The 576,716-nt window shown below is 41.5% G+C and overlaps 4 protein-coding genes and 2 pseudogenes across 14 annotated transcripts; 2 read left to right on the forward strand and 4 right to left on the reverse strand.

Annotated features, from left to right (window-relative positions):
• Positions 1-4,920: 4,920 nt before the first annotated feature.
• Positions 4,921-26,289, reverse strand: SOGA3 (SOGA family member 3). Of its 4 annotated transcripts, none has more exons than XM_053381858.1 (7): positions 26,159-26,289; positions 22,091-23,128; positions 20,654-20,878; positions 18,389-18,547; positions 9,475-9,543; positions 7,366-8,541; positions 4,921-5,187 (listed from the first exon to the last, which is right to left on the reverse strand). In XM_053381858.1, exons 2-7 carry the CDS (start codon positions 23,048-23,050, stop codon positions 5,077-5,079), a joined length of 2,700 nt encoding a protein of 899 aa, XP_053237833.1. In that variant the 5' UTR covers positions 23,051-23,128; positions 26,159-26,289; the 3' UTR covers positions 4,921-5,076. The 4 variants fall into 4 exon arrangements, with proteins under 4 accessions (XP_053237833.1, XP_053237831.1, XP_053237834.1 ...); XM_053381856.1 differs by having other exon boundaries at positions 9,475-9,546; XM_053381859.1 differs by having other exon boundaries at positions 7,375-8,541; positions 9,475-9,546; positions 26,159-26,288.
• A 7,782-nt stretch (positions 26,290-34,071) lies between these two features.
• Positions 34,072-43,860, forward strand: C3H6orf58 (chromosome 3 C6orf58 homolog). Its single transcript, XM_053384051.1, has 6 exons — positions 34,072-34,483; positions 36,839-36,925; positions 37,933-38,117; positions 39,788-39,906; positions 41,381-41,619; positions 43,772-43,860. Exons 1-6 carry the CDS (start codon positions 34,072-34,074, stop codon positions 43,858-43,860), a joined length of 1,131 nt encoding a protein of 376 aa, XP_053240026.1.
• A 16,368-nt stretch (positions 43,861-60,228) lies between these two features.
• Positions 60,229-122,271, reverse strand: THEMIS (thymocyte selection associated). The gene is made up of 6 exons (XM_053381863.1): positions 122,181-122,271; positions 109,583-109,744; positions 106,569-107,027; positions 100,325-101,379; positions 63,436-63,589; positions 60,229-60,356 (listed from the first exon to the last, which is right to left on the reverse strand). Exons 1-6 carry the CDS (start codon positions 122,269-122,271, stop codon positions 60,229-60,231), a joined length of 2,049 nt encoding a protein of 682 aa, XP_053237838.1.
• Positions 122,272-137,912: 15,641 nt separating this feature from the next.
• Positions 137,913-472,648, reverse strand: PTPRK (protein tyrosine phosphatase receptor type K). 8 transcript variants are annotated; one of them, XM_053381865.1, is made up of 32 exons: positions 472,141-472,648; positions 390,864-390,986; positions 348,760-349,031; positions 305,155-305,236; positions 302,418-302,533; positions 290,594-290,768; positions 273,872-274,165; positions 227,173-227,475; positions 221,890-221,999; positions 219,711-219,912; positions 215,709-215,808; positions 210,061-210,334; positions 207,032-207,068; positions 184,706-184,841; positions 169,040-169,200; positions 166,495-166,530; positions 159,725-159,909; positions 158,494-158,581; positions 156,551-156,627; positions 156,334-156,351; positions 153,858-153,894; positions 151,901-151,998; positions 150,439-150,555; positions 148,049-148,218; positions 147,313-147,448; positions 146,549-146,698; positions 145,834-146,007; positions 144,607-144,738; positions 143,853-143,978; positions 142,857-143,020; positions 142,157-142,292; positions 137,913-138,519 (listed from the first exon to the last, which is right to left on the reverse strand). In XM_053381865.1, exons 1-32 carry the CDS (start codon positions 472,241-472,243, stop codon positions 138,466-138,468), a joined length of 4,386 nt encoding a protein of 1,461 aa, XP_053237840.1. In that variant the 5' UTR covers positions 472,244-472,648; the 3' UTR covers positions 137,913-138,465. The 8 variants fall into 8 exon arrangements, with proteins under 8 accessions (XP_053237840.1, XP_053237839.1, XP_053237841.1 ...); XM_053381864.1 differs by having other exon boundaries at positions 184,706-184,844; XM_053381866.1 differs by having other exon boundaries at positions 148,064-148,218; positions 184,706-184,844; positions 472,141-472,647.
• Positions 472,649-472,925: 277 nt separating this feature from the next.
• LOC128410524 (40S ribosomal protein S6-like) lies at positions 472,926-481,488 on the forward strand (annotated as a pseudogene).
• Positions 481,489-536,177: 54,689 nt separating this feature from the next.
• LOC128411575 (vesicular inhibitory amino acid transporter-like) lies at positions 536,178-540,334 on the reverse strand (annotated as a pseudogene).
• Between the last annotated feature and the right edge of the window lie 36,382 nt (positions 540,335-576,716).

Consider the following 576,716-nt stretch of genomic DNA (forward strand, 5'->3'; position numbering starts at 1 on the left):
CTCATTTTTAAATGGTTATTATCTCCCCTTCCCAACCTATTAGGTTTCAAGACACATTGTCAACTATGTAGTCCTTGGCTGTGCAAAAACACCCATTTGCTTCCATCAGATTAAAAATGTGTGTTTCATTCCATATTGAGGGGCACAGAAGAGTGTGTCTGAAGGATGTTTCAAGCCTGAAAAGAATGTGCTTATGATTCAGCTCTGCTATGAACTCTACTTCCCCTTGCACCAAGCATAAGAACTCTACTTCCCCTTGCACCAAGCATAAGAGCACATTTGTACAATGTCATCCTAAGCTTTTGGTTCAGTGTCTTAGCAAAACCAACGTGACTGTTATCAGGACTTAGGCCTACAACTGGTCCTTTCTGAGAAATATCAGCGACCTATGAGATAAAAGGCTGGCCTTCAGCTTTTGTGCCACCACTGAGTACCAGGCAAAGGAAAAAAAGTGAAGGAAGACCAGACAGACCTACAAGAGCTTCATGAACATCAATATGACATCACAGGCCAAAGCCTGAGCATAGAGGCCACTTTTCCAACACGGTTCTGGTTGTTGCTGTTCCTTTTCACAAATACTGCTTGCCCAGGCTATCTCACCTTGTCTCACACAGCATCTTTGTATTGTGCATTGTTGCCTAAATAGCACCCCCACTGACTTCGCAGAAGTTATCTCAGGCAATGATTTGGAGCCAAACTTTGGATGCTGGCTCTATTTACTCCCCTAGGTAGATCATGCTATGCTGTGCATGCAAAATCTATGACTTAAGGTAGTGCCATAGAAGTGCAATTGTGGACAATTGTCTTGCCCTTTCTTTCCCCTCCCTTCTGGTGGTAGCTGTTCATTGCAGAGCACATTTCTCAATCCCATTGCTTATGCTGACTGGAACTCCAATGGAATATTCTGAAAGGTTTGTGAGTAAATAGTTCACTCCCTTTGGTATAATCTGTCTCAGTTCCAACCTGTCAAAATGCCTTTCTCCAGGCACTGCCAGGATTTAGACAGACTGCAGAAGGTATTAAGTGGTATATTAGCAAATGGGACAAATACACTTCCTCATAAATATTTTGGTACATTCAGTCTGATAAAACAAGAACAATGCAATTATGACAGGAAAGAGGTACATGGTAATTTCTCAGATTCTAGCATAGTAATACGATTCCACATTAAGGCCTACTTCTCACAAACAGCAGGTGAAGAAGTAAATCTGTTACTGGACTGTTCCACTACATATTGCAGCCCTGAACATATATTGATACCAGGAAGAAATGTTCTAGTCTCATTCAAGAAATATGCATATAGAGTTATGAGGCTGAAGGCTATGAGAAAATGAAAAGAACATTCTAGCCCTGGTGCACTGTAAAACCCTTAAGTACCAAAGAAGAGGCCTTCTGGATTAGGCCAAAGGCCCATCTGTTCCAGCATCCTGTTGTCATAGTAACCAGCCAGATGCCTATGGGAAGCATGTGTGTAGGACCTGAGTGCAACAGCTGTCTCTTCATTAGTGACTCCCTGCAACTGGTATTCAGAGGCATACAGTGGTACCTCAGTTTACAAACAGTCCTGTTTATGAACTATTCAGATTACGAACTATGCAAAACCAGAAGTAGTGTTGCGGTTTGTGAACTTTACCTCGGTCTACAAACGGAAGCTGAACGGTGGAAGGGCACCGGCAGCAGGAGGCCTCATTAGGGAAAGCACACCTTGGTTTAAGAATGTATTTGGTTTAAGAATGGATTTCAGGAACGGATTAAGTTTGTAAACCAAGGTACCACTGTACTGCTTCCAAGAATGGATGTAAATCATAGCCACAATGACTAGTAAACACTGGCAGCCTTGTCTTCTACGAATTTGTCTATCCTTCTTTAAAGTTGGTGGTTTTTGTTACACCTTGTGGGAGCCAATTCTGAAGTTTAACTGTGTTGTATGTACCTCCCTTTGTCTGTCCTGAATCTTCCAACATTCAGCTTCATTGAGTTCTAAAATTATGAGACCGAGAAGTTTTTCTCCTGCATTTTGTTTCCCCTTGTCATTCCAGAAGCATAGTTAATTCTATTCCAAGCCTAGCAAAGGAACTGGAGTGTGATGTTCTTAAGGCCCTGCACATGTTGTAAACAATCCCTGAAGGTCATCAGCAGTTCATCTTTCTTTTCGTTATGACACATTCAGGCCCTCTTTCTGGCAAATATTTCTATATTCCAATGACTGGGTGTATTTTTGCTTCACAGTGGCACCTGCTTTCTTCTGCTCTGGTTCCAAAGTGTTGGTGACACATGTCACCAGATCCTTGTCTTATTATATCTGCGACCAGGAGCTCCAGGCACAAAATATTTTCAGAGGAAAGAAATCTCTATGTCCTTGAAAGAGAGCTTTCAAACCACCATTTAATTTGAGAGTGGCAGAGATGACTTGCACAATTAGGGTGGGTGGAGGGAGAACTGTGTGACTCATCCCACATTCCTTAATTTTCAAGCTAGTAAAAGTTACTCTGCCTAAGACCTGTGAAATTCTGCACAGGGTGGCTGCTTGCATAAGCCCATTATCAGGGACATCTAGGAAGACTTGTAAGTTTGAAAGGGCTGTAGATCAGCCGTCACACAAATGCTTTGTGTGCAAAAGGTCCAAGGTCCAATTCTCTTTATCTGGGCTTTGCCAAACACAAAGTGAAGCTGATGTGATACCAAGAAATTGGGTAGTACGCGGCCCAGTGCAATTGCTCTGGTTGTCTCGCCCTAAAACCACCCAGGAAGGTCTGTAATGATTGAGTTGCAGTGTGATCTTGCCCTGTTGTAAAAATGCAGTTACAGTAAAGTCTGATGTTTCTTGGGTGTGAATGCACAACCCGCCCTTCAGTGCTTAATGGCATATTTATTAAAGAGGGGTGGGGAAATAGAATTACCATTTTATTGTCAGCACATTTTTGTCATTAACTTAAAAAAAATTATGGGTTTGTGTCATCGACTCTTAAACTGACTTTTCCTCCCCTCAAGGGTATAATAAAAAGAAAAACAACAACAATCCTCTCTGGTGCAGTGAATTTATGGGATACGTTTTGTCTAGAAGGGATTCTTTTGAAAGAAGGAAAGAAACTGGTGCATTGCAAATTGCCAGAAACACAGACTCTAGAGGGACATTGCCAAGTAATCTTACTGAAAAAATAAAAATAAGAGAGAGAGGGACAGGATGTTTAAGTTACAGGTAGGTAGCCGTGTTGGTCTGCCGTAGTTGAAACAAAATAAAAAAATTCCTTCCTGTAGCACCTTAGAGATACTTCTTCAGTATCTGAAGAAGTGTGCATGCACACGAAACTCATACCAATGACAAACTTAGTTGGTCTCTAAGGTGCTACTGGAAGGAATTTTTTAAGGATGTTTAAGAACTCTCTTACTCAGTGATCTCTCTGATGCCAAGGCAACTGGTTGTCTCTTAAGAAAATGCAGAAATAGGGTCCACACAAAAAATGAAGAGTGAGTTGGACCAGATCATCATCACTAAAGCATATATCTAGCATTTCACAGAACTGGAGAGCTGGAAGGGACCACAGGGGTCCTCTAGTCCAACCCCCTGCAATGCAGGAATCTTTTGCCCAACGTGGGGCTCAAACCCATGACCCTGAGATTAAGAATCCCTTGCTCTACCAAAAGGACAATGAGATTAGAAAACATTCCAGTGTTTTCCCCAAATTGACTTGTTTTTAAGTGTGTGTTCATGTTAATGGAAACAGAACACCTGGGGTGGTTTCCTAATATAATTCATTACCTCCCTCAAACAAAAATATGGCATATTTGGGGATGAGATGGAATTAGATGCTTGCAACCTCACTGTGGGGTAGACCTGTGCAACCGTGACCTGCCAAGCTGAACATAGCTCACTGATGGGAAAGCAGATTCAATAAGCTTCTTTTTGGTCTGTCTGCTTAGAGCCTGGCCTCACTGTTGTGGGGGTGGGCAGGAAGAAAGCTGGCAAACTACAGCCTTCGCCTAGTGGGCTGTGTTCTTCTTGGAGGGTCACATATTGTGTATGCTTTCTGTGGAGACATGGAAACTGTAAAAACCAGTTTCTGTGTCTACTCTGAAAGGCATGCTTAATTTCTACACTGATCTGCTCTCTAGATGTACTTTAACGACATGCACAGCTTATTCAGTCTTGTTTTTCCCTTGACCTTAACCCAGCAAGCTACAGTAAAGAAAAATAAATGTCAGGGCAGAAAAATGTTTGGGCAGAATGAATAATGGCTAGAGGCAGAGTTGAGATATGTCCAGGAGGCTTCAGGAATACAGAAGAATATCCGATAAGTGATGAGCTGACACAAGAAGTGAAATCCTTCATCGTTTTTCTATCTCACGATGGTTTTGGTCAATAAAGGCCAGATCTACATCATTATCCATGCTATTCTGACATTTGTCGCTGACATTTTATACCACTAAGATATCATCAGACTCTAAACTAAACCAAATCTACATTCACTACAAGATGTTAAGTCATTCAATGTTCCAGGGGATTGATCCTGGACTTAGGAGCTATACATTCAGTTCCCAAAGGATCCTGGTAGAAGCTCTGCATATATATCAACTGCCAGGAAGTCAGGCAAACTCTATGTAAAATCAATTTTAAATTCACAGCTCTGTTCTGAAGACCACAAACTGCAGTGAGTACAATATAAGCATTGCATTGAGGGGAAACATGCAACATTTCTACTATTGTATAGTTTACTAAATGTACTGTGAAATAGCTATTAGCTGTTTACAGCCTCATTCCCCCCTAAAAATAAAATAGATAAATAAAAAGAATGAAGATCTGTTTTTAACCTGCTTACCTAGCTTTTTTTTTATGACCATGATCAATTCCGTTGTGGAGATGGTGTCCTCTGTGTGTCGTTGCTTCCTGTGTAACTGCATTTTGGCACCTAAGGGCTGGTTTGCCTTCTTTCAAACAAGTAGTCTTCAGTGTTTTTACAACAGTAGTGATGGCTACAGAAACTTATAGCTCTTGCACTTCTTGTCTTGGGAGGGATGGACAAAACAAAACAAACTGAAAATAATACTACAATGAATGGTAAAATGATGAAAAAAGGTCTACAGCACAAAGAACAGTGTGAAAAGGAAGACAAGCTTAAATATTGTTGTGTAAGAAAGGGATGAAAATAATACAAGGATGAGAATCAGTAAAATGATAGGCTGGAACATCTGGGAAGGTACAAAGACAAGATAATGCTACATTAATGAAACAATAAACAACAAATTTCCAGAGAGTGAAAAATCAGTATCTGGAACCTAGACCTGCAAAGACACTGTATGCTTGGGCTGACTAGTTTTAGCAGATCAGTTTTCAAAAGATCGCTTTTATCTTGGAAACCAATTCTCATCAACGGTATTCTGAAGTTGACTATATTGCCTTAGATCTGAGATTACATCAAAATTGTCTTATGAAAACGCTGCCATGCTTTTATTTCCTTTTCCTTTTGCCAGTTTGTGAAATTTTATTTCACTTTTCTTTTCCATCCACTTGCAATGGGCAGCACTACATTCATTGCATCCATGATTTACTGATAGAGGAAAGGTTAAAACCACATCCATTCATTAAACATGAAAGTCAGGACAAATTGAAACCTTGGCTAGCTGTTGATTTTTTGGGCGCATTGAGTCTAAATTTGCAACCTCCTACCGTGTATATTATGTAGTATATGACCAGAGAAGCATGCATATGCACCTGTACTTCCTGATACATAATTCTAATGGATTTTTCTACCATCTCTGAAGGGGAAAATAAACACATGCATTTGTCTCTCACCTCAAAAGTGTTATCTTAAGAAGGCATTGCCCCATCAGCATTATAGCTGATGACAGCCTGAGCCAGCCCTAATTTTAAAAACCTTCACACTTAATGCAGAAATGAACCCTGAGGCTTTGACAAAGCAGAGGCACATTGCAATACATGATTTAGATTATTAACCCTGCATTCCAATGAATTATAAGATGCAGGGGTAGGTTTCAGAAACTAGTGCATGGGCTTCTGCAAGAGACTCCAAGGCAATTCCAGCTATTTCACAAATGTGAGGCTTTTTAAAGGCCAAATTGCCACATGGGGAGGCAGTGGTTTTCAGGCAATGGGGAGGAGGTCAAGGTGCATGGTGAAGAGAAAGTTAATCCTGCTCACTTGCAATCTCTTCCCTAAAAATGTTGCAACAGGAGCAATTAGGATTTTTTAAAAACCCTCATATTGGAGCCATTGGGGGCTTTTCCCCCCAAGCATAACTGATCTGTGATGAGAGAAAACATAGGGAGCAAGGGATTAACCTTCTCTCCCCAACTGTGACTCCCGCCCCCCTAAAAAAAAGTCCCTCTGCACAGTCAGAAAACTTAAAAAGGACTTTCATTGATACTTGTAATTTTTTTGTTTTAAGTAGTCTATTTGTTGCACTGGGCGGTCAGGGTAAGGAGAGGCATGGCAAGTGAGGAAAGGAACTCATGGGCTTGACTGGGAGGCCGAAGGGGATCGTAGCTACATTATGAGCTGGATGTTCCCTGCACCTGGATTACTGGATGTGGGGGGAGAGTCTTCTGCCAACCTCCACAGTAGATTTGGCATGTCTTGTAAAGCTGAATATTTTTCTCTTGTAGCACTAGTGCTGGCTCCAGGTTGGTTTGTTGATTTTTTGTGGGGGCACAGGAAACAGCAGTAGCACTCTCACTGTGAGACCACCTTCTCCTTTCTGCAATATGGTCTGCTGGCTCCCCCTTGCCAATACTACATGATTGCTTGCCAGGGTGGAAGCCAGCCAGCCAGCAAGCAAGAGAGCAATTAGTGGCAGAGCATTCTCTTGCCCCTTTGGGGCCTGAGGGAAAGGCCAGGCAAGAAAGCCAGAGGAGCAGGAGCCATGGGGGGGGGTCTTGGCAATGGGTCCAATCTGATTGCCAGTGCTGATGCCAGCCCTGCACAGTCTTAAGAATCCAGTACAGTGGAACCTCGGTTGTTGAACATAATCCATTCTGGAAGACTGTTCAACTTCCGAAATGTTCGACAACCGAGGCGCAATGGGCAGTCGGAAGATTCAATTGAGAAAATTGAGAAACGCGCCTCAGAAGCCGGTCGACTTCTGAGGCACATTCGAAACTGGAAGCAATTACTTCTGGGTTTTCATTGTTCAAAAACTGAAATGTTTGGCTTCTGAGACGCTCGAAAACCAAGGTTCCACTGTATTGTGATTGGGTTGCAAACATTAATCTGGCAAATTTACAATTAAGCCAGAGAAATGTAAAAGGAAGACTATTATATAAGAATTTTAAGAAAATGTGGCTTAAATATCCATGGCATCTTGGGCTGAATTTTTTTTTACCTGGATGGCTTAATAGGTAAAAATCTACCTGACTCACTGACAAAGGTTCATCTGTACTTCGGTCATCCGAAGACTTCGGAACTTCTAGTCTGTCAATAAAGGTCTGGAGCTCTTTTCTGAACGCCTTCATTTGGGCATTTATCCGGTAAAGAAGTTCATGCTCCCGTATCCGACTGCCATCATCTTCATCATCCATAAGTCCAAACAGGTCCCCATTTGCCACATAAACTCTTGCCTCTGTTATTATGGTGCTTGTGTCCGAAATCAGGCGGTCTATCGTCTTGCCCAGGCGTTCTGCCTCACAACGGATGTCCTTCATTTGCTGCCGGTCGGTGAAGCTTTTCTGCCACCCTGCCGGCGTTGGGTAGAAGCTTCTAGTGGGGGTCAGGCAACGTATGTTGCGGACCTCCTCTGAGTCACTTTCCCCACCGATGGGCCCCTCACGCTTGCGGTGTGGGGGCCGAGAGTCATCATCACTTTCTTTTTTCCCTGCGTCACTTTCAGCATCGCTGTCTCTGGGGCTGCCCCGGATGCCCAGATGAGAGGCTAGATCATAGCGCTGCATGTTGGACATCAAGACTCTGTTCTCGTACTGGAGCTGCATGACTTTACCACTGAGGTCATTGATCTGCATGCGAGCAGCTTTGAGCTCTTCTTGCAGCGCATCCATCTTGACACTATCGTAGTGCCTTGAACTGTCGTGAGCCCCACTCTTGTATTTGTATTTGTTCAGCTCTGTTGTGATGCGCTTGTTTTGTTCTTCTACATCTGCCAAGTTCCTCCTCAGCAATTCAGTTTCGTCCTCAACTAGCTGAAGATGCTGACGTAATTCTGAGAGGGATTCGTTCTGCTCCCCCATGAGGGGATTGGCTGCCCCTGAAAAATCATCCCCTCTTAAGTCATCCAGCTCTGCTTTCAACCCTCTATTTTCCACTTCCAGCTCCACTATTTTCCTCCCCAGAATATTGGCTTCTTCTTCTACTAATCTCAGACGGAGCTTGAGTTCTGATTCTCTTGTGGTAGGCGGGCCACCTGCTTCCCCTTTGGGTAAAGGACTGTCTAGGTCACCATAAAACGACCGATACTTCTGCAGGTCATGTTCAAACCTGTCCTTTTCCTTGTCTATTTTGGCCAGTTTCTTTCTCATCAGGGCAGCTTCCTCTTTGACAAACTGCAACTGGCATTTCAGATCTTCACTGTCCTCCTTACAAAAGGAAAAGGTTATTCAACAGTTACTTCATGCGTCCAAGCCAAAACACCACTTGGCAATTCAACAAAAGAAAATACGAAAGTGTAGAATACTGGCCCTCGAAGAACATAGTGGGAGTCTTCCTGCCCTACATTCATTTCAACAGAGGCAAGCCTCCATTTGACCCAGATTTCAATTACTAATACATCTGTGCTGTGCCATAAGAGCAAAATCTGATGCTACATCTAAAGGAGATTCAGGAACCTTATTCATAGATAAAGCATAGCTAAAATCCCCCAAACCAATTAAAAATAAAAATATTTGTGTCTGATGCATTCACATTTTTTTATGTGTGGGGGTTTATCTACAATACGTTGCTCTGTTTAAGTGCCCCTGAGGAATAGCTGAGATTCTGACCATGGGATTCTTACTCTTGGCATTATAAAATGAAGGGCAACAAGGAATAGTATGTTACATTTATTGCCATATAATTAGTGAAATAAGTAGTGATCTATGTTTATCACTGTTATAGCCATTCAATAGTAGTCCAGGCTTTGCACTTTAGATGTATAGATACCGAGAATTAATTATAATTAATATTTGGGCCGTGTTCTAGCAAACAAGTGCCACAAAAACAGCAGCAGATTTCCTATGCTTGACTAAGGAAACACTTGCACTCATGGATCTTTGCATTCCATACCCAGTATGGTGTATTGGTTGGAGTAAAAGACTGGGAGACCAGGGTTCAAATTCTCAACCGGCCATGAAGCCCATTGGGTGACCTTGTGCCAGCTACTGGCTCTCAGCCTAACCTACCTCACTCAGTTATTGTGAGGATACAATGGGGAGAGGGAGAAGTATATATGCCAGCTTGAGCTCCAGGGAGAAAAGGTGGGGTAGAAAAGCCATAAGCTAGACCATAGAATAGGCAGGTACATTTGAGCTCACCTCGGTGGGTGTCTGCTGTGACTTTTTCTCTGATTTCTGCAGGTCCTTGCTTCCCCTTCTTTTCATGGACTGCCATAAAAGAAAGATCAGGGGCAGGATATAAGGGTCAGATGTAGTCAACAGATGTATGAAAAGTGTACACAATGCAAATCCATTAAAGCATCATTTGAAACAGACAAAACTTCCAGCTATTTTTTTCCACAATATTTGTGGCACCACAATCCAGAGACATTTACCTTGGAACAATATCAGGATAATGCCATACAAAACAATACCATTCTGTAATTATTATTCTTAATAAATTAAATAGTCAAAGTAGTATCAGAAACAAATGATGTATTTTTTTTAAAAAACTACCCCTCCCCTTAAAAATCGACTTAGAAATCTTGTAGTTTAAAAGAGATCTACATTCAAATCTTTTTTCACCACACCAGAGGTAGATGAGGCAACCTTAGGGTGCTGCTATACCCTGCAGTTCTGCATCGCTGAGTTGACAAATGCTGTTTACACTTTCCCAACATGCCCTACATCTTTATGAATACTGGGGACCAGAGCTTTGTGAAAAACATTTTATGACAAGTTAATAGCCTCTTTTGCCTGCCTAATGCATAAGTTACCAAATATGAAAACCCTTTTTATCCTTCCTTTGAATATGAAGCATACCTTAGGAGTTATTTTTGTATGCAATATACTAATCTTTCGGTAGAACACCTAGCAATTTACCACTTTCCTCTATCTTCCTTTTTAATAATCAAATGCATGTAGTTTAAGTTGCTTTTAGTATCATGTTGCTACTGAAAAACACAGCAAAATAAGGCCATCTGCAACTCAATTTAGCCATAGTACTTGCATTTACATGAACTTAGGGGTATCATCCATTTTACATTATCACACTGTGGCAATTCTGGAGCAAAGGAAATATTCATCCTTGCTGGGAACATCCAGTCACACTGCAAGTTCTGGGAACAGGGCCAGCACTCTGGATGATGGCTCAGTCAGGAACTCATCTGGAAGTCTAACAAACGACCAACGGTGCCCAATCCTAGTATTGGGTGGGGTTCCTTGCAGAATGTGAGGGGGGGAAGTCCTTCTCTTCAGGTTTACACTGTCTGCAATCCTAGCCCCCACCCCACTCACGGGGCTTTGCAGAGTGGCCATGGTGGAAGGTCAGGGGGTACAAGAAGATTGGGCTCAACCCCTGAGGTCTGGACCCAAGCACAGGCTGAGATGGCAATTGGTATCATGGCAGCAAGACTGGCTCAGGATGCTGTGGGTTCCAGGCCAGCTCATCCATGCGCCCTTCCCTAACTTCAGAATATGCCATTTGGGAACTTCCCGCTGGGCTCTGCTGGCAGGAATGCCACCTATCTGTTGGAAGGGCAGAAAGGAGAGATCAGTTCAGTTAGCAGTGCTGACACCTCCATGCAATCCACACACACATCCAGCCTGGCAAAAGACCCAATGAAATATAAGAGTGAATACTCTAGGCATGACTAAGTCTGGATCTAACCCAATGCACATTTTGATAGAGCAAAAAGCAGACGACTATTCTTCTTTCTCTTACCCACCCCCCTGCCACACTTGTTCCTATTCACCGCAATAATCCTTTGTTATTATTATCAGGTTGACATCTGCTGGGCAATGTGTGTTTTTCTTTTTTCCTCTTGAGCTGTATGTTTCCAGGCTAAGTTAATCACTATGATATTACCAGGGCAGGGAGAATGCTTTACCCATGTTAAAAGGCATAAGATTAATCTGCATGATTGAAAATCCTCCCCAACACACACTGCACCTTCCAAATGGAAATATTCTCAAGACATGATCTTTAGCGCTATGATCTTAGCATTTTCAGTGCAAAAAGAAGCCCTGGTGCACTGACACTGTTATAATTATTACACTGAATCATATTGGATGGCGGCTAACAGATTGAGGTTGAATCCTGACAAGACAGAAGTACTGTTTTTGGGGGACAGGAGGCGGGCAGGTGTGGAGGATTCCCTGGTCCTGAATGGGGTAACTGTGCCCCTGAAGGACCAGGTGCGCAGCCTGGGAGTTATTTTGGACTCACAGCTGTCCATGGAGGCACAGGTCAAATCTGTGTCCAGGGCAGCTGTTTACCAGCTCCATCTGGTACGTAGGCTGAGACCCTATCTGCCTGCGGACTGTCTCGCCAGAGTGGTGCATGCTCTGGTTATCTCCCGCTTGGATTACTGCAATGCGCTCTACGTGGGGCTACCTTTGAAGGTGACTCGGAAACTACAACTAATCCAGAATGCAGCAGCTAGACTGGTGACTGGGGGCGGCCGCCGAGACCATATAACACCGGTCTTGAAAGACCTACATTGGCTCCCAGTACGTTTCCGAGCACAATTCAAAGTGTTGGTGCTGACCTTTAAAGCCCTAAACGGCCTCGGTCCAGTATACCTGAAGGAGCGTCTCCACCCCCATCATTCTGCCCGGACGCTGAGGTCCAGCGCCGAGGGCCTTCTGGCAGTTCCCTCATTGCGAGAAGCAAAGCTACAGGGAACCAGGCAGAGGGCCTTCTCGGTAGTGGCGCCCGCCCTGTGGAACGCCCTTCCAGCTGATGTCAAAGAGATAAACAACTACCTGACATTCAGAAGACATCTTAAGGCAGCCCTGTTCAGGGAAGTTTTTAACGTGTGATATTTTACTGTATTTTTGGTTTTTATGGAAGCCGCCCAGAGTGGCTGGGGAGGCCCAGCCAGATGGGCGGGGTATAAATAATAAATTATTATTATTATTATTATATTATTATTATTATCAAGGATGCAAACTGCTGATATCTATTCAAATTAAAGGTGTAGTCAAACCTCTAGCATGGTATTTTTCTGGTAACTGAGCTTCCAGGACAGTCACTGTCAATCAGGCTTTAAATGAACCTAAGTCTCTCTTTATTCTAGGCAAGCAGAATGGCAGCATGTGCTCAGCAAATACCTCCTAAGTTTGATGGCCAGCCATCTGAAACCTAAAGCAGGGAAGTCATTAAGAGAGAAGTTTCAACTAAAATTATCTCTCAGGCTTCTCTATATGACAACTATCATGGATTTAGCATTTCATTATAATTCAAGACAAGAGGAAAAAGACCCTCAAATCTAAATGGGTGGTTCAAATGTTAGTAAATAGTTCCATCTAGAGTTGGTACAGGGAACCACTGGCCCTCCAGATGTTGCTGAACTACAGCTCCCATCATCCATTGGCCATGCTTGCTAAGGCTGTATGGAAGAAGTAACATCTGATCTCACACAACTGGAGATACAGCCAACATTTTCTAGAGAGCTGCTTCATACGAGGGGATCAGTGAAATGTCTGCAGCTTGTGCATATTAACAGTGGGTAAGCACAGCTGTACTTGTAGAAACACTTGGTCAGCCATTACTTCCACCATATCCCTGGATCTTTTTTGGCACCATGTGAATCAGCTGTAAATGTTTCCCAAAGGATAGAGGTTTGACGCTCCTACCAGGTGTAACTATAGTAGGCTTCTCATATATTAGGAAGAACCAACAAAAAAATAGAAAAAATTTCCACCTTTATAATTTCCAAGCATGGCATATTCCCTCATACTCACTCACAAATTAGTGAGAGCCTACCAAAGTTTACCTTTGGTCTTGAAAGACCTACATTGGTTCCCAGTACGTTTCTGAGCACAATTCAAAATGTTGGTGCTGACCTTTAAAGCCCTAAACGGCCTCGGCCCTGTATACCTGAAGGAGCATCTCCACCCCATCATTCTGCCTGGACACTGAGGTCCAGCACCGAGGGCCTTCTGGCAGTTCCCTCACTGTGAGAAGTGAGGTTACAGGGAACCAGGCAGAGGGCCTTCTCGGTAGTGGCGCCTGCCCTGTGGAATGCCCCCCCATCAGATGTCAAAGGAATAAACAATGATCTGATGTTTAGAAGACATCTGAAGGCAGCCCTGTTTAGGGAAGTTTTTTAATGACTGATGTTTTAATGTATTTTTAATCTCCTGTTGGAAGCCACCCAGAGTGGCTGGAGAGACCCAACAAGATGGGCGGGGTATAAGTAATAAATTATTGTTAAATTATTATTATTATTACCTCCTCAGGTCTTAATAAACTCAGAGAAAATTTCAGTTTGATTTGTGAAGCCAATGGACTTCATAGATGGTAAGTTTATAGCGCAACAGGTGTGCAGCTGGTCCCTATTTCTTGGTTAGGATCTATGTGTGTCCTGCTAAGGCTGCACTTTTGCTTTAGGAATATCTCAACATTTCTAAGCTTTAAACTGCAATATGTTGCTTCTGGGGAAAAGATGCCATTAATTTCCCAGCTACAGGTGCTGCAGCTGTACAAATTGTAGCTGCATAAATAATAATGATCAGTAAGAAAATTGACCTTCCAAATGTTCTTGCTGGGTTGTGACACAAAAACTAGTGCTCGGCCTGCAAAGGAGGGGCTTGAAGTTCATGGACGTGGTATAAAATCCAGCATTGCTACTAGCCTCAAAATTCCCATAGGCCATAAGGCTTTTATATCAAAGTGTGCTGGCTCTACACAGAGCCCTGCTTTGGCAAAAAGTAAGGGTGATTTTTCTTGTGTTAGCCTTTTTATTATAAATATATATATTACTAATACAGGATTATAAAAAGGAGGGGAAAGTAAGGAGGGATAAACATGACAAAGTCCCTAGAAGTAAAATTCATTTCCCTTCTCTGTTTAAGTCCCAACATTTTAATCTAAAAGCAGGCAGAGCACTGAAATGCCAGAGAATGATGATGACCTTTTCTTCCCATCTCAGTCTCTATAGCAGCCTTCCTCTCTCTCCCCTCTTGGGCATGTAGCCCTGGTTACTATCGCAGTTCAGGAATTCAAGCTTGCACAGCAAGATCAAGTCTGAGCTGATGTTCCTCTGACACAGGCTCACAGATAACACTGTCAAACAGATTGTCTTTCAAAACACATCCATGAGAAAACAGCACAGTTCACATTGTTCACTAAACTCACTTCGCTGGTTACACAACGGTTTTCCTCTGGAGACTTTGATTCTATGTTAAATGGCTTAATACAAGGTACCATCTGGGATCTCTCACAACCTGCCTAGACTCAAGCCAACCCCCTAGAAAAACCAGGTGTAAGTTTCACAAGCAGGCAGACTGGGGATAACAAGCCTTGAGGATAACAAGCCCTGGTAGTGAAACCAACGAGATATTATATCCTTATTTACTTTAATCTTCTTTGCAAGCTTTTTATTTATTCCCTGTTGTGCACTTGTTGAAGCCTCATAAAAATTGCCTTGCTACTTGGAGGGCCGAAAGGGGGGGTATTTTTTCTTACACTGACCCATACTTAGGTGCAACACAGTATTGTCCTTCCTATGTGTATCTGTCTGAACAGGTGATCAGGGCTACTCATCATCTCAACACAGCCCCAGAGTATCTCTGCCATGAAGATGCTGCAGGCTTGTTGAGATAATCTTTTTTTCAGTTTCATCTGATTATCTGAGATTCTTTAAATGAAGATGCTGGGGGTTGAAGAGGCTAATGATACATTATATGCAAATATCTGAAACAGAAAGAAAGGAAAATGGGGGGAAAGCAGCTTGGTAGAGGACAGTTTGTTGTGGAGAAGAAGGAAGAGGAAAAGGTATATGCAACCCCTTTGTGTTCCACTTTTGCTCACATGTTTAGAGGTGTTTAGGTGAATATGTACTTCTATTTCTCCAAACAATCCAACTGGGCTTTGAGGTCAGTTGGTGAGGACCTTTTGAAGGTACCGCAATCGACAGAGAAAGAAAAATAGTCAATGACTCTGCAGACAGGACCTTCTCTGCATTAGCAGATATGGAGTTCTAGCCCCATCAACTTTGGTCGCTTCCTGATCTGTTCAGTTCCAGTGGCAACTGAAAACTCCCCCATCTCCTGCAGCCCTTTGGATATTAATATGTCCGGATCGAAGGCCTGTAATACATTTTTAAAAACCAGAATCTATAAAAAGTATTCATTTTATCTGTTTGTATTTATTTGTTGCAACCTGCTCCAAGATCATAGATGAAGTGGAGTAGGCTATAAATCTTATATATAATAAAACAGAATACAATATGTGCATAGAACATGGGAAAGAGAGAATGGTAGGAAAGGTAATTTGAAGTGCCACAGCAGCCAGCAGGGAAATAGTTAAGCACCCCACCATCACTTTTCACTTCAAACCCCCTCCCAATGCTGCTTTTCTTAAAAACACATAAACAGCCTGTTATGTGCATTTCCATAAAACATGTAGTTAGGCCCTTCCATGTGCAAGGAATGCAATATATTGCTGAGCTATGTACAAAAGTATTTCTTCTCTTCTAAGGCCCTGAAATATGTTGGCAAGTCTTGCAGGGATCTGTGATGCCAGGATTCTTTTGCACACTGACTCCCATCCCTCACATATGCCATGGAAATTATTATTTTGTAAAACAAACAAACAAACAAACTTGTAATGTCATCAGCAGCTATACAAGCAGAAATAATCAGAAAACTATTCATTATTTTGAGCAGTTCTTAGCAACTAAATATAATTTTGGATACTACATTTTAAACAGGGTAAAATATACATCTCGGGATCCCGGTTGAATAATTAATCATTATGGGTTGTATCCATCTAAGTTTTACTCAGGGTATACCTAATGGGCCTAAATTTGTGATGTTCGTTAATTTGAATGAGCCTACTTGAGTAGGACTAAGGGGCGCGGGTGGCGCTGTGGGTTAAACCACAGAGCCTAGGGGTTGCCGATCAGAAGGTCGGCGTTTCGAATCCCTGTGATGGGGTGAGCTCCCATTGCTCGGTCCCAGCTCCTGCCCACCTAGCAGTTCGGAAGCACGTCAAAGTGCAAGTAGATAAATAGGTACCGCTCAGGCAGGAAGGTAAATGGCATTTCCGTGCACTGCTCTGGTTCTCCAGAAGCGGCTTAGTCATGCTGGCCACATGACCTGGAAGCTGTTCGCCGGCTCCCTCAGCCAATAAAGTGAGATGGGCGCCACAACCCCAGAGTCATCCGTGACTGCACCTAATGGTCAGGGTTCCCTTTACCTTTACTTGAGTAGGACTAGCATTGGATACAACTCACTGTTGGCCAGCCTTGCACTTATTCCACTCCTGATCACAAGAGAAAAGAATAATGTCAAACCAACTACTTGGATGTTATGCCACTCAGATGTTCCCTCTAACACCCCCCCCCATATGCTTGAGAAGGAAGTCCCATGAAGTTACCTACGAGTACTAGAAAGCTGTATAACAAATGCATAACACCCCAAGAGATGAAGTCATATTCTTCCTCTTTTTATGGACCTTTATGGACCTTAGTGAGGGTGTTAACAAGGGTGATTCCTTCAGCACCAAGGGGGCAGCTTATCTGCAACCACATCCCTTGCTCCCCAAAACAGGATTACAATATAGTAGTGTAAGCATTCTCCAAAAGCCCAAGGTGAGATCCACTGCACACACTTTCTAATCCACCCAGGATGCCCATTGCTGGATTCTCACTGAAACATGACAGGAATATATGAAGAAGCTCTCAATAAAGCTTTGCTTTATTCAGAGTCAGACTGCTGGCTCATCTAGTCAGTATTGGGGTTGGACTCGATGGCCCTTGTGGTCTCTTCCAACTCTATGATTCTATGATTCTATGATTGTCTTTACTGAGAAGTGGCTCTCCCAAGATATCAGAAAGGGGGGTTTTCATAGCTCTGTATGGAGATGTCAGAGGTAGAAACTTGGAACATCTGTGTGCAAGGCATGTCAACTGTAGGTCTTACTGCAATCAACTTCATCATCATACCTAAACATATTATGGAAAATACTTTTTCCATACTCTGTCACAGAAAAACAAAAACTGAGAATTCAGTTACTCCCCCCCGCCCCCTCAGGGTATTGCTAGTCTCAAGGTAAAAGTTTGATTTTAATTTTCTGTGTGTGTTGTAGTCCGAGCATTGTTTACCTGTTAACACTCATAGGCTACGTGTTGACACTGCTATCAAGAGAGGTGCAAACAGATCTATTGACTATTCACCAGTTTTGTGCCAAAGAACTTAATTGAAGCAGATGAACTGGTAAGCAAAAAGAGCGCAACACTCTGCCATTTTGTTGGTATTATCAAAATCCAACAGTTGTGATTCAACGGCAAGTTAATGAGCAATCAAGAGAAGACTGAAATCCCCCCCAAATCAGGGTTCTCAATACTATTCATGATTTTTAAATACATCAATGATAGTAATTCCCCCCCCCCATAACATCCATTTATGTCTTGACTATTCCAGGTGAGAAATTTGGTGTTTGAGCCTGTCTCTTAAATTTCACAAAACATAACTGAATCACCATAACAAAGATAACAGCTGAAGAAATAGATCTCTGGTGAAATATGAATCCCATGTGGGACTTGTCAGAGCTAATGCTGAAGCAAATAATGCAAGAAAGATATTCGGGAGTTTTATCCTGGCAGAAGCAAGTCAACTGCAGTCGTTAATTACTGTATGATCCACATCTAAAGAGGCAAACTGCTATTCAAAGGCTGGATTTCATGACTCACGGGGAAAGCAACATGTGGTTGCTTATTCAGTAAAACAGCAACTACATGCAAAACCGGCTTGAAACCTCTTCATATTTCAAACACTGTGGACGTTTTATTGCAGTTCAAATGAAATGCAGTGACTCAACAACTAAACCAACAGAAATGAGTTTACTTGCATGACAGACATCTCTCACACAAAATGAAGAACTAGAAAAGATTGGACATTCAAAAGAAGCAGGAAAGCAAAACTGGGCTGCAGCTGTACTCTGTATGCAGGTTGCCTCTTTCCAGTAAGCACACCGACTGCTATTTAAACAGTTACAAAATTCAGGGTGGAGCAAAAACTTGCCATAGTCCCCAATTCCCAAAAGAAAGGGGTGAGTACTGACCTCTTTCATCTTGTCAAGTTCATTCTGCAGAGCCTGCTTAGCAATCTCTACTTCGATTAGCTTCTGTCTTAGCTTGTCATTTTCGTCTTCTGTGGTGGTGCGTTTTTCTTCCACATTTTCCAGCTCATGGTGAAGTCTCACCGAAACATCCTTCGCAACCTAAATGCAACAGTATTTAAAACTTTAAATAAGCAGAAATTTATAGAAGAACTATGTTATATGAGTAGTCTGCCAACAAAAACTGAGTTGGTGTAGATAATTCTGAAGCTAGAGTAGCATTCTGACCAGTTAGGAGGTCTATTTCCACTAAATATTCCTAATGGTAAGAGTTGAGTAGTGGAACAAACTGTATCAGCAGGTGGTGGGATCTCCTGAGTATTTAAGCAGAGGCTGAGCAATTTTCTATCTGGTTTGTTGTAGTTGCATCCTGCACTGCAGATCCTGCATTGAGTCTGGGGTTCAACCACATTCCCTCTAGATTGCCTTCCAATTCTATTAGTTACATAGAATCATAGAATTGCAGAGTTGGAAGGGACCACGAGGTTCAATTCCATTAGAAGTGGAATAAATTACTCTCCCCACCAAGGAACCTAATTGGGGCTTAGTTCATGCAGTCCAATGTACTCCTGATTATTACATAACTAAGACGTGACTACGGGACGCGGGTGGCGCTGTGGGTAAAAGCCTCAGCGCCTAGGGCTTGCCGATCGAAAGGTCAGCGGTTTGAATCCCCGCGGCGGGGTGCGCTCCCGTTGCTCGGTCCAAGCGCCTGCCAACCTAGCAGTTTGAAAGTACCCCCGGGTGCAAGTAGATAAATAGGGACCGCTTACTGGCGGGAAGGTAAACGGCGTTTCCGTGTGCTGCGCTGGCTCGCCAGATGCAGCTTTGTCACGCTGGCCACGTGACCCGGAAGTGTCTCCAGACAGCGCTGGCCCCCGGCCTCTTGAGTGAGATGGGCGCACAACCCCAGAGTCTGTCAAGACTGGCCCGTACGGGCAGGGGTACCTTTACCTTTACCTTTAAGACGTGACTGGAACTCCCACATCAAATACCATCTCTCTCCATTAGAAGACTAGGCACAGCCCAACCAAAAGCTTGGTTTGAACCTGGGAGTCTTAGTTACATTCACTTTTCTCAGTAGAAAAATCTCCTTGACACTAACATGAAAACTGGGGCTGTACCCCTTGGTTGATGAATCCAGTAATGCTTTAGAAATCAAGGTTACAAATTTTAATTGGGCAGGAAAAAATTTTAACTGGTATGTCTGAGTAGGGCTTTTGTATGCCACTGTAAAAGTGAATTCAATGAAAAATACTTAAGAAGCCTTTTACTTCTAACAATGAGTGATTGTTCATAAAATTGTAATTCATCTTTTTTCCAAATTTACAGGCTTTGTCACGTTACACATTTACTCACATCTTATCTTCATACCTTGAAAGATCAGGTTAGGTTAACGGATATGACGATAAAAAACTGAAGATATGTAAAAAACCTGAATATATTACAAAACAGTACATGTGGTGCTTTAAAATTGTAAAAACAAGCAGACAAGGAACTATTAGACATCTTGGTGTAGACTTAGTATAATAACCATTAAAAGTAAAAATCTGTAAGATTCAATTTCATCTATCGGTACACAGCTCTATCTGTTAACATTCAACTAGCCTTTTTAACATTTTGTTTAGCATGCTATTATATTTACAGTTTGATATCTTTTCAAAAGCAATGATCACTTTGTGGCTTTAATCTTAGTTTCCCCTAGTTACAGCAAGTCAAAGGAAAAATGATTGGCTGGAAACAACCCAGAAACCTGCTATTTACCAGAAAGCAGCAGGAGAGAATGACTCACACGTTCTTATGGGAAACATAATTGTCTATGAAATACAGTTAATTAGAATACAGACTGTCTTTCAATCTAGGGATGAGAAAAGGTAGAAAACATACCACTGAAAATTTTAATATGGAAAGAGAATACAAATTTGGCTAACTAGTCATAATGTAGGAGGAAAAGATCTAGGCCTCTAACGTAATTATATTATGTTGCAGTTACTTTAAATCAAATCTGATTGCATCATCGAGGTTTGCATCACATATTTGTGAGATATTTTGTAGTGTAGGTTGGACTCTTTTCTCTTCAAGACACATTTGCCCATTCAAATGGCCTCTGTAGAGCCTTGGGTAGCTCTACAAAGCAACTTCTTAGCCTAAGTGTTCTTCCCCTCACCAGCTCCCTCCACCATTTGCCAATTTCTGACCCCATGGTACCTTTAGGTCTTGCTCCAAGCTACGCAGAAGTTCTCCATCAATCTCCCCAGTTTGTGCATAGCGGAGCCTCTTGCGCTCTGCTTTTCGAAGGCGATACTGGAGGATCCTGCAATTTTTATTGGCCCTCTCCAATTCATGGCGCATTTCCTGCAGTTGGCAGGCATCCTCTTCGAAGAAGCTGTCCCTCATCTCATCCATCTCAGTCCTTAGCTCGTCTATCTCATTCTGACACCCATTCAGACAGGACAGACAGAAATCCACCATACAAGGTTAGTTCGCATAAATGAAAGTAATAAATAAATAAAAATTAAAGTAACCTTTAGTGCTATTACTAAAAGCAATAACAAACAGCACCTTCGGGTAATCTACACATATTTTAGACAGATGTATCCATTGCTATCTTATGACTGCCCCCATAATAACTCTCATATGCCAACATGTATATCGGTAGGGAATCCATTAATAAATCATAAGTAAATGGTACTTATCCAGTGTGGGCAGCAACAAGAAGTAAACAGAGCTGTATCTACCACTAGATACTCAGTTGACTTATTAAAAAGGAATGGCCCTAATATAGCCAATTCCATTCATTTCAATGGGTTTACTCTGAGTATGACTAACATTGGCTACAACCCATAGTCTCCCCATTATTTGCACTTATCAGCTCTACAATGCAAAGCAAGAGGCATGTTGGTCTTCCCCATCTTATCACCACATAGTCATTCCTGATATGATAGTATGTAACTCCTGAATATTTATCTACTAACTATAAAGTGTAACTGTAATCTTAAGGAGACCTAGCATGCAATCCCTTCCCTAACAGGTGAAACAAATGGTAGCAGGAAAGAGCCATCTGATCTGAAAAGAATAATTACTTTAAACATTTCCCTTAAGACATGTAAAGAAGATGCATTTGCACATGGCAAAATTTGGACTGCTTCACACATAAGAGGGGAAGAATGAACATGGATGCTCATGGTGTGACATGTCAGCCATGGATGCTTTGTAGAGTCTGGCTGGGAAACTGCTATATTCTGACTGCTTTTCCAAAAAGCTGAATTTATCAAATGCATACAATCCAATGTTTGATCAGGGGTAGCACAAGAGGAGAACTAGAGCTTCCCCTCTCAGAAATGCAGCAGAATATAAACATTTCCCTTTTTGATGGGAGTGGGTGGAATGTAGCAGCTGCTCATATTTGTGTCAAAATATCTCTCCTCCCCATTTTGGGGGCAATGACAATAAAGATATTATTATTATTATTATTATTATTATTATTATTATTATTATTATTTGTGTCTCCTCCCCATTTTGAAACCAGAAGGTTTAGCATCTATTGATCGATTGCTTTGTCTTCTGCAAGTGGGGTTCTCCAGTTGAATTCCCCACTCTGGGCTGGCCCACACTCTTTTAGCCCTCCCCCCCTTTCCTGCTCACCTTGAGAGTCTCATTCTCCTCCAGCAGTTTCTCCATCTCTTCCTGCAGCTCCTGCTGCTGCTGAGGGTTGAGGCTCAAGGCGCCTTCGGCGGCTCGGCTGCGCCCATTGCCCTCTTCCGCCCCAGCCAGCGCCATTGGCGACGGGGTCGACGAGGCAGGCTGAGGCTGCTTGGCGGCCGCGTCTTCGCCGTTCCCCGGGCTGCTGCCTTTGCTTTGCATCTGGGCCGCTGCCAGCCCCTTCCTGAGGTGGAACTGGATGAGCTCACTTTGCAGGCATCCTTCCTTCCAGTAGCCGCCGCCCTTCGCTGCTGCCGCGCAAGAGGCCGGAGGAGCCGGGGCTGCGTCCCCTCCGCCCTTCGGTAGAGGCCTGCCCGCTTTGCCTCGGCTCCAGCTCTTGGGTGGCGGCTGTGAGAGCGAGAAGGGGCCCTCCCTCTCCCCCTCCTCTCCAGCCGGCGTCTGCGGCTGCTCTCCAGCTCCGAGAGAGGCGAGCTCGGGGTCTCTGGGAGGCGCCTCCCGCTTGTCAGCCGCAGGCCTCGGCGCTGCCTTTGGGCAACCTCCTGCCGGGTCCAAGGGCGTGGCGGCTTGAACTTCAGCACCATCCCCGGCCTGGACAGCTCCCAGCGGCGCCGCGCTCCTCGCTAGCGCAGGCTGTGCGGACGCCTTGTCCCCTCCCACTCCGCCTCCCTTCGCCCGGCCCGCTTTCTGCCCGGGCGGCGGCTGCTGCTGCTGCGGTGGCGGCTGCTGCTGCCGGGCGGAGCTTGCTTTGGAGGCAGCGGCTGCAGCAGCCGTCGCGGAGCGGGGTGAGCTAGCAGCCGGGGAGGGCTGGCGGACGGGGGAATCCTTGGGTCTGCCTGGAGAGGATGCTCGCTGCTGCTGCTGCTTGTTTCGGCTGCTGCTCCCCTCTGGATGCAGGCGAGGAGAGGCGGTAGCAGCAGCGCCTCCGCTAGGCGGCTGGCTCATGGCTGATGCTATCTCCCAGGCGCCGCAGAAAGGTCCGGCCCCGCAAGGGTCATCGTCCCTCCCTAGCTGCCCTTCGAGCTGAGGAAAGAGGCACACACAGAGCGCTCGTAAATGACTCAGCAGCCCATCACCAAGCCGGCCTGCTCGCCACAATGGGAACCGGGTGCCTCCAAGAAAGAGGGCGGAGTTGGAAGCGGCGCCACGAGGTGTGCGAAAAGTCCCAGGCGCAAAAAGTATCGCGCTCTCCTCCAAGGCAGAGGCGTCACCTGGGGGGTTGCTTTGAGAGCACTCCAGCTTTGCAGAAAAAACATTTGCTATTCCGGGGAGGGGGGCCTTTTCTACTGCTAATTTTCTGGTTCCAAACGCTCAAAATCACCTCATCCGGAGTATTCCTCAAAGAATTAGTTCATCTAATCACTTGCTCCTAAGTACTTCTAGAGGGCAGTGGGGCTGGTTCCATATAGTCGTTTTAAAATGGGTCATCCAGCCTTTCCCATCCCAAATTCCATGCTTACTTTTACTGCACTTTGTGCTAGTTAACCCACAACTCTGCAAAAGAGGTAATGAAAGGTTCTGGATAGGGTACTATCTTACTAGTGTACTATCAAACCATACAAACAAGCTGGGGGAGCTGTTCACTGGGTGAGCTTTGGCCTTGTTCTGATTGGCTGACACAAGTTTGTGTGCTCATTCAATGCTGAACAACAGGCATTGTACACCCCACCATTATTTCACTTTATAGTGGCTATTCCCTTTACCCTGAGCCCCAGTAATAAATGTGGGTGTCTATGGCTGCAATCTTATACACACTTGCCTAGGAAGAAGACAGGGATCAGATTTCACTGCATGTTTGTTCACATTCATCTCTGCCTAACCCTCTCTTCCTCCCCTCCCTCTACTGTCTTCCTTGCAAATTTAAATTGTAGGCCACTTCCTTTGTTGCTTCTGTATCACTCCAGGTACATTCTTGGTAAATAATAATAAGGGAACAGTCAGAAACAATAAGATGCAGAACTACTGCTGAAGCCACACAAGGCATGAATCTGCCCATGGGAGCCAATCCATCCAAAATATACTCTTGACTTCTTCAAAAGAAGAAATAGTTCAGCCCTGTATACATGAAGGAGTATCTCCACTCCCATTGTTTGGCCCACTGTTCAACACTGAAATCCAACAAGGTTACAGGGAACCAGGCATAGGGCCTTCTCAGTAGTTGCTTCCACCCTGTGGAACGCCCTTCCATCAGATATCAAGGAAATAAACAACTACCGGTATTTGACTTTTAGAAGACATCTGAAGGCAGCTTTGTATAGGGAAGTTTCTAATGTTTGATGTTTTACTGTGGTTTTTTAATTTGCTGGAACCTGCCCAGAGTGGCTGGGGCAACCCAGTCAGATGGGCGGGATGTAATAATTATTATACTATTATAATTATTATTGAGAACCTCTGGACTTGGAACTCCAAACCAGGATCTCTAAGGTGAGAATGAAAACATGTTCCAAGTTACAACTAAAACATACTTATAATCATGTAAAACAAAGCACAAATTCAGTAAAGCACTTCAATTTCTTCCTCCTCCACCCTGTCCAACCCAACACACACTTTTGTATTTCTTTTTTGTTCCCCAAGTGTAGGGATTTTAATTAGAATTGCTGAACTTCCCTTCTAACTTCCAGCTCTGTGCATTCAAATGCTAAAGACTATTTTTCTACAAAGGGTGTGTTTTAGCTGAAATACAGACACTTTTGTATTTCTAATCTACATTTTTAAATGGAAAGAATGGGCAAAATATACAGTAGAATGGTAGATCTCAAAGTTATTCTTAATCCAGAAAAGTATTACCTCAATATGCAATATTACTCTCAACAGCACCTTATGACAATTATGACAAACTGAGCATAATATACATGTGCATGAAGAGAGAGGGTGACCAAGAAAGTTTTACATGAGACGATGAAATAGACAAGGTCTGTTGCCAGATTTTAGCAGTCTATAAAGTTATATGCCAGAAAAACACCAGATTATCTAATTATTTGCTTAGGTGCCAATGCTGCGGATTCTTATTTTAGATGAAGTACTTAAAAGAAGTGAAACATTATTAATTTATTATAATGCAGGCAACTACAATATATCAAATGGGAGAAGATCAGTCCACCACCTGCATTTTATTAGTGTGAATAAAATAAAATAACCACCTTCTGAATTCTAGAATTCCCAAGTGTAGATGGGATTTCAGCCTAAATTAGTAAATGTTTTACATATATCTATTACTATTGTCACCTCCAGATTCTATTACCCTAAAGTCTTCAGGTTACCAAATGTTAGCAATTATTTGAAATCTCTGTTTCTCAAACACTTCATCTTCAATCTGAAATTCAAATTGGTTTTACTGAATGAAACTTCAGGTTCTCAAAACAAAGCAAAAGCCAAAACACTACACAATAACCTTCAAGAGTTTGGATATACCTATAGGGTATATATATATAAACCTACATATATATAAACCTACAGTCCTTCACATTAACAACCTCCTCCCACCTCCAAGTTGCATTGCAGCAGAGTCATCACTTTTACCAAGGACATCCTTTGACCTCCTTCAAGTCTTCAATTGCAGCAGCGGTTGATAACCTCTCTATACAAACTTCATAACCCATTTTTAAAAATAAAATAAATAAAGTTACAATCAAAACCAAGAATCTCTCTCCCCCCCCCCCCCCGATCTCTGGGACATCGTCACGTGGTTATCAGAGAGGTGGCAGAATGTTGCGCCTCTGCAGATTTCCATGTTAAAGGGAGAGGAAGTGAGAGAAACAAAGAAGGAATTCCATACTTCACCATTTAGCATAGACTACCTTGAAAACAGCCAGCAGCTCAGAAGCGGCTCTATTTGGTCACTTATCTCCACCCCCCGCCGCCCCCCAGCAACGGTCTATTTCCAGCGTGTCGAGATTTCGAAGCTCTTTTTGAACTTTTATCCAGGTTTCAGCAGGCGGAGAGTTTGCACGCGCGCTCTCTACAAAGGACCAAGCGCTTTGTTAAGTTGCCCTGCTGTGCGATTGCCCTTTTTCTTTGCGAACAATGGCTCCCGCCGGCATCAGCGTTACTTACCCCCCACTTGGTGTCCTCTTAGGCTGGCTAAACTGCACACGCCCACGGATGCACGAGGTACCAAGCGGAGACAGAGCTGCTCGGGGTAATGCAGCAATATTCATGAGCTGACCTCATTGGGCCCCGGAAAGGGAGAGCGGGTGGGGGGTGGGGAGAGGAGGGAGGGAGGGAGGGAGGGAAGAGAGAGAGAGAGAAGAAAGATCAAAAGAGAAGAGCCACGCCCGGGCAGGCCTCAGGGCTCCATTGCACCTCGTATTATCGGCACGGGGTAGAATTGGATTACAGCTCTCCGAGTAGGAAGGAGGCAAAAGACATGGGAAGTTTTCCCTTCGAAATTCAGTCCAGAGAAACAGTCGATTCTGATCAAATATTTATTCTTCTTTGAAGTCCGGATGTGCGGAGTGCACAGTGATGTCAGGCGCTTTTTGGTGTTGCAGCAGCATCAGCATAATGACAACTGGGCTCTCCTTTGTTCTTCGGCTCCAGTGGCTGTTTGACTGGCATTTCAGTCAGTCTCAAGGAATCGGAGACAAAGACAGACTATAACCATGTTGCTCCGCTGCCTGTGGCTTCACTTACTCTGGATTCTCTTTTGTGAAAACTTAAAAAGGCTGACTATCACGAGTAAAGGCCTAATACCGTTTACCAAACGCGGTTTTAATTATTTGGTAGAAATTTACATTGAATTCTCTTGTAGTTTCAAAACTATGTATGCACGTGTTAGGGTTCAGAGATAGTTCTTTCTTTAAAGCCGATCAAATAGTCTAAAATATGGATTGTCTGTTTCTTGCCTCTTGAAATCACCAATAGTAGATCCTGCATATTCTGTACAACACAATTTTCTTCTATCTATTGTGTAATCCTTATACATCTTCTAAAAAGAAGAAGAAGAAGAAGAAGAAGAAGAAGAAGAAGAAGAAGAATGTGGCTGGGCCACTTCACTGCAAGTTTTGTCTATTTTTGTGTAGTGCCATCAGTGGACAGTAAACTCCAGTTCACACAAATGTAAGCAGGTACCTGACAGTTTAGGATTAGAGGACTAAAATATTTTCTGTCTGGTGACTCAACACCTGCTAGGTGTTAAGATTGTCAACTTGATGAGGAATTTCACTTTGGGTGATCTTTGGCTTGGGTGGTAGATGGTCATATGGAATAAAGGAACACAAAAGAGAAAGGGCTCTTGCATTTTGTTTAAAGGGTTTAAGTTGTGGATAGTGTCATGCTTGTTACTTGTATGAATGGAACCTCCAGCCTTGGGCCAGTTCATGCAAGAATGGAGGTTTTTGACCTTACACATTTGATTAACAATTTGTTTATGCCTGTGTTCCAATAATTATTGGAGTACAGTGGAACCTCGGGTTAAGAACTTAATTTGTTCCGGAGGTCCGTTCTTAACCTGAAACTATTCTTAACCTGAGGTACCACTTTAGCTAATGGGGCCTCCCGCTGCCGCTGCCCCACAATTTCTGTTCTCATCCTGAAGCAAAGTTCTTAACCCAAGGTACTATTTCTGTGTCAGCGGAGTCTGTAACCTGAAGCGTCTGTAACCTGAAGCGTCTGTACCCTGAGGTACTACTGTACTTGATATATGGAGCAGTAAACGGGGCCATAGCTAACAGGGGCTAACTGGGGTCTCAGCCCTGGGTGAAGCCTCTAGAAACACATATGGGGTGTGTGACAAATGGGGTCTTTGCCCCAGGTGACAGAAAGCCTAGTTTCGGCCCTGCAGTAAATGATGAATTGGTAGGTCCAATCTTTGATTTGTAGAAAATACTTATGGTAAATCAACTAAATCAGATTATATAAAAATAATAATTCCAGCTTGGCTGGAATCCTCATCCCAGTCTCCCAGTGAGGCTTGGAAGCTTGGCTTGCACCACAACAGGGTTCAGCACTAGGCAGCTCCCATGGAAGAGGTTTGGCGCTGTCCAACCCCACCAGCTAGTGGCAAGTAGAATGATGAACTGATCCAGTCCTACTGCCATGCCAACCCATACTCAACCTGCCACAGTCAATAAAGATTTGGCCTGATTTCATCCCAAGCTTTCTTTCTCGTCGTTTGCAAATCTGGGTCACAGAATGCACCTACTGAGGCAATAAAGTATTGACTCATAAAATGATTCCTTTTACAAATAACAAAGATATGTAACAATTAAAGTATTTTCCACCTGTGAGTTCCAGTATTTTTGAGAGTAAAGGTTCTTATAAAGTCTTAGATGAGCCAGATGTTTGCATATACTGGTGACAATGAGTGACCTTGTGCGTCAATATTTGAAAAGGAAATAAAATCATGCCACATGGTCAAAAAAGAGAAAGGTCATTTGAGTTCTGTCCTTTAGATACTTTTAGTTTATGAGATATCTTTTCAAGGAGGGCAATTTATCAAAACTAATTCTGTCCCATTTTCTAATGTTCCTATTTTGCCTGCTGTACCTTCTTGTGTTATGGAACTGTCTTTTTCAGCTATATACTGTCATGTGCTAAATTTTAAATGCCAGGAATGAACTGTTTGCTGGCATGCCACTCCAAATGGTGATCTGTGAATGATTTTTCTATGTCTTCCAGCATTCTAATTCCCCCACCTGTGTTCAGTTTACCTCAAGAAATATAAGGTTCTGAAGCTTCTGTGCTTAACTTTGCACTTTATGAATCACTAAAGATTTGGGCTCTTTGTATATTATTCCCAGAATCTGTAAAGATGGGCTAATTCTTTCTGTTTCACTGAGTTTCATGCTTGATAGATTTAAGCATGTTAATTTTAGTTTTCTTACTTTTATATCCTGTCTTTCTTTGATTATGGAGCTCAAGGTGGTGTCTGTGTGACTTCCTGGCAGTCAGCCATCAAGGCACTGACCAGACCCAGACCGGTTTAGCTTCAGCAAGATATGTCTTCCCATTCATTCAAATGGGACTTGCACAGGATATGTTCCAGGCAAGATTAATACTACTGAGGGTGTTTGTAGGGTGGGGGTGAAGCAGTCGTTCCCATGCTTGATTTTGGCTATGATTGAATGGGGTTGACCATCAGTATAATTCTGTATGAAGCAGAGGAATGTATCAATTGATTGATTTAAAAGCTGTTATCTAATTTCATTTCAATTTTGAAGCAGCTTGCAATGAAAATCAGGGAAATGTCATACAGCAGATAATAAAATTGCATGTGAATAGCTTAGAGCTACCTTGAAAAAGATTGTCAGTAAAAACAAAGCATGGTAATAAATTAAATTAACATATCACAGATTCAGGGATGAATTAATCTTCTATGCCTTTTTGAGGGTATCCTGTTCATTCCTTTAAAAATAAACAAACTGAAGAATAACAGCATGTAATTGCAAGAAGCTCTCTTTCTACAAAAGGTGGAAGGGGGAATACTCTTCCCTTTTCTCAGCTGCTCTCTCCTCCCTCCATAATATAAGGGAGAAAATGAAAGCCATGCAGCCCGTCCCCCCTTAAGAGGTTAGGGCTTGTTGATGGAGTGACATGCTACCAGGGTAACCATGGAAACTAGACTCACTCACACAAAAACTGCTTCCCAAGCAGTCCAGAATGTGTGTGCATTTGTAGAAAAAGAGAAAAGATAAGCTATTGTACTTGTGAGGGTAGCAAATTGGATCCCTTTTCCAAACATTTCACCCGAACTCCTTAAAGCAGTATTGGTGTAAAAGCCAAAAGGTAGTCACAGTACTCGCCCAAATGTGTTTATAGCACTGGAACAAAACATCAGAGTATTTTGTTGCACTCACCTTGCAAAATGCTCTCTGAATTAATATTTTATCAGCTAATTAGTATTTTCCTTCTGGGCACTACTTCTGATCCATGTAAACGGACTTAATATAACTGCAGTATATCAGACTGGCAACAATAACCGATTTAAGGAAGAGGAACTCTCAGCCATACCAGATCTTGATGCGTTGGTCTAGCACCAATCTCTAAAATCCCAGTACCCAGTATAATCAACCACATGAATCGGAGGGGGGGGGATGCACCTCAAAATATTTTAGAAAGCCAAAGCTCTAGAAATCATTTAGAACTAAGATCTCTCATTTCAAACTGTTTTCGCACATGACATTAAGAATCACCACTGCCAGTGGTGTAAGGTAAAGGTAAAGGACCCCTGGATGGTTAAGTCCAGTCAAAGGCAACTATGGGGTTGCAGCACTCATCTCACTTTCAGGCCAAGGGAGCTGGTGTTTGTCTGCAGACAGCTTTCCGGGTCATGTGGCCAGCATGACTAAACCACTTCTCGTGCAGTGGGACACTGTGACAGAAACCAGAGTGCATGGAAATGCCATTTACCTTCCCACTGCAGCGGTACCTTTTTATCTACTTGCACTGGTCTGCTTCTGAACTGCTAGGTTGGCAGGAGCTGGGACAGAGCAACGGGAGCTCACTCCGTTGTGGGGATTCGAACCACCGACCTTCTGATTGGCAAGCCCAAGAGGCTCAGTGGTTTAGACCACAGCACCACCCACGTCCCCTACCAATGTTGTAGGTTTTAGTTTCACCTAATGGATCTACTTAGGTTGAAAACTGATTGAAATCTGGTGTGTTTAAATTATTATTATTTTATTTATTAGATTTATATACTGCCCTTCATCTAAAGATCTCAGGGCGACTCACAAGATAAAATGTGGGACAGAGTCCCTCCTGCATAAAGAAGCTACAATGTTGAGGGCAATAGGGTGAGAATTCCTCAGATGCCACCAAGCCAGTCTTTCCAGAGAGCAGGAAATATCAGAAGATTTCATTTAAAACACTACTCTCATGATGAAATCCATTGATCCACCTTGAACTGAGCCATGCACTAATTCTACCTAGTGATGTTTCTTTATTGGTAATTTCTTCCATTAGGTCTCTTTTACTCTATTATAATATTCTGTCCACTATGTAATAGGTTTTAGGATATTAAAAATGCATGGCAGCTTTATGATTTCCCTTAGCGGTCATTGCTCTATCATCTCTACTGCTGGAAGAGGCAGAATTTGTCTGAGGCCTTCACTGCTAAGGCCTATGTAGAATGATTTTTCTGTGGGAAGTTATTTGCTGCCTCAGTAACATTGTGGGCAAAATGACAATGAAAAATATTTTCCTTTATCTTGTTCCACAAAAGTGCTTGGAGAAGCTCTAGTTCTGACAGCAAAAATAGGTTGGCACACCTGTATTTTTAAAGGCATAAACAGAACGGGTTGCAACTGTATAAAATGAGATTATTTCCTCGCCTCTGTTTAATTCTCCCTTGCGACCTTGTAAACAAGATAACTTTCCCACACTGCTTTAATCACACAGTTAATAAAAAGGAGCCAAGGTTGGTTAGTTTTTCAGAAAATTAGAATTTTAAAAAGGGCTTTTGAGTAACGGGTCAGGAAAATAAATTAGGCCGAAGTACTCAGCGCCTAGGGCTTGCCGATCGAAAGGTCGGCGGTTCGAATCCCCGTGGCGGGGTGCGCTCCCGCGGCTCGGTCCCAGCGCCTGCCAACCTAGCAGTTCGAAAGCACCCCCGGGTGCAAGTAGATAAATAGGGACCGCTTACTGGCGGGAAGGTAAACGGCGTTTCCGTGTGCTGCGCTGGCTCGCCAGATGCAGCTTTGTCACGCTGGCCACGTGACCCGGAAGTGTCTCCGGACAGCGCTGGCCCCCGGCCTCTTGAGTGAGATGGGCGCACAACCCCAGAGTCTGTCAAGACTGGCCCGTACGGGCAGGGGTACCTTTACCTTTACCTTTACACATGCATGTGTAGTAAATAGCAGTCACCAGCATTAAAAGCCAGGAATTTTAATTTAAGCAAGCATCTTCTCTACATGTGTGACGACTGATGAAGCTAACAGTTTAGTAAAAAAAACTAGAAAAAGGCAATCCCAAATGTGAGAAATGATCATGTTGCTTTTTCACATAATCCACAATCATGCAATTGCTAGACAACCTTAGATGTCTGATCGCCGAAGAATTGATGCTTTTGAATTATGGTGTTGGAGGAGACTCTTGAGAGTCCCATGGACAGCAAGAAGATCAAACCTCTCCATTCTGAAGGAAATCAGCTCTGAGTGCTCACTGGAAGGACAGATCCTGAAGCTGAGGCTCCAATACTTTGGCCACCTCATGAGAAGAGAAGACTCCCTGGAAAAGATCCTGATGTTGGGAAAGACTGAGGGCACAAGGAGAAGGTGACGACAGAGGACAAGATGGTTGGACAGTGTTCTCAAAGCTACCAGCATGAGTCTGACCAAACTGCGGGAGGCAGTGGAAGACAGGAGTGCCTGGCGTGCTCTGGTCCATGGGGTCACGAAGAGTCAGACACGACTAAATGACTAAACAACAACAACAACATTGTTAGAACAGCTTGTGGTTAGGATGCTCATAAGTAGGACAGCTTGCGGCTGGAGTATGGTTTATTCATAGGCTTCAGCAGGTACAGTACTCACTTACACCTGTAACTGGGACAACTAGTGGTCAGGATGTTGCTTGCGTCAGTATGTAAATGCATAGGAACATAGATCAAATAGGGAATAGGATAAACAAGAAGGGTGGGTGTTGAAATCAGAGTAATGGGAGATGTAAACAGGGGCGGGAATGTTAGCTGGGTAATTTAGGCGGTCATGATAGGCTGTAAACCTTGTAGTACCCAGCTAATGGGGAGAGAAGGGAGGGAATATAAGCTTGTGCTTTGTCAATTTGGGGTGTGCCCACTTTGGACACCAGCTCTTGCAAGAACATTTTGTAATCAATAAACTCTTTGCTCCTTCACCAATTTTGTTCAGATTTTATTTTGAGGATCTTAAGACCCACCTCTAACACCAAACAAAACATAGGTTGTGGGCGGGCTTGGGCTGAGGGCTGAAAACAAACTGTTTTTAAAGCATGTTTAAGAATACAGCTTCAAACTTTTTTAAAAAATCACATCTGAGGGGAAAACTTTTTTCATTTTTAAATTCTCCTTCCTATCATAATACTTTGAATCCACACATTTACACAAAGGAGAGGGGGTAGAGGTTGACTGGGCAGGCGCTAAATAAATTTGGATGTTCTGTTATTAGTTATATAGGAATATAAATAACACCACTATAACCTCTTTTTAGTTATAAAGGGATTCCATATGTATGTTTGATGGGACAAAGGAATGATAACTGCCTCTTAGAAGGACCAGTAGCCACCCTAGGGTGTGCATTGCCTGGTCATTGTGATTGTAGCACTGCCGTTGGAGGGGAGCTCAGAACCCTTGGAATGTGGATGTGGCCACAAAAAGTTAACTTTTTGTGCTTGCTCAGGGTGGCTTGGTAATTCATCAGATGGGCGGGGTAGAAATAATAATAATAATATAATTATAATTAAGCCCTGATCAGATTTGAGCATGTGAACTTGTTTTGTCCATATGGAGTTCATCTGTCAGGAAGTGGCAAAGATGTCTGGATAGATCTCTCTCTGTTCAGGCCTTCTGGATTGGCTACAGAGGTTGGTTGGGCTGGCAGAACAAGGACCATGGTAGGATCCCACCCAGGGTGAATTACTATAAGGGGGCAGCAACTGGGGGTTACAGATGAGAAGAGTCTGTCAAAAGAAAAAGAAAAGGAAAGAAACCAGAACAGATTTATGTGAATACACTTCCCACAATCATCTGCACTTCAATTATCTGTGCTTAAGTAGCAGACTGGTTAAACTGGTTGCCACCATTCCTGGAGTTGTTGTTGTTTTTTGTTTTTTGTTTTTTTTGCTAAGCAGAGTACATATCCAAGTGAACAAGATGAAATTGTAATGCCCTGCAATATGTATATTTGTCCTGCATGTTGGGGAGGAGGAAGCAGAGAGGAGAGGCAGGAGGAGTGACTTATTTCTGATTTACATAGGGTGTGCGTTTCACATTCTAACTTGCTCCTCCCTTTTTAAAACAACTTTCATGCATTCTGAAGCCAAGAAACAGAATGGTCTTGTCCAGCATGGGGTGCCTTTCCCTGAGAAGATTTTTCTGGCATCTCTTCATCTTCCTTTTTGCTACGTCTTCACTCAGCCTAGAACTCACAGAAAAATTAGCTGAAGAGCCAGAAAACTACAGTGATGCTGTTCCTCTGCTATGGCATTCTGCACCTGGAAATTTAGGTGATTACCCAGTAAATGGCAGCAACATATTAATCAACCCGTGGAGCTACCCTCAGAGATTAGGACTATACAAAATCCTGCTTAAAGCCACATCTAACTTTTTCGCTCCTCCTGGACCAAATGATGCTGACAACAATGTCCCAGGAAGATTGCCCCAGCAGCATGGTTTGCAATACATTTCGAACAAAAATATCCTATGGGGACTGGCTTTACAGCATGGCTGGCAATACTCTACAGGTATGAACAAATTCCCTTACAATCTAAACTGTTAGGAATGTGCTCTCTCTTCTTGGTTCAAATGGCAGGAGAAATAGGTTGAAATTTGTGACTTTGAAAATGTATTTCAGCGCTTTTTGTTAAGCTCTACAATGCAAAAATGGTGTTCTTAGCCTCACTGCTTTTTGTTTGTAAAAAAATGAGGTCCAGTGCTCAGACATCATACGTATGGACACAATAGGGAAGTGGGTGTCTTCTATATATACAGATGAAAGGGCCAATTAGCTTAGCTCACCTTACTTTATTGAGGATAGCGAAAGAAAACGTTGAAAAAAGATCCTCCAACTACAGGCATAACCAAAGCAGGCTGCTCATTTCTCAGAGTCACAGCCCTGCCGCCCACTTCCTGCTCATTATTATCATCCCAATTCTTAACAATTTCCCCACAAACTTTGTTCTTCAGCCCAGCAAGGAATACATCTTTTCTGTAGCACATATTTCCTTTCCATTTCCACCTTACATGTACAGTGGTACCTCAGGTTACATACGCTTCAGGTTACAGACTCCGCTAACCCAGAAATAGTGCTTCAGGTTAAGAACTTTGCTTCAAGATGAGAACAGAAATTGTGCTCCGGGGGCACCACGGTAGCAAGAGGCCCCATTAGCTAAAGTGGTGCTTCAGGTTAATAACAGTTTCAGGTTAAGTACGGACCTCTGGAACGAATTAAGTGCTTAACCCGAGGTACCACTGTATTAACAGTACAATGGTACGCATGCTTATTCAGTAGCAAGCTCCACTAAGTCCTTGCATAAAGTGATGGGTATGTGATGTGGCTCTTTAAAAAGGGGGGGTGGGGTACTCTGCATCACTGAGTGTCACTAGAAAAAAACACTGCCTGTTCTCATATTTTCCATGTACAGTGGTACCTCAGGTTAAGTACATAATTCGTTCCAGAGGTCTGTTCTTAACCTGAAACTGTTCTTAACCTGAAGCACCACTTTAGCTAATGGGGCCTCCTCCTGCACTGCTGGAGCATGATTTCTGTTCTCATCCTGAAGCAAAGTTCTTAACCCGAGGGACTATTTCTGGGTTAGCGGAGTCTGTAACCTGAAGCGTCTGTAACCCGAGGTACCACTGTACCTGGGTAGTGATCATTTGAAGGGACAATGAAACACATGAGAAGAATGTTTAACCCTCTCCAACTCAGTTGAATCTCCCTTGCAAATGTTCCTATGGTCATTACACACACTCTGCCCAAAAAACCTCAAAGATTTCACAGTGGGCCTACAGTTGCAATCTTACAACCACCTACCTGTGGCTAAGCCCAGCTGAACTCAGCCAAACTTATTTCTGAGGAGATATGAAATGTAAGGTGTATTTGCAGAGAACTGTTAGGTGTGGCAAAAGTTAAAAGTTATTATGATTGATTTTGTGTAGGGTTTTGATATGGTGGCTGGGTGGAAATGAGGACATGACTCCTGTTGCCTTGAGCAGGGAATTTCAGCAGCTGCAGTTGATAAGCTGCATCTGATGAAATTCCCTCTTCTACACTGCCCTCATTTTCAGCTGGGTACAGTAACTGGCTTATGCAAGCCTTTCCATATGTTTTGGGCCAACTCCCATCAGCCTCAGTCAACATGGCCATCTGTCAGAGATGATGGGAGTCGCTGTTCAAGAATACCTGGAGAGCAACAAACCGGGAAATGGTGGCATATATAACGTGTCCAGAGGAGGGCAACCAAAATGGTCAAAGGCCTGGAAACGATGCCTTATGAGGAACGGCTAAGGGAGCTGGGCATGTTTAGCCTGGAGAAGAGGAGGTTAAGGGGTGATATGATAGCCATGTTCAAATATATAAAAGGATGTCACATAGAGGAGGGAGAAAGGTTGTTTTCTGCTGCTCCAGAGAAGCGGACACGGAGCAATGGATCCAAACTACAAGAAAGAAGATTCCACCTAAACATTAGGAAGAACTTCCTGACAGTAAGAGCTGTTCGACAGTGGAATTTGCTGCCAAGGAGTGTGGTGGAGTCTCCTTCTTTGGAGGTCTTTAAGCAGAGGCTTGACAACCATATGTCAGGAGTGCTCTGATGGTGTTTCCTGCTTGGCAGGGGGTTGGACTCGATGGCCCTTGTGGTCTCTTCCAACTCTATGATTCTATGATTCTATGATTCTATGATTCTATAAAACCTTGCTGTGGCGGTTGCCATCTTTTGGGATCGGGTAGGAATTTGTCCACCAGGCCAATTGGCTCCAGCCTGGTGGTTTTGCCTACCTCGTAGCAATCGTCACAACTCACCCAGTCATTAAAATGTTTGTGGTAGGATGTAAACATCATTAAATGTTATGTAATACTGTACTTGATTTTCTTCTAGGCAGACTAGAAGATCCAACCAACATCACAAGATGCGGCAAGAAAGATGGAGATAATCTGTGCATATCAGAGCGCAGCTGGTGGGCGTGTAGGTATTTTCATCCATGAAGATTTTCATAATACCAGAGTCCTACCCACACAGTAATTTGTAGGGCCTAAATGACCAGGGCATTTATCTATGTGTGAATGAGGCCTCCTGCCTCTGAAATCCTGTGGGAGCAATCCCAGAACCACATATTTGGGAGTTAGACCATTGAACAAATTGGGACTGAAGGCCAAACTAGATGTGAGACCATTCATACAAGTAGCGGCTGCATGAATTCCTTATTTTAAATACCGTATTTTTCGCTCTATAACACGCACCCGACCATAACACGCACGTAGTTTTTAGAGGAGGAAAATCCATAGGCATGCCACCCGTAGGCATTCCCTCCATAACACGCACAGACATTTCCCCTTACTTTTTAGGAGGGAAAAAGTGAGTGTTATGGTGCAAAAAATACGGTATATTGCAGAAGTCAGGACCCAATTCAGATTGAAAACCTTGCACAGGAGTAGACAAAGCCCATGAGGTGACGTAAGACAGTCACCACAGACGGTAGATCCCGCTTCAGAAAAGCATGCTGCTCCCACCACGACTGGCCGTTTTTACTCTCCTGCCAACTTTAGCAAGAGGGGCTGCAGAGGAAGAGGTAGCAGCAGCAGGGGACGCTGTGGAAGAGGAGGTAGTGAGGGGTGGCATTTTCTGCTTTGTCTAAAGCAGCCAAATGCCCATGGCCAGTCCTGGGAGGAGATGTGCATTATGCCTTTGCTGCCTGCTATGTTACTAATCCAGATTGGGGGACGTGCTAATTGCATTTCGGGGGGCGGGGATGGACGGACTGCCAGTCATGTAAATAGCAAGCTCAGGTGGCCTAGTTTACTTTTTAAAAAGCCATTCACCCAGTTGTTAAATTGTGTAATTGATGTCTTAAGTTTTGCCTGATGCTGCATGGAAGTGTGCCTTCCATTTACCAGAACTCCCAATAATTTGAATGTTTTTCCATATCACCAGATGTTCTGCTAAACCAATATTGCTGCTCTCCATTACTGCAGGTATGAATTACTACCTAGCAATTGTACCCTTTCTGGGAGCCCTGGAAAGTGGCATTTTTGGAGACTTGGCAGACAAGGTAGAAATACTACCACCGAATGAGCAAAGAGCTGACTTCTGTCACAGTGTTGCAGAATGCAATGCCCAGGCACCAAAAGCCATGGCTGGCTGGAGAGATTTCTTCAAGGTACTGTAGCTGTTTTTCTGGCAAGATGGATAGTAGGGTGGGTTTTTTTGCACCAGAACCATATATTTAAAGATAGCAATCAAGTAGCGCCTTCTGTTTTTCAGTTTCAACAATAGGTTATTGTTTCCTTGTTTTTCCACTTCAAAATAATCTCTGCTTACCTAATTTATTAGACAACTTAGGACATTTTAAATGGTTAAAGAAAATAATTATGTTTCAGAACCTGTCTAAATTAATGCCACCAGCAAAATACTGCAAGATGTTGGGATGATTTGTAGTGTGAGTAAGAAAGAGAACATGAAATGTTCTGGGATATTTTTGAAGGAACAGGGACAATCCATTTCTGACACAATTCCATGGGTATTGCACTGCCATCAATGACATGATATTTTAGAATAGCCGCTCAGCTAATGAGAATTCTAGTTATGGCTACAATCTTATACCTGGGAGTAAATCCTATTGAAGCCAGCGAGGCTGGTATAATATTGCAATGTAAAGGATGATACAGTATTTATGAACAAAAGCTCCACATGGTCATGCAAGTGCTATGATTTGGAAGGGCTGGCAAAAGAGGGATAGATTTACAATCTTCAGTTACTTCCCTTTTTTAAAACAAAAACAAAAACTTCATTTCCAAGAAATCTGAATAAGGGGAAAGCTCACACGCATCTGTAGCAGAACAAACCAATCAGTTTTTAATTAAGGATGCAGGAAGATGCCTTATAGCAGGCTTCCTCAAACTTGGACCTCCAGATGTTTTTCGCCTACAACTCCCATGATCCCTAGCTAGCAGGAACAGTGGTCAGGGATGATGGGAATTGTAGTCTCAAAATATCTAGAGGGCTGAGTTTGAAGAAGCCTGCCTTATAGTCAGACCCTTCATCTAGCTCAGTATTGTTGCCATTGACTGCCTGTGGTTCACCAGGATTTTGAACACAGGGCATCCCCTCCCCATCTGGTGATGCCAGGGATTTGACCTGGGACCTTCTGCATGAAAAATAGATGCTGTTCCATCCCCTCCCCCATTCACTTTTTTTGGGCTACTTTGGAAGGTGACCCAGAAACTACAACTAATCCAGAATGCGGCAGCTAGACTGGTGACTGGGAGCGGCCGCCAAGACCATGTAACACCGGTCCTGAAAGACCTACATTGGCTCCCAGTACATTTCCGAGCACAATTCAAAGTGTTGGTGCTGACCTTTTAAACCCTAAACAGCCTCAGTCCAGTATACCTGAAGGAACGTCTCCACCCCATCATTCAGCCTGGACACTGAGGTCCAGCACCAAGGGCCTTCTGGCGGTTCTCTCACTGCAAGAAGTGAGGTTATAGGGAACCAGGCAGAGGGCCTTCTCGATAATGGCGCCTGCCGTGTGGAACGCCCTCTGATCAGATGTCAAGGAAATAAACAAATATCTGACTTTTAGAAGATATCTGAAGGCAGCCCTGTTTAGGGAAATTTTTAATGTTTGATGTTTTCTTGTGTTTTTAATATTCTGCTGGGAGTCGCCCAGAGTGGTTGGTGAAACCCAGCCAGATGGGTGGGGTATGTATAAATAAATAAATAAGAAGTTGTTGTTGTTGTTGTTGTTGTTGTTGTTGTTATCCTGATGGAGTGTGTGTGTGTGTGTGTGTGTGTGTGCGTGCGTGCGTATGGCATCTTCTCTTCTAGTATCTCTCATCCACTGCACTGAGCTCTGAAGCGCCTGAAGCACAAGAAGCAGCACTGAACTACATGTGGAAAGCTCACGTTCACAGCCTGGCTTATGGAAGGCGAAAGTTTAAAAACCGGTAAGAGAAAACTACCAGAGGTACAAAAGGTTTTTCGCAGGTTCCCTGTGCTGTACATTCACGAGTCACTTACAGGTGTGAGAAACAATCTTTGTTTTCCAGCAATCATATGCAGTGCTGTTTTGGAAAGAAGAAAAGATACCTGTAATCTTATTTTGACATAGGTGCTGTGAGTGCCAGCACAAAATAACTGCCATGGGTGGGGTGGGGGGAACCACAGGTGCCAATACTCCATACCTGTGAATATCATCACGAAAAGCACTGGTCATTACTAATCCATGTGCCAGGGCCTATTTTGTGGTGATGCCCTACATGTAGCACTTCCACCCTGGGGAAATTTAGTTGTTCCCCTCCCTGATGGTTTTTAAAAGTCAATTTAAAACATTTCTGTTTATTCAGGATATAGCTTGAGGAGTGCATCAACCTAGGACTGACTGCTGGCTATTGCATTCTACATTTGCCCTAAGCTTCTAATTTGTGTTTGATTGTGTATGTATTCTTGAACGTTTTTGAATTCTGTGTCTCTTTGGGAAGAAAAGTCTCTTAATAAATAAATAAGTTCTTCCAACAGGACGATGTGTTGTCAAAGAGTGATGCAGCTCCTGGTAATGTGCAATTAATTAATCAGAATCCAAGAATCTATTCTTACTTAGATCACATTAGAAGCTATTTAACCTGTTGATAGCAGAATGAATATTTTAGTGGGGTGGGCTACAATCTGTGCTTTCTTTAGCATTAATAATTGGCACTGATTGAATTTTGTTTACTATACAGTGGTACCTCGGGTTACATGCGCTTCAGGTTACATACGCTTCAGGTTACAGACTCCGCTAACCCAGAAATAGTGCTTCAAGTTAAGAACTTTGCTTCAGGATGAAAACAAAATTCATGCTCTGGCAGCGCGGCAGCAGCAGGAGGCGCCATTAGCTAAAGTGGTGCTTCAGGTTAAGAACAGTTTCAGGTTAAGAACAGACCTCCGGAACAAATTAAGTTCTTAACCCGAAGTACCACTGTATTGTCTTTTTCTTTTCATTACCTTGTTTTTAATTGATTTTAGCTGTTTTTGTATTTTGTGGTGTTTGATTTTTTTTAATGAAGCAGCAAATAAAGGCAATTAACAAATAACAGCAGCCTCATATCTGGCATTGCTCAGAACTGCTGAAACAACAACAGTGCTGTTCTGAAATCAGTGGTTAAAATCAATGCAGTTTTGAAAGCCTGTCCTGTGTCTTGATTCAAAATGATGCCCACTTGTATCCAAACATGGACAAAAGCCTACTCCTTGATCTCAGGAACCATTATGATAATTGGTTACAATATCTTAAGAGGTGTCCACTTGCATAGTGTACAAACAGCTTCCAAAATATACAGTATAACAACAACAACAATAGTAATAGTAACAACAACAACAACAACAACAACAACGGAGTTTAAACTGATTACCTCACTTTCCTCTTCTTGCTTCATATTTCAGATTGCCATACCTTAGTGGTCCTGAAAGCAATTTTGGGGAGGACTGGGCGGCTACTGTTGATTTCATTGCAGCCACACATTTTCATACAGACCAGGAGACCACCAATCGTTTGCAGACTGGCTTACCACCAAGAATGCTTTTGGAAGGAGAGAAAGCCCCTTTCATTGCAGACTTCACACCTGAGCAGAATAAAGTGCTGTTTCTATTTGGTGCTCTGAGTAGAACCAATGAGAAAACAGGTAGGCGTTTGGACAACCACACAGTACACAACTAGAATTGAAGCTCTGGGGCCGGTAGGAGGCTGGAGGATGCATAGGAAAGTGGTAGCTGCTTCTGCACTACCCCACACACCAGCTGTTAGGCAGGGAGGCTGAGCAGCCCAAACAAAGTCCGCTGTGCCTCCGGTCTCTGCCCTCACCAACATCCTCTTCAGGCTCTAGGGAGGGTCTCCTCATGAGCCATGAAGACTCTCCAGCTTTCTCTTACCATTTTCGAGGTTGAATCAAAATATTTATTTCCCAGCACCACACATATACACTCAGTTGTATCTGTTCATGTAACATAAATACTAGGGTTGCCTCCAGTTTTTCTTCTGCGTGCAGTTTCTTCCTCCTGCCTTCACAGTGTCCGGCAGATGTTGTTGCAACCCTTTTCCATCATATGCCGGTTCTTTAAAGTCAATTAAAGATCCAATTAAACAGTGAACCTCTGCTTCTTAATGGCGGTGTAGGAGGGTTTTCACCAGGTGAGGTGCTTTTGCATTCAGCGCCTCCCTGCCTCCCATGCCTGAGCAAGAGCCGGGTACTGAGATGAACTGTGAGTGAAGTCCATTCCCCCTGTCCCGGTGGGAATTTGCAAGGATGATTTATCCTCTGTTATCCTTGTTTTTCATTTGCCAACAATCCCCCGCTGTTGTGGGGGCTGCCTCCATTAAGGCAGGCAGGACTGGAAGCCAAAAATAAACTTCATTGTATTCCCAAAAATAAATGACACAGAAGAAGGGAAACCTGTAAAGGAGGTGATTCATTTTCAGAGGGAAATACGCATTTCAGAAAGCTGAGGTTGCATGCTTTTTCTGCTTTATAATGGTCTTTTGCTCCACTTCTCCACACAGCTGTTCAGATAGCTATAAAATTGGTGTTGCATGGCACCATCTTGTGGCATTAATGAGAAAAAAGCAACTTTTTGCTTTTTATATTTATTTTATTTTTACACTCATATCCACTTTTCCTTTAGTGAGTAAAGCAGATTAGGCTGAGACGTGATGACTAACCTAGTTAATGTCATGGCGGAGGAGGGATTTGAACTCTGATCAGCAAGGTCCTGTTCCTGAAAATCCTACCTGATAGCTAGCTCAAAGCCTTCCATCTCAGATTGAAAGCAAAATATAATAGGATGGGAAGATACTTGAGTGCTATTGATGAACAAACAGACAGACAGACAGACAGACAGACAGACAGACAGACAAACAGCATGGTCCAGGACCAGTATCTTCCAGCCATTCAATGCCTGCATAAACATTTCATTTGTATACCACCTTTCTATCTTAACTATACACAGTGCTTTTTTCGGGGGGGGGGGGGAGGCGCAGGGGTATGCATACCCCTAAACATTTTGTGAATCTAAGTTTGGCCTCATTGAGGGGCAGTATTTCAATATGAGTAGGAAAAGGAGAGTACCCCTAAACATTTTTAGAAGAAATCACTGACTATACACAATGCAGTTTACAAGCTGAAGAAACAACAAAGATCAAAGTGTTGGTGCTGACCTTTAAAGCCCTAAACGGCCTCGGTCCAGTATACCTGAAGGAGCGTCTCCACCCCCATCATTCTGCCCGGACGCTGAGGTCCAGTGCCGAGGGCCTTCTGGCGGTTCCCTCATTGCGAGAAGCAAAGCTACAGGGAACCAGGCAGAGGGCCTTCTCGGTAGTGGCGCCCGCCCTGTGGAACGCCCTTCCAGCAGATGTCAAAGCGATAAACAACTACCTGACATTCAGAAGACATCTTAAGGCAGCCCTGTTCAGGGAAGTTTTTAACATGTGATATTTTACTGTATTTTTGGTTTTTATGGAAGCCGCCAGAGTGGCTGGGGAGGCCCAGCCAGATGGGCGGGGTATAAATAATAAATTATTATTATTATTATTATTATTATTATTATTATTACCTTATAACAATCTGATCCAACACAAAAAGTCATAATAAAAACATAACTTTAAAACAAACAAAATAATGTAATATTCAATAATCTATTAGAATATAACAGCACACAATAAAATTAGCTCTCAAAATACCAGCATGTAAGAATTAAACAGAAATTCACACTTAACAATTTGTTGAACTGGAAAGTGGAAGATAAATCCTCACATAAATAAATAAAACCTTTCTTTTACAGGAAACCTTTTGCTGCTGATTTGGAAGGCTGCCATGGCTACCGAAGGAGGAAGAGAAATTGGCCGCAAACTTATTGAAAGTGTGATTTAGAGAAACTTGCGAAACTTGTCTCTGGGGGGGCGGGGAGATAATTCCTTTAATTATCTGCTTAGTAGTGAATCAACGTTTGCTAGTTGCTTGCATTTCTTAGCAATTCACCAGTTTTAGGCTTATCTATATGGGATTAAGGTTGCAACCCTATTTACACTTACCTGGCACTTCATTCTGAGTAGACCTATACACAGTGACTTGTTAAATGCCATAAATCAGGCTTCTTCAAACTCGGCCCTCCAGATGTTTTTTGGCCTACAACTCCCATGATCCCTAGCTAGCAAGACGAGTGGTCAGGGATGATGGGAATTGTAGTCTCAAAGCACCTGGAGGGCTGAGTTTGAGGAAGCCTGCCATAAATAAATAAAATGAAGCTGAAAATGAAACCTGATTTGTCTTTATCAAGGAACTGCAAAACACCCCCTCTCCCCCAACCTTCCTTGTGGTTTGAAAGGTCAAAAGTGTATGAAGCAGCAATTGTAACATTGCATTTCTACAATAGGCTAGTTTTGAAATACACACACACACCCCTCTCTATTCTCCATTCAGACAAGCAAGAGTTCATGGAAGCATTCCAGCCTGGCAAAAACATTTGTGTAACAAAGCGAAGAGGGTAGCCTTGGGAGAGTTACAAACTGCTCTGGGTTTTTAGTATAATCAGGCAGCATCTTAATCTTGTTAGTTAAATATTAACTTCTGAATTCACTTACATAAATAAAAAAAGAATACAAAGTTAACACAATATTTGGAGAGGTGGGATGGGGGAAGCTGTGAAGCACAAAAGCATTTTAGACCCAATGTGCTTATAAAACTATGGACGCGCTGCTTGTCCCTATCAGCTGTAAAATGTGTCACACAGCACCATCTTGTGGTACTGATTAGCAGTGCTTTGCAAAACAGCTTTCTCGAGGATTATTGAGAATTCTGCTTCTTAGAAGCTTTGACCGAAGCAAAATAAAATATATCTAGTTGAGAGAACACCTAAGGACTAAATTAGTGAGGGGTTGAACTAGTCATGCCTTGGAACTGGACTCATAAACCTAAACTAGTTCAGTTTACTCCAAAATAGATTGGTTCTATGTTTTGGTGCCCAAATTTGATATGTTGTTATTATTTAAAAGGGACGTGGGTGGCGCTGTGGTCTAAACCACAGAGGCTAGGGCTTGCCAATCAGAAAGAAGGTCGGTGATTCAAATCCCCACAATGGGGTGAGCTCCCGTTGCTCGGTCCCAGCTCCTGCCCACCTAGCAGTTCAAAAGCAAGTCAAGTGCAAGTAGATAAATAGGTACCGCTCCAGTGGGAATGTAAATGATGTTTCCATGGGTTGCTCTGGTTCGCCAGAAGCAGCTTAGTCATGCTGGCCACATGACCTGGAAGCTGTCTGCAGACAAACACTGGCTCCCTCAGCCTATAGAGTGAGATGAGCACACAACTCCAGAGTCATCCGCGATTGGACCTTTACCTTTACCTTATTATTTAAAGCTCAAAGTGCCTTGGTTCTCACTGTCTCAGGGAACACATCTTCTTATATGAGCCTCTGATCTGCAACATGAGAGACAAGGGTCTCAGCTAAAGATTAATCCCCCCCCACGCTCCACCTCCAATCCTGAATGAATTGAGCACCCACCACCACCACCCAGGGACACTATTTGCTATGGGGAAAATGCAAATAATTTGGCATTTAGCTCTGTGAGGATGACGTATATACATCAGCTTGTGATTTTCTTTCTGGAAGCAACTATTGCATCCAGTAAATTAACAATAGTTCAAGTACGTATGACTCATTTTAATGTTTTGTACGGCTATTTTGACCTGATATGTCTCCTGTGGATTTTTTTCTCATTTTATGGAGTTTTAATATCTGAAGCTGTGCTGACATTTCACTTTCAAAAATGAGATATTCCATGTCTTGAAAGTTCTGCCTTGTATTTTTCTGTATTCACTGGTACCTTCTACTCCTGCTTCTCTAAGGTCCTGAGTAGGATTTTTAAGAATTAGAATAATCAGTAAATGACAGGATCAATGAAATCTGAAAATATCACATGGCATACCATCAGAATACCCACCCACCCACCTTCCAGCCAATGAATATACTTACTTCCACAGAGGTAGGGAATCTGTGGATGTTGTTGGATCCCTACTTTCATCATCCTTGACCACTGGCCATGCTAGCTGGAGTTGATGGGAACTAGGGTCCAACAATCGCTGGAGGGCCACAGGTTAGCCATGCTCACTTCAGAGACAAAACTGAATGTTAACACCTCTTCTTTCAAGTGCAACTTTGTTTTGTTTTACAGAAATTGCCAGCATGGATAGTTTCCCCCCCTCACACCTATAAAGTACCCAGCACAAAACAGATTGTGCTTGACTGCACCTTTATATTTCTAGTCTTTAATCTCTGGAGCTCTACAATAACTATTTTAGTTTCCTCCTTAATGGTGTATCAGTGTTTGGATGAAGTCAAGCTCACTCCACTGGGATCCATATGACTTAGAAGACCAGGCTTCTCAATTACCGGTAGTCCCCCTGTTGAAGCTTATCTGGACCAAATTAAAATGCCATACCAAAAATATAAATTAAATTCCGTTAATCGGTCTTCATCAATGAATAATAGAGCAAATAAATAAAGATGAATTTGAATGCTGATTTTCTCTGTTTTCAGGCAGTGAAAAATATCATATACTGTAATAATATATTTCTTCCTCATGAAATGAAATGTGATCTGTCAAGACTTTGAAATTGTTTATTTGGGAATTTCAGCAACTTCAGCAAAAGAGTTTTTGGTTTTTCTATTCACCTTCATACAAAACAAGTTCATATTCTGCTTTTGTGAGCTTAAGTGTATGCATTTCAATTGATTCACTCACTCAAAGCCATAGAAACACTTTGCTTCAGAACACAATACTGAATCCTGGGAAGGATTTAGATGCTCTATCACTGTTTGAAGTTACTCCATTGTTCTGATTGGTAGGCTTAAATAACCTGAGGAAAAAATTGCTGGCCAAAATGTTATTCCTAGAGGGACTAAAGGCCTACATATTCTTTCATTTTGAGGAACCGGGACTGGTCTACACTCACAGAATGAGGCAGCAGAATGCACTCTGTCACTTCAGAAAAAGTTTGGGATGGTTGCTTTGAATACTCTACCATATAAAAACAGACACCTTGCAAGTAATAAATAAATAGCAGCACCTTGGGGTGTGGGTGTAGATCAGCCATTCCCTGTTGTATTTGTTTTCCTCTTGTAGGAAGTTTGTCTTTTCTTATAGAGCAGGTGTGGGAAACCTGAGACCCTCTAGATGTTGTTGGACTTCAACTCCCATCAGCCTCTGTCAACATGGCCTATGGTCAGCTGCAGGCCAGACTCACAGAATTCCCATCTCTAACTGGGGGGTGTAAGTAGGCATCATTTTCTGTTCCGCTCTATATTTGTTGCATGCAGCCTTGTTTCTGTTCCACTGCAGTTTGTCCTCTACCAAAAACTACACTATTTGTCTTGCTGATTGCTGTGACAAAAATATGTAACTTACTTAATTACTTAGGTAGGCAGGATTACATTCCAGATGTGGGACAAATAAGTAAACATGGGCGATTCTTGCTCCCACTTCCATTTTCACCAGTTTCCCAACATCGATACCTCTAACACACAGGGTTCATATTTCAAATTCTCCCCTATCTGCATTCTGCAATGGTGCCATTTCTTCTACTAGCTCAGAAGTCTTCACCTCATTCACACTTCATTCTGTTGAATGTGAGAATTAGGTCCCTGTCAAAGGCCATGAACCTCATGTGATTCTTGTTACTGTCTTGTGTGACAAAAATAGATGTGATGGTGTTACAGACAGGTGCTGCTACCAAAAGAAGAAAAAGACCTGCACTCCCTCCCCGTTTCTTTGGAGATATATAGCTAAAATGACAAGCCTTGCACTCTTGTCTCTCCATCCTGTTCCATTTCATTGGCTGCTGATTGCACAGGCAAGGTATCACCCAAGTGAGGTGATGTTGGGTTATGATGTGACTATGTCTGCACAGAGGGGGAAATTGCTGGTATGGGAAAGAGGCAACATGCTCTGCTTCACCACAAGTAAGCCCTCAAGGAGCGTCCAGTAGGAGAACAGCCTTTACCAAAGGTGTCATGGACCTTGAAGACACGCGAACTCAGAACGCAAGGGAGAAACGTGCTAAGAGGAAGGCACGCTTGGCAAATCCACACCGTGATCAACTCCCACCCGGGAACCAATGTCCCCACTGTGGAAGTACTTGTGGGTCCAGAATTGGCCTCTACAGTCACTTATGGACTCATTGTTAAAACCGTGTTTATGGAAGACAATCTTACTCGGTTACGCTCGCCAAAGAAGAGAAAGAAGAAGTATGCTATCTTCTTTAAAAAACAACAATGGTGGTATTATAAGTCTGGGTGGGATTAAAAGGCCCACAATGAATTTATCACTTCTAATCATTAGATTAGATTATTATTATTTTTTATATATAATTTTTATTGGTTTTTCAACATATATTATAAGACATTACAAACAACAATACAAAAACAAACAAACATATAAACATGTATAATTTCATAATCTTTTTTTTCTTATACCCAATTTCAACAACTTCCCCATGCCTCCCTTTTCTGCATCCCTGTTTTAAACTTTTTCAGCAACCCCTGATCTAAATTACTTATAAATCCCTTTCTTTAACCTTTTTTTTCCTCTTATCCAATCATTTATCGCTGCAAATCTGCTATGCTTTACCCATGACATTTTAACACTCACTAATTTTACAACAATTTTTAAGATAAAATTTAAATTTCTTCCAGTCTTCTTCCACCGTCTCTTTCCCTTGGTCACGGATTCTGCCCGTCATCTCCGCCAGTCCCATATAGTCAATCACCTTCGTCTGCCATTCTTCCAGCATGGGTAGTTCTTGTGTCTTCCAATACTTTGCTAGTAAAACTCTTGCTGCTGTTGTAGCATACATAAAAAACGTCCTATCTTTCTTTGACACCAATTGGCCTACCATGCCCAGGAGAAAAGCCTCTGGTTTCTTATGAAAGGTACACTTGAGCACCTTCTTAATTTCATTATAAATAATTTCCCAGAAGACCTTAATCCTTGGGCACGTCCACCAAAGGTGGTAGAAAGAACCTTCAGTTTCATTACATTTCCAGCATTTATTATTGGGCAAATGGTAGATTTTTGCAAGCTTGACTGGGGTCATGTACCACCTATAAATCATTTTCATAATATTCTCTCTTAGGGCATTACATGCCGTAAACTTCATTCCGGTGGTCCATAACTGTTCCCAGTCAGCAAACATAATGTCATGTCCAATATCCTGTGCCCATTTAATCATAGCTGATTTAACCGTTTCATCCTGTGTATTCCATTTCAGCAGCAAGTTGTACATTCTTGACAGATTCTTAGTATTGGGTTCTAACAATTCTGTTTCTAACTTTGACTTTTCCACCTGGAAGCCTAATCATTAGATTAGATTAGATTAGTTAAGGCCTTTTGCCTTATTCCTAGACCAGGCTTCCTCAAACTCAGCCCTCCAGATGTTTTGAGACTACAATTCCCATCATCCCTGACCACTGGCCCTGCTAGCTAGGGATCATGGGAGTTGTAGGCCAAAAACATCTGGAGGGCCGAGTTTGAGGAAGCCTGCCCTAGACAAAGGCTGTGTACACGCCAAATATTTGAAACACATCCTCGGCAAAACAAGGAGAAGTCTCCTGGGAATTGTCTATAAAGAGCTGCAGTTTTCAGAATCCCTTGGGGATGTGTGCTTCAAATGCAAGGTGTGTACGCAGCCAAATGAAATGTCCAGAGTAGCTTACAGTTCATAGTTAAAAAAAACCCCAAACCCTCAATAATCCATGGGTGGTGGTGGGGAAGCACAACTGAAACAATAGAGATTAAAAGACCAGCAGCTCTTTTGCTTTCTAGAACATTCAACTTTCTTCTCATGGACATTGCACCACACACATGGACTGTCCTGCCAGTAGAATTAGCGTCACCTTTTTCTGTCTTCAATAACGCCACAAAATTTAACAAGTAAAGCCCGTTATAAGCCTTAGTGCTGAGAAAGTTTGAACTTGCTGGTTTTCCATCGCATCATTTCCCTTAAACACAGGAGCCCTGCCAGGAGGCTTTGAAAGCCCTGCAGTTGTATCACATGAGGATGCCAGGTCCATATGTAGTCAGCACTCAGGTTACTTCCTTCATCCTGTGCCTGTTTACACCCGCAGTATAAAATCTTCACTCATTGATTTATATGCTAAGTTTTGACAGGCGAAGCTTTTCCTGACAGTGAAAATGCAGTGATGGGCAAATATCCACCTGTTGTTTTTGTTAGGATATTTCCGTTCCACCTTAAAAGGGAGCAGGATGTTTGTATAACAGCCTGCGTAAGTTCCTGTCTCACAGGATGTTTATGTTGTAAGTTCGTTTCGTTTTTGGCTGTTTTGCCTGAGCAGTCGGAGCAGACGGTCATGATTTCTTTGTTCTGACCAACGCTGAATAAAACTGTAAATATGCATGTCCTGCTCTCATGCTTGTGCAACTTTTTGCTGTGTGAATTCTGCTGTCAGAGTGTGCTCTAAGCCAGAGGCTTAGTGTCGCTAAATAGCTGATACTGCGTGACTACGGGAGGTCGATGGATCGTCCAGCACCAAGCTTGGGGCCTCAGATGGACTCTATCTCCCTGGCAGTATCCCAACTACAGGTTTCGGGCCCAGATTCACGGCACTTGCAGAAGAGTAAGACAGTGACAGACTGCAAAAAGGTATGTGCTGGAAAGTGAAAGCAGAGGCTTTTCTGCCGCGGAAGAAGTCTTTGATGTCCGGCAAAACTAATTGGCCTGGGAGCCGAGCCAGAGGCATCGTGATTTATGGGCTGCCGAGATAAGAAGTCTTAGAACGCATAAAGGCTCACGGCTAAAGTAAAAAGCTGGAATGGAGTTTTTCCAAGCTTCAGAAGCTGCTGAGTGCCCAAAATTAAATCGGGACAATTATCAGACCTGGGCAAAATGGTGTGAGAGTTTGCTGCGTCAGTTTGGAGTCTGGCATACTGTATTTGAGGCCACTCCAGTTCCTCGGACAGAGAAATGGCAGGGCCAGGATTCGAAGGCCATGGATATTATTGTCTTATCCGTCTCTCTGGAGGAAATAAAGACGCTTGCTGGAAATCTCACGGCACGTGACATGTGGGATGCTTTGAAAAGGGCCCACCAGCCAATAATCCCAGCCCAGTGTTTGAATGCATCGGAGGTCCTGGCTGTTTCCCAGAATGCTAGTGAATGCAGGGATGCTGAGGGCACCGGTTGCAAGCTGCAGGGGGAGAAGACTGCCACGTCATCCCAGGCAGCATTCCAGCCTCCAGGGGGAGCCAAGGAGTCGGCAGCTGAGAGCTCTGTTTCTCGTGAGAACCAAGGTCAGAGCCTTTGCAGAGGCCGGAAGACCAGATGTAAACAGAGCAAGATGCTTGCAGGTGGCCAGGAGCGGGGGGGCAAGTTGCAACAGCCCACGCCAGTGGAAAACAAGGCTATGTTTGCTGGCACAGCTCCACCAAAGGCTAAAGGCACGTCTGATGGCCAGGAGCAGGGGGGCAAGTTGCAAAAGCCCTCGCCAGTGGAAAACAAGGCTATGTTTGCTGGCACAGCTTCACCAAAGGCTAAAGGCAAGCTGCAAAAGCCCACGCCGGTGGGAAACAAGGCCAAGGCCAGGTTTGTTATTGACTCTGGGTGCTCGCACCATCTCACCAAAGACCGCCATCTGTTTATCTCCTTCACACCTCAAGATGGAGAGGTCCAGCTGGCTGATGGAAGGACTTTGCAAGCTACAGGAGTTGGGACTGTGAAACTTAAAAGTCTGCATACTACCATTAAAGATGTACTTTTTGTTCCAGGAGCTGCAGACAATTTGATTAGTGTACCACAGCTGACTGGGCGTGGTTTTGAGGTTTCCTTCAAGAGGACTGTCTGTGTCATCAGAAAAGGCAAAGAGGACATTTTGCATGCAAAGTTGATGGATGGTTTGTTCTGTCTAACTTATGATGATGTTGCTGTGTCTAATGCTGATACTTGTTGTGTTGCACAAACTAACAAGGTTCTTCATGCAGGATGCATTCATGATGCACATCGCAGATTTTGTCACCTCTCTTGGCAAGCGCTAGCCAAGATGCCTGAGTTGGTTGAAGGTTTGGACATCAAACCTTGCAAATTTCACATGAAATGTGTATCTTGTGCAGAGAACAAGGTGAAGGTTGCTCCAAAAGGCAAGGAGTCTAGCAGGCAGGCTTCCAAACCCTACCAGCTAGTTCACGCAGACCTGGTAGGTCCTCTAGCGCCCTCTTTGGGTAGAGCAAGGTACTTCATGGTTCTAATTGATTCTTTTTCCAGGTACATTCATGTGTTTATGCTCGAGCAGAAATCGCAAGCATTTCCTAGGTTCAAGGCATTCTGTGCTTGGTTGGAGAATGCTCATGGTAAACGTATTGGCTGTCTGTTTACTGATCGGGGCGGGGAGTTCACTTCTCAGCAGTTTGAAGCTTTCCTGACTGAGAAGGGAATCCAGCATGACTTGTCAACGCCTAGATCGCCATGGATGAATGGGCTTGCGGAGAGAGCAAATCAAACGTTGCTGCAAGGGATAAAAACCTTGTTGCATGATGCCAACCTCCCTGAGAAGTTTTGGGGGGAGGCTCTCTCGAATTTGGTTTACACTTTTAATCGCAGACTGTCATCACCTATTGGTTGCACTCCCTATGAGAAGATGTTTGGTAAGAAACCTAACACCAAGCACTTGAGAATCTTTGGTTCTGACATGTGGGTGCACACCCCACAAAGCAACAAGCTTGGGAAGCGTGGGGCACATGGTTTGTTCATGGGGTACGAAAAAGGTGCATACAGGGTATGGATGACTAACTCTAAATCCATAAAGTTCACAAGGAGTGTTGAGTACAATCCTAAGTGGGGGGAAAATGTGGGAATTTTCCAGAGTTACCCAGAGGAGGATGAAGGTGATGTGAAGAAAGCAGATCGTGCTGAGAAAGCTGAGGAAACTGAGGATGATGATGATGATGATGATCAGAGTTCGGATTCCAGTTCAGTGGGCGGCGCTGCTGCTGCTGTCAGTGACAGTGATGACACAGCAGACTACAAGAGCGCAAAGGCCTCAGTCAGACCATCTGATGAGTCTGACAATGAACTGGAAGAACCACTGTTCACCATTGGTCACTATTCTCCTAAGAAGGAGGAGATGAGTCCAGAAGACTTGCGTCTGGTTCGCAGGTCTGAAAGGGCGACCAAAGGCAAACCTCCAAAGAGATTTGCTGATGAGTTTGCTAAGATGGCAACTGCTGTTCTTAGTAGCTCAGAGAAGGTGTGGGAACCTTCAAGCTTCAAAGAGGTCCAGGAGTTAACCTCTGAAGATGCTGAGCCTTGGCTTAATGCCATGAAGGCTGAAGTTGATTCCTTAAACAGGAACCAGACTTGGGAACTGGTACCAGTAGTCCCAGGGATGAGACTGGTTGGCAGCAAATGGGTCTTCAAGGCCAAGACAGACCAGAATGGCAAGGTTGTCAGACACAAAGCCAGATTGGTTGCCAGAGGTTTTTCACAGGTACCAGGGCAGGATTACCACGAGACCTACTCACCCACGGTCAAATATGAGAGCATTCGGCTGATGCTCAAGATCGCTGCGGAGGAGAAACTGCATGTTTCCCATCATGACATTAATACAGCTTTTTTGTACGGGATTTTGAACGAGCAGCTGTACATGCTTCCACCTGATGGAATGCAGATACAGAAGGGAATGGTCTGTAAACTGCGGAAATCCTTATATGGTCTCAAGCAGAGTGCCAGGTGTTGGAACACAAAACTCACTGAAACGTTGCTTTCTCTAGGTTTTCACCAGGGCAAAGCTGATCCATGTGTGTTTGTCAAGGAGGAGGGGCAAAACAAACTGTATTGTTTATGTTTTGTTGATGATCTTCTGATGTTTTGGAAGAATCAGGCTTTTTACCAAAGCACCCTAGCTCAGCTGAAGGAGCACTTTGACATGAAGGATCTTGGTGAGGTATCCAACTATCTTTCTCTGCAGGTGGAGAGAGACCAAGCAGGTAATTTTCTGGTACACCAAACACAGAAAATTGCTGATGTATTAACCAGGTTGAATTTGGTTGATGCAAACCCAGCAGACACACCGATGGTGACAGGTTACCAGGTAGACAGTACTGCTGAAGCATTTTCAGACACAACGCTGTACAGATGCATTCTAGGCAAGTTGAATTTCATTGCTAGATGCTCAAGACCTGACATTGCTGTAAGCACTAACCTGCTTAGCAGACATGCTAACAATCCTACTGTTCAGGATTGGAAAGCTCTGAAGCGCATAGCCCGGTATTTGAAAGGGACTATGCACTACAGGCTGAGGTTCACCAGTCAGAAGACTGGAGGTCTTGAAATCTTTGCAGATGCAAGTTTTGGAAGTGACACCACGGATGGTACAAGCACTTCTGGAGTATGCTACATGTACAACCACTGCCTGTTTGACTGGTTGTGCAAAAAGCAGACAACAGTTAGCCTAAGTTCCTGTGAAGCAGAACTCAATGCTCTGTCATTTTCACTCATGGATTGTGAATGGTTGATGCAACTGTTTAAGGACATTGGGGTTTCTGTGAAATGTCCTATACATGTGTATCAAGACAATAGATCTTGTTTGGCTTTGCTGAACTCAGAGAGTTGCAAGCAAAGGACCAAGTACTTGCAGATTAAGCTACATCGTGCAAGAGAGTGTATTCAGAAAGGACTCATTCAGGTGTCCTACATGCCAGGAAATGAAATTCCTGCTGATCTGTTGTCTAAGGTTGTTAACAGAGAACAACTGAAGGTTTACGCACAAAGGTTGCAATTGGGTTGAACCACAGGTACTACAGGTTACACGGAAAGGGGGAGGATGTTAGGATATTTCCGTTCCACCTTAAAAGGGAGCAGGATGTTTGTATAACAGCCTGCGTAAGTTCCTGTCTCACAGGATGTTTATGTTGTAAGTTCGTTTCGTTTTTGGCTGTTTTGCCTGAGCAGTCGGAGCAGACGGTCATGATTTCTTTGTTCTGACCAACGCTGAATAAAACTGTAAATATGCATGTCCTGCTCTCATGCTTGTGCAACTTTTTGCTGTGTGAATTCTGCTGTCAGAGTGTGCTCTAAGCCAGAGGCTTAGTGTCGCTAAATAGCTGATACTGCGTGACTACGGGAGGTCGATGGATCGTCCAGCACCAAGCTTTGGGCCTCAGATGGACTCTATCTCCCTGGCAGTATCCCAACAGTTTTATATTGGTCACATTACTATTCTACATGCAATGCCATTGTCTATAGGAAAGGCGACAATGCTAAGCCTCTCCTGACAGAGCTCCTGTGACTTTCAAAGACACAAAAAGGAAAATGGCACCGTATGGCCCCACCACCATGCTACAGGAATATGAAAAGTCACATCTAGTAGAATTTCAACCCTCCATGTAGTTCAAAGGCACAGCAGCCTTCTTAAAGGTTTGGATCTGCTGTCATATTATTTCAGGGGGGAAAGTTTTTAGGAAGTGGATAGCTTTCTTTTATGAGAACTTTCCTGTTCTAGAAGACTTTAAAGAAATGTCAATTAGTTGTCGCCAACAGTTCAAACCCAAAAGCTAGTCAACTTGCAATGTCACACAAATCCATTCACCATAATTGTTGGAGATAGTTCAAAATCCCCACGCTGCCACGGGAAGGAACGGGGGGCTCCAGGCAATAAAGATACCATTGTCTCACATTTCTTCCTTTGCCTGCCCTGGTGACATGTATAATACACAATATGTACTTTGAGTCTTCCTGTGTTATATGCAGAAGCCAAGATGTTTTCTCCATGAAAATAATATTTGGGCAGCTCTTGTACATTCCTAGAAGATTCTATCATTAAGGTAGAAAGAGGTATTTTAATATCACTCTTCAACCATATTCCCATGGTGGCTATGCTGTAATGACATACTTATGTAAATAGATCTTGTGGGTATTAAGATATTCATTTTGCATTATATCAATATTTTAGTTGGCTCTTAGGAGCAAGCTGAGATTGGGGACGAACCATATTGTCCCCTCACACCTTGTTTCTGCTTTGATGTGTCCATTCTCTCTCAAAGTCACACACTATTTGCTGATATGAGCATTGGTACTTTAAAATGCATCAGGACACTGAACACTGAAGTGCTACTTTGTCCTTTAATGTCCCAGGACATGGGTTCCAATTATTCAGTGTCATTTTATGGATAAACTTCTAATGTACTGTCATTATCTAGCAATTTTAAAAGGAAATAAGTTAATGAGGTCTAAGAAAATGTGGGAGTGTTTACTATAATTACCTGGTTCATAGATCAGACTAATTATATTTCAACAGATTTCCATGTATAATCTAAAAGTAATTACTGCAGCTGCCAGCTGTTAAAATATTACGCTAATTGTACTCGAGAAAAGTTTGAAAACAAGTTTTTGACCTTTTCTGTGTTTAATTTATATTATATCCCACAGAGTCTCTGAGAAGGAAGCCTCCCCCCGCCCAGAAGCTGACAAAACAAATACCCAAACAAATAAATGAAGGAGGCAGGTGGCTTTCTTCTTTCAATGAAATAAATAGAACTAGAATTATAATTTGTGATTTTTTAAAAAATAAATAAATGAATCTAGGTATGTTGCTTAGTCAATTACATGACTGTATGAGGTTTTCCACCATGCTCTACATTTCCTATTCACTTTGGAGGGGAATGATCAATGACATAATTATTAATATTATTTAATTCAGGTTTCTTAATTTTATTCTGTAGCCTTCTGCAACCCAAACCAACAGAGCCTGTGGCAAATTATGGAAAAAGAGGAGAATTGATGACTGTTTCATTGGTCATTTTTGTACTCCTACCTTGATTTTGTTTGATACAAACAACATTTTTTTCCAATGTTTCTTATTTTTATTTTTTTCCAATGTTTCTTATTTTTATTCCTAAATAGATTTCAGATTTTGTTCTAGAAAAGCTTCATTCTTTGTTTAGAACAATATTTCCCTTGAAGCACATTTAATGATGGGTCTTTTCTTGATCCCATTACTCTTGGAAGAGAATCATAGTGGATCTGGAAATTCTTTAACCTTCAGACTCTTGGGCAAACAATGTTCAACACTTTAAAAAGAGTAAGAGAAATTGTCAGGTATTTGAGACTAGATTTGCTTCTGGAAAGAAGAAGCTTAGGACTAAATGCAGAAGATCTTTACTAGCACAGATTGTGCAGAGAGGGAGTATACACTTCATCTTCTTCTGAAGACATTGGGATTTTGATCTATGAACTGTCTGGCTTTGATCCTACTGCATGTGTTGAAGAAACTGGTCATAGAAGCATACATGCATCCAGACAGCGTATTGGTTCCCTTGAAATCAATGGGAAAAGTTAGTCATGACTTAGTTCCTACTGAAATCAATGGAACTCAAGTGTAACCAACCTGCTGCAGTCCTATACACACTTACCTGGCAAGTCCCATTGAGATCAGCATGGCTTTATTTTGTGAAGAAATGTGCAGAACTGCACACATTCAGCCCACAGTTCTTACAAAGCTGCATTCGTCAGCCATATTACTTGAGGCAGTATGGATCAAACAGAGTACTGGTGTTGCCTATGATAATCTGAACAGGGGCTGCAAATATACCCTTGGAAAATTAGCATTGCAAAGTTCTTTATACACCATGCATCCTGCCCTGTGTTATGGATATATTCCTAACAGGGCCAAGGCATCTTTCTCTTTTGCTATGGACACTATTGCAAGGAAGCAGTGTCTGGAGTGATGTTCTGCCTACCCATTAGGGAAAGTAGAATTGCGTTTTGTTTTTTTCTTCTCTCTGTTTAATCAGACAGGCTTCCTATGCCCTGACAGCGGCATGGCAGGAGAAAATTCAATCGCTGGAGCATTTCCAATCATTCACTGCAGATCCAGCCTTGGAAAAGTGAAACCTGCTGATACTTGCTTATCACAGAGCTCTCCAAAGCACAGCCAGGTGGATCATTTCTGCAACTAGATTACCAGGTGCAACAGAGGGCAAGGCCAGTGCTTCTTGCAGGTGTAGGTAAGGCGGCATTTTAGCATAGTCACTGATCAATTTTGTAGCAGTGTAATATTATGCCTATTGAATCAGAAGTACACCCCAATGAGTGAAATGGGACTTACTCCCAGGTTAAGTGTGCAATAGAATTGTAGCCTAAAGGCTGTGTGTGCAGGCTGCACTTCCTACTTATTTATTAAAAAGCATTTATAAACTGCTTAAAATTGAAAAATCTCTCAAAAGTCTAAAAAGCAAATGATATACTGTATCATTAAAACAAACACACACAACCTAAAACGGCGATAGAAAAACACTTAAAAGCAAATAAAAGCAAATAAAACAGAAATCCAGAGGATTCAGACATGTAAAACAGGGTCTAGCCAATGCTACTATCTGAACCCAGACTTGTAGCTAGGAGCTGTACCACAGCAACACATTACTACCTGCTCCCAACTCAGGAGGTCAATACTGAAAGCCACTGAGAGATCAAGCAAGAGTAACAAGGTTGCACTTCCACTGTTCCGAAGCTGTTCTGTTCCAAAGTTATCTGAAGGTTTAGTAACTCTTCTTCTTCCTCTTTTTACTATTTCCTTCAATAATATAAATCAGTATCACCGCATTTCAGTCTCAATGTTTTTGAAAGCACAGCAACATTCATTTCACCATCACTGGAGTATCTATTTCTTCTTTCGTTGCCTTGCCGCCTTCATACTCAATGATGTGGACAGCAGTACAATCATTTCTGACAAGATTGAATCATTTTGTTTTCAGAGGAGTCTGAAAAATAAAGTGGACAAAAGACTCGTTCATGTTCAGAGTCATCAGAATGCTTCTGTATTATTGATAACAGCTACCAGTATATCAAGAGCACTGCCTACACTCACTCTCCAATTGCTCTTACTTTTGTTTTTTATGTAGCTTAAACAATCCTAAAATAAATCCTCAGGCAATTTAATGCATTCTCTTAAAACCAGGATTACACAGTCTTGTTTTCAGCACCTGTCCAATACAGATTTCTATAAATACCATAATAAAATATTTGTGTGTGTGTATTATTATTCGAAATGATCTGACATTAAAGTTTGAGCTTTAATTTCTGCAAATCTCCACCGCCATATAAAAATTGTTCTCAGAGGGAATCAAGGCATCTGGAATACTTGGCTCATCATTGGCAAAGCCATTGTTGTGAATTGATATCACATACACAAACACAAATAAAACTTTCTGTACCCAGCATGTTACAACTCATTATCAGATCCTGTCAAATGTTAGCATTCTCATTGAAAATAATTGTGTGTGGGTTTTTATTTTTATTTTTCATGCACTTTATTTAGAGTCATGCTTGGCATGCTAGATAAAGAGTGTCTGGAAGATCTCTGAAGGTCAGAAGTAGCCCAACTGACTGGTAGAAACTAGGATGTCCTTTGTTTATCAAATGATCTCAGACAACTGGGTTGCTGGCTCAGCCACTGAAGATGGTAATTTATGGGAAGGGTTCATAATCCAGGACTCTGATAGCAATCTCCTGAGAGACAGCAAAGGTATTTGCTTTCATGTGTTGCTAAAGCCTTCAAACAACAGGGCTAATAAAGTGCAGCTTGCTCTCTGTTGACAGGGACTTTTAAAGGGCAGGTGGATAAAGGTTTGAAGGGCCTGATGCTTGAACAGCAAATGTCACAATTAGAAGAAGAGCCTGCAGGCAGATGTAGTAACTTGAAGAGTGCATTCTGCTGAGCTCCTGCCAAAGAAGGAAGCAGATGGGATTTAAAACCAAATCACACCTTTTCTACTGCATATTGCTTGCCTAGTCTAGTTTAACCATAGACTACTACAGCCTTCCCCAATCTAGTGCCTTCTAGATGTTTTGAACTACAATTTCAATAATCCCTGACCAATAGCCATGCGGGCTAGGATTGACACAAGTTAACATCTGGAGGGCATCAGCTTAGGGAAGGCTGCTAGTTGTACTAGGCAGAATAACATAGCACGTTTTGAGGAACCACTGAAGAACAGAAACCAATCAATTGATTACATCATTGAACAGAACTCATAGCCCTTTCTTGGTGCTATTTGAACAACTGTGGGCCTGGCAGACTCATATTCTTGATCAGGGGGGGGGGGGGAGAGCTCTGTGTGAGTACAAGTGCCTACACAGCCCCCTTCTCCCCTCCCCTCCCAACATCTTCGGTTTACACTGGTGTCTAATAACAAGGCAAACACACTTTTTGTCCCTCTTCTTAAGTAGGTTGCATTATCATTAGATGTGTTCTCCTGGATTTTTTGGGGTAACACTTTCTGTAACACTGATATCTTTATCATCAATGTCAGGCCTGGAATTTGGTTTCTTTTCTGCTCTGTGCTTTGCAAGCACTCCCTTTGATGAATCTGAAAATAAAGAAGGAAACACAACATGGGGTTAGGGGTCTACAGTACATGAAACATCCCACCATTACCAGCCTCTCAGGAATAGGACGTTGGCCCAAAGATCACACACAGCTAGCTGCTTTTTGCACTGTTAGTAATGCTGACTTCTTATTTTTCAAGGAGAATATTACTCAGGGAGCCACTTTTGAAACTTAGGTGGGGCTCTCAAGAGCAGCCCATGATGCTACTGCTCCTTCACTGGGCACACCCATTGCACTACACACCCATCTAAGGAAGGCACTGAATACGACCTTGTCTATAACTATTTACTTTGGTTTAGTTTGGCAGCACTTAAATCACAGTGCAACTCAGAAATCAAATGCTACATGACGGCACACTCTGCGCAGCTGACAGCACCACGAGGCTAGAGGGGAAAGTGTATTTTATAGTATAATTTTGCAATTGCAGCCAGACACTCCAGAGCAAGGCATGTTGTATTAATTCACAGCCAGGCACTCTGGCTTTGGCCTCGTGCCTCTGAGCAGTCTGATTGTGAATTACTACCCCCTCACATTTCTATTTCTGTTATGAAGGAAATAAGACATGACTGCTTGTTTATTTATGAACAGCTCAGCAGATATTCTCTACAAAGCCGCAAAGGCTTAAGCTGTATGCTGATGGCCAGCAGTGTTTTGTTCATCAGCAGCTCAATCAAACAATCCAGATGAAGCCAACATACAGATATGTGGATATCGACATGGTCCTTCTGAAGTCAGTTGGGATGGGCATTTCAATCCAGAAGGTTATGTTAGACTTGCACAGGGTGTCCTTAAGGTCTTCTGCATTCATGCTCCAGGGTGACAGTTGCTGGGATTAGCACAATCTCCTACTGTTTTATGGGACATCTGTGATGTGTAATCCTGATGTTTCTCAGGGAGGCAGTTCATACAATGTGTTAGGGACCTGCTAGGTTAGCTGTGCAAGTACAGGTCCAATGGAAAGGTCAGAGGTGGGCCCCAGCCCATGATGAGGAAAGACTCAGAGCAGCAGATAAAACTCAGAGGGGCCCAAGACAGAATTCAGGTCAGGCAGAAATCAGTGTCCAAAGCAGCAAACAGCAGTCAGATGAGCCTAAGGCAGGTTTTCAAAGCAAGGACAGGAACCTGTAGCCAACCAAGAAGAAGCCAAACCTGAAACAACAGGTCAGCCAGGCCCCTGCTGGATTCCAGATCACCTGGTCTGACTGGACTGATGAGCTGCAACAATCCCTTTGGCCATTGTTGCAGCAGCACAGAAAGGCCAATCGCTTCCTCTGTCCAAGAGCTGCCCTGAAGCAAGGACAACTTGGGGCGCAATGAGTAATACACTGGGATCCTGTACCAGAGTCTGGAGTTTGAGTCCCCTGGCAGCTTACACAATAACCTATCCAGCATATCATCTGTAGAAAAGTGCTAGAATGAGCCTGGGGCTCTCAGGATGTTCCTTACTATGCATAGGGCTAAACACACAAACGCCAACCCAAGCAGGCCCTGCTCATGTGATCTACCCAGCCCTTTTTCCTTGTGTGAGTGGGGCCTCCTCACTTATATTTATGCACATCAGCTCTAACTGCTTTAAAGGAAGTTGGTAAGGCGGACGCATGAGGACAAGGATCACTATGGTGCCCCATTGGATGTATTTACCACATCCTCAGAGAATGAATAAACCAGTCTTTAGAATCAGTCACATTTGATTAATGGGCAGAGAACTGAACTGTGTGTCATCAATGTAAGACATTGACAACTCTCTCAGCTTTTCCCATAAAAACCAGCCCCACTGATTATTACTTTCTGAACCGTATATATTTATTCACAGCATTTTTTGAGATTGGAAACAGGACTCCCATTGGAATCCATGGCAAAATGGTGAAAGGAGTTGGGTTTCACCCACCCAGCAAGCTCAGTCTTGAAACCTTGTCATTTCTTATCCTTGAAGATGACAGTATGTAGTGGGTAAAGACTGGGTAAAGATCTGGTACATCAAGGGATAAAGTGACTTCCACATTTGTTCCTGATCTTGCTTCCTTTGTGAATCTGCTCTCAAGGAAGCGATTCTTTTGTAAACACTGATCCCACTCATATTTATAATGTCTCCAGTGGGAGTTATTTCTAGTAAGTAAGCAAAGATGGCTTGTAAACTTAATATTATAACACAGGTTGCATATCAACAGCAATGACTGGGGCCTTCAATTTGGCACCATGGCACATTCATACACTCCCCTCGTCATCTGTCATGCCCCCCACTTCTCTCAGTATTTTATAAATGTGTTTCTTGGCTTTTGTTGTTGTTTGATGCTTGTGAGAGGATGTTTTTTGTATGTGTTTTGTTTGTTTTGGACAGTAAGTATTTTACCTGGGGGGTTTTTGGGGGGGCGGGGGAGGTGTTCTGAGCATAGCCAGTTTTTCTTCCATAAAATGGCCATTTTGAGGAGCTCACAACAGATTCTTAGGTTTCCAGATGTACCCCTGGGCACCAAAAGGTTGAGGAGCCCAGAATTATGATGTACCAGACACAGGCACCCTGTTGTAATTTCAGGAAGCCATATATGGCTGAGAGCTGCTGTTCTTTAGCTTTCTGCTTTACCATTTGTAGAACATAAGAGAGAGGTCTGTAGTAAGCATCTCTGAGAAGCACTTTAAAAGTTTGAAACAATATAAACAGTAAGCATATTTTTGGAAATAAAAAGTGTAAACTGAAGACATCTTTATAGTTTTAACACAATAACATACTTTTTTTATTAATACCAAGGCTGAGCAACAGTGGTGGGGGGAAATGGAGCCTCAAATTAAATATAATAAAGGTCCATCTGTTGTGAATAACACTGACTATTCTTGTTTCAGTATGAAAGTGACTTTTATTCAATGCTGCTGCTGAATGATCAGATGTATCTGTGGCAGACACATGAATGGGAATCTGAAGGGACTCTTGGGGTCCCTTCTAACACTATGATTCTATAGAGTTCTGTGTTTTATGTGCTTTTATACAGATCCAGTGGTTCCAGGTGAAATCATGCAAGGTATCTGTGAACAGCATGCATTTCTCAGAACTTGGGTCAACTGACCTTTAGCCATCCTGTTCTCTGCAGATGTAGCTGTCTGCGCCATCTCCTCCTTGTTCTCCTGCTGCTCCAAATCACTTTGACAACTCAACTGTAGTCCTGAAACAGCAGTGGATAGATCTGAGGGCTGTTTCTTGGTGGCATCTACATAAACATCCTGAAATTACATCAGACAGCAAGATTGATTTATGCATAAAGTGTTAGTCAAAACGTGAAGCTTCTCAACAATGAAATGAGGAAGAACAATGACTGCATGTTAGGTAATCTGCTGCAAGTTTGACAGAAGTATCTTCTGTTCGCCAAAGGAAATTATAAATTCTACATTTACTTAGTTACTTACTTACTTATTTTATAACACACACACACACACATCTTTGAGGTATATAAAGCTACATTAAAGGTAAAGGTAAAGGTACCCCTGACCGTTAGGTCCAGTCGCGGATGACTCTGGGGTTGTGGCACTCAAATCGCTCTATAGGCCAAGGGAGCCGGCGTTTGTCCACATACAGCTTCCGGGTCATGTGGCCAGCATGACTAAGCCGCTTCTGGCGAACCAGAGCAGCGCACGGAAACACCTTTTACCTTCCCGCCGGAGCGGTACCTATTTATCTACTTGCACTTTAATGTGCTTTCAAACTGCTAGGTTGGCAGGAGCAGGCACCGAGCAATAGGAGCTCATCCCGTCGCGGGGATTCGAACCGCCAACCTTCTGATCGGCAAGCCATAGGCTCAGTGGTTTACACCACAGCACCACCTGTGTCCCTAAAGCTACATTACTTTAATATGATTGGAGTATCAAGGAACATATCTGGTCATATTTGGTGTATGCTATGTTTGTGTGTACATACACAACACACATACACAGAAACACATACCTGTGTGTTCCATATATGTATGATATAACATCTCTCTCTTTTCATATAGAAAAATAGGTATATATAACCCATTGCTTGTTGCAAGAAAATCGAATGTCAGATTATCCCCAAGTTGTTCAGTCACAGCTTGAAGAGCTCCAAAAAGTGAGATCTCTCCAGCCCTTTAGAATAATTGGATAGTATCCAACTAAGTTTTGTTCAGAGTAGACCCACTGAAATGAATATAAGTTAGGGACATTCATTTCAGTTGGTCTCCTGTGAGTAAAACTTAGTGAAATACCACCCATTTGGCTGCATTGTCAAACTGCAGTGACCATCAAGATGTTCCTCCTACTATTCAACTGAAATCTACCTTGCTATAACCTAGGCTGATTAGATCAAGTCCTATACACTTGGGTAGCAGAGGTCAACTCTCTGCCCTCTTCTGTGTGACCAGTGGCACTGCAAGGCCAGATTAAGGGATGTGGGTCCAGGACTCCATGCTGCCCGGGGGCCCTCCAAAAAAACTCCTGCCACTTCTACCTAAATATCAAGTAGCCAAGGGTTCTACCATCACCACCGTCCCATGCTTCCACCCCTCACCTACCACAACCACCACCAATATACGTTGCTATAACCTAGGCTGGTTAGATCAAGTCCTATAGACTTGGGTAGGAGAGGACAACTCTCTGCCCTCTTCTGTGTGACCAGTGGCACTGCAAGACCAGATTAAGGGAGCAGGGAGCAGCAAAAAAACATTTTAATATGTAGGGAGTTGAGGCTAGGAAGCCAAACATAGGTGTAATCATTGGCCACCTTGTTTTTAAGGTAAAAGTGAAGGGTTGAGCAGTCAGGCAGCCAGACAGGCTTCTAAGGAGTAGAATTCTCAGACCTAGGTATAATTTATAAGACCAGCTACTGCACACATATGCACCCTCAGGGCTAATATATGCTTGAATGAACTGGATAAAAATATCAGTTATAAAAACTCATAGTGTCTATACAGCCTGAGACCTCTGCATACTTGCTGTCTTGTTTCCTAATTGCTTACATGATTACAGTGCACCCACAAGCCTCTCACAAACAACTTCTGGATCTTGATCAAACATTTGGGAACAAAAGTTCTATGTCATTGAGAACAGAAGCTAAACTTTCATTCTCCTCAGATTTTTTTTTTAAGTTGCTTTTCCTTCTTAGTAATCAACACAGCATGAAGCACATTTCTGATTTTGAAATGTCCTCAAATAACTTGCAAATAAAGCTTTATTTTAATAAAGATACCAAATGGGAAATTTCCCAGCTCCGAAAAATGTGCATAAATACTGTGATAATGTTATCAATCAGGTCAATCCTTTTATTCTTTTACAGCCTCTTTCAGAAAATGTTTCCCAAGTGCATTTTGCAAATAAAATAGCATCTAAAAAGGGCTTCAATAGTTGAGAGTAAGTCATGTTAGATTTTAAGTTCAACTTATATTGAACTCAGATGTCCTCCTAGTATTGTATATCTATAAGCATGACAATAATAGGCATATTTGGGAGATTACAATGTACAGTGGTACCTTGGGTTAAGTACTTAATTCGTTCCGGAGGTCCGTTCTTAACCTGAAACTGTTCTTAACCTGAAGCACCACTTTAGCTAATGGGGCCTCCTGCTGCTGCTGCGCCACCGGAGCACGATTTCTGTTCTCATCCTGAAGCAAAGTTCTTAACCCGAGGTACTATTTCTGGGTTAGCGGAGTCTGTAACCTGAAGCGTATGTAACCTGAGGTACATTGGTAGTAATATTTAGAGTAGATCCACTGAAACCAATGAACTTAAGTTAACATTGGTTAACATTGGGGATCACCTGTTAAAAACACTAAAAACACTAAAAATCTAGGTCACCACTGAGTTAATGGGCTTAAACATGCTCAACTTTTCACCCAAAAGTGTATTGCTGAGCTCTTTGCTTAGCTCTTTACAGTCAGTTCAGATGTGGGCTGTGCAGAGGAAATGTGTACAAAACATTGGAAAATCCATGGAAAATCCATGCCATGTATGTCTTGGTAACACAGGGCTCTCTTGGCTAATAGGTTGACAAAATCCAAATCTATATGGATCTACTGGGTAATCAAACCATGTTTTATCAATTCATTTAGTCATCATTTCCGTAAGGCATGTGTCAACGCTAATGCACTCACAGATTTCCTTCATGGTCAGGCCACCGAGTTGACATGAAACTCAAGAACCAGATCTATTTATTTTACCCAACAAATGTGAGCATAGAGTTGTCTCCCCGTTGAAATAAATGAAACAGCCTTTGGATACATATCAAAGCATCTATGCTTGCAGGAACCAAAGCTCCATAGTTTGCTTAGCTTCCTGGATTATTTGGTGAAGGAAAATACTAAGCACATAAACTATAATACTATGTTGTCCACACAGTGCCTTTCCTTGGTCACAGAATGGAACATGAAACTCCTCCACACACATATTAAAGCAGCAGTGCTGTGTATTTGGGCATGTAGAAGAGCATCTCAAACTGCTTAAAAAAAATTAAAATCGTTCTCAGCCTCTGGGAGGATTCTTCCAGAAAAGGGTCTGGATTTCAAGAATTAGGATTTGTGGTCATTTATCTGACAGGCCTGCAGAGCAATAAAGAAAGCCAAGATGAAATCAAGTTAAAGGATTGCCGCCAAAACAGTTTTACCTCAACACTTTTCTTTTCTTTAAAAAAGAACACAAAAAACCCTTCGAGCATCACTAAATCTGCAGAAAGGCAGTGCACTACGCTATAAAGATAAAGTTGCCTTTGACCACATCGTACCTCAGGAAGTCAGAGATGATACATTAAATAAAACAGACCTTTTTATTGGAAACTAAGACAAGGATCAGAAGCTGGGGAGACATAGCAGTCAGTAAGTTTGGATGTTGTACCATTCTGCAGATGTTTGGTCTCAAATAAAAGCACAGACTATGTTCCCCACATTTTGCTTATGGGAATATTCAAGGCATTGCTTTTTCCCACATAGTAAAAGATGTAGAAAAGCAAGGTGTTTTCTTCAAACAAATAATAATTAATAAACCCCATATTCCCACAGAGATCCCAGGTTTCCCCCTTTTTTTTAAATGCTGGGCTGTCCACTCCTATTTAACTATTTCCTTTCCCTTAAAGTTGTCTGTTGAGTACAAATGCTGACATTATATAAGGAACATTAAACCAGGCTTGCAAGGTCTTGGATTTGTCCCATAATATTAGCAATAAAATTAAAGCTCTTCTGAGAGAAATCACATTATAAATTATTGAAGGCCTTTCTCAGGCTCTAGAGCCTACACAGTTCTTCATAGTATTAAATGGTGTAGTTATACATATTAAGTTGTACAAATAGCCAGGGAGCTCATGCATATAAAGATGAAGAGCCCAAACTATTGCTTAAACTATATTGCAAAAGAGTGAAGGCAGTGGCTGCACAGGTATGTAATACTTTACCATGGTGTAGTGTTACAAGAGGGATGCAGGTGGCGCTGTGGGTTAAACCACAGAGCTTAGGACTTGCTGATCAGAAGGTCGGCGGTTCGAATCCCCATGACGGGGTGAGCTCCCATTGCTCGGTCCCTGCTCCTGCCAACCTAGCAGTTCGAAAGCACGTCAAAGTGCAAGTAGATAAATAGGTACCGCTCCGGCGGGAAGGTAAATGGCATTTCCGTGCGCTGCTCTGGTTTGCCAGAAGTGGCTTAGCCATGCTGGCCACATGACCCGAAAGCTGTACGCCGGCTCCCTCAGCCAATAAAGCGAGATGAGCGCCGCAACCCCAGAGTCGGTCATGACTGGACCTAATGATCAGGGGTCCCTTTACCTGTAGTGTTACAAGAGGAAGCTTAACCTTTCCGCACCCCCAGCTCATATGCACCTACTGTTCCTCTCATTCACTGGCAAAATTGCAAGGAGGGAATTAGGATGTTTCATTTTTGTTTTAGATAACAACTTAGCATGTTGTCGGAACCCTAAACTATGGTAAATCTTCACAAAGATTAGCGAAAGCAAGGCAGCTTCATGAACTATTATTTGAGGTTAGCTTGCTTGAATTAACCCAGTTTGTGTGGGTTCAAAGGACTTGGCCAACTTTGGTTAATCAGAAACAGTTTTTGAATTCCCCCTGATAGCTGTGCCAGAAGGGAGTGTATGAGCCAGTGAAAAGGCTAGGTTTGTTCTTGTGATGCTAAACCATAATGGGTGTTCACGTGTTACATTCAACAACTATATAATCTATGTACCTCAGTGTACAAATAGTATATTTCCACATTTACGTACAGTGGTACCTCAGGTTAAGAACTTAATTTGTTCTGGAGGTCTGTTCTTAACCTGAAACTGTTCTTAACCTGAAGCACCACTTTAGCTAATGGGGCCTCCTGCTGTCGCTGTGCTGCTGCTACACGATTTCTGTTCTCATCCTGAAGCAAAGTTCTTAACCTGAGGTACTATTTCTGGGTTAGCGGAGTCTGTAACCTGAAGCGTATGTAGCCTGAAGCGTATGTAACCCGAGGTACCACTGTATATGTAACATTCAACGTGTGTGTAGTCTGAGTACCTGTCTACGCAATAGTTGAGTAGTACAAATCAACAACTGTACATTATTTTGCATGAACACTTGTACATGCATAGAGACAGCTTTTACCTGAATTCAGTGTAACGTGTGAACAAACCTATTGCATCACATCCAATGCTTGCTACAAAGGGTATGCTAAGGGTTCCTACAACAATAATGTCTGCCTCCCTTCCTGCCAATTGGCCTGAAATGCTACCTGTCATCCAGTGCAAACATACACCCTGCAACTCACGTTAATGTCTGATGGGTAGGAACGTACATTAGTACATATCCATAATAAAATCTAGTTGTAGCCTAAAAATAAAAAGGGGTGTGTATTGACTGGCTTTTAATTTAAAAACCGAGGGAATTCCAGAATTCTCAAATGATTATAACATTTTATTTTCTCAAATTATTATAACAGATCATTATTATAACACTTTATACTTTATACATGGTGAAAAGTAAGTGGATAATCAAGCTTAAGGGATTTTTATTTTTTTATTTTTTTGGTATAACAGTAACTGCACCACAATGTGCAAAACATACAAGGAATTATATGGCAATGAACATGCCACACACCACGAGTGCATACACACACTACAAGAGGAGAGACAGTATACTTTGATGAAGTTGCACATTGCTAGACAGACCGTTACATTGTTATACGGTTGCAAACTACTCTAGTGAAGAAAATGGCCCATTTATTGGAGTAATCAGTGCTGGGCATTGCACTACAACTTCTGCCGTACATTTATTATAGTTACCCATACTACGAGATACAGATCATAAACCTCTAACTGCAATCTTTAAAGAGATCCTAGGGAGCTCTTTCTGATGCCTTCAGAAATTCGGGGGGGGGGGGGGAGACTAAAGAGATGTTGGCATTAACTGTTGCCAATTATCAACCTGTCCAGTGGATGTTTAGTTGTCTTATACTTTCAAGCTCAGTATGCCCACATTGACTACCAGCGACTCTGCAGGGCACCAGGCAGGAGTCTTTTGGAACCCCACCTGGAGATGCCAAAGAATGGAGTTTCTTGCAAGCAAGGAAAGTACCAGTAGGTGCTCCACCGCTTAGCTGCATCTCTTTCCGAGAATCTTCCATGTGGCAAATGCATACCTATAAAAGCAATAATTCACTACCAGAGTTGTGATGGCTACTACTGTGACTACAACCACAATTAAAAAACACTGTATCTTCTAGTAATGGCAGAGAGACAATGACTTCGGGATCTTACGTAGACCGTGTACACATTACCAGCTTAAAACGCAGCGTGGAGTTTCCTACCACCGCTACTGATTTAAAAATCACATTTGCATATTGCTGTATACATCTGTATGGTTAAGGTGTGTTTACAAGTCACCCACTGTGTGTCCACACCAGTGGGTAGAGATCAGGTATAGAGCAGGTGTTAGGTATCTTCATAGAGCCTATGTTTTCAAATCAGACTGAAGCTGGTTTCAGGGGAAGCACATCAAAACACGGGATTTCTCAAAAAACCCTACAGGATAGATGTGGACCATGCCTAACATCATGTGTCCATGGCTTCACAAGCCAGCAGCAGGAAAGCATTGGATGTAGAGTAAACAGGAGGGTGCACACAGCCTTGGAAACAGGATTGGGACGCAATATATTATTGAGATAATATGCCATCAATTTTCTCTTCTACTTTTTAAAAGAAGCAAGTAGCAAATTGGTGCTAGACAGAAGCTAGACTTTGGTCCAAAGTAGTTGAAGGAGCCCTTCTCCCATTATCTGCCTGACCATGCCTTAAGATCTGTTGGTGAGGCTTTCCTTGCAACCTCAACATTGAGCTTCGTATTGAAGTGGAGAGAAGCCTTTTCAGCTGAGGTTCCCTCCCATTAACTTCAGTGGGAGAGGGAAAATCTGAACGTTGCTGGCCAGGCTCTATAGCCTACAACTATTCTGCTCACATCACTGGAACTGAGCATAGGATATGGTGTAACTCAACAACCAATAAAAGCACATCCCATGCATATGATCTCTAAATGGAAAAACATTGGATGCACATCATGGGGCTAGATGTCTTTGGCCTCCTGAAAACTCACAAGACAGAACTTCATAAAGGGCACTTTGTAAATAAGTAACTTTATAAATGGAACACTTGACAAAACATTTGCCTCCTGGGGATTCAAACACATTGCTAATGTCTCTTCCTAGAACCCTCACCCTCACCTTGGGACTCCAAACACAAATGCATGCTTTGTGTGTTGCCATGCAAGGGTGTGTTTTGGGGTATGTGCTCCCATTCTTGGCTTCTGCCATATATCAGGGCACAGCCTCCCTCCTGATTGGTAGGATGTGTTGATGTTTCCAGGGACATTGGGTGTGGGTGTGAATTTTACACTTTTTTTTGTACCCCTCACCCACCCTCTTGGGCTGAGCATGCCTTAGGCACAGTGGCTATTTTGCTGGCACAGCAGTGGCGTATCTTCCATATCACTGTACTGTGTAACATGGATTTCTCTGCCCCTTATCATGGTCAGATACAACTTTGACAGAGAGGATTTTCACACTTCCCAAGTCTAGGTCCACAAGATTCATATGCCCGGCTCACATTTCACTATTCAAACGTTAGGAAATCCATTTCTCCAGCATTTTGTTCCTCTGCTATCAGCCACCAGCCTTTAAAACTGGCATAATTGTGATCCATACTTATGTTGTTTTCCCCATGGAGGGGTAAGACCTTAGCAAGAAACCAGGATTTTGCTCAAAAGCATCTCTTTGCTATGAATCGGATGTCTGCATGGCTATCCATAATTGATGTTCACAGCCATTTAAGATAAATGCCTTTAAAATATAAAATTAGAAGGAGCTGGGAACCTTTGAGACTTCACAGGGTGCTATTAATAAACTAGACAGTGAGTCAAGGCTGATTTGTTCCACGCTGGAAAAGATAATGATTTTTTGATTGTTACTTATTTTATGCCACAGTGGCCTTCCTGCTTAAGCTGTCAACAAGCCCAGCTATACTGCACACCAGAGTAGTATCTTGCAAGGGTATTACATAACTACAGTTATACAAACTGACAGGGTCCATAGTTTTGCCCAGAAACTTTAAATGCACTGCCCCAGCATGCAGATCCCAACTGAGTCCCCTGGGCAATGTGGAATAAGGAATTATAGGTTTCTAAAAGTCTTCCGAATGGCCAGAGACAATGAAAGGAATCTTCATGCAGCCTTGTTAGCATACAAGGCGGCAAGTAGTGCTTCACATTCTTTATTTTCCTGAAGAACTTGGAAGGTACGTATAATAAAATGTTCATGAATATTTTTTAGCATCAAGTGCCTATTAGTCATGCCTAAAGAGGAGGTTCAACGAGAGTCCAAGGTGATAATCTCAGAGAAAGCAACACAGTTATGACAACGCAGCAGCTACGTTGGGCTAAAGTAAATAATGTGTTGTAGTTTAAACCTGCTCTACCTTTTCATTTGGGAAGAGTTTAGCAAGCACAGTCGGTGTGTGGGTGGGTAGCAGGCGCTGAAATGGAGGTATAATTTGAGTGTGGTAGTTACGGTGCCCATTTTACATTCCACATAGCACATTTTTCATTAGACGATTAGGACGGCAATTTTTGAAGAAGACAACCATAAAAGATTGTGGATAAATATTTATTTAAACTTATTACTATCTCATGATGAGTTTCAAAAACAAATTGCCTCAGTCCAGATGCTCAGATGTACTTCCTCAGAGTGGCTGGGGAAACCCAGCCAGATGGGTGGGGTATAAACGATAAATTATTATTATTATTCCTTGCAAACCCAGCCTGCCTGGACTGCCTTGGAACTTTAAATGGGGGGAGGTGCATTGTGGGAAAGGCAGGCAGAGTTGCCTCATTCTGTTGTGAATAGAGAAGCCTGACTATGTCCACGTAGATTTAGGAGCCTCCTTGCCTGCAAGAAACTACTAAGCCATGGTAAATACCTTCACCAGGAAAATGTTGAGCTTTTAAAAAGTAGGTGAATTATTCCCCACATGACACATTTAGATAAGCTAATGTATTTTCAACTTGTTCAGTAGGTGGAATTCTGTTGTAATTTTTTCCTGAGGCAAAGTCTAGTCTACCTCACCTGAACAGAGTCAGCTAGCATTCCAGGTGCCTTGCTTACATCTTAATTTAAGCATAATTCACTAAAACCGATACTTTCCACCTAATGAAAAATAGGGTTATCTGAGGAGGAAATCCAGATTCTCATATGCACTATTGACCTGTATTTTCCAAAATGTAATTGGGGAGAGGGGCCTATTACCTGGTAAACTGATAAAATGTTCCATTTCGTAGATTTCCATTTTTTAAAATGCCTATTGTGTACTAAAATGCTATGTAACACACAAATGCTTTGTAAATAAACAGGGAAAGGGTAGTGCTAGGGAAACAACATTAATTATTTGCTATCTTCAGGGCAATGCCGTGGAAACCACTAGATGTCTCTGTTTCCTGTTTTATGCATTACACTTGGAAATTAATACAGCTAAGATATTCCATTTTAAACTCCTCATTTCAAGGGTCCATAACTCAGAGTAAAAATTCACTGCAGGCAATGACTTGTCATAAAAAGATCCAATCTAAGAGAGGTATTTATTTTCTTCTACTCCTCCTCCTCTGTACATTTGAAAATATGCGGCTCTGCATAACAGCAGTACTAAATTGTTAACTAGATTCAAGTTTGTCTCTGGGCACTGGTAGATGAAATAGCCGACAAATAATGCAGACTTTTAAAAAAACAAAAACCTAATCCCTTGTGAAGAGAAAGTATAAAAAGAGGGGAAAGAGAAGGAATTCTTTACAGGAACAACTTCAGAAGGGGGGGGGGGGTGATGATATTGCATTTAGCTTCCAGAAGCATTTTGAATTCATGTTACACCTCTTTCTTCCCTCCCTCCATCTCATGGTGCAAATCAGAAACAAAACATTTCACGTAATCCTCCCTCTCCAACACAAAGCGCAGAGAACATTTCTCCTGGATATTATAATTAAAGCCCATTCCTCACTTTTTCTGAAATATTTTCAAAGTGACTCACAAAGATTTAAAAAAACAAAAACGCCATTAAAATGAACAGAAAATAAAAACACACATAATACTAAAAACATTTATACACCAACAACGTAACAAGAAATAATATGCATATATCCATGCAGACATTTCTTCACCATACTAAAACTGGCTCTTTTCCACAGAACTTTGTTTGGGACTCAGAACTTGTTTGTAAATTAAGTTCTCTGAATGTCCCCACTCCCTGAGGTTAGGTTTATTGTGACTTGGGAGAGGGTGTTTTCCTTTGTACAGTGGTACCTCGGGTTAAGAACTTAATTCTTAACCTGAAGCTGTTCTTAACCTGAAGCACCACTTTAGCTAATGGGGCCTCCTGCTGCTGCCGTGCTGCCGGAGCACGATTTCTGTTCTCATCCTGAAGCAAAGTTCTTAACCTGAGGTAATATTTCTGGGTTAGCGGAGTCTGTAACCTGAAGCGTATGTAACCCGAGGTACCACTGTACTTCCATGACCTTGGACCACAGGAAGTCTGCCTGGCACCTGTTCACATATGTTTGAAGCCAGCAAGGCCAGCCCAAGATATTTTCCTTCCTGATTCAAAGGACAAAGATCCCATCCCCACCCAATTTGACATACAGAAACTGAATGGATTTGCAGCGGAATCTCACTTCAGCATTCTCCACAGGGCAAAGCAGTCTAGTTTTGGGCATGCAGGACAAGTGATGTGGCATACCCAGCTCTCTCCTCCAACAAGGGCAATTGCCCAGAGGCTCAGGAAGGACAACTGGAGGTGGGAAGGCTGCTACCAGAGACTCTAGCACCTGCTGCCCAAGGTGATTCTCTGGATGTGCCAACTTATTATTTCTTTATATATACCCTGCCCATCTGGCTGGGTTTCCCCAGTCACTCTGGGTGGATCCCAACAGAATATTAAAAGCACAATAAAACATCAAATATTCAAAACTTCCCTAAACAGGGCTGCCTTCAGATGTCTTCTAAAAGTCAGATACAGTGGTACCTCGGGTTAAGTACTTAATTCGTTCCGGAGGTCCGTTCTTAACCTGAAACTGTTCTTAACCTGAAGCACCACTTTAGCTAATGGGGCCTTGCGCTGCCGCCGCACCGCTAGAGCACAATTTCTGTTCTCATCCTGAAGCAAAGTACTTAACCTGAGGTACTATTTCTGGGTTAGCGGAGTCTGTAACCTGAAGCGTATGTAACCTGAGGTACCACTGTAGTTGTTTATTTCCTTGACATCTGGTGGGAGGACATTCCACAGGGCGGGCACCACTACCGAGAAGGCCCTCTGCCTCGTTCCCTAGAATCTTTTTTCCTTTTTTATTTCCCCAGACTTTTAAAAACTCCAGTTGAACAGCTTTTTTCTTTTTAATTCTGCAACTATCATTTGGTGTTTTTCTTGTTCTGTATGTGATTGCATATTTTTAACCATTTTACATGATAGCATATATCTATATTTATATAGATATTTTTCACACCAGATTGGACTGTGTATCAAGGCTGAGTCACACATCTATGTTCATTGCTTGATAACTGCAAGCAGCAGCTGGAGATTCCGTATATGTAATATATTATCATATGTCAAATGCCACAGGCAGAATTTTCATCTCATCTCGTGTCATCTGAAATACAAACTTCTGAGGTGGAGTCAGTGGACTCAGTTACAGCTGTTTCTGCCCATGCCTTCACCTTACAAGCACAGCTCCTTAGTTTTCATTATAATCAGAACGGTTCAAGCTTGGAGATGTATGCCCTGCTATCTTAAGTACTTTACATTTTTATAGCATGTTTTGTCTTCAGAACACCAGACTATTGACATTGATTAATGAATCTTCACAGAATCCCAGAGGAAGATGTGGCTGCAGATCATCGTCTTATTTTACAGGTGGGTGAACTGAAACACAGACTCTGCTTGTGTCAAGAAATGAGAGGGCCTGGAAGAAAGGTAGGATTCAGATATAGAGCTTACCCTCTATTCACAGGGAGACTGTGCAGGAAAGCTCTAGTTCTGCCTTCCCTACCCAGTCACCTTTTGTGAGTTCTGACTGTCTACATCAGCGAAACCTCTTGTTCTTGTGGAGCTTTCTGCACATTTTGGCACTCCAATCCACTGAAAATTTTGGGTTGCAGAATAAGCTTTCCAGTCATGCAAAAGTACCTCTGGATTCAACCACACACATATATAGCCAATGGAGAAATGAATAATATAACACAAGGCCAAACTCTTTCTTCAAGAGTTATGTTTCAGCCACCTGGGGCCAGAAATGGGTTTCTTTACATCCAGGGAAACCAACATGAAACTGCACCCCTAAGCCAGCCCAATAATTATGATGTAAAAGATTAACAGTTGTAATAAAATGAAACAACAAATACATTTACACAAGTCTTGATAAAGCACCATTAATGAATATTAAGGATTATTTTCAAGAGGTCTAAATTTGTTGTTGACTCGGGAATGGGGAAATTGGCAGTACCTGTTGTTTAAAGCTTTAAATTTCTAATGAAATTTCTGCAGTATTTAACTCACTCCCCTATTTTAGCATGAAATGCAATGATTGCCCATGACTACTAATAATATGTATAACATTAATCATGATTTTGGTACCTCTTTGAATCAGGTGCCCAGGATTCTCTCCCCACCCTAGTTCTGGCCCTGCAGCTGCCCATAGGAAGGTGGACAGCAAAGGATCTGTATAAATCATATTGGGAAGGGTATTTCAATGTCCAAGTGCCACAGACAGTCAAAAAAGCTTTTATCTCCACCCATTGACCTTCAGATGGCAGGGAGACAATCAGCAGGTGTCACAACCTGAGCAGCATGGCGCTGCATGCTCAGATGGAACAAGACTGGCCTTCATATATGCTGGACCCAAACAAATTTTAAGCCCTAAATTTAAGGCCTAGTTAAAGGTTAAAGGGAGGGGGACCCCACAGGTTGTGTGATGCTGTTTTTGTGAGTGGGAAACTGCAAACTGCAAATGCAAAATGGCATATTTATGATAATTTCTAGTAACACACTAAAACTTAGGAACTAAAAGAGGAACACATACACACACACACCACATAGAGAAGTTTATGATGTGGTGAATGCGCCTCCAGTGTTTCTCTGGGATACCATTTTAAAGTATTTATATTGCTGGCTGGGATCTGGCCTCTGATAAGAAAAAATTGATAGAGCAAGCAACAAGCTCAATAAAACTAGATCATTTTTTCCCTTATACAAGGAATCACTAAAATGAAGAAGTATAATAGTTTCAGATAAACCTTTCAGCTAAACTTCTTTTGCTGTACTTTTCCATATTTCTCAGAACAATACTAGATTCAAGATTTCTCATCTTGATGACTTTAGTTTGTGGTCCCAGCAGAAACCATTCCAGCTGAGTTTTGGATATATTTTCAAATTTTGATTGTTCAAAACACTGCAAAAAGAAGGTGAAATTATTCAACACTGTTCCACTGGATGTGTTGCTGATTATTTTATCAACTTCACATTTCTCCCCCTCACATAAAAAGTAGCTCATCATTCATTCAACTTTTTCCATTTTTTCTTATTATGTCCAATTTTAATATACCTATAAGGGACATAGAACAAATATATTGGGAATATATTATTCCTGAAGGAGTAATATCTTCTAGTTACAAGTAAACAAATGCATTTGTGTTTACTTATTACTAGAAAATATTACTCCTTTAGGAATAATATATTCCATATTCAGAATTAAGAATGGCATTTCCAATAGTGCACAAATATGATTGTAAAAGTACTAGAAATAGTCATTAGTTTCTTTCCGCAAATTCTCCATTCTAGCTCTCTGCCTAACATGAAACTTTTCAGAGCTCGTTTTGATGTTATATGAAACTGTCCATTTCTTGTTCCAAAGAAACTGTTCTGCATATCACAGAGAAACTGAATATTACCCTGTGGTTATCAAAGGGATTTTAAACATTACATGATCAAAAGGAAAGTAGCTGATTAGCAAAGGGATACTTAATCCAACTTTGTCCAAGTTGGGTGTACATGGAGATGCCCACAAAGAAGGCCTGTATTTGAATAAAATTCATTGCTATAGGAGAGGGCAACTCCATGTCTGCTTTGGAAGACCCATGCCATTAGCAACACACAGATAATGTGATTAGAGAAATGCAGTGTCCCTGTGCGTTCTGTTCATAGATGATGTAATGGTTCTAGGGGTTGTTCGTGCATAAGTCCCCAGGGGGGTGAACATGGTCGTTTTCCATTCGTCCCCCTCCCTTATCCTAATCAGATTGTATGCTCCCCTGAGGTCTAGTTTGGTAAAAATCTTCCCCTGCCTCACATGTGTCAAAATATCGTCAATCCTGGGCATTGGGAAAGTCACGGGTTCTGACACCAGGTTTAGGGCCCGGTAATCCATGACTAATCTGGGCTGATTAGTCTCTTTTTTGTCCACAAAGAACACCGGACTGCCCCCCACCGCCTTTGATTCCCTTATGAAACCTCTCTTCAGGTTCTTGTCAATAAACTGCCGCAACTCCTGCATCTCCCGGTCGGACATGGCATACAGCTTACCCACCGGTAACTGAGCCCCTGGAAGCAGGTTGATTTGGCAGTCAAAGGGCCTGGGGGGGCAGTCTATCTGCCTCTCTCTCGCTGAAGACCTCCTTCAAATCAGCATATTGTGGTGGCACCTCCCCTTTTTGCTCCAGGGCCAACCCAGCCATCCTGGCCACAGTCATTCTTGGTTCCTTCCCTCCCAGACAGTGTTCTAAGCAGTAAGCTGACCCAAAGGTGACCGACCGCTGATGCCATGACACCACTGGGTCATGTATTGCCAGCCAGCTCATTCCCAGTATTATTGGGGGTCCTGCCAGCGTGGCCACGTGAAAGGCAATGGTTTCTGTGTGCCTGGAGACCCTTATTCGCATTGGCGGTGTCTGGTGTGTCACTTCCCCTCCCAGGAGTTCCCTGCCATCGATGGTGGTCACCTGCAAGGGAAAATCTAGTGGTAACAGGTGGAGTTGGTGCTCCAGAGCGAAGTCTCTGCTGAAGAAATTACACGAGCTGCCGGAATCTAGCAGTCCCTCCACTTTGACGGGGTGCCCATTTGGGAGTTCTAGCACCACCTCTATGGCTATAGCTGCCTTGGGGGGGTCAGGCTGGGGCACTTCTATTGGTCGCTGGCCTGGCTGCTGCCCCTGCTGGTTGGCAGCCAGGCATTGTCATTTCCCTGCACTGGCCCTTCCTCCCCCTTCTCGTCGTGGCCTGCAGCCCCCATCATGCCTTGCCAGGCTTTTCGTTGAGGGCAGACCTTTGCAAAATGTCCCGGTCGCTGACAGAGGAAACACTTCTTGGTAGTTTTCCACTCCTTCCCCTCCCTTTTCCGACCTTCACCAGCGTTTGAAACTTCGTGCGCGTGCGCTCCATCAATTTCCATTGGCTCTGCCGCCTGGGAAGGCTCCCTCGGCATCTCTGGAATGCGGTTGTCATGGAAACGTTCTGCCCTTATCTCCCGCTTCTCCTGAGCCTGCGCTTCCTGGCGTACACCGATCGCAAGCACAGTCTTTGTGAGTTCATCCATCGACTGCGGGCGGGGCGCTCGGGACAACTCGTCTTTCACTTCGTGGGACAAACCCGCTTCAAACAACATTTGCATTGGTTCAGAGTCCAGATCCCACCCGAGCTTGTGGACTAACATCGCAAAACGCGACCAGTAGTTTCTGACAGACAGGCCCCCCTGCTTGCACCCCATCAGCTCCCGCCGTGTCACGCTTTGCTCAACCTCGCTGGAGAACATCGCGTCCATTCCCTGGTAGAATTTCTTAAGATCCTTCAATGCATCATTCTGCGTCGCCATTAGGGGCCTGATCCATTCGCGTGCCCCATCCTGCAGATGTCCCACAATGTAAGCCACCCTCTCCCCGTCATCCGCAAAGTCATTTTTCTGCAATTCCAAAGCGTACTGAATTTCCGTTTGGAAAGCATTGTAGTCTTGGGGCTTTCCACCAAACTTGTGTACCAGCCCCGGGACCTTCCTCCCTATCGGGGTGGCTCTGACCTGTGCATCCTGAGCCCGTCTCTCCTCCAGCCGCGCAGACAGGGTAGCTACATGCGCCTCAGGTCTCGGTTCCTCTCGACCAGACCTCGCACCATGGCTTCTTGCTCTGTCTCTCCGGCCGGCCCTGTTTGGCTCATCGTGCTGCCTCTCCGGGGCTGCGCACAAGCAACGTCAGGGACTGACGGATTGCTGTAATGGTTCTAGGGGTTGCTCGTGCGTAAGCCGGTGCCAAGACCTGGCTGGGTTGCCTGAGTGAACCTTTTCTGTCCGGACAGCCACTCACCCGTGGCTGTCTCAATCGCTGGCAGAATCCGTCAGTGGGCGTTTCTTAAACTTCTTCCAGCAAAGGAGCTCTTTGACGCCTAGTCTCCTCCTACTCTCCCTGCGCGGAAGCCTTCTGCACAAGGAGGGCGTAGGCAGCGGAGGACCCTTACTCTCCCCGCTGGTCCCCGGCAAGGAGTCATGGGACCGCCTCGCCGATTCCCCCATCTGCCCCCCTTCTCCACTGGTGCTACGCTGATTCTCTTCCCCAGAAGCTGGGCTGCCTCTCCCCATCCCGGGACGCTCTCTGGAATCCCTCTGGAGCTTGCTTTCTCCCTCCGGCACTGATGGCAGTTCCCTGACAGATGAGGAAGAGGAAACTTGGTTGTGGATGAATTGGAGCTCCATGTGTGCAGCTTTTGTTGTTTTCCAAATTATTCCCTATAGGATGGAGCTCCTATTACCAAAAGACTGTTTCTTCCTCCTTTGTGAAAGAAAGACTAAAAGAGGAAGGCAGCACTAATCTTCAAACCAACAAATAATTAGGAAATTATAAAAAGGAGATAGAAAAAAATGTTTCATGTTTTTGGAGAAGCACACTATACTATACCCTACATAACTGCTGCTCTGGAACTTTTACATGGAAGTTAATCCCCATCAGTAGGCCTTATTTCTTCTCATGCTAGTAATAGATGGGTGGGGTATAAATAATGCTGTTGTTGTTGTTGTTGTTGTTGTTGTTGTTGTTATTGGAGGGTTAAGCGATCTTATGCTGCAAACTCATTTGACAATATCTGTTGGCATACAGTATTAAGAGTTTAGGAGAGCACAAACTTTCCTTCCTTTCTTGTCAACCACGGCAAACTGATGGATGACTATAAAGTTACTATGAATTCTTTTTAGGTCTCTAATAGCACAAGTACAATAAAATAAACTTAACAAGCTCTCTGTTCAGAGGCTTTTTCTATCTAACGTTGCATATCTTTTGCTTCTTCTAACACAAGGAGCAAATGGTAAGTAGGGCCACTCAAGCTACTTGAGTATGTTTCCTCTGATAATCAGAAGCATGTTTTACACTTTTTATTACACATTTTTCTGGCTGACTGGTACTTAACTGCACCATGTTTTACGTTTTTGTAAGCTCTCTTCCTTGCTGTACTTATAAAGAGAAATGGCCCTGATTAACTGGCTAAGATAATCAAATGTCTGGCTCACTTCATTTTAATGCAAGCATCACTTGGGTATCTTCAACAGAAATGCCTGTTTCTATCCATTATAGCGTCACCTGCTGTACTAAGGGCACATTCCAGCTCCATATTAGTTAATACTATATCTGTGTTTCGCACATTAACCACACTATACTTCTAAGCACAGCACTGGTAAAAGCTAATAGCAGCATAGGAAATAGAATCATATAGAATCATAGAACTGAAGAGTTGAAAGGGATCCTGAGGATCATCTAGTCCAACGGCTTACAACGCAGGAATCCCAACTAGATTGTACATGACAGATGGCCATCCAACCTCTGCTTAAAAGTCTCCAAGGAAGGAGAGTCCACTACCTCTCCTGGGAGTCTGTTCCACTATTGAACACCTCTTATTGCCTGAAAGTTATTCCTGATGTTCTAGGAAGGAGCAACCTGCCTGCTCCTTTGTCACCTTCAGCTGTGGTGACCTGGAATTTATTTTAAACCATGTTGTGCTTTCATGGACAAGTTGTCTGCAAAGCCACAAGTGAATGGCAAAGATCTTGATCCAGATATTATGGGTTATTTGTAACACACACACACACACACTTCATTTAAGTGCTGAGCTACACATTTAGTTTGGCCCTGAGTTGTATAGATTATAGGTTCTAACATGAAACCCTAAAAAGAAAAGGGTGGTGGGAAGCAAATGGAAGAGCTGGCTGCAGCAATTTTTTAAAACAATATTATGTTAAGTGCAAAAGCATTAAATTTGTATAAATGCTCTACCATTTTCATATCCACCCTTCTGGCGCTGATTAGTCCAATTGAAGAGATATATAGTTGAACTACACTGTTTGTAATTTTTAATCTAGAAACATCAAAACACTTAATTCTTAGAAATCACTGAATATTCTGCTTGATTTCACTGTGTAATATAGGCAGTGTCCTTATGGAAATCTTATAAAAATAAGCAGCTGAGAGACTAGGCTTTGTGTGTGAGAGAGAAAACTAGTTACTTTTTTAAAGCATACACTTGAGAGCTGAAATATAGCAGAGCTACACTCATCATTGCCCTTCATAAGCCAGATCACATTCTTGCTAGGAAGTTCCACCTTTAATAGCACAGGTGTTAACAGCTTTGGTCTAAACCACTGTGCCTAGGGCTTGCCGATCAGAAGGTCAGCGGTTCGAATACCTATGACGGGGTGAGCTCCCGTTGCTCGGTCCCTGCTCCTGCCAACCTAGCAGTTTGAAAGCATGTCAAAGTGCAAGTAGATAAATAGGTACCACTCTGGGGGGAAGGTAAATGGTGTTTCTGTGTGCTGCTCTGGTTCGCCAGAAGCGGCTTAGTCATGCTGGCCACATGACCAGGAAGCTGTCTGAGGACAAACGCTGGCTCCCTCGGCCTATAGAGCGAGATGAGGTCCGCAACCCCAAAGTCGTTCGTGACTGGACTTAATAGTCAGGGGTCCCTTTACTTTTTACAGTGTGAAGACCCCAAACAGAAAGCAAAAGTGAGTAGAGGAATTGGACATTTCTCCTGTGGAAAGTTTCACAAACTGTTACTCACATGAGATGCCCATTCATTTCCCCCTTTCCATATTATTAAACTGGAAGTATTATTTGCTCTTATTTGCTTTTTCCGTGTTTCAAAACTCTGTAATAATTTCCATTCTAAAAAACAACAACAAAGTTTTATTCTGATACCTTGTATGCAACATTGGGTGGGGGGACAGCAGGGGAGCCAACAGAAAAGAATGAAATAATGAAATGTGATTCCAACGTTTGTTTGCTATTACGTGATATATTTTTGTGTTTGTATATTGCAAACTGTCCTGTGATCCTCGAATGAAGGGCAGTATAGAAATTTAATTAATTAATAATAATAATGATGATGATGATGATGATGACAACGCCACCTTTCAAAGTTGGTGCACAGGGACAGGATGAGATGAAAATCTGGACCACTGGGCCAAAAAAGATTTGCTACCCCTGGATTATAAGAATGCATGCCAAATGTGGTTAACACATGACTTAGCAGATGCCGAACTACAATTCCCACCATCCCTGACATTTGGTCATGTTGGCTGGGGCTGCTGGGCATTGTAGTCCAACAGCATCTAGCAGGGCTAATGTAGCTGCAGGCCTTTTACACACCTTCTGAATCAATGTACAGCAGACACTCAGATACCTGTGACTGGATTTCCCATCGCTTTAAATCTGAGTACTGTATTGGCCCGAATATAAGCCACACTTCTTCTTCCAAATTCCGACTGTGAAAAGTTAAAGTGCGGCTAATATTTGCGACCTTACAAAAAGCCCGATATCACTGCTGAAACAGGCAAACAGTTAGCCCTCCTTTAACTCTTTAACTCTTGCTGGAGCCCTGGCGAACAGGGCTGGTGGGTGGCTGGTGGGCAGCCGCTGGTGCCATTGCCTCACACTTCCCACTGTGCACCTCCACTGTCGTTTGGGGGGGTGCCCGCCCAGTGCTTGGAACGGCGGGCAGTGGGACAGCGAGTGCCAGCGGGAGCTGCTGCGCCACTGCCACCATGTAATCTCCCTCTGCCTGCCCCGCCAGTGTTAATAGAGCGGGGGGGGGGGGGCTGCCTGGTGTGGTGTGAAGCAAACTGCGCCCCCCCGCAGAATGTCTCTTTATGCTCAGCCAGCCCCACCGCTGTTAGGGAGCGTATAGGGTGCCCGCCCTGCAAGGAGGGGCAGACAGTGGTGGGTTGTGGGTGCCTGGGTGGGCTGCCACTGCCCTACGCAAACCTCCCCCAGCTGCACCGTGTAGGGCTGGCGCTCTGGGGGAGTGTCAGGGCGCCTTTGGCAGCCCCCATCATTTCCCAGTGCACTGTGCAGGTCCTCTAGGGCTGCAATTTTTTGCTTGGACCATGTGGTCGCCGCCATGTATTGTCTTTTTTCCTTTTCCCCCTCTTGAATTTTAAAGGTATGGCTTATATTCAGGTGCGGCTTATATTTGGGCCAGTATGTAAGTAAGAGCATTGGGTGGGAAGCTGATGAAGAACATAGTACTGGAGGAGTGAGTTTAACCCCTTTCCTGGACACCATTTCCCCAGTGAAAACCACCCTTTCATTGTTTACTGACCCGTAGAGCAAACAAGCAAGCAAACAAACAAACATATGTGTTCAAATGAACCATTTAACAAGGTTGCCATTTGTGTGAAGACGAGGATCTGCTTGCATGCAACGCTCCAACAGACCTTCTTAGGTTTGCAGGGAAGCCTCATCTCACAAGCCATAGCTTTGGGATTCAGCTCATAGAGAAAGTCAATGATCTCTATCCAGATCCAGCCCAATCAAAACTCAACCATGCACAGTCCCACTTTGGCCTATTGTTCTCCTTTTAGATGATGTTACATCCAGCCAAAGTCCGCCCGGCTCCTGCCTGGCCCCTGGAAGCATCTCATTCTTCAAGTAAGGCCAATAGTCTCTCAAAGAAACTGGTCTGAATATAGAATCACAGAATCATAGACGTTGGGAGGGACCCCGAGGGTCATCTAATCCAACCCCCTCCAATGCAGGAATCTCAACTAAAGTATACATGACAAATAGCTATCCAACCTCTGCTTAAAAACTTTCAAGGAAGAACAGTCCACCACCTCCTAAGGGAGTCTGTTGCACTGTCAAACACTCTTACTATCAGAAAATTATTCCTGGTGTTTTGTCAGAATCTTCTTTCTTGTAACTTAAATCTATTCATTTGGGGTCTAGCCTCTGGAGCATGTGGAGCATCCACCCTCCATGTGACAGCAATAGGATTCACTTATTGTTTGGGGATGTGCAAATTAGGTAGGTTTGCATTAAATTTTAAACCAAACAGAATTTTCACCTCATCCTTCTTCATCTCAGTAAGACTTAGGCTGGATCTACACAGACCTTTTAAATGTTGTTAGAACGATATTAGATATAGCGCTCTAAAACGTCACAGGGCATACTGGTAAATAAAAAACGTTCCTACCTTGTTTTGTCAGTAACAACAAGCTTCCCTATTTCAGGATCCTCTGTAGCACCCTCTGCATTATTAATGTGTCGGTTAAGTTATGAAAATCCTTCCTTAACATTATAAACCATGAGTGTAGATCTGCCCTTAGTCTCAATCATGATTCAATTTAGCTGAACCGGAGCCTGTGTGTGTGTGTGTGTGTGTGTGTGTGTGTGTGAGAGAGAGAGAGAGAGAGAGAGAGAGAGAGAGAGAGAGAGAGATTGAGGGAGAGAGATGCTACCTAAGCTAAATGCATGATTTAAATTTCAGATATGAATGTGAAATATCCTTATTTTTAATCTTGGCCAAATCCAAATACACAGTCCTACTGAAGTATAAAATTGAGTGCATATGATCAGCATCACTTTCTTCTGCTGTTACACTGATTTGCAATGGATACAATCCAAAACAAAGTTAAGCATGCTTAGTTCTGTATTGCATTGTGGCCAACCGAGTCAAGACTCTAACCCCAAATTCAAAGCAATACTATGTTGTGATACTGCAAATATGTAAATCCTTCAGGCAGCCTCTGTAAGCAGAGGCCTATGAGCTGAGAAACTGGAACTAATCAGGTCAGACACTTCTCCTAATGCCTATATAATAATACATACAGTGTTAGCATTTTTTCCTCTCCATTTCTTAGTCTCTGAATTTCCTCCTGCCAAATCCTTTCCATGCCTTGCTAAGCAACATATTAATTCCAGCTGGTCCATTAAAATCATTAAGTGGAAATTATTGTTACTTTTTAGAATGAGAACTATAAACACACACACATCCCTCTCTGCATAATCCGAGAATATTGTAGACCTCAGTTGATTTCCCTTTATATAACCCATTAATAGCACACAGCAGCATCAAAAGCAACAGATTGTAAGATTACTCTAGCATTGTGTTCACTCCCCAACAGTTACAGAGGCACAAAAAGAAAGGGCCAGTTCTCATAAAACCATTAGTAATTTCATCAATATTCCTTGCCTGTGATACTCACAGGGAGGGAAATAGGCTCAGTCCATACAAAACATGGCTATCAAATGATCGCAGAATGCCTACATAACATCCATGCAGATATGTCCCCAGACTCAAAAATAAAGCTTACATCTTAATGTCCAAAGGCACAAGCGCTGCCTGGGTGGTGTCAGATCAACCTTTTCAAACCCAGCATCCACTTTCAGCTTTAACCTGTAACCCACTTTCTCTCCTTTTTTAGTTTCAGTCTCCCTTGCCTTTCTCCTTCTCTCACATGTTTGCCTCTCTGTCTTTGTTTTTTTTAAAAGACAACCTAAAGCAACAAATAGAAAAGAAAATGAAGATGGTGCCACAGGTGCTAGCTGCATTAGGCTATGCTTTGTGGCACTTAGGTGTCCCAAGCAAATCGCCCCCCCTCAGGTCAGGTATGTTTTCATAATTTGGAGGTAACCCATGGCACACTTGGCAAAAGCCCAACCACACCTCATCTAGATGCTTCTTGGGGCACATTGAGTGAAGCTGAGCTACACTGACAGAGCCTGAGTGAAATGTCCTTGTGGATCAATGGCATAAGAAATGGGTCCTCAGACCACAGAAAAACAATTGGAGTGGTATAATATAAAGCAGGGCTGTCCAACTTTTCATACCAAGAGGGCTGCAAAAGTACTTTGACATGGAACCTGGGGCCACAGATTGAATTAAATTTTCTTGTTGTGCATGGGGCAGGGGAGTGAGGCCAAAATTTGATGCCTCCCCCCCCCAGCCCTCATGTTGCCTTCCCAAACCTGGGTAAGCAAGGCACTGGGCTTTGGAAAGGAGGGCCCTAGAGCTCTTCCACCTTCTTCCCAAAGGTGTGAAAGTGTTAAGTAGGCTTTTGGAGGGAGATGGTACGGCTTTAGGACCCCATTGGAGCCCTCAGGCCTCCTTCCCAAAGTCCAGGGTCCCACTTAGGCTTTGGGGAGGCAGTGTGAGGCTGCAGAGGGGGTGACATCAAATGTTGCCAAGGGCTGCCAAAAAGGCCTTGAGGGCTGCATGTGGCTCTTGGGTCATGTGTTGAACTGCCTTGATACAAAGAGACACGAAGAGAAAGCTGGAAGGCATAAAAACAAGGGAAGGATGGCAGGGCATGAGGAAAGGAGAGAGTGAAGAAGAAACAGAAAATGGGTGGAGCGGAGCAAGTCTGCCTCTGAGGATACCCTAAGGAAGCTTTAATAGTGTCAGTGAAATTCTGCATCCTGATTTTTTTACTGGCAATTTACTCTTCCAAGCGGGCTTGCATTTATTTTCCATTTTATTCTTTCTATAAAGGAAATTTATCTTTGGGCAGCACAGTCCAGGTTTTTATTTTTTTACTAAACAAACTCTATATGTATACAAAGTTTGAGAAGAATAGTCTCCAAAGCAGGTTCTACAGAAGGAAAAGGAAAGTTGCAGTAAAAGTCACTAGCAACAATATACATTTTATCAATTTGATTCTAGAAAAGCCTTCATCATTCTCCCAGAATAAAGATGTGATAAATATGTTAATGGAAGATTTTGATGATTGAGTTTGTAAAACTACAAAGCCAGAAAGAAATTACTATTTGCTTTTCTAAATTAAAAAAAAATCAAATCAAATCATGAATAGGAAGGTGGGAAAAAAGCTAGCTAAAGATGATCAGAGAGACATAGCACTTAAACTCTCTCAGACTGGAGGCAGAAGATTTTAGAACACTGAAGGTGGTATGATACAGAGATCAGCTGCCACATAATTCCAAGGAATTTGAGAGCTTTATGTTATGTCAGACTAACCACAGGTTGTTGCTGTAGTGAATGTGGCCTGTCTCTTTCATAACCAAGCTTGTGATAGAAAGTCCCTTCCCTAGGCATGCTGGCTTTCATAGCGGAATGAGAATGAGTTGGAACCTTTCCTTATTACATCTATTGAAGTTATCCACACTCCAAACCCACAGTTGCAATATCCAAACCTGGCCAAAGTTAGTGAAAACTAGCCAACTTCAAAATAAAGGGTTCAGATAAACTGAAACAAAATGGAAGCGTCTGGTATCTTCATAGCAACGCCAGAAGAGAAGACGCAAGGAGCAGCAGACACAAGAGCTAGGGTTAGTAAGGTGCCTTGTAAACAATGGTTTCGCATAATGTATGCATGAGGCCACTGTTGCTTTGAGTGTATGAAGTCTTTCAGGTATGTGCTCAATGTACTCAGTCTCCAACCCCACTGTGACCAGTAATACAGCTGTGATCACATCTTGTTTGGGTATCTTGGCATTTATATTCACAGGTTCTGGGCAGTGTTACCCCCTTCTTCTCACGGTTAATAAAGCCCTTCTACTTTGAACCACCAAAATGGCTTTTCTCACCAGCCATAGTTGAAACGAATGGTGCAGAGCCTTTTCTTTTCAAAAGATTTCATTATACAAAACATAACATACACACAAAAGGTGTGACACTATCTATGTATGTTCTCTCCCCCTGTCCCTGGTCCATCATCATGTCACAACCCAGCACAGATTATTTTCTGACACAACAAATAAGTCATAAAGATTTCTCTTTTTACCTGAAAGGAAGCAAGATAACACATCTTTCCCCTTTGCTCTTTGCTGTTATACTTACTTGTACTAGTTCAGTCATTTTCCCCTGTTGAATGCACAATTCCTTTCCAGTACTAGGACACATATATTCCTTTTTGTTTTAAATACCTCCCTTGTGCATTTCTGACAGGCAGAGTCTTTTATCCAAAAGGTGGGCTGTAGTGGAGTCTTTTATATCTAGTTTTAAAGGAACATCCAAACTACAATTTATACATCTGTACAATCCCCTGCTGTTTCAAAGAGGATCTTCTGACTTCTGTGCCAGGCAGTATTTCACTGCTTGAAAAGAGGCCTTGGGATTTTCCTATAAGCTAGCAAGGCGATAATTTTCATGCCATTTGGAAGTCATATAGTTCCCTGATATCTGCAGTCTGAAAATAGAGGCAATGTGCCATCAAATCTACACAATTAACAGGCACAGTGTTTTTTTAGCAGTGGATCCTGAAAAGTCTACAACAATATAGTTACATGCTCCGGACTTCCCCAACTTCCAATGGCAGTGCTAATTTGGGTATCCTTTAGAGGAGAGAGCACTGGAGACTTAACAGTGTTCTTGTAATATTTTGTTTCTTTACTAATATGCAAGCAGAGCATAGGTGGAGGTGAATTGACAGCATGCATATTCCTGCCAGGCAGCAGGGCCACTGTCCCACATCAGATCAGCAGAGAGAGATACTCGCTCCTCCAAAGCCAGGTGCCTTCAGCTCTCACCCTCTCCACCCCACCCCCCCAGTCTCATGGGCTCTGTTCCCAAACGCCTGCTTCTACACGCACATATAGCTCAGGAGGAAAGTGTGTCAACTGGCAAATTATCTATGTTCAAATTCTGTTAGCCTCTCTCATTCAAAGCACCCAAGAGCGATCCAGCTATTTTGTAACCATTAACTCTCATTGAGGAAACCTTCACCATCCACTCTTGGCTATTAACCTGCAGCACTGTCTGACAAAAGAAATCAGAAAAATAAGCTGGCCAGCAGCAGACATTAGCAATGTTATCAGCCAATAGATACCACAAACAAGGAAGCCATCTGATATAAACAAACTTTCTCCAAAGTCCATTTTCCATTGCAGTTGGCAGACATTTTCTAATTCCAACTCTTAAACATCCCTTTCTTAGGGCAATATTCTCCATCTATTTTACATTAAGGGTAGCCCATCAGAGCATGTCCCCGATACTAAATATAGCCCAGAAATTGTCATTAAATATTTTTGAAGTTCCCTTTTTCAAATGAAGCAGAGGCATGATAGGCTCTAGCTGCCAGGATGCTGGGTGTAAGAGAATTGCCAGTGTGAAATCAAAGAGCCGAGAGTTTCCTGTAGGGAATTAATAACAGATGTAAAAAAGAGTTGATAACAGAACAAATGTGACTAAAACAGGCTTAAATGAACATTTAGATAATGTTAACTGATGTAGCTGTGAGTCTCGAGACATTTGACAGCCAGGAGTTAATTTGAATAGCTAAATTAAAAGGATGCCCGGAAGGGATACAAGAGTGTACTATTGAAAAATATCAAAAATACTTAGAAGAGAGCTCCTGAGGAAGAAGTAGTAAGTGTACACTATAACACTTAGGCACGACACTCACTCTATCTACTACAGTTAGTTGTGGAGTTTTGCTTTGGGGTGGGGGTGGGGGAGATTGTCTCCCTATGCCAGTGTCAGAAGAAAGGAGAATTAAATGAGGACTGTGAAAGAACAAGCAGGCCAACCTTTACTTATAACTTAGGGTTGCCATACATCTGGTAAAACCCGGACATGTCCTTTTTTGGGGGGCCAACATGCCCACCCAGCTGGATTTTAATATTTTAAAGGAAATGTCCAGGTTTGGGTTGTTTTGGGGGGCTAGTGGTTTTTGGGGAGCCTGGGCATGTTCAGGAGGGTGCTGTGCCCCAGAAGTGGAGGTGCTGCAGCGGAGGAAGGCTGTTGCAGCAGAGAACAGGTAGGAGCTGGAGTCCCACCTCTGCTTGGGCTGGCAGCGGCTTGGGCTCAGGCTGCTCTGCATGCCGTGGTCATTGCCATCCTGAACCAGAGAAAGAGGTGTGTGGGCACAGTGGCAGCCCCGCACACCTGTGCACCTCTTTTCCCAGCTTGGGCTGCCCTCTTTTTTGTTCTCCAAGACATAGCAACCCTATTATAGCTTTAAAATAAAAGGAGTTAGCTTTAAAATAAAGGAGCACTAAAGACTAAGAATAAAGAGATGGATAGGTCAGGTTTATCAAACAGAACCCTTCATTTCATCTCACTCCAGATGTGGGCATAAAAAAAAAGTTGCCTTGTTTATTTTATGGTTCACTGAATTGTCTTCATTGTAGACTATTGTGGAATCGAAGGGCGGCATCTACATTTTTAAATAAATAAATAATAACTGCCGCTCAGTTCCGTTCCATTCTGCAGTTCTCTTTGTAACAGAATAGCAGGGTTGAGCTGTCCGAGCTCCGGACAGCAGCTGAGGTGTGTTGTGCATACACTGTGAAGGACAAATGATGGGCACTAGGGTAGCACCTGGGTACCTGTAGCTTCTCTCATCTGACATCTTTGTTCATTCAAGACTGCTGTTTGCATAAATGATGGGCTTGAGATAACTACCCATTAAAAACATCATTCTGGTTAAATGCTGCTGCTCTGGGTATTCTGTTTTTCTTCTTGTTTTCTATATTTAATGTTGTATGTATGGCTTCCCCAGAGAGGCTTGCGTGGCCCCTACAATATTCTCTCTTATTTGCCAGGTGAAGACTTTCCTCTTCCCCCTGGAGCTTTTAATAGCCTTTATTTGAATGAGTGTTAAAGTTTCCCACATGGACTTTGTGTTGTTGTTTATTTGCTACTACTTTACAGTAGTACCTTGGTTTTCGAACATCTCCGTTGACGAGCATTTCAGTTTTTGAATGTCTCCATTGACGAACATTTCGGTTTTCGAACGCCTTAAACCCGGAAGTAAATGTTTCGGTTTTCGAACATGCCTAGGAAGTCAAACATGCCACGCAGCTTCCACTGAGTGCAAGATCCTGAGGCCTAGCTGTCGGCTATTGAGTTTTTGGTTTTCGAACGTTTCAGAACTCGAATGGTCTTCTGGAACGGATTACCTTCAAAAACTGAGGTTTCACTGTATTTGTTTCAAAATACTGTTTTAAAACTTTTTTAAAAATATATATTATTTTGTTGGTAAACATTGCATGATATTTTTGAATTTGACATGCTGTTGGATAGGCAGTATAAAAGTAGAACTTAAATAAATGAAAATTTGTATATTTTTTTTGTTGGGGGGGAATCAGAGATTCATGTGGAAGAAGGATGGAAGGGCCTTATGAATGAATACATTCACATTACATGGCTCAGATATCAATTGATCTGTCCATCCCTTCTCTTCAGCCACTATCAACTGAGGTGAATTCAGAAATATCTTCTATTTTAGGCCATCTGCTCTCACTGTAAAATGTCCCACTTCATCATCTCTAGAAAAATGAGCAGTGGAAAAGAGAGACTGTATTCAAACCTATTAAGAATGGAACCCAGAAATTTGTGACAAAAGAAAATATCAAGGTGTTAAGTTATTGACAAATAATGTGCAAGTGGTAGTCTTTTGTAGAGTCATAAGTGAATAACCTTAATTCATCATAGATTTGACATTAATTAACTTCGCTCTCAATCCAAGCACTCATTACAGTTGGATCTGACTTCAGAGGTAGTTGCTTCATTGACTGCTCAGACACAGAGAGGCTGGTTTTAAATGGAGTATCTATGATATGTTTCTGTGAATGTACATATTGAAAGGCCATTCAACTCTGGCTTTCTGGCCCAGAACTGATTAACAGTTTGTGTGACTCTAATTAAAACTGTAAATGCTACATGATTCATAACAAAATAGTAAGAACCATCAACATTAAAAAAAACCACAACTGGCTTAATGGGAAACAATTTTACTGGATTGGATGATGAGGATTTTTAGCCATACCATTCAAATGTCCCCGATATTAAGTGATCATAGCTGAAAAGAGGGGCATGCACTCCTTAGTCCCTCCTCCTTTTCAAAATAATCCCATAAGCTAACAACCATAAAAATATCACCTGAGTATCTTGAGCTATTAACATGCCTTTATCAAGCCCACAACTCTGGGCAGGTCTTGCAAGTTAAGGCATACCCACAATATGATGTGTTCACAGAAATTTGATAGCAAACCCCATAACAATAGCACAGCAACCATATCATCAGTTCAACTATTTTGGTCTCCATTATCTCATACTTACAGTGTATGTTTAAAGCTAGAAACATTGAAATCCAGGACATGCATGACTGTTTTCCTTTAATATGAAATATAGTGTGGACAATTTGAAATAAAGCACCAGTACATTCAATGTTTTGAATCCTTGTTCCTCCAATCCACTTTCAATGCCCTATTTTGTAGATAACTGCACAATACTGTTACTGTTTTTACTACCGTCATCAGATAATAACAGCTGTAGTCATTTCCCCTGGTAGCTTCAACAGGGACACTTGGTATGAACAAACAAAACTCCATGTGCTCCAGCTAGTGGAGTTACACTTCGTCACGTCGTTTGTATGTAAAAATCATGGAGTAATTATTTCAATGGGAGCTTTTTATTAGCATCTTAGTGGCACTGCTTTGTCGCAGACTGGCACTCACATTTTGTTCAGCCTTATTTCACATACCAGCTGTGATTTTAGCAGTTTCTATAGACTCATTTAAAGTTAGATTCAGCTCTGTGAAGACAGTTGCCATAAGGCAGAGGCGCCACTTAATTCCCACTTAGCTTCTCAAAATAACTCATAGGGGAATCTTTTCTTTCTTCTGTGTGCAAGTTAAACTCTCGCTTTGGCTAATAGATGTTAGATGTGTGCTTTAAAGTAAGAATAATGCGCCCTTCGCTGCGCAGAGTTGTGACACCTCTGTATAAACCCATTGACAACCCAATCTCTTTTAAGATTAAAAGAGGGGGGGAGAGAAAGAAAGATAATATGGCTCTGCTGAATTCTTTGGAACTCTCACAATTCAGGGGGATGATGGAATGGTACTCTGGAAGCCATCACATCTGTTAAGAGAAGACTGCCTTTCAGCTGTTGGTTTGCTACTGTAGTTTTTCTTATAAGGTGGAAAGGGTGATGATGAAAGGATACAAGGGTTTGCAGGGACAGTGGATAGATGTGAAATGTTCATATAACTACATGGTGATAAGGAATGTTTTTATCTTTTAGGTTCATGTTCATTGACACTGGGAATACACTTTCCAAACAAATTAGTAGTAAAAACCAGTAGGTGGTGGCATGGTAGAGGCCGTCACTCACCTGACCCCTGGTCAGTTGCATCACTGTTGCTTAATGAGAGGTAGAGGGGGAGGGAGGAGGAGATGGCAAGGTCACTGTGGTGCAAACACACCAGCGGGAGCACCAGATTGGTTCTGCTGGTGTGTTTGCATCTCATCGACCCTACTGCCACCTATATCTCCATGTTCTAGGACCTTTCCTGGTATTTATGTCAAGACTGGTTGTTAATTACCTGGGCCGCCTCCTTTTCCCTTTTGGAAGATGGGGACTGCATTTGCCACCTTCAGTCTGCTGGACTTCACTTGTTCTCCGAATTCTCAAAGATTATAGACAGAGGCTCTGAGATTACATCCATAAGCTCCTCTAGTACCCCTGGGTGCAGCTCATCAGGTCCTGGTGATTTGAATTCTTTAAAGTAGCTAGGTGTTCCTTTACCACTTCTATTCCTACTTGGGACTGCAGCTCCCTCTTTGCATCATTTATTCAGTTATCACCAGGATGGGCACTGTTTTCCTTTTGGGTGAAGCAGAGGCAAAGTAGGAGTTGTCACCCAAAAGCATTTCTCTTTCTTCTCCGTGCAGAGAACCTACTATTTAGTTGTTTTTCTCTTGCTTTGAACATAGCTGAAGAAACCTTTATTATTATTTTTAACCTCTCTTGCAAGCCTGAACTGATTCTAAGCTGTGGCCCACCTGAGCTTCTCCCTGCACCTGTTGGCTACTCTTGGCTTCTCTTCCTTTGTGATTTCCCCTTTCTTATACATGCCGTTCTTAAATCTCAAGCTCATCTGTAAGTTCCCTATGCAGCCACACAGGTCTCTTTAGATACCTACCCTGAATGCAGGCAGGCAGAAGGCAACCAAGGAAAGAAGGAATCAAGCATAGGATTGCAGCAAGTTTAGGAAATGACACAGGGAAGGCTAGAATCTGACTATTGAGCAGACAACCCAGACCTATTTCAAACCAGGAGATGCCAGAAGAACCTATGGGCTGTTGATTTGCAGGTTTATTTTAGGGGGTTCATGCTGAACCCCAGAAATATAATTTTGCTCCTCTATGACCTCAAGTGCCTCATCATAAATAGCATTCAAGCATGGGCTGGGATACTTCTAGTCCAAGTTTTGGTTGTTCCTGACATGGGTTGAGTATGCTCCTAGCACCTGGATTAAGAGTTTATATTGACGCTGGGTAGTTACTGACTCGTGGCACAGTAGAGAATTGGATAGGACTTCCGGGTTAGCGCCATCGGCTAATGGCGGATTCCCTCCAAGCTCTGGAGGGAATCGGCTCCGCAGGAGTTGGGTCCTGCCGCGGCGGTGACGCGGGGACCCTCAGAAATCACAGGCGGTGAAGCCTGTGAACTTGGTGACTCGGCGGGCACCATTTGCGCCCCCCCGACCCGTGAAGGAGCCTTTTTAAAGGCTTCGGAATGGGGGACGGGGTGAGCGGCGCGGTGCTGAGAGTCGACTGCTTCTCCTGTGGAGTGAAGTCGCATGCCATGGTCGGAGAGCGCTGACTTCTTTTTGTGAACAATTGGACTTTAAAAGCAACAACCCGTGAGTAGTACGGAAATTGGATTTGCAAAGAAATTTTTTTTTGAATTAGGCACGATCGGGGAAGGCGCAAACAGGAAGTCCGTCTCCCCGTCTTGTAAATAATTTTAAGCAAGGATCAGCTAACTAAGGTCGAGAGAATATTTTTCTTGTTTATTGGATAAAAGACATTAATTTCACGATTTGGCAGTATAAGTAATTTTACTGGAGGATAAGAGCTAATTTTGGGAGCTGAAGTGCCACCCCCCCGGACCCGGGAGTGATCCGCGAGAGAGCCTGTTGAAGAGGTATTGAAGAGTTTGACAGCTGTCAAATTAGCTGTCAAAGCTGAAAAAGAGAACTTTGTTTCTGTTGTCTCTGCTGGTTATATTTGTTACAATTTGGTTATAATTTGTTGAAAATAAGGAAGAACTGATACAAACTAACTTGACTTTTGGATTTGAACTGGAAGGAATATTAAGTAACCAAAAACCCTCTAGAGGGGGTTTTGGGACATTACAAGAATGGCTGAAGGAGGGAAAATACAAGCTAAATTGGACAGAGTTTTTGTTCTCTTGGGAAAGTTACAAGGCCAAATTGATGTTTTGGCTACAAATGTTGCAACTCTGGACTTAACAGTAAATAAATTCATTGAATTTGATAAGGACTTGACTCAGGAAGTTTATGCAGCTGGACAAGAAGAGAAACTTGAGAACTTTGAGAGTGTGGAGAAAGAGATATATGTTGTTCCTGAGGAAAAGGAAGGAGGAGCTGTAATGCTGCAGATGACAAAGGAGAGCCAGAGGCCTGACATGATGGCTACAAAGGAAAATAAGAACTTGATGTTGAAAATCTGGTTTGAATTGGAGATTGAAGAATGGAGAGATCTCCTTATGTGGAGATCTGAAGATCCAAGGATTACAAATCTGATTAAGGTGGAAGTTGGAGCTTTGGGGACATTTGGACTTGAAAGGAGTAAGAAACAAGATTCGGGCTCCACTTTTAAGTATGGAGGTCTGGCTGGAAGAAATATGGATCCCATTTGGCTAGAGCTTCTCCGAGATCTGGTGTTTAATATTAAGGACTATCAAAAAAACCGGCAGAGAGGAATTGAGAGAGAATTAAGAGCCTCGGACATGAGATCTCCAGGCTGATAGTAGATCAAGACTGATGGACATTTGTTGGGGATTGAAACCGGGAAAGGGGGTGGTGGAGTTTGGGGATCCAAAGGGGGCATAATTATAATTTGTTTTTGCTTTTATTTTGTTTTGCTATTTGTATGAAAATTGGGGAAGTCATGGAAGGGAATTTGGGTCGACTTTAGAAAAAAGTTTTAAGAATGAGAATTGATGTATAAATATTGATGTTTATAAGGTAAAATTGGCTTTTTAAAAATGAACTAAACAGAAAAAGGTTAAAAATTGGGGATAAGAACTTGTTGAATTAACAATTTGAATTGGAATATAAGAAGGGGAGGTGTGGGGAAGTCAGGGAAATATGTTATAGAAAAATAAGGATTGTAAACTTTATGTGTTTTTACCTTTTTGGTTTTTGGTTTTTTGATTTTTTTTTAATGTATTAAAGTGGAAAATTTCAATAAATATCTTTTTTTTAAAAAAAAGAAGAGAATTGGATAAATGACTGTTTTGGAGATTTTCTTCATAGGCATTGAAAATGAGATGAAACAGTGTGTTCTGTTTTTTTAATTGTAATGTAGAAGGTTGCCTATGAACACTGAAGTATGTACTGTATTTCTTGCTTTAGAGAGAAGATGTAAACAAACTTAAATATTAATGAAATTGATGCATGGTTTTTGAAAGCAGCCCCCCCCCTGAATATACAGATACTAAAGCAAATAGATATGTAAGGAGGGGATTTATGGAGCACTCAGCTTCACTGCTGGTAAACATGTTGAATTTCAGAATAATGTCACTGTCAGTGAACTCTTTTGTTGTGTCAAAGCAAACTTTAATTGCTTCATTTACACTCAAGGAAAACATTGCACTCCTGCTACGGTTCTGATTTATCTTTGTTGAAAGACCACATGCAAATCATACCATGGGGTCGAGACAAGCTTCATTTGAATATAAAAGATTAATGTTTTGATTATTGTTTTTCATTGTACACAAGTAAAATGGAAGTACTCCATTCACATTTCTGCAAATTAACCCTGTTAAGCGACTCGCCCACCATTTACAATGGCACAAAGCTATATTTTATTCTTACTTTTGTGAATTTTGGGCCTGAATCTACCTATTCAAAATAATTGCGTGATACAGTTATATTGGGACTTTCCATTTTTAAAGGTGGTGGTGGTTGTTGTGATGTCAGAAACTCTGTGTGCTAAGGGTCAAACTGGATGTGACACTAAATGTATCATTAACAACTATGTCAGGCTTCTTAGAAATCTAATAGCTTGTTTGTGGACACCCTTCCCAATTTTTATATGGTCTGCAGCACATGGAGAAAGAAAGTTTAAACCTTCCCTCTCCATCTCCATTCTCATGAAAACCTCTCCCTGTGCTACTATTAAGCTTAGAGTTCCCCATGAAGATTCTCCCCATCCTGTGCTTATTATTATTTTTAAAAATTAAAAAGCCTTAGGCCTGGTTCACATATAACATTGTGAACATTATAGCATTAACTATTGCTTGCCTTCTTCCAACAAACTACATGCTGAAGCTATGGTTTGTTGTTGACTTGTGAGCCATGGTTTGTTTTACCTATAGCTTGGTACTACATGTGAACACAGCACCCTTCCTTAACCATATTTATTTCATTTCATTTTATTTAATAGATTTCTATACCACCCTTCATCCAAAGATCACAGGGCAGATTGCAGTACAAAAATACATACCATAGTAACAAACAATAACCCCCATCTCAATTTAAAAGGCCATAAATTGGCTAATTAACCAAAGGCCTGTGATAAGAAGAATGTCCTTGCCTGGCACCTAAAGATACTTAATGAAGGTGCCAGGTGAGCCTCCTTGGGGTGAGGAACCACATAAAAGGCCGATTCTCATGTTGTCACCTTTTAGATCTCTCATGGAGGGGGCACATGAAGAAGGGCCTCAGTTGATGATTGCAGGGTCCAGGCTGGTTCATACATGTAATATAACCTGCTACCAGAGCATATGCTACCAGAGCATAAACGACAGAGGTTAGGTTATTCCTGTACAGACAGGGGCGCATCTGGGTCACCTGCCGAAGCTAATGGAAGGCACTCCATGCCACTGAGAACACCTGAGCCTCAATTGACAGCAAAGGATCTGGAAGTATGCCCAAGCTGCATACCTGCTCATTCAGAGCGAGTATAACCCCATCAAGAGCAGGCAACTTCTCATCCATCTGGTCTAGAAAACCAGTCACTATACAGTTCCTTAGTCATATCAGGATCAAGCTTCATTTTATTGGCTCTCATCCAGTCCATCACTGAGGCAAGACAAGGGTTCAGCACAACCACTGCCACATTTGCAATAGTAGTAGAGCTGTACAATATGCTATCAGCATATTGCTGATGATGTAGTCCAGAACTCTGAATGACCCCACTTAGCAGTTTTCTGCAGATCTTAAACAGCATGAGAGATCATATGAAACCCTGAGGAAACCAATATTGAAGGCTCCACAAGGCTGAAGAGCACTCCCCAAGCATCACCCTCTGGAAATGACCATGCAAGAAGGACCAGAACCACGCCAAAGAAGTCCCACACGTGCATAACTTGGACAGCTCTAGAAGGATACCATGGCCGATGGTATCGAAAGTCTCACAGAGCTACAGTTTCTGAATGAAGCTCAAAGAAGGAGGGAAATAGAGAGAGAAAATGCTTCTTCGTAACAATACATCAGAAAATGTATCCAGTGCTACTGAGTTGGTTGCGAGTTGTACATTTTATGAAAACAGAATAAAAATATTTTAAAAACTAAATGCTTATTTCATTTTAAAATATATTAGCAGTTTAAATGGCAACACTGTCACAGAATTGCATAACTAACACAGTTGCCTGCATTCTTGGACTCTCCTTGGATGCACGGATACAGATTCTCCTTTGACTACGGGACTGTCACAATGCTCTCCTGTGCTTCAGAATTCACCACTGAACCACTGGCTGCCAATGATGTATTTGGTGTTATATTTAATGCTGTCTTTGGGAATCTAGCACATCAAAAGCAAGAGTTATGTCCTAGCCTTCCTCCTCATTTTTTTTTGAAGTGCAGATTAGCCTTATATATTAGCCATGGAAATAGAGATTTAGACATAAAAGTGAACAGTCCAAAAACATCAGCCTCTTTCTGTGTCAAAAGTAATGGTTAGCTACAGATTGTGAGAATAAGGCTAGGCTAGAGGGAACAAGGAATGAAGGGGTATAGCCTTCTGTTGGATGTTCCACGTAATACTGTAAGTCACCCAGGGTGGATGGGGAAATCCAGCCAGATGAACGGGGTATAAATAATAAAATAATTATTATTATTATTATTATTATTATTATTATTATTATTATTGGAACTGGGTTACTGTTTTATGCCCAATATCTAGCTATGGATGTGTAAAAGACATAACATTCTTCTTACCTTTTTAGGTCCTGGTGTACTGCAAGCACTTTGGGTCGGTACAGTGAGAAAATATGCCTTGGACTCTTCAACTTTATGGGTTTTAGGAGGTCGGGGAGGTGGGTTTGTGGCTTGATTTCCATATTTTCTCATCATGTAATACTGTTCTTCCGTAATCTCTTCCACAATAGACTTTGTTGGGAAACACACAATATCTTCTGCATGTTTGCTCAGCAACTGGAAAGACATATTTAAACGATGCACAGGAGCTTCCCAGATTTCTGTGGGGTTGCTGAAAGTGCTGATTAACAAGTACGAATCTGTTATTTTTTCTTCAAGCTGCAGACATGGAATACCAGCCAAAATATCCTCTTGGATGGAAAGATCCCTTAAGGAAACTTTGACTTTAAATGGAAGACGGAAATATTTGCAAAGCTCCAGAAGTTCATACTGTTTCTTATCATGGACAAGTTCAACAAAGCCCCCTTCCATGCACATTGGAAGAAGTATACTCCTGTGGGTTTCGTTTGGTGATAGAATTTGTTCACAGGCCAAAGCATTCTCTACTTTCTTCTTCCCCGGATCAACAACTTCACTTAGTTGGCACTCTGGAATTAAAAATTGGTTTCCAATAGAAACGGAAGATAGCCCTTCATAAGGTGACTCAAAAGCTTTGGTAGCTACAACATGAAGCTTCTCCTTCACACTCCTTGCTATTTCTAGGTCATAGGCAGTTGGAAACTCCCGTGGTCTTCTTTTGAACTTCCCTTTATAGCTGGTAGGAATTAAAAAGTGCCTTTTATAGGAATCACCTTTGATCTCAGATGCTAAGATTCTTGTTGCCTGGCACTTTTTGTAAATGACTATTTCTCTACCAGGACACAAAATATTATATGATTGCTTATTTCTGACAGAGCCTTCAATTACCGCAACAACGATAGGAAATTCATTGCACGTCCTTTCCAAAATATCTTCCATGGACAATGGCTGAAGGAAACTGTGAATATTGTAACAGTCAGTGACGTCTTTGACTTCAACATCTAAATCTGAAAGGAAGTAAACAGTCTCTTTTTGAACTGAAAAGAGAAAAAAAATTGGGTTAATTGATATTGTTGTGCAAAGGTCTACTATGTAAAAATACAAATTTCTTCTACATATGCGTTAGTAGTTTCAGGAGGCTCTTGGTGTATTAACTGTATAATCCCTTTAATGATTTCAGCTCAAAACTTATGAGAATGCTATCATTTTGCAACACTGGTTTCAGGAGTAAGATGTGTGCTTCCTGGCGGAAGGGCTCAAGAGCAAGGTGTGCTTGAGTCAAAATGGAGGGAGAAACAGCAACATTCCTGGAGCAGTTCCAAGTTGATGCTCCAGCAGAACCAGTGACAGATGGAGTAGTAGAACCAGTGGTTCAATGAAAAGAAGCAATTGCAAGCAGAGTACATGACAGGCTTCCTTAAATTTGGAGAGAAAAATGTGACTCCATGAGAGGTGAGAGCCATGCCTGATGAGATGCTACAAGGGGTTAAGAATGACCCAGGAGCCTGGCCTTGAGGCACAAATACAGAGGTGCCAACTTGCATTAAATATTGGGGGGCTGGTACCCCCCCTACATAATCACATGACACAACACCCCCCCATTTGAGTGACAATGCCCATCAACGTAGGGGGGCCTCAAGTATTTTAGGGGGGCAGAAGGGACCTTGTCACCTAGGAGTTGACTCCTATGCACCCATATGGAAGGGGTGGGTACAGTGCCACATTAAACCCTGTGGCAGATTAAACCCTAGGCAGTCGAAATCTCAGGGTTGGGGGGCTCGTGCATGTGTTCTAGTGGGTTAACACTAGAAAGCTTTATTGTAATTTTCTTTCAAGATCAAATCAATATTATTTTGATCTGCTGTCTTGGGGCCCTAAAAAGGCTGGTGCCTACTCTGCCTATTTGATAATTTGGCACTGGGTGGCCAAAGCGATTCAGAGTGTGGACTGGCAGCTCAGGGGCTTAGTCAGTAGCGGGGGATGCAGTCAGTAGCGATGGGCTGCCTAGAACCAAGGAGCTTCTGATTGATTTTGCCCCTCTCCTGTGGGAGAGGGAGAGAAGGAGGAATTGAAGTTTGGTGCCTGCTGAATCAGCGCCTGTGGAGGTGCCAGAAAAAGGGTTGCAACAGGAAAAACTGGAGGTGTGTGAGAACATGCAGGAAAAGCTGAGAGCATGTGTGCATGTGGAGCAGCAGCCAGCACTGGTGGGAAAGGCACCAGAGGAGCAGCCAAAAGAGAAGCAGGCTTCTGCTGAATTGGGTGAGATAAACTGCTCAAGATGGTCTTGTGGGGTGGGGACCAGTCCCAATACTGGAGGCTGTCCTTAAGCAGGCTCCAGCAGCCAGGGTCATGGGTTTGGGGGGCAAGAGCCACTGGGTCTGATAGGTGTTAGAACAATAATAATAATTTATTATTTATACCCCGCCCATCTGGCTGGGTTTCCCCAGCCACTCTGGTCGGCTTTCAACAAAATATTAAAATACAGTAGTCCAAACCAGCTTCCTGTATTCAGGAAATCACCTGGGAGATCAGCCATTTACCAAAGACAAAGGGAAGTAATGAGCCATTAGAAAAGCCAGAGAGAGGAGATTCTGTGCCAGGTGAGAAATTGGAGGAGCCCTTCTCTCATCTCTGATGTTTGAGTGAGTGAGCCCACTCTAAGCAACATTGCTGAGGCTTACAAGACTGGCATGGTTATTGCAAATCCACATTTTCTGTAAGCTTTGCACTTGGGTTGATGTGAAGAAGTAGCATTGCTGCTCTGGATAGCAGCTAAAAATTGATTAGTCCCTCTTAACAGCAGCTGTTTTATTTACAGAATGTGTGCCATGTCTGATACAGCCATCTCATGCGTATATATAGTATTTCAAAGAAAATGTGGGAATCCATTTTTCACAGTTCAGAAAGCAAATCGCTATCACATGAAAGTGAGTTGCTTCTAAACAGCACATTGTAGAAGTTGTTTAGAAAATATTCTCTGCGATTTCTATGTTGAATACACAGTGAAACACATGGATATTATTGGAAATAGGAAAGCTAGCGAAGCGTATGTTGGGACACAGGGCTGTGAAACAATATTATTGTATCTGACAAATAGCTGAAACTTAAATTTAAGGCCTAGGCCCTGCTTCTCAACTTTGGTGAAAAGCTGAATAAAAACCTTGATCTAAAACCAGAATTGCATATTTATAAACCTTTGGGCTCTGTGAAGCAAACCAGTGTCTTTCAAAAACCCACTTCCTTCCCCTCCTGAAACTCTCTGGATGTGTGTGTGTGCCTCTTTCCTGTTGACGTCTTTCAGTCACCATGGCCTAGACTGTGTTGTAGGCAAACTGAATATTTCTGTTCTGTTAATGTCTTGGTTCCTCTGCCTGATTTCCTGACTGGGAAAGACACAATTTATGGGAGCTGTTCTACATCAGGATGAATGCAAGTCAGAGACCTTTTGTTGCCTGAGGCATCCCCCCCACCACATCCTACATTTAAAAGCCGACCAGACAGACAGCTGGATCTTACTTCAACACATGAGATGGAACAGTGTTTTCCGCCACATCTGAGAGCAGCAGTAAGAACATAAGAAAAGCCTGATGGATCAGGTCAATGGCCCATCTAGTCCAGTATCCTGTTCTCACAGTGGCCAACCAGATGACTTGGGGATTCCAGCAAGCAGGACCTGAACAGACTAGCTCTGAGAATACAAGGCCATGTGGCACTCACAGCTCTGTCCTCCAACACTTCATTGCCACTTTCAGCCCTCCAACATCTGCCATCTGAGGCCACTACCTCACTCTGTCTAATGGTAGGGCTCTACCATGGTTTAACATTGGTTACAACTCATGGTTTGTCTGGAGTAAGGATGGGAGAGAAGTTCAATTCAATTCACATTTTATTTGCACTTTCTGAAACAACATGAACTGAAACACAATCACCCTTCAAAATTCTTACTTCTCTGAATTTCGGAGCATAGTTCACCAGGCAGTTAAGGTGTAAAAATATACACGTATTAGTAAAAATAGCATGGGGAAATGCATTATATTGGGGAAATTGCTTTGCCAAAATGTGATACTGTATATACAAAATGTGCATATTATGATAAATTCACACTAAAATGCCAATGCATTTTTATGGGAACTTAAAAGAAAAAAAGAAAATTGCAAACAGATATGGTAATATGGAGAACTGAACTTAAGACTGGAAAAAAGAAAAAAAATGAGAGAACCCAAAATGGAGATTTATCCACCCCTAGTCTGGAGGAAGCAAAACCATGAGCCCAGGTTTAGGTAATATGCTAAGCCAAAACATGGCTTGGCTTGGCTTATCAGAGCACAGCAGCAGAATGACTGAGGAGTGGGGAGCAGCAAAGAGCTCATGGCCTCCTCTCTAGTAGTCCATATGTTTCATAGAATCATAGAGTTGGAAGGTACCCCCAAGGGTCACCCTGCATTGCATGAATGCAGGAATTGACTTAGTATTATATGTGGACCAGGACAGTGAAGCCTGCAGCATGGAATGGAGAAATGCCTAATAGAATGATGTCAGGATGTCCTTCAATAGCCACATGTTCAACGTCACCTGAACTTGGTGCCTTAAAGGAAGCAAGTGAGGCACACAGCAGTTATTCAGCCTACATGACAGCACCTTTCAGGAATGATACAGGAACAAGTTTTCCTATATATTTTCTCTACATCATAGGTTCTCCCTTTTCTTCCTTGTGCACCTTTATTTACAACTCCACATCCACCCTCTATGTTTCCATATTATTTTGAGAACTGTGGCTCTTATGATCCCCACCAATACATAAGAACAGCCTTCTGGACCAGGGTAGTGGCCCATCTGTTCTAGCATCCTGTTCTCACAGGATACTGACCAGATACTTGGAGGGAACTTGCAAGCCAGATATGAGCACAGTATCACTCTATCTACCTGTGACTCCCAGCAATTGTTATCCAGAGGCACAATGCCTCTGACAGTGAAGGTAGCCATTGACAGGCTCCACGAATTTGTCTATAAGAAAATATCTAAAAGAAAACTCTTAGCACCAAAGCTCAAGGTTAAACACAGAAAAGGGCAAAGGAGGGTGGGGAAAAGCTACACAGAGGGAACTATAAAAGAATGAGCACCAAGGAGAATGAGAGAATCTTTTCTGAGAGGATAAGAAAGTCACTTTAAAAGATCTATAGAACTCCTGAGAATTTTTTTTTTAAGACCCTACTTATATCTACTTCAGACATTTAATTTTTTAAAATAAAAATAGACCTTTGTTACATGTTCAAAAAGGACTTGTCCCCATTGGGTTAAGAAAAAGAAGGTGGGAGGGATATTCACATAACTCCTTCTCCTCCCCCCCCCAAATGAACAATGGATCAAAGTAAGCCATTTATTCAAATTGTTTTAGGTCTTTCAGGAGGAAGACTAGGTTAGAACTCTTCTTCCCGACATCTAGTTTTTCATTCTCAGCACACACATTTGCAGTTTTCTGGTTTTGTGCAAAACCAAGGAATCAATATAAGGCTAAGCTCCTCCATTCAGGAGCACACCTGAAATAGTTAAGAACATGGCTGGAAAATAAATGAAAGCAATTGTAAATTCTCAATACAAACTTTTCAGATTGCTCTGCAATATTGCAGAATTTTATAATGTGGTTTACTTGTGCAGTTTTCTGGTTTTGTGCAAATCTGAGGGTTATGCTCTTCCATTCAGGAGAGCACCAGAAATAGTTAAGAGCATAGCCAGAAAAGAAACAAAAGCACTTTAAGGGAAGTAGCAGGAAGTAATGATTGATCCACCCACCTAAAAACACCAAAACAAATTGTCTGAGACCGTCAGTGAAGAATTTGCAGCCTAATTTCCCCCAAGTTATTGGACTATCCCAATATCAGGTATTTACAGGGCAGAAGCATCAAGACTGGTGCTCTTTGAAGGTAACGTTGAATGGTCCATGCAAATTAAATGAGAATGCAAACAGCTGCAAACACACAGTAAATTCTGGACAGTACCAGAAACTGTATACACACCATAGCTTTAAAGCACATTTCCTGGGAGCAGTGGTTTATCCCCTACAAACCTCCAATTTCCAGAGCTCCAATTTCCAGTACTCTACAGTTCTCAGGATATTTTGAGGGAACTGCAAACAACATCTGAAACTGATCTGTAAATCTTTCAGTTTCACTTTTGAGTATGTTGTTAATCAGGCCGAGATAGTTGACAAAGACAGTAATTAACTTACATTTCATCACTGCTTGTACTTCATATATTGGTGTCAGAACAATGCAGCCATCAAAATCCAGAGGAAGCAAGTTGGTAGAGTTCCTAGCTTTGCAGATATGAGTAAATGTCACTCTCCGACTTCTGCTCTTTGGGATTTTCCATTTGGCAATCTCTTTCAGGGTATAAGTCTGGTCATCTTCCCATTCATAGAAATCACCTTCTTGTGAAATTGGCAATACAAAGGCATGGAGTTGGCCATCCCTCATTAATCTACAGTGTACAGTCAATATCCCATTGCTGACTTCCACAGAGTTGAATATGATCTTCTCACCCCACTTGATGGTCAGGTTTTCTACTTTTATATCCTTAGAGCAATAGAAGCAGGGATGTTGCAGTTGTGTTGATCCAATCAAAACTTTTTTCACAATTTCTTCAACGCTAACGTACGGTGTTTTATCAGCCACTATCCTGCAAAGACCTTCAAAGGAACATTTTTATTCAAGAAAGGTGCCTTGAAATGATGCAAACATTAAAAAAGTATCCAATACTTAACATTTGTAGTTATAATTTCCTTGGTACCCAAGAATGGGGGCATTGGTTGGGGATGAAAACAAATTCATAAAATAATAACCTTGTAAAATGTTTGCAGTTCAAATTGCTAACATAATCATAGGTATCATCTGAACTCAGGATGTTTGTATAAAACCAGGGAAATGACATTTTAAAAATGATAACTACCTTTCAAAGAGCCATCTGTATTATTTCTCCTTTTATTTGTACAGAAATATATATGTCATTTGTGTATGTGTGTCTACTTCTCTGTGTGTGAATAATTTGTGCCAAGGGGAAAAAAGTGGATTGTAGCACATTTTCATGTGTGTTTTTAAAACTGTATCTAGCAGTGAAAAAACTTGGTTATCTATGTACGTATGTGTAAGTATATACTGGTAATCTTTCATCCCCAGGGCTGGATGAGGCCCTAAGCTACTGAAGATAATGGGGCCCTTTATATGTCCAGCTGTCCTTTGTCAACAACCAATTGTTGCTGTTTTTTGTGTTGAATATATGCTATATGGTCATTTATGGACCTAATAGGTATCTGAAGCCATTTGCCACTGTTGCTGCATGTAGGTTTTATTCTATTTGTTTTTTTATCTTATATTTTGGAAATGTACATCCAGGTTTTTTCCTTTTACATTTTTTGGGGGCCCCAAGAGAGTGGGGCCCTAAGCTATAGCTTGTTTAGCTTATACATAAATCCGGCACTGTTCCTGCCTCTTTCTGAATTTAACTTTATATATATAGTTGTTTTCTTGGGTGCTAAAGTAGTCAGTCCTTCTCCTCCCTCCCCCCTTCCCTTGTTTGATGGCCTGCGGAAAGGGAAGCACTTTGATGGGAGGCAATGGTGAGTGACAAGTGTTTGGTGGGTTATTGGTACTTTGATTGCAGCAATGGCTCAGAAGAGAGCTGAGCCAGTTTTTCCTGATTGTTAGAAGGAAAAGAGGAACCAGCTTTGGGATTCAACAAAATAATTGTGTTAGCATAGGAAGACTCTTCCCCCCTGTACACGCCCTGCTCCAGAGGGTTGGATGAACCCATAGAACAAATTTCAGGGGTGCATGGCGGGGGGGGGGGAGATGGGGATAAAGTTCCATTGCAAAAATAGAAATCCTTGTGCTGTTGGAACAATTTGCTTAGTGATATGAAGAATACAACCCATAGCTTTCGGGAGTATGCAACAATACTGGCAGATTAAGGTCTACGAGTCATATTAATTATCCTTTTAACAGGCACTATATTAATTTTCATACTCAGATCTAATACAGAAGTAAAAAAAAAGTGGGGAGAAGAAAATGATGCATAGCCAAACTACTAGCATGAATTCTGTGCTTAGGCAGTAGACCCACCTGGTTGTTCAGCTCTAATTGCAACATTGAAATATTACTAGATACAGCAGCTTCTGCAACTGCAGTACCTAAAGGGCATCTTTATTTCCATGTTAATCATACCCATTGGGATTGTTTTGTTAAAGCTATAACAGAAAGAAAATGTTCAGTACATATGTACATTTGGGTAGAGTGGTTTTCTCTTAGAGGAAGATTCAAAGGGAAGTTTAGAGAACATAGCAGTGGGATTTAATTTAGCTGTGCAATTAAACTATAACTTATGACTCAGCTGCACCATAACATCTCTTTTGAAGCATCTCTAACTGGAATTGCATGTTGCAGAGAAGCTGACACTGAATGCACCCATTTCTTGTTTTCTCTCTGTGTTACAATCGGTACAAAAGCTACTCTGGACCACACACATAGCAAGAAGAAAAAATGGCAGTGTGATAATGACCTGTATTTTATGGCATTACATAGAGGCAGAGAAAGGCAGAAGATGTAGGTGATTTTAATGCCAACATATTTTGCTTAGCATGTAGTTCAATCAGTATACTGTTGAAATTATAAGGAGTTTATTTATTTTTGTAATCCGCCATTTGTGTACAGTTATGGTTGGGTTATTGGTTTAACATTTTGTTTTTGTTGCATTTACATTTTGTGATTTTTATTATTTTGGTGTGCAGCACTTCATGCATCATACATGAAAAAAGAAACAAATAGCACATGGTTTCCCCTATTTGTAAAGGATAATTTTGGACAACATTAAATGAAACAATGTGCGTTAATCAAATAGAGTCTTGGGTGATTAATTCATGGGGATCAGTTTTAATCAATAAGAGGTTCAAACTGAGGGAAGCCTTGTTTATTTTATGATGTGGGACATTTAACTGCACAGGTCATGAAATGATCTATTATACAAACTTGTTTTGCTTTAGTATTTTTCTTTTACTTCAGAGACTGTGCACATTTTGTCCATCTCTGATATAAGATTGAGTAGAAAGTACCACTAATTGAAGTGCCTTCATTATAACCTCAAGCACATTGCAAATGAAACATACTGCAATAGGTACTACAGAAGTGTCTAATTCTGTTTTTATTTACTTTTTTGGTTTCCTTATCTAACCAGAAAATATTCAAACTGTACCTGGAAAATGTAAAGGTAGCTCAACAGTAGTGGAGCAGAAGCTAGCATCATCTTCACTTTCACAGTTGCTTGCCAGGACTTTCTTAACTTTTAATCCAACAACTTTAATCACGTCTCCAGTTGACAAGCAACATTCATGCCCACACTTTTCATAAATTGAACCTAAAGGAGAACATAAAGATAAACATAAATGTTTTATGGATTGTTCATGGCAGTTTACAAGCATTCTTTGTTACTCTTCCCCTCCTAGATTTCTGGTAGTTTGGTTTACACCGAAGGCACTTGCAGCCTATCTCCCCTTCTGTGTGGGATTAAATCACAAAACAGCAATTTCAGGTTGTGCCATTATAGGAGACTGTGAGGTTTTGTGCAGCAAACCTGCTACTTCAAAAGATGTTACTTTTGTTTTTTAAATGTATTTTATTGATTTTCAAATGTAAAACAACAATAAGAAAGATCAATTACTAATAAGCAACAATCAAGTCAGCATACAGAGCCTTGACAAGAAAAATGGAACATTAGCAGAAAGTTCCATCACTTACATTCTGATAAAACTAATCAACTAAATTTGTAGTTCCATAATACTTCTTGTTACCATGTGCAAAGATCTAACTTTTTGTGATAAGGATAGTGGCAGGAAAATGTACTGGAAAGTGTGGGTTAACATTTGCTTGAACACAACATCATCCTGGCAAACAAGTTGGGATGAATGCGCAATAAATAGGGCACCTAGAAGTACCCATGAATATTAAGGTAAGTTAGAACATAAACAACATTTCGAAACTTGCTAGTAGTCCATCTTCTTAGTTCTGAAAGTGTGAGGTGGACCTCAGAGGAGAGAAAGTGCAAGCTTCTCCGACATATTTTCTTCAATGTAGCTAGTATCTAGTTCAGAATTGGAACTATTTATCCACACAACCTGCTTCCGGTCCATTTCCTTTTTTCATCGTGGATGTAGGAACCAAATATTTTTAGCCTACATGTGTAGGCTACATGTTTTCCTCAAGCTTGCTTGATTTCTGTTTTTTTGAACCTCAATTTTATGGTATAAGAACATAAGAAGAACCCTGCTAGATCAAGACACAGGCCCATCTTGTCCACCATCGTGTTCTCACAGTGGCAAAGCAGATGCACAATAAAGTCTGCAAGCAGGACCAGGAACCTGCGTTCCTCCCTTATGGCTTAAGAACTATTGACCCAGTAAGATAGAAGTGAAGCAAAAACAGATGCATCCACACATAACAACAAAGTAACCTCCAATAGGGAATCAGTCTCTAACTGCTGCTAAACAGATGAGTGCTGATTGGAGTAAGTAAAAAATGGTGGTAGGCAGGTGGAGGTGGGGGTGAGTGAAACGCCCCCTAAGCCATTGTCTGCAGCACTGGTTTTATCACTTGTGATGTGTGTTATAAGCATTCCTCATCTTCAAAGGGCATTTTGTCGTGCATCTCAGAAGCTACCGTACATCCTGTTATTCTGTTTCTGTTGCCTTGTACTCTGCTATGCTGAATGATCTCACAATATTTGTCAAGGCCTGATCAGTCATGAACAGGTTACCTCCAAAGCTGGTGCATTCTCCTTCACTGGAGGTTTTTAAGCAGGGGTTGGATTGCCATCTGTCTAGAATTCTTTAATTGTGATTCCTGCATTGCAGGACGTTGGGTAGATGACCCTTGGGTCCCTTCTAGCTCCACAATTCCATGTGCCATTCAACACAGACAATCCTTGCCCATGCCACTTTGCCTGCTGGCAAACATTTTGGAATGGTATGCTCTGTGACAAGTGGTACCAATGAAATGAATAAATATTCTTGTCCGTTAATCATCTGCAGCATCTAAATAAGCTGATTCTCAGAAGATGCAATATGACAGGCTTCTGGGAAAGTTTCCTAGCCAGGTTAAGCATCACTTTTCACCTGATGCTCAGCCAGGGCTCCAGCCAATTTCCCCCCTCTTAGGTTCCTTCCCTCCTCCCAAGTTGTGAGGAGTTGTTAAGTCTCCAGGTCAACAGCTTTATCATGTCCCAACTGTTTCCTTTCTGCTTTCTCAGGCCAGGGAGCAGAAGTTGCTTGTCTTGCTTGCTGGCAGGCCCTGTTGACTGGTGCCCCAATTCTGCCTCTAAGCAGGTGAGAAACACAGGGTCCAGCAGAGAAGGCCTCTCCTCCTCTCAGAGGGGAGGGGTTGTGAGCCAGAGCAGCCTCCCGCAGGGGCAGGGAAGCGTATTTGGCTCCCTGCTCCTGATTGCTTCTGCTGCTGTGGCCAAGCCTTCCAGCCAACCAATAGGGCTGGCTGGTGGGTGGGGCTAGCCACGTTTAAACAGCTGCGGTAGTGCTCAGCTCCCTATTTTTTTTTTAAAAACCAACACAACAAAATAGTTTGAGAAACACAAACTGTTTCCTGACATCCTAGAGTGTACAGAGTTTTGAGTTATGAACCTTTTTTCTTTAAGCCTGTGAAAAGTAAGGAGTCAAAACAACCCATTGCTAGTAGCAGGTAATACTCAATGCATCTCATGGCATATGTGTGGGTAGAAAGCCATTTAGCAGCTACTCATATAAATGGACCATTTTTATCTCTTCCAGGTGGGTGGTAGGAAACACAGCCTCTGCTGTCCACAACATTCCAATTTCCTTTATGCTACCTGCAGCAGAAAGACAGGAACAACCTAGACTGAGCCTGCCCAGAAGTTCTTTTCCCTGCCTACTTTCCCTAGAATGCAAGGAAAAGTCTGGAATGTTCTTTGCAGACACACTTAGATCTCTCTGAGCTATTTCAAGAGTGGAAAGTAGGGAGAGGACTGGCAAGAGGCACATGGTTTCAGTGGGTACTTGCACATGCCTAGAAAAGTAAAGAGTGGGCAGAGTTCAGTCTTTCAAGATTTATTTTGTTTCTTCCTAGAACCCTGAGAGTCACCAGAAGCAGTCAGTTGCAAAAGAGTGCTGGAATTTGTTTTGAGTGCCAGAACTGAGCTCCCAGTTGCCATTGTTAAACAACAGGGAGTCAGGAATCCTTCCCAATCTGCTTCAGATCACCCAAAAGTCGATCAGGAAATCCTGAATTACCAGTTCCTGGCATGGTAATGACTTAGAAGGCAATGACTTACATAGAAGGGAAATAACACCTTTTGCCACAAGTGAAGAGATTTGCAAACAGTGCTTCTTCAAGGCAAGCAGAAGTTTCCAACTTGAGGGAAGCTAATCTGGGTCAAGGGCAATGGTACTTACTGAAACTGAATGTTGTTGGTCTCAAGAGAGAATGGAGTATGCTACTAGGGGTCAAGTCAAACTACCATGTTAGAAGCACTGAAGTGACCTCCCTGGGGCACAAGCCTAGGTAGTGTGTATGGTGGTTCTGAGCTACCCACACAACAAGAACCCCCTTCTGACATTGCTGGTGTGGTCCAAAGGAAAGCAGAGCAATACATTTGACACCAGCTTGGCTGCAGGAGTTGCCAGGAGGAGGCATAACAAGATGCCACCCTTAGGACTCCACTCAGGATTTGTGTAGGGTTTACTCCTAAGCCTTTGCTTTTAAGGTGACAAAGGTTCACACTCTGTCCCCATTAACTCCTTTCTCCCATCATAATCAGCAGGCATAAGAGGGGAAGGCGATGCCATGGAGCGGGAACAGTTTTCGGCTAAATGGCCACTTCCCCTTGCGGAAAACCTTATTGGGGCCATAGGTAAAAAAAAAGAAAAAGGTAAAAAGGTAAACGTAAAGCACCCCCGGATGGTTAAGTCCAGTCAAATATGACTATGGGATTGTGGCGCTCATCTCGCTTTCAGACCGAGGGAGCCGGCATTTGTCCACAGACAGCTTTCTGGGTCATGTGGCCAGCATGACTAAACTGCTTCTGGTGCAACGAAACACTGTGACGGAAGCCAGAGCATACAGAAACACTGTTACCTATTTATCTACTTGCACTGGCATGCTTTCATACTGCTAGGTTGGCAGGAGTTAGGACAGAGCAACGGGAGCTCACCATGTCGTGGGGATTTGAACTGCTGACGTTCTGATCGGCAAGCCCAAAAGGCTTAGTGCAGGCATGTCCAAAGTTCATTTTGGGGGCCTATTCCGGCCCCTTTGGCAGTTTTTGGGGTAAAATCCTAAAAAAACCTCAACAACTTCAACCTTAAAAAAAGCTCAATAATTTCAATCCTAAAAAATGTGGTGCAACAACTTTGGTTGGTCTTTTGGTCGGTCCTCATGGCCCTTCACTTCATCAAATCTGGCCCTCTTTGAAAAAAGTTTGGACACCACTGGCCTAGTGGTTTAGGCCACAGTGCCACCTGCGTCCCTGCTATTGAGGCCATATTCCAGTGGTGATGGGGCAGATCAAAAGTTGTAGGTTGTATCAGGAGTTGACTCTTACTATTTTGTATTTCAGCCTCGCAAAATCAGATGTTTCGACACCACTCCCACCTTATGTATATTTATGAAATAATTGGGACCTGAATTTCCCTATTTTCCTCTTTACCTCTTTTTCTCTTTTGTATTCTGTCTACCACCCGCATGTTACTCCACCCTATATATGTGTTTCTTTATAACATGCAAAAATTTCCTACATGCATACATACTGCAGATGTGTTTACAGAGTCTCATCAGTGATCCTGCCGATTCAGGAATGTCTATTAGACTGCATGCCATTATTTTACATTTTAAACTGCCTTGAGTGCAGAATTGACACATTGCCCATTACCACATGTGTGGTAAGTAAATACAAATGACATTACTTATGGAAATGTAGCCCAACTTCTCAAGTGTGGTACAGAATGTCCTGGATCAAGCTATTCATTTCAGTCAAGAAACAAAGTACGGTAATTTGAGCCGCCTGTAATCAAGTCATTTCCCTGGTATTGCTGACAAGGAGTGAGATCAAGTGACTTTTAAGATAACCCCTCATTTCCAGTAATATGTTAGGGTCTTTGCTATGCATGTAAGAATCAAAAGCACATTGCTGGAGTAGATTATGCTATGCACCATATTTCACAGTGTATGCAGAGAATAAAATGTAATGCATTTCTCATTGTCATCATGCAAAATTTCCTGTGTTTTTCTGCACAAAGAAAGCATGAAATCCATCAAAGACATAAAGGTAATTAAGCAGAAATACTGATTCTTCCTTTCAACTGAAGAAAGATGTTGCATACTCGTCTTAGAGGAAACTGGAATAATGCAGTCTATTTACTAGGATCAAACAATGCCCCTGAAGGCTGGAATTAAAGAACTTAGATGCCTTTGAATCCACCTTTTTGAGATTGCTACTTTGTTCAATAAGAACTACATTTATATCCCTTTACAACCTCTTTCCTGATTTTTTAAAAACAAATCCACATTAGCCACTGCTGTGATCACATCAAAGCAACCAAACAGTTAGTTCAATAGCTTTTCCCTCTGATTCTTCTAAAATGTTAAATGGGTGCAGGGTGGGAGAGAGAAGTATTATGGTGGTTTCTTTTTATGAGATTTTCCTGTCATTAAGTCTCCCAGTAATATTTTACTTTACCTGAAAGATAACACTGTAAATTTTAGATAGTTTGTATACTACATGAGAGGAAACAAGTTGTGCCTTCTATCACTGCATTATGACAGAATGATTGAGGTAAATATAAACAACAAGTGAAAACAATGGGTTTTAAAATACATTTATTTAAAGCTCTTTTTAGTTTGAGAAGATGTACTTTTGCAACGCAGGGATCTTTTAAGTAAAGGTATAGATTATCATTTTTTAAGCACTCATACTGCAATTCTTCATGTTTACTCAGAAGTAAATTCCATTGAATTCAACCCTATATATAGTACCCTGAAGAAAGATCAATCCTCAAAACTAGAGTGTAAAATACTAAAGTTACCATCCAGTTTACAGCTGCATGACGATGATTTATTCTCCTGTTTACATCCAGTGTGCTCCCACCCCACATTTTGTAGTGCAGCTCATCTGATACTCAAACTGGGAGTCACAGGTACTAACCCAACCCCCAACATTGTCTGATTCACTCCAAACTGGTGCCAAGGTTTTGCAGTCATTTGGCAGCATCTCCCCCCCAAACACAAACCCTCAATAATTGATGCTCAAGGATCATAGGTATCACTCCAAAACCCAACATTATCTGATTCACTCCAAAATTTGGGGGTTTTGTAGTTAACAGAGGTTTCTAGTGATGTTCTTAAATCCTGCAAAGGGGCCCCATCTTTTATCCTTTAATAAAACATTCACTGCTGCGATGCTAGAGCTGCAGGGGTCTTCCTCCAAGTCCCCAGAACCAGAGTGGGTGGTAGCAGTGCAGCTTGGACTCCCCTCCCCCCACATCCCTGTTCCCCATCAGCTCAAGGACAGTGGCCCTTTAAACAAAAAGGGAAATCTCAGAAACCTTGACACCTGCATGGCTCAGGGGCTCCATGAATCCCAGCTGCTGTATATTGCATTTACTTTCCAACACTGTGTCTTCTGCAGCTTGTTCCTTGCCATTCCTCCACTCCTAGTTGTGTCCCTTCCTATTTTTCTAGGAATTCGTTCCCTTGTGCTCAGTGGAGCTTATGTGATTGCAGCCTCCACGAAGGCATCTTCCCAGTGAGTGAATGGATCGGGTTGAAACAAGCCATATCACCTGGACCTTCAGCTGCCTATGTACAAACATACACACAGAGGGAACTCCCTTTGCGAAGGTTAGTATTGTACATATCTGTTAGCTGACTGCTTTTTGTTCAGGACATCCAGGTTTTGCAAATACCTACCCAATCCTTAGAAGAAGCAAGGGGCATAGATTTATCTCTCCACATGCAATAGTAAAACTTTAAATGTCAAGAGCTTTAAGCTATTTCTATCCTAGGCAAATCCTTTAAAAATCACTTCTGCTGTTTTTTTGATTTATTTCTCCCCTGATGGGTTTATGACACTTTCTGCTGTTTCTCATTTATCTGGCGGGTTTGAACTTTGCATGCAGTGACAGAGCTTTGATGTAAGTGCCATCATTTTACAGGAAAGAGTAAGTTGACACCTCAGAAGCTTTTTATTTTAGAAAAACACACACCTTTTTGTTTGTTTGTCTTGCTTCTCAACTTCAGAATTAGCTGATATTAAACATCATCCTTAAGTAATGTATAAGTGAATTAACCCCCTTCTGCTCCTTGCCTGCGTGTTCCCTTTGTCAAGATAGGGCCTATATTACAGATCCGGAAAGGTCTGACTAGTCTAATTTATACAAGCAGCTTGTTCAGGTTGATCTGTTTCAGGTGGATGAGAGGCAGATGGAAACCAAGAGATGCACAGAAGTGGGGTCAAGGGATAACATTTTAGGACTCATAGAAAACATTAGTCATTTTGGTGCTGGGAGGTGTGGGCGATGTGAAATAAGGAATCAGCAGAATGTGGGACAGTATTATGACATTTTGCAGCGATTTGTGACCTTTTGTTGTGGTATAACACCTTTCTTAAAGTAATGTGTTCTTGAAACCATGCAAAGTTTGCCACTGCAGGATTGAGACTCTGCTGATCAATTATATTTTACAACCCCCTCCCCCCACAAAACAGTTACTGAACTAAGCAATAAATAGAAGAAACATCTGCCGTTTATTTTATTCTGCTGGAAAAGTTATTTGGCACATAGAAAAGTAAACATTTAATTCAATAAACTGTGTGGCCTGTTTGTATGACTCCAACCCTTGAGAAAACATTAGATGACATAATATGATATTTAATTAATTTCAAAATGGCCTTGGTTTTTCTTTTTTAAGCAAAAATATTTTTAATAACCTGAAAGAGGAACTTTTAAACATTCTCTGCAGCCCAGTTAATTGTATTTCATGTCTTTTGAACTCAGTTGGAACTAGAACAATTTTAATCTTCACGCTAACTGGATTATAAACCTTGCTCTCTATTTTATTAAGCACACATTTTATTCTTGTACCTATTGGTCTTCATTCCAATAGTCTGGAGTCTGATTATTTGCCTGCAATGGACACCATCAGCCTGAACAATATTTATAATTAACTTTCTCTTCCCAGAGGAATTTTGTGGCTGCTCCTCTGTGTGTGTTCGCGTGTGTTTTTAGATTAGTTTTACCTCCTATACCTGCCACTTTTTTCTTAGTGCTGTTTAATTTTGTTGTTGATTGTTTAATTTTTGTTCTGTTAAAACTGTTGTAAGCTGCCCTGAGCAGAGCAAATGAAAAGCAGGCCATATTACATAAATGCTAAAAGCATTTTGATGCAAATGACACCATTTTACATCAAAACAACAACAAAAAAAGGTTAAAACCTCCATCAGCTTTCTGTCGCTTATTTTCACGTTCAAGCCTGACAAGATATTAGGCATTCCACATGTTGTTAATACTCATTTGTATTTTTCATGCATATGGATCTATGCAATATTCATAATTGCAACAGAAGTAGTTTTATGTCTTGATAGGAAACTGTCCTGATTTTTCCTTCCTGACAGACAACCAAGGGAAGACTTTTTTTCCTAAATAATTGGAATCTGATTGTGGAAAGCAGTTGAGGTTTGCTTGGGGGTTTTTTGGGGTACTGGTTGTTGCACAGACATTTTTATTTATTTCTCTTCTTGTATACCAGTTTTCACAACAACAACAACAACATAAAAAATGACATCCAGCCTGATTAAGAGTTCAGAAGCCTCTTCAGTATTTTGTGGCCTTTTGGTTGGCCCAATAAAGATAGTGCCTTACTCTGGATTTTGGAAAAGTAAAAAACTGGATTACTTTTATCCAGACTGTTTGCAATGGGGTCTCAAATTTGGTGCCCCCTGCCTCTCGTGCTCCATTCTAAATAATAGTTGTGAAGTCCCCTGCATTGTTCCCAAGGCTCTGCATCCAGTGCAACTAAACCAGTCGCATGCCCCTAAACGTGCCTCTGCATTTTGGCTCTTTGTCCCCGTGTATGCACCTAGGAAACCTTCATATTGTTGTTGTATTTTCTTAGCGAGTATGTATGTATGTATAGATAGATAGATAGATAGATAGATGATATAGATACGGTTTTGTGGGCAAGCCACTTCCTCTTTCATGTGAAATTACATGGTGTCCAAGTTTAAGGCCCAGTTTAAGAATTAGATAATCTTATATAGTCCATTTTTACCAATGCTGTGTCTACATGTTCACAGCATGTATAATATGAATTATTTCAATAAATGGCCCTGGGCAGCTCTACATTTCTCGAGGGAAAGATTACACTTTTTTGCTTCCCTGCCACTCGTTCAATTAACCCAGCAGAAAATTAAATTTACTTGCCCCCTGGAAATTTTTTGTATTGATATTTTTAAAAGGCATCTTTCTTCAGTGAAGAGATACTGAAACATGTATCCTAATCTCTACAAAATCAATGAACATACTATGTGCTTAGATTGCTAAATGTCAATATTTACTAAAATATTCTAGAAGAGAAGATATAGCGAAGTTTCAATTTATGTTAATCATATTTACTTTTTTATTGTTAAATACCTTGTTCAATCACTGATCAGAAAGGAACTAACAAATTATTATATTTGAGAAGCCTCTTTTCATAGTTGCTTCTCCTACTTCCTCCTCTCTCTTTCCTACAAAGATATAATGGCACTCAGGCTACAGTAATGGACAGTAGGTTTCTTGGCCAGGTCTGTTGGGCCATCTCATTCCTGTGTTGTATAATATGGGTGGGCAGCATGAAGGTTGGGATCTACTAAAAGTTGTGTGAGTGCTCTGCAGAGTAGATCGGCAAGGGTTTCTGACTCCTAATTGTTCAACAACAGATATAACAAAATGGCTTTGTTTTGTTTCCTATATTATGCTGCTGAAATGAAGACCAAGAGCCGTTTTTGCATCTGTTGAAGGATGGTGAGCATAGCTCAGGTCTAACACTGAAAACAAATTCTGGGGCTCAGAAAGTGTGCTCTTTGTTTCTAACTGTATGTCTTTTTTTGCACCTGGTTATCTGGTTGGCAGATCTTGAGGGTTCTAGTAAAAGAAAACAGAGCAGATCTGACAAGCTTTAAAGCCTGCTCCCCCCATTTTAAATCATAGAAGAATGTAGAATGGGGGAGAGAAATGTTACTCGTATGCTTCAAAAGTGAAATAATGCACATTGTCTAAAATTACCTCGTGCAGACCCTCCAAGTGTCTCTATTTTCCAGGGACAGTCCCATATTTACAGAAGTCATCCCAGTTTCTGATTTGATCCTGGAATATCCCGCTTTTCCTTCGGACACCCCTATTTTCATCAGAGAAGTGTTGGAGGGTATGGTAGTGGCATGGAATGTATGGGAAAATTCTCTTGAGAATCTCTTGCTTCCCCGCCTCTTCATGCTTTACATGAAAATGCAGTATAAACCTCAACATATGCTATTAAGCTTTAACCTGTGTTTGAAAACGAGGTCATATCTTGATAGAGACTAACAGTTGTTCACCTGCTAAACATCAAAACTGCACAGAGGACAATATTTCCACAATTTTTTTTAAAATAAAGAACATACCACTACATTTTATGGTCAGTGTTCATAGTAACTGAAGCAAACATGGGCTTCGTACAAAATAGAACAGTGAGAAATTATATTAGAAAATGTAGTTTCTGGGGCCTTCCTTTTATTCTGATGTGGTTTTGTGGTATTCTGAGAAGAGCATTCTGTAAAACATTATGGTCAGCGATGGTTAGTACTAAAATACAATATGGAATGAACGGGGTATGATGTTAGTTTCCTCGCAATAGTGTTAGATATGTGCATTCAGTTTGATGCAAAAAGCACTGTTGGTTCCATAGCCTCTATTCTTTTTGTCTCAGTGATCTCCAACTTTGCACAGATAAGGAGGACAACAGTTGGTGAGCAATCATTCTCCAAATGCTTTCCCCATAATAAAGACACCAAAAGCAATGTTAGAGCAAGGCACACATGCACACAGATTACAGTAATGTTGCACTGATGAAAATTTCATGCCAAAGCGGTTGCCGCCTCTCTCCCGTCCAACCGCTCCCTTATTTAAATGATGTGGGTGAAAGCATAGACACAGTGAAGGGAACAAAAATGTAAGTGGAATAGCTGCTTCCCCACGACCAGTTTGATGTGGCCTGCTGCAGACCCATTCTTAGTCTCCAGGCCACCCTTCTGAGAATTGCTTCCTATTTTGTGTCATTTGTGCATGAAAGAGGGAGATGGGGCAGTGAGTGAGATGGGTGTCTTAGCTGCTACACTGTGAGTGGGAAGCCTTGCAGTGATGCATAGGACAGGGAAAGAGAAGAGAAGGCAGAAGAAGAGATAAGACAGATCAAATAGAAAAATCAAGAATGGCCTAAACTGTGGGTGGCTAACATTTTTTGATCCATAGTCAACACTTTGAAGGCAACATGTAAAAGTGGGCATGACAAAAGAAGGGATGAATTTAGTGGGGTCTTGGAGGAAATACATCTTTTTATCTGGCTTCATGACATTGCAGAAGGGGACCCATGGGAGCAGTCAATTTTCATAAAACGACAAATTTGGTTGGGGTCTCAGGGGCCTACAAAATATCACTTGTGATGGGCAGGCATGGCCTTCAGACTGTGGGTTTGAACCTTGACCTAAACTATAATTGTTAGACACCTCTCCTACCCCAGTAATCAGTGCTATAAAACCTAATGATACCAATGATCTTTTGAAGGATGCACATTTTATTCCAAGTACTGAATGCAGAGATCCAGACGTGGGAACTGTATGCATAGCACCTTTGGAGGCTCACAGCCCTTTTGTGAATTGCTTTTCTTAGATCTGGGCCTTAATGAATTGCCTGACAATGGCTCATCTGCACCATATATCTGAAGCTCTATGATGGCACTTTAACAGTTCCTGGAGAGAATCCTGGGCACTGTAGTTGGTTAGGGGTGATAGAATCTGTACCATTGTGAGGTCAGCACCATTAGCAAACTACAATTCCCAGGATTCTCTTCATGACTTTTAAAGTAGTACAATGTATGTTGTGGATGTGACCTTAATGTCTCATTTCATGGAATTTTTGAATGCAATACTAACACACACACACCGGCCAATGCTGATGGCTAGGGGTGGGGGTAGTTTGGTAGGGCACATGGGTCTCTGTCTGTCCGCCTCCACCAGTAGAGAACAGCACTCTTGATATGCCATGATGGAGGGTCCAGTTAGGATTGGGGGGGGGCAGAAGCTTTAGATCCAATGGACCCAAGGCCCTGTGTATCCTTCACGGGACCCAGTCCTTAGGCTCATCAGTTACAACAGCAAACCTGTAAACAGAATCACATGCCCCCCCCAATGATATGAGCCCGGATTCCTTGGGATGTGGCAATAGATCTGCACTCATCTGAGCCCCTAAGGTTGGATTGCTCTACCTTAATAGCTTATGTATGAATGCTGGCTATGTCAAAAGCCTGCCCTGCATTATATTTGATTCTTATTTACCATGTTCTTACAGCACAGGGTCAGCCTCCTCTGTAACTGCTTCTCTATATCTATATTTAATATGTACTATAAGCGAACTTGCTAATGATGGCTGAATGTCATTCTCTTACATCTCCTAGCTATTCAAATACATTCCAGACACAGAGCTAAAACCATAGTCACCACTACTTACACCCAGCTAGAAATACTTTCTTAGAACAAACCTCACCTTCGCCATAAAAGCCAGACTGGATTTGCAGAATCCGAGGGAGAGAGTTTGGATCCAAGGAATGGATGAAATTCTTCAAGCTTGAGGCCATGGTCCGTGCAACGGCTAAAAAAAAAGTATTTAAACAGAAATACCTGGTAGGATGCTCTCTGTTACCTCTTGCACATAGAAAAAGAAAGGCCTGCAAAAGCTTTCTGTGGAAAGAGAGGTTCTTGAGCTTTCTCAGAGTGAAGACCACTTCCTCTGACTTCACGTTGGGTTGGTGGAAGGCAGTCATAGGAAGCTAAGAGAAATGCACAGCAGCACCTGGCTATATACTAGCTTGTGCTTGTGCCATTTTGGGCTACAGGAAATACAAAATACAAGTGGGTTTATGTCAGTGATAAAGAAAGGGTGGCGACAAAAGAACGTGCCAACTAGGATATGGTTTGGTACTTAATGCAGCTGCAACGATGCACACACAACAATAATACCTTGTCTTAAACCTTTGATAGTTTGACACTGAACCTCTGGAACATTAAGTACTGTTTTTTCTTCTTTTTTAAGGAAGCCACAAACTGTCTTTGAACAGATGAAATGAAACTGTTTTGCTGCTGCTGTTTTGCAGAATTCATAAGGGAAGTGAGATAGTTTAAAGGGAAGGTGCCATCTATAACCTGCAGTGGCTAGTCAAAAGTAGCAGGAATGTTTGTGTGCGCACAGTGGGCAGCTGATGAGCACGGAAAGGGTGCAGCTGATGAGGGGGTATAGCTTGTGATGCACCATGTCATTTCAGCCCATGAGGGAAGGTCGCTTTGACCTCTGGAATGTTGTTTTGTTGCCTGTGTAGACCAGGCCCATTTTGAAGGCTCTGAATTGTTTTGGTGAGAACAGGAGGCTTCCTGGTGCAGAAGTAACTGTTGGGGACAGTTGGTAACGTTACAAGGTAGATCTGACTGTTGTAGCAGTGATCGTTGCTTGGAGAGGATGGGGGGGGGCAAGGATAAATGAGATGATTCTGAAGGAAGTGGGTCAAAAAAGGAAGTGAGATGGTTAGCTCAGATTCAATTATATTTGCCTGAAAATAGAGGAATAGTGCACTATCCCACTTGAAGCACTGGCAATGACATTTTAGTTCAAGGGGGCAAAACACACACACACACACAGAGAGAGAGAGAGAGAGAGAGAGAGAGAGAGAGAGAGTGAGTATTTTCTTTTCTTCGATCTTATATTGGCAAGAACCAGATCCTGGGGGTCCCATATGGCTGGTCCATGAGGCAATTGTTTCTCATCTCAGACAATTATTATGGAAATGCAGCTCCCACATATTGCAGAAAGGGGGAATTGCGATGATCATTAGTTTGCAGCACCTTCCATATGAGGAAAGGCTAAAGGCCATGATCTCAATGCTTACGCTTTATTGACAGCCTGGGGAGCAGGTTGTGCATGTTGTTTTCTAGTCTGAGGGAACGAATGTGCAGCACCTTTGTGTATGTCTGAATTTTCCCTGATGTATCCGAGTGCTTGAATTTGATAAGCTTCGCTGTATTGGCTTAAAAGAAAACCAGCTTTTTATTTTCGGCAAAACACAAACCAGCACGAGTACTTTGGACAAAGTTTATAAGAGCCTGCTAGATCAGATTGATGGTCCACCTAGTTCAGCATCCTGTTCTCACAGTGGCTGACCAGATGCCTGTGGAAAGGATGCATGCCAGGTATGAGCACATCACTCTGCCCACCTGCAATTAGAAGTCTCAAAAGGACAGTATATCCGGAATAGTTCCAACTGTTTCGGAATAAAGTCTTCATCAGTGAATAATTATCAATGAAATATTCATACTAGTGGGGATCATGCTGGTGGATCAGTGCTCCGAAACAGTTGAACTATTCCGGATAGACTGTCCTTTTGAGACTTCTGAGAGACGTCTTCCTTTGAGACTTTTGTGAGACGTCCTCCTTTGAGAGTCGGCTTGGCATTCCTCGCTATTCATTGATTTGTTTGATTCTTTGTTTGACTCTGAGATATATAACAACTTGTAGTTACTTGTATATTTTGTGAGATGTGTTGTATGATATATACATCATTTTGAAGTGGCTTATTTGTATATTTTGAATGACATCATAACCAATTATATATACACGAACAGTTATTAGCCAGCGTGTTGCGTTTGCATTTTTGTAGATTGTTACATTTTGCAACACAGGGGTTTGTGTTTGTTCACCTGCAATTCCCAGCAGATGTGTGTAGGAAGCAGAGCTGGCTCACCCATGACGCAGGCTAAAGTGCCCGCCTCAGGCGATGGAAGTGCAAGATGTGGCACTCTGGCCACACCTTCTGCTGCCAAGAGGGTGGTTGGTATATTAGTGTATGGCATTGCTACTCGTCTTCCTTGCCCTTGGGTGGAAAAGCTGAGCAAGCAGCAATACTTTAAGGAGTACCCCGGATCCTGCAGAGTTCAGTGAGAGCAAGTGTGGGGTGGTGGTGGTGGTGGAAGAAGGGTGTGACACGGCAGGCCAGAAGATGACAATTCCCATTTCACTTCAGGTGGCAGGACCAGGCCACCCCTGAAAGCTCTGATGGATTCAGTCCTGATTTGGGGGCATACACCAAGATTTATTTTCACCAAAGAAATATGTTTTGAATGTATGGCTTATGTGGGCAGTGCAGTTTGTTGATTTCTTGCCTTCGGCTAACTGTCCTAAATCACAGGTGCCTGTTGATCATCTTAAGTGATCCACTTGTGGTTGAATAGCAGCCCACATGATGCATCTGCACTAGACTGGGATGAAGCTTGTATCAAACTCATTACTTAGTAGAAATGCAGGCACGTTTGTTTTTTAAAGACCAGAGCAGAAACATAACTGGTCAGAAAAGATATACAGTCGTACCTTGGATCCTGAACGCCTTGTTGCTTGGACATTTTGGCTCCCAAACACTGCAAAGTGAATGTTCCAGTTTGCGAATGTTCTTTGGAACCTGAACATCTAACGGGGCTTGCACAGCTTCTGATTGGCTGCAGGAGCTTCATGCAGTCAATCAGAACCTGCACTTTGGTTTCCGAACGTTTTGGAAGTGGAATGGACTTCCAGAACGGATTCCGTTCGACTTCCAAGGTACAACTGTATCTAGAATCTGTCTCAGAAAAAAATATTTCTGACATGGAGGTATTGGTCTGTGTGGCACTCTTGCAAGGGTAACCATGGACACCTGGGTGTCAAGACTTTTCCAGAATAAAAAATATAGATATGCAAAGGAAGAACATCTTGTAGATAATCTGCATTTTCTTTTATGCTGTCATAGCTGACAATGAGGCCCTCAACACAGTCTTTTGAACCAAACTACATTTAAACCATCCCCAGGGCACCAAATACCTTATTCAAGCGCACCATGGTGCACACAGATGCCAGGTTGGCAATCCCTGGTTTATAGCAACTGAAACACTAATATATCAACTTGCAGCTTAGTTTGTTAGTATTCCCAGATTCTTAGAAGCTAATATGAAAGTAGTTGGAAATCGTTGGCCACTGATGTTGCTCAGGTCCATTGTTGCTTAGGTTTCAAAGGTTTGCTTTGTGCTGTTGTTGCTTAGGTTTCAAAGGTTTACTTTGAGGGGGAAATTATTCAAGAACTTCAGGTTACAAACCTCTTTAGTTTTCAAGATGGGAAGAGAGATATTTCACCTGAGTTTTTAAACTACTCTAAGGAAGCTATTTTCAATCCCTGTTGTGTACAAGGTCTGGCTGATGATTCCATTGAAGCAGCGTGCATTGAAGCTGACAGTCTTATAACCTAGTCCGGTATAGCATGTTCATGATTCCTAAGGGGTGTTTTTGGTTATGGTTTTCAAATATGCTGATTATTTTCCACAAACCAAAACATCTCCACAAGCAATCCTAATGAATGGGTGAAAGTCTTTATGGCAGAATAAATATCTTTTGTCATAGGCAGCACCAAATATTCAGGAGAAGGTGAAAGAATATATTACTTTGTAGAAATACTTCAGGTCCATTAAAGGTTTGCTTTGAGAAGAGAATTACTCAAGATCTTCAAATTACAACAAAAGTGTTTTGAAATGTGTTTGGCATATCTTCAGTGCATTTGTGACAGCTGGAGACACACACAGGAGACTGTTTTTGAATTAATTTTACAGATCAATCCTCCTGTGGTGCCTGGTGATGCACGCTGTAATTTATTTTTAAAGAGGCCACAGTGATTCTTGGGTGTCATGAAAGAAATCCCTGAAAAGTATTTATACACAATTCCTGCTAAAAGGAAAGGACAATGAATTCATTTAAATACATTTGTGCAAGATGGTTCTTCCCAGTGGAATCTGCACATTCACTTTCTCTAATTATTCTTGAAGTTTTGCCTATCAGCTTGCCTATCAACTCAACACATGGGAAAGGAAAACAGCTTGACGTTTCCTGATAGCAGAGTGCTTTTACAATAGCATATGAGAAATCAGCTGTTATTTCCTTATCTTTCTCAATATCTAAGAGCTGATTCTGATGTGGTGTCTTTTATGTAGAAGAGCTGCTAGCCGCATGGATCACACTTAACATGTGGAGACATTCCTTTCTCGTTTATATAATGAGGCTTCTCTGAAGAGATTTGGGACCTCCTCTCTTTCCCCAACCCCCCATTGTTTAGGAGGAACTGCTCCTAGAATTATATTCTCAAATGCTGCATTGCCATTTACATAGTTTGTTTGCCACAGTAAAGGTAGCACCCCAGGTACCCAGAATCTTTCATGTAGCAGGATTTTGAAGGCTCAGCTGTACAGGCAGTCCTGCAAAAATGTTATCCTGTGAACTGAGTGTTCATAAGCATGCTGCTGGAGAGTTACTGCTCAAAAATAATGAATTAGGTTGCAATCCCAACCTGAAATTAACCCCCCTGCAAATAAGTGGTCAAATTCCCAACATGAGCACACTTAGAGGAGTTCTAGCTTAGCCTCTTCCTGCATACTAGTTTTCCAGTGTGGTAGGTGTTTCAATATAGGGGAGCATTAAATATATATACCGTATTCTACCTGGAGTGTGAAGTGGTGCAGTCCAGTTATACACCCTACAACTCTTACCACCTCATTCCTTATTTAATCTTCTGCATGTGGGAAGACCTGACTAACAGTGAATAAAATTGTTATTGGTGTATATATGATTAATATTAATAGAGAGGGGCTTTTTCTGCCTCACACTAGTTCACAAAATAAAACATTTATTTTAATTCTGTATAGGTTGCAAACTTCAATTTTTCAAAAACCAGTATGAAAATGTGATGGCGAATAACGGGTAATACATAAATCAAGATTGCAGTTACTGATTCTGCACAGTGTTCATGAATTATTATGGTTACTATCTGTAGCAAACTGTTCTGTACATCAATCTTCGGTTTAAAAATTCCCATTCTCCTCATGCTTTTATTTTGATGAAAAAGCTGGTACACCCATAGTATATATTTACATTGAAACATTTAAAGTTGCTATTAAATTAGGTTTTGTTTTACTTTCAGATTGTATATCCTTAAGCAAAAAAGCAGTGAAATATCTTGACACATTTCAGTGGGATAATCCATTGTGTGTGTGTGTGTGTGTGTGTGTGTGTGTGATTTGTTGCCAATGAACATTAAGAAAACATTAAGTCTTTGCAACATTTCTCTATATCCCAGAATTCATGACATATTTTTCAAGGTCAACAGAGAATGTATCTATACTGCAGACATGTCTGTTTCATACCAGCTTAACTATCATGGTTTCCCCTTAAAAATTGGACAAGGAGGTGACAATTCTTAAGTGTTCTAGCTCATTTGAAGAACTATATACTTTAACATTTTACATGACTGTCTTCAGGTTTGACAGGACCATTGATGTGCCCTCTCTGGTCGCTTTCCTATACTGGTCTACTCCCTGGCTGCAGGCTTATCTAGTGGCAGTATCCATGACTTACCACAATGGTGTTTCATAGCTGTCTGCCACTTGGAGTGGGGGCAGGCTTGCAATCTGTGATGGTGGATCCTTTTGGGGCCCCAGCAGCTGGCTAAAGGATCTAGGTGTCAATGATGGGCCTGAAATTTTAATACCATGTTTCCTTTCTGTTCACAATATAATGCTATGGGATTGAATTTGGACTAAATGACTCTTGGTTACTCCTACAAGCCTGTTAGACCATAGCTGTAAGATGGGATCTGGAGAGTAGAAGGACTACAGATACTGTCGGTCCAATTTCTTTTGTTAAGCAAACAGACCTAGGTATTCTGTTAAGTAACCTATTTGTTACATAAGGTAGGGGCAATATGTTGCCATAGAAATTAAATCTGAAGGAGCTGGCCTAATGCAGACAGTTCAGCAAAATAAGAACAGCAATAAAAAAGCTGTCCTCATTGCTTTTGCCACCCTGACCTCAGAAGGTCAAGGATGTCAAATATAAGACCTTGAGGCCCTTACCAGAACTTTTTGAGTGGTATAAAGAGTCAACAGATATTAGATCAACTTCAGGGCTAGTAAATTGTGTGTCCAGACCCAGAAACATCCTCCCTAAATAAATTCACACTTGACTCAAAATTTTGGTTTTGGTTCTTGGCAGAATTTAGGCCACAACTTTATTGATTACAGAAAGTGACTGGTTGCATAGGCTCTGGTTCAACTAGCTCACTGCCATGCAGGTAGCGCTGACCCAGGGTTCCAGCATAGGTCAGCCAAGGGTGAACACTCGGATAAGCGGAAAGCCGGGAACAGCCATCTCTGCCACCCAAACGTCCCCCTGGACTCAGGCACGGACACAACCCCTTCTCAGGGGTTGACCAAACCATCGAGTCCCTGGATTCCTTTAACGGAATACCCTTCACATAGGGATGGCGAGAAGGTTCTCCCATCCGTAGCACTTGAACCAGAGCCTATCTGCAACCTTACAAGTTGTGATGATTTGCTACATGGCAGGTGAAACCCAAATGGCAACAGCCAATCAGACAAGTGGGGAAAATCCTGCCGTGCTCCTGTCACAATGACGGACGACACACGACGGTATAGTAATGTCAAGCGCAAAGCCCTAAAAGTAGGGAGAGGTCTGCGGGTGTTCTGAATGCATGCGCCGAAAGAGGAAGCTCTGGGTCACGTGCATGGGCATAAATAGGTCCCTTGAACTGTTTGAACTGTGTCCCATTGGCCAGATTGCACCCAGCTTCGAGGGACCTACCAATCAGGTGTTGTGGCTGACTGATCGTACCCACCCAAAACACAGGGTGTTGGTTTTCCAGGTCTCACTGCAATACATGCCCTCTTTAAGGGAGGACCCGATCTATGGGTTGCATTCATCTAACATATCCCTTCAGCGCAAGCCCTGCACAACTGCTTCTGCTTGTGCAAGATGGCTTCCTTCCCACTCCTCCCCAGTGCCCTCTCAGTGCTCTCCCCCCCCCCAATTGCAAAGGAAGGCTGGTGGGGTGTTGCTCCATCTAGCAAGCTGCCTGTTATATTGGGAAAAGTGTGTGCTCATCTAGTTCAGTATTTTGATATGTGTAGCTCTTCCTCAAAATTTTCAGCAGGTTAGATTTTCTAAACACATGGATGGATCCAGAGGAAGCTAGTTGTGACCAACTTTTCACCATGATTTCAGTGGGACATAAGTGTTACTAATTTGTTGGGGATCTAACCCCCAGATCTGTACCTAAATGTGTGAGATCAGTTCTCTAGAATTCATAAGAATGAGCACTGTAATTTTAGTAGACAAAACCGTTTGTGGTTTAAGTATTATCATAATGCCAAAGACACTGCCATGAATTTCAAAAAATAAATTTGAATTCTCTTATTATTTCTCTGTGTAAATGATTAAGAGCAGAACAAATAACCAGGGCTTTATACTGAGGAGAAAGAACTTTGCTGCCTTGCACCTGGCATGAAAACATGCCAGTATTATCACATTCTGGAGGGGTTCCAGGCTCGCCAGATGCTGTTTTGTGCATGCCACCAAAATTTGCATTCTATCCCAAAGCTTGCAGAAAGATTGCTTCTTTCAGATAGTTATTTTCTGCAGAGTAATTTTAAACAGTCCTCCTTTTTTGTGTGCTCACTTTAAAGGTAAAAACAGTCTGGTGGCATAGATGGTGGGAAATAAAACTTTGTCACGTTCTGTGTTGTGTGTGTGTGTGTGTGTGTGTGTGTGTGTGTGTGTGTGTGTATATATATATATATATATATATATATATATATATATATATATATTCCCTTTGCAAATTGAAGCGAAAGGGTTTTTAAAAGGTTTCCGTGGCTGGTGTTAAAGCACTTGATCTTAATCTTTAAGGGGCAAGAGAAAATCAATAAGCATTACAGTTATTATAGTAAGCATTTAGCAATTAATAAATCCCTCTTTAGGTATGATAACAAACGATTGGGCAAATTAAGCCCAGTTTACTAAGCCAAATGGCTTCTTTCTTTTCGTCAGACAAAAGTAATAAACATGCAGTGCAATCCTAAATGTATTTACTTAGAAGAAACCCTAATTGGGATCAGTAGGACTTGCTCTCAGGTAAGAGTAGGATTGTAGCCCAAACAGTTTAAATAGTTTCTGTTTTAGATAGAACTGCTGCCAAAATATGCCCAAAGTGAATTTGAAGACTTGCTAAGGCACAAAATCTAAGGAACAGAGAGAAGGAAAAACAAATCCCCAAATTTGGTGATTCTTGCCTGGACATGATCCCAGAAATTATGGAATCTGGTTTCTCTTTCCCATCTTCATTTGCACATCCTTGGAAACCCTAGTGCATGGGTAGGCAAACGAAGGCCTGGGGACCGGATCTGGCCCAATCGCCTTCTAAATCCGGCCCACGGATAGTCTGGGAATCAGCGTATTTTTACATGAGTAGAATGTGTCCTTTTATTTTAAATGCATCTCTGGGTTATTTGTGGGGCATAGGAATTCATTCATTCCCCCCCAAAAAAATATAGTCCAGCCCCCCACAAGGTCTGAGGAACAGTGGACCAGCCCCCTGCTGAAAAAGTTTGCTGACCCCTGCGCCTAGTGTCACCAGGGAAACACATTGTGATTGAATGTGTGGAATGCAGCTCAGTTCAGTACACACTTACTTAGGAGTGAACTTCATTGAATACAATGAGACTTACATGTGTACAGAACAGGGCTACATACAGGATTAGTATTATTAGAGAGTTGTGCTGGTCTGGCTTTTAACCTTGAAGATATTCCAATATCCAATATTAGTACTATACCAGTTAAATTTGAAAATTTCCTTGATAGCTAAAGAGTCAACCTGCTTGACATTCCTTTCTTGGATTTGCAATTGTTTCCAAGTCGTGACTGAATACAAGGCAAGTCCATGTATGTTTACTCACCATTTGAATAGGTAAATTAGCTTTTGGAAAAGTTCAGGACTTAACACCTCTTTTAAATTTTTCATTGTAACTTCCTTTCTACTAAACACTGAAGACCTTTTGAGGCAGAAAAGGTTGGGTTGGCTAAATCTCAACTGTTAATGGGGAGAGAAATAGTACAACATATAGGTTTTCCCCCACAACAGATTTCTCTCTGTTCCAAGGGAAAGCACAAATTGAATTACTTTCTCATTCGATGTAGAATGGGGCCAATGTTCAAGCAACTTTCACAATTACATTGGGATTACATGGCAGTTTCGGGAAAGGGCAATGGAAGAAGCTGTAAACTAAGAGTCTTTGTATTCCTTGTTGGTCAGTGGTGAACTGTCCCTTTTAAGTGCGCCACTAACAAATGTTTCCCTCAGGTGCCCCTGTTCTTGCTTGTTAGCATTTGAATTGACTTAGGAGAGCTGAAAGGTTTAGCGAGAGTCTTTACCTACTATTGAATATCACATAAAGTTGTTCTCTTTTTTAGCTTTCCATTTTTACTGTCTGTAATAAAACTACATGGATTCTTGAGTACAATTTACTCCCAACTTTCACTGAAAGCCCTTTTGTTTTTTAGTGCACTGCTGTAGGGCAAATGAGGACATATGATTATCTTAACGGTCCCTAAATCTGAGGACATGCTGCTGCTATGCGTTTCCTAGCATAACGCTGAGTATAGCGTGAACCTTTGGCACTGCATTATACAAAAACTGAACAAATTCTAGTTCCTAGATTTACTTTGAGAGGATTAGGAGATCAAACTTTTTTAGCTTCCAAATTTTAGAGGAGAGGGTTATTTTGGCTTCATATTCTCCCATAGACTGGTGATCTCTTTTCACAACTCTACATGGGGCACATCAAGTGTCTGCCCAGCTGCTGCATTAAACCGCAAGGGACAGGAAAGAGAGCAAGAGAGCATGCACAGAAGTGTGTGACCTTGTTGATTCTTCTTGATCTTTTTGGTCTTACCTGGATGGTAGATTCCAGAAGGTGGTGCTTGTGGAATATTGTTTTGCCCTCTTGGGGGACTCCAGCATTGAGGTTTGGCAGAGTGCGATCTCTCCTATACTTTCCAACATGTGCATGAAACTGCTGAGTATGGTCATCTGGAGCGTGTGTCACCAGCATGCTCCTGTTAATCTCAAGCTGGTGTGATAGTGGAAGTAATGAAGCAGTGCCTGACAATGGAGATGGACTGGATAAAAGCTAAGACATTGAAGCTCAGTTCAGATAAGACTGAGATGCTGTTATGAGCAGATGGTTTCCTGGTCTGGATAGAGTGTCAACCAGATCTAGATGGGGTCACACCCTAAAGCAGGAGTAGGGAACTTTTGGTCTGTGGGTCAGTCTTTGCCCATGAGGTCCTTCCACCAATCCATGTCACTTGTGACGTCAACTGATGGGTATTAATCCTACACTGGCTGTGGGCTCTGTTCCAAGGAAGGAACAGTATTGTGCAGCCAAGGCAGCAAAATTTAATCTCTGTTCCTCAGTTTCTCAAAAGCACTGTTTGGAGCACTTTTCCTGTGAACGGGTGGGTGGCAGAAGTGTGCAAGATTCTTCCATGCTTTAATTAAGATCAGAGCACAAAGGGGACTTAAATAGGAAGGAGGAAGTATGCAAATGCCATTGCAAGTCTGTCTCCATCCCTTTTAAGCCCCCAATGTTGCTCCATTCTTAAAGGGAGAGGGGAGACTCACTAAGGCAGGGGTAGGCAACCTAAGGCCCGGGGTACAGATGCGCCCAATCGCCTTCTCAATCCGGCCTGCGGACAGTCCAGGAATCACCGTGTTTTTACATGAGTAGAATGTGTCCATTCATTTAAAATGCATCTCTGGGTTATTTGTGGGGCATAGGAATTTGTTCATTTTTTTTCTTTTAAAAATATAGTCTGGCCCATCACATGGTCTGAGGGACGGTGGACTGGCCCCCAGCTGAAAAAGTTTGCTGACCCCTGCACTAAGGCATTGCAAGCCTCCCTCCAGTTACCTTTCAAGTCCTGCCCACCTGTCAGATTTGGCCTGTAGATCCTGATAAGGTTCTGGCCTGTGGAACTCCGGCATTAAAGCATCAGGTTCCTAGCATATGAGTACTCCTGATTCCATGTCATTGGAGGATTCTGTCACATGGTGTGTCTTCTATCAGGTTTGGCTGGTTACTCAGTTACAGCTCTGTCTGGATGGAGATTACATGTAATCTCTAGGTGACGCCTCCATAAGTCATTTTAAATAAATAAAAAGGTTGATTAGAAAATAAGATCACCATAGCCTCCTAATGATTTGGGAGAGCAATAGAATCATAGAACTGTAGATTTGGAAGGAGCACCTACTTTCTTCTCTCTTATGGGTTTTGAATGATATTTTTCTGTCTAAATATGATGGCTCTTCAGCTTTTAATGGTGACACCAAATCCAGTACGATTTTAATGCCTTTCAAGCATATAAGACAGCCAGCAGTGATGGCAGGTTTCTATATTCCTCCCTGCCAATGTAGCTCAACTGAAGCACAACCTCAGTATTGCATAGAAAAGGGAGGCTAATCCCCTGCGTGGCACTAGGAGACTGTTGTTGCCGATTTTCATGTATCAGATAATAGTGCAGTTCAGCCAAAGTAAGAGTGAGCAGAGCATTTCAGCCTCCGTTTTTTTAACCCCCCCATCTATTTCTAAGCAAATCTCATAGGTATTTGGTAGAGACTACGACAAGCAAGTTTCTTTTGTCTGCCTTGCAGCAGTAGGGAACAGGGCTTTAGCTCACTGTTAGCAGCAGAATTAACATTCACTCAAGTTTTTGACTCCTTTATTTATTCTCCATTATACTATGAAAGAATTAAACCTTATTTCAAGACTGGCAGGGACAAGAAACTTCTTTCAGCATTCATCATTATTCCTTTTAAAACAGGACTTGAATTTAAATTTATTTCTCTAAGAAAACATGCACTACTGTATATGAACGCACAGTAATGGCAGGAAGCATGTATATAAGTGCAAGCTACTTCTAAGCAGTAGCTCAGGCGCAGTAGAGCTACCCTGCTGTTCTCTAGAAGACAGAGCCCCAAAGTAGAAGGTTCCTCCTCTCCAAGAAGGAAAAAGTGTTTTCCAATTTGCCTTGACATCTTTCTCAAAAAGAAGGTAACTCTTTGCTGTCTGCTCTCCTCCTTCCATGATACTTCCAAGAGGTGATAAATACTGCGTTCGAAATCAAAGAACTGTGGCTTGCTTTAATATCAAGTGATAGTCATACTTTGAATACACCCACTGATATCAAGTTACTTAGGTCCATTGATTCTGGTAGGTCTACAGGCAATGGCTGTTTTGTGTGTGTGGGGGGGTTACATTTCTGACCCTCATGTGCATCGGTAGAGCATGTGTAAGCCCGCCCCCTCCCCCTTTTCCGGCCACTTCTGGAGTGTGGCGATGCAAATGTGCAGTGGTGCTTCAGTTGGACGCGCCTAAAAATGAACCACTGCAATGTTTGAAACTACACAATGGGAAACTGGGCAATCACTCTTATACCCCAGCCCCCAATTTCAGTAAGGATCATAAAGTAAAAGTTGTGTGAAGGAATATAAAAAGTGGATATGTCAAAGGCAGTAACCAATGGACAGGCAAACTGGTAGGATCAACACTTGGACACGTATGGTAGGGACATTATGCCAGACTCTGTTGACATTTTTATCTGTTTGATAAATGAGCTTCTGATAATGGAAGTAAAAAAAAAGTGATATAAACTGTATCCTTATAGATTTTGTAAAGTCCCACCTGACAGTGCTTATTATGATCAAGCACTGGCTATATACTAAGGAATATGATACTATGAAGTACATAATATTTTACTAAAAGATGAATTGCTGTATTTTCTAGACCATCTGGAACAACCAAAATTAATTAAAATTTATGTTTCTGTAAAGTAATTACATTTTCAGGAGGGTTGCCATTGTTTGTTACTTGCATACTACTGCGCTGTTGGCCTGTGCAGTTTTGCTTGTTGTATAAATGTGGAAACTTTTAGGATTGGATAATATTGAACCATCTCTCAAGATGTATGCTATTAAAATGGAGGTGGAAAGGGTTTGTGTATATACACACATGTATTTTTTTGCACCATAGTCCAGTTATTGAAGGTTATGAACATTACTCTAAATAAAAAATTCCTTCCAGTAGCACCTTAGAGACCAACTAAGTTAGTTATTGGTATGAGCTTTCATGTGCATGCACACCTCTTCTTCTTGTATCTTGTATTTTTTTTATTTTGTTTCAACTACGGCAGACCAACACGGCTACCTACCTGTAACTAGAACATTATTAGAACATTACTCTAGGTTGGGCAAATATGCACCTTTATGGACAAACAAGAATGAGTTTAGTGAATATGAAATAATATATTTTCAAATCTTAAGTGGTTTCTGTTTTATATCTGATGAAAAGTAAGGCAATGTTAGGACCAAGGTAACTGTGGGAGGCAGTGGAAGACAGGAGTGCCTGGCGTGCTCTGGTCCATGGGGTCACGAAGAATCAGACACGATTAAATGACTAAACAACAACAAACTGTATGTTTAGGGTGGCTTTACAAAGAGGAACAACCTTTTAACACATTCCCACCACAGTTTTACAACCACAGTTTCACCACTACTAAGATAAATTTGTTATTCTGAATTAACCTTGAATAAAAAAGGTTGCAATTTTGCTACAGTGCTTTCAAATAAAATGATTAGTGCAGTCAAAACAGGAAATAATATGAACTCAGCATTTTATAAAACTTCTTTAATTCACTCTTTCTTTACATGAGTATTTATAAGCACCTTGTAATTTACTCTTGATAAAAAAAATCAACAAGAAACAGGAATGATTTTCATTAGGAAAATATGTCCAGGCTTAAGAATGTGCATATGAAGATAAAAGTAAAAACATGGATAGTTTGCATACCAAGACTACAACCTTGATCTTGAATTGATTCAATCCATTTTGGCTTTGTCACAACACAAAGCTTCTATCAACACAATCCTAGACAACCAGTGGAGATAAAATGCATGCACAGCTGAAGGTGTTCTGAAAGTTTTTACTGCAGCCAGTCATCTCACAAATGAGTTGTATATTGCCAGTAATAAACATTTATTTATGCCGCTATAGTTATTTGTAGGGGATAGTGCTGTGTGGAAACTTAGCATCTCAATTTCTTGAATTTTTTTTTCTTCTGCTGCAAAACAGGCTCCCATCTCCTTCCATTATGCATTGCTCCAGTGCCCTGTGGTTTTCCAGGCTGCCATCACTTCCTTTTTTGAAAAAAAAATCTGATGACCTCTTCCCCTGAGCTTTAATTGAAGGACAGGAAGTCGGGAAGCTAGCTGAATGCCTGAGGTCAGTGAACTTGTTAATTTTGTGTTTAAAAGAAATCATTAATTTACTATTTGTTTTATTTATTGCATTTATATCCCACCTTTCTGCCGAAGCACCCAAATGCTTTGCAATTTTAAAATACTAAAACAAATAATAAAAAGTATAGTAAAAATAATTTGGGGCGGGGATAAACAGCAGTCAGGCACACAGTGGAGAGCCCCGCCTTTCTGTGCTTATAAGAAAGCTGATTTGAAGACATTGTGAGATTTTCAGGAAACTCAGTCCCCCAAGAAGGCAGTAGAATGCAAACCACTGGAAAGATGATTTGCAGAATGAAAGAAAGGATGGTCACAAACAGGTAATCAGAACAAAACGCACCCAAATCCATGAGAAGTTCACCAAAATCCCCCTTCTGATAAATTAGAGATGCAGTTTATTTTCTCATTAATAGTCAGTATTTGCAGAAGGAATTTAGATTGAAGCACTTCTCCGTTGCATGGCTGACTGGGATGCCTCCAGCCTGTCAACATGAAAAGAAATGTGGTTTGTTTTTGAAACCAAGCATTCCTTTCTTCTTGCTCTGCATTTCACACATCTTGTACTAACCTATTTGTTCCTTTAAAAAAAATAATGGAATTATGTCCACCATTGTTCAAGTCATAAGCAAGGCCATATGTGTTCAGTTGCCATTTCATTCAGATTATTAGACTCTAGGATGGTACTATACTTGTTGAGAGAACTTTTGATTTGGACCTTCTCCAACAAAGTCATTTGCATGGATTCATTCATAAGTGTGTATACAACAACAACAACAACAAATCACCATACCAGTGTTTTCTGGTCTATCTAGTAAAAGTCTCTCTCTTTCTCTACTTTCACAGAAACATACAAAAAATAAGCTACAAAAATTGCTTACACTTGATTTCCGCACAAAAAAAGCTTTTTTGAGAAAGAATGGTTTTGTTCAGCCATCATAAAAGGAATGTCAGTAAACAATAAATACAATGTGCTTCCCCCTCCATATCAACATATTTACACTTGAGTCTTTGGCTTATGTTTAGATTTCTTTATAAAGAACTTTGATCAGGCTGTCATTGCACATTAAAACAAAATAAGCCAGTTATCATACATATATATCTATATATATATATTTTCTTGCAACACATGAAACCTATAGAGACTATCAATCTGCACAGTTTTGTTTTACTTTTTAACAGTTTATCAAATTAAGAACGAAAGGAAAATAAAATGTTGACTAGAATAGATACATGCAACAGATGGTGGTTCTAGTGTAACCGAGAAACAACTGAATATACAAACACTGGAAAAATCCTACCTCGAACAGCAGACGTGCTCTGCCTCTGCTCTTCTTTATTTTTGTGGCACTATATGTTCATACTGTGTACAGGCATAGAAACAGTTCTTTATATATATATTTATATATAATTAAGATACACCATTTATTAAGAAAAATACTTTTGCATTTAAAAATTAAGTCTCCCTCTTCACTAAAATCTTTCTTCACAGGTTCAACAGCTGGTGCCAAAACAGTTTATTAAATTTCTTATTATTTGGTTCACTTGATTGCATCCACCCTTTTCTGACTAAGATGATTCGAGGTACTCAAGTGCAACGTCGTAGCAGAAACGATATTGCTCCTAAGGGGAGGAATGCAAAGAGTCAGTCAGATCATGCAATAAATAAATAAATAAAATGAGATAAGAAGTGACATTCCTTAAAACTGCATGATTTGCTTTGACAGTATCAAGACTTTACTTTGATATGAATTTATTTTTTTGTAATGCTTAGGTGTATGTGTTGCTGCTATAGCTTGAGATGCATCTTAAAGCAAGATGGTCTAGGAATCTCCTTGTGACTAATGGTTTGCATCCCTGTGATTCTTTCAGCTACTCTACCAGACAGAAAACAAACAGTTTTCATTAATCAGTTTGAAGAACTTTACCGCCTCATCATGAACAACATTCATTTCACAAAGTCAAACAGCATCCAGCCATTAACAAACATCTCTGCTGCTAAACTGAAAGGAACCCAAGTCCAGCTTTTCCCATTGTGACAGGGAGCTCTGCAAGGTCAAATATCTAAGAATTTCAATTTCAATCTGTTGGTAAGTAGAGATGTACAGCAAGAGTTCGCAGCTGGACTGTACAAAGTTATGCATTCTGAGATACGTGTTTTGCTCCAAGGTCCACTCTCAGGGAGAAAAGAAATTCAGATCCTCACTAAGATGAAGATTTTCTGCATTCTCAAAGGGAGAGACAGAGAAATTCCCCTCGCACTCCCACTGCCCCCCTCCCCCAGCCCCTAAGTCTAGAAACTTAATCTTGTAAGCAGGAAGTGGGGAAAGCTTTCTGAAAGCTTCCCCCCTTCTTTTTGGTTATCTGATCATCTTGCTAAATGTAGGGCAGGTAACAAAGCTACATGGGTTTTCTTGGCTTGCTTCCTCACCTAGCTTGAACAGCTGCTGTGTTCAAGATGGTTCACCTACATAATACAGGGACACTGAAAACATGCAACTACAGAGCAAGATTGCAATGAAGTATAAGTATTTTTTCCCATTTTCTGTGCTAAAGATTAAATAGTAACCTGTGAAATTCTAGGCAAGAAGCTTATTGATTACATTACACTGTGTATGTTCTGAAGGGATTTTAATTGCCAAAGTATCAAAAACAGCCTTATTAAAAGTGCCCTCTTAGGAAACAAAACAACCCACCTAGTCCTTAAACCTGTTTGGAAATTCAGCAGCCAAGCAGAGAGTACTACAGGATGGGACCTGTAAGTAATTGGAAGTAATTGGAAGGGAGGGGGGAAAGCCATTTTTCTCTCCCCCCACCCCAAGCCTCTACTACCTTTAGTTAAGGATGTTGGGGAAAATTCTGATGAAGACAGAAGCAGAAATTGCTGATGTTCACTTGTTTGCCCTATGTCCAGTGTGGAAAACCAATCTAGCATATACTGATTGGCAGGCCTGTGCAGGGAGGCAGCAGGTTAGACTTATCCTGGGCTTCAGAGGGCTAAACCAGCCAGGGGGCCTCACCAGGGACTGGCTGCTTTTTTGTTTGTAACTTTGTTCTAACAGAACTCCCAAACCCGGGTCTCAGACAAGCTCTGCATGCGCCTGCTGACTGGTATTCATTGGTTTTTGTTTTTCTTCAAGTGTACACATGCTACAAAGTTACTGTTTCCCTCTGTTTACATTGCATTTCGTTTGCATTGAAATGGTGTGGATTAATTATGCCATTAATCACAGCAGACAGCGAGAGAACATAGTATTTGATGCAAACCAAACTGCAGTAGAATTGAAACAGCGCTGACTGTGATCAAGATAGGTCGGAATGATAATTGTTGTCTTCTTATGGCCCAGCTTTTAGTTTGCTGTATCTGACACAGCTTCATGCTCTCATTGCCTCCTACCCTTCCCATAGACCAGGGGTAGGCAACCTGAGGCCTGGAATCCGGATCCAGCCCAATCGCCTTCTCAATCTGGCCTGCAGACGGTCTGGGAATCAGCGTGTTTTTACATGAGTAGAATGTGCCCTTTTATTTAAAATGCATCTCTGGGTTATTTGTGGGGCATAGGAATTTGTTCATTTTTCCCCCAAAATATAGTCCGGACCACCTCATGGTCTGAAGGACGGTGCTGAGAAAGGTTGCTGACGCTTGCCATAGACGTGCCCTGCACCTTCCACTCCTTTTTGCTTTCTTACACTATGGGAAAAGAAAAAAAAAACCCACCCACTAGCTAATATACTAATAGCTATTTCTGTTTTACTATAGGTGGTGACAATTTTAAGTGCATCCAATTGACGTGTGATCACTGACACATGGGTCCTTTTGGACCCGGAAGAAGGCAGAACAGTGGCAGGAGGCACTTATATGCACTCTGCCGATGTGCATGGGGGTGCCGCGAACAGAACCCTCACACAAAATCTCCCTTCCCCCAAAGCATCAAAATAGGGCTGTCAAGGTCACCTGTCCCTTCCGTTTAAAAGGAAACAAACAGATTGAGGTGAGTTTGGCTTCTTTTTCTGTTTTTTTTTTTAAAAGATGGGGCTAGTCTTACCTTACTGTTTTTTTTTGTGGGGTAGCCTGGTTCTTTTGTCTGTTTTCTTTGTTTTGGGTCTAGGTGTGTGTGTTTTGCATGTGAATATATGCATGCATATATATGTGTGTGTGTGATTTTGACTGTGTTTTTTGTGGGTTGACTAGAAGGCATAGATCATGGGGTGAGCTAACTGGAGGGTAAGAGCGACCTTTAGCTCCCTACAGCTGACTTCAGGAAGAAGTGAAAAGTTCCAGAAACGCTAAGGCCATAGGGCAACTGTATTTCCTGTAAATACAGAATTCCAGCCTGGGCCTTTTAACCTCAACCAGCTATATGAGAACATGGGTAGTAGTAGTAAGCAAGTGACTTGTGTCTCTGTGTTCTCTATAGCAGGAGTAGCCAGCATACTGCCCTCAAGATGCTGTTAAGCTCCAACTCCCATGAGCTCCAGCAAGCATGGCCAACTGTCAAGGCTGAAGGGAGATAAATCCACCAACATCTGGAGGGCATGGTGTTGGCTCTATAGCCTGGCCTTTTGCCTTGCTGTAGGCTCTGGACAGCCTCCTTTCTGTTGAGAGCCCTCAGAGGTATTCAATCAAGGTCCTCATAACAAAGGAGGGTAGGCGTGAAGCCAGTGATGGCAGGGGCCACTATGCCTTTTCTCTCTTTCTCTCAATGTTTGTTGATTCAGCAGGAACAGATTACTCCTGCCAGAGGGCTTTTGAAACTAGGTGGAGGACTGTAGGTTGCCCACCCCTGCCTTAGAGCTACTTTCTCTCGTCTTCTCTCCCAAGGTATCATGTCATCTGTAGATTATAGATTGTGATAGCTTCCTGACACTGTATACCAAATCACACAGGAAGTGAACTTTGAGATGTTTCAATGAGTAAGGTGTAACCACAATCTTAACAGAGATTTCCCAAAGCGAGACATCCTTCAGAGGTGGCAAAATGCATTCCATTTTCACAGGCATTCAGTAAATGGGGGGAAATGGGGGGTTATGCTTGGATGTGAATGTATCATAATAGGTTTCTGATAAAGGAGGGAAAGGAACTTGGAGAGTATTTTGTCTGACCCAATACAGGATCTACAATGCAGGATGCAACTGTGTTTTTATAGTCCCAGTTGTTTTTTCTCTCCACAGAGAACATTTCTATCTATGAGACTTTGTTTGGCAATACTTTTTAAAAAATATTATTTTTGTCTGTAACATTCCAGATCGACAAACTTACCGGTGTTTCTACCATGTTTGGCTTACTGTTCCGCAAAGTTTTTACCGCATGGAAAACATCGATGACATTTTGCCTTTTAACCATTTCCACTACTATGCCTATGGCACAGAACATTCCACTTCGTCCACCACCATTCCTGAGCAGAAAAAAGAAAGAAAGGTTTAAATGGTTGTATCCGACTAAGTTATAAAGTTACAACTTTAACCCACTTAGTTGAGAGTAAGCCTCAATGAATACACTAGTCTTTACTCCTGAGTAGACATGGCTAGGAATCCACTTAGTGACATTCATTGATTTTTATTGGGTGGGGTTTACCTAACAATTGGAAGCCCTGCTCAAGGGTTTCTGCTCATGCAACAGGGCTTCTCCCTTCTGTCCTGAAATTGACTTGGTCAGGAGAACCCCCAGAGCTGCACAGGAGGAAGAGATAATTCAATCTGGCAAACTGATATGCTTGAAAAAAGATGGAGCATTTGAAACCTCACATATGTACTTCTAACCCTTTTAATTAGCATTTAGTTGCAGATTCATGGCAATCACTGAACTCTAGGATAACCTTTGAAAAAGATTGCATTAAATAGAAAAATTGATTTGGAAAATAATAGAGGAGTCTATCCTTCCTCTATAGTCAAGGTATGGAAGCCAGTTCACAGCATGGAGATAATTAGATTTAAGGGTGAAAATGCTATATCACACTTACAGACAATGAATTATAGTTCTGCCTTCTCCTTCTTCACATTCTTCTTGCCACTTTTCAACCTGAAGAATTAACTTCAGGAACGACCGTTTGGAGCCTGGCACATCCCTGTGAGATGCCCATCCCAAATACTGGAACTGCTGTACCATCAGATAGCCTTCCTGTGGCTGATGAGAATAAACAACATCAGCAATCACAAGTAACCATTATAGAAAATCCAAAAGTTTCGGCAGAGTAATAGCTTTATTAAGACCAGTTTAAAAGCTTCAAGCAAGCATTCACAGTTTTAATCAGGCTGAGTGTAAAACAAAACAAAAATGCAATTGGAAAAAGGATGTTGTAGGGTGTTAAGATGACATTGGGGGAAAAATGTTTGTGGAAACTTAACTAGGTGAGGCCACATTGGGTGAAAAAATATCTCAGGTTGCACCAAGGGCACAGGCCAGAGAAGCATGATTGCTCAGCTGTTGATTCCCACAAAGGCATGTTAGAATGACCCATAGTTTCGGCATCAAAGTATATGCTAAACTCTACAATCCCCCATATGTCTAGGTAATAATCATGAGTTTAGCAAAGTTATCTACTGCTTTGTGTGATGACAATAAATATGTATTTCTCATGAAGGGGAGATGACATAAAAATAAAATAAACAGAAGGATGTGAAAACAATCTGGATGAGAAAATGGTGGTTTGGAAAGAATCTGAGAACTTTTAAAATGCTCACCGTGAAATAAATGAATATTTGTTTGCACCACTTTGTTTAATAAAATGCACCACTTTACCATTCACATAAATTAATTGTTATTTACTATTGGTAAATCTTAAAAAAAATCCATGGTGCCTTTAGTGTATATTACAGTGCAATTTAATTGCACCATGGTGCAAATGAAGACTTTTCGAAACCCCATAGCTAGTTGTGTGTATTTTTTAAAACATGTATTACTTAGTGTTGAAGTAAATAAACATGACTCCTGTGTTAACCATTAACATATTGCTTACCCTTGTTAAATTGCATATCCTGAAAATTCTGTTTATTACATCACAATCCATTGAGCAAGACATGCATTCCACCTGGATGGGGCCATATCTCAGCAATCCTTCCTCTGGCCAATACTGTGGACAGCCCTGCATGATATTTAATAGGTAAAATTCAATTATAGCTAGCATTGCACATGTATTTTGTGTTAAGAAATCAATGCTTGATTGCACAACTGCAAGACAGACATTACTGTATTGCTCCTCCATCTTTGCAGGATGAGGCAGTGTAATTACCTCAGACCTTGCTGAAGGAGCCAAGAGTTCCCCATATTTGGTTAACATGGTACTCATTGGGGAGGAAGGTATAGATCAATACAGTTAGAAACACTATTAGCTGCCACCAGGGGCGGTTTGGGGTTAGACAGATTTATTTAAGTTTCTTGTATTAGTTTGCAGTGCTAGTTACTTTGATGTGTGTTCTATTCTATGATTATAAGTGGATCTAGAATTGTAGAGTACATGCACGCCTTATTCCCTCAGCATAAAGTGGTACATTCCAGGAAAATTTTACCACCTGATTACATCTTCTTCTAGATCACCCTTCCTCAATATACTGCCCTGTAGATGTTGTTGGATTTCAAGTCACATCAGCCCCAGCCAAGATTGGCATAGATGATGGACCCTGTAGTCCAAAGCATTGGAGCGTTCCAGTTTGGGGATCAGTGGTTTACAGTGTCTCACCAACAGAGTACATCCATTGCCATTAAGAACTTACCTGTGATAAATCAACTTCATTTAACATCACAAGAGAGGTACAGCCATAGTCGTATACTAATCGCCAGAAATCTTTCACAGTGTTTGGTAGAGGGTGCTGTGTGACAATGAAAGCAGCAGGTTGTCTATAGCTCTGCATTTTTGAAAAGGAAAAGTAGTAAACAAAAGAGGAATTGCAATCAGAAACAATCGTGCCCTCCCCAGCACATAGAGCATGCTCAACATTATCTATGAAAACAAGATAAAACACCTCACAAACTTCAATATATTTTCTTGAAAGACAGCCTTTACTTATTTCATTAGAATTAATTTCCAAGAAAGTGCACATTGTATCAACCTTTGGCTCTGAGCCCCACAGGTTGTTTAGGTTAAGCGGGAATTTGTTAAGACATCCATGAAACTACCAACAAGTACAACAAAACAATGTGTTGGGCTCTTTGTAGATGTAGAAGGAAGCTAAGGTTGTAAATACAGCAAGAGTTTGTAAGATAAATTAATTATAATGAATAACAAAGAGAGAAAGGGAGTTTAAGTTTTATATCAAAATCTCCCAAATTAGGAAACTTATTCAGACATTCTATTGTATTTATATATAACTGTTTGGGGAACTGGAGAAAGGCTTTAAATATAGGAAGAGAACACAGGGCTATCTGGCTTACTTTGTCTACAATGTCTGGCAGTGATTCTCGAGGGCTTCTGACAGGAGTGTGAGCCTTATCTGGTGATTGAACCTGGAAGCATTTTCATGCAGAATATATGCTCTACCATGGCACTATGAACCTTCCCCATTGGACACATGTATTGGCATACAAACAAACTAAACTTTGCATGTACAGATGGTAGCAGCTATGCAGGATGTTGAACTGAGTATTATTTCTCCACTGTTCTGCTTGCTAATCCATTATTTCTCCTGGGACTGCACTCATTAGCAAAAGACAAATTGCTAGAACTGGCTGCAAATTAACATACAAATCATGAAAGTCCTTCTAGAGTTTTCTTTCGTGAATTTTCAATTTCAACAAGCTACTGAAAGCATGAAAAACTCGGATTGGAAAGTCAATAGAACCATCACTGTGCAACCCATTTTACCAAACACTGCAAGAAAGCCAACAATAGTTCTTTAACTAGCAATATTTCTTTTAACTAGCTTTAAGTAGCAATTATTATTTTCAGCTTTATGACCCATCATTTCAAGGCATGTTACATAGACAAAGGAAACAGTTCTTACGTCCATAAGGGCAGCATTGATATAGTTGCTGCTTTCTCCATCAATAGTAATTAAGAAAGGCAGACATCTGTCAGGTGGCAGCATATCCATAAAGCGGTTCTTGTCATGATTCCTTGGCAGGCATGCTATGCTGCAGTCTTCAGCTTGCAGCCGAGGAGTCACTGAATTCAGGGTCTAGAGGGCAGAGGAAATCTTTGGTACAATATAGCTCACCCCACACCAGAACAGATTCCTGAATAGATTTTGGCACCAAATAGCATTGCCAGGTGGGACTACTATGAGACAAGCAAAGGGCTTGCCCTTCCTTGAGTTGTAATGCATTTCAGCCATGACAGAGACTGAAAATGAATTATCTGCATTGGTTCTCAATCTGCATTCCGCCCAAAACGAAGAAAAGAAAGCATTGTGTGAAATTCATGCAAAGTGTTCCACACCTATTTAAAATGCAGAATCACCCCTGGCAGGCCGAAGGTCACTGCTGTTCAAACAAATTGGCAGCCTGTGGCAATTACAATCAGACAATTGTACTCCACATTTATAGATGACTTTGTAAAGCACATAATAGAAAGAGCTAGGTTATACAATAGGCTCAATGCAAGGAGGTGGCCAAAGGTTGTGAATCTGATATACAAACTGGGAGAAATTATATATAACTAGAAGCAAAAAAGATTTTAAAAAATGCTGGTATATAAAAGCTACCAGCAACTGAAAATACCTGAAATTCATCTTTGAGATGTGAAGAGTTTGTCTGAGAGTCTATTCTAATCATATCAAAATATGCAGCTTTGAATTCACAGACAGGGATGGCAGTTTCACCACATAAGCAGGCTTCCAAAATTGCATCATGAATAAAGATATACTGCTCCTGCCAAAGAAGGAACAGAAGAATAGTGTAGCAATATTTTTTTTTAAGTCACAAAATCTCTCTTTTAGATACCTTCTCACTAGGAATCTTATTCAAGGAAGCTTAACTCAATCCATTTTTATACTGCTTAAGCGCCTTAAGTACAGTCCATTCCTTAACTAGGATTCACTTAATCAGGGCGATTTCCTGAGAATGGCAAATTTTTAAATCTAGAAATAGCAAAGGCATCAGTAATTTGCTGAAGCCAGAGATTTAATGTTTTTTTGGGGGAGGTGTTTCCATTTTTATGTTTCTGCCAGCCGACCAAATTTGCTTGTTACTGGAAACAGCATTAAAAATACATAGCTCTGGATAAATGCTCTGAACATTTCCACATGCCAATAACTATCAGCAGGGATATACACACAAACCATTCTGGTTCAGCTGTATAATATTTTAAACCTCTTTCATGCCCACCTTCCCATTATTACTCTGGCCTGCACCAGTTGCTCATTCTTGCTTAGTGGAGTGTCCTGATAGAAGCAAGGTTCTGTGTTATTTCTAGGACACCCGGGCAAAACACATCCAAGAAGGGAACTGGGACCCCCATTATTAAGAGCGGAGAAGCACTATACCTCAGTCTGTACCATATTGATGCGGCGTGAGCGTAATGCTTTGACACAATTGTAGATGTCCACAACACCTTCTCTTTCTGCCATGTCTAGCATTATGTCAATTACAATGTAACAGCCGGTTCTTCCAGCTCCAGCACTGGAACGATTCAGAAAAGGGTTTACAGAGTATTTCCGCACTTAAAATCACAACTCCCCCTAACAAATTAAAAATCCTAGTCATTATATAGGCACACATTCTATTCTAAGAACCCTTTCTTTTGTGGTAGTTGTAGTAGTAATAACAGTATTAGTACTAATCTGGGAAGAAGAAGAAGAAGAAGAAGAAGAAGAAGAAGAAGAAGAGGAGGAGGAGGAGGAGGAGGAGGAGGAGGAGGAGGAAAAAGAAGAAGTTGGGCAATACTGATGTGTTCTTGTGTGCCTTCATTCACTTGCATTTCCAGAAGAAGTTGAGATAATCAACAGAATTTTCCCCCCATCTATCCAAACCATATTCATACCTCAATGTAGCTGAAAACTTTAGACAACATAAAATAGAATAAAATAGTAGGGCAATCAGGAAGCCTGGACATTGGGCAATAGTATCATTAAGCTATGTCTATTAAAGTGACAGTTGAGAAGGAATAAACCAAGTTAAGAAAAGTAAACAAAGACTGAATCACACAGTGTCACACTAAGACAACTTCACAGGAGACTACAGTTCATGCACACATTGAGAAGTTATAGAAAGTGCATCTACCTCTTCTCTACACACCTGCAATGCACAACAATAGGCCCGGCACTAGGAGGATTGGAGAGTTTAACACGGCGTATGAATGAAAGAAGGCCTGTTGCATTGTAAGGGACACCGTGATCTGGCCAGCCAGTAAAGTGGAACTGTTTAACTTCACGGATTTCATTGTAACCTCTCTGTTGAAATCGAAAAACAAAAAGCAGACAATATTTTTTGTTCATCTGATGGATTAGGGAGCAGGGAAGACATTCAAATCAAAATATTGAATTTTGAGACAAGCACAACATCTACCAGAATCAATAAACATTTTTGTTAGTATTCTAAGCCAAAAGTGTGACAACTGTTGCTTAAAATGGGACTTCTGCAATTGAATTTATGTGCGACTATAAATATAATCTGTCAGTTGATCTTTATCAGCTTCCTTCATAAACCCAATATAATATTGAATGCGGCACTATTTTCTCGTCGTATCTTGAAAATTGTACATTTATAGAGCCAATGCGGCATGTATTAAAAAATCACAACAGCATATGAAAAGGTTTTCCCAAGAAGCTAAGCATGAAACACATGTGCTAGCATGGAATTAAAGACGACAGTGCAAAACTATTCTTAAGGAAAGCAGTCCTGAGGAGTTAAAGACTTAACTGAAATAGTACATAAATGACAAGACTACATTAGAAATGCATGAAGCTTTACACTAGAGTAACTGACCTGGCCTCATCACAGAGCTACAAGGTACTTCATGGAAGACAGAATGATGATTAAAATAAATGCTCCAAAATAAAAAGTGAAAATAAAACAAATGCAGGTGAATAATACGCAACTTGCGTAATGATGGAAATAAAAAGTAGTGAGGATTGTAAACTTCCACAGTCCCCCTCCCTTCCTCTTCTCTGTTGCAGCAACAAGGAGATCAGAAGCATATCCTTTCATTTCTAAAACCAGCTAATTTCCCCATTAAATCCAAACTTTCGGAGTTGTGGTTTCTTTGAACTCTAGTGCAAACAAGCTAGGATCAAACCATAGTTTCAGACTCTGATTTGTTCATTAACTTGAGTTTAAACAAACTACAGTTCATCAAGTTCAGACTTTAAAGCCTTTGATCATGGTTTGTTCTGAGTGAAACAAAATACAATCACTGGTTGGGATTCAACACTAAGCCAAGTGTCATGGTTACTGGTCTCACTCGCTGAATGCAGCCAAGGAATGAATCAACAAATGAAACTCATTATGCATTACTATAAAAGGTAAAGGTAAAGGTACCCCTGCCCGTACAGGCCAGTCTTGACAGACTCTGGGGTTGTGCGCCCATCTCACTCAAGAGGCCGGGGGCCAGCGCTGTCCGCAGACACTTCCGGGTCACGTGGCCAGCGTGACAAGCTGCATCTGGCGAGCCAGCGCAGCACACGGAACGCCGTTTACCTTCCCGCTGGTAAGCGGTCCCTATTTATCTACTTGCACCCGGGGGTGCTTTCGAACTGCTAGGTTGGCAGGCGCTGGGACCGAGCAGCGGGAGCGCACCCCGCCACGGGGATTCGAACCGCCAACCTTTCGATCGGCAAGCCCTAGGCACTGAGGCTTTTACCCACAGCGCCACCCGCGTCCCTAATATGCATTACTATAAGGGACTAGTAAAAAATCCATAATGCAGCTTAGATAACAAAAAGCTTACATTTGGTTTAACCAAACTATTATGTAAGTAAAAAAGGTAAAGGACCCCTGGATGGTTAAGTCCAGTGAAAGGCAATTATTGGGTGTGTTGCTCATTTTGCTTTTCAGGCAAAGAGAGCTGGCGTTTGTCCACAGACAGTTTTCCAGGTCATGTGGCCAGCATGACTAAACTACTACTGGTGCATGGAGCACTGTGATGCGTGCCAGACTGCAAGGAAATGCCGTTTACCTTCCCGCCACAGCAGTACCTATTTATCTACTTGTACTGATATATTTTAGAACTGCTAGGTTGGCAGAAGCAAGGACAGAGCAACAGGAGCTCACCCTGTCACGCGGATTTGAGCTGCCAACCTTCTGATTGGCAAGCCCAAGAGGCTCAGTGGTTTAGACTACAGCACCACCCACATAATAGGGACTATTATGTAAGTATTACATTTTGTCAGCTGCTCTGGGGGCCTTTTTTGCCCCAAAGTTAGCGTAGAAATAAATTTTAACATAACAACATAATGTAACCTAGTGGCAAAATAGTTTGAGACATATTTTAAAGAGAAGATAGGCAAAATGAATTCATATGAGGATAAAGAAGTCAACACGTGAGTTGTTAATGGATGTAGATAAGGGATTGTAAGGGACAGAAGTATTGGCAGGACAATAATATGGCATATATGATCATAGCACCAATTTGCAATACATTTTGTATACATAATAGTTTTAAATATACTTACCCTTTCAAGGGTAAATGTCCTGACCACATATTCAGCCAGCGGTTCTACTTCCACACAAGTAACTTTGAAGTCCCCATACACTTCAGTGTCATCAGGCCAATACTTGTAGCATTTAACCTGCAAGGAAAGTTTTGAAAAATCTCCAAACCAAGGAAGGCAAATGCACAAAAAATGGGACATGTTCAACGTCTTATTAATTCTGCCTAGTAATACAATAATATATATGCCATTACATGAATGAAATAGCCAATGATGATGCTTCAAAAATAAAAGAATCAAGTTTTAGGGGGTGATCCTATAGCAAGATCTCCTGGGGTGAGTAGTTTAGGATGCAGCGGATTTCCAGCTCAGTAGGCTGATGCCTGGTTCAACTGGAGCTAAATCCCCAATCCCAGTTGAGCCAAGCATAATCTCATCCTGGGGTAGGAGCAGAGAGGGAGGACTTAGATTGGGTACTAAGCCCATTTAGCTCAGTCACCTGACCTTGCAACTCAGTATAAAAGGCTGTCTTACAGGCTTGTTTTCCCTCTGCTAGGCTTAAGCAAAGAAGAACAAAGCAGCAGCAGCAGAAGTTCTGCAACTGAATGGGGTTTGGATCTGGTACAACCTTGCTCTGGCTTAAATTATACTTCCTTGCATTTTACACCAGCTTTTTTGAAGATAGTATTGCTCCCTTACTCTAATCAAGCATTCTTTTTTTCTTTTTTTAACCCTGGCTACATCAGATGTTACCTTTTTTTCTTTAGAAAGGAAGAGTGTTTACCTACGCATTTCATTTTTTCACAATTATTTTTTTTCCTGTTTTCAGAACCATTTCTCCATTTTTTCTAACTTACACCATCAAATGTCCATCTTTTATTTGTATGTCATTGCAATAAGCAGAGAAAGGCTGAAATACAGTTTAGGGTCTTCAGGAAGAGTATAGCACAATATCACAAAGTCTTTAGCAAACTGGTCAGATAGTGTTGGACTTGGAGCTACACTCAATTCTCTTCATTAATCCAATACTTTATCATTTGTGCACTTCAAGACATGCTATAGTTGATTAATGCTTTGTTGAACAAGTTCATGGGGGGGGGAATGATATTGTGGTTTCTTGCCCCATATACGCTTATCTCATCTCTAGGCCCTTGGTGTGCTTATACATAGGTGTACACATAATGTGACTCAATCTAAATCACATGATTGATATACAACATAAATCAATCAAGAAATTGGGGATATGTGTGCTGGATTTTAAGCACACAAGCCCTTTGACATGTTACACACATATGAATAAGGGAGAACAAGTTCAGTAGGGTTCCTGGCTCTCATCTAGGGAGATGGTAATCTGCTCTGGCATCTTTCATTTCAAATCCTGGTGCCTTTATTTCAAAAGCACTGATTCAATTTTCATTAGCAAAAAATTTAAAATGTTCAATGTGTTTCCTAAGGTTTCAGCGCTTTCTAAGGTACTACTTACCCGTCCAACCTCAACTAAATTTGTAACCATAACAATACACGCAGATTGTTCCTGCCATATCATTCTCCAGAAATCGTACACCGTTTCATGGACTGGACCTGAAAAGAAAATGCTCTTAAATAAATGTAAAGTAACTACCAAGCCACTGATCTCTAAAATACCTGCCAGTTATTTCCTTAGCTATGAAGGACTCCAGTAATCCTCCCCGGACCGCTGCACATTTATAACTTATGTTTCATTAGTGCTTAAGTATCTCACTTAAACCAGATTATTAGGCATTAAGACTCTTCAACTTGGCATTATGCAAAAAAACACTGAACTACTAAAAATCAGTAATTTTAATATCCGTTCATTAGCACATGAAAAGTCATCTTATCATAGTCTTTACAAACTCTATTTGTCCTGCTCTCCTGCTGTCATTTTATTACAGACAACAGAACCTCATGGTCTGTCCATGATAGAACTTTGCAGTTAATTAAAATCCAGCCATCCTGTTCCCCCATAGGATGAATTTCATTGGCAGTGGCCCCTTAAGTTTCAGTCTAGTACCTTAACTTAATAAGCCCTGCTTCGATTCTAATTCTAATAAATTTATATCCCCTTCTTAAATTAATGTAGGGTAACACCACCATTGACTACTAGTCAGGACAGGTTCAAGACAGTGTATAACTGAAAAATAGCTGCTAGGAAGCAGCAGCAGGCAAGGATTATTGTACCCATGTCCTCTATGTGTGCTTTCTCTAGACACTGAATTGGCCACTGTGGGAAATAGGATGCTGGACAAGACTGGCCTTTGGTCCATTTCTGCAGGGCTATTTTTATGTTCTAAGGAAAAGACAGCACTAAATAAAATAAAAATTGTTAGCTAGTACATTAGGCCTAAACTAAGCAACAAAGAAGTCAGAAACAGCATCTGTGCTTACATTTTGAACACAGCTAGAGTTGTTGTGGGTTTTTGTTGTGGGTTTCCCCCTCAGGAGTAAATGACAAGCAAATGGATCTTTACAGACACTTTGCTATGCAATTCTTAAACCGATCAAACAGCTGCATCTCTATTTTGTTACTTGTACCTACAGTGGACTATAGTAAACATTTTGCAGCAAGCATTAGGTGCAACTATATTAGATGGAACTTAACCAACAGTATTTAATAGTACTTAATTTTATATAGCTCACACAATTATAATCTGAGATGCTAAATTACTTAAAATACTTAGGCTCCATTTTAGTTAGCTATTATTTTCAAGGTTCTCCTATTGTAAAATGGGTTCCATGGGTTCAGCTAAGCACCGAAGAGATAGAAATCTCTTCAAGCTTAATGGGGCAAAATTCACTGCAGTAATGGTTAATGCTTCATTATATTCTCCAGAAATGATAACCTTAAATTAATTATGGCCCAAATTATTAATAAGAGTTTTTCCTATGACTAGGGAGACACTTCAGATAAGGCAGAAGCCTTGCTTCTTTGAGGCCAATTATCTTTCTTTCATGATTATTCTGCCTGGTTGTAACTATTGCCGAGTTGATATAGGTGTAAAAAACAAAAACGAAAAGCAAGGATCCATGACTCCAATAGAGAGCCCCACATTCACAGCAACTAGAGAAGGGGTTTGCCCTGAAAAGAAACCAAACTGTTCAAATGTACCAATTGAAGCACTCAAACACGCAACCCTCCACCCCTCTCGCCAAACTACCCCCCCACACTTTGGCACAAGGGGTAACATGCAGCAGAAGGCTGCTAATCCAACAGGAGAAACCTTGTGGTGTCTCTTTTTTGCTGTGCAGAGCATTGTTGCTAGCCAGGGGTCATGCAGCAGCCTTTCTCCAGGTCAGGTTTTTGTGACATGAAGAAGGAGTAGGGTTAGGAGTAGAAGCATGCTCTCACAACCTGCCACACAATGGCTGGAATAACCTTTCAGATACTGTCCAAAATGACAGATACTCTGGCAAACTCTTACCTTGGGTTGCGATGTAGTGACTTGGCCTTTGGTATCCCTGAAACAGCAAAATAAGTTGATTTCTACAATGGACTATTATTAGCTTTGAAAGTAGAATCCAGTAGGGAAAATGAAGGCACACTCAAGACACTTGTAGGCATCCTTTTCAACATATGGTAGTCGTAGCTGGTCAGCTATATCGCCTAGTTTTAACTATTATTATTTTTTGTAAAAAAAAACTTCCAAGTAAAGTGCTGGAAGAGAAATGAAGTCCAATTGATTTCAAATGGTTTCATTTCTGAGTGAATGTGCTTAAGACTGGATGGAAATTTCATATAACCTAATACAACATGTACTTTACGTAATATTAGATCAATGCTTCCTAATAGGTGTCATGTGAAACTGGATCTCTGCTAGCATTAGTTCAGTGTTGAAACTATACACTTTGCCTTCACTTTTTATAACTGAAATAGTTCTGTTTGTTGCTCCATATAATAAGCCGCGAAACAATCACACTTAATTAGCAAAAACTAACTTCCACTATGAATGCGCAAAAAATATTAGAGCCATAAATAACAAGCAGAACAGCTGAATGTTAGAGCTGGACAATGTGTATGTGTGCACAAATTCAAAATCTACATGCAATGTTGTAAAAATACTTTGTGCAGTTATATAAACCAAATTTTAGAATTAAAACAAATTGTGTGCATATATAATACTTTATATAAAGACATGTATATACACATGCACATATAGTACTACTGAATTTTTTCTACGCTATCATTTTCAAACATTGGAGAGAGCTCCACACTATTCAGTGTATTAAAACTACAAAAAAGCAATAATAACCAGAACCCATGGAAATTATTTCCAAGTGCCATTTTTTGTTAATAGTATGGCACAGCATTGTAAGAAGAAGTAAGCAATTTAGTAGTGCTGGCTTACAAGGAAAAGTACCTATATCCCCTTGTATACAAATGTGAGATATGAGCCTTATATGCAGTGCTAAAGCTCCTGTAAACACCTTCTCCTCCAATGTTCCCTCCATAATTATTATGTATTATCCTTGTTCTTAAAAATACTTCTGGAGGAAACAACTTTGTGTAATTTTCCTCATATAAAACACATTCTACTGAATTGCTTGAGCTGGGAAATTTTTGCTATGAAATGAACACCCAAAGAGAACTTGATATTCAAATAGATTATATGTTTATGAATTTATTTTAGCGCACAATTTAAAATTTTGTTGTAGTAAATTAATTAGTTCCGTTTTGCATATGCTTGTAAAATAACATTTCTGTTTCCTTAGACAGAATTGTGTCCCTCTGCATTTAACCAAGAACCTGTGATGGTTTTAATAAGAGGACTTCATGCAAAGGTCCCTAAAAATAAGAGTGAGTTGCATGTGCTAGGCCAATGACTTCCATTTTAGAGAACAATACTTCTGCAAATTTATCAGCAAAGCCACAAATTTTATATTGACACTTCTCAACAACAAACTGCTGAGTCATTTCCTACTAAGGCATACCACATTCATGGGTCTTAACATTTGTTGTATTGGATTTAGTCATGCTTAGATTTAATAGATCCCCACTGTGACTGAGGCTAAAATCTGAACCCTATTTGCCTGGGAGTAAGCCCCACCAAATTCAACAAGACTTACTTCTGAGTAGGCATGGTGCGGGTTGCACTATAAATTGCCCAATCTCCAATTTTCACCTAGTTTCAGTGAAATCATATCCAAACCCTTCCCCCCACTTATTTCCATTTGTTTTTCTTGAATAGATAATATATTTTGCGTCTCCAAAACATGTCCATACTTGTCCAAGACATAATCTCTGGTGGAATCATGAAGCACACATTATGAGTTGTGTGAACAACCCAGAACAAAAGGTGTGGGGGCAGGGGAAAGAAAAAAGGAGAGAAACTCCTTGTGCTAATGGGACAACGTCAGTGGATACAACCTATGTCTCTAAATATATATGTTTGTGTATATACTATATATACCATTACTGAATTGTCCCCAGCCCATAAGAAAAGTGATCATGACTGGACTCCCTTTAACAAAAGGAGACAATTCACCACCATCAAGAACCCCTTTCGTATCATAACCAGGTCTCTTCAGAAGCAGCACTATACACCAAACTATCCAGCTTCTCACATGAAAATGGAATGCAAAATAAAAGCTACTGACCAAAGCAAACAAAAATAATACTCAAGCAAAATGCAATTTTTTCTTTAACAGATAAGGTCAGCTGGTTTAGCTGATGGTTTTCATGACTGCACTATAGGACTATCTAACTTTTAAAATACAGGTACAAACATAAATTATTAACACAAAGGAACATTTAAAAGACCAGATATATAAATGGGATTAATTAAATGAGGCATGCACATATATCTAGTAATAAAAATTAGAAGAGTAACACAACTGAGAATGTTTGCTATATTAAATAGTCATAACAGGATGCTGTTATTCACATATAGTGGTACTTACATCCCTGTACAGCCAAATCTACAGCCCAAATCAAAGTCAGATGTGAAAGAAAGCACAACAATGTCAGTGAGTACTAGGACGGAGAACAAGGAAAAGTGTACATTTTGTTCTTAATTGGGGGGGAAAAGCTGTCATTCAGTTTGTAGGAATTGCATGCAAAAAAAGTTTCACAGAGAGAAGCTGGAAAGAAAAAGACCAAGCTGTATCATCTACTTACATCAATGTAATTAGCATTAATGTAGTCCGAAGAAGGATCATCTTCCACAGGTTGTAATATCACTCTGGAGTGGTCATCTGTAAATATATTATGTGAGTCAAAACTTGCCCAGAACAAAAGTACAATAGGTGTGGATGGATGTAGACAATGATAGAAGGGACTGGACTAGCAGATATTAGCATCTAACAAAACAGACATTTTAGTGGATGCCTTTAATCCAGGGATTGCCAACATGAATCCCTACAGATGTTTCAGGAGAAAGTCCTGACAATAGACCATGCTGGCTGCCTGGAGTCCAGAAACATCTGGAGGGCCCTATATTGACTACTCTGGTGTTTAAACTTTCACCTGAGCAGAAGCAACACACTTCTTTTTTTTAGAAGTTCCACTGAAATATGTGTATATGCAATGGATGATGATAAGTAGGGGCATATATAGCTGTCTTAAACTAGACTTCATAGCTTAGTTCAGTCTTTGATGCATGACAGCTACTTTAAATAGTTCCATGTGGCAGTTGCTTCATTGTGATGAGCTTTAGCTCAAGAGCAACCTGTCATAGGAGAAATTTACTTTTAACACTGTCATTAGGTGGATTTGCAGTGACATGGATATGCTGCACATCACTCCAGTATAGTTCCCCCCATCCTAGCCCCTTCCAGATATTTTTATGCTACAACTGTCAGGGAGTTGCAGTCCAAAATATCTGGTGGGCACCATGTTGGGAAAGGCTGGTCCACTCAAATGGCTCAGTGGAATTAGTTCACAAGCAAGGCGATTGAGAAAGTCCATCAGAGAAATTATCAGTGTATTGGAGGAACGGGGAGGAAGAAGATGCACTCACAGATAGTCCTATTTATTCCCCCATCCCCCGGTGGAGTAAAAAGGCTTTTCAGGAGGAAAGTCACAAAAAACACAGTTCACCAAGCAATAATGGCACATAGTGCAATCTCTTGGTTCCTTTATCACTACCAAAGGTAGTATGTGAACTGAACCCTGAACAGTTAAGAATCTGGCCCACCACAATCACTAAAATGTTCAGCTCTTGAAAAATTGTGATTTGAATGCATACTCTTTCACACATCTGAATATGATGGACAGAGAAATCTAAGCCTTTATCAGCTGTTTTCCCACTAGCACCGTGATAGCAGATGCTATTCTTGTTGTAAAATGGTAATCAAATTTTGTTTGTGCTTTGGTCTTAACTATCAAAAGCTTTACTCCTGAGGATCTGTCAGGGTTCTTTGATTCTAATCACTGCATCAGAATGCACCAGTGGTAGACAACTGAAAAATAAAATATGGTGTAGCAGTGTAACAGAAATGCAGTGAAATGTTAATTTAAATTTAAAAAGAACTAAAGAGAGGGGAAATTGGTTTGCAGAAAAAACTTTTTACTTGTATCTTACTACCCCATTCTCTCATCCCTTCATTCACTTCTGATTATTATAACATTATTTAAAACTACACTTTATCTGTACATAAATAAATAAATATCTGACCATATTTCTATCTGTAAGCTGCTTTGCCCCCTCAGGGAGAAAGGTGGAGTACAACAACAACAACAACAACAACAACAACAACAACAACACCTCTATTTTCCTTCAACACACCTACCACCTCCACCCAGCACCAGTTCAGCTGAAAGGCTACACAGCATAGCAAGGGACCTTAACTTCCCCCGATCTCTCATTATAAAGGTAAAATGTGATTCAGTCAATAATTGTGGCCCTATAATCTGCATGATGTAGTGGTGTAGTGATAAAAGTGATGGACCAGGAATAGGGAGAGCTGTTCAGATCTCCACTCAGACTCACCATGATGCTCAGTCGCCATTTCTCAGCCAAATCTACCAGACAGGGAAACTGGATGGATGGGGGAACCAGGTATGCTGTACGAGTTTACTAAATATTCATCAACATAATGAAATATCCACTTTTAACTTACATGCGATAATGTTTCCATATCTATTCTTTGTTCTGTTTTGATCCTTTTTTGCCACATCCCAAGAAGCTGACTGCCCTTCAAAGAAGCTCTTTATTTAAAAAAAAGGGGGGAGGGGAGATGAGATTATGATTCACACATATTTTTGCATTTATTTCAACATTTGTTTTAGTGTTCAAAATAGCAACCACCTACATTTTTTCATTAGAAATAAATGTAATAACTGGTCTGGAAACTTCTGATGGGGGCAGAAGCAAACACTGAGCAAATTCAAGGCCTGCTACTTTAAACTGCAAAAAGTGTGTGCTTCTTGCTTTCGCCTGTTTCTCCATCCCTAATACAAATAACATAAATTGTCCAACAACAAATAGGTAAACATGTGAAGAAAGAATTTCCCAGTTAAAAATGATTTCTGTCACACTGACAAAAATAAATCAAGTATTTCTTTAGTGAAACACCACAATATGGACTTGTACTAGCATGCTTCTCATTCACAGTAAAGTCATTTTTATGGCTTGCCCATGCTGTTCAAACATGGGTATGGGCAGTGGCAGATTTTGGTCTTTAAAATTTCAGTCCTGTATGAGGCAAAAATTTGGAACCCCCTGCTCCTTGCCTTCTGTTCTCTCAATTCACTGCATTATAGTTCCAAAGCCCTGCAGCACCCTCTAGCGTCAGCTCCCAATGTGGTCACACTGGTCCAAATCTGCCTCTGCTATAGGCTCTGTACACTGTCCCTGTACCCTGATTTTTTTACAGGGTTTATGCACGTCAGTGGCCTATCTAGTCTACCACCCCATTTCCCACAGTGGCCAACCAAAAGCCTGAGACCAGGTAGGGTTGGATGGATCCACCTACCACAATCCTACTCTCTCCATACCCTGATAGCAACCAGTTATCTGACATAAATATCAGTGTTAAAACAGCTGACTTAAAAATGGCTATGAAAAATTTGCTGCAGAACTGGAGGGACTTTCGGTAGAGAGTGGATGTTTCAAGCACACCCTCTGTAATGCTTTATGACATAGCATCTAAAGCAATGAAATTTCAAAGTTTCTCTTTGGGATTATTTCATTGACTCATGGTTCACAGAGAAGTGGTCTTTTAACAATTTAATCCCAATTAAACATTCATTTTAATCTTCTTGTAATTAAGAACTCGTGAAAACAAGAAGCTGTACTCTCAACGGGCCTCTCCTAAGTTATTGAAAAAACACAGCTGTTGACATTTTTACCTCATATTCTTCTTTAAAACCGTAGCTGTCAGATGTTTTCATGAGGTTAATATGCTGCAGCAAATCAGCTACTCTTATAGCAGGATGTAGTTGGCCTGTTTGGTATGGCGACTCTGTTCCTTCGCAGAGGTAGCGAGGCACATCGAGCAGACGACTTGACTCTGCTGTTGCACTGTGGTTTTCATCTGTGGTGATATTAATCCAGAGAATAATAATTAAACTCAAATACTCCAAGATACAGTCCAGTTTTAAATCAGCTCGCTGCTGCACTCTGTTTTGGAAGCCACAATAAGGAATGTGCACACAACAAATGTGTTCTGGCTTTTTGAAAAGCATTGTTTTGGGAAAAGGTCTGTTCCTGTCTCGAGAACTAGGCAGTGCTAATTCCACCCGGGACCAGGATGACAGCACAGAAGATAATTTTACATGTCCCCCCCCCTCTTTTTAAATCAAATTCACTGTCCAGCAGTAAATGGTTGAACTCAGTTTGGGTTGGCCAACTCTAGTCAGCACAAATTGCCAGAATAGGCGCAAACCGCTGTTCAACTTTTGTATACAGCTGATGGGCCTTGAGGTTACTTACAACACTATTGCCCCATACACATACTGAGTAAGCAGTAACCTTCTATTTATGGCTGCCTTGGAGCCCTCAAAACCTGCTACAAGCTCACATGGACTTGTTCTCTGTGATCTATCTTCCCTTAAGAACATGATAAGAGTAAATGCTTCAAGCAAAGCTGTCAATCTTGCTGGGACCAGAGGCTGGCTTTATATTTTATGGCTGCTGCACAGAGGTAATTCATGTACCCTTGGAGATTTTGGAGGGAGGAGAGAGAAAAAGAAGCATTGCACAAAAAGAGTTCACCCTGAGATAATCGGTATGTGCAACGTAAACTGAACCATTGTTGGCCTTCAAGACTCTCAAAGGGATCTTGTTTTTAGAGAGGCCTGTTGTCTTCACACTCTGCTTAAGTGTTTTGGAGGTATCTGGCCAGGCACCAGAAACAGAATGGACAAAATTCACTTCATTCAGTGGTGCAAGTTGGAAAAATGTCCAAAAGAAGAAAACAAACAAACAAACAGTGCTTTAGTTTGCCATGGACGACCCCCCCCCCATTTTGGATGTTCATTAAGTAACAATGAGTGGATGCAAATACAGTATTAGGCAAGTTTCTGGTTTTAAAGTTGTAGTTAATGTTTTCAGGTGAAAAGCCATAGCAAGTATATGGTTCAGCATACTCGTGCAAACTTCTTTGCGTTGCTCAAATTTATTAGTGGCAACAGTTTTCTGTACCTTTGGTCCCACCCCCCGTAAACAATGCAGGGGAAGTACATGCTATTGTTTTTAATTTTTTACAAGTATTCCAGCACAATTTATTTTACATTATATACCATTTAGACCACATAGCATGCTTTAGTTTTTCCTTCTTGTGTATTTCTGGTCAAACACTTGTGATGTATTTAGACAAAAAAATTAACATAAGGTTATTTTCTTATGATAAACATGTAAAATAAGCATGTCAAATTACACCACTCTCCGGGACATCAGAAAAGAAATTCAGTGTAAACTTAAAATTTTCCTATACAAGCTACCCCTGTTCAAAATTTTCTGGAAAATCCACCTCGCTACCCTGATCTGATCCTGCTATGCCAATTTTGCATTATATTATAACATAGTTACCTAGTTAAGCAACACAGATTGTTTTACAGAAGAATATACATTAACAAATAAAAGTTAATCTGACGATCAGAGTACCTAGTGCACACAGCATAAAATGACGCTCTGATGTTAGAATCAGTACAATCAGATACAGCTAAAGGCCCTGCACATTTTCAAACACATCAACTCCTTCAACTGAAATCCCACTCCATTGACATAGGTATATGTTCAAATTTAAACTTGGGTTTGACAGCTTCAGAATGACTATAAGAATCCACTTGTCTAGCATGATAGAGCCCTATCCAGCTGCTTGCTAGCCACAGTTGCCCCAGCCAACACCTGGGAAATACACCTGGAAAATACATGAAAAAGAAACACATGTGTGACTGTATTGTATGGCAGAGCTTTGCCAATAGTCATCTTCTACAACTATTTCACATTTATTTTGAACCAATCTTGTACAAGATGCTGGACAGAACACAGAAGCTTCCAATTTGGTAGCAGATTACTTGCATTCCAAATCTGAATTTTAGGAATTTACTTCTTCCACACTGATCTGACTCCACCAACAAGAAACATTTGAACTGAACAAAGAGGCGTCCTATTTCAAAACAGACACATATCAAAGTCCAACAAAGATCAAATCCAAAGTCATTTTTAAGTACCATAAAAGCAATCATGTTATTATATTAAAGTAAATAACCCCACTCCTTAAATGATCTCATGGGGTTTTAATTTGAATCATCGTGTGCTTCATTAAACTGAGTAACAGTGTGAATGACAAATCAAAGTCATATTAAAGATAGCATTTCATTCATTATACCATATATCTTGTAATATAAATCACCTCATTTACCCAGCCAACATTCACACAATATACTATAAAGCATAGTTCCACAGGATGGGGATCAGCCTATGCAAGGCTTAGACTTGTGCAATCCCAGTTTACCTCTTCTGAGGAGAATAAGTTTAGAAGCTTTTGTTTAGTAATAGGTTGATTCTGAACAGTAATGCATGTTGTTTGAGCAGCTAAAACCCTGGTTAATGTTAATTATGTTTTGTTTGAAATAAGCTAACTTGAAACTATGTTTCATGTCTATGTGTTCCATGGTTCAGTGTGACATCTCAACACACTCACCCTGTCTCCTCAAATACTTACCAGTTATAGGGACTGTAACCCATTGAAGCATTAAAAAAAAGCAAATAAATCTTGAGACATTCGAAAACTTTTTTTATGTTAGAAAACAGTCAAAGCTTAAGCTTAAAAGCTGTAGAAGCTTTGTAACAATGGTAACTAAAATAGCTTCTACAATTTTGGAATCATAAAGAAATCTAAATAACTTTGTGCCATTTTAATCACCACAGACATGCACATATTACAAAGCCTTTTTTTTTGTATGTATGTATGAAATGAAATGAAATGTCAAATATAAAAAAGGAAGAATGAGCAATGGTATCAAATCTCTAACATAAATACAAGCTCTCATGAACTCCAACTAAGACATTTTGCCTCACGTAAATAATATTTGTCAATGAACAACAAACAACAAGCCACACTGTGATGTGAATGCATGCTGAAACTGTCAGGCTGCCTTTCAGTTTTGCCCTGGGGTTGCTCTTCACAGCTGCCTGGCTCACTAAAATTCGAACAGATTAACCTTTGCATGTCAAAAGATTTGTTTCACCTAACTCAGTTGGAGGTTTTGATAGCTCTAATGTCACATCAAATATACTTGTTTAGTGAGTACATGGCAGCAAGAGCCTCTTGATGAAAAGGATTAGGAAAACAGCACCCAATCAGCGAGTTTAAAATTAGCAATTATTTAGATATGTTAATTATAATTTAAAGCTGTAATCAAATCATTACTAAATGGCTGAAGAAAAAGCATGGGACATTTGACACAATGCTGAATGTGTGCATAGGAGACCCACATCCATATACCTGACCAGCTATGGAGCCCTGAGTTGGGGCTACTATTATAGTATAGTAGACCTGATTTCAAATCCCTACCCAGTCATGAAGCCCATAGGATGGCCTTGGACAAATTCCCAGCCTACTCCACAAAGTTTTTTAAAGAATAAAGGGGAAAGGGAACCATGGAAGCCAACCTAAGCTCCTTATCATAAGGGCAAGATAAAAATGTAATATGTACAATGGAACTAGCTCCATCCACCTAAGATCAGACAGGGAAGTGTGGTTCTCAAGCACCACTTCCTGTGCCACATTGTAAGCTGCTTTTTAAAAACAAAAACGGGGGTATTTTTAAAAACAGTTTGTGATATGGCAATGGAATCTGTAGTTCAAAGTCCCATGGGATGTGCTCTAACCTTAGATACCAGCTAAAATGGTTTTTTTAGATTCTGGCCTAACTCTTTTAGCTCAGAAAGTTATAACAAGTTCCAAAGGGCCTGAGACACGGACATCTAAATTTTTTATTCCTCATGTTATAAAATCATGTTCCAAAGCCCCCAAACTGCCATGTATTTGGGGGAGGGGAAGGGGATGCTTGAATTCAATATGGCAAAGGGTGTGGGAATTTGAGGCGGTCACTATACGGTGATAAGCTTTTTGGGTATGCATCAGTTTCCATTTGAATTTGGATCCATTTCAATGCAGTTTCTGGCCAGCATTTAGCACTTGAGTTCATTTGGTTGTACTACTGGTTGATTTATGCTAGGAAAAGGATAAAACAAATGTTCCTATGCTGGCCTTTGATTCAACTAAGATATCCTTCTGGATTACTGTATGGGAGACTGGGAGACAATATTTTAATGGTTGCTGCTACTTGTCAGGTAGGTTCCATAGGACTCTATCTTGAATCACATGCTGATTAGGCTTCAGGATTAAGCTGTCTGCACATATGGACTGGGAATGGCAAAAGAAATGTTGAATGGGTTTCTGGATCTGGTAACGTCTGGACTGAGTTTGTTAGGCCTCATCCTTAACAACAATGCAGTACTACTGATGATTTGATAGCCTTTGGCCTACTCTGTGGGAAGTGCACTGGCAGGCTGAGGGTGCCATTAAATCTGGACCTGACACTCCTTGTTCAAGTAGCACTTGTGACGCAAAGTGCTACGGCTGTAGTCCCTTCCATCTATTATTGTTTGCATTCGTCTGTCTTGAAGGAAAATGGAGTGCGCCTCTGGGGGTGAAGTCAAAGGGCAGCATTAGCAGCACCAAAGTGAATTCTCTGAGGTGCAAGCCTGGGCACTGTGTATGGAGGTCCTGGGCTGCCCAGAAAGAAAGACTTCCCCCCTCAGCATCGCTGATGTGGTCCAAATCAAAGCAGAACAATACTTTTGGCACCAGCTTGGCTGCAGGAGTTGCCAAAATGAGGCGTACAAGGTGCCATCCAACCATCTTAGGGACTTCACTCCAAACTTGTATCGGGTGCTCTCCTTAGTCTTTTCTTCTCCTATCTAGGCTCTTATAACATCTAGGTTAGATTACCTCTGTGCATTTTAATGGAATTTCCTTTGTAGATAATTTCAAACTTCCATTGGTTCAATTGAACTGCACAGATTTGAACACATTGTGTTTCTCGATGCACTGCCAGTTGCGGGCTTTGACTTATAAAACCCGAAATTACTTGGGACCAGGATATTTGATAGACCCTTTTCTCTCTAAAACATTTCTACCTCACCCTTCAATATAAAATCTCCCAGGGAGATTCCAATATTATTGAAAACGCCCAACAAGTAAGTAAGTAAATAAGAAAAATTGAGAGCTATGTAAAAGCACCAGTCATACTTCTTAAGCCATTCAAAACATGGATGGGAAAACACACACAAGCGGTGAAAATTGTACAGATGAGGTGCCACTTGCAAGGCCCTGTCGCTGGTGGACACCCACCACATTTAAAGAACATGGGTGCACTAGAAGTGGGAGTCCTATGGTGATCTCAACAATTAGGTAAGTTCATACAGAAGAAGGCGGTTCTTCAGATGCCAGGCCCTAGGCTGTCTATAGCTTTATGGTCAAAGTCAGCCCTTCAAATTGTATGTGGAAACAAATTGGTAGCTAGTAAAGAACCGGATGTCACTGTTAACAGCCCAACCAGCCTTCAAATGCAGCCTCATGTAAAGTATTGTATAGTAATCTAACCAGGGCATGGAAAACTGCCACAAGGTAATATATTTTCTAAGAAGGAAGCTAGTTAACCGACTGTCTGTGTCACAGAGTGGTACAAATATGAATCTCGAAAGTGGGACTCAACAGCACCCTTAAAGCTAAGGACTGTCTCCTTTGGGGAATGCAACTCTAAACAATAGAAGCTGAATACTCATTTTCTATTTAGTCTTGTCTCCTGAAAAGTCCCTTTCCGAACTTTAATATTGGTTTCAGAATCCTCCCTCTTCGTGCTCTAGTTTCCCCAGTAGCTTGCAGCGGTGGTGCTTCGAAACAAACTTTGAGGTATCAATTGGTTATTATTTCAATGCCAGTTTTTAGTTTTAAAAGCAAATTTTATTCTGCAGAAGATCAGTGATATAGGGTGCTTCCAGACAGGAGCATAATATGGCTAAAAAGTCACTTGCTGCAAACTGGTCGCTACTCTTTTTTTTTTTAAAAAACCACATTGGATTTTGGTGTTGGCAAGGGGAAATGGGGATTAAATGTAGGGGGAGGGTACATAGACTGGCATTTTGATGCTGACACATTGTGTGGACACTGAAAGAAACCTCCATACATGAGTAGCACTGATCCTACAATAAATGCCTTTTTGGAAGCATCCATAATCACACTACCATATCAGGTTGAATATGTGAAACCACCACTGTTTCTAAAGCAAGGTCAGCTTTGAAAACAAAAATATCACTGAAGCAACCACCAATTAAGCTGTGAAAACCAACAATTAGCCTCCCAAATTGAGGGAGAAACCAGCTTCCAGTGCACATTTCAAACCCAGGAAGGCCGTTCATTTCTCTTGACTGCTTGATGCTGCCCGAGGAAAATGAGTACACCCGAATGTTCTGCCAACAGCAGGCTTATATTTTCAGTCTGAAACAAGCTGTTTAGACACCCAGTAAATATATTGGTTGACAGGAGTTATAAACCATGCAAGGAGATGAAATCCATGAAGGAAGAGATTATGGACTAGGTCCTCACCTAACACAGCAGTCGGCACAAGTGGATCATTGGGCACTGCAGGAAAACAAAGCTCATGAAGAAATACATTACCTTCAATTGGTGTATTTTTTGTTTTATCAATAAAGAAACATAGATAATTTTATAAAGTCACATAGCAGTGTCTATTAGTGAAATAGAGAACACACAGTCTGCTTTGTTGAAAGCAATGTTTGCATTTTACACAATGCCATAAACGCACAAAATTATCCACTACGACCCAATTAGGCTATCTTCTAAGCATTTGCTGCTTGACAGCCACAGAGTAAACTCTCAGGTAGTTTTGCCAGTGCAGCTGCCAACAGCTAATTGAACAGTTAGGAAGCAATTGCTGCTATTAGAAACTCAGTTCTAGCCTAAATGCACCCTGTGTTTTTCACAGGGCGTAGCTGAAATGCCCTTGATTGAAACATTCATCAGCAAATTCTCTGATGAAAGAAAAGTGAAACATCACAAGTACTTAAATCAGCAAGTGGACACCTTACTTTCACACTACACTCTTAGTAAATTATGGCATATTAAGCCTGGCGTGCTCTGGTCCATGGGGTCACGAAGAGTCGGACACGACTAAACGACTAAACAACAACAACAACAACAAGCCTAATTTACATACTGTTCCTTTTAGGGATCTTGGAGCCTTTCTCCCAAGGCAGGCATGGAAAAGAACTCCATGGGCTCATAAACACCCACTTTAAAGGAAAAGTGAGCTTTTTAACACTTCCAAATTATTTCTAAGCAAGAGAAGAATTTCCGATTTCACTGGCTGATAATTAGCTTTCTTTGGGAACAGCCAAGGACTGTGGAGGCTTTGGCATCCCAAACCAACTGCTTAAGCCCTACAAATGTCTTAAAATTGGCCTTCCATTGCACTAAAAGGTAAAGGGACCCTTGACCATTAGGTCCAGTCGTGGCCGACTCTGGGGTTGCGGTGCTCATCTCGCTCTATAGGCCGAGGGAGCTGGTGTACAGCTTCTGGGTTATGTGGCCAGCATGACTAAGCCGCTTCTGGCGAACCACAGCAGTGCACGGAAACGCCGTTTACCTTCCCGCCGGAGCGGTACCTATTTATCTACTTGCACTTGACATGCCTTTGAACTGCTAGGTTGGCAGGAGCAGGGACCGAGCAATGGGAACTCACCCCATTTTAGAGAGAGGAGTGGAAGCCAAATTCAACGGTGAGGGAGAAGGCCACCCTCCTGTGGAAGACCTGTGGAGAAGGAGGTCTTCTCCCTCATGCTTGGATTGGGCTCCCAGTCTTGCAGGAACTAATGGAACAAATTGTTCCAGTAGGGAAGGAAAAAAGATATTTCAAGGTACAAACCTGAGACTGAGGAGAAGAGGTAATCTACCATGAACACTTACCACCCCTCTCAAATTGAATCCCCCATAGTGTCTTTAACCCATCCTTCAAGTGGAAAATTTGACATATGGACTATCACTAGAACAGGGCACAGCAAGGCACTGAGAGAGTTAATTGATTTATCTTGGCTAAGGAAAGAAGGGACAACATATGCTCTTTTCTTAAGAATGCTACCATTGTGCTTGCTATTACATGAGCACCTAGAAAATGGTAGAAATAACTAGGCTGGGCAAAAAGGTAACTAGTCTCATAATCCATGTTTTTTGTCCCAAACAGCTTGCAGCAATCTCTGAGCCAGGTAGTACACTAGTTAGGAAAGGGACCAGCTAAGTCAACAATGTACTTTGAATGTCTTAGAGGGCTGTCACATGATACTACATTTTTACAGTGTATAGATCATTGATGGGAAGTTCTCAATACCCTGCAGCCAACCACGCCTGCCAAAAATACTCTCTGGAGGTTTGGCCTGAGAGGGATCTTCCTGAACCAATACAGTCGTACCTTGGTTCTCGAACAGAATGCGTTCTGGGAGTCTGTTCAACTCCTGGAACCGTTTGGAAACCAAGGACCGTCCTGCAGCCAATTAGAAGCCGCAGAAGCCATTTGGCTTCTGAAAATCGTTCAGAAACTGGAGCACTCACTTCCGGGTTTCAATTTCAACTTCTGGGAGTCGATTTGTTTGGAAGTCAAAGCATTTGAGATCCAAGCTACGGCTGTACCGCTTCTGGGAGTGGCTGGAGGAGGGGGGCCATCACCCAAAATTGGGGTTGGGTGTGACTGTTGCATACAGTGGTACCTCAGGTTAAGTACTTAATTCGTTCCAGAGGTCCGTACTTAACCTGAAACTGTTCTTAACCTGAAGCACCACTTTATCTAATGGGGCCTCCTGCTGCTGTTGCGCCGGCGGAGCCCAATTTCTGTTCTTACCCTGAAGCAAAGTTCTTAACCTGAAGCACTATTTCTGGGTTAGCGGAGTGTGTAACTTGAAGCGTATGTAACCTGAAGCATATGTAACCCGAGGTACCACTGTAGTTCAAGTGTCTCACTAAATTAATTTATTTAGTGTAAATGTAACAGCACCTCTACAGAGCACCTATACACAGAAACAAAGCAAGTTGCCAGCTTCAGTTACAACGACCATTTAAGCTCTGCCACCACTGTACTTACATCTGGGACTGAAGTTATGGGAATCCATAAAGGTGACCGAGAGAGGGTCCTCTGCATGAAGCGTGCTTTGATCAGCGTAACTCCTATCCATTGCGTTCACCATATGGGTCATTTCTTGCCTGGCGTTTCCCATTGCATCTTTGCGTTTCTTAGCAAGTTTGCTGCCCAGCCAAAAGCCAAAAGAAAAAAGCAAAAAAATGAAAGTCATCATAATTTTTCCATCTGGTGATCAATAACATGTAACAGTACCAAAGTGAAAGAATCTCTCAAACTTAAGAGCAGCTTTAGACGCTCTGGTACCCACAACCACGAAAATGTTCAAGTGCCTTGCAGTTTCAGATGATGAGTTGCCGTTGTAATGTCTGGAAAGGAACTTGCACAGGAAGGGTATTCAACTTGGGCACTTTTCATCTTTAGTAACCTGCAGCCTGATCCTAACCACATCGACTCAGAAATAAGTTGGAAATATTTCAGTTGGGACTTGCTTTCAAGTGGGTAGAATTGGGAGTTCGCTTTAGTTTCACAAGGAGCTTGTCAAGAACAGTGCAAGCATTGGAAACATTAAGGACTTGTGCTTCCGACTTGCTACTGCCAATGATGAAGCTAATCTTAGGAGTTTACAGGACAAATTTACACACTGCAGTGATCCAAACTTGTATCCATGCCACTATTTTTATTTCTTGTTGTGAGATAATATTTATCGTCTAGAAATGTTTTTGTTTACAAATCCATATTCTTCTCTCCCTTTAATTGCTGTTTTTCCATGCAATTATGCCAAAATACTCAAATTGGAAACAAAATTCCATTTTAACTTAACCTTTATACAAATAAACAGCATAATTATATCAAACGATCTTTGACCTATGTTTTGATTTGTAGTCAGAGAATTCATTTTTCAGGTTTTTCCTACCACATCTTCTGCTCTATCATTTAATTGCTTAGATTGACAAAGGTATGCTAACAGCACAACAAAAGGAAGATAGTTCTGTTCATGATAGGATTACATCTCACAGATCACCTTTGAATTAATTAATTAATTTGTACACTGCACTTCATCCGTAGATCTCAGGGCAGTTCACAACATACCAATACAAGATAACAAAATAAAATAAGAACCCCCCCTCCCCCACAAAACCCCCAATAACCTCCCCTCCCCACCAAACATATTTTAAAGGGTATAGGATGTTAATTAGCCAAAGGCCTGGCTGAGGAGGTAGGGTTTTGCCTGGTGCCTAAAGGTATATAATGAAGGCGCCAGCTGTTCTCCTGCAGCAGAAGTGAGGAATTGGATCCAGCCCTTGATCCAGAAGTAGGCTTCCCATCTATCCATCACCTGATGTCTTATGACATCAGGTCATTTAAAGTTCAAGCCCAGTACAGTACAGGCTTGCATTCAAGCCACAGCTGAAAGAATTATTTCTGTTACCATCAGCGGTGGAGGAAGCCGCCCATAGGGGCGGGGTGCACCACGGGGCCTCCGGAGTCTGCCTGCCTGCCTCCTCCCACTCAGCCGCCCTACAGCTGGGGGGGGGGGAGGCAGAAGGCAGACCATTTGGGCAGCACAGAGCCTGCGTGTGCCCAAGCCACCACATCTCTCCCAGGAGAGACATGTGGCTCAGGCACACTGCAGGCCCTGCGATAAGTGCCGCCTGGCATTTTGTCACCCTCCTCAGTGGTGACACCCGGGGGAAACCACACCCGCTGCACCCCCCTGCCTCTACCCCTGCAGAACAACAGAAAAAGAGGCAATATTTTTTAAAATGCCAAATTTTGGTCACAAAGAAAGTATGAGAGCACCCACTGCATTCCTATTTTTTCTTTTGCAGCTGCAGCTGCAGCTTGAATCATCCCTTCCCTGACATCATATAACTTCACTCACAGGACAGGCGAGCGTGGTTTGCCCCAAACCCTATGGTGGGCTAAGTTTTGAGAAAGGAAAGTCCAATGCTGCAAAGAAAAATATTGCATAGGAACCTGGAATGTAAGAACCATGAACCTAGGTAAGTTGGAGGTGGTCAAAAATGAGATGGCAAGAATAAATATTGACATCCTGGGCATCAGTGAACTAAAATGGACGGGAATGGGCGAATTCAGTTCGGATGACCGTCACATCCACTACTGTGGGCAAGAAACCCGTAAAAGAAATGGAGTGGCCCTCATAGTCAACAAAAGAGTGGCGAAAGCTGTACTGGGATGCAATCTCAAAAATGATAGAATGATCTCGATACGAATCCAAGGCAGACCTTTTAACATCACAGTAATCCAAGTTTATGCACCAACTACTGATGCTGAAGAAACTGAAATTGACCAATTCTATGAAGACTTACAACACCTTATAGAAGTGACACCAAAGAAGGATGTTCTTCTCATTATAGGGGATTGGAATGCTAAAGTAGGGAGGCAAGAGATAAAAGGAACAACTGGCAAGTTTGGCCTTGGAGATCAAAACGAAGCAGGGCAAAGGCTAATAGAGTTCTGTCAAGAGAACAAGCTGGTCATCACAAACACGCTTTTCCAACAACACAAGAGACGACTCTACACATGGACATCACCAGATGGGCAGTATCGAAATCAGATTGATTATATTCTCTGCAGCCAAAGATGGAGAAGCTCTATACAGTCAGCAAAAACAAGACCTGGAGCTGACTGTGGCTCAGATCATCAGCTTCTTATAGCAAAATTCAAGCTTAAACTGAAGAAAGTAGGAAAAACCACTGGGCCGGTAAGATACAATCTAAGTCAAATCCCTTATGAATACACAGTGGAAGTGATGAACAGGTTTAAGGATTTAGATTTGGTGGACAGAGTGCCTGAAGAACTATGGATGGAGGCTCGTAACATCGTACAGGAGGCAGCAACGAAAACCATCCCAATGAAAAGGAAATGCAAGAAAGCAAAGTGGCTGTCCAACGAGGCCTTACAAATAGCGGAGGAGAGAAGACAAGCAAAATGCGAGGGAGATAGTGAAAGATACAGGAAATTGAATGCAGATTTCCAAAGAATAGCAAGGAGAGACAAGAAGGCCTTCTTAAACGAGCAATGCAAACAAATAGAGGAAAACAACAGAATGGGAAGAACCAGAGATCTGTTCAAGAAAATTGGAGATATGAAAGGAACATTTCGTACAAAGATTACCATAATAAAGGACAAAAGTGGTAAGGACCTAACAGAAGCAGAAGACATCAAGAAGAGGTGGCAAGAATACACAGAGGAATTATACCAGAAAGATATGGATGTCTCGTACACCCCAGGTAGTGTGGTTGCTGACCTTGAGCCAGACATCCTGGAAAGTGAAGTCAAATGGGCCTTAGAAAGCATTGCAAATAACAAGGCCAGTGGAAGTGATGGTATTCCAGCTGAACTATTTAAAATTTTAAAAGATGATGCTGTTAAGGTGCTACACTCAATATGCCAGCAAATTTGGAAAACTCAGCAGTGGCCAGAAGATTGGAGAAGATCAGTCTACATCCCAATCCCAAAGAAGGGCAGTGCCAAAGAATGCTCCAACTACCGCACAATTGCACTCATTTCACACGCTAGCAAGGTTATGCTTACAATTCTACAAGGAAGGCTCAAACAGTATGTGGATCGAGAACTCCCAGAAGTGCAAGCTGGATTTAGAAGAGGCAGAGGAACCAGAGACCAAATTGCAAACATGCGCTGGATTATGGAGAAAGCTAGAGAGTTCCAGAAAGACATCTACTTCTGCTTCATTGACTATGCAAAAGCCTTTGACTGTGTCGACCACAGCAAACTATGGCAAGTTCTTAAAGAAATGGGAGTGCCTGATCACCTCATCTGTCTCCTGAGAAATCTCTATGTGGGACAAGAAGCTACAGTTAGAACTGGATATGGAACAACTGATTGGTTCAAAATTGGGAAAGGAGTACGACAAGGCTGTATTTTATCTCCCTGCTTATTTAATTTATATGCAGAATACATCATGCGAAAGGCTGGGCTGGATGAATCCCAAGCTGGAATTAAGATTGCCGGAAGAAATATCAACAACCTCAGATATGCAGATGACACAACCTTGATGGCAGAAAGTGAGGAGGAATTAAAGAACCTTTTAATGAGGGTGAAAGAGGAGAGCGCAAAATATGGTCTGAGGCTCAACATCAAAAAAACGAAGATCATGGCCACTGGTCCCATCACCTCCTGGCAAATAGAAGGGGAAGAAATGGAGGCAGTGAGAGATTTTACTTTCTTGGGCTCCATGATCACTGCAGATGGTGACAGCAGCCACGAAATTAAAAGACGCCTGCTTCTTGGGAGAAGGGCAATGACAGGCCTAGACAGCATCTTGAGAAGTAGAGACGTCACCTTGCCAACAAAGGTCCGTATAGTTAAAGCCATGGTTTTCCCAGTAGTGATGTATGGAAGTGAGAGCTGGACCATAAAGAAGGCTGATCGCCGAAGAATTGATGCTTTTGAATTATGGTGCTGGAGAAGACTCTTGAGAGTCCCATGGACTGCAAGAAGATCAAACGCATCCATTCTTAAGGAAATCAGCCCTGAGTGCTCACTGGAAGGACAGATTGTGAAGCTGAGGCTCCAGTACTTTGGCCACCTCATGAGAAGAGAAGACTCCCTGGAGAAGACACTGATGCTGGGAAAGATGGAGGGCACAAGGAGAAGGGGACGACAGAGGACGAGATGGTTGGACAGTGTTCTCGAAGCTACAAACATGAGTCTGTCCAAACTGCGGGAGGCAGTGAAAGACAGAGGTGCCTGGCGTGCTCTGGTCCATGGGGTCACGAAGAGTCGGACACGACTAAACGACTAAACAACAACAACAACAAAAGGACAAATTAGGTTCCCTACCATCACCCCGAAGTGTGGCAAATGGGGGAAACAATATTTTGACTTCTGTCCTTATACTTTTAAAAACAGAATTCTGTGCTGTTCACACAGTCTCCCAGAATGTCTCTCACAATGTTCACTGAATCTCACAGGATCCAAACTGTGCCTGCAAAGGAATTCCTATATGGCTGATATCCTTCCCATTTGTACACACCTGCGTACATTCACTATCATATGCAGAGGGAGAAGATAGATGTTCACTGGGCGGGGCTGAATCCTTAAGGTACAAGCAACTGCATTAGATTATCCTAATTAGTACACAAATATTTGTAAAACACTGGTGGTTTTTCACAGATAAAGCACCACAAAACACACCTGTGTTAATTAAGCACACAGAGCACTCAATTTGCAGTTAAACACAAATTGCATAAATACTCCTGCTTTCAGGACAATTGTTTATTTCGAACTGTGAAATCCCAAATAAAGTGTCTTCAGGATAGTTTATCATAATATATACTGCATATTAATAACATGTTGGTATACTATGTATTAAGTATGTGTGTATGAAACATATATTAAACTGTTCTTAATGGGAGACACAGTTGTAATTTAAGGAGCAGCTGAGAAAGGTATTTCTGGAATATTCATGGATAAGTAACAGACATCTTTAAAATGTGCATACATGTTCTTGCTTAGAAGTCATGCTCCTTAAGAAAAAAATCTGCCTTGTAGGGGATGTCTAGATTTGGTGAAGAAGAAAATGTCCTCCGGACATACTGAAAGACACTCTTCTCATACTATTGAGAAAATGCAGTTACAGCTAATTGATATGGATCCATTCAGATTCTTGGCACTGACAAATCTCTGCTCAAATTCAGTAACACAGCCCTCGTGTGCTTGGTCACATGTAGACCTAGACTGCTTCCACACTAGAGGTGGTGTTGTTTTTTACTGCTGCTAAGCCTTTGCTACTTTATCACAATAAGCCTGAAGCAGAAACATTTACTAAGATTCCACACAAGCATTGAGTGTAGCACAATATTATCACTACTGACCACACATACAACATACTTTCTCGGCCTGACTATTCTTTCTCCTGTGAATTCTTGCTTCACTTTCTGAGAAATATTGAAAGAGTTGGGTGTCAGTTGCTGTGGCTGCATTTTCCAAGGCCAGCGCCTTATAAATAGTGATAATTTGTAATAAAGACATAACTTGACTGGGAAATAATTTGGAGGTACTTTTCCACCCAGTGAATTTTTCTGGAATGCCCTATGTGGTAAGATTATTGATGCTAATTGGCTGTGTACCTGGTTGAGAAACTGCTCTGAGTCTTCTGGGGGGAAAAGTAGTTGGATGAATATATAAACAAGAAAGTGAAAATTGTTAAATAAATATGCAAGTCGAGAACTGCTCTGGGTCAACCCAACACAGCTGTTCCTTGGCTAAATTTACACTACATCCACTCAGTAAACAAGACAGCTGCACTACCAACCTGCAGCAGCAGGATGGGGGTCTGTTTGCCTCACTTCTATGCCATGAAGAAGCATGGTAAGGGGTTGAGCCAGCTGTGTGATGCTGGCTGGACCAACCTGGTGGGGCGGCAAGCTTGTCTTTAAAGGCAGCATTGTGATTTGTTTTTGAGGGAGTTGAACAAGGCCTGCAAAACTTTCTACTTGGCAAGTGGCATGAGGGGTGCCATGCCCAAGTAAGCTTCCTCTTGTGGTAAATGGAGGAGCACCCTGGTGCATTTTCATGGCGAGGGGCTGCTAACAAATATCCTGCTACTGCTCCCTGGTTTAAGGCGCTTTGGCAAGAGGGTCGCCCTTGAGTTATGACACTATCCAAGACTGTTCAGCAGGGGAAGTAAATGGCAGGTGTTTCCTTGGCATATTGTTTAAGAACAACAAGCAAACAAAAGCACGCATCATTTAGTTAACTTGGAGCTCCTCACTGCCTATCTCAAATTGAGCAGAGTGCCTTCCTAGTTTTTACCTTTAACAATTGGAAGCCTGCACTATTCGAGTATAGTTAAGAGTGGTGAAAAATTAAATGCTCAGGGCAAACCTCTACAAGTTTAATAAATAGTCACCCATAGTTAAATCTTTTTAAAGTATTGTGTCTTCGTTCCAGAGTGGGGGAACAAAGACATGAGATGGTGGTGGTGGGTGTTCCTTCAGCTGCTTGTGAAGCAATTGTCAATATTCAGCTATCATCTCATTATATATTTACAGCAGACGTGGCATAAATTCAGTTTTGTGATTGTGTTTCATACATGGATTTGCAGGTCCTCCACGAATCTCTGTTCACAGAGTTCTCAGCATACACTTCCCCCTCAAAATTACCAGTGACTATATTTAAAATTGTAGCTGTCAATAACTTTTACATGTGTAAAAATGGGATAGCAAGAACTAAAAATATAGGAGAGTTATTGCTGATCTTTAATCCCATCATACTATCCAAGGCTTTTATAGTTCAGGTGGCTTTTTCTCACCTATATACTAAAGCTCTCAGTCTTCCAGCCTTAATGCCACATTTAGGAAGGAAGGAAGGAAGGAAAGAAAGAAAGAAAGAAAGAAAGGGGGGGGGAAATAACCAGTCCCATCTCTTCATTTCACAAAACCCATTTTTGAAGCACCACTTCTTATAAGACTTCATAAAAACCCTTCAGGATAGTCTTTCAGATAGTGAAGACTGCAGCTAGGTTTCTGGTTAAGACAAGCTAAAAAGTCAACAGTACTTAAAGCCTTGCAAGTAGCTAAGTAGGTAACTGTGAAAAAGTTAATTTCCATGAAAAGGCTGTGGTGCTGTGATCTATAGATACCAAACTTAGAGGACATCTTAAGTACTTCTATGCACTGAGCTCCGAAGAGTGTCAGCAGCAAGCAAACAGGTAGTGCAACAGTTGCTTGTCGAGACCCCGCAGCCACCCCCTCGTTGGAAATAACTCACACAAGGACATGAATATTAGGTTTATGTTACTGGGCAAAATTGAGGAAGCGAGCAAAGAGGAAGTCCTCTGGCTCGCTCCTCCGTTTAAATGGCCCCGGCCACCCCCCCCCCCAGACAGCGGGTTGGCTGGCTGGGCTCTGACGTGGCCGGGATCCCCCAGGCAACGGGGGACAAGGTCCCCCGCCTCCAGTGGGGAGTGGGTGGCCACGCGGTCCACTGCAACTCCTCCCCACTGGGAAGTAGAGCGGATGAAATACACCATTAAATGATTTTTGTTGGGTGCATGCATTAAAAGCAGTACCACTCTTTTCTCTTAGTAACTCTCTTTCCTATGCCAGTCCCACAACTTGTGTTTGGGCTATCCGTAGTCTTAACTGGTATCAAAATCCCCAGCAGTGTTATGTGCTTGTGATCATTGCTCCAAATTAGAGCAAATGATCTGTAAAAATATTTAATTTGTGGACACATCTGTATTGGAAGTTAGATTGGCTTCAAACAGAGCCAGGGCCTTTTCAACTCTGGCTCCAGCCTGGTGGAACGCTCTGCCTCATGAGACCAGGGCCCTGCAGGATCTGATTTCTTTCCGCAGGGCCTGTAAGACAAGAGTTGTTCCGCCTGGCCTTTGGCTTGGAGCCAATTTGATTCCCCCTCCCTCTCTTTCTTTTTTCTTTTCCTTCTCCTCCTGCGATGAGGCTACATTTAATATTTTAATGTTTCAATATTTGAATGTTGTATTTTAATTTTGTTCTTAAGTTGTAATCATTCAACTTGTTTTTATTATTGCTTGTAAGCCACTCTGAGCCCGGCCTTGGCTGGGGAGGGTGGGGTATAAATTATAATTATAATTATAATTATAATTATTATTATTATTATTATTGCTAGCAGCCATCAGCTCCTTATAGCTTTGGTACTCTAGCTCAGGCCATGCAATCTCTTGTTTTGGAAACAATCAGCAATTTGTATTGGGGGCTGCCGAGAGTAGATAGACATTGTTAACCACCACAGCGTTCACCTCCATCAGCCTATGCAGTTGGCTAAGTAAGAAGGGAGGGAGTAGAGATACTCTATTATTTTGTGAAAATTGCATAGCATAATTACTTCTGGTTGTCCTGTTATTTAACAAGGGAATTGCAATTTGTCATAGTAAACTCAAGGATAACAAAGTCAGGCTACAGCAGCTTAGGTAGCTTTTGTTTAAAATGGAGTGGGTTTTTTGGTTATTTAAAATTGATATTTCAAAACCTTCTCCATTTAATACATGCTTCAGATTTACTGAAGGGCAGCTCTGTTCAAGTGCAGGCCTGTACATATATCATATGGCAGCTTGTTTTGAATTAGTAGCTTTTTTCAACCCTGCATTAGGCTGCTTCAAACTTTGTCTATGCTTCTACAAACCATTCTGACTGTTGCTACCATTTAACGCATCCCATGTGCAACATACAAGATAGGCATAGATCTTGTTGACAGGTCTGTTCCCCGAGAGTAAGAGAGATCAACCACTTAAACGCTTCAAAGAAAGCGTAACATTGCAAGCTCAGAGGAAATATCACTTTCAAACAGCTGCTGGATCACACTGTGAGGAGAAGAACAGGGTAGGAGAAGGAGCCCAGAAGCCTTCTTCAACTTTCTCAATGATAATTAGGTGGTTTTGGTGGAAGAGTCAAAATGAACAGAAGCCTTGAAGGGCTCATGTCTTTTTGTTACTTGACAAGAGGCCAGCTGCTGTCCCACCCATCCGCCATTGTGCCCTCATCTGGCTGGGTGATGGTGGACAACGTGCATCACTTTTACTTCATGTGGGGCTCCTGACAAGTGTATGCATTGCTCACATGTAGGTCAGCATCACGTACACTGGGAAACCCTTTTAGTTCCACCCCCATTACTGCATCAGCTTCCTTCAACCATTGCACATTTTACACATTTTTATTTTGTAAAAGAACACCAACACATAAACGCCACCTTCGTGTGTAAGGGATCTGCACAAATGGATCTGGTTGGGCGGGTTTCTCAAGAGCCCTTTGTGTTTGAGGTCATTTACAGACACAACACATGGTGTCAGAAGTGGAGTTTAAAGCAGACTCACACTCTAGCACCATCCTAAAGTTTAGCCTAGCTACTTTTTTTTTTCTTTCGGGGTGGTGGGTGCTGTGAGAAACAGTGTACATTCCCTGTCATTTCTTCCCCTGAAGTGGGAAGACTTCACTCTGCCTCAGATTAGAGCTGAGTCCAGTTCACTGCTCAATGAAGAAAACTACCTATCACATTACATGAACCTAGAAAGAAGCCCAAACTTGATTTTAGAATGAAAATTAAATTGTAGTGAAACCGAAAGAAACAAATAGATATATAGAAATAATGTTTCTACATTCATTTAGAATACAATATCCCTTTAAAAATAAAAGCGAAAAGCCTTAGAAAATGTTTAGCTCCTAAAAAAAAGAAAATCAAAATTATATGGAAAAATGTAGCAAAGTATTAATACTTTTTGTCCCTTTTTTTTTTGAAAAGGGATACTGCATCTTCAAACACGTAAAGAAGTAAGTCACCCATTTCTACTTACAGGTAGTAGGAGTAAGAATAGTAGCTCCTCCTGGCAAGCAAATCACAGACAGTGGAAAAAGAGAAGCAATGGTGAATGAAAAGCGTGACTCGGTCACATTCAATAAAGCAGAGAAATGTGCGTTTTTTTTTTAAAAAAATCATGTTTTATTGGTTAGCATTACAAACTTGCTCATGCACTGATTAGCCTTACGGTGCCATGCAATTAAAAAAAATACGTTAGCATATAAAAATGATTTCGGTATTAGAAAGAGATTGCTGGAGAAAAATGACATGCTGACACTTCATTTATTGTGGGGGGAAAAGGAAATTAAATGGGTTATGTATTTTCATGCAGTTCAGCATAAATGTGATGACTGATAACTACCTAAATGTCATGACATACAGAACAGGTGTGTACAGGTCATGTGCTCTCAATTGTTCCCTTTCCTTTTTGTCTAACTTTCAGTTACAAACTGGCAGAGCTGTGTTAACAAACAACTAAGATGGCTGCTTACAAGTATACAGCTGTAAGCGGTTTTTTGGGGGGAACATCCTATATAGATAATAGGTCTATGCTGTCATTTTTGCAGTAGATGTGCATGTATACTAAGGAACACACACACACACACACACACACACACACACACACACACACACAGCTTCTGCTGCTGCTTCTAAATCTTAAAAATGAAAATGTTGATACACACATGCTTAGCTTAAAAAAAGAAGTACACAAATGGAAAGAAATGAGGTACATTTGGAAATATTTCAACAATGGTCAAAAAAAAGTTAGTTGCTATTTAAGAGATGCAGTATCCCTTTTCTTATGCAGTTTGATTACTTTGTAAAACTCTATAACAGCTAATAGAGTTTCATCTACTTCAGCTTCAAATCAGTTTGTACAAAATGATCAGGCAAAGCATAAGACACTTCTGATTCATGAAATCATACAAAACTGCTTATCACTCAGATTTCCCCCCAACAAATCAAATTTGGAAATCTGTTTCAATGCGTAAGAGTAATTAAACCAATGTGAAATTAGCAGGTATGTTTTCTGATCTTCCTAAAAGTGTTAATAACGTCCAAGTATCAAAAGGGATACCACATGATGGAATCACTAATATGTATGTACAGAATGGTTATATTTATAGCACCTAGTAGTATACAAGCGCTTAAGATTAAAACTTAAAGCATATTCAGTCTAATGCTATTGTGTTTGCAGTGTGGTGGTGTATACTAGGAAAAAAATCATTTAGTAAAAAAAGAAGGCAGGAGGATAGATTACTTTAGAAACCTTGTTAACATAAAGGGCTTCAGGGAATTCCAGTTTTGTCAATGGGAATGACAATAGTTTCACATAATTAAGGGGACTGATGGGCTGAAACTACCACAAGATGAGAAAGGGTGCATATGTTGGTAACTCAAATGGACTGGGCTCAATATTACTATTCTAGAAAAGCTTACAAATCTTGATTGAATAAGTCATAAAGGCTTATTCACAGTGGGCAGTTAGGTTTCCACAAAATTCAGACAAATGGTATACCACACTTATAGCATAGGCTTTTGTCAGATGTGAAGAACCCTGTGGCCATCAGCCCCAGCCAGCATGGTCAGTGGTCAAGTATAATGGGAGTTATTGAGCAACATCTGGAATACCACGGGTTCCCCCCTCTGCTTTTGGTGGGGCATGGGTCTGGGCTGGTTATAAGCCTCTGAGTCAAGATACCTATTATGTTTAGCACATGAGATCAACCTAGCTCTGCCTGCTGAGAATTTTGCTCTCAAACATGCAGAGAAATTTGGAACTTGCTTTTTCTGCGCTTATTCTATCTCCTTTGCAACTCAGTTTACCCCTTGAGTTGGGAAGGAGGAAGATTAGTGTGAAATTACCAACAATCAAGGCAAAAAGCTCAGACGAACAGTAGACTAGGCTGTGAATCCTCTTTACTGTGAGTCTGAATATACTTTCTGCAGCTCTTTCTCTCTCTCTCTCTCTCTGTGTGTGTGTGTGTGTTGATGGGGAAGTTCCCAACATCCAGAGCCAAGGGGATTTCATTTGGCAAGCATAATGTACGAGCCTAACTTTAAGATGTGCTAGACCATTTTAATGTCCAAACACCATGCCAAAAAATAGCCATGTGAATGTCCCTTTAAGCCAGCTCTAATATATTTCAATATAGTTGCATTAGGCTCTTCGGAATGTACTGCATTAACAAAGATTAAGGAAATACCCTCAATGACGCTTGCCCAAAGCTCACATGTAATATTGCCCACTTCTATTGCGGGAAACAAGAAGAAAGGGAACGAATGATGTTAAGTATTAGAGGAGACACCTGATTAAGTTGTCATATTGAAAAATGTCCAATAAGTGAAGTCTCAATGACTGAGTTAATTTCTTGCCTATGTTGAATATGGAATAGGATAGGATGTTAGCATGTTATGTACCACCTGCAGCTGTAATACCAGGTATCACTTACATCATGTACCAGTTTCAGGTTTGGGTGGCCTTTTTATTTTATTTTTTGAAATGGGTTTAAATTGATGATGCTAATTTACCAACAAATGAAAGAATCTTAGTTTAAAACCTATAGAATACAGCTGTGTATTCAATATCAGATATATTTAAATTCACTTCCGTGAACCCATAGATGCAGGATATGTATGAAACACTCTCTTCAATGACCAGGGATCAATTGCAGGCAAACAGGAAGACTACCCAATTAAATCAGTGTCCCGGGAGGATTTATAGCCATGACATTTATATCTAAATTAACAGAGTTTATCAGAAAGTCCCTACATTGCAAGGTGTCCCCAACTTGTTCATGTTGCAGCATGAACAAGTTGGGAAAACACTTAGGCATTGTGGCACATATGTATGAAAATGTCATAAAAATCAGGTTCAATAGATCTAAATTCACTTCTGTGAACTTGAGCAGGTGATGAAACTACAGTTTTGATAGTGTTGTCAACAGTTATCCTCAGATGCGGAAATACGTGTTTGCACATGTGTGTATGAGGACACCCACCCTGGAAAAAATGGGATTTGAAATTACAGTTGCTGACAGACTGTGATTTCAACACATGGCATTCCATAACAGCTTTGAGGTTTCTTCCCACTTGAAACACAAAACAAATGCATTGAAATGGATAGCTACTGAAATTCAACCAGAGTTCTGGAGAATCTGGCATGAGACCTGTAGAACAGGCTGGGCAAACAGAAGTGCCCCGAAGAACTCTGCAATCAACCCCCAAGCCAGTCTTTGGGAAGTTCCTATGCCATGCCTACTAGGGAAAGCTGTGAGCCTGATTCCTTTTAATGCCCTGTGTAACACATCCCTCCATCTTATGTGCCAGCAACTGGGCCCATGCATATAGGCCTATTTTTTAAACTATAAAATCTAGAAATGTATTTTGTTTAAAGAAACTTGAGATTATAACATAAATCCATGGGTCACTTACACTGCAATACTGTGCATGTCTACTTGGAAACAAGTCACACTGCCGTCCAAATGTGCATAGGATCACAGTTTTTAAAAATGTAAATCTGGGTCCATGTGCCCCATGTTTCCTCTCTCCTAATGTTTATGTCATATAAATAACAACCCGCTCAGTGTGCACTTCCAGAGTATGGGGAAGCATGGGAAGGGCAAGAGAGGACCAATATGTAGATGCTGAAATTGCTGTGGGTGTAGGAATAGCCTATCAGATATTACTATGCATACAAATGATAATGAGATACCTGCCCCTAATATGATGAGGTCGTAGGTAAGCATCAAATCCTGAAGGGAAGTTGTATGCTAAATTACATTCTAAGGACATTCCCTACTGAAATATCTTTGCAACCCTAACAATAACTTATTTTTAGATTCAGCAGAGATTGGGACTTTAAAAATCAGCACCTTAGTTTGCATGGATGCCTAATAAAGTCGGGCTTTTTGCCACTTTAATATGAATTGCCCTACAGTATTATGTTTATTCTTAAGCACAGAGGTACACAACAGGAAAAAAAAAGTGAAAGCACTGTTGGGAAAATCACATATGTATCTAACTAACACAGAACACTATAAGCATACCTAAGGTTTCTAATGCAGACGTTTCTTCTCCATGTTATATATCTCCAGGGGGTAATTGTAAAAAGGCAAAAAATTAAAAAAAAATCTAATGGAAACCATTTAGACACATATGACTTTCAGGTACAATTCTTTTTTTTTCCCTACTTGGTAAAAATGGATAGAAAAATTATTTCATTTCAACATGACAAGAAACAAATTTATCCTTGTTCTAAGTACTTTCCAAAAAATTGTACCTTGCTGAGTTTTTTAATTGTGAAAAAGAGAAAACTCTTCGCAATGCACAAAATTTTTGAACCAAAGCAGCCCATAGTTAGTGCTAAAGCACAGGTTCATTTTCCAGCTTCTCTAGTTAAGGAACTGCAGGTTGGGTGGGAATGAAATCTGTCTGAGACCTTGAAGACCTGTGTCCTCTCAGAGCGATCAGTGCTGGGGCGAGATGGAAACTGACTCAATAAAAGCAGTTTCGTATCTCCAAACTGTCTTACTCTGAAATGTTGAGGTTTGTGCATCCAAAAGGGATTGAAACGAAGAAAAAATGCAGGAAAAGAGGGATGAGGCCATTTCTTATTAGCACCTTAACAATCCATTGATGATGATTATGCAAGTTTATGCCAGATTAACAAAGTTAATCATATTTCATTTAAAAGTTCAATGTTATTTAAAAAGAAACATGTAAGCCATTCCCTGCGAAGTTTTACAATCATTCCTTTTTGCCTGAGTTCTTTATTATTCCAGAAGATGGCGCTATTGATTTTTTTTCTCATGCCTTTGGAGATTACTAAGAAAAAAAAAGTGTTTTTGTTCAGACTCCTGCCAATACACTTTTGCACTTGAAGGTTTGTGTACTTATAACTCAATGGAAAAAATATGGTGATGTAATGTGATTTTAACTATTGCCTTCTATTATTTTCAAAGGTGGTAATGAAGGTGACATAATTCATACAATCTTTTCTAAGACAATCTGGCTAGATACAGCAGACTCGTTAGCGCCAATGCAAAGACCAATATTGCCTTAAACCTTATGAAATAGGATAGTAGGTAAATAAGAAACAATTATTTCAGTTACATCGATGTTTTGTACATGCCATTGACTGTATACATTTAATAGCCTTGGACTTTTCAGAAAGTTTGCTTTTTACTCTAAAATATTAGTTCCCTACTCTGCAATATGTCTTAGTTTCAGAATAAGAATGTAGTCCCTGACAAAGGTTTTCATGAAATGTCCTGTGAAAAAAAATTCTTTTAGATTACTTGACAACACCGAATGAAAAGAAAATGGCAAATTAACGATACCTACCTTTTTTTGACAATTAATATGACCAGGAGGAGGAGGAGAATGAAGACCAGAATTCCTGCACTTATCCCTGCTATTTTCACAACACGATCCGTCTGCTTAGCTGGGTCAGGAATTACCTCTGGTTCTTCTGTTGCTGCTGCTGAGAGAAAAAGAAATAAAAGTTATTTGAATTCCTCGGATCAGAGAAGATCATGGCCCCAATCAAAAGGAGTCCAGAATGTTAACCTGGGCCACACACAAGGATCACTTTTAAAAAGCTAACTGATCAGCTGCTTTGAAGAAAGGAACTGAATCCTGCTATCTTCCACTTGAAAATCTGATGGATAGGCTTCCAGCTTTATTGAAGGGATTCTTAATATTGGACTCACTAGTTCACTTTTGAGATGCATATTCATATTTTCCCTACCCTTCCCTTTCGCTTCTCTCTGCTATGTTCCTTTGTCTATCTTGCATGTTTTGTATTGTACTCTCTCCTAAGAAAATGTAAACAACAACAACAAAAAGGGAATGCGGTGGGTGTCAGTCATGCAATCCTCCGGACACTGGGACACAACACTAAGGGCTCATCCACATTCCCCATGGAAAACCAGCTGTTTACTGCTGAATCAGAACAAATGTCAGCTGGGTTTTCTGTGAATGGACATTTGTTCCACTTTGGTGGTAAAGAAGCAGGTTTTCCAGAGGAAAGTGGCAGCGTGAATGGAAAACTGCTCTGGCCTGTGCCTAGAAAGTGTGCATTAGCCCATGGTTGCTCTAGCCAATAAATTGGTAAAGAAATATTGCGGGAATGGAATAAAAAGTTGTCTGAATTCAGCCTGTGTGTGCAGAAGCTACGAAAAAGCAAATCCCATGCTAGGAATTACAATATGGACTGAAAGTTAAAACTTCCAGTATCACAACACCCTTATGCAAACTTGAAATACGATAAACAGTGCTACTTGCCACACTGGAAAAAAATATATTGTAGAGTTTGAAAAACGTTCTGAGAAGGGCAACCAAAATTACTGGGGTCCAGAGCATCTTCCCTATGAATAAAGGACACAAGAGCTGAGGCTTTTTGGGTTAGTGAGGAGGGGAAGCAGCTGGAGAAAGGACACCATGGGAGTTAATAAAATTACGGATGGTACAGTGTGTGTTTCCCCCTACACTTAAAACTGGAATTTGAGGTTAGCTAATGAAACAATATTATCCAGCTTCAACTGGGTGCAGTAGCATGTATAGACCTTTCCAGGGTTGACCTGTGCAAGTGAGTTAGCAGAGTTTGCAGGCCAGGTGCCCCACCTTCACCCTACAGAGCCAGACAAGGTGTTCAGGCAGTCACTTTGCTTATCTCACTTTTATAAAGTTGTGGCCTTGTAACTTCATATGCTGATGCCTCCCCACCCCCCACCGTTTGCTGCTTCAAATGTCAATTTCCATTTAATCTCTAATGCACCCTGGAATAATGCGATTTTTTAACACTGCGCTAGTTCTGCATTTTCACTTTATAACTACCCTGCAAGAAACACATTGTCCCGAGGACATTCATGTGACCTTGGTTGTGTCATTAAATCCAAACATAGACATTGTCATTATCCCCGGAGAACATCCTGTATTTTAGAATAGTTAACAGAACTATTTGCATTAAGATGAGGGTAAACAATGGCTCTGTCTGAGGTACAGTTAAGCAGGAACTGTATGCACAATGGAAATTGTCTTAAAGGAAGAGTAAAGTAAAATCCAGGTAGAGGTTTCAGAGCGTCTCTAGAGGATTCCGTATTCAGAACACTTGTTTGACCAGCATCACTGTAGATTTGGTGACTTTTAAAAAATGCCATCATTAGTTTTAATAATTTGCAAACTCCACAAGTTCATCAACCAGCATTGTGAATATACAAATGTAAGGAGAAAACCTATGTTTGTAGATCTGCACTTGCAATTAGGTCCAGAACCAAGAAAGCCTGGCCTTTAACAAAATTATAATAGAATAGTACATATATTAGGTTGTTTTTTCAGGACCTCAAAGAAGTTTACAACACAATGCTAAACATTAATAGCATGAGGAATGTTTCATTGAGCTGTGTTCTCCAATGATCTCCCAGGTAGCATATGCATGAACAGGATACCCTCATACCATTCTCTGAGTGCATTATATACCTTAGGTTTTATGTGCACTGAATGGAGAATGTGTCTAGACTCTGGCTTTCAGTTAAAGGCATGGAGAATGTGCACAACTTGACAAAGGAATAAATAGTGAATTCGTTAGTTACCCAGACTGTCATACTATTGCATTTAAATATATATTATACTTTGTAATATTCTCTCCCACCATTCTAAATGCTAAAATGATTTTCTGTGACATGACACCACTGAGATTCAGTGTCTCACGATCCAGCCAGTAACAGGCTTTTAAAACCTACTAGTTTGCAGATTCCTGATCTTGCTGACCTAACACAATCAGTGAGGGCATGATGAGTAGTGCCCCAGCATACTAAAGTCTCTTCTAGAAATCATTCTGACATATTTGATTTAACACATTGCTCATCACCTGCAAGGCATCCTTTTTAGAAAAGAGCTTCATATATCACATTTGGAGAAAAGCTTCGTAGCAATTACATCATGAATTTGTCCACTGCACCATAAGCATCTGCCCATCGCAATGCCCACAATTCAGTTATTTTATATATCACTAAATAACCCAAGGGACCCTCAGGTTTAGGCTGGTCATCTCTATCATCTATCTATCTATCTACAGTGAGGGGGGGAAGTACCGTATTTTTCGCTCTATAACACGCACCCGACCATAACACGCACGTAGTTTTTAGAGGAGGAAAATCCGTAGGCATGCCACCCGTAGGCATTCCCTCCATAACACGCAGAGACATTTCCCCTTACTTTTTAGGAGGAAAAAAGTGAGTGTTATGGTGCAAAAAATACGGTATTTGATCCCCTGCTAAATTTGCCCATTTGCCCTCTGACTAAGAAATGACCAGTCCATAATTTTAATGGTAGGTTTATTGTAGCTGTGCGAGACAGAATAACAACAGGAAAACCCCCAGAAACCCAGAAGACAAAAGTCAGAGATTGATGTGCATTATAATGAGTGAAATAACTATTTGATCCCTTTGCAAAAGATGACTTAGTACTTGGTGGCGAAACCCTTGTTGGCAATTACAGAGGTCAGACGTTTCTTGTAGGTGGCCACCAGGTTTGCACACATCTCAGAAGGTATTTTATCCCACTCCTCTTTGCAGATCCTCTCCAAGTCAGTAAGATTTCGAGGCTGATGTGTAGCTACTTGAACCTTCAGCTCCCTCCATAGATTTTCAATGGGATTAAGGTCTGGAGACTGGCTAGGCCACTCCAGGACCTTAATGTGCTTCTTCTTGAGCCACTCCTTTGTTGCCTTAGCCGTGTGTTTTGGGTCACTGTCATGCTGGAATACCCATCCTCGACCCATTTTCAATGCCCTGGCTGAGGGAAGGAGGTGCTCACCCAAGATTTGATGACACATGGTCCCCTCCATCATCCCTTTGATGCAGTGAAGGTGTCCTGTCCCCTTAGCAGAAAAACACCCCCAAAGCATAATATGTCCCCCTCCATGTTTGATGGTGGGGATGGTGTTCTTGGGGTTGTAGGCAGCATTCCTCCTCCTCCAAACACGGCGAGTTGAGTTGATGCCAAAGAGCCCGATTTTGGTCTCATCTGACTACAACCCAGTTCTCCTCTGAGTCATTCAGATGTGACTGGCAAACTGCAGATGGGCCTGTACATGTGCTGTCTTGAGCAAGGGGACCTTGCAGGCTCTGCAAGATCTCAGTCCTTCACAGCGTAGTGTGTTACCAACTGTTGTCATGGTGACTATGGTCCCAGCTGCCCTGAGATCATTGACAAGTTCCCCCCATGTAGTTCTGGGCTGCTTCATCACCGTTCTCCTGATCATTGCAACTCCATGAGATGAGATCTTGCATGGAGCCCCAGACAAGGGAGGTTGACAGTTATTTTGTGTTTCTTCCATTTGCAAATTATTGCACCAACTGTTGTCACCTTCTCACCAAGCTGTTGGCAATAGCCTTGTAGCCAAAACCAGCCTTGTGCAAGTCTACAATCTTGTCCCTGACATCCTTGGACAGCTCTTTGGTCTTGGTCATGTAGCTACTTTGGAATCTGCTGGATTGATTGCTTCTGTTGACAGGTGTCTTTTGTACAGGTACTGTAATGAGCTGGGATTACAGGTAAGACCTCTCCCTTACAGCAGGTGCTTCTAATCTCAGCTCGTTACATACAGTGAAGATACCAGGTAGCCTGACATCTGACTGGTTGATAGCAGATCAAATACTTATTTCACTCATTATACTGCACATCAATTTCTGACTTTTGTCTTCTGGGTTTCTGGGGGTTTTCCTGTTGTTGTTCCATCTCTCACAGCTACAATAAACCTACCATTAAAATTATGGACTGGTCATTTCTTCGTCAGAGGGCAAATGGGCAAATTTAGCAGGGGATCAAATACTTTCCCCCTTCACTGTATCTATCTATCATCTATCTATCTATCTATCTATCTATCTATCTATCTATCTATCTATCTATCTATCATCTATTTATCTATCATCTATCTATCTATCTATCTATCATCTATCTATCTATGTATCTATCTATCTATCTATCTATCTATCTATCATCTATCTATCTATCATCGACACAAAACTGCCTCAAAGTGACTACAATGTAAGAGTAGAACTACTAAAACAAAATATAGGAATAAGAGTGCCTCAGTCTTATCTGTATTCAGCTTCACTTTATTGGCTCTCATTACTGAGGCCAGACAGTGAGTTAGCACATGTATTTTTGAACCTGCAGGTGTTTTAAAAAACAGCTGCATATCATCAGCATAATGTGACAGCATGCCCCAAAACTCTTGATGACGCCAGTCATCAGTTTCATGTAGATATTAGAGCAGTATGGGGGATAAATCTGATCCCTGCAACACCTCACAGTGAAGATTCTCTGGAGCCAAACATCACCCACGAGCACCAAGCAATCCAGGTAGGAATGGAACCACCACAAAGCAGTACTGCCCATTTTACTTGGACAGCTGGTCCAGAAGAATACCACTGTCAATGGTATCAAAACCACAAAGAGATCAAGAAGAATTAAGAGGGACAGTGTCTCCCTGGCATGTGGGCAAAAATGGTGGGCATTCAGTTGTATCCTACTTCTCCTTCCTCTCTGCTCCCAAATTTGCTACAGAGCGTCCTCCAACTCTCTGGACTAGATTTTGAGTTCTGTTGTAGAAGCAGGGCAGTAGCACTGGATACAGCCTACTGATGAAAGATACATCAATAACAAGACTTCCTAGCACTCAAACTCAGTCTTAGATGGTGGGAAATGTTGGCATGGGACAGTGAGCAAAGGGACTAGGAAAGTGTAGAAGGTGAATAAGGAAACTTCTAAGCAATAACTATTTGTATAGTAATATAGATTATATTTAAAGCTAGAGTGGTTATACCAATAAAAACTTGTATCAACATGTTTCCTGCTACATTTTTGTTTAGATGTAGTTCTGAGGGACCTTGAGATTCAGATATTAATATGTTTCTAATTTTCCATATTGCCTTTAAAGGGGAAAAGGAGCAAAACAAAGCGAGCTATATTAAATAGAAACTATAATTTTCAGAATGGTTCCAAGTGAACCAGATTACAAAAACAGCTTTTGCACTTTAAATCTAGATTTAAGGATTTTAACCAGTTGTGAGCTGATTAAAATGAGGACACAACATGTCCTTATTTATGAGATGACAGTAATTCTATTACATCAAACCTAGGAGGATGTTTCTATGAATAACCATATTCTTTAAATTTGAAAATACAGAATGATCACATCTTCTCTGGTGTTGGAAACATATAAGCTGATCAACAATCAGAGGCCCAATTCCTTACTTTCTGGGTGTTTTTGTCTTTTTAAATACACAATACTTAATTTACAGTAACACTAACATACACACACAATAATTATGCCTTCTATCAATAGGATTTGCTTCAGATCTGCATGGCCACTTATAGGCATGATCACATTAGATCTTATTTTGAGAGCTGTGGTTAAAAAAATAGAGAAATTTGAGAATAGAATCCAAGTGACTTTCTGTAACAGCAAAATTCAGTTCCTTAGACTGCAATCCTAAACACACTTATTCTACAGTGACACACAAATAGATCGGCTTCAAGTTACTTCCATGGTGAGATAAAGATACCACTGGCTCTCTGAGGGGGATGAGCTGAGGGTAGGGTTGCCACCAGTACCTAGAAAAATATGTCCACCATTTTTGGAGAAAAGTGTCCCCTGTCCTGTTTGGACTTCAAAATATATTTTTAATACATTTAAGCTCCTCCAAACTGGGTGGGCAGATGGTGGGTCTGTTGGGAGGAGGAGAGCGAAAACCTGAGCGGGAGTTTCTGTGGGCAGAGGGTGGGTTCATGAGGAGAAGAGCCAAGAGTGAGAGCAGGAGTTATCACAGAACGCAGGCAGAGGGTGAGGTGGGGCCGGGAGGAGTAGTTTGAGAAAGTTTTTGCATGGGCAAAGGGTGGGTTGTGGAGGGCAATGTAGCATGGGCCTGCTAAGGTGGAGTCTCGGGTTTTCCATGGGTGGGGGGGGGGGCAGCAGGTGGGTTGGAGAGTGAGAGAGGGGGGTTTGCAGGGGGCTGGTCCAGTGCAGAAGAGAGAGAGTTATTGCACAGGCAAAGGGGGTGGGTCAGACTCGGAGAGCAAGTGAGGGGGTTTGCACAGCCTAGTGGAGAGCTGGGGAAAATAGGTTTTACATGGGCAGAGCAGGTGGGTTGGAGACAGAGGTTTGAGCAGGCCTGGTCTGCCCAACCGATGGAGAGCAGGGAGGGATTGGGAAAGAGAGTTGTTGAACAGGCAGAGGTGCATATTTTTCTTACAGTTGTAAATCATAGTGCTTTTGTTGTTGTTTTCATTGAATAATGTAAACCCTGTGTGACATTGTAATGGATTGCTTTGCAGTCATTTCTGCACCAGGGAAAGTAATTTTTAGCCCCTCAACTTCCCCCCACCCTACCAACCTGTCCTTTAGTTTGCCCGACCAAAGGTGGCAATCCTAGCTTGAAGATGTGCAACTGATATGTGCATGACAGCCTCTGCAAATCACAAATACTGGGTATGTTTTTACAGTATTTTTCAAGAAGTGTTGCTCCTACATATTACACTGTTAACCATGGTGGCATGTGATGAACCAAACCCTTTCTCATAATTTATTGAATGGCCCTGGTGTTTCAGATTAATATGTTTATAAACAACATGTTTGCTCCCACAAGGAATGATCAGTGGTAGCTCTCCATTTTCTGACACCACTGAAATTGACTCATTTAGTTGTTCAGATCCAAACATATTGGCTTTCATTCCAAATAAACTCAGGTTTTATATTCAACAGGCATGATTATTCATAATGCTATGGGTTGATAACCGAAAAACGCAAGCCTTTCATTAAAATGTAGAAACTACATACACAGCTGTACTCAAACCACTGTGAAACATTATGCCTGTCTAAAATACACAGAAATGTTGGCAAGCAATCTTGCAGGGTCTGCTTGAATATTACAATATTAGGCAGACATTAAAGATGGATTACACCATACAGTGCTAAACTCCAATTAGTTTAAAATTTTAAAATGTTATTATCAACCAAGACCAGCTGATTTTAAAGATATGTTTAGGGCAAAATAGATTATGTTTCATGGCAGGGCTACAAACAATTGAAACCGATGATACATTAACTGCTGCAAACTAAGAAAAATGAAAACAAAACTTCTGCCCTTTATAACATTCCAGATGCTAGAAACATAACCAATAATTATCAATACATGACAGCTAAAATGCTGAAAGATAAAAAGATATATGAGCTTATTATGCTCATATATGCTCAGATATATTTTTAAATATTACAAATAGTTCAGTTCTTAAATGGGCTGAATATCAGGCCTGAATACTCTTACAAATTTTCCAAGAAGACACTCCTGCTTTTCTTACCAAGAAGGAAGCACAGTCTTTGCTGTGGGGAAAACAGACTATTTGGAGAGAGTATGTGTCAGAACTTATGCTGATGTGTGTAGATGAACAGACCGTTCTGGGAACAGGCAGCGTATAGAACTAGCAGTCTACTGGGACAAAAAGAGTTTTAAAAAATACACCACCCACAAACATAATATTAATTAGGCGATCTAACATGAGTTTGAATTTTATTTACCGGTATGTATTATTTATCTATTACATTTACACCTCAACTTTCCTCCAAGGAGCTCAAGGTGTTGTAGTCCTTGTCCTATTTTATCCTCACAACAACCCTGTGAGGTAAGCTAGACTGAAAGACTGTGACTGGCGTAAGGTCCCCCAGTCAGTTTCATGGCTGAGCAGGGATTTGAACCCTGGTCTCCCAGGTCCTAGTGCAACACACTAACTACTAGACCATCCTGCCTCAAATCAGTAAGTCAGTGGGAAGCCAACGTGATGCCCTCCAGAAGTTGCTGGGCTTCAAATCCCACCAGTCCAGAATTTTCAACTGCCATGGATGATGTGAATTGCAGTCTAACAGCATCTTCAGTGCCCCATGTTAGCTGCCCCTTGAGTTAACACATAAATAGTGACCCCAGTTCAAGATTGTGCTCCTCCTAATTTCCTCCACTCTGTCCAGTTTGCAAATTAACACGTGGGATCTTCAATGGGAGAAGACATAGGCTAGCTAGAAAAATGGTGGTTTTGATGTGGAATGGATTTAAACAGAAGAATGTGCTGCTCATAGATACAGAACTATGAGCGGAGGCTGCATGTGCATGCTGCAGCTTCTAAAGTTTGTATGTGGATGCCAAAAGTACTGTGGATCCAGTCACAGAGTGGTTTTCACTTCATAACATGTCGCCAGGAGCCATGTCATGCCAAAGTTCTGAAGTAGCCTGACACATCTACCCAGTATAGCAGTAAAATTTAACCCCCCTCCCCAACAAAAAAAGAAAGACTTAGGTGGAGGAATGAGACAGATCTATTGGTCTTTTCATATTTGACTTGTGAAATATCCAACACTAAAGAATCTTTTTAGTTATCAGGTATTACAGTGGTACCTCGGGTTACAAACACTTCGGGTTACAGACTCTGCTAACCCGGAAGTAGTACCTCGGGTTAAGAACTTTATCTTAGGATGAGAACAGAAATCAAGCACTGGTGGCACAGCAGCAGCAGGAGGCCCCATTAGCTAAAGTGGTATCTCAGGTTAAGAACTGTTTCAGGTTAAGAACGGACCTCTGGAATGAATTAAGTTTGTAACCAGAGGTACCACTGTATTCAAACTGGGCTTCCTCCATGGCTTGATTGTCAGATAAAGAGACATGTAAACCCTGCCATTTTATCACTGCCAACTGTCTAATCATCCCTGGTGATCACTATTCATTTGCTTCCTATAACACTGTCATATTCTATAACCTTATCCAATTCCCACACTAATTAAAGCTCTCGGCTGACTGAAATCTGGCTTTCAATTTTTTGTGTGCTAGCTATTGCTGTGCATGAATTGTGTTCCTCCCACATATTCTTGCTGGAAGTTAATATTCCATGTATTAATGTATACTGTACCATCAAAATAATTCCAATAATTAGTTAAGTAATATTAGATAATGGTGGTGGAGGTGGTTTATTAAGATTTCTTACCTACCCTTCATTATAAGGTCCCAGGGTATGTTGAAAGTACAAAAACTGTACTTTTTTTTTAAAGTAAAACCAACCAATCATAGACAACATTCATTAGGTTAATTTACAATTTTGAGTATTTTGAATATTATTTCAGATACAGAAATCAGCTTGACCTCACCTTAGTCAGATCAGAATAATCTTTATTTGCATCAGCCACTAAAGGTAAAGGACCCCTGACCATTAGGTCCAGTCGTGACCGACTCTGGGGTTGCGGTGCTCATCTAGCTTTATTGGCCGAGGGAGCGGATTACAGCTTCCAGGTCATGTGGCCAGCATGACTAAGCTACTTCTGGCGAACCAGAGCAGCGCATGGAAATGCCATTTACCTTCCTGCTGGAGCGGTACCTATTTATCTACTTGCACTTTGATGTGCTTTCGAACTGCTAGGTAGGCAGGAGCAGGGACCGAGCAACGGGAGCTCACCCCGTCGTGGGGATTCGAACCGCCGACCTTCTGATTGGCAAGTCCTAGGCTCTGTGGTTTATTTTTTTTTTATAATATTTTTATTAAACAATTTTTGTATTCATACAAACAAAACATACATAAACAAACAGAAGACAAAAACAAAACAAAAAACAAGTACCATTTCATGTCCTAATTTCTTAAACCTTTCTTCTTCGACTTCCTCATGCCTCCCATTTCCGTATTCCAAATTCTAATCAATTGTTCAGCAAATCTTCCCTTATTTTGCTATAAATTTAAGCTAATCATCCTTATTCTCCTTGTCTTAACCATTACTAATAGTAACCATTTACTTTAGTCCAACATCATTCTAACTGTCATTAATTTTGTAATATTTCTTTAAATAGTCCTTAAACTTTTTCCATTCTTCTTCCGCCCTAGGCTCTGTGGTTTAACCCACAGCGCCACCTACATCCCGCATCAGCCACTAGCCATAGCAATAAAATGTACTGAAGATAGAGGTAAAAACTTAACTATACAAAATACATTTTGGAGGTTTACATCAGTAATCAAATAATAGACCTTGGTTTTCAACTACAGCACAGGAAGAAGCCACTGAACAGGATCTCAGTTGATGCTTGAAGCAGTTACTGTGCGAAGCAGTGGTCAGAAACTGGGGTTGCATTCAACTAACTTGTTGAACTAGTAGAAGCCAGAAAATGGATTCCTGCTAGTGCAATGGGACTCCCCTGCCTCTGCTCAGGTGCCCTTCTGTGCCCTCTCCAAATTTCCTTCGTAGACAACTGTAGAGAACCACCAAAAACAGCGGAGAGTGGGAAGATGGTTCCATCAGACAAGAAGAAATGCTTGTGCTGATGGAACCATCTAACAGAATCATAGAATTGCAGAGTTGGAAGGGACCTTGAGGATCATCTAGCCCAGCTCCCTGCAATGCATGAATATGCAGCTGTCTCATACGGGGATTGAACCTTCAACCGTGGCATTATCAGCACCACGCTCTCTAACCAATTGAGCTATGTGGACCTTAGTGCTATATCAAATACAACCCTGTATTTTATTTTTTGTTCATTCTCTTGCAGCCCTTTCTTCCTTTTCAATCATGCCTATTGGATTGTAATTTTGCAGGCAGCAATTGCATTCTTGTTTTGTCTTTTCAAAAATGTTGTCTAGCTCCTAGAAACAATAAAAACAAGCCAACATTTCCATTCAGTCTTAATTAACACTGAGGACGGCGGTTCTCACATTTTTCTTCTAGTTCCTCCCCAAGCACAAGTTCCTGGTAGGTGGTCTGGACGGTATAGGTCACAACTAGGTCACAGGTAGGTAGCCGCTGAACAACTGCTCCAATAATTGGAGAACAGGGTGAAGAAAAGGGCAAGGCAAGGAGAAGCACTGAATTTTACACCTGGAGAGCTGGAAGAATAAACTACAAGCTCTAAATCAATCAAAGGGCAGGGGTCATATTAGCAGCTGTAAGGCACAGTAATCAAGCGGGGCTTAGGATTCTAGGGGTGAGTCAAAGAGTTCAAGGTGGCACAGAGAAAGGTGTGCGTTGGGGTGGGAGAGACGAGGTTGAAGAGCTTGCAAAAGCAGACTACTTGGATGAACACTTGTAAACTATGAAGGTAGGATAACTGCCAGGCCAACAATGGAGAAGGCAACGTACTGTGAATCAAGAAAAACCATATTCCAAATGCTAAAGTTGCACGCGTCCTGGCTAAACAAATGGTCTGCCAACTATGTAAGCAGGAGAGCTATTAAAAAAGTGTGTACAAAACAGTGCGGATTTGCATAGTATTTATTTATGCGGCAGTTTTCCCCTCTTTCTTCAATTCAAAGATGGATTCCAGGGCAGTAAGCATTAAAAAGTTCAAATTATGGTAGCGTGAATGATAACAGAGTGTATTATAATATATATATATATATATATATATATATATATATATATATATATATATATATATAGTGCAGCTATTGATGGTCCAAGAACTGCTTCACAGGAGGAGGGCATATTTAGGAGAGCTTTGAAAGAAGCGAAAAAGGCAGCTTGATGGATAGAGATAGCAAATCTGATTAGACTAACATAAAGCAATTGGGAAGTCATCCATTAACTTCGCCACAGAAGATTGATTCGTTGCAGAGGGGATGCAGTCAGTTCCACAGGACAGTGGAAAAGCTTGGATGTGATAGGTACGAAAAATCTAATTTTCATCCTATTTACTAGAGCTAGTGCAAGGGGAAAATAGCTTGTTCTCTGAGGGAACTAATGAAGTGTGATGAATTATGTGAAGATGAAAGATTAAATTAAGAGGAAAAATAGGAAAATGGGATAACACGAAGAAAACAAATGGAACTATTACTTCAGGCTCTGCAAAACACTTCCATAATGGAAATTTAGTTACTGCACATCCAACATCTACTGTATAAATAACTGCAGGAAGTTTTCCTCAGAAAATGCTGAAGAAAACAAAAACAAAAAAGCAAAATGTTTTCTTCGTAGTACCAAATCCTACATATCATTATTTCAAATAATAAAGATGAATAATTCTTACTCAGAAGTTTTCAAAACAAGGTGGATGCCTGAGATGGGCAGTAATAAAACATGTATTATCAGAGTTTGATTATGACTTTGAGGCATTTCTTACAGATAATATGTCATACAACCTGTGTTGGAAGTACAGGCTTCATTGCAGTTTCCTACTTAAAATGGCTGTTTTCAAGGATGGGATAGAGACTTGCTTCTTTATGCATTCACCCTTTTTAGGTGTGGATCTAAACATGCAATGGATGGACATGACAAATAGATTCTAAAAATATGCTCAGTATAGGCATGGCTGTGGCTCCTCGTGGTTAGGTTCTGTATCCTAGAGTCACTGTAAATGGAGAATAATGTGGTCCTACTTTGGAAGTATAGCTCAGTTCTCACATTCACCACTTTTGAAATGGTAAAGCCACAAGTTTTGCCTTCCCAATTTTTTGGAGACCCACAGATGTAATATACACTTTAAAATTTTAGCTTCTAGTAGTTCGTCAAGAACTGGCGATTATCGGAGAAATGGAAATTTATCATGGAACAAGCTTTGACATTGATTTTGAATACAGTGGTACCTCGCAAGACGAAATTAATTCGTTCTGCGAGTTTTTTCGTCTCGCGAAGCACGGATTCCCATAGGTAATAACGGTTTTAAGAAAAAGGAAACAAACTTGCAAGACGTTTTCGTCTTGCGAAGCAACTCAAAAAACGAAAAACTCTTTCGTCTTGCGAGTTTTTCGTCTTACGAGGCATTCGTCTTGCGAAGTACCACTGTAGTCACATCATGGTGAGTTTACCACACCAAAATGGAACAAAGAAATATCGCACAGAAAAACTAGCATTTTGGCCTAAGGAGTCATCCAGCCTGAATGGCTGTCAGATCACAATTTAGAAAAAAAAAAATTCCTGGCCAAAATCAGTGTTGCAATACAGATGACTCACAATTTGTGCAGCAGTTAGGTTGGGGGATTGCACATATAGGTGAAATTGTGTGCAGCCAAATCAACCCCATAAATGTCCCTGCATAACCACCCCTACCTTTCTGGAACCAGTTTATCAAGTGGGTCTCACCCCACATGCAAGGTGGAGAGCTTTTAAGTTTTCTGCCTTGTTTACCAGCTCTGGGACATGTCCCGCGGGAGCTTCCCAGAGCCTGGTAAGCAAGGCATAGATCTTAAAAACTCCCTCCACAGCAGGAAAACGCAGCACAGGAAGAGCTTTTAAGCTCTCTGCCTGTATGTGTGTTTAATTTGTGCCATCGCAGCTGGCTGGCTGCCAAGTGTGTAAAGCTGTGAGCGCACAAGTGAAATGCGTACAAGTTGTGAGTTGACTGTACATTTGCATATGAAGATCTCCAAATGCCTCCACTGACAATGCTGGACCTATTAGCACAGGGGTCAGCAAACGTTTTCAGCAGGGGGCCGATCCACTGTCCCTCAGACCTTGTGGGGGGCCGGACTATATATTGGGGGGGGGGGAGTGAACAAATTCTTATGTTCCACAAATAACCCAGAGATGCATTTTAAATAAAAGGACACATTCTACTCATGTAAAAACACACTGATTCCTGGGCTGTCTATGGGCCGGATTTAGAAGGTGATTGAGCCGAATCCAGCACCCGGGCCTTAGTTTGCCTTCCCATGTATTAGCACCTCTGAACTACAAACATAATCATTTATTGTGAATGCAACTTCCTGCAAAAAAGACTGAACGCCACACAGCTTGGCAGGGGACACACACAAAGCACCTCAATATTATCTGGACTGAGTCTCAGTCTATTGGCTTTCATTCAGTCCACTAGTGTACCAGAGCACTCATCTGGCACTTCCTTCAGAAACTGGCCATCCAGTAAGAGCAGAACCATTACAGTGTAGGTCCTTCAATCCCCAACTCCAATTGCCTATCTAGAAAGATACTATGGTTGATAGAAATGAAAGCAGCTGAGAGGTCAAGTAAATCAAGTGAGATGCATTCCCCTTGTCCCTCTCTCATATCACAGGGTAACCAAAGCTGTTAGCTTGCTTTGGATCTAGAAAGGACCTAGAACTGACTAACAACCACTTGCCAAGGAAGGGAATGTTTGCAACTGGCCTATAGTGCTTTGAAGAATGCAATTTAAAAACAACAATGAAAACAACATGAAATCACTCCACTTTAACTTAAATCTACCAAACAAAGGATAAAGTAATGGAAGTTTAAATTGCATTGAAGAAGATTAAAGTTGCGTCAAAACTACTAATGGTGCATACATGTAAATCCTCTGGCTTTGAAATGTGGCTCTAAAGAAACAAAAAGGGGGGGGGGAGTGCCTTCAACTAGCAAACAGATCACTATTAGCAGCTCTGTGTAGATGAAGTGTTTTAATGGGAAGCATATATTCTCACCACTAGAATAATTAATTACTGGCTTCTTTTCTTTCCACTGCAACATTTAGCCAGTTATAAACACTTTTCTGTTTATGAATGTACTTTTGATTACATTCAATGTCACTTTTGACACTAAAAATATATCCTCATAGATGTAAGCTCAAAAAAGGGAGACACCAACAGCTTTCGAAACTGAAGCTTGTGGATAAGGATAATATATTAAAGAAATGAGGATGTTGTTGTGTCGCTAAATGACTTCCAGTTGTCCATATGCCCAGAAGCATAAATCGAAGAAAAAGCTTTGCTGATTGTAGCACATAAGGAGAGCACTTGGGGCAATAGCACAGATGCCACAGCTACACTTTCAATCTAGGAGCTGGATTGAGAAGGGGGAGGGCGGGCAGTGAGAGAAAGCGGTCGGTAAAATGATTTAAGATACCCAGGATATAATGGGATGAGTTGGAGAAGCCAGCATTTGTTATGTTAGAGGACAGGAGTATTAGGATTGTGGTTGACAAATCTTTAGCTGCTTGAATGGTTTAGGACTGCATTCAGCTTTCTGAGCCTATTAGTATCTTCTTGATTCCCAGTTTTGCAGATTTCTGGGGATTTCTACACAACATATGGGTTAGCATTAAGAGCATTAAAGATTTATAAATTTGTATCATCACGATAAAGCGCACAAAGAGATGAAATATGCACATGGTTGGGTGTAATCCTCATACTGCTCAGGCTTGAATTAAACCAAAGACCCATTCATAGTCTAATACTGTTAAAGAGAAATGAGAGAAAGAAATATCATTTAAGTTTATTCATACTAGCTTCAGGTGCCATGAGCATAGCCCCAAGGCTTTCAATGTACAGTCATACCTTGGATCTCAGACGCCTTGGCTCCTGAACAAATTGGCTCCCGAACAATTGAAACTCAGAAGTGAGTGTTCCGGTTTTTGAACAATTTTCAGAAGCTGAATGTCTGGTGTGGCTTCTGTGGCTTCCAATTGGCTGCAGGATGCTCCTGCAGCCAATCAGAAGCTGTGCCTTGGTTTTCGAATGGTTCCAGGAGTCGAACGGACTCCCGGAACACATTCTGTTTGAGAACCAAGGTACGACTATACAGTTTATACACAGTCCAAGTAAATACCTTGTATTTACCCTGCCTACACAAACTGGCCCAATGATTCACTAATTCACATTTAACACATGTGACTCAACTATTTTAAAAAGAAGTGATTGTTATTTTTCAATCCCTACACAAATATGTGATGATTGTCAATATGAAGGGTGGAATTTCTTATCATGATCTTCATTCATTTCTCTAGCTAAATCAATGGCAAAGCCATTCGAGTCAGGAGAATTCCATGTACATGAATTGTCACCATATATCTATATGTCAGCTATTCAGTGTAATCTGTAACTTGGTGTGACACTTAATACTACTTGTGTATCTAACTGGTTAAATACAAATGGAGTACATACAGGAAACGAAACTTGCTATTTATTTTTAGTAAACAACTCCCACTAGGGAGCATGAAAAACAAATCAGGTTTCAAGTAGATGCTCTTTGAATACAAACAAATCCACAAAGAGTATAATTCTTCTGGGAAACACACTAGAAGGCATGTCACAACATACATAAAAGTGTGCATCAATATTTCATATATCCTGTGGGAAAACTGACACTAGCCTTCAAAGATGTTTAACCACACTGAAAATAAGTTGAGAACTGTGTATCTCACAACCTAATTTCTAATAGAAGTCTCTTTATCAGGTATTTTATAAACCTACTTCTCCACTCCTCTGATGATCTTTTTGCACAATTCACTGAGAAGTGTGCAATTACACAGCCCAATTATACAGCTAGCAGATAAGAAATAGCATATAATTTTAGGATTAGTGCTAACTTCATTAAAAGTACTTTCATAAATAAGAAGCACAGCCTGACTGACAACATTACTGTCGGGCCTATTTTGCAAGAAAATAACCAAGTCCAATGTCACAACAGGGAAATTGCCATAGCTGAGTGGTCGAGTCTCTGCTCTGTTTGTAGAAGGTCTCAGGTTCAATCCCTGACATCTAGGTAGGGCTGGGAGATGCCTCTGTCTGAAACCATGAGCAGCTTCTGTCAACCTGTGTAAGCAATACTGACCTACATGCCCTGATGGTGTGACTCAGTATCAGGCAGCTTACTATGTTCCAATAAAGGCAAAAACAGTTCCAGGAATGCAAACCAATAAAGTTTCAGAGAACTCGTGGGCCGCACACTGTCTTGTTGTGTGGCGGTGGGGAGCAAGACCAAAATTTGACCCCTCCCAAAGCCAGGTAAGCGAGATGCTGAGCTTTGGGAAGGAGGCGCGAGGCTTTGGCAGGGTCCTACAGCCCTCCCACCTTCTCCTCAAAGCCGGGAAAGAGGTAACTAGGCTTTGGGAAGGAGGGTGGAGAACTCTAGGCCCCTGTCAGAGCCCTCACACCTCCTTCCCAAAGCCCAGCCCCTCACTTACCTGGCTTTGAGAAGACAGCACAAGGTGGTGTGTCAGGAGCTCCTACACTCGAGTAGGACCCTGGTGGAGACACATGCCCAACTGACATGTTCTCTCTCTCCTGGTCGATCGTTCGGGAGCTTCAAAAGCTTTCTTCAGCCTGAACATCACAGCAACTGATGCCAACAGACATTGGCACACTTAGGGACCCGCAGAGTCTTCGCAGCTTGTGTGACAGACCTCAGCAACTCAGCATTTTGGCTAATCTACTTTATTTACATATTTATTTACATATAAACACACACGGAGCACTGCAACATGGCTCCTTCTCTCTCTAGCATCAGACAGCAAAGAGAAAAAACAAAGGACAACAGTCCCACTTCACGGAACACAGTAACACAAACATCCTGTCTCCATCACTTCCCACTTTGTGAAGTCAAAACATAGACTGTCATGTGAAAGACAACGATCCCATGACTGCAATCACGGAGCAGGAATTCTAACATGTGGTGTGTGTGTGTGTTAAATGTTGCCACAGGTTGCATGTTGAACTGCCCTGGCTTGGAGAGCTCCTACTGCATCCTCAGAACAAAAAAAGTATCTTCAGAACTAATGGCCACATGTATTAGTCTAATGTAGAGCAATCTACATCCTGATAAAAAATGCCATGGTTTTCATTCTTCTTCTTTTGCCCTTCATTCTTAAAAGAAGCTAAGGTAGTTGTTTCTTAAACTGTAGGCCATAGTACACATTGAGGTGTTCTATGAGACTAACAGCAAAAACTGTCGAATGTCTTTTCAACTCAAAACAGAGATGAACTCAGCATTTCAGTGTATCTACTCATTCTGCCTATTCTTTTACTGATGTTTTAAAAATGCCACTGCTTCCTTCCTTCATAGGCACCACACACGCCCTCAAGGACATATTCGTCGTTTCCCCCACTTGTTCGGCCGGTCCCACTCCAGATCCCATTTTAGGGAAGTTTTATTATTTAATGTTTAATGTTTTATTCTGTTTTTAATCTGTTGGGAGCTGCCCAGAGTGGTTGGGGAAACCCAGTCAGATGGGTGGGGTATTATTATTATTATTATTATTATTATTATTATTATTATTATTATTAATTTGCCCAGAAATGAAAGAGTCAAACATGTTGACCCCACTCCTTCAAGGATTCCATCTACATCCACAGGCTGCACAAACTGAAAAGTATCCATAACAACAGGAACAGATGTCACCTTCATGGGAAAATGTACTTGTCAACTCAGGGGAAGGAAGAATTCAAGGATAAAAAAAAGTGTTTTGTGGGAAATGGTTTGTTTTATTAAATATGTTTTAGTCAAATAGCATGATTGGTTTCCTCCATCAACTCATGACGCTTTATGGAGTAATATTATAGACTGAATGAATTAATTTCCCCCCTTTTCTTTATGCTTGGCTAGTTGTTTATTTCTATGATGGTTCCCTAATTGCTTCACTTAAGTGTTTATTAGTGCATTGTGGATTGTATATTTGTGGGAGATTTTGTTGCCTGTTTGTTTTGCTCTTCTGTTTGTTGTAACCAAATGTATAGGTAATGTATGTGTTGAGTTTTTACTGGGATTTTTCATTTGCTCATTTTTCCTTGATATGGAAGGTCTTAACAAACATTTCTTAAAACGTTTGTCCCTTGCCTGCCTTTATGGTCCCTACCCCATAAACAGATCTCACCATAGTGAGAAAGACTGCAACCTGTGTGCTTGCTGTCTACAGTCCAGGCATTCATTGTTTATGGGCAGTTTTCTATCTATGGACTTGGTTCAGATAGCCATTCAAACAGAGACTCTTTTAAACAGAGGACTGTCCTCTGTCAAACGGCTACCCCAGTCTCCCTGTTCCTTTCCTACACACAAACTTGGAACAGCATGTGAAAAGTTGGTCCTATTGCTTGTTGTTTGGGCTTGAAAATGAATTTAGATTTTACAAAGGAATTTGTGCCTTTTCAAAAACCATGCATATTTTAAAAACAAGGCTATCCATTCATGGCTGGGTGTCACCAATACCTCTCCGCATTATTTTAAAAACTTTTTCATATGAAAGCTTCTTTGAGAAGTTATTTCACTCTGTCAACATGCAGTGTGTCTTATCAAACAGCTCTAGGTTCTGAGCCACACTTAAATATGTACAACAGTGACAAAAAAAGCATTTGGGGAAGGGCCCAAGAACATAAAATTACTTCTGTGTTTATATGTAACCACCCTTAAAATGTAATGCAATTAGAGTTATCTGGAAACATTAAGTGGCTCACCGCTGGCTGACGGACAGGCTTGTAAATTGTATTAGAGAAGGGAACAAGCCTATTGCAGAGTTTGGGAAAGTTGCCAAAGTAGCCTGCAAAATGATTTCTGGTCCTTGCTCTTTATTGCTTGTGATTATGTGATGTGTTTATCAGAATAATTTGATTTCATTTTTCCCACTCTGGGCAATGCTCCAAGCCTCAGAGGTATTAAGTAATTTAAAATTTGCCGTAGGTGTCCATAGAAAGGAACCTTGAATTGCCAAGAGCAGCTTGCTATGAAAAAAATACCCCAAAAAATGCAATTCACTGCAAGCTCTTATACTGAAAGGTTTGGAGGCTCTGCAGGAAAGTGTTATTGTAACTAATCTTGGAAGAGCTGGGGGGATGATCAGGATCAACCTGCTATATGAATTGATTCTGTTTTACAAAAAAAACCCACCCATTTTTTATCATGTTTATACCGCGCCACTTCTCTGTACTGTATCCTCAAAATAACACCGTTTGATGTATTAGGCTAGGAGACAGGCATTACAGCCAGGTTACCTTGTGAGTTTGGCTTGGGAGGTGGGAATTTGGATTTGACTCTGACTCTTTCCAGTTCCAAGCCATTAAACAGAAAATGGAAACTTTGTGTATGTGTGTGTCTTATCTGTAAAATCCTAAATAAAGAGGTGGTAACATGCTGCTATCCCATACTTGTATCTGGATATCAGCAGTGGTTTCCTCTGGACAAGATTATGGTATTATACAAGTCCAAGATGATGACTTTGGTTTGTTTCTTTTATAGCCTTCACAACAGAATCTTTAACATGATGGTTGGGGTGGGTGGCTAATGCTTCAGGTCTATACATTTCAATGATCCTATCTTGGATTTAAAAACCAATACAGTGGTACCTTGGTACTTGAATGGCTTGTCTCCCAAACAAATTGGCTCCCAAATGCCATAAACCCGGAAGTAAGTTTTCCAGTTTGTGAATGCTTTTCAGAAGCTGAATGTCTGATGCAGCTTCTGCTTGAGTGCAGGAAGCTCCTGCAGCCAATCGGAAGCCGTGTCTTGGTTTTTGAACGGTTTCGGGAGTCGAACAGACTCAAAGAACGGATTAAGTTCAAGAACCAAGGTACCACTGTATATGAACAAGTTGTTTATTTGTGTACACAGCTTCTTTGCAAGCAAGCAAAACAGGAAGTCTACAATTAACCATAGATTTCATTTCAGCCAATCTGGGAACCTATGGTTACTAGCTTTGGAACAAGTCCAGATATTAAAATTAGTTTAATGTCCTAATTTGTTCAAATTCTGCTAACCATACTTTTTCAGTATGGATAAATCAGAAAATTTGATCCAATTTGATCAAAACTCATGTGAAGGAGCTGTATGTGTGAATATGTGCACAAGGCTCTTTCACATCTAAGCTATGATACGTCTGAACCAGCTCACTTTCCAAATAAAAGCTGGTGTAGATTAATGGACAGTGAGCTGGGATTTCTGTGGTGTCGTTTGAATCTTACTTTAGGAACACACCTTCATTGGCAACTGGCTAACTTAAAAACATGCTCACATACAGGAGTTTACTATAACTTTGAAGTTATAGTAAAAAAAAATTGTACATCGGTTACACAAGAAGTTACCCTTCCCTTAAGCATTTATTCTAGAAATCTGTCTCGTCTCTGTTAGCAAATCTGGAATACTTTGCTCTTTTCCTGGAGACAGTTGCTGATTATATCTACAAATGCATAGAATGAGTGCACACCAAGATGTGACAAGTACTAAGTGATTATTTAATAGTACTCCTCCATGTTTTCTCTGCTTGAATGCAGCATCCAATTCTGTCTAATCATTCTATAAAGTGAACTCAGTAATGAGTGCTGTAAACACAAAGAAGAAGACAAGACCATGAGTTCTAAGTTTTTATCTGAAGATGCAACTTTTAAAAATTAAGCTGTTGTATAAGGAGAAACTGAAATTAACCTGCCTGTGAGCTATCCATTTGTTTTGGATCCACATGTTATTCAGTTTTCCATTCTTATTTTTAAAAAGGCCATTTAAAAACAAGAAATAGCTACATGATCAGCCCAAACGAGAGCAGAAAAATGCAGTACTGTCCTAGTGCTTATACTAGCTTAAGATGGAACCAAAATGACAGGGGAACATCACAAACTGTCATGTTATACCACACTGCAGTGCTGTCCTGCTGCCTCAAATAATTTCTCTCTTAGAGGTTATACAGCTGCCTAATTCTCCAGCTCATCACAAGAAATGGAACCTACCAACCCCTTAGAAACATGTCTTCTAACATGCCAGTTCTTTTTTTGACCAATAAGCACCTCTCCTCCTCCTCAAAAACAGAAACCAAAGCATCCAGGAGGCTCCACTCTGTCACATATTTAGATGTCAAAAGGATCCCAAACATTTACTGGCACTATATCTGAGCTCCAAGTACAAATTCACAACAACAGAATTGTCACATTGAATAAGCTCGAAAGTAAGTTATCAAAGTTCAGAGGGGGAAAACCTCTTACCTTTGGTAGCAATTCGAACACACTGAGTTTTGGTCTCCTGTTAAGAAGAAAAATGGGAGAAAAATGCAATTAGCACCAGTAGCTTGGGAAATTCAGTGAAAGTTAGTTTAGGTCACTGTGAAAACACACTAATGAACTACTTACATATACAATGAATAAGGCATGGCATGGTAAACACTTTTGATAGTGAAAGTATACTGCAGAGATAAAATTCCTTTCATATATGTATATAGCTTTTATAGGCTGGGCTTCTAATCTATCAAGATCTCTGGCACACTCAGTGAATTGACTCCAGGTAAGCAGAAAGGCTTCTAGTTTAGGTTCACTCATGACAACGTTAATTTTCTTTGCAGTCTTCTCAGCAATGAGAAAATCCCACACTATTAGCGAGCCACTGAAAAATACAGGAAGGGTAAGAGGGAAGGATGTATCTCTGTATGTCCGTGTCAAGCAGGCACTTTCACTGTACTGTTGACATTAAGCGGGTATTTTTGCTATGCTGTCTTATGTCAACAGTACCAGTTGCTGAGAATTGCAGGTAGAGAGAGTGCTGTTGGGCTCAGGTCTGACTTTCAGCTTTCCCATCAGTACTGGTTGGCCACTATGAGTACAAGATGCTGGACCAGACGAGCCATTAGCCTGATCCAGCAGCATCTTCTGATGTTCTTACAGCTTTAGAAGCCTGTTGAAAACTTTTCTGTTTCAGCAAGCCTATCCAGACACTTGATTTAGTTGCATTTGTTTTCTATTGATTTTATCTCTGTTTTTAATGATGGTAATACGTGTACTTGTTTTTCATTTGGTCTGTGTGTTTTAGTCATATTTTATATGTAGTTGAATTTGTACACTGCTTGGATAATCTCCCCCCCCCAAAAAAAAAGTGGTCTATAAATATAAATAAATAACAAAATGTAGCAAAATGTGGGCTAGATGTAGGAGAATGTTGGAGCTTGTGATAAAGCTCATCAAGTCTAAGGCATCAAGCTGAAAGTTCTGTACTTATTCATTTCCCCACCACATGTGGAAGAAAGTGCCCCTTCCAGCATAGACTGTAAACCATGTTTATAGCTAGGTCATGGGATTTAATAAAACATCATGGGATTTAGTAAAACATCTATTTTATAGTGGCACATAATGAAATACTTAGATAGGAGTCTTTTTACCTCCAGCTTCATTTGCAAATTTGATTTCCTAATATCAGAATGCAATTATTCTAAAATTATCCATTTTTAATTTTTTTTTAAAAAACCATGAGTTTTTTTCTCCCATCAGGAAAATCCTCCAGTTCCACAGCTATTCTAGCACACAAATTCACAAGCTGTGACATTTTCCTCATCTTGCTATGATAAACAGCTAATTCTTATAATTATAGACATTAGGCGAAGCTTCATTCTAGAGCCTCAAAGGCAAAGTCATTGATAGCTGTGATCTCTTCATTACTAGCTGCAGCTGAAATCCAAATGGCAGGGTAGAAATCGCTTTGGTTTCTTTTGAAAGCAGATTAACCTTCCTGAAGCCTATCAATCTAGGTGCAATCTTCCCCAAATCCCTCCTCTCCACCTCCTCGCGCCTCAGCCATCTGCTACTGGGGCACAATAACCAGGAGACAGAGATTTCATACAAGACTATACTTAATTCTCAAATCTAAGTTTTAAATATCTCCGCCACTGTTCTAAATGCTGTTTCCTCCCTTTCCCGTCCTGTATTTCTATTTACAAAAGGAAAATGATTCAGTGGCAGAAGCAGCATGGGGCTTATCAAGTCATGTTGCTTTTCACACCTAGAGCTGCCTGCAGTATTTAACTTCCTGTTGCTTTGTTCTCTATCAATATGCATACTGAAATAGAAGCAGAGCTGTATGGTGTCAAGATATCAAATGGGGTGGAAATAGCAATGGCGATCTGCAGCCATACCTTTCCTACCAGCACAGTGGTCAAGCAATTTGGAAGCAAACCTGTGTACTGATGCTTTTCACAAACATGTAGCTGCTATGGGAGTTACAGTGGCTTTTTAAAACAAACTTATTTTTTTCTTACTTGATGTTCGGCATGTGGGGCACTGCTTTATTAGGCCTGCTGAGCAAGCTGGGTTTTGTTTATCCTGAAGCAATTTAATCTCCTGAACTACCTGGGCATTGAGAACAGTAGGAGGGGCGTTATTTCCTTAGAATGTGGAAACATACATGGCTGAAATTTATTTTACCGATGCTATGGCCCCAAAGAAATTACTAAATTTTCAAACAGTAATAGTTGCTGTGGGGGAAATGGTGTGTGGAATATGAATGGCACAGAGCCATGCCGTTTGAAACTGGAAACCACAGAAAGGGTTTGCAATAACAAGAACCCAACAACTTTGGCCTACATCCAGATGCTTTAGACAGGGTGAGATGGCCTGCCTCAGGTGGTAGATATGAAGATACCACTAAAGGGAAGCAAACTGTCTATTTAGGCGATATTGTTCACCCATAATGTCATTTGAAAATTTCATACCAGGAACAAAAACATATTGAGCAACCGCTGGACAAGAGTCTAGGTCTATACACAGAAGCTGTTTCACTGGGTGCATTTAAGTTGCTGTTTTAAACTTTGCTGCTCTCTGTTTTAGTAGGGGTGTGTGTGTGTGTGTGTGTGTGTGAGAGAGAGAGAGAGAGAGAGAGAGAGAGAGAGAGAGAGATTTGTTATTTTACTGCAGTTTGCTACCTTGGTTTGGAAAGACAGGATCAAAATGTTTTCAAGAAATAAAAGCAAATGTGACTTTCAACTCCTTTCCACCACCCCTCCGACAAGTCTGCATGCTGCTCAACAAGCCTCTTTTGAGATAGGCTAGGGAAATCAAAAGTTGTTTACTGTGCCTACCTGGCTGGAGGGATTGCTGTATGAAAGGAACAAGTCAAAAGCTCAGTGCTGCTCATGTGCAAGCTAGTTGTCTGTGTCATGAAGATCTTTTTGGACTTTGGCCCGATAGTCCAAATAACCTCTAGCAACAGATCTGATTTTTTTCCCCAGAAGAAAATTCAGGGAGGTGCCTACCTTCTCGACACTGCTCATAGCTTGGAAGTAGATATTATATCCTTTACGGGGAGCCAATGGTGGGTTCCAGAAGCCTTGGTAAGTTCTGTTATCACCAACCGTGAAAGGAGCTGGTTCAGGAAGGTTACCAGGTGGCAATTCTGCAGCAAAATAATATGGCGAGCCACTGCTCAGAGCATTTTGATATGTGACAGGAATCTGGTAGCAGTCCATTGCACCTGTTTCTCGTTTTGTCCGATGAGGATGCAGCTCTTCAACAACAATCTGATAGGCGCTGTTAAAAGCCAAGAGAAAAACATGACTTATAAGAGGATGCCAGACCGACAGCACACAACACTATATCACGTTACTATGTTGCACCAAATAGTACCACACTCAGCTCAGAAGCGCAAGTCAAGCAGAGAAGCAGGTTTAAAAATGGCAGCTTATACATCTCATAACCAAATCATATTCAGCAATAGGCCTCGAGTGGAAGGTGGTCATTTTATTTCTCCTAATTTTAATTTCAGTTTTCTCCTTTATTTCCACAGCAACGTCGCTCTCCGCCTCCCTTCCCCAAAAGATCTAATGCAACAGGAAAGTCTTTCTCATCACTGATGTAGACTTTGAACTATTAAGCAGACCAGGACTGGATCTTACATTAAGCACAGACATTTTTAATAGATTAATCCTTCTGCTTGATAATTTGCAGCATTTGAAGTCAGCATTTGCCTTTGAAAGGATATTATAGAAAGCTCGGCTTCAAGGCCCGTCGTGGCAGCCTCCAAGCAATGCCTGAAGCACCAATTTGCTGTTGTCATATTACTAGAGACAGAAGCGCGTCGACAGGCATCTCCACCTTTTGACCTTGCTGTGGCATCTAACTTGGCTCACAGCTATGCAGATCTAAAGTATAAGCGACATCCTGTAATACAAGCACAGATGGACGGAAATCTGTCCACTCCCTCCAAATAGTCTGACTCCTTTCCCTACAGTTGCCACTGACAAAAACGTTACAAATTGCTAGAGCAGATGGCATCTAGCCTATTAAAAAAAAAAAAAAGACGGGAAAAAAATGCTAACCCCCAAAACAAACTTCAGCCTAAACTTGCCAATACCTTCCTCGCAATGACAGCTCTTGGTCATTCCTCATAAAAATCTCATTTTACCAGAGAATGTAATTATAGCTCTTCTTTTCCCTATAGAGGAAAGAGGCAAACAACTGAAACGTTAGACTAATTGATAATCAGCACTTGGATGTTCTGTTAGAAAGTGCCATAAAGGACAAAGTTGAATTGAGCTCCTGTTTTAAAAAGAACCACGGCATTTTCAAGTACGTCAAAATCTCTTCCTCCCTAGACTCCCACAATGAAATAAAATAAAATGGGACCATATACAAAAAGGTGGAGGTCCACATGCAATGTCACATAGAAATCATTTGAGCTACTTAGGATTCATGTAGGTGTAAGGGACATTTTTAGTTGCTTCTAATGATCTGCTGCAGATGCTCACCACTCCCGTCAAACCTGATCAGCAGCCACGTTGGCTTGGGCTGCTAGGAATCCAACAATATCCAGAGAGCCACAGGTTCACCACCCCTGCCCCTGGCAAACTCTGCTAAGGTAGCAAAAAGCAAAGTAAGCATGACCTCAAGCAATGAGAAGCAGTGCGGACAAATTGGAGGAAAGGGGGCAATAGACAGGGGAGCTTATTCCATTATGGTGATATCCAACCAAGTCATACTGAGAGAAGACCCACTCAAATTAGGCTTGGTTGGATACAATCCCTAATTTTCTTTTCAGATACTCTCACATGAAAAGGTGTGAAATACTACATGCTTTATTCATTCCCTCCCTTAAGAATCTAGGCAGTAATGCGATGCAATCTAAGTTTTGCATAAGCAATTGGCTTTCCCTCTTGGGAACAACGGACATCTTAATGCTTGCCTCTGCAGACACTGTCACTCGTTTCTCGAGCGCTGCCAACGCAAAACAAATGACAAGACTTTTACTCTCCAAAATGCCAGGAGATCAGTAAACTTGTCAATTCCAATATCTGGCCACTTTAGAAGAATAAAGCCCAAGGGAAGAGCAGAAGCAGGGTGAAGCGTGCGTATGAAATGTTTCATTTATTTATGATTCAATTTATGTTTTAACATGAAACCAAGGTTTCATTCAAGGGAGGAGTTACAAACATTCATTATCTTTTAGGGAGGCAACAGAGGGAGTGTTCAAATTTTGCTATTTCAAGGGCACTGAAGCTTAATTCACCAGAAGAAGCAGACGAGGTGGTAAATCTGGTGCTGGAGTATGTCATTTCAGGGGGCAAACAAGAGATTGCCTGCTTTGAGGAGGGTGTACAGCACATACAAGACTAGTATATCAGGGAGAAGGGTTTGAAGAACATCTAGGTTTCAACTTGCAGTGAGTTTATTTTAACTGGATGAACAATCTATCATGAGAATGCTCCTCCCATAGTATAATCCCAGAACAGTTTTGTCACTTAATCTGCTATTTGCACACATGGCTAAGCAGAATTCAGTCTACAAGTTTAACCAGCCCTCTTCCTATGTAGTCCTGGAAAACAGAACACAGTGAGAGTAATGAGAGTGGGGTGTACTGCTCATCTTATAGATTACCTTAGAGTGTAGGACTAAAACCTGGGAAATTAAATCCCTACTTGGCCATGAAACTCACTGGAAGATGACCTTGGGCCATTCACAGTCGCAGGGGTGCCCAAACTTTTTTCAAAGAGGGCCAGATTTGATGAAGTGAACATGCGTGAGGGCCAAGCAAAGTTATTGAGCTTTTTTTTTAGGACTGAATTTGTTGAGCTTATTTTACAATTTCACCCTTTTTTAGGATGACCTACACTGCTTTTTTAAGGAAGACCTATGCTGCTACAAGGGCTGGATTAGGCCCCCAAAGTGGACTTTGGACATGCCTCGTCTAACCCATCTCACAGGATTGTTGTGAAGATAAAGCAGTGAAGGAGAGAGCCATGGTGCGGTGGGATACAAAGGTAATGAAACAATTTAAAATATCAGGCAGTTTAGAAATGCTTTTAAATAAATAAAGAAAACAGCAACAGGATAGCTCCACTAGTTTGAAAGAGGGGTGGGGAAGCTAACATGGAATTATTATTATTATTAGTAGTAGTAGTAGTACCCCGCCCATCTGGCTGGGTTTCCCCAGCCACTCTGGGTGGCTTCCAACAAAAGATTAAAATACAAAAATTTATCAAATATTAAAAGCTTCCCTAAACAGGGCTGCCTTCAGATGCCTTCTAAAAGTCTGATTTGTTGTTGTTCTCTTTGACATCTGGTGGGAGGGCATTCCACAGGGTGGGTGCCACTACTGAGAAGGCCCTCTGCCTGGTTCCCTGTAACCTCACTTCTCGCAGTGAGGGAACCGCCAGAAGGCCCTCGGCACTGGATCTCAGCGTCCGGGCAGAATGATGGGGCTGGAGACACTCCTTCAGGTATACAGGACTGATGCTGTTTAGGGCTTTAAAGGTCAGCACCAACACTTCTTGAATTGTGCTTAGAAACATACTGGGAGCCAATGTAGGTCTTTCAAGACTGGTGTTATAAAGTCTCGGTGGCCACTGCCAGTCACCGGTCTTGCTGCCGCATTCTGGATTAGTTGGTCCTTATAATCACTCATTGGCAATTACTTGCCACCTTTATTTATTAATTTCAGGGACACTGTTCAGTAGAGAGGCTTAAATGGTGTATGCTGCCACTGATAAGCAAATCACCTTTCTTTGCAGCTCACTGATGAATAAATGTTTCTTCCTTACCGGCTGAGCTGAGAGCCTCCAGCTTGGTAAAAGTAAGGCTTAATATCTGATTATAAATACTGATTCATCCAGTCTCCCTTTGTATTTCATGTCTGCTATTTGGCTTACAACTTCAGGAGGCCATAAAGAAAACTAGAGATTATGAGATAACGCTTGGCAGGCAAGACACGATTATGTCATGATTAGAGCTGTGACTACCGCCGCATGTTGCATCTTAAGGAATGATTGACGGCACCTGCAAATTTGAATTGGATTACCCAAACATCTGCTTCAAGAGGCATGTGCACAAAGCAGGCAAGGAATACAAGGGAGCATTTATATCAGGAAGGCTGACTCCTAAAACACATAATTAGATGCTGCATATTTAAATTGAGTAAGTTTGTTGAACTGTTTAACATTGGCATTTTCCCGAGAGATCGAGAATAGAAATGGGCTGTCAAAAATGCATCCTGAGATGTTCTGCTTTCAGAACGTCAGCTGGGACTTATCTTGCCACAACTAAGTAACCTGAAGCTAAGCCAGATAATTGTTTTAAAAAGAGCAGAAATTAGTGCCATAGTAAATAGGGAGCAGATACTACTGCACCATAAAAAAGCTCCTCTGTGTGAGGAGGGTGTCTCATATAAGGGTCTCTTCCTCATATGGAAGAGCTCTGGGGTTTGCTCATATTCAATGGCTTACATTCAATGCTTAAACAGCAGCTTGAATACAGAATTGTTGACCAGTGACAGGGCCTTATTGGTGGCAGCTCCCCATTTGTGGAATGTACTCCCTGGCAAGGTGCTTCTCTCTGTCTTCCTCATTTAACAATGTTCAGGAGAAGCATAAAAACATTCATGTTTACCCAGGTTGAAAGACTATGTTCCCGGCAAGTTTGAAACCATTACATGTGAGGGTATGTGGTTCTTTTAAAAATGTTTTTAAATGTTTTTAACAGTTGCTTTTAAAAAATAAATAAATAAAGGTTTTCCATATGTTTTCATTTTATTTTCACTGTAATGTTTTAACTTTTCTGTGTTTGCCACCAGGACTCCTTTGGAAGAAGGGCAGGATATTAGTTTAAAATAAACAAGTAATAGAAACACAAACTATTAACATCAAAAGCTACAAAAATTAAACAAAAACAACGCTCGCCACATCGTCTAGAGGTGAAACACAGATTTTTAAACTGAGATATCCAGACTACGGAAGTCATGTCTAAGAACTTGCTGAAGCAAGAAACAGCATCTTGCTTCATATGCAAACAAGGTTGTGCAAATTTTCTTAATTCTTCTGGCAAGTGTGGTTGCAGAGCATTATCCCCGATGCATATGTATCCCCACCACTATTCTACTTTTTAACAACAGGGAACTGAGGCCAGGACACATCACCTGGGCCCATAGCCTCCTGGCATGTCCATGGCAGAAGGGGACTTGAACCTAGACCGCCCAAGTCTTTTACTGCTGAACCAGGAACATATCACCATATAAGGGTTGCAGGTTTACTCAAATGTCAAGTCCTATCTGCATTGGATTGAGCATCTTCCATATTTCACAAATGCTAATAGTAGTACAAGATCAAATAATTAAACAAGAACTTGACAAAACCAAAGAAGCCTTTCAATGGATCAGGCCTTGAATAGCTAAGATTACTGATAATTGGAAAATTATTTTATTATCTAATCAGGGGTAGCTAACCTGTGGCCTTCCAGATGCTGTTGGATTCCAATTCCCATCATCTCTGCCCACTACCCATGCTAGATGGAGATGATGGAAGTTGTAGTCCAACAACTTCTGGAGGGACAGTAGTTGGCTACCCAGATCTAAATGTTTAGCCATAGGCTTTAACTATAGAATGGTTTGCATATTGTGGTGCTGGTTGTTTTTTACCTGATAGGAGCTCCTTTGGCTTGTGCTGGTCTCAGGAGCACAGTGATAGCTGTTTCATTGAAAGATGCATCAATACCTTCATAGTCTGGTAATGTGGGAGCTAATCAGAAGAAAAATAAAATCAGCCAAAACACATAGCTTTTCTACCAGTTTCTACAATGTACAAACAATCACATTTCTCAATTGTGATCAGATGGTTGCTTGTTTTAGTGTTTTATGGTTTATATAAATTACTTTGATTCGCTTTTGTGAAGAAAGTGAATGATGATGATGAAGAATACTATTGTATTTCTGGAATGCACTGCATATTGGTTTTAATTGTTCTGGGAGATGCATCATGACTAGAAGAGTGGTATATAAATATTTGCGTACATTAATGAATGGAAATAATCTCAGTGAAAAAACTTGTGGGTAGACTTATGATCTGAAGAAATCATGACCATTTTTATTCAGTGTTTCAACAAATGTTGCATAAGAAATACTCCTCAAGTAACAGCAGGAGCATATTGTGGAACTGTGTATATATTATGTATAAACTGTTCTACCATGATCAATTCCCGCCCCCACTTAATTGATTGAAATTATGAAATGACATGACAGTGATATGGCAGCTCAGGATGAAAGACATTAGAATTAACAGTTGTACATGGTAAAATACCGTATATACTCGAGTATAAGCCAACCCGAATATAAGCTGAGGCATCTAGTTTTACCACAAAAAACTGGCAAAACTTATTGACTCGAGTATAAGCCAGTTTACCACACCACAAACCTCCCCCCCAGCCCCTCCCGTCCCCCTGCCTACCTAGGGTGCTGCCAAGAGGTAGAGGCTGGTGGCAGCAGCGGCGGAGAAAGAACAAGCAGCCCGAAAGGGTTGCTTTCAGGCTGCTCGTTCCCCCTCCACCACCAACGACAAGGACCCTCACTCAAGTATAAGCTGAAGGGAGCTTTTTCAGCATAAAAAATGTGCTGAAAAAGTCGTCTTATACTCGAGTATATACGGTAATTATAATTTTTCAGGTCTTCTGAAAACTTGAATCTATCCTTCCTAAATTATTCATCTCTAGAAACCTGGTGTTTAATCCCAGCCTTTTGAAACAGAATCACTTTTCTGTTGAGGCTGCCAGGTGATAAAGAACCACTATTCAAATGAAAGGATATCTTGCATTTCAACAGCAAGCAGCTTCTGACTTTCTTCTAACCCTTATACAGCTTTCCATAGAGACAGGCTATCTCCTCTCTGTACTGCCATTATGAACTGATTTCGGCATGTATTCGACAGGAAAAAAAATAAGATTTGCAGTTGCCATACACATGGGAGCCTAGTCAATACTTGTTCCTTCTGAATACAGAAGTCATTCATGGTCCCATGTCTCATTTCTTGCTGTGATAACCAACATCCTGCTATGTCCCATTAGCACAAAGATTTCTGCTTGCACAACAGGACTTTCTCCTTCACTCCGTATGTCCTACAGTGTTCCCAAATTTGCTCAAGAATGTTTTATAAACCCCTAGAAAGCACAAGGATTTCCATCCTTGCACTGATGGAACAAGAGATTTAGCGCTTCTTTGGATTCTAGCCCAATTATTTCAAAATGTATCAGTTCAGGGCTAAACTAACATGGTGTCTCCATAACCTTCTCAGATTACACAGGGAAACAGAAAGCTGTCCAATAGTAAGTCAGACCAGTGGTCCACCTAGCCCAGTATTGTCTACAATGATTGGCACCAATTCTCCATGACTTCATAAAGTGGTGTCACCCAGCCCTACCTGGAGGGTCCAGGGATTGAACGTGGGACCTCTTGCATGTGAAGAAGATGCTCTACCACTGAGCTATGGTACTTTCCTATCTACAACTACAATTCCTGCAATCCCTCAACACTGGCCATGATGGCTGGGGCTGATGGAATGTGAAGTCCAACATCATCCGTGGCACTATGTTCTCCACCCTCGCATTAAATCCATGGCACAGTGTAGGAGAATGAAAAAGCAGGAACATTTTATGAAAATCTCCCAACATAGCTGGATCTAGTACACATCCCATGCTCTTTAAGTGAATAATGTATAGCAACCTGGCCCAAAATCAAAATGCTGTATCGGCGTGGCAAAATGTGTGTGTCCCTTAACGGCCATGTTGATGATACAGAGAAACAGCAGCTGATGTAACACATTGCATTCATTTCCCAGGACTCCAGCACTCACTTCCAGGAGCTCTACAAAGCTCAGGGTTTCCAAACAAGCCCAGAACCTTCTGCTAGGCTACTGAAGAACTGTGGGTGCTTTAGCCTCCTGTTTGATATTACTCATATGCAAACACTACTTACCTATTTTGTGTCGTGCATAAAAGATAGCAAACACAGTAAAGTTTAATATAAAACGAAGGACAACCTTAAATTAGAGGTGCATTACTTTCATTTATGCATCTCGGTTTGGATTTTAGCATCCTAAACCAATTTCCATTATTCAGTAAAATAAATGAAATTAAACACACAGCTCATGCTATATAAATAGTACTGTGAACATGGCTCTATTGGTAGAGCATGAGACTCTTAATCTCAGCATTATGGGTTTGAGCCCCACATTGGGCAAAAACATTCCTGCATATCCTTCCACCTCGACACCTCTATGATTCTGTGTGTATACAAGGATGCAAGGTGTACAAGGATGCAAAATAATCCGACACCTCTATGATTCTGTGTGTATGTGTAACTGCACAAGAGGGTTGGAGATTCTTCTACAAGGATGCAAAATAATCCAAATTACTTCATGTGGGTTTCAGACTGTGTATATAATCTCCTTTCTAAGTGTTTGCCCACCTGAGCAGAGCACTGTGCAAAACACTCTGTTATCTGTTACCATTCACTAATTAACCCTTTTCAGGCATTCATTGTGCAGGGGTCACATTTATTAAATTTGAGAAAGTGTTGTGGGCACCAGGGACAACATGGCCTGGGGGTGTGGCATAGCACAAAATTTTCTGGGGAGGGGGGACCAAACTGAACAATAGGCTTGCCACAAGAAGTCAGCTATGTCCTGCTGGTCCCAATTGTGGAGATCGCACAATCTCTCTCTCTCTCTCTCTCTCTCTCTCTCTCTCTCTCTCTCACACACACACACACACACTCATATAATCACATGCTGTTGCTGTCTAAGAGCAACAGGGAGAATTTGTCTCCCAGCACCAGGCAAAAAATATATAAGGTGGCCATACCACATTCACTCTTAAAGAGTGCAGACATGCATATGGAACACAGACACATAGACATCTTTCTGTGTTTCTCTTATACATGCATGCTTCATATATATACCTTTCCCTCTCTCCCACCTCTGCTAGAATTTTTCAGGTGAGTGCAAAGTAATTTCTGAAAGGGTGGACCGAGAGAGAGGGGTGAGGAGGGAGCACGGGAGGGACAAGTAAATTTTGCATCATACCTCAAGTTCTAAAAAAGGTAGAAACTTTATTTTTTTAAAAATGAAAGCTTTGAATTTGAGGATTCTGGTTTATCCCGGGGCACCAAAGGCTGCCTTCACAGGCACTGCGTTAGCGACCCCTATATTATGGAGACTAAGTTAACACACAAGGAGGGGAGATTGCATGAGTGCAGTAGGTCTCTCTCTCTCTCTCTACACTGCCCTCCATCTCAATCATAGTCCACATGTTCAGGGGCAATTGTCTTCAGCAAGCAAGCCTCCAGTAGTCGTGGAGGCTCCCATGCCTGGAGTATCAGGGTTGCAAACATGCAGTTACCTCCATGAACAAAGGAGGCTTCCCCACTGCAGATAATCACCCTTGAACATGCACAGAGCAAGGGGAATGGGATGCAGCTTGCACTCTCATTCACAATATCCCCTCCTTGCATATTTAATTAAACCCAATTATCTTCTCTTGACTGCAGCCAGCATGTTTTGCTACTATTCCCTGAAGGGAAGGGGGAACAATTTATGTAAAAACAAATGTAAGAATATGAAAAATATTTGTGTGTGTGTGTGCTTGCCATTACCTGAAATATTGGTGGTTACATTGATTGCCGCAGCTGGCCCAAATCCTTTCACTGTGCTGGCCCTTATATAAAACTGGTAGGTAGTCCCGGGATGTAGATGGGAAAAGACATGATGTGTACTGTTCCATAGCTTTGACACAGTTTGAGCTGGCCCAGCCACTGGAACTGCGGGATCAAATGATCTTATGCTGCTGTAACTGACCTGTGGAAACAATTTCAGAGTCTTAGCAGGATCCCTGGCAGGATTAAGGAATTTCTGAGAATCAGTGAAACGTTTAGATTAAGCTTCTGGATTTCAGCGAAAGAACCTTGCTTTCAAATCCAAACTTAGCATATAGTGGCAATGGACACACGACAATCTCTCCACCTTGGCTCTCTGTAAGCTCGGTAAATCAATCTATAACATCAGAAAAAATGTTTTGGCTTGTATAATTTTTATGAGATGAACAAAATGGTTCTACATTTCACTAATTTAAGGCTTTACAATAGGGAACACCAGATCCTACAGGCCTCTAATTCTGGCTCCCAGGACTTTCCCCAGATCATGTTCCCTCAGCAGCCCTGCTCTGCATCATCCTCAAGTACTTTTGCCTGATTGGAAATTGTCCTTTAACTGTAAACATGCCTCTTACTTGCCTGGATGGGTGTGTGTGTGTGCATGCATGAATAGAAACATGCATGGCTGGAATATAGTCCACTATACACAGGAAGAGTTGCATCCATTTCCTCAACCACTTTTACCTCTGGCACATCAGATATGTAGGCCCCCAAAGGTTCATCACCAGGGGATGCAGCCCTTCAGCAGAAAACGATCCCTTGGACCTACTATATACAACGTTGGACCAATCATGCTGCCTGCAGCTTGGCAAGTGGCAAAATTTAGATGTATATTGAGTCCTGTCCTCTGACCCCAGGCTACTGTGGCTGTTGAGCACAAGTTGTGTGGGCTTTCTCTAATTTCTCTAAAAATCAGATATCTACTTCAAATCTTGTCATCCAGGTGAAGGCAGGAAGCCCTCTTATTTGCTTTGTTATCGTAAAGTGGCAGACAGCTGCTTATTTCCTTCATTCCTCTCTTTCTGTTAAAAATTTCTACTTAAATATAGTGAAGCAATACTATGTATGTATTCAAGCCCACCCATGATATACTGAGCTTTTTCATTAGTATAGTGGTGAAATTCAAGAATGTAAAGTGCTAATGAGGATAAGCAGAAATATGCTAGGTCATGTAAAATATGATGGCATTTAACTGCCTCGTGTAAGTATTTAATTTGTTTTTTAAGCAGAAAAGTAATATTGTCAAGGCTGCCCAGTTCAGAGTATGATAGATACACAGGAAATTTGGTGCAAAATTATTGTTTTCCCTTCCTTCCCCAAGGGCTCATTCATCAAACCACTGCTGCTGCTTTTTGAATCACCAGAATTTGCATTCAGAGTTTCTTGAAGGGGAAAAACACGTTACCTTGAAGACTAGAATTGTCAGGTTTCTGTTAATAAATTTTCACATATATTACCTGTAGCCTTCACTGGACAGGGCTCCATTAAATCATGATTCAGGAAAGCTATATATTAATGCTACTAGATCTAAATCAAAGTTACAAATTTAAGCTCTAGGTTTCATCATTTATTAAAAGTCTATTGGCAGAGCAAGCCTGTATCATTATATAATTTTAGAAGGAGTTCTTAATATTTCTTAATCACAACAGTTCAACCATTCTGTAATTTAATTTAAGGATTATTATGACATACTGATTTCAGGCTCAGGTCAGTCATTGTGTGGACAGCACCGTGAATAGATTCACATGATTATATACTTTACTGTTCTGCACAGAAAAAGAGTTCACTTAAAAAAAAAAAGATTAAGTTTATCATTAAATTCCCATGCACCAAAAAGAGACTCAAAAGAAGGGACAAACTTATAACATATCTTATTCCTACAAAGTAATGGAAGAAATAGTTCTTTCGGATTCCTCGGAGCCAGTTTTGAATATGGATCCAGGTGATTTTGACTGGAGACATTTTCCAGGCCAACTACATTGGCACACTCTAAGTTGAAGACCAGCATGCCAGTGAAGAATGAAGCAGAGTTTAAAGTTTTAGGGAAAATGTACGTATTATCCCCAAGATTCTCATGCATACTCCAAACACAGGACACCGCAGCCATTTTTTTAAAAAATACCTCATACTGTGTGATGATCCCATTTGAATCCATAGGTTCTTTCCAGTTTAGGAAGATCTTGTCTTCAAAGGGAGTTCCTTTTAGTGATTTTGCTGGTACAGGACCAGGCACTGTAAAACAAACAAAAAACATCCAGGTTTAAAGGTGTTAGCCAAATAATCATCCCAAAAGTCAGATAAAGGCAACCCCCTCAAATGAATAAGTATTGGGCTTAGAATCAAGCCACATTAAATGGCAGCTTGGTTTTGAGAATGTATGGATTGTTGTTTAAATAGCAGCCTGGACCATGAATAAATTGGTTCAAAATGAGTCAGCTTTGAAATTCCACAGGTGAATTATGAGCCACATTACAGCCTGTTGGAACTATCAGCAGATCATTTGGCAAAGGTGTGTATCTAAAAAGAAAGTGTGGGACAATGCAAAGGGGAGGGGGATATTAAGAAAGCTCCAACAAGTTACTTCTATTTAAACTTGTATTAGCCTACCTTTTAAATTATTCCCCTTCAATCTCACACTCTTAAACCTTAAAATGCAATGAGTTCCATATATGACCTTTCTGAAAGATTTGTTCCCAAAACATGTTGCAAATTTGTAATGGGCAGAAACAAAGCCATTGAATCAAATGAACTATAAGCAGTAGGGAATATCAAGAGGTCCAACACAACTGTCAGAATTATTTCAGATTCTATGAAACTAACAATAATATGCTGCCCCTGGGACAAACAAATTAATTTGGTGAATTAAAAATAAATTCATGAAGCAAAAAGTCCATAGGTGCACAGATGAGATTCAAGTACAGTGGTACCTCGGGTTAAGAACTTAATTCATTCTGTAGGTCTGCTCTTAACCTGAAACTGTTCTTAACCTGAAGCACCACTTTAGCTAATGGGGCCTCCTGCTGCTGCCGCACTGCTGCTGCACGATTTCTGTTCTCATCATGAAGCAAATTTCTTAACCCGAGGTAATATTTCTGAGTTAGCGGAGTCTGTAACCTGAAGTGTATGTAACCCGATGTACCACTGTACTCCGCTTCCATGAGTTATATTCACCCATCAGTCAACTGAAGACTACTATTCTTTGCTTCACAATACTGACAAAGATTCAAGCAGAGATGATGGCTGATGTCCCTTGACAGTCCCCCTGTGCTGTTTTGTGGCATTTGCTGATGTGCTGTAGGCATCTTTCTGTTTTCTATGGCAGTGCTGTGTTTCTCTTGTCTACAATTCAAATGGAGCATATATTGCACAGGGCCTAGCCCAGGTGATAGACATCCTTTGGCAGTTGAATGTGCACATGACAGACTGCACTGAAATGTGTCTAGCAAATGAACATGATTATAGTATGCACAATGCTTGAGTGTTCATTACAAACAGAGTTATTTAAGGCTGCAAGCTTATGGCCAACTAAAGTGCTTTGCAACTGAATACAAGACTGCTGGACTGAAAACCATCACCCCACAGAGAGCCTAGAATCCAGCAGCTAAATAACTGGTTGGTTAGCTCAGATAAAGATACGTGATTCAGCTCTGCTACAAATCACTTCTTTTTGTCCCCTAGAAGTCCAAAGTTCCAAAGTAACAGAAGAATCAATTTGTTGCAAAATTCCCCTCTTAATGGCAAGACTCTAGACCAGGGACGGGCACAACTTGTGGAACTCTAGGTGCTGTTGGATTCCCAACTCAGATCAGTCTCAGACAGCATGGCGATGGTCAGGGATGATGGGAGTGTTAGTCCAACCACATCTGCTGGCTAACTGGGTCCTCAACTCTGCTCCAGACTTAGCAGGCAGAGAGCTCTTTGCTAATAGTACAAACATGTACCTACACTTGGGTGCACATTTGCCCTATTCTCCTTGGAACTGAAAATAATAAAACATAACAAGGGGCAGCCAGGTCTCCACTATCTGTAAGCAACGTGCTGTCTTTCAGCTCAAAGCTCATTTTGTCGCATCTCTACTAGACACTGTATCTCTTGAGCAGCCTCCCTATTATTCCTCCAATAGTTTTTTCCAAGCACAAGTGCTAAAGAGTTTTTATTATTTAGAGCCCCCTTTCTGATCAACTCCCTGCCTTCTTTGCTGGATATCTGATATGAGAAATAAAAAGAGAAAAGCAGAAAGGCTTGGCTTCAGAAAATAAATAAAGGGCATACAATAGCTAGAAATGTGGAGTTGTTATACGAGCACCTGAAGATCCCAGTATGTAAAATAATGTAACTTCACATTTGTATTATACATTTTTTTGTACGTATATAAATCACAGATTTTTGAACATCTGGAGATGGCAATATTGGGCCTGCAAGAGATTTATGTCTTTCCTTGTATCCCCACATTTCTTTCTAAGGACCCCAAGGGAAAGAAACCAGCAGCCAGCTCACATTCCACACTCCGGGATTAATATATTTTGTTGGCGGAAGTAGAGTTGACTGGAAACAGCGCATTAGTATAATTTGCATCTTTGTTTACCAGCAACAAAAAAAGACATAAATAAAATGTAACACTGTGTTACAATTTGTCAAAAACACAGATTAGGTTGCAGAAAAGAAATTGGGCATTATTCAGAGACACATTAGGGACACTTTGATTCTGAACCCAGAACATAAGTCATCAGATATCAGATAGATTCATACTTATACAATATTATAATTTCTGTTTGTTTGTTTTTTGTTAAAAATATGTTCACTGTCAAATGTTTCATGTGGCTGCGGTCCATGAAGATTAACCTAATTTAATGTCACCTATCTCAGGCCATGGGACGCGGGTGGCGCTGTGGGTTAAAGCCTCAGCGCCTAGGACTTGCCGATCGAAAGGTCGGCGGTTCGAATCCCCGCGGCGGGGTGCGCTCCCGTTGCTCGGTCCCAGCGCCTGCCAACCTAGCAGTTCGAAAGCACCCCCGGGTGCAAGTAGATAAATAGGGACCGCTTACTGGCGGGAAGGTAAACGGCGTTCCGTGTGCTGCGCTGGCTCTCCAGATGCAGCTTGTCACACTGGCCACGTGACCCGGAAGTGTCTGCGGACAGCGCTGGCCCCCCGGCCTATAGAGTGAGATGGGCGCACAACCCTAGAGTCTGGCAAGACTGGCCCGTACGGGCAGTGGTACCTTTACCTTTACCTATCTCAGGCCATAGCTAAAATAAAATGTCAACTAAAATGAGATGTGTTGGAGTGTGTGTGTATGAATGGGGGGGACCCATTTTTTAGTACAGGGTTGGAGTCCCCCCCACATCAAGTATGAGAGGTGGGCTAGGCCAGGGCCAACCACCGCCTTCTCTCCCTCTCTGTCACTCTATTCTCTTTCTCCTGGGGAGGGACAGGTCACTCTTGCCAGAGAGCTGGACTGATCACATGCAGAGGGCTTTTGAAATTAGGCCAAGTGATGCATGTATCAGGGATAGAGCAAAACTTTCAGTCTCTTAAAACTTTGGTCCGTGTACAACTGGAGGAACCTCAAGGCCATTTATCCAATGATGTCATCTTGAATCAACTGTGCCAATTACCCAAATGCCAGTAATGGGAGAGGGGTTTTTTTTTAGCAGCACTTCCCAACTGTAGCCCACACAGCTGAGATAAGGGGCAATATTTGCCACCCCGCCATATGGGAGCAGGGTTTCATTTGGGGCTATGAGTCACTTCACCTGCAAAACTGACAGCAATTATGCGCTTTCTTCTAAATGAGTGAATGGATGCCACACCCTTTATTTATACATTTTAGCAAATACTTACAAATTCTACATCCTGACATCATATACACCTCTCTCTCCAACCTTTCTTTGGTTAAATTCAGTTAATGATTTGTGTATCAGCCATAGGTGAAGGTTCTAAACTACCAGGCAGACCTGGTTTAGAACAGCTTGTCTTTATTATTCCATTTGCTCAGGAGTCCTATCTAGATGTAGTGGCTTCTGGAATCAGATCAATGCCTTATCGATTCAGACACTGCATCAAACTCCAGTTAGCACAATACATGGGTTGATTCTGATGTGCCAGATGATCTGAAACCATGGTTTGTTGATTATACCACATCTTAGTTGAGGTTATTGGTGTGATGCTGGAACAACTGACGATTCAACTTTCCCCTATAGCTACTTGTTCCAATCCAGTATCTCATGTGACTCTGAATCTATGAGTGCATCTCTTTGAGCATATAAAGCTGCCCTCTCTATTGAAGCGAACAGGGTATTTTGCTTGTACTTCATGAGGCACTGGTCACAACAGGGGTGGCTCCCGGTGCCCTTTGGCTGTTGCTGGACTACAGCTATCATCTCTGATCACTGGCCGTGGGGCTGACAGGAGCTGGAGTCCAATAATATTCGGAGCATTCCAGGGTAGCAACCCTGGTGCAATGTGCAAATCTGCTTAGGCACAAGGCTTTTAAGAGATACACATTTGCCAATATTCCTGCATTTTGAATATGCAGTTAGTCACAAACCTGACTACATGAGCATTAAGCTACTTCTGTATATTGTAATTTCCATCTAATTAGGAACTTCATTTAATGCTGTTTTAATTTGTTGAAAATTTAGATTCATAAAAAGGATAATCACTAAAGAGCTTTGTAAACATATAAAGTGTCCCTTATTACCCCTCAAATAAGGTAAATAAAGTTATGCTGTTAGCAGAAGTAAATAAAGGATATTTTAAGGCAGTAATCTCAATATATGCAGATATAATTACTTAGTGAGTTGTAAGAACACAGCACTGTAAACATGAATTTGTAGAAATGACTCTGAATTTAGAGACAAACAAGCACTGACATATATTTTTCCATTTTCCATTTCTCAACAACTTTGAAATTTCTTAGGCCTGGTTCAGATGTAACGCTAGTACCAGCATTAATGGGTACCCCCAAAGAGTCACCTATGGACTTTCATCAGCCCTTCTTTCTCATGCATTAAAGCCCCTCCCACATGCCTTGCCTGTCACTATTACTAGCAATCGAAATTTGCCAGGCACCAGGCTCATTTTGTACCTGTCTATCAGCCACTTGTGAGTCCTTATCCTTTAAAGCTACTCATTGCACACCCAAATTGGAGTTTATCCCCTTTCTCCAATATTAAAGGTTGGTACAAGCAAAGCACTTAAACAAAAATCCATGTAAGCTATTTACACTGATATGTGCTGACATGACTATCATTTATGTCTGGGCATTTTGTTTTTTAATGGGCAGCTATTCACAGGCTAACACGAACATGTAAACATAATTTTCAAGCAGGCAACACAGCTAAGAATTCTTTCAACACCTGCTTTGAGAGCTAAGGCATCAAGAAGAGAAGAATTTGAACCTACCATCTTCATCCGTTTGGATTATTGTCTCTTCACTTTCCTTTCTCCCCTCAGGATTAGTCAGGATCATTTTGAGGCTGACATTAGTGTAAGGAGGCAGGTGGTTCACAACATGCTGAGGTGCTTTGGGGTCCATATCCAAGCAGTCTGCCTTGCTTTCATTATGGCCACGGAAGTAATGGTAGCAGATTGTGACGTTGAAAGTGTGGCAGCGAGTAATGTTGTAACCTAGAGATTCCCAATCCACAGCAATGCGTCGGGCCTGGATCTCAGCGATCTTCAATGTTTTTGGTGTTCTCATAGGCTCTAAAACACACACAGAGAGAACATGAACTACTTTCAGGAGTGTCCGAGCATAGAAGTGACACAAGATATACAGAACCTTCATTGGTGGATTAAGTCTGCCCAATGCCCACTGCATATCTGCTTTGACTTGACCTAAGAATTCCATCCCGTTCTGCTGTCACATCTGCCAGCATTTACAAACCTTTGTAAATCTACATATATATTTTTTTAAAAAAAGGAACGACAACTGTAAAAAAAATCCACACTAAAATGTTTAATTAGCTGACATTGTTGGACCAATTCAAAGTCTCTGACAGCAAACCCACCAAGAGCAACCAAAGACCACCACAGCTGTTGCTATGCTTCTGTGTGCTTTGCGGTTTCTTTCGGCATGCATTAAATTTGAGTAAATTGGATAATATATCATCCTGGTGAAGAGTCAGTGTGCTCTGCACTGTGATTTATCATGCCACCAAGCAATGCTGTTTACTAATTACACTAATTGCTCTACTAAACTAGCAGTAACCAAAATGATACAGATATTAATTAAAATTTATTACTTGGGTAATGCTGTTATTCATTGACAAAAAAAGCCAAAACAAAAACACAACACCACTACAAAATGTCAGGCTCTTCTTTCCTTGACCGCCCCCCTATAAACACCATAAATGGTAAAGGTCTGCACTATCACCCAAGCTCAACCATTAACATGTGCACAGCTCTCCACTCAACTGGAAAACACCAGCAACACTTGTCTGACTCCCTGAACAGCCATCAATCCATCACCATCTCCCTAGTGTATTCATTCCTCATGCAAGACTAACTTTATAGCCTGACTTAATTAAAGTGATTACACAATGAAAGTCATGACCATGACCACATATACTAAAAATTCACTCAACACACACTGCATTCCTACATTCTACATTCCTGGTATATTTATTTACAGCAGCAAGTTATAGTTTGTGTATCTCAGTATTCTGCCAGATTAAGAGTGAAGCCAAATGAGCCAAACGTTCTTCTATCCATTCATAAGCCTTCACTGTCTTTTAAGAACGCTCATTTACCAACGAAAAATCTTAACTAAGCAAACAGCACCAGGCACAGATGGCACAGCCAAACAGGGGCTTCAATAAATGTGCTCAAGTATACAGCTTACAAGACAATGCAACCATTTAAGCATCCCCACCCCCCATCCTTGCAATACATTTGTATATATTATTGTCAGATACATGGGCTTTTCTGAATTAGTATGCTACATACAGATTAATGGATTTACATCTCACAGTGACTAGCTTTCCACTTAGATGTTTTCTCTTCTGTATTAGCTATTAATTTATTAATTAAAGAGGTAGATAGTTTGGGTTTCTGAAGTAGGATGAAGGAGACCAATGTTGAAAATATATATTCAACCACCTGAGCGATAATCAGCTTGTTTTTATGAATGCAAGGTTTGAATGACACAGTAAACAGTTGTGAATCTAAAAGGGAAGGGGAATTCATACTGGAAGGGGAGAGGGAGGGAAAGGAGGCTAGGCTCAGTCTCATGATTTAGTGTTGTAACCAGACATTGCCATAACGACTGTAAAAAAAAAAAAAGCTATCTGAGGTGTGGTGTTTGCACACAGGAATCTCTCCTTTTTATTTTCAAATTTTTGAAACACTTTTGGAACTTTGACAAAGTTCCAAGCGACTTCAATATCTAGGCTTCTTCTGAGATGGAGATGGGCAAGTTCTCCAATTTCAACTGTTTATGGTTTACATTCCATGGCTACTAAGCTACAATGGCTGTGATCTACTTCCACTGCTAGGGACAGTATGCCTCTAAACACCTTTCTGGGAACCACAAGTGGGGAGAGTGCTGTTGAACTCAGGTTCTGCTTCAGGGGTACCCATAGGAATCAGGTGAGCCATTGTGAGAACAGGTTGCTGGGCTAGATGGGCCTTTGGCCTGATCCAGCAGGACTCTTCTTATTTCCATTATGACACATTGCTGTAGTCATCAGAAGTGGCATCTTGATCCTCACCCTCTGCTTGTCCGTGAGTGTGTGTGAAGTTAGGTGATAGGCTAATTGCTTATTATTCATTCTTCAAAAATAAACCTCTTATCTGTAAACAGTTATTAGGAGATTGTTTTGTACTGCTGTGGAAGGCACCATCAGAAGTTAGTCTATAGCATGTGAGTGTTGGATGTTTTAAAAACAACAACAACTCGTTCCTCCTGTGCTGGCACCCAATGGAAAATCCCCTCCCTCTGAACTTCCTTGTTCCACTAGGAGGGAAGCTGCCATTGCAGCTGAAGAGCAGCTACAGAGGGATGTGTGAGAGAATTGTCACTAGAATTGTCAGATGCATCCCTCTTCCATAGGTAGTCTTGTTAAAGTAAAAAAGAAGACGGCGACACATTAAATGTATACACACAGTGAATATATTGACTGGTTTGGCCCTGACATTTTAATTTCACGTTGCATTTGCTTGAAAGGCTAAAAGTAGTTTTACCCTCCCTGCCCCAAAACACAATTTACTGCAACGCTTCCTGGAATCAAGGCCACTGCTTGAACCTCCTTAACAGCGAAGAATAAGACTGGGATGTGAGGTTTCAGTCTGTCACGCTGAATTTCAAAGTGTTTTGATTTAGTTTCCTCAAGGCAGGAACACTAATAAGCATTCTGGCCGCATTACACTAGATATTAAAAAAAGTTAAAGGTGGAGCAGAAAATGTTTTCAAAGTTCCTTGAAATGTAACAGACGTGCCCCAGTATTGGAAGGCACATTAAAGGCATCCTTTATTTTGCCTGCCAGAAAAAGGGTGGAGGGAGCGGGGAGGAAAGACAAGTTGAGATTTCTCACCACCGTGCTTACCATTGGCAGAGACCAAACAATTTCTATTAAGGCTGAGATGGTAATTAAAGTCTGTAGCGGCTCTCAGCAGCCTTGGTAAACTCTGCCAACTGTCCCTCTGCTGCTGAAAATGGCGCTTCAAAATGCAATTTTTTGCTCTCTTCTCGGAGCAACATTCATAACAGGGTCTCTGGAGATCAGGTTCAATTGTTTTAAACTGCTGCACCACAAAGCCTCCATCTGCAGAGCCTCAGTAGAAAGTAATCTCCTAATAATTATGTTGCCAGATAAGAGGTCGCTAGATTGTTTAGTAAATTCCAAAAAAACCTAATTGCATCTCATTAAGAATAATTTCATTTGAAACTGGAAGAGAACTAATGTGCTCCGTTTATTACTCTTCCGGGCTTCTCTGCCCTACGGAATGTCAGCTGAGCCCATTTGCAACTCAATTCTATCTAAGGGCTTTGCCTCCAAGAAGCAGGCAATACTTCCAAAGGGCATCAAGTTATACTTTTTATTATTCTCATCTTCACAGAGGCTCACAAGCTTATTTGTTCACACACACCCAATCAAATTTCTAATTAGATTCAAGGAATGCCTATTCTCCTAATGTACAACTCTCTGTGCATTAGAGACTGAAAAGAAACGTAACTCAGTGCTAAGTGAGGACTCAGCTTAAGCAACCTTCCAGTCAGGGGTGTAGGAAGGGGGAGTGTGGAGGGGACAGGCTGCCCCAGGTGCCACTCTGGGGGGGGGGAGAGAAGATGGCCCCTGCCTCCCTCCAGCTGTAGAGCGGCCGAGGGCGTCCATACGGGCTGCTGCATGTGCGTACTCCATACAGGATGCCACACATGCGCAATCCGTACGGGATGCCATACATGAGCACTCTGTATGGGCTGCCCCGCCCTGGGTACCAGAGAGGGTTTCTCCACCACTGCTTCCAGTGCGCTATTTATATATCACTTTACACATCCATAGAACTGTTGAGAATTCCATTCCTCCCGTGAGATTGTTACGTCACATGTCTGTTTACATTCCAGCACTGATTATTGGAGTCTTGTGAGTGGAAAGGGAGATACACTGTTACCGCTCTGTATAGCCATTGTTTTCGCAGTTCTCTCTCCGAGAAAGAAAGACAGAGAGAGAGGCCATATTTTTCTGTTTGATTTAATTTGCAATAAATTAGGCTTAGATGTTACTCCTCAAGGCTGAGCTTCTGTTTGGACTCTGCTAGTTGTGTGCTCAGGGGTCATATCAATGTGATGGGAGACCGGAGGAATGAATCCTGGGCGATGCTGCATTGGGGGGGGGGGAGGCACCGGCCTTGGCGCTATCACCCAACAAGAACTCCCTAAGCGATTTGCAATAAAAATATGTAAGGTAGTCAATAAAACCATATAAACATAAAACAATAAAAGTGTTCATCCAAACAAAAAGCTAAACCATAATCTAAACAGTAAGAGCTGTTCAACAGTGGAACGGTCTCCCCCGGGAGGTTGTGGACTCTCCTTCCTTGGAGGTTTTCAAGCAGAGGTTGGATGGCCATCTGTCATGGATGCTTTAGCTAAGATTTCTGCATTGCAGGCGGTTGGACTAGATGACCCTTGGAGTTCCTTCTAATTCTACAATTCTATGATTTTAAACCAGCACAAAATATCCGCTCTCTCATCTAACTCATTCAAATGAAGTAAGCCACATCATGCCGTAATGTACCATTTATGACTTGAAATAAACTGCTAATCCATTTATTTCCAAGAGAAATAGAATGTAGGTAATAGTGGAATTTGGATCAAAGATCAACACAAACTCCAGCTTTTGATGAATTGGACCCGAGTCTACAAAAAATTATGCCATAATAAATTCATTAGTCTTTAAGGTGCCTTTGATGCTTTTGATGCTGTAAAACAGACTAACTTAACAACTACCCCGCTGAAAATGGCAGTTTTATTGATCTTAGCCTAGGAATGTCTTCTCACACAAGAATACAACACTGCCCTCTGTAATTTTGTATAGTACTGTATGAAATCCAAAATGCTAGTATCTGGAGCTTAATGTAGTGCTATGTGTCTTTATACTTATGGATAAAAAATAATTTGTACACTGCAGCAAGCTGACAATTACGCAAATGAGATGTCCATGCCATCTTTCATGCACTCTTCTAGCCATCACTGTCCTCTGCAAGGTCCTATTCAGCACAATCAGTCCCCCAAGGAGGAGTGCAATGGTTGGATGAATGCATGAGCAGTGTGGAGAGTCCTTCTATTCTGTATAATGACTGTTGTGTTACAATGTGCATGCACTGAGGTCCAAACAGGAAGTTGAAGGGAAGGAGGGAGAAAGGAAGAATTGTAGGAATTGTGCCCATCCTTATTTGTTTTCAATAACACCACAAGGTGTACTTTTAATCACTGGCGATGGATAATTTATTTAGTATCAAATGTTAAGCCTCGTATCAGAGATGAAACTGATGCTTCTTCAACAGTAATAAGGGAAGAGAAATTCCACATATTCCCAGGCAACAATACGAAAATTGCATATATAAGAGTGAGACTATAGCCATGGCAGGTACACATACACACCATTATGGATCAGGAAGATTGAGCACCACTTTATAAGATACAATGAATAATAGCTTTAGTATTCTCTAAAGGTTAATAATAGACAGACAGATAGAAGAAAAGACACAAAACCTGTTGACCCATCAGCCACCTTTCAACAGCAGAATGATTTAATAAGTAGCTCTAGATAATGGCTAAAATGAAATTCGATTTCTTTAGCGCTTGATAAGCAACACACAATATGACAGTTCAATATCAGTGCCCCTTTGTAGAGATTATCTCCATTTATTCAGAGATTGTTTTCAAAACAAAAAGGCCTCCACAGTTGGGAAAGAAAAAAGGAGAGCCGCGTGCATCTCCTCAGAACCAATTTTAATGATAAAACACATTACCTGCTGTCAGTCAAAGAAAAGCAGAGTATGTCCCAGGGCCTGTGACAAAAAGGCTATTTCTCAAAGATGTACACAAGGATAGGACACTCAAGCATGACAAGTGTTTTGCTGTTGCCGCTTTTCAAGAGAAATCCCATTGGTTCATCAGAATGCACAATTTCAGTTTCATTTATCTAAAATAAAAGGAAGTGGCTTTTCTGGTCAAAAGATAACATTCACATTTGTCAGTGTGAAACTGAAAACAATGAAACAAATTTCATAGCAAAGGCAAAGGATGACGATAAAGAGAACAGCAAGAATATTTGATGCCTTAGCAGTTTTTCTTTCCTTGCGCTCTCTTGTTCTCAAACTGCAAGACCTAATCAGGAGCCAGACCAAAGATTTCACAAGCATGGTACGTAGTGACTTGCTACTGGCCCACAACTTAGTGTTCATGGGACACTGGAAAAGCCTCTTACATACATAGCATAGTAGTGATGACTGTGACCTACAAGATTGGAAGTTACAGGATCAAATTCTTTCTCAACCTCAAACCTGCCAAGGTTGCCATACTTCTGTCAACCTCTTCTCTCCTTCGGCACTATAAGAACAATAATACAGTGGTGCCCCGCAAGACGAATGCCTTGCTAAACGAAAAACCCGCAAGACGAAAGGGTTTTCCGATTTTTAGCGGCTTCGCAAGACGAATTTCCCTATGGGCTTGCTTCGCAAGGCGAAAGCCCATAGGGAAATCTCCGGGGACAGCGGGGAAGCGCAGCGCGCCTTCTCCTCTGTTCCCGGACCTGTCCTGAAGGCTTGCAGTGGGAGGTCCGGGAACAGAGGAGAAGGCGCACAGCGCTTCTCCTCTGTTCCCGGGGCTTGCGGTGGGAGGAGGGTTTTTCCTCCCCACCGCCAACATTCAGAATAGCTACCCCTATCCACAGCTTGGAGAGCCCTGCGGGGAAGTCCTGCAGGGCTCCCCAAGCTCCGAATGTCTGCCCCGCGCAAGGGACGCTCTGCTTAAGAGCGCCCCTCGTGCGGGGCAGCAGGCTGCTATCCGCAGCTTGGAGAGCACTGCGGGGAAGTCCTGCAGGGCTCCCCAAGCTGCGAATGTCTGCCCCTCGTGTGGGGCAGCAGGCTGCTATCCGCAGCTTGGAGAGCCCTGCGGGCAAGTCCTGCAGGGCTCCCCAAGCTGCGAATGTCTGCCCCACGCGAGGGGCGCTCTGAAGCAGAGCGCCCCTCACGCGGGGCAGCAGGCTGCTATCCGCAGCTTGGAGAGCCCTGCTGGGAACTCCTGCAGGGCTCCCCAAGCTGCAGATGTCTGCCCCGCGCAAGGGGCGCTCTGCTTAAGAGCGCCCCTCGTGCGGGGCAGCAGGCTGCTATCCGCAGCTTGGAGAGCCCTGCGGGGAAGTCCTGCAGGGCTCCCCAAGCTGCGAATGTCTGCCCCACGCGAGGGGCGCTCTGAAGCAGAGCGCCCCTCGCGCCGGGCAGCAGGCTGCTATCCTCAGCCTAGGTAGCCCTGGGGAACTCTTCTGAAGACTGGCGGCGGGAGAAGGGCTTTTCTTCCCACCGCCAGCCTTCAGAAGGCTGTTCTGAAGGCTGATGGTGGGGAGAAAAGTCCTTCTCCCCCTGCCAGCCTTCAGAAGAGGTCTGAAAGCGGTTTCCATAGGAACGCATTAATTGATTTTCAATGCATTCCTATGGGAAACCGTGCTTCGCAAGACGAAAAACTCGCAAGAAGAAAAAACTTGCGGAACGAATTAATTTCGTCTTGCGAGGCACCACTGTATTGGTTTACTTTACAAGAGCTGAATCATACCATGATGAGTCAAACTGTAATGACAATGACCAACTAGGTCATTTCTGAGTTACTGTGCTTGAATTATTTCCTTTCTACTTTAGTCCAGCCTTTAAGTACAGACATGTTCTTTGCCCGCATATCCTGGTAGCATAGGATGGGCAGCTCACAAGTAAATATCCAGTTGGTTGTTTTTCAAGTAATCTTTTATGATGTTCCAGAACATCTAAGACTCACCAAAGCAGTGCAAACCTAGGATTAAGGAAGGGGTGGCTAGAACAGCACAGAATAATAAGGTCCCATGCACAAAGGAAATAAAGCATTGTCCCAGAAAGAACAGAGAACATGTTCAAAGCATCCTGAGATTAAATATATTCTCTATTATTTATTATATTTATATACCACCCTTTCTCTGAGGATCACAGGACGGTTTAAAAACACAAGAATGAATATTTCTCTCAACAAAAAGGAGGGGGGAAAGATGGTTTAGGGGTCAAAAGCTGCCCTACACATCTCCTTCCAGGATGCTCTAGATCAGGGGAGTCAACATGGCGCCCTTCAAATGTTTTGGGCAGTGGGATATCCAGTCTCATATAACCAACATGCTTAAGTCTGATTAATGCATGAACGCTAAAAACTATAGAGTTTTTAGCATTCTATCTGGCCAGGCTTAGCTCACCTTGGGAGAGACTAGGTAATCAAGCCTTTGTTCCCAGTCTATCCAAGCAGCTCAATGTGTGAAGAAACAAAGCTGCTTGCTAGCCTCTTAGCTGAATGGCTTTAACAACCCTCTCTTGAGTTACAATACCAATAATTTAGGAACTTTCATCACTTTGCAACTAAGCCAAGTTTTACCGCCTATGCAACATTTTTGACTGAAATATGGAAAAGCACAAGAGCCTGACCTTTGAAGCGTTTGTAAGTAAACCAATTTTAAACTTACCAAACATGTGGTCTTTTTAAATGCTGGGGGAAGAGGGAGTTTTGGAACTCACACGGGCACATTTTTAAGGTCCAACAGCCTGTATTTCCACACTTTACTTTGATGCATGTTTTGCGATTTTAAATCTCTGTTGGGGTTCTCTCACCAAAGAGTAGTTGCCCCAAACCAGGATCTTGGCATCTAGGAATTCTCCTTTTATACAGTGGTACCTCAGGTCAAGAACTTAATTCATTCCGGAGGTCCGTTCTTAACCTGAAACTGTTCTTAACCTGAGACACCACTTTAGCTAATGGGGCCTCCCGCTGCCTTATGATACTGGCTGTTTTCCATTCCTTTTCTAATGATCCCTAGCATGAAATTTGCCTTTTCACAGCTGCTGCAAACTGAGTCAACATCTTCATTGAGGTATCCACTCTGACCACAAGGACTTGTTCCTGGTCAGTCACTGCCAGTTGAGATCTCATGGGCGTATATGTGAAATTACGATTTTTCACTGCAACATATATATCACTATACACTTGTCTGCACCAAATGCATTCTCCACTTTGTGGCCTGTTCACTAAGTTTGCAACCCTTTTCTGTTTTACTGACCCTGAACAACTTAGTATAATCATCAAACTCGGTTCAACTCACTGCTCACTCCTAAGTCTAGATCATTTTCAAACAAGTTAAAATGCACAGCTCCCAATACCGATCTTTGGGAGACTACACTTTCTACCTCCATCAGGCGTCCAGTTATTCCTACTCTTTGCGTCCTGTTGCTTAACCTGTTCCTGATTCACAAGTGGACTGCCCATCATTCCATGGTTGCTAAGTATAGAATGTATCATACATACAGACCCAGTATGCCAACATGCAACCAATTCTACATAACTGTATCTCAGGGGTGAGATGAAAACCAAGGGATCACCTACCTAAAATATACATAAGGAGTGAAGTGGTTCTATACCTTTCTTTTTCTTCTGAGTTTATGAAAAACTATTAGCTTTTTGTTTTCTCCTTTTTCCAGGTGAAAGGAGTAAATCTGTTACTGACTGTGGGGAGCTAAAGAAAACACCTGACTTAATTTATGGATATTATCGTTAGTTATTATTATTAATTAACTTTATGGATCTAGGGGACTTACTGTTAAGATCAGCAGTCTCATCATAGCTTCAACAGAAACCAGCGGATCATCAATATATTTTAACGCATATACTTATGCATGCAAAATGTATTTGTCCCTGCTGCAGAGACAGAGCAAAGAGACAAAGATATAACTGCACTGTTGGCAATTACTTGTCTGTTTATCTGATGGTATGTTTATTCTGCAGCCTCCATTCATGATTAACAGTTTGTGTATCCCTCACCTGTAATCAATAGCTGTGCAGTCTTGTATTAGCTGTGGAGATTAGACATCCCTTGATAATAAATTCCATTGATTTCCTCAGCTTAGGTGTAGTAATCCGAGAGCATTTTCCAGCATTTAAATTAAAAAGAAAATATATAGCCTTCAACAAGTGGAAATGCTAGCATGATTATAAGGTGTGACCTTTTTAAACTCATTCCTCCAGATGAATCAAACCTATCTGGTGTAATAAAATGTGAATGAGCATGTCAACAAGCATGAAAATGAAACAGCAAAGAAACAAAAAATGTGACAGGAAACACAAACCAACGCCAGAAAAGCTTTGCTTGAATTGTAAATGGCACAAGCATTTTCTGAGATTATTTCTCTAAGGTATTTAGTTTGTCTTTAACATTAGGAAGCAATTGAGTCGGGCAGCATCAATTTCGCGCCCTCCCCCCAAAAAAGCTGCTACATCTTTGCTGCTTCTAAGTGTCAGTCTTCAAATTATAGAACCATCGGGCCTGAAGAGACCAGAAAATCAGGTATTCTATCTAGCACACTGACTGCTGGTTCATATATTAAGGGAAATGTGGAAAAGAAGAAGCTCCAAACCAATTTATCCCAGCACTGTGCCTTCCAGATGTTTTGAATAACAGCTCTCATCAGTCTGGGTGGGAGGGATGGAAGTTGTATTAAAAAATATCTGGAAGGCACTAGGTTGGGGGGGGAACGATGCAACATGTGACTCAAAGCATCACAGCTGGAGTGAGAAGACTTCCAGGCATGTTTTGGGGCTCATGGGTCTCAACATGGGGAAGACATGCAGTTTCCTTTCCCCCACATCTTTGCCCATTTAGAGCAGCTTCATGACTTGGGTGCCAGATGGGTGGGAATGGATCAACTGATTCTGACTGGAAGTAATGAGAAAACTGAGTGCACACCATGCACTTAGAGGTGAATGACACAAGAGTTATTTAACTGTTTCTAAGAAATCTGGCATAGTCATTATCAGGGGAAATCTTGCCATCTGTATCAATTGCTGGCCATTTTTGTTTTTGCATCCAATATTTGTTTTGCAGTGGAGGAGGCTCAAACTTGTGTGAAAATTGCATTGAATACAACCTGGAGGTCTGCTCTCTAATTTAAAATATACCAGAGGGAACATGCACGTTTGCTTTCATGAATTAATCTGCATATCTTTTCTGAATTTTGAGAAGTGCCAAATGTGAGGCGAAACATATCAAATCAACCAACGCATACCATATGCTAAATAACTTAATTTTTACATACAGTAGGAAGAGCTTTGTTCAACATAAGCATATTTTGTAAGCAGATCCGAGGGTTTGCAGAAAATCATAAACAAATCAATGCTGCACTTTTACACCATTTTTCTAGAAAGCTGCAACCCACAGGCTTGATTCTGATAACACAAAACCACATGCTTTTTAAGAGGGAGACTATTCAATGAAGGAAGACCCCAGAGTGCAATGTAGGCTTCTTCCTGGTGGCCATCTGCATGTGTTCTGAGACTTGGTGTCTCTGTGGGTCCTGGACAAGAACGAGACATGCAAATGCTATCATTTCCTAAGGTTCAGCAGACACTTTTGATGGATGAGAAAACTGATTCAGTTTGCAATTAAAGGCAAACCTATATAAAACACTTTCTGAAACAATATGCCATCCTTCAGAATTCACACTTCTCTGAATTTTGAAAAGTAGTTTTCCAGCCAAGTAATACATGCAAAAATGGTAAAGTGTGCATATATTACTGAAAATAGCACACAAAACTGTATTACAGAAAACTGCTTTATAAAAATATGTAGATTGGGCAAAATTGCATTAATGTATGTACCATATTTTACCATATATAAGACGCCCCCACATGGTACCAACTCTCATATGTATTCCAAACACAGGAATTAGGAGACAGAGATTAGTCAGTCAGTGACTATATGTGGGAAGGTGTCACAGCCACTAACGAAAGTTGTTGCATGGTAAATTATTCATAATTATTCATAATTGCATTACCCAAACATTTGTTTGATGTTATAATCAACATAATTTAGGTGGCTTGTGTTTTTTTTAAAAAAATCTGTACTGTCTCTGTTCAAGTATCATATTGCCACCAGAGTCAGAAAAGTGGGTCATGCTGTCTTCCACTGTAAACAGAACAGAGCAAAATCATGTTCAAGTGCAAAAAACAATTGTGTCCTTCTTTTGCTTGAAAACTGGTCTCTTTTCTGCAAGACATATAAACCTCCTTTGGGACAATTCAAATTAGAGTCACAGGCCAAACATAAAGACATGTCTGTGAAATCAAATCCTTTTTGCTCATTTAACATGCTTCTGTGATTTCTAGTCAAAGAAAATGAGACAAAGTTTTGCTGGCAGCCCTCTCCCTTGTATTTCAAAACCAAGAATCTCAAATATCCGGGAGATGGGGGAGAGAGGGAAGTACTGAATGGATGTAGTTAAAACAAGGAGTTTTGGGTCAAGTTAATTTCCTTTTGTTCGAAGCTCCAACACTGCTCTCTTCACACTGCTTTCCAGGCCCATTAAGAACTCTGACTGATGCTTGGCATTTTTCCTCCAAGTGCTTAGATGGGGAAACTGCAGCAGAAAGTCTGAATTAAAACTTCTGGCTGGCATTTTTACAAGCTGCAAGGGCAAGGTAGCCTCTCTACACCCTGCCTTGGACAGGGTGAATTTTAAGACAAACAGCACGATCCCAAGATCTAGAGCAGTGTTACTACCAGCCCAGGAAGGACCCAGAGTTTCTGACCAGTAACCTACCACCACACAACAACAGCGGCTTTGGAAATGCAAGGGGAATTTAAAAAGGATTTTGTAACTCTGCTAGTTCAACAACAACAAATGCCAGTGGGCCCTAAAGTAACTCTTTGGCTATAGACCAAATAATTTGAGTAGAACACATGTAATCAAGGAACATTACCCTTTCCTTTATTTCAATGATAATAACATGTAGAACACCGACTTTCTTCTGCCAAAGCATTGGGTACCCAAATTAAGTAGGTGCTAGCCAAACCTAGACACTTTTAAAACCCACAAATCCTTTATTCCTCCTGCCGCCTAACTAATAGTTATAGACATCATTGTTTTCCATACCCAGTGGATTGCTAATGTAATGGGCAAATTATTTTTCAGACTTTACTACAAGGGGGTGAGAAATCTGTGGCACTCCAAATGTTGATGAACTCCAATGCACATCAGTCCCAGCATGGGAACGATAGGAGATGGGAGTCTAGCAGCATCCAAAACACCACAGATTACTGACCCTTGCTTTATTGGGAATAAAGAACATACACCACCTGGCTATCTTGTAATGATACGGTAAGCTCCAAAGCACCCACCTACAAAATGCTAAAGGAATTTTCAAGTGCCATGAGAATGAGGCTATGTTTTGCAGGCACACTAATATTTGAGACAAAAATTGAGGGAATAATGCTACTGCATTATTACTCATTCTACCATTTCTAAGAGCTTCACACAGGAGTGCTCTGTTTGCACTTTTTTAGCTTATATGAGCAATTTAACTTGCGTAAATAGTTCCTGGGTTTACATGAAGGTGTCTTTCACCATCCCTCTAATATATTTTGCTACTTTACAAAGGTAAAGGTAGGGAAATTCAGGTACCTATTAATCTACTTGCACTTTGACGTGCTTTCAAACTGCTAGGTTGGCTGGGACCGAGCAACAGGAGCTCACCCCATTGCGGGGAACTGAACCGCTGACCTTCTGATCGGCAAGTCCTAGACTCTGTGATTTAACCCACAGCACCACCCGCGCCCCTTTAAAAATATATAGTGAAATGTAAATTTCATGTTAAGTTTTTTAAGTTGCATATTAGTGGAATTGGGATTGAACAGGTTTAGGATGAGCACCTGCAGAAGCAAGAGAGATGAAAAATAGACTGATTCATTAATCCCTAATTGCAATACAGTATGGGGGGATTAAAATGGCCTTTTGTTCTAACTATGATGATAGCTCTTGTTTTCAAGTCATGCTACATTTCCTTCAATATCTTTAAAAAGCACTGATATTGGGCTTTGGTAATATTAAATTTAGCTGATTGATCAACTGCCTTTTTACTGCTTCATCAACTAAAATAGTTAATAGGTTAACAACCCTATTAAAAAAGCACTATCAACTCATATCTAAAAATGGGCAATTATGATAAGAAGCATTTCATGCTATCTTCCAAGGACAAATCCATTTATATGCTGTGGCAACACTAAATGAGACTACTCTAGTCTAAGTGGACTGTGAATAGTTAGCCTAAATATGCCATACCATACGATTCTAGTTGTACTGTAATCATTCAGGATAACCTATGTGCTGAGTAAGGTATCTTCCTTCATTTCCCATTGACTATAGAGGGTATTTTCTTAGTACAGTACATGACAGCAGACTTGTCACCTGATTTCCAATGTCAATTGTCAAAGACTAGTGGTCTGTAAAGCATGAAGGAGAATATGCCCACAGAGACAGAAACATGATGAAGCAGTGCAGGATTTTCTGAACAAAGGATTGGTGCTGACCTCCATATCTCTATAACTTCTACTATATGCTTTTCAATGCAGGGAGAAGAGGGTGAATGCCAAGGCGTCAAATGTAAAGGTATTAGTATTAATTCAGCTTCTATGTCAAAACCAGACTAGTTCTCTCTAGCTGTTGGTGACCCACAAAATCTATCTGCTTGTACTTATGGGTACTTTGTAACTTGTTAACTTCTTAAAAAAAGAAAGACATGGGTGCTTTTCTCAGTCACCAGTGTGTAAATTATTCAACACTTATTCTTCAGTTCTGTTGTTTCAAACCTGAAAGTACACTTGCATATGCTGAATTTAGCTGTGGAGGTTTTCACGGAAGGGATATGAAAAGAGATGATAAATTGTTGACTTTATGAAGCATCTATTGTGATGTACCATTTCTTAATAGAAGGGCAGTTAACACCTGTAAAATAATTATATCTGCCAAATGTTGTTGCCCAGAAATATAAATACACAATTGTCCCTGCCATCTGTTAATTGTACTATTTGAATCGCATCATCATATACATATTTACTTGACTTTTACAAACTTTTAAATAGCTTTCCCAAATGTAGTGTTCCTCAGTGAGGCAGAACTAGGACTGCTAAATAAGTCACTCAGAGATACTATGTGGCCCTATATGGTGGTAACCAACCATAGCCTTCCAGATTAAAGATCCAGTCAGCACTTACTAGTTTCTTGTTCTGGACACTTTGCATAACAGCAATAAAGATAAATGGGGACCAACCATCTTGGGTAATGACATCATTTGTCAAAGTCATGAACAGCTGGCACATAAATATGATAAGAAACAAAGCAGATTGTCAGGATGGATACAGAATTCGAGTTTTCTAATTGAGAGAGTGTCTTAAGCAGCAGGAGGGGTAATGGTATTCAAATACACAGCTTATTGAATGTTTCTTATAGGAAACTACAGTTTAGGAATTCATGTTAGATGCTCCACATGCATCTTGTAGAAGAAAGAACACCTTAAAAATGAAGTCATTCTTTCAAATATATCTATTCAAAGAAACAAACATCAGATGTTACCACAGTAAATGGTGGCTAGGTAATTTTAGGTGGCTTCAACACACTGTAGACACAATGAGAGTAGTTTTTCAGTTGCATGGAGTCGGCACCTGAGTAACTATGGTGACATGCAGTAATGTGATTCACACATACATCTCACTTTGCAGTGGAGAGGGAGAAAATAGTGACCAGATGCACATGCAGTGCTGTATCTCTGACTTTTTTTTAGAGCTGAGGCAGCCAAAGTGCTTTGCTGCTAAAGAGACAATATAATCTAGATATTTTAACTGCATTTAATGACTTAGAAATTCAGCATATTTAAGCACACATTTTGCTGTGTGATGGTCATGTTTGACATTCCTTTGGCCGCTTCACCCACCGTCCTCCCCAGAGATACAACTTCCTCCCATGTATTTTTTGAAAGCTTTAAACCAGTCGAGTTTTGCATGGATCTGGAGGGGTGGGAGTGGGCAACCTGGAGGAAATGAAAACAGCATTTTGCCATTTATTTTAATATGCAATATGTGTGTCATCAGATAAATCCACGCTATGGCAACAATTGTCTTGCTAATCCTAAATATAGAAGACCAGTAGGAGAGCCCAGCAAGAAGTGTTAACAATGCCAAGCTGCATTAGTTTCTCCAACTGTGAGGAATTTTTCAATATCAACAGTATTGAAATTAAATTGCAACTTAGGTCAAAAGCTTCAAGATAGCTTAGTGACAGAATATTATATCCTTAATTAATTCTATCTAAATTTGATCAAGGGTTTTGTATGTGCATGTTATTTAAGCACCCGTCTTTTCATTACTGGGCTTTAGGTTCCTATTTTGATCAAAAGTTACAGATATTTAATTTCCTGAGTTTAATTAATCTGTTTTTTCCCCTTCTGATTTGTGAGGAAAAGGTCTGTTAAATACATACAAGTTCCAGCACAGGTCAGAACACCTTCCAGTCAGACCACAGGACTCTCAAGAGGAGCTTGAGGACAGCGTAGTTCACTTGCATAGGGCTCTGCAGCACGTGCATATCAGCACACAAATGCATTATTGCCAATGCAACACATGTGGGCACAGCGACACCATTGATGCCTTCCGCTGCAAAACCTCTGAGCTCAGTTGAATTCAGAAGCTCCCTGCCTCCTTGATCATGGTGGTTACCTTCCTCCTCAACAAGTATATCGAGCCAAAGAAGGAAGTTGCAAGAGTAGTGCTCTGTCCCAGTTCCTCTTTCAGCTCTATGACTGGAATTCAATGCTGTCCTAAAGTGATTGTTCCATCAGCCCAAGTATTTCTGCTGGCCAGAATGAACTACTGGGAGTTGTTGCACTGACCTGTTTGCCCAACAACTGCCCAATGTGCTTTCAAAGGTTAATTCTATGGAATCTATTTTTGTATGCATATAGTTTGGAAAAGTAAAGGCTGTGAGTGTGAGTGTGTGCTCTCTCTTTCTGAATCTTTTGGGATGCTGAGGGGTTGGGGGGGAGGGGAGGGGAGACAGTTGACAAGACAAGGGGATGCTCCTAGCACAGTGCATTATTTCACTGGTCCATTGGCTAAACTAAAATGAGCAAAGTGGCCTTCTGAAGTGCCCACCTTCATTTTGAAACAGTAGCCTGAAGTCACTGGAGAATTAATGTGCAGAGATCCAGTATACTTTCTTTGTTTAGAAGTCGGAAGCAAGTGCTATGTGTCACACACATATTATTCGGTATGACAATCAGTCCTTCCCTACAATTTTTCCATCGGCCACAGGGGGAAATCCCTTCTAGCTGAATGCAGACACCCAAAACTGCTACTGTGGATTAAAGATTGTCTAATCATCAAATCTTTTTATAGTTAAGAGTGGCAGAAAATGCTGGCACCCATTCAGACTGTGAAAGATAAGCCACTGTGTCCAATTATGGCCACAATCCAAACTCTGTGCCAGGCACAAAAGCATAACACACCCTTGCTTCCTTGCTGACTTAACATGAAATACTAGGATAAAGAAAGAGAACCAACTGTAGAGTACTATGAATGTTCCAGATAGTCTCTTATCCTGGAGAGAAACATAGGAAACTGCCTTGTTTATCTATTTAACTTAGTATTGCCTGCACTGACCAACAGATTTCAGGCAAACAGAAATTGAAAGGCACACAGTAAATTAGAGGACTAGTCTAATTTACACTAGTCGTCCATTTTAACCTGTCCTGCCTCCTCAGACTTAAGAGTGTACAACCCAAGATCCTTTAATTCAGAGGCACCTAACCTGTGGTACTCCAGCTGTTGCTCAACTGCAGCTCCCATCAGCCGTAGCCAGCACAACCAAAGTCCAAGAGTGACTGGAAGCTGTAGTTCAGAAACTTTGAGAGGACCATGGGTAAGCTATCCCATGTTTAACCTGAAATACTAGGACCAGGACTCTTACGCATGAAAAGAGATCACTCAGTCAATTGGTTATAGCCCCTTAGCTATTATTCTTTTTGAATCTATGCCTCAAACACAGTCATTGCCCAGCCTAGAGTTGCAGCTTACAACATCTGGGGGGCAACAGGTTGTTGAAGGTACTCAAAATGAACGCAGATTTTAAAAAAGCCCTGACCTCTGCCCTTCTTTTCTCCTTAGTAAATGTGGCAGGGGGGTAGTGAAGCAGAAAGCTTTGGACACCTCCAAGGACAATAGGACACCAGTGGACAATATTTCTATTCCAGAGAAAGGAAAACAAAGATATAATAAGCTACATGGAATAATTTTTGCTCCCAGTCCCAAAAATTAAAGTACAATTAACCATTTAAACAAAAAAAAATCTCCTTACCTCAAATTTAATAATGCCAAATTAGAGCCCACTAATGCTGTGATAATGTCTTATAATGGAATTCTGCGGCTCCAAGCTGTGTCATTAGCTGTTCCCTTTCACTCCAGTCTTTCCCCTGAAGTAAAATATTATCCTGCCTAATAGTTTGTGTATAAAATATTTAAATAAATCAGGCCCATTTATGCATATGCATTCTTTCCTTAAAGGTCACACCAGCTTTTCAGCCAAATAATTACAAAGCACTACACGCAGTTAAATTTTGGTTCAGTAATTTCAGGGAAAGCACTCAAGAGCTTACCCAAGAAGCTATATATTAAAGGGCAAGGCTAAAAGCATTTGTCAAACTTAAACAAATTAGTCCTATGTTACTGCTCATCCTGCTAAGTTCTGCTACTTTCAAGTTTGTCCCAAATGTTATGTCCCTAAACAGCTGTTGTGTGTGGCATGCGGGGGGGAAACATTCTGCATCTCATAATCATTGTAGTTCTAGGGCAAGTTTGTCACAGCTGCTATTTAGATTCACAAGTGCATGCATGTACAACTGACTTGGTGTTTCAGACTACAGAATCATCAAGCTTTAAGAGTACATATATCTTTGGCCTGAACATTAATTGTAAATATGATTTGCATGCAACACTGAATCATAGTTTAGTGTTATGAGCATTTGCTACAGCAAGCCTTGGGCTTGCACATCACTGTTATGAAATGCTCTTGCCTTGAGAGGTTTATCTATGCTGACTCTGCTCTCTTCTCTTTTGGATGCCAAGTGAAGGCATTTCCCCTCTAGGTCTTTTATTACTTTTAATATTTTTGGGGTCTCACTATTAGTATTATTCTGGAAAACAAATGTACTTTTGCTTCCCAATAACTCAGTCTGTTTTGCTTTAGAGCTACTTGAAACCCTTAAGTGTTTAAGATAATATAAAAATTATGTAAGAAAAACAAAGGAAAATGTCCTATATGTTCCTATGGGGGTTCTTTAACAAGGGGAGGAAGCTTGCAATTAAAGGGCACCAGGATCAAAATGCAGCTCAGCCTGCTATTATTGCTAGTCTACCTTCTCTCTTGCAAAGACAGCAGATATGTTTTATTGGATAATATTAATGTCAAGGGCCAAAGGCAGAATGACAAGACCAATTAGATGCTTGCTCTGTTTGAAAAATGGAAGGCATTACTGGCACTGTCCACTCCAAAACTTTTGTGATATATTCCTACCACCGTTTCTCAAACCTTCTCATAAAAAATGTAGTAGAAAAGAAATAAGTGGAAGTAACTGGCAATCAGAACAGTATCGGAAACTCTTCAGCCGTTGAAAACAACAATCTATACACTTGCGTTTCATTCATGAGTGATGATACCAACAGGAGAGGAATTTGGAGCAAAACACAAAAAGCGCAACACAAATTCATTCATTTCCAGTTTTGAAATTCAAATTGAGCAGCCTGCAGAGAAGCTGATAAGCTCTCTAGCAGAGTATAAAGTCTACATAGGCCTTAAGATCTAGCACAAGTGTATTATGTTTAATGAAGTAAAATGAATAAATAGCATCCAGGTTGAACAAATCCAGCACTACTTCCACCCAAGCAAGCGAAACAAAGGCAAAACTATAGAGTTATGAATACAAATCTTTCAAAAACTGCATAAATATTGCATTCCCCCCAAGAACAGTTGCCGAAGAACCAGATACATCATTATTTAAAAACACAACATAAAGCAGACCAGCTGGCAATGGCTTTTCTGGAACAGAGTGTTTCAGGTAGAAGAAAAACTGTTCTCCGCCCTGCCCACTCTGCCTCTACTTACCAGTGAAAAAACAGTCCTGCAACTACTGTTAACATAAGAATAGTCCTGCTGGATGAATCCAAAGGCCTATCTAGCCCAACATGCTGTTCTCCAGTGGCTAACCAGATGCCCATGGGAAACCCACAATAACAGCACTCTCCCCACTTGTGATTCACTGCAGGCTACCATTTGTGCCCAAGATGCCCACCCATTTTTGTTGTGAGTATGTGCTTATGATGGAGAAGACAGCACATGGCAATAGTCAACCCTACGCCCCCTGCTCTTGATGTAAATCTTGCTCAACCTAGCCCATTAAATAGTTACTGGGTGTGAGAGGGCAGAAAGGGAGGGGAAGGAAGGAAAGAATGAATGTCCCACCGCTGATAGAATTGGGCTTAATCAGCTTTAACTGCTCTGTCTGTGAACCTCAATGTGGTTCTATAATGATAAAATGTTATCGGGGAAAATTATGAGAGGGGGGAAGAAGAGAGAGAAACTTTTCTTGATTCATCGGGCGGGGGATAGAAATAGAATTCCACAAAGTAGCCTTTGCTGTCCTTCATTCAGTGACTACCTTTCAACCACCGTAATGTCAAAAGCCTGAATTGATTTTAGCAGCGAATTTATCTTTAGGGCTGTCACCAAGATAAATAATATTGTCCTTTATAAACAGAAATAGAGGATTTATTCAGAGGAATTTCTTGCATCTGTATGTGCTGCATTTTGAAGTTTTAAAAAATGTATTTAAAATGTGTACTCTGGAATTCTGAGAGGAGGCCTGCCCGCAACCGTGCAAGAAAGTGGAAAGTGGAAAACAAACAGCAATTGTCATTCTCTTAAAATTTTCAGGTGACGTGTGACAAATAACCTGTTAATTTTATAAAACTTTTCCATATTCTAAATATTTACCAGGTGAATCAGATCTTAATTGAAAAGAAAAAGGACCCTGCCAACCTTTGCCTGTCTCTTGTTCCCTTTATTTCTCTCCATGACTCCCCACTTTCTCCCCTGGCTGGGAAAGGTTCCGCCTTGTTAGCTGTCTCCAACCTGAGGTGATGGCAGAGGTGGCAATGGCAACAGGCAAGGGGGCATGTAAAGAAGATCCAAACTGCTGGGCTCTTCTGACGGTCTGTTCCACTGCAAAGGCACACTTGAAGTGTGGCTGAAGAATGCTCTGCAAACCCTCGTTTCTTCCCCAGGCCACTGCCCCTCAGCACCCCTGGTCTGCATTCTTCCCAAATGCTTTTGCCTGCCTAGACTTTGCCCTTGCACTGCAATAAAGTCTCTTGCTTGCCTGCGCAGCTGTGGATGTGTGCTTGTGGTAAACGTCTGACAGCATAGTTGGAATACTGCTTATTGTACTAAGGTAAGAGTTAGATTTATTACCTCACCCACAAGGGAATGCAGTCCAGAAGGTTCATGCCTTCTGTTCTTCCACAAGACCCTTAAGAAATGTATGTCTTAATTAAAGTCAATAGTCAAGCATTACATGCAGTAATAGCCTTATCTTAAGAGCTACTTCTAAATGGAATTTCAAAGGGATGTTCCTTAAGATGCATGTCACTCTGGAAGAGTTATATGCTTAGTTATTTCACATCGAAGATGCAGTCCTAAGCAACCGCTGAGCTGCTTCCAAGCAGCCCTTTCATCTGGAACAAACATTCAGGAATCTGCCTGCACAATATCCAGCACCAATCCTACAGAGGCAGGAAATGAGACTGTTGCAAGATATTTACAAAAATGAAAACCAGTACATTTATAAATATTGTTGTGCAATGAAGTGCACAAATCACAGTAATGTCTTACATGAATTCTTAACTTCAGCCTGAATCTTGTCTGCTCTACAAGCTGCTTAGAGGTTTTGATGGTTAAGAAGTGTGTAAATCCTGCTTAATAAAATCATCATCATCATCATCATCATCATCATCATCTTTTTGTATGACGCCTTTCCAAAGTTAAAAACAATGCTCAAGGCGTCATACAACATGACAAGAGTTACACAATTACAAAAGTCAAACAATAAATAAACCACATCAAAAACATACACAACCAGATGGAAAACAATTTCCACATAAATCAAAATCTAAAACTAAGAATACAGCATTAATATCACAGTTGAAAATTACATAGGTAAAAAATAACAGCAATTAAAAACGGAGCCCTCTCTGCCTAGCAACAGCAGTGGCAGCAGCAGTTGTCCTTTATGGAGCCTGTCAGGCCCCGTCCTAGGCCAGGTGGTGAGTGGCAGGACTGGGGCCCTCAGTTGTTGAGCAGGGGAGTCCAAATAAATGCTCATTCATCCCTCATGCCAGGGGTAGCCAGCACGGGACCATCCAGGTGTTTCTGGACTAGAACTCCCATCATCTATGCTGTCTGGAGATGACAGGAAGTTCAACCACATCTAAAGGGCACCACATTAACTACCCTTGTCAAGATAGCCCCTCCAGACTTCCATTGGCTCTAGCACCCTGCAGAGGCAACTTCTCTTGTAGACTAGACACTACCTGCTTCCCCTGGGAGCCTTAGGCTTCCACAGAACTGGAAAGGTTTGGTACAGAATGAGGCAAGTGGCCCGTACTGCATGCAACCATTTAATTTAATGACTTGGAGAGTACATTTGTTGTTGTTTCCTGTGAGTAGAGCCATCCTACAGATCTTTATTATTAGGTTTCTTTAGAGATGGGGATATCATCCACAGGCACTTTCTGTAGGCATTATATGGTTCTGTTTGATGTTATCAAAGAAACTTGTTTAAGCACATTGTTGAGGAACAAGAATTGGGACAAGCGCAGTGAGGCCTTTGATTCAAGTCACCTGTTTGGCATTCCATTTGTTTATAATGCTTTATCTCCCTTGAGGCAGTAATGTGATGTCTACATTGGAAATTGAGATAGTGGAAGGAAACTTGGTATGCAGGCTTGGGGCAGTGTTCAAATGTAAAATGCAGATCCCCAGCTCTCTCTCTCTACTTGTCTCAGTGGACAAGAAGAATATGTTGTAGACATTACAGAAATAAGATTACATGCTGTATCAGCCATTCTTTACAAGCTTTTTGGTTTTCTTCAACTAAAGGGTTAAAAGAGAAAACTTGCAATGTCAGGTCTCCTGTATTGTTTGCAAAAACTCTTATTTGAGCTGTGTTTAGGGGAAATAGTTACAAATGCATGTTCAAAATATACAAATACTTTATTTTGTGCACATCTGTTTTCATCTGAAGTGCCCCACTTGGAGTACTGTGTCCAGTTCTGGGCACCACAATTGTAAGAAGGATGTTGACAAGTTGGAATATGTACCAAGGACAGCAAACAAGATGATCAAGGGTCTGGAAACCAAGCCTTATGAGGAATGGTTGAGGGAGTTGGGCAGGTTAGCCTGGATAAGAGGAGACTGAGAGGAGATATGATAGCCATCTTCAGATATCTGTCACATGGAAGAGGGAGCAAGCCTGTTTTTTCCTCCTCCAGAGGGTAGGACCTGAACCAATGGATTCATATTACAGGAAGGGAGATTCCGGCAAAAATCAGGAAAAACCTTCTGACAGTAAGCTCCTTCACTGGAATCTCCTTCACTAGAGGTTTTTAAGCAGAGGTTAGATGGCCATCTGTCCTGGATGCTTTAGTTGAGGTTCCTGCATTGCAGAGGGTTAGACAAGACCCTCGGGGTCTCTTCTAACTCTACAATTCTATGATTATATGATTCCAAAACTGCTTTAATCCTACTAGTGGCATCAATAAGATTAAGCCAACTTAAATGAAATAGACATTTTTAAAATTTAAAATTAACAAAGCAATATATTTCCATTATTTCAAAAAGCATTCAGAGCCCACAGTTTTTAAGCATTAAATATTAAGGTACCCAAAATAGTTTCACAACTTACAACAAAGATAACACAGTGCCATGAAATGCCAAAACAACTCACACTGCCTCCTCTCTGTGCAGTGAGAACTGAAGTCTGTCAAAATTCAAGTGCTCATATATTCAAGCTAGAAGACACTGTGCTTACTCAAGCAATTCCCCTGCCTTTGATCATGGCTTAAATATTAGCCAGGTTGATCTTTTGCCCTTCCTTCCAAAAAGAATTGTGGATAAATAAAGCTAGAAGCTTTTATCCAGGAAATAACATTTGTTTCAGCCATCCAACCTGGCAGCAACAACCCTGGAGTCCTGCACTCAACTCCAGAGTAGATGGCAACTCCAGGAGTACCTGGCAGAGTCTCAAAGAAGCTTGGCACTGGTTGCATGATGATGAGCAGGAGGCTGCAAATTCCCTTATTGTCCCGCCTTCTCCAGCCAATTGGCAGGGGTGGGGGAGATTGACTCAGCTAGGCACAATACATAGGGCTGTTCCATTATACTAAGCCACACGTCCAACTCTTTTCACAGACCAGGAAGCTCACCACAAGTGGTTGGTTTCTTGGAACTCATACTAAGAGATATCGTCCTTTTCCCTACGCTGTGTACTCTGCTACATTTAATCCTCACGTCAGCTGCAGAGAAACCTTCACACCCCAGATGTAATGTAACTATCTAATGTCATATCAGATGTAATGTTCCTAGATCAGCTGGCTATGGTGTGTGGTAACCACGTCCACACAGCCAACCTGCAAAGGCACAGCAGTTACTTAGTAAGAAATACTAAGCACATGGTCTTGCAAACATACATTGGAAGCGAATTACAGCTGTAGTATTAAGCAGTTTTTCTGATGCAATTTGCAGCAGAAACTGAACTTCTTCATAATGCTTAAATCTAAACTAAGATAAGAAACTATATATGAGGGGTATACTACACAATTACATAATGTGCATATTCAGAAATTATTGCTTTCAGTTGTGAAAACTGTGTCAATTGTTGAGGATAATTAAAGATATAGATTTTGAACTCCTGCAGTTGATAATTTGTACTTCTTTTCAACCTGTTCCCCTTATTTCCATCATGAGATGGTTAGAAACAATTTATTCCAATTTCTGTTGGAGTTCAATTTTTCTAGTAATCTTCATTGTGTGGGTAAAAATTGGCAAAGTGTTGAAAACTAGTTTTTGTCATCACAATCATACTTTCCTGACTTTGGAGAGAATTGAGCAGAAATGCAAATGAAATATATGAAACATTTTCAAGTGTCAGTAAAAATCATGACAATATCTGGCAGGAATGGAAGTTTTTTAAAAAAAGTATTTTGATTACATATGGAGTTGCCAGTTTTATTTTAGGAATATTTAAATAAAAATGGCTTTTTAAAAATTACCCAAAATTGCAAAGAGAAAAAGGAAACTAATCACTTGTACCATGATCCAAAGCATCTGCATCAAGGTATTTGCCTACCATAGCAATATAGCATCACAGTTTGAGTCACCGCAATGGCTTAGCAGATGGCACATTGAAACCCCATTCTAAGCAGTTGTGTGCTGCCACAGCTAGCTTGAGATTACAGCTATTAACCAGATCACCGTGCTGTGTACTGTGTACTGAGATCAAAGCCTCTTATTCCTCAGTGTAGCTGGCAAGTGGAGCGATTGAGAGAATGGACACCATCCATTCAAAATGTAGCACTTTCAAAACCCATTGGCTTTAATTGCATGCATTTCTTGACACGCTTAAGATAAAGCCCTGTTAAGTACAATCAATCTGTTACACACCTTGTTACACACACAACACTGCACTTGATGGGTCCACTGGAATGGGTGTGGCCAGGGGGGACAGGGAGGGGCAGCTGCCCCCCTAAATCAATATAAATAAATAAAAATACATAGCAATCTGAGATTCTGCCCCCCCCAAAAAACAAAAATCCTGGCTATGCCCATGTCCACTGGCATGCTTTTAATTTACTAAGCAAGACTCCCTTAACAGGATCTCTCCACAAAGGTCAGTCATGCCTTAACTGTTAAGTGATATGAGTATGCATTTCTGATTAAGAATGTAAGTAGCAGGATTATATTTAATTCCATTTACAAATCACTTACGGTAAACTATTTCAAAGCAATTAGATCAAAATCCACTTAGGCCAGCATTCCTTACAACCAGAAAAAGCAGGCAGTCTACCATAAATCAACTAGTGCTTCTTCTCACCCCTGTTGTAGAGCATTTAACCCCACGAGGTATTTTCCCAAAGCAGCTTTCTGATTTTGGCTATCTATGTCATATAACACTATGAGGTAAGATCAAAACTGATAAGCTCACCATTTTGGGGGTCTTCCTTAAAAAAAAGCTCAATGTGGCAAATAAAGGTAAAGGGACCCCTGACCGTTAGGTCCAGTCACGGATGACTCTGGGGTTGTGTGCTCATCTCGCTCTATAGGCCGTGGGAGCCGGTGTTTGTCCGCAGACAGCTTCCGGGTTATGTGGCCAGCATGACTAAGCCGCTTCTGGTGCAACGGAACACCAAAACCAGAGCAGCACACGGAAATGCCATTTACCTTCCCGCCGGAGCGGTACCTATTTATCTACTTGCACTGTGAGCTTTCGAACTGCTAGGTGGGCAGGCAACCCTAGGATAGATTAACTCTGATTCAGTGTGTGGCCCTCGTGCTCACAGTATGTCTGCCATTGTGCTCACCACCAGTATGTATGCCCAAGGTCCTCTGCAATGAAGAGTCCCTCATCTTAGTGTAGTATCACAGACACATATCTGTTGATTGTGCAGATCTGCTGCTACTACCAAAGTCAACTTAGGAAGTTTTACTGCATGAGAAGTCTAGGTGTTTTCTCAAAGTGCATTTTGGCATCTGGACTGGAGAAATGTGTAGTAAAAGTGGATTCATGTAGGCAAAGCACTGAAGAACCAAATGTGAATAATAAATCTAATTTCTATCTATGTCTTGTCACTAATGTGGCTTAGTTCATAAGTGAAAATATCTGGATCTAATAGGGTAGAGCTACTAATATGGTAGGGCTGAGGCATAGCTATTTTTTCTTTTTTCAAGAAAAAAAGGTGCCAGTACTCACCATTAAGTTGTTACATACAACTTTTAAGATTTTGGAGGGGGAGGGAGGAAGGTGCTGGTACTGCATACCCTTGAATACCCGGAGGGGGGAGCACTAGGCTTGGGGGCTATACAGTGGTACCTCTGGTTACGTACTTAATTCGTTCCGGAGGCCCGTTCTTAACCTGAAACTGTTCTTAACCTGAAGCACCACTTTAGCTAATGGGGCCTCCCGCTGCTACCACGCCGCCGCTGCACAATTTCTGTTCTCATCCTGAAGCAAAGTTCTTAACCCAGGGTATTATTTCTGGGTTAGCAGAGTCTGTAACCTGAAGTGTCTGTAACCCAGGTACCACTGTATTGTATGGAAGCTCTCTGGGAAATCTCTCTTTCTAACTACATCCAACTTTCCCCTCACTGCACTTGTCCTACAGGCCCAGCTTGACTTGCGATACAAGAAACACAATAAAAACCTATAACAAAGATGTAAAAAAATGCAGCAATAATTATGCTCTTCCTGCCAGTTGGTAATATTTCTCCTGAACTTGGCTAGAGCACCAATCCTCTTGAAAGAAAGAAAAAGAATCTACTGCAGGAATGTTGGCCAAGTGTCATCCTTCATATTAACTTTGAGAGAGTGATTCATGGCAACTAGTAGTTTACCTTTCACTGTACTTCAGAAACAAGATCTCATAAGTGCACTGCCTGATAATTGGTAACCCGACTCGCTACCCACAGATTTGCAGCCATGTGCAAACAAAGTTCAGCTGACTAAAGTGACTATCCAAAATACAATACTCAAGTTATCTGCTGCCAGATTCAGCTCCAACATAGTTCAAAAGTCCAACCTGATCTAGATCACTGAAAGGAAGAGAGGAAACATTAATTGTTTTAGTTCTACCTCATGCCTTATTGCACATCAGGAAAAACGAGTAACAAAACAATGGTCGATTTCACCAAGGATTTATTTTTAGCAGTCAGACCCTATATTTTATCACTCAGAGGTATGGTCATCTGATTTATTAAGAGAAAGAAGCTTTGTATCAGTTTTAAACATAAGCCACAAAAAACCTTGCATGAAGAACTTCTTAGGTTCAGTTCATGGCTTGAAATTTTGCTGTGCCCAAGACCCTGGGAAAACTACTACTGGGTGGAGCAGATAGCAAGCACAGGACTAGAGAGACCAATGGTTGGACTTGGTATGAGGGCCAAGTTACACATTATGCTGCTTGCATGATTGTGTTTAACATGCAGGGTTGGGGGAAGAAGCAGGATTGAAACTGTGGTGTCCAGGCAGTGGCAGCACCAGAAATACTGGGGAGGGCATAAAAATGCATTTCTATGGGTGCCAATATCTGAAAAGCTCAGTTCAGTCTAATATTATGGCTAACAAATCAAAACTAAAACATGACAACAGACTTCTCCACCCTGGTACTGTCTGATGTTTTGGACTACAACTCGGGGTTGGACTCGATGGCCCTTGTGGTCTCTTCCAACTCTATGATTCTATGATTCATCATAATCATCTCTGGCCTTTGGTCATGCGAGCTGGGGCTGATGGGAGTTGTAGGAGGGCATAACGTTGGGGAAGACTAAATTATGAATGTGGTTACAATTGCCACATAAAAGAAAAAAATACAGATATAACACAAAATGATGTGACATGAAAAAATGGCTTCCCTTCAAGTAACTGCAGGGGTCCGGCAACAAAGAGGTGAAAATTACCCATGCAACCCTGCTGCCAGCAGCATGTGCCTATTACACTATGCAGTTCAAACACTTTCAGAGGAGTGTGCTGGACAGGACAAGACAAAGCGGTTTGCAATGAGGACAAACTTCCAGAGCTTGAAATATCTTGATTAGTAGAACAAATGACTTCAAAACAAGAAAAATAGTGGTTCAAAGGAGCACTTTGGACCAGAATTCAAATCTGAAAGAAATAAAATGTTGACTAATGAGTTATTGAGAGTTAATGTGTTAGGAGGCCTATGTGGATTGCCAAGTACATTTCCAGTATCTTATCATGATTTATCGTAATCAGCAATGAGCTGAAACTACCAGACTCCAATTAATTTGCTTCCTATGTCAAATTGCACAGGGGGGAGGGGGACAGAAGGGTGGTCCCACTACAGGATATGAATACAAAGTATGAGGTAAAGAAAATGATCTATTGGCTCCAACATTCAGATTACAAACATTCATATGTGTTTAGTGCAAATGAATTACTTCTCTCTTTTACTGGCACCATTAGCTTAAAATTCAACTTAAAATCACAAATACAGAGCTACAGGTATGATTTAGGAATGTTGGATGAAACACAGTAGGCAATAAATTATTTGGGGTTTTCTTTCTAAAGTATATCTACTTAGAATTAAGCCCCAATAATCTTATTGCCTCCTTTAGACTAATTGGAACAACTCCCTCTCACAGGGGAGGTGTTAACAACTGCCCTTAGACTCTTGGCAAGTCCATCTCTGGCTGCCTTAACCAAACAAGAAGGAAAAGAGATATGTGCACTGGTCATTATGGTTTTACATCTCCAAGTATCCTATCTACAGTACTTGGACTGTACAAATAGAAAAATGTCCACAGCATTAGGACAAACAGGCAAGGACAAATTTGCTTTGCCCCAGCTATGGGAGTCTTCCCCAGATATAGGGTGCCCAGATATTGTTGGACTACAACTCCTGTTACCACTGGCCATGCTGGCTAGGAAAGATGAGGACTGCACCCTATCAGGGGACCCAAGATTTAGTGGTGTCTAATTCAGAATGTATATGGACAACCTTAGCCACAAAGTCCTTTACAAACCAGACACAATGGGTGACTGTAGTGGACTTCTTCAACAATTTGTGGGCTAAGATCTAACAGTCCAATGAACTATGTTTCCATGTTTTTTTCAGGTCTGTGTACCATACTCTGAAAAGTCTCATGTTTTTCTGTTTGATTCTGAAATCTCTTGCTTCAGTCATCAAGTAACCCAGTAGCATTACTGAGATAGGAAAGTAAAGAAACAACAGTTAACTCTACTTTTTCCACCAGTATTTAGGTCACCATGATATATGTATCAGGGCTGGTAGTTTCTTTTGCATTTAGAGAAAATAAGCAACCACCTTGTCTTTCAAATGTTTCGTATCCTTTACAGGAAATTACCAACAATAACTTGCCTGTATCACATGCACAGAAATCCAATCTATTGTCTCTCTTTATCAACCCGGATCATTATTTTCCTTAAGCAGCCAAGTTCTGATACTACTTGATCACTTGACCAGTACCCCCTAACTCTCTGCCTTTTTCTCTTTTCTTGCTATCTGCTCAAACCAACCTCTACCTGCAGAAAGGTGAGACAAAAGAAACAGCATCAAAGAAAAGCTTGAGGGAAAGCATACAAATTATATATTATTCAGTGCCAGCTGAAAAGTAAACATTCAGTGTGTGTCACAGAATTAGGTTAAAGGTGGGAAGAAGGGGAGAGGAAATTTGCTTTCGAGACCAAATTTTAAACCCATATGATTTGAAAAGGTCTGGCATTAAGGAAAAATAATCTAAAAAGAAACCCAAAATAAAGCAAAAAGCATAGCAGAGGAGAAAATGGGAAGCTCAGTGGAAACTGTGCAGAAAAAGCTGTGTTTCCAAATACATACACACTAGAGCAAATGGAGTTGTGTTTCTAAATAATTTCCAGCTCATTTACACTGCAGTACTGTAGTGACAATCAGGAGCATTTCATCAACCAGCTAGCAACAGTAGATATGCAAAGGAGAGCAGGCTGGAGATCCAACTGTTACAAGTGTGCAGACTTTTAAAATAAAAAAACCCCAACCAACCAGAAAAATCCAACGTTCAGATTTAGTACCTATATTAGCAAATATGCAAATACATTTTTTTCTCTGTCTGTTTTGCAAAATAAATATGATGTAGCTAAATGCAGCAACAACAAAAAAGTTTTGCTGGCTTATTATTTCTCAGAAAATGCTGAGAGTTAACATTATCTAATTATGCAAAACTATAATACAAAAATTGATTTCTTGTTTGCTGTATTAGTTCTATTTTTATTATAAGACAGTTCTGAATTGCTTCCCCCCCCTTAAATTAGATTTTTAATGAATCTTTCCCAAAGAAAAACAATTAAATTAATTATAAAGAATGCAAAAAATTTCAACCTGCATAGGTATTTTTCAGGCATAACACAAAACCTAATTAAGTAGAATGCAAACCTCATTCAGTGGTGATATTTCATTAAGCAATGCATGGAAAACTTCAAATTGAACTTAAGGCAAGTATATAATACCAATAATTCAAATCGAAGTGGCCAGATAAATCCAAGCAGCTATGAATAAAGGGATGAAATATTAAGAAAGTTCTACTAAAAGTCAATCTGCTGTTTCCCTGGTTTTTCTGTCACATCTACCTGGAATAAATTATCCCAGACACTAGGGGTTGCCAATTTTGGACTACAAATGCCAGCATCTTTGACCATTGGTCATGTTGGCTAGAGGTGTGGCAACTGGAGTCCAGGAACATCTGAAGGGCACCACCTTGTCTACTGCAGCAATAGACATTGACATTAGGCACTGCTGCATTACAGTTTTTTAAAATCAGTATAGCATAAGCCAGCAGAAGATTATCTAAGTCATGTGTATCCTTTTTGTGTTTGGGTAGTGATTGCAGGAATCATGGGGTTTAAATGACCTATTATATACAGTAGTATATAATATACAGTAGTAGCAGTCACAGAATGACTTCAACATATGCGAGCAGTGCTCATGAATGAGGAAGGACAGTTGAATATGATAAAGATCACCACAGGGGCATAGGTAAACTTTATCAGCACAGAGGCACAGGTAAGTCTGAACCTATTGAATATTTTATGTTTTCCAAAGGTATCTTCAATTTCACCAGCTCTAACCACTATTGGGGCTTCAGTCTTTGCCTAGTGAGTTACTTGTCCATACATGTTTCCCTCTGTCCATCCTGCAGACAAACACAACAAACAGGGACCTAAAGACTTTCTTTACAGAATCTCAATCACTAATTTCACCCAGAAAATATTCTGATTACGCAGAGATTGTGCTTTAATGCCCCACAAATTACTGGCTGATCATTATACAGCAGGATAGAATAACTTTCATTTTGTTGTGCTATATATGCCATGGGATTCCGCATCTAGGGATGCAGAAACTGTATGCCAAAAGTGGGGCCATATGGAAAGAACCAGACCAATAGTCACATCTAATCTAACATGTTTCTTCTCATGTGATTCCACCAGGGCAGGGTTGGGGGCCTCAGGCTTCGGTGGGTGGTGCAAATAGTGGTTCTCTATCCATCCCTGGAGACTCTTTCAAGTCCACACCCCTCACTCGCTTTGCTTCAAACCCTCTGCAAGTGCTTTGGCCTGGCTGAAATATATTCCTGAACATCAATATTGTATTTTGCTTGCCTGAATGGAGGATGAAGAGACGTGCATGCAGAAATCTCTAGAAGTTTTGCACAGCTGGAATTTTGCCTGCACTGCAATGTTAAGAATTGCACATGTTGCTGTGCTTACCTTTTACCTCCACCGCCCTCCATCTTTGGCATGGCCTAGAAAGTTCCCCATGAGAGAGTGTGGCTCTCATGCTTTAAAAGAGTCCTCAACCCCATAATAGGATCACCAATTATTGTAGCATCCTCTGGTCCTGAATATAGTAGAACGTGATCGTGTTTATTTCTGTGCCATGGAAGGTTTCCACATCTGAATTTCTGCAGGAATCATGACTCCCATTTTTCACAAAACTCAAAATTGACCCTAAAATGGGATATGTTTACTGACTTGAGGTGGGAAATTTTGTCATATGTAGCCTCATCTCTTGCTATCTAGATGTTAGAGAAAAGTAGTACTGCTGTTTGGATTGCCAGAGATAGCAATCTATGGACTAAAGCTGCAATTTACTGCTCATTTACTCCACAGGAGGCCCTCAAAGCTCAAGAACACCATCTCTAGTCAGAGGGCTATGGCCAAAGGATAATTATACTCCCAAAGAGGAGGGAGTGGGTAAGGATGTCTTAGTCTCCCAGGCCAATTAGGTTTAGCTTTGAACTCAATGGTGATTATGAGCCTAAATTGTATCTAGATAACATTTCTGCTATTGACAGAAAGATAAAGTAAGTGGTGAATGAACCGACGCTGAATTATTAACGTCACATTAGAGAAAACAGGAGAGGGTAGAATCTCAGCATTTTCCCCTTGATGTGTTGCTGGCAGTCTAAAAGAAGGAGAGAGTAATAGCTAGTTAGTCTAAGTGATGGCTTTCTACCAGACAGTAATAATATTGTCTGGCTTTTGTAGACTACTGCCACACTGTTCACATCTTGCGCCTGGAGAAGTTTATTTGTTCAGCTGCAACTGAAATAACTAGCAGAGGGGAAAACAACAGCCACTCTCAACATCCTCAACATAAAGAAGATATGCATTTTATTGGAATGAGGAAGTTCCCTGCCAACAGGCAAGGAGACTTCTGTCTTCTCTCACAGGAAGGCAGATTTTCAACGGTGCTTCAGTGTGCCATCTCTTCTTAACACAGGCTACTGAAGAAATATCCTCCCACTGAGGCAAATAAAAGCACATGAAAACTTTAAGTGCACACTGTTGGAGGGAGGGAGAATGAAAATATATACATTTCTCCACATAAACTGAAGGATGCTATAGAAATAGTGGTTACTCAGTTTATGGGGCCCAGTAAAAAAATAGACTCTCCAAAAAATGTAGTTCCCATAATGGATTAGTATAAAGATTTATATATTAACACAGTACTTAATTAAGGAATTAGGATTCCTTTGATACAGGCTTAGCTAAATATTACCACAACCTGCTTTACAAGCAAAGACAATTATTTCAAATTTCAGTCACTACATTGGTGACTGCATATATTAGGAGTTTCAAATTTCACACACAGACACAAAGGTAACACACCACCATATAGATATATATAGATATATATATAGATATATATATATAGAGAGAGAGAGAGAGAGGGAGAAGCTGAAGCAGTATGTGTCAAAGGGATTGACTCTCGCTTTCATGTTAGGAAAGAAAATAGTCATGCATGATGACTACTTAGAGGGTGTAGTTGGTTAGGGTGTAATGTTAGCGCCTAAATGTTGGATTGGAAAATTTCTGTCTTGTTTGTTCTTCCTGAGACAGCCACTAATGAAACATCATTCACTGTCAGGCCATTTTTCTTTTCTTTAAATATAACCTGTCTAAGGAATGTAGGTTTTTTATATCTTAAAAAATACAAGATTTCTAAATCATATAGATAAATGACCACAAATGTTGCAAAATTTGAGAGGTAGAAAGTCTGTCAACCCAACTATGACTGACAAGTTATTATGTCCAGGCCTTGATTCAAATCCACCCCAGCCATTTCCACTTAGAAGCCTGATCCAAAATTCATCCTCCTTTTCTCTCTTGCATAATTTAAACACCACACAAAATATAAGCACAATAACTTATTGTAAAGTGGTCAAGAGCTACAGTTTTGTACTCTGTGCTTACCTAGATATTACTGGTTTTGAAACATTCTTAAGAACTGTGTTGGGTAAGCATCAAGTGAGAACATAGAACATGACAGAATCTTTGACAAGCAGCTAGAAAATTAATCAGTGGAGCATCAACATTCAAAATAAACTTGAAACCATGGGCTTATGTAAAGAGAAACAATGATACAATGGAGAAAGGGCAAATCTAGCACCACTGAAGCAAAATGTGATGAAAGAAGCAAAGTTGCATTGGAACTTCTAGAGAATTTGCATGGGGTGGATGGATGACACACAGCAGTACTGGACTACATGTACCAATGGTCAAAGGTCATAAAATGAACCTCAATATTAAATAGTTCTCAAGTCAAAACACCTCTAGCCAAAAATTAAGTTTCTTTCCCACTTCCCATCAGTTTCATTTGCAAAAAGGTTAGCAGATAGCCACTGATAAGCTCTGTAAAATGGCCCTTGCAAGTGGCAATTTTGCTGAGAGGTAGGCAGCAGTAACAACTCAGGCAAACATCCTAGGCTTTGTTTGGGCTGTCTTGAGAGTGGGGGCTGTGGAGTCCCACAGTTAGCCCTCAAAGCCTACAACTAGCAGAGTTAAAGGAAGAATAGGTAATCTTCCCTCAGGTCCCTCAGTTGTTTTGCATGGCAGGACCCTCCCAATGTACTTTAAATCAGTGCTGAGGAACCTGTGGCCCTCCAGGTGTTGCTGAACTCCAGCTCTTGTCTTCCTTGACTATAAGTCATTCAGGCTGCAGCTGGTGGGAGCTACAGTCTGACAACATCTGTACAACTGCACATTCCCTACCCTGTTTCAAATTCTGCTTTGGGAAAATTTGTTAGAAACTCTTGATTATGTCCCTTGGCACGGGGACATTCCCAGGGGAACTGAAGGAGGCAGTGGTGCGCCCGCTCTTAAAGAAAACATCATTAGATCCTTTAGATCTATCCAATTACCGCCCGGTTTCGAATCTTCCGTTCCTGGGTAAGGTGATTGAGAGAGCGGTTGCTGAACAGCTTGGTGGGTTTCTGGAGGAAACATCGGCTCTGGATCCATTCCAGTCTGGCTTCCGCGCTGGTCATGGGACCGAGACAGCTCTGGTTGCCCTAACAGATGATCTTCGTAGACAGCTGGATCGAGGCGGGTCGGGGCTGCTGATTCTTCTAGATCTGTCAGCAGCTTTCGACATGGTCGATCATGATCTTCTGGACCACCGCCTTGCCGACGTGGGGATCCAGGGCACAGTCCTTCAATGGCTGCGCTCGTTTCTCTCTGGTCGGGGACAGAGGGTGGCGCTTGGGGGGGAATTGTCATCGCGCCACTCCTTGGTGTGTGGAGTACCTCAGGGTGCGATACTCTCCCCAATGCTTTTCAACATCTTTATGCGCCCCCTCGCCCAGCTTGTCCGGAGTTTTGGGCTGGGTTGCCATCAGTATGCCGATGACACCCAACTCTATCTGTTGATGGATGGCCATCCTGACTCGGCCCCAGACACACTGACCAGATGTCTGGAAGCTGTGGCTGGATGGTTACGTGGGAGCCGGTTGAAGCTAAATCCTTCGAAGACAGAGGTCCTGTGGCTGGGACGGGACGATATGGGATTGGGGGGGCAACTCCCATCTCTTGCGGGGGCGCAGTTAGTGCCAGCACCGTCCGTTAAGAGTTTGGGTGTAATCTTCGACACCTCCCTTTCCATGGAGGTGCAGATTGCAGCTATAACAAAGGCGGCATTTTTCCATCTCCGCCAAGCTAAGCAGTTGGCTCCTTACCTCTCTCGCCCTGACCTAGCCACTGTGATCCACGCGACGGTCACCTCCAGACTGGATTATTGTAACTCGCTCTACGTGGGGCTGCCCTTAAGACTGACCCAGAAACTCCAGCGGGTGCAGAATGCTGCAGCGAGACTCCTTACGGGGTCTTCGCTGCGAGATCACATTCATCCGGTGCTATATCAACTGCACTGGCTCCCGGTGGAGTACAGGATCAGGTTTAAGGTGCTGGTTTTAACCTTTAAAGCCCTATACGGCCTAGGACCCTCGTACCTACGGGACCGCCTCTCCTGGTATGCCCCACAGAGAAACTTACGGTCTTCAAATAAAAACATCTTGAAGGTCCCAGGCCACAGAGAAGTTAGGCTGGCCTCAACTAGAGCCAGGGCTTTTTCGGCTGTGGCTCCGACCTGGTGGAACACTCTGTCACAAGAGACTAGGGCCCTGCAGGACTTGACATCTTTCCGCAGGGCCTGCAAGACAGAGCTGTTCCGCCAGGCCTTTGGCCAGGGCACAGCCTGACTCCCTCCCTCGGCAATCCTCGCGGAGCTCTGGCCCAATGGTGGCCAGTGGCTTGAATTTAATTAATTTTAATGAATGATTTTAGAGTGTTGTTTGTGTTGTACTTTTGTATTGTTTTATTGTTGTTAGCCGCCCTGAGCCCAGCTTCGGCTGGGGAGGGCGGGATATAAATAAAATTTATTATTATTATTATTATTGATTAGAAAAACAACAACACAAATAGCCTACACAGGGCTATTCTTCCAGATTATGTTAAGTGCGGGGTTAGAAAGCAGGCGGTATAAAGTATAACAAATCACATTTGTTTTCATTTTCTTCTGGGCATATACAATAAATCTTGAGTACGCACATTTTGAGTGTTTATTTATACCAATAAAAATAGCACTGAAAAATTAACAAACACTCTTTGTGATTTTTCTTTTGAATCCCCTTCTACAGTAAATCATAGCCAAATAAAATAACTCAAATCCAGATGAACTTCTTAGTCACATATTTCACTGCTCTGTGGAGCTGCAGCGCTAACAACGTAATGAGTTATTTTGAGAAGGCCCTTTCTAAATGAACAAGCATTGTTTATTTGTCCTGTATCAGCACTTGGAAAGACTTGGAGGAGCTCAAGACCCCATCTATTTCCCTCAGAACAACAGTCCCTTAAAAAGGAATTGCGCAAATAGAATAAAACAAAATCCATCCTGAAGGTCTTTTACAGTCTAAACAAGGATGTTAGATGACGATGAATTAGCTCTGAAAAACTGCAGAAAAGAAAGAATGACAGCCATTCCAGTTGCCTACAGCAGAAGCCATACCATTAGGTTTGCTGGCAGACCATTTCCCTTTGCTGCCTTCTCTAAATAATTTTGTAGCATTAGGAATTGGAACCTTAGTTTGCTACTTTCCCTCCCCCCTTTATCTTCCCCCATTCTTTTGTGTACAATGCCTAGATTGCAAGCGTGAACCCAAGGACTTTCTTGTTTTTAACGGGTCTTATGTAAGCTGAAAAGCTGGATAATAATGCTTTAAAGATATGAATAAACCAAGTAACTTGAAGCCACAAGCCCAAAATACTTACTTTGGTGACTATATATGCAAGGCAGCATAACGCCATTGCATGAATTCATGTGGCAATGCAGCAGGCACTGCTCTCTAAAGGATGTCTGTATTTGCTGGGAAAGTAAGTCGTAGGGTTGAGCTGTAAATTAGTTGTCAAAAGCGCAAAGGCCTCGAGAACAGATTTATATTTCTGTCCCAGTTCGCCTTCTGATGGCTTTTCTTAAGGAAGATTTAGACCAATATTGAGGTTAATAAATTGATTTGTGAGCCCTAGGTTACTGGCGACAAATTAAACAAGTTTATAATAGTCTTTTCTGTCACACCTAGCCATAATTACTTAGTGGAGCATACCAGGAAGCATTTAATAATGTAGAATAAAAAAACATATTTTAAGGGAAATATTGCCTTAGGGTTGTGATGGCCAACTGCTCCTCCCCCCCTTCACCAGATGACTTTATTATTGGAAAAGAAGGAGTGCTGTTGTACTATTCCTTTTGCACCATTGAGACATCGGCAGTCTCTCATTAAATGCACTCAGTGTGAAGATACTTTGCAAGTGGTGCTGGGGCAGCTGAGTAAAAGATTAACATTTTCAGCTGAATATACAGCAGGGGTAGCCAACATGGCGTGCGCGCGCACGCACACACACACAGATTTTGTTGGACCACAATTCCCATTATCTTCGGATATTGGCTGTGTTGGGTGTGGCACTGGGAACTGTGGTTTAACTACATCTGGAGGGTACCACATTGGGTACCCTTGATATTTGATTCACATATAATAGAATCATAGAACTGTAGATTTGTGAGTGACCCCCAAGGGTCGCCTAGTCCAACCCCTTGCAATGCAGTAATAACCCCCTGCAATATCCTACTTTCTCTCTCCTTATCTGCTGTATAATTAAAAGCAACTCCAACCCTCCACCCAGCAAAGGAAATGTTCATCTTTCCACAGCCACTATTGCCTGGGTTTTATTTGATCTCCCCGATTACTTGGCAAATCCCTACAGGTTTCTCTCTGTGTTAAATGGCTGATTGTTAGTAGGTGCCTATAAAGTAGTAGTGTCTATAAAGCATCCACAGAACCCAGCCTTTTGCCATTCTAATCCTGTCAATTAACAAGACACCACTATATGTTCCAGTTTTTGACTCTGAATTGCACCTTTTGTGTGTTTTATATATATATATATATATATATATATATATATATATATATATATATATTCAATTTAAAAATTCTTTCCACCACCATCTAGATTAGAAAGCCACTTTCATTTCCAAAACAATCAAAATTTCAATAAGAACAGTTACAAAACAAAATGGCAAATTTGGAAACCTTCAGATATACTACAAAGATTATATTATCAGGATTTGAACTTTGTAGCACGAGCTTCTCTCTAAGGTCTTCTGAAACAGTATCATATGAATGATCATCTGTGTCACCTCTTTTACTGCTGGAGTAGAGTCTTTGGATTAATGTGCTCAATACATTTTCTTGCTACAGATACTGCTCTTCTCAGAAATGTGATCTATTGACTAGATGCCCACACATCTGATAAATCACTGTGGTCTAAATGCAGCTGGGGCTCTCCTCTTGTCTGGAAGGATACAAACTGGGAGAAAAATCTGTAAATGTATAGAAGACATAATACCCATACTCTTCTCACCTGCACTGATGAATGGCTTTCCAATGGTGTGTGTATGTAAATTAAATTAGGTCATTTTTATCTACTTGCATGCAGAGGAGATACTCCCATTTTTTTATCATCATGTTCGGATTGCTTTCTTGCCATTACAGGAGTCTTAAAGAAAGGCTAAATGCAGCATTTAACCACAGTCTCAAATATTAAAGATATTTGTATCCGATGTGAGTTTTACTACCAGCTATAGAATCTTCACATGCATCACTTTCTAGGTCTCTCTAGCAGTTCTAGATCTGAGGCCCATCTTAAATTCCAAAAGTAATCCCTGCTCTAGAAAAATCTCTAAATGGACTGTGCAATTCTGCATTATTTTCATGTATTAGAAGTGGCAACTTCCTTGCACCTTTAGCCACTTTCATACTCTGCTTCCTCTCTAGGACCTCAAAATAATATAGCATAATCTTCATCTGGATCTATTCCCTAACAGAGAGCCAGACATGACAAATGAGGGTGGTGGGGAGTCCAACTTTTTTGAAAGTTGAAATTCAGTATAACCTTCACAATGACCCTCTTAATTATAGATGCCAATCTGTATAGTGTATAACGCTGCAACTAGCAAGACATATTTATTAATTTATTATATTTATTCATCACTTTTGACTACAGGTGTCAGGATACCATAGCAAAACAGCTTCCCTCCCATCCCCTATGTGTGTGAACTCGGACCTTTCAAAACATGGTGGTAAACTCCCCAAACTCAATGACAGCAGCTGTTAAGCAAGTATAAGAAATAGATAGTGTGCATCTACTTCTTCAGACTATCTATCTATAGTGTGCATGCACACGAAAGCTTATACCAAGAACAAACTTAGTTGGTCTCTAAGGTGCTACTGGACAATTATTATTTTTTTTATATCTATATTTCAACTGCGTCAGACCAACAGGGCTACCTACCTGAATAAGGAATAGATATTTATTTTAGCTAAGAACGGTACAGGCTTAGCAGCAAGAACAAGCTCCAGAAATCAAGATTCCAAAGTGCATCTGGAAGGCTAGAGGTTCATAAGCAAACAGTATGTACAAAGATGGCCCAACAGTTGACACACCCCTCACACCAAGCTTTGAATGATGAGGCAGGGCAAGCTCACTATGGTACTCTCCAGCCCTAAGGGTCTACTGCATGTGCACACATGTGCTCTTTCTGGGCAGGTGCATCGTATCTACGAAGGTGGTTCTTGGTTCCAAGGCTGTGTCCTGCCCCTCTGCCTCCAGCTCTGCTGCCACCTCCTTCAAACTATGATCTGGAAACCATGCCAGTATGTTTTAACTAAGCCAAACTGTATAAATATTAAATTTATTCTGTGGTTATTTAACTTTACTATTAACTGAAGATTTATCCACAGATTTTATGTTTCACTCCCATATACTGAAAAAAATGCATACATTAGTACCCAAAACTATGACACCCCTGCTGAACACTGTCTCTTTCAGAATCTATTTATGGCCACAATCTAGTGCACAGTGAAAGCCTGTCCCATTGTATATCTTCTCACTCTGTGCAATGTGAAGTTGCTGTTCCAAAACGCTGCAGCCTGGCCTTTAAACAGGGTGCCTTGTAATGAGCATATTATCCTGGCTGTTGCCATCGTTAAGTTACGTTGCTTGTTCTGGCCTGTAAAATCTTTAAAGAATCTGCCATCAGAGTGCCTTCAGAATTGTCTTGCCTCCCTATATACTTAGGCTGTCTGAGAAAGCTCTCTGGTTGCTGCAGCCTCATGAGATTGAATTGAAGCTACAAGTAACCCTTTTGATACTGTTGCCTTTTAGGAATTTTGTTCCCAATGAATCATAGCAGAACGACTTTTCTTTTAGAGTTTAGACAGGTGGTTAAATTACAGACCATGGATACTGGTATGTCTCAGACCCAAATTCCCAAAGAGATTATAACGACAGGTTGATTTTGAATTCAACTAAGAGGGGAACTCATCCATGCAGTTCTGTTATGGATTCCTGCATATAGAGAATTCCCATAGGCTCAGCAGATTTTGTGATGAAAGTTTTTTGAAGGCAAATCAGTTAATTTAAAAATGCTTCCATCTGCCAGATCTAAAATCACAGTCAAATCAGTTTAGCTGGGCTACTTGATAAATTATGGTATACTGGATGCTTAATATCACACTATTTAATAGATGATTGATGGCCAACTTGTGGCCCTCCAGATGTTTCTGGGACTCCAGCTTCCATCATCCCTGACACTGGCCATGTTGACTGAGGATGATGGGAGTTGCAGTCATCATTCCTGCTACATATATAACCATTTTATGGTGATCGTGTGTGTGTGTGTGTGGAAAAGAAATCACAGAAAATGGTTTGAAAATGTCAAAACATTAACTGCCATATCAACATTGTGTAAAGTTCATTTTCAATTTATTTTAAAATTAAAAAATAGTGTTGTCTTCAAAGTAAGAACAGCCTGCAGCAGTTTTCTAACGTATCCCTCCTAACAATTTAGCTCCACATCCTTTGCACACTAAAAATAAACCTTTGAGGACCAATAAAAAATGTTTGGCAAAATCTAGCTCTATAATAAAGGCCACCAGGCTATATATTAAACTTTCATTTGATTTCAGCCACTATATTTTTAAGATTACATAATCAAGATAAGGATATAAATGGCTACTAGCCCCAATGGCTACATTTTGCTTCTAATTTCAGAGGCAGAATGCCTATAAATACTAGTTGCTGGGAATTACAGATGGGTAGAGTGTTGCTATGCTCATGGCCAGCTTACAGGCTCTCTGCAGGAAGCGAGCAGCTACACAGACTGAATCAGCTTTGTCATTTGATGCTCAAGTTAGAAGTGCCTTTTCATGGCTTTATTAAGATTTTATTTAATGGGTTTACAATGGAAAGAGAGGCTACCTGAAAAGGTATCTGGAAGACACAATACATTTTCCTGAACATAATTTCCAGTATTGTTGTAGGACAACGGTGGAAACTGATATAAAAAGGTAAAGGTACCCCTGCCCGTACGGGCCAGTCTTGACAGACTCTAGGGTTGTGCGCCCATCTCACTCAAGAGGCCGAGGGCCAGCGCTGTCCAGAGACACTTCCGGGTCATGTGGCCAGAGTGACAAAGCTGCATCTGGCGAGCCAGCGCAGCACACGGAAACGCCGTTTACCTTCCCGCCAGTAAGCGGTCCCTATTTATCTACTTGCACCCGGGGGTGCTTTCGAACTGCTAGGTTGGCAGGCGCTGGGACCGAGCAACGGGAGCGCACCCCGCCACGGGGATTCGAACCGCCGACCTTTCGATCGGCAAGCCCTAGGCGCTGAGGCTTTTACCCACAGCGCCACCCGCGTCCCTGGAAACTGATATACATTGTATTAATTTAGACCCACACCATTACCCAGCCTCATGGGACTACGAGTCTGGGAGAAAACAAGTATTGATAAATGACAACAGAGCTAACTTAACACGTCTGAATCAACTTTTATTCTTAAATTGTATTTAATCCAATCTCCAGAGGACTGGCTATGGTGATGTAAGAGAAACATTCAGCTGATCTAATGGGACTTCCCTTTTCTTATTGTTTCACCTGCAGCCCCCCACGAACAGTCAAAATCTCCTCCAGTGAATTGGGGAAACTTCCTGAGCAGAAATCTGGGGGGCGGGCGAGCAGGGAATAGAGAAGAAGGTTAAGTCCAGTCATGAGACATTGGATGACACCCTTAAGCTTGATTTAATCCAATCATTACTTTATACATCTCATTCATCAATAATATACTGGTGATTTCTAAAATTACAATAACTTCACCATACTTAATTGTGGCTGTCAAACCATAGCAGGCTCAAGATAAGAATAACCAATATTTCCAGAGCAAAGCACTTCATTCCCCTATATGCCATAATGGAAAATGGAGGTAAAATGGTTATTTTTCCATTCTAACTCTAGTGCTCCAATCAAAAAAGTTACTTCCAGCTTCTACTTATGTTGAGGCCAATGCCTAAAATATTTAAGAGAAGTGAGAACCCTTTAACAGCGGGTGGATTTCAGCAAGTGTCATCTGATCCAAGGTTGACACATGATTCCTAAGGTAGCAATAACATTGTGTATTTCAAATTTCAGGGTAGTAGTTTGTCTAGGGCAGAGACACAGAATAGGAAATTCTCAAGGCACTTTATCTTCAAAATAAAGTGTTACCAACACCAGGTGTCCCCATTTACTGAGATACAGCTTATTAAATTCAGCACAGGAATGTTTGCAACAGTTGCTGCTCAACTTTTTCAAGAACTCTTATTTTTCCCCCCTTTCAAAATTAAATATAGCTCACCTACCTAGGGGAGCACCAAACTGACTACTCTGCTAAAAACAATGATTCTAGGATAGTTCATGAGTTGCTTTAATTTTGTGACTTGCAGAATCACAAGTGCCTTGTGCTTTTGATTCCCCACAATTAGAGTGAACGTTGGAAGTGGAACTTGTGGCGAGATCCGTGAACCCCAGGGTGAAAGAAAGGCACAGAGGCTGCTGTGCGCTACACAATTAAAGTGACCCATGAAAAGGCTCAACATCTGTAACATCACAGCTGTTGAGATTTCTCCTGCTAACAAGCAACTGTAAAGGCAGCTTGTACAAAACCACTGCTCTTCTATTTATAAGACCACCTCTGACACTGGGTTCTCATGCAACTTTAGAGATGAGTTGGAGATACAGCAACACTGTTTCTTCTTGGGCCGCCTACTAATGTGAGAAAACAGATTCCTATTCCGCAGCTCAGGGGTGGATAACCTTTTTGGTTCAGCAAGGCCACATTTCCCCACACTGAGGGCCAACTTTGAGATGTGGGCAGGACCACCCACCTGTCAGCCATATGACATCATGATCTCATTGAGTGATTGGTGAGTGGCTTGTCCCATCAGTGTAGGTCCAATGGAGTGGGTGGGGAGATAGAGACTAATCATAATTAAACGGTGCATCAGCTGACAAGCGGGGAGTTCAACCCTGCTTCCTGCAGGGACTCCCTGGTCCTGAATGGGGTAACTGTGCCCCTGAAAGACCAGGTGCACAGCCTGGGAGCCATTTTGCACTCACAGCTGTCCATGGAGGCGCAGGTCAATTCTGTGTCCAGGGCAGCTGTCTACCAGCTCCACCTGGTACCCAGGCTGAGACCCTACCTGTTGGCAGGCTTTCTCGCCAGAGAGGTGCATGCTCTAGTTATCTCCTGCTTGGACTACTGCAATGCGCTCTACGTGGGGCTACCTTTGAAGGTGACCCGGAAACTACAAATAACCCAGAATGCAGCAGCCACACTGGTGACTGGGAGCGGCTGCCGAGACCATATATTGGTCTTGAAAGACCTACATTGGCTCCCCGTATGTTTCCAAGCACAATTCAAAGTGTTGCTGCTGACCTTTAAAGCCCTAAACGGCCTTGGCCCAGTATACCTAAAGGAGCGTCTCCACCCCCATCGTTCAGCCTGGACGCTGAGGTCCAGCACCGAGGGCCTTCTGGCTGTTCCCTCCCTGCAAGAAGTGAGGTTACAGTGAACCAGGCAGAGGGCCTTCTTGGTAGTGGAGCCTACCCTGTGGAACGCCCTCCCATCAGATGTCAAGGCAATAAGCAACTATCCTACTTTTAAAAGAAATCTGAAGGCAGCCCTGTTTAGGTAAGTTTTTAATGTTTAACGCTGTATTATGTTTTTAATATTTGATTGGGAGCTGCCCAGAGTGGCTGGGAAAGGCCAGCCAGATGGGCAGGGTATAAATAATAAAATATTATTATTGTTATTGTTATTGTTATTTTATTATTAATTATATTCAGGTGTGCCAATGATTTCTCCACAGGCAACTTGTTTGCACACCCAAACTAAGCAGGACTGAACTCCCAACAAATTAGCTGGTGTGTGGGGCTTTAAATTCTGCTTTCTGCAGGGATTAGTGCATGGCCAGATGATCCAGCCATGTACCAGCTCCATATCTGACATCACATCTGGCATCAGGTGTGGGGCAGGTGGGTATCATCTGAGGGAAATGGCCTAGAAGGCTAAATGTGGGGGGCTGGAACTGGCAGTCCATCCAAAATTGACCCAAGGGTTAGAGGTTCTCCACTCCAGCTGTAGCTCTTTCCCACACCAGCATTAAGGTTGCTCAGAGTTGCTAGTCTTCCTGCAGGTCTAGGGCTTTTCACATGATACCACTGTTGCAGGGTGGAGCACTGCTGCTTGTGATCTCATGTATCCCAGCCTGAATTGTATGTTTATCAGGATTTCATCAATCTCAGGAGATGGTAAAGAAAAACCAATAGGCTAGCTTGACAAAGAAACAGACTTGGGTAGAAGAATGTTTTCTGACACATGCAATTCCTAGTTTTGATCACCTTTTTAAAGTTTATTTATTTAAATGCTTAAAGAATAAATCAAACTTTTCCTTCTCTCCCCCCCCCAATGCAACTCCCTTTTCTGACAAGGAACTCTGAAATCACATTTTAATTGTTTTGGCTATGATCTTCTTGTGTAAAAGCTACTTAAGTAAACCAAAAGGTCATTCCCGAGCTATTCAGTAATTGCTATTCAGATGACCACAGCAGGGACGAGAAGGAAGTGAAACTCCATTCCACAAGAAATCCTCTCAATTCAAGTCATTGTGAATTAGGGTGGGGGTGGGGAGGGTGACTGGTTTGCTAATGTCACCTTGCAAGTTCATAGCACAACTTGCATATAAACCTCTAGCTACTTGGCCCACAGCATATACTCTTAGCTACAGCCATGCACCAATTCTCATAGGGTGGGGGAAATCCCCTGTAACAGAATAAAGGTGCCACTTCCCTTTGAGAAATTACTACTGGTTGAATTCTTAGCTGAACTCTAAAGCCAGCGCAGGTGATCTAAACATATGGGTTGCAGAAAGAAAAAAGCACATTCTAAAGTTAGGTTTTAGCAGTACCGTATCACAGTAAATCCAGAATAGAGTCTAGAACAAACAATACCTGCACACTTGGTCCGGGTAATAAGCGGTGGACCTGGTTGACCAGTGCCACCTTCTCCAGGTCTGGTTAGAAGAACACGGATTTCATACTCTGTGTCTGGGTCCAAATGCCACAGCTTGTAAGTTGGTGCATTTACAGCATGGGTTTCTGTCCAGGTCCCAGTTGTCATATGGTATTCCACTTCTTTTAGGATAATCGGCCCATCTCCAATAATGGAATTCGCATTCAACTGAATCAGCAAGTAAGTTGGTCCAACTCCAAGAAGTTGTGGGGGTGCTATTGGTCGAGGTGGTTCTGTAAGACACAATTATAAGAGCTGAGTCAGAAAGATAAATATTGGCATAAGGCCTGGATCTTAAATGAGTAAACAACAGCAAGGTAAGGAAGTACGTGAATATTTAACACACACAACTAACAATATCAGCTGATAAAAAACATGAAACGACGGAATATATTTCAATACTTCTGTTAAATTGCCTTTAGTACTAGGGGACCAACAGAGAGAATAAACTATAACAATGGAGATTCTGCCTACAGTAGCATTGCCTAGGAGTGATTTACTTCAGGAAGCAATTAAAAGCAACACACACTTTCCTGAATAAAATGAATCCACTAATAAACACACAGGCTTCATTTTCATTCCAGATGGCTCATATTTTGGCTAATTTGTTTCAGTTAATTAGGCATCAATGCTAAATTCAAGGCACACGGGGGTTTCACAATCAGCAGTATTGCAACGCAGCAAATCCAAAAAGCTGGATAGACAACTAGAAAAATATCTAACCTAAATAATCTATTAGGATATCCCACATGTGTTTAATCTCTTGAAAGAAACGCTAGGGAACATTAAATAACTCCTTCCTTCTGTGTCTACTGTATGAACAACTGGGTGTAAGCCCCACATGAAATTCATCTACTGCATCAAAGTCAGGAAGGCTGATCTTATTGTATTTTATATTGTAAGCTAGTTTGATATATTTTGTGAAAAGTGGAGAAGATAAATAGTATATCTATGTAAAAAAATCAACCAAACAACAAACCAACAACCCTATGTTACCATGTACATAATGTATAAAGGGTCATCTCCAGGTAAAGATAGGGGAGAAATGTGCACTTTATGGAACAATATGCAAAATGAAAAGCAACAATTCTTCAAAAATATTTTGCGAATTTTGCAATGTACCAAAGAAAATAAACGTACAAAAATGCATTATATTGGGGGTTATTGGATGCAAAAATAGCACTTAGATGCTGATGCAATTTTAATGAGGATGTTTTACAAAACATTTGCAAAAATATGGATAACTGAATTTAAGATCGGGAAAATGAGAGAAAGTGAGAAAGTGAAATTTACCAATCATTCCATTCCCTTTTCCAGGACTCTGTGATCTCCTAATGATTGGCTTATATTGTTGGAATGGTTTTATTTGCTTATCATTTGAATAGATCTTTCAGAATCATAATTAAAAACACCTACCACTCTGCTTTCACCTACTGAATAAAAAGCAATTGTGTTGTGTCATAACTTTGGACAAACATATTTGGACAAATAAACAAGATGAACAATAAGCACAGACTTTCTCAGGAAGCAGCATTTTTCAGCTCTAGATGGAATGGCTATCACCTGCTCTTCTTTAGTTATTTTTTCTCCCGACAGGGTTAGCAAAGAGGATACAACTCAGGGAGCCAATGCCCCACTTTGTCCTTGCCCCTCTCCAGCTCTATGTGAGCACTGCATGGAAGCAATATTGGAATACTGTTGTAGAGGGTAGAGGACCCCCAGTCCTATCTGTTCCAACCAAAAGTGGATATTACACTACAAAAGGGAAACCCACCAACTCTGGTTGCTTCTTCCATACTCTGGGGTCCTTCAGTCCTATCTAAGGCACAATTAAAACAGTAGTTCCATACAACACTTAATACAGTGCTATACAGCCATTGTTTTCCTCACACCCATGATCTTTCTATAATGTTTACTCATAAATAAATCCTGGTAAGCAACCATCCCCTGCCACTTGATTCAATACCTTCCCCTTTGCAGGCTTTCCCTCTTTCTTATCATTTCTTGCTCAGCAGGTGTACATCGGGGTGGGGAACCTACATCACATTGTTGTCATGGGGATTAAATGAGGAAGGGGAGAACCATGTATAGGCCACATTGAGCTCCATGAAGGAAAAAGATGGAATATAAAGGCAATGAATGAATGAATGAATGCTGCGGCAACCAGTCTTAGTGGATCTTGGCATGCCCACCAGCCTAGGTGCTACTGTCCTGGCCTGTTGGCCACTGCTGCTCTCTGGAAACACCCTGGGGTGCAGGGCTCTGGACTCTGGCCTGACGGTCCAGCTCTAGCTACAGCACTGTGTGGTATCTTCACATTCTACTCTTATCTCCTATCGTGCAATACTTTGCAAAAATATAATTTCAGAAATTGAATTGGGTTTTGCTGAGATAATCCGCTAGAGCTTGTTAATCAACCTTGTGAGTCATAGCAATGGGATAGCAAGCTAAAAGATGAGCCCCTTCTGTCTCTTTAAATTAAGAGTTGCTAGAGGCTATATACATATAAAGCTGTCATGGAATATACATATGAAAACAGTGCGATATAAACCCAATGTCTAAGAGCCTCAGACTTTGCCCACTAACTTCTGTTTAAAGATGCAAAAAGTTTCAGGTTACTTGCAATAGGAAAGTAAACTCTGTAATTTTGAAATTATAATTGGGGAATATTTGATAGCTTGGGTTGTAGAATAAGGAATGAGAACCATTAATAGGAAACTTAATTAGGTAACATCAGAAAAGTTTATCTGGTATATTGGGACTGCATGCTTCAGTTGTCATTTAGTGTACTTTTGGGATTCTTAGTTACACCACACCTCTGGCTCTGATAGAGTATTGTGTTATGAAGAATATTAATAATGCCGCTCAACAATTACTGGTTCATTTAATAACGGATTAAAATTCATGCATAATTTACTGAAACATGCAGAGACTTTATAAACATCTCCTTGTCTTCAAGAGCCTAAAACCAAAATGTATATGCTAATATAAAAATATTCTTTGTGCCTCCAACCTAAGAAAAATGTATTATGCAGTGATATATTATCCTTATGAATGCATAGTTTAATCCACAACAAGCATGCTGTTAATTGAAGTATATTTTTCTAAACATAGTATCCTGTTCTTTGAAGTCAAAGGTTGAGGGCATCCCCAATTAGGAATCAGTGGGGGAAACGCCTAAAGTGAGCCTCTGTATCAGTTATAAAACTCCTCTCGAGAATCAGATGTTGCCTGCATTTTTAACTCCATTTCAAAATAAGATTCCATACTAGCAGAGCTGGTGGAATGGTGTTCTGCACAGTTTAGTGTTTGTTCTTAATGTGATTGACCTTCATAAGCTTGACATTTAACATCTTAATTTCACAGCAAATGAACTGTCATCATGAATGCTAGCTTCATCATTGAGATTAGATTCAGTTGGAGGTCCAAATTAGCTTTAAATATACATTGTGCATTGGAGGGGGAAATCTTATGAAGAATTAGTTTGTTTTGAATTTAGGTTCATAGAATCTGGGGGTTCCTTCTACTAGGAAAACTGCATCACAATTTTTCTCCTGTGATGATTTTTTTTTTAAAAAAAGTTTGCTTCCACACTGTTTAATCCGGAACCAAAAGTGGGGCAGCTGGTGCTGGCATTGGCACTGGTATGTGAGCATCTATTGGGGCTGATACTGGTATGTAGCAACCTTTATTCTTTTAATAAACAAATACGCTCATGGTGCAGCTAGCATGTACACAGTTCAAGATGTGGATCTTTGTTCATTTTTACTGTTAAACTATTATATTTATTTCCACAACCAAATGGTGTTTACTCCATAGTTAATGTGGTTAGCATCAGAAGTAAATGTCACTTACAAGCTTGTGGAAACACTGGGATCATCTACTGGGGGGGGAAGATAAAACTGCACTTGCATATAAAATGACAACAAAGAGACATGTGGCACCTTAAAGGCAGCCTGGAATTGACCAGCATGTTGACACTTGTACCCCCCCAAAAAGGACATTTGAGATCACAGTATTATGGAAGACACGAAGTAGCCAACACTACTTCTGTATCACATTCTGCAAGCAGTACCATCAGTTTAGAAATAAAGTATACTCAGGTGTCATAGCAATCTGGAAAGAAAACATGGGGGGTGGGGACTCTCTGGAGGGCAATAGGGCAGGGGCAGAGCTAGCTCGCTCACCCCACTTTTCACACTCCCCATCCATGGTTGGATGGGGCTAACGTTGAAGGTGGGAGATCTGCTACAGTCGTCTCTGGATTATGGGATCCTATTCAAAACACAAGCATACAGTCACAATCACAAATGCTATGTGTCTCTGTCTGTAAACGCACAGAGAGATTGAGATCCTAGTCAATCTAAGGAGGTCCAGAGAAAACTGACAGAAAGGGTACCCCAGGATGCAGCACTATTGAAAGAGAGCTAGGATTGAACTGGGCTTTCTCCAAACACACAATGGTTTAAGCTCTTTCCTACCAGATCACATTCCTTATTAATGTAAGGACTGTGCACTATTGACCAGGGCAGTTAATCAACAGCCAGCCTGTTCATTTTGAAGTCACTGAGGACCCTTGTGATCCCAGGAACTCAGCACAAAGATAAAAACATGGGCAACATGGATTTCTGTCCTTTGCTCCTGACACCCCACTGGGCACTCTATTGGGAAATTCCCTTCACAGACCACTCCAAAAATTAAGTTCCCAAATCAGCACCCTGCCTAAAATGGTAATAGAAAAAGTGCCATGTGCTATAGTCTACTAGAGAATAAGGCCTTGTTCTTGTTTTGACATCAACCAAGTGTTTCCCTTTAAAGGTAGACAACCGCTTTATGGGATTTGTTAACTCCATTCATCCAGATCTGCAGATTTTTCAACAATTTCTCCAGAGAACCAACAAGACTTTGTGACTCTTTTCATTTCTACTGCAATTTGTATTATGCAGTACAGGCTTTCATTCAGACGCAAAGGAGAATGCTACCAAGCATGTACAGACACTCTCAATAGCCTGCTCTTTGATTTGTTGATAACAACATATTGTGTAAGCCACGTGGCTGCAGACGGCAAAAAGCAGAGCCTTTGCAGCACACAAAATCATTCTGACTGGAAACAGAAAGCATAAGAAGAGCCCAGCTGGGGTGGGGTTTGTTTCTAAATTACCTGTTTCATGTTTTATTCTGTCAATTTTTATGTTAAAATTCAATAAAAATCTACACAATTAAAAAAGAAGAGTCCTCTTGGATCTGGTCAAAGGCCTATCGAGTCCAACATCTTGTTCTTATAGTGACCAATCAGATGCCAAGCCCACAAACAGGACCTGCACACAACAGCATTCTCCTCACACTACTTTTGTTCAGCCATACTGAGATTAGCAGCCCCTCAGCCCTGCCTCTTCTCAACTGCTTAGCAGTGTCTCCTCTGCATTTGCCCCCTGCCATGTTAATTGTTTCACAACTAAGTGTCTGAGGTAGAAGATGCATAGATTCTGTCTCCCAACTGCAGAACACTTAGGAAACTTATATCACCTGCAGGTGGCAACAAATATGACCAGGGAGAGGAAAGTGTGGATACAAGGGGCCTGATGGATAAGAGTGGTATAACTGTTTAACAGCTGAATCATGAAAGCAGACTTGCAGTGTCTGTGTTTACATCAGTGCTCATTCATAGACTGCGACCTATGAAAATCCAGCACAGCCCCCAGAAACCCCAAGACTTTGATCACATCTTTTTGGAACTGATTCCATGTGCAAGTTAAGTACAAGGCATGATACCAAAACTGGGCAAGAAGCCAGAGATAACAATGAACAAGTATTGGCTGCATTTACATGTAACACTAAACCAACATTTGGCACTCTGTGGATTAGATGCAAAGATCAAAGATCTGGTCTCACCCATTCCTTCTTCCCCTTGCACAGCCAGGAGGCAAACTTCTGTGGAAATTAGCTTTACTTGTTACAAAGCCAGGAATATTGGGTTACACTAAACTGTGGTTAGTTAAACAAGCCAGCATCATAACTTATGGCTTGAGGTTGGCTTGCTTTTGAAACTGATCAGATTTGCTGTAAGCCAGGATTCCTGGTTTGCATGACAATGACAAGCCAGAATTCTTTGCAAATTCTCCTCCTCTTCCCAGCCACACAGGAAGAGGAGAGATGTGCTCATCAACTTAGTGTTAAGTCATGACTTGGAATTATTATCATTTTTAAATGTATTACCCACTCTTCACCAGCAGGTCTTACACATCTCAGGTAGATGAATTTAGGACTGCAACCTCTGGGACTTCTAACAGTTCCCAGCAACAATCAAAATTCAGCACTCTGAGTCAGTTGTGGTTTTTTGTTTTCCTTAGGTTTGTACATCCTATTGACTTTTTGAAGTTGTATTCTCAAAAATTTATAAACTTTTTTAAAAAATCAGAGAAGGGTGTGTGTGTGTTTACCATAGTTCAGTGCAGTCATGGAAGCTCCCACTTAATATGCCAACTTCATGTATAACATACAAAAGTCATACACAACTGTATAGCTGGGAGCGTTTAATCTTAGTGACTCAATGTCTCCTGACTGCCTGGCATGCTGAACTACGAAGAATGATTTTGCAGCGGAAACTGCTAACTCCTGCATATTGAATTTCACAACCTGCGCATCACCGTGGCATTTTATTCACCTCAATTTGAAACACCACCGCAATCATTTTACAATCTGTCCTTATATAATAAAAAAGGATCAGTCCTTTAGCACTAGGCACTGTCAGCAGAAGTTAAAAGCAGGATTCGCTTCGTGTCCATTGCACATGTGACCTTCTTATTTAAATAAAGCAATCATTCACTTCAGCTTAAGTGCAAAACACACACACTAAGAATTGAAGAATTCTGAGGCCAGATGTTTGTTTTTGAGTTCACAGTCCTTCCAAGCAACCCTGTCGCCACCACTTCTGATTACCTCCCCCAGATTTGTAGTATAATTTGAGGATAATTTGATGATAATTTGAGAGGGGTCCTTTTGTTGCTGCCATTATTAAACAATTGAGAGTCAGGAGTCATTGCAATCTACTCTCTACCACGCAACAATCAGGGTGTGTGTGTGCGCGCACACACACAGGCCAGTGGTGGTGGGAGCCAGAGGTAAGGTGAGGTCAGAGACAAAGAATGGGTGCAGCAAAAGATGCAACTCTTGCCTTTGCCACAGCCAATTTAAACCAGCAGTTTCTGTACATGCACATCTCCAACCTTCGTCCAGAAAAGCAAGAGGCATTAACACAGTTCAGGAACACATCCCAGCAGTTAAAGAGGTTGTGGAGCAGGGTCAGGGCTAGAACTAACTTGTGCCACTCCAACGGGTGAAGGCATTTCTAACGCAGTCTCAGATTAACTGTTGAAGTGTCTCCATAATAATAAAGCCTAAAGATCTGGCAATAAACCAGGGTGACAGAGCTAGAATGATTTTCGTTTGCCTTGCAACCAAATTTCCAACTTCAAAGAAGCACTCTTATTTATATTATAATATTTCACCATCAAAATTATTTCTTCTTCTTCTTTAGCAGAATGTGATCAACCTGATTTGACACCAAACCAAAGCAAACTAAGGCAAACATCCTCTGCATTACAGGGGTCAGTATTTTCTATCTGTTTTCACTGTTTCTAGATCTGGCCTCAAACAATCCGTATTATGCTCTCTGGGTGGTTCGGGAATATTTGGATGTGCACATAAAACACAAGGAAACTGGTGTTCCATGAACACTTGGTCACCTTTCTTCTAAGTTTAGTATAATAAAATACTAACAATGCTACTGAATTACAATTGCTAAACTATTCCAAAAACTAGAAGGCCACTTTTTGCTTACAAACCAGTGCTAATATTTTGCTTCATTGTCAGCCTTTGTTCCCACAGTCAGCATAAATGGATTTCCCAGTGGTAAGTATTCTAACCCTATGGTTCTCATAATTCATTTGGTTTGAATTATTGATAAGCTTTTCGGAAAAATGGAAAAGGGTCACACAGATAAGCCAATTCTTTCTTGGATAAAACCCATAAATTATATATAAATATTGATATATCAGGACATAACACAAGTTTCTCCTACAGAATACATTTTGCTTTGTTTACAGAGATGGACAATATTCACAGCTGTAGTCATGGCAATCTACAACAAATCATGAGCATTCCATGGGCTGGTATGCAGCTGCAATATTAGCCAATCATTAACCATGATTTTTCTTTTAGTCTTTCTTGCTGGTTCAGGATTTTAGTGTGGCATTTGAAGGCATAATTGTTATGTTTTTAGTCCTGCTTTAAATTTAATTTATTGTAGGTTGCCTAGAGAATTATATTATGAGGGCATTCTATCTATCATCTATCTATCTATCTATCTATCTATCTAATCTATCTATCTATCTATCTATCTATCTATCTATCTATCTATCTATCTATCATCTATCTATCATCTATCTATCATCTATCTATCTATCATCTATCTATCTATCTATCTATCTATCTATCTAATCTATCATCTATCTATCATCATCTATCTATCCAGCCACTATTCAATAATAAGGGATAGGTAAAGTACTAGAGGACTATACACTGCCACCAACCCCACTTCTAGCTATGGTTTGGCATTACATCTGCAAATATGTTAATCCGAACCTGGGTATGCTCTTAACCCAATATATGAAATACTGTGTGGGTTACATTGGACAATTCATTGCCATTCTCTCACCCATATACACGGCCCACTAGCAATGTATTTGCACTGACCCAATAAATAACTGACCAACTCTAGTTTAACAGAGTATCGTAGATGCAGCAGCAAAGTGCTCATAAATGTACTATTTTTATAAACTATGCTAGGCAAGTCATGATTAGTGGTTTCCTGTGAATTATTAAACAGCCAAATATTTGAAACTGTTTGAAAAGGATTTAAGTGAACTATTCTGAGTGTGCCTTGTTCCATCTGTTGAAAAATTATTCGCAAACAATACAAAAGCCAAGATGATTAAAGGTCACTGATACATAGCAAAGCACCTTATTTCAAACCAGAAGAGGGGAAAAATTAATTATTATTGCAAAAAACTATTCCAGCCACATTTTAGACATAGCATCCAATTATCCATTTCATTTTCATTTACACCTCATGGGCGAGATCATTTATCATGTTTCATGATAATGACCAGAAGGCACACAGAGAGTGATTTCTAGAGGTAACAAATTACAGACCATATTAGCATAAGCTTACAAGATCTCATCAACAAGTACTATGCATAAATATGGGGTAATTACATTTACAATGAGCAGGAATGGTTGATACGCTACCTTCTTCATTAGCAGCTGCCAAAAAAACACACAAAAAAAACTGGTTCCTAATTGAACATCCTGGTTTGCTTGCTTAAGTACAGTAATTTAGATTCTTATAACAAATCAGGAATCACTGTGTTGCTGGAGCACCAGCCAGGTAGGCATTGTAGTGGCTCATGATCTGGAGATGAATCTTTCATCATCAAGTATTATTGCTTCTTGCTCCCAAGCCATCCATCATGCTGCTGAGACAGCTTGGAAAGATAGTGCTGGACCCTCACATTACTGCTCCTTGAACTCTGTCTCATCCATCTTTTGCATCATGCCTGATTTGCAGCTAAGTATCATCTCCCTGCTGCAAAACCAAGTGTGAACCCCATAATGCCTCTAACCTAGAGTGCCACTCTAATAGTAATTGATTTCTTTTTACTGCCGTGCTCAGGACTTGGAAAGCTCATCTGTGGTTACTGACAAAGAAGACAACCATACAGAATTTAGATTTTTGCTGTAGGAAAAAGTGAAGTTGCTTCTTTATTCCACCATGTTATATGTGTCATGGGTGCATTTTTTTATGTCGATGCACATACATGCACACAATATATAATATTACAAGCATACGGTGGGTGCACATCCATGAACACACAAAACACAGACATATAGTATTGTTTAAACAAAATAATCTCAGGTGCAATACACAGTATTCAACATTTCAGGCTGTTCAAGTTGTCAGCAATTCAATTTGACACTGTAAGATGTTTACACACACACACACACACACACACACACATGTGTAAAAAATAAGGGGAAATTATTATTAACCCTAGATTCACTCATTCAAACAATGTCTGCTTTAAAACCTCAGCAGACCATAAACCACCCAAGATTAAGTATAGTAATTCAGCTTCATCTGAATGCTGCTATAAAAGTTTAATACATCAAAATGATCAAAATGCCCCCAGTGGCAGGTTGGGATTCTGTTTCCAATTCAAATTCTCTTTAATATATGGCTTCACTGACATCTTGCATTTTCTACCATCTAGGTTGAATTCCAAGCGGCTTCCTTCTTCATCATTACCATACATCGGCTCACCAATCCAGCACAACACTACAGAGATGTCAAACCCAGTAGATTTTTCTTTTGTACCCAACAGTGAGTGGCAGATAGGAATCATTTAAATAAATACTGTGAAAGCCTTCCTGCTGGATTTCCCCAAGCACTCATTTTTTAAACAAACCTAAGTATGGGAAGAGATTAAAGGGAGAAGCAAAGCTAGCAACAAAATCTAAGAACAATAAAAAACTGGAATTCAGTTCTGCTTTAGTACACCTATAAACATGCTTTAATTTCTTGTTAAATATGGACAATCTGAGCAAGTCATGAATACATTCTACACTCTTACAGGAACAGATACAAATTCAAAGAGCAATGGTGATGTCTGGATTGCACTAATATAATCTGTTCTCAGAAATGAACAGTTTCATTGCATCAGTTCTTATAATCTGTATCTGTATGTGCATCAGTGCTGGTTGGGTCATTAAACAGTCAATGCAAGCAAACAACACTCTTCTCACTATAAATAACCATATTTAACAGTTTCCACATCATGCATGGATAGTTTTATAATTTAAACATATTGGTGTTTACCAGTTCAAGAAAACCTAACCAAGCACATTTTGGATATGAATAGCCAACTGGCTATTTGCTTCATTACAAAATATTTATGGGACCTACAGCCTATTTTCCTACAAACTTATACACAATTTGTATCTAACGCACTAATCAAATTTGCCATAGAAATATAAAGTTTAATTTTAGTAGTAAAAATATCTTGTTTATTCTAAGAGATGCAGCACTCAAATGAAATGTTTTGGCTCTCAAGCCTAGAGGATTTGTGCTCTGATTTTAGTCTGCTGACTATCTGAAAAAGTAAAGCAGCACAAGCAACAGGGCAGGGAAGTTCAGGCTGTTACACAACACCATCTGAGTAGCCTGCATAGCTCGGTCAAGGAGGTCCAAGTGCCCCTCTAAGACTTGAGTATCTGGAATAAGATTCACTTAAGTGCCCTTGAGTCATGCAATGTATTCAGCAGCTTGGTTGCATATATGTTACATAACTAAAGTTTTTCTGCTGCATGTAACATGTTACTTTTAGCTAATTTCTCAGTTTTGGTAAATTAACACAGGACTTTACTATATAATAAGGGCCACCAACCTTTTGGGGCCTGTGGGCACATTTGCAAATTGGAGAAACTGCTGTGGATAACACACACACACACACACACACACACACACACACCCCACAATAAACTGCACACCACAGTGTAGTTCATTGGCTACAAAAGAATGGTTTCTAGGTCTAATTTCAGTGGAAAGGAAATGGGGACATGGTGTGTACCAAGGAAGGCCTCTGTGGGCACATTTGAATGAGCCTTTTCTGTGGTGAATCCCCATCTGTCGAATGTTCTCCCCAGCGAGGGTCACTTACTGCTGTCATTACATGATGACAGTGAAAACATTCCTCTTTATCCAGGCCTCATTCACGAAATAATATACGGCCTGTTAAATGGGGAGGGGGGACTGTTATTATTATTGTTGTTGTTATATTTTTATAAAATGGATTTTTACACATATTCTGTTTTCCTTTCCACAAGTAGCTAAATGTGTACATGGTTTGATTTTGGATGTGATATTTGAAATTTCATGCGAATGTCAGAGTTGATGAAAATGAACCTCACCCCTGCGATACAGTCTTACAATTTCAATGCTTCTCCAAGGCATTTACAACTGGTACAAAAAGGGATCGATTATCAATTTCCCAGAGAGATATGTGCCTTTTTCTTTCTTAAGAAAGAGCCTTTTGTTGTTGTTGTTGTTGTTGTTGTTGTTGTTGTTGTTTTGGGGGGGAAACTTGACTGGATCATTAGAAAAACGCCAGGCACCAAATTCATTTTAAGATATTGAAGGAATATTTAGGAGATTATTCACTCTAATTAGTTTTGTCAGCCTACGCAAAACTAGTCAGATCCCTTGGAGGAGTGATTGGATAAGACACCTATTAATACAAATACTAAAGTGTGAAAGCTGTGGCATGGAAATCAATTAAAATCTATAACTCTCAGCTCGTCACAGGTCACAAGCACTGCATTATTGACATGGCACACCTTTGGTAAACATAATTCAACTATAAACATTGTATAGAATCCACAGAAGTAACCAGATGAGGAATGGTTACTGGGAGGAACGCAGAGAGAAGATATGCCATGGTGCACTTGTAGCAGCAAAACTGTACACCTTCATCTACCCCAGCTGCAATAAAACTCTCCAGCATCAGTCTCTACAAATACAGCAGTAGCTGTAACTCTCCAATGGTTTGACTCGACCTCCAAAGGCACAGTCTTCCATTGTCTCCTGAGACAGACAGATGCCAACAAACCCCTTTGGTAAACATAATTCAACTATAAAACTTGTATGTGAAGTCAAAAGAATGCAATGAACCCCGCAAATCCCCTAGACGCAATCAAAAAAAAATGGGAGAATGACATAGGCTATGAGATTAACCCCACTCAATGGACCAGAATGTGGTCTAATACCCCCTTTAAATCCATATCAACGAAAAGAAAAGAACTCACACTGAAACTCACCTACAGGTGGTACCTAACTAACACCAAGGAAACTAGCGCTAATACACCCAGGAACCTCACCAAAATGCTGGAGAGGGTGCACCTCCACAGGCACATACCTCCACATGTGGTGGGAGTGTCCCAAAATTCAACTATTCTGGACAACAGCCATACAAGAAATATGTAAAATAACTAAGCAAGTAATAGACATCACCCCAGAATTGGCCCTACTAAACATCTTCCAAGACAACAATGCCCATTTACACCACAAAGAACTCATAACCCACCTGCTCTCAGCTGCCAGAAACACCATAACCAGACACTGGAGAGACCTGTCAGGAGTAAGCATGGACCAATGGTACCAAATAGTATGGGAAACAGCCCTACTAGAAAAATTAACTAATAAACTGAAACTGACACGGGGACAAACAGAAGAAGACGCCTTCACCCCGGTATGGCTCCCCTTTATCACATACACAGCCCAACAGGACAATGACAATAATCCACCAACAGCATACAAATCAATATGGCTAACCTGATCCAAAACACACACACACCTCACTCACACACGGAAACAAAGATCACCACAGCCAATCACAAGCAAACAATCACACCCTAGGCCAACCCCAACCTCTCTCACCACCAAAGGAACACAAGTGAACAACACAAGCAACGCTGACACCAAACTCTACATACATTAAACATAATAGAAACACCGCCACCCGACCCCACCCCCATCCATCTTCCCTCTCTCCACCCCCCTTTCTTTTTTCTTCTCCCCCTAATGCCTCAACAAATGAAACGGATTTGTAAAAATGTTACATGGAAGAAGAAGAAAAAATACGAGGCACTACACTTCTGTAAAACAAGAAAATCCTTAATAAAAAATATTTTTTTAAAAAAAGAATGCAATGAAATAAGTCACCTAAGCTCTACTACAGTAATGTGAAGGAGTCTCAGTGACAAGTCTAGATGCTGGCTAGCAATAACTTGTATGAATGGGGAAGGGTCATAGTTCAGTGGTAGATCCCATTGCTTTGTATCCAAACGCTTCTGGGTTCGATCCCTCTAGGTAATCCTGGGAAATGCTACTGTCTGAAACTCTGGACAGCCACCACCCATCGGTGGAGACAATACTGAGTTGGCTGGACAAAGGGTCTGATTTAGTACAGTGGTACCTTGGTTCTCAAATGCCTTGGTACTCAAACAACTTGGACCCAAACACTGCAAACCCAGAAGTGTGTGTTTTGGTTTGCAAACTTTTTTCGGAAGCCGAACATGCTCCTTTTTGAGTGTTACGCTTCCGTTTTGAGTGCCACACTTCCGTCTTTGAGTGTTACGCTGAGGTCTGTCTGTTTTTGCTATTTATTTTGTGTATTTTTTTGCGGCACTTTTTGTTTTGTTTTTGTGATTGTGTGGTACCCAGTTCAGCTACTGATTGACTGATTGTGTGACTGCAGTACATTGTTTATTGATTTCATTTTATGGATCAGTGGTCTCATTAGATAGTAAATTGTTGTTTTAGGGGTTGTTTTTAAAAGTCTGGAATGGATTAATGCATTTTGCATTACTTTCTATGGGAAAGCGTGCCTTGGTTTTGGAACGCTTTGGTTTTGGAACGGACTTCCGGAACAGATTAAGTTAGAGAAGCAAGGTACCACTGTACATGGCATGCTCCTCTGTCATATTTCTAGACATTTATACATGAAACTTCCAATTTTCAAGTAATAAAGACAAAAATATATTAACACAAAGCTTCTCTCAACAGAGTAATATATATTTTTATTTTTAAATTCTACCATGCCTACTTTCATCCTCTACAATGGCATGCCAGTTGCAACTGTTAAACTGCACACCTTAAATATATAGTCAATCTAACATACTCGGGCAATCAGACAAGGCTAGTTTTAACACACATTTTATCAGCAGCTGCTGTTATTCATCTTCCATTCACTAATAACCCGTGTTGTCAAAGTTTGTCTTCTACAAGCTGAAGATATTCTCATTACTCAAAATGATATGGAAGCAATACTCAGAACATGACAAAGTAAATTGCATTTCATCGTATCTTTTTTCTTCTTCCTGCGGCTGAGGGAACACGTAGATCGATACTCTTCAGCATGGGAACTCCACACTGAAATTTTCATTTGTTTCAAACAGCAACAAAAAGACCTTAAGCATGCCCTGTCACTTTCGGTTTAGGAAGAAATGCACTAATAAACTCTTACCCCTGGGTCATCTTTGACAATGGGCAATACTATGCCAGCTCTTATTAAAGGCAATTCGTATCAGTGGCCCAAAAATTTCCTTTAAAATTACCATCTTTTGTATCCATGTAGCAGGATGTCAGCTTTAAAGTGCCATCGAGATATAGGACCTGTCACTATAGTTAATTTTCAGCAGAGTTTTAACACCAGGGTAGCTTATCCCCCAGGGTATGTTTTTGACTAACGAGGTTTATTTGGTGGTTATCCAGACAAACAAGGAAGCATTACTACTGCATATTGCTTTTCAAATATAGCGGGAAGCAAGGAACTCTATGTACTCAAGCTTTAAGCTGATGCAGCCAATAACTCTAAGATCTTATTCTAAATAAATAAATAAATAGTCCAGTAGCACCTTTGAGACCAACTAAGTTTGTTCTGGGTATGAGCTTTTATGTGCATGCACACTTCTTCAGATACACTGAAACATATGTCACCAGACCCTTATATATTCTTCTGTTTCAGTGTCTCTGAAGTGTACATGCACACAAAAGCTTACACCCAGAACAAACATAGTTGGTCTCTAAGGTGCTACTGGACATTTTTTTAAAAAAATATATATTTATTTCAACTACGTCAGACCAACACAGCTACCTACCTGAATCTAAGATCTTAGGTAGAACTCAACGAGTTGTTGAAAATATATTTATTTTTCATTTGGTTTTGACAAAATTTATAGACCACTTAATCAAACCAAACCTCTAAGCAGCGTATATAAAATAGTATAAAATATAATTTGTAAAACTTTTAAATACTTTAAGGACTTGAAATAAAAACGAAATGGTGACTTTGAAAATGTCAGCATTCCTCAATGGGAGACAAATTTTATTTCCTTAACTTTGATCTAGAACTGAGATACACACCATACAGTTGAAGCCTATTTAAAGCACACAACCCTCCCCAAAGAATCCTGGAAATTGTAGTTTGGAAATTGCAGCTTTGTCAGGAATGAACTACAGTTCTCAGAATCCTTGCGAGAAGGATGGACCTTGAATGTATTGTGCACACGCATAGCTTTAGTACAAAAAGAAATTTCCTATATTCTTTGTACAATTTGTGATAAAGCACCAGTGTCCTGTGACCTTCATTCCAGGGGAACCAAACCTAGGATAAGTGCTGGAAACTATGATGTTTCTCACCACTCAGAGTTTTCTGTACACATAACAATATTAAGTAAAGTAAGGCTATAGAAAAATAATAACGAATGGGAACATTTAAGTCAGGTTTTCATCTCTATTGGTATAAAAACAAAGCAAACTCCATGGAATAAATATTTAAACATTTTTATGTCATTAAATATCATTTAGATAATCTGTGGTTTTCCAAATAGAAACCAGCCACATTTGTTTTATTCCATGAGGATTCCAGCAACATCCAACTGGCTTCTCCTCTCTATATCACTTGAGTTCAAGGTATTACCAAGATAAACACATTTTTATTTTTAAAACATTTGATGTCAGCAATCAGAAAGGGGGAAAAAATTACCTCGAACAATAAGCTGAGCAAAATTGGAGACTCCAGATCCCCTCTCAGACTGAGTAACACAGCGATATAAATCCTGATCTGTTTTTGTCACTTCCTGAAGTTTAAAGGTAGCAGCAAATCGTCTGTGATTTATGTTTTTAGTTAGGGCCACAGGAATGTCTTCTCCATTTCGTCTCTGGAACAAAAGGAAATCAGCACAAAAAGACTGGGTGATTAAAACAGCATCTGACTGGTAGGATCACAAAACAAGCAACTTGGCAAGTAATGAAAGGGAATATGGAACCTTAGCAAGGTGCCCATCTTTATGAGAGAGGTTATGTGAGGAAGGAAAAGGTACTATAGGCAGCTTGGCCAATATTCTCTTTGCACTCTGAACACTGCACCCCATCCACCACTCTGAATGACTTTGTGTTAGTAGAGACCATGAAATGTTGTTAGAAATAGATGGCAGCTTTGTACTGGGTATCCTGATGCTTAAGATCCACAAATGAAGTATATCAGAAAAGGAAATACACAACAACAATATAAACAAATGGAGTTGTCTCCAGTGAACAACTTCTGCTTGTGTGATGAAATCTCCTCCCCTCCCACTCCAATGCTCAAAATCTGCTTTCTAGTTTCTCCCAACCCTCCAGAGCTTTAGGGTGCTGGGGGCACAGGGGATGGGGAGGAGAGGGAGAAAAAATACCACTGCATGAGCGGAAGCTGTTCTGCTCACACAATAACTCTGATAGATTCAACCCATGGTAAGTTTCTCATATTTCAAGTCTTGGAAAACTGAACCTTCTTGCAATATATTTTGAAAGCAGAGAACCATGGCAGAATTCTGAAGAACTGTCAACTTCTAAAGTATGGAGAACTCCATTTTCCCCCCCAACTGCAGCCAGAAACAATAATCTCTTGTCTCTCTTCCCCATGTCTGGTATGACAAAACACATGCTATCATATAGTGAGTAAGCAAGCAAATATTACCTCTCCCAGTGGCCTGTACTTCAGCAATACTAACCAGATTTGGATATTGAACCAAACATTTCTGTGCAAGATTTCTGATAAAGCATTAAAGAATGCCCCCTTAAAGCCCTGCAGACAACCTCTAGGATGGGAATGGTGAACCTGTGGCCCTTTGGACATTGTTAGCTTACCAACATTTGTAAATTACCCACTATCATAGGTATACACAGTGCTGCATCTGTGACTACTTGACTATTTGAGCATTTTTACAGAGGTGCAAAATGAATGAACTATGCATATACAACTCTGAACAGCTCCCACACTTTACAAAACAGCCTCATCTAGTCAAGATTCCCTAACGTGTACCTGGGCATTTAACAATGCAAATGTATGCTGTCCACAGGGTAAACCAGAGACAGGGCAACTGAGGCCCTTCAGATGGTGCTGGACTGTAATTCCCATCAACCCTGGATGAAGCTGGTGGGAGCTGCACTTCGGATGGCCATAGGTTTGTAGTCAAGTTGTGAAATAGCAAAACATTAAAATTTAATTTAAAATAATTCGTGTCATTCCTGATTTAATCATATCAAAAGGAAGAAGAGAGGGGGAAAGAAGGTTCTCATGACTACTTTCTGTGAATTGTTATGTACTGTATGGTCTACAAAAAATAAAACAATGCAGGGAAGCAATTGTCCTGCATAATGCCCCATTGCAGACAATCTTCTCTCTGCTAAATCAGCCAAGATAAACAAGCCTTTTGCACCCCACACAGAGCCCCTTTGCTTCTTCCTTTTGCAGCACAAGCAATTAAACCAGGCAACATCAAATAATGCCAGGATATTAAACCAGACCGTGCTCTAAGATCCTGGCTGGTTCTAAACTTTGCTTAACTGAAGATTTCTACATTGCAGCATGTAGATGCCCCTAGAAGGAGCAATGAACTCATTCATATCACACCTTATAGGCAAAGATGCAATTGTGTGAATGTGGTCAGTAGGGTTCATGGGAACTCAACAGCCGCCACAGTTTGTAAACCAAAACCGCAGGCTGGCAGAAGGTAGAAGAAAGAAATCACAACACATTATACATGGTCAGTGATGTGTCCTGCAGCCTTGTAATCAGTGAAGAATCTGACAATAAAAGTCCCTAGGAAGTAGTGCAATAGGGCCAACAGTAGTAGCATTTAGGCATCCCCAGAGAAAATCTACTCAGATAACAGCCACTGAGGCTACAGAGTGATGCTTATGTGACTCTGAGCTATTGTCCCGTGGAGGGCCTAGTTAACTGAGGCAGAATTAAATTCAAACCAGGATGAACTTATCATCTGCTGCTGTTATAAGGTAAAACAAAAAAGGAACTGCAAACTAAGGAGCCAGGGGAAATGATCACATTTATCCGAAAAGGGAAGGCTCTCTTCAAACCTAAATGACAGCAGTAGCTTCAAAAGATGGAATGTAGAGTGACAAGAGGGATTTCGTATGCAAACATACACATTTTAGACTGGAGTTCCAAGAAAAATCTCAAATGAAATTGTATAAAGACTGAAGTTGCAGCACTGCTTGTCCAGTGCTACTATATAGCAGTGTCTCTAAAGCACTCTTTTAATATGAGAAAGACCACCAAGAAAGTGTAAATCACACCTAATCATTCTTACATTTCTCTCTGCTGTATAATATTAGGCAGAAGCAGGTGACATGTATATACAAAGTTTATATTAGAGAAATATGCATCTTCAATTATATATCTGGCAAAAAAGGAAAGCTCCATGACCCATCAGAAAAGCATTCCCTGGAGAAACCTCAAGCCTTTTATTTTATAAAACCAATATTTATATATATTTTATTGAAGTTAATTTCAAGTACACAAAAATACTGTTCACATTATTAATCATATCTACATCCTGCCCCGTTCCCTCAAAAGCTGAGGGCAATGCACTCAGGATGGGTGATTCATTACCAATAAATTATTCCAAACAGGACACAATGATCTTCAGCACTATAAGCCTGCACTCTAAATTAAGAGATTAGGTTTTTTGTGTTGTTGTTGTTGCTTTAACAAAAAAAAAATAAACTATATACAACTCCTGGCTTCAGTGGAATTCAGCCAACATGAATGGAAAGTCATGTTGGTGCAGGTGGTACTATGGCCAATACACCGTCACATTCATAGATAAATGAGAATTTACATCCCTCAGTAGCTGTCTCAGTGCCAATGGAGAAAACATGAACTGACTCCTAATGCCTTGGTTGCAATCATATGTATGCAATTAGGCTGGCTGAATTCCACTGAAGTCAAGAAGATTTAAACAAAGATTGCACCCACTGTCAGAAGTTACATGTTCATACTGCTTACTCAAATAAACTGGATGTATACCATGCAGTATATGTATATATAACTAACAAAGGAAACAAAAGCATCTTACCACCTGTTTTTTCTTAAAATGTACTGAAGCAATCCTAAAAATATACAAGATTCTATCCCCTTTTGGCAGTGTCATTAAAGCAGAAGACAAACATGTGGGCTTTCAACTCCATATCCAAAGGCTGTAAACTTTAACACTCAGCAGGAAGTAAGTCCAGCTGAACACAATGAGGCTTACTTGAGAGTAAACATGGAGAATGATTCTCACTGTTGCATATGAGAGAGCTGCACAAGTTCCAAGGCTCTAGTTTTCAACTGGTAGGTCAAGAACCAGGATGGCATCATACTTTAGTATAACTATAGTAAAAACAAACCACAGCTACTTGGGACCAGACACCACAAGGAACTGTGTTTAACTTAAAACTGAAAGTGGACGTTCTTGATCTCCTGTGGTATACAAAAGAGAAGGCATGGGATGAGGGATGTGCAAGATCAAGGCTCATGGCAAGTTCTTGCTTCTCCTAAAGCAAACCAGACTGCATGTATCTGAGGTCTGGATTCCATCTAGGTTAATCATAAGGACACTTTATTAAGCTTGGGCTTAACCTACTGCAGTTTCTGTTTGGAACAACTGATATAAAAAGAACTCTTATCTTTCACAGGAGCAATATGTTATGATGACAGACTCAACAAACTACTGTACTTGTAAAGTACTAGGAAATCAATGGTCAAAACATTGCAAGCACTACTATTAGAGATCAGAGTATGCATGCTGGATACAAAGGGGGGAGGGATGTAAAAAGCCAGACTGCTGTGATCAAAGAAAAGAAAGCCATTTTTATGGGAACACTATCAAGAGCACAGAAAAAGAACACTGGAAAGATACTTTCCTACAAGAGCTATAATAAAGAGAGACATCTTCTGAAGAATGATGTAATGCTGGATGTACTGTAAGCACTAGCTAATTTGCAGAATTGAGTCTGGAGGGACTGAACCTGCAGCAATTCCCCCTGAATCATGTGTCACCACAGTTGCAGGGCAGCAATGAGACAGAACAAGATGAGGCATAAATTGCTTACAAGACTCTGGTCGTGAAAGAAAAGGAAAAGGCAAGATCTTTATGAATTAACTTTATAGTAAAGGGGGGAAGTAAAGAGGTGTGAAGCAAGAAATCTTTAAAAGCAATGTTGTGTAACAGCAATACACCTGGGAATCCAGTAAGGATTGATTTAAGAAGGTAGCGACTTAGGGCCTAAGCAAAGTGCTATAGAAAACAGGCTTAGTTAGCAGCGTTGCCTCCAATGCAGGCAAGAGACAGGAAGAATTCAAAACTCCAGAGCTGCCAGCCTGTTCAGCGGGAGGAAAGTAATTTCCACGAGTAATTTTTTTAAAGGGGAAAGTAAACAAGTTACAGGCACAAAAGACTACTCTCGTTGGAGATATCTCTGTCTATCCATTTATCTATCTATCATTTGATTATCTATTCATTTATTTAAGTTCTATACCTCCCTTCATCCAAAGATCTCAGGGCAGTTCACAGCATAAAAATGCAAAATAAGAAAACAAAACAGCACTAATAAAAACAAGAACATGAACAAAACAAACCCATACTGTGCCTCCCACAAAAACATTTAAAAGGGCATAGAATGTTAATCAGCAGACAGCCTAGTTGAAGAGAAACATTTTCGCCTGGCCCCTAAAGATATAGGTACAGAGAGACAGGAAGTGTTCTCAAGAAAGGGTGGTCTCATGCTTTGCACATCTACTGAGAAACAACAGCCACTCCATGTTTCCTAGAGCAGGAGTCTTCAACTTTTTCAGACCCAGGAGCCACCTTTAATACAAACTTGCATTGGGAACCCATTCCTTAATTCTCCACTGCCCTCCCCCCCCATTCCCCAATTAGAAGAAGAAGAGGAGGAGGAGGAGGAGGAGGAGGAGGAGGAGGAGGAGTTTGGATTTAATATCCCGCTTTATCACTACCCTGAGGAGTTTCAAAGCGGCTAACATTCTCCTTTCCCTTCCTCCCCCACAACCTTGAGTGAGGCTGAGTGAGGCTGAGAGACTTCAGAGAAGTGTGGCTAGCCCAAGGTCACCCAGCAGCTGCATGTGGAGGAGCAGGGAATCGAACCTGGTTCACCAGAATACAAGTCCACTGCTCTTAACCACTACACCACACTGGCTCTCCATTTGTATGTTAGCAGTGCTGCTGTTGCAACTCGCCGTGGATCTGATCATAACCCAGTGGTGAGTCCCAACCCACCTGTTGAAGACCAGTGCCCTTCACTAGTGCAAAATACATTGGGTGGAAATCACCGGCCATTCATTATATTACAGATCTGTGTATATAGATTCAACATGTAATGAACAAAGTTGCCCAAAGACTGAATTTGGGGTGTGAGTGTGTGGATATTCCACTCTTCCAAAACAAAGATCAATAGTTTTTATTACTCATATTCATCTATCATGCACAAATCCTTGGCCAAAAAAAAAAAAAAAAAGAAGTTCATCTCAAACAAAGATGTATTTGACTTCCAAATCTTCTAGGGTTGGGCACTGGCAAACTGCTAGCTCTCATATATCACACAGGCAGGCTGATTTATGGGCATTCAGAATCTGAGTAGGTTCTCACTTGTAAATCTTAATGCATGGGGATGAAAGACAGTTATACAAGACTACAGTGATCTATCAATTGCCAGGAAGTAAAAGGAGCATATAGCATTGGAGAGGTACAAACATTCATGCTTAGGGTCAGATCTGAAGCCATCTAATCTAGCTACCCTTTCCCCCCATTTTTTGTTTAAGTTTGATGTATCCCATCTAAACTAGTCTGAAAAATACTTAAGGGGATTCACCCAACCAGCCCTGTCGGCAAAGCCCTGTGCAAGGAGTTCCGCTTGTGCCATGGAGCCTCCCCTCTCTCCTCCCCCTGTATACCTTGAAATTGGCTCAAGGGAGGGGGTCAGGAGAACCCCCAGGACAGCGGGAGAAGTAGAGGGGGGATCGTTCCATCTGGCTAGCTGAAATACTTGCACCAGTGGAATATCCACCATAGATGTAAAATTCTACCCTCAGACTGTTTTTCAATATTACAATTGCATCAACTTCACAATGTTCTCTATTGCATTTTGTCTTTCAAAAATAAGACTTTTAAAACAGTCATTTTGGTGGATGTACCTCTTCAGCTGAAGTGTATTCTTCCTTTAAGGTGAATATGTGGCATTCCCCCCCTCCCCGCACACTATCATTTTCATTTCCATTTAGCAGGCTACTTCTTTTTTAAAAGCATGTTTTTATTTGTTTGACTGTTTGACTGTTTGACTGTCTGTCTGCCTGCCTGCCTGCCTGCCTGCCTGCTTGCTAGCACTGAGCAATTCTGTGAATCCTTTATGGGTTGAATATGCCAAATTGTTCTACTCTGCTTATCTTCCAAATGCTTATAAAATAATTCTATAATTACTAATATGCTCTTGCCCCAATGTAATTGCTCCTTTCGTTTGTTCTCATGATTTATTATCTCTCCCCCACTCCACCCCAGCAGCCTTGGCAATATGTAATCTGAGGATCCCAAACATGGCACCTGCGAGCACGCCATTCACAGACATCCCCTTGCTGTTGACTCTCTGCAACATATAAGTATGGTAGGCCAGGGAGAGGGAGAAAGAAACAATACATTTCTTGTTCCTTTCAGCCACCCACTTTTAAAGCCAGACAAAAGATAGGGGAACACTCAGCTTCCAAAGTTGCTGAGAATCCACAATCTTGAATAAATAGGTTAAACAAATGGCAGGAATGTCTGAAAGTAGGCCTGTTGCTATGATCATGCAAAAAGGGTTGAAGTTGTGCCACACCAATCAGTCAAGCTCTAAATATACAACAGATGCCCAAGATGGCAGACAGCTACATTCCAAACAGCATTTGCAACCATGAATGCACCATCACCTTGAAGACACTGCTTTTTATAAATATACTGTGGCTTACATGGTGGGAAAAGGCAATATCCTTCACAACAGAAACACCCTAATCCTCATGTTGTCCAGAACAGAAAGCAGAAACATCTAAATGTACACAATACTCCCTAATCTCAGAGAAAAGTCATGAGTTGTAGTTGCAACAAACTGAACTCAAATTCGTCGTTCTCTTTTTCTATCCTTCAATTGCTATTTTCAGCCAGTTGCTTTAATTATCTGCAACTCCACTAGGAATGACATTTTCCTGTGGCTGGGAGAAGAAAGGCATCATGCTGCATTAATGCTGATGAGCCTCTCAAAGGGTGAAACCATGGCACCCTCTTCCAGCTTTGGCTTGCCAACTAAGGAGGCATTTAGCCAGCACCTAAAGCCATTACTGACTGATTACTGACAGGATTACCAGTCATGCTTTAAAAAACCCCACGTTTTAACCATGGGTGATAACACTCCTCATTTCAGATCCACCAAAGTCAAAGGTAGCAACAAGATCTGTGTGGCAAAACACACATACACACACACACACACACACACACACACACACACGGAACTGCAAAGGCAGGCTAAACCTCTTTGCTCAAGCCAAATGATGTGTTGGTGCCAAGGCTCAACAATGATGGATAGGCTCATTAGTGGTTCCGTTATCAACTACTGAACCTAGAGCCAGGGCATATGGTTTAGCAGATGCTCCAAGGAAAGGGCTTTATTGATGGGAGCCACATAGGTGTCGTCTTATGCTGGCCATGGACAAGAGATCTCAAACGTTGTGAGACAGCTTACCACATTTACTACCATTCCCAAATTGGAAAATAGAATGAAGCAGCTTGGTTCTGAAACCTATTGCTCAGATATTTAAACTGAGCTAACCAAAAACACGGTGTGTTTTTGGAATCTTCTATCTGACCCCCAAAACACACATGTGTGCGCGCACACAGAGGATTTTAGTGTTCTGAATTACCTGATCTTGTTTTGGACATGAAATTAATGTGTTCCAAAAAGCTTTGCTGTTTAACTCAGTAGTACGTATGTTCCAACTAAGTTCAGTAGAACATGCTAGTATGTGTGCTTAGACTTTCAATCTTCCCACACAGTAGAACACAGGATCAGGCAGCCCAAGTTTTAAACATTTGTAGGCAGGCAAGGGGTGACATAACTGGGCTCCTGAGCCCCACAGGGATGCCACAGAAAGAATCTAGTTGGTCAAGGTAGCTGTGGACTCAAAAGGTTGAAAACCTCTGGGAGTGGGCCTTTTGGGAAAAGATCACATCCACAGTAGGTTCAGAGTCCCACTGCCATATCCAAGATAGCACTTGGATGTAGCACTACTACACCATATTATAACTGAGTGATCACCTGTTGAGAAAATACTATCACAGATGAGCTCATGAATTATTTGATCCTATTACTTGAGGCAATGAAAGCTAGTTGCAAAGCAATAATTTTCACAGAACCTTGCAGCCAACTGTGAACTTGCCCTCTATAATTCTGAATAGGTTACTTTCATATATAATAGGCAGATTTGCTTTTCAACATGATTTGTAGTTAAAATATTTCAAAGTTTCCATCTATTTATCATCCTAAGTGAAGAAGCACTTTCAGGAATATTTACTTGCCATCAGAATCCTACAATAAAGAGGTGAGACATCAACCTGGGTTTCAAAATAAACATTAACAACAACTTTTAAATGGATCTGCAATGGCTTGCAAGCTAGGTATTAAAATCACTAAGTACTGTGTGAATCCCTGTTGGTTTAGGAATTGGAGTATTGCTCCTTATGCCTGTGGCTCTTTTTGGATAAGCCATCTGGCTCAGGTCCCCTTCTGTGGTAGTCTCTCTACTCATATTCAACTATATAGAGGGAGCTATGTTGAGGTCACCCCCCCCCCCAACTTGGTGAGGTGAGCTGCTTACGCCACTCCTTCTCTCATGGAGCCTCAAAACTTCAATTGGTAGATAGTTTCATTGACCAGCAAAGTCTTTTATAACCCAACCTCTCCAAAGAACTGTACTGAACACCCCCATCTGTATGGAGCCTAATTGTTCAGGGAATTTTTGTTTGAACTTTTGCAGATTAAATTTGTCTCCCCTAGAAGCACACCCTTTACTAGGATTATGCACATGGATTCCTTCACAGCTTACAACATGTGAGAAGTGGTACAGTATCCCACCCACTGGCCATGCCCCCAAATGATGACGTGCATCTTGGCTGTGTGCCCCAGTGACCACACAAGGTTAGTGAGCAAATTCCATCACATTACTTCTTGGGGTTTTGGGGGGGGGTGTTGGAAATTTTTGTGCTTCATTATCTTGTAAACTATCTTGGTGGGTTGAATTTTTAATGAAATAAACGTGTTTATTGTTTTTAGCAAAAAGGAGAGGAAATCTAATTATGTAATTTAGACAAAACAAAACATATGTTTGCTAAAACAGCTTTTGTCTGTTTGTTAAACAATCTACCCTAGAGAATAAAAATGAAATAATCTGACATCAGTCTGATATGGAGAACTGCACAGTATGGAAACTTTCCAGTTGGCTCTTTTTAACCACATTGGATCAGCATTTATCTAGGTTGCACAGAGTGGTTAACATAAGTACTTGCACACTGCCATTGTTAGCACCTTAGCTATGACAATTATACAGGTACTTTTAATGTGTGCTCACTTTGGCACTCCTAATACTCTGCTTCTTTATAATGATTTTTTTGTGCTTATCTAAGTGTTGTTTTATTAGTGTTCCCCATTTAATGGAAACTCTTAGTCCCTAGTGATACAGCCTGCAATTACTAAACTGGTCATGTAAAGTCAAAGAAAACTATGCTTAAGTCACTGAAATTGAATGTTTACAGTTATCACATTGAAGCAGAAGGCATGAGCAGTACCATTATCTGTCATCTCATTTTATTTTACTCATTAGCAACAAACGTCATGGAGGATAAGGCTATCAATTGCTATGTTACACCTCCACTGTTAAAGGCAATATGCCTATGAATATCAGCTGGTAGAAATCAGAAGTGAGGACAATGGTGCTGAGCTCCAGTTCTGCATATGTGCTTTCTACAGGCATATATGATAAGAGGATACTGGATGAGATGGACCCTTGGCCTGACCCGGCATGACTTTTGTGATTGTACTTCATCCTGTTCTAAAATCTGGAATTCTTTAATTCTGTTGCATCACATGGATGTAGTTTAACATTCTGTTTAAAATCAAGGTATAATTTGCTATCAACTTCAATCAAATAGTTTTTCAAAATCACAGATACATATGCCCCGCTTATCCGCAAGTACCATACAATTTTTCCTCACCTCACTGAAAAGGAATTCCAAATTTAGCACATTGCTCCCCAGGACTGCATTTTCCCCATTTTTTAAAGTCTAAAACATATTGCTTACGTTTTTAGGGTGGTTATGGTGCCTAAATAAAATAAATGTGTAGAGAGCATTCTACTGCAGAGAATATTCACTGCAGTGTAATAGCAATTTCACATAATACCTTGATTATAAGAAAGGGCTACCCAGAACACAGAACACAGAGCCCATGAATAGAGAGATATTTGATGAAATAAAAAGTGTATCACTGCATCCATAGCTGTCAACCGTCCCTTATTTGGCGGGAAACTCCCTTATCCCAGCGCCGTTTCCCACTGCTGTCCCGGACTGATGATGTCCCTTAAATTTCCCGGGTTTCATGCTCGCCTGGCTCGGGAGGGAAGCAGCGCCTCGGGGTCCTCCACCTCGAGAGAGAGCGCGCACGCAAGCTGCCACAAGTCCGTCTCTCCCTTTTCCCCCTCAGGGGCGCGTCATGAGGAGATGGGTGGTGGCGGGTGGGCAGGCAGCTCCTCTCTTGCGAGACTTCCGCCGCGCTGCCAGGGGAAGCCGGAGGCGGTGGCAGCGGCTGAGGAGGCAGCCTGAGGAGGAAGAGGAGGGGATGGGGAGGGATGCAGAAGGGTGGCGCTTCAGCGGCCACTGCAGTGCTGCAACCGTCTCATGCCAGGCTCGCGGGCAGTGTGGGCGAGAGTCTTTCTCCCTCTCTCTCGCACGGGGAAGGGCTGATGGAACTCCTCACGCCAGGACGACGGCAGCCCCGACGTGCTGCTTAGCATACCCTCCAACCAGTGCAGCATCTTAATGTAGTGATTTCCCCCTCTGCATCCCTTTGCCGGATTGCTGCGCTGTTGGAACCACCGCTTGAGGCTTCGTTTGGCTGCTGGTTGACTAAAATCCCCTATTTTGGCTGCTGATCCCTTATTTTTGAGGCTGCTGGTCCCTTATTTTCAAATCTGTAAGTTGACAGCTATGACTGCTTCTTCAACTCATGTGAGTCAGATTTTGTTTATAAAAGTGGGGGACTCAAAAGCTGTATAAGTACAACCACCTTTTAATATGAAATAAATGAAAATTAAAAATAAAGCAAAAAAAAATATATATTGGAAAGCATTTTTCAGTTATGTGACTTATCCTGTATAAACCAGAAAAAGTAGAACTTGCATTTTTTGTTTTTGCAAGATGTATGCCCACAAATGGACCCCATTGAATCAGCCTTACCTGGAGCCATAACTTGTTATTCACTGCATCCCTCCCTGTAGCAATGCACTGAAATGTAGCATTCTGGCCTGCATTGACCTCCACATCCCCAAGCCTCAAGAAGTGAGGAGATTTATCTGTGTGTAGGTGGAGAGAGAGAAAAATGTTACCAAAAATATGTTCAGACAAAAAAAGCCCATTTACTTCTCCCCAAAGATACACATTACTGCAGCCTTTGGTTAAAACTAATTTTTTACATGAAAGAAAATAATTGTTTCAACTCAAGGAGAGAGAACAAAACAGCCTTGATCTTTCTTCCTGCACCACACAAACTCTGCTGAAGCTTGTCAGACATGAATTAAAAGTGATTTGTAATAAGCCAAAGCGTAAAAGGATGTGAAACAAAAAAAAAAGCCTAAAAACTCTGGAGTGAACTTCCATTGCATTATACATAAAACCACTGCAATGAGAAACCACTGCATTAACAATACAAACAATCAGATTTAATTAACTCCATATAGTGTGATCTAGTGCCACGTAGACATCCCTGTCAGTAAATATCACCTGCACCACTAAATACAGCAACATTTGACCCACTGACAAAGCTTCTCATACTAACTGTCCTGCCTCAAGGAAAGCTCAGTGACAAAACCATCCTTGTGAAATATTAGGGTTGAAAAAGGCAGTGGTGGCAGTCGAGAGAGAAATATGCTACATAGTTTGCACACGCATTACTCTTCTAAATTACCTGGTAACAGGCCACACATCAAGAGTCTAGGCTTAGCAATTCAATAGACTGGCCCAGTCTATTACCTTTGCAATTAACCAAACAACATTCAGTAATGCTATGCCTGTGTGGGGTGTGGGGGAAGGCTCATGTTAATTAGGATCAAGGGCCATGTTTACTGCCCTACAAATCCTATACTGGAGAGCTGCTGCTGTTGAATTGAACCTATGGCCATCCTTGCTGATAAAAAATGATAAAATGGAAGAAGCTGGTGATGGAGGCATCAACTCATGGAGCTGGCTTTGATGACACAGGAAACTAAACCATGATAGTTAGGTGCTACTAACCTTGCATGTAAGTTTCAGGGGAGCAGCCATGGATAACTATTTATCTTTTCAGAATCTGAAAAGTCTCAAGAATACCTTCATGTCTCATTTTACTCTATGAAATGCTGTATTACAAAATTCTGTTGGGTGACAACTTTCCAAAATGTGACATGAAAAACCTCAATTTATTTCATTTTTCTCTGTTGCAGGAGCCTTGAGGGAGCCTAGCAAATTGTAGGAGAGTTGTGGGAAATAGAACACACATGGAAGGTGATTCTAGCCTCTTCTTCTCTCAAGCTTGTAGTTCATCCTGGACCCAGAGGTTCAGTTGTGACAGTAGTCCCAATATGACTTTTCAGAACCCTCAATGGATATAAAGACAGCTATTTCATTGGATTTAAACCAAGTGATCATCATTTCAAGTCTTTGCACACTTAGCAATCAATTACTATAATGAAATTTATACCATTCTGTCCTTGATAACCTCTCGGAAGCTTTGGCTGCTGCAGGATGTGGCAACAATCGTGAAGGTGGTTTGGTCCAAGAAAGCACATCCATACTAATCATAGAATCTTAAAATTGTAGAGTTGGAAGGGACCATAAGGGACATCTAGTCCAACTCCCTGCAATGCAGGAAACCTTTGCCCAATGGGGGATGTGAGATTAAGAGTCTCAAGCTTTACCAACTCAGCTATTCCACATAGTTCAATATAGTTTATTTATGTACTGCTTTTGGGCCTAAAGGGTCTCCGAATCATCTTCAGGCATGATTTTGCTGTTTTGATAGGGCTCTCTGCACACACTTTAAATGCCATTTGCTCAACATTGGTTGCTACAACACTTAAAGGTGTTATTATTATATTGATAATAAGTTGAGCTAAATCTCACAAGATCATGAAGAAGCACATAGGTATTTTACAGATAGGATTTATAGAAGCTTGATTCTAATGCTGTTTCCCAGAAATAGCTGACTGGGTGGAACAGAGCCATTGTGCCAGATTCCCAGCAGGTGGTTGCTGTTGCCCACCAGAAGGGAATGCGGAGGAAGCAAGGCGTCAGGGCCAGTGGCGTAGCGTGGGTTGTCAGCACCCGGGGCAAGGCAAGTAATTTGCGCCCCCTAACCCGTGGATTTTAGCATTCGAGTCTCTTCCACTAGTGCGAGCGCGCCCCCCCCAGATGTTGCGCCCGGTGCGGCCGGCCCCCCCTGCACCCCCCACGCTATGCCACTGATCAGGGCGGTCAGTGTTGGGCAAATGCACCAGCAGTGCTAAATCCTCCTGCTGGTGCATTTGCACTACACCAGTCTCTCTGCCACCTATCCCCTCTTCCTCCAGTGAAATCCACCTACTGGGAAGCTAGTCGAGTGGCTCTACCCCACCCAGCAAGCCACTTCTGTTGTTATGTTCCCTCATTAGCTGGAATCCCAACTAATAGAAATCTTATACATCTACATTTAACTATAAGCTACACGTCTGTGAATGTCGAGAAACATTAAATTAAGGTATTTAAATTAACAAGAAAACAAGATTAATTCACTGCTTCAAAGGTGTCATTTCCCCACTTTTTAACAAATTGTAAGAGGAAAAACTAGAGGAGGAGGGTGGAGGGAGGACACCAATGGCTGGATGATGGAAAAAGCAGTCAGACAATATTGAGCCTGTCTTGAAAAAGACAGAGAAAAATGTGACTCTTAATCATTACTTACCACAAGGGTAACTCAGAACCTGGATGTCATCAATGGCAATGTAGCCATTTCTTCCATCTGAGACTTCGGCCTCAAATATTACCTGTCAAAGAGAAAGAAAAAAATGTTTACAACCGTCACTGCTACAGAATTCCCATCAGTGCAGGGTGCAGATATAAGACAACACTTTTTCATTACAGCTGAACTTGCTGCTAGGTTTCACTCCTGAATTTAATCATTTTCACCATTCTTGATTTACACAAAGGTCAGCTATTAATTAAGGCTACTTCAGTGCCCTTGCCCTCTCATTCTGGCCTGCAATATGCAGAATCTTTAGAACAAATATACCATTTTAAATGAAGCAAGTATTTTCCAGTAAAAAGAGGGCAGATTTTTCACATACTGCCTAGGAGACAAGGCCCTTCATTTTCTACCTCAGCAATTCAGCTGAATACCACATTCACAGTGAAACTGAAAGTATAAGATTAATATGCTCATACGTATCTTCGTTCTCTGTTTCTGCCAAGCAAGAGATAAAAAATGTGATGGAAGGAATAATAAAGGCACTGGTATCATAGCTCCTCTGATGCCTAGCCGAAATCCGTGTCAATAGCAGCAGCAGAAATGGTGTAATCCTCCGCAATAAATGGATAGAGTTATCTCCATGCCCACCTGAACTCTGAGCACTGCAAGACTCCAGGGATGATGCAGAGAGAAGCATCAAGTACTAGAATTCAAAGAGTATTCTGTTTCAGCCCAAATCATGAGCTCACAATCTCTCTATGTGAGGACCAAACATATACACTGATTTCTTGCTTGATTTTATTTTCTGTAGCATTAACATGATATTAATGTGCGTTTGCAGCAGGATTTGATTGTATTTTTATATTGTTTTTTAAAGCAGCCAGAAAACACACACTCTCTCTCTATGTCTGTGTGTGTGTGCGCGCGCGCGCGCGCCAAAAACAAAACAAAGTAGAACAGCATATCATCTTAACTGTGTAGTTCTGCCTTCAGGCATAGGGGTGTTGCTTTTTTCTTTTCTAATTGCCAGTGAAGGCTTTTTTTAACCCTTACTCACCCACCATTTCACTGTGGTCTTGATACTCACGCAACCTTCATGCAAAAAAGGCCAGTTTAACTAAATGCAACATTTCCCCTCAATACAAACTGGAGGAGGGTGATCCAGATTAGGGCCTCCATGCTGACAATTATGAGAGGGGGGAACTGACACTGAGTTCCCTCATTCCACTCACAGAGCTAAAATTCCCAGAGTCCCCTGGAAAGAGGACTTGATCGCTAAGCCACTCTGAGAGTTGTAGCTCTGTGAAGGGAATAGAGGTCTCATAATATCTCTCAGCACCTTTAAAAACTATAGTTCCTAGAAATCTTTGGGGAACCCATAACAGTTAAGCAGGGCTGGCCCCAGACATTTTGGTGCCTGAGGTGAACCAGGCCCCACAGGGCCGTCTTAAGCATATCTGGCACCGTGGTGCAAAGATCGCTCCGGCGCGCCCCCCCTTTCCCAGAGTTGTCGAGATTTTCCCAAGCCTCTGCAGGGATCGCTCTCCTCCTGCGGAGGCCTGGGAAGGAAGCTGCACGCCCGCCAGCCATATGGTTGATGGGGCACAGCTGGCGGACGTGCAGGGAAAGGGGAGGCCGCTGGCAAAGCCACACAGCTCCCCCACTCACTGGGGCGCCCCCAGATGCGTAGGAAGGTCAGGTGGTACCCAGTGCTGAATTTTTTTATGGCACCCCCCTCACTGATATTGTTTTTTACAGAGGGTACCCCAAAGTTGTTGAGCTTTTTTAAGGAAAGGTTGCACAGAGTTTTTGAGCTTTTGGGGGGTCAGGGAACACGATAGTTGAGCAGCTTTTTTACCAATACGCCCACCGGGGATATGAGCACTGATTTCTCTGGCAGATCAGCCTTTTTAATGCAATTAAGCCGTGGAACAATGCCAGCTATGCACCCTTGCTTGCTTGCAGATGCTTTGCAAGAAGGGGAGAGCCCAGCTTGTTCAAACACCCATGTCTACAGAGCGGTCAATGCAATATTAATGCGGAAACACAAACCCCACAGCAGCCACCACTGGAGGAAACTGTTCTAAAATTAAGGGGAAAAATATGCATTCTAATATTTGGAAGGAAACTGGAGTGAGGGAACCTTCTCCACTCCCCCCCCCCAAAAAAAAGGTTCAAGAAAGTGGAGTCTAGATTTAGGCTGAGTGCACACCATACATTTAAAGCACCTAGAAAGAGCAGCACCCAGGAAGCTGTAGTTTGTTAAGGGTGATGGGAGTTATAGCTCTTTTGGGGTAAGCTACAGCTCCCAAAATTCTTGGAGTGTGTGTGCTTTAAAAGTATGATATGTATACAGACTTAGATAGTTTTAATAGGGAATATAACAGTTTTATAGAGGACAGAGATCTACCAACAGTCCAAAACATTCATAATCAGGTATCTCAAGAAGCGTGCATGCACACCAAAGCTCATACCATAACAAATTTAGTTGGTCTCTAAGGTGATACTGGACAATTTTAGGAAGGATTATTTTAAAGACTTTTTTTAGGGAATTTTTTTTAAAGGACTTGATTCTTTTAAAGGAACTTTTTTGGGAAGAGTTTTTTTTAATAATCTTTTTCAAGAATTTATTTATTTATTAAAAAAACCTTTTTTTGTTAAGCACCTTTCATCAATGGGAAAAATGGGAAATTCTTTCATTCCTGGAAAGGCAGGCCTCACATAGAATCATATAATTGTAGAGTTGGAAGGGACCTTGAGTCTAACCCCATGCAACGTAGGCGGGATCTTTTGCCCAAACGTTGGGCTTGAACCCTAAGAGTAAGAGTCTCATGCTCTACCGACTCAGCTATCTGTGGGTCCAGCACTTACTAAAGAAAACAGCTACAGTGAAAGTTTGCATTTCATCATGGGATTATTGTGGTGATATATAGTCAGAAAACAAATAAATGAAACTTAATAAGCAAATTATTGATCTTTTGTCAAGTCCAATAACAAAAATAAATAGTATCAACTACTTTTACATTATAAAAATTAATCTTTTGCTGCTTTAAAAATAATAATCAACAAGTTTACTCTACCATGACACCATGAGCAGTGAACATTTTTAGCTTCTAATTGGTAATTGGCAGTAAAAAAATGCAAAATTAAATGACCCTAGATTCATATATACCCAACCTTGGGCTGACTTTCATAATCATATCTGTTCAGTGGCCAATGTGGAAAAGAGATGAGAGATGGGGTATATTCTATATACACAGAGACTGTGTTAGCATCTCTCAATAACAGGATATATTCACTGATTAACTTCCAATCACCAAGTTTCTCAGCCGAAACATAAACGATGGAAGAGACACCACATGCTTCCCAGAACCTTTATAAATTGTGTATTATAAAAGTGCATAATCAATATGTTTCTAGGAGTGTCATTTTGCAGCTTGTTTCTTGCATGTGTTCTATTTAGGCATTAACTTAAAATACAAAGGGGGCTAGGAAAGGAGAGAAACATACTACCTTTGCCATTCCATCACCCTTCATGAGGTAGATAATGAATTTATGAGGTGGGATTAAAAACACAGATTTTCCAGGATTCTAAAACGTGGAAGAACCTTCCATGTTTACAGTAAGCTGCTTGTTCTACAAGAATGGGGAGGAGCTTCTGTGTTTGTGTGCTAATGTAGAATTAATTTAATTCTAGATCAGAATACCTGAATATGTCTTTTTTTGTTTGTTTGGTTGGTTGGTTGGTTGGTTTTTTGGTTTGTAAGGTTTCACACAGAATCATTTAAGCAATTAAAAACATTCTAGAGCATATAAAGCTTAGACTGTCACAATCCAACGTTTTGTGTTTATTATAATCCATCTCTAGGTAAAGGTAAAGGTACCCCTGCCCGTACGGGCCAGTCTTGACAGACTCTAGGGTTGTGCACTCATCTCACTCCATAGGCCAGGAGCCAGCGCTGTCTGCAGACACTTCCGGGTCACGTGGCCAGCGTGACAAGCTGCATCTGGCGAGCTAGCGCAGCACCCGGAATGCCGTTTACCTTCCCGCTGGTAAGCAGTCCCTATTTATCTACTTGCACCCGGGGGTGCTTTCGAACTGCTAGGTTGGCAGGCGCTGGGACCAAATGACGGGAGCGCACCCTGCCGCAGGGATTTGAACCGCCGACCATGCGATCAGCAAGTCCTTGGCGCTGAGGTTTTACCCACAGCGCCACCCACGTCCCATAATCCATCTCTATATACTACCTAATATCACCCCACCAAAGGAATCATCACAGAAGGCTTACATCCTTTCTTTTAGAATTTCTTTGTTCAACAAACAAATCAATCCCCAGTTCTAGTCAATCGAATGTAAGAAGACAAGTCTGGTCTAACTAGAGACAAAACCGCCATCATGAACACAGAATTTTACTGGAATGCGTTAACATTTTATTTAAGAATGCAAAATTCAAGAGTTTGCTTGGTGGTAACCTGAGCTAATAATTTTTCCTACAAGTAGAATGGATATAATGATTATAGTAAATTACAGCTTTACACTGAGTATATGGAAAAGCCGACATGATTGCATTGGCAGCAGTGAGATGAGAAACTCAAAACTTGAGATAAAAAGACAGGCACTTGACAAAGCAGGCATCGCCAAAGTGGCAAGCAAAATGGCTAATTGAACCACTAGCATTTAGCACTTGGTTAAATGATATGACCTCCTCTCATATCCTCCTGTACTCAACTTGATCCCAACTGCTGAAACGCAATAAATAACCCTTCCTCCATTTAATTCCCCTCCTGCACACTCCTTGAATTTTTGAAACCAATTTGAAGCATTGCTAAATTTTCTAGACACTTAAAAAAGAAAGTTAAATGGGGTCCTTAAACACAAAAGCCAAGGCAATATAAATTAGCTAAAATGGACTTCAGAACTTTTTTTAAAAGGGGGGGCGTTCACTGAAATAAAGTTCAACTCTAACAGGACATAAAAAGTTTTAAAATGCTAATGAGCACCTAAAAGTATAAAAATGTTGGAAAGTAATTTTAAAAATGAAAAGGGCTTGGAAATTGTTATCAAATTTACTTTGAGTTAAAAAATGTGAAAGAGCCAACAACTTCCAATGAACTGAATTGAGACAAATCAATAGAGTGATTTGCTCTATGTTCCAGAATTGTTCTATGTCTTATATGTTCAGAAATTCTTTTTTCCCTCCAAAGCACAAATGAGGCTAAATTCAGAAGTGAGGAACGGGGATAATTCTAAGAGTCAAAAAGGCTAAGTCCAGACTTCAGAAAATGTTCTAAGTTAAGCCCGTTTTTGCCATATTTCTTTGGCTCCAACAAAAGAGTCAAAAACTGAATAGGTGAGAGAAAACCTCCCAAAGGAGAGGCTCTAGAAGAGGACACTCATTACCTCTCTTCTTATATTTTTGTTTTGTCTAGAAGTGGGAGAACCATGGAGAGATGATACCAACATTAATAACAGAGGCAAGGTCTCATTTATGTCTGGTTTGGGGAAGTCTCGCTGTATCCCTATAGTATCCCTACCAAGTTCCTTTGAAGTTCTCAAAATCTGAGGTTCTTACTTGCCTGGCATTTTCCTCCCTGTACATTGTCTTTTATCTTGTCACGTATGCCACCTTCTGAGAACATGAGATCATTTGCACCATTTCTGTATAATTCTTAAGCCTTTAAGAAGCCATCAGCATCAAGGCAGAGTGCATTTTTATCACAATTATTTAAAATGAGAATGTAATATAATGAACAAACCACTGACACAATGCTTCATTCATTGTTGATCAGCTCTAGGGTGGATCTTAAAAGTATAAGAGAGCACCCCTGCTCTTCTTCTGTGGCCAACTAACTGCCTATGGGAAGCTCACAAGCAGACAATGAGTGCAGTAGTATCCTCCAGCAACTAGTATTCAGAGGCATCCTATGCGAAGAATTAATTTTGTCTGCCCTGTATATTCCAGAATTCAGCTTCATCGGATGTTGGTTTTAGTGTTATGAGAGAGGGGAAAATATTGTTTTTTCCACATCACGCATAATCTTATACACCTCTATCATGGCCCCCATGGACTGAAAGCGGAGGAAGAAGAATCTCTTGCTTTGCTGAGCCCCACACAACTTCAGAAAGTTGAGAGTTGGGAAAATTTTCATGCTGACAAAACTCGCTCTACCCAGGATACAAGCTTTGGGGGCTCATAGGGATCTCTCAAAGAAATGATCATTAGAACCCCCTAAATTATCACACGTTCACTTTAAACCAAACTAATCCCCCTGGGTCAGTAGCTGGGATGGTAGTACTACAGCTGCACAGAGATGGAAAGAAGGGCCTCTCATTACTCTTGGCCCCTGGAACACTGTAGAGCACTGCGGCAGGACCCAAAGACCTAATGCACCTTGGAAAATGTATTTTCACCAAGGGCTATTGCAATGGAATTCCATTAGGATCAGAAGAAAGAAATAGATTTAGAGGGCAAGTAAGCCAAAGATGACTGTGAAGGCATTGTGGTGACTGGATGCTCACATATTTTTAAGTTTCAAAAATAAGTATAGGACTAGTAATCAACATACAGTGGTACCTCGGGTTAAGTACTTAATTCGTTCCGGAGGTCTGTTCTTAACCTGAAACTGTTCTTAACCTGAAGCACCACTTTACCTAATGGGGCCTCCCGCTGCTGCCGCACCACCGCTGCACGATTTCTGTTCTCATCCTGAAGCACAGTTCTTAACCCGAGGTATTATTTCTGGGTTAGCGGAGTCTGTAACCTGAAGCGTATGTAACCCGACAAACCACTGTACAAAGGAAATTACAGGTGGCCATGATGTGTGAAAGGCTTGGAAAAGGGTGGTTGACTGTGGAGTGGGCTGTGGAAAAGAGCCTGTATCTTGTCAGAACACAATATGTCATTGCTCGTTTCCTCCATAATACTGACCCCTGGGCTTCTCCCACCTTATCTTAAAATATACATTTAATTCTACACGTGTGCAAATACTTTGTTCTCATCACGCGACAGGACTTTCTTTTTGGTTGAGGATTTATTTTCTCCTGCTAGGCTCTACATCATTAAGATGAGCAGAAAGGCAGATTCCACAGCTAGCCAAGTTCTAATTGTCCTTATCATTTCAGCAGATCATTCAGCCGGCAAATCATCCATTTCTCTCCAGCTACAGGAAAAGATGGATTCTTGCTAGCTTAATTATCCGAAGCTTGATCTCAGATGCAGGTCAGTTCCAGTGCCTGGTGTCAAGGATGGTGTTAAGGGACTGGAGACAGAAGGGACTGCCATCATGACAGCACAAAAGCCAACTTACGCTTCAGCTAGGAAATGAAATGAGTTTTGTCCTTCATGCTGGTTTTTCCTCACTTCATTTCCTTCAAATTTTGATCCATTCTGACCTAATTCTTGCAACTCCAGGAGTATTTCTGGACTATTGGCTGAATTACTAAATACAGAATATATATTATATTTTAAGACATCTGAAGAACACTAAGGACAATGAGAACTAAAAATTCTTAGGATTCTCTCTTTAAATGTAGGCAGTTTAAAGACTCTATTATTACTATTACTATTATTATTATTATTAATTTCATTTCTATACAGTTTACATTTTTAAGGGGTCAAAGCTGTTTATAACACATTAAAACATCAAATAAAACAACCCAGAATGAAATGTTACTGCAAAAAAATAAAATAAAAACTATACTGTACATTCAAAGCAACGTAATTAGCAGGAAGCTAAAATTTCAAAATGAAACATTACAAAGGAGGTCAGCTCATTTAACACAGCAAAGTTAACCAAAAAAATCTTAAACCAACTCAGAAGACTGTAGCTCTACAGCCTCCCATGTTTCAATGCAATTAAAAGTCCAGCATCTCCTTCAGAAGCAACAAAACTGCTGGAGGAGAGATGATGACTGATTTGCTCTTCCCATGGTCCTCTGCAGCTGCACTGTTGCAAATGAAGCCATGGTTTGGCTTCCCATGTTATCCAGGCTTGTCTCCTCCAGACAAACTACAAGTTCTAAGCTGAAAAACAAACCAATTACAGCTCATTGTTTTTCTGGGGAGATACAAACCATTAGCCTGGGTGTAGGCAATATGCTAAGCCAAACATGGCTTCACTCACAGCAGCAGGAGGACTAGAGGTGGAGCAAAGAGACCATGATTTCCCTCCCCCCCCCGTGAATACCTGTGAGTTTATGCTTAGCCATAGTTTGGCTTGGCATTATGTGTGAACTGGGTCTTTGAGAGCTAAATAGATTGGAAGCAATTGCAATATACAGACTTTTGAGCAGCACAAGTTCCTTCCTGAAGCAGCGAGATTGGAAAGGATGTTTCAACATGTATTTTTACCTAACCCACAGAATTTTTGTTGACATAATAAAATGAATCTCCCTTGTGAAACTTCCAGATAATTTTTGCTTAGCTAATTTAGAAACCATGAAAACATAATTACTTCCATTTGAGTGCTTAAGCAATGCTGTGCGGCAGGGTTTTCTGCTGACAGAGCCCCAGAGGATTTTTTTTTTAACATACTAAATCAAACACTTGGGTGGAAAATTTGTAATCTAGCCTTTTATAGATTTTCCAGTGAAGAAACATGCATCTCTCGAGATTTGAAAATGGAGTTAAGTGACCATCCTCCTCTTCTTAAAACCACTGATATTACTTAACATAGTTGGTCAGCAAGTGTTCCCCATTGTATTTTCCTAATGATATTCAACCAGGGGAGTGTACTATACGCACTGTTATTTTCTCAGCAGAGGTTTACATCTGACAACTGATTACACAAATACATTGGTTCAGCTCAGCCCACCCTTTCTCCCACAGGATCATTCACGATGTAGACAGTCCTCTAGAGTTTGTTTGGCAAGTGATTTTGGCAGGAAATGTGTAGTAAAACTAGCACAGTTGAACAACAATTCAAGCATATTAATATCCTTCTTTCTGAATGAACACTGTAGCATGAATTAAGGGAATGATCTACAGCTGGGAGTACCAAACAGTAGAGGGATGCAGTGAATTCAGGGAAATCCAAAGTGTGATATATCCAAAATGTCCTGAATATATTGAAAAACCCAGTAAGGGCTTCCCTTGAAGGAAACCTGCTTCAGCTATCCTTCTGGAATTTGACAATATTCATCCCATCAAAGAAACTACCATCTCTCCAAATTTCATCTAATTCAGCGCGAAAAAAGAAAATTAGGGACCTATTTGTCCCTAATTTGGAAGTCATTAACTGCTCATGAGGGGCTACTATGTTTACCAATTTCATTCAATTATGTCAACAGAAAAAATTATAGGCTTTAAAAGAAAAAAAAACTGCATAATAGTGAATTAGGGAGGAACAAAGCTTAATTTTCTGAATTAAAATTCAAACCTGAACTGAATTAGGTATGACACGAAGCGAGTCAAAGGCAGAGGAAGGCACGCAGAAAGTTGTGGAGGAAGAAGGGATGGTTCAGGAAAAGAAAGGGTCAGTAGATTCCCTACTTTCCCTACTCCCCACTATCTCTTAGAACTAGGAAGGGTTTGAAAGGGGAAGAGCAGCAATGGCTTCCATGCAAGAGAAGTCTCAGGATGTGGGCACGCAACCCATCAGAGGAGTGTATATAAGCCGGAGGAGGGGAGGGGACCCCCTGTTTCTGCAGCTATGCCATAGGGCCCAGACCTGTGGGTCACTGCCTGGAGGCTAGAAGGATGTCTATGTTTGTATCCACAGCACCATGGAAACTGCTTTAAGTGTTTTGTTTGCCAATATAGAGTTAACTAGACATTTGCTTTTCTTATCTGGGATGGCACGCATGGTGAATGTGTCATTATGAAAGGCTTCCGAGCTCTCAAAACTAGTGTTGAATAAAGATAATTCCCCTCTAGAGCCATTGAGTCATTTAAAACCCCATCCCAAGAGACCAAGTCCAGGAGAGGGATGGAAGGATCACTCCATTTTGTGAACTTTGAAGGATGGAACTAATTGAGAAAAGAGAAGATAGTACTCCACTTCCAGAGCTAATTGGGGATGTATAGTAAGGGGATGGAAGGAGTCAAGGAAGTTACATCTAATCTTCCCTTCAAACTTGCTGTGCTCTGCAGTAATTCTTCTTTTGTTGGAATAAACCCTTCCCTCTTCTTCTCTAAACTCAAATTACAGTGCAGAATACTTCCCACTTCATTTATAAATGCATCTAGGGTGACAGTTAGGAGGTATAAAAAATCAAGAGGACATAATAAAATGAGAAGGCAATGATCTGCGTGAAAATTGTCAATTTACTCATTTTTGTTGGGTTTCGCTTGCTAGATATTGGCAGAATAGCTGCCTTCTGCCTGTACATTTTGCAGATGCATGACTACCATCGTGGGCTTTCATGAGAGGTAATGCTTGCTTTTATTTGGACTTTCTCACTTTACATTCCAACTTCATGAAGGCGATGGCATGGAATCTGGGCTCTCACTTTTATTGAACGAGGAGTAAGCTTGAGAATGTGGCCCAAGTGAACACTAAATGGCAAGACAAAGGAAGCAAATAAAAATCCTCATGAAAGTCTGAGTAGAACACATATCAACAGTAGCTTTGGGAATTTCCCAGAGCTTTTGAATTACCAGATGCATGGATCAAATGAAGTCATATTAACAGTGGGCTTGGATTCCATCTAATCAACCGTTCCCAATCATCTAAATTCAGATAATGGGGTAACCTTGAGCGCATATGTGGGTGTTTGCAAGTGTCTCATTTTGTCAGGTCTGATTCATCATTTTTAAAAGCTTGAGGGAAGCAATATTAAAATGTGGACTTGGAAAAATATTAACATTCCCAAAGGTGGTAATTATATTTTACTTAGGTGGGGCCAGCCCACCCGCTCTCTGCTGTTCAAGTCTTTTGGGTACTTCATGTATTTTCTGCCCGCACTGTTCCTTTAGTTTAATAGACAAATCAGGTTTATGTGTTTCAGTAGCCTGAAGGGGAGAAAAAACTTGAACATCACAGAGTAAAGAGATGCATACGATATAATGATGGGACCTAAGTCTTCCAATGCTGCAAAGTCGCACAGGGTTTGAAATATAAGCAGTGCAAGCTCACATGAAATCAATCCAGATCTTCCTTCTTAACAGGACTATTTATTAATTATTTTGTTAGGTCCACAGGCATGCCCATTATCTACAGTTAAAGTTTCCCCAAGGCCAGAGCTGCAACTAGTCCACAGTCCTGCAGCTAAGAGCCTCGGAAAAGGTCCCTTTGGTATAAGCCAGGGATGGGGAAACTTTTTGGCTTCAGTGGGCCAGATCTTTATCTAGTCTCACCCTATGGATCAACTTTAACAGCTGGGTGGGACAGCCCACCTGTCAATCATGTGCTTTCATAAGTACATCACATGATTGACTTGTGGGCTGTCTCACCCACCTGCCACAAGCCCTTGCAAAGCCTGCCCAAATTGGAGATCTTGCAAGTCTTTCCTTTCAACCTCTCCAGGGAAGTTTGGAAAGTCTGCCCTGCCTTTATCTGGGTTGAAAGGACCAGCATTGAAAGCAGCACTTTTCAAGCATCCCCACAGCCCCTCCTTTAAACTCTAGATTTCTAAGCCCCTCAGCGTCTTGCAGTGTCAGCCCAGTGCTGATCCTTTCAATCTCAAGTTTGGAGGATGAGAGGATCGCTATGGTATGGGCTTTAGAAGGCATGAAAGAGCTTGGAAATCCATTAGAGCTTCAAAGGAGGGGTGTGGGAATGTTCTCAGAGTACAGAAGAATTCTTCCCTTCTCCCGCAGCTGCTAGGTGAACAACAGAATGATTTGAAAATGCAGGCTTTCTTCTGTCACTTATCCCAGCTGCGATGGCAGCAGGAGGGGGCAAAGGGCAAAGTGCATTGGGAAGGAGAAGTGGCTCCATCAGACAGCTTCCCCCTGCTTGACCAAGGTGTGCTCCTGCTGATGGGCAGTTGGAAACAAGCCGTGTTCCACCACAAAGGAGCAAATAGGAGCACACTTTAAGCTCCCAATCATTCTTTTGAAGCCCTGGCTTTACATGCTCAGCACCTATGACATCTGCTGTCGGGCTTCCCTCAAAGCAACCTCATAAGTCAAATAAGCGCCAGTGGGCCATGTTTGGTAAACAGGTCAGTGGTTCCCCACACCCGGTGTACATCATGGGCATGGTCTGCAGCTGCTGTTGTATCAAGCTGCCCAGAAGCAGAACTAGGCAGGCTCCTTGGAGCTGGAACCACAGCCCCTTCACCAGGTTCTGGCATAGTTTAGTTCACCACCTCTCTCTTCAAACAATCAAGGTCACAGAATGGAAGGAAAAAGAGCACATTCCTAATTTATTTTAATAGAATGTGCACACAAATAAATAGTCATTTACGAAAAGTTCAAAAAAATACATTTTCCCCATTTTTGGCACATATAAAACATAAGAAGAGCCTCTTGGATCAAACTAGTGGCCTATCCAGTCCATAATCTTGTTCTCACAGGGGCCAACCAGATGCATATGGGACCTGAGTGCAACAGCACTCTCTCATCCTGTGGATAAAAGACGAGGGCACCACGGCACAGGAAATATTGTGAATCTGATCAAATTCTACTCAAATCAGTGGAAGGCATCTCCAGTGTTGAAAACAAGCCCAATTGTCGCATCATATGAAATGGCCTAAAGGGTGCATAAGACTGTAGTTCAAAAAAAGTTTTGACAATCTTTTTTAAAACACATACACAAAACAACTTCAGGACACTTTCCCACCTGGTCTTCAGTGCCATTAGGCTTCCATTTATTCCACTTTGCAAGCAATTCTTGGCAGCAGCAATAGTCAGAATCTATTGTGAAAGACATTGTAACACTGGCTGCCAAAGTCTGGCTTTGCAAAACCAATAAGAGAAACACATGAAAGCATTTGAAAATAAACCCAATTATTATAGCTTTTTGCAATGCAACAGCTGAGGTGTTGTATGGCAACCCTTTAATTTAATAAATAATAATACATTCTATAGGTTTTTAAATGTGTTCGTGCGAGGGAGGGTTATTGGTTTGTTTCTGTTTTATTGTTTATTTTCTTTTTATCATTTTGTTTGTTGTGAACTGCTTTGTAATCTTCAGATAAAGGGTGGTATAGAAGTTTAATTTTTTTTAAAAAAAGAAACCTAAAAGCATAGTTAGCAATGGATGAAAATTACCCATGGAAAAACAAGCCTAAGTAGATGTACCTTATGCTGCAGCATCATTGCCATCATTTCTGAAGAGTTCCAAGATAATTAAAATAATCAGAGAGAGTCTTCAAAAGAAAGTTGTGCAAAATAGCTATTCAGAAGGAACTAGTAATTGTTCTTTCTTCCACAGCCTAGGTTATATGTTCACAAGGCCAAAGAGCTTCTTAGTTGCATTTAATTGAAGGCAGGCTGTCTTTGAAGAGGGAAGATATCAAGTGGCCTGAAAATTACATGGCAAAAAAGATTGTCATTTTCCAGATTCTAGCCAAATTCAGACCTAAGATAATGAGTGGTGTTCTCATCTACCTACTCTCTGACATACCGAGATGGGCGACAGGGGTGGGGGTGGGGTACTTGTTGAGCAACCATCTCCATTCATATTACAAATCTCCCAGTCACAATAAATGCCTTCACTGGGAGGGAGGGGAGATGTACATTACCCAAGGGACACCTCTATCAATCAGAAATACAAGTTCTAAAAAAATCAAAGTTTAATTGCAACTTAGTATTTGCTTTCCCCACAGTTGGGCTAGCTATGTAAAAGCACCACTTCCCTCTGCCTGATATCAAAATTGATCCAGGGTGTGGACATGAAAATAGCTTTCCATTTCTAACTTATATCCAAATCAAACAATATTTTGTATTTTAGTGTGACTCCACTATGAATTTCTCCTATCAATAATAGAGATTGAAACTGATGCTGTTCAGTTTAAATCAATAGCTTGAATCCTAAGGTGAATTCATCATCCCCGAGCTTCAAAGACCTCTCCTGAAGAACGTGCAATGGGAAAGGACAGTGGATGGAAAGTTTTCCTTCCATGATCTTCCTTGTTAGTTTATATTAGGATCCATTATTCTAGATGATTCCCTTCTCACCCACCAGCTCCCCAAATCCCATTGTTCAGGAGGGGCCCAACTCTCCAGAGCTACTTTCTAGAGGATGCAGAGGGCTACAGGATGAATGAAAGGACAGATACTTTTCCATTCATGAATTTCCTCTCATCTTTGGAAACCATGTCAATATGACCAATTTTGCATGCCACATTAAACCACTGTGCTATAGAATTGGTGGGGGAGAGTGGAAATTATATTTGGGTAACCTTAAAGCCTATGGTTTTGAATCTATGGGATTCCATGGTGAAAGAAACGGCTGAAGCAGACCGACTATTCTCTTTGTTAAGTTAATGGTCCTAGCCAAGCCTGTTACACATCCTTTCTACATGTCTAAAGAGTTGGTCAACTACAAATGTGTTGTCATAGAAACTACTAGCTAGTGATACCTCCAGGAGGAGAGGGTTGATCTCCCCCCCCCCCCAGGACACTACATCATCCTAGGTAGGAGCTGGAGAATAATAGGCCAGGAGATAGAGTAGGCTAGTCACATCTAGAAATGGGAGTTGGGAAGACAGAGAGGACCTAATAATGGGGGAGCAAGATCTATTGGAGTACTAATGCCATGAATCCTTCCATCTTAAACACAGGTCTCATACACACACACACGTGTGTGTGTGTAAATAAAACCATATATTGAAAAGATACTACAGACCTTAGTAACCTTCATTCCAAGAAAACCAAAACTGATGCAAACACTGGCCCCCTGAAGAGTCTCAACCCTCAGAGATTGGGTGTGTATAACAATAATTTAAAACAAATTAACATGGATGAGTAGCATGCTGACACAAGCGGCTCAAAAGTCTCCTCCCTCAGTCCCTCCTGCTGCTGCTGCTCCCCATACAAAACAAGCCATACTCTTGAATTCTTTAGACATCCAACCTAGGTTGTTGCTGGTTTCTTCGAAATAAGCAGACGTGGCAAGCCAAGATGTAACAAGAGTTACATCTTTTCTAATTTCTTACGTAGTACCAATGGGGACGCGGGTGATGCTGTGGTCTAAACCACTAAGCCTAGGGCTTGCCTGATCAGAAGGTCGGCGGTTTGAATCCCTGCGACGGGGTGAGCTCCAATTGCTCAGTCCCTGCTCTTGCCAACCTAGCAGTTTGAAAGCAGGTCAAAGTGCAAGTAGATAAATAGGTACCGCTCCGGCGGGAAGGTAAATGGCGTTTCCGTGTGCTGCTCTGGTTTCGCCAGAAGTGGCTTAGTCATCTGGCCACATGACCCGGAAATCTGTCTGCGGACAAACACCAGCTCCCTCGGTCTGTAAAGCGAAATGAGCGCCGCAACCCCAGAGTCATCCACGACTGGACTTAACTGTCAGGGGTCCTTTACCTTATCAATAGGGTACAAACTTGTTAATTTTTAAGCCATGGCTATGGTGTGATACTATTCTGATTTGCCAAACAGAAGAAAACCAAAGCATTCGCACAACCTTTTATGCCTAACAGCAAACAGAAAATTTTGCAAGCTGGAAGCCATGATGGAAATGATAACAAAGTTTGTGGTCAAATAAATCAGAAGGCAGACTTGACTGATCTGGCTTGTGAGAAGACCTTGATTAAAGAATTTAGGACGCTATGCAGATTTGTATTTTGAATTTCTACTAAATATAAAATATTGATTGTTGTTGCTGTTATTATTTATTAAATTTATATCCCACCCTTCCTCCCAAAGAAGCCCCAGATGGTATTTGAGACACTCTTTTAGCAGCCTCCAGAAAGCAAGGACACAGAGATGTGCAAAAAAGCTAAAACAGGGGCTAGCAACAAAACTGCAGAAACGTGTCCAACCTGCCTCTCTTCCTTCCATGGAAATAACTTCAGAATTGCAACTGAATTCTATATCAGTGACTGTTTTTTTTAAAGAAAGTTGTCATGTGGCTGGGTATATGATATTTGCTCTGCCTAGTAAAAAGCTGTCTGTGGACAAACGCTGGCTTCCTTGGCCTGAAAGCGAGATGAGCGCCGCAACCCCATAGTCACCTTTGACTGGACTTAACCATCCAGGGGTCCTTTACCTTTTACCTTTAGGATGTGATGACCAAGTCACTACCCAGCACAGAGATGAACACAAGCTGGGAAAACCTTCGGGTAACTAAATCAAAAGGGAGCATCTTTTTAGTTAGAACAGTGTGTGTGTGTGTGTGTGTGTGTGTGTGTCCATCCAGATGTTGTGGACTACAATTCCCATTATCCCCAGCCAGCATGGCTAATGCACAGGAGTTGTAGCACACAGCATCTGGAGGATGTCATGTTTGTCAACCCTGCTGTGAAGTAATTACAGCAAAATGACTAGATATGCTTGTCCTGGAGATCTTCAATGTACCTTCTTTGTTGAAACATGTGCATCACAGAGAGATTCTATATATTCTTTGCATATAAAATGTATATTGCCTGAGACCACATCAGAAAATAACATGAAACAATGTGCCAACATTTGTGCTGCCCTTAAGCAAGTAGGGATGTGGCAGACTAAAGCAATTCCACAGACAACATGGTTTAACCCTTCATAGTAACGCACAGCTAATGTGAAGAGGAACAATTCATACATGGAAGAATACATCAAGAAGCCGTATGCCCCAGGGTGAAAAAGTGGAAGAGAAGAAAATGAGATGCACTGTGCAGAGAGAGTCACGCTTGAGCCCCTGACACAATAGTATATCGGGACAGCTACCACATGTCACAGAAACTGATCTAATGTCTGAGGAATGATTTCTTCCAAAGCAGCACTGGATTTAGGGCTGTTCTTCTGTGCAGGGTGCCAAGTCAATCCACTTAGAAGATCCATTTGGGGGCTCCAATTTTTTGCCTTCACGGGGCACCACATTACAGAAGATTATCAAAGTCCTGTCCAAAACTCCCATGTGCATCTAGACAACTCTAGATATAAATCAGCTGTGCAGCCCACAGGGTCTTCCTGGGCTTATGGGTAATCCAATCTGAGACAAACTTCTCCAGATATCCAACTGCTACAGGTGAGATTGAAGTTCCTAAAAACATCAGCCAAGTAGTACCAGAACCATTCCCCACCCCCCATTCACAGCCATCATGTTGAAGGTCAGCATTACCAACAAGAGGTGTGGTGGTTGAGTGTTGGACTATGTCGGGAAAGACCCAGGTTCAATTCCCTATTCAGCCATGAAGCTCACAGCGTGACTTTCAACTAGACATTATCTCTCAGCTTAATATGGTTCTTCCAAGGATAAAGGAGGTGGGGGATCATGTGTGCTACCTTGACCTCATTGGAGAAAAGGTGGAACAAACTCCACTGTCGGAGGCAGAATGCTTCTGAATACCAGTTCCTGAAAACCACAGGTGGCCAGAGTGCTATTGTGCTCAGGTCCTGCTTGCTGGCTTCTTAAACATCTTCTTGGCATCTGCTTAGCAGCAACAGGATGCTGTCCTACATGTGACACTGGCATGATCCAACAGGCTATTAAGTGTTTGTGTGTGTTTGTGTGTGTTTATGTGTGTTAAGAATTAGCTTTTAAAGAATGTGTGTGTGACTCATTATCCGCACACTTAATGGCGAAGCAAATGCCATTCTCAAAAAAAGCAGTGTGAGGTTGTGTGCAGTTCTAAATGTTGCATTCTCATTCTTCTCCTGCCTAATTAAAATGCTTCCCGTTACTATTAATTCATTGTACAACAAAAGGTACTGTACTGCAAAACAATAGATGGTACTGAATAATGACAGTCTTGGCACAGCGCACAGCACATCCTTCTAGTTGGCTTTGGTTTAGTTTTTTTCTCCCTGCACTCAAAAAAACCACCAAGTCTACAGTCATAGCGCTGACAAAAGTAAATGATGAACAAGGGCAATGCAAACAAAAAAGAAAGAAAAATTTCATAAGCCATCTCCATGCTGTAAAACAAGCCTTTGGATGTGCAAAAACGCGAGGCTTTTGTTCAACAATAAATTTAGTCGATGTCAGAATATCTAGGCAACTCAGGCGCTATTCATCTTGCACTTGAAAGCTATGTAGAACAATCCTTTACTAACAGCCATGATTTTTCTTTCTCCCCTTCCTGTTTATCTTTTATTTACTGCCTTACAAGGCACTGTTGAATACTTCAATTTCTAAAACCAACGTACACTATGGAGGGAGGGGGAAAGAGCTGTTTGTTTTTAAACTCAGCACTATATATTTTGCTCTGGCAGTGACATTTTCATCACACTGACACTGCCAACAAGAATCATCAAGGTGCAGTTAAATGCTTAGCTACATTGTAATATTGGAATTTCAAGGTGATAATTACTGGCATGACACAGTGATAAAGGACACGTAGAACAAGCCTTACACAGCTCAACCCTCCCTGCACCTTACCTCTGTCCCACCCATGGGCCTGTCTAAACTTATATTAAACTACAGAGGGAAATATGCTTTAATACTTGGTTCCTGAAGTAGTAGTAGTAATAGTAATAATAATAATAGTAATAATAATAGTAATAATAATAATAATAATAATAATAATAATAATAATAATAATAATACAGTGGTACCTCAGGTTAAGTACTTAATTCGTTCCGGAGGTCCGTACTTAACCTGAAACTGTTCTTAACCTGAAGCACCACTTTAGCTAATGGGTCCTCCTGCTGCTGCTGCACCGCCAGAGCCCGATTTCTGTTCTTATCCTGAAGCAAAGTTCTTAACCTGAAGCACTATTTCTGGCTTAGTGGAGTGTGTAACCTGAAGCGTATGTAACTTGAAGCGTATGTAACCCGAGGTACCACTGTATATTATTTATACCACGACCATCTGGCTGGGTTTCCCCAGCCACTCTGGGCGGCTTCCAGCAGGATATTAAAAACACAGCAAAAGATCAAACTTTAAAAACTTCCCTAAACAGGGCTGCCTGTTCCTCTTTCAGGCACTACTTGGGCAAGCAAGGATTCACCATCCCCAACGGGAAGGGTTAAATTGCAGAGAGGGATGGGGGTGGGTCACAAGTCTTATCCCCCAAATTCCCAGGCTGTTCACTTACATCTGGGGCCATTGCTGGGCAATTGGAGGCAGAAGGGGAGGCAAGAGGCAGAGATGAGGTAGGCTGCTGAAGAAGCCGGGGGGGGGATCTTCCCTCCTGCTGTGATCAGCTCCCCACCCCTGATCTCCCAGAACCTGCAGCGGTGACAAGGCATCAGTCTTAGATTGCTTGGGAAGGACCTGGAGGAAGGAGGAGACTTGGGGAACTGTGGGAAAGAAGGGACCTTCAGTCCTTGCCACTGGCTCATTGGAGTAAGATCTACTGGGCCTGTTCTGTTTTTGTTTCACTGAATGAAGTGTTCACTGACACTTTGCTCACCTGCTCCTGACACCCACCCTGAAATCACCTTACAATCCTTCCATCTCCTGACCTGCACCCACCAGCCAGTTCCCCCTCTTTCTCACCATCGCTATGTAAGATCTTGCAGATCCCTCTGAGAATCTGCCAAGAAGATAACTGTTACCCATGTCCCAGGGGTGGACTCTGTTGGCCCTGTAGAGTTCAGCCTTGTCAACTAGCATCTCAGCTTACCATCCCAGTTAATGCCATCCTGAGCTCCCTTACTCCCTGACAGATCCTATTTAATCCCCTAGGATCTCTGCCTGCTTCCTCACGTGCTTCATACAGAAAGCTCAGCCTTCTCTAGTTGACAATGACCTTTAGTGGCAGAAGTTATCGATAGAATTAGCTGCAATCAAAATATAATTCATAAGATTAATCATAGCCATATGTCCAGGAGAAACAGATGAAAGCAATCTGTTAATGCCAAAGCAAAGAGAGACTGGTCAATGTAATTGTTGAGGAAAGTGTGTTGCGTTACCAAACCATATGGTGATTTAATTACCCAAGCTTCTTTACAAAACATAGGTAAAATTTAACTGTGTGTGACTCCCGATAAATGTTCTTCTCCCTTGCGCCCTGGTTAAGCAACAACATTAAATATGTATTGGCCAGATTTTTGAAATGAACACTGGAATGCACATAGGCTGCACACTCATCACTTGAGAATGGTGCATCTTTTGTTAAACAATTGCTTCTCAAGAAAAGACAATGATGTGTGAAGTGGGTTCTAATCCTTCCCTTGCCAGCTACTGTATTCAGTTGTTGTTGTTTAGTCATTTAGTCGTGTCCGACTCTTCGTGACCCCATAGACCAGAGCACGCCAGGCACCTCTGTCCTCCACTGCCTCCCGCAGTTTGGTCAAACTCATGCTGGTAACCTCGAAAACACTATCCAACCATCCCGTCCTCTGTCGCCCCCTTCTCCTTGTGCCCTCCATCTTTCCCAGCATCAGTGTCTTCTTCAGGGAGTCTTCTCTTCTCATGAGGTGGCCAAAGTACTGGAGCCTCAGCTTCACAATCTGTCCTTCCAGTGAGCACCCAGGGCTGATTTCCTTCAGAATGGAGAGGTTTGATCTTCTTGCAGTCCATGGGACTCTCAAGAGTCTCCTCCAGCACCATAATTCAAAAGCATCAATTCTTCGGCGATCAGCCTTCTTTATGGTCCAGCTCTCACTTCCATACATCACTACTGGGAAAACCATAGCTTTAACTATATGAACCTTTGTTGGCAAGGTGATGTCTCTACTTCTCAAGATGCTGTCTAGGCCTGTCATTGCCCTTCTCCCAAGAAGCAGGCGTCTTTTAATGTATTCAGTTAACTATTGTAAATTTGAAGCATATCATTCTCAAGTGATACGTTTCTTTTATAATTTGGGCATGTACTCAAATATGATGTGAATTTGGATGTCATGTTGTCTGCTGAGCACAACCAACTTTTAAAGTTCCATCTTCCTCATATCAAATCATCTCACAATTTTTCATGTTAAGTTCATCATCATATTTTAAAGTATTTAACCAACAATTCATAGTTGTTTACAACCATCTCAGGTAGTCTGCTGAAAGCACACAAATTTGAAATGTGCATTTTACACCAAACTATCAACACCACCTTTCAGTAATTATTTCATGCCTTTTTTTAGCTTTTCTTCGTGACCAATATCATCTAAAGCTGAAAAGTGTTGCTGTCTTCACAAAGTGTGATTTCAACGGTAATTGGGGTGAACTCCATTAACAATAATCATCACTGACAAACTGAAGCTGTAGTGACCTTTATTGCACTGATTAAACTAAATGGCTCGTGCAAAAGTGATTTGACAAAATAATCAAGACATCCACATTAGAGAGTGGGTAGCATTTGGTTTTCCATGTTTACACCCACATCAAGAGTGATACTGTGCAGGAAAACATTCCTCACATTTATGAACAGTTTATGTTCACAGTTTATGAACACAAACAGAAATTAAAATATTATAATACCACCAAACACCACATACTTTCTGAGTGTTTGACATGCTTCACATCTGTTATTGCAATAACAATTAAAACAACCTGCAAGAAATTAAGTGTGCTCATCCCCATATTGGGAGAGGCTGAGACTGAGAGAGAATGAGTGTTCCTGAGTCGTGTGTCAGGGACAGACTAGATGTGACATCTGTCATGCAGTCTGCTCTTGTGTTGTTGATTTAAGAAAAGAAAACAAAGCAGGATGGATCAAGACCATGGTGTTGAGAGAGCTCTAACCATTTCCCCCTATGCTGCAGTCCAAATTAGAACTGAGGTGGGGAACAAAAGATTAAAGCCCCACGCCAGATCTGGCTCCCCCCCACCCCCATGCTGGCTATTCATGACAAGTATCAAATTTGTTTTGGCTCTCAGCCATTAAAACACTACACTAGCTCAAAAGACGTTTTGTAATGCCATTTTAAACAAAAAACAAAAAACCTGGAAGAGTTTACTTTCCTTCCTTTTTTATTTTTACAACTCTTCAAGTTCCACATGAACAGAACTCTTGCTCAGGAATGGATGAAACACCAAAGACAAATCATACAACTGGATTTTCCAGTGCAACCAGTTAACCTCCTGTTCATACTTCATGATCACTATTCTAATTTTATCTAATCTTCTAATTTTATAACAGCAATGTGACACTTACATTAAAAACAGGAAATAAGATTCTACACATGAATCTTGATTTGTGAAGTCTAAATAAAAGGCAGAGTTGATCCTCTTACACAAGCCTGTCACTTTTAGATTACCCCATCTCCCTAGCCCCCCATTCACTCCAAGTTCCTAATACACACACTAAAGAAAGGTTGCTATCTCACATGTTGACAGCCCCCACTATCCTGCCATTGCCACCTTGCTTATTCATTTTCCAATCCCAGGCAATTTCCATGTACATGTGGCACCCAATCTATTGACCCAACAGACCCACCAGCCAATCAAAGCCCACCTGGGTCAAGGACCTTGACATTGTTATATACCACTTAAGGCCAAGATGGCTTTAAGAAATCACAGTCTCTCTCTCTCTCTCTCTCTCTCTCTCTCTCTCTCTCTCTCTCTCACACACACACACACACACACACACACACACAGACACAGACACAGACACAGACACACAGACACACCCCTACCTGAGAAAGAACAGGAGTATAGAGCACACTACCCAATTTATTAGAATCACTATAATCCTGTGCACACTTCCATGGGAGTAAGCACCGCTGATTTCACATTGAGTTTAACAAAAGATCTTCAGCAAACTGAAATGCAACTTCCAGATTCCAGAAAGAAGTGTTCCTGTTTAAACTGTCAGATGAAGTAGGAGCTTCAACAATGAAAAAAGACAAACTCAAGTCTTTGCTTGATTGTTTTCCTTGTTCGTCTGTCTGAGATCCTCTGTGCTAATCTGTCACAAATAATCATGAAAGCCTCATTATTACCACTTACTTGCCAGAGTTACCCTGGGGAGCCAGCAAAAGATTTCATTGCTCCTGCTGTGCTCCCCCCTCCACTATACCAATATTTATGGGTATTTATGAAATTCATCTGGGATCATCAGCATTCATATATGACTGAATCTTGGACTTTCACTGTAGAATCTCCTTATTGTAAAGGTGTGCACATTTACTTATACATCTGTTTAGATTTATGGATAAACTTGCACCATCAGAACTTGCACCATGAGACCAATGGCCACCTGGCAAAACCTATTGAGCCAGCCTGCAATTCAACAACAAACATGGCATTGCAGCAAAAGCAATGTGAAGCTTTGTCAGCGCAGCCCTGGTTGTAGTCTTCCAGCTTCAATCAAATACAATGATCTTTTGTATGACTGTTTCTGTTTGCATCCTAGTGGTTACAAGAAGAGGGGAAAATATTACAATACAAAAGGAAAATATTAGGCAGTGCCAGATGGATTTCATACACCAATAAACAAACTGACAATGCAATTTCCTTAACTTGCACGATTTAATTAAGAAAGCCACCAGCATTTGTCAGTGTGAAAGAACCAATTAATTATTGCACATAAAGCAGAACTCTATATACAGTTTTTATAGATGGCTTGTTGCGTACAGAATACTCCTCCAGTGGCTACAAATAATGGCACGCTCCTGTGTAACTTAGAAGAAAAAGATTAAAAGGGGGGAATGCATAAAGGGCGTGCAATTCTGAGAAAAGCTACAAATCATACTATGTGTTTGGCCTGCGTTTGACATATTTAAACTGATGTTATAAATGTTGTGGGTAGAACTGAGAATATTTTGCCTTGCACTTGCCACATTATACAAACACAGAGTGTTAGACTGCAACCTTTTTTAAAAAAAACAAAACCCTACAACTGCTGTGCCAATCCATAAGCAAATTTCAGTAATATTCCAGAACGGGCCCATTTGCACATTCATGTACAATCACTTGATTTCTCTACACTTGATGACTAGCAGCTGAATGTGCAATTGCGCCTTGAGGTGAATGTGAAGAGATGAGATATGAAATTTCTGCCTGAGATGCACATTGCATTCATGAATGCAGATAATCATTAAATGTTTCAATCATCAGCCTATGAATATGCATGTATGAATCAGTTCATTATCTCAGAGTGGGAAGAGACAGGCAGTGCGGTTGAAGAACTTTAGACAACCTGAAAAGAGCTTCCACTATACTTTAGTATGGATGGAACCCACAACCGCATTTAACTGAAATATAACTGAGATTCCATTGGGCTAGCTAAAGAGACAAAAGGACAATATCCACTCTTTTGCAGAGGACAATTCCACCCAGGTGCCCAATACTTGATTATATGCACCTTCTTGTAGATTCTGAACACAGAGCTTGATACTTCAGGGTCTGATTTGGGTTCCCCTATTGGCTTGATGTATGGCAGGCATCCATCATCTGCCTACCACTCCCTTCGCTCTGCTCTGTCTCCTGTTTCACTTGCATGGAACAACTGGTTATCAAGTAGACCTGCCTGGAATATTAATTCCAACTGAGAGGTTGAACCTGCACCACCCCTCCCCCCCAAACCCCCCCCCCCCATTGTGGGCATGCTAAACCACAAACAAATGTTTATTTTAAAAGAACCATTTACAGTACAGTCGTACCTTGGAAGTCAAACGAAATCCATTCTGGAAGTCCATTCAACTTCCAAAATGATCCGAAACCAAAGCGTGGTTTCTGAAAATAGTTCACAAACCGGAACAGTCACTTCCGGGTTTGCAGCGTTTGGGAGCCAAAACGTTCAAGAACTAAGCTGTTCAAAAACCAAGGTACGACTATATCATCCATGTTTTATTTGTGGGAGATCAGATGCCCCTGCCGTTGTTCTGAGCATGTTTTGAGTGTGCCCAAGTAATTTCCTCCAGTCGCTACAGGGGTAAAAGTAGTCAAATGCATAGGTAAGGAAAATACTCATATCAATATGACTGAAGGCACTGACTTTGCTACTAGGTTCACATTATGATTATCTATTTGCATGCTGGAATTTTAGTTCCCCAATAGCTAATGTTCTAATACTGTTATCCAGTAACCTCAGAACCTTACCATCTACATGTTAGCCACATGGTCCACCTGATATGGCCCCCTAGTGCAAAAATAAACCCTGAGAACCTCAAGTTTCAAAATAAAGCAAGTGGGTTTCCGCTATCCATAGTGATAAGAGTACTCCACTACTGACTGCTGTTTCCAGTCCAACAAATAATAATAATGAATGAGCACAATTGGTGCTGCCCACTCTATACCTCTTCCCCTTTATAATTATTTCTGCCTACTCTTTGCTTCCAATTCTTCAGCTGTGATTAATCCACAGAGAGACATTTCAACACATATCATGATTACTTAAGCTTTCTAAGAGCCTTTGCTGGAGGATCTTGTCAGAGGCTTTCTGAGAGCTTCAAGTATGTGGTATCAACTTACCCTAATCTACTTCTTTATTGACACTCTCCCCAAAGCCAGAAGATTATAAAGCCACGGTTTCCACTTACAAACCCTAGTTTGGTGTCCTTCTTAACAGGGCAAGTGTATCCATTCCACAGCATCCACAACTATCATAGCCACGCTGTGCCTTTTCATCTATTTTTTTCTTCTTCTTGAAAGATGTTAGTCCCCGTCAAGGTTTGTGATTCTCAAATGACAGACCCTTTTACTGCAACCACAAATTGTTTTTGAAACTCCCAGAATTCAAAAGTGGTTTTCTGAATGACACTGGGAACAGCTGAAAGAAAAGCAAGTCCAAAGACCCACAATCTATTTTTTTCCCCTGTCATGCATCTTTCTCTTCTGTGGTCGTCATCAGTCCAGTTTGGGGGAAGAAATATTCAAGTGTTGTAATCTTTTACCCACCATGAAATCTAATAGCATGTGCTCTTCAGTACAGTGGTACTTCTAGTTGCAGACTTAATCCGTTTTGGGGTGCCATTCGCACCCAGAAATTCTGCAACTAGAACGCCTCTTCTGCGCATGTGCGAGGCACGATCAAGCACTTCTGCGTGTGCGCGAAGCACACAGGTCGCTTCTGTGCATGTGCAAAGTGTGTAGATTGCTTCTGTGCATGTGTGGGCAGCAAACCCAGAAGTAGACACTTCCAGGTTTGCCGCTTTCATAAGCTGAAAGAGCAGAACGCAACATGAGGTATGACTGTACTGTTGTATATGCTGAGTAAAGAGTTTAAATGATTTATGATGATTGCTCCTCCTGTGACTCAGAGGATGGAGTTTATGGTGTGTGTGTGTGTGTGTGTGTGTGTGTGTGTGTGTGTGTGTTTCAGTCTTCTAGTTCAGTTTTTGTTTAATATATCAGCAGTACTCTCGGTGCATAGTGAACAACCTCATGAATAGATACACAAGGGACCCACTTAAGAATATTACAAGTATCACTTAACTGTAGGAATGGTGTTCTGTTAGTTTCTTCTCAATTCCTCTGGCAGGGAGGCTGCCATTAAGAGATAAGAGATACATACATACCCGAGATTAATTCAGAAAGCTAAACTTTTAGTTCTTTTCATACTTTTGGATAAATACCACCTGCTCCTAAAATCTGCCAATGTGGGATTTCCTCCCTGTGGAAATACTAGCTTCCAAAGAGGGATTTTCCTGAGATTTCAGAAGAGGGTTAAATTTCTCTATCCATACCTGAGCTGGCCCCATTAAATTATCAGCCCTCCCAGGTGATGCAATATGCCTCTGTGAAACAAACACAAACAAACAATTCCTGCAAGTTGGGTGCAAAGGCTACGAGTGTTGCCTCTCTTTTTTTAAAAAAAGGAAATTACAATGACAGTCCCAAAAATCAGCAGACAGCTCCCTTTCTCCTATCTGGGGGAGGAGAGGGGCATGAAGATCTCCCTTCCATATGTTCCACTTCTCTGCGTTTTTGTCTTTACATGTGTATAAAGAGCTGGGAGAAGACTCACACAAGGCCCTTTGAGGAGAGACACTGGCTTCCCAAACACACTTCCTTAAGTGGTCTCCACAAGGATAAAGAAGCATGAATTTATCCTTATCAGAATTTATATCCTGCCCTTCCATCCAAAGACACCCAGGGAAACAAGCACCACAAATGATAAAACCATTAGAAGATCTATAAACTTCTAAAATAATCTAAAAGCAATATCCAGTACAGACGCAGACTAGAAAGGGTCTCAACTTAGAAGGCTTGCTGGCAGAGGACATTCTTCAGTAGGTTCTGGAAAGACAACAGAGGCAGTGCCTGCCTAATATTTAATGGCGGGGAATTCAAAAGAGTAAGAGCTGCAGCACTAAAGGCACAGTTCCCATTGTGTACATGAATCCCTCACTTGCAGAGTGCAGTGACTTATTAGGTATGTAATGGGTGAGGCAATATTTTAGGTACCCTGGTCCTAAGCTGCACAGGGCACCAAAACCAGCACCTTGAACTTAGCTGGGAACTTAATTGCCGCTCCCTCACACAGCTATGTCTCACGCACTAATGTGTAAAAAGTGGGAAAGCCCTAGTAACATGGACAGCCCAATGTAACTCTGCTTATACTTTACAGCAGAAGAGCAACAATTGCACAGTATCTCAGTCTATCGAACCATTCTTAAATGGCTCTGATGGAGCATACTAGCTTTCTGGCTCTGAATATCCAGTCTGTTTTGCTTTGTACTATGGAGTACTTGGAAACAGAGGTCAGCTATTAGTGTCTGATACACAGAATAATGAGCGGACTGAAAAAAACTGTATCAAAGAGGAAAAAACATAATAAGTGATGAAAAGATGAAAGGGAGAAACCTCACAAACAAACCCAACAGATTTACAGAAGTCTTCTAAATAGTGACAGCCTGATTGAGGGCCAAAAGGTTTGTGCAACCAGAAAGACAGGGCTGCATTTTAAAAAGCATTCTGCTGTGACACATCACATAGGAGCAATTATTTTCACCATGTCAATATACGTATAGGCAACTTGGCACTGTGTCAACCCAGCTAACATGAACAACCCTGGTGAACTTTTCCAAGAGCAAAATCAATCAGGCAGCGTTCTGGAGAATTTCAGTGTAAAATAAGCAAAAGGCTTGTTTGTATTTATGCTCTGCTTTAAAATAATGTAGGAGTTTAGCACAAAGTGATGGTCATCATCAAAGTTAGGACCTTCAGACAAGGCATGATTTGCTGGTTCTGATCATCTCAGAGATTTTTTATGAACTTCTATCAGAAGGCAGTCCAACATGTGGCCCAAGGGCCACTCGTGACCCTCAAGGCCCTTTTTTGTGGGCCTTGGCAACATCTGACGTTGTGCTGCCTTCTCAAAGCCAGGTATGCAAGGTGGTGGGCTTTGGGAAGGAGGTGTGAGGGCAGGTTCCATGTCAAAGTACTCTTGCAGCCCACTTGGTATGAAAAGTTGGATCACCCTGTTCTATCATGTTGCCTCTTACTCATACAGTGGTACCTCTGGTTACGAACTTAATTCGGAGGTCCATTCTTAACCTGAGGTACCACTTTAGCTAATGGGGCCTCCTGCTGCTGCTGTGCCGCCACTGCGTGATTTCTGTTCTCATCCTGAGGTAAAGTTCTTAACCCGACGTACTACTTCCGGGTTCGCGGAGTCTGTGGTACCTCGAGGTGTTTGTAACCCGAGGTACCACTGTATTTATCTAAACTAAAAAGTTCCAAATGGTTACAGAATTTGGGACTTTTCAGTTTAGAGAAAAGGCAAGTGAGGGGCAATATGACAGAGGTTTATAAAATCACACATGACATGGAGAAAGGGGATAGAGAAATGTTTTCTCCTTCTCCTGTAACACTAGAACTCATGGACATCCAGTGAAGATTAATGTTGGAACATTCAGAACAGATAAAAGAAAGAACTTATTTAAACAGTGCAGAGTTAACTATGGAACTTGCTCCCACAGGAGGCAGTGGTGACCACCAACCTAGATGGCTTTAAAGAGGATTAGACAAATTGATGGAGGATTAGGCTATTGACGGCTTCTAGTCATCAAGGCTATGTTCTGCCTCCACAGCAGGAGGCAGCAATGCTTCAGAATACCATTTGCTGGAGACCACAGGAGGGGAAAGTGCTCATGTGCTCAGATCCTGCTTATGGGTTTCCTACAGCCATCTGGTTGACCACTGTGAGGACAGGCTGCTGGACTAGATGGGTCATTGGACTGATTGAGCAGGTTTTTCCTATGTGCTCATGCTTGCTCTGAATAAGGTTACCTTCTTCCTTTTGGATCACTTCCACAGCTTGGGGACGTTGCCAGAACCAGACCTCACTTATATTCCCTGAGGAACATCTGTGACATCAGTTGGCTTTCACCAGCAGAGGTGGTCATCCCAGACAGAGATATAGCTTAGCTGCGGTTCGAATCCCTGCAACGGGGTGAGCTCCCATTGCTTGGTCCCTGCTCCTGCCAACCTAGCAGTTCAAAAGCACGTCAAAGTGCAAGTAGATAAATAGGTACCGCTCCGGTGGGAAGGTAAACAGCGTTTCCGTGTGCTGCTCTGGTTTGCCAGGAGCGGCTTAGTCATGCTGGCCACATGACCCGGAAGCCGTCTGCAGACAAATGCCGGCTCCCTTGGCCAGTAAAGTGAGATGAGTGCCACAACCCCAGAGTTGGCCACGACTGGACCTAATGGTCAGGGGTCCCTTTACCTTTACCTTGCCCATCCAATTGTAATATCCAGATTTGATTACTGCAATATGTTTTTTTACAATGGGATGCTTTGAAGACTTAGACCTGTAAAAATAGAGCACTTAAATGAAGACCAGTGCTTGAAGCTAGCCATAGGGGGGTGGGGGAATACCATGGTTTGAACAGACCCACTGCCTTTCTGCTTCCAGGCATTCAAAATAAATCCTAGGTTTTTAACCTTTTAAGCCCTTTAGGCTTAGGGCAGGGGTAGGCAACCTAAGGACCATGGGCCACAAGTGGCCCACGGGGGTCATTTAACCGGCCCATGACCTGCCCCCGAACCGAGCTGCCCGCTCGGAGAGTCCCCGCGCGCTGTGCTGAACCGGCGCAGTGCCGCACAGGGACTTGCTTCCGCAGTGCTGGAAATCACGTCTGCACATGATTGGACACTGTAAATCGCATCTGCGCAGATGCAGATGCAGATGCCAGAAATTGTGTCTGCACAGATGCAAACACTGGAAATCGCGGCCACGTGCGCTGACACACATGCACGCAATCCAGCCCATGGAGGGCTCTCCGCTGAAGTGAACTGGCCCAGGCGAGGTAAACCTTGCCAACCCCTGGCTTAGGGGATCTGATCACTGAAGGACTGCAGTCACATAAGAACCTGCCCAGCAATTATGATCCTCAGACTGCAACTCTATGCACACTGAGAGGATATCCCATTAAACAGACATGTGCAGAATTGTGCTGTTGGAGGCCCTTCACTGGGTGCACTGAAGTAGCAAATGGGGAAAGGTACATTTACATGGTGAAGCCTTGCATATATGGTAGCCCTGTCCAGCAAGATCTGCCTGGTTTTTTCTTTGCTACAGCTTACATGTCAGGCTAAGACCTTTTTTAATATGCCTACACACTCTTAATGAAAGGTGACATTGGTTTTATCCACTAACCATCCAAACCTTTGCACTAATGGAACAATGGCCCTGGATACTATCAAGAGTGCTGTGATATGGCACCCCTAACATGTAGGTTTTTGAAGAGGAAAAAAGGAACATATTCACAGGGCAAGAGAGTGAGATTATAAAAATAATAGCAACTGGTTTCATATTAACAATTCAATTAACTTGAAGTATTCTTTTGTAATTTACAATAATTTAAATTAAAAACAGTACAACTTGGTATTTGCCAAAACTCAGGAATAAATTAAGTCAAGCACTTTTGGCAGGGCATTTCCTCATGCCTTGCAAAAAAAACAAAACCTGGAGAGAAAAAACGTTTCACTGCCAGTTAGCAAATCATGGCACACTACTGCTTAGCAAGACATTATTAGAAACTAAACAAGATACCCAGTAAATACATATTTTTAAAAGCTTTACTGAATCAGTGATTTGGTGGGATTGAAATAGAAAAGGTCCTGTATTTTCAAAGGAAGGGTGCTATTTAATCTTCAGAAGTCAAAGCGAGCTGGAGTGGGGGGGGGGGCGGGTGTGACAAACCTGGCATTTGATCCCACTAGCAATATACCTGGATTATCACTCCTATGTTTTCTAGTCTTGGAATTGCTTCTCATAATGCCTCTCTATAGCTGTCACTACCTCCAGTGAGCCATTCATGTGTGCCAGCTTGAAATACAGTTCAGTTTCCTGATCACCAGCATAGTTTTTTTATTATTCATAAAAATATTTATACACTGCCCCTCATGAAAGAATCTAGGTGGTGCACAAGAACATGTGCAAGTACAATAAAACATATAATACCACAAAACAATACAAAATAACCATTGATATGAATGGCTCATCTTGAAAAAGTTAAAATGAAACTTTAGTGCCAGGTTATTGGCTCGGCACATAAAACTTATCACCAATCAGAGAGGTGGGATGACCACACAAAGACTTAGCCCTTAGCCCTGTGTGAATGAGCTTGCTACCATAAAGCCAAATACAACTGCAAATCAGCACATAATACTCAAGTTCTTAATTCTCATGCTACAATTTGTGTCTCTGCTCTGAACTTACCCTTGCCACATATTCAATCTTAATTTATAGATCTTTTATTTCATGTATTTTAGTAATATGGAGGTGATGTGTGTGCGTTTTTTAAAAAAAGATCAATAGCTATTTTGAAAGTTGCTATAATTTCTCCATGGGATATATTTTTTCTAATGACTAATGTACCTTTTCTGCAAACAACAACATCCACTCCCAGCAATTATTTGTATTATGACATAGAATTTCCCAAAGGCAAAATTATTTGTATGCTACACAAGTCGTCGTCCCCCATTCCTATCCCCTCACTTACTAATATATGGAACCTCGGTATATTTGCTTCACACACAAGACTAGAAGTGACAAGATATAGAAAAAAGAAGAAGTTTTACTATACTTTTAATGAAGATTTGGAGAAATTTGTGGATCAAGCCATGATTAGCTGTCTAGCTGACTTTACTGCCTAAGTCAAAAGGGAAGGCGAGATTTAGAAGCTATTTTCTGATACAGGTGACAAGTTGAATAGCTGGAAATTCCTGGTAAGATCTCAACTGGATGGTGATAAATTTTTGGTCTGGGCTTTCAGCCCACATCTTATTTACAGTTTACTGCTGTAGAACTGGAGTGGGGTGGGGGCGAGGAATACTTTCAAAAAGAAAAAAACCAATGAAGTCTACAATCCTTCAACTTGAAAGTCTATTATTTGAGAAGTTTTCTCAGTCTTCTACAAAGGAAAAAAGAGGAATATATATATAAAGAGACAAAGGGTGGGAATCATCTAATTAGTCCCACTAGGGGAAGCCCACAGAAAGCCTTCTGGTCGTGCAACCCCCATTTCCCCCAAATTGGGTATAGCAGATTAACAGGCTGTAGCCAACCATCATGAAACTTTCCCCATATAGTGCCCTCCAAATGGCTTGGATTACAACGCCCATCAATCCCAGTCAGCAAGGCCAATGTTCAGGGATGATAAGAGTTGTAGTCCAACAACCTCTGAATGATGCCATCCTGGAGAAGGCTATGCAACAGTATGACAAAATAACCCAGGCTATCTTCACAATAAGCCGAACCCAAAGTAGCCGCAAGGAAAGGATGAAGATGGCATCTATCACCTCCTTGGTTCACCCAGCTGCCCCCTCCCTGCTGTTTTTATCAGCCAAGAGGGGCAAGGGTCCAGAGTGCAAGTGACTGCCCTGACCAATCCAAGCACTTTGTCCACATTCTTGAGCCTTACTCATCTACCTGGAACACCACAGAAAAGCTTGTGGTTCTCTGGAGTGAGACAATGTGGCCACAGGCTCACTTCTGGGAGACCTTGCGCTTGAAAGGTCATGGTTAGTTCTGTGCTAACAGCTCTGTGAGCCTTTATTCATTTGAATAAAAGTGCCATATAGTTGTATTTCCTTGTTATAAAGATATGTTTACTCTTGAAACCAACTGTATACAATTATTTTGAGGGTGGTGTCTCAGCACTAGGTTATGGTAAAGGGACCCCTGACCATTAGGTCCAGTCGTGACCGACTCTGGGGTTGCAGCGCTCATCTCGCTTTACAGGCCGAAGGAGCCGGTGTACAGCTTCCGGGTCATGCAGCCAGCATGACTACGCTGCTTCTGGCGAACCAGAGCAGCACATGGAAACGCCGTTTACCTTCCCGCCGGAGCGGTACCTATTTATCTACTTGCACTTTGACGTGCTTTCGAACTGCTAGGTTGGCAGGAGCAGGGACTGAGCAACGGGAGCTCACCCCATCGCGGGGATCCGAACTGCTGACCTTCTGATTGGCAAGTCCTAGGCTTAACCCACAGCGCCACCCGCTCAGCACTATTGTATCATAATTCCAAAAAGCCAATAAAAGACTGGTTTTCAATAAAGGTTATTGACTTGCTTCCTGAACTCGAACAAAATTACAAACATCTGACATATGCGCCATGCCTCCGAAGAAAAATAAGATCTTGCTAGCCCTTCACATAATGATGCATTATGCGTCAGTGTGTGTGTGATTAAATAGTTTGCACCTTTAAAGTCTTTTTCATGCACCTGATGAAACAGTCTGTTATCCATAAAATGTCATGACATAAAGATCCAGTTAAGGCCAGATGGAGTTGCAGTTCTTCCCCTGTGGTGTGATCTCCAGCTGCTTAAGAATGTCAGCAAATGAAATGACCCATGAGTAGGGCCAACTGCAAGGTTACTGTCTATCCTCAAAGAGAAAGGACAGTGATTGGGTTAGAGAAAATCACGCTTTCATGCTCACATTGTGCTGTAGGATCACACCCTAGAAAAGCACCCTTGGAGCGCATCTATGAAGGGTTTCATCTAAAGAGCCTCAGCCCTTCTGATCTTTTAATCCATCTCAGGTTGAAGTTGGCTATTTCAACAGAATCAAAATAAATGATTCCAATAAGACAATAAGCAGCAAAACAGATTGGGAGGGGCACTGTGCATCTGGTGATACGATTGCTCCTTGTATCTTTTCTAAAGAGGCAGCAAGCAACACAGCTTGCGCTTGACCTGTTAGGACTGTTTGATCTCAGGACACAGCTGCAGGTAATTAACTGGCCTGTGAGAGCTGATCGAATGAATGAGTGCACCCAGAGAGAAACCTGGAAGCTGCTCACATCTGAGCAGCAGGGTAATTAGTTACACAGTTAGGGATGCGCCCGAAGACCTTTAATGGGTCAGGCAAATCCTGCCACACTGCAGCAACTTTGTACATCCCTTGGCAATATTCCTCAAGGACACAGAGAACAAATGGATAACTTGGAGCCCACCAAGCCTTGATTTAGCGCCAGAGGAAGATAGAAGGACAGTGTACAGTCCGAGGATGCCAATGATGTGTTTGCTGCTCTTCAGCCTATTGCTCTACAAACTTGCCCTACTTTGGTTATAGATAGCTATCAGAAATTAATCAATTGCATCTTAACAATTGGGAAGTTAAAGGACTATCAATGTTAGAAACTGAGATGTGAAAGTTAGGTGTTAAATGGCACCTTAAGCCTAGGTTATGGGCACTACAATGGAATGTCTAGGCGCGCTTTTCAAAATAACAAGAATACAATGCTGGAAATTAATAAACTGCAGCTAAAATATTAGGTTCATTTTTCACATGGTTAGTCCTTCCCCTGCCCACCCTGCTAATATTCTTAAGAAGGTCTCTTCTCTAGTCTTCAGAGAGTAGCTGGAAAAGGTCCTCCTTTCCTTCCACTCTGCAGTTTTAATCTGAAATCTTAGGCACAGCACTGCACCCAGAGCTCAGAAACTGCTCCTGCTAATGAAATTCCTTGCCACAAAATGTGCCTACAACAATGGGAGTTTCAAACACTGAGGACCATGTGGTTCACGGGTTTTTAAAGGATTATTATTGAAGAAGTAGACCCAGCTGATCCTTGCAGTTTACAGAACACTATCAAATTGTGCCATATCAGGGTTATGTAACAGAGTAGAAAAGTAACAGCTCCATTCCTGAATAGTTTTAGAGTTATATACACCCCAATCAACAGCTTTAAAATCATAAGCTATAGTTATATTAAATGCCAGTCACATTTGCATGGCATTCTTATATATATATGATTGTTAGCTTTCATTCTGTATATTTCTGAATCTAAAGCTACCATTTCCAATACTCAGGAACAAAAAAATGTGGGAAGCACTACAATATTGTCTGAAAGCACCTGGGGGAAATCCAGAAGGACAGACTAAACCACTATCTGATAGCACCCATAGAAAACATTACGGTGATCTAATATGTATGGGATAACCAGCCTCATATAACTAACATGCTTAAGTTTAATTAATGCACTAAAGAATTAATAGCACAGAGTGAACTGTCCTGCTGGGCTTAGCTCATGTTGGGAGGAAATGGTAATCAAGCCTATTGTTCAACCTCCAGTCTACCTGAGAAGCTCAGTGTGTAAAGAGGTTTGAACTGGTCGCTCCAGCTCAGACCTCATGGCTCTCACAAGCCATTCTTCAGTTCCTATACTAATAATTTAAGATCTTTCACCACATTGTAACTAAGACAAGTTTTACTGTGCTGCCTGTGCAACTTTTTCTGAATGATGTATGAAAAAGCACATGAATCTGACCTTTGGACAATTTGTAAGTAAACCATTTTAAACTTACCAAACAAGTGGTCTTTTTGTAGGCTAGGTGAAGAGGGAAACATTGGGTCTTCTCTGAGTTAGTCTTAGTTGGATGCTTTCCATTAATGAACAATTTCTTCTTTAGTGTGAATTCAATTGTCTTTGATTGACTTTAGTATGAATTCAATTGTCTTTGATTACACACACACTTTTTTTTAACCACCCAAGGTCAATATAATTGCAAACAGTCCTGTGAATATTGCAAATGAAACAAAATTTTTAGTGGACAAGCTTTCTTCTTGGTGTTTGAACTTTTCCTTAAATAGCAGTGTAATATTATCTTAAAAGGATAAAAATCAGACTAGCCTCCTTTGGACAACCTCAATTGCAAAACTAATGGTTCTTGTTATCATTTCAGATAATTATATGCTTTCAAGTGTTCTGCTGCAGTCCCAGAACTGATACATCTGCCTTCCACAAAGAGCAAGCATCAGGCTAACTGTATGTGCCATATTTTTGTGTCACATTTTCCCCCTTCATTTTTTCCATTTACAGAGCCAACATTTTTGTGTAGCCCCCAAACGATGAAAATCCATATATGGAAGTAGCCTTTCCAATAGCACAGAAAATGTTTTACGAGCAGTATTTATCCGTGTTCCCAATTTGCGGTACGGCATTCAGAGATGTTGGAATCATGTCACAATAACCAGAAAACTGGAGCGATGCAATGCATGCCATTCTCTTGAGCAGTCAATTGCAAAATCAGGGCATTCACTAAAGTGTTGAGGCATATGTTTTGGGCAATTTAAATGCACAGCAGTACAAAATGATGCCATTCCTGACCTTAATGGTCAGCACGATCACTAACGGTCTGTTCGATGGATGGAAGGCACCTTTGCTTATGGATGGACCCCCTTTCATGAATGTAAAACTCCTACCATTTATGGAAACAAAAACTTTGTAACACAGGTAACTGCTTCCTACTATGATCCTGAGTCAGACGACTGGTCCATCTAGTGCAGTACTGCCTATGCTAACTGGCAGCGTGGGTCCAGGATTTCCAACAAGTGTGTCTCCTGGTCCTACCTGGAATCATCTGCATCCATGGCAGATGCTCTACTACACACCTGTGGCCCTCCCCACTAGAGCAAACCTATTGTTTTGGAATCGGTACATTTTCTAGTCCCTATCACATATTTCAGTTGGAGTAGGCAATGTACAGGAACAATATGTAATCTGCATCTCCCCCTGCCTAGAGCAAATAAGAATATTTCAATTAGGAAATATTGCTCTTGCATCCCCCACCAGCTCTTCCTCCCATAGCTGTGTTGCCTTTTTGGGAGGGGGGAATGACTTTAGGGGAAATTTGATCATAGATCGCCTGATGTTATATTGCAATTCAAAACAAACTATTTGTCTTCAGATGCAAAAATGGGAAAATCTCAAGTAGCTGCAGTCTTTTATAGCAGGGAGGACCTTTGTTGACCCAAAGGCCATATTCCCTAGAATGCAACTTTCTGTGGGCATGGCCAGAGTGGACTCTTACTTTCGTACAGTAGGCTACATTCCAGGCAATGTAAAAGTCAAATATTTCTACATCTCTCCCCCCCCCCACCCAACATATACACTCTCTATCCAGACAAGCAAGAGGCATTGTCCTAGTTCAAGGACACATTGCAGCCCCACAAAAGCACTTGAAGGTGAGGATCAGGGTCGATGAAGGGTGTGGCCTGGAGAGAGAGGTATTGCCAACCGAGGAAGTGGCATGGCTTGGGGAGAATTCCAGGGCTGCATTTAGCTATGTGGACTGATTCCCCACCCCCCTGTTTAATTGGAAAAGAGAGCACAACCTGAGCTCATGGCTGACTATTGCAGTTTCACAAAGCGCTGCTCCATTCTACATCATAACTAAACGGATGAATTGCTTTGAGGTGTCAGAGGATGTGGCACAATATATCAACACATGAAAGTTGGTTGTCCTTTTTAATGAACAAACAGGAATTTGTCACTGAAAATCATAATCTTCTCCGCAATCAAGCGCATTCTCTCATTATTAATATTTGCTTATCTCTAGCCACTCCGCATTAGAATGCTAAATGTGTCAAACTTTTTTGTTTATTGATCCTTCCAAATGGATAAAATCCCTCATGGAAGAAGTTCACGAAAAGGTGACCTTATGAATGAAGGCCCCTCTGTTCAGAGCCACCTCATTTGCAAAAGCAAAGGGAGGACTACAAAACAGCATGGACTCAATATGCTGCAGATGGGTTATTTTCAAAAAGGGGCCAAAAGAGACCAAATGATTGACAAGGAACTTGGAAATAAAACCACTTGTGTTGCATTTTGAAAAGGAGGACACTGCTTGGTAGTTGCTGTGCAAATCTTCCAGAGGCAACAAAGTACTTATTAAAAGATCTTTGGAGAAAATGTAAGGTCATTCTCTCCCCATTTCTGACCTCAATATAAATATATGGATTGGGGACAGGGAATTCCTTGAGAGCATTTATTACTACATTTAGCATTTATATAGCACTTCAAACTGTCTCTTGAAAGTGTTCCACATCCACTACTTTGCTTTAAAACTTCCTTGTAAAGCAGGTTAGCATTATCATTCATATTCTGAAGATGGGGTGCCAAGGGTGGTATCGAACTGACACATCCCATTACTGCAAGGATTTTTCCTTGTGGAGTGGAACGTCCCCCCCAACTTTCCCTGTACCCTTCAAATCTGTACCAGGAAGCCTCAGATCCGATATGGGAATACATAGTGGAGCAAAGGGAATTCCTTAGGCAGGCAGGAGACTTACTTAGCTCTACTTTGGATACAACCCCAAGGCTAACAAGGCATGTGATTTATTTAAGGCTACCCAGCGTGTTCGTGGCAGAAGTGAAATTGACATTGGGGACTTTCTCTGATTCTTAGTTTAGTTCCTTGGCACTAAACCTGAGTCTGGACCTCCAAAGAAGACAAGGATCCAGTTGACAAGGGTCTGGGCTGCAAGTAGGGATTGATGAATGTGTCCACTTCAGTTTCTCTAAGTGTCTCATTTTTCGAATCTTAAGTCCAAGTTTTCCACATCAGTTTGCATTTAGGGGCGTTGTTTTTTCATTTTTTGCTCATGAAAAATAGCTGGCACTTTGGTGCACACTGATCCTACTACACACATTTTTGCAATCAGTTTTGCCTAGCGAAACACATTTTACATGCTTTATTTCATCTTATGGCTAGAGAACAGCTTTTTAAAAATTGGAGAAGTGTGTGTGTGTGTTCCATTAAGAATGGAGTGAAACAAGATACAGTGATACCTCTGGTTAAGTACTTAATTCGTTCCAGAGGTCCGTTCTTAACCTGAAACTGTTCTTAACCTGAAGCACCGCTTTAGCTAATGGGGCCTCCTGCTGCTGCGGTGCCACCGGAGCACAATTTCTGTTCTCATCCTGAAGCAAAGTTCTTAACCCGAGGTAATATTTCTGGGTTAGCGGAGTCTGTAACCTGAAGCGTATGTAACCTGAAGCGTATATAACCCAAGGTACCACTGTACTACTATGGGAGTAGACGTAGTTTATGACATTGTTTGAGACCAAAAATCATCAAAGTGACAATGGTGCTGTTGAAGTTTTATAAACTCACTAATGAGTTTGCTGGAATCAAGTTACATTGGCACTCAAGTCCAATCAACTCTTTTTCCCCCCCTGAGAATAATTCACAGTGCAGGCCTTAACCTATAAAACAGTGAATTGGTTGCTTCAATATATCAAACAGACAACCCTTTTCCTATCTAGCATTGCTCTCTCTTTTAACGTCTACCAAGCACATTCTCCTGACTGCACCATGCGTAAGCTGAAGCCTACTGATGAGAGAGGTGAGTCAAAGAGTTGCTATGGAACTTAAGCCTCTTTCAGCACCTTATTTTATTCATTTATTTCATAAGAGTCATATACCACTCGATTGTTTAAAAACAACAACAAGCCTGAAAAACAAACAAACCTCAAAGTGGTTTACATATTCTTCAAACACTACATGAATTTCTCACACCTGACTTGTACAGACTTGGTGGTGAGATTAAACAGTGTGGAGACATTTTAATCAGTTATCATTTGTGTTGGTTTTTTACATTTTGATTAATGTTCTAGTTCATCCCGCGCGCGCCATAACACCACTCCCAAGTCCTCAGGGTAGATAGAGTACTAGTATTGCTGCCATGGTTCCTCCATTCAGCCAGGGGCAGCAGCACTAAAACAGCACAATGGAAACCCAATTCAGCCAAGGAAGGTGGAGGAGGAGGAGGAGAATCATATAAACTGAGCACACAATTTAACTTTTACAGAGATCTTCATGCCACTCCACCATCATCATGCTATTTCAGCACAAAGGTTTCCTCCCTCTCTCAGAACACTAGAGCTCAAGGACCACCAACGAAGCTCAGTGGCAAAGCATTCAGGACAGACAGACAGAAGAAAGTACCGGTACTGCTTCATGCAACGCATGGTTAAAGTATGGAACTTGCTCCCACTGCAGGCAGTGGTGGCCACCAGCCTAGATGGTTTAAAAAGAGGATTAGACAAATTCATGGAGAATAAGGCTGTTGATAGAGTACACAGTTAAACTACAGGATTTGCTCCCATGGGAGGCAGTGATGGTCACCAACTTGGATGGCTTTAGAGGGGGAATCAGAAAAAATTAAGGACAAAAAGGCGATCAATGGCTACCTATTAGCCATGATGCCTTATGGTCTGTCTCTATGGTCAAGGCAGTATGCTTCTGAATTCCAGAGGCTGGAAACTGCAGAGAGGAGAGCAGCTCAGATCCTGCTTCCATCAAGCATCTGGTTGGCTACTGTGAGACCAGGATGCTGGACTCGACAGACCACTGGCCTGATCTTATGTTTAATGTTCTCAAGTTGAATAGATGGACTAAAGCCCCATCTAAATAAGCTGGCATGCCTCACACTGGACAATACCTCTGTTCTTTTTTACGAAGAGAGACCTGACCCTCATCTGATAGCTGAGAATCTGTGGTGCTAATAAATTAAACAAAGATTAAATATAGCTGCCTTATTCGTCTCTCAACACTACACAGGCTGCCACCTCACACTCTGAGTCATCTGCTTCCAAGGACAGGCGTACCAAACTCCACTATACCCAAGTGGGGCAGCAAATTCCCAGAACTCACTTCAATCTTTCCCAGCAGGATCAATGCCTATTAAGTGATGCTGATAAAAGCAAACACTGCCAGATGATTACAAGGCATTCACATATGTGCCAGTTTCAAAGCAATTATTTCCAAGTGCGCGAGCACACACACACACACACACACACAAATAAAATTAAAATGTTTTCCTCTTTTTCCCCCTCCTGGCAGTCACATACCAGCTACAAGTTAAACATTCTATTACTTGAGTTAATCATTCAGAGGAACATTCAGAGGGAAATGACAGCATAACCTTGGTGGTAGTCACAATCTCACATCCTAGCTGCTTGCATAGGGGTCCTGGCTTACCTGTGGAATTATATACCTTCCTTGGGATTAATTTAAAGGATAGTATGCATGCACATATTTGTATGTGTGCTTTATTTACTCTATAACATGGAACATGTATGTATGACTTGGGCCTGTGTTATGCATTACAGCACAGCTCTTGAAAAGCAAATTCACGGCTGTCAATCCCATCTTAAAATGCATGTGGCATTCAGCTAGTGTTTGCTAAACTCTCTACAGGGGCAAACATGCAGCCAGCAGAGTTACTGAACTGGAGCATTGTCACAGAGAATTGCAGCTGAACAAAGGAGACATTCATGCCATGCTCTTTAGTTGTAACGCAACATTAAAACTAGGATTAGGGGGGAAACGTGCACACAGAAATCAGTGCTTTTTAAGCAGCTGTGTTGCCCTCATGCCCTTAAAGGAAGCCCTTACAAAAGGAAACACACACACAAAAAAGGCTCAGTGTTCAAAGACAGAGAAAACAATTCACACTGACGGGCTCTCTCCACTCATGAAATTGTACAAGATTATACAGCTTCCAACTACACTCATTAGATGGCATTTAGAACGAGATACAACTGACTATAATAGAGAGCTTGTGTAAACAAGAGCTTCCAACCTCCTCCTCTTTTGATGGAGAGAAATGGAGGAGATTTAATTTTCCCTTAGTATTCACTTTGCTCTGTGTGTTTAAACAAAGCCTCAAATGGCAAGGGATAGAGGAAGGAGAGCTCTTGTGTAGCACAGCTTCCTTCATGGTCCCTTCCAACTCTACAATTCCATGATTCTGTTTATTAAATATCTATATCGCCCTCCATCCGAGGATCACAGGATGGTTTACAATATAGAAACACAAAAGTACAAAGCATAGTAACTGACAAAAACAATGGGACTAAGATCAGCATAGCATTTGCAAGATCCAGCGACCTTTCACTTCCCCAACATGGGATAAAACCTATAACAGTCTTGGGGCTGGTATGGTTCTCTTCACTCCTGTTAAACGAATGGGAGGGGGGAAAGTGAAAAATGAGGAGGGGGAATGTGCCCCACCACCTTCTGGCCTAGCAATCAAAAGTCCAGCAGGCTGTAGCAAGGGTTTATTTCATATATTTACATTTATAAAAGACTATTAGCAGTGCTTTTTTTCAGAAAAAAAATGTTTAGGGGTACTCTCATTTTGACTCAAGAAAATCACCATTTTATAGTTCAAATCGATAAAAATAAAAACAGTAAATGGACAAAAGTACAAAGATTCACAAAATGTTTAGGGGTATGCATACCCTGTCCCCCCCCCCCAGAAAACAAACACACTGACTATTAGTGTAACATCTGGGTGATTAAGAACTTCCATCCTTACATGTCTCTACTTGAGAACACTTTTACTTATCATTAACTGTATTGTTTCCTATCCACAGCTCCTTCCTACTACTTAACACTGTACCAAGAACACACCATGTAGAAATCCAAACCACTTTAAGAAGATGGGATCCCAGGAGCTTTACATGAATGAAATGAAAATGTTAATTCATATGGTACAAGGGTCCTGCGAATTTCACAAGGAGGAAAACTGTGAGACAGATATTCACATATAGACACTGTATGTGCGTGCACACACATGCACACAGAAAGATAAACACACTCATCTATAAGAAACAGCTGGAAGAGGGGGAAATATCTCCTATTCTGTCCTCTTCCCTGCCTCTCTGATCTCAAATGTCCCCTCTCCAAAATAGAAAGGAGGCTATCTGTCTCCTGTTATGCACCTTTGTGGGGCAGTAGTTAGAGTGCTGGACTGGGACCTAGAAAACCTGGGTTCAAACCCACATTTAGCCATTAAGCTTACCAAGTGGCCTTGGGTCAGCACCATCCCTGTTTAACTTACTGCACAGAGTTGTTGTAAGGATAAAATGGAGGGTGGAACCATGTGTGTGAGGGTGGGGGGAGGGGAGACAGAGTTGTAATGTGGGTGTCAGCTGTTATTGGAATTCAGTTTGTGTTCTCTTAGCACTGAATGTTTCTGCAGTGTAGGATACTCAGATCCCTGATGATAATAATAGCAGAAAAGAACAAAGAGATGGTTGGCTTATAAGATTAGGATGGAGAAGGCCACTCTGGCCACAGTGTTGGAAGAAAGACACCGAATATCTGTTGTGTCTGTGTAGAGTAGCAACACCGGGTGAAATAGGAGAAGGAATAGTTAAGGCACAGTATCACAGATTCCTTACATGAAGAGGCTGGGTGCTTAAAATTAGATGCACCAGAATGCTGCCTACTAGGAAACCAGGTAAATAATAATTGGCCAGACACAACATGTCTGGGTATTGAGGAGCAAGGGAGCATCTTCTCAAAGCCAGCTCTTAGGCTGGGTGTGTGTTATGCCTCTAAAGTGCACTTTTCCCATTTCTCCTTTTCCTCCTCAACAGCGAAGTGCAACATGTTTCAAGATATTGCCTTGCAGTTTTTCCACTTTGATGAAAGTCACAGTATAACCCCCTTTAGGAATTAGCAATCCTTCAAGCAGAAAGCAATTGTATTAAGGGTTTACCTGGTATTCATTGGGCCAAAAGGTGCTGACGGCCAGTTCTGCCCGTAGCCAGTCTTTGCCTGTGGAGCCGGTCACATTCCAAATGGGATTTGCCAGGGGGCCCTTGTTTACCCTAACCAATATGTTCAGAGTTCCAGGGCTCACCCCTTTCTTGCTGTACAAAAGGTAGCTGAAATCAACACAGTGTGTGTCATTCTCTTTCATAGTAGGAAGTTGAAGTCGAGCCTTCTCTCCGTGGCTGTGGTGTGAAGAATCCACTATCATGTACGACCCTGAGAAGAGGAGGAAGAAAAGAGGTAATGAAGTCCAGACATTCAGGAAAAGGAACTGTTTCCTGCCTTCACAACGTTTGGTCACTTTTGGGTCATGCACCATGATCTCTTGGCACAATTTACTACAAGTGGTTTCTATACAGGCACCCCTAATGTTTACAAGGCCTTGCATTTGGGGTAATTAGGAGGAGGTGTCAAAGAAAAAGGAGGTCATGGGCTTTGGTGGATAAAGAATTTAGCATTCTTCCTCCACAGAGACTGATCAGATGCCATCAGCATCTGATAGCTGGAGTTCTCAAATTTACATCAGTGCATTTATATGGAAGTTTATATTAGTGATTTTATTATGGGAGAAAGGGGCTCATGAAAAATCTCTTATACCATTCAGATAAGACTTCCCAAGATCCATAGGAGCAAAGGACTAGTTCAGTGACAGCGCAGAAGTTCTCAGATTTAATCCTTGTCTAAAGCCCTGTCTAAACCCCAACCAGCATGGCCAATGGTCAGATGTTCAACTATGCTGACATCGGCAGGCCTGTGAGTAAGTAACAGTTAGCCATCTTTGTCTTACTGGAGGAACTGGCCCTTCTTCATAAGCATGATGCCAAAAGAAATACAGCAAAGCTCAGTGTTTGGCTGTTTTGGCTTTTAAGAAAATGGTTTATAATAGATTACTGACACTTACACCTTTGAAACCATTTATCTACATTTATATGCAATGAGGCTATTCTGCATGCCAACTAGCTTTCTAGAGATCTTTATTAACTACTCTTGAAAATGCACTTGAGGTAATGCAGGATAGATTGCTGAAAGGTTATTGCTCAATGAAAATAAAAAATAGGTCAGTATGTGACAGAAAAATCAACATTTATTTTGTTTGTGTACAAACCTTTTAATTGCCTTTCCAAGCAATTCAGCATTGCTAAAGTTAGTGTCTAATAACACAGACAGTAATGCTTTGCAGATTCAAAAACACCTCTAAAAAGTTATTACTGACATGCAATTATATTTTACTTGTGCATCTATTGAAACAAAAAAGTATTTTTTGTAAAGAAAAAGCAGCTAAAGTTCAAGAGTCCAGTTTACATTTACATTTGATTAACTAGACAGTAACCACTGAAGTGATGTGTGTGGTTTTTTTAAAAAATGGGAAGACTACACTGGCTGCTAGCCAACTTATTTTTTTCCAGTTTGCTTCTTAAATCTGGGAATAAACTGACACAAGTATATTTACATTTATAATTATTGGCAGTTACGATCTGTGATGGATCAGAGAACTTTATTAGGAGTGTCTGGCATAATTTCTACAAGGTACATAGCACACGGACTATAATATTTTATGGACTCATTAGTTGCATGGACACTGCTGTCCTCAAATGCTTATATTGTTGAACAGAAAGAGGTCAGCAGAGTGAGTCACATATGTTCAATGGGTCACACATTTCGGCCCAATCCCCACATACCTGCTCATTGGGAAGTGCCTGAACTCAGAGACTCCGCAATTATTTTTCATAGGTATCCTTCACCTAGGGTACTGAATCTATTAGATGGGAGATTCATTATGCAGATTTAGAAGGGAGGTTCATTATGCAGATTTCGGAGAGCTCGCATGTTCAGGTGCACTTACACTGCAGGTGCACCTGAATTCAAATGCTCCAGCATTTCACTGATGTATAGCTCAAAGGGCTTAGTACATGGGGTCAATATTTGTTTTAATTGTATTGTATGCGGTTATTCTATTTAATTCTATTGCTAATAGCCCTGAAATCTTTATATTAAGGGTGCTATATAAATACTTTTAATAATAACATTTTTTTAACAATTTCACATTTATTCAATGAATCTATCAATCTGCTATGACTATTTTTTGGATCAGTTGACAGCCCAGGGAAGGGCCAGTGTTCCATGGTATGTTACATGAGTTGCGTGCAAAAATTCAATCCCTGACTCAAACAGCTCAGTTGGCTAGAACATGGTGCTGATAATGCCAAGGTTGCAGGGTTTGTCCCTGGACAACTACATATTCCTGCATTGCGGGGGGTTGGACTAGATAATCCTCAGGGTCCCTTCCATCTCTATGATTCTATTATTTCCAGGTAGGGATGGGAAAGACTTCATTCTGAGACCATGGAGAGCTGAAACCAGTCAGTATGGACCAAGATAGACCTTTGGTCTGGCTCAGTATAAGGCAACTTTTAAGGTTCTTTCCCCCAAATTTCCCAGTCATGGGCTACAGCTACGATCTTTCATAGGAAAAGCAGATCTGGCCACTGTCACACATGCTCTGATTGGGTTAACTTAATGTATGTGAGGCTGCCTGTGGAAATTTCAGCTTGTGGGAAATGTGGCAACCAGATCAACATCCGATATAGTTATATTTTGATGGGGTGAAAATGCTATAGGACTAAAGTGGTACCTCAGATTACAAACACTTCGGGTTACAGACTCCACTAACCCAGAAGTAGTACCTCGGGTTAAGAATTTTACCTCAGGAAGAGAACAGAAATCACGCGGCGGTGGCGAGAGGCCCTATTAGCTAAAGTGGTACCTCAGATTAAGAACGGTTTCAGGTTAAGGACAGAGCTCCGGAACGAATTAAGTTCGTAACCAGAGGTACCACTGTAATAGCAGTATTCTGCTGCCATGTGCAAAGGCTTCCAGTATGTTCCTGGTTGCTGCTTTTTTAACTACAAATAGTTAAAATAGTTTGGAATAGTTTGGAACCGCCTCCTCCCGTATGATCCTGTTCATCTGCTGTGTTGAATATTGGAAGTTCTGCTATGCATTCCACCATTTCAGAAGCAGAGTTGGCTGGAACCTTGGCAATTACAGCACCCAGTTTATAGAGCTCCATTCCTAGAGAGGTGAAATTGGCACCATCTCTTTTAAGCTTCAGATAAACAAAGACTTCTTTATGCCACCAAGCTCTCAAGGGAAAAATTGGCTGATAAGAAAAATGAAACAGGTAAGCTGCTCTTTCAGAATCTTCTGCCCCATCCCTACCCTGAATGTATTTGCATCTCATCCAGACTTCAAAACTGGAAGTGAGCCCAAAAAGAGATTCAGGAATGTATTTGCATTGGACCACACCTTTGCCCAGATAGCATCTACCTTGGCCCTAAGGCAAGCAACAAGACCAAAGCAGGCAAGCAGCCCAGAATGAACAGAAGAACATGCTCTAATTAGTCCAAAAGGAATTCTTAAAGGTGGGCCAGGGCTCCTATTTGTGACTATTGTAGCATAAGTTTCATTATTCTTCCTGCCAATATAAAGAAATTGGTATATTAAAAAGGATTTCCACTAAAAACAATGCAACGGTAAAATTGAATATCTTTTTAAAAGTTATAAAAATGGTTATACAGTCATACCCTCGGGTTGAAGTTGAGCGCTTTCGGGTTGTGCTCCATGGCGACCCGGAAATAACGGAACACGTTACTTCCGGGTTTCGCCGCTCGTGCATGCGCAGACAGTCAAAATGACGCCACACGCATGCGCAGAAGTGGCGAATCGTGACCCACAGATGCGGGTTGCATTTGCTTCAGGGTGCAAATGGGGCTCCGGAACAGATCCCATTTGTATCCAGAGGTACCACTGTAGCATCAAAGATTGTGTTTTGTTCACTTCTCTCTATTCTGGCTTCCTTAAAAAAAAAAAAAACCAAACACCTCACCCGCTTACAAAACTAAATTAGTAGGAAAAACAATCCTACCGCCTGCATGTTAGTATTATTATGCCCTTCAAAAATAAAATCACCGCACCTAAAGGACTGCCCTTTTAAGTTTGTTTGTGTTAGCCCCAAACAACTACAGTCATACCTTGGAGTCGAACACCTTAGTTGTCAAAAAAATTGGCTCCCGAACACCGCAAACCCAGAAGTGAGTGTTCCAGTTTGCAAACATTTTTCAGAAGCCGAACATCCGATGCGACTTTCATGGCTTTCAATTGGAAGCCACGCCTTGGTTTTCGAACCATTTTGGGAATTAAATGATAACCAAGGTACGACTGTATTTTGAACGCTTTTCTTAGCTATGAATCACAGCTGCCAGGGCAAGAAATGGCCACTATATAGTTGATAAGAAAGAGAAGTGACAGTCACATTTGTGCATCACAACCATGACTTACTGTGAACAATCAATAGGCTAGTGCCTGTTCCTTAATTACTTGCTTAATTACTCCCATTTCACTGCTTCCTATGTTGAGCTGGGAGCAACAGGTCAGTGTTGGTGCTGACCTTTAAAGCCCTAAACGGCCTCAGTCCAGTATACCTGAAGGAGCGTCTCCACCCCCATCATTCTGCCCAGACGCTGAAGTCCAGCGCCGAGGGCCTTCTGGCGGTTCCCTCATTGCGAGAAGCAAAGCTACAGGGAACCAGGCAGAGGGCCTTCTCGGTAGTGGTGCCCGCCCTGTGGAAAGCCCTTCCAGCAGATGTCAAAGCAATAAACAACTACCTGACATTCAGAAGACATCTTAAGGCAGCCCTGTTCAGGGAAGTTTTTAACATGTGATATTTTACTGTATTTTTGGTTTCTATGGAAGCCACCCAGAGTGGCTGGGGAGGCTCAGCCAGATGGGCGGGGTATAAATAATAAATTATTTTATTATTATTATTATTATTATTATTATTATTATTATTATTATTAATAACCACCAAACTTAACTAGGCATGACTTGTGATGCAGCACTTGTGGTTTGTCTGTCTCTAAGCAAACCCTGATGCTAAGCCCAGGTTTGTTCACAACTCAGGCCTCGAAAGCTGACATCAGCAGCAGATGTTGACATAAACCTGGAGAATACCCCTGCAGGTTAATTCTCTGATTTCTCAAACATTGTACAAAGATAAAAGCTCTATTGATTATTCTGGCCACTTTCCCCTCTGGCCAGTGGCACAGTGTGGAAGGGCGTCATAGGTGTGGTGGCCCCAGGTGCAAAATTGTTAGGGGTACAAAATTTCAACACCCAGTGTTGCCGCAATACAGCTGTACTGGCATAAGTGGTCCCTTAGGCTGAGAAAGGTCCTCATCCCTGCTGTAGGTGGTGCTATAGTTTGCAAGAGCCACTTCAAAGGAAACAAAGCCACAGCAATTAGTTCAGCAAAATCCACCCACTCTCTTAGAAAGCCGGAAGGGCTGGTGTCACACATTGCATGGTGGATCACCTCCTTCCAAGTGGCCTTGCTATCTGCTTTGCCAAGAAAAGGGAAGGGAAGGGAAGGGAAGAGAAGAGAAGAGAAGAGAAGAGAAGAGAAGAGAAGAGAAGAGAGAAAAATGAAGTGGATACGTTTATAGGGAACCTTTTTACGGTTTTATGTTTTTATATGCTAGAAGAGTGGCTGGGGCAATCCTTTCAGATGGGTGGGGTACAAAATAATAATAATAAGCTGGCCCAGTGATGACTGTAGAACCCCACTTCTGCAATCCCAGGGTTGGGTGAGGCAGGGAAGGGGGTGCAGGGGGGGTATGCAACCTTAACAACCCAAATAAGTTTGAGAATAGCAGCTTTATTATGTCCAGCCAGAGCCCTAAAGATGGCAGTTAGCAAGCTGATATAATGAGAGAAAAAAGATTGCATCAACAACTCTCAACAAAGGCCTAACCAGGCTATATTCTTCAGCAATCTCAGACATGCCCATTATTTTGTGAAATATAAATTAATAAATAGAACCAGAGGTGCAGAGGCCCAATGGAACAGTTACACTGTAGAGTTTGGGTTATTATACAGCTTTGCCTGGCAGGGGGAAAAATAAGTACCTTGAGATGCTAAAAAGAATGAAACTTTCTCACAGCTAATAAAACACATTTATTTCTCTCAGTATACTTGGTAGCTATTACATCCTTCAATTGTGAATTCATAAAGAAACCTGAGTGAAATAAAAGTAATGCAGTTACATGGAAAATGTATGCTTTATTTTGGAAGCGTCGAAAAGCATTCCCCATCGGTGCCATGTTGAACACTGAGTTTGGAACAATGAGCAGATACTTATTTACAATGTGCTGAATCCTGGTTCCTGCATCTAGTGTGTCACTAGCTATCAACTGGCAAGCAAAAACAAAATTCCAACCTCCTAGTCTTGGCAGATGCAAAGGGGACAGAGATTGCCATTGCAGTTGCAAAACTGCTATGTCCTCTTGTTGGTGGTGCAAAATCAGTGATGCAGTGATGCAGTGATGCAGCACCAAACCAAGATGCCTCTTACCCTCTGCACCTGTGAAGAGGGGAGCAGGGATAGTTGCTGTGCTGCTGACATGCCCAGACGGGCTTCCTCCTTGACCTCACATGAAGGCACAGTGCAAGGCCAGAGACAAGGGGAGAAAAATTGTCTTAGCAACCACAAGTTTTGCCTTGGCTATCAAGGCCAGCCAACCCATAGCTGTGGACCCTGGGTGACAACAATGATTTTGTTGAACCTTGAGTGCATTCAGACTTGGGGATTATGGCATCAGGGTTCCTGATTACAGTTGGTACCTCTGGTTAAGTACTTAATTCGTTCTGGAGGTCTGTTCTTAACCTGAAACTGTTCTTAACCTGAAGCACCACTTTAGCTAATGGGGCCTCCTGCTGCCCCTGCACCGCTGCTGCACAATTTCTGTTCTCAACCTGAAGCAAAGATCTTTCTGGGTTAGCAGAGTCTGTAACCTGAAGCGTATGTAACCTGAAGCGTATGTAACCCGAGGTACCACTGTAAAATGCCAGGACTACTTTCTTTGTTTCTATCATTCATTTTACACTGCAAAACCTGTTGTGTTATACAACTGTGGCTTTTTGATCAATATACCACCTTGTCACACTAAATTTAAATGGCAGGAAAGAACCATGTTTGCCACCTTGAGTTCTTTAAAGGAAATGTGGGATATAAATAAAACAGAGTAAAGCCAAAATCACATATAATTAAAACACATTGGGTTCAATGGTGGGTGGGATTGCCAAAGTCACTTTTCCTGGAATCTGCCGCCTTTGTAATTTTTATTTTTGCCACATGCATAAAGCTGAATGTGCACAAGTTAACTACAGTGGTACCTCAGTTTAAGAACAGCCCTGTTTACAAATGATTCAGTTTACGAAGTTCAACGAAGTTGAATGGTGGAAGGGCACAGGCGGTGGGAGGCCTCATTAGGGAAAGCATGCCTCGGTTTAAGAATGGCTTCAGTTTAAGAACGGACTTACGGAATGGATTAAGTTCATAAACTGAGGCAACACTGTACACTTAAGTTGTGGGCTTACTGTGATAATAAAATCACAAGGAAGAAATCAACAAGACATGCATGCATGAACAAGTTAATGAATGAACTAGCAGGACTAACCATCCATTCATAAACTTCTGGGAAATGGCTAGTGTAAACAGAATTTCAAGCCAAAATGACGCTCGATGAGAAGATGGCAAACACTTCCAGTTTTGTATGACTATACTGAAATGAGATCATACCAACAATTGGTCAAGCCCCCTAACCTGACTGACATAACCTGCACCATAAACTAATGAAGCACTAATGAAGCTTGCAAATTGGCATGTGAAGCTTCCATTTTGACATGATTATACTGCAGGTCAGACCACCAATCAGGCTAGCTCTACCACCTGTCTCTGGCATGACCTGTGCCATAAACTGTAGGGCACTAATGAAGTACTTAAACTACTCACCAAGGCATAGGTACTTACCAACTCAGACCTCATAGTCTAGACAATAATACAGGGTCCTGGCTATGATTATATGCATATGGTCAGCAGGGGAAAAAGAACCCTTTAATTACTGGCTGCCCTGTTTGCTCTCGATTCATGACCCACTTTATTTATTATGTTTTCAGTGATCGAGTAGTTAGTGACTAATTACTTGATGTATGCTCTTGACAAGCTCCACTAATTAAAGAGAACACCACAGGTGTCTTGCCGAAGCTAACGATCTTACCATAAGCCAGTCTGCAATCAAGTGAGCTAAAGAGTTATGGTCCAATTCTCAAAGAAACCCAATGCCCTCAAATCAAATCACTCTGCATGGTCATGGCCTTTCCTGCATGCCAACAACCTGAAAGAAGTTGCTTTTGAAACCTCAGGACTGACTATCCTTCATTTCACATCAAAGGCTCTCTCCTAAAAAGGGTCTTAATATCTTTTTTCATTTGTAGGCAATGCCCACAGGCTTGTGCATGGTGACAAAAGCAGCAGCAAAATTGTGGTTTCTTGAGTTCCCTTCAATATAATTAGGCAGATGTGTTGCTCTGTGCTATTTTAATATCTGCAAGTTAAGATAGGCAATAAAGGAATATTACAATGCTGCTTATTAAGTACCCAGCTATTATTTAGCATCACTAAATAAGGCCCATTTAAAGACAAGAAAAGGGGGAAGGGAACCATTTTGAGAAACTTCCATGTTTTTAGTTGCATTCAAGATTTTACCCAGGGTACTACTTACAGATCATTTGCAGGATCAAAACGCCACTGTAATACCCAAGGGTGAAAGAACTGAAGCTTTCAGGAAATAGGATTTGTTTTCCACCATAATTATATCATTAACTGGATGGTAATGAATTTTATCCTGCCAACCTAGCAGTTCGAAAGCATGTCAAAGGGCAAGTAGATAAATAGATACTGCTCCGGCGGGAAGGTAAATGGCATTTCCGTGCGCTGCTCTGGTTCGCCAGAAGTGGGTTTGTCATGCTGGCCACATGACCCGGAAGCTGTACGCCGGCTCCCTCGGCCAATAGAGCGAGATGAGCACGGCAACCCCAGAGTCGGTCATGACTGGACCTAATGGTCAGGGGTCCCTTTACCTTTACCTAATGAATTTTATTTCATATGATATGACACTTATTTAGTGGCACTGGTAAAAAAAAGTGTGGTAAATTTTTGCTTTCCAAGTTCAGAACACAATGCAGTGAATAAATCAAACTTTTTTTTGAATTTATGAGTTAAATATAGTTTGTGTGTATTAGACTGTACTCCCAGGTGCAAGCCAAAATTATATATAATTATATGACCTCGGGGTCATAATGGCTAACTGAATAAAGGTTCTGAGCTAGCATGCAGCACCCATGCAAAAGGTGAATTCCATGTTAAAAGCTGCATAGACCTCCCTTTGATCAATTAGTATAACAATCTTTTTAAATAAGAAAAATAGGGATCATTAGGAAAGGGACTGAAAATAAGCTGGCAATATAATAATGCCATTATAGATTTGGTGCAACTGCACTTGGGGTGCTGTGTAGAGATCTGATCACCTCAACTCAAAAAGGGTATTGTAGAGCTAGAAAAGGTCTAGAAAAGGACAGCCAAAATGATCAAGGATTGAAGTATCTCCCCTAATGAGGAAAGGTTTACTGTGCACCATTTGGAGACTTTTCAGTTAACAAAAAACAGTGAGTAATGGGGCACCTGACAGAAGTGTAAAATTATGCATGGTATGAAGAAAGCAGATAGAAGGACACTATCTCTCTTTGGTCTGATTCAGCAGTGCGGCTCTTATTTTGCATTTTAATGGTAGCCTATGCAACAGCTCATTACAACAGTGTGTCTCAGTTTTCATCAAAAGCAGCAGTGATAGCAGCCCAAACTAATTTGCTGTGCCTGGACTGACCAGAATTGAGGTTCGGAGCCTAGTGGAAACTGTATTAATGTGGAAGATTCCTGAGCAAATGCAAAAATAATTCATTTTATCTTTTGATGGGAGAATTAGCTGAGTGACGTTTAGAACAATTACAGGCTTTTGTCTTTCATGAGATTCTTTTGTCATAGATGTTTAGTCATGGATGTCCATACCAAAAGGAATCTGCATAACAGTGTTTGGAAATACTGGTTGCTGGACTGCTCTTTTAAGCAACAGAAATGTCTCCAAACCGAAATGTAGCTTTGGTTACAATTATTGCCCAAGGGAGAAAACACGTATCTCTGTTTCAAGCCTTATCAAGCTGGGGTGACAAAGGGAATCATACCTGTGTCTGAATAAGGCATGTCTCCATCTCTGCTTACAATCAGTAGTGTAAAATGCTTGTTAAGAAGGAGGGGGGGACCCAGAGAAATGATATTGGAGGCTGTGAAATGACCCACGATTAAGATAAAAAAAGCTCCTGCATTCTTTAGCTTCAACTAGAAATGGAATAGTGTTGTTCAAAAGCTGGATATTTCATGAGAATGAGCTGGCTGAGCAAAATGGGAATTTAGCAAGATAAGCTACAGTAGGCATCCAAATTCATTTGATATTCACCTCCTTAAAATGATCAAGTAAAAAAATGTGAGACTCATTCATCTAGGCAGAGATTTTCATGTTCATTTGGCTTTCCATGCCCCCTTCAAATTCCAAGCAAGATTGGTTAAAGACTGATTTGAAAAGCTAACTGTTATCAAGGGGGAAATGCTTTAAGAAGCCGTGACTTACAAGAAGAATCTTGAACAGGGTCTGAACCCCCCACCCCACCCCCTTCCCTCCCTTGCATGCCACACACTGTTTGGCGTTAAGCTTTTATTTGCTGACAGGCTACTGTGTTTTAAATAAAAAACTCAGAAGTTTTTTAAAAAGTGCAAGCGCTGCATATTAAAATAGTGGTTTAAACAGAATACAGAATGTGCTGTAACCAAGACCGCTGAGCTTTTTCAGCACTGCACTGTCTTGTCCTGTCTCACAAATCATGCCTCCCTCTTAAATGAATAATTCCAGAGGCACTACAAAGGTTTTTAAGGCATATTTTGAGGGCACTGGAGATTCTGACTCTAGAGGGGCCAGACTTTAAGCTTGTTTTTCTAGGTCATGACAGTGGGGCAGGGTGTCTAGATTTATGATCACTCTTTGAACTCTTGAGAGGTAAGACTTAGGACTAGGCGGGATGTAGTATAATTATGCATTATTCAGTTTGTGTGTTGTTGCTTTTTAAAAAAACCCCACAAAAAATCTAGTTATATTATTGGGGAGAAAGGGTTGAGGAGGGCCAGATCTTTCCTTTAAAACTCCAGAACAAATGCATATCTTTCTTGTATATCCATATGCTTTATTTTAATACATTATCCTATAAGAACCTGCAATGGAGAGGTTTAAAAGTCATTTAAAAGTCTTCTGATGGCCAGCAGTGAGCCAACCTTTTGGGAAGCAGGCCACAAAGAAAGTGTATTGTCCGAGGGCATTCCTTGCCTACTCATGTGACATTATGGGCTATATTTGACATAAATATGGAGCATACCATTCACTGATTTAAAAACTGATTGTCCCGCACTTGTTTTGTTTGGTATTAATATTGCTCTGTATGTTTTACTTTTATGTACCTGAAACTGTACACGGGTGGCACTGTGGACTAAGCCACTGAGTCTAGGACTTGCCGATCAGAAGATCGGCGGTTTGAATCCCCAGGTGATCTCCTGTTGCTTGGTCCCTGCTCCTGCCAACCTAGCAGTTCAAAAGCACGTCAAAGTGCAAGTAGATAAATAGGTACTGCTCCGGCAGGAAGGCAAACAGTGTTTCTGTGCGCTGCTCTGGTTTCGCCAGAAGCGGCTTAGTCATGCTGGCAACATGACCCAGAAAAACTGTCTGCGGACAAACGCCGGCTCCCTCGGCCAGTAAAGCGAGATGAGCGCCACAAGCCCAGAGTCATTCGTGACTGGACTTAACTGTCAGGGGTCCTTTAACTTTACCTTTTTACCTTAAATTTAATGGCAATAATAAAAGTTATTAAAAAAAGAAAGAAAATAATACACCACTCTTAACACACACTACGTTGGATGTGCAGATACAACTGTGCCCAGGGAATACGTCCCTTCTAGAGGGTAGCAGAACCTGCAGTTTCTGTTACAGAGAGTTTGTCAGTAACAAGGAAAGCACACTGTAAAGAAAGGAACCTTTTCTCCCTCCTTTGGTAAAGGATGCTGAGGGGGAAGAAACTAGAGCAGACTTTTTCATGGTAGGGAATGCTGGAAAGAAGAGGTGAGGAACTTGTAGCATTCCAGATGTCACTGGGCTATTGGCCATGTTGGACGGGGCTAATGGGAGCTGCAATCCAACATCAACTGGAAGGTCTCAAGTTACCCACCTCTATAAGAAAAGAAAACGGAGAGCATATTTTGAAAGGTACTGATGAGGTTCTGACCTGCATGGGAGCTTTGCTTTTTACCCTGCAACCACTTCCCATATTCTACATGCACAGAAACAGACTATCCAGAAAATGGCCCTTCTCTCATGATCAGGTACAAATTCCTCTACTAAATAACAGAAAATAAATTATTGTTCTGAATTCAATGACTTACTCTTCTGATTCTTTCTTCAGTACAAGCATTTCTCCTTGTCAAGCAGAACAATCCTCCCTCCACATCCCTGTGTGCTGTTCTGGGAGTTATCCTCACCCTTCAGAGAGAATTTGGAGAAGGTGCAGGATCGCACAGGGAGAGGAGAGTAGGGGGAAAGTGAGGTAGAAGAATTTGTATTTGGGGGAAAATATTTGAAGGTGGAGTATGTGGGGGAGGACTTTCAGAACCATTGCTTTAATCGTAAGACTTGTCAAATAATAGACTAGGTTCATTATCCGAGGCAAATCTAAAATCAGAAAAATCAAAAGAAAGCCATTTAATAAGTTGTTTAATATGCAACACTAAACCATGGTTTAAGGCTACATGCATGAGCCATAGCAAGCCTGAATAAAGCTTTGGGCTCACACACTTCCTCCTCCCCCTATACAGATGGAAGAAATATTTCTGAAACATTTATTTAAATGTTTAAAGAATCCTGACTTGTGAACCAGAGATTGAGATAGAATTTAAACCACAATGTCCCTAACAGAAGAGCCTTCCTCAAACTGTTAGCCTCCAGATGTTTTGGACTACAACTCTCATCGACCCCAGCCATTGAACCAGGCAATGGAACACAAAAAAACCATTAATCTCCAAATGGTAAGTTAGTTCGTATTAGACGGGATAGATACACTGCTCTTAGCAGCTCTTTGCTGTTGCCTCGCAGCAATACATTGGTATGAGGGTTGTAAATAAAGTGTTAAATAAAACAAGAATCTCCTGAAGCTGCTTATTGTGAGCTGTTGCTACATGCCTCTCAGTTTCCCCATTTGTTCCAACTTTTCACCAGATGAAAACATTACTTTTTGTCAAATTTGACAATGATCCCTTCAAAGGAAGCCCAGTTGCTTTTAGTGCATCTTTGGTGGTGTGAAGTGCCAAGTGGACTGCTAGTTACTTGGTGGGCATTGCCTCTCAAAAAGGTTTTTAAGGCAAAAACATTGGAATCCTCCCTCTAGGATTAGGAGGAAAGAGTATATGCTGTAATGAAAGGTCCTATAGATGAATTATTTGCTCTTGCTCTCTCTCTATTTGGCATCACAGTAATTGATTTGGACAAGTAACATTTGGATAAAACCGGGAGATTGTGTCCTTACTTAAAATACAGCTTTACAAAGTGAAATCAATGACTGGCTCTAAGACTTTAAAACCATGCGGAATTTTGTAAGATCTTTCTTGCCCACAAGTTCAGTTAGAAATAATTGGTTATAGTATCACTATTAAATGAACAGTACTCTTTCTCCCAGTAGGGGCTGCCATAGTAATGATAGAGCACTGTACTTAACAGCAGGAGGCCAAGTCTCATGAGGTAGACTGGGCTTGAGAACATTATAGTCCCATTATCCGCCATTAAAAAGAAATCAGGCAGCAAGTGTCAAAACAGAGTTAAGATAAATTCCATTCCAGAGCATCAGCCATGTACGCGGAATGCAGAGAGTCACTTAGGAGCAACAGGTGCTTTAACGAAGCAGATCTGCGATATGACACACATCCTAATCCAGATGTAAAAAAGCAGCTATTAGACTTCAGAAAGCAGGCTTCCAAGAAGAGGTGGTGAATAGTAATCTCAACCATGAGCACAAAAGATTCTGTGTTCTGCTGAGGGGGGCAGGGGAGCAGGGCATCTTAAAGCTATGAGGATAAAATAAAAGATGACTCTCATAGCAAATGGTGGCATTCATGCTCATAAATACAGCATTGTTTCTGACATGTACTCTTAAATATACCTTGCTATCAATTTTGCCCCCATCCTCTCCCTCCTAAGTCGGAAATGACATTCCTTTATATTTTGATTGTGGTTAGTTATCTATGTTTTATGTTTACATGGCAAACTGCTTTCCTTTATACTGATCTATTAACAGTGGAGTTCTAGTGCCTACTCTGCATAAGTCTCATGGATTCCCAGGTAAACTGTAGCCTTAATTTTCCCTTTGCCCCGGAGCTCAGGAAAAGAAACTAACAAAACACATGGACTATGAAACGGATGTGGGAAGAAGTAACTTCCTCTATCTGTATGGGATTCACCAGAGGCTTGTCATGGTGTTTCAGTTGGAAACAGAGAATACCAAACTTTACTGAAAAGCTGTAGGCAAAGTAGAGGGCAGGGAAACAAGTGACTATGCTTGAGAGGTAGGGAGCTAACAGCATACCAGATGACCCACTGAGACCCACCTGGTTGTACATGGCAAAATGCCAAAAAGACATGGAAGGCAACGAACATGCATTTTCATTGTCTACCAGAGTCCCTGGCAAAGTGCATCTTTGTGTCTGTTGCCTGTTAGGAAGATCTGGTGAAAAATTCTAAGCTTCCTACATCATCCTTTCTTTTGAGCAATGAACTCAAGAGAGAAAATCCATTGTCCTCATGTTAAAGAATGCACTGCCTCAGTACCAGTACAAGGGTGCAAATCATGAAGCAGCATGTTTAGGCAAAGAGTTCTGATTTCACAATGAATAACACCCAATGCTCAAGTCTCTGCACCTCTTACTTTAACATGTGAATATAGAAAAGGAGAAAACATGGGGACCAGAAAAATATTGGGATAAGGAAGTGGTTGGGGCGTAAAATTTCAGCCAAATTTTATTTTTCAGACACACCCTGGCAAATTTTTGCCATGTTTGCTGCTAATCCTTTTATAACAGGCTGTGGGAGCCTCAGGCAGTAAATGTCTTGGCGGGTCAGCCCTGTAAATGAACTAGGCTTGCTGCATACACATACACAAACACACACATTCCCTCCAAAGGGCTGTTTGTATCTTGGTTCCAACTTTCCAACTCCTGAAATGAGAGAAATGATAATGGAGAAGGGGTAATTAGGTACACGTAAGATATTTTCCTCTATGGAAAATGATTGGTGGGGCACACATTTTTGGTAGAATTGCTGAAACAGTTGGTCATCATGGAAAGAATTTAAACTCAGGGATCCAATCCATATTCTGTGGTTCTCAGGACCTCTGGGTAGAGAGACTCTTGACCCTGGTTCTTTCAGGGAGTTAGGTAGATATATCACATCCTTCATCACATATGCAGCCTGCATGTCTCCTGGTGCCAAGAAGACCCAACAGAGCCTTGCCTTGTCTTACTTCACCTGTGAGATTAGTCATTGTTTGTCTTTCCTCCTGTATAAAAGTTCAACTTGCCATGAGCCCAACTGTGCAACATAATGCTCTGTGTCAAACCCATAGCTCACTTCCAGAGCCCCATTAGTTTCCTGCCCAGCTCCAAGCAACAAATGAGCCTTGAACCGTGTGTTTTTAAAAATGTATTTAAAATATATATATAGACATGAAAAACAATTTACACTACTTAGAGCTAAGCAGGTTTTCTTTTTTCTTTTAATGTACACACACACACACACACACACACACACACACACATTCTATTGTTATATGTAATCAAAGTGAATTCAATGAATCCATACCTCACGTATCAGAAAGGAGTAACAGTAATTATACAATCAACTCAACATCCAAAAGCCTGGCCACACCTAAAATTTACCTCATATTTCTAGATCAGTGCATCAAACAACACCAAGCACAATAAAGTATGTTAATTTATTTATCCTTCAGCATGAGGATTTCTACTTGTGTGGTGGTACTTTCCCCTTCCACCCCCCGCCCACAAATCTGTTGAAGGGGACCCCACAAGTTTCTGAAGCAGATTTTTTTTGGGGGGTGAGGTTCACACAGGATGGGGAGAGGGGGTGAAGTTCTGTTGAGCACATGGAATTATTAGGCTGACAGAGAGCGTTAGTTGGATACCACCCATTGTTCCTTTGGACTGCAGTAAACACACTAAAGAAATGTAAGTATCGGCATTCTTCCATTTTACTATCAGCTTCAGAGTTTCTCTGACGTATCAGTTTTCTATGAGTAAAGATACTAACACAATTATCACTGAAGTTAATCATTCCTAGGTCCCTCAGTCATCCATTGAGGAGTACATTCCATTAGCCGAGCCTTCTGGTATAATTCTACTTTTGCTGTTTTTAAAACCCTTACAGTCCAGTTCTCCATGGCTTGCCAAGAAAGTTGCCCAAATGAAACTCCCTCCCCCCTTTCTTAGGGCAAATGAAGAGGGAATCCCGAAGAACAGCTGCAAAATAATTTGAGCCAGTAAAGACAAGTCGCAGTTAACACACACGTGTTGAACTCGTATTGCACAAGAAGAATTTGACAGCCCAGAACAAAATGACAGCCCCAAGGGAAGAGTGGGATTGAGGCATGATCTAGCTGCTGTTATGGGGTGACTAATATATTGTCATGTCATTAAGGAATTATTCTAAAAAGTCAGTTCACAAGGAGGCAAGCTATAGCTAGCAATTATTTCCCCCTTTTTACAATAGGACCCCTTAAACTTATGTCATTCAAATACAAGTTTAATACATTTCACAACAAATAGGGGTTTAAATGCTCTTAACTACTTGGGTGTTCCAAATGGGATAGCCAGGTGCCTTTCTAACAGTACAGAAATGCCACCAACACACCTTGCCCCAATACTTCCTTATTTAAGATTTCTTTCACAGCCTTTACCAAAAGGTCCCCAGGGAAGATTAGAACAATATAGTAGACAGTTATAAAACCAAATTTTAAAAGCTACAGTTTTAAAAGCAAGTAACACAGGACAACTGCTCCAGCCAAAAGAGAGCAGTACAGATTCAATGATAAAGGTGGGTCCCAAGGAAGAAAATGTCTTAATGGTCAACAGCAAGGGTTATCATCTGGTGAAGGCTATACAACAAAGATGTGCTAGACACACCTCTGGGAGGAGAAAGTTCCATGACTAGGGACTGCCACAGAGAAAGCCCTCTCCTGGGCTACTATTGCCCATGCTTGCCCAGAGGAATGGCCACCTTTAATTAGGCGAATATTCAGCACAACCGAGGTAAGCAGCAGTACAGAGATACCAGAAATATGCAACCTAAAGTCATGGCTGGCTGTTTCAAACTTATCTTTCAAATTACCTTGTCAGTTCTCTGGGCACACAGCCTCCAATCTGTCCAGCCAATAGGGCAAATGTCCCTCCAATCTGTTGACCAGCCTCCCCCAGCATGGTGTCTTCCAGAAATCATGGGCGACAATTCCCATCAAGTCCCGCCAGCACAGCTGCAGTCCATTATATTTGGAAGAAATCACATTGGGGAAGGCTGCCCTAGACCCTGTATGAGGCACTCTGTTTCCATTCTCTCCTTAGCCTCTTTCTTTCCCCACCTTCCTGACTTCCAGCCACTCTTTCCCCACAGTCCACTAGCAGCTCCATCTTCCTTCTGCCACCTTGCCTCATGCATCTTCCTCGAGTGCAATTCCCACCCTGCCTGCCTTCTCTTCCATGGCATTGAAGTAAATGCAATTCATTCTGAACTCTAATTTGCTTTGAAACAACTCTGTAACATATTACAGCCAACTCAGCTGAAGTCGGGAACTGTGGGGAGTTGGAAAATAGAAGGAGAATATATACTTGGCTTTTGTAAATTAATCTTCCCAATTTCAACACGCACATATATATCAGCCTGCACATTTGCCAGAGTGCATTTTATTTGTCCATTTCTATTTTCGGTAGGCAAAAGCACTGCAAGCACCTAATACATTTTCTTCTCTTTAGTATACCAAGCAAAATGTAAATCGGTACTTCCTTAAAGGCACACAAAACGGCCAAACAAGCCGTGCAACACAGGAAGTCGCTACGTCGCCAGGGACCTAAAGTCTTAGTTACTGTAACAACTTGGAAAAGCCATTTGCAATCTGTTTCTCCTAGGTATATCGATTCCCTACCCCTCATCCCACCCCCTCCGGATGTGCCGTTAGTAGGTAAACTCATTAGCTAAACTCCTGTTCTATCATGTTGACAGGTGCAACTACAGCAAGCGGGAGGAGACAGGCACACACGTGAGGTGCCAGCTGTGCCTTAAATCTTATGGACATAAAATATTTGTAGAAGCAAACACCACCACGGCATAGAACAATACAAGTTCCCACCACCGCGTCTCCTGCCAAGCAGCATCTGCAATCAACCCATATGTGTCTCAAGAGAGCCGAGGCAATTTGAGGGCTAAAGTAAATGTGATGTGGGGATTTCACAACTGGAGCTCCTGATGAGTATTTTTCTCCTTCGTAACAGCTTGGCAGCGGGAGGATTTGCATCAGGGTGGGGGCAAAGGGCTAGCCTTCCAGATTCAAATTGGTGTGTGTGTGTGTGTGTGTGTGTGTGTGCATGTGCTACATCTGGAGCTGCAGTCAGAGAACTCCCACATCACATCTGTGTGATGCATGCCCCCCGCTGCCGCCGCCTTAGATGTCGCTCACCTCACATGGCAGTTGCAGGAAAGGCCTTTGTCGTGAATGTAAGCAATGTAGCAACATTTCAAATACTCTTACTGCATATAGGGTAGTGCAGCGATGGAGCTTTTTTCCCACAGTAATACCATCACTTTTGGAGCATGAATCCCTGCCTGGCAGACACCGTGCACTCTGGTAGATTACACACTGCTGCAGTCCCACATGCGAAGTGTCAGCACAAGAGTAACATAGAAGGAGCATCTAAACTGATCTTAGACAAATAATAATAATAATAATAATAATAATAATAATAATAATAATAATACAGTGGTACCTCAGGTTAAGTACTTAATTCGTTCCGGAGGTCCGTACTTAACCTGAAACTGTTCTTAACCTGAAGCACCACTTTAGCTAATAGGGCCACCTCGTGCTGCTGTGCTGCCAGAGCACGATTTCTGTTCTCATCCTGAAGCAAAGTTCTTAACCTGAAGCACTATTTCTGGGTTAGTGGAGTCTGTAACCTGAGGCGTATGTAACCTGAAGTGTATGTAACCTGAGGTACCACTGTAATAATTTTTTTAAAAAATGTGTATATAACGGGTTTGGGTGGTATTTCTCCCAAAACTTGTTTTCTGCCTTTCCAAACTCATTCTTGACTTCTGCTGAAGATACTTTTAATTCTGAAAGCTCATTCACATTCTGTGACAAGCATGCTTGCCCTAAATACACCAAAGTTTGTAGTACCAAACACTGTGAAACATCAACAGGGAAGGGTGCTGAACACGTGTAGGAATTATCTGTGACCTGTGTGGATTTATCTGTTATCTGTTTCCAGATCACATGGAGAGCCAGATCACATGGAGTAGGCTTCTCTGTTGCAGCCATTCTCCTAATTTGTGAATTGTGTTGGCAGAAGATACAGCAGTGGTGGGCATTGACCACAGCTCTTTTCTTCACACAGTAGTTACTATGTGACTTTTAATGTCTTGACAGAACTTACCTTCTACCTAGATCTTGCTCCTTTGCCCTTACCACAACATAAATGCTCCTTGTGCAACACTCATGAAATTGTGTGTGTCAAAACTGATTTATCCAGGAGAATAGATGGATAAAAACTAATAACCTTTTTTTAAATCTAAAGAAACAACTGATCCATCAGTGTGTGAACATAGCAGGGTTTTTTAAAAAAATGTGTAGGACATATGGGATTAATAAAAGACATATCCGCTGCAGAAAAATGGGAAGTATGCAAGATGTAGAAGAGGCAATGTGGTGAAAGAAAATGCAAGAGGGATTTGATCTGGATCCCCTCAGTCTACATGTACAGCTGGAGTAAAGGGACTCTTGAGTGCAAACATGACTCTACATGAGGGTGACCATGGACCAACAGCAACTGCTTCATGTGAAGGAATTCTACACACAAGTAACAGCACACATGTTGAGCCCCTTCAGACACCCAGTGGCAGGACTAGCCTCTGAAATCCAGCATTCCCATTCCCTGCTACACACATTCAATGGATGATGGTTATAATGTCTTAGTCAAATAATCACTATCAATTTTAAATATTATTTATTTAAAATTATTACTTGCTGCTTTTTCTCTAAGTAACTTAAAGTGACTTAAAGCAATAAATAAATAGCAAACGTTTAATCCTGCATAAAAACAAAACACAGAAAAATCTAACACTCATATTCTTAAAAAGTGGGACTAAAACATCCTGCTCATGGTGGGAGGCCACAGATACATTAAAAGCCAAAGGGCTGGCAGAAAATAAGTGTTTTTGGCCGGTGCCTAAAAGTTAAGCAATTATCGTGCCAAGCAATGCTCTCCGGGGAGAACATTCCACAAGCAGGAAGTCACCACTTTAATAGCCCATTCTCTGGACCTCCCATGAAGAGGGCACATAGAGAAGGGTCTAAGTAGGGTCCAGTTCATATGGGACAAAGTAGTTCTTAAGGTTAAATTGGGGGTCAAATGCTTTCTGACAGCATCCAGTCTAGAAATTTGTTCACTTCCAAGATTCCCTTGTTGCCACACACTGGTAACACATTATTATATTTATCAGAGTCATCCTCTAAGAACCACAGCACTCATGTCAGTGGTTTCTGAACTAACTGGTATATTTCTGTAGCATCAGAATCATAATAGGGTATGCCTGCTATGTTAAACATGATGAAGTGATGTACAGCATCATCATGGAAGCCCCAGGTCACATAATATATTCTATGTTTACATGCACCTTCTCCCTCTGTACCACTGATGGAGACTTTGACCTTCAATATAGCTTTCCATGGTAATTAAATTGGGCAACTAACTTCTTGATTTATATTTCAAAGGTCAATTAAGCATGCAGCAATGTCTGGCGTGTAATCAAATTGGGAGAAGATTAAAACTTGAGCCATTAATTTTTTTGATAAGTGGTGCAAATATATATGAAAAATGCTTGGTAATCTATCACCTTCAGCTCTTTTTCCTGCACCTTTCTCCCCATTAATATTACACTATACACCTTCCTTCTGGGAATGCTACGCTTGCAGTAGTTAATAGGTTTGAGTTAAACTTGCTTTACAACTTGTTTATTAGCCGCAAAATTTAGTGTTTTAAGGGAAAAGGCACAATCATTTTACATCCTCTTTTTATGGCTCCTCTATCCTAGGAGATTGTAATCTCTCAACTTTTTTTTTTAAACATCAGATTCATATAAACATGGCCTTAATATATCAGTGATATTCCCACAAAACACACATTGCCCCATACTTGAAGATTTCAAAGAATCAGTAGAGATTGTCAACCCAGGGTGGTGGTGAATGACACAGAGTTGTCCCATCTTTCCATAATGCCAAGTGAAAACTCATCAATTGGCATGACATCACCACATTGCAAATGATGTGAGGAATAATTGCAGAATGCACAACTTAAAGATGTCCATCACATGGAGAGCTTCAATAAAATTCCAGGGATAGAGAAGAAATAAATGCAGGGAATTGAACTGAACTATGTCCTTCCATTCACAGAAGGTATTTTGGTCCAGCTCACAGAAGGGGAGCAAAGGTGTTTTTTTATCAATATCCCTGCTGCTTCTGATGCCCCCTGAAAGTCTGCTCCACAGCACGGGGGAACCCTAAAATACAGCATAGAAGATGGCTCATCTCCATTCCTCTTCCAATTGTGAAGACCTCACCTAGATCAAAGCCTCTTGCATGAATGCAGGGTGGATTCCATGAATCCATTTGTGGAAGGACACCATTGTATGCAACCAAAGTACTCTTTGGCAACAGCTTCCTTAACATTTAGCTCCACCTTTAATGAATAGCAGTAATGAGTAGTTATCTCCTTTTAAAGTACTACTTTCAGAGATAGGTCCATATAGTAGCCGTGACAATTCACAATAATTAAGAGAGTACTAAGTCCAAGTTTTATTCAGTCCCTAATTTTCTACTATTAATGACTCTGATGCAAGAGGAAATCATTCTGAAACACAAAAAGTAGTACCATCTCAACTTTACCACCAGTTACAATAGGCACTTAACAGTGAAATAAGACTGGAGGTAGTTGCTATCTACTTAACATGAAGGTCAAAGATAAATATCACTGCATGTAATTTTCTCCCTATTATAACATTTCAGTCCATTCTGGAGGAGTTAGAAAAGCACACAATTTCAATTAGGTTTTTAAAATAATTAAGGAATACTTGCTTCTTTGAGACACATGAAACTTGTATCCACCTTGAACACAGGGAACATCAGCATCTACATTTCAATTTCAGACCTTTGATCAAAGTTTGATTTTACAGATCTATAGCTTTTAAGATCTTTACCAAAAGTCACAAGCTAGTGACACATTGCAGAGTGAAGTCTTTGTAGCCATAAGTCATCAATTAGAAGTCACTGTAGCTAATATTCCAGAAATAAACACTTCCACTAATGTTCTTTGCAAGGAAAAACACATGTGTTTTACAGCAGGGGTGGCTAAGCTGTCTTTCAGATCTTGATGGACAATAATCCCCATTAGCTACAGCCAGCATGGTAGCAGACCAGGATGATGAGAGTTGCAGTCCAGTGACATTTGGAGCATCAAAGACTAGTCACACCACTTCTGCATAGGTTAGAGTATCTTTTTTTGAAGCACTACCCACCTGCAAATTCTTGCCTGTATGGCAATTACACACACACACACACACACACACAGAGAGAGAGAGAGAGAGAGAGAGCTAAAAAAGTAGGCATCAAAAAACATCATCATTCAACAGTACAACACCACTGAAAATTAAAAGAAAATGGGAAATTAAGCCATCCACAATTAAGTCACATAAACCAGCTCCTCCTAATGATCATGTTCTGTAACTATTAAATCTGAACTGGGCACAGTTTTTGTAAAAGCAGCACGAAACAAATGAATACAGGCAGATTGGAATAGAGATAGGACTGCTTGCTAATCAGAAGCTGCAATCTGTAGATGCAAACCCCAAAGTTCCAAGAGGGCTATCTTTCCAATTAATGCTAGTTTGCACATACCATATGCACATGGGTATAAAGGCACCAGCCATATTGGAGAGGTAGCGCATTTGCTGAGTAGAACATAAAAAGAAAGAACTAAGGTGGCTAGCACGATTATGCTACACTGCATTCATAATGTGTGCAAGTCTTGCATCTCACAGGCTTACAGAAAAGCTAGAACGGTCAGAGTAGGACCTGAATTTTCTCAAACCCAGTAGAAGAGCAGCTTGCTCCAGGCCACATCCTTTCACCCTGCACCAGCTGTATTAGCTGAGGGAGTCATGGCTTCCTTATAATCTACCATGGTCGCTCTGTGAAGGTGCTGAGGAGACTGGAATGTTCTGCACGTCAAGGGTTTCTGAAATTAGGGCACTTATCTCTGTTCTTTTTTAAACAAATGCTTTAAATACTTGATTATTTGTCTAGAGAAGTGATGGAAGTGTTTGCTTTACCAGTAAACTGCTACTGCACAATACCTAATACAAAATAGGTATGCTTGTGTGTTAGTTATACAAATCAAGAATATTAGCCACTCCCTCCACTTTGAACCCCCAATCACTATGAATTCTTAATTGAGCTATTTTCTGAACAAGAAAACCAGATCACCTCTTGAAATCGAAACCAGCTGATGCAATTCCACTCAAGTAAATATTTAATGTTTTCACAGCACATGACCATGAAGAGAACTTCACTGGAGAGACCTCTGCAGCAAAGTAATGTCTTTCTCCACTCACTCACCCCCACCCTAGCCATCTTGAATGCAATAGCAGCTTAACACTGTTAAAGTTGACTTAACTCCACTGTATCAATTAAGGTGGACTCCTCAAATATATATACTCTTAATTCTTGGAAAAGTCAGGCTAGCTTCCTGGTGAGGTAATAGGTTGCTAAGGCAGCAAAGGAATGGGATCTGTGTGAGACATCAAATGGGTGGGGCCTCTTTCCCCAGCTTGCAGGTACTTAGAAAAACATAGCCAGAGTTGGGAGCAGAGAGTTGGAGTGGTGTGGGCTAGAAGCAAAGCAGCAAGCTGGAGAGAGGAGAGGGAGAATATTTCTTCTTTGAATGCAAGGCTGCAGTTATGGGGGAAGCAAGTCCTATTGGGGTGTTAATGCTGTGAACTCCTCCATCACAGGCTCTGGTTGTAGATGTGTGTAAATAATCCATGTATCATAAAGACACCACATTCTCTGCTATCCCTAATTCCAAGGGAAGCATAAACCCTGGGTAAGCACCTGAAAATCCCTGGAATCTCATACTGCTTGGAAATTGGGGTGGCATGCAACATGTAACTAGAAATGCTGGTTGTAAAAATCACTCAACTTTTTACGTAACAATTTTAGAATAGGGATGGATCGGCTGACCAGTGAAACACTTATGGGAGGCATCTCTGTTTTCAGAATGAATCTTATGCGTATACAAGTTACTGGTACATTGTAGATGCACCCAAAGGTAATCAGTTAAAGTGAATTAGCCACTGTGCTTCCATAGATTGTATTACATCTTTTATCATGGACGGGGAAGTTTTAGAGAGAAACGCAAAACAGTTTTGTTTTTGTTTTTTTTTATTAAAATAATATTTATTAAAAGTTTAAAGATTACAGAAAGAAGAAAAAAAGAGAAAGATTAAACAAAACAAATCAATACATTACAGTACATAAAAAAACAAAAAACAATACATCAAAACAAAAACAAAAGCAAAAACAATTAAAAACACATCCAATATTTCCATATCTTTGTCTTTCATTTACAGTGGTGCCCTGCAAGACGAACGCCTCGCAAGACAGAAAACCCGCTAGACGAAAGGGTTTTCTGTTTTGGAGGCGCTTCGCAAAACGAATTTCCCTATGGGCTTCCTTCGCAAGACGAAAGCCCATAGGGAAATCTCCGGGACAGCGGGGAAGCGCAGCGCGTCTTCCCCACTGTCCTCGGACCTCCTCCGAAGGCTGGCGGTGGGGCGGAGAGACCTCCTCCCGCCGCCAGCCTTCGGAAGGCTCCTCCGAAGGCTGGCGGTGGGGCGGAGAGACCTTCTCCCCGCGCCAGCCTTCGGATGGCTGTCCTGAAGACTTGTGGTGGGAGGAGGGTTTTCCTTCCCACCGCCAACATTCAGAATGCTGTTCTGAATGTTGGCAGTGGGGAGGAAAAACCCTCCTCCCACCGCAAGCCCCGGGAACAGAGGAGAAGCGCTGCGCACCTTCCCCTCTGTTCCCGTACCTGTCCTGAAGGCTTGCGGTGGGGAGAAAAGCCCTTCTCCGCACCGCCAGCCTGGCAAGCGGTCTCCATAGGAACGCATTAATTGATTTTCAATGCATTCCTATGGGAAACCGTGCTTCGCAAGACGAAAAACTCGCAAGAAGAAAAAACTTGCGGAACGAATTAATTTCGTCTTGCGAGGCACCACTGTACTTGTTTCATCGACCTCCTCACACCTCCCTTTTTTGTATTCTAGTTATTAATTATTTCAGCAAATCCTTTCCATCTTTCTCTGTTTTCTGTCATATAATTATCTTAATTTATTTTAACCTTATCTTACCATTAATACCATAAAACTTATTTGTACTTAACTCCTTATAACATTTCTACTAAAGCCATGTAATTTCATTCCAATATTTTTCTAGCACTCATTAATTTTACAATATTTCTATAAATGAATTTTAAACTTTTTTCCAATCTTCTTCCACCGTCTCTTCTCCCTGGTCTCGGATTCTGCCAGTCCTTTCTATCAATTCCATATGGTCCATCAACCTGGTGATCTTCTGTCCGAGGCTCTTAACTCTTTTTCCATGTCCCTTCTGCAGATCTTCTTCATATTTATACATACACTTTACTTTATTTTCTGCTGATCTTGTTCTTAATTTCCTTCCTTTTGCGCTGAGGAGTAGATCTCGGGGAAGCTCCAACCTAACAATGTCTTTATTCCTTCTCGACAGGTCAGCCCATTCTCCATAGTCAAAACTAAAGTCCAAAAGATATTTCAGGACGTGTTTCAAAATCCCTCCAAAACTGAAGGCCCCCACAACTCCAATCTCCTCCTGACCCAAATCCAGGTCCCAAAAGCCAGAACATCCCTGCATAAGGGGATCTGTCCAACTTTCCTTCTCCAATCCAAGCGGGGCTCCAATCCTCAAAATCTGACTTTCTCTAAATTCAGTCATAGAAGGCAACAACTTATATTCATCAAATTGCCTCTGTAAGGCTGGGGCTCTCTCCACTTGTATTACTTGAGGATCAACAACAACTTTCTCCCTCGCCTTCTCCACAACTTGCCATGTCAAAGTAGATTCCTGAATCGATTCCTGGGTGGTTTCTGTATAGATATTCACTTTTTGTCCCAAATCAGTCACTTTTTGTCCCAGATTATCAATTTTAATAGTCATCACATCCGTCTTCTTATGAAGCTGTTCCAATGAAGCACTTATCTTGCAAAATGCAATCACTAAGGCTTCTTCTGTCGACATTCTTACCAGTCCAAGGTCAATCCCTGATTCTCACGGTCTTTTATCTCTGCAGTTGGAAAATTCCCCAGCTCCACTCCTGTAACAGTTTCAAAGGCTCCCTCTAGAGGAAACAATTTCTATTTGTATCAGTCCTTTTAAACGCAGATCCAGCAACAAAATTAGTTTCAATTTTCAGTTACTTTTGCTCCTTTTTAAGCGCAGAAGGAAACAATGGAAACAATATATTTCTCTTGTTTAACTATCTGTCAACATACGTTTTATTCACAGTCAATGAACTTTCCCAAAACATCAATCTTACTGGCAGCCGGTTTCCAGGTTCAAAACGGTGGTGATTTATCTTTCTTCACTCTCTCTCCTGCAGGCTTAGGCGATCTAAAATTTCCCTCCTCTTCTCCTGCTTCCAAGGGGGGTTTAACGATTTTAGCCGATGGAGGTTTAATTCTTTACAGAAGACTTTCCAAGACTTTAGCTTGCAGCCTCTTTGCTTCAGTCTATTTACAAAAGGGGGAGGCAGACTTCCTGTTTAAAACCTCCCCGTTTCGGTGCCAAATTAAGACGTTTAAAAATCCAATTTTCCGTTCTACTCACGGGTAGTTGTTTCAAGATCTATTTGTCCACAGGAAAAAGTCAGCGCTCTCCGGCAACAGCAATGCGGCTTCACCGAGAAAAAAGCAGTCGATTCAAAGCACCGCGCCACTCACCCCACGTCGCTCCGGATCCCCGAAACCGGGTTTCCCCGCGAGTAGGGGAGGCACAAAAGGTGCCAGCCGAATCCCACGTTCACAGGCTTCTCCCGCCTGTGATTTTTATGGGTCCCCGCCTTCGCCGTGGCGGCCAGACCCTAATTTCCACGCAGCGAATTCCTCCCAATAAGAGGAATTCCGCCATTGTCCGGAGGCGCCAACCCAGAAGTCCCAGTTTTGTTTTTCTTCAGTACACTGAATTTATTTTGCATTCCAGGACAGCAAGCTTAGAAAAGATTGTACCTTCGTGGGGGGAAAGGCTTCTAGGTCTGCAGCAGCTTTAAGATAAAAACTTTTAACCTACAGAGATTTCATTAAAACCAGGACATTATATTTATATAGATACGGGTATGCCATAACTAATCACCAGAACTAATTGCTGAATTAGAAATTTTTCTATGCTGAGGGCACAGATTCAAATAGTCACGTTCTGTTCATGTGTTGAGTTATTAAGCAGTCACTTTACAGAGCCTATGAAAGCAACATTTTACCATGTGAAACTGGTGCCTCCTGTGCTGCAAAGAACAAACCCTGATTAGCAATCACCATGTGGTTTTTATCAACTACAATGCCAACATAACCTTTAACAATGGTTAACAGTCCAATCCTATTCACCTTTACTCAAAAGTAAATCACACCAAGTAAACCACACTAATTCTCAGGCATGTGTACATGGGATTACAACCTGAGGCAAGGTCAGAGAGCACAGTTTCATAACCTATCCTGTCTCCTAAAATGCATAAGGGATAAATATTGCTTACATGCCTACAATGAGCTCTACCAATTCCTCTACTGTCCAACTTTCATACACTTGTTTATGACCCACAGGGGCTGAACGATTGCCAGTTTAGTATCATACAGCATCCTGGACTCTTTATGTTTGTAGGATTCAACTACATTTTATGCACCGAGTAAACTAATTACAATTAATGACTAAGTTAGGTCCATTAATTTTAATGGGTCTACTCTGAGTAAAGCCTAGTTGCATGCCTGTGTGCATATATGTGTATCAGCTAGCCATGGGTGGAACTTCAAAAAGGCAACAATAGGTTTCTTGGTTACTCACAGCCAAAATTGCTTGTGTGTTAGAAACCTAGCAGTTTAATAAAAAAAGTTCAGTGCAATGATATAGCCAGAATGTATTGTTGCTATATTTACCATTGTAAAACATCAATGAATGCTGTCTCAGCAGCAAAACATAATAAGGGAATACAAATTACATGCTGAACAGCCAAAAGGGATAGAGATTCAAAAATCAATATTTACGTCGGCAGACCCTCAGATTCTGTGGAGCATTACATGAGAAAAATGTGTAATGATTTTACTATTTCCTCCATCTCTTTTCTATGATGTTGTCTGAGTAATTATTTTTTGAAGTAGAATTTGATGTTGCCCTCATTATGTCCTCTGCCTCAGCACTCCCATCATTGACTTATTTACTCAACACTTATTGTCTCAAATTAGATTTCAAGGCCTGTAGGTCATAACGTTATGCCTATTAGGCCGTGCAATAATGAAAAAAAGATGACGAAGGTCCTGATTAGGACCTTTAAGTAGTGCTCTTTCACAGCCATGATATTATCTTCAAACACATATATTTACATAAACTAAATATTATTACATGAAGGTCAAGAATTCAAAGGTTATCTCAACAAGGTAAATGATATGAACAATTCCTCACTAGTTTACTTTGCATTTGCAATGAAAACAACTAACCAGTCAGCTACTGAGATTACCAGATAATGCTAGCCTACCATTCCCATCTTCCTTGACCATTGGCTGTGCTGGCTGGGGCGGACAGGAGCTTCAGTTCAACAGTACAGTGGTACCTCGGGTTACAGACACTTCAGGTTACAAACTCTGCAAACCCAGAAATAGTACCTCGGGTTAAGAAGTTTGCTTCAGGATAAAAACAGAAATTGCGTGGCGGCAGCAGGAGGCCCCATTAGCTAAAGTGGTACCTCAGGTTAAGAACAGTTTCAGGTTAAGAACGGACCTCCAGAACGAATTAAGTTCTTAACCCAAGGTACCACTGTATCTGGAGAGCCACAGGCCTTCTGTTTTAGATACCTCATCTTTAGAGCAGGAAAATGTACCATTCTTGAAGGTTGGGTTTTTTTAAGTGCTCCACAATGTTACTGCACATACAGTGACCTCAGTTCTCTGAGCGCTGATTGTTATGTAGCCAAAAATGGAACCACCCATAAAAAAAAGGTATCTGCATATTAAGCCAGCAGTAACTCTTAAGCTATAAGAGGTTATAGGTAAATGGAAAAAAGAGAGTGGAGAGAACTAATCTAAATGTTTTGCAGAAAGGTAAATGCAGAAAACAGCTTTGCCATTTAAAAGATATCATTGCATCTATTCATCCCAAGTATTCCAAACATTTCTAGTTCCCATATTCAAGAAAACTGGCTGAAACTCACCATATTTTCCATAACCTATTAAGGCCTCCTTTCTCCTTCTTTAACTTTATTATTTTCAAGCTCATTTAAGTTCAGTAAAATGACAGAAATCTAGTTATCGCAGAATACTGCAGACCAGGACTCGAGAAGGTATTAACAAGTGCAACTTAGTGCTAATGACCGAACACCATGTTGATTAACAAGCTGTACTAAACAGGTTTTAAAAGAGAGAGAAGGTGCTTAGTCAGCTCTGGAAATTTATTTTGATAGACTCTCTCATTTTCTTCTCCTAACAAGGCCATTAGTTTTAAAATGAACTACTACAGAAAAAAACGTGCTCAGTGAGATAATCCATCACCAGTTTATTAAAAGAGAGAGCAGAATGTTTGACTGTAAGAAAGAAAAAATGCAAACTAGGGGTTCATAACACTTAAGGGTTCTTCAAAAAATATGTGAAAATGTCAGGAGCTTTAAATATCGCATGCACAAGTTAACCATCCTGGCTTTGAAATTTCTATCTGCATATTGTGCATAGATAAACCCTGATTAACCATCTCAGAATGTCTACCCACAAATTTTGCAAACATATGCCCCAATATCATCTCTTTTCTCCTATAGTGACAAGTGCTGGTAAAACATTTTGACGCAACATAAACTTTCATAAACAGAAGAATAAAATCATAAATATGCAACCACTATCCTGAGCAGTTTATGGAAAAAGCAGAGAATCATATTTAATCTCCAAACTGAGAACACACACACACAGGGTGCATGTAGGCATGCTTGACATTCTCATTCTATGACCAAACCTCACTTTCAAGTCTAAAGATTTTAGGTGATGACCACTAATTACAGGTTTCTGCACATATAATAAGCAGCTGCAGGAAGAATACAATTATTAGGAAACCATATCTACTGCACCATGTAACATGTCAGTGTTGGATGTCATGTGCATTCACAGGCTGATACATTGCGTTTCTTAAAGCATTTTTACCTTGCTTTTCAGCTGAAAAGGCTCCCAGAATGGCTTATAGATCATTACCAAATCCAGCCCTCAAGCATCCAGTCCAAAAAATATAGCACAAAAGGAAAAGCAGATAGGGAGGGGGGAGGGGCTAAAAGGAAATTCTGGCTCCAATTATTAAAAGTTGCAGTTCTTACAACAATATCTGTAAAGCAGCACTGTATATCAAATACTCTGTCACTCTCTGACTCTGAAGAGCATCCTCACAAAAGTTAAAAAGTAATTTGTTTCTCATTACAGGTGTTACTAAAATACATTCCCCCCCCCCCAATAAATGCTAGGGTTATTTCTTCCCAGCAACATATTGCCTGATTTATCATGACTTTCACATTGTGGGATAGTTCAGATGTTATATTACCAAAAACTTAACTGTAATTTAGCATTGAGGTCTGATTGCAGCACTGCACACTTCTTTCCAGAGCAGAGCACTTCTTCCCCCACAAAACTTGCTCATGGTTAATTATCAGGTCAGTGATGGCTGCTGACTATGGTTAAAGTTAACATGGTTGTGAAACTAGCCTCAAGCAGCAGTTAAGAAGGAGTTCACACTCTAGAAAAGAGGTAATGTTTGATTTAAGCAGTCTCATGCTTATATCAACCATTGAGAGAGATGACAACCTTTAGAGTCAAGGTATTAGGAGACTTTCTTTTGGCTCCTGAATGTTTCCTTCACAGGGATGAGGAACTTGTGACACTCCCCCCCCCCCAGATGTTGTTGAACTCCAACTCCCATCATGATGGGCATTGCAATCCAGCAACATCTGATGAACTACCTGCTCTGACATGTCAAAATTATTCATATAACTGTGCACAAGACATATCTCAGGGCATTTAGGAAACATTAAGGCATTTTACATCTAAATGCCAAGATCAATTTTAATCCATTTTCCTGCATGTTTTTCTGTAGTCAACTTATATTGGATTTTTTTATGAGACAGTGCAGACAACCTCATAAACCATAATCTATGTAGTTGTTTCAATATTTAAGACTAAGTGCACAAAACCATTCCTAATTTCATTAGGCAAGGCACCAGTTGAAGGCATGTTCTAACATTGGGAGCTTTCCCACATGTGTTACAACTTTGCTTTTGCAACTTTTATCTTCAATTACAGCTGAAACGCAACAACATTACATTCTCAAAATAGCAGATCCAAGACAGCATCTCAGCATGTCCTTTCTGCCTCCTGGAATCTCTTGACATTCTTCAAAATGTACTTTTATCTGAGAAGGCAGTGGCCTTTACACTAAAAATGTGCCCTTCATTAAAAGACTCTCCCTCCGACAGTTCAGTAGAGAATGTAACACCTTGAACCTTTGTTGTTGCAGCTGGAAATGGGGCATTTCAGATGTGGTAATTATAACTGTTGGATTCAAAGATAAATATACAACTATACCAATATCATTTTGAAGTAAACCGCTTTGGAAAATATACTGTAGCAAAATATCCAGACATTTCCCTGAAAATCCAACACTACTATGGGAACCTATGGGCCTTCATATCCCATCAGCCTCAGCCAGCATAGCCAATGGTCAGAGATGATGAGAGTTGGAGACCAGCGCTCATCTGGAGGGCCACAGAAATACAGGAAGCTGCCTTATACCAAATCAGTCCATCTAGCTCAGTATTTACACTGACTAGAAGCAACTCTCCAGTCTGAATATGTGAATGGACCAGTGGATGTTGTCATCACATGGCCAGCCCCACACATTCCCACCAGGCCCTTCATTCAGAAACTGACATCTGGTGTCTGGGTTTCCAACTGACACCAATTGCTACTCCCTCACTCATGTACAAGGTTGTTTGAAAATAAAGCATGCCACTTTGCCAAGAACCATACAGTAAACTTCCAAATCCCTGTTTAATTCTGATTTACTCGTAAAATCATTAAATCCATAAAATACAGAGAAGCTCTGGTCCCTAGGCCTAATGAGGTCCAGCATGTGTCCCAATTTGTCCTGCAATTCTGTTTTCTCCAAAGCACACTCGCTTCCCCCTCACAGGCATCACATGTGACATCAGGAATGAAGCAGGTAAGGATGGAGCTCCAAAGAAACAACTGGAAGCTTCAGATGAACTGTTGCAAGTTCATTATCAGGCTGATCGGTGGTTACAAGAAGTTTCCTCAAGGCACACTGCCCACCCTCAAAGAGGCCCCCTGTGAAGCTGTCACCTTACATCATAATGATGTCTTGTGATTGTCAGATGGGCAGCCCACCCAGCCTGTCAAAGTTGGGTATCTGGCATAGAGGGGAAGGAAGGAAAGGATCCAGCCTGCTGCATTGCTAAACAGACACTGGTACATTGTGACAGCAACAGTTGCATGTCATCAAAAAGCAATTGTGGACACTACCATTTCCGATCCAAAGGACCATAGAGATTGACAAGCTTCCAATCAATACTGCATTTTCTTTCAGTTAAGCTCTAGAATTCCATTCTTTTCAGCCCTAGAATCCATTCGTGGGGCATATGCTGAAGTCATGAAGATATAATTACCCTCATGGAAGAGCAAAGTTATGTGGCTGCACATCCCTGGAAGCAGCTTGTTCCATACTGTATGCTACTTTGTGATTTGGATTTATTTTTGTTTTCTTGCTAGCAGTGCTGGGCTCCAGGCTGAGGGCATGGGAAAGCTTGGCAGGAAGCCATCAGTGGGCCCCTCTTCTCTCTCCTCCCTCCTGCCAACTGAACAATATTGTTTCTTGCCTCTGGGTCCAACCACCATCACTTCCCAGCCAGTGGCATCTGGTGTTCTTTCTACTTACTTCATTGTTTGCTGTTTTCCCCTCTTCTGGGGCAGAGCAAGCAGGCAAATGACAAGAAAAGAAGTAATAAGGCAATCAGTTTTGGGTAGTCAGCAGTGACTGTGTAAATCTCCTATCAAAGTTCAGTCTTCAAGTGTTATTGGACTACAATTCCCATCATCCCTAGCTAGCAGAACCAGACCCAAGTACAGTGGTACCTCAGGTTAAGTACTTAATTCGTTCCAGAGGTCCGTACTTAACCTGAAACTGTTCTTAACCTGAAGCACCACTTTAGTAATGGGGTCTCCTGCTGCTGCCACGCCGCCGGAGCACGATTTCTGTTCTCATCCTGAAGCAAAGTTCTTAACCTGAAGCACTATTTCTGGGTTAGCGGAGTCTCTAACCTGAAGCATATGTAACCTGAAGCATATGTAACCTGAGGTACCACTGTAGACAATACTGAGCTAGATGGCCCAATGTTCTGACTCAGTATAAATCATCTTCCAGGTTTCCTAACCATAAGACGATGAAAATACAGCCGTTTACTTTAGCTACAAAGAAGGCTGAAGCTTTCAAAACTTTAATATGAGCTTTATAATGACAATCACTTTACCATACATTTTACCAAAGATTTTGCTGCATTCTATGTGTGGAAAAGCCACCCTTAACATTTCTGAAGTATTATATAACTATGTCTACCGAAGCAACCTTCTAGATTTCATGGGCTCATGGTTCATTTATTGCACTCATGGCACTTTCTGCCAGAAGGTCCCCAATGCAACGTGCTTCGTTTTAAATAAAGCTTTTACCCTTAAGAAATTTTGGCTGTCAGTATGGTTCTGATTTTGTGTGGAATCTAAATGTACCACTTGCTACCTGTATGGGCAGAAGGGTCAGAATTTTTTAATAATGAAATGTGCATTTCAAAGTTTCTATTATGTATACTTTCAATTAGTCATGTCCAGGCAAAAAAAAAAAGCAAACTTAAGAGATAACACTTGAGCATGAAAGAAGCTGAGCAACTGCTGTAGAACAGGACATGGATACCCTCCAGCAACTTTAAGTGTCTTGTAAAGGACAACAAGGCAGAAAAATCTGATTCTTGCATCATCACTCTCACCCTTATCTTATACACCCTGCAGCAGGAATTCCAGCTCCTTTCTTCCATGTCAGCCACCCGCTAGGCAGAAAAATAAGATACTGAAAACAGATGTGTGAATTAAAAGAAGAGAATGAGAGGAGGGGGAAACTGAAGCAAACAAGGTATCAGAAGGCTTTGCAAGTAAGCCGGGTTGTCTAACCTCTAGCCCTCCAGATGCTGTGGGACTCCAACTCCCATCAGCCCCACACAGCATGGCCAATGCTGGGAGGTGATCAGGGGTTGTGTTTGAACAATATTTGAAGGGCCACAGCTTCCCCATCCTTGCCATAAAGGGACTATACATACCATGGCCTAACACAAAAATTGAGACTAAAGAGAAATGAAAACGAAAAAGGGAAACTGTTAACTAAGAGAGGATAGGACTAATCACATTAACAAATGTGCTTGTCAGCTCTGTGGTTAAAAATGATCTGGTAACAACCGCCCTCCCCAAAAAGCTTTTGTTATTGCAAGTTTTATGTTACAGCCAATTAAAAAAAAAATCTAAGGAAGACATTTTAAGCACTATCACTGATTTGCTGATAAATAATATTCTAAATATTAAAAGTTCAAAATTAACAAGATAGCCGGACACTGAAGGATTTTCCCATATGAAAGTAATATATATGAAGATACAAATCCAAGTGGCACTGAACACCATCAACCCTATTATTTCAAACTACTTAAGCAGTATCCGAGGTACCTAAAGTTCAGATGTTGAGCACTGGAATTCAAATCCCAAGTTCCATCTAGCACCAAGTGAAGCATTCAAATTCAAATGCACCAATTAATTGATTTTATCACATGTGTTGCAGCTCCGATAGAAAGGGCAAAAGTACAGGCTCAACTGAAAAGGATGACATTTTCAGTCTTTGTGCCCTATAATAGACTTATGAATGAAATACATTTGACAGCCTGATGTGACTATTGATAAAAAAGAAAAAACCAAATTCAAAATTCTTAGGGGTATAATATAGCTTAGCAGTAGGTTTTCGATTCAATGTCATGTAATATCTTCAAACATTCCTTTTACACCTTTCAATGAAGCATTATGTACTTCATACATGACCTTCCCATAATAAAGAGGAAATTTTCTTTTTAGCATAATTTAAATGTGCAGCTGAAATCAATAAAATATAATGGTTAAAGCTAGATAATAAATTCAAGGGGGGCTGGATCTTTCCCATCAGAAGTGATTACTGTAGATAAATTGCAAATTGTCTCCCAGTTAGGACATGCTTTAAAAATAACCTAGCTGAAACATTCCAGACAGCTAGCTTAAAATCTTTCACGGTTGACCTCTAAATCCTACGTTAAACTAGATCATGGCTTAGCCACGTGTAGTAGTAACAGGACTGAGAAAGAAGCGCAGCAGCCATGTTTCAGGCCAGGAACTCTCACATCTGCTCATTTTGTTCTAAGCCATGGTTTGGCTTAGTGTTGTATGAAATGGAACTCACACTACCAAGACACTGTGTGACATTTTTGCAAGTGTAAGATATCCGTTGGATTCGCCTGTTGTGCTACGCTAAGAACAGGGGTCCTGCTAACGGAACAGCTGTAGCATGAGTGAATTGCCACAATGGGGACATCACCCCACAACTGGTTTAAGCCATTAAACCAATTAATTCAATCTATAAGAAATTCTAAACTATGTTGAACCCATAGAATTTAGAAGAGCTTGGAATCTTGAAGTGATGGGCTGCATTCACTCATTATGGTAAGCCATAGTTAATGGATTACTATATAAGCACTGGTGGCTCTCACTTTGCTCCTCCCCAGCAGGAGTGGGAGGAAAAAACTATAGCCCCCAGCTTAGTGAGATGGAAACTTGGCCAATGTCACTCAGAACAATAACTGTTTCCAACTTACTCCCAGATATTCTGCCTTCCAATAATTCCACACCGTATTCACCTTTTCACTTAACTACGAGTCTTCTCTCTAACACAAGTTAACTGTGATCAGAACTACTACTGAGACATCTAAAGTAAATCATCATTTCAAATAGTGGTTGTGGTGGCCTTATTGCATGTTTTATACTACTGTAGTAATATAATAATATTTATGCATTGCTTTGCACCTAACAAGGGACGCGGGTGGTGCTGTGGGTTAAACCACAGAGCCTAGGACTTGCCGATCAGGAGGTCGGTGGTTCAAATCCCCGTGACGGGGTGAGCTCCCGTTGCACGGTCCCTGCTCCTGCCAACCTAGCAGTTCGAAAGCACATCAAAGTGCAAGTAGATAAATAGGTACCGCTCCGGCAGGAAGGTAAACAGCGTTTCCGTGCGCTGCTCTGGTTCTCCAGAAGTGGCTTAGTGATGCTGGCCACATGACCCGGAAGCTATACGCCAGCTCCCTTGGCCAATAAAGCGAGATGAGCGCCGCAACCCCAGAGTCGGCCACGACTAGACCTAATGGTCAGGGGTCCCTTTACCTTTACCTTGCACCTAACACTGGCCAAACTTTGAACATACAGTTTGTAACAAGTGCCACCATGCCTACCTATGTTGAGTGACTTTGATCTCACAAAGTGCAATGCTGCATTACCAAATAGGCAGAGTAGGCACTGGTCTATGGGCCTCACACCTTTTACAGGCTCCGCAGAAACAGATCAAAATAGTATTGATTTGATTTTGAACGAAAATTAGAACCAAGCTTTCTTAGCTCAATGCTATCCCACTTGAGCACGTGCATGAGGGAGCTCCCAAGATTTTGACTGCCATGGGGCCTCCACACGGTTTAATCTGGCACGGACAAGTGCATTGGTTCTTAGTACCTACTTTTTGTTACCTAATATGGGGACTTAACTTCTTGGTATTCTAACTGGATAGCAAAACTGAGCCTGCTTGAAGATTTTGATTTTGCAGGCTTGCCATAGCTCACTGATTGGTGGGTGGGAGAAGGCAATGCATAGTTTCGGGGAGGGGAAGCATCTGGAAGAGATATATTTTCTACATAAGATATATAAAACAAAGGATACATTTTTCCTTCAGTAAACACTGGAGCATTTGTGACTATTATGGGGTTGTGTTTCTGCATTTATAACGTGTTGCCTTGTTTAACAAGGAAGGTGCACTGTAGCATCCGGCCATTTATCAAATGCAGCCAGTTAATGATAGAAGCCTAATCGCTAATTACAAACATGAAAGCGCACCCACTTTTAAGGATAATTAATTATAGGAAACGGGCGGTGAGAAAAGGGGCTTGCAAACCAGTTGATCTAATTTTACAGTGTAAAGTCCTCATTCTTCCTCCTTGCAAATGACACAAATGGTTCGGAGGCACAAACAAAGGAGCCTCAACCTTATTTCTTCCTTTTGTATGATTAATTATTCAATAAACTATTAATTGAAAAATGCAGTTGAATTTCAGAAGCATTCATTTTACTCAGCATATCATTTTGTCTAGAAAGCACCGATTAAGCTGTTCATCAAAGGTGAACAGACAAGGTCAGATAGGCTGCACCTCTTCAGTTATTCATTATCTTGTCCACAGTAGTAATTAACAATGGAAATATTTCCATAAATCAGAATTTTTTCTGATATTTGAAGTTGATGAACAGCCAGAAGATTATATGCTAGTATTATTGTTGTTGTTATTGTTATTATTTTGCTGTTATCCAACACGATGCAATATAAATATATCAGGTAGAATTTTTTATCAGGCGATAGTTAACCTGGTCTTTTCTTTTTTAAAAAAATGAGGAAACCATCAGCTAAACCGATTTAAGCAAACTTTTTGCTTATGAGGAACACACTAAAGAGCAGATTTACCAATGCACAGGAATACACACATTTATTCAAACCTTTTCATTAGGTCTAGAGACCTTTCGGCATTACAGATTGCTTAGATGAAAATATTAATATTCAACGTTGAAAATAAAATTTGATGGCATATGTAGATACTTTGAATGATCTTTACTGTACAGATACAGCACAGCTATTTTTAAACATAATATATTAGATTTTTAATTTGTTCCATGTTACTTGATTTATAACTATAATTCAGAAAATAGGTATCATCAACCAAAATTAATTTGAATTGGAAAGGGCAGGGAGGGGGGGAATCTTTGCAGTAAACAAAATTAATTGGATACAACCAGGGATCTAAATAATTACTATGCTCTCTGTATTTGTCACTTACTAAATTTAAAGATTGTGTCACTGTTAAAATGTTTAAATATTTTCAATAATTGTGTTTTCCTTTACAAAATACACTTCAATTTGTATCTATTTGTGGGGAAGCATCAAGTACCGTATTTTTCGCACCATAGGATGCAGTTTTTCCGTCTTAAAAACTAAGGGGAAAAGTCTGTGCATCCTATGGAGCGAATGCAGGGGGGGAGGCAGGCAGGAAAAGCCCCCAAGAGCCACACACAGGCTTCGTGCGGCTCTTGCGTGCTTTTCCCCAGGAGGGAGAAGGGACTAACGCGGTCAGTCAGTCCCTTCTCCCTCCTCTAGAAAAGCCTTGCGCAATCTCTCCAGCCGCGGGAGGCTGAGCAAGGCTAAAGAGGAAGCCCGGGCAGCGAGCGCGATCCATCCCCTCGCTGCCTGGGCTTCCTCCTTAGCTTTGCGCCTCTCCAGCCGTGGGAGGCTGCGCAAGGCTAAAGAAGCCAACTTTTAAAAAATCTCTCTATCTCTACCTCTTTTTCTTTTTTCATCCTTTCTCCACCCCCTTCTTTTCCTCTGGATCAGTGTTTTTATCTAGATTAACGTTTTAGTTTGGAGGGGGGCATATTATAAAAAAGGAAACTTTGCAGCTTTTATTTTAGTATACAATAAAAACAGATTAAACAAAACACAAAAGAAGGAAATAGCACAGAAGAAGAAGAGAAAAGGGAAAGCCATTTACCAGAGGTAGATATTAACCCTTGCCTCACCTGGGAGCTTCTCTGGGCAGGAATTCCCTCGGCTTAAGTGGGGTGGGGGGAGAGTGGCAGGTAGGGGGGTACCTACCTAGACACTGAAGCCACATGTCTCTCCAATGAAAATTGGGAGTGGGCATTGTGTGAAGTGGCTGTGGATCTCCTGCCGCAGACGTGTAGGACTGTATAGAGTTGGGAGGGCCACCCGAGGGTCATCTAGCCCAGCCCCCTCACAATGTAGGAATCACAGCTAAAGAACACCAGGCAGATGGTCCCCCAACTGCTGCTTAAAAGCCTCCAGTGGTGGAGACCCCCAACACCTTCCAAGGTCATAGAATTGCAAGGTTGGAAGGGAACCCCAGGAGTCATTTAGTCCAGCCCCAGTGGACAGCGGGCACGATCCATCCCGTTGCGCAAGGCTAAAGATGCTGCTCAAGGCTAAAGAGGAAGCCAAGGCAGTGAGCGGGATGGATGCTGCTCAAGGCTAAAGAGGAAGCCAAGGCAGTGAGCGGGATGGATCGCACTCGCTGCCTTGTCTTCTTCTTTAGCTGCGCTGGAGAGGTTTAGCTCCTGGCTGGAGAGGTTGCGTGGCTATGGATCCCGCTCACTGTCTTGGCTTCTTTGCTCTTTGGGGCTGGGGTGGGGGACCCAGGCTTCCCCCGCAGCCCCGAGAAGCTCTGGGAGAAGCGGACAGGCTGCACGCAGCCTGTCCCTTGCTCTTTGGGGCTGGGGGGGAATAATATTTTTCCCCTTGATTTCCCCCTCTAAAAACTAGGTGCGTCCTGTGGTCCGGTGCGTCCAATAGAGCGAAAAATACGGTAATTCTAAACACATATACCAACTCTTCCATATTTTATTCTGGCTAAATCAGTGGCCAGAAGTTAGATCTGGGGGACTTTTACAGATTCTTACACCCTGTTGTTTAACAATTGCAAGAACATTAAGATGCCACTTCCCTCCACCTCTCCCACCCAAATTATGCTGCTAGAATGAAAAAAAGCTGGGGGTAACCAGGAGGGAATTTTGAGAGTGGAAGGGCTGAATTCAGTTTAGGTATCTAGATAAGTCTTTCTGCCTGGCTCCTGCTGGGGGAATGAAGGAGGTCTAGTAAAAAAACAAACAAACACAACAACAACAACGATCTCAGGAGCCTGAAGTCTGTTCACTGTGGGCTAAATGGTTTAATTCTGTAACCTCAGTTTTTGTCACTAAGGTTTTTAATTTCTTTTATTTTTTGTTCATGTTCTCTTAGGTTCAATGGTGTTTATGCAGGACAAATTGCTGGTGGCTCATTCTTTGTATCTACTGAAAAGTGACAGTGAAGGCCAATAGCTAACCTACAGCCTAAGAAAAAAATGGGAGATTATTTTCTTCCAAATGAAGATGGGAAGCCTATGTGTAAATGCTTCTCTAGGTTCCAAAAGTAAAGTCCCTTGACCAAAAATAAAATAAAATAATGTCATCATCATTTTCACTAAGAAGGCATGACAGATTTGTAATATACTACAACTGTGACTGGCAACTAAATGGAGGGCTTCTGTTCAGAATTTAAGGAAGTCCATTCCATTTCCACCAATATTTCTCATTTCATCACACCAACCATCAGCATTCCATGATAACTGAGCATGCTCATCTTCACTGCGCTTCTCCCATTTCATTTTGTTCAAAAAAATGTTCATACTTCTGCATGCTATGATGTTCTGCCAGGCTTGTTGATACTCCCCTCTTTTGCATAAGTAGTGCTATTTCAATTACATATGCATTAACACTTACACACGTGAAAATCAAAATTAAATTTGAGAGATAGGGAGGGCACATGTAACTCTTATGTTGGCATGTGTGAGTCATTCTGTTTTGGAATTTAGCTATCTATCCAACTTCCCTGTGAAGTAGGCTACTGTTATCTTATTACGAGTTGCACTCAGTTTTATTATTATCTAAAGCAAGGTAAGTTTATAGTTAAGACATACCTGGAAGCCTTCACAGTCAATTTTATTAGTGTTTCTTTTACACAGCTGAATCTTACCACAACCTCATCCATTCCCCCGACCTGCTCAAAGGATAACAGCTCTTAGAAAAGAACATTCTGGTTCCACACTCCAGTGGTGTCCTTCTCACTGACAGAAGGCTCTTTGACCCAGCAAACAAAATAACCTCTCTCTCTCTCTCTCTCTCTCTCTCTCTCTCTCTCTCTCGTAGAACAAGAATTGTCAATTCCACCTTCAGAACAGTGTAGAAAGTGGTGTGGAGGCTGAATGAGATCAGCAAAACAACAGCAACCCCCCGCCACCAACCTCCCATGCCCCACTTAAGGAATGTTGACTGGATCAAAGACCTTTCTGTGTGATGGGCACTACTGGGTACTATAATCCTAGCCATATTCCACAGAATCAATGTATTTAGCTTTCACCATCACTGTAGTAACTCTTACCTGGAGGCATCTCAGGTGGCAAGTAGTGAGGCTCTTGAGCACTAACATGAACCCAGTCAAAGTCGTCATATGGGTCTTGATGGTAATCGCAGGGCCCTGGACCATCATTAAAGGTGCAACCCCCTAAAAGAAAGGAAAGGGGGGAAATATGTTATGTCTTAAATATCAGATCTAAGAGTACTTGCATATAATCTTATCCAAAGTGTTTTCTAAAGGGAAAAAGAATGAAAAAAGTTCCCAAGTTTCCATACCAGGAGTACTATTTTTAAAAGAAAATTTGAATAACATTGTCCCTCATCATAATTTGCTTACAATTTGTCAGGTTCAAAGAAATCCCTTCAATGGGTCAGAAATCACAAGCCAAGCAACTCAACTTCATGTGGTTTAGTACTGTGCTCAAAGGGTATGGTCCGAAGGCACATGAGGCCACCACCTTGCTAAAGTAAAGCAGATCTAGTTGTGGTCAATGCATGAATGAATGACTGCCTGGGAACCACATATATACTGTATTGAACTCCACGATGGAAGGAAAGTGGGATATAAATGTAAGAAAATAAATATTTAAAGGAGCATGTGAAACGGTGAAAGATGGATGGGACAAATTGAGTAAGAACTGAGGAGAGACTGCAAAGTAAGGTACTACAAACACTGAATTAAACTTGAGATTTAGCAAAATCCAGAGTGAAAGAGAACAAAATGCACTAATACTTGCATTGCCAGGGTTTTAATTTAATGTTATTGACTTACTACTATTGATCTATCAACAAAAGGGAGGAAGATAGAGAGATACTATACAAACTTAAACACCAGTCAACAAGCCCCTAGATCTGAGGACTGCATCTTTATACAGTTGCTGCTGTTAAGGTAAAATGAATGCCAAGGAAATTCGAGATTCAGCCCATTGTGGGAAGAGGTGAAAGAACTGGCTTTGAAGGGGAGGAATGGTTTTATTTTTGCAATTCAGTGTAGTTTCAGATGTTTTGCTTCAAGAAAAGCTGAAGAACCCAGAACGCATGGAAGGGTGAATTAAAGTTCTGCTAGGAGAACTACAGCAGGGATGGAGAAACAGAGATGGCTGCCATATGTTGTTGGACTGCAACATCAACCTCACACCAACATGATGGGCAAACATTCCCCATTCCTGAACTACAGTACTGTATAGTTCTTGCTCCAGAAACATGTATACTGCAAGGAGGGAAGTTATATGAAAGAACAGGTGGCGTCCTGCCTCTTCTACAAGCAAAACTTACTGTGTTGTATTTGATATCAAGTGAGAAGTAGGCAATCTTAATTACAGAATGGAGACATTATGAAGAAAAGTGCATGGAATAAGAAGTTGTGCTTTTTTATGAAAAATAACTAAGCAAATATGAGCACAAAGACCTTTTTTCAAAGTCAAAGGTAATAAACCTTCATTTTAGTCTTAAGGAAAGGCAACAGATATTGCCTGCCTCAGGAGGAGGAAGATTAAAAATGGGGAGAGGCTGCAGCTCAATAGAAGAGAACATGCTTTGCATGTAAAAGCTGCCTACGTAGATCTGTAGCATCTTAAATTAAAAATGATCAGGCAACAGGTGATGGGAAGGACCTTTGTCTGATTCTTTGGAAAGTCATAGCCAGCTTGAGACAATACTGAGTCTGACGGATAAACAGTCTAATATAGTGTAAGGAATGTTTATCAGCTCCATGCGAGAGCCATATAATGAGGCAAATTGGGTGATTTTGGAGGTTCCCTCCCTTTCTGAGAAAAAACACAATGACAGTGACATTGAGGCCACAGTTGAATCAGACTCCCCACAAAGGCTTGAACAATATCTCTTTGTTTCTGTGCTTTATACTTTTCTTCCTGTATATCTCTAGGTTTTTCTAGGTCAGGGATGTCCAACCAGTAGATCGTGATCTATCTGTAGATCCACGGCTGATCCTGGTAGATCGCAGGATCCTTATCGTGTACAAAAGGTTACTGGGGGAAAGCTAAAAAAACTCTGTGCAGTCCTCCCCCAAAAGAGCTCAACAACTCTGGGCAATCCACCCCCCCCCCCACGCTCCTTCTCCCTCCAATGACAATGGGTAGATCACTGCCCGTTTTTTTTATACTGGGAGTAGATCACAGTCGCTTGGGAATTGGACATGCCTGCTCTAGGCCTATTGGCTTTGCAAGAGGTGAAGCTGTCCAAAATGTTGTCTGCAGAGCTCTGGCTTGTTTTTGTTTTGGTAACATTTTAAAAAGTTGAAAGTGTCTTGCATGGTTTTTATAGGAGGGAAAAGAGAACAAAAGCATCAAACAAGCTGCATAGTCTGCAAAAACAAGCTGCATAGTCTACACATAAACAATATGAGCTAGATGGGACCATTGGTCTGATTCAAAACAAGGCAGCTTCCAATGAGCCTACTCCTGATTTTCAATACCTTTATTACAATGATCAGTTTGACAGGTTCGAATTTGTCACTATATCCTGACAAAGCCACTGTTATTTGGTGCATTTCCCATTTTCATCCAAAAAACGTGTGTCTGCGTGCCCTTAAAATAACTTTTAACAGGTGAGAAGCCATGCATTTCACAACACCATGTATTGTAGAGGCTACAAACTGCCAACCTTCTTATGTAGCAATACTGATACAAAAGTGCTAAAATGCAGCTAAAAGCTATCCCAGTAGGAAACCATAATGTTACACCAAATTACATCGGCACCAACTGAGAGTTCAACTATGAGTAATCTCAGCTGCTTTATATATCCAGGTTTATAGGCACACACTCTTTAAGGTTTAAACCATGCACATTTTCCATTACTGTGCACTATATTAATAAAGGATACAAAAGGAATGCCACCACTGTCTGCACAAAACGATAACACTGATCAAAAGGTCTATTAATACCACAAAAGTTCAAAAACCTCATAAATGCATGCACTGCTAGCATAACACCACGATGGAAGCATTGCTGGGGGGCAATCTATAATTTTTTAAGGAAAAAATACAAAATTGTATCATGCAGTTTTGTTTCTACTAGGTTCAATAAAAGGCTTGCCTACTCTTCATATATAGATTTATTCATTAGCATTATGTAGGGTTGCCATATTTCATACAGTGAAAATCTGGACAGAAAAGTTGTTGAGCTGTTTTTTTGGGGGGGCAAAGTTGTTGTTGTTGTTGTTTTAATTTTGCCATTTTTGAGCTATTTGTATGCCAACCCTACATTATGGAACTTCTACAAGAAACTAATTGTTTGCAACAACGAAACCTAGACTATGACCATATTATAGACTTTTAGTAGGCATCTTTATGCAGTGGATATCAATTAATTACTGAAAACAATATATTATTATTATTATTATTATTATTATTATTATTATTATTATTATTATTATTTATTGATTTATAAACTGCTTAATAGCCAAAATGGCTTCAAAGTGGCTTGCAGTTCTAAACCAGTTATAAAAATATGTCCAAACATTATTAAAACACACAATAAAACAATTTCATCAAAACATTACAAACTTCCAGAATTAAAATGTATAATAAATTTAAGCTCACTAAAACAGCATAATTTAACAATTAAATGGGCAATTAAAGCTTATTAAGAGGTGCAGGTCAGGAGATTTCAAGTGTATTAATACTTAAAATGTGGTCAAATTAAATCACATATTATGCAATAAATAACCTTTTCAACCAAATTGAATTGCCAACGTCACTGGAGAAGGGCCATTGCTTTGTAGTAGAGCCTATGCCAAGGTCAAACCTTGGTATCTTCAGTAGAAAAAGATCAAACAGGAGGTGATGGGAATCACCTTATCGTCAGAACCTGTCAGAGGTGGTAATATTGAGCTGGATGGACCAGTGATCTTTCTCAGCATGTCAGCTTTGTATGTTCACTTTAAGCAATAATATTGTGGGAAACAAGCACACTAAATGTATAAAATTCTGTATCAGAGTCTGATGCCTATCCTGAAATAATTTATTCTATACATCAACTGAGTCACTGAAATATGATCATGTAATACCCAATGGCAGTAATATTCTGCATATTACATGACACAAGGTTCATAACAGACCTGCTTTAATAAGTTGGCCGTATTTTCATGGAAAGTGAAGGGACAGGTCACAAGTGGAACTGACAGTAGCACTGCAGTTTACAAAACAAGTCCAATGAACTTTATAGTCAACCATCTGTATAACCTATTTCCAAACCTGCTATTTTGGCCTGTACCCAACATAGCAACATAGCACTACATGGATGCTCCATCAGTGCAATGATTTCTGGTTACATAATATAACTTTCTCCCCCCTCCTCTCCCCTGAGCCCCCCCACCGAGTTCTAGGACTTCCCACAATCCCCTGGAGCAGATCTGGGTAGGGTGCTGGCTGCACAGGGAGAGGAGAGTGGGGTGCTGATGAGGTGGCTTTAGTGGGGTGCTGATGATTAGGCTTTAATACGGCTCTTTGTCTTCATACAACATTACATGATTTATTGTTATGGCATAACCTTTGTTCAGGGCTTATAATAAACCACACACCTGGTACAAGTTCAGAAAAGTGTGTTGGACCAAAGCCTGAGTTCATACGCACACTAGGTTAAAAGCTTCCCCTTAAGGATGAAGTTTTGCCACAACCCTGGTGTTTCTGAACATGCTCACCTGAAGCAAAACCTGTAGAGGTTCAAGTTGAGGGTGGATGGCAACTTGGAAATGAGTTAGAATCTGAAACACTCCTACTAGCTCAGTCAGCTAAGGTGTCACTCCATATTTAACAGAAGAAGTGGCAGATACTGACATGCATTTATCATCAAGATCAATCAACTTTGGGGGGGCAACAGTGTGGGGGGGAATTCACTCCTTAGGAAATAATGGAGAAATTCAAAACAACTGGATGTTGTTTGGTAGCAAACAGAACTTTAATATCTCTGACAACACTGGACTGATTTTCTAAAGCATCTAAAATCAGTTCTATTTCCACCCGAGTGAAGTCTTTTATATATTAGGCATTTATGTATCACTTTAGACTGTCAAACAAAAACAAAGAGCACTGTTTTCTACTCAGCTGATTGCTATGTCAGAGCAACTGTCAAGGATGGCAGATTACAGAATGGAAAGGGGGGAGGCGAGGAAACGTACCAGGAAACAACATTAAAGCCTCTGAAAAGTTACAACACTATTCTCACTGAGGGACCTTTTTAATCAGCATCTGTCATGACAAAACTTAATGTTCAAATCTTGCCTGCTTTAAGATTATAATAGTGCTAGAACCATTCTGCAGCAAAACCTTCCACTGCTATAGAAAGTTAAACTGATAAAATGAAGAGTGGTATTCCTTTAAGCAATGTTATCATTGTCTGCTGTCACAATACCAAATTGACATACTGCTTTAACACACACGCCTTAAGGGCAGCCATTACCCTTTTTAATGGCTTAAGTGCCCTCAAGTATATAAATGTAAAAGTACCAATGGATCTCACATGGACTCGTTTGGAAGATTAATGTTCCTAATTGCTGTCCTTCAAAGCCCCTATTAATTTTAGGAATCTAAATCCTGATTAGTGCTAACTAGTGGCGACAGTGCACAAGCAACTTCAGAGTTTGCCATTTACTGCTTGCAAAAAACCAGCCAAGCCAGTAACGGTAAATTTCCACTGTGCACAGCAATGGAATGCACACTGGGTTTTTAATTCGGTTTTTAATTCAACTGGTTACAAACTGAACTCAAAGTAAATTTGTATTTGGGTGTTTTGACCCATCTTGTAAATGTATTGATACAGATTGAGACTGACACCTAGCATTTCCAGGTTCGTGCCCATTCTGCTGACTTGTATCACGGCTTCAGGGAAGGGACAATGGCTCCTGGTAGAGCATATGCTTTGCATGCAAGAAGTCCCAGGTTCAGTCCTTCTAAGATCACTAGTTAAAAGGGTCTCAAGAAGCAGGTGATGGGAAAGGCTTGTGAGAATGGCTGCTAATCATAATCAGACAATACAAGGCTAGATGAATGAAACAGTCTGGCCTGCTTTAAGGCAGTTCCCTATGTTTTGTGTCATGGCCACAACTGATATACCACAACTGGGTGAAAGGGTCTCTGCCATGGGTGTCTATTTTGCATAGTATTATACTGTACTGTTTTAAAAAGCATGTGTCTACTTTCTAAAAAAACACACCCTGTTTCTATTGTATGCTGCCTTGAGTGAAAGGCAGTTCATGGATGAATACGACTACTTCACAAGAACATTCAAAATGTCCACATAAAACTTAACTCCTTGACTTCAAAACAAAATATATTCAGGAGGCCAAAGGCTCTGTGGTGCTCTGTCAAAAGACATTGAGGATGAAATGAAGGTATTTGTAGATCACGCAAGTGCACTAGGTTCTCTTCTTACTTCCTCCATCCTCAGAAGTGTAGGGGATGGTGGCCTAGGCTTTCTTGGTAAGGTAAAGGTAAAGGTACCCCTGCCCATAGGGGCCAGTCGTGTCTGACTCTAGGGTTGCGCGCTCATCTTGCTCAAGAGGCCGGGAGCCAGCGCTGTCCGGAGACACTTCCGGGTCACGTGGCCAGCGTGACTAAGCGGCATCTGGCAAACCAGCACCAGCGCTGCACACGGAAACGCCGTTTACCTTCCCGCTATAAAGCGGTACCTATTTATCTACTTGCACTTAGGGGTGCTTTCAAACTGCTAGGTGGGCAGGAGCTGGGACCGAACAACAGGAGCTCACCCCGCCGCGGGGATTCGAACCACCGACCTTGCGATCAGCAAGTCCTAGGCACTGAGGTTTTACCCACAGCGCCACCCGCTTTCTTGGTAGCAGCCCTTAAACTGTGGAATTTCCTGCCCGTGGGGGTATGTTTAACATCTTCATTGTACAGCTTCCACTGTATGCTGAAGACGCAGCCTTTTACTCTGTTGTGTGGGAAACTCCACTTTTGTGGTAGCTATATTATTCTGTTGTGACTGCATTATGTTCAGAAAACATAATGACATGATAGTTTATTGCAAAATTAAGAATATGTGGCATGTATCTCATACTACACAGTCAGGAAAGTCTAGTTCCCCCTCCAAATAAATTTCAATACAAATTATGGAATCATTAAGTATATGAAAGTATCATTAAGAACAATGAATCAGCATAGTCTATTATATGTTTTAAATGTCACTTGTGCACATATATTCCCAAGGGTGGTAGGTTAAGAGGATAATAAGAAACCATTCTTCCCTGTGGTTAAAGCGCACAGTTTTTATTCATCAACATGGGCAAAGCTCCATCATAATGTTCATTTTATTACTGTAGATAGTACCCCCCTTTGTCTGTACATTTGGCTGCCATGTGAAGAGTCTCTATGCACATAATGCTCCTCCATGTGAGCAACTATAGCTCCTTCAATACAGCAAATGAACACACAGTAGGTGGCAGGGGTGCAATCTATGTGGGGCAGTGAGGGCTGAGCTCCAACCCCCAAATCTCAATGAACGGGCAGCCCCTCTCTCACACCCACATGTCACACACCGCAGGGCATCAGCACAACATGTCAGCATGCTCTGTGGCATGCGCAAGTGACGTCATCACGCCACGGGGTGTGTGCACTTGACATGCTGACGTCACACGGTCCCTCAATCGTAGCGGCAAGGGGGCACGCCTGGTGGGTGGGTGGGTGTGGCCATTCTGCACAATGGCAGGGCAAGGCTAGCACATGCACCCATTCTTTCAAACATGGGATAGTGTTTATAACCACTAATATAAAAAGCAATGTAAAAACAAATCAACTCACCTCTGATCTGAATACTTCACTAATATTTCCAAAGAGCATTATCATACCTTAATGACATACCAAATAAATAAGAAACTGCCAAGACTCATTTCAAAATCCAGGCAGAATGCCAGCTAATCAGGAATTAACACTACAAATTAGATATGACATGGTATATCTGGTGCATATTTCCTTTCAAGCCAAAGTCATTTCCTCATCCATAGCTGAGGTTAAAAATAACCTTGATATTTAGGAAACACTGAATGTTACTAAAACTGATGCAAATTAAACTCATTCTGAAGTGTACTAATCGAGACTAATCTGAGGAGAGCAATTGACAGAAAGCAGCTGGAAATATGAAAAGGCTGCATATTGTTCACCCCATGCTATCTCACAATATATCAGTTAGCTTTCAACCTCTCAGATCACTGTACTTCAGGTATTACTTCTTCTTCTTCTTCTTCTTCTTCTTCTTCTTCATCATGTAGGCTGGAAATAGTAAAGAACCTGATTCAACAAGTAGGAATACATACCAGCCAAATTCAGGGAAAAAACAGACCTATACAGTCATCTGAAACAACAGCAAACAGAACGCTACAGAAAATTACACCTCTCTTTGGACTCCTTGAAATCTGATTCTCTACTTCCTTTCTAGCTTGAGCTTCCAAAAGCATGAGATGCTGCATTTCCCCATCTGCTCTACCATCTAAGGGCAAAATCTTCTCTCATGATGGAAGAGCTTCCTGCCAGCATATCAATTTGCAAAGGATCAAGTAGTGCTGTCATCTCCTCTGCACATTCAGTGCAAGTCAGAGGTTCCACAAGATCAGGGCTCCTAGTCTCATGGAAAAACCTATAAACAGAACACACAGAGATCAAGGGAGCTCAAGAGTGGGACACGGCCCCACTCATTATAGCACAAAACCTGTGGATGGGAAGAAGGAAAAAGGGTAATGTAAACAGGATGGGAATGGCTCATCCCACACTTTACCTGATAAAACAAACCTAGGAGGAATACAGAGAAATCTGCAACTGAGAGTTGCCACCGAACAGCAATACGTACAGTAGTGATGGAGGCAACATGGAAATAGAGGTAATCACCCAAATGGGAAATTCCATTTTGTTCTTTACTACAAAGAAGTAGTGCCGAAAGGAACACCTCAGAAAGCAAGTACAATCCAGTGCAAATTCTGCACATTAAAATTGCATAATCCTTTGTGCAGACTGCACCAGTAGCCACTCCATGCAGAGGACAGGTTAACTGGAAGGGGATCTGGATAGGTTGTACATGAGTGCTACATAGTTTGCAGGTACAACAGTACCTTGGTTCTCAAATGGCTTAGTTGTCGAACAAATTGGCTCCTGAATGCTGCAAACCTGGAAGTAAGTGTTCCAGTTTGCGAACGTTTTTGGAAGCCAAATGTCCGACGAGGTTTCCACTTGAGTGCAGGAGGCTCCTGCAGCCAATCGGAAGCTGTGCCTTGGTTTTCAAACAGTTTGGGCAGTTGAACAGACTCCCAGAATGGATTAAGTTCAAGAACCAAGGTACCACTGTATAGGAAAGAAAAAGGAAAGGGTGGCACAAAGCAGTGGTTGTTTACATTTGTCAGATACAATTTTCAGAGACAGGTGCCAAATGAGCCTTATTATCGTTTTTAATGAGAATACTATTAGGCATTGAAGGACAAACTGCAAGGGCTTGGGTTGTATACAGAACAATACTCAAATAACGGTTAGAATGGAATTGCTCAGCCACCCCAAAATGAGCCTTCAAAAGTCTTGCAATATTTTGCAAACAATGAGGGTACATGTGGGATAGACATGCACTCACTATTTCCACAATGCATGGAACATTCCCAAGCGACAGGGGAAAGCGACATGCCAGGTGGCCGGAAACTGCAGCAAACATAAAGCAACCATTGTCTATTACCAAGCGTCTGGATTAATGCATCAAGTGCAACCTGAATCTTTCCCCTTTCAAGTAATTCTCTAGTTGACTGAATGCAAAAATGACATCAGATATTCTATGGAGTAAATAATGATAATCACTTCTAAGCCAATTTCACATTCAGTAACACCTTCAGTGATCTCGGGAGATACCAGTGTGGTGTCAAAGGGTTGCAGAAAGTGCTTTAGACAGGTTTGGCAAAACATCTTACTGTAGAAAAGCTCCGCTGCAACCTAATTAGCAGTGACAGAACAGAAATGAACTTGAATCTTCTGCAGCTTACCTGTCATTTGAGACTCACATCCTCATGAATACTGGACTGAGGATGAAAGGGAGCAATATTCTGCATAACACAAATAGGCAAGATGGTCTTAGTTTTACCACACAACTTACAAATCCTATTTAATCAATGCCTATTTGTTTCTATTTCAAAATGCTTAGAAGAGAATATGATTGTTTTACAGGAAATTGATTGCTCTGGGGCCAATATTTAGCCTCCTTTTCTCATCAAAAGCTAGTTTTACTCATAAATTATTTCAAATTAATATTAAAAATTGTAGCAGCAAATCATGTTGCATTTCAGACATGGGAGGTCAGTCATGATCGCTCAAATTACACTGCCTTTGATAAATAGTTCACTTTGCTTATTCAAAAATGATCAAACCATTCTTTTTCCTGAAAAAATACTTGCTGTGATCCAGTGTGTCCCATACACTTAGGCACACATGCATTCTCCTCCTTTTTAAATACCAGCAATCTTTAGTACCAAGCCACTGAACAGGGGGACTTTTTCAGCGTATAGTTGGTGCAGCAGGCAAAGCTCCTGCTCATGGCAGGCATCTGTAAAACCAAATGATGAATGTATTTCTGCTCTGTGACTCTGCTCCTTCAGAAAAAGTGCAACCCCATCCAGAGAAGGCTATCTACCTTCTTCTCAGTCTAGAGATCTACTTACTACTATCAAATTCTGCCTTATCAGATTGAGCATTAGTTTATTGGTCCTCATTGTTGTGACTACTAGTGATCCCAGCTCACTCAGGAATTCCACTGATCCAAGGAGAAGAAGAGACAATAGAATATCTTTATAATGGCACTGAATCCCATTTTGTTGAATTACTGTTCCCAGTAGTTTCATGTACACGTTACGTTAAAATAGAAAGGTGAGGAATTAGTATTTGTCACATGGGATGAAAGAGGATTACATCCGCACCATCTTCTGGACCTTACCTGTCAGAAAGGAATGCCTTTCCCAGGTAATCTTGCCAGATGGTCTTGACCAGCCTTCCCCAACCTAGTATCCCCCAAATGTTGGGTTACAACTCTCATCAGCCCCAGTCAGCACAACAGTGGCTATGCTTGCTGGTGCTGATGGGAGTTATAGTCCAAAGTATCTGGAAGACACCCCATTTCTCCCTCCCTTCAACCAGTGCACCAGAATAGCTTGTCCCTAAATCAGGCCTGGGGGAAAAGATCAAAATGGAAAAATTATTCCATTAGATACTTCCTGTTTCTCGTCCATGTGATGGCGGAGGCTCTCTCTACATAGGAGAGAGGCGTAAGTGGCAGAGAGGAGAGCAAATGGGGAGAAAATCGCTCTCTGAAACCTCCTGGTGGTACGGGAGGACTAGGGGGCCTGACGCCTCAATGCTCCCCTCCTCAGCAGATTGTGGCGGGGGGGAGGCACTGGGTGCTAAGTCCTCCACCATGATGCAAGTGGGGGATCACCCTTGTAATTTTCGGACTCAACTGGCATTAGGCAAGGATGCTCACTGGAAAAGGTGCTTGACATCAGAACTGCGGGCTAAACGGCTGCAAAGGACTGAGGTTTGAAATCAGAAAGGATTCCAAATGTGTTGGGAAGTGGAAAATGGAGAGGGTGGTGTCTTTGTTATATTTTGAAGTCTCTTGGGTTATTTGGAGACCGCCTCCTGAAATAATGATTATTGAAATAATGATTAATGACTACAAGTAAGAATCTGAATCTGTGTATGGAATGTTTAAATCAGAGGTCGGCAACCTTATCCGAGGATGGGCCGGTTGGAGGAGCACCTGTGCCCGTGTGCACACACCATCAACCCGGAAGCCAGTCCCCGCAGCACCGCACTGCGCCAGTAAGAGTGGGGGGGCAGCGGGGGTGTGGCATGGGCCAGTTAGACAAGCCTCGTGGGCCGCTACTGGCCCATGGGCCTTCGGTTGCCAACCCCTGGTTTAAAGGATAAAAGAGGGGGTGAGCCTTTTGTTTATTGGAGGGTGTTTGAGAACTTCCCCTGAAAAGACTGTGGGAATTTGGATCTAGAAAATTTGAGATAAACTCTTGCTATTCTTGACAAGGCTAAAGTAAAATCTTGGTGTGGTGGCGCAAAGAGAATAGACTGTGAACAACATGGAGAGACTCGGCGACTCCAATTGAGAGGCAGTGCAGACCCTTGAGTATGCTGATGGAAGAAAGCAGGAAGGGAAGGTGGTCCCAGACTCTCTGCAGGATGGTACTGAGAGAAATACCTCCCCCCCCACACCTCTGCGTTGATGAGATTTAAAGGAGAAGAAAATGGAGAGATCTTGGAACTTGCTGCGAACAAAGGCAAGGACTGTTGCTTTTGGACAACAATGTACATCTTGGAGTTTTATGGGATGGAAGTGCCAAGCTGGGGAAGAGGAGGGAGAACCAGAGTTAACCTTGAGATACCAGCTATGCCAGGGGTGTCAAAACTTTTTTCAAAGAGAGCCAGATTTGATGAAGTGAACATGCGTGAGGTTTTTTAGGATTGGAGTTGTTGAGCTTTTCTTATGATTTTACCCCAGGACATTTACTGCCACGGGGGCCGGATTAAATCGACCAGCACCCCCCTAAATGGACTTTGGACATGCCTGAGCTATGCACTGAACAACAACCATAATAGTACTGCAGGCACCCAGAAAGGAATGCCGCTCAAGGTCATCTTTGGGAATGAAGACGTTTGATATAAATGGCAGAGAATAAGGCCAATGAAGATTTACCTTTTATATATGAAGGTTATATATCAGAACTGTTTCGATTAATGTCTGCAGGAGACTTTGTGAATATTTAAGTTATAATTAGAAAAATCTTAATAATTACTCATAAAGGAAACAGCTTATAAGAAGTAAATAAGGAGGCCCGATACAGGATAAAGGAAGTCTTTTATTTGGTTGTTTGTATTGTTGTATGTTATGCCTATTGTGTGTTATGTTCATGTTTCATAAGGGTGGATTTCTGTATTGGGGAGTGGGGGTTTATGTTATGTTGTAAATAAAATTTCCAATAAAAATTTATATATATAAAAAGAACTGTCATACACAGAACAAAAGGAAAATAAGTATTATATTCTCACTTGAAGTTTTACAAAAGTATGTAAATGCTTTAAATAATTTTTCAACACAAATGGAAACTGCTAAGAATACAGCTGGCAATAAAGGGATAATTTTGGGTAATAAGTTGTAACTGGAGATAATGTAAAATACACAGTAATATTAGAAGCTAAGGTTGCATCAACAATGGTAAGTGGGAAGTCATTTAATTAAAACTGTATTAATTTGGTATTAATTTATAATAATCTGTGATGACTGGATTGAAATTTGGAACATCAATACAAATAATTGGCAAAAAGAAAGAAAGAAAGAAAAATTACTCCAGGAGAACCTAGAGATCACATAGGCCCTTGAAGGAATCTTATTTTGCAGGAAATATTAGAAGGGAGTTGTTGGCAAGCAATTTGGTTCACCTAAACTAGTGAAGGAAAATCCGTGGGGAAAGGAAGGAAACATGAGACTTTTCAGTTTTCGTTCATCTAAGGAAGAAAGGTAAATTACGGTATTTCAGCGGTCAGAGAGTGGCCTGGAGCTTATACCACTGTCACTACATATAGCCAAGAAATACTTCCCTACAGACTGCAGATTGCCTCCGAACATGGATCATGCAACACTAAGCTACTTAGCTGTACTAAACTGTACATGCCAACAGGACAGCACCGCAAAACAGAAACAAACCCAGTAAAATTCAGAAGATAGATAGATTAATCCAAATGAGAAGAAGAAATATTGATTCTACTCCATTTTGAGCACAGAGCTCTTTTTCAGGCAACAAGGAAAAGTAGACATATTAGATTGCCTCAAATCATGAATCTCCAGCACAAGTTACTTTTCAAGCTTTACTAGGCTGAACAGCAACATGAGAAAGCATAGACAACAATATATAGAAATATATTAAGGGGGAAAGCCTTCATAAACAGTAGTAACCTCCAAACAATAAAAGCCGCTTAAGACCATATAAAAATCAATATTTCATAACTGGCACATAACACATTGGAAATACAGCACAACATAAGAATGCTAACTTCAATCACCAATGGATTTAAACCTATAATACCTTATTTGCACTAGATAGCCATTGAATAACATATATGCAGTTAAGTGAAACCTATAAAAACTGTTTGGAAAACGCTTTGTTAAAAGCATTTTTAAAAATACATTGAATTTTCCATAAGGCTCGCCATTGCCATCTAGTGTCACATGGTATATTGCACTTCAAACATACTTAAAATGTTTTATTTGCAGCTGCATAGCTGAGTCCTTACTCTTTTTGCTACTTTGTATGGGTGTTGAATGAACATTTCAGCATTCTTAACACTGAAGAGTTAAACCCTGTATTGTTCAACACATGTAGGTGTTTCTTTTTATATTATATGAAACTGCTATAGCTTCCCAATGGCCCAGAAAGCAAGGAGAAGAAGCCAAACGCTTCCATGTAGTGGCTGGTGTGTTAGCAGTTATTAAGCCTCAAAATTAGCTTTTGCCCACTACCAACACGCATATCTACCCTTCTGGTTTTCAAACACTATACAAGTAAGAATTTCAGTACTAAGCATTCAGTAATATTGCTAAATCTGGCACACACAAAAATAGCTGGCAGGTAACCTATGGAAGACAAGCTGCAATACTTGGTAGAAATTTATTTGCAGCGTATGGTAACCATGCATAACCAAGCTACCTAACACCAGATTACATGGTCATTAGTTCATCAAGCTCTGTGCTGCCCCACACAAATCAGAAGCAGCTCTCCCAAGATTTCAGATGAAATGTGGTATCGCAAGCATCACTATTTTCGTCATTGGGGTGTATTTAAATATTTGACTCCCCTCCCGACTCACGAGGCAATGGGGAATGCCTACAAGAAGTTTGTGCATCCCAGGAGGGCAAGTCGTAGGAAGGATGATAAATCGAAAGCCTTCTTAGGCCAAATTTCCAAGCTCAAATCCTTTTGTACAATCTCGGTGTTGCCCATTACGCTTATCAGTACTGCCTCTGTAGAGCCCCAAAGAATCTGTGGGCATATTGTACAAAACCAAGCGCACTGCTTTTAATATATCTTAAACTTCCATTTCAGAAGGCATTATTCCTATATAAGTCATACCGTTAACTGTTTGCAATGGGAGTCTGAGTGGCGGTTGGCTTTCCTTTATCCTTATATAGTGTAAGAGAACTTCAAAAAATCCTGCAAAGATTATACAATATCTTTCTGGTTAATGAAACCAATTCATATGCAGTTTTTACTATTCTCAGGTGTAGCAGCAGGGATCAGATAGACTTAATTAACGGATCTGTCACTGCTGCAACCCTATCTCAGGTACCTTAAAGAAAGCACTTAGCATCTGAACAGTTCTACAATACTGTAAGGAGCGGTGAAAATAAGATTTCTAAAACACACAGAACCGCCTTATCTTGAAACACACCTGAGACCAGGGCTATTTGCTCTTTCTGGCATACAGCTTGTGGGGATGTCTGGGAAGAAACTGGCTCAGAGCCAAAGGGATTGTGGGGACCAATGGGGATCAGTTCCTCTGCAGTCGAACATGTAGCTCAGTAGGTGTCCCTTGTAGGTGGCTGTTTTGACCAAGGTTGGAGCTATAAAGGCTGTCCCTCAACAACAGACACTTAACACTGTGAAACAATAGAGACAAACATCTCTCACCAGCAGCCTCTAGTGATTAGCTGAGAAGGACCACACACACAAAAAAATGTCATTCCAATTTTAGAAAATGACATCTCTTGGCCTCGGGGTTAGTGCTATGAAGGAGCTGCTGAAGTACAGAATACTAAAAAAATAAAATGTCAGCTTAAAATGCAATGAGTAAAAAGCCAAGGGACTGCACTCAGACAACCTCATATAGTTACCTCTGCCTTTGGGCAGCCAGAGCTTTTTGGTCATTCATCCACAGTTGAAAGGGGAAGGGGTGAAAGAGTTTTGTTTTTTTTTTTAAAGTATGATTTGCAGCTAAGAGCAAGAATTATTTAAGACTGGCTGCAGTCCTTGGAGGACTGAGAGTCTATTTTAAGAGAAGTCTTGGAGGTTCGGACAGTGAACAGGTTACAGTACGAGGAAGATTAGCTCCCCACCCCTTCCAATAAGTATCAGTAATATTGCCATGCTGCAAAGGAAACAAATTAACTTTATACTGTGGCATCCTGCTCGCCATTTAAACATAAATGGAGAGAATGCATGGAAAAAAGCACACAACGTTTTGCATTTAAATGTTTCCTTCGAACAAGGCCACTTTTTATTTAAAAAAACAAAGAGTGCTGTATTTATTTTATATACCGGGGTGAGGATTATTTTCTGAATGCCAACTGCTGAAAACTGTAGGAGGGAACGGTGATTTTGTGCTCAGGTCCTGCTTGCTGGGCTACCACAGGCCACCAGGAACATTGTCCATGCTAGAAGGTGGGAGGGGAGGGTTCTCCCACTCCTGTTACTGAGAACCTCAATGCAAGAAATTAAAACAATAAAAGTGTCACTAAAAAAGTTTACAGCCATAATTCAAAACAAACAGAAAGTTAAAACCACAACAGAATAGACAAAGCAACACTCATATTCATATGACAAGCCAAGTGGACTTTCTTGTTGCTTTTGAATACTAGCTGCTTGGAATGTGCAAAGCATTCCATATGCCTTAGCTCAGTAATCCTTACAAATATTCTCAAAGGCAGCTTGGCATTATTAACCCAATATTGAGTTGGAGGTCTGAGGCTGAGCGACAATGGCTTAACCATGACCAACTTAACAAGTTCATGGAAGAGATGGCATGTTTGAATACTAATAAAAAAGAGACTGCTCAATTCACAGTGCATTTTCTACTCAATCATATACTTATTTCTTAGTAGACATGTATAGGATAGCATTGTCAGCCCATTATATTAGAGCAGCAAGCCACTCCATAGCCTGAGGCTCGTTCCCATGGCTAAAAAGCATGTGCCACACACTTCCTTGGGGAATTGATAGACACACACACACACACACCTCCCATGGTCAGTTACATAAATCAGTTCCAGAAAGTATGATAAGTATAAAACACATACCAACACAGTTGTAAACTATTAAACTAGCAATTGTTAACACAGGAACAGAAAAACGTGAACCCACCCCAGACTTTTAGAAAAGAATTATTTTAATTGAACTTCTAAAGATTTAAAGCAGCAGCAGAGCAGTGCTTTTCAATAAGTTTTTGAAAAGAGGCAGCGTTGAGTAGCAAATGCTATTCAAATGTTAAAAGAAAGTAAAAATGCAGTTGGCATTCTGTAGTACATTAAGCATCTTTGAGTTTGGGATGAACATTCCTAGCATCATCCAGTTCAACCCATTACTGTAATTCTTTTTTCTACACACATAGCCCCTTTGTGACACCAGCATCTGAACAAGTAAGCTTCCACTTAACCATAGTTTCCTGTTTCATACAAATTGCGAAACTATGATTATCAGCTTCAGAACAAGCCAAGATAGCAAAGCACAGTTTGAATAATGTCCTGGCTTGTTCCAAAGCTGATAACCATAGTTACCTGCTTTGGACCAAATGGTTTTTGAAGCTTATTCTAGCACAAAGAGAATAGCAAAGGGACAGTGTGCATGAATGGAAAGGTCAACTGGGAGAGAGTTCCACAAAATTCGGCCCACAATACTGAATTGCACAAATCCTTGAGGATACAAGTCATGCACCTGAGCCATGGGGGACCACTAACAGTGACTTCACTGAAGACCAAAGTGATTGAGCAGGGATATTAGGGAGCAGGGGACCCAAGGGGTTAAAGCCTTTGTAAGTTAATACAAGAACCTTGAACCTGGCCTAGGAGCATATGGGCAGCCAGTGCAATTTTTGAGCACTGGAGTTATGTGCTGGTGATAGCCTGTCCCCACCAGCAGCTCAGTTGCATGCATTTTGTGGCCACTGGGGCCTCCAGAACAGCCCCAAGGGTAGCCCCACATAGAGAAATAACTGGGTCTTGAGGTTACTAACTGTGGCCAGACTATCACTGTCCAAGAACAGCCTTATTTGCTGTTCCAGTAAGAGCTGCCAGTCATTGCTGCTGTTACTTGGGGGGGTATCTTTATTTTAGAATTTCTTATGATTTCTGTGGAAATTATTCCATGTGTGTATTCTGCTGTTTTATTTATTGCTTATGACCACTTTTGTTATGTTTTTAAATTACTTTTTTTACATGTTGTAAGCCACCTTGTGCATGGTTTTAACTCTGGGAATATGGTACTCCTGGCCACTGAGGCTACCTCAGTCTCCAGCAACAAAGATGAATCGAGGAGCATACCCAAACACCAAAATGATTGTCCAAACTCTCTCATAAATTTCAGCCGGCCAAAAAATAAAGGCAAAGTATCTCTATGTTGCCTGTGTGCAGGAAAATGAACAAATACTAAACTCTGAATGCACATTGCAAGCACAAACATGGACCTCAGAATGCAAGGCTGTTATTGAACCATTGGTATATCCATGATAGCACAAAAGTCTACTTTTCCATTTTAGCCATGAAGTTGACTAAGAGGGACATTCCTTTTGTTGTGATAGGGGAAAAAGAACCATAAGAAACAGAAGACACAAAAGTGCAGATGGAAGAAAAATCTTCACAGTGGTCAATACTGAGAGGCTTGGAATGCAACAAAGAAATAAAACTAACCCCAGGCCTGCTTTTATACAACATGCACTTTCTCCAAACAGAATATTAAGCAGTCTGGATGCAATTACTCTTCTGACAGGCTTGTAAAAACACCCTACCCATATAAGTTAATAGTTCATAATTCATACTGATAGCTCTGTGCAAACAATAGACATGTATGTTGCTTAGCAATGCTCAAGAGTTTACCACCTTAAATCACTGAGCCTGTGAGTGAAAAACGAATGGGGCTGTTTTATAGCCAGATCTGCACTTTCAAGTTTTAAAGTAGAACATTTACTGGAGACATTAGAAGTAAATGAAGGTTTTAATCTTACAGCACTGTCACTTTCAGTTCAAATAAAGAATCGTGGAAACTATTCAGAGACACACATTTCTGATTTGATACAGAGCATTTAATCTTTTTAAATGCACACATGGTTCCTGCTGGCCAAGAGAAACAGTTATCCTGGGAGTATAAAATGGCTCTAATCTAATACTAACTTTACTATTATGAGGCTTTTATTCAGAAGAAGACCAAACACACTGCTGCTGCATGAATAGCAAGGTCATGGTATCTTGCAGGTTTCTACTGCACCAGATTCTGGCTCATAAGTGTTGTACACTATGCATGCAAATTAAAATAGGTGGGTTTGTAACATTCTCTTGTTAAGGCTATCCATGGCTACTAGTCATGATGGTTTTGGAGGCATCAATGCTTCTGAATACCAGTTGCTGGAAACCATGGGAGGGGAGAGTGCACTGGTGCTCATGTTCTGCTTACTAGTTTCCCCTGGGCCACTTGCTGGCCACTGTGAGAACAGGATGCAGGACTAGATGGGCTACTGGTCTGATCCAGCAGGCGATCATTATGTTCTCAAGTTCTTAGATTTAGCAAAAGTTAGGAAAACAAGTATCACTGGCTTAATTGATTCAGGATTTTATATTGGCCTCAAATTGTACACAACCTCTCCCATTTCCCCCCACAGTGAACAGCATTCTTCCCCAGCCCGGTGATCTCTGGACGCTTTGAGCTACAACTTCCATCAGTCCCTGCTGGCAGAACTATGCTGGCTGGAGCAGATAGGAGATGTAGAAACATCTTGAGGACACTAGGCTGGGGAAGGGTGATTTGTAATGCGCTCAAAAGCTTTGTGACATTGCTTTCCCATAGAAATGCTCTGTCTTAGCCTGAATGCAAGAGAATGCAAGCCTCTAGGAGTGCATATCATTCTGATAGTTGTGTTATTTCATCTGAAGGATAAGCATTTTACAAAAATTTCTATGTCCTTAAGTACAATGGTTTCAGCTTTTCATAAGCAGTACAGATCATAGGCAACAATGCCTTTATGGTATCATCTGCAACTCACTGAGGGGGAGAAGCCCACTACAATCATCTGTGTCCCCAGCCTAAGGGGAATACATAAGACAGTGTGAAAGTTTCCTTTGCTGCTAAGTCTTTCAGCTGTAACATGATTAACAAGCTCTGCTAAGCCTGCACTAGGCAATGAGGAAGGACCTTGTGTCTGTTTCACTCCCTCGTTTTCAACAGGTGAAGGCATTATGGATGAGTTACTCATGATTATTGCTTCTAAGCTAAAAGAAGGGGTGGAACAGCCGGAGATTCATAACCAGGAAAGTACAGCAAGGTCAAGCCAACCTGCTAAAGGGAAGAGAGATTCACAATGTCATGGAAACAAAGCACTGTACAGAAGAGCAGCAGACATGTCCAGCCAATGGCAACAAGAGACTTTCGGTAGCCAACATGGTACTCTCCCGGACTAGAACTCCCATAAAATCTGACATTGGCCATGCATGATAGGGCAAGTGTGTGTGGAGGGGGGTAACCTATGGCCCTCCAGTTCATTCCTGACAATTGGCCATACAGGATGGATGTGGGAAGGTCCCACATTAGTTATCCCTGGACTAGACCTTTGAGTCCCTCCCCCAGAAGCCTGTAGCACTTATCAAGTATGATACGAAACTATATGGGGGGACTACTTAAGAGACAATGTCTCACTCTTCTTTTCTGCACATGGGGGGGGGACCCTTCCAAATGCTGTATAACAAAAACAGCAGCAGCAAATGACAGTTCATTGAAAAATGAATCCAAATAGAAGATTAATGGTGCCCTGCCAGTATCTGGTAGAGGAGGGGAACCTTAAGTGTATAATTTTTGGACTCACAATTGTTTCTTTCCGCTTCTGCTACAATTACTTAAGTACTGTGTCTAGGGCTTGCTCACCTAAAACTAGTGATTAAATGTATTCTTGGAGCTGACAGTATGCAATTTTGTCCAGTGTCCTAGTCTGCTTGGATATTATTAAAGCAATACTTGGTCTATTTTGGCTTCAGTGAATCAAACTTAGTTCCATTAAATAGTTAACCAGGGAGTGAACTGAAAAATAGGGAATCTCAAAGGACTGCACAAAGAAGATAAATTTACCTTTTGGAATAACATGCCAAATAATTGCAACATGAGTGTGTATTTGTTGATCATCTCACTCAGCAAAGTGAGGGGTATTCAGCTCAGTCGTACTCAGAGTTGACTAGCTTAAGTCCACTGATTTCAATGGGTCTGCTTTTTGAGTATCTTTACCACCTTTCAAATACCACCAATTCTCAGTGTACTGTATGCATAGAAAATTTGCAGCCAAAAGTGCTAACATACAGTGGAAACAACCACAGTCCAGAAGTGGTTTGTAGAAACAGGGCCAGTGCCATGTTTGAGGAGGACCTCTCCATGTTGGCAGACCTCTGCTCACAGACTTACCTGGCAGAAGCAACTGGGTCAGTGATCTTCCATTTGAAAAGATTCCACAATGCCTCAGAGTGACACAACATTAGAGCCATTGGAGAAATATAAAAGCGCAGCTTGCTGAACCAGCCAGCCTATAGCAGAGGGAACAGGGGAGGTATAAGCTTTGGTGGATCTTGCTGACTCTGGGTAGAGAGGTGCTTCCATGATCATGCAAGATTCTCTATTTCAGACCATTTAAAGAATTCAGATTTTAAAAGCTGTAAGTGGATTTCAGCATTCTATCAAAATTATACTATAAGGCATTACTTGTAATAATGATTTAAATTAATCTTGTACTCAGTGGTGGCTCCTTTTCCCTTTACGATAAAGTATTGCTTTGTTGAGTACCTTGTTGGCCCTTCCACATCAATGAACACAGCAGGTTACAAATTAAGAACTAGTATACAGTATATTGCAGATAGAAAGGTTTTAGAGAGTATTATTGTCATAGTGGAAAATCAAGAGCATTCAGCTACATAGCGATTCATCCACCTTACACATGATTCAGTCAGCAATTATTATTTTTTGAATTTGATCTAGCAGGAATTTCATGTACATGAAATAAGACAATAAATAGCGAGCTGAAATGCCATAAATGACACTCTGGCCAAGAACAGAGACACCAACCTCCTATTTTATCAAGTATTTGGATCATTTAAGGAGCATGTTTGTGTCAATACTCTAGGACACCTCTTCAGAAGTAACACACATTCCAGCCTCTGATTTCATAACCACCCAAACGGTGTTATCAAAATATAGGGCATCCTTTTCTATCCTGCAAAGGAGGAATCTATGTATAGGAAACACACACTTCTATTCATCTCCATATTGCCACATCCTTGTTCCTACAGCAGAAATAATACTTTCCAGCACAGAACGGGTTCCAATTAGACTAATGAGCAGCACAAGTTAACACAAGATGGAACACACAGGTTTCAAGTAGACTCGCTTTTGCTCTCTGTATTCACCAGTCCCTTTCAAAAGTGAACTGAAGCTCCATCCAAGTGCAGCAGCAAGGTTTTTGAGGACTAAATTCAACCATGCTGTCTTCACACTTAAGACCTGGCAGCATTATTTAGTTCTGTGTCTATTTGGGTCATATAAAGCTGCCTTGCACCAAGGTCCCATCTGCACTATACATTTAAAGTGGTATCGTACCACTTTAAAACAGTCATGGCTTGCCCCAAAGAATTTTGAGAAGTGTAGTTATTATAGGTGCCGAGAGTTGTTAGAAGACCCTGCATTCCCCTCAAAGAGCTACAGTTCTCAGGGTGGTTTATCAATCAATCCCTCCCTTCCCAGGAAAGTCTAGCTATCCAGTTCTCAGGCATGGCGGGGACTTCATATTAACTTCTAAACACTTTTTGATTTTGTGAAACCATGTTGAGATACACTTAAAACAAAGTATTCTATCATATAACGTACTTAATAGCACATAAGGATGCATTGCCCAATGAATTCCATTATTCCAGAACATAATAAATAAGCTCCACTTTTCAATTAATAAGTTATCCTGTTTGACTCTCTTACTTTATTTGACTATGCCTTAAATTGCTGGGGAGACTGGCTTCTCCACCCCACCCCATATGTAACATCTATCAGTATATGGTGTTCTTAATAAATGAATTATCGTTTTAGTATTTTTAATGTAACAGAGTAATATCCAACAGTAATTGGATCTGATAATAGTTCATATCCTGTGGTTTTTTAAATAATCATTTATTACAGCAGTACTAAATGTTATTAGCCTGGAATACAACCAGAATGGGCAAAATATTTTACACACACACACACATTGCACACCAGGGGTTACATTTGAAACGCTCCTTATGCAAAGCCATCTACCACTAAGTTATGGTCCCCAATTAAAGTTTCTATCCCTTGTTCACTTAGGAAGTACTTCACAGGTACACACAGTCTGGTCAGAAGCAGACCCCTTCATCCCATTGTGTTTATTTTAGAAGTTTGGTTTTTTTTAACCAAAACTAGAACACTCCCATTAGCACCGGCTTTTAAAAACTTATCGGGTAATAAATTGAGTGTGGGTTGTAACACATAAGCATTTTGCAACAAATTCAGGTCTTAACAGAGGTACCCATGAACCACACAATTATTGTGACAAGGTTATTTTCCCCTGGGAGAGAGGACTGAGCTTAGTGGTTCATCAACGTATTGAAATTGCTGAGGCAGATCAAAGTGTGGGGAGGAGGAAAAGTGGGGGGTGGTGAAGTGCATGATCCAGCACTCTAATTCATTCATTGACTACCGCATTTGCACGGCACTAATTTTAGTAATTAGGGAGAGAAGTCCATTATTACACCATCCATTAAATAACGATCAGTAACCTTAATGGCTAATTGGAAAAAAAAAAGATTTATTGTACAAAGCATACCAAATCAAGCCAGAGTCAGCTACTAAGAACATATGTTGGGTTCCTTAATGTATATTTTCAAGAACTCTACTGCCATTTAGGGAGTGGGGGAAAGGACCCATGTAGAAGTGAAACAGAGCCTAATAACAATTACACTGACTGGAGCAAAAAGTAATTCATAGTGAGCATAGAGAGGGAGAAAACAATTCTCTACATGCTTTCAAGCAGCTGCTCTACTGTTAATGGTAGAGCATGGTGCTGATGCATGCAGGTATATTTAAGTCATTTCTAGATGTTGCCGTATTTCACATACAAAAGCTGCCTGCTCTTGAATAATGCATACCACAGTACACTGAATTCAAGAATGTTAGATGCAAGGCAGGATTTTCGCTTCGTCAATTAGACAGATGACCTGCAACTACTGGAGTGAAGGCTGTTGTGCAACAGAAGTGAACTTTTTCAGTAAGTTTCCATTCCTCCAAGACAGAGACAATCATTTCTCAAGACATCTGCTGTCCTCTGGCAGTTTAAATTTCAACACAAAGGTGAGCTCTTTTACCATGGCAGGTGCAGGTTCTCTCTCTGGCTGCTTTCCATGTCAGAAAGACAAATTTAACTATGTTGTCACACAGGGGCTCAAAGCAATGCCCTGAGACTGGTCTAGTTTGGAAACATAGACCTTGCGCTGACTATAAGATACATTCATTTCCTCTTCCATGTTCTATCCTTTATTAACAACCACCACATATGGCGTGTGTAGCAGTCATGTTAATAGCTTTGGGTTAAAGATCCAGATTTCAGCTTTATTAATTTGTGGGGAAATGAGAATGGGTTCATTTACACATGTTCCAGAGTTGAAGAAGCTTAATCATGAGCAGGCACAGAAACGAAGAAAAACAAAATTAGAGAACTGTTAAACAAGCAAAGTATTTTTAGGAATGTTATACCGTTGAAGAAACCTTACATTTCTGTTTTAGTTGATTAAGCAATTTTACAGTCAATTAAGTTTCATAGGTAAAAGCAATTATGAAGCCAAAAGTATGATTTTTAGATGCTTGTATTCACCATAAATGAGGCATTCCCACCTAGACCTAACAGTATCTTGAGGTCATCCACAGTGGCTACTCCTGGCCTAGTGAGTGTGTAAAGAGGTCTTTTCATGAAGATGGAAATGCAGTTTCCCCCCCTGTACTAACTAAAAACGGCAATGTTTGTGTGGCAGCATGCCAAAAACAAAGAACAAAACTCAGTCACTAAAAAACCAAAACCAAACCAGCAACTATGTCACCATCAATAGTAAGTGTGGAAAGGCCCTAGGAGATTCTGTTAACACTGCTAAAAAACGTATCCACAACTCAAGTCCTACCATTCATTTTTTTTTATAAAAAAAATTCATATATCTTTATTAAAAAGTTAGCTCATGACAGTTCAGACTTCATAGGGATCAGGTCATCTGTAGCCTCTGGACATATTTATAGCCTGTGCGTCTTCAGGTTGCCAACAAATTACTGAAGCAAGGTAATAACTCAACTCACTTCATGGCAGGAGAGATCACAAATGACCAGTGCACCATGTAAGTACAGCTACAAGAGGGTTTGGTTTAAGACAGATGATTAAGGGAGATGATTGCATGATTCCAGGCAATATCTGCTTCAGGTGTCGATTATCACGGTCAAACTTTGTGAAGAGCAGCGATGTGCACAGGCCCATCAGATTTGCTGCATATGTGTAGTATCCTTCCAGTGATGGATTTTCGGCCACCCACTTCTCCTGAAGAGCGATGATATTAAAGTTTTGACGGTAGAAGGGAATGTCTGTAGAATGGGATCAAGTCCTACCATTCAAATGACTGGGAGCCAGTTACATATATCTCCAGTGGCCTCGTAATGTGCTCTGTGCACACTCCACAGGTGCTGGTTCTATGCAATGCTGCATACTCAACATCATCCATTTCATCCAAGGTTGACAAAACCATACAAACTGTGCATCAAGATTGCATGACGAGGGAGGGAATATTCTAGACATGATGGAATTCCTTTTCAGCCTTGCATGAGCATATGAAGCCACACTTGGGGTAACTAGTTTTCCATACCTGGTTTTTAAACTGCCATTGCAATCAGATTTAGTAGACATTTTAATCTTTTAAACATAACCTGCAAAAAAGGGCACAGTTGCTCTGATGCTTTGCATCAGTTAAAGAGTGAATCAGCTTGCCGTGTGGTTGGGTGGCCAAAAAGAGGGCATAAGGCGCCTGCATGGCACCTACTGCTTAGGGGCAATTATGTAGATGTAACTGACCTATGTAAAGAGAAACAATACTAATGCATGTAAGCAGCATGCTTTCACAAGAAAGAAACACAATCCACCTTGGAAAAGCTTGCTCTCCCCCCTCAAGACTTTAAAAAATGGAATGAAGCAGGTGCGCTCTGGAGAGTGCTTTCTTTCAGTGGATATACACCTATGATTTGTAGAGTTTAATTGGGCTCCAGCTGGGGTTAATTGTTCCCCCCTCCACCGTTCTTGCTGTTTTTATTTCTTTTCTACACAACAGATTAACGGGAAACAGAAACCCCCTGCTCCAAGGCTACAAGACAGAAGCTGTGAGCAGGAGAAAATATCTGTCTTTCATAAGAGCACAAGCCAAGGGTATGCAACATAGTGTGCTCAAAATGTTTTGGGGGTTCCCAGATCCCATCACCCTCAGTCCCAGTCACCATGGCCAGTTCACAGAGAAATATAAGTCATATCATGCACAGAGCAAAAACTGCAAATGCTTCGCTCTTCCCAGAGGGTCCTCGTTACTAAGCCATGGCTTGGTTCAGTGTTGTGTGAGAACCCAGGCCAGCAAGAATAAAGCTTAGTGTTGCACTGACTTCTCTGGTGCATTGTGGCAAATTGGGGCCCACCTTGCTGAGATCCCTTCAAACTGGGAGCAAGTCCTCTATGGAATGGCAGCTTTGACCTATCTTCAACTGCTCAGTTTATGGGGAACATTTTTCAAGGAAAAACTCCTTAGAAAAATTACAGGGAAATGTCATCTATAGATGGTTTTGTTTCTTTCTTTTTTTAATTTTAAACAAAACAAAACAAAACATGAACACCAGACCAAACAAACCTCATAAGAAAATGTTCAACTAAATCCACCCACACAACAGTAGGAGCTGTTATCTCAGAAAAACGATTTAGAGGTCATAATTAATTTGATCACTGCTGCAAAAATAGGGATTGCAAGAAACTGGGGAAAGAGCACAGCTCCTACTCTTTTCAAGTGGAAAAAAATGGTCTATCACAACTACTCAAATTAAATTACTATAGGAGAATACAAGCAAATCTACACAGTATGTATGAAGAAGTGGGTGCTCTACTTGATGTTTTGGAATAAAAAGTACAGTGGCACTATAAAGCCATATGTTGTTTTTTTATTTATTATGCTATCATCTGAAACATTTGTTACCAATATATTACAAACATTAAAAATACATTAAAAAAAAATGAAGGAGTTAGAAGTAAAAGCTTCACAGTCAGATGAATACAGTGTATTATGTTCTTCACTTCTTGTTTATTGGAAATTTGCCACCTGCATAAAGGTAGTGCATAAATCTAAATAGCTTCTATAAGCTAACACAAATGCTTGGCTAAACATCGGGTGTAGGAAGCCACATGGTTATTTCTTTATTTTGAGTATCCCAACTCCCACCCTCCTTCCACTAGATCAGCATTACAGTGGTACCTCCGGTTGTGAACGGGATCTGTTCTGGAGAACTGGCCGTATCCCGAGGAATTCACAACCGAAGGACCACTTCTGCACATGTGCATGGCATGTAGAGCACTTCTGTGCATGCGTGCGTGACAAACCCCAGAAAAATACTTCCGGGTTTGCCACGTAAGTGGAGGTACAACTGTATTAGGAAAAGGTCAAATAGTATTATCGAGGATGTGGCCAGGGAAAAGCCATGAATTACAAACAGAATTCCACAATAATCTTTAAGGGAGGTGCGAAAATCCTATGTGGTATTAAAATTAATGAATATAACTAAGTTAGCTCCATTCATTCAACGGGTTTGCTCAGAGTTAAAATTTAGTTGAGTATCATCCTCTGTGCCTAAAATATAACTTTATGTTATATGGTGAAATTATTTTAAATAAGGCAAATGGTTAATAAGGATTGTTGGGAATCTAGAATGACTTTGGACAGCATGACAACTAGCAAAAAGCAGAAATAAAAATGCGCAGTTTGTCCTGTATGAATCAAGTATGATTTTTGGTCTTCCTTTGTCACATATTATGAATAGAATCGATCAGTTTGACACTTTTTTCTCCTTGACTTAATATATTATCCATTCATTTATGAATCCTTTTTAGTTATTGATAGAACATTTATATCATATATGACAAGTCTCATCATAATATAAAATACTTCAGCAATATCTTTGCAGATTTATTAATGAATATTAATTGCTAATCATTTACTTAATCTTGACAATTTAATAATACAAGAGACCGAGTTATTATTTACTTCTTAACACATTTTTTTGCCCTGCTCTTCAGTCAAAAAATACTCCTAGAGAGGCTTACATACAATCATTAAGAACAAAACAGTCCTTGCCTGCAGGGTTAGAATCTAAAATACACGACACAAATGGGAAAATAGATGAGAAGGGAAGGGGGGAAAAAACCACAAGTACAATTTCTTAAAATTAAACACTAGTTCTTATAATGACCCAATGTAATGGAAACAGTCTAGGGAGAGGCAGTAGCAAATGTAGCTGGCTCCCCTCACTGAACTGACAGTTGCCTTTTTTTCCTCTCTCTCTCTCTCTCTCTCTCTCTCTCTCTCTCTCTCTCTCAGGCCACATGCAAACCATACCTGTCAGCTACCTATAGCACAGGCCAAATCACCTGGCAAATTAAGGACCTGTACTCTCATCCCATGAAGCCCCAATGCTGGTAGCAGCAGGTGTGATAAAATAAGGCAGGCATGTCCAAAGTCCATTTTGGGGGCTAACCAGGCCTGCTGGTCGATTTAATCCAGCCCCTGTGGCAGTTTATTTCCTAAGGTAAAATCCTAAAAGAGTAAACAACTTCAACCCTTAAGAAAAGCTCAAAAACCTCAATCCTAAAAAAAGGCCAACAACTTTGGTGGCCCTTTGGTCAGTCCTCACGGCCCTTCACTTCATCAAATCTGGCCCTCTTTGAAAAAAGTTTGGACACCACTGCAATAAGGGATGGGGTGGCAGTTAAACCTACACTCACTCTCCAACACTTACTGAGGATCTTGGGCAATTCACTATCTTTCAGTCTAATCCAACTCACACAATTGGCAAAATGATACAGTGGGTGGGGAGGGAGAAAACTCTGTGTGATCCTTGAATGAAAAAGTGGAATAAACTGGGAGAAAATTAGGCTCTTTGAATGAAGAAAGGCATAGAAGTATAATATATACATAAAATATCATCTCACATCCCCAACAAGATCATATAGCCACAATTTACCCTTTCCCCTTAATCTGCTATCTTGCCTATTTGGATCCATGGTCAATCTGGATTCTCTGTGGAACCTGTTGCCACACCCCTTCAAAAATGACATAGAAGTGAGTGATTTCTTTCTTTGGGGGTGGAGAGGACTAAACCCTATGTGACATCTTGTTGCATGGGAGTGTGCTGCTTCTGCTGCTGCCGTACTGAATGAAGAAGCCAGTGGAGTTGCAATGGGGGGCAGGGGGGCGGTACGCCCCGGGTTCCATGTCTGTGGGGGAGACAAGAAGTCACCCTGCAGGGGCTCACGGTGGTGCAAGCTGTCATTGCGCTGCCTTAACCACCTTTGGAGGATCCTCCGTTTGTGGCTGCAGCCGCGAGCAGAGGATCCCAGCGCCATCCGTACAGCGCTGGAGCGGTGCTATACAGCACATGTGCAGCATCACTACGTATGGTGTATGGCCTTATGTAGCAATGCCTCTTTCCCACAGAGTATATCAGCTAGAGCAGCTGGTGCTCAGCAGCCATTTCTGATATTTTGAATAACTCTGAGTTTATACTGTTTCTATTTTTGCCTTATTTGAGTACTACTGTGTTTTCTGATATAATTATAGTGATGTTTGCTAATTTTGTAATGCCTTTCTTGTCACCGTGAGCGGCTCTGAACTCAGCGCTGCTGGAAAAGTTGAATACAAATATTAAATAAAAAATAAATCCTTATACTCTCAATAGGGAACAGAAGAAAGCATTCAAAGCAGCCAGCCAGCCTCTGATTACCAACTTTCAGCAGACATATAACTTAACTTTAAATTTAGCTATGTAATTTAGTGTCAGCCATGAAGGGATACTTTGATTTGTGCTTTTAATTAAAACTGCTTTACACTGTGCTCCTTGATGGAATTGTAAAAACACTGGGCTGTATCGACTTGTGTCCTTCCACTCACAGAAGCTTCTTCTATCCAGCAGAGGCTTCCATAAAGTGTAGCAGGGAGATGCACCCTGCACCCCCATATCTGCTCCAGAAGATTAGGAGATCCCTCTAAACATACGAGGTGTCATATAAAGACTAAACGGAAAGAGGAAATGTTCAAAAAAATCATTTCCTCCTTGTTCTATTCACTGAAACTGGTTCAAAGAACCTTCTATGAATGGAATGGCACAATTCAAACTTAAGGAGTAACCCGGCACTCATAGAAAACAGAAAATGTTTATTGTATGCTTTATTGTTGTAACTCACCCAGGAATCTTTGGACAGAGGGGCAGGGTCTACATTTTTAATGAACATCTAAAATAAATGTGAATCACATCCAAAAAGCAACAATTGGCATATTAAACACCATTCAATTGTGTGTTATTTCATTCTGCTTCTGTTCTAGAACTAACTTCTATTCATTTGCACATTACAATGCCTTATTTTAATAGAATAAAAGTGACACGGAAATACACATGCCTTCAGTTCTTCCTTTCAGGCACTTTTAATCTCACAATGCACTCTCTTAAACACACACACAGTCTCTCCTCTGTGGTGAATTCCTGGGTTTTTCAAATGCGTGTGTCACAGCCTTTACATTTGTTAGTATAAAGCAGACACTCAATGCTTTATCCCTGTCATTTGAAGAAGTGTTGAGAGACAGAAAACAGAACAATGTATGTTTAAGAGGGCTTGGCTATCGGCTTTGAACATTTGCCTGGATTTTTTAAAACCATATGTGAAAGCCTACTTTGGTTTTTGAACCATGGTTAAAAATACCCCCACAGAATTAGTTCCAAGCAATATTTAGCCAATGTATAAATAGTCAATAAAAATAAGTGTAGTGAGTTTACTTTTTTTAACAGATTGCAACTGTACCTGAGCTCTTCAGAGCCCTGTAGTCTCCGCTAGAGTTCTGTCTGTATTCATTTCCAGAATACAACAAAGAAAACCTGATTCCACTGAGCAGAAGAGATAGTGGTTACTTATTATTTCTGAGAGAGGGCAGCCTTTGCATAAATGTTTGGTTTCAAGAGACACACAGTGAAAACCTGTAATTACCAGTGAAAACAGGTAAAACAAAATTAAGCCTTAGAGGATCCATGGCAATTGGCAAATGGCTACCCACAGTGGTGGGTCTTCAGAAGTCCCAGGGCTCAGGAAAAGAGATACATTTAAGCAAAGGAAGGGCTAATGACATACCTATGGAAAACATCTCACATTGCTGAAAAGACAGCAGTAGGGGAAAGAGACTGGGACACTTCCTTGAGGAAGTAAATGACAGAAATGTGAATCTGAATAGTGGGAGATTCAGGACAGACAAGACGGCCACCAACACAGATGGTTCCAAAGTGGGGGTTGGACACATTTATGGAAGAAGACACTCTAAACTGCTAATAGTCTTGATATCTGTATATCCAGCGTCAAAGGCAATATGACTCATTACCCATTGCTAGGAGTCACAAACAGAAGACTCTGCCCACGTTCTCCTTGTGGGCTTCCCATAAGTTGGCCACTGTGGGAACTAGGATGATGGTTAGATAGGTCTTTCATCAGATACAACTGTTTTTTTCTTATGTTATTAGTAGTTTTTTAAAGGTTGGCTGGCCAAAACCTCAGATTTTGGCTGTGTGCTTCTGGTAGGAACAAGTGACCAAATGTTTTCGCTGGGGGAAGGCATCCTGCATACCTGAGTCTTTGGCACACTGTTTCTATCCTGAAGCTTAACTTAAAGCAATGGCCACTGCTGCATGTATGGCAGACCACCTCATACCTCACAAGCCGTAGTGTCGAAAACATTAACAAATTCATTGCAACACACAGTCTCATGGACCAGAGTCCACTTAGTCAGATACAACTTGCCCACCAAAGCTTATACCACCATACATTTGTTAGCCTTTATTAAAGGTGCCACAAGGTTCTATTTTTACTGCAAGAGACTAATGCAGCAACTCTTTCGGAATTAGTAAATGGAACTCTACATTCTACTGATGGCTATTTACCTTCCTGTTGTTACCCTTTGTTCCCTAACAGAAAACAAAAGCAGTAAACCACAAGTTCTCAGGAAAGAGAGGTTAATCACTTCCAAATCAGCTCTCATCCCTATGTTGAGCATCCTTCAAACCATATGAAAGTGTGTTTCTCTCTGTGATGCCTAGATAACATGGCTAAGTACAATAATTACTATATGACATGATATGATAAGATATGATATATGATATGATAGGATTTCTTCTCTTCATCAGAAGATCACAGGGCAGTTTACCTGGTCGCTTCTCAGAAGCTGTAACACAGAACTTAACTTTCCTTTTATGCTCCCAGAGGATTATCATCATATTAACTGAACAAAAAATAAAAAATGTATAATACAATGGAATGCCATCAATCTACCAAATCATGTTTTCCAGGAAAATATATTTTGAAGTGTTTATTCAGCTATGACAGCCAGACATAGGCATGCCTGCTTTAGATTTATTAAACTCCAAACATTTCAATATGATGTTTTGCAGATGCTTATGCCCAGCCATCCAATTCACAGAGATATTGCTGCCTGAAGTACCCCAGAACACAATTCTTCAGAAAATGAAAATTCAACAGCGATTGCAGTATGAGGGGGTTTGCCTTCAATAATTTGTTGGAGGGGGTCTAATTAAAGTGCTGTAGACAGATGCATTTTAATTTAGCATCTTCTGCTCATTAGAATTTAACACTCTTTCTTTGTCCTCTATTAAGTTTAATTCTTGCTTGTAACAGTCAAGAGGATGCAGATGGAAATGAAACTGACCAGAAAGAAGAAAGGAATTAGGATAGGTTAAAGGAGTTTTCAAAATAGGTTTTAAATAGTGCTTGGGTTTTTTTTTTAATTACACCTGGGGAAAACCATCTGAAAAACAATTAGGAGTAATTTCTAAACGCTTTCTAAAGCTTGTACAAAGTGTTGGGATTTTTGTGGTTGGTGGGGAGGTGAGCTTGTATACTGTGACCAATAAAGAACTGCCTGCAGATCATCCAACAGGTTCAATGTAATCACCAGGTCGCAAATGAACATGCATAACATTTCTCTTTAATAAAGCAGTTTCCCTGTTCAAACGCAATGGGAAAGTGTGGTTTTCCATTACAGTGTGTGAGAGAAGAGGGTTAGAAGCCACAACACTTGTTCTCTATCAAATGAACCATCGTTTATCAAACTGATATAGTTAAGTTTGAAGTGGTGGAGAAAGGGGGTGCGGCTCACCCCAGGTGTCATCACTGAGGGGGGTGACAAAATGAGTTGTGTTTTAAAAAAGGGCTCGCAAATCTTTTTAGGAGTGACATGGTGGCTTAGGCGCCTGCAGGTTCCACGTTGCCTGAAATGGCAGCGTGGGACTTGTGTCTGCCTACTGCCTCTCCCTCAGCCGCTCTACAGCTGGGGGGGGTGGCAGAGAGGCTCCACATAGTGGAGAGACTCGCCCCGCCCCCATGGGTGGAGCGCCCCATCCCTGGCTGCAGGACATGCCCCCGCATCAGGCACCCAAGCAGCTAGTTCTGCCGCTGTATGTTTGAATTGCACCACAGAGTTAATTTTTAAAAGCAATCTTCTGGTACTCCTCTTTCAATGCTAAGTGCCAGACGGCGAGTTTATATAATTAAGCAGCAAATCTTCAACTGTGCCATTTTATACCATTGTAGCTGAGGAGTTGCATGTTTGAATCCTTGTGGAGGGGAGGGGGAGCCACACCTCTACATGTTCAAATTGCATGCCATGGAAAAGAATTGGCCACCTCCCTACATGCAAGGACATCACATATAAATGCATGGATAACAGCTCATATTCTTAGTCACCACACTAAGCTAGCTCTCATGAAAAACAGGGCATGGGGACCAGAACATTGTTGGATTACCTGGACATTCAAGTCTGGAAAATGTGGAATGGGTGGTTATTGGAACCAGAGCTTGCGGCAGAAGAGAGAGAAAAATGAGTGGACACTGCCTGCAGGAAACTGGAGGGCATCCTGCTCTAGAGCAGAGAAATGAAACTATTCTGACAGCACAAATGGCCAGCAGATTAATGGCGATTCAAAACCTGAGTTTTAGAAAGAAAAAAACTAAGTGCATAACACAGCTGCAGTTTTTACCTTTGGATTAGGCGATTCTTATTAGTTTAATGCTTCCACACCATATAATCTATTTGTTTCACAATGCAGGCTGTAACTAAACGTAACTTTACAAAAGGCACATCCAAGGTCCAAACTTCCATTCCAACCATTTTTAGCCTCTGTTGTGAATGCACAACATGCCATAACAAAAAAAGAGAAAGGCTCTTTGAAATTCATCACCTTCCCTTGTTTCTTACTCCTCTATGACCTATTAAAACCTCATTCTTCCCTCTTAGCAAGTTTCCTGCTTTGGAATTCCTTTTTTCAGACTCATTCCTAAACACCTGAAACTGAATTCAAATTAATGTGAAGTCTGACAGCTCATTAAATCAATGCATGAGTTTCACATAACAGAAAACAAGGTGGCTCTGTGCAAACAAGTTTATCAGGAAATTTGCTGCCAAAGTATTTGCCTTTTTCTCCACCACCAAACCTGTTGGTTTTGAACTTGATGTGAACTTGACATGCCAAAGGGAGTGGTGGATATTTATAAATCCAATTTAAGATGTAGCTAAGGCAGATGGGCTGTAGGAATAAATAACTGTGCCTTCCATATTTTGTGATAGTTTGGGTAAGTGATTCATGAAGCAGACATGGACATAATCCTCATCTGAATTTCCTTATAGTCACAATGGGAGATGGTGAACTAGGCAATGTTGCAATTCATCTGAATACTGTATACTTTCCTTCCAGATACCAAGTATAAAGGAAACCCAGATGAAGTATAAAGACTTAGTATCCTCATTTAAAGCTAACATTGTGAACAGAGGAATCTGCCTTATGCCGAGTCAGACCATTCATCTATCTATTTCAGTTCCGTTTACATGAACTGGCAGCGACTTTCCAGGGTTTTGGATTAGCAGCCTCTCCCAGCCTGACTTGGGAGATGATAGGAATTGAACTTGTAACCTACTGAATGCAAAGCAGGTATTCTACCACTGGGTTATGGCCCTTCCCCACTGCCGATTTCTCAACCACCCTTAAAAGATTAGGGTGTAAATTGCCTCCCTGCCCCTCCTTCCTCTCTTCTCCAATACAAATTATTTCCCCTTTCTTTGTCGGCCACATCCCACAGCTCAGTACCCAATAACCAAGACTAGCCATAGTGAGTCCTAACCACTTGCCATCTTACTCAATTATCTGAAGCAAGTTTGAATGCTATAACAGGGAGCTGTGCTAGTGTTAACCATGGTCAGTGGGGATATAGATGTAATCTTAAACCGCAAGTAATACAAATTTTGTCTTACAATTATGTGGTTCTAAGGGAAAGATGAGGGAGATAGATGGTGGGACCATCTACAAATATAGCCTTTTCCAGATCTTTTAACCCTGGCTAAGAAAACCACTGTATTATGTTTGTACTGGGTAAATTGAAACAAATTTTAAAAAACCTCAACCAATTATACTGTGGTTTGTGTGCTCCCAGGCATTCAATTCCAAATCACTGCAATTGCTTTTATTCGGGGGCGGAAGAGGGGTGCATTTGCTTTTTTATATTAAAAGAAACCCTTTTCTCCCCCACTTTCTTCTCACATTTACTTATGCCCAGCTTCAAATATAAGCAGTCTCACTGCCCTTAAAGGTTACCCCTGGGTCTTTCTTTATCTTTACCACAGAAATAAAATTAACGTAGCCCTGGGGTTGGAAGCAAACCATTATATACTTGTGCTTAACACACTTTTATACACACATTTAGGATCTATCAATTTAGAAGCTCTTGTTCACCACCCACAGCTACTTCCTCTTAGCCTAGCAGAAAAATAGTTCTTCGCTGCTGCAGGCTAATTACACCATCTGTTTAGCCGCCATACAGCAACGCTACAGACATAGCACATTAACTCCTTTAACATTCCCAAACGGAGCTGCCTTGGGCTGCCCTCATACTGCTTCAGACTGCGAAAGACACAGTTGGGGCAGAAGGCAGTAGAACTCAAAAACTCCCTATTATTTGTATTCCTTGCTTCCTCCAATACAGCTGCAGTGCTGAGTCTCCACAGGGACTTCAACAATCTGACAATTTCCCTCCACCTCACCTCAGTGCTGTAGTTGCCAGTTGTCAGGACTGGCAATAAAAACCATCAATCTCCCTTTCTCACACATACACACAGGCGAACCCATAGAAAAAGGGAGAAAAATCCACGCAAGGCAGCACGGCTTGTCAAAAGAAATAGGCTGTTCCCAGGCAGAGCATGCAAAACAGAGAAATGATTCAAATACAGTCTGAAGTCTACATTCTAAAGATCTAATGCCCAACAGGCCAATGTTTGGAAATACGGCCTGTTGAACTTTTACGCTCTCTTTATATGCACACATCCTTCATACACCTTACGGTGTTCCTGAAACTTTACAGAACAGGCCCTCTGTTTAGGAAACTTATTAGACCTTCTAGAACACCATATCCTAACAAAGCAGCTTCTCTAGGTTTACTTCCCAAGCTCTCATCATCCCTCTACCACTTTCTTCCCAAGCTGCCTGAACCCCATCAGCTGTGGCTCCTACACATATCTTACTCCTTTCCCTTTAGCAGTGGTGAACTTTGGTCTTTCAAATTTTAGTGGTGCCCGGTGCAACGCCAAAATTCAACACGCATGCCCCTACCTCTCACCTTCTGTTCTGCTCAATACACTCTGTCAGTTTGGGTGTCCTGCAGCCCCTAGGCTTGGTGCCCAGTGTAGTGGAACTGGTTGTGCTGCCCTAAATACGCATCTGCCTTTAGCAGCTACAGCCAACTACAGGTATGAAATAAGATGCCACAGCAAAAACATGCATGGTGGAAACATCAGACAAGGAACAGAAGATTACCTAACTGCGGTCACCACTTTAAATACACACGAGCCAGAATCATCTCATATAAATGTCAGCTTTCAAGCCTAATTTGTGGCGATCAGGTATGTCAGACCCTTCAAGTGTCTCTATTTTCCATGGATGTCCCCGATTTAGAGAAGCTAAAGTTTCTGATTTGATTCTGGACTGTCCCACTTTTCCTTACTATGTCCCTATTCTCACTGGAGAAATGTTGGAGGGTATAGAGTTATCTGACCCCTGAGCCATCTAAAGGCTATCCTGTATGGGGAAGGGATTTTTATGTTTAATGTTTTTTTATGCTTTTATATATGTTGGAAGCTCCCCAGAGTGGCCGGGGAAACTCAGTAAGATGTGTGGGGTATAAATAGTAAAAATATCATTATGGAATGGGATGTCCCAATTTTCATCAGAGAAATGTTGGAAGGTATGGTATGTGTGAATACAACCATTTTCCAGTTGTAGGGTTTACTCCAAAGCTTAATTGACTGAGTAGCAACCAATACATTTTATGGTTTGTCAAATATTTGAGCAGAATATACTCACTTTTTGAGAACACCTTCAACAGTGCTAAAAATAACCCATCCCCCCTTTCAATTAGTTTGTGGCAGTCCGGGTAGAAATTTCCACTCATTCATTTACATTGAGCTCAGTGTCAATTAGCGACACCATTTATACAGGCAACTGATTATGTAGCATCATGATGTCCTCCTGTTCACCATATAATCCCTGACAGAATGAGGGGCTAATCAAGGAAGCAGCAGCCTAAGAGAAATTTTAAAGGGATCTCTCTTTTTAAAATACATTTTTTTAAAAAAAGGTAAAGGACTCTTGACAGTTAAATCCAGTCACGAATGACTCAGGGGTTAAGGCACTCATCTTGCTTTAGTGGCCGAAGGAGCAGATGTTTGTCCGCAGACAGTTTTTCCAGGTCATGTGGCCAGCATGACTAAGTCACTTCTGGCGAAACCAGAGCAGTGCACAGAAATGCTGTTTACCTTCCCGCTGGAGTGGTACCTATTTATCTACTTGCACTTTGATGTGCTTTCGAACTGCTAGGTTGGCAGGAGCAGGGACCGAGCAACTGGAGCTCACCCCATCGCAGGGATTCGAACTGCTGGCCTTCCGATTGGCAAGCCCTAGGCTCAGTGGTTTTAGACCACAGCGCCACCTGCGTCCCGTTAAAATACATAGGTACTATTTATTTGTCTTTGAAATGTATAGATTTTTTAAAATAAATATTTCAGATAACCCTTTCAGCACTTGCAAATGTAGCTAAGCTACGTGATCCTCTGCATTTTTATCAGTCAGCATTCTTATTAAAAATATAATCAAAGTATGGCTAACATTTCCCTTCTCTGCCTAACTCACTGCATCCTTTCTATTCAATTTCATTTTCAATAAAAGCAATTGTATCCAACAGGATAAAGATGAATCTAACAAGGGTTTTCAACCCTACCAAAATTATTAAGTAGATACCCGATAACCAAAGCAAAATAATATTCACTTCAACTTCTTGGAAAACTTTAGCTCATTATATAATTGGGCAATGAAGAATCTCTAGGCATCAAAAGAATGCTATGTTTAAAACGATCACTTTCACAAAACAGACTAACAGAAAAGCCCTCTTAGCCTGACTTCATCTCTGAACTTTTGAAAAAGCTACACATAATCAGAGGATACACAAGCTCATTCCACTCTATACTTCAAGACAAGGCTTACTAGCATCACAGAAGCATTGATAATAAAATTGAATAGGAAGGATGCAGTGAGCTGAGCAAAGAAGGAAAATTTTAGTCATACCTGATTATGTTATTCTCAGAAGAACACTCCGATAAAAACACAGTGGAACAAATACATCTGCATTTCACTGCTAAACATGTTATTTGAAATATTGATTTATATATATTAAAAAACCTGTATGTTTCAAAGACAAAATAGCACTCATTTAAACATTTATATTTCAAAACTGAGAATTACCTTAACATTCCTTGGTATTCATCTACAAATCAATTTAGATGTCATTTTAACAGTAGAGCTCTGTACCAAGGAAAAAAAGGATAAAAAAGTCCTTGAGCACTGCAAGAAATAAAACCTATTTTCATTAGCCAGCTTTTATTCATGTCTTCTAATTACAGCCTTTCTTTGTTCCAACATTTTCTACCACTAATGAAACCATAATTAAAAAAGATGGGGGGAGGGGGAGAAATCCACTAAAACAGGGACTTAGCTTGTGTAACTTATTCTGTCTGAATTTAACTACCATTGGAAAATTACTAAATGGATTAAGCCACAGTTCATGTGGTCAGTGCTACCTAGCAAAAAGCCAGCTATTCATTAGTGCTACACACAAGCACTGTCTGTGTACGTGTATACAGATATTATGGCTACATCTCAAAAATGTCTTTAGATATGGGTTGGCACAGCTTCAATATTACAGACTGCCAGCAATATTAGGGATTGCCAGCAATAAAAGCAGAGAGTGTATGCTACAGGGAACACATTAAGTGAAAACAAGTCTCTGTACGCTTCTGTATTTCGGGGGTAGCAAAGCAAAGTAAAACTGAGTATTTGGCCCAGAGATAACACACCCATCCTCTTTGCCTTTTCAACTAATGGAAAAATACCAAGCTAGCCAACAACGTTGTATTATATAGATAAAGATCAAGAGCTGTACTGCAGCAACCTTTTTTTTTTAACCTTAATGTGGAAAAAACTTTAGCAAACGTCAACCAGTGGTGAAAATCCAGCAAAACTGGGCAAAACTCGTTTGTCACATGGTCTCTGTTGTCACCGCAGCTTGACTAAGCAATACGGTTGCAGCTTGACCAAGACACCAAAGAGAGCTGTGATTCTCAACAGCAACAGAGAATTGTACCTTCTTTTTGGAGGATATTTCTAAAGCTTAAGCTCAAACCTTCTTAAAGTGAAAGGCAGAAGGTTGCATGGGCAGGTTCTGAACCCAAACACAATTGGCTTTGAACATTAGAAATGAAATAATAAAAAGGAAAACGTGTTTTCCTCCTTCGCAGGATTTTAGAGTTCCAAATTAGCCAGTCCTTTTTGCAGAGTGGCACCAATACGAACATTGGCAAACCAACCTTCTCTCATTTATCTATTTCTAAACTGGACAGCTGTGTGTGTGCCAGTTGCTTTTGTTTTTTCCTCTTTTCATTTATTTCTGTCTGCATCCCCATCCCCCCACCCCCCAAATCCAGGTTAACAGAGCATATCAGCAATTGTACATATCGATAAGAACAGCACAAATAAATGTTATTTTGATGTGATGGAGAACATGGCCACGTTGGTTCTTTTTAAAAATTGTGTTTTATTTATCTATGGACACAAACACTCGTGCACATCAGCAATCTAGCTAGAGGAAAAAGGCACATAGGAATAGTACTAATTGGAAAATGCAGCACACTTTACATGCCATAACTATGAAATTCATTTTAGAAATGTTGAAAATTAGGGAAAGGGGGAGCACAAGGTGAGCAGAGCAAACTACACAGAAAAGCAAGAGGGAAACCCCCAACTGCACTTACCACTGTGGCTTCGTTTGCACAGTATGGTAAGCCAATGCAAATGTGACAACTTCATAAAGCTTTGATTCTCCCTGGTCTGTTTTTATTTTTTTTAGCATGGCACATTATGGCATGTATTGTTTTTCAAACCTCTGACCATGTTTGATGTTTCTCCTTTTTCTTCTAACATAGGACATACTCTTGGCTACAGATAGTGGTAAAGGGCAAGGCACCTTAACCACAATCCCAGGTTCAGATTACAAACTAAGACAAACCTTGGTTTGGCTGGCCTGCCACACCATGTGATGATGCTGAGCTAAACGGAACAAGAAAGAGTCGAGCAGATATGAGCTCATTTCTGGGAGCAATCACATTCATGCAATCCCAGCAAGCCATAGTTTGGACTTACCATGTTGTCCAAACAAGGCCTACACGTTTTCATGTTCAAATAGGAACTGATATCTCTCAGTTCCCTCTCACTGGTCCTCTTTTGAAGATAGGAAGTTGCCTTATATCAAGTCAGACTATTGGTCCATCTAGCTCAGTACTGTCTATGGTGACTGGCAGTGCTTTCCAGCATTTCAGAAAGTGGACATTTTCAGTCCTACCTGGAAATGCTGGGAACTGAACCTCGGAACTTATGCATGGAAAACAGAGGCCCAATCACTGAGCTGTGGCCCTTGGCAGCCCTCCAAAATCTTGTCATTTTGCACCCAAGATTTCTGCAGATCTTCTGCAGTCTATAAATTAGTACCTGCAAGTTACCAGTACTTATAACCACACAAATCATGATTATTTGTCGATCAGTGAGTCCCATTGCTTTCATAGGAGCTAGGGGTTCAACATGCAATTCTGGAGCAGTCTAGCTATGAAGAGTCACTTGTGGCCCACAATTTTTCTTCCAGTGACGTGCATCTCAGTTTATCAGTAGGGAAAAAGATGAGCAATATTTTAAAAAGACAGGTGTATTACATGTATCCATAGCAGAACAGAATTTCCAGACAGTCAAGCCAAACCACTAAAATGACTTGCTTGAAATATGTGCCAAGATTTACCAGTAAGATTACACAGGAATGAAGGGAATGTAGAACACCTATTCATTATTACGTAATCAACTTGGCAAAAAGGCTTAACTGCAACAGTTTCTCCACTGTAGTCTAATGCAAATAGAAAAAATTGCTTGGGGGGTGAAAACTCTTTAAGATTATTAACAGCACATAAACCAGACAGGTTCAAATTAGTGGGTTTTGCAACAACAAAGGTCAAATGTGATTCTTTTTTAAAGGATTATCTCACAAAAATCTCCTCCTAAAGTAGGAACAAGAGTTTCTGTGAGAGTATTTTGTATAAGGCTGCTTCAAAACCACATGTTTTGGTGTTTGATGATGGCAATTATCAAGAAGTGCTTAGGAGGCATGTCAGGCTACCATTTTCTCTAATAATGAACTCAGTTGGTTGACTGCCTATCATTTTGGAAGTGAAACAAACTCAAGGGACACCTCACTTTGTTAGAAATACATACATTTGTAAATGAAAAGAAAGGTTCACTGCTCCTCCTCCTCCACCCAAATACACACACAGACACCTGCCAATGATGGGATCTTGAGAGTCTATCACTGAAATATGTCTGAGACACTCAATATTTGTGTGCCAGTCGACCGGTGGCGTAGGGACATATCCAGAATACTGCAGTTGGCAGCAGTGTACAGGCAGAGACTGGCAAAATTTCAGGGGAAAACCAGACATATATGGCAGACCATGGCAGCAGTGTCGTTTTTGTCAATTTTCCATAACAACAGCTCAAAAATGGCAAAAAAAGAAATTGCATAAAGAAGCTCAACAACTTTTCTGTCTGGATTTTCATGGTTTGAAATATGGCAATCCTATGGTGGGGGACAGAAAGGGGAAATTGGCGGGGAGCGTAGAAGAGAAAGTCAAGTAGGAGTAGCTTATCTACTTAGGGTGAGAGGCAGCAATATCTCTTCCAGCAGGGGTGTCACTGCCACTTACCAAAAAGGGATGGAGCAAAGTGACAGTAAGGGCAGAGCACATTGGGACAGCCAATCCTACACTCGTGCCAGTATGCCTAAGCAGCCCTAGCCTCACCAAAGCCTCATCCTAACAGGTAGGCAGCAGTGACACCCCTGACAGGAAGCTATTGATGCCATCACATCCCAATGGATGAACTGCTCCTGGAATTGACATACATAGTCCCTGACATATTGTAGGAAGTTTCCTAGAAGGGAGGGGATGCCATCCCAATCTGTGGAACAGCAACCTATCCCCTCACCGCTATGGGAGCTAACAAACAAAAGTTACTCAGGTTTGAGTTGGCAGCCCTCAAGCACTATACAGTGGTACCTCTAATTGTGGACATGATTCGTTCCAGGGTGCTGTTCGCACCCCAAAAAGTCCGCAACTAGAATGGCACTTCTGTGCAAGCGCAGAGTGTGATAGAGCGCTTCTGCGCACGCAGGTGTGGTGAAACCCAGAAGTATACACTTCCAGGTTTCCCGTGTTGTCAAGCCGAAAAGACGCAACATGAACCTAACACAAAACAAGGTATGACTGTATAACAGAGAGGAGCGAAGGCCTGGGAGAAATGGAGAAGAAATGTGTCCTTTACTCTTTTCTCCACACTCACTTCCCCAGGAGGTCTGACTAGTCTCCTGTTCCAGGCCGCCCACATCCCTGAACATGAGCAGTGCTTTTAGGAAGTGGGAATGCACTGTATAATTTTTTATGTGTTTCTTCATTAGTATCTGGTCATAACGGAGCAACCAAGCTCTGTATATGTCATTGGGCTTGGGGCTCTGACCATCCCTGACCACCATTTGTGGCTGACAGGAGCTGTAGTCCATTTGGATGGTGCCAAGTTGACTATCCCTGTTCATACGATAACCCATACATCAAGCATAAACAAGTGATACCAGAGTGTATGAAAGAGAGGACCTGGAACAATGAGTGTGAGTGAGCATGTAAGTGCCATATACTTGCATGCTCCCAGCGAAAGCTTCTAGCATAATCAACTGTGCACATCTTTGCTTTAAAACAGCCTGCCAACATTACCCACAGAGAAAAAATCTTTAAAAGCAACACAGGAAGCCAAAATCTAATTCAGGAACTATGTCATTTTTGGAAATAACGATAATGACCAAGGTCTCCGTTTAAGTATCTACCCGTTTCGAGCTGTTTAGCATTTCTAGCAACACACTTTAGAAAATGGGAGTCAACAAGTGATTTTCAAAAGCACAGCTGACGCGGCACCTCCCTCAGACCTCTTAGACCTTCTCAACAGAATTCAAAGCTAGTTCACCCACAGCCACCTCCAATTTTGTTTTCATTTCTGCCTCCTCACAGAGGGATAAATGGAAAGTTACAGTGGGGAAATGGCACAAATTCTTAGCATAGGTTCCGTAAATGACTGCAGTTTTGCCAGGAGAGGGGAAAAGAACACAGGTTACACAGGCTACAAATTGAAAAGATTAAATCCAATTTGTTGGTTCTCTCTCCTGGGCTAGGTTTCTATACTGAAACTTCTCTCTGAGCTTTTGCTACAGGCAGAAGTAATATGCTCAAATATTAAAAACAAAAACAGATTTCTGAAAACAAATATGACCTGCACCCAAAGCTCTCTCGCTCGCTCTCTCGCTCTCTCTCTCACACACACACACACTACTCTCCCCCCACAAACAAAATCCTTTGATACCTTGGATCCATTGAGTAATATTGCATAGCTAGAAAAGGCCAAGGAAATAGGTCAAATATAATAAACAGCCTTTACCTACCACACTGAGAAGTCAGCAAATGGATAAAGGAATCTGATAGCAGAGCTCAGATGCGCAGGGTGGGCAAATACCATAGAAAATGAACAGAACATCAAGATAGGCTGAACAAGCATAGTAAACATGATGAGACCATCTATAGCCCCTAATCATTAAGTTGCTTTTTTAAAAAGAGAACTCTTTAGTTGTATTTTTAATATAACATTACATGATTTGGGCTTTTTCATGCAGCAGCATGCAGCTACCAGTCATTATCGTTAAGTGTGGTGCAATAAAGCAATTCACATGCACAAATTACTTGATATTACTTGATAATAAGCAGCAATTCTTGCAGGACAGGGGTGGGCAGAAGCCAAATTTACTGGTAGATCACTGGATTATTTGCTGGGCATTGGCAAGAAGTTGCAGCTCCCAATTGTTTAATCACAACAGCTTCTCAAAGGTTCTCCCCACCACCAGCCCATGCCTCAGATTCAGTAGTTTGAATCCCTGATGTGTAAGTAACACAGATATACATATGCAGGTCATATGCAGGCATGGCTCATGGGGTGCAGTAACTATTTGATTCTGACCCTGAGCCACTATTTCACATTCCCACAGAGCTACTGGACTTTGACCACCAAAACCAAAGGTCCAACTTGTTGGTGGGCTACAGCTCCCATCGTCCTTGACTGCTGTGGATAATGGAAGTTGGGAATCCAGCCACATCTGAATGGCCACAAGAGAATCCAGGTTTGTTCCCCCCCCCTTTTTTTGTCTGTGCAATGTGAGCAGGTGTAACACTGACCTAGTTCACACATCACAGCAGCCAAAGTATTGCTTACCTGGAGTTTGCAAAAATGCTTGCTCTCAAAGAGGAGATCATACCTGCTTTGCTCCAACCTGGGCTTTTTAGCTCAGCACAGGATAGCAGCTAAGCCAAGGTTTGGCTTAGTGCCAACTGAACCCAGGATAATAATTAAGCTCCCTCCTCCTCAACCAGAAGTTGTACCCGTAAGTAAACCTTGGCTCCACTGCATGGTTAACTACAAGAAACCTTAACCATGATCCCAGGTTTGAAGGACAAACCTTAACTTAGCTGTCACACTGAGATAAAAAGCCCAGCAGGGAGCAAAATGGCTGCAATTTCCTCCTTGAGAGCCAGCATGGGTTAGGTTAGCTTCACGTGACACCGAAAAAAGCTACTATCTGATAAAGGTTTTTTTGTATTAACATTACTATTGATCTAATATTTATAAATCCTTAATTCAGGATAAATTCTGAACCCAGTGACCACATAAACTGCACATGTGAAAGTCAAGCACTACCTTAGTTATTCAAAATAAAATTCTATTATTTTATTTATTTTTTCAATAGCAATGCCCATGCAACAATAGGCTAATTTTCTCTTGGGAGAAACTATTTTTCTGTCATTCTGAAGCATGCCAAGCTTCAGAAATCCAAAGATGGGAAAGATTTCTTAATTTTGCTTATTTTGAGGCATATGTGTTTCTCATTGTTTTGCTTGTGAAAGAGTGTAATTGCCAACACACACACCCCAAAGGGCAATCCAAGATTTAGCTGTTGTATCTTGAACAATGAAGTTGAAACTGCATAAAAGACATCTAAACATTATCAATGAAAACACAATAAAATATTTAAGGCTGGAGCTTCATGTATGGCTTCCACAGCTTGATAATATATGCTTGCTTGGTGTGAGAAACACAGACACAAATGAGTTAATATTTATTTTATCAATTTCATTAAAAATATTGGCAAGTAATCCTTCATCCACTGATACCAATGTGGGGTTCAGAATTTAAATTGGACCAACCTGCTAAATCATATAATAAATAACACACACACACCAAAAAACAAACAAAGCTCACAATCCAAACAAAGGCATCTAAGAAACAGCAGAACAGGTCAATATTCAATACTTCCACAAAAGCAACAGCCCAAACTGGGTATGACAATTTGTAATGTGCTCCCAAGGTAAAAATGTGCTATTGGGAGATTGTGTGGGTGTGTGTGTGGGAGAGAGAGAGAGAGAGAGAGAGAGAGAGAGAGAGAGAGAGAGAAATTTGATTCAAGTGCTAGCATTTAAGCATCCCCGATAGCAACAATACAGTTTCCAGTTTCAAATTCCAGTTTCAAAAGTTATCTCAACAAGTAAAGGATTTGCTTATGCTAGATTGCTTTTTATAACTCTGCTTAGCATCTGTGTGTATAATACCTCAAAGCAAACAGATATGCTTTTCCTACACAAGTTTATCTTACCCATCTCAGAAACTAAGCATATGGCCAGTACTCATCAGTGCCATTTAGATGTAGGACACAGATTACAAAGATTACCCTCTACCACCACAGACACACCCAACCACAATAATGCAAGAACACAGACTAAGCACCTGAAGGCTTTTTCACTACCTCATTTGAAGATCAAAACTTCAGATAGGCAAAGTTGCTGTTACAGCTCCAATTAGTAGTTCTGCATGAACATAAAAGCACTGCTAAATGTATGAAGAAATTACGCGATAATAAAAGCCAGTTCTAACCACTATGAAAACAATTCAGAACAGTAAATTGTAAATCGAGGTGGGTAATCTATTTCTGACTGAGGGCAAAAGGCAAAATCGGGAAGAGCAATAGATGTGACTCTTACTTTTGTATAGTAGGCTACATTCCAGCCACCTAAAAATCACAGGGCTTCTACAAAGACACACACACACACCCTTCGCTATAGCCACCCATGCAATTACCATTATCCCAATTCAGTGATATATCTCAGACAAGTAAAAAATACTAAAGGAGAGTGCCAAACAGGTCTAGTGAGAGCTGTGGCCTGAGGGAAAGGGGTGTTGAGGGAGAGAGCCCTGAGAGTCAGACAGAAACGCCCCTGAACTTGAGAATCCTCACCTGTTGCAAATGTGTAACTATTCAGCTTGGAGAGTGGTAAATGGTCTATCCAGCATCCAAAATTTTACCTGGATTTGGGAAGACGCAGCTTAATCTATTTATAAGCAAACTACAATGGTACCTCTGGTTACATACTTAATTTGTTCCGGAGGACCGTTCTTAACCTGAAACTGTTCTTAACCTGAAGCACCACTTTAGCTAATGGGGCCTCCCGCTGCTGCCGCGTCACCACCGCACGATTTCTGTTCTCATCCTGAAGCCAAGTTCTTAACCTGAGGTACTATTTCTGGGTTAGCGGAGTCTGTAACCTGAAGTGTATGTAAACTGAGGTACCACTGTATGTATGAGGAAACCGCCTCTCCCCTGGTGCAACTCTCATGTACAGGCATTGGCCTCACACCAGTGGTCAAAGGTGTGGGAAATAGTAGTCCAGCAACATCTGGGACAGTTTCCACATCCCTGGATTGAGACATATACAAGATAGGGGCCTACACAGACTCAAAATAAGGCTCTAAAGGTGCCTAGGACACTCCTGCAACCACAGACTGTACATGAATCACATTATTATTATTATTATTATTATTATTATTATTATTATTATTATGCAGCGATTTGTAAAAGTTTTCTCAGAAATTAACATGAACACCCATGAAAGAAGAATTGTGGACTCTGTGCACAATATACTGACTGTGCACAAAGTCCCCTAAAAACCACAAGATTCTCCTCCACCAAAAGAATCTGAGGAATCCAGAGCGAAAGTCATAAGGAAATTAATCCCACACATTTATTTGAACAAGCCAGTTAATAACCGCTGCATTACAGTAAAGCACAGCTCCATCCGAAACCTTTACCAGCTGCTGAGTGAACTTATTTTCTATTTGTAAAGCTTAAGAGAAACAGAGTCGGGCTTTAAAGCTTTATCTCAATTATACTTATTAAGAGCAAGTACTACCTTTTAATATTAATCAGGACTTAATAAGGCCTTCCTTCCAGCTGTACAAAATGCCTCTTGTTCAAGCTCAAACAACTGAAAAGGTATTTTTAAAATCATGCCATGCATTCCAATTGAGGTGATGATACAATTCCTTGGTGCTTGTGATCCTTACAATAAGGCTTGACCAACAATACAGTTCCTACTAATTATGTGAACCTGGACTGGGGGGAAAAAGAACACATCAATCAATCTTGTGTTTGTCATGACTATTGTAATGTGCTTTTAATGAATAGCAGGTTTTTTTAAAAAAACTTTGATGTTTTTGCCTTTTTCCTCATTCCAGAAGAGGGGTGGGGGTGGGGAGGGAGAGAAGAGAAAAGGAAAAGGAAAAATCAGAGTTTTACTCAGAGGCACTGCCATTTTACCTTTTTTCTTTTAAATAACCAATGTTTCATCTTGACTTTGATTTAAAGTTAGGCTACCTCTAAATAGAATTTGAAACTTTACAAGAGAATAAGTTCAAGAGGAAGGGGAAAGAGTCAGTGTTGCATCTAGGAATTTTAATTTCATTGCATATACAATTAGGGAAAGTCCAGTTCTCTTTTTGCCTTCACAAAAGATTAATTTTATCAGTTGTGGTACAAGAGTAACTTAACTTGAGGGAGCATCACACAGCGGAATGTACAACAACCACACACACATGCTAATCATTAGTCTGACAGAAAAACAGACCTCCCCCCCGCACTCCCACTCTGAGAGCATCAGAAAAGGCCCTGGAAAAACACATGGGGAGAAGACAGGAGGGATTCTTTTAGAGCAATGTTGAAATCCACACACAGTGTGTACGCTTTGAAACAAAAGAAAAGCTGGAAGAAAGAGCAGAAAAGATGTTCTAAAAAAGTAAAAGTTAGAATATTCAGCAGCCCTGAGTTTTTGCTTGAGTGGTATTCAGATGCATGTTACTAGAAGAGAGATAATTAATTCATGTTACTTGTATAGTTCCCCATGTCATGGAATACCATGAAGATGACAACAAGTCCAAAAACAGATGCACAGGCCAATTTTTGAGACCACTTATTGCGCCCTCAGGTTACATCATCTGGGCTTGTTCTACAGGGGTGAGCTGGAAGCCCTCCTCTGACGTATTTGTCGCACCTTTATCTCAGGTGCTTATCAAGGATAAAAGGTAAAGTAAAGGGACCCCTGACCATTAGGTCCAGTCGTGACTGACTCTGGGGTTGCGGCGCTCATCTCGCTTTACTGGCCGAGGGAGCCGGCGAACAGCTTCCGGGTCATGTGGTCAGCATGACTAAGCCACTTCTGGCAAACCAGAGCAGCGCACGGAAACAACATTTACCTTCCTGCCGGAGTGGTACCTATTTATCTACTTGCACTTTGACGTGCTTTCAAACTGCTAGCTTGGCAGGAGCAGGGACTGAGCAACGGGAGCTCACCTCGTCGCAGGGATTCGAACCGTCGACCTGCTGATCGGCAAGTCCTAGGCTCAAACTGCAATAGTCAACAGCACAAGATCAAACCATGGGCAACTGTCATGGTCTGAGGTAGTTCTGTGTACAGCAACAAACTCACAACAGCCCCAACCAGCATGGTCAATGACAAGGGGTGATGTGATTTGTAGTCCAAGGCAACTGGAGGAACCCAGGATTGCAAAGGCTACTGCACAACAAAATTAACAACTTAAGCAGCACTTTCTGATTCAATAAGCTAGAAATACTACCAGTGACTATAGTAATATTTTATTAAGACATTTCCCTGAAAAGTACACTTTGTCAGAATCATTATACTCAGTCGCTAAACAAGACAAGTGCTATGACTTTTCACAAGCCTAATGGGATATGTGCTGTTTTAGAGGGCTACTTGATATTATTATTATTTTGTAAGACAAACTGCAGCAAAGAATAGTTTTATGCAATTTTAAAACAGTGTGTAATTAGAATACAGGCTATATGAAAAACAAAGCTACAAAGAATCCAGTTGTGTGTGATTTCGACTGCCACCTACTGGTCACAGTCAGATCATTTTAAAAGCATATACTTTAAAGTCTAGTGATTTAATTATAAAGCAGGGTTCCCCCCCCCCAAAGTAACGTTGAGCAAATACCAGGATGGGGGGGGGGGAGAACCATCTGGAATAAATATTGCAAGAGGTATGTATAACCACAAAGAAAATGCACTAAAATATGCATACAGCGTGTGGTGTGAAATAAACTTTTCCAAAACCTGGGTAAATACAATAAAAGCAACTGTGGGGGGAGAAGATGACTTGCTCAGAAGCACTTACAAAAGTATCATTGTTCCTGAATGGAACATGTAAAATTTTAAGGTGGTAAGAGCTGTTGAGCACTTGCTATCTCAGGGAACACAGTCCTTTTTCTCTTCTTAATTTTTTCCAACTACCAGATTTAGAGACGGATCACACAAGCCATACACTTAATGTGTTTCAGAGTATATTATTTAATCCTGCTCTCTTCTCTCTATCAAGACAGGCCATCACACACACTGACTACCTATTCCAGAAACACCTCTCTCTGATTCAGAGGAAGTTTTAATTATCCCACAAGCCCACCCTTTAATATACTAAGGACTATTACTACGTTGGCCCTTTCCCTCTTTATTACTGATCTTGTTCCATTGCCATGTGGTGGCCTTTTGCTATTGTCTGCATTTTCAATTTTACTTCAAAATAAAACTTCATATGAAAACTGTCACCAGAAGAAACAGCATGCACAGAAGCAACAACTCTGCCAGAACTGTCTTGCCCATAACAACATTGAAATGAGGAAAAAACACCCCACAGCTGGGGAAGTTCTCCTGTGCAGCTTTTGCAAGTACAGTGGTACCTCCAGTTGCGGACGGCATCCGTTCCGGAGCTGCGGTTTTATCCTGAGGTTTCCATAACCAGAGGGACCACTTCTGCGCACCCACGCACGAATGGTAGTGCCCTTCTGCGCATGTGCGCACAGCAAAAACCCAGAAATATACTTCCGGGTTTGCCGCTTATGTATCCTGAAGTTTACATAAGTGGAGGGATATGTAAGCGGAGGTACGACTGTAGAAGGGCTTTCTGGCAACCGACTTCAACTGGTGCGTCGGGACCCACTACCAGGTCAATATCTGATCAAAGGTGGGTCTGCAAAAGGGCATCAAATGTCAATCAGTCAAAGGCCTGGCTGAAGAGGAAAAATTTTGCCAGCAGCCTAAAGGTATATAATGAAGGCACCAGCTGAACCTTCTTGGGAAAAGCATTCCACGAAGGAGGAGCCACTGCAGAAAAGGCCCATTTTCATCTTGTCCACTCTCTGGACTCTCATGGAGGAGACACACAAAGAAGAGACTAAGAGGATGATCACAGGGTCCAGGTAGGTTGAGGTACTGCGGTCCTGAGCTATTTAAGGTTTTATAGGGGGAAACAAGCCACCATCTGGGCTTTGAAAAATAGGGTTCCTCACTGGGGCACTGGGGGCTAGCAGACTGGGCAGCAACCCCAGGTTGTGTGGTAGTTCCCTTACTCCCAGCATACCCTCCAACATTAATCTGATGAAAATAGGGACATCCCATTCCATAATGATAATTTTACTATTTATACTATATATACCTACTGGGTTGCTCTAGCCACTCTGAGAAGCTTCCAACATATATAAATACATAATAAAACATTAAACATTTAAAACCCTTCCCTAGACAGGATTGCCTTCAGATCGCTCGGGGGGGGGGTCAGATAACTCTATACCCTCCAACATTTCTCCAATGAAAATAGGGACATTCTACTGTGCCCTCCAACATTTCTCCAATGAAAATAAGGAAAAGTGGGACATTCCAGGATCAAATCAGAAACTGGGATGGCTTCTCTCAGTAAGGTACATATCTGGCAGTGTTAGAAACCGAGATATGAAAGCTAGGAGCTAAATGGCACCTTAAGCCTAGGTTATGGGTGCAATAATGGAATGTTTAGGTGCATTTTTAATAACAACAATACAAAGTTGAAAATGAATGAACTGCAGCTAAAATATTATGTTCATTTTTCACATGGTCTAGTCCTTCCCTTGCCTACCTCCCCCACCCAATATTCTTAAGAAGCTCTCTTCTCCAGTCTTCAGAGAGTAGCTGGAAATGAGGAGGCAGAAAAAGGTCCTCCTTTCCTTCCATTCTGCAGTTTTAATCTGGAATCTTAGGAACAGTACCTCTCTCAGATCTCAGAAACTGCTCACGCTAATGAAATTCCCTGCCACAAAATGTGCCTAGAACAGTGGGAGTTTCAAACACTGGTCCCTGGAAAATAGGGACACTTGGAGGGTCTGTCTCAGGTGGCACTGCTACCGAGAAAGGCAGTTGAGGTGAGGAGCAGTTCTAGCACAGCCTCACCTTCCTCAAACAGACCACAAGAAGTTGCCTTAGGACTCTAGTAAAGCTGTGCTCTGGCTTGAAGAGAACCCTTTTTAGCCCACTGACAAAATGATCCATGATATGAACATCATATTGAAGAGGACATGGATGCCAAGTTTGTTACAAAATTCATCTTTACCAAGTATATTTTTTGCATCCATGCTATACAGGATCTTCTGAGGTTCTGGTAAGGAACTCAAATGTTTCAAAACATAGTTTTCAATAAGCTACCTTGAGAGAATCCAGATACAATTCCTAATTAATACCCATAGACATCTACATAATATATTCCACATAATATACCGTATTTTTCGCTCTATAAGACACACCAGACCACAAGACGCACCTAGTTTTTGGAGGAGGAAAACAAGAAAAAAAATATTCTGAATCTCAGAAGCCAGAACAGCAAGAGGGATCACTGTGCAGTGAAAGCAGCAATCCCTCTTGCTGTTCTGGCTTCTGGGATAGCTGCACAGCCTGCATTCGCTCCATAAGACGCACACACATTTCCCCTTACTTTTTAGGAGGGAAAAAGTGAGTCTTATAGAGCAAAAAATACGGTATTCCCCATCCTTGCCTATATTAAGCATCAATACATGCTCTCAGAATTCAGATTGTAAAACTTGTTGTCCTGTACATAAAAAAATAAACAGTATGCATCACCAATGAAATACAGCCTTTGACATGCTCTGTCTCTCTGTGTGTAGCTGATCTCAAAAATAAAAGCCTCTTGATGGATTAATGCCAATAGTTCCAAATTAATCAGCCCCATAATGCTTTGCATGTGCCTACACATTGGCCTTTACATCACAATAAATCTTGAGCCATTAAGTTTCATTTTGCGTTCTCTTACCATAAATTACTCACATCATGCGCCTGTGCACACAAACCCTGTATAAGAAGTTTGCTAAGCTTTGACTAGCATGCTAACAAAATACCTGAACATTGTGCCTTAAGTCAAAACATTTAGACATCAGGGAGCAGCCTTGATACATTAGGTTCCCCTCCCCCATCCTGAATACAGGGCTGTTTATTGGAGATTCTGTGCCTTTGACATTCCTCAACCAAGGCTGACAGCTTAAAACTGTTTAGATCTGTAGATCAGATAGCGGAAGCAAATTTTTATTGGTAGACATTAGAGTTAGAGGTATACCTGCTGTTTCCCGAGGATGTTAAGTTGTATACCTAAATACAGTGGATTTAAATCAACTTACATCTATTGATTTCAATAGGTATACCCCATTTAATTAGTTAGGTAGTTAGATACAACCTATTTGTCCTCTGCATTCTTGTAGCAGGTACACACAAAATGTTAAAAGTGACCTTTCCTTCTAACAAGCAGTAGTAGCTTTTGTTTATTAAAATGAAGATTGTTTTACATTGCCCTGTCTCAGAAAGGCACCTAAACTAAGGTGTTGCCAATGTGTAAATGTAGTGAATGTAGTGAATTTCAACCATCTTGTTATTCCAGAACAGCACCATCTGGACTTGCTTCAGCCTGCAATGCATTCAAGTGCTGAAGGGGTGAGTTAAATCCTGGAGGAAAAATAAACAAGACCTCCGAAAATCAAGCATAAATAAAGTTATTCTTCCCTTCCATTCCAGGTCTCAAGTAATCAAACAGTAATGAGATGATTATTTTTGCACATTGCAATGAGTGATATGCAGAGTTTTTCTGAGAAAACAAAATGGGGTTGTTTTTGCAATAACCTGAAATTGTTTGTCCAGTGTAGACAAGAATTGTTTTAAGATAATGAATCTTTAGGATAAACAGTCCTGGCTCCTTTAATCTGTAAACAAAACATTTATTTACTTATTTATTTGGATGTTTGCACTATGGCCATAGACATTCGTGAACTGCAGCTTTGAAACTGAGCAATGTTAATTTGCTGCCATGACCTCAGATTGTCAAACTGCAATCATATAAATATGTCTTCCATTGAGATTCATGCTATGTCTACACAAAATGAGGGTTATATACTGTGTTTTAGCTTTGGGGAAACAGTACTGTATTATATATGCAAAAAAAATTCCCAACACTTTCATGGAAATATATATGGCATCTAATTTAAACCAAATTGATTATGCCAGTAGAAACAGGTAAGAAGCCTCTTAATCAGAACAGCAAACATTATTAGTTTAATTTATATTAACCAAGTGGAACAAACTTTATTTATACCATAAAAAGAGTATATGCAATATTTTAGATTTACACCCCCCCACACACTGATATGTGCATTTGTACATGTATGTTTATAAACACACATACACACTTATGTATTACTGACAGCTGCTTTGGGTTCCCTTTTCAAAGGATTAGTGGGGTAAGCACATTAGAATTAAAATGGAAAAAGTAAATAGTTAACCCGAGTTGGAAATTGGCACCAGCGGCATCTCCTTGTCAAGCAAGCAACCATTGCAACTTCGTATCTTGTTATAAGATGCAGTGCACACATTTTTCTTTCTTGGCACAGGGAGTTTTAGAACTGGGCTATAAAAAGCTGTTTAGCAATGCAACCCTATCACTGAGTTGCATCAGCTGCAGAAGGATCACTCCATTCCAAGATAGTAAAGTGTAGTAAACTTAATCAGCCTTACTTAAAATGTCATAACATCTTAGTCATCAAAACTTTATGAGCTGGGCCATAGCTAGGATGGCACTGCGGGGTGGGCAGCAGACTAGGGAGAGATGTAGGTTTGTGTAATCTTTGTTCTCTGTTCTCCTCTATACTTTCACAGCTGTCAAAGGAGTTGCCAAAGTTGGGGCTCCACTTCAGATAGCAAAAACATATTGAGCTGGCACTGATCACTGATTGCTGCATAACAAGGGTGCTATCTGGTGAATGCAGACTCACTCGGAAAGTGGGGGTCCTGGTTTAGTGAACTATGTGGAAGGGGAAAGAGCAAAGATGAACCGCAAAGCCCTCATTCTCAATGGACAACTGGGCACAAATGTCTGCTGTAGCTGCTATCTGTAATACATCACTATATTCACTTGCAACCTAGCAGCCTTTCAACATGCACCTAAGCCAAAACTTTGCCCTCCCAACACCAAGTAAGATCACAAGAGAGGCCAATAACAAGCAGCGTCTAAGGAGCAGCCACTAGTTCCTCTGCATAGGAAACAATTACCTGAATCAGCCATCAATTTAACTTGCAGAATTCCTGTTATCTTTGAAAGCTGCTGGAGGGACAGAAATGTAGCAGGTGTGGATTTACACAGCATGTGGGAAACAGTGAAAGGGAATGCTGCACCTGTTGCCAGGCACCACTTTCAAAGGAAGAGGGAATCTGCGAGTAAGAAGGAGGACAGCAACACCCTTTCTCTAGGATGCTAGCGGGACTCGCTCCATATAACTGATAGTGTTCATAAAAGCCGCCCTCGCTCTGTTCTACTGATAGTTTGCACATGTATTTGCTTGTAGAGTGAAAGTCCCTCTTACTCACATAAGAGACCATTTTCATGATAGGTACAAAATACAAGGGGGGCGCCGGGGTGGATCACTACTACAACAGGCCAGGAAGGACTGGGAGTCTGAATCATCACCAGAAAGGCTGGAGTTGGGGTGGGGGAGAGAAACTAAACAACTAAATGACTTCTTTATTGCTCCCCAGTTATTAATGAAGTACTGTTACAACTATGAGGTGGTGGGAAGAAAGAGAAGAGGCTGAGACCGACAGCAAGGTATCCTTGGAAAGCATCACCAAACACTGGCCATCAGCATCAAATGAGTATCCACCAGCTGTAGCACAATGAGAAATGGACTAGGCAGAACAGAAAGCACACGGAGGTGTACACAAGTCCAACAGTGATCAGGATTTCCATGCACTGATCCAGGCATGGTCAACCTGTGGTCCTCTAGATGCAGCTGGACTCCAGCCGTAATTCCCTTTCCCCTGGCAAAACTGGCTGGGGCTGATGAGAGTTCATAGTCCAATATCCAACACCTGGAGGGTCCGCAGGTTGCCCAGCAATGCTCTAATCACTCTGACCAGCTGTCTAAGCTAAAAAGTGGGCTTTTTAGAAAAGGTTGGAACTCAAAAAATTGACATCACCTTAAGTGATTTGAGATCTAGAAAGTTTAACTTTGTAAACAAAACTTTTTAAATATGCCATGCTAATTTTACATCTCTGTAGGACAAAGCTGTTGAAAGGAAATACTTTGTTTAGGGGGAAACATCAATAAAGCATATCAGTGTTTTAACAGACAGTGTAACATAAACAAACTCAAACTTGTACTTTGGAAATTATTTTTACTGAAATACTCGTAAAACTTTTTAAAAACATACTTGCAAAATGTTATTTTTAAGAGACAACTCAATAGAGCATGTATTCTCCATCTTTCAATGTAAAGGAAAAGAACAGAAACCATCACATACTAATTTTAGCATGCCCAAGGAACTATGCATGCATATATATGCGCTGTGTGTGTGTGTGTGTGTGTGTGTGTATGTGTGTGTATGAGAGAGAGAGAGAGAGAGAGAGAGAACACACTTTGAAACTGCCCAATTTGCGTTGTTGTATAAGCTCGTGTTTATTCATTGATTTTCTGAAAAACTGCTTCTTTAGAAATGGAAAAAGGGATGTGGAAAAACTCAACATCGAAATAAATTCCACCACACATCACTAGTCCCTCTCCAGCCTCTGTATGTCCTCCTTCAGTACCAATTTACATGGCTTGAGTCCTGGGGTGTATAATGCACCAATCCTCTATTCGATTTATTATAAAACTTATACCCTACTTTTTGACCTAGAACTCCACAAAGCAGATAACATGCATGAAAACAGGAAAACGATTAAAGACATTATGAAGGCCTGATCTACAGTTGTAATTTCAGGGTGCTGGTCACTTGAGTGTGAGATTGGTCTTATAGTTGCACTCCTTGTCCCTTTTCCATTTACCATTAGTATCATATTCACTAGACCCCAAAGGGGGTCTTGTAAAGGCCACATTCTCAACTTCTAAACATGGGACTCAAGCCCACCACAGTGTACAAGAAACCCAAACCAGTATATAAAACATACACCAAAACTAATACAGTTTAAATGGCAGTTCACCAATGCAATATGATCAGTGCACAATAATTAAAATTTCCAATTCTGAATAGGAATAGAAATGTCTTAAGCATGCATCTGAAATAATGGATTGCTGGTGCATGCCCTATTTATGATGATAACAATTTGCACATTAAAGTGGCCACAGCACTGATTGGATACAAGGTGAATAGCAGGAGTACTTGGTACTACCAGAATGTAATCTGCCAGGGAATGCAATGATCAAGCAGGTGCTTAAGGCATGGGTAGGCAAACTAAGGCTCAGGGGCTGGATCCGGCCCAATTGCTTTCTACATCTGGCCTGCGGACGGTCCAGGAATCAGCGTGTTTTTATATGAGTAGAATGTGTGCTTTTATTTAAAATGCATCTCTGGCTTATTTGTGGGGCATAGGAATTTGCTCCCCCCCCCAAAAAAAAAAAATAGTCCAACCCCCCACAAGGTCTAAGGGACAGTGGATTTGCCCACTGCTGAAAAAGTTTGCTGGCCCCTGGCTTAAGGGGAGAGATGGTCTCACAAATAGCCTGGTAGCAAGGTTGCTTAAACAACTACCACCACCCTGAATACAGCGGGCCATTGCATACAGCAAATCAAAATCCTCCTCCCCTAACTGGATGGGTAAGAAAATATGGGAAACCTCATTGTTATTCAAGTTGACATACCAAGCAAGAGCTGTAAGCAATCTTGAAGAAGCTAGACTCCCAGGAAGATGGGCTTTTTTTGTAACTGCTTGGAATAAAACAAATCAATGTAGTGTGTTCCTTATAACTCTTTTTTGCCACTTTAAATATAAAATGTTATTCTTTTTCCAAATGGGGAAAATGCTTACATGTGACCACCATGAGACTAATCTATTTGTTCCTATTCCCTTATAAAATGTTATTTTAAAAAATTATAAATTTAAGCAAATTTGAAAAAGTTTAATTTGCAATCCTTCACTCACCTGAACTCAATGGGACTCACTTTGGAGTAGGACTGCATTGTTAATTGTTTATTTAGTGATAAAAGCACATGTGCTCAGCAAGATGACTTTTTAAAGTGATTTGATTGTTCATTCAGCTCAATTGGTTGTTGAATAAAAGTGCCGCTTTGTATACATTAACAGCCTTTTAAAGACACATTGCCTGAAACAAAACATCTTCACACTTTCTGAATCTTCTCTTCATATTCTGCTAACAGTATGTAAAGCACATAATGCTAAACAGAGAGCTGTGAATTCAGTCTACAACTTGACAATGAGGAAAACCCCAAGGCCTCTGTTTGCAAGACTAAAGCCAGATTACACTCATTTAGCTCTAGGAAGTTAAAAGATTGGTATCATATTGCAACTTGCTATCATTTTTTTTTAAAAAACTTGCTCCTCTGGGTCCCCTCTCCTACCCAATCTTACAGGGCCAGGAGCATTATTCAACTCATTCCAGCAAGCTGCTCCCCCCATTCAAAAGTGGGGGGGGGAGGGCAGCGCCAGAAATCTGCAAAGACATGCAACGTAAAGAAAATGTTATCTATAAAATAAAATGAGTGTGATAAACTGGTTTTTGGGGTGGGTGGGTGTGTATTCTCTCTATAATCAAGCTCCAAGCAGGCATAGCAGAATTCAAATCTTCAGCACAAAGGCCTGTACTGACATATTTCCAGCCAGGAATGGCAGAGATTTCCTGTGGAATGTGGAAAGAAGTTTTCTCACGGAACCACAAAACTTATTCCTCTCCGCTAAAAGACTAGTCAAAACATTTTCTCAAGAAGAGCTGACTAAACTGTAGAGAGGTGGGGTGGGGAAGTTTTAAGCTAAAACATTTTTTCCTTTCAAGAAAGATTAGATGTTAGAACAGCCACAAGCCAAGTTAAATCTGTTCCACTGAGTACTGTATTCTGCAATGGATCCACCTGGGGTGACAGCGACAGGAGATGGCAGAGGAATGCTGCAATGCACCTGGTCTCAGATCAGCTGCATCATTATGGTTACCAGAAGTGGTCAGGAGGCCAGTGTGATCCAGGGGCAGCAGCAGGAGCGCCAGACTGCCACAGCACCCACATTGCACCAACTTCACTAGCACCTCTCCCCTCTTGCTCTTGGTAATCATAGCAGCTGATGGGAGTCCCAGCATTTGTCTGTACACCCACTCTTGAATGTGAAGACCAAGTTCTAGCACAGCCAGAGATGGTAGTAATTATTTCAGTGTAACAGAACATGAGACATGCAGACAATGCTTTTTATCACATGACAATACAAAGCCAAACATGAGCTATTGGTAGATCTCTGGATGATTGACAATAGACCAGCAAAGATTGTTTAATAACTGCAGCAGCTCCCACCCTAAATTATACTAATGTAATGAAGTAAGATTGTGGTAACCAGGAGTGGATCTGTATGTTGAAGGATTGTGAGTTCCGTTCAGTTATGGTACTCAAAACAAAGTTCCTGGGCTCAGAGTTCTGTAATCCTAATTGTCTTTTGCACCAGGCTCTGGCTGCTGGATCTTTGGGTCCTACTAAAAAAACCAAAGTAGATACCTAAAGCTGGGTGTCTGCATGCTCCAGAGTGTTTTAACAATCAATGTCACTGTGGTGTTTGCCTCCTAGGTGACATCATGCTGGGTCATAAGGAAAGGGTTAAATGAGTGTGAAGTGATTGGCAAGTGGGAACCCAAGGGGAGGAGTTAGAGTTAGAGTTAATGTTGTTAAGGAGTCAGTCGGGTGTTAGAGAAGAGAGAGGGAGGATAAATCTGTGGGTTGAGATAGTTTGATGTGAGAGAGCAGTGGCGTAGCGTGGGGGGTGCAGGGGGGCCGGCCGCACTGGGCGCAACATATGGGGGTTAGGGTTAGGGGGCGCAAATCCATGGGTTAGGGGGCGCAAATTACTTGCCTTGCCCCGGGTGCTGACAACCCACGCTACGCCACTGTGAGAGAGTGAGAGAATCTGTTAAGAGGAGTCAGATAGACAGTTGGGATAATCAGTTAGAAGTTATTAGGAAGGTATAGGCCGGTAAAGAAACTAAGATTAAGAAATTGACAAGAAAAATTATCTGAAACCATAAACTTGTTAATGCTTATAAAATATACTTGTTTATTTGGATTAATGTTAACAACTGTCTGGACTCCGTGCGTACCCGAGAGAAACGGGTTGGTGGCAGCGGGGAAGCAATCACAGTGGTGGCACAGGGATCAATAGACCATCAAATGTCCGGGGATCCTGTGTGATCACCACAGTCGCCTTCACAGAGAACTCTCAGATCTGTAGCTCTAAGAGGGGGTCTCCTCTCAGCACACTTGCCAGCTACAGCTCCCAGGCATTTCTGTTTCAGGTAGCATCATATTGCTTCAAGTGCGTGGTGTGAATCTGGCCTGAGGGCTTCTGCCAGGTTGGAATGTATCCTTGAACTCAGATAATACTTTTTGCTTGCCTGGATGAGGGGTAGAGAGAGGTGTGCACATGAGTGTGGAAACTAGTCTAATGCACAGAGGTAACACTGACAATTATTGCTTTACCAGCTTTTGCCCCTGTTCCCACCCACCACTGGCATGTGGTTCACCGCAGAAGATTGCCCAGAATGGAATGCAGCTTTCAGACTGAAAAAAGGCTCCCCACCTCTGTTGAAAGAGCCCTGAAAAGGTCTTTCAAGCTCAGTTCATGGCCCTGGAAATGAACTCCCAAGAATCTTTGTGGGAGATGATCTTAAAACTCTTTACATTATCAAAATAACATGCTATCATGAATGGGCTCCCAAGTGTTTTTAGAGCAGAATTCTCTATTTTTAATCAAATATTTACAGTCTGTCAAGAGGTTATGGCACTGGTGAGAACCCTGTCAAAAATTGTTGGCTAGTGGCATTTCAGAATAAGCCAAGCTGTTGCTGGTATTTCTTCACTGATTAACCGATGGTAGAATATAGTGATAAAAAGGAAGTATTTTAAGGTTATCCTTGTCTAAGGTCCCAATATCATGAACCTCTGCAACAGAAAAACTTAGTGTTAACAGCCATCATCAGCTCGTATAGTCTTGAGGAAAGTTAGTTGATAGCATTGAAAAAAACAAAGGTCCTATAGCACCACAGAGGCTTGCCAGATCGCTGGAGGGCTTCTACTGCATGAGTGCAATTTTTTATTATTTGTGCAGCAGCCATGGGGAAGCCTGAGCAGCTTTGGAAATGGAGGGGGTTAACTCTTTGTCTCCCTTCCACAGCCCCAACAAAATATTCCTCTCTGAAGTTGCTATCAGGATTTCAAAGGAGGCCTCCATTGACACCAAAGGGAATTTCCCTTGAAAATGCAGTAACTTCAGAGAGGCCTTGTTGGGACTGCAGTATGCAGAGAAAGCATTAAATGTACCCTCCTGCCAGTGTAGGCCAACTCAACCTGCTGATGGTTTCCTTGAGAAATCTCTCTTCCTGGCAGGATATTTCCTCATAGAACAAACTGAGGGCAGAGACTTGGAGCACAATCAAACCATCCATTTAAAGCCCCACGATTCCCCTTTAAATAGTCATGGCTTCCCCAAAGAATTCTGGGAGCTGTAGTTAGTTGTCAGGAGACTCCTAATTCCCCTCACAGAGCTACCATTCCAGAGTTCCCAGGGAAGAAGCATTGCTTTGCAAATTGTGGCTCCTGGAAGGGAATAGGGGTCCCCTAACAATTCTCAGCACCCTTAAACTCCCAGAATTCTTTGGAGGAAAACATGACTCTTTAAAATGGTACCATGGTGCCTTAAATGTATGGTATGAATGTGGCCTCAGTTGTTAGGTACAGCCCAAGGTAGTCACATTGCCTACCTTTGGCTATTTGATTAGGCAGGAAGTTGCAAGGCAGAGATGAACACAAAAGGTTGTATGCTTACACATAGGGAAGATAGGAAGATTCCCACATAAATCAGTTGCTAGCTCACCTGTATACTGAAGGTAAGTGTCAGCAACATGCACTTTCCACAGAACATAACACTCAACACCAGGCCTCAGCTGACTCATGACCCCTGCTCCTCAAGATTCACTGTGCTTTCATCATTAGTGAGTTGCACTTCATCAATAACTGTGAATCAATGCCTGCCTCAAGTTACTTAAGGGTGTAGACCTACCTTACCTTTCTGCTTCTTGCATCTTTTGACATTTCTTTCCCCTGCTTCTGTATTTAAAACACTGGCAGATGGGGGAAAAAATCTGCCACTCTGTCAAGTTAGAATAGTCAGCCCCATTAATTCATGTTATAATTTATTGCATTTATATTCTGCCCTTTGTTCAAGGAGGTCAGAAAAGCATACATGGTCATCCATGCTTGATTTGAGCCCACCAGGTGAGGTCAATTAGGCTGAATGACAAGCCAAAGGTCACACAGAATCACAGAACTGTATAGTTTGAAGAGACCCCCAAGAGTCATCTAGTCCAACCCCCTGCAATGCAGGGCTCTCAACATATGGTCCCCCATCCAATTTGAAACCATGCAGGACCTTGCTTAGCAATCTCTGCAGACCTAGTCCAATCCCTGCATCACATTGGCTTTCATGGCAAAGCTGCTGAAATCTGGTGGGAGTGGGGTTGCACACACATGCACATATCTATGTGCTTAGAATCTGTAATAATTCTGAAATTTCAAACACTTTTCAGCCTGTCTCCCTACTTAGCCCTTAAGGAGATTAGATAGATGATAGATGGATAGATAGATAGATGATAGATGATAGATAGATAGATAGATAGATAGATAGATAGACAGATAGATAGAGATAGATAGATGATAGATAGATAGATAGATAGATAGATAGATAGATAGATAGATGATAGATAGATAGATAGATAGATAGATAGATGATAGATAGATGATAGATGATAGATGATAGATAGATAGATAGATAGATAGATAGATATAGATAGATAGATATAGATAGATAGATAGATAGATAGATAGATAGATAGATAGATAGATGATAGATAGATACACACATACACAGAGAGAGAGAGAGAGAGAGAGAGAGAAATGGGCCATTAGAACTAAAAAATCTGGTGTGCCATGTTCTCTGAATCTGCACCAGGGGAAGCAGCCCCTTTGGACATTTGACTTATGATGGAAGCACACTTCTTAAAATATATTTTTTATTCTTATATAATTGAAACTCGTGTTGTTTTCATTGTGCACCCAAACAACAGCTACTGAACATGCTGTAGCTTGTCCAGAAACTTTGTGTTGACATCATCAAATGTGAACTCAAATCAGAGCATCAGTAAGCCCCGGTATATGCATGGATGCAGGGGAGAGGTGAAAGTGTGCCATCTATTTACTAGTTTCACATCCGCTGGTGCTTTTTGTGTTTTCTTAGGCTCATCTTTCTAACCACAGGGGCCAAAATGTGTCCTTTATGTGCTAAAAATGGGATGAGAACAGTTACGATGCCAGATTTGTCATAAGACTTCATAGACAAATGTCATTAAAGACAGTAAACGGCCAATGGACAAGCCAACACTTCTCACTTGCAGAATCAGAGGGTCAGCAACGCTAGCAAGTATACTTACACCATTTAGGAAATCAGCTGAAAGGCACCCCTTTTTAAACAACTTTCAAAAGACCATCCTTCCAAGCAGCACCCACATTTTTTAAAAAATGCATGCATTCTATTGCATTTTATGAGTTCAAAACCCAAAGAGAATTATGTATAAAAGTATATTTTAACTGGTTTTTCTCATCCAGCACCCCAGAAGTCACCATATTCATATTGAAATTTAAACGGACCACTTGCCAGCAGAACCTGTTGCAGTATAGTGCTCAGAAACTCAACTAACTCTTCAGACTCCGTCTCTTGAGTTCTACAGGTATGTGGAATCATGCTTCAAAATGTACATGAGAGCACATACAAACCCACATAATGTTTACCTTCTTGTTAAGCTGCTAGTCATAGTGTTAGATGACCCATTAGGTTTCCACTTCTTTTTAGTAGCATCAAGGGTCACCAATCTTTCAAAGCTCATGGACACATTTGGATTTCTGGGCAAATGCCATGGAAACCACCCTTCTGGTCACTTCTCCCCCTCCAGCAAATCACTCCATCCCAACCCAAAAGAAGACAGAAAAAGAGAAGGGACACACATACAGCTGAACTGGGAAAATATGCCACTCTTTGCACATCCTCCTGCCTCACCAGCTCATGACCGAGATGGCAGAGAGGCTGTGTGTGGGTGTCAGAAGCTTTGTGGGCACCAGGAGAAGAACTTGTGGATGCCATTGTGCTCGTGGGCACCATTTTGGCAACTATGGCGCAGCTAATATCACAATTATTCCATCAAGGTGTTTCTGAAGACAGAAAATAATCCCAGTTAACTCAAAGTTCATTTCAGAGTATCTGATGCGTGTGAGCAGGCTACAGTTTTAACAAAGTGCACAAAACCATCTTTTTTGTTAAAATCATTCTTAAACCACAGCACCTGAGCATATATATATATATATTTTAAAAACCAAATTGAACACTCTCCCACACACACTAATAATCAGAACAATCCAAAAACAGTTATGAATCATAAACCAATGAACCAAAATGATTCAGTACTTTGTCAGCTGAAATACAGCAATCCTTGAAAAGGATTGTGACTGGCAATCAAAACAAAATAATGAATATGCAGGGGACTGTTACCCAACAGCAAAAGAAAGTTGGGGGAAGGGGGTTGTTAATTCAAGTTACATGCCTGTTGGGTAATGACACATCTGCCTCTAACAGCATCCAATTCTACGAGCCATCACACAGAGGCAGCAACTCAGTGTTCTGGGCACAGCGGTCTCAGCAACATCACAGTGGGACCAGTTAGACCCTTGCACTAGAGGAGAAAGTGCTGGCACCCCCTCCATCCAGTGAAGCAACTCCAGCACACTTCAACAGCTAAGCCTTTCCCAAAGACTTATTCAGGAGAACACAGGGCTTGGTCTACTGCCAGAGAACCAACAATTCCACAGCCACAACAGTGGCTGTTTCCAAAGCAGCAAGAGAATTTTGCAGAGTGACTCCACTAATTGCCAAGTATGGGAAACAACTTTGATTTTCACTCTACAAATGAGTTTGCAAGGGGTCAGTTAAAGCTAATCTATTGGATTTAAATTTACCTAACAGAACAGCAATACTCCCTCACGCCATGGTTCATACCTGAAGGTCCTGTATACCTGAAGGAGCGTCTCCACCCCCATCGTTCAGGCCGGACACTGAGGTCCAGCGCCAAGGGCCTTCTGGCGGTTCCCTCACTGCGAGAAGTGAGGCTACAGGGAACCAGGCAGAGAACCTTCTCGGTAGTGGCGCCTGCCCTGTGGAACGCCTTCCCATCAGATGTCAAGGAAAAAAGCAACTATCCTACTTTTAAAAGACATCTGAAGGCAGCCCTGTTTAGGGAAGATTTAATGTTTAATGCTGTATTGTGTTTTTAATATTCGATTGGGAGCCACCCAGAGTGGCTGGGGAAACCCAGCCAGTTGGGCAGGGTATAAATAATAAATAATAATAATAATAATAATAATAATAATAATAATAATAATAAAGGACACAATCTTTTGTTCTTTCTGGAACATACACATATGCATAGGTGAGGAAACTTCACCAGCAGGTCCCTGCTTCAAGTCTTCCAACTGTCAGGAACAAAACCCACTAAAGGTTTTGAAATGAGAGAGGCCTTGCATCTGAAAGCCCAGAGCAATGGAACTCCCAGACATACCAAGCCAATGTCCCCCCCTCCCACCTTAATGCTTCCAGGGCCACACCCTGTACTTGTTAATTAAGACTGTCTTTGTGCTCACCTGGCCAAGAACCAGCTCACCCATCAAGTGAGCTTCCAGGTAACAAAAGGCCATCATTGAAATGCAAGAGCAATAGATGGGGGATTGTCTTCTGTAAATAACCTCTGCTATTTATATCCACTGCCAATTTCTTCTTTGTTTCATCTACTGATTCAGTCCTCCTCCTTTATGCTTTGGATTGTTACTTTCTCCTCCGCCAACCCCTCTTTTGCCTTTCAAATACTTTCAGGAGTATTCACACATTCCATTTAATGAGTGAACCATCTGTGCACCTCTACATGCACCTCTATTTGAGCTTTAAAAATCAGCAAATGTACACTCTTTCACCCAACACTTGTACATGTGCAGAGCCAGCCTGTGCCCTTGTTTAGTGTGTAACATATGTACAAGTCTATTGCTACATTCATAAACTGGTCCATGTGCATTTCATTTATTTATTACTTTCATTCATTTCTATCCCGCCTTTCAGAAACATTCTCACAAGGCAGCAAGCACAAATGCATAAAGTAAGCATACAACAATATATAAGTGCATAGCTAAGACTATCAACACATTAAAAGAACCGGCACATTAAAATAACCATCAGCCACAAAACACCATGTAATCAAATATTTGTAGAAAAGCATCACAAAATTCAGCAGCAGTTTCTTGTGCTTTTCTATTAATAGACTCCCTTTCTTGGTTAAGTTGTGATGCCTTGGCTCTCTCCTTCCTTTCCAGAAACCTAGTGGCATCACTCCAAGACCAAGCTTCCTAAGATATGCATGCTAATTTCTGTTAATTTGGCAAAGGTACCAGTTTCCTGAGTCAGCTCTACCGAGTGAGTTGCCAAACTAGAGCAAGTGCAGAAGGGAATAAGAACATAAGAAGAGCTCTGCTGGATCAGGCCAGAGACTCATCTGGGCCAATCAGAAGTCTATGGGAAACCACAGGCACAATCTTCCTGACAGGAGAAGGGCTGTATGGGAGGTTGGTGCACATTGAGTTAATGTGCATATGCTCCTTTAAACATTAGTGACATACATGCACTGGCATGTCAATATGGGGTAGGATGTGATCTCCCTGCCTTCACTGCACGTTCAGCATATTTTCTTCAGTGAAGAAATAGACAGGCCTTCAGAAAGACCAAACCCTCTTCGGTATGTTAAGAAATGACGGGGGTTTTTAAGGCCAGTTTAAACAGAACAAACATGTCCTTTTGGCTTGCTTTGCCTATACAGTTATGTTTAAGGAAGCAGAAGGCAAACTTTTAACAGCTCTTCTGCCCACTATGCAACTGCTGTGGGTTGGTCTTCTTGTCTACTTAATGCCAACTTATATCCTTCCTAAATCAGATGATCCCTATTCTGCAAGTTATTGATCTCCATGGAGGTGGACACTTCTGTCAAGTCTCTAGGGCTCATCCATCTCTTCAGGGCAATGCTTTCGTTTCTAGATGAGATATTGTGTGAAATTCATCTCTACAGGGGAGGACATTTCTGTAGATATTACAGTTAGACCCCACCTCCATTTTCATTCTGGTCAAACAGTTGAGGCCGATCCTCTCTAACACAGGAACTTGCTTTTCCCTGCGTTACCTGCAGCTTAAATCTGAATGCTTGAGCTACTATTAACTTGTATTTGAGCTTCACCCATCCTTAACTGACTCCCTAGTTTTCTCTGTAGAAAGGTTCTTTATTTTAAGAGGAGGGGCACAGAGGTCTGTCCCATCATGTGAAACCCACTTCAGTTTGAAGCAATGCAGCCCTGGCACAAGGTTACTTCTGCCTTGTGACCTAGGTCTAAACATCATACGCAGTCATTTAACAATTTGCATTAAATTAGCAAATTCTCAAATAATGAGCAAATTTATTTAGTGAGCAAGTTGCAAGGGGCAAGGAGTGCAGCTTTCCAAACGCTAGACAGCTGCTTATGTACAGCCACATCATAGTCTTAACTAAACAGATGAAGTTTGGGAACATCAGGGCTAGAAATCTGGGAGCTAGTCCAGTTCCAACCCCAAATCTGCCAACTTTAAAGCTTCCCAACAGGTTTTATAGCAGCAATCAAAACAGCAGGCTCTAAATTAAAGATTTTATTAAGCAAGGCAGCCAACATTCTGCAAGGCCACACACCCAAATCATGCTGAAAATGGCTATTGGACACTTTTGAGATTATAAGATTATATTCTTAAAAGAACAACAACAAAAATCTGCTAAGGGAAGCATTTGCCCTGGGAAAAGCTTCCATTATCCCTGGGTCAGGATAGGGATGTGTGTGTATTATACATATAAAATGTCTGCTCTATACACAAATACAATAAAATCCAGGTTGTTAGAAGCAGCTTTGATCCTACATGTGGAGTGTTTATCAAACTACATTTTTTACAGAAGTTGACCCAGCTTTTCAAGTACTTCTAATCTTTCCAGCTCTCCATTGAGTATCTGGAATCCAAATGTTGTGTGTTCACATGTATTCTGCCCTCTGCCACAGGAGAGATCTTTGGTTTCTTCCCTTGTGTGCATTGATTTTTTTTGGAGGGGAGGAAATCTGAATCCCTGCATAACAGAATGAATTGCTTCTTTTTGTCCCTAGTGCAAAAGATTCAGATTTGTTAAAAGGCATGATAAAAGCACCAAACTCAGTGTCCCCCCCCCCTAAAATTTTGACTCAAGAAAACCACCATTTTACAGTTCAAATAGGGAAAAATAAATACTGTAAATGGACATAAGTACAAAGATTCACAAAATGTTTAGGGGCATACCCCCAGAAAAAAAGCACTGACCAAACTCAGTTGAAAATTATTTTGTTTTCAGTGTGCATCAAGCTGTATAACATGTAGCAATCTAAAAGACTTAGAGAGTGTATAGATGCGTGTTAAAGGAAAGCTTTGCTGCCTTTAAAAAACATATGTATTGATGTTAGGATTAGGGCTTTATATAAAAGAGTTCAGTTGTTTTAAAGATTCTTCATTATTGTTTTATAAATATTTTTATGTGCAATGGGATCGTCACATCTAATGGTGGTCATTCAGAAACCCAGAATATAGCAACTGCCCTCCTGGGGTGGGAATGAACATCAAAAATTCATTACAACAGTCACTTCCGTGGCAGCAACATTGGCTGCTTGTAGTCCTCCGAGTACAATTCAAGGCTGTGGCCTCTGGATTTATTCAAGTGACCATTTCCTCTCCTCCTTCATGACTGGGTGAAAAGCAAGCCTGAGTGTTCCATCTGAGATTCATGGTTGTGTAAATATGCACACTGAGGTTTGTGAATAGTTAGGGCTCCCCAGTTCCACAAATGCTTTTTCTTCAGAAGAAATAAACACATGAGTGGCACTTTTCTTTTCTTCTTAAACTCAGGCATAGATGCCCAAGTACAAAAACATTTGTATTCTGTCTTTCCAAATAAAAACTCTTTCAGGGTGGCTTACATATTATAACCATACAACAGAATAACGTAGGTCTTCCCTGACACCCCACCCCACCCGAAATTCAAACTACACACAGATACAGCACCTCAGTTTGATAGCACTGACAAAATGATACACAGAGGTATAGCCCATGGGTAGGCAAACTAAGACCCGGGGGCCGGATGCAGCCCAATCGCCTTCTCAATCCAGCCTGCGGATGGTCTGGGAATCGGCATGTTTTTACATGAGTAAAATGTGTGCTTTTATTTAAAATGCATCTCTGGGTTATTTGTGGGGCATAGGAATTCGTTCATTATTATTCTTCAACATATAGTCCGGCCCCCCACAAGGTCTGAGGGACGGTGGACTGGCCCACAGCTGAAAAAGTTTGCCCATCAAACCATGGTGTTTCACATATGCAGACTTGCTTTTCAAGTAGCTAAATTTGTATCGAGGTTGCAACAGACAGGATGGTGAGTGGCTGAGGAAACCTTCAAACATTTTGCAGGGGTTATACTTCTTTAAAAAAAAAAGCTCAAAAGCAGTTTTGTCATCTCTTTATTACTATAATTTTGTTAACACGGGGAGACTGCTTTCAAATCAAAACTACAAATTAGGGACCAATTATGAAATCGGCACCAGCGTTCTGATAAAACCTCGAAAGCAAATCAGAATACATTCTTCTGGAAGAAATGACTAAACATTTACCAACTTACTCCTCATGTTAAGTGTATCCTCCAGGGATTCTCTAGTGTATCAGCTAATTAAACACAAGCTATCCTGTAGAGCTTCTTGAATTCTTGATTGCTTAGGGGCTTCTCAGTCTTGAGGACTGAGGCCAACATTCCTCACATTTAGACTGCTTCACAAACTACATGGGATGCATTAATCTTTTACATGCTGCATTCATGTTAACGTCAGTTAATTTTCTGGAGCCATTTCTAACCTTTACAGTTGGTTCTGAGGTAAACAACTAAGGAAGAGAGAGAGAGAGAGAGAGAGAGAGAGAGAGAGAGAGAGAGATGAAGAGTCGTCCCCCACCCCACCCTACTTACAGCCTATGAAACACAGATTTTGCTGAAGCATGAAGCTAACCTTCCTTGTTTTCAGGCAAGTCAAGGATGAGATGTTTATAGTTAGCATCTGGATGTCATTATCATGCACAAGCCATCTATCCAATGACCTCAAAGTATAACCAAGATCCACAAACACTATTAAAAATTATATGTGGTAGTCCTCCAAATCCACAGGATTGCTGTGTAGCCTGTAAATTTCAGGCTAAAGGTTTTTAAGCACATAGTTTGTCAATTGAAGAGTTGTGTACATTCCCATCTCCCAACCCAATGACTTCCAAGCAACATCAATGTCCTTCCCCTCAGTCCTATCAACATTTATAAAATAAAAATGGCACACCAACTACCCTGTTCACAATCTGGTCAGAATTCAGACTGGACATTCTGAATTTTAACAACTTATGGTATCCAATTGGCTTTCCTCCACAGGCAAAAAGTATCTGGCAGCAGATCAAAGCAGGGAATTTTCAGCAATTCCCCCTCCCAGCTATAATCCTTCAAATCTCCTTCGGTGGTTCTCAACCTGTGGGTCCCCAAATGTTGTTGGACTACAACTCCCATCTCCCCTGGGCTCAGGCCTTGCTAGCTAGCGGTGATGGGAGTTGTAGTCCCAAAACATCTGGGGACCCACAGGTTGAGAAAGGCTGCAGCCTAACTCTCCTGAGCAGACCTGGGGGCACAACAGACACTGGGGGGCTTGAGAGAATCCTCCAAAACTGCCTTTCACCTAGTTCAGGGGTGTCTTCTGTCCGCAGGTGGACATAAACTGGATGCCACCGACAGGAGAAATTATTTTGAAGCAAATTAGTCCTGATAGTTTGGGAAGTGCTACCCCTTTTTCAGTGCGCTTTTCTCCTCTTACAAATGAGATTCAGCACAATGGGACTGGAAACCAGGTATCACATGAATGGCTGAAGAATGAATTACTCTGCCATTGTGTCACAGCTCTGACTACGCACAAGGGAATGTTTGTGTGATCATATTCTTCTTCTAGCAAACCAGGCTGCTGCTCCCTGGGGAGGGAGCAATTTCATACATTCTAAAGTGACCAATGTGAGGTACACTAAGAAAACAGGGCTTTGGCCAACTGTAGATTTCTGTTTTTTGTTTAAAAATGAGGTTTGTGGTTATTTCGCATGTTTTTAATAAAGATGTACTTCATTTGTTGTAAATCACCCTATTATTTTTTAATCTGATACATTTTAGCTACACACTTAAAAACCTCTTGGATACAGACACAGAAATGTAACATTGAGAGGCCCTGAAGTTGCTTTTGGTAAAATAATGTGCACAAACTCATGGGCAATATTATGGGTAATTCATTTATATTCTGCTTTTTCCCTCAAGGAGCTCAAGGTAGCCTAACTGGTTATTCCCCCCCCCCATATTTTATCCTCACAACAATCCCTGCACATAGGTTATGCTAAGTCATGGGTAGGCAAATTAAGGCCTGGGGGCCAGATGTGGCCCAATCGCCTTCTCAATCCAGCCCATGGATGATCCGGCAATCAGCGTGTTTTTACATGAGTAGAATGTGCCCTTTTATTTAAAATGCATCTCTGGGTTATTTGTGGGGCCTGCCTGGTGTTTTAACATGAGTAGAATGTGTGCTTTTATTTAAAATAAATATTTCGGTTATTTGTGGGGCATAGGAATTTGTTCATATATTTTTTTCAAAATATAGTCTGCCCCCCCAAGGTCTGAGGGACAGTGGACTGGCCCCCTGCTAAGAGATATTGACTAGCCCAAGCCACCTAGGGAGCTTCATGGCAGAGTTGAGATTTGAACCTGGGTCTCCCAAATCCTAAACTCATATCTTCTCTATCAGCCACCATTAGCTAGTGTATACAGATTATGCTGAAAATCACTGTCTAAGAAATTTCCAAACATGTTCCAAGGTGCATATTTTTCTTAATGATGTTAAGCACCATTCAATTAAGGAAACAGTTATTTAGTTTGCTCAGCAAATGTACTTCAGTGGCTGTTTCCATAGCAAAATCCATCGCTGAGTCACAATTTTGCCTTTGTTTGGATAGTTTCTTAACTGTTTAAAAATACTGCATGTACACCAAGGCATTTATTTTATAATGGCAACAAAAATCAACTGAACCCAGCACAATCTATATGTGCTGTTGTGATCAGATGGGTCAATAGACGCAAATTGAGGACAGAGAAGTGTGCTTCCAATTATAATGTCTTCCAACAGCTTCTGATAAATTACTCCTTTTAAGGAATACCATCAACACTTTTTGAAAAATGTGTATGGCCATTAATTGCAATGCATGGTCAAGGAGCAACTCCATGAAATGCTTGACTCTTCAAGTGACACGGCTTTATATAATTCAAATTAATTTCAAAAACAATACACACAAGTATCCAAACCCTCTCTTCAAGTCGAGTGGTTAAGTAAGGACGAAAAAAACCTGCCTTGGGTTTTTAAAAATGAAAATAAAATGCAATTTTTAAAATTAACTCTTTCACTGGAATACATTAAATACACTGCTTAAAAGCAGTGTTAGAAAATCAGATATGAGTGAATCATCAAATATTTCCTTAAAACTAAATTGCGGTCACCACAATGGAATGTCCAGTTGTGATTTCCCCCTCAATCATATTATTATTATTATTAATTATTATTATTATTATTATTATTATTATTAATTTCTGTCAGGGAACTGCCATCGGAGCCAGAGGCGGAGGGAAGGCTCCAGAGGGATGCCGGAGAGGGTCCCAGTAGGGAGAGAGGCAGCCCATCTGCTGGGGAAGGAAATCAGCGTAGCACCAGTGGAGAAGGGGGGCAGAAGGGGGAATCGGCGAGGGGGCTCCAGGACTCCTCGCCGGAGACCAGTGGGGAGAGCACGGGTCCTCCGCTGCCCACACCCTCCCTGCACAGAAGACTTCCACGCAGGGAGAGTAGGAGGAGACTAGGCGTCAAAGAACTTCTTTGCTGGAAGAAGTTCAAGAAACGCCCACTGATGGATCCTGCCAGCGATTGAGGCAGCCATGGGAGAGAGGCTGTCCAGACAGAAAGGGTTCACCCAGGTAACCTAGCCAGGAGTGGCGACAACTTACGCACGAGCAACCCCTAGAACCATTACAATTTCATTTCTATATTGCTTTATATTTTAAAGAAAAAAGTGATTTGCAACACTTTAAACATCAAATCAAACAATCCAGAATAAAACAAATTCAAGCTTTAAGGAAAGTATTTCAGATCGTTCTCTAAGCAATATTTTTGCATTTCTCATATTTATTTACCTATTTGATTTAAATAGCTAGCCCAGAGGAGAAGTAATCCAGAAAGCCAGTATGGTTGTACTTGTTAGATTTAGAAGCCACCTCTTTCCATATACACCACCCTGGTCACTTAGCTGTGGATGAAGATCTGTTGATAGTGCCACAAGGCAAAGAAAAGCTCTGACTTGAGCCTGTGCTTTTAGTGCCGTGCTCCCAATTGCCTAGAAGTCTCTTCCCTTAGAAGTAAAACAAGATGCAACATTGTTATGTTTTCAGTGTTTGCTGAAAACCATTATTTTCTCCCAAAGCTCTCCAAATTACTCCTTCATTTCTCCTGGGGTTAATCTTTGTTGGTTTTTAAAACACATTAATGATCCCTATTATATTTAATACATTGGTACCTCAGTTCTCAAACGTCTCCATTGATGAACATTTCGGAACCCGAACGTCGAAAGTAATGCTTCCGTTTTCAAATGCACTTCGGAAATCGAATGGCTTCCGCTGCACCTTTTTCTATTTTCTCAGTTGGATTTGTAGACAGCCCTTTGCGCCTTGGTTTTCGAACGTTTCGGAACGGTCTTCTGCAACGGATTACATTCAAGAACTGAGGTACCACTGTATTCTATTTCTGTTTTCACTTTCTACACTGGTTTATTGTTAGTTTTTTATTGTGGGCTGTAAACAGCTTTTTGGAGGAAGTTTCTCAAAAAGTAGGCAAAAAATTGCGACTAAATAAATGTTGGGCCATATCCCCCCCTCTCCATCATCTCTCCAATGGCCAAACCCACACTGTTCAGAAGAGATGCTCAGGTCTCCAGAGGTGCTTTTGGTGAGGAATTTTTTTTTTTTTTTGGAGAGGGGGGGAGCTAGGAGAAAAGGATTCAGGAGTATCCTGGTGAAAACTTCCTTCTGTTTAGGACCCAAACACTGCATTTTGTAGAGAACACTGGTTATCTTAACTAGTTTGGGCCACCAGTTTTCAACACCATATCTTATATTTACATTTTCGTTATCTGTGTTCTCAGCTGTTGTGAAATACTTATACAAAAGATAAGCTGTGAAGGAGGCTCATTAGCTGAATGCAGCACCCTTCAGTTGAGACAAGTTAATTCAACAATAATGACCATTAAGCCATAAGCCTGTTTCCACCATAGTTGTGAGGAGTGGCACTTAACTCTTCATTTCCAGTTTTGTACCTGATTTAAGGGACTCGGGTGACGCTGTGGGTTAAACCATAGAGCCTAGGGCTTGCCAATCAGAAGGTCGGCGGTTCAAATCCCTGCAATGGGGTCAGCTCCCGTTGCTCGGTCCCTGCTCCTGCCAACCTAGCAGTTCGAAAGCACGTCAAAGTGCAAGTAGATATATAGGTACCGCTCCAGCGGTTCTGTGCGCTGCTCTGGTTCACCAGAAGCAGCTTTGTCATGCTGGCCACATGACCCAGAAAATGAGCGCCGCAACCCCAGACTCATCCGTGACTGGACTTAACAGTCAGGGGTCCCTTTACCTTTACCTGCCTGATTTAAAGGTGTTGGAACCCAGGGATAAATAATGTTAGTACGTCCTGCCCCTGCTACTGAGTTTCAATCAAAGCAACATCATTCTTTATGTTACTCAAGCTTACAAAATCAGCACTGATGTCAATTTGCAGAAGTTTTGTGTTTCTGGAAGCATATATGAAGCAAAACCAAATCTTCTTGCTTTAGAAAGCTGCACTTGTCTCTAAAACATAAGGCTTTGAGCCTCCTGAACTGGATCATATTGTTTCAACTTACACTCACTTTTCCCAGAAACGTTTTAAAAAACCATAAATCAGTTTTCGGTATAGTTGTCAAAATTCCACAAGCCCCATTTGTGTCTGGTTAGCTTTAGGATTTGCTGACTTTTGAAAACACTGCAAGATACCCTTGATATCAAAATAGTACCATACATCATTATTCATTATTGGTACAGCGGAGAGTGTTCTATTACACAGCTGGTAAGAAATTGTACAAATTATAGAATTATTCCTTTGCAAGTTCTCTGCTACTGTGACTAATTACACAACGTTTTAACAGTTAAAAACAGCACAATTTATTATCTGGACAACATTACTTTGTGACTTACAAAAATAAATAAAGATTTTGTGAGCAAGTGCCTGAACTTTTGCTGATTTCGACAAAGCTGGAACTGCACCCATAACTGTGAACTGATTATTTAAACACTTCTTGTGGATGTTCGTTTCACTGTCTCTGATTTGAAATACCCAAGAATATCCTCTGGAGAATTCCTGTCTCTGGAGTGTTGCAGCGAAATGTAATAATAATAAAAAAGAGAGGTATGTTACAGAGAAGCAGTATTCACCTTTCACTCATAACAAGGAGGCACTTATTAACTCCTGCCTGCCCTCTGACTCCCATTGGCTCCTTGGAACACACACATATTGTGGACCACTTGCTAACACAACAAAGAAAGTGAACATCATACATAACATGAGCTCAAGAGCTGGGTGATATTCACCTCTGTGCAGAAAGTTGGCAGGATGAGGAAAAGACATTGAAAGAAACGGCGTCAAGTGATAGAGGCACACTCGCCAAACAGGCAAAGAATTGCTCAGCAGATTTCTCTATATTCTCACAAAGTATAAAGGAAGCACTTAGTAATGTCTCCACTGTATATGAAAGACTGATAATATATTTATCATATAATATATATATCCCATGCACAGGAACCAAGTCCCAATAAAATATTTGAGGGGGCTGGATCTCCCCACAAAGTGGTGTGCATGCTCTGCGGAATGGGGCTCACCTGCCAGCCCCCCCCCAAAATGTTGTCCAAGTTCTCACCCCTGATCCCATATTTCACCAGGCAGCTTCCATGGTTCTCCCCTTCCATATTTAATCCTTAGAACAGCCCCGTGATGAAGGGTTAGGCTAAGAGACAGTGACTGGCCCAAGGTCACTCAACAGTCACTCCTCCACAGAATGAGGCACTATCATCAGCCTTCAGCCCCCAAACCTGCCAGTACCTTATTCAGCATAGAATCAGAATTGCGGAGTTGAAAGAGACTCAAAGGGTCATCTAGTCCAACCCCCTGAAATGCAGGAATCACAGCTAAAGAATCCGATAGATGACCACCCAACCTCCAATGAAGGCAAGTCCACCACCTTCCAAGGGAGTCCATTCCACTACTGGACTGCTCTTATCATCAGAAAGTTCTTCCTACTGTTTAGTCAGAATTTCATTTCTTGTAATTTGGACCCTTAGGGTTGGGTGCTGCCCTCTGGAGCAGCAGAAAACAAGCTTGCTCCATCTTCCATGTGACAGCCCTTCAGATATTTGAAGATGGCTATCATATCTCCTCTCAGTCTCCTCTTCTCCAGGCTTAATATATCCAATGTCCTGCTCTTCTACCCCTTCACCCCATCTATCAAAGGCTTTTCATTCTAAACACTTGACGGAAGTTATCAGAAAGCCACTTGGGCAGAGAGCCATTTTCAGAGAGATTTGTGGACCATATTTAGGTCGGATGTCAACACAGTGTGCTGCATAATCCACTGTAAAAATCAACACTAGCTTAACATACATCGAGCCACACTGACAACTGATTCAAGAAATAAACTAGAGACTACAATAAAAATTTCAATTAACATGCTGGTGATGCACATCAATGAGATAGTGAAGTCGCAGCTAGTAGGCTAAGATTATTAAAGATGTTAATTAAATGGTGATCAAGACAGTCAGCATTTACACTGTATCTGATAATTTTAACACAGAACAGTAGACAGGAATTACAATGAACTTTATATAATCAGGCAAAAGGAGATATGGAAACCAATTATGATGTAAAAGTTGGGTGACAAATGTGTGCAATAGCATTACGTAGTATTAATAAAGTATTGTAATATTTCTTCTCTGCATATGTGAAAAGTGGTATATAAATCACTTTATAAATAAATAAAAGCTATTATTGTCCTTTATTTCAGGAAAGAAACCGTACTTCTGTAAATTTGCTATGCCCAAGATTTCTCTATAGCAGACCCTTGAACACAGCATATTGAAGGTAGTGTTAGCCAAGCTGAAAATTCACAGAAGTCTAGAGGATCACTGAGGATTCAATAAGATTACTGAAAAGAAACTACTTTTGGGCTATCCATGGCTGTGAATGTGGTGTAATGTGGGAGAGGTTCAAATCCCAGCTAAACCACAAAACACACTGAGTGATCTTGGCCAGCCACCCTCTCTCACAACGACCCACCTCACAGGTCAGGTTTGTTGTGAGGATAACATGGGGAGGAGGGAACCATGTACACCACCGAGTTTCCTCAGGGAAAGATGAAATACAAATGTAATAAATGCAGTCTGTGGCTGTTTCCTATTAACCAACGGATGGCTGCTTCCTTTCAACTTAAGAGCACAAGCATGTATCTGATGGACAGGTGCTCCAGCTTGATCACCACAAAGTTGAAGGAGGAGCTTAAATGCACCTTAAACACACCACTTTAAGACTGTTAGGCTATAACTTGTTCATTTATTTATTTTATTTAGGAAATTTATATATTGCTTAACATTTCTGACAAAATACCAAAATTGCGTCAAGACAATTCACAGACCATCTGACTGCGTTTCATACCTGCACCACTGCAGGTTATCTGCGAATAAGAATCCTTATCTTAGTTTCTTTCCCAGTAAAGTTCCAGGATACTGATGCAGCCCTTAGGCAATTACTCTACATTTTAAGCCTTGATGTAATTCAGAAGTGTTGAATACACAGTTATTACTTCCTCCCTTGGGGAGGGGAGCAGGGAGAGGGGAGAAGAGACTACTATGAAGCAGCATAAGCAAGTTTTTGGCAGCAAGAGTCACACAGAGAGACCACAGATTTAACAGCATCAGGAGTCAGATTGTGACAACCAAACCACACATTTGAACTTGCTATGGCAAGACACAGGCATAAAGACAAAGTGTTTTTGTGTAGGAGGCGTGTGCAACATGTAAACAGATGTGAAACCCAGCCCCACTTCTTCTGCTTTCCACGCCCAAGGGCACAAGAAGCAGAAAAGTTTTGATTTCTAAGGAAGACAGATCAGATGCTCTGAAAACACGGACAAGATGTGTATCAAACACCCACACTTTTCATTTGCATTTGTGAAATGTATCACCTACAATAAAAATAGACTTCCAACTTGGGCAAATAGGGACAGTTCTAATCCCAGAAGTCTTCCAACCCAAAACATTCAATCAATTTACAAAAAGTCCTGCCAAAATAGAGGAGGGAGGGCAGAAAAAAATAAGACTGCCTTTGAAAGCTGAGCTTGTAATAGCTTTTTGCATAAAATATATCCCTTTCAAGACCAGTCTTTTACAGCACAACCCAGTCAGAAGTAATCCCATGGATTTATTTCCACATAAATGTGTGCAAAGTATTGCAACCTTAAAGTTGCTGCTCCTCTCTAAAGCTAACAATGCACACAGCAGAAATGGATTAGGACATCCTGCTTGCCTGCATGCAGATCAAACATTGCTGGTGACAACCGAAAGGGTCCAAAGAAATGTAGACAATAAAACTAATTCTAACTGGGGAACTATGTGCATCGCTTTCGCTACAGGCTGAACAGTAGCTTTCTCCCTGGAAGCCGAAGGAAATGGTTAAAGGCAGCCCTTCCTCTCGGATGTGTCTGCGCGTCCTTTGAACTGGGCAAGCAGGTTTGTTGGGACTTTCTGCATTTCGCTTTGTTGCTGTCAACTTGCTTTTTTTTCCAGTTCTGCAAAAACCTTCAGATGACTTCCTAAGGCCCTTAATCACCACCTTTCCAGAAACAAAGCCTCGGCTAGAAAAAGCGTAAAAGGCGCTTGCAACACACAAAGTTATTTACGTCCGGGGAGTGGAGTCTGCGCGTCCCCAGCAGTTCCGGCCAGGTACAGTCTCTGGCTGCCTGATTAGGCAGCCAGGATCGGCCCCGCTGCCAAAAGTTAGCCCGACACAAAAGTCAACAGAAGAAAGGAGGGCTCGGCCTGTCGCTGCTGGGCGCAGCTTGTTTGCTTTCGGAAACCCGGAGAGCAGCTGTAATGCATTAACTCTTTCACGACTGCTTTCCCTCTCCTTAGAAAGGGGAAGGGTCTGCTGGGGTGGGAGGGGGCAAAGAACAGAAACAAGGTGAATCGGTTATAAGCCGGGTAACTATACCTACCCTCTCTCCCACCCCCCGCCGCGATTCAGAGGCATGTGAACTTTTCACCCATAAACCGACTGGCTTCTTTCCACCTTAGGCAGAAAGTAGCAGCCGACTCCCAATATGGGAGAAACTTAAAAATGTAAAAGTCGTCTGAAGGTGGTTGCTTTTCGTTCCATCCTTGTGCAGAAAACTGTCCGCAGAAGGCGAAAGGAAAACACGTTCTCTTTCTCTATTAACAAAGAAGAGAAAGGGCAGAGAAGGTTCCACAATGGAAGCTCAGCCAACGCTGTGCAAACGCTACCTGGGAAACTGACCAGAAGAGAGGCAGAGGGGGGAGGCGAGGATTAGCGTGAGAAGCTCGAAGTGTGCAGCTTGGAAGTCTCGTTTTAATAGCTCCCCACCCCACCCGGCCTGCCTTGAAGGTGCGAAACTAGAGCTATTTTGCACAAAGGGCACCCCTACTGTCGTCTGTCACTCATCGCGAAGCGGGAAAAGAGGGGCTTTCCCCATATTTTAATGGGGGGGGGCCCGCAAGAACAGCGGTTCCAAACGTTCCAAAAGCAAATAAGACCATGTCCCAACGTTCCAAAGCGGAACGTTCCTGGGCTCCAGAGGGTCTCGCCGACTGAGGAAGGGGACTGGTCCACGTTCTCCTTTTGGAAAGCTGCGCTCAAGCGGGCTCTCCAGAGAAAGAAGCCATCGGGTCGCTGGGACCTTGCTCGAGCGCAACCTCCTCCTCCTCCTCCTCGGTCTCTCTCTTCCCCTCCAAGCCCCGACGCGAGTCAAAAAAAAGGTACACACACAAGCCTGAGCGGGAGAAGCCTCCGAGAGGCGGTCCTCCTCCCTCGTAGAAGAAGAAACGGGACGCCTTCCCGCGAGGTAGCCGCTTACCTGCCGAGAACTGTCCACGGGCCACTCCAAGCAGGGCAGCCGAGGGGGCGACGAGGGAGGCGAGCGCCGCCAGCAAGCCAACGGCTCCAACCGCCGGGGCCATGCTGACTTTGGAGAACTTTTGCGAGGAGTCTCGCACTCAACTCGGGCGCTCTCTCCCGAAGCCGCGAGGAAAGCTCGTCTTCCTGGCCAGTCCGGATCCTCCTGTTGCCTGGATGAAACGGGGGCGGGGGCGAGGGGGGTGACGGAGAGCCCGGAACAGCAACAGGGTCGCCTTTCTTCTCGGCGGCGTCTGCGCCGGAGTGCTCCCTCCCCGCCTTCCAGTGGCAATCCCCAGCCAGGCGCGCCTGCACTTGGCGTCGGCGGCTGCACTTAGTCCACGAGAGTTACTTTGCCGATCGGCGAGTGGCGAAGGGAGGAGCCGAGCGCGCGCGTCCAACCCTCCGGTTCTTAGCGCTTCGGCAGAGGGAATGAGAGACTCATTTCGGCCGGGAGCCCATAGCCCAGCGGAGAGGGGCCCGCCAGCGCCTCCTGCTGCTCGAGCATGGGAAAGCAGTCCGGCGGATGAGGGCAGCTCGACATCGGCTGCGTGAGCCTGAGGAAACAACCGCCCTATGTCTCTCGACCTCGGCTGCGGCCACGCTCCTCTCGGGCTCTTTTGCAGCTTGCTTTTGCAGACAGAGAGGGGAGCGGGGTGCGCGCGTGGATTTGGGAGGAGAAATGGAAAGGAACAGCCGGGCAGGGGGTGGGGAGAAGCGAGATGTGTGTGTTTCCTCACGTTTTATTTTATTTTTTTTGACACAGGCACCGGCAGAAGGGGGAATCCCAGGCTCGCTTTGCATAGGCATGAAGTAGAAAGAGAACGTGCTGAATTGCCTAATTCGTCCGATTGCTTTGTTTTCGCGGTTCTACCAAGCGCTTTTCTGGCGAGAAAAAGGGATATTCGTGTGTCTCCCGGAAAGGTGCAGCTTGGAGATCGCTGAGGTGGTGATGTGTATGGTATGTTCTTTATGTTTTCGCCACCTAATCCTGAGTAATGGTTACTCAGGTGTAAGACCCATTTACTCCTCGGTAAGGCACATCCATGGTCGTTTATTCCTAAGTAAGTGTGCCCAGAATTGCAGCTGTATACAGCTTGCCTTCCCTACTAGAAGCACTCTTGGGATAATGGGTTAAGTAAATTGTAAGCTGTGTGCAACATCTTGAGATGGTACCAAGCACAAGTCACAAAGATTTTGGCTGCTAGGCTGCCTTCTCTCTCTTCCCCTCTCTGTCCCCCCCCCCCAAGCTCTATATAGCTTTAGCAGCTGCATGACAAGTCAGCAGGTGAAGTTTAACCATCTCTTCATTTCTAGTTAACCTAAACTACACCTGTTGGATTGCTGCTTGGCTCATCCAGCTGTTTAAAGCAGCTGCCATAAGAAGCTGTTTTGTTTTGTTTTCAACATTAGCCTCCGGGCTGGGGTATCTAGTCAGTTTTAAGAGGCTAAATACATGGTCCTGAAGGATCTACCCATGCTTTATGTGTTTCCTAGTGAGTGGGTGAAACCAATAGACCATCAAATGGTCAAGAAGGTGGTTACTAGACATGCTGTAGAGGGAAGTTCAACCTGGGAAGGTGACCCATCTAATAATAATAGTAGTAATATAGGAGAATGAAAACTCTAATCCTGAATCTCCACTGGCTTGCAGCTATGAGAAATGCTTCAGGAGTAAACCCCAAAGAAAAATCCCGCTTTGTGGGACATCTTTGGGAGAAGAAAAGACTAAGGAGTAAACCCTGCAGAAATCCGGACTGGAGTCCCTAAGACGGTTGGATGGCACCTTGCATGGGCATAGCTGGGGGGGGGAGCTGCCCTCCCTAAATCAAGTAAATCAATAAAAATACTTAACTGAGCTTCTGCCACCCAACAGAAAGCATCTACCCAACATAAATCCTGGCTACATCCATGGCACCTTGTATGCCCCTTTCCAGCAACTCCGGCAGCCCAGATGGTGCCAAATGTATTGCTCTGCTTTCCTCTGGACCAAGTAAGGCCAAGAGGGGGGTCTGGGCAGCTCAGGATCTCATAACACACTGCCCAGTCTTGCGCTCCAGAGAGAGGTCATTTCGGTGCTGCTAACACAGCAAAAGGTGACGCTGTGGGTTAAACCACAGAGCCTAGGGCTTGCCGATCAGAAGGTCGGCGGTTCAAATCCCCGTGACGGGATGAGCTCCTGTTGCTTGGTCCCTGCTCCAAGTGCAAGTAGATAAACAGGTACCACTTGGATGGGAAGGTAAATGGCATTTCCGTGCGCTGCTCTGGTTTGCCAGAAGCAGCTTAGTCATGCTGGCCACATAACCAGGAAGCTATACGCCGGCTCCCTCGGCCAATAAAGCAAGATTAGCGCCATAACCCCAGAGTTGTCTGTGACTGGACCTAACGGTCAGGGGTCCCTTTACCTTTAACACAGCAAAAACAATGTGGGAGGCAGCAGTTTTGAATGACTGGTTTCTGCAGCCACAGGTGCTGTAATTCTCCAGCAGTTTGCCTCCCCCCCCCCAGGCGCACTCCATTGTCTCTCAAAACAGATGGATGCCAACAACAACAAAAATATTCTTAAGGTGATGGTCACTATACTATTGCCTGATCCTATGCATATTTCCCAGAAGTAAGTTCTAGTGAGTTCACTGAGACTTGTCCCTTAGAAAACTAGTTGAAGAATGCAGCCACATCCTATCCATGTTTACTCAAATAAAAGTTCCACTGTGTTCATTAAGACTCTGTAAGTGTATGCATAGAATTGCAGCCTTGATACTATGCATGTTTACTGAAAACTAAGGCCAACTGTGTTCATAGGAGTGAAGCCCATGACTCTTGCCAATACTTCAAGGGCTCTTAACTGACAGGCAGGGTTAAAGGAAAGGAACATTGTTGGACACAAATGCTGCTAAATTAAGTTGAAAAATAAATCCCCACTCATCCATGAAGCTTGTTGGCTGAGTGGCCTTGAAGAAATTGCTCTCTCAGCTTAACCTGTGTCTCAGGATTGTGAGAGTAAATGGAATAAAAAAATCCCAGTCTATACACTGAAAGATGCTGTAGACATGATAAATAGCATAATTGGACTCTACCCTTCTTGCAAGTGGAACCAACAGCACAAGTGTTTTCTGGCTTTCAACTATCTGTTTTACGGCAGTTATAAAACCAGATTTTACAAAAAATAAATTTCATCTGGGCAACACAAGTCCGAATGGGACTTACCCTAGCATCAATGAATCAAGGAGTAGATAAAGGGTGCAATCTTATGCATACCACATGGAAGTCAGTCCTGTTCTCAATAACCATGCTTAGATTTCACATTAATGTTGCAATTCTGTAAGCACACATTAGGAAGTAGGACTTGATTCTGGGTAAAGTAGCTTTGATTGCACTGCATGGGCCACATTTCTACATCAACAGCTCTGATTTCTTTATATTGACCTGTTCACTGCTGTTAGATGTTACCTAGCATGCATTCTACCATTTTGCACGAGCTAGACTATTAGTTTGTCATAAATGGTGACCTGTGGGTGACCATACTTAGTATGAAGGCTTTATATAAGGCAACTTCTTATGGGACCAATCAAAACATGGTCAGAGTTCATCAAAATGGTTTTGCCATAGCTCTGAACCAGTGAATGAGAATATGCAAGATTTGACCTCTGCACCATGCAGAGTGAATCGTTTCAGAAGAAGGGAGACACGCTAGTTCTTACTGAGCTGCACATTATCTTTAAATGAAAGCAAATACAAAAAGCAATTAGAGATTATGAGCCCATATTGCTCAAAAATTGTTTTCACAAAGTATGTTAGCACTAGCATTTAAGTGTTGCTTTACTACTGACACTGTGAGGGAAGTGTTCCTGTCACAGTTGGATATCTACTTCGTAAGTGATAGTTTGTTGTCAAATTTGATTGGCACCCTGAGTCTGCAGGCATGTAGATTCTGCAGTGATACATACAGGGAGTTTGCACAAAGAGAGGCAGTCCAGCATTTTATACTGTCAAATCTACTCGTATATATATATATATATATAGATAGATAGATAGATAGATAGATAGATTGGGCTCAGGAAATGCCTTGTCATTTGTTGTGAGGAATCCAGATAATATTCTCCAAATCATTGCCTCCCTTTGTAGGAAATCCTGTTCCCACAGCATCCAAACTATAGAGTTGATTTACTAAGGAAGTACAGTTTTTCCTCTGCCCCCTCCCCCTACTCAGGGCTGCCTAAAGCAATCAAGATTATTGTTGACAACACTGGTCCATGTTTGTGGTTCTGCAAGTGCTATATAGGGAATTTGTGACCCTCCAAACAGTCCAAACAGATTGCAGCCTCCATAGCTTGTGGCCAGGGATAATAGAATCAAAGAACTGTAGAGTTGGAAGGGATGCTGAGGATCATCTAGTCCAACCCCCTGCAATGTAGGAATCTGCAGCTGTCCCAAACGTGGATCGAACCTGCAACCTTGGCATTATCAGCACCATGCTCTAACCAACTGAGGTGTAGTCCAACAAAAATTGAGTGCCCCATGCTCCCCATTCCTGCAATAAGACTGCAAGTACCTATTTTGTGGAGTTGAAAATGCCAGCCACTTAGAACTTCCCTTTTCTTTTTCCATTTTCTCTTTTAACTTTATTTTATTTGCCTTATCTCTGGCAGTGGTCTGTAAAACTGTGGAATCCCCTCCTTGCAATGAGGCTATCCCTTGGTGCAAGGCTATCCATATCCCTTTCACTATGAGGCAATAGTGATGCAGGCCATAGCCACACCATACATTTAAAGCACTATTATACCTGTTCCTTTTATATACAACAGCAGGCACCAACCAGGCAGTGACTTTGCCATAGCTCGTCCCTACCCAGGGACTGTAGTTTATTAAGGGTGCTGAAAGTTCTTCAGGGACTCCTAGAGCTACAATTCCCAGAATCCTCTGGGAAGATGGCCTGATAAGTCATTCTGGGAATTGTAGCTCTGTGAGGGGCATAGGGGGTTTCCTAATAACTGTCAGCACCCTCAACAAACTACAGTTCCCAGGATGCCTGAGGGAAGTCATGACTGTTAAGAGTGATATCATAGTGCTTTAAATGTATGGTGCAGATATGGTTGTCTTTTTTGGGGTGGGGGGGGGGGACTTGGCTGTTTTATGGTTCTTTGGAAAGGGGCCAAGGAGGCACAGCTCCCCAGCAGTTGCAATTCCCATGATCAAAGGTTACTCATGGAATCAAACTTGTTTGCCCCAGCGTGCTTAATTTAATAATAATAATTAGCCACCATAGGTTGGAATGGCGGCACAGAATTTGGAGGGGTGTGTGTGTCTTTAAGATGTTGCCCTGTCATGGTGTGGATCAGAATTGTCACCCACTCTGAGCTCATCTGAACAGAAAGAAAGGAATGAAAGCCGCACAGTCATAATAATTTTTTGGCTGAATTTTGTATCAGGACTGAATCCAGTAGGTTGGTGTTGGTATAAGGGCTCTGTTGTTAAAGAAGCATTTCCTAAAGATTACATCAAAGCATGCACAGAATACAGTTCCTTAAGCACTGAGTTAACACACACTGCTTTTATTTATCTATGTGGTTATTGATTACATTTCTATCTCACTTTTCCTCCAAGGAGCTCAAGGTGGTATACATAGTTCTCCTCCTCTCCATTTTATCCTAACAACGACCCTGTGAGGTAGGGGAGGCTGAGAGTGAGCAAGTGGCCCAAGGTCACCCAATGAGCTTTGTGGCTGAGTGTGAATTGAACCCAGGTCTCCCAGGTATCTTCAGCACTCTAACCACTTACACCACACAAAAAACTGGGGGTTTTTTTAGGCAAGAGGGGTTAGTTTCCAATTGGACAGAATGTTCAGTATCTCTCATTTCAGCTTTAGCTCACGTAATTTTGTAGTCCCTTCTCTTAGATCTTTAGCAACAACCCAACATAAAGACATTTAACTGGTGAAATTTCCCACATCACATGTCAATAAAAGATCATCTGCTAAATTTCTGTTTGTCAGGATGCTGGCACAGAAACAGGCTAGTCGAAGTTAGTAAAAGCTAATAGCAAAATGTTTTGCTAGTTAGTTCACATTTGGGAGCTCATCTAGAAATCAGGGGGCTAGATTTACGGTCTGGGGTTTGATAATTTACCAGGAGATAAGCTTGTTATTCTACATGTGTGTGTTAGACTTGGGGGGGGGGGAGGCCTCAGAGCTAGCATTAAAAAGCACACAAACAAAACCACAACACAGGATCTTTTCTTTGTGGTCGAGATGGTTAACATTTTACAAAGATCTGTGCTGTGCTGTGCTGAGAAACTTGAATGCTGTCCGGAAAGGTTTCACTTGAATGGAGTGACTGAAAACCAACCCCAATATATCAGGAACATGCAAGCAGCTGTGGTTCGTGAAACACTGATTCTTTATCTGACAGCGCCAAGGAAATGCCAAGTTATGTTGGGTTAGCACATGAACTCCTGATCTTGTCACATTTCTGGTTTCTGCACTTCAGAACAATGAAGCATGTACCTTTTTCCACAGTCAAGATTCCACAGTTCAAGCAGTCAGTGTGAAAACTATGTTATTGCTTCTTGTTTTGAACTATTCCAATTGCCTTTTCCATTCAAGTTATAACTTAAAAGTGCATGGTTAGCCATGCCCGTGTGGATGGTAAACCTAGACATTTCCTCTTGCTCCTTGTCTCCTCTGAGATCGGTGGTGCACTTGGGTAATTGTATACTCTGGACCTAATGGTCTCAGATTTTAATGGGTTCAAATGGGTTCATTTACTTCAAATTTGTAGTAAACGGGCTTTGCCTTGCTCATTTTTGGGATTGCTTCTGTTTATTCAGTTGAGTGGGACCCCAGATTTCTGCCCAGTAGAGGATGGTTTCCACTGGGATTGATAGGGCAGGAGGCAGGAAGAACAACAGCAGGTGGAACCAGAGTCAATGATGGGCAACACCAACTGATTTGGGTTCTCTCTCTATTGTCCTCTATGTTGTATTCTACAAAGGCAGCACTGAGACTAAGGCTCACTGCCAGGGCCACCCCATGGACTGGATGCAAGTAAGGAAACAGGCAGGTGGGTCCTGCCTGAGGTCAGAGCTTGCAGAGGTGGATTTAGGGCATTGTGCCCAGTTCTGCCACACTGGGCAAAAAGACTAGGAGGTGCCACAGGACATCACAGCTATGATGTAGTGAATTGAGCAGAATAGAAGGCGAGAGGCAGGTGGGTGGGTGCCAAATCTTGGCCTTGCACAGGGTACTCCCCCCTGGAGCTTGGTGGGGAAGCACCCCATTTGTTCTAATGGACCAGTGTCCACTGCTTCTGCCCCCAAAGTCCCACCCAGTGGCACCACTCCCTGGGATGTTTACTGCCTGAGAAATGATGATGAAGAGCCAAGGAATGCATGGATTTCACCATAGCTGTGGCTTTCATTTGTCACAAGGAACCCTCGGGTTCTTCCGTGAATTTTCAGGGGGTTCTCACAGAGAAAATGATAAATGGTGGAAAGGTACTTTCTTTCTGGATGGAGAAATATCACATGAACATCCTAAGGACTGTTTGCAGAACAAAGTATTTATGTGAAAGATACTTTAGGCCTTCCTTAATAATGTTAATCTGGAAAGAGTTCCTAGAGACTAGGAGCATGCAACTCTTCGGGGCATGTCTTTTCCAGCAAAATCCAGTGCAGCTGTTCCATACAATTGGAGGCATCTGGACGGTCTCTGTGGGAAACAGGATGGTGGATCAGATCACTAGTCTGATCCACTAGGGATCTTTTTATGTTATAGGTAAATCCCATTGAGCTGAATGAGTCTTATTTGCAGGAATGCTTGCCTATCTGTCTCTTCCTTAGCCTTTGCTTGGATGGAGGTTGGGCCCCTATAGTTCCATGCAGCAGTTTCAGAAATGCAGCCCAGTTCTACAAATGTTTATGTAGAAGGCAGTCCAGTTTAGGTTAATGGGTTTTACTCCTAGATAAGTAAGTGTCAGATAACAACCTTTGAAGTTCTTTCTATAGATACCCAAGTTCAAGCAGAAAGTTTGAAAGGTATTTTATTGGTTCTCCTATTGAATGAATTAACTTTGAAATGAGGATTGGAGTTCTTTCCCGCGGCAGATCCGAGGTGAGCTGTGCCGGCGCCATGAAGCGGAACATCTTCCCAGCCACCGGCTGCCAGAAACTAATCGAAGTTGACGATGAGCGCAAGCTGCACACCTTCTGCAAGAAGTGCATGACCACAGAAGTCTCTGGATGCTCTTGGCGAGGAGTGGAAGGGATATGTTGTCCGCAATCAGTGGAGGCAATGACAAACAAGGCTTCCTCATGAAACAGGGGGTCCTGACTCATGGACGTGTCCGCCTGCTTCTCAGTAAAGGCCACACTAGAAGAACTGGAGAAAGGAAACGCAAATCTGTTCGGGGTTGCATTGTTGATGCCAATTTAAGCGTCTTGAATTTAGTCATTGTAAAGAAAGGTGAGGAAGGTATTTCTGGACTGACTGACACCACTGTGCCTTGCCGGCTTGGTTCCAAGAGGGCTAGCAAAATCCAAAAGCTGTCCAATCTCTCCAAAGAAGATGACGTCCATCAGTATGTTGTGAGAAAACCATTGAACAAGGAAGGCAAGAAGCCAAGGACCAAAGCAGCCAAGATTCAGTGCTTGGTAACTCCTAGGGTCCTACAACAGAGCAGGCGTATGTCCTAAAGCAGGAGTATTGCTCTAAAGAAGCAGTGTACCCCAAAGAACAAGCTTCTGGCTAAAAGAATGTAGAAGGCAAAGGAAAAATGGCAAGAGCAAATAGCTAAGAGGCATAGACTTTCTTCACTGAGAGCTTCCACATCTAAATCTGAATCAAGCCAAAAGTAAATTAGGAACTGTGTTCCTATAAACATTAAATTAAACTTTTATGGGGGGGGGAGAAATGAGGATTGGAGAGAGGAAACACTGGAGGATGCCATTCATCACAGAACTCCCATATACTGTTAGGTAGAGCATGTATGTGAGCTTTTTATTTCTCCAAAATGTAATTGAGGAATACCTAATGGGATCTGCACCTATAGCAAAATCTAGGAGATATTCTGAAGCTATAATCACTGCACATCTAAATGGTCTCTGTTTATCATTTGGTTGATAATAAGTACAGTACGTATAAATTCATCTTTCATTTTTCCTGTTCTAAAATATTTTGGCTGTTTTGCCTTTAAAACTAAGAAAAATAAATTCCAATTATATATTTCTTTTTTTAAAAAACATACTCACTCCTTTGAGCTAAGAGCTCGTATGTTGAGTGGGAGCTTGAAGAGAATTAAAACAGCTGAGAGAAAAACCCTCGTATGGCTTTTTCTTTTCACCCTAGAGGGAGATTCTGCATCACATGTGAAGTCCTAAGGAACCAGCCATCTTTTAATCCCAGCTGGTTATAGGTTCCAAATGAGATGAAAAATAAATCTCCCCCAGACTAAGTAGAAAGAAATGCTTAATACTTCCACATCTCTGTAGGCTCTCCCAAACCTGTAAGTGTTCCCATTAGAGCCTGTCCGTTGCACTGCTGGGTGCTGTCAAATCAATCATAAACTAGGTTGCAACACAACAAGACTGATCCGGGGAACAGGGACAGACTTGTTACTTTCCATTTCGGAGTATTTGTTTCATCAAATCTGTGCTTGCAGGCTCTTTTCCATATTATAAAGGAAAAGTTTCCCTTTACTGATTGCACAAACCTTGGCTTATCATTAGATTGCCTGGTTGCAATGACATTGCCTAGCGAGATACAGTGAAGGCAAAATTGACATTCAGAATTCCTAAACAAAAAGCTTGCTGTTGAAATACCCACAAATTAAATAAGTACTATCACTGTATCTCTGTTCCTGGTGCTTTACAGAATGCAAAAACATAGGTCCCTGCTCTGAAGAGCTTACATATATAAGAAACCAATTAGTTAGGCTTCCAATACACCCATACGCTGGACTAGTTGACAGTTTAGGCAGAAAGTGAATCAACTTGTATCCTGGCTTACTGGTAACAGTAAGACTCCTAGACAGGAAGTTACAAAGATATGTTTGTCAGTACAGCATATGCCTCTTTTGCCATCTCTCCCAGCCTACATCTAGGTTTTCATATAGCACAGATGAACCAAATTCCAGGGTTTTAATCAGAGTTTATGCCTGGGATTTATTTTCATGAACTGTGTGACAAATTGCTACAGTCTAGATCAAACCCTGGACACCAGCATTGGGTTATTGGGCTCCTCAGTATCTCACCCAGTAACTTATATTGGTCATCCAACCTTGTCCCTATCCAAGTGCTCACGAATGAGTATCTCCCAACAACAAATGCATAGTCCACAACACAGAAAGAAGGATCTGTCTGGGGATGTGGATATAGACCAGCCTTTTTGGGTGGTTGTTGGAGGTGGGGAAGTTTTGGGGAATTCTGCTGCAATCCTATGCACCTGAATCCTGTGAATCAGGCAACACTCCTCTGAAAACCTATTGTCTAGCATGCCTAAAGTCCCAAATGAAATGAGTCTGGATTATACGATTAGAAGAAATGCCACAAGAATAGATTGTAGTAGGAAAACATAGTAACTCAGCACATTCCTCTAGGTGCTCTTTGGACATTCAAGAGGTCACTAATAGCCAACACTGCTGAAATTATCCTCAAATATGTTTTTTAAATTGTACAGTATATAATATAGGTTGCCTTAAACAGTACGGCAAGATTAACAATGGTGTGGAAGGGAAAAAACAAAAGGAGCTCTTCTGGAAAATGCTTCTTGGGGAAAACAACAACCCACAAGCAGGAGAGCAGCAATGAGTAGCCCGTTTTTAAAGTGTGGCAATCGAGGAACAGGGAACAGTGTCTGAAGCTTGGAATGCTACAGTATGTTCAACAATATTGACAAGTGAAGCTTCACATCTTTCTGTGCCTTCAGTAGCTCAGCAAGTAAAGCTTCACATGTGTGCACACACAAAATCTCCCTGCCATAAACACTTTTTATCCTTATGCAGTAAGTAGAAGAACAGCAAATAAAAATAAAAATTATCAGATGGCAGTGATGACGCCAGCAAAATCTGCATCAGAAACATGGTGCTTCCAGATGAACATTCATTAGAACTTTAGTACAAATGTCTCTGGAAAACACATTTTGGCATCCACTTTTGCCTAATATAGACATTTTCACAAGCATTTTCACCTAAAGTAATGCATTTTTGTGTATTTCTCTCTCTCTCTAATGTATGCATAATGTGAGCAGGACTTGGACCAGCAACTCACTGTACAGAATTCTGCTTGCTCTGCTCTAATACCCCTCCTGAGCAAATTTCTCCAAGTATGATTAAAATTTAGCATCGTTTTCTCCCTCATGGTAATGGGACTACAACCTGGGCTGGGGCCTCATAGAATCATAGAATTGTAGAGTTGGAAGGGACTCGAAGGGTCATCTAGTCCAACCCCCTGCAATGCAGGAATCTCAGCTAAAGCATCCATGACAGATGGCCATCCAACCTCTGCTTTAAAACCTCTCAAGGGAGGCCATTCCAATGAATCTTTGGGCCCCAGAGAAATGCCTATTGTACCTGGGAAAGGTTCCATAGATTTTGGAACCATGATTTTCCAGGGTTTCAAAAATGCACGCGAGCTTCCATAGGTACAGGTGGCTTCTCCACTCAGAGTTGCCTTTGAGGATTCAGAAGGTGGCAGGGCAGAGCTAGAACACTTCTGCATTTATTTAAGCCCTGTTATGAATGCCTGAATAGGGCCATTCTAACAGGGCTTTCTGTGATTTGTCAAATATGCAACTCCGTAAGATCTTCAACAAAGAGACCTTCAAAGCTGGCATGTGAATGTGCTTAACATATTAAGCAGGAATCAAATAATTTTTTGCTCAAGTCTGACTGATTGCTAATTCATTGATATAAAGAGGTGGTTCTACACATTTTTAGCAAGTGGGTTAAGGGTGGGGAGTTTGCACACTGAACATTTCTAACCATTGTTAGGGGAAAAAACCCCTCTTCTCTCTTTAAGGCACCTAAATAAAGCAGCTAATTTTTCACAAGGGCAGAGCAGCTGCTATTGTAAACCCCTCACAAATTCAAGCTTGCACTCAGAGCTTTCAGACATTTGGTAGAACCAAAACATTTCAATGATGCCATTGTTTATTTATAGCCTGTTCAAAAAATGTTGAGTGTTAAAATACCACATTTGAAAAGATGGACACTTGATTTAAGTTGCTGAACTTAAAGCTGTTTTCCAGTGTAATTGAGGAGACAGATCATTATAGTAGTCCAAGGTTTTCTTGATGAGATGTATTCTAAGGAACCGTAAGTGTTATTACTCATACCGTCCAACATTCCTCAGATTAAAATAGGGACGTTTCCTACTCTCCTGAAACTGACCTGCCTCAACCCTCCATTTTTTGTCCTCCCCCCCCGCACCTATAGAGCATTTCCTATCAGAAGAAGGACACATGTAACCACCACTACACAAACAGGACACAGCACACACACACCCTCCACTGACAACATGCCACAAATGGTGAGCTACTATAGAGAAGAACCATCTCTGTTGCCCTAAAAGAAAACTAAAATGACATCACCTGTGACCACCTCCAAATTGGACCTGAGACCTCCTGCATGGAATGGAAAAATAGCAGAACAGAGCATGGAAGGGGGAACTGTTGTTTGGTCTATATCCAAGGGGAGATTTACCTTCCCTGTCTAAGAGCATGGTTTGCTCATCCTGACTTTGGCCTCACTAGCAAACTTTTTGCTTCATATATTACCGTAGTTGTTACCATGCGTCTGATTATTACTGAAGCAGTGAGATTGTGATTCTGTAAAAGTTGGCTCTCTAATACATGGCCTTGACTTAAGCAGGTTTTTTTGTTGGGAGCTGAATTTGCCCTTCCTTGAGCTGAGAATTTCTTTGAGACTTCGTAAAGGAGGACAGAATGTTCCCCCATTTATAATCTGAGCTGCTATGGGGCAACTCTCTGACTGTTTCTCTAGCCTTGAGGCTAAAAGAGAAGTCTTTGTAGTTCATTTTGTGCTTTCTACACTTATTACCAGAGAGTCCAGGGTGTAACATAACCCTTGGAGAATTGCCCATTCCAAGGATCCTGTGCTCACTTGCTTGCACATTTTCTGCAACGTTCACTGGTAGGGCAGTAATTTTCCATGTTTGACCTTTGACCCAAGTTGTTGTGTGCCCTTCCTCTTTGTTTGCAATGCCTGAGTCAAAATGGCTCATGTAATTTTAAGCAACCCAAAATTCTACAGTACTTCCTTGAGTAACTGAAAACCTGTTGTTTAAGGTTGAAACAAAGTCTTGAAATAGCTCCCTCAAAGAACTGGTGAATCTAGACCAGGTATCTTCAAACTTTTGAAACTCAGGACCCACTTTTAAGCCAGACATGCATTTGAGGACCCATTTCTTAGTTTTTTTACCATGTATTTGTATGGTGGTAGTGTGCCTGTTGCAACCCACCGTGACCCAGCAGTTGAAGACCAGTGCTCTAAACTGACCAGGCTGGATCATCCAAAGCCGTGATTAAATTAAGATTGGAGGTTCTTAATGTTATCTACAAATTCCATTCCTTGACTCCCCCGATTTTACTCAGATGACATGCTTTCCACAATAGCTTTCTAAAAACTGTAGCAAAAGTGTCCATTGCAAAATGTATGGGTTCAGGAACATACCTGGGAATAAGGCCCATTAAACAAGATGGCATGTATAGGATTGCACTGTTAGGAGACGTTGCAGAAAATCTTTTGAGTTGTGTTTCTTTTTTAATCAAGCAGCATTTAGCGCTGTTTCATATATACAAAAGTTTTGTGAGAAGGGACAGGAAAAAGCTAGCAAGAACCGCTACAGATGGATAAGAAGTAGGGGAAAAGTTACAGTTACAAGCCAAAGACCCTGGGTTCACTGGGAGTCCATGTTTTTTTATTTGACAAGTTCTTCCCATGCTAAAACGGAGCACCCCACTGCAGGGAGCAGATAATAGTGGAAAATATATAGAGTATCTTTGGACAGAGGATAATGATAGCCAGGTGCTTGGTAGCCTCAAGGCTCCTCGGATATCTATTATGTCCAGTAGTATTATACGCAGCGGAGTGGTTTATGAAGGACCTGAGGGCCACATCAATTATTTAGCAGTACAATAAATTGTGACTGTTAAATTCTCAGCATCAGATTTTGCAGACTTAGTTGATCAAAAAAAGGGCCTTTTGGTGCAGATCCTAAAATAGAAGGTGTTTTTGTTTTTAAAAGCAAACTCATATAACAGGGTTATAATTTTTCATTGTCATTATGCAAAGTCTTACTTATATGAGTTTCATTTGATTGCATCGGAAAAAAGCAAGCAGCCATAGCAAAAATTTTACCTGGGTAAAAGTGAATCTACCCCATTCAGTAATTAGATTCCTATCTGCCCATTCTTTCATTTGATTGGAAACTGTTCTCTAAAGATAAAAATGGTCTTAATGCAACCCAGAGACCCAAATGGGAGTACAGAAGGAGCACTGCCTGTTTGTCTGGTAAGCTAACCTGCCTAAAATAAATCTAACAGGACAGCAAAATTATCCAAGAAGTGGGTCTGACTTGAATTTAAAGAGAGGTTGAGGAATATCATATTGTCAGCACTACTTCTATTTTTGGATATACATTCATTGGTTTCCCCTGAATTGTTTTCTTAAATTTATCATTTGATTATATGGTTGTATCCCACTCTGGGACCTTGTGGAGAACGATGGGTACAAAATCTCTTAAATAATGATAATGATGGTGATGAGTTCTAATAGCTATTGGGAGTCATTCAACTGCCTAATGAAACTAGTCAAAATATTTTAACCTTCAAGAAATCCTTAGGACTGTTTCACATTCTGCATTTTTAGATCTGCGCCTAAGATGTTTTTAAGCATCCAGCTAAGAATATGCTATGTGATGGCAGCAAAGATGTATTTGCAGACATGTTTCACTCAAGTATGCTTACTGGAAAACAATAGTTAGTGACAGCTCTCCAGCGAATCACCACTTAGCCTGAGGAGGGATTCATAAGAAAAGGGAAAGTAGTTAGACTGGTAAGGAGAATTGATTGCTCAGTAGGCCAGAGGAAGTTATTTGACATGGTTTGATCTCCTACCAGCTGCCTCTGCCTTTTCCTACCCCTGCCAATGCAAAGGTAGAACTTTTCTAACCAGTAGCTTTTACCCACCTATTGCAAGGCATGCCTGTTTAGCTTCCATTTTAAAAGCTTGTGTGCCCCTAATCAGAATAGTGCTCCCACTTATTTTCCATTCATTTCCATCAAGAGGCAGCCTCTAGACTGGTAAGTTGAAGAGAAAGCGGGTGTTCTTTGTGGGTGAAGAAGAACCAACTCCTTTTTGGGTCATAGTGCCTTTCCCTCAAATGACAATATCATTCTTCTCCCCACTCTCCACTGCCAGATTTTCTGTTTAAATATTGGAAAGGTTTGAAACTGATCATTTGGTTTCTCAAACCTCTACCCATCCTTATTTGCTGTAATTAATTTGCAATAAATCTGAAATATCAAGCACAGGATCTGATTGAAATATTCTTACATTTACTTTTCAGAATTTGGTTGTCATTTTTTTTAAAAAAGCGACATTTTGCAGAGGTGTGTGCGTGAGAGAGAATTCATGCACATTTATTACCAGAAAACTTATTTTTGCTCAATTATGCTATTGCCTTCTTCGTCTATTCTGGGATTGGAAGTGATTCACCCTCAGTCACAACACATCAGCATGTCATGGGCATATTTAAAAATATGCAATTAGTTTTTTTAACACTTTGTGTGCAATACTTCCCTTAAGAAAAAAAATAGACTTTAAGCTACCTGTTACCTGCAGCTTTCCTTTTTTTGCTTGGAGTACCAGACTTTCTTCCTTTTAAAGTATAACCTGATGAACACTTTCAATAATAAGGATGAAAACAACAGAGTCAAGGTCAATACTATTGGAGACTGAGTAATAAAATTGTCTTTAGCAAAGGCAGAATGAAGTGAATGCTGTTGAAAAGTGCAGTCCTGCTGAGCAAGACCAGTGGGGTTCTTGGGAAACTTCCTTTAAAACCGTTCTCTCTCTTTTCTGCTGAGAATGATTACTTGGAAATTATGGATACAAAGAAAAATAACATGCTCACTAGCACCTGTACCTATGCAAAGGTCATAATATTGCAAACATTTATTGGCCCAAAGATTCATTAATAGCACAGTCCCGTAAATCAGGGTAGTGGCGCTGCTGCCCACCAGAACTGGCAGAGTGGGAGGAAGGGAGACCAACATGAAGTGGACCCAGAACCAATGACTGGCAGATCCAGCTAATTCTAGTTTTGTTGTTGTCATCTTGGTCCTCCTCCTTGCTGAGTTGCACTAAGGAGGACACAGCCTGAAGGCAGTGCTACCCCCTGGACGGGTGGTAAGAAATCAGACAGGTGAAGACTGATCAAGGTGGGCAGACTTCAGGCTTCTTGTGCTGCTGTTATTGTTTCTTTACAAGATCCCCCAAGGTCTACCAACGAGAGCCTGGTGCTCTTGGACTTACAGGTAGAATTAAAGAGCAATGTGGCTTTGAGCACATTCTGAGACCAGGAGTTTCTTTTTGGTACCAGAACCGAGCTCAGATCACAGTCCTTTCTTTCCAAAGTCCATTCTTGTTTACTTTTCTTCATTTCAGCAGCATAATAGTTTTGTAGTTGCTGTTGTCCAACACTTGGGAGTCAAAACTTCATGCTGATCTAGTAAAATCATAGAACCAGTGGATCCTGATTTACCATCTACCCAAAGAGGTGCTGGAGTTCACCACAAACTTCTCCCTTGGTCTCTTAGAATGGCAATGGCCAGCGACGCGGACTTATAAAAAATATTGGGGGGGCCCGGGAAAGCTCATGAATAATAAATAAGCTCATGAATATGCAAATAAAGTGGCGCCGCCTCCTCGTGAGCGAATAGGGGAGAGCGTGCTGCGCCTATTAATCAGCTCCAAAGGAAATTGGGTGGAGCTTTTGCTCGGGAGGGAGGGCAGGAGGCATGCAGCCCGCCCCCCCTGTGCATTTTGGGCTGGGGGAGGGGCGGCGATGGCGCTCTGCTGGAGGGGCGCCGGAGATTATTGGGGGGGCGGAGCCCCCCCAAACGAATTTTTGAGGGGGCTCGGGCCCCCTCAAGCCCCATGGAGTCGGCGCCTATGGCAATGGCACCCACCTGAGATACGCCAGAGCTGAGCTCCAGTGAACTCCAGCTGAAAAAAAAGCTCTGTGTCTACCTATATATTTCCACTCCATAAGGTAAACCCCATTGACTTCAATGGGACTTTCTCCCAGAAAAGTGTGCATAGAATTGCAGCCTTAAATGAGCACCAGAAGCATAAAAGCACCAACACCTTAAGACAGATGAATGGTAGTCTTCTGGAAACTTACTTGGAGAAGGGCTGTAGCTCAGTGGAACGGCACTTACTTTCCATGCAGAAGGTTCCACACTTAATCCCCAACTGGATTGGGAAAGAACCATCCGAAACTCTGGAGGGACACAGTAAACACAGGTGGAGACTCTATGACACGCCAGGTGTCTTTGGGCTTCACCTTTCATCAGCCAATATGGCCAAAGGTCAGGGATTATGGGAATGATAGTCCAGCAAAATCTAGAAGGCTACAGGCTCCCCACCCCTGGTGTAGACAATACTGGGTGAGATGGACCAATGTTCAGATGGTACAAGGCCACTTCTTATGTATTTGTGATACAAGTTCATTGACTTTATCAGAATTACTCTAAACCCAAGTCCTTTCACATATTAGTCACATGAAAGGGGCACCACATGATCATGATGCAACAGACTGCACTGCTGGTCCCTCCCTTAGCTTAGGCAACTTCCCTTGGCCCCACCACGAATGTCCATGCATTAGGCGTGGATGCCTATAATGGGTGAAACTTACATGCATAGACTTCTGCAGTAACTGGAATCCCAAACTATCAATGTCCCAGCTCAGGGACATCTATGTGCATAGGTGTTTACCTATGCAAACATCTAGGGGAAGCCATTCAACCACAAGAGCAGCACCGGCAGCACAGCCCTGCTGCCCCTTGACCATGTGGAAACCCTTTCAAATGAGTAATGCTTTCTATCATTTCTGCATTTGCAGCTTGGCTGCCACCATCTATTTCCGATTTGAAAAAATTATCACTGACAGCCATTTGTCAATTTGAATGCCAAGTGCTTTAGATATTTTGCCACCTCTTGATTGCTTTGATGCTTGGCAGGTGTCAGTTCTAAAATAATATCATTATATTACAATAGAAGCAAATGACATTGCCTTCATTGCTATCAAATATAGCCAAATTTTCAAGGGATATCACCAACCAACAATCAAATATTGCCAAATACTAAAATATCAATATGAGCCAGTGTAAAATGCGTAGATGTCGAGCATTCACAGAATATTTGGCAAATATCCAAATAATTGAAACTCAAGAAATAACATGATAAATACCCCATCAAAATTCACAGAGGATGATTTTTTAGGGGAATACTGGGGCAGAATTAATTTCAGTACTAGCTTCCTGCATTCTCAATCTGATGCTTCTATGCTAAGCTGTAAGTATGAAGCAGGTGAAGATAAGAAGAATCCTACTGGCTCAGTCTGAAGGCCCTACAGTGGTACCTCGGGTTAAGTACTTAATTCCTTCGGGAGGTCCGTTCTTAACCTGAAACTGTTCTTAACCTGAAGCACCACTTTAGCTAATGGGGCCTCCCGCTGCTGCCGCACCGCCGGAGCCCGATTTCTGTTCTTATCCTGAAGCAAAGTTCTTAACCTGAAGCACTATTTCTGGGTTAGCAGAGTGTGTAACCTGAAGCGTATGTAACCTGAAGCATATGTAACCCGAGGTACCACTGTATTTAGTCCAGCATTCTGTTCTCACAGTGGCCAGTCAGATGCCCATGGGAAGTTTGCAAGCAGGACGTGAACGTATTAAGTACTCATCTACCTGCGAGTCCCAGCAAATGGCATTTAGAGGCATAGTGCCCCAATAGCTACCATAACTAGTAGCCATTGATAACTTTATCCTCCATGAGAATCATGTACCTCCAATCAAAGAAGAGCCCCAAAACAGGTACCTTACAGTGTCAGCTGGAAATGCATCATCTGGCATCAGACTGCAGAACTGATCTACCTGCATTGGAGCTTTTCTCCTTCTGGATGATAAATCTATGAGTGGGGTGTACACTAAATATTCATCTGCCTTTCTTCAAAACTGCGGTGCACACTCACTGTCAGGATAAAATTGCACAGCAGTATTTCCCACTCCAAAGCAACTTTTTACTACTCATTTTATGGTAATAAGCCACTGAGGATGCGATCCTGAAAATGGGTTCAACTTTTGTCATGGGGGGAAACTGATTGTGGGATTGGCCCAGATAGAAACAAGAGGGAGGGTGTATTTGGACACCCCCTTCCCAAATACACTTGCTTTTGTAGTCCATTTGTGGAACAAGTAAAACTCAAGTTGTCAATGGGTGGCTATTTCTGTTGACAAAGGTCGTTGGGAAGATAGCAAAAAAATGTAAGCAGCCCAGTGAGTGTCGGCTATGAGGATTATCATATATTAGACACCTTCAGACAACTTAATTCCACTTGATTCCCTTCACATGGTGGATTCAGAAAACAATAGATACTGGGTGATGCTGGCTGTCTAAATCCACAATAAGCTTCCATTAATTCCAGGTAGTATTTCGTCTCAGTTTGGAACTGTGTTTTTGTTTTCGTGCTTTGTTGCTTTGCTACAGAGGAGGCGGAGTGCCTGGCAATGTGAATGGATTGCAGAGGGAGGCTTGTGATCTTCTAATCCAGCTGTGTTCAAAGTTTTCGTGATTGTCACAAAGTGAGCATTTGATGGATGGCACAGAGGGCTGGACTACCTTGCTTTGTGAATCCTACCGCTCTTTATGGCAGCCGTGGATAGAAACTTGTTATCAACCACCGTATCTCCCATAGAAATCTAAATGTTTCATATTCTGCTCTCCTGTAACAAACTTCCTGAACTCTTCCACTCTCCAAATCAGCTTTTATAGCTTTATTCATGGCCTCTGAATGAAAATAGAATTCTAAATATGGGTATGGTAATTTGACATTGCTCCTTTGCTCTTTTATATAAGGGAGAAAAAATAGTTGAGATTTACAACCCTTCTCAAATCACAGTGGCCCTCTTTTTATAAGGCAATACTGCATCGTGCTGGGATTGACATCCCAGAGAGACTGAAGCCTTCTGTTTATTCACGGAACAGATATGGAATGGGTTGTTAAAATGCAGTCTTTCCCAGGCTACTCCACTGGCATGTCTCATCTTGATCTAGACTGCCTGAAGGTCGATTTCAGTGGCTAGAGGATATGTGAGACGGCATGCTCATTAAGCATTGGGCTTTTGAAGCATTGGTCTAGACTCTAGAGATATCTTAAATGCAGCCCCATCTATTTGATCCATGGGTTCCAGCAGGAACATATATATCAAACCACCTGGATACGGGTTTCGCACAAAAGATAAAGCTCTCCATGGCAGATCATAGTGATAAAGAGATGGGGATGATCCTTATGGAAAATTTTGATTATTCAGACTTTTAGACAATAACAATCTGTATTACGGGGCTCTGGACTCTTGGCAGCTAACACAAAACATTGCAGCAAATCCCCCCCCCCAAAAAAATCCCACTACCAGGATTGAGACAATTGAAAATTGCACAAGCAAGACCAGAGGGGTCACAAATGGAGGCAGAGTTTTGCATTATCAGCCAACAATTGCTGATATCATTTTTATTGATGTCTCATTCATTTTCCCCTGTTTTCCTTGTGGCAATGAGTTCCTTAGTTTGGGTTTTCTCAAGCTAAAGACAGGCATTTGCTCTGGATGTACTGGGACAATTTCACCCATTTTTAGCAGAATTTGTCATCTAGTCCAACTCACTTTTTTTTTTAAAAAAAAACCCCACATGCATTTAAATAGGGAAAGGTCTGAGACAACACTGCAATGGGGGTCCACATTTTGCCCCCCCGGTGGATAGGCAAAGGGACAAAACTAACTGAAGAGTGATAGGATCTGAATGTCCAAATTACATATTATGAGGAATGCATGGCTGCCTTGAACCACAGCCCACAAGTCCCTGGTAGTATCAGGTTTAAAACATGATGTCATTGCATGAACCTTTTTTTTTTTGTAGAACACAGTGGAGGGTGACAGGGAAACTTCGAGGATAATGCTTTCACACCATACAAGGTTGTTTCAGAGGCAGGGGAGCAGCCCTTAGGTCAAAAGAAGCCATGATTCCTCACAAAATGTAGCTTGGGCCTCATAAGAGTTGCTTGAGTATCCACAGATTTTATTTTGACACCAGTGAATGCAGAATGTGACATTTCCTGTTCTTTGAAAAAAAAATTCACCATACCTAAAGATGCACATATTGAGAGAGAAATATCAACCTGCCAACACATGAAAGTGTTATGGCTTCAAGCTAGACCTGAAAGTTTTTGTGAGGGGGAAGGGAAAAAATTGATTACCATTAGCAAGAAAGACTTTGGCTTTAATCTTATGAAGAGTCGTTTCATTACAAAGCATTTTTAAGAGCTAAAAAGCTACACTCCTGATATTTCTAAAGAATTAATTTTTAAATGGGTGATGTTTTTATATTGGACAATTCAGTGTGTTCCTTTTATCTTCCTGGTGATTCTTTCTAAAGAAAAATAGAGAGGAGAAGCTTATTATGGGCTGGATCTAGAGTCGCACACAGTAGGGCCCCTTAAGTTTGCAGAGGTGAAAACTCTTGTTGGAGGAAGGGGAAACAGAAATACATACCGGTTTACCTTTTCCTCTGCCAGAGGCAGATTTAGGGGCACACAAGTGGCTCAGTCACACTGGGCATGGAGCCTATGCTGCAGAATAGAAGGCGAGAGGCAGGCAGCCCAGGTAAGTCCTGCCCCATATAATTGATCACATGGTGTGGTGTACACACAGCATTTGAATGGCAATGTCCAACAACTTTTTTTTTGGGGGGTGGCCCTCTCAAATATTTTCTTGGGGGGTTGTCTCCTATGGAATGTATAAAGTTCAAAACAGCTTAGTAAGTTTGGTCCCAGATATAAGCCACAAGATTCCTCATTCAAGCTGAAGCTACCTCTTTCACATAACCACCACATGTGGAAAAAGCTTCCTTCCTTCGATTCACTTTTCCAACAGTTCTTATTTCTCATTCTATACATCTTTGCTAGCCTTCTGGGAAAATATATATAATGAGTTAAAAAATATTTTTAGATACACTTTCCAAAAAAACCCAGAGAAGAAGAAGAAGAGAAGAGTTTGGATTTGATATCCCGCTATATCACTACACGAAGGAGTCTCAAAGCGGCTAACGTTCTCCTTTCCCTTCCTCCCCCACAACAAACACTCTGTGAGGTGAGTGGGGCTGAGAGACTTCAGAGAAGTGTGACTGGCCCAAGGTCACACAGCAGCTGCATGTGGAGGAGCGGAGATGTGAACCCAGTTCCCCAGATTACGAGTCTATCGTTCTTAACCACTACACCACAGAGGCATTCTTGCTAGGTATGGTTGGAGATGATATAATAAAGAGTGACCAGAAACTGTTCCTTTATGCTACTAACCGCGGTAAGAATACTACTCGCACAGAAATGGAAGAAACATGAAATACCCACAGTTGAAGAATGGCAGTGGAAACTCATGGAGTACGCAGAAATAGCAAAATTGACTGGAAAAATCAGAGAACAGGGTGACGAAGCATTCCAAAGAATTTACAACATACATAGAAAAGAACTATACACAAATAAAGACACTTGCAGGACTGAAATAGACCTCATAATGTTTTTAAAAAATCATTTGTTTTGGATTTAAGAACATTGAACAAATATATTACAATAATTGAAGGATGTATATTTAATGAAATTTTGAATAGTATTATTCCATAGTATTAAGTACACATAGAATGTAAACATGACAAATGCGTAAATATAAAGAAAATAAAGAAAATATAGAGAAACCAGAAGAAGGAGGGAGGGAAGTACAAACTTGTTTAGAGTTAAAGTATTAAGGTTAAAAGGAATAAGGTATGTATTATGTAGTATGATGGTGAAATTTGTAAAATCTATAAACCCAATAAGGATCATTTTAAAAAAAGAACAAGATAAGCTACCTCAGAACCCTACACATTCCCCCCATCGGCTAGTCAACACAGATGATTTCCTGTGCACCCATCTCAAGTCCTGGGCAAGGAAAATGATAGCTGGATCAATGCTTCCAGTTTGGGGTTATTGCTCCAGTTAAGCTTAGGTAAGGTAGATTTTGTATTTCAATTGAATTGTTTGGTTCAGAAGGCCATCCCCCTGGGAAAAAGTACCACGCTGCGATCGCTGAAGTTTATGCCTTAATAAAACTGTCATTAGCATATTGGGCTATTTTGATACCGGGAAGCCATCTCATCAGCTCGGCAAGAGATTTAAAGCCCAGATTTTTGTTTTAACTGGTATTATCTGATGTGCAAATATGTCATTTTTACATTCACTTTGTTGAGCTATACATTCTTTCACCCAGAGTGTACGTGGGGATGACACCCCCAATGAAAAGCCGAACCTCCTCAGCTCTGTAATTGTTTTCATTCCCATTAAAAGATAGAGGCACAAATAATAGTGAGGGTGAAGGCATGCAATCTATAGCATGTCAGTAAATCCTTGATATCTATTAAGCCCCCACCTAAACTTGCAATTCTCTTGATCGAGCACATAAGGAGGCCCTTTTCCATCTGCTGTTTTTGCAGATGAGATGCCAAATGTCTTTTCAGTTGCTCATAGGAAGCGATGGAAATGCAATTACAGGACTCATGACTTAAAAGCAGCATTTAAGAAAAAGGTGAGTGGTTTTATAAGTATCAGATCACTGCACGGGAATGATTGCAAATGATATTCATTAGCAATAAAAGAGAACATTATTTAAGTTTTATATATTGGTTTATATCTAATAGATGAGGTATAAAATGCCTGTCATTTATCATTCCCTTATTATTCAAACACTTTTCCATGTATGCATTTTTTGGGGGGACCGGTACCTGAACCAATAAAAATGCAAGAGGTTGTATGTAATGCTGTCATCCCATTAATGGAAGCTTCTGTGATCCAGCAGAGGCTTCCATGAAGGGAAGGTGGAGGGAGGGAACTTCTGCCGATTCTCCCTTCTCTCTGCATGCCCCAAATCTGCAATAAAAGACTGGAGGATTCTCTGGAACAGTGTGGGAGTTGGGGGCAGAGGGGCTGCGGGAGAAAGATGGAATTTACAAAAATTGCCTCCTTCCCCTTTCCGTTCACAGATGCCCCTGTGGGATGAAAGAGCCTTCAGTGAACAAAAGGACAATATTGGAGACAACCCAATAGCTTTGGTATTAGTTTCATCGAGTTTTTAAAAACTGTTGCATCTCCATCTGAATCATTAAAAGGCAAGGCTTTACTATGCCACGGCTAAGTGTTAAGGCCTCTTAAATATTTCAAAAAGTAGTTTCTAGGATATTCCCCAATGTTTGTTCATTCTCATTTAGAGCCATTTTATAAAGAAGTATTACATTATTTATTTGTGCGTATTTATGCATGGGCACAAAACATCTGCAAAACATTAGAGAAACAACACGCCTTTGCCTTGCACATTGCTGCTTTTCTTGTATGGAATTAATGTATTCCCTTGGAGGCTGCCATAATAATTATACCATGTTTCATGTAGAATAACAGTGGAATGAAATTCAGCAAGGACAAACGTAAAGCGTTACACACAGGAAGGGAAGAAAACAAACCAAGGCACGCAAACAATGTTGAAAAACAACAAACTTTAGAATCAATAAGGATTTAGAGCAGCAGCGAGCAACCTTTGGGGTAAATGTGCCACAAGTACTGGTGTTACGTGGATGGCACAACTCAGAGGAGTTTGGAAGTTTTCATTGCCATTTTCAATTAACTACAGTTCTAGTGTGTTGTGTATTGAGTCAAAGGATTTTATATCTGTATTATTATTGTCTGTATTTGCATTAGGGTAAAGTAACTGCCTTTTGGTTCCAGAGGGTACAGCTACTATTGGTTCATTTAAGCTGCTGTATTTGGATCCTCTGTCTTATTGGTTTCCTCCAAAAGGCAGGACTGTGATTGCCTGATATTGTTCCCTCCAAAATGTATCCTTTCTAGCTAGTTCCCTGTCCCTATAAATGTAGCTCTCCCCTCCTCAGTTCTCAGTCTTGTTTGCTTTAATAAAGAAGTGTTACTACAGAACTGTCTCCAGCATATTATGTCAAGAGAGCTGAAATCACAAACCCCACGTCACAGCATAGTGCATATCTGAACCTTAAACTGTGGTCTGTATGAACTATGGATTATCAAAGCAAACCACCTATATGCTTTCCCCGGGGCGTACTGGGTCTCATCTATGTTAAACACCTAAACAAATTAAAAGAACCTAATTGGTCATAACACCGTTCAAAGTTGGCTTGCTTTGGTAAAGCATAGTTAAGACTAATCACAGGGGTTTTTTAGGTTTGGCCAGAAGAATGCCACAGTCTTCTCAGTAGGATTGGCCTTCCATGAAATCTTTGCATTTGGGGACTTATTTGAAGGTACATCTCTTCATAATTCACATGCTGAGTTTATAGTTTTCATACATGTTATCTGTGCTGTAAGGCTTTTATTCTGGGAAAGGAATTAGAACCCTATTGACAGAACAATGTCCACCCAGCATACATCCATTCTTAAGTGATGCTGAACAAGGGTTTAGACGATTAGGTTTGGGTTTTTTTGTGGTCATGGGTGTCACATTTTTGGTGTTTTCAAATATAAGTGCAAATGAAACAAAATAAAACGAGCAAGACCAAAATAGAAGAAGAATTAAAAGTGCCATGCCTTTGTTGTTTCATTTCCTTTACTACGGAGCATAATCAATACTTTACAACAGGGTTAATATGCTCTCTTCAAGCATGCTATTATTCTTTCAAAAGAGCACAATAACTTTATTAGTTATGCTGTCTGCAACACTTCCAATGTGACAAGACTGTGTGGGTGTTCAGATCATGAGCAATTCTTGGTGCCCTCTCTTGGAGGATTTCCATGCCTGTTAACAATAGCAGCTAACACTACACAGCTGCAAGAAATTTTAATGTTGGAAGTTCTAATTTTAATTAGTATAATTTACACAAACAAAAAAACCCACACAGAGATCTACTGTTTCTCCCTAGCAGCAACTTACTATTCAGATGCTATATTTGCCAACCCTTTCCTATGCAAATGAAGTTTGTGTAATAGTTTTCCTTTCTCACAAAGAAAATGAAAATGGAGTAAATATAAGTTTTCAGAAACCTCTGTGATAAAACTCTGATACAGAGCTCTTGCTAGTAAGTCTATCCATTCAAGTTTCTTAATGGCATCTCCATCCCCCGACAATAATTAAGTGGGACCTGAAGAGAGTATTCAGTCTTGTCTATGGGATTCGTAATTCTTCAGTTATATGGAGGTTTCCATTGAATACTGTATAGGAGTGCTTTGTCTACAAGGCCATCTAATCAAATGCATTTTGAAGTGTACTAAGGCAGAGGTTTCCAAAAAATGTTCCATGAAACACCTACATGTTATCCTTTCATATGGACATTGATTGCTCTATCCTACACACTCAGAAGTAAACTTCATAGAGATCATTCCCACGAAGTGTGTATAAGATTGCAATCTAAGACTCTGAAAAGAGGGAAAGAGAACTGGGGCCAGGTGTTGGTGGGGTAATGAATGGATCAGTCCTGATTTAGGAAAAGTGGGCACACCCAGAGAGAGATATTAGGAAACACATATCCCCTGACAAATCTAGCTTCAACATGTTCAGGTTTAACTGCCTACATGCCAAAATTCCCGACTCTGCCCCCCACCCTGGCAGTAGAGAAGCCAGTGGATGCCAAGATTTGATATGTGCTTCTGACATACTTTCAGCACTTTCCTCCAGATTGTACTGAAAGATGTTGTTGCTGCTGTTATTTCCCACTGGCACTCAAATGCCTGGATCCCAAAATTTATCCACCATACAAAGACTTGATGAATGTGTTGAGCCTCTCCACCACTTTGCCCCGTGAACCAGCTTTGATTCAGGAGACCTTCCATTTTGGCTTTTTGACCAAATGCTTGTTGCAGATCTATTTTCATAACGGTGATGAGCTCTTCATGCGTCTAAAAATGAGATGAATGAAAGTGCAGGGGAAAAAAATTAACTGATAACATCAGAGAGCTAACCTTAGGCTTGCCCAAGTGACAATATGCAGACAGTTCCTGCCTCAGTTCTTTCCAGAATGGAGACCTCTTGCTGAGAATTAACATATCACAGAAGGTAGCTTTTGAATTCAAAAAGCTAGTAGTTCACCAAATGAATTTGAAAGCTCTCAGATGAAGACAGTTTTTCCCCAGGGAATGATGGAACTAAAAATTACAGGTGCCAGGAATTCTACATCTTGGGTTCTGCACCATGAACTTGGCTTACATTGTTATATAACTTTTCTGGTTATGTGAATTTCATACACAACATAATATGTGGCACTACTAGAGCAGATTTGGCACCCCCAAATGGATCTTCTCAATTTTTTACCCCCTTGGCTTGTTGCCTTGTGCTGGTGAATCCCTAAATCCAGTGCTGCTTTATTATCAGGCCCATATATTGAAGCTGCTGGCCACTTTGCCCTTTCCAGATATCCCTTCTGTCTACGACAGAACCACTGACTGAGGGCTCAGAATGCTTGTTTCCCCCCCTGCTTCTCAACCACCTCCAGTCAGGTAACATCTTGAGTATCTATACTTCCACTATGTGCTCTGACGTACAGACCAAGGACCAGTTCTATGGGAAAATAGGTCAGGCTGTCAAGAGAGTCTCAGGCTGTGAACACCTATTGCTGCTGGGACATTTCAGTGCCAGAGTTGGATACGATCATCATACATGAGAGAACTGCATAGGCCACTTTGGTATTGGCGGCATGAATGAGAATGGACAAAGGATGCTTGAGCTGTGCTCCTATCATAGCCTCTGCATCACAAACATATTCTTCTCTACCAAGACAACACACTGAGTCCCTGAAGACATCCAAGGTCAGGCCACTAGCACCAGCTGGGCTTGATTGTCACCAGGTGATCGGCACTGAACTGGGTTAATGTCACACAGAGCTACACCACAATGCCGACTGCAACATGGATCACTCTCTGGTGGTGAGCAGGATCCATCTCCAGCCAAAGAAAGTGCGGCCTTGAATCAACACTGCCATTCATACCCAAATGCTGATTCCATTGAACAAACTCTACTGAACTACCCCAGAGAGGGATAGAGTCAAAACATAAAAGAGACAACCTCCTTTAGCAAAAGAGAGCAACAGATCCCTGACTGGTTTGAGACTGGCATAAAGGACATGGGATCTGTTATTGCTGCAAAGCGTGAGGCTCTTGTGAACTACAAGCATGCACTCTGTGAGAAGACACTTGTTGCACTGAGAAAGGCAAGGGGCTGTGCCCAGTGGATTGCCAGATGATGTGCCCATGACTACTGGCTAAAGCTATGTCAGAACATTCAATTTGCTGCTGAGACCAGCAACACTTGCAAAATGTACAGAATCTAATATCAATAATCAAGTATCTAATCAGATAGCAACATTTCTACATCAGTTTGATGGGCCACAAACCAAGGCCTTTTGAGTAGCACAATGGCATGAACTGGCAGGACAATGGGGGGAGGGGGAGGGAGAAAGAGGAGGTAGAGGATCTCAGCAAGGGCTGTAGCTGGGACCGGGACACATCAGGGCGAGCTGGGGATGGGGAAGGAAGTACTCACAGAGTGATGGAGGATGGCAAGGGGTTGGAGTGCACAGGACCCATCACCAAAGCCAAAGGGGCCCCTGTCTCCATCACCACAGTGGGCTCTGAGGCATAGGGAGCAGCAGGCAGGAGCCAGAAGGCAGAGCCACACAAGGGCCCACAGCCCAGCTCTCTAGCTGGCCAGGTGGGGCTCGCTAGCTCTGGGAGGAAGTGTGTAATTTCTCAACTGGAATAGGCTTGGAACAGGTGAGGGTCACATGCCTCATCAAGCCCAGATGCTGCAATCAGCAAGCAAAGTACCAAAGAGAAGGTGCTGTGTCTGCTCAACTGCCCATGTTGATGGTCCTGGACCTCTATGGGATTGTGCTTCAGGTTTAACTCTGCACTGTATCCTTACTTCAGACTTCTACTTGGATTGACCCTGGACTGTGTTTCCTGACCTTTGGATTTTGCTTGTGTGACTTGACCCCCAAACTTGGACTTTGGATTTGGCATACTGACTTGCTGCCATGTATGCCAGGGGTTCAGGACACACAAGGGCCTGGAACTTCACTTGCTGGTCTAGTCATACCATTCCCCACCAGGAATTCCTCAATGCCACATTGCTAGTGTATGGATATTGCATAATTTAATCACCAGGTGATACTAGACTCAGTTGTATATGGGTGTGTTCAGATACTCTTCTGTTCTTGCTTAAGGGAGACAATAAAACAATACAATTCTTGCTGTGCCCTCTAACCCTTCCATGGCATCCAGGGATTAAGAAGCAGATAATAATCAATCTCAGTAAGGCTCATCAGGCTAAATGCAGCATACTGGTTGGTTCCCCACCTTTTAAAGCACCATTGCCTACTGAGATGCTTGCTTTGCTTTGTAGGTGGCCAGTCAGGTGACAGTAAGAGGATGGGGGGGTGTTAAAAAGGTATACCATATCTTTCACAGACTTAGTTAACACTTCCGGGTTAGCGCCAGCGCTGAATGGCGGATTTCTCCCGGAGCTCCGGGAGAGATCTGCTTCGCGGGTTCGGGTCCCGTAGCTCACGGCGGAGCAAGGACCCTCAAAAGTCACAGGCGCGGAGCCTGTGAACCGGAGACTCGGCGGGCACCTTTGCCCCCCCCCGACGTTGTGAAATAGCCTTTCTAAAGGCTATAGATCAGCGGAGGGTGCGTGGAGCGGTGCTGAGAGTCGCTTTCACCCAGCCTGCGAAGCGAAGCCGCGTCGCCATTAGCGGAGAGCGCTGACTTCTTCCGAGGATTTTGGATTTAAAAAGAGCAACTTTCCGTGAGTAGGATTGGGCTTGCATTAAAAATTGGACACTAAAATTAAGGAATTTGGGCACCGAGACGGATAAGTATTAAAAAGGAAGTCTGCTTTCCGTCCTGCAGCAAGATTAAAGCGAAAGACAGTCAAGCTGTAACTTTTGACAGGAGAGTTTATGAGCTAAGAAACCCAACACCAAGCAAAGAACTCCCCCCCCAGAAGGCAGGAGAGGGGGGGAAGAAGATTTTAAAGGGATTCCCTGCCGGTTTTAAAGGAGATTGAACTGTTTACCGCTGCTTATCTACCTGGGGGTCGGACTGCCGGAGGAAAGGAACCGGCTAAGGACGGTCGTTACAAAAAAGGTTAGAAAGTAACTGATATATAGACTCTGGCTACTCTCAACTTGAAACATCGTATTTGGCTACATAGTAAGTTACTTGCAGGACACTATTGATTTGGATCTTTTACAAAGAAAAGGACTTGGAGGGCTTTTGCTTTTTGGAAGTGTGGGAACAATTTGAAGTTTAGGAACTGACTTTACGCCCTCTAGAGGATTGGGACAGTTTCAGCAACCAAGTGGAATTTAAAACCTGAGAACTTCTCTTTATTGACAGCTTAAGAGTGTGGGAATGACCTTGAACGAAAGACTTTGTTATGGCAGATGGTAAACAGAAAGAAGATTCACAAGAAACAACTTTGAGATCCGGTAGACAATACAAAGTGGACTCTTCTATGCAAAGAAGGGCCTCTGTATCAGGGGCCTCGGGAACTGCAGCTGTCACAAAGGCAAGAGTGAAAACAATGTCTTCGGAAGAAGCGTTTACAAAGGCCTTGGGAAAAATAAGTGATTTTTTAGAGGAATTAAAGAAGCAAGGTGCTGAAACAAATAAGAAAATTGAAGAAATCTCTGGGAAAATTGATTTAAATACTAAAAGTATAACTGACCTTGGGAATAAAGTGAACTCTAATGCAGAAGCAATTGGGAAACTATTGGAAGATTCATCTACAACGCGAAAGATAGCTGAAGAAGCTAAGGAAATTGCTACTGCTGTTGAAGGGAAACTTCCACCGGTGTACAGGAAACTGGATGAGTATGAACTGACACTTTCTATGCAGGATATGCAACGCAAAGAGAAAAACCTGAGGATTAGACTTGTGCCGGAAAAGGAAGGAGACAACTTGGTGGATTATTTGACAAAAGAGTTTTCTGACTTCTGGAAGCAAGATCTGAAAGAAGAAGAGTTCAAAATAGAGAGTGCATTCAGGTTGGGAATAAGGCAGAAGAAGAATAGACCCAGAGATTGCTTGATAACTCTAAGATCCAAAGAAGAGCGAGATAAAATATTGAACCTGCACTACCAAACAACCCTTCGAATTGAGGATTTTCATATTGAGATCTTTAAAGATATCCCTAAAAGTATCTTGGATGCAAGAGGTCCTTACAAGGATCTGGTGACACTACTGAAGAGGAACTACATACTATTCAGGTGGGAGTTTCCCCAAGGCCTGTCTTTTAAATACAAGGGGAAGAAAAGAAGAATAAAAACAGTGAGTGATAAAGACAAGTTCCTGGGAGAACACGAAGAAGACCTACAGAAAGAGACCTATCCAGGAGAAGGACATCCTTCAAGACTAGATACGGACACAGAACCACCGACAAAGGACGAACAACAATTGGGAGCTGTAGGAGGAACTAAATAACCCCATCATGGCTTTGCAACTTCTAACTTGGAATTGTAATGGTCTAAACAACCCCCGAAAAAGGAAAAATATATTTCATGCTTTAAGGAAAGACCAATTGGACTTGATTTGTTTACAAGAGACCCACGTGACAAGAGCACATAGAAAACTGTTAATAAACAAGAGATTGGGACAAGAATTTATATCTTCAGACAAAGTAAAAAAAAGAGGAGTGGTGATCTACGTAAAGGAAAATTTGCAGCCGAAACAAATTTTTAAAGATGATCAAGGAAGATACCTGGCAATTGAAATTCAATCTCAAGGAGAAAAATTTTTGATAGTGGGGATATATGCACCAAATGAAGGGAAAGCAGAATTTTTTAAGAAGTTGCATGAGACTTTAATGGACTATATGGATTACAAACTGATTATGATGGGAGACATGAATGGAGTAGTTTCAACAAATATGGACAAAGCACAAAGACAGGTAGTCACAAAAGACGGAAGACTACCAAAAACTTTCTTTGAAATGACGGACAATATGGACTTGATTGACATTTGGAGAACAAAACACCCATTAGAAAGAGAGGGAACCTTCTTTTCTGAAGCCAAAATGACATGGACACGGATTGACCAAATTTGGGTGACTAGCAGTATGGCGTCGAATATAAAGAAAGTGGAAATCTGCCCAAAAACCTTCTCCGACCATAACGCAGTTAAGATGGTGATGAAGCAAACAACAACTGGTTCCTTCAGATGGAGAATGAATGACACCTTATTTAGAGACGAGGAGATTTGTAAGAAGGCCCAAAAAACTTTGAAAGATTATTTTGAAATCAACTTAAGGACTAAAGTAGAAAAAAGAATAGTATGGGACGCAAGTAAAGCCGTGATGAGAGGGTTTTTGATACAACAAAATTCATTAAAGAAAAGAAAGCAAAATGAGAGGAAAGAGAAAATCTTGGAAAAGATAAAAGAAGGGGAAAGGAAATTAAGACTGAAGCCAAAATCACAAGAGATTTTAAGAGAAATTAAATTGTATCAAACACAATATATGGAACTGATGAACCAAGAAATAGAATGGAAAATTAAACAAATGAGGCAAAAGACCTTTGAATCTGCAGATAAATGTGGCAAGTTATTGGCTTGGCAAATAAAGAAGAGACAAAAACTCAACACGGTAATAAATTTAGAAGTGGATGGAAAGAACATATGCAACCCAGTGGAAATTAGGAACTGTTTCCAGAGCTACTTTAGACAATTGTATACACAAGGGCCGCAGAAAGATAAAGACATACAACAATTCCTCGAGAAAAATGGGCTGAAAAAGATTTCCCAGGAAAGTAAGACAATTTTGAACCAGGAGATATCAGCACAGGAAATAGAAGATGCCATTCAAAGCATGACGCTGGGCAAATCACCTGGACCGGATGGATTGACTTCCAAATACTACAAAGTTTTGAAGGAAGGGCTTATACAACCTTTGAAGGAAGTCTGCAACGAGATCATGGAGGGGAGAAGGGCACCCGATACGTGGAGAGAGGCCTACATTACACTTATACCAAAGACAGAGACTGAAAAGACCCAACTTAAGAACTACCGACCCATCTCCTTACTAAATGTGGATTACAAAATATTTGCTGATGTTTTAGCAAAGAGACTGAAAAGAGTTTTGATGGAGGAGATTCATGGAGACCAGGCGGGCTTTCTCCCGAAAAGGCATTTGTCGGACAATGTAAGGAATATAATTGACATTTTGGAGAAGTTGGAAGTGAACATAAACACTAAGGCTGTTTTGATATTTGTGGACGCCGAGAAAGCCTTTGACAATATTTCTTGGAGTTTCATGTTGAAGAACCTTCGGGGGATGGGGGTAGGCCAAGGGTTTGAAAATGGTATAGGTGCAATATATTCTGAACAGAAAGCAAAATTAATTGTAAATAATGTGGTAACAGAAGAGTTTAAGATTGAAAAAGGGACACGACAGGGGTGCCCTATCTCCCCATTACTTTTTATATCGGTCCTGGAGGTTTTGCTTAATATGATCAGGAGGGATCAGTTGGTTAAAGGGATTCAGGTCGGAGCAAAACAATATAAACTGAGAGCATTTGCAGATGACCTAGTACTTACATTGCAAGAGCCAGAAGCTAGCACGAAAAGAGTATTGGAAATAATCCAAGAGTTTGGTCAATTGGCAGGATTTAAATTGAATAAGCTAAAGACCAAGGTATTGGAGAAAAATTTAACACAGATTGAAAAAGAAAGGTTTCAGAATGAGACGGGGTTGACTGTGGTTAAAAAAGTGAAATATCTGGGTGTGAACATGACAGCTAAGAATGTGAATTTATTCAAAGATAATTATGAAAAAACTTGGACAGAAGTGAAAAAAGATCTGGAGATTTGGTCAAATCTGAAGCTTTCCTTGTTAGGTCGAATTGCAGTTATAAAAATGAATGTATTGCCAAGAATGTTGTTTCTATTTCAAGCATTACAAATTTTGGACAAAATGGATTGTTTCAAGAAGTGGCAGAAAGATATATCTAAATTTGTCTGGCAGGGCAAGAAGCCCAGAATAAAATTCAAGATATTAACGGATTCAAAGGAAAGAGGGGGGTTTGCCCTGCCAGACTTTAAATTGTACTATGAAGCGGCAGCTTTCTGCTGGCTAAAAGAATGGCTGCTTCTTGAAAACACAGACATTTTGGATTTGGAAGGATTTAACAATATTTTTGGGTGGCATGCATATTTGTGGTATGACAAGGTTAAAGCGCATAAAAGTTTCAAAAATCATATTGTCAGAAAAGCACTATTAAATGTCTGGGTCAGATATAAGGACTTGCTGGAAAATAAGACTCCAAGATGGCTATCACCAATGGAAGCTAAGGCAGTTAAAAAGCTAAATATGGAGTCGAAATGGCCAAGATATTGGGAAATCTTGGAAAAGGAAGGGGACAAATTGAGATTGCAGAGTTTTGAAAAACTAAAAGGGAAGGTGAGAGATTGGTTACATTACCATCAAATAAATGAAGTGTTTAAATTAGACAGTAAAATAGGCTTCCAGGTGGAAAAATCAAAATTAGAGACTGAACTGTTAGAATCCAGTACTAAGAATTTGTCAAAAATGTATGATCTGCTGCTGAAATGGAATACACAAGATGAAATGGTAAAATCAAGTATGATTAAATGGGCTCAGGACATTGGTCATAACATCATGTTTGCTGATTGGGAAAAGTTGTGGACCACCGGGTTGAAGTTTACGGCGTGTAACGCCTTAAGAGAAAATATAATGAAAATGATTTATAGGTGGTACATAACCCCAGTCAAGCTTGCAAAGATCTACCATTTGCCTGATAATAAATGTTGGAAATGTAAAGAAAAGGAAGGTACATTTTTTCACCTCTGGTGGACGTGCCCGAAGATTAAGGCATTCTGGGAAATGATTTATAATGAACTGAAAAAGGTATTTAAATATACTTTCCCCAAGAAACCAGAGGCCTTTCTCTTGGGTATTGTCGGCCAGGGGGTGTTAAAGACAGATACAATTTTTTTTATGTATGCTACAACAGCAGCTAGAATACTTATTGCAAAGTACTGGAAGACACAGGATCTACCCACACTGGAAGAATGGCAGATGAAGGTGATGGACTACATGGGTTTGGCAGAAATGACGAGCAGAATCCGAGACCAGGGAAGAGAAGCGGCGGAAGAGGAATGGAAGAAGTTTAAGGATTATTTAAAGAAACACTATAAAATTAATGACAGTTAGAATGATGTTGGGCTTAAAATAAATGGTTACTATTAGTAATGGTTAAGACAGAGAGAATAAGGATGATTAACATAAATTTATAGTAAAATAAGGGAAGATTCGCTGAATAATTGTAAGAACTTGGAATACAGAAACGGGAAGCAAGAGGAAGTCGAGGAAGTAAGGCTTAAGAAATTAGGACATGAAATGGTACTTGTTTTTTGTTTTGTTAATGTTTGTTGTTTGTTTTTGTATGTTTTGTTTGTGTTAATATAAAAATTGTTTAATAAAAAATATTATTAAAAAAAAAAAAACACTGAGCTACCTGAATGTAGGTGAGGCTCAGGTTGAATAATGCAAGAGAGCAGAACTCAGATGTTGCTTCCTTCAGCAGCAGCTCCTAGTGGACTGTCTTATATAGGAGCTGCAGTTCAGTAGCTAGCTCCATCTCTACTGAGAGGTGCCCCTTTATTTAAAAGGGCCAGTCTTCTCCAGTAGGCACTAAATACAATGAAGATGGGGAGATCTTGTTTGCCCTGGGGCTTCTGAGGCTGACAATGAGATGTCCTCAAGCTGGGGGTGAACTGGCTTCATAAACTCTTCTTGTAGAACTGCTTCCAGTAGGTTAGGTGCTTTGGGGGCTGTTCCTGAGGGCAATTTGCCCTCACATTCTAAGTTCCTTGCCTCATTCATTGCAGAAGGTATCACAGTTGGTTTCTTCTGCTTGGGTCTTGAAGCATCTGTCTTTGTAGCAGCTAACAAATTCTGTAGACCCTGTTCTTCAAGCCCCTGCAAGGGTCAAACTAAATGGAATCTTCAGTCTTTTCTCTACTGATACAATGAGCTGAAATTATAACCTGATTAACACTGCAATCATATGGGTATTTGATTGGGAGTAAGCTTGATCAGTAGGACTTTCCATGCATAGGATTGTGCAAGATTCAGGTAGGTAGCCGTGTTGGAAGACCTTTCATTGCCTACAGACAGCCACCCAATCTTATAAAACTCCTCACCCACAATAATACAGCAAGCAGACTTAACATGGACACTGGTACCAGAGCCTGCAATAAACCCAGATGCCAACTTTGCTGCCACATACACCCAGACAACACCATCACTGGACACAACAACATCAAACATACCACCTCAGGCCTATTTACCGGTATTTGCTTATCTTCTAACATTGTGTATGCCATCAACTGCCAGCAGTGCCCTTCAGCTCCTTACAGGCCAAACCCTATGCCAAAGGATATCACAAGACAGAGAAGCCAGTAGGAGAACACTTCAATCTCCCAGGACATTCAATACAGGATCTCAAAGCAGCTGTCTTATTACAAAAGAATTTCAGAAATAGACTTGGAAGAGAAGTTGCTGAATTACAACTTACTGTATCACTAAACTGAAAACTATCGGGAGACCTGGTCTTAATAAAGATATTGGATTCCTGTCTCATTACATATGCTAATCATCTGCAAACTATCCCTTGCTTTTTCCTGTAGGACTAGTTGCAGTCATTAACAGTCGTCAACAGGTTTACAATACCCACTGAGTCAATCACCCATCTCCTACTACCCTCCTGAAAAATCCCACCCCACCCTCCCACTATATATAATGGTCTGGTGACTTCTGTTTCAGTGTATCTGAGGAACAAATGGAAAGCTCTTCAATCTGAGCAGGCTGAAAGCAAAGAGTAAGCTTACCGTAACTTCCGTCATAGAGCTTCAGGATGCTGAGGACAACGTAGTGTGCACATGCTCAGAGGATGACCGCCAAACCATCCTGAATATCTTTGCAGAAGCTTACGAAAAGCTTGGCCTATCACTCAACCTCCCAAAAACCAAAGTGCTGCACCCACAAGTACAAAATAACCCCTCTGCAGTGACACAAATCCAACTCAATGGTGTAACGTTGGAAAATGTCGATCACTTCTCCTACCTAGGCAGTTATCTTTCCACAAGGGCCAACATTGATGCTGAAATCCAGCATCGCCTGAGCTCTGCGAGTGTGGCTTTCTCCCAATTGAAGTGCAGAGTGTTTGGTTTCACAGGGAAACCAAAATGCTTGTTTACAAAGCTATTGTACTACCAACCTTACTATATGTTTGTGAAACATGGACCACTTATAAACACCATCTCCAACTCCTTGAAGGATTCCATCAATGGTGTCTCCTAAAATTTTTACACATCACTTGGGAAGACAGGCGAACTAATATCATTGTATTGGAAGAAGCAAAGATCACCATTGAAGCAATGATTCTTCAACATCAACTTCGTTGGACTAGTCATGTTGTGCAGATGCCTGATGATCGTCTTCCAAAGCAACTACTCTATTCCAAACTTAAAAATGGAAAGCGTAATGCTGGTGGTCAACAAAAGAGGTTTAAAGACTGTCTCAAGGCAAATCTTAAAAAAGGTAGTATAAACACTGACAACTGGGAAACACTGGCCTGCGAGCACTCCAGTTGGAGAACAGCCTTTACCAAAGGTGTTATGGGCTTTGAAGACACTCGAACTCAGGACGCAAGGGAGAAATGCATTAAGAGGAAGGCACGCTTGGCAAATCCACACCATGATCAACTCCCGCCCAGAAACCAATGTCCCCACTGTGAAAGGACGTGTGGGTCCAGAATCGGCCTTCAAAGTTACTTACAGACTCATTTTTAAAACCGTGTTTATGGAAGAAAATCTTACTCGACTACGAGTGATCACCAAAGAAGAAGAAGACAACAACTGGATAATAGGATTGTGCTGTTAGTTTACATGTTTCTTCCCCACAGACATCTTTAGTTCTAAAGCTCAAATGCTGGCAGCTTCTACAAACCATGATTACTATAACTTTGAATATTTGTATGTCTACCTTGATGCCACCTGCACTACACATCTGTGTTATTTGGAAGACTAAAGCTTCAGCACCTTATTAAATGTCTTGCCTTCGTAAATGCAATGAGATGATTTAACTGACTTACAAAATAGATGCTCCCTCTTAATATTTCTATAAAGTTGCTATAGCAATATTGATGACTTCATGATAGCTGTATAAATATGGTTCTGATGACAATTTTAAATATAAAAGTTTCAGTTCACATTCAGTTGTGTTAAATGGATTTGATGCCTTAACCAATAAAACTGCAGAGACAAAAGAGCACAGTTGATAGGACTATGTGTCCATATTTGTGTTCTTTAGGGACGGTGTGTGTGTATGCACACAAAACTGCCCAATGGCTTAACCAGGTTTCCTGGCTTGTAAGAAATGAAAATGATTGCTGTCAGACTAGCTGCTATGAATATTAAGAGAACTGGTTTTTTTTTAAGAAACTGTTTAGACACACATAATAATTCATCCACAGTGAGTTGTTTAAAACATGCAAGGACACAATCCTCTATCAGTACTGGCTTCAGACCAGTGCAGTCTTGTCTAACAATATTGCAAACTATGCTAATGATGCAGAGCAACTTTTAAGTCACTTAAACAGGGATGAGAGAAGAAAACAGAGGCAGCTAAAGGCCACCCCCCCAAAGAGCACCCGAGCCCCTGATCCTCCCAAAACAGGCAAAACAAAAAGGCTGTGATCATAGTCAAGGCTAACTGATAAAGAAAATGGAGAGGGTTGGTCTATTTTCCAAGCAACCAACGACTGCCTTGTCTGCTGTGTACCTTGGGAGCAGACCTGTGCTGTGGATGCAGGAGCTAAGGTCAGAGGGGAAAGTGTGGAGAGAGAGAGAGAGAAATACAGAGGAGCTGCAGCTGAAGAGGTCAAGCCCTGAATAGTGAACTGATTCACATACTTGCTCCCTTTCTTAAGCACAGTATCCCATTTTCTCCTCTACATAGTGCCAGGCCAAGCTTACTTCATCAATATGAAAGTTGAGAGTCCTAGATGCAAGCATAAGGCAACAACCCTCAATTCTCCTCAGACACAGAAACCCCCTTAAGTCCCACCTGAAATATGAGGTCAGATTTTATTTGTACACTTGTCGTTCTCATTTTCTTCTTTTCTGTTCTTCCGTCTCCCCCTCACCTTTCTCCCTGTATTTTCCCTCTTTTTATGTCATTTTTTAAAAAATGACCTTGTTAGACAAATTTCACAATTCATTCAATTGCTCTTGTTATTTTTTTATATTTTTTTAAGAGACAGAAAATGAAACAGGCAACAATCAATGTTCCTTTTATGTGTCACATTTTTTAAAGTATCAGAAAATCCAAGATCAGCAGAGGTCATAATCCCAGTGCTGTTTATTGTTAAAATACCAGTGGTTCAAGGAACTACTTTATACTGAATCAGAAAAATATTCCACTCAGTTCAGTATTATCAGTATTTTGTATGTCACCAAGAGAATTGTTCATTTATTTTATTATTTAACTGCCTTTTAAACCCACGTTTCTATTCCCTATGGCATGGTAACATAAGGGAAGTATGTATGAATGGAAGAAGAATGAATATCATTCAAATCTGCATTTTGCAGGAGCATTGTATGAGGATACAAGATCAAGGATATTTCTTGTTTGTTTGTTTTTGATTTCCCTCATCTGGAATGCAAATCTAAAAATTACCTTGGCTAGAATGTGCCAATAGTTTTTATCCCAGATTAACAGCATCCATCCATGCATACAAAGAACACAAAGGGGAAGAGGTTAATGTGCGTGTGAAAATGCCCTTATTGCCATATTGTCCAAGGTGGAATTAACAGTTATTGCTTCTTTTCTCTACTGTAATTTTGCTGAGCAATGAAGGGTAAGAGGGGCAAGTCTTTTTTCCTTTTTCTTTTTAGTTTCATTAGTTTTCAAGAAAGCAAATACATATCCAATGAAACAAGTACAAACAAGAACTTACATGAAGAGCAAAACCTCTTTTACAAGCATGGATACCCATCCCAAGACAGACCATGCATTGGCTTGAACAGCAGAACAGACTGATGCACAATGTACAATCCCTGAGGCTCAATTATCGAGCAAGTGCCTATGCGACAGTGTGGAATGAGAAGCCAGTGGATAAGAGAATTGCATGTTTCTATGTATTTATAAAAGTTTTTATATAGTGCCCTCTCATAAAATATCAATGTGGTATACAGCAATAGAAAAACATAAAAAAGCAGTAAAAGCAGTACGAAACACACTATTTACAACATTAATAAATGGAAACCAAACCTTATAAGAGCTTTCGTGTTTTGTTGAACCCCTAACTACCTGGCTATGTTGTGTTAAATACTCAGAGAGGGCAGTTCCCACATTCTGTCAATACAACCCACATTGTAAAACCCACTTACAACCCGGTGTCTTCCAATGTCTTGAAATCTCCATGCGTGTTGCTGGTAGGAGCACTGAGACCAAATGTTTATGCACAGCAGAATAATTCAGAGAGCTTTCCATCAACAAGAAAGCCAAGGCTGAATCTGATTCAAGGTACTGACTGCTTATTCCAGACATTTTATCAAATATTTCTGTCCAAAACTGGTTGACTCAAGCACAGTGTCAGGCCTGCGTGCAGGAGCCAGACCCTGTGACCAATAGGACTCTGCAGGACTGGGGCCTTCCTAAGTTTGTTCTGAAGAGGCAAGGCACGGCCACACAGGTGAGGCCGATTGGTAACTCACAGCACCTGGTGGCAAGAGCTGGGAAGGGATATAAGGTCAGCATTTCCCCTTCGTCTCTTTGCCACAGCAACACATTCCCTGCCTTGCTTCCTGACCCTTGGACCCTTGGCTTCTTGACTCCTGGCTCTCTGACCCTTGGACTCTTGGCTTTCTGACTCCTGGCTTCTGGCTTCTGAACTCCCGTTCCTGCTCCCACCCCACCATCTTGCCCCTGGTCCCAATGTCCCCTGCCGGGACTTCGATCACCCATGAACCGGACCGTGACACACAGTCCCAAGTCTTTATGCCCCTTGATCAGGATAGGATTTGGATGGAAAGTCTTGCTGTCTGGATTTGAAACCTTTACAGACAATTTAGCTGAATCAGTAGAGCATAATCACAGTCATGGGTTCGAATCCCCCATTGGGCAAAAGATTCCTCCATTGCAGGGGGTTGGACTAGATGGCCCTCGTGGTCCCTTCCAACTCTGTAATTCTATGATCCTAACTCAAGTGATGGGGAACGTGAGCAGATGATGCTGTGTATGCAACTTATTGTTAAAAGAGCTCTGGAAGTTAAACAACTCTCGCATTACATATTCTATATCTCAAGGAGAAAGAGGCGGCAGCATGCAATAGCAAGGTCAGATTGTACGTGGAGATGGGAAGACACACATCAGTGACAGGAAAACCTTATCGTGGATTCCCATTGACATTTATTCTTCATCTCTTTATTGGATGAATATCTTTATTTCCTGTCCCCTCACTCAGTTGCATGCAAGCCCTGTGTTTGATCTGAGATTTTTGTGAACCCCTGGGAATGCAACTTCCATCTATATGGAAATCTTGTGCTTATACATGCCTTCCGTCACGTTCCACTATTCTGTTCACTTTCTTGCCCTTTTCAGGCCAGGGTTGCCTTTTTGAACAATTTGTCCTCTCTCAAAAATAAATTTAATGGGACATACAGTTTTCCTATTCAAGTGCTGGATAACTGTTGAAATGCAAGGAGCAATGTTCATCTCCACTTTCTGGGCCTTAGGCTCCTTTCCTCTCCTCTTAGCCTTTTAATCTTGGGTTTTGCCCCCTGCCAATCTTTGGTGGGCTGAGTAGGAGGAACTTTGGGTGGCAGGATGCCATAGGACACAACCACTTTACTGACCCTAAGCAACATATGAGCACCATGATGAAAGTAATCTGGCACATAAATGCACTGAGGGCAGATTCACACCAAACCTTCAAAGAACATTTAAAGCACATGGTATCCCTGAAAAGAATCCTGGGAACATCTTTTGTTAAAGGTGCTTGCAATTGTGTCTCTGTGAAGGGGAATCTATAGTCCTGAGGATTCATGAACTTTAAATGTGTGCTGAATGTGCTTTAAATGTACATTGTGAATCATAGAATCACAGAGTTAGAAGGGACCCCTTGCAATGTGGGAATCTTTCTGCCCAACATGGGGCTTGGAACCCTTGGATTGAGAATCTCATGCTCTATGAACTGAGCTATCCCTAAGTCACAGTGCAAGTCAAACATCTGATGTGAACTATGGACATTAATGCAGTGGCAGAGCTTCATGCTCTGTCACCAGGGGGCGGAGAGCAGGCAGGGGCGTGGCATGCATCCTGGAGGCAGGGTGCGCCGCCCAGCGTGGGCAGGGGGCAGCCGTGATGGTACCCTACCGGGATCGCACTGCCGGGGGCAGTGCGCACCCCCCAAGCCCCTATTCCTCTGCCATTGCAATAATGAATGAGTTGCAGTTACAAGAAGATGGATAAATCTGAGTCCACTGACTAGGGTTTGAGCTAATATAAAAGTTTTGTGTGTAGTGTGAGATCTATTGATTCAGTCATGCGAGTCATTGTCATTGGATGTCACTTTCATTATATAACGTACATATATTTCATGGCCCTTGTAAAGTTCAGATGAGCAAGTCCTGAATTCCTGATCAAGGATAAGAAAACTTGGTGTGTCAGAGTTTCCCCTTGCTCCCCATGTTCCAGAAGCTGATTATCTATGTGCCTTACAGGAACATATGCTGCCTCAGCCCCCACCATTATTTTTTTTTTGGTCCCACTCTCGCCTCCTGAGAATTTTCTTGATGCCAAGAGACTTCCTTGGAAATGAAAGTTATTAAAGTATTCTTTTAATTGGGATTGCCGTGGAAGGAAAGAGATAAAAAAGGGGATCATTCCTCAAAGGTATTCTGCCTGAGGCACTTTCTACAGTCCAAGAAGAGGTGACTGAGAATTTGCTTTTAATTAAGCTGAGTTAATTAGCGGAAACAGGAAGGTCGGAACCTTCTGTAAAGCAATTTGGCACAAGGATTTAGCACTAGTAGAAGGTTCTAAGGAAGAAATGGCGAAAGGCCACACATTATTTCTTGACGAAATGTATTAGGCTGAAGTATGAGGAAAGTTTGTTTAAATTCTGGGTAACACTTGAGGCTTTGTGTACAGTACCTGACTCTCGGAAAAGGCCCTTTTGGCCATTTTTAGAAACTGGGAATATTTTGGCACAGATGGGTAGACAGGATAATGGTACTCTGCACCATGTGATGTGCAGGATTGGCCCAAAGATATCATCTGAATCTTCATGGAATGGAGAGCAAAGCAACTGAAAGACAGGATCTTTCAGCAGTGGGATAGCGAAAGGGTTAAATACCACTCCCCACCCCCCAGAACTCACAGTTTCTTCACTCCAAATTGTCCTTCATTCTAAATTGTCCATCCATCCAAAACTGCTTTTACTTAGAAAAATCAATCATCTGCCTTTTTTATTACATACATATGCACATAACATGCAGTTAGGCCATCAGGCATCCTATCAAGTAGAATAAAAACTTGTTGTAAAAAACAACAACACCCTCTTATTATTTAATGTATAATTTTATATCGTCAACATCAGTTGGATTTGATCTGCTGTCCTACATGCATTCACAGAAACCAGAAGGAAACACTTTAGTAAATTATGGTGCAGTGGGAAAGGTAGCTAAGTAAGTTTCTTGCTGCACTTTAGTTTTTGTACAATCTAACAACACTTGCAGAAACTATTAGTCTGAGAGAGTTTGTGGGAAATGGTTCAGACAAACATTCTTTTTGCTTTCTGAAAATTAATATCAAGTGCTTTTACAATATGGAGCCCAGAGAGGAAATTGCAATGTCCTTTCACCGAAAATGTATCGTGTAGTTCATTACATCCATCATGTGCGATGCCCAGTTCCTTGAAAATTTGTTTTCTGTAACTCTGATAAAGGTAAGATCTATAGACCTTTTGTTGTAACGAGGTGAGTCATTCCAGCTTGGATGTTTCTCACACATTTTCTCTGGATAGAGGCTCTCTTTTATAACCCTGATAGAGTGGAAACACATTAAACCCATCAGAAGCTTGTCTGCAGTATGTCCAAGATAAGCATCATATAAAGGACTTTGCCAGTTCTTGATCAGCTTCTTCTGCAAAACAATCCACTCCTTTTATCCATTTACTTCAACTATTTGTTTTGCTTCCCTGTAAGAATCCTCTATGTGGTACCCAGAGTTCCCCAAGGCATTTTCTTTCCATTAACTCCTTATTGATTTTCATTTATGTGTACAGATTACAGCATATACATTAACTGAAAGCATCAGCTGAGGAAAAGTTCAGACTTCAAATGAGTTCCAGCTTGGTGACAGTGCATTAGCATCTGAATGTTAATCACAGCCTGCGACCATTGTGTTTACAGACATACTCAGTGACATACAGCTTTGTCCCCCACTCTCTTTTGCATGCCCTTGCTGGTGCAGTGAAATGTGGTCCCTGACATCTACTCTGGAATGGTATTTATTCATTAGATGTCTTAGAGCCTTAGTTCTCTTTTTTGTTAGAACAACTTTTTAGGTAGAACTTATACTGGCAAAAACCCTTAAGCAATGTGGGCAAGGCCTGCTGAAGGCCAGTCTCTGTGCTATCTTTTCAGGAAGGCCTCAGGTTTAATAGGCAGCATCTGCAACTTGGAAAATCCCAGTCTGAAACCTTGGAATTGTGATGAAACCTGTGCTTCCCCTCATGAGCATTAATAGTATCAGGCAGTGGTCTTGTTGAGTTGATGATGATTGCCGAATAATCCACACCCACTAGCTCAAAATGTCACTTGGTCATAGCTTGAACCTAGCTAGCAATCATAAAGAGAGAAGATACTGGGCACTTCACTAGGACTCTTAGTTTTGACTAATTTCCCTTAGGCAGACTACACTGATAGGAATCAAGAACTGCTAAGTTGAAAGGGATCACATGATGGCACCCAAATGAATCCTATAATCTGTGGACCCCAAACTTCCCCCCAACTGCTTAATGAATTTTCTGCCTCTTGTGTATTATAGAATTTATTATAGAATAACTGTGGACAGTTCTGTCACCTGCTCTTGTGAAGCATTAAGGACAAATCCAGAAGAGAAGCTTTAAAATTAAATTGACACCTTTCCAATTTCAGAAGACTGAGATTTGCATTGCACGCTTTGATGTGAGATACCATACCATACCTTTGGAGCCTGTAACACCACCTGCTTTGCATCACAAGATTTTTCACTTTGCTCCCCCCCCCCCAACAATCCTTCTCCAGATGTCATTTCAAGCATGCAGTATATAATTTTATCTGAATTGTGGGATCTTCAAAAAACAACATATTTTATAACAAGAGGCTTGATCTGCGATGAAGATGAATCCTTTTCTCTCTGATTCATTGGAACTGCATATACTACTGTGCATACCAGCGAGGTCCAGGCTGATTGTCAGCAGTTAAGTTTAGCGCAGCATGTTTGGAAGAATGAGATTGCAGAGTTCCTTTGTCCTGCCTGTTTTTGTAAGCGTCTCTTTACCACTGTCCTAGATTCTCTCTTGGCTATGTGACTGTTTGGGAGAATTACCAAGGAACTACTGCACATCAGGCTATGTATCCTGAGACATTTTGCTTCCTGTAAGGACTGGATAAGGCACTTCTTTCCTTCTATACACTGCAGGTACTCTGACAAATTATACACTTAGAATCATGTGCCCCCAATTTACTCTCCAGAAGTGGCCTTTAGGGATTGTTTAAATTATGTCAAGTAGAGTGATGGTAGCAAATCTTACCATTCACAATGAACTGCAACAGTTCCCTTGAAGGATTGCTTTAACCCATATGTGCCCACTCGGCTGCTTTGATCTGCAGAACTGCATTTTTACAAGTGATACAAAATGTTCGCTCCACCCATGCAAGGAATTGATCCATCGGTGTGGCAGCAAGTGCTCTCTTGACCTCCCTGCCAATTAATATTAGGCAGGTGCTTTCACTCTGCCTGCTAAAAAAAAAAAATGTTTCAGCAAGACCTGCAATTCTAATCAAATTTTATTAAGAATAATATTTTCAAAACTGTTGATCTAGATATGTTTTGATATTGATCTTTTGATAGCATTTTTTGTCAACTTGCTTTTAATGTTTGCTTTCATTGGTATTTTTAATGAATATTTCAGACTGTTCTGTGGAAGCCACTTTGGAGCATCCACTTGCCATCTCACCCATAGCGAGAGAAACATGACACCTCATGCCAGAGTTGAAAGGTGGAGCCCCAAATGAGTAAGTTGTTGATATTTGTTTATTGGCTCCAGTGACCTCACTTGATTGCCTTCAGATTAGCGACAAAGCAGTGTGCAGTGCAATCCCAAGCACACTTACTAGGGAGTCAGCCCCATTGTCCTCGGTGAGACTTGCTGCCCACCAGTGTTCTGCACTAGGGGAAGACATCATAACTCATCTCTGGGGGCCTTTTCTGATCATGAAGTGAAGGCATCTAGGGAGGCTGCAAGAATGCCAGACAGTGGTGGATTTATGGTCTGTAGGGTGCTATGCACACACTTCATGGGGGCCATATTCATTCACCTAAATAAATGTGACTATGTCATAATTTGGAATGTATGAGAAGAAGAGGAGGATGAGGAGTTTGGACTTGATATCCCACCTTTCACTCCCCTTAAGGAGTCTCAAAGCAGCTAACAATCTCCTTTTCCCTTCCTCCCCCACAACAGACATTCTGTGAGGTGAGTGAGGCTGAGAGACTTCAGAGAAGTGTGACTAGCCCAAGGTCACCCAGCAGCTGCATGTGGAGGAGCGGGGATGCAAACCCGATTCACCAGATTACAAGTCCACCATTCTTAACCACTACACCATGCTGGCTAAGATGATAATAATAATGTTTCTGCCATTGCGGGGATTTGACAGGGGCTTCAGAAGACCCACCAACGAGCTGATTATTGGGTATTCAGAAGCTCATTTCAAGGCACTGTCTTGCTAATTTGCCCAGCAAAAAGGGTTTCTATTGTGCCAGCTTTGCAAAGTGCTCTGCAAGCTGCTTGCAGAGGGAGGAGGCATCAGGTGACTGACAGATGGGCAGCTCCACCCAGCTGTCATAACGGGTCTACTGGCCAGATCCAGTTCCCACCACTTTCAGAAAATGTTCTCTTTTGAAATAGAGTCAGGAGGGCCCCACCCATAGTTTGAAGTGACCTGGGTGAACAATCTTGGAAAAGGTGGTTTTGGAGATAATCTGGCCCCAAGCTGTCTTCTCCTTCCACCCCATTCATCACCATCTAATGCAGTCAGGATGCCCAGAAATGTGTATTTTTTCTTTCCTGAGTGCATCCTTGAAACATCCAATAAAAGATGAAATACTCATCAGAATTTCATATCAAGTGTGTTTATGTTGATTGGTGAAGGCATCTGTTTCCCCACCACTCCCAATGTGTAACAAGGAAATTTCAAGACAGTGTAAGAAAACATGATGTTTTCAGATTGACAATTTAGCCTTAGGGGCCTGATTATCCCATGCACAGGATGCTGCAGAGAACCAGGAAAGTATGTAAATTGAGCACTCTCCAATCAAATAGATGGCAAGGGTTTGCACAAAGCAAGCTGCCCTGTGTATGAGCTACATACTTATGATTCTCTCATCAGGTTGTCAAAGAAAGTCAGCCAAATGTAGATGAGGGCTATAGCTGGGGGAAACTGATGCATATGTAGGCTGCTGTGCAAGTGCAGTGTGTTTTTTCTTAACGGAATTGAGAATTTGTAATCATAACCTAGAGCTGAGTGCAGGGATCAGCAAATGTCATAGCTAGCTTCGTAATTATGGTTCACCTCAAAACCTTCCATAGTCCTTACAAGCACTGAGCTGCAAATAAAATGTTTTAAATGTGTTGTAAAGTGCAATGTACAAAAGTGACACTAGATGGCGAGAGTGAGCTATGCCAAATTCAATGTATTTTTCAAATCGTTTTTTAGGAAAAGGATTTTTACAGCATTTTTTAATATGTGAGTAGATTCCACCCAAGTCACTAGGACTACTCCTGCCCAAGCCTTCCAGCCAAGAGCTCTGGAGCAAGTGTCATCAATCTCTTCAGAAGACTTGAGCGCCAGACATTCACATAAGGTTGTGCCTGTGGTATTTATGGGTCCAAATTAGGTAGGGTCAAGCAGAATTTTCTTCTGCACCTTTGACAAGGCAGACCTTTCCAAAGGCATTTATATGGAAAAGAAGAATGGAAGCTTATGTGGAAAAGAAGAATGGAAGCTTAAGATTTGTGGCTCCAGTGAAAACAAATCCAAAACTGAGTGTCTTACCTCAGCCCTAGTCTAGAGTTGGCAAAAGAAATGAAGGGCTTGATGGATGAGAGGGTTTATTCCATTATCTTTTTCCTTGATGAGCCCTCCCATCCTGTGCCAAAGTGGCTCCCAAGTTAACAAGGAGTGACGCCATGCTATACATTCCCATCTGGCTTCTTAATGGACAGCGTGTTCCCATTACTAACCATTGCCAGCATCCCATGGCTGGTAACCAGGCAACTGTATCAGGATGCAAATTGCTATCGAGTTGCTTTCTGATTCCAAAAGCCGTGTTGGGGAAGGCAGACCTTTTACTGCTCTGTCCTGATGACGTGTTAGCTACTTTATGCTGATAGAAGCTATATTATTCCCTGCCTCACCTACGCTGCCTGTCCTGGGCGCTGGGTACAGTTACCAGCCACAGATGGTGAGGACCAGCTGTCCATGCTTAGCTTAGTATCCCTGAGGCAGCTGTAATGGGAAATTGGTATATGCAGTGTGCCGTATATGTGCTGAGTATACTCTTTGACTCCTTCTGCTTCTCCTTATTTCCCCCCGTTTTGTTCTGCAGCTATTATAAATGATGATGGTTATTTGCTAAGTGTTAACCAATGTGGGCAGCAACCTGCTAACACTACAGTACATCCATGTGCTGAGGGCTTTTCTGGTCTGCTGGAGCTCATGCTGTGTAAATGGTGCTAATTAACAAAGTTTCTCCCACCTCCTCCACTTCTTAGGTTTTACTGTTTGCTGTTTGTTTTTTAAATGAAAACTTTTCTGTGGGTTTGGCACAAGGCTATGACTATGTGGGGGAGCACCTGCTGCAGCTGCAGAAGGTCCCAGTTTCAAGGCCCAACATCTCCAACATGGGCTGGGAAAGTCATTGTGCCTGAAATGATGGAGTCAGGGACTTCTCACACTGACCATTTCTAGTAGCATAGTGGCTATTTGACCTGATGTGTTTAGGATTGAATTTGGAGCAGCTTGCCTGCACCTTTGGTCACATGTTGCTGTTATTAGGAAGTGAGTGCAGGGTTGTCTGTTCCACATTCATGGCAGGTTATGTCCATTGCTGAAGTCACACTCTTTACATACCCTCATGTTCCTCCAGCCAGTAAATTTTGGAGTTATGAGCATGCGCATGTGGATAGCCCTTTCATAAGCATTAATAATAATAATAATAACCTAGCATTCCAGAATTTTGATGTTGTGGGACTATAGCAGATTAAAAGGTGAACTATGTGTCTGCTTGAGCTATGGTCAACCTGGTTATTGTGAGGAAAGTTTGCCTGCAGCTAATGTTTGCTGTCATGGGCAGTGCTTTGACTCAATGCCATTTATTACATTTGTATACCGCCCCATACCCGCAGGCCTCAGGGCGGTTCCGAACATAAAATCACAATATAAAAACACAAAATGCATAATAAAAACAAAAAACAAGAATAGCCCAACAATCCCACTCACACTCCCCAACACAACCAATAACCCCCACACACTCCCTAACACAACTGCTGCCCAGTGTGTGTGTGTGAGAGAGAGACAATGCGTAATGGGGCCTGTTGTGCTGTCTGAAAGGCCCCATTCAGACAGCACAGAGTTGCAGCTCTGGAAGGGCCCAGTAGGGCCTGCCTGGCTGCAGAATATTGAGGGGGCCCCAGCCCCCTCAGTGAAATTGGGGGGGGGGGTTCAGCCCCCACAACCCCACATAAATGGCTTACCTGTCCAGTATGTTTTATGAACACAATTAAAAGTGTTGGTGCTGACCTTTAAAGGCCTCAATGGCTTTGGCCCTATATACCTGAAGGTACATCTCCACCCCCATCATTCAGCCCAGACACTGAGGTCCAGCACCCAGGGCCTTCTGGTGGCTCCCACACTGCGAGAAGCGACATTACAGGGCCTTCTCCGCAGTCGCACCCTCCCTGTGGTTTTGGAAGACATCTGGAGGCAGCCCTGAATCAGAAAGTTTTTTAATGTTTAACATTTTATTCTGTTTTTATATGTGTTGGAAGCCGCCCAGAGTGGCTGGGGCAACCCAGCTAGATGGGTGAGGTGAGTTATAACTAATAAAAGTATTATTATTATTATTATTATTATTATTATTATTATTATTATTATTAGCTTTGAAGGAAGGAGATTCAACTGTGTCTGCCCGAAAAGAAATGGCATCCAGCCCCACTGAGATCGCTGAATTTGAGCAGCCTTACTGCACAAGACTGCAATCTCACCTTGGACAAAATGTATCAAGCTGCAGAAGTACAGCAACAAGTTGGCAACTCTTCCTAGATGACAACAAAAATGCAACCATGATTTTTTTCTCTGCCTTCTCAAATACAATACAAATGACTAAAGAATGCAATAAATTTCCTATCATTTTACTTCCCATATAAGACTGTAAATCTTGAAATAGCATCAGAACTTTTTTTTTTAAAAAAAGCCCTTCATTTCCTTTTCAAAAAGAATTTTGGAAGATTAAACTTTTTCTAACAGAGATAGATTATCCTGGTATTAATAGCAGTGCAGGAGAGCAGGATAAATGATCTCCAGCAGTTGGTTACAAGTTTTTAAAGTTTTATAGTTAATGACCAGCAATAGCAAGAACTGAAACTTGATTTAGCATTTTTGTAGATAGACATCACTCTATTATTTGAAGCACAGATAACGTGTCTTATAGTTTCCATTTCTCCACTGCCTTTTCTCCCCTTTCAAAGTAGCTGCTTAGTATAAAATGAGTTTTGGATGTACAATTCAGCATTCAATTCAGAAAGTATATTGTATGGTAATCAGGGCGAACATTTAATGAAAGCGTTTGGGTCTCAAGCATATGCCTTTCAATATCCTCTCCTGATCCACCTCCAAAGGTCTCTTATCAGTAACCCTGGAAAGGAATGCATATATCATTTTTGTTGAAGAAGGAAAAATAAAGACTGAGGTGGCCTTTGGAAAACAATTTTCTGCATAAAGGGGTAAAAAAAAACAACAATCTCACAATGCCCTATAAGTTTAATTGGAATTGTAAATGTTTTTTGGTGGAATACTAGTGCTGTTCCAGAACTCTTGAGGGCAATAGGTTTGGATTGCATCAATAAACTACTGGTATATTAAGCTGCGGTGAGGTCTCATTACATTTACAATATTTTTGATGCAGCGGCAAATAGAGGAGCTTGGTCCAGCCTTTAAAGGTAAAGGTACCCCTGCCCGTATGGGCCAGTCTTGCCAGACTCTAGGGTTGTGCGCCCATCTCACTCTATAGGCCGGGAGCCAGCGCTGTCCGCAGACACTTCCGGGTCACGTGGCCAGCATGACAAGCTGCATCTGGTGAGCCAGCGCAGCACACGGAACGCCGTTTACCTTCCCGCTGGTAAGCAGTCCCTATTTATCTACTTGCACCCGGAGGTGCTTTCGAACTGCTAGGTTGGCAGGCGCTGGGACTGAACGACGGGAGCGCACCCCGCCGCGGGGATTCGAACTGCCGACCATGCGATCAGCAAGTCCTGAGGTTTTACCCACAGCGCCACCCGCGTCGCCCGGTCCAGCCTTTACCTCTGCTTAATTTATTTTCCTTTTAAAGCAAGAGTTGCTATCCGGCAGCCCTCAAGTTGCTGTTCAACTCCAATTCCCCATCAGCCATCAGAGGCAACGGTCAGAGATGATGGGAGCCGTTGTCCAACAGCACATGGAGGGGACCACCTTGGCTACCACAGCTTTAAAGGTATGGATCCCGACTGAGGTTCTGAATGGAGGAAAGAGGAGGGGGCTGTTTTAATCTACTCATTCCCCTGCAGCTCTGACAAAACCTCCCACACTGTTCTGAAGGTTTCTCTCCCCAAATGTCCAAGGACAGATTTTCGGGAGGTGTCAGCGATGGTTAATGCTACTCCTACTCAGAGCAGACCTATTGAAGTAAATGGACATGACTAACTTAGGTCCATTCATTTCAATGGTTCTACTCTGAGTAGGACTAGTGCTGAATACCACCCAATGAAAACAGCCTCCTTACCTTTCTCCATCAGGGGTTTTCTGTGAGCGCAGTTACACCCATGAGCTCCTTCCAGGAGAAAGTGTATATATATAAATATAATACAGTGGTACCTTGGGTTACAGATGCTTCAGGTTACAGATGCTTCAGGTTACAGACTCTGCTAACCCAGAAATAGTACCTTGGGTTAAGAACTTTGCTTCAGGATGAGAACAGAAATCACATGGCGGCGGCAGCGGGAGGCCCCATTAGCTAAAGTGGTACCTCAGGTTAAGAACAGTTCCAGGTTAAAAACGGACCTCCAGTACGAATTAAGTTCTTAACCCGAAGTACCACTGTAAATACATAATACAATGTTGCTTTATTTACTGCACAAGGTGGTGATCCATCCCTGCTGTGTTTGGAGGCTCTCCTGTGCATCCTTCTGAATGAGGCCCCAAATGCCTGCCCCTAAGTCCTGCCCTGAAGGAATCACTGCCCTCAAATCTCCCCTGGTCTTTTTGTATCCCTGCCTCTTCTCCATGTATGTCTTTGCTCCCGTGCATTACTCCCGTTTTGTTTTTTGTTTTTTTTATAAGATATTTATTAAAAAAAAATAAGTATTACAATAAAAATGAAAAAAAATAACAAAAATACAAAATAAAAATAATTAAAAACACACAAAGTTTCCATTGCTTATTTTCCTTTAGCTTGTTTCCCGGACCTCCTCATACCTCCCTTTTTTGTATTCCACTTCAAATTGTTGGTTCAGCAAATCCTTACCATTAGATTTTTACCTATTTATATCCCTTTTTTCACATTCTCTTAAAGCATTACAGCTGGAAATCACTTAATTTCTCTCTAACATCATTCTAACATTCATTAATTTTACAATATTTCTGTAGATAATCTTTAAATTTCTTCCAATCTTCTTCCACCGACTCTTCTCCCTGGTCTCGGATTCTGCCAGTCATTTCTGCCAGTCCCATGTAGTCTATCACCTTCGTCTGCCATTCTTCCAAAGTGGGTAGATCTTGTGTCTTCCAATACTTTGCAATAAGTATTCTTGCTGCTGATGTAGCGTACATAAAAAAAGTTCTGTCCTTCTTTAACACCAATTGGCCGACAATGCCCAGAAGAAAGGCCTCTGGTTTCTTCAGGAAGGTATATTTAAATACCTTTTTCATTTCATTATAGATCATTTCCCAGAAAGCCTTAATCCTTGGGCACGTCCACCAAAGGTGAAAGAATGTACCTTCAGTTTCTTTACATTTCCAACATTTATTATCGGGCAAATGATAGATTTTTGCAAGCTTGACTGGGGTCATGTACCACCTGTATATCATCTTCATAATATTTTCTCTTAAGGCATTACATGCCATAAACTTCATACCTGTGGTCCATAACTGTTCCCAGTCAGCAAACATAATGTCATGTCCAACGACTTGTGCCCATTTAATCATAGCAGATTTCACCATTTCATCCTGAGTATTCCATTTCAACAGCAAGTTATACATCTTTGACAAAATCTTAGTTTTGGGTTCTAACAGTTCTGTTTCTAATTTTGATTTTTCCACTTGGAAGTTTTGTTCTCTTGGCATATTACTCTTGCAAAGGACATTCATAGCAAGTGCCAATTCCAGTTTTGGTCCTTTGGTGGGGGGGGGGGCTTTGGCAAGATGCTCTCAGCGTGCCACTTTTCTGGGTGTAGCTCTTGTTGCTGTTGCCACTGCCCATTTCCTTGCCTCTACCTGTGGACTCAATCTGCATGCTTCTCCCCACCAAAAAGAAAGAAAGAGGGTAAGACCTGCAGGGATTATATTTCCTCTCATTGCTTGCTCATTCAAGGAGTATTCACACATTATGTAACGTAAGTGCACAATCTGTGTACCTTTTTTGCACAATAGCTGAGATGTATGCTCATACAGTTATTCCCATGTAATGGTCAACAAACATACAATTGTACCTGTGTGCACAGGTTGCAAATTAACACATATACAATGTTTCACACAAGGAGTGTTTGTGCATCATGTAAAATGAATGCACAATTTGTGTATACAATAGCAGAGCTATACACTCATACAGTTATTTCCATGTGACGGTAGAGTATGAGACTCTGAATCTCAGGGTCATCGGTTTGTGCCCCATTTTGGGCAAAAAGATTCCTTTATTACAGTAGGTTGGCCTAGATAATCCTCATGGTCCCTTCCAATTCTATGGTTCTATGATCTAAGTGCACAGTTGTACCTGTGTGCACAGTAGTTGATGTGTGCAAATCAACAAGTCTACAGTGTTTCACACAAACAGCTATAAAGGTTCAGTCTTGTTCCTGTGTTCAGTATAATGTGAACAAGTCTTTAGAGAAGGCAGGTGAATAATCAGAAGCAGCAAGGACCGGCACAGCAGAATGAGGAGACTTCAAGATCAAACCCCTACTGTGGTTTGAATCTTAGGAGATGCCCAACGGCACTGATAGTTGGTGCTGACCATGGTCAGAGCTGCTGCTACAGTTTAGCTTGGCCAACTTCACTCCAGCCTTGTTACTGAAGAGGTCCAGTTTCTTTTATAACCCATCTACAACGGTACCTCGGGTTACATATGCTTCAGGTTACATATGCTTCAGGTTACAGACTCCGCCAACCCAGAAATATTACCTCAGGTTAAGAACGTTGCCTCAGGGTGAAAACAGAAATCCTCAGAGTAGTCACAGCTGATTTTAGCACAGCTTTATGTGGAAAGGGATATTTGAAATACATAAACCAGCGTTAGTTATCCTTTACTCATGCCCAAAAGTATACCTTGGTGTGACATATAACAGAATGTTCACATTTAATTCCAATTTTGCATAAAAAGACATTTTGACAAGGCACACATAGCTGTGGTGAATCAGAATTGTGCTATATTGCAATATTGATCTCAAAATGTAAAACAATGATCTGATTTTTTATAGGGGTTGTACATTATCATTTGAAAGCCTGTTTGGTCAACTTAGAGGATGAAATAAAAATGTATCTGGAAATATTTTCTCAGCTATTTTCATTAAAAAATAAACCTATTAACTTCAGTTTACGTTTTTAGACCATTATCCCATATTGAGCTATTATTTTTATCTAGCACATTACTGTACTCTTGTAACCTGCTGGTCCTTAATGAGCGTTATATTTATTGTGTGTATATCTAGCAAAGTCCTTTTTTTTAACACAGAAATGGAGGAAGGCTCTGTTGTTGTTTTGAAAAGAGCCACCAAGATGAACAAGCTTTGGACTGACGGGGCTCCTTAAGATTTTGCAAGGCTTGGTGCTACAACATCAAAGAGATACTGGTGTGGTAATAAATTCTACTCTATGGCCCTCAGGTGTGGTGCATTGTGAGATGTGGTTGCTTGTTTCATGACTATTGAGAGCGGTGGGCTAGTGGCAAATTCTGATCCACAGGCACTAAGGCTGTGAACATACTATAACTTTCAATCACATTTGAAGCCCTATAAATCACATTCTTTCCCTCAAAGAATTCTGGGTGCTGTAGTTTTTGCCTCACAGAGTTACAATTCCCAACAACCCTTAACAAACCAAAGTACCCAAAATTATTGGGGGGGGGGGATTTGCTTCAACTGTGATTTAATGGTATAGTATTATAAACAGCCTATCAGGGCTGGCCCACCCATGAGGCAAGGTGAGGCAACCGCCTCAAGTGGCAGTGACCCCACAGGCACATTACCTGCCCTGCTGCCTCAAGAGAAGCGGTACTGGCAGCAGTGCTGGTCTCCGGTGAGATCTTGCTGGAAGGCAGCACCACTGCCAGTGTTCTGTAGGCACTGCTGTACAACGCAGGTAAGGCAATTTTCAGTGAATGCAAGGGGATATGTGTCAGTTTGCATTTCTTAGTGCTGAAAGTATTGATCTGATGTGTAGAGATCTTTCCTATTCTAATTAATTCAAGAAACAAGCAGAAGGTTCATGGTGTTTGGGTTATTCCTTCAGAGAAGCTGAGTACAACTGGTTCTGTTATCTCTTCTGTCAAGGTCATGTGGACTATAGTAATAGGCCAGAAGGAGCCAAAGTTTCACACTTTCTCTTTCTATCTCTTTTCCTTCTGGTGTGGTGTTCTGTATGCTTATGTAGTGTTAATGTTTATACTTATTATAAGTTATTGTGAGTTTAAGTTAAGTCTTCTGCAGGTGGATTTCTTATGGACAGTGCCAATCCTGAATGTATTGGATTTGTGACCATTATGCTCATTTGCCTTCAATAACAGTAAAGCTCTGCTGGATGAAATACAATTGCCTCCAGTCTATTTTTTGGGAATCCTGCTAACTATACATTGGAATCAACTCTGGATCAATATTGAATAGAATTTCCATGACAGCACATGCCCTTTTTTACTCAAGAGGTGAATGGGATGTGCCTATAATTAAACAACAAAAATATTTTTTCTTAAGCCAATGGAGACATTCTAGGAGGAATTAAGTGTGCTGCTAAGGAGCATAAACATTTCTGCTTGCTTGATGGAGTGCTCTACCCTCTCCTCCCCTTGTGCACTGCTCTGGGAGTTCTCCTACCTCCCTGAGCGGCTGAGTCAATTTGGCAGGAAGGGGAGAAAGCCCCGTTGCACTAGTGATTATCCTTGCCCAGGTTTCAACTAGTCAGACCCATTAGTTGCATCCAGCCCCATAGCTTCAATACCAAGCCATTTTCTTCTTATCCCCCCCACACACTTTGCTTAACGTCTAGACTGGTGAAGGGTTCTGATAGACCCCAAAAACTCCTTGATATTTTGTCACATTGGTCATAGTAACGGGACTTTGGGAATTTTCAAAAGTGGCTGTTAAACCCTTAGTGATGCATGCTAATGTAACCTATCTCTTGCTCTGCTTAACTCATTTGGTGGGGCTTTGTCCGATAAAAGTTTACATATAGAGGACTGGCAAATATTGTAGTGCCCCAGGAGACAACATACCGTAATTGTTCCTGCAGTACAGCAAGTGGCCGGGCCCTTCCTTGCTCTCCCATGCCACTGATTTAGAGATCAGAAGGGAGATACAGGAACATAAAATGTATTGCAAAGGCAGTGAGGAGAACCATTTCAATGAGAAAAACTGCAGAGATATGTCTGGAAAGACAGACTCTGCTTCTGTCAGAAGTAGAGTATACAGCAAAGGCAGAAGAGACAGGCTGTCCCGACTGCCAAGTGTCACACTGGAGTGGAAATCCTATACTGTTGTGCACTTGGCATCGTGATTAATCCAGGCAGAAATGGGATTAAATTTATAGTGAGTTACAATGAGTGGTGGATCTTGTCCTTTAATAGAAAGTGTGACTACTTTGGGAAGTGCTTAATTGTTTGTTGTTGTTTTTTAAGGGTAAAGGACCCTTGTCAGTTAAGTCCAGTCGCAAATGACTCTGGGGTTGTGATCGGCAAGCCCTTCCAATCAGCAAGCCCTAGGCTCAGTGGTTCAGACCACAGCACCACCCGTGTCCCCTGCTTAATTGTTAAAGGAAGCCAATTGGTACTGTCTGCTGCAGTCTTTTTGATTCACAGTTATTTCCGTTGTTTGTTTTTCATCAGAATTAGCCATTCATCTCCTGAGCAGTTTCTGACTGGCCTGAGTTACTCTAGAATTCCAACACACTTTTAATGGCATGTATTGCAGCAGTCTGTGGTCTCCCCGGTTGTTGTCTGTGAATTTCCCAACTGGGGCTTGAATGTTCCACAGTCCCTGGCAGACTTCTGTTGATGTTGTTTCTTTTCCCATAGCTCCACCTGGCTTCTTCATGCTCCATTATTTACCCACAGCAGGAATCATTTGCTTTTTGAAAGGTTATGCAGTGCCAGCAACTATACAGAACCCTTGCTGTCTTTTTGCTGTTCCTACATTTTTTAATTCCTCTTACCAGATTCATACACACTTCAGCTGTCACTGCTGGTTTTGCCTTATTTTTGCATTCTCTATGGCTGCCATGTGATCAGTTCTAAATGAACCCGGCCAATGTTCTTTGGGGGGGGGGGGGGTGTTGAATCCGGCCAAAATACAGAGCAGAAGAATTTAACCATGCAATCCTATGCATGTTTACTTGGAAGTAAGTCCCCGTCTGCACTATACTTTCAAGCAGTATCATACCATTTCAAACAGTCATGGTTTCACCCGGAAACACATCAGACATTAAAAATTTACTGACACAGGGCTGTCTATGGAAGTCTTCTAAAATTCAGATACATTAGTACCTTGGTTCTTGAACTTAATCCATTCTGAGAGTCCATTCAACTCCTGAAACTGTTCGAAAACCAAGGTACAGCTTCCGATTGGCTGCAGGAGCTTCCTACACTCAAGCAGAAGCCACGTCAGATGTTCAGGTTCCGAAAAACATTCACAAACCAGGATACTTACTTTTGGGTTTGCAGCATTTGGGAGTCGATTTGTTTGACAACTAAGCCGTTCGAGAACCAAGGTACCACTGTAGTTTCACCTAGGCTATCACCTTGACAGGAAATTAGCCTGGCTACTCCAGGAATTTGAATCCTTGCTGGATCCAGGGATTAGAAAGGTCTCGGCATACAGCCTGCTCCCCTGCAAACTCCTAACATTATAGAAGCAGGACTTTCTGTGATAGTACTCTCTGGCATGGAGTCTGGCACCTTTTTGTTTGTTTGTTGCTGCCCGTGGCCACCATTTTGTGCTAGCACCCATTGCAGCTAAAAAACAACAACCAGGTACCAGTATTCTGAGTGCCAATCCTTATGCAGTAGAAGCTGTACCATCTGTGTACAAGAAAGGGCCTTCATGGTGGCACCTCAGTTGTCAAATATTCTCCCCTGAGTGGCTTACCTGGTGTCTTCTTTTATGTTATTCCTGTACCAAGCAAAGCCCTTTCACTTACTTCTAGTTTTGTCTCCAGTGATTGGTTTTTATGTTGTTCTGCCATCTGGTGTTTTATATTTTATTGTTGCTCTTGTTTTATTGTATACATTTTATTATTGGGGAGAAATTCAACACAGCACTGTGTCAATTGTTCCACCAGTGCAAGCTTTTCAGCTTGCCAGACGGAACAACCCCCTTTTGTGCTGTGCTGGGGGTTCTCCTGACCCCACCCCACAAACCAATGTTGTGGGTGCAGGTGGAGGAACTATCAATGGCTACTAATCACAATGGCCATGTTCAGCCTTCACTGCTGGAGATAGTAGTCTCTGAGCATTGGTTGCTTGGAATCTGAAGTAGGAAGAGTACTGTTGCCCTCAGGTCCTGCTTTGAGGCTTACCATAGGCATCTGGTTGACAACTGTGAGAAGAAGATGCTGGATTAGATGGGCTTTTGGCTTGATCTATCATTATATTCTAAAGATGTGATGTGCTGGTGAACGCTTTACAGCAAGGGCTAGAAATATAAGCTTTGTTACCGTCATCTTTGTATCCCAACCTTCATCCAAACAGGTCAGGTGCTGTACATGGGAGTTATCCCACTTTATCCTCACCACTGCCCTTTAAGGTAGGTTAAACAAAAATCTAGCAACTGCCCACGGCCACCCAGGAAGCTTCAGGGTTGAGCGGGGATTTCCCTATTTGAATCTGCATAAGCTCTCATAACTCGTCAAGTTAGAGACTGTTTTTAGTGTTTTGTTCACTGCTATTCTTTCTTTTTCTTTCTAAATCCCTCTACCATATTACAAGAAGAACAATCACTCTACATGCAAAGGCAACTTATTCTTTCATTTTGCTCCAGTTGAGTGTGCAGAGGGTTTAGAGAGTGTTTAAATCTGGCCAAACCTAAAGGGAGGGGAAGCGGAAGTCTTGGCACACAAATGCAAGATGGCAGATCATGCACACATAAGCAGGAGTTTTGGATTAAAGTAAAAGTAAAGAAAAGAAGCAATCTGATTTGCCTAGTGGTTTTGCCTCCTTTACCGTTGCAGTTCCTCACATCTTTTCTTTCATCATATTCTAGAAATGCTAAGACTGGAAGAACATTTGATGATATATTTATTTGCCCAGGTATTTTCTGCTGTTGATACTCAGTTGTAGCTATTGTTCTGCCTACTGCATTTGTATTTTGTTTCATATTACTATTGTACACCACCTTAGAATCTTAGATCCAGTACATGCTTGTATAAGTATCATTTGCCTAAGTGGGAGTAGTCACTCTCATAAAAAGCACATATTTGCACACATGAAGAAATCTTCTTGCTGGATTAGAATGAATGGACAAATCATTATGGATGAAAGTGTTCCCTGTATGTATTAGTGTTCCCAGACTACATAGAAGACATTGATGAGATTTATAGCCTTGGGTATATATTATAATCTGCATAATTTATCTGGGGTGGGGGACTTAATGCATGGAGTTTATCACTATTCACACATTATATGAGCCTGTGATTTCCAGTTGGTAGGCTATTGCTTCGCTCTTTAGAATTGCACCTGATCCTCTTAAATTTGAACATAGTAATGGCCTCTTGGTACAAATCAAGTGATATAGATGTAAGGGGTGTGATTTTGAGAATGTTAAGTGCATGAAATTGGTAGGTTGTGGGCATCAAAGCACTTACACCATTTGAAAGCTGCTTGGTGTCCTCTGCTGCTTGGTTTAGCCATGCAGTAAACAGTTGTTCATGTGTTTTCCACATGGTTCAGTCCCCCACTACATGGTATATCACAATCTGCCGCTGTTAATGTATTTCGTAGCATGGAGATAAATGGGTGTTAAGAGCATTCAGCATTCTCTAGAGTAGACACCATGCATGTGCACACAAGCCACATGAGTTCATCAGTGTAAATATGGTTATAGAAAGAAGGATAACCAGGCATATTAAGTGTACTGTGTCATCTTTAATTGCGCAATTGTAACAATTCAATGTGTTAGTCTTCAGAAGTCATTGTTGCTCATTCAGACCAGAATCATTGTTCAGAAATACAAAGGAAAATGCTGCATTTTGAAAATCATCATTTGGCATTCAAGTCTATGAGCCAACCTCCGTTTGCACATTTTTATTATGACTTGGTGCCAGCTTGAGTGAAAGTGTTAGTAATGATAATTTAACTTTTTGTCTTTCAAATAATTATTCTAATTACCTAACCTAAGATGGATTTGACATAATAAGATGCTAAGTATTCATTAAAGTACTCTATCTGGATTGTTTCCTATCATAACGGATTATCACTAATGCAGAATACATTGTGATGCCTATTCTTTTAATAAGCTAATATCTTTTAAAACTAAAGTCTGTTGTGCAGGATGTTAATTATATGTCTGCTTATTGAAGTAGATTTTATTTTATTTCAGCTTCCACTTTGCTCAGATAAAACACAAAAAGAAGTCAAGAAATACTCTGCATAACAAAGAAAATGAATTGCATATTAACTTCCTGATGATGCCAGTGCAGCTTCTCCTAAACCATAGGATAATTGCATTTCGGAAACGGGAGTCTTACAAATGTAAACAATGAGGGGAAAGAACAGTAAATAATTATTTTTCTCATTTTTCTTGGTATAGCCTCATCCTTGGAATCCTGGGGGTGTTCTTTAAGGTGGTGATGGAACGGCTTGTGGAGGACCATTTTTTATTTTGTAAAAGCCTCATTAAACTAAAGGCATCTCAACTGTATTGAAAAGCACAAATCACAGATATTACAGAATAAATAGATGTTCACCATTCACAGCTTAGCCTCTTCACCCTCAGGTTTTGCTGTATTCACTTACTATCCAGTTGCTACACTTGGAGGCCAGAAAGTGGTTTTATGCAAGACAAATTGTTTAATGGCCTATAGCAGGCTTCCTCAACCTCGGCCCTCTAGATGTTTTGAGACTACAATTCCCATCATCCCTGACCACTGGTCCTGCTAGCTAGGGATCATGGGAGTTGTAGGGCCGAGGTTGAGGAAGCCTGGCCAATAGCATATGGCTTGGTGCACTAGCATGAACCAGGCATACTATGTGATCCACTGATGTCAATCCTCCTAATGGCATAATACAGCTCTCTCTTTCATTGCATGCCACAATCAAGATCAGAAGTGAGAAACCTGTGGTCTCAGGGTAGGCTACAGCTGTTGGTGTAATCTCACATGGATGCTCTCACTGACTCTGGCCTCTAGAAAGCATCCTCCTGGTACCCGAGGGAATGGGCTCTCAACAGGAGAAAGGACCTCTATCCCTGAATGGGGTGAATGAGACAAACAGGTGCAGAATGAGTTGATTTTCAAGCACAGCACAAACCTCAGAATATTTGCATTATAATACCTGAAAAGAAAGAAAAACATGCAGCGGAATGGGGAGAAGTCAAAGCAGGCACATAGTCATTAATGCCATTTCTCATCACAGAATGAATTTGTTGATATATTTGATAAAAGATGAATTCGTACCAAATATGATTTTCAAAAATATCTACTTAGGATGGTGCAATGCCCGTTTTTTTGTGGTGGGGGTAAGTGATTACTAATAGTAAATGGAAAACAATGGAGAAGTTACCTTACACAATAACCATGGTTCAGAGGGATTTTTATTCCGATCAGTGAATACTCTGAATAATCTGTATCATTAGATTGTTAGAATGGCAACATTTTATCAGGTTCACTGGAGTACTGGGCCAGAGTGACAGGCTTAACTTTTACTTTCAGTCGGCAGCAGCCTCACTGAAGGCAGAGATTTTGTTCTGCTATGAAATATATCCAGAGCAAAATGTAAGGTCCTGGGGAGTGGACGGAATATTCTCTGACTCTCAATGATGTGAAAAGGATTTCAGTTGAGGAAGAAAATACATAAGCACCTGGCATTATATCCTAAACTTGTTGTTTGTCATTGGCATCCATCTGTCTTTAGGGGCAATGGAAAAGTGCACCATTGTGGGGGCAAAGTGATAGGTCAGTAATTCTGTTTCCCTCTCCTGTGTTATTCTGCTGTGTTCTCTCTGCACAGTAGGCTAGAAATTAAAAACAAAACAAAGCTCCAGATATGAACTATATATCCTGTCTCATATTTTTGGATTTGCCTTGCCTCAAAGTCTCCCGCCACTGTTATATGATATCTTGGTATTCCATTTGGGAATTAAATCACTTTCCATCTGAAATGTATTCAACATAAAATAAAAAAAAATTGTTGACATAAATGCATGGATAGCTTGGCTGGATATAGTGGATGCTTGTTAAGCTTTAGTCCCCCTGAAATCAATGGAGCCTGTAGGTCATTCCTATCATGTCCCAGTGATTCCAGCGGGACTAAACCATGATTGGATCCAACTTCAATACAGACTTTGATGCAATTGCTTATGTTTTCTTTATTTCTCTAAACTTTACTTTTTTACAACAGGCAAACATTAAGGGCCTTTGGTGTAATCTTGTTACTTTTATTCAAATGCTTTCAGTAGACCTTTTACAGAGCACACAAGACCACCTAGGCTGCAGAAGATGCCCAAGGTAAAGACAGAAATGCCTGCACATTTCTCCAGCAATATTAACTTTCCACATTTCAGCTTCAAGTGGAAAAGAGATGGAAGGAGGAAGGTCATTGCACTGCCCGTTACACTACCTGCTAAACCCATCAGAAGAACAAAATGTGGTATGAATATTGCCATCAGCTGAGTTAACAAGAGGAGAGAACTTTTTTAAAATTGCAGGAAGTGATAGAGAGGTGTGGCTCCAAGTTACGTAAGCATGCAAAATCTCTGTCATTGAAAATAATGACATTGGGTAAGACAGAAGTGCCTTGACTAAGAGGCACAAGTTCACTAAGGTTTGCAATGATGATGGAAGGTTGTCAGTAATGACCTCCTTTGTTTCTTCACCCCAAGTCAGGAATGCAGTCAGTGCAAAGATTGTCTTGAAGACACAGGCCAAGAAATGAGCCCAATTCAGCATCGATCTACAGTCTCCAGGATTTTGCATATTCCCTTCCAGAGTAGGAAGAAATATGTGGGATGTGGAACTGAAAACGATCGCTCCTACTGAGACCAGGAAACTCTCAAATTCCACTGAGAGGCTGAATCTTGCCCAGGACCACAGATGCATTTAGGTCAGGCAGCATGTGATCACTACAAAATGGGCTAGGGAGCCGAAGAGGCTGAGCTTCGACAGGACTTTGAGTGTTTTGATGAACACACAAGGAAGCAGGCCCACGCAGGCAATTACCAACTATGTTTCCTCGGTCACTGGGAGATCTGGAAAACTGTGTGACAGCAAGTTGCCGCTAACAACCAGATACAAAATGCATATCATGATCAGTTCCATCACCTGGGTCACACTGACAACTCTGTCACCAAGTTTCGGAAACGGCTCTTTGCAGCAGGCATTAGCAATGTCTTCATATGTGCCTCTCACTTTTACCAGCTGCCCGTCTTCATTTTCCTCATACAGGCAAGCTATTAGGATTTTGCCAGTGTAGCAGCAGAAAACTGCAGCCAGGATAATGAGAAGCAGCCCACTGAATCCACTGTGGAGTACAGCATATGGCATACCTAGAACAAAAATCCCCTAGAGACAAGAGAGAGTGAGAGAGAGGACAAAAGAAAAAACACCTGAAGCAAAATGTTTACTAGAAACAACCCATTCAAACCCGCAGCTGTCAGTGGCTACCTTTTGCTAATTGCATGGAAGGATTGCTGTTACATTAACCTGTCTCGGTAAATAATAGCTGCCAGAAATGTGTATATTCATGATGAATGAAGTTAGCAGGGAAAATAACTGCTGGCAGAAGCACAGAAATCCAGATAAGCCAGAAAATTGAAGACAAGCAAATTGTAGAGACAAGCTCCTATTAAATATCAAGTGCTGATGTGATTGCAGGCATAATTTAAAAGGCTGCGAAGCAGTTATTTAATCAATGTGCATATTAATGTTCAATAGCAGTTCAATAATGATAAAATCAAAGAGCTTTCACTGTCCCCATGCATTTTGTGCAAGCAGGGAGGTGGTACTGCTGGATAAATAAGCAGGGGGACCTAGAAATAGCATCCCTCTCATATTTCTGACCTTGCAATATTACTTTTTTATGGATTCACACAGATTCATGAAAGGAAGACCTCTTCACCTTCACCCATAAGGCAGAGACACATTCTTTATATTCTTCTGAGCCAAGATACTTGTGTTCTGAATTTTCCTTTAATTATGAATTCAGCCACCTTGTTACAAACAGCAGCAATATTTAAGTGGCAGATATATATGTGTATTTTAAATGCATGCTAGAAAAGTAGCCCCTCCATGGATCACTGCTTTGTCGTGATGAAGGGGCTTGAATAACTCCAAGAAGCTATGAGCTATGCCGTTCAGGGCTACCCAAGACCGACAGGTCATAGCCGAGATTTTAGACTAAATGTGATCCACCTGGAGAAGGAACTGGCAAACCACTCCAGTACTTTGCTAAGAAAACTCCATGAACCTAAAAAAGGAGAAGCTTTGAGAAGAAAGTGAGTTTCCAAGGCATGCTCTGGTTCATGGGGTCATGGAGAGTCAAACACGACTAAGACGGCTAAACAGCAACAAAAGATAAGAAGACCATCAAAGTGGTTTTTTTAAAAAAAATATTTACGTTGTGTGGAAGATGGTTATCTGTTTTGGCTTGGCACCAATTCTGTAGCTGGCTTATTGTAGCCTTTGACCCTGCCAGTGATACTTGAGACTATAGAAAGCTGCACAAGTCAAGACTATTTGTCCATTGTGCCCAGTATTGTCTACTCTGACGGGCAACATCTCTTCAGAGTCTTAGGCAGAGATCTTTTGTGTCACCTACTGCCAGTGTACCGGAAGAAGCGAAGATCACCAGTGTTGAAGCAATGATTCTTTAACATCAACTTTGTTGGACTAGTCATGTTGTGCAGATGCCAATTATCGTCTTCCAAAGCAGCTGCTCTATTCCAAACTTTAAAATGGATAGCATAATGCTGGTGGTCAACAAAAGAGGTTTAAAGACTCTCTCAAGGCAAATCTAAAAAAAATGAAGTATAAGCACCAACAACTGGGAAATACTGGCCTGCGAGCACTCCAATTGGAGGACAGCCTTTACCAAAGATGTTATGGGCTTTGAAGACACTCAAACTCAGGACGCATGGGAGAAACACTAAGAGGAAGGCACGCTTGGCAAATCCACACTGTAATCAACTCCTGCCCGGAAACCAATGTCCCCACTGTGGAAGGACGTGTGGGTCCAGAATTGGCCTCCACAGTCACTTACAGATTCACTGTTAAAACCATGTTTATGGAAGACAATCTTACTCAGCCATGAGTGATTGCCAAAGAAGAAGACTGTTCCTTATAACTAGTGACACAAGGAGTTGAACCTGGCACCATCTGCATGCAAAACATATGCTCTACTTCTGCTTCCAGGGTCCTAATTTAAGACATCATTATTATTACATTTATGTATTAGTTACTTTTCTCACTGAGTAACTCCAAGCAACTTACATTAAAAACAGTTAATGAAAACTGTGTCCACTGCATTGTTCATTGCTTGGGAAATATAACAGCCACCACCACCACCATAGCAGATGAGCAGAAACTATCCAGCATTGCTCAGGAATTCCAAGAAATCAAAGATTACTGTGATTTATAAATGGATAATGTAATTTGTTATTTTCTAGGGCTGTGCACTACATCCTGCCTTACCTGATTGGGCTAACCCAGCAAACGTCCAACTAGGATCCCACTCCAATTCAATTTGGGATGAGACTAATATTCAGTTAAGGAACGTGGTTGGCACTGTGGTCTAAACCACTGAGACTCTTGGGCATGCTGATCAGAAGGTCAGCGGTTCAAATCCACATGACGGGGTAAGCTCCCATTGGTCTGTCCCAGTTTCTCCCAACCAAGCAGTTCAAAAGTATACCAGTTCAAGTAGATAAATAGGTACCGCTGTGGCGGGAAGGTAAACAGTGTTTGCATGCACTCTGGCACTCGTCACAGTCCTCCGTGTGCCGGTAGTGATTTAGTCACACTGGCCACATGACCCGGAAAGCTGTCTGTGGACAAACGCCAGCTCCCTCGGCCTCAAAAATGAGATGAGCACCGCAACCCCATAGTCACCTTTGATGAGTCTAGTCAAAGGTGACTATGGGGTTGCGGTGCTCATCTCACTTTTCATCTGACCCACAGTCCTATTAGTTTCTTGCCAGATATGGTTAATATCAATGCAGTTTTAAAAGGTCCAGTCCGATATCTTAAATTGAAATGGTGACTGATGATATTCAAATATGGACCCAAACCTCAATGATCTCAGAAACTACCATGCCAAATTGGTATATCTTTAGAGTGATATCTTTAGAGGCATTGAAGGGCACAGAAAACAGAGAAACCAACTTTGTAAAATTATGTTATGCTATGTTATATAACATTATATTACATTGTATGCATTGCTCAAGAGAGGTAAATATGTTTACCCTAAGTTCAAACATATTTGTTCTATCTACCTGCCCTCCATCTACCTATCTCATACCTACAACATTTCTCTAAGTAGGTACAATACTGGGTGGGTGACCCTCCAAATGAAAGTCTCACACTTTTCATGTACCGTCATGCCCAGTGTGTTATTTTTGTGGCAATTTAATTCACATTAGTACTGAAACTGGCAACCTCTTGAACCAAGTTATGCATAAAAAAGATTCAATTTCAGATAAACAGTTCTCACTGACATTTCTCATTTATATATTGAAAAGTCTGCAAATATACCATGGACATCAGTCACAGTTTTGTCAGTGTTTCTCATTGCATGAAAGATAATTGAAAGAAAGAAAAAAGGAGAGAAAATTATTTATGGAAATAAGGATCTAATAAGGATTTATTAGATAAATGTCCCAGGGACAGTGGAGCAACTGCAAGGAACAAGTATGTTACATGGACATGGGGATTTTTTTTTGGGGGGGAGGGGTGTGATGAACAAAACATGAAAGAGGGGAGAAGGCTAGTTTCTTGCAAAAATAAATTGAGAAAAATAGCGCCTGTACTCATATCCCTGGTTCTGCAAATGCTGTAAACCTACTCTTAAAAACAGAAGAGAAGAAAGGAAAGATGGAACTCTGGGGATTATGACAGATTTAAGGGGGACAACTGCCCCCTTGCCACATTCCTGCCCATGTTACTCTGTAGACCACCCTCTCCCAGAGATGAAGTCCCATGCTTTAAAATAGTCCCATCAACTATTTAAATGGATCGAACAAAAACAAAAACATTATATTATATATATATATATTATACATTATTACTATATATTGTTATATAAATTGACTGGCTTACCTATACCAGGGTGTTGGTGTTTTCAACAGCTGTTCTGTGAAACTTATATTATTTTTTATAGTGTACGTGTGGGGTTTTGTGTCAGTGTCAACTCGATAGGTTCTCTTTCTATTTGCTTGTTATATTTTCTTGATAGTGAGAGTGATTGGAGGGCATTGCCTGTACTTTTCATTTCATTTCTCTCTGACTGCATTCTTTACAATTCCACCATCACCACGAAATCATGTGAATATATTGGGGATAACAGTTCATACATCTGATGAAGCAGACTGTGGCCCAGTGAAATTTGTGCCGTAATCAATTTGCTAGATGTTAAGGTTCCACAACACTCTTCTATTCTGCTGCGATTACTAAGGTGGCCACCTCTCTGGAAGCAAACAAATAAACGAGTAAGATCCACTTTAGCATTATTTTTGAAGCAATTGTCCTAGCGCTGCATCCTCAGCCAGTGTGGTGTAGTGGTTAAGAGCGGTAGTCTCGTAATCTGGGGAACCGGGTTCGCGTCTCCGCTCCTCCACATGCAGCTGCTGGGTGACCTTGGGCCAGTCACACTTCTTTGAAGTCTCTCAGCCCCACTCACCTCACAGAGTGTTTGTTGTGGGGGAGGAAGGGAAAGGAGAATGTTAGCCGCTTTGAGACTCCTTAAAGGGAGTGAAAGGCGGGATATCAAATCCAAACTCTTCTTCTTCTTCTTCTTCATTCTTGCACTGCAAGAGTGTTACATGTAAGCCATGGTGACTGGGGCCCATTGGGACAGATAGGGCAGAAGGCAAGCAGTAGTTGACATGCAGGGTCAACTAATTCCAGTTTTGTCCCCATCCTCCTCCTTGCTAAATTCTATAAGGGCAACAGTGAGATTATGGCAAAGGAAGCTGGCAGCGCCACCTACTGGACTGGATGTTAAGGAGGCAGGCAGATAGAGGCTAGCTGAGGGCTAACCGATGGTGGTGGTGCATGCTCACCTTATGGACCAGCCTCCACTAAAAGGAGTCACATAAGCAGGGAAAGTCTGCCCTGCTTGCTTCTGCAAGTTATTTCTGGCACTTGTCATTCTTTGCCAATGCAAACTTGTGCTCCCTCATTTGGCAGCGATGGAGCTTCTCTGCCTGTCTTTAGGGTACAACATAAACCCCTTCCCTCACCTAGGCAGCAATCCAAACCCAAGGACTATGGAATGAGTGGAGTTTGAAATAGGTGGGTCTCTGGCTGAGCCAACTGAAATCCCTCATCCCAGCTCAATCAGAGATATGTCAGCATAAGTCCTCCATCCTTATGCACTCAGACTCAGCCAAAACTGACACATGATGCTTGGGTAACTCCTCAAAAGTGGGGACAGGACAGGACAGAGCAGGGGGAGACTTAACCCTATTCCAAACCCTATTCAGTTTGGTCACATGGCCTAGGGACTCAGCAGAAGTTACACTTGCAAAAAACCCCCTATATTTTAAAGGCTTGTCTTTCCTCTGCCAGGTTTAGAACAGGGGTAAGTTACATTGGAATAATTTAAATTACATTGGCTTCCTATAGTTTGGATTGCTCTGCCCTATGTCTTTTGTGTGGTCCTTCTTAACCACATAAAGGAACTAGATGAGCCTTTGCAACAGGTCTGGGAGCTGGACTTCCAGTCCAGCTAGTTTGCAGCACCAGTACAACCCTGAAATAACTGACCAGAGTGCCCCATACAATGAATTAGAACAAAAATTCACTGAGTTAAAAACAACTGCACAGCGTAAGAACAAGCACAGAGGTGCAAAGGTGAGCCCCTATTAACCTCCCTAGGTGGATTTTTTCCTCTTTTTTGCAGCTGTTACATTGAGGAAATGTGCTTTGCTTCTCCTAAATGTGTTGTGAGCATCTCTATGGACCAGAAAGATGAAAATAAAAAGAATAAAAACTCCCAGGAGTCTCTGTGGAGGGGAATATGCTATTACGAAACATTACATTACTTACAGGTGTCTCTTCATATATACTGCTGTGTGTTTATAGAAAATGTATTTTGCTGGTGCTAACATAAAGCTGAAAACTCAATTGAAAAATTGAAAATGTCAGAATTTATATTCTGAATAATAATAATAATAATAAAAGGACCAGTTTTTAGGAACCCCAGATTCTAACAGCCATCTCTGTCCAAAATTAGCAACCAGCTATTCCATTACTGAAGATACTTGGGTTTTAATCATTTAATAAAATTCTTCCTGTTGGTTTGAGGGGTTTTTTTCTACAGCAAACATTTGTCTTACAAAATGATGCTGGAAGTTAACGACCCCATCGCTTTGTTTGTTTTTAATAGGGAGAAAAGCTGGCTTGTGACCACAGAGCACGAAATGGTGTCTGAGAAAACAAGCTCAACAATTTCAAATCAATTTCCCTTTCTCCATATTTTTTTCTGACTTGTTTTGCCAAATATATAACACCTTCATCCAATGTGGTTTTCTTTGTTTAAGGGGTTGGCCTTGTACTCTGATTGCTTCAGACCCAGAGACCTTTGCAAATTAATTTAGTGTGTGCTGGAGCAGTGTGTGTGTGTGTGTGTGTGTGTGTGTGTGTGTGTGTGTGTGAAGTCGTTTTTTTTGGGGGGGGGGATTCCAGTCCTACAATTCTATGATTCTGTGATTTGGGGATAGGAAGGAAAAATGGAAGCTACAGATATGTGCCAAACAAGGAATCCCTGGGCTGGCTTAGGAATTAGGCTAGGGCTGGCTGAATGCAAGCCATTGTGAAACAATAGTCAGGAATTTACAATTCAAATAAGGTTCTTAGGTCTGTGCAAAACAGGGGTTGTCAAAGTAACAGGGAAGGGTGTGAGCTGACAGTAAAAAATGTCATTTTACAGGAGGTTTTTGGTGAGAGGTGTGTTGGGAAGAAGGAGGACCAAGGCCAGTCCTCCATGACCTGCTAGGCAGACCAGATCTCCATGTGGGGGCTGGAGGACAGAGCCATCTTAGTGCTAGTGGGAGGATGCTGAACTAAGAGACAGGAAGTCATGGCTGATGGCTGCTTTGGACCCAAGCTTGCTGAACATAGGAGAGGGGCAATGAGAGACACTCTTGGGGTGTAATGTTCTACACCCACCCCATTGAAGACTCCAGGAATAAATATGTGGTAATAAACAATTATTCTTAAAGACACTAGCCTCCGCTGTGCCTTGATCTTCCCAACAGATACACAACCTTGGATAAGAGCTTGGGACTCCTGGAATCTCACAGCGCTTGTGAACATTGGGTTGGTGTGTAACATTATTTTGGTTTCTTTTCACCCTAAACACTGGGAAATGAACCATCTGAAGAAATATGCTAGGATGGGGATAAGCAACTAGCAACCCAAGTCCAAATCTGGTCCATGAACAGTACTATCTGGCCCTCCGGTTGCCTATCCAAAGTCAAGAATGTATAGGAGAGAGTGGATGACCGTGCCCATCAGACTAGCTAGAGGTCCTTTTTCAGAGGTGAAGGTGGTACCATACTCAACATGAAAAGGTCCAAGCATGCAGAAAGCATGGCCTATGACAGCTGCTATGTGAATAGACTGGGGAAAGAACAGTAATAAGGAGAAAGGAGGTGGATAAAGGAAGGGAAAGGAAGCAGCAACAAGGGAAAAGAGGAGACAGACAAGAAAACCAGATGGAGAGAAGGAGGCCACCTTCTTGTACTTTGGACAGCCTTGGCCAAGGCCACAGACTGAAAACATAGGTATATTCCAGAACAAGCACAAAGAGGCACCTGTGTGGCACCTAAGAGTAAGGTATTGGCACCACCTGTGTGATGGTGGTGCAATTTGCTCATGTTGAGAAAACATTTGGGCATGTCCGTGATAAATATTCAAGAACTGTTCCAGTGGCCTCCTAGTCAGTGGACTAGTAGGAATAGGCTAGTTCCCTAAATATTCCCCTTCTTCCCAAAGCCCAGGAAGCTTCTGGCCCAGCTTAGGGAGGAAGGCACAATGTGCTGATGGGTCCAAGAGCCCTCCCGCCACCTTCCCAAAGTTTGCTTGGCTTTGGGAAGGAGGCAGGGGGGCTCCAGCCTTCTGTCAGAGACCTGGCACCCCCTTCTCAAAGCTTAGGAAGCTTCTGCCTGGCTTAGGGAGGGAGGTAGGATGTCCATGCTTGCAACGCCCCTCCCAATCACTCCTGCAAGCTGGTACCTGTGGTCCTAACCGTTTCCCTACAAAATATTTCACCGCACACCACTGGACTCTTCCCATGTTATGATGACTGGACTTTGAATGAGGAGCAGGAGGATGTTCTCTAGCCTCATTCCAACTCAGTATGCATGCTCATCATAATTTCTGTAAGCTGTACATACATAAATCCTGTCCAGACAGTAATCAGTAATCTCTGAAAATGCATAGGATGTGGGGTGAATAAGTATCCCATTTTACAGAGGACCATCTTCTACTTGATGATCCATCCAGTCCAAGTCCAGCTGAAAGAGAAAGAAAAAGGAGAACAGAAACCGCAAAGGTGCCGATCAACAGTTAGCACCAGACCCTGGCATCTATACCTAATTAGCATGTGCAGATTTTATGGAAATTGGTTTCCTCTTTTCTCCTTTGGTGATAGTGAGTGGCCACCCTCAAAGGAAGCTGGAGTGAGGACTGTGGAAAAATCCTACTTCTCATTTTACCTGTACGCATCATCCTTCAGATACTGTTCAAAGGCACAACAGATAATAGGACAGAATTGCTTTGAGGCACATTCAGGGGGGGGAATGGGATTAGGCTAGTCTGAAATGATAAGCTCTGACCCTATGCCAGTTTTTTGGTTACTTACAATATTACGTTTCAAAAATATGCATGTTCATTCTTGAGGAAACGATACAAGTTTGAATTCCCGACACACGTTTCCAGTGACAAACATAGGTTTTTGGCAAAAGGAAGAGAACAGTTTAGCATTTGGGAGGATTAAGCTGATTACTGGTTAAAAGTGGGGAGGGTGATGCATTTTTTAATTCCTACTGAGAGTGTGTTATGCAGGAAACACTTCCTTCATTCCTACCCACTGAAATGAATGGGATTTTGGCTAGATCATTTCCTGCATGTGCCTTTTCTCAGAAATGATGTCACTTAAGATAGCTATGTTCTTTTCTTCTTCCTTTCCCCTGTAGCAAGGAATGTGGCAGAAGGAAAGGTTTATTTTCTCCACTTAGCTCCAGGTGCAAACATTCTGTGCAGCTCACTACCTCTGAGACTTAGGGTGTGATTTGTCATCCTCTGTACTCTCTGTAATCAGTGTTTAGGGCATTTGGTCTTCTGAAATAGGTCTATTTGCTCATTCAAGCAAAGGATTGTGCCTTTTCCAAAGAGAAAGTGTGCCATTTCTTGGATTTACACACCTAGTGGTGCATGATAGATTAACTATGGTATGTTTGGCAAGGGAGAACACAGTCTTTTGGATACCTCTGTGCTATAAATGTCAATAATATGCAATGGGATAATTAACATATATCGTTTTTAGTCTTAAAATCATTAGAAAGTGGGGCAGGATTTCTGAATCTCTGTTTGTAAACACTAGGGGTCACTCTTCCTTGGCTTAAAAGTACGGTCACTGCCCAGTACCCACTGATATCTGAGGAGAACATGTTTCTGTGTAGGAAAAGCTTTCGGCTGTAAAAATGTTTTTGGCCTTAGGCTGTCAGTCACCGAGGCCCAGCATCTATATTCTTTTTGCCTTGTTTTCCTCCAAGCGCCGCTAAGATTTCTCAAAGGCTGTACGTTAAAGAAAATAATTTACACAAAGAAAGAAGTGGAGAGTAAAGGTAGTTTTGACAGTTAAAAGTTTCAATCTCAGACAACTGTGTACCGAGACATCCCCTCCTCAATAGTTATCAGAAGCCTAGATGTACTGACTAATGAAGGTTACTTTTCTTTTCTCCCCTCATTCTTAGCACCATCGCTTGCAGGCTACACGTGGGAAACGAGAGAATTGTAATTATGGCTTTCACTTGAAGACTACATGAAAATGCACATCTCAAAGGAAAAAGACAAATGCCTCAGTTAGGCAGACATAATATATGTAATCTATGGAATGGCCTTGAAAGACAGGGATCAGTCAGGAATGGGAGGCAGAAAAAAACATCAATTTATTTCTCTGTGTCTGTTTCTATATAAATTGGGAGGCATCAAAGTCCGAGTCAAAAGGAAAGGGTGCTAGAACATTTTCCTTGCAGAATGAATGTGGAATGTGTGTGTTTCTTTTGAGGGCAGGGTGGGCAAAAGCCTGTACACACTGATTTCCTCACTTATTTCAGGACTAGCATAGTTTGCAGTTAATGCCCCAACAAGCAAAAAGCCCTTCAGACACGAGAGGAGCAGTGGAGATATGAGGGTCCTAATTCTCATTGCCCTCAACTTTTGGATAGCAACTATGTGAAGTTGAGAGCCTTGGGTATTTGTGGAGACTCCCTGTGTTTTGGAGTCCTGAGTATCCAAGATTCCAAAATGTGAGTGGACTCTATAGATATAGGAGGTTCCCCACCTCACACAGTTGCTCTCCATGAATGGAAGGAAATGGTGGCAGAATAAGCATTCTTATTCCCACCGCTCCTTCACCTGTTTTCTGAAGACATCACCTTAGCCCTGGAAGAGGGCTAAACAATGTTTTGCTGCCAATCCAGAAGTAAGAAAGACAATCCAGGTGCACGACAGATGGAGACAAATCTCAATCACATAGTACAAACTATGGTTTAGTGTTACATCTGCACTGTGGTTTTGCACTGGCCTGCGCTCTTGAATAATTTGTTTTAGAACTCAGTCTTAAATGTGCTCACAGGGCCAATTCAAAGTGCTGGTTGCTACCCGGAATGGGTTGGCACCAGGTTATGTGAAGGACTGCCTGAGCCCACCAAGCCCTTCAGTTCATTTGTGGAGGCCCTGTTTGCCAGCCTGCCCATGAGGTCCACCAGGCTGGTAGGTCCAAGACGGGACCTCTCAGTGTCTGGCTCTGTCATTACGGAACTCCCTCACACAGAATGTTCACCAGGCTTCCTCACTGAAGGCTTTTAAACGGCCTTGAAAGACCTGACTGTAAGAATAGCCAGTCTAATCTTGCAGCTGGAGCTGGGAACACACAGAGGCCTGATTTTGCTCTCTGTGAGAATCAAGTGCTATGGCGCTGGGAAGCCCCTTACCCCAAAACAGTAGCAGTATCTGTTAGAGTATTAATGACTTGAATCTTCCATCCTATGGTCAGACTGTATATATGTGTATAGAGGTGAGCATGTTAATGATTATGTGTGCAACATGTAAGTGTAGCAATTAAACAAACAGTAGCAATGAGACTCTCCTTCTCAATGAGCGTAAGGCATTCACTGATATAATATAAAAAGCAAGCCATATTTTGGTGCCTTGCCATTACGCACTGCAGTGACTTAGCTACTGTTGCTAAGAATAACTACATAAAGGCTAGCTACACAAACCAGTTATGTGAGATATTTAAGGTCTGCTTTGCAAGCAGGAGGAGAAAAATCTGGGTGCACAGGCCTTCTATACAATCGTAACAATGTTTCCATGGTAGGGTTGTCACAGGATGTTGCTGAAGTTTTACTAATGCAAAGAGGGCTGTCACATTAAAAAAATAAAAGTCTTGTGTAGAATTTGTATTTTTAAATCCCGTTGTGCATTGAGCATTGCAGTTTAAAGGGCCCCCCTGACAGAGTGCCACCATCTGATATGCAGGCACTTTACAGCCCATTAGGCTGATGAAACTGATGGAAAGGAGCTTTGGGATAGGACAGGTTTGACTATGATGAACACATCAGTTCCTGCTGATTCTTTCCCCCATTCATTTTCGTATGGGCAAATTTGTTCCCATCTATCTGACTCACTTCCCCTGATGTGAGCAACAGAAAGAAAAGCCACAGACATGCTCCCAGAGCTCATGAACAATGTAGCATCTTCCGTTTGTGACTGGTGAGCGCCATTTGGGTCACCTTGAGTTCCATTCACTTTGGGGGAGGGTGCGCAATCTTTTACTGAGGCTGCTAAAAAATATAAATAAAAAGCCGTCTTAAGTGCTCACAAGGAAGTGAGAAGAAGAGGCTTGCCCAGTGGGGCTGCAGCAAAAGCATCCTTAAAGTGGCATCGTTACTGCTTCCCTGGAGGTGAAGGTGGTGGTGAAGTCAGAGTTTGGTGGGCAAACTGGCAGGAGTGGTGCTGGGGCACATTTGCTAAATAGTGCTCCTGGAAGTAGGTGAATTAGTCAATAACTCCCTAGATCCCTTTCTAAATTTTTATTTATTTATTTATTTATTTATTTATTTATTTATACCCCGCCCATCTGGCTGGGTTTCCCCAGCCACTCTGGGTGGCTTCCAACAGAATATTAAAATACAATAATCTATTAAACATTAAAAACTTCCCTAAACAGGGCTGCCTTCAGATGTCTTCTAAAAGTCTAGTAGTTGTTTTCCTCTTTGACATCTGGTGGGAGGGCATTCCACTGGGCCGGTGCCACTACCGAGAAGGCCCTCTGCCTGGTTCCCAGTAACCAGTAACTTGGATCTCAGTGTCCGGGCAGAACGATGAGGGTGGAGACGCTGGGGGTGGACTGAGGCCATTTAGGGCTTTAAAGGTCAGCACCAACACTTTGAATTGTGCTTGGAAACGTACTGGGAGTCAGTGTAGGTCTTTCAAGACCGGTGTTATGTGGTCCCGGCGGCCACTCCCAGTCACCAGTCTAGTTGCCACATTCTGGATTAGTTGTAGTTTCCGGTTCACCTTCAAAGGTAGCCCCACACAGAGCGCATTGCAGTAGTCCAAGCGAGAGATAACTAGAGCATGCACTACTCTGGTGAGACAGTCTGCGGGCAGGTAGGGTCAGAAGCTCGGAAGCTCTGGAGATCTACATTGCTGTTCATTACATTTATCATTGCTTACTACATAAATTGTGTCAAAGGGACTTGCCATGGGGGGGAAAGAAAAAGCTATACAAAAGTTTAAAATACCAAAGCAATAAAATGTTATTTACCAAAAGTATCGGGGTGGGATGCAGGATGGCCCCTCTCCTTGCACCTATCAATATGGAAGCTACAATTTTCAGGCCAGGGCTGTGCATTGAGGCCTTTGTCACCTGCGTGTGCAAAAGAAAAATATAATATATTTCTTTCGAAAAGGTAAATGTCTGGATCTTTAAAAATAAATAAATGCCATCAAAATTACATGCAATTCAGCTTAAGGGAAAAGGGCTTACTGGAAATAATTTATACCTAATGCAGAATATAATTAGAATACATTTTTATTCCATATGGACCCAACACAATGAAACCTTTCACCCCCTTTACCTCCCAAACAATCCAGATTATCAAACTTTTTCCAATTTGATGTTTTTCTAATAGCTCTTTTGAGTGATTTCAAATGTAGCTCAGAACTGCTACCTCTAATTGCCATGCAAAACAGTGTTGCCCTTTCCTCCGGCTAGGGCAAAACGACTGTGTCGTTCTCATTTGTTACACTCGGTTTCCACCAGTAAAGAGCAGTGTGATTGCTTTAATCATTCTTCTAAGGTCCGTAAAGACTTTCCCTGCCACCCCGAAGTTCCAATTCATTATTTCACACAGGCTTTTCCATCATCATCTCATATTTGTCATTGCTTTCAAAAGAAAAACAGGATCCTCTAAATGAAGAGCAAGTGGGAAATGTTTTTGTCTTACAGAAAAAGACACAGACACATGCACACACACACACACACACTAACCCATATGGAAACAGGCAGGTATGTGAGATATAACATTGTCAAGCTTTATTACACTCTCATAACAGTGAAATACATCTGGGGTGTCTTCTTGTTGCTGTTTTGTGCCTTTGGCAGTGCCAAAGTTGGCTGCCAGCTTTAGCAGAATCATAGGTTTGACCCCACGTTGCTCAGGAGAACAAGGAAGAGATGACAGTAGCTAGGTTTGCCCTTCCTTTCCAACTACTCCCATCTCTTTGCAACTAAGGTGCAGTGGAAGCTTTGAAAAAGAGGAACTGGCTTGTGTGACAGCTTGGAGCTTCTAAAGTATCAAATGAGTCAGTAGATTTGCTGTCAGATTGCATAACAGGGAAATAGACCATATTTATATCGTTATCCCTCTCTTCTCTGCCCCACCCCCAATATTCGCCAGACAGTCTGTATTAATGCCTTGGCTATCTGCTCATCAGGTGCTTCTACATAAACCAAAAATGTGTATTTTCAGGACCCTCACAAAAAAATTCTGAAGAGCACACAATTGTAAAGAACAGCCTATTGATAATAAGTTTTCAATTAAGTAGGCAAAATATTATTACAATTGCAAACTGTACAACTCAGCAAGACTTACAAAGAACCATATAGCACAAAAATTATTGTTGTAATGTTCTAAACAGCTGACAAATATTACACCTGCAAACTATACATTTCAGTTTGGCATACAAAGAACTATTATTATTCTGCTGAAGAATACTCTAAGCAGCTGACAACAAGCTTCTGAATATAGTCCTTTTTCAAAAATCTTCTTGTTTTATAAAATCATTTATTTTCTATTATCAGGACCCATCCTTTTTTGAGATTGCATATTTTAAATTGTAACTTTTAAAACTGCTTTTAAGTTGTCTTTTAAATGGTTGTAACCACCACTGGAGCTAAGGGTGAAGGAAGGGTAGTAAATTAAATAATAACAATACTGTTTCCGTTCTGCTGCATTTTGTCTTCTTCCAAAAACTACATTATTTGTCTCACTGTCCATTGTGACAAAAGTATGCAGCTTACATAATTAATATGCAAAATATATAAAAAGATCTCATTTTATTCCACCCCATTCATTTCAATGCAACAGAAACACAATGCAAATGAGGGGGAAAACCAAATCAATTACATATCATTTGCAGCCTGAAAACCACAGCAGCAGCAAATACCAATCATATTTGCTGGATTGACTTCCTTTCTGGGCATGGAAAGAATAAATGAAGATTGGCAAGTTTGGCTCCTGCTTTTGTTTTCATTGGACTTCTCTGACATCCCTAGTCCTAACCATGTGGCTGTGTTGCCTGTACCCTGCAGGTGAGCTGCAGCAACACCATGTCAGGAAGGAAATTTTGCATCAGTGACCCACCATACCAACCACTATTTGTTCAAGCAAGCCCCACAAGTCTAGGGGTGGGGAGGTTTTCACCTTGAAGGACACAACTTGTGGGCAGGCTAGTGATAAATGATGAGCATGCTTCACCTCACTTGGTTCAGAATCTGCAGCTCATTTCTCAAAATTGTGGAATGGGGGAAGCATTTTCCAAGACCAGTCCAAAGCCTAGACATTGTTGTACTTTTGACACCGGGAGCATAATAGGATCTGAAAAGCTCTCCAACTTCTCATGAAAACCATTGATGACCAGAAGACCTACTTCTGCCCCAACACTTTCCGCAAGTAGTGACCTCTTTTACATCCAAAACACTGCTGTGACAGGCTCTTGAGTATTAAGAATGGTGAGAAATGCAGTTCTCATGGCTTCTAGAGTGTCATGATACACAGGAATTGTTACATCATGAGATACATTTGGATGAGAAAGGAAAGGGGCATTTATAGCAGTAGCTGAAAGCCCCCACACTTGGGTGCAACTATTATGAAATAAACCTGAACGTAATGGGCATTAAGGAGGAAGTCAATCTTTGAGCTGTTTGTTCTGAATCTGCTTCTCCAGATGGCCACTTTAAGTGCCACCACTTGAGACCCAGGCACCCAGCACGCCTTAGAAATTATGTACTGATTTCTACTACCTATTCACACTCAGTGTTAATACGACACCTTGTGTTGTGCAGACAATATTCCCAACTGAACCAATGCCTTATGTCAGGATTCAAATATGCACAATGACATCTCACTGGTCAAGAGATCTCTGATGTGCTTGATGGTGTAATAAATTTTATCCTTTATCAATGGTTTGTAGCTCAGTCCTACATTCATGTTTACTTGCAAGTCAGTTTTATGGAATTTCTATGAAATTTGCTCCCAAGCAAGACTTGCAGTCTGAATGGCACATCTCCATGCAGCAGTTCTATTTTTTGGAATTGGGTTGGGTATTTGGGGTTTTATAAAAGCAAAAGATTAATACTGGCATGATAGCATCTTAGCTCCAAAATATTCAAAACTTCTAACCTGTATTTAAGTTATGATGGACAGTTTGTGTGGTATGCTCAAAGTAGAGCAGGCAAAACAAAGGGCATCTCAACTTTTTTATGGGACTTCTTTCTGACTACTGGAGCAAACATATATTATGAACTGAATACCTTTAGGTTTCAAGCTTTTCAAGTTCCTTAAGAAACTTCCTGCATGCTACATAAGAACACTGATAAAGAAACTGCAGCTGTAAAATGAATTTCTTTTATTTGAACTGTATGTTTTTTGCAACTGGACAATTTTTTTTTGAAAATCAACTGGTGGGGGTTTTTGTTTTGTTTTTTAACTGCATTGGCAGTAAAATACACAATAGTTTCTTCCTGAAACTTCAATTAAATATCAAAAGAAATATGAACCTTCAAAGGAAAGAAGTGCAGAGAAGGAAAGAAGTTCTTAAATACCTTTATATTTTCCCTCCATGTTTAGAATCCCTTTAAGAGCCATCCAAGTTAAATTTTGCCAACCTCTCATGTTTTCCCTCTTTCTGACATTTGGCTGTTGCAATCATACAGACCCAAGCCTTTCCAATTCCTAACAAGATTTAATATGAAATATAGGTATATGAATGTACAACAGTAACTGATCACATTTTTATTGTTTTTGATGCACTTCTTAAATTCAGTGCTACTACCATTTCTGCAGCAACACCAATAAAGCCAGAATATTTGAATTTAGCCCATTAAATCTCATTAAATCAAATAATCCAAATACAGTGGATCAACAGCTCTGTACATGTGGGTGCTGTGTACATCAATGATGTATATGTTGCAGCCAAATGGTACATCATCTACTTTGCATGCCCATGATGATGTCATCTCCAGGTAGGACTGGGAAAGAATGCTGTCTGAAATCTAGGAAAGCTGCTGCCAGTCAGTGTAGACAAGACTGAGCTATATAGACCACTTGACTCCATATAAGGTGACTCCTGATGTTTCCATGATGCTCTTTTGCTTGAAATTTAGGAAGCCTAGATAAAGGCACTTCCAAATCTTTATTATTCATTATTGTTATTTAGATAGACCCATAAATGTATGCAACACAAGGAAATGTATACAACAAAAGGAAAGAAAGACGGGACCCTGTCTGAAGGAGTTTGCAATTTCAAATCCAACAATGAAGGGGAAAATAAAGAGAGAGGAAATGAAGAACGAGTGAACAAAGTAACAAGGGATTAATGCAGACTCATGCTACCATCTTCAACTTTGCATATACAATCCAATGCTACAATAACTAATTAAGTAATAATTGCCTTACACTTTTGTTTTGTACTTTGAGTAGAAAATGGAAATCTTCAGAAGGCTGTGAAGAAAAAAAGTTTAAGAAAATTATGAATGGGTGATGGGCAGGATGTCTTAGTATTGCGTTACCTGAATATTACATTACAACCAGCTTCCCAGGTGGTGATCGATGAACCTTCAGCATTTTGCATGTAAGCTTGGGTCTGGTGATCTGGGTCTTGGGAATGGGCACCAAAGACCCTCTACATCATGGGTCCTGTTGAGTTGATCCTCTCTGGCAAAATCTACATTTTCTTCATCTGTATATAGGCAACCTTTCCATCTCCAAAAATGATCCAAAAGAGGTGAAAATATTTGCTTCATTCAAGATATCCTGTACAAACGAGACTGTTTGTTGCTGAAGTTAATTCTGCAGATGTATTATTTCCTCGTTGGGAATTTTCCAAGATGTACATTGACAGAGCAGCTGTGCTATATAGAAGTAGATTCTCCTTAGTCCTTCATTTCTACCAGTCGACACAGTGTATGCAAAAAGAACTCTCTGCAGTAGTCCTCAAGGCACTGCTCAAAATTATCGAGGGTGAGTAGCCTACAAACTAACACCTCCAATTCAAATCCTTCCAGTTGTGGTCATTATATGCGCTCCCGTTGCTCGGTCCCAGCGCCTGCCAACCTAGCAGTTCGAAAGCACCCTCGGGTGCAAGTAGATAAATAGGGACCGCTTACTAGTGGGAAGGTAAACGGCGTTTCCATGTGCGGCTCTCGCTCACCAGAGCAGCTTCGTCACGCTGGCCATGTGACCCGGAAGTGTCTGCGGACAGCGCTGGCTCCTGGCCTATAGAGTGAGATGAGCGCACAACCCTATAGTCTGTCAAGACTGGCCCGTACGGGCAGGGGTACCTTTACCTTTTATCTTCCATTACAAACAACTATAAACCATAAAATAATTACTGCCCTCAACACTCAAAATTGACTGATGCTGCCAAAAGGAATTCTAATATGTTTTCAGTGGCAAACTAATAGTTTGGGAAAGTTGTTAGGGTGAGTCATGGCATACTTAAAAAAACAGTTCTCTTGAGCCAGGTGAAAATTTACAAACTGCTGTGAAAACATGTAAAAAGTAATCATTTGTTCAAATTTAGCTACATAAAATAGAAACAATTTTTGCTTGACGCATTTCCTCTTTGTTGTTGACAATGGGTATAAATGACGAGCCTTAAGTGTGTGTATGAACTTAGTAGCTTGTTCTTTTTTAGTTGCTATTTTGTTCATGTTAATCTTGTTTTATTAATGCTTTATTGATTTGTTAATCATATACTATGAGTTTTGCTGTAATTGTGATGTTTAGCCTATTTTTAGTTGCTGTTTTGTTAATAGTGTTTTATAGATTGTATTATTTTATGTGATTTATGCTGTGATGTCCTGTGATGTTCTATAATGTTATTGTTTGTAAGCCGCTTTGAGATTCATTTGAATGTAAAGTGGCATAGAAATACAACAGATCGTATCAAATCACCGTACCTCATATCTACAAGAGCTGTATTCTAGCACATAAGTCGGATCTGAGCATGTTTCAAAGAAATGGATAAATATGATCCTTTTGTGTGCCTGAGAGTGTTCCTACATTTGTCTTTGCCCCTCTCCAGCCAGATGAATTATTCTCCACTGAAGTATTATTTTCATTTCATTTCAGGTATTTATCAGTTGCATACTGTGCAATACTGGTCCTTGAAGTGGCCTTCATTTAGTAAGAGAAACAGAGAACATAAAAAATTTAAAACCTAAAAACAACCCTAAACTAAGCCAGTGGCACTCTAAGAAAGTTGGAAGGAAATGCCTTAAAAATATTTTTGTCATGTGGTAGAAGAACAACAAATATGCTTCCTGTACATGGCAGCTATAAGCAGTTAATTCTACCATGGTTTAAATTCCTGACATCCATCTTTAGGATGGCTTGACTTCATTCCTGTTTTAAACAGCTGGAATTCGAGAAATATATAATGTGATTATTCTGCGCTTTTTATTTTTTATTACTGACGAAGCATTGACATTATGGAAGATGCTTATATTGTTAAGGGGAAAAAACACATTTGGTTGATTCACTGAGTAAGTCCTATGTGAAAGGTATAATCTTGTGAGATGCGTAATTAGCATTTTAAAAAGCATTTTTATTAGATTGGAATACAGACAAGAATTATTTAAACACCCTTGACTGAGAAACTAAATCACATCAGAAGCAAAGCTTCCATAGTTTATCATTTTATGTTTGATTTAGTAGATAGGAGAGAAATGCATTGTTTGGCTATATCTTGCCAATGGGTTATAGTGTGGCCTTGGAAAGAAACAATTGACTGAACACAGTACTTTTTAAAAAGATGCCTGGAATGTGTGTAGATCAGTGCACACTGACCAATGTACAACCTTCTGGGTAAGGCTCTGCTCCAGGCATGTCCAAAGTCCTTTCAGGGGGCCTAATCTGGTCCGCCAGTAGATGTAAAAGCTCAACAACTTTTGTGGGCCCTCCCTCACACATGTTCACTTCATCAAATCTGGCTTTGAAAAAAGTTTGGACACCCCTTCTCTATTCTGATGGCATGAGTATCATGACAACCGGTAGATTCTTATCTGCTGCGGCCTTCATCCGCCTTCACAGCTGTTGTAACATACACTTATTGTCTTCCACCTGTTCTGCTGTTTAGGACTTCATGGATCATTCTTTGTCTATGTCCTCCCCTTTGACCTTACCACCTTGGGTGACCCTGCTGGGAGTACGAGATTCCTGACTGCTTCGCATACAAGGGTCATAGGAACGTGCAAGCCCACTCACCACGACAAGGTAATGATCTAGCAAGTGATGATTACCTGTAATAGGCCCCACTGGCACCACATTTAATGCAGTATCATACCACTTTAAACAGTCATAGTCCCTCCGCCAAGGAATTCTGGAAACTGTGGGTGCTGAGAGCTGTTGGGAGACCCCATTGCCTTCAAGAGCTAGAATTCCCTGGGAAGAAGAGTTGATTGTTAAACCACTCTGAAAACTGTAGCTCTGGGCAGAGAACAGGAGTATCTTAACAATTCTAAACACCCTTTATAAACTACACTCCAAAATATGGACTAGGCCACCTTTAGAGAATTGACTCTGAAACTGATGGTTTTTTACTCCCCATCAGGGAAATTTCTTAATAAAATATTTCTATAGTTGCTGGTAGTATTTCTAGTTTATTGAACCGAGAGCTGCTGCTTAAATTGTCAACTCAGTTAGACAGCAGCATATGCAATCTAGGGTGCCTCCAAATGTTTTGGACAACAATTCCCATAATCCCTGACCATTGGTTGGGCTGGCTGGGGCTGATGGGAGTTGGAGCCCAGCAATACCTGGATACCACAGGTTCCTTACCCCTGCGTTACTGGTTTCAGTTAATATCTACTCAAACACTTGTGTTTGTTTGTTTTTAAAAAAGAAAATATACAGTAAGCTGATTAGTAGGTTTGAAAAACACCCTTCATTTAGCTGTGTTGGTACGTGTTCTAAACACATGAGTTGATTCGATGTTCTAGTTTGGGGAAATGATTTCACTTTGGATCTAAAGAAGAGATTATACCGTTTCATTACAGGGTGCTTCCAAGAAACAGCTTAGTAATACTCCCCTGTTGGATATTAGAAACAATCCGGCACTTTCGTATTATTGAGTTGAGCCATGAGGGTGAGTCTCAGATGAAGGCATGAATATTTTAAATCAAACCCATTTCTCTGCTACAGTGAAGCAGTTGACTACTTCCTGTGTCAGTTTAATGATTATAATAGTTGATACGTTTTGCCCTATTCTCTCCCCACCTATTGTTTTTCTTCCTGTCTTAATGAGGTTGCAAGCCTATAGGCAGGGTCCAATTGATTTAAAATCTGTACAGTGCCTAAGCAGTCCTTTTAAAAGAGGGACGAAGAATCTGTGGCCTCCCAGATGTTGTTGGACTCCAACTCCCATCATCCTTGATCATTGGCCATGCAAGGTAGGACTGACATCTGGAAGGCTGCAGATTTCCCAGCCCTGTCCTGGTCTAAAATAACAAATGATGATGCTGAGTCATGTGATGATAAGAAGTGGCGGGAAGAGTCCTGCTAATTCATCCCTTCCTCTGATTATAGTTCATAGAGTCCTAAGACTATGCAGAAAGGAGAAAATAGTTCCCATGCCTTCACCTGTTGCACACAAAAGGGAATCTTAGCAGTTGCAGCATCTCTCAACCGGGTCAAAAATCTTGTACAAGGTACAGGAGACTTTGAATATGGACTGCTTTTCACTTCTGGGAGATTCTGCCTGTATTTGGCAATGTTTTGTAGCCCAAGTTGCAGTTGCTTGGGTCAGATGAAGTTATTTCAGGAGGGAACATGGAAAGTTAACTTATACAGCTTCAGCTTGGTTCATCTAGCCCAGTATTGTCAACATTAAATGGCAGAGGCTCTCTAGGGGTTGAGATTTCTTCTGTCTTTCTCAACCCTCCCTGAAGACATCAGGGGTCGTCCCTGGGACTTCTTGCATGCGAAACATGTATTCTACCACTGAGCTTAGGGAAACCTGGCCACATAAGAGAATGTAAGGAAAGAAATATAAATGAAAGTTCCCAGAATATATAGGACCAGGTTACACAAATGTGTCGTCAGCAGGATATGAGATTTGTAGGATTTATGTCTTCATACCTACTGCAGCTAAATGTATTTGAAGAATAGATATTTATTTTATTATTTAAGTTAACTACTGGCCTTTGCTGAATAACTGCATGATGAACTCTGTCTTCCTTCATTACCTTGTTGCTGTCTTGTTTCCCTTCATTGGCTCGTTCTTAAATGTCAGCTTCTAGCTTTCCAGAGCAGGGAGTGTGTCCAATTTCCCTGGGAGTGACAAGCTTAGTATAAGTTGAGGTATTCCAAAATAACACACAGTAATCCTCTTTTCAGGCCAGCCCTTGCAAAGTGAGCCATCTGCAAACTAACAAACACTTGAGCGTATCACTTGACATTCTCGTCAGTAAGAGGGTTATGGCAAATGTGCACTCATCCCTGTTATTTATTGAAAATGACTTTTTTATTGGTCCTCCTCTCCAATGAGCACAAGAGAGCATCAATTTTTAAAAGCTTAAGCAAATAATTCATCATTAATTATTTTTCTTCTATATTTATCCCCCCTTTAAAAATGTAGAATTGACTCTGTTAAGTTCGTTATTCCCAAATTCCTTATTCTGCAGTGGTGTAATTTAGTGGACATGTTGTGTTTGTGTGTTTAGTGTCACTTACCTCTTTGCTGGGTTTCAGATCGAATGCTACTATTATTTGGAGTACCTATAGTTTTGGCTAACTTAATAGTTCCATGCACCAGGCAACTATTATTTTTCCCAATCAAACCTGAAGTGGCACCTCTGATATTGTTTAAAATTCTGCTATCATACATTCTTTTGATATTGTGAGTTGCTCTTGAAATGATAGTTTAACCTATTTTGTAGTCTAATGATTGAAAACACACATGGTAATCTGTGGTCCTCCAGATATTGTTTGACTCAAAACTCCCATCTGCCCCAGTTAGCATGGGCAATCATAAGAGATGATGGGAGTTGGAGTTCAACAACATCTAGAGGACCAACACTGAATTTCCTACAAGCAAAGATTGGTTTGTTAGCTTATCGCATTCTCAATAAATTGTCCAAAGCCAATACAATTAAAACAGTCCTGACCTTACCATTCTGCTGGAATAGCCAAACTGCATATTATGTTAATTGCGGCCATGCATTACGCACCAGGGCTGGCCCTACAATGAGGCAGATGCTGAGGTGTGGGGAGGAGCAGAGCTGTGAGTGCTTTGTATCGCCTACACTAGCCTGCTGCCTTCAAGTGCAGTGGAAAATACTGTCCTTCTACCAGTACTGGAGTAAAATTCAGCAACCAGTCCAACTGAGTTCTCTAGGTGCTTTAGGGGCAAGGCCCACCTTGTCCTTCACCCTCAGGCAGCAAAATGCCTTCAGATGCCCCTGTTTGGTACCAGTAGCAGCTTTCCTCCTGCAGCAAATAGGAGCTGCAAGGGTACAGGCCTGTGGGACACAGGGAAGTGTCTTACAGCTTCCCTTCCCACATGCCGAGGTCCCAGTCCTGACAAGCCTCCCTCTAGCCACTATTTAAACAAACAGATATGTTTAAATGCATGTTACATTTGATGTAACAAATAGAGTATTCACCTAAACTTATTTCACTCTAAGTTGAATTTTCAAGGGTGAAATATGCTAGAATCATAGAATTGTAGAGTTGGAAGGGATCCTGAGGCTCTTCTAGTCCACCCCATGCAATGGAGGAATCTTATATTGCTCCCTGCCTTGAACACCTTCCCTGTTTCTGCTTTACAACATTGAGGCGAGTAAATAAGAACTACAGATGGTCTGACTAGCAGATGGAACAAAATACTTTCTGTACTGTAGGAGCCCATAAAGTTAGTGCTGGATAAAAGGAGCAAGAGGAAGAGTGATCATTCTTTGTGGGGATTCATCTGGACATATGGCATATGGAAGAATCAGACTTCCATTCCCTGGAGTCTGGTTCAGTTAGCGTAGGCCCTTCCAGCCTCTTCAGCTATCCCTGAACAACATGTGGTGCAATGGTTAGAACAGGCTTCCTCAACCTCAGCTGTCCAGATGTTTTGAGACTACAGTTCCCATCATCCTTGACCACTGGTCCTGCTAGCTAGGGATCATGGGAGTTGGAGGCCAAAAACATCTGGAGGGCTGAGGTTGAGGAAGCCTGGGTTGGAATGTAGGAATAAGACCTAGGAGACCAGGGTTCAAATTCCCATCCCGCCATGGAACTTTCTGGGTGCCCCTGAGTCTGTCACCACTCCTTAGCCTCTAACTTACCTCACAGTGTTATTGTGAGGATACTATGGAGAGGGGAGAACCATGTGCTTGAGCTTTTTGGAGGAATGGTGGGCTATAAATATGATAATAAATAGATATCAATAAATCAATCATGTTTTTCTTTCGTGATTCCCATTGAGCAGAAAGGGTGATGCATTTACATGGGCTAAGGTTTCCAAGCGAGGGTTCTCCCAAGCCACTGAAGCCATTTCAACAAAATACCATATTTTCACGTGAGTTTGGTGAGGTGGAGGTTGGCTTTTTACAGGTATTTGTGCTACTGAACTTCAACACATAAAAGAAACAAAAGGAGGCCAGGTCTTTGAAACTTGTTTGTCAAAGAGCTGTGAAGCATCTGCTTCCCAAGTTCAACTTTTATTCTTTTCAGAAGAATTGCTGCCCACATTATAATTAGTTTCTACTGAGGTTATTTTCCCACCAGCACTTACAGTAGTTCTTTCGAAATTACACTCCCCCCCCCCTTTGGTAATCTTTGAAGAACACTGTAAATGTAGCATACATGGCATGCTAGAAGTACATAAGACAAAAAGTACCTGCCCTGAGGGACTTAAAGTCTAATTCCAACAGACAACAATTAATGGGATGACAATTTAATTCAAGAGTGGGGGGAGATGTCAACAAAGAGATCAGTACTTGAAGGCTTCTGGAGAGAAACGGATTTGGAGCAGGGATTTGAATGTGGGGGATGGCTTTTGTCAAGACCAAGAAGTGGGAAGCTGCTCATAAAGCCTGAGGGACAGTATGAAAGAACTGAGACTCAAAGTGGCAGAGACAAATGAGATACTAGGAAAAGACGACTGTGAGGTATACAAATCCAGGAACGAAAGCAGGCATCAGTGTAGAATTATGGGATGGGGGAGCTGAAAGCAGGACTTTTGATAAAGAGATTCATAGTTATTAGCTATTATTTAGAACATTGTTCACTAGGGTGATACCCTCCAGATGTTGTAGGGCTACAAATTGCATAATCTCTGACCACTGGCCATGTTAGCTGAACAAATTCCATATGGACTGGTAGTACAGACCTGTCAAGGTATCGCACATGGAAACAGGTGTAGTGGTGCTACACTTTGAATCTGAGTGTATCATCTCAGATTCGCTATCCATGTCTTAATGCTGTTGTAACTGTGTTCTGGTTTGGCAACAAGGTCTTGAGTTCCAGGCATCAGCCTTTTATAGATGAATATTTCCAGATCATTTCTAGGTTGGTGGGGAAGGAAGGAGTGTTACTGAATTATATTTTGTACTTGCAGTATTCTATCCACTCAAATGCAAGGGAGATGACAGTAATCCCACCCTTGAAAATAAGCGCTGGCCTGCTCATTCGAAGTGAGCAGGCAGTCATTCCAGAGATGAAGAAGTGGCAATACATGGATTTATTATGTGACCAAGACACACATAGTATGGAGTTAAGGTGAATGATAACTCTGGATATGTGCAGCATAAAATATGCACCAAGGCAGTCCCAAAGTGTAAATATAATAATAATGCATTTGTGTATGACTGAGTTAGCTATGTATGCTTATTTTATGGATTATCATTAGTATGTTGCAACAGAAATGATGGAAGTCAGCTTTATTTTGAGACTGATGAAATTTAACAGTTGCTTGGCATCATTAAAAACTGAAATCTCCACGTATGTGTGCAATTAAAATTAGAGACCATACTGTGGTGAGGAAGAGCGATAAAGATAGCAAGTCAGGAAAATTGTTCTCGATAATAACAAATTACCCATAAGCAGTTCACAGAGAGATTAATGAATGCTTGTTGCCAGTTTGGAAAACATCAGCGCTGGTAGCAATTGCAAAGGTTCGCGTCCTCTTTACTGACTTCCTCCTCCACTAGGTGAACCGTAAAAAGAACAAGACCAAGTGTTGCTAATCAGTAGTGCGTAACTCCAGCCTCAGCAATCTGTCACCAAACACAGGATAAAAATATAGCACTGCCATCATGTAGGGGTCACAAAGAAATGAAGTAAGTGTTCTGATTCAAACAATGACTCAAACAAGTAGAGCTATTTGTTTGTTTGTTTGTTTATTTGTACAGCTGGCTGGCTAGCTAGCTTCTTCTGATGAGTTAAGAACATAAGAAGAGCACTGCTGGATTAGACCAAAGGCCCATGTTCATTATCCTGCTTTCACGGTGACCACCAGATGCCTATGGGAACATGAGTGCAACAGTACATGCAATTCCCAGCAAATGGTATATTGAGGTATAGTGCCTGCAACACTGGAGGCAGAACAGAGCCGTCATGGCTGGTAGCCAATGACAGCTTTATCTTCCATGATTTTTTTCTAATCCTTATTTTATTATGTCCATGTATAGATTATGTATGGATTTCCTTCTTAGAAATGGCTTTGCATCTTTGGCTTTTCTTCTCTTTTTAGATGTGATGCTCTACTACCATCTCTTTGCCACAGATATTGGTACCTCAGGACCTGGGAGAGCTCCCAGGGATAACACATCAATCACAACTCATCCTCCATTACCTGCTTGCCTGCACTATGATTCCATATTCCTGTGTGTGTAAATGATGGAAAGAGCCAGACGCACAAATGCTTCCATGGGATTCCCCCCCCCCTGCTGTGGATTGCAATTTGTGGTGGAAAACAAACTGCTAAGTGCCTGAAAACAGTCCACTTGCTGAGTTTATTCTTTTTACTTCTTCTTTTTTAGATCTACACTGGCTTCCTGTTGAAAGAGGAAAGCCCAGCTGTCATGGGGTGTTCAGCAAGTGGGATGGCTGTAGAATGCAGACCACCAGAAAGATAGCTTACAGGGTAAAAGAAATGCCCCACCAAAAAAAACCAACCTCTTGGTTACCTTGAAAGTTAAGGTATGTGCAACAATAACCCTGCACCCAAACTATGAGAATTTTGCCGACATTTTCTCTTCCTTTCTTTCCATTTAGGAAATTATATTAAGGTGTTTCTCTCCTTCCTATGCCTTTAGAATAATTTTCAAATGTGTTTGGGGGGCGGGAAACCCATAATATTTTAAAGCACATCACTAGCTCTAAAGCACACAGTGCAAGTAGATAAATAGGTACCGCTCCGGCGGGAAGGTAAATGGTGTTTCCATGTGCTGCTCTGGTTTTGCCAGAAGCAGCTTAGTCATGCTGGCCACATGACCTGGAAAAACTGTCTGCGGAAGTGGACAGACACCAGCTCCCTTGGCCTTTAAAGCCAGATGAGCACCACAACCCCAGAGTCGTTCGTGATTGGACTTAATTGTCAAGGGTCCCTTTACCTTTACCTTTACTTCTAAATATCTATTCAGTGAACAGATACTCAGCTGCCCCATTTCCCCCCACAACAGAACCAGACTGACTGCAGTTCTTCAACAACACACACATACACACGCACACACGCACACACGATTTGAGAAAATAATCAGCCAACCAGTGATAATACAAGAACAGCTAAGGAAGCTTAGGGAGTCTCTTGGTTTAGTAGCACTTATTGTGTATCCATTTTTCCATTCTCCCAACTTAGAATCTTGGCTTGCAGATATTATTTCATTCCCCCTACCCTCATCTTTGAGTTATGATCTTTTGTCTCCTCAAGAGCTCAGCTAAGAAGCAATATAGTTTTATTTCCTCTCTTCTCCTTTATCTCATATCATCACCTCTTGATGTATCTTCCTCCCACTCCATGGGCATTCTTTTTAACAATTTCTGAAAGCCTTATATATTTGACCCAAGTGTTTAGTGACTACCAAGTGCATTAAGTTACACCATCTTCCTATGCACCAGCTCCATCCATTCACTGCCGTCATCCTGCTCCTTGTACCTTGGCAGCTCATATCAAGTCCTTGTATAGTGTGAGGAACAGGGCCAAAAGCTAATGCAATGGTACTAGTGGCTGATATTGTACAGGATCTGTGGTCATATCCAAGTGCTAGCAAAACACCTCACCCACAGGGGCAACCACTAGTGGGGCTAAGGGACCAAGCCCTTTTACCCATTTGTATCCACCTATTAACATTTATTGTTTGGGGAAAGCTATTGATAGTTCCAGTTGTTCTTAACTGGGTTCTACTTCCAGATCTGTACTCCTGGATTATTATTTTTTTTTTTAAAAAAACATATCTCTGTTATCTCTAACACAGTGGAATGCACAGGATTATGAAATTTATGGCAACATGAGCTTCTGTTATCTTCAATGCCCAGGTAGAACCTTCTGATCAAAGTAAGGGGCATTAGAATCCCTCTCTATAAGAACCTGCTGAGCACACGAACACTCTCCCCTTTTTCAGTTTCTGACATTCAGAAGCATACCACCTCTGACTGTGGAAGCATAGTATAGTCATTATAGTCACAAGACCCTACTGGAAGACTCCAAAATTTCAATATATTTAATTTAGGGACCCCAAAGAAGGACAGTTTGGACTCATAGTTCATAAAACCAGTTTCATAAGAATGACATAAAAATATTTGAAAAGGAAAAGGCATAGTTTGTTAAAGGGAGCAGCAAGGATGGGCACCACTGCATGAAATGAGTTGCTATGGTGAGCTGGGAGAAGTTTGAGCAAAGAGGTACCATTTGAAGAAAACTGAAATGAAGACTTAAATAAACCATTGTCGTAAACGCTCTTTATTATAGTTTCTGATTTGCCATAAATAGCTCCCCATTGCTGCCTTATCTTGAAATGCAGGTTCACCTGAAGCCAGCTGAGCACTATTCAGTGTGGTGTAGTGGTTAAGAGTGGCAGTCTCGTAATCTGGTGAACTGGGTCCGCGTCTCCGCTCCTCCACATGCAGCTGCTGGGTGACCTTGGGCTAGTCACACTTCTCTAAAGTCTCTCAGCCCCACTCACCTCACAGAGTGTTTGTTGTGGGGCAGGAAGGGAAAGGAGAATGTTAGCCGCTTTGAGACTCCTTGGGGTCGTGATAAAGCGGGATATCAGATCCAAAGTCCTCCTCCTCCTCCTATTCTCTGTGGCTCCAACCTCTAAATGGCCCCTATAAATGGAAAGGGGATGAGTTTGGAAGAAGCTCCTGCTTAGAGCTCCTTGGCTGTACCCTGGATCTGCTTCCTGACTCTTCTGTTTCCATCAACTTGCTGTACTCTGACTCTTTCTCAATCTTGCTCCATCTTTTTGGTTTGTTCCCTGTCTATCCTCTCCCCACCCCCCGCCCCCGATCTAGCTAAATTATCCTTTTTTTCACCAATCCCTTGACATTAGCTTTGCCCCTTGAAAAAACCAAAGTGAGTTTTCTTTCCTTTAAACAAACAATTATGAATTGGTTTGAAATCACACAAAAATAAATTTAGATTATCTGAGCCAACTGTTTTTTAAAAAGTGAGAAAGAAATATAACAATGTAATTTTTCCCTCTGAAAAAAAATATTTAGTTACTCTAGAGAAACAAATGGGTTTTTATACATACATTCTAATTACCTGCTGGTGCAACTGAAAAGCCGTTTGTTAAAATTATGGGTAAAAAAATGAAGACATGTACCAGTACACTACTGCTTAGATTTTTTAAAAAAGGGATTTGTGATGTAAATTGGTATTGGCTTTCAGTAAATAATGGAGCACTTCAAATATTGCATGTCAACTTGTGCTTTTAGAAATAGGTGGTTTGTTTTGATCATTCAGAAGGGAGTGCAAATATCTCCAGCTAATTAAAGTAGAAAAATTAGTTATGCATATTAATAATACAGCACCTGTGTTACCTATACAGAACTCCCTATACAGCAAAACAATTGGTACCCCCCCCGTTTGCTGCGTATGAATCACCAGCCACTTCTTTTTTAATCAATATATTTTTATTAAAGATTTCTTAGTTTACAAAAAGAACTCAGAGAAGCTATGAACTATGCCGAGCAGGGCACACAAGATGAACAGGTCATAGTGGAGAGTTTTGACCAAACGTAATCCACCTGGAGGAGGAACCGGCAAGCCACTCCAGTATCCTTGCCAAGAAAACTCCATGGACAAAGACAAGGGGCATATAAAAGTTATGACACTGGCAGATGAGCCCCTCAGGTCGGAAGGCATCCAACATGCTACTGGGGAAGAGCGGAGGGCAAGTACAAGTAGATCCAGAGCTGATGAAGCGGTTGGGCCAAAGCCGAAAGGACGCTCAGTTGCGGATATGCCTGGAAGCGAAAGGAAAGTCCAATGCTGTAAAGAAAAATATTGCATAGGAACCTGGAATGTAAGAACCATGAACCTGGGTAAGTTGGAGGTGGTCAAAAATGAGATGGCAAGAATAAATATTGACATCCTGGGCATCAGTGAACTAAAATGGACGGGAATGGGCGAATTCAGTTCGGATGACCGTCACATCCACTACTGTGGGCAAGAAACCCGTAAAAGAAATGGAGTGGCCCTCATAGTCAACAAAAGAGTGGCGAAAGCTGTACTGGGATGCAATCTCAAAAATGATAGAATGATCTCGATACGAATCCAAGGCAGACCTTTTAACATCACAGTAATCCAAGTTTATGCACCAACTACTGGCGCTGAAGAAACTGAAATTGACCAATTCTATGAAGACTTACAACACCTTATAGAAGCGACACCAAAGAAGGATGTTCTTCTCATTATAGGGGATTGGAATGCTAAAGTAGGGAGGCAAGAGATAAAAGGAACAACTGGCAAGTTTGGCCTTGGAGATCAAAACGAAGCAGGGCAAAGGCTAATAGAGTTCTGTCAAGAGAACAAGCTGGTCATCACAAACACGCTTTTCCAACAACACAAGAGACGACTCTACACATGGACATCACCAGATGGGCAGCATCGAAATCAGATTGATTATATTCTCTGCAGCCAAAGATGGAGAAGCTCTATACAGTCAGCAAAAACAAGACCTGGAGCTGACTGTGGCTCAGATCATCAGCTTCTTATAGCAAAATTCAAGCTTAAACTGAAGAAAGTAGGAAAAACCACTGGGCTGGTAAGATACAATCTAAGTCAAATCCCTTATGAATACACAGTGGAAGTGACGAACAGGTTTAAGGATTTAGATTTGGTGGACAGAGTGCCTGAAGAACTATGGATGGAAGATCGTAACATTGTACAGGAGGCAGCAACGAAAACCATCCCAATGAAAAGGAAATGCAAGAAAGCAAAGTGGCTGTCCAACGAGGCCTTACAAATAGCGGAGGAGAGAAGGCAAGCAAAATGCGAGGGAGATAGTGAAAGATACAGGAAACTGAATGCAGATTTCCAAAGAATAGCAAGGAGAGACAAGAAGGCCTTCTTAAACGAGCAATGCAAACAAATAGAGGAAAACAACAGAATGGGAAGAACCAGAGATCTGTTCAAGAAAATTGGAGATATGAAAGGAACATTTCGTACAAAGATTACCATAATAAAGGACAAAAGTGGTAAGGACCTAACAGAAGCAGAAGACATCAAGAAGAGGTGGCAAGAATACACAGAGGAATTATACCAGAAAGATATGGATGTCTCGTACACCCCAGGTAGTGTGGTTGCTGACCTTGAGCCAGACATCCTGGAAAGTGAAGTCAAATGGGCCTTAGAAAGCACTGCAAATAACAAGGCCAGTGGAAGTGATGGTATTCCAGCTGAACTATTTAAAATTTTAAAAGATGATGCTGTTAAGGTGCTACACTCAATATGCCAGCAAATTTGGAAAACTCAGCAGTGGCCAGAAGATTGGAGAAGATCAGTCTACATCCCAATCCCAAAGAAGGGCAGTGCCAAAGAATGCTCCAACTACCGCACAATTGCACTCATTTCACACGCTAGCAAGGTTATGCTTAAAATTCTACAAGGAAGGCTCAAGCAGTATGTGGATCGAGAACTCCCAGAAGTGCAAGCTGGATTTAGAAGAGGCAGAGGAACCAGAGACCAAATTGCAAATATGCGCTGGATTATGGAGAAAGCTAGAGAGTTCCAGAAAGACATCTACTTCTGCTTCATTGACTATGCAAAAGCCTTTGACTGTGTCGACCACAGCAAACTATGACAAGTTCTTAAAGAAATGGGAGTGCCTGATCACCTCATCTGTCTCTTGAGAAATCTCTATGTGGGATAAGAAGCTACAGTTAGAACTGGATATGGAACAACTGATTGGTTCAAAATTGGGAAAGGAGTACGACAAGGCTGTATTTTGTCTCCCTGCTTATTTAATTTATATGCAGAATACATCATGCCAAAGGCTGGGCTGGATGAATCCCAAGCTGGAATTAAGATTGCCGGAAGAAATATCAACAACCTCAGATATGCAGATGACACAACCTTGATGGCAGAAAGTGAGGAGGAATTAAAGAACCTTTTAATGAGGGTGAAAGAGGAGAGCACAAAATATGGTCTGAAGCTCAACATCAAAAAAACGAAGATCATGGCCACTGGTCCCATCACCTCCTGGCAAATAGAAGGGGAAGAAATGGAGGCAGTGAGAGATTTTACTTTCTTGGGCTCCATGATCACTGCAGATGGTGACAGCAGCCATGAAATTAAAAGATGCCTGCTTCTTGGGAGAAGGGCAATGACAGGCCTAGACAGCATCTTGAGAAGTAGAGACGTCACCTTGCCAACAAAGGTCCGTATAGTTAAAGCCATGGTTTTCCAAGTAGTGATATATGGAAGTGAGAGCTGGACCATAAAGAAGGCTGATCGCTGAAGAATTGATGCTTTTGAATTATGGTGCTGGAGAAGACTCTTGAGAGTCCCATGGACTGCAAGAAGATCAAACGCATCCATTCTTAAGGAAATCAGCCCTGAGTGCTCACTGGAAGGACAGATCGTGAAGCTGAGGCTCCAGTACTTTGGCCACCTCATGAGAAGAGAAGACTCCCTGGAGAAGACACTGATGCTGGGAAAGATGGAGGGCACAAGGAGAAGGGGGCGACAGAGGATGAGATGGTTGGATAGTGTTTTCGAGGTTACCAGCATGAGTTTGACCAAACTGCGGGAGGTAGTGGAGGACAGAGGTGCCTGGCGTGCTCTGGTCCATGGGGTCACGAAGAGTCGGACACGACTAAACGACTAAACAACAACAAAGTTTACAAAAATACTTGCATTGTTGCTTTTTTCAAGTTGTGTATTCTACAGATCAGTTTCACTTGTTGTGAGGCATTAGGATTGCATGCAGCATTAGGTTCTGAATAAGAGAGGGGGAAAGAGGAGGAGGGAGGAGTGGTGAGTGGGGTGAGGTGGCAATGCTTCTATTCTTCTGCTTAGTGTATGTGTGGGGTTTTGTGTCAGCATCACTTGTATGGGTTCTCTTACTACTCACTTGTTGTATTTCCTTGGTGGTGAGAGAGTTTGGGGGTGTCCTAGGGTGTGGTTGGTTGTCTTTGGTTGGCTGTAGTGAGATTTGTTAATTTGTGTGAGTGTGTCCCTGTGTCTGTTTCAGTTTATTGGTTAGTTTTTCTAGTAAGGCTGTTTCCCATACTACAAATGTGATACCGTTGGTCCATGTTTACTCCTGGCAGATCTCTCCAGTGCCTGGCTATGATGTTTCTGGCTGCTGAGAGTAGGTGGGTTATGAGCTCTTTATAACGTGAGTGGGCATTATGTTGTGGGGATTTCCCTTAGTTTGTTTGAGAGGAATGGGTATGCTGTGGTGGAGGTATTTTTGATTTATGTATCTCTCCAGGTGTACTCATTGTTTTGTCTCATCTTCTAGAATGTATGGGATTATGTGACGCACTTGGTTGACAATGTAGTATAGTTCTATGTTGGGGATTTCCCACCCTCCTACTAAGGAGGGGAGGTGTAGGTATTTGGGGTTTATTCTCAGTTTTTTGTGTGAGAAGATAAATGAATGTAACTTTTTTCTACCATTTACGGAGTTGGGATGGGGAATCCAGATTAGGAGGGTCTGGAATGGATAGGTTAATTTTGGGAGGGTCATCATTTTGATCATGGCTATTTTGTCTGAGAAGTTGTTGGGTGAAGTTGGTGCTGTTCTATCTCCTCAAGTCTTTGTTGATTTGTCACCACAAGGGGTTATAACTGTCAGTGGCGTAGCGTGGGTTGCCAGCACCCGGGGCAAGGCAAGTAATTTGCGCCCCCTAACCCATGGATTTGCGCCCCCTAACCCGTGGATTTGCGCCCCCTAACCCTAACCCCCAGATGTTGTGCCAGGTGCGGCCGACCCCCCCATGCACCCCCCACGCTACGCTACTGCTCCCATCCTCTCATAGCTGGAGGGACAAGAGACCCGGGAAATCCACCTCCCACTGAACTGAGCTGGGGTGGGATGGGGACTTAATTGGAAAGAAGATCGCAGCTTCCTCGCAAGCTTCAAGGTCAAAGGCTCCCTTCGAGGAAGCTGCGATCTTCTTTCCAATTAAGTCCCCAGCCCGCCCCAATTTAGGGCGCAAATACCCGGCGGCTTGGGGGGCGCGCGTGTGTTTCCACCTGACTCTCTCCCTCGCCCCCTCCCCGGAGTGTTGCAGTGAGAAAGGGAGAGTCTCCCGCTCGGCTGCCGCTGTTTCTCTCCACATGTCCGCCGCCAGAGGCAGCAGCGTCGGCGGCGGGCGGCTGTGCCTGTGCGAGCAAGTCTGGTGGCGGAATGGTGGCGAGGTGCTGCGGCTGCCGCTGGGCCCTGGCGGTGGTGCCTCCCGGCGCGCTCTGCCTGGGCGCGGCGCTCAGTGGGCTCTTCAGCTTCGGCTTCTTGGCTGCTACAGCCTGCGCCCGAGGCTCTTCGGAGACTCCGGAGGCGGCGAGCGCCCCCCCCAGATGTTGCGCCCGGTGCAGCCGGCCCCCCCTGCACCCCCCACGCTACGCCACTGATAACTGTAGAGGTATAGTCCATTGAGGTTTCTGGTTATTTGTACCCCTAGGTATCCGAACTTGGTGCAGCAAAGTTTTATCTTGGTGATGTTGGCAAATTCTCTTTGGATATGAGTGGGGTGTTGAAACACATATCTCAGATTTTGCAAAATTTACTTGTAGGCCTGACACCATTGCAAAGGTGTTGAGTTCTTTGGTTTGGATGGTTCATGGAGTCTGGTGTTGTGGCCATCTGCAAAGAGCCCTAATTTATAGGTTCTGCCTTTTATTTCCATTCCCTTGATGTTTGTGGCTTTCATGTTCTTTAGTAATGCCATTAGGTATTTCCATTCTAAGCAATCAAAAGCTTTGAGGATGTCTAGGGACATAATTGTCAGTGGGAGTTTAGTTGCCTTGCTGTGTTTGACCAGATTCAGTAGTTTCCTGATGGGGTCTATTATATTACAACCAGGGACAAAGGCAATCTGGTCTGGGACTATTAACTGGTATAGGAAATTTTTTAGGCAGTTAGCCAAGATTGATGTGAATATCTTGTAGTCTTGGTTTATTAATGAGATGGAGTGGTATTATATTCTACTTTCAGGCTGTCTTTGAGTGGTTTAGGGATATAGACTATCTTGGAGGAGATCCAGGTTTTAGCAATGGGGCCCCCTTTTATGGTGTCATTGAATAGGTGGGTCATGTAGGGAGGGCATCAGGGGTTCTTTGACTTTCTTATAGAATTCTGCTGTAAAGCTGCCTGGCCTGGGGCTTTATCACCAGCCACTTCTGTGAAAACAATATATTTTATATCTTGCATAATGAGCTATAAGATGAATACCCTTCCGTCTCATTCAGTAAATTTATCCCAAGTCACCCTGGTGTATGGATGTAAGGGATGGAAGCTCTTCTGTCCAAATGCCCAGACGGGGGCTGATGGGCCATAGCTCCACCATGGTGATCTTGGGAGGGGTTGCCCTGATTTGGTGTACATCATAGGGCAATCCATATCCCTGCTTAACCTTGCCCAAATAATCAATCAGCTGACAGGTTGGTTGATTCACGATACACACCCAATGCCTGTGATGAAACCTGTTGACATCTATGATCAATAAAGTTGTGGTCTGTTAAAATTCCATGTAGCTGGCCTGTGTTTATTCCAATTTCACCATCCTTAGGCCCTGCCGTCCGCAGCTTCACTGCACCTGGGCTCCATAATAGATATATTGTTTGTCAGGAATGCGGTGCATAAAGAAGTTACTCAGTTCCAGCATGGAGGTAACAAGCAGTATTCGAAGTAATTGTGAACCCTAGTGAACCTTTCATATTAATGATGGCTTTTCCATATATATATATATCGTCACCTTCTGTAAAACAGCAAATGAATTGCCTGCTTTCAGCAAACAACCCCCTCTTGTTCTTGTTCTAGACAACATCTTAAATGTAGACTTGTGAGTTTGTCTTTGTTGAAATCTAAAGTTCATCTGCTGGATTATTTTCCCCAACTTTGTATAAGAAGCAATTCCTAAACATTCTCTGTGTGTGTTCCCCCACAATTTTCTTTTGCAGAATCTGCACCTAGCTATTTATTCATCTTAGCTGGAGAAGCAGATTGCTTTTTGTGTTTTTTTTTTGTTTGTTTATTTCTTTGTAAACGTGAAGTCCTGGCAAGAAATTTGTGTGGAGGAAAGTGGGAAAAGTCTAAGGATATTCTTTACATGAGCAAGAGGCAGTGTGAGGACTCAGGGTAAACACTGATTAGTTCTTTGTGTATCTGAAAGCAACTGAAAGAGCCAAACAGACCACTTTCATGAATGATGATAGAGCAGACTCAAGTGACCAGGGGTTTTTCCTCCTTCCAAGCACAATAACCTTAGCAGCTGTAACAAAGTATGGGCATGCAGAATGAGGTCGACTGGTAGGGTTCAACACTGGGGATTAAGCAGCTGTCAGGTCTTACCTGGAGCAGGTAATCTAATAGAGGTTTGTAAAATTATGGATGGTGTGGAGAGAATGACTAGAGAGGAATTCTTCACCCTCTCCCATAGCACTAGAACCTGGGACCATCCAATGAAGTTGATTGGCAGAAAGTTTAGGAAATACAAAAAGCAAGTCTTTCTTCACACAATACATAGTTGACTTATTTAACTCCCTGGAACAAGTTGACCAGAGGCTTAGATGGCTTCCATGTAGCCAACTTTACAGAGGGTAGTTGTACCAACTGCTATGATCAGCTAAACAGGTTCAGAGGCAGTATATCTCTGCATACTCCATGCTGGGGACAAAGAACAATGAGTGTTCCTTCTTTCCTGTTGTGCTTGTGGACTTCCCAGAAGCACTTGGCAGACCATTCTTGGCAATGAGGTAAATAATACTTTGTCCTCATCTAACAGAGCATTTCTTATGGGAAGATTTGAGGATCAGGAATTGTATCCAATTAGATCATACCCATGGAAATATTGAATGTAAGATGGTCAGATCTATTGATTTAATTAGTTCTACTCTTAGTTGGATTCCACCCAGGATCATAAATATCAGGACATGACAGAATTCACGGTCAGGATCAAGTAAGAGGACCAGTTTCATAGCACAGTACGGTGGTACCTCGGGTTAAGAACTTAATTTGTTCTGGAGGTCCGTTCTTAACTTGAAACTGTTCTTAACCTGAGGTACCACCTTAGCTAATGGGGCATCCCGCTGCTGCTGCACCACCATCGTGCAATTTCTATTCTCATCCTGAAGCAAAGTTCTTAATCCGAGGTACTATTTCTGGGTTAGCAGAGTCCGTAACCTGAAGCATCTGTAACCCGAGGTACCACTGTATAACCACATCCAGCCCCCCAAACTTACTGTTAGAAACCTAGGATGAACATGTTCATGTCCACCTATGCAGATGTGCATCTGAATCCACATTAACTGTACATATGAGGCCTTGCTTTGGTGCATGGAGCTTTGTTGCTTGATTGGCATAAATCCATTTGTAATGAGTGACTTTTTCTGGCTGCACATCCTGCTGTTGATTTGCCTACATTGCAATTACTTTTACAAAGGAAACCGCTTTCTTTTCATCATAAAGAACTACGCACATGGATCCCACATGTGATACTTTTCCAGTGTCTTCCTTCCAGCCTTAAAATGAACCAGATTTCCAGAAATTGCTACTAAAACAAATGGAATGGTATTTAGAGAAGTACGAGCAGCGCAGGATGACCTTGTAACAGTTTAGTTGGCCACAGAGGCCTTTTTCTTTCTTTAATGGTATCCATTACTGAAGTGTATCTCTAAGTGCTCACCAAAATGCATTAGATTCACACGGAGGCATCAATACTAGATTTACTCAAGAATTCTTTCCTTGGCTTTTCAGAAGCTCTGCTGAGTTTTAAATACTTTTTTTATCATTTATAAACTAATGTCAGATGTAGGAGAAAAGCATTTAAGATTTCACACAGTTGTCACATTGAATAAAGCCGACAAGTGGGCTATGAAGAAAAAACTGGGAAGCTAATTATTAATATAAATGGAAGTGATGAAAAGCAAAACAAATTATAATTCAAAGCTACCCTCACTGTGCAGTTGCCAAATGCTTCTTTGCCATACCAACTTAGGGATTCTGGGCTGCGTATTACCATTATCCTCATTAGATTCTGGACTTGCATGTGTGGTTTGGTGGGCTTTTTCCTCAGTCAAGGTACATACTTCTTCTCATGTAGGTCCACAGGGCATAAATATGTCACATCTGGGTATCAGCTCTAGATGGATTTGTACATATTGCAAATTGTGTGAGAGACACCACCCATCCCCAGATGGACCATATTAGCTCCACTGAAATCAGTGGAACTGAAAACACATGAAATGTGAGATATTGAAACATCCATACAATAAAAAGCACTTGAAAACAGCTGATTTCACAAGAATGGTGGTCAAGTCACCACTGAAGAAACCCTTTCAGAAAATATGTTCTGTTGTACAGTATTTGGATATATTTGGATAGGAACGTGTATCCCTATATATACCAGACCATTGGTCCTTCTAGTTCAGTATTGTCTACAAAGACCACCAGTAGCTTTCCAGGGTTCCAGGCACGAGTCTTTTCCAGCTATACCCGAAGTTGCCAGGAATTGAACCTGGAACCTTCTGCATGCTCCACCACTGAGCTATGCCCTTCCCCTTACTGACTTATTTTGATGGGAATGTGTTAATCATTTGCCAAATATTTTAGTGCTATGCTTTTACTGATGCTTGTTATGTGGTTTGAATGTTTGTTGTGCATTGCTCTGAGGAAGGGTGATAAACAGGGGCGTAGCATGGGTAGGTTGCCGGGGCAATGGCCCCGGGTGCATTTTTAAGGGGGTGCTGCACATTTGGTTCCTTATGCTGCCCTGTGAGCTCTGCACTGCTTTGTGAGACTGGCATCTGATCTGAATGATTCGCCAGGCAAATGATTCAGATCAGATCCCAGCTTCACAAAGCAGCACTGGGCTTGCTGGGTGTGTGTGTGACAGAGAAGGATGCACCAGCCATGTTCCCTTCAATCCCAGCCTTGCGAAGCGAGAGCAAGGCTGGGATTGAAGGGCGCATGGCTGGTGCATCCTCCTCACCCCACCCATGGGCATCTGAGGCCTCTGCTTGGCTCCAGTGTGGGGGTCACTCCAGCAGTGTTCACCCTCCACACCCCAACCCCCCTAGTGCAT

This window comes from Podarcis raffonei, chromosome 3, assembly GCF_027172205.1.
Source record: "Podarcis raffonei isolate rPodRaf1 chromosome 3, rPodRaf1.pri, whole genome shotgun sequence".
In the NCBI taxonomy this organism is placed as follows: domain Eukaryota; kingdom Metazoa; phylum Chordata; class Lepidosauria; order Squamata; family Lacertidae; genus Podarcis; species Podarcis raffonei.

Coding starts and splice junctions, on each gene's coding strand:
- C3H6orf58 (XM_053384051.1), top strand. CDS start 34,072: ATGGTCTTGTCCAGCATGGGGTGCCTTTCCCTGAGAAGATTTTTCTGG. Junction 38,118..39,787: donor GCTGGAGAGATTTCTTCAAG/GTACTGTAGCTG, acceptor CTTCTCTTCTAG/TATCTCTCATCCACTGCACT. Junction 39,907..41,380: donor AGGCGAAAGTTTAAAAACCG/GTAAGAGAAAAC, acceptor TTCATATTTCAG/ATTGCCATACCTTAGTGGTC.
- THEMIS (XM_053381863.1), bottom strand. CDS start 122,271: ATGGCCTCAAGCTTGAAGAATTTCATCCATTCCTTGGATCCAAACTCT. Junction 107,028..109,582: donor GCTACCTTTACATTTTCCAG/GTACAGTTTGAA, acceptor GTTCCTTTGAAG/GTCTTTGCAGGATAGTGGCT. Junction 101,380..106,568: donor AGTACAAGCAGTGATGAAAT/GTAAGTTAATTA, acceptor TTCTCTTTTCAG/TTCAAAAAGAGACTGTTTAC.
- PTPRK (XM_053381864.1), bottom strand. CDS start 472,243: ATGGCCCCGGCGGTTGGAGCCGTTGGCTTGCTGGCGGCGCTCGCCTCC. Junction 147,449..148,048: donor TGCAGGTGTGTAGAGAAGAG/GTAGATGCACTT, acceptor GAATCGTTCCAG/TGCTGGAGCTGGAAGAACCG. Junction 142,293..142,856: donor AGAACTATAATTCATTGTCT/GTAAGTGTGATA, acceptor TTTTCTGCTCAG/GAATGGTGGTGGACGAAGTG.
- SOGA3 (XM_053381856.1), bottom strand. CDS start 23,050: ATGAGCCAGCCGCCTAGCGGAGGCGCTGCTGCTACCGCCTCTCCTCGC. Junction 9,547..18,388: donor AACTTGACAAGATGAAAGAG/GTCAGTACTCAC, acceptor TTTCTTTTATGG/CAGTCCATGAAAAGAAGGGG. Junction 5,188..7,365: donor AACCTTTGTCAGTGAGTCAG/GTAGATTTTTAC, acceptor GTACCTTCCCAG/ATGTTCCAGCCTATCATTTT.